This window comes from Synchiropus splendidus, chromosome 7, assembly GCF_027744825.2.
Source record: "Synchiropus splendidus isolate RoL2022-P1 chromosome 7, RoL_Sspl_1.0, whole genome shotgun sequence".
NCBI classification, from domain to species: domain Eukaryota; kingdom Metazoa; phylum Chordata; class Actinopteri; order Syngnathiformes; family Callionymidae; genus Synchiropus; species Synchiropus splendidus.
Window position 1 is genome coordinate 11,557,163 of NC_071340.1, and position 485,883 is coordinate 12,043,045.

General features: G+C 41.6%; 2 protein-coding genes and 1 long non-coding RNA gene across 10 annotated transcripts; 1 reads left to right on the forward strand and 2 right to left on the reverse strand.

Annotated features, from left to right (window-relative positions):
• Window positions 1-5,225: 5,225 nt before the first annotated feature.
• LOC128762728 (uncharacterized) lies at window positions 5,226-8,700 on the forward strand. 2 transcript variants are annotated; one of them, XR_008415580.1, is made up of 9 exons: window positions 5,226-5,670; window positions 5,817-5,946; window positions 6,048-6,186; window positions 6,854-6,949; window positions 7,019-7,243; window positions 7,324-7,545; window positions 7,630-7,791; window positions 8,112-8,291; window positions 8,371-8,699. It is a non-coding gene; the product is annotated as an uncharacterized LOC128762728 (long non-coding RNA). The 2 variants fall into 2 exon arrangements; XR_008415579.1 differs by having other exon boundaries at window positions 6,048-6,949; window positions 8,371-8,700.
• Window positions 8,701-35,325: 26,625 nt separating this feature from the next.
• atoh1a (atonal bHLH transcription factor 1a) lies at window positions 35,326-36,312 on the reverse strand. The gene is made up of 2 exons (XM_053870542.1): window positions 36,123-36,312; window positions 35,326-36,044 (listed from the first exon to the last, which is right to left on the reverse strand). Exons 1-2 carry the CDS (start codon window positions 36,310-36,312, stop codon window positions 35,326-35,328), a joined length of 909 nt encoding a protein of 302 aa, XP_053726517.1.
• A 3,573-nt stretch (window positions 36,313-39,885) lies between these two features.
• On the reverse strand, window positions 39,886-450,195 carry grid2 (glutamate receptor, ionotropic, delta 2). Of its 7 annotated transcripts, none has more exons than XM_053869669.1 (17): window positions 449,292-450,192; window positions 374,592-374,747; window positions 252,313-252,600; window positions 241,203-241,408; window positions 208,073-208,126; window positions 199,121-199,294; window positions 193,153-193,314; window positions 188,027-188,146; window positions 162,749-162,850; window positions 155,078-155,275; window positions 148,016-148,328; window positions 123,932-124,070; window positions 112,170-112,365; window positions 74,268-74,434; window positions 53,114-53,354; window positions 45,502-45,531; window positions 39,886-42,487 (listed from the first exon to the last, which is right to left on the reverse strand). In XM_053869669.1, exons 1-17 carry the CDS (start codon window positions 449,377-449,379, stop codon window positions 42,032-42,034), a joined length of 3,090 nt encoding a protein of 1,029 aa, XP_053725644.1. In that variant the 5' UTR covers window positions 449,380-450,192; the 3' UTR covers window positions 39,886-42,031. The 7 variants fall into 7 exon arrangements, 6 of the variants coding, with proteins under 6 accessions (XP_053725644.1, XP_053725645.1, XP_053725647.1 ...); XM_053869672.1 differs by lacking the exon at window positions 45,502-45,531 and adding an exon at window positions 44,465-44,727 and having other exon boundaries at window positions 42,237-42,487; window positions 449,292-450,195; XM_053869671.1 differs by lacking the exon at window positions 45,502-45,531 and adding an exon at window positions 44,465-44,730 and having other exon boundaries at window positions 42,237-42,487; window positions 449,292-450,193.
• Window positions 450,196-485,883: the final 35,688 nt, after the last annotated feature.

The window sequence follows — 485,883 nt, forward strand, 5'->3', positions numbered from 1 at the left end:
ATGGCTCTTGTTAGCTACTTAACCGGCCCTCTTGAGCCGTCTTCCTCTCCTGCTTAGCATGAATAGACAAACCCTAATGGTGCTTGTTTGCCACTCCACTGCTCTCCCTTATCCTGCGACGGTTTTATCTCTGCTGATCAGTGTACCTGCAGATAAGTCTCGGTGTGGGTGTGCGGTATCCTCTTCCTTCAGAACCGTATCTGCCCAGATCAGCGTGCCCCACCAGAGGAGGTCATGTTTTCATTCGCCCAAATCGGCTCGCTGCACGATAAGACAATTTGTCAGGTGGAAATCAGAGAGGACTTTTCTTGGTCTTCTGGAGGAGCTGATGGTGGAAGAAGATTGAGTGTATAAAGAAGAACCATTTGCATAGATGAAAACAGATATGGCCACATGGCATGGTTAGTTATTCATCGGCTACTGGTGAGATTGTTATACCTGCTTGATGATAGGTGGCCAACTGCATTGAGACAAACCAGGAAGTTATTCATTCTGTGTCAAAGGCGTGGACAAGAATACCACCAAAAGATGATGGTGACTTTGGTGAGATGCTGTTACCTCGGAAGTGGGACGTCATCGCTGGGAACTACATGACAGCCAAGTTCAGAAAGTTCCAGTTATGGAAGCAGGAAAACCTAATAGTGACGTCCAGGAAAGGTGTCGTCCCGATACGAGCAATTTCTTAATAAATACATGCTACGTTTGCAACAAGAAAACACGCAGGATGAAGAGGAAACATACATTTCCAGATCAGAACGTCTGCTCCCTGTTTATGGTTGGGGAAGCCATCTTGGATTGCCTACTTGGGGAGGAGTTGATTCTCCGTTTGGAAATGTTACATTGGGTGTCGTCTTTGATGTTTGTTGTCTATCTTTAATGTCCTTAATGTCCTTGTTGCCATTGGCTGCTGTCACATGCTGGATTTCCCGCCCTCTGGGACGAATGAAGGTCTAATCTAATCTAAGTTGTAGTTTTTCCGTATTACAAGCAAGACTGTATCATACCACTCTTGTCCACAGTTCTCTTACGAATGGTACGAAAACCAAAATGTTTGGTTTCTGAGGGCAAAGTCAAATAACACAATGTACGTGGTAGCACGTCACCCACCACAAAATATCACCAACACACAACCCAACAAACAGCTCCGGGACATGAAACCATAAAAAGGTGTCGAGAAATTTTATGCATTTTTTTTCGATTTCATTTACCGGCAAATGAGCCAATATCATTTGCACAAAATTAAACAAGAAACATGGAATAAATCTCATGTAAACACCATACAGAATTATGAGATGAGTGAAAGACCACAGCGCATAAAAGAAATCACATTGAATTTTTCAGTATTTTCCAAGGTTGGCTTTCCATGAATTGAGATGTATCTTTGCCATTCAATGTTCCATCACTCTATCCAAGCAAAGTAGGGTTTTTAAAAGTGTGTAAAGTCTCTCTAGGAAAATGCATCTTCATTGAGAACCGTTTCTTAACTTGAGAGACACAGTGGATGATTGATAGACATTTAACGGCCTGCTCATTTCAGAATTTGTTTATACCTGTTGTAGAATAAACAAGCATTTTAACTTTTCAACTGACTGAAAGGCTACACACTGAAAGGTTCAAAAGGATATGTAGGGAAAAAAAAGACAAAAACTGTTCCAGCTCAGTGGTTCTACCTCTGAGTCCTCTCATCAGCATTCACAGCTTCTCCACAAAGCTTCCCACTCCAGCAGCCACAAATCGAATCACCTCGGCAGCAGACCCAAAGCCGCCGCAACAGTCCGAGTGTGGCTCCGTAATTGACATGTTATTGCTTGAAATTTCGTTTATTGTGCAGAGGCAAATGCGCACAGATGCAATTGTGTCCGCGGCTAATCTAATACGTCTGTAGTCTCTCTTCTTTAACTCGGCATTTTTCATCTTTGAAAACAAGATGACAGTGTTTTAATTTTCATTCTGCTCTTTTTCTTTATCAATCTGGCTCACACTGTGGAGTGCAGTTTATGGGGCAGGACATATGTAGGGGCTGGTTATTGTAAGGGCTTTATGGGGGAAAGTAAAAAGGTTTTTGTTGTAGATGTGATTAAGACTGTAGCTTTCCAGGGAGGTGCTTCATCTATTGGATCATAGTCAGGGTATATGTGGACGGCTAGTGGTTTGGCGGCAAGTTAACTTGGTAATTGACAATGATGGGGGTGAGTTTTCCTGAGCTGAAGAAAAAACCTGTTTAACTAGCTGCAGCCAGTATGTTCAAAATCAACCTGATCTGCCAAACATCATCTTCACAGAAAGCTTTATTTTCCAGGCATCAAATGCATTTTGTTTTTATGTGATTTTAAAGGCTCAGCAACACGGGAGTGTGGAAGATGGATAAACCCAACAAAAGCTGTTGAAGGCATTTGAATAGTACATTTTTAAATGAGTGATGACTGAACTTCAGCTGTTGCAGTGCACTATGGTGTGAGTGAAGAAACTCCACCAGTGGGCCATTAATAATAGACCCTGGGGAGCCCAAAAAAATATATGCAAACCGCCTGCTCCCCCTTAACTTTCTTTAAAAAAGGAGCGAGTCAGGTGGTGAGTGGAACGTGGTTTGGAGGATCCGGGTAGACCAATTCACTCTCTCGAGGAAAGAATGCGTGTGAGTGAGTGGGTTTGAGTGTGTGTGTGACCCAACCCCAGGTCCTTGGGTCAGAGTTCCTGACACACACTCACACCCAGCAGGGCGACAAACTAATTAACTCTGACTGTGATTGACAGACAGTTCATTACACTGTCAAACACACCGCGTCTGCGTTCCTGTTCTGTGGAGGTAAATGACACAACTATCAATGAGTATCACTGATATAATAATTCATGGAACACAATGTGAAGGTAAAGCAGAGAATCCACCACAGACTTGATTCCTCCTCCATATATATATATATATATATATATATATATATATATATATATATATATATATATATATATATATATATATCATTTTTTAACATAACAAAATGTAAACAGCCCTGACAAACCTGAGCATTACTTGCAAATTTGTGGAAGTTTCATCAGAGTACATTTTCATCTGTTTACAGTTGCAATTACATTTTTCATGCAGTCATTTTCCATTCTTCGTTTGAGCAAGGGCAGTGAAAGGCCCCTGAACTTGACCATTTTGCTTTGTAGCATCTACTTTCTGTAAATTTCAAATGAGTCTGACTTTGTTGCTCAAAAACTTGTGGTACATTTATGCATTTTTGCACCTCTTATGGCTTCCCATATTGACATCAGTGCAATGACGCAAACTTATCACTGAATACCTTTTCATTTTTGTGGTTCCCACCACATTTTATATCAACTGAAACACAAGATTTTGATGTACAAGGGACAAACAGACAATAATGGCAATCCTTTATACCCAACCCAGTCTCACAGAAAAACGTACAATGACGACGTTTGTCCACTTAGAGAAAACGTAATGGTTTGACGAATTTGCCTCAAAAAACGTATCCCAGGTACATTTAATTTCTCAATGGCTTAGTGAAGGGCGTTCCTTTGGACACGTGACTGACAGCTTTCTCCCCTGTCTGAACATAAAACATGGCGGACATCCGTTGTATTTTTGCTCTAAATTGCGAAATTTTAAAACAATTAAATGCTTTTGTTGAGTTTTGATCACATTTCTAGTGACAAATGTACACTTTATTTTCATATTTTCTGCTCGATGTATGTTTATGGCGCTTCGTTTTATCGTTTTGACCCAGATTTTTTAGTGGTGCTCACTGAAATCGTAGTATTGTGACGTTTGCCCTGCTGGCCATAAATACGCTCCAAATTGTGGGTTTTTTTAAATGACTTTATTGGCTTTTGATCACATTTCTAGCGACAAATATATCCCACATTGTAATATTATGTGCTTGTTTTATGTAAATAACGCTTATTTTCTTTCGTTTGGACCGAGATAGTTTTGTGATTCCCTGTTAAATCGTAGTATTGTGACGTTTACCCTGCTGGCCATAAATCCACTCCAAATTGCGGATTTTTAAAATAATTTTATTGGCTTTTGATCACATTTCTAGCGACAAATATATCCTACATTATAATATTATGTGCTTGTTTTATGTAAATAAAGCTTATTTTCTTTCGTTTGGGCCGAGATTGATTTGTGATTCCTAATAAAACGTAGTATTGTGACGTTTGCCCTGCTGGCCATAAATCCGCTCCAAATTGTGGGTTTTTTAAATAACTTTATTGGCTTTTGATCACATTTCTAGCGACAAATATATCCCACGTTGTAATTTTATGTGCTTGTTTTATGCAAATAACGCTTATTTTCTTTCGTTTGGACCGAAACATGGTGGACATCCGTTCTATTTCGCTCTAAATTGTGAGATTTTAAAACAAGACCTTTTGTTGACTTTTGATCGCATTTCTAGCGACAAATATATTCTATTTTGGGTCGGTTATCTGCTCGCACTGAAAAACGTGCAATAACTACGTTTGTCCACTTGGCATACCGTAATCCTTTGAATACTTCGCCTCAAAAATCGTTTCTCTCGTACGAGTCATTTGTCAATGGATTTGTGAATGGCGTGCCTCTGGTCACGTGACTGATAGAGCCCAAAACATGGCGGACACCCGTTCTAGTTTTGATTTAAATTGTGAGATTTTAAAACAATTAAAAGCTATTGTTGCTTTTTGATCACATTTCTAGCGACAAATGTACGCCTTACTTTCATTTTTTTCGCTCGTTTCATGTATATGACGCTTCGTTTTTTTTCGTTTTGACCCAGATTCTCTCGTAGGTGTCAATTCAATGGTATTATTGTACAGCTGGCCAGTAATTCCGCAGCCAATTGTTGTAATCACATGTAACAATTTTTAAATATTATGTCATGAAAATGATATAACATTTATTATCCGACTGGGGAAGGAAGTGGATGGCAGGAACTGACGTCACGGACCGAATACGTTATTTATTTATCATTTGTATCGAATACATTTCTACGCCAAATAGTATTATCGGATATTTAAAATCGTATCAACTGCATATAAAGTCTTTTGGCAAGAAAGGAAGTTCCGTCATTTATTCGTTTTGCTGACTCACGTTTCGTTCTCCGTCACAGACGTCAGCTGAAACGCAAGCGGACCATTTCAAACCTCCCAAGCCGTAGTTTCTATTTTTCATTCTGTTTAAATATGTACACGTGTTGTGGACGCCGACGTTTCTTTGGAGACGTGAATTTATGCTTTGGATGAATAGTTAAATTATACAAACACGTCGGACTTTGACGTCATCAGTGGTCGACCAAAACAAAAACATGGCGGAAAGTCATTCGGCTGGACTTCGGTAGAAACCTCTCTTCTTTTTTGTTTATCATCCTTTCGTCTGTTTAGAGTCTGTCAGTGATTTTGTACAATTGCAATACTGCGTTCGCTGTTGGTACTGTAGAAGCTTATTTTGTTCTCCGGGAGTTGCCAGGGTTAGTTAGTTGGCAGGGGGGGTTATGTTGGACTGCGCGGGTTTTTGGGTCGTGTCTAACGGAGACTGAAGGCACGAATAATGTTGTTATCTTGCTGCACCAACGAACTTGGACCTTATTGACTGCTGTCCGGGCGGATTTACCAAATATAACCCTCTGCTACAATACTGCGGACACCAAAGACACAAAGCTGAATGATTTTGACGTGAGTTATGTATTTATTCTATTTCTTAATATTTAAATTTATTTTGTTTGTTTTTTGATAACCTTTCTCCATGTCGATGGTTGTTAATATGGGGGTAACTTATCCGGTTTCCATTTCTTTTCTTTTCTTCTTGCTGATTTGCATAGTCACGTCCACTGTTTAAAATCAAGTGGCCACTGATAAATTGGTATTCAGGCTGAACTCACTCAATTGAGGAGCATCATGGATGACGATGATGCCTTATTTCTTGCTGATTTGCTGTTGGAGGAATGCAAGGTAGGCATTTAATGCTCTCATGATCTGTCCTGAGACTTTATAACAATATGTAATATTGTGTATTTGGTGACGCTAACATTTTCCATGATCTTTATTTTAAGAATACTCAACCTAAAGAATCCTCAGAAGTGTCTGGACCGGACAAATTTACATTTGTTTGGGTTGAGGAGGACGAGGAAGGGAATCCTATCCCAAAGGGGAGGAGAACAGGGAAGAAGCGGGCAAAGAGTTCATCCTCAGGTGATTTTTGTTCACTATCTTTATGATCTCTATTGCCTGTCTTTGGCTGACTACATTGGTTATGTATTATTATAGAACTAATGTCAGTCAACTGCTTCAGTATTTGATTGATTTGTCACGGTTGTGGGGCTAACTATTTGACACGACACTGTCCTAGTGAGGACATTTCGCTGAATACAGGACATAATGTCACATCACAATGTTTACATGGTTGAGTAGTCAGTATAAGTGGTTTACTGTAATGTGGTTAAGTGGTTAAATTAATTTCAGAGTCCTGCTTAATGTTAGTAATTTGTTTTGGATGTTTGTTGTTGTTTAAGGTGAGAGACAATGGTCAATTGTCAATTGGGTCAATGAGTCCTCACAAAGTTCTCACAAAACATAATTATGTGTGTGAGTTACAAAACTCTACTGAAAACAATGATGTCAAAATATTGGCTAAAGGGAGACGTCTTGAAATAGTTAAAGAAGCCACTTTGACCAGAGGGGAAATCCTTCTTCCATGGTTTTACATAATAGATCATCCATGATAGAGGGATTCTACAGGCCACTGCCACCAACCACTCACATCAGGGAAGAGAAGGGAGGAAAATTCTCCTTCCATGGAAGAGGTCTGTACTGTATTTTAAAACCTCTTTTTAATTATGTTTGTCTCCTTTCTTCCCAGAGTGCATTTTGCTAGTAATGCATCCATGCTGTGACTGCTGCTCTGGGCATACAACCTTTTCTGCAGGAAAGCAAGTAATTCTGATTGGAATGAATGGTGAGTTCCTTGTGTATTAATTATATTTTCTATTTTCTGTTCTAAAATTTTGTTATGTACATATTTTAGGTCGCTACAATGTGTCCCTCCCAACTGTCAGCTGCTCCTGTGGGAAAGCTTTGGATGTCGGTATTAGTGAGCTGATTGAAAGTGGCTACTGGCCAGCTACAGTCCATTTTGAGACGCTGTACACAGTGGATTTGTTCGCTACATACGAAGATCTCAAGATTGCTGCACCAGGAATGTCAAGCTTTCGTTGGTATGCTTGAGCAGCGCACAAAACTCTTTGGTCGGGTTAGTACATCATTGGACTAATTGCCTGCAGAATTGAAAGAGTTTTAGATGTATTTATATGCTTGATTTTCCTTTTACAGTGTGGTAAAATATGTGGCGACACCATGCAAAAATCATTCCTGGAATGGTCGTACGCAAAATTTGAAGTTGAGAGGCTGTCTGAAGTCGCTCAGTTTCGGTGCCCAGCCTGCACACCCTCAATGTTAGCTGTCTCAGTGGATGGGAACCTGAACTTGAAAAAACCATTGAAGGACTGTATCTGAGCATTAAGCAGCGGAAATATCAGCTGTATCGTCAGGCTGGTAAGAACAGAACGAAAGAAAACAAGTTTTTGATAATAATGTGTGGCTGAGCACATATTCAGTATTTTCTGTTTAATATTCTAGATGGCAACAAGAGAAGACATCTGCTGAGAAAAAAGATTTCAGTGGAAAAGAGATCCTTAGAAGATGCCATCACAAAATACAATGCTGTTGTGCCGGAAACTGGCAAACTCCCTTCTCCCAACGAGCTCCTGGCTGAGGAAAACGATTCCTGGCCTTGGGAATGTAAGTACATCTAGGATGTGTTCAGTTGTCTTCATATCTATAGGCTATTTTTAATTACATTGTAAAGGCTTTAGATGAAACAATTACAGGTTTGACCGAGGTTGCTGTGATTGGATCAGACAAGCTCCAGAGACAACTTCCTTTTTACTTTTGAAAACTGAAAGAGACACTCTTCTATATAATTCTGTCCCATGGGAGAAATTGCCTGGTGTCATTAGGAGGAGATTATGCAGTGTAATAGAACCCACCTTTGAAAGTACACAGACACTGCGGGAAGTAGTTCACCACTATTTATAAAAAATGTATATGATGATTTGCAGGTCATGGTGATATGTTAAAGAAAAAAAAGGTCTTCGACAAGGTAATGCTGCTGAAACGACTGAAGGAAGAGGAGGTCATTGTTGTCCGTGAAGTCAAGCAGCACTGGGAGTACATGAGGAATATGGCTGGAAATATTGAAGAGATTTCCTCCCAGCTTTCAGAAGGGATCACTCAGCAAAGTAAGTACAGTTCTATTTGCTACATGTGCTGATATACTAGGTTAGTAGTCTAATTTATTGTAATATCACTGTGGCACAGAAGCATTGACTGGGATAGGACGTGAGGGGCTACTCTGTCTGCTGAAGAGAAGACTGTCAGCAATTCAAGCTCAGCAGGGTGCAGCTCGCTCAACGTACCAACATGTTTTTGGATCGCAAGCCTTGTCTCTCGATGATTCCTCCACTGATGATGAAGAACCCCATGATAGCAGCTCCTCCACCGAAGATGAAGAACACTAGCATTGTAGCTCCTCTTCTGAACTTTGACCTCCCTCATTAAAAAATGAGGAAAACTGTTGTAATTACCTGGCCTGCGGTATGAATGTGAAATGTTAAAATAAACTGTCCTGCAATTGACTCTTTTTCTGAGTTATGTACTATTACTATTTTGAAGTAGATGCTGATGCTTTTTATGTAAATTATGAATTATTAATTTGAGATTTGTTGGTAGGGCAGTGAAATACGGCTTTTCATGCAGCCTCAATAAAGTCAATTAACAGGCTATGTTCACTCACTTCACTGACTTTCTTTTGCCACTAAAATTGTCTGTACAATGCTCATGTATGTTATTCAATCATGTGCAAGTACATATAGGAACTTAGTAAAACCAAAGCAGTACGATGAATGAGACTGCTGTTTTGTTGCAGGAATAATGAGTCAAATGGTATGAGCAGGTGTTGCAATGCATTATCTTACTTATTTCTGAATGTTATTAGGGTTAGAACTAGGGGTTTCCATGGCCTCTGGCCACCTAAATGGGTAAGGTCATCAGTAAATGCTTCTCATCGAAGTTAGCTTAGAACAGGTAGAAATATCATAACCTGGATTACATCCTGAATACTGCTGACAAAGGCACTAAGAGTGCACAAGTCACAGATCCTACTTTTGAGTTAAAGGAAGAGTTCAGTAATTTTAACCCGAGAAGACATCTTATTATTTAACATCTGGATGTGCCACCGTATCTTTCTGACTACGTCTGGATAGGAAGGGAAGTCATCTCATTTATCTCTGAGTTCATGTCTGAATGAAAAGGGCCAACAGGCGTCATGTATTTGTTAGGCATCACTATGTTTGTTGAGCTTGTTGGCGCCCTTTTGATGGGAGGATCTGACAATTGCTGAGATGGGAATTTTCTTCTACTCTCCCCGACTTGGGAAGGCAACTGGGCATGGTGGAAAGGGGCAAAAAAAACAATTAAACCATTAAACAATGAAAGACAAACACAGAGTAGCAAGTTTGGTGACAAATTTGAAAGATTCAGCCATGTGTACTAACTGACATGAAACAATGGTCTATCAGTGTTGCCAATGTTGTATGGTCTGGAAACAGTGGCACTGAGGAAAAAACAGGAGGCAGAGCTGGAGGTAGCAGAGATGAAGATGCTGAGCTTCTCTCTGGGAGTGAGCAGGATGGATAGGATCAGGAAGCTGTAGATCTGAGGGACAGCACATGTGGTCAGGTGTTTAGGAGACAAGTCAGAGAGGCTAGATGGAGATGGTTTGGACATGTACAGAGGAGAGAGAGCCAGTACATTGGTAGGAAGATGTTGAGGTTGGAACTGCCAGGCAGAAGGTGGAGAGGAAGGTCAAAGAGGAGATTGATGGAGGTGGTGAAGGAGGACATGAGGTTTGTAGGTTTGAGAGAAGAGGAAGCAGAGGACAGGGCGAGATGGAGGAGGATGATCCACCACTGAAGGGAGAAACCCAAAGAGAGAGAAGAAGAAGACGTAATCGCATATTGTGTCTCTCAAATTTGGTTATATTTGTCAAGCTTTAAAACAAGAGAAAGCCACACCAAAGAAGATAGCTGGAATATCTCCTTTGCATAGCACATACACAATTGACACACAAATTCCTTTCTCACCTATCTTTGAAATATGGTCCACACTGGCACCTTCTCACTAAATGTAGTTTACTCAAGTCTGACAATTTATCTATTGATCTTCCAGTCTTGAGGTTTTCAACCAATATAGAAGACAACATTTGCATCTTTCATAGGATGTGCCAAGGCTCAGGGCATTGGCTGTATCAGTCCATCAGGTGACTCATTTGGAGATACTAGATGATTATTGTATGAATGAATAAGACATTCATGTTTCAAGCTCATAATATTTAATATATTTGAAAAGACATAATACTTCATTTGCTCATGAGCAAAAAACGCACGAGAACGAGCTATTGATGACAGAGAACCTATACAACGAGATTTAAAGCAAACATTTATTTGAGTGTGATTCCCTCGTTTAAGGTGTTGACACTATACGTTTTGAAAATGTAAAGTTATGTTACGTTTTAAGGTGATGTTTTATTTTTTATTTTTTTTATTTTACATTACGAACAGTAGAAATGAAGGAATTGTGGGTAAAAGCCCATCGTGTGCGCGCGTAGACTGCTGGGAGGAAGACGTTTCATGCGACGAACGTGCTCTAAATATTGAAAGGTAAGAAATTATCACGCAAGGGGTCATATATGGCGAAATATATGAAGTGTTTGCCGTCATTTCGGGCAACCATCGCTTCCATGTTTGTAACTGTCAAATTCGCGGTTTACAGTGGATGCTGTAACCGCAATACTCCGCGGTAACATGAAGAACAAACGTTGTCATTGCAGTACTCTACAAGTGATTGTTTACATTACATTATGGCTAAAAAACTTCATTTTCACCTGAAAGGGATTAGGTCTAATATATGTACGTGTGTGTGGCAAAAATGATATGTGGATCATACATGGTACAAACGTTTTGTTTTTTTCCAGTTCGAGATGCCACACGGATCCACTAATAAGCACTGCAATAACTGCATGTTATTGCAGTGGCTTGCAAGACCTGCAAAATTTGCCAAGCAGAGCAGCCCAGGCGACAGAGGCTGGCAAAACGACTGAAAACTTTTGAAAATAAAAAAGAGGAGTGGTTGAAAAACCAAAAAAAAAACCAACACCGCCTCACGTGTGATGGACGAGGCACAAATGCTGGTATGTTTGACATCAGTAATTGTATTTTTCAAATTTATGGCTTAACATATGCCGATTTCATTTTTTTTTTCAGCTGGAAAAACTGCACACTTTGGGCCACAGAGCTGTGGTGTTTCTAGCTCGGCCAGGCAAGAAACCTGGCACTTGGTCCAGTCAGGTGGTCCACTCCAAGTGGCATCTGACTGACCATGCCAGCAAGTGCCTGGACCGGATGAAGGACCTATATATGGCGGTTGTTAGAGGTAAGTTTGTTAATGTATTTGCATCTTCAGGCACATGTAATAATGGGCCGGATTCAGATCAGGCCATCATTCATTATTAGCCCTTTTTTGACTTCATTAGTCACCAGCAACCTCTTTCCCTCATATAACTGCATATAAATGTTTTTATATATAGTGGAACAATACACCACATTAGCATCTGCTCCAGAGTCTAACCACAGTTCTGTGGTGGAGGATTGTTGGTCCCTGCAAAGCTTTCTGATCATTTTACCTTGTTGTCTCACTGTTATTTCCCTGCTCTGACACATCTTTCCCACAGTGCCAGTAGCTGTAGAATGTTCCTCAGTGTAGACAAAAACAGCTGAAAGCAACAAGATCCAAAGTTGTGCTTTAGAATTATACACAATTTTAATTTATCTGAGAGCTTTTTTTATGTTGAATTCTGGAAAATAATTTTAAAGTTTATGTGGTGTAAATCAGTCTTTTAAGGCTGAGTATCTCTGGAAGATTAGAAATTTCTGTGTGTGTATATACAAAAATCTCACTCTGATCATATTGTCTATCTGTTCCACAAAGGTTGGACAGATATGCAGCCATCAACCTCCTCCACCATCCATCCGTCCACAACCTCTGCCAGCCAGCCGTCAACCTCCTCCAAAAGAGCCTCCACAGGCCCTCTGAGTATGTAGTAATTAGATCTTTGAGACATGTCTGCAATCCAATTGCCAGAATATCTGTTTTGGTTCATAAATTATTTGTAGACATTATAATATTTAGGTGAAAGACTTTTTATAGTTCAGGTTGCTATGACAAAGTCTGACATGTCAGAGATTAGCATGTTATGACATGGTTTATTTGCACGAGATGCGTCATTGGTTTTTGATCGTTAGTCTATTGGATGTTATATGTAATAAAATATTGTGGGAATTATTCTGTACAAACAGTTATATTTATCCTCAACAGGCTTACCTCCAAGAAAAAGCACCAGAAGGAAGACAGAAGATGGATCGAAAGGTTCTTACATATTATACATCATACATTGCCTTGCAAAGATGTAAAAAGTGATGTTATAAAACCATAAGACTTGAAATACAAATATGAAATTAGACACAAAACAAAGAAATTAGAATTATGACCACACAAACTAAAAATTATTTTAATATCCCTACATCAAAGTGTTGCCATTCTTAAATCCAATGCACACAGTCCACTGTTGCTGACATAAGTCTAGTGACTGCCCTGGCCTCTAAACATGATGTATCTCATAAAGGCAATACAATGCAATATTGTGCAGTGCCTTAAAACTATTACATACAGAAATATCACATGCAGCTGTAAATGATTTTATTTGTACTTTCTTAATATTTTAGTGAATGTTCATTGCAGTATATATTTTTGCCTGAAGACGTAGTGGGCACATCTGATGGTAATTTTTCACCACAAACACCACACCTTGCTCACTTGTGTGTTACAAACTGAAGACCACCAAGGATCATTGTTCTTTACCTTGCAGTGATTAAATCTTTTTTTTCTTTCTCTTGCAGTGGAAAGATATTCCAACTTGAGTGGGTACGGATGGAAGAAACCAAAAAATAACAATTTGTTAATAATAATAAATACATCTGCAAAAGTGTGATCTTGATGTTGTCATGCAATTCATACATGCGTACAAGGAGATGAATATAATGAATAAATAATTTGACCCTGAAGTAGAATGAAATTGTCATAACAGAACTGAAATCCTTTATTTCAATTTCCTCTGACCCATTAAAATATTAAAAAAGAGATGTACATGCCGGATGTGACGCCATCATCCCGCGGCAGGCAGGACATCCCGCTATGTTTTCGTTCTGGTCGACCACTGATGATGACGTCAAAGTCCGACGTGTTTGTACAATTTAATTATCCATCCAAAGCATAAATTCACGTCTCCGAAGAAACGTCGGCGTCCACAACACGTGTACATATTTAAACAGAATGAAAAATAGAAACTACGGCTTGGGAGGTTTGGAATGGTCCGCCTGCGTTTCAGCTGACGTCAGTGACGGAGAACGAAGCATGAGTCAGCAAAACGAATAAATCACGGAGCTTCCTTTCTTGCCAAAAGACTTTATATGCAGTTGACACGATTTTAAATATCCGATAATACTGTTATGCGTAGAAATGTATTCGATACAAATGATAAATAAATAACGTATTCGGTCCGTGACGCCACTTCCTTCCCCAGTCGGATAATAAATATTATATCATTTCATGACATAATATTTAAAAATTAAAGAGTACATTGCATGTGATTACAACTCTGCTTACAACAGCTTTTAATTATTTTAAAATCCCGCAATTGGCTGCGGAATTACTGGCCAGCTGTACAATAATACATTGAATTGACACCTACGAGAGAATTTGGGTCAAAACGAAAAAAACGAAGCGTCAAATGCATGAAACGAGCGAAAAAAATGAAAGTAAGGCGTACATTTGTCGCTAGAAATGTGATCAAAACGCAACAAAAGCTTTTAATTGTTTTAAAATCTCAGAATTTAAAGCAAAACTAGAACGGGTGTCCGCCATGCTTTGTGTTCTATCAGTCACGTGACCAGAGGCACGCCATTCACAAATCCATTGAGAAATGACACGTACGAGAGAAACGATTTTTGAGGCAAAGTCGTCAAATTGTAACGGTATGCCAAGTGGACAAACGTAGTTATTGCACGTTTTTCAGTGCGAGCAGATAACAACCCCAATATAGAATATATTTGTCGCTAGAAATGCGATCAAAAGTCAACAAAAGCTTTTGTTTTAAAATCTCACAATTTAGAGCGAAATAGAACGGATGTCCACCATGTTTTGTGTTCAGACAGGAGAGCAGGCTGTCAGTCACGTGACCGGAGGCACGCCCTTCATAAAGCCATTGACAAATGAAACGTAAGAGTGAAACGATTTTTGAGGCAAATTCGTAAAATCATTACGGTATGCCAAGTGGACAAACGTCGTTATTGCACGTTTTTCAGCGCGATCACCGTAATAATACATTTTAATGGGGAATCACGAAACAATCTCAGTCCAAACGAAAGAAACTAAGCATCATTTACATAAAACGAGCACATAATATTACAATGTAGGATATATTTGTTGCTAGAAATGCGATCAAAAGCCAATAAAGTTATTTAAAAACTCCGCAATTTGGAGCGTATTTATGGCCAGCAGGGTAAACGTTACAATACTACAATTTAACAGGGAATCACAAAACAATCTCGGTCCAAACGAAAGAAAATAAGCGTTATTTACATAAAAGAAGCACATAATATTATAATGTAGGATGTATTTGTCGCTAGAAATGCGATCAAATTCCAATAAAGTCATTTAAAACCCCGCATTTTAGAGCGTATTTATGGCCAGCAGGGCAAACGTCACACTACTACGTTTTAATAGGGAATCACAAAAGAATCTCGGTCCAAACGAAAGAAAATAAGCGTTATTTACATAAAACGACCACATATTATTATAATGTAGGGTATATTTGTTGCTAGAAGTGCGATCAAAAGCCAATAAAGTCATTTAAAACCCCGCATTTTGGAGCGTATTTATGGCCAGCAGGGCAAACGTCACAATACTACGATTTCAGTGAGCACCACTAAAGAACCTGGGTCAAAACGATAAAACGAAGCGCCATAAACATACACCGATCGGAAAATATGAAAATAAAGTGTACATTTGTCGCTAGAAATGTGATCAAAACTCAACAAAAGCATTTAATTGTTTTAAAATCTCGCAATTTAGAGCAAAAATAGAACGGATGTCCGCCATGTTTTATGTTCAGACAGGGGAAAAAGCTGTCAGTCACGTGACCAGAGGAACGCCCTTCACTAAGCCATTGAGAAATTAAATGTACCTGGGATACGTTTTTTAAGGGAAATTCGTCAAAGCACTACGTTTTCATGAAGTGGACAAACGTTGTTATTGCACGTTTTTTTGTGAGACTGGGTTGTTATACCAGATACTCGGTGAGCTCTTACGCTAGATCACAAAATGTCACCAAAAATTGAGACCTACCTGGAGCAACAAGAAAACACAGCCAACTACGAAGAAAATGTTTCTACTTTTCAGACCAAAATAAAGGGAAACATCAAAGCTAAATGTGAAAAGATCAGTTCTAATCACTCAGAATAGCAGCAATGTTCTGCACACAGAGGTTCCACAGCACTTCTGCTCCAGGTATTCACCTTTGAAGGCTGCACTTAAAAGTGTGGGTGTGTGTGGGACGGAGACAGTGAAAGGAGGACCAGGGAAGGTGGGTCGGTGGGTGACCGGATTGAAATGGAGCACCTCCCTCCGCCTGCTCCCCCATCACCTTGATTCTGAGAGGGCCGTTTTTCTCCACGGCCACAAAAGAAGAGGGGTCGGATTGCGCCGGCACATTCACCGGCCCACTTTGTTTTCAAATGGTTTTGTTTAGTTGTGACATTGTAGACACCCAACACCTTCCAAGAATCTCAACGAAGGCGGAGTGCAGAGGGCGGTGGGTGGTGTGTGGGCGTCAGGAGAAAAGAGAGGTAAGGGGTCTTGCCAGTACAGAATGTTATAGCTTACACTTCCAAGCTGGAACATCAAGTACTTGCTCTTCAGCTTGACTCTCGCCTCTTCTCGTCTATTCTTGGCTGTAGTATGCAAGTCTGCGACAGATCCTTGACTTAAGTCATCCCTCAACGTTTCCCTTCTTTGAACATGGTGCTTTGAGGCATTCACTCTTTTTAATCGGTTTCACCTCCAAGTGTTTAAGCAGCTTAGCACCGCAGGATCCTCACTGCTCAGCTGGCAGGAGGCTGGTGTCTGACAGCTAATACAGAGCTAATTCTAGGCTTAGCCTTCACTTTCACAAGGTGCCTTTTAAACTCCATTGATGTTTGTCGGAAGCACATGATTGCCAACAACAAAATCGCACAGATGATGAAAATGTTGTTTCATTCTTTTAACTCCTGTCATGAATTTCAGGTGAATATTTTCATCTCAACAATATCAGATGATGAAAGAAATGACAATCTGTATTAAATCGTCTGATGTCAATTATTTGTGGTGTTTATGTATTAAAAAGATTCTTGGCTGAATGGATAGAGTCAGCTATCTGACTGGTTTTGTACAGTATCTGCAAAAGTTAGCAACAATGAGAATTAAAGTGTCTTTGGTCAGTATTGAAAGACAAGAAAAGCAGTGCGTTGTTATCCACGCCACCATATCCTGGGTCTGAGGCCCCTTACTGCGGTGGTTCTATCTTCAGTCTCTTAGTGATGTCCCACTATCTCACCAGTCCCTATAGGAGAGTTTAGCCACGCTGCGGGGAAAACATGTTTCCGATGTTGGTTTCATTCAGCAATAGTTATTGTAATTCCGACTTCTGTGGCATGATATGTGAAATACTGGTGTGATGTCCCCATCTATATAGCTGGGATGATTTACACTGAACGATCGGAGCTTGAACCCAGTTCATATGCCAAACTCTTAACTGTACTCCTGTGGACAAAGAGCAGACTCGCAGGTTACGGCAGTCAGACGGCTGAAGCAACAGTTTGTCACTAAATACTTTCTTCATGTCGCCATGCACAGTGACAGCCTTTGTAAATGCTTCTTGACATGCTTGACGAGGCAGCAGTACCTGAGCTGACCGGGGCCACGGAGTCAATTGCTACATGCAGGCAGCTCTTTGAGGACCGGAGGAGACTGGGCCGCAAGCCTGTTGTCGCCCGATGGTGCTCTGCCAGGGCCCACCCAGCTCACCTGCAACGCCACTTACAAGCTGAAAAAAATGTCACGGCGTTTTTATTTGGTTGCGCAAAGACACCAACAATGGATAATGGCAGAGACAGAAAAGTGTGTCTGCGTGTGTGTCGAAGAGAATAGGCTGAATAAAAAGAAATGGTAAGGGAGCAAAGGAAAGACTATCTGCTGCATTAACCTTCCCCTCCACAGAGTCAGAGAACAGTCTTTTCTACACTCCTCTTTCAGCGGGGAGGACCCAGGGGACGGTAATGCTAAGCCCGACTCCATTATTCCACTAGAAACTTTGATTTCCTATTAGGTTCCTCCTGATGGGGACCGACGGGGTGTGGAGGAGAGGAAAGAAACGCAGAAATCTATCTGGATGGTCGGTCTGGAAGCAGGAAGCTGTTGACCTAAAACTACAGGAGGGTGATTTGCTGGTGCAAAGTTGGCACTAACGCTGAAAACGTGCTGAACGATTTACAGCGACAGAACACAGAGCTTCGTTTCAAAGGTTAAAAATAAGAAGTATGCTCTTGTGAGTAATTCCGCTGCTTTTTGGAGAGCGTATACACGTACTGGGGTTATGTTCGTCTTCCTCGTTTCAAAATATTTTTCAACCCAGGTCTTCATTGTCACGGTGCACCCAACATTTTCAATGTACATGCCACATACACCAAACCCCTTGGTTTGCTTCCAAGCCAGGTAGCAGAAGGCGAGTTCTACCGCCTTCCTATTCCTATGCAGGAAGGATTTCACAGTGGATTGTTTTTTGGACAAACCAAGAAATGCTATATATTTTGAAACAAACAGATAATAAATAATAACAGCAAAGATGCCATAGCAAGATGCCGTGCTTCAATGTTTTGTTGAAAGCTAAAAGCAGTATCCTTCAAATTGACTTGAACTATCATATATCACTCAGGATTCATTGTTTATCGTGACTCAAGTGCCTTAAAATAATCCAGTACCTGACACCAAGTCAAGACCAATGCATGACCAAGACTTTGGGTGGATGAGACCTAGCCAAAACCAAGACCGTCGAGGGGTGAAACCAAGTCCAACAACACGGCCAAACAGAATATAAAAGCATTAATCCTACTTGGCCAAGACATCTGGGACTAGACCTAAACCTTGAAAAAATGGTTTTGCGACACTGGAAATGTGATCTCTCGATAGGTGAGTGAAGCTATTAGTGAAGTCTTTCCCCCATTTCCAAGTTCAGAAGCGGTCTGGTGCCGCAACTGTGTGTTTTTTCAAAAGAAATAAATTGTTAACAATTTGTCGGTTTACACTGGGTGCAAAGAGACGCCCCTCCTCTTCAATTCCGCACCGCAGTGGAGGGACTTGTTCAGACAGGAAATCAGCCAGTGAAAAGCGGTGTGAATCGAGGAACTTTTCATAATAAAACACTACATGTAGACATTACTGTGAAGGAGCAGTGAAAACATTCCGTCATAACCGACGAACGTGACTCTGAAGCGCTTAACGGAGTGACAACATTCTTTTGTGACAACATGGATGACGAGACGTCAATTTTGGAGGTTTGCACGTTGCCCATTTTTTACGACACCCATCATAAGCTCTATGAAGACATTGCTTCTCTCAACCCGTGAGTTCTAATAAACTGATTTTTATGCACAAATTTCATGTCACCTAGAAGAAGAGATGCTTTAAAGTAAAGGTCATGGCTGTTCAGTGTTATGCTTTTGTCTTTTAAATGGCTTATTTGACAATGGGCTCATCTGTCAACACAGTCATCCATACAGTTGTCAAATGTTATTGTTATACGCACATGGACAATGGAAACATCAGTTCGTGATGACTCAGAAATAAATCACCCTTTGAATCAAGTGTCTGCACTCAACTTCACGTCAAAAAAGTCTAGGATTGCAGTGGTACATATTACTGTCCGAGAACTTGGGTTGCATATGTGACTCGCTTTTGTAGTGACAGTACTTGACCTCCCAAGAGGGCAATGCAGGAACAAAACCTCTTATACGTGGAGCAGAAGCTCAACACGTAGCCATTGTTGATGAATGTCTCTGACTGACTTTGCAGAGCTGAGCCCATTTTTTTGAGAAGACAGGAGCTGATGTGGGTAACACAATATCAATGCAGATAAGTCAATGACTTGTAGGAGAAACCTGGAGAGCTGTGTATTATTTTCAAGTATTTATGATAAGTAGTACCCATGTCATGTGTGGGAAAAGTAGGATGAGCCCGGTATCAAAGTTTTGTAGGCGAGACGGAGATATGGAGACAGAGACATACAGAGAGATACAAAAGAAAGAGGGAGAGAGGTAGTCAGAGGGAGGATGATTGATTGATGTGGTCAGTGAGGCGTTACTGATCTCCACGGGAGCACCCCCCTCCCCAAAAGAAAAGGATGTGGATTGGCTTTAATGGTGTGGAAACAGACCGAGTGCAGCACTAATCTAGGAGGAGGAGAGAGATAAGGTCCGCTAGATCAGTCGAAAACAAACAAAGTCGATGGACTGATGAATTTTCCCGCGTTGGTGAAGAAAACATATATTGTTATTTCATTTTCATCGAGAAAACACCCAATTTTCCGAAGTGGTCTGTGCTCCAATTCTTAGGGGACCCCTGCTGTTCACCTTAAATAAAGCAGCTTCACTTTTAGCAGAACATTTTGTCGGCATCGGCGTTCAGAAAACATCTTTTGAGCCTGTTGCCTGTTCATAAACACAAAATCAAATTCCATATGCATTTAAAATGCATTGAAAATTAGATAATCTCCCAAGTATGTTGGTATTGAGACCCATGAAGTTGATGTTAACCATTAATTTGGAAAGGAAATTCAATGAAAGACGAGAAAGTAGGTGCACGTTTCATAGCATAGGTTTCCTTCTATTGTCACTTAAACACACAACATGGAAAATAAATACATGTTTCATTTGCAGTTGAAGAATGTTGCTTTGAGGTAGAGATGGAGATGCTTAACACAGCCAGTGATAAATAAATGGCATTGACTTGACTTGAATCATATTTAAATTGTGGCCACTGTAGTAAGAGAGTGTGGAGTTGGGCACTTACTTTGAATTTAAAATGTAGATTTTGCTTTAGTTTGACATTTTCTCAGGCTTTTTCCTGATATTCCAGGATTCTCAGCAACAGCGATACTGAATTAAACTTGGTCAACATCCATTTTTCAGCCCAATGTATCCATAATCACAGGTGACGTAGAGAATGAGAAATGTAGAATATAAAAATGGTAGTGCCCAGGTGAAGGGGGAGGGGGCACTCACTGTCACTTTCATTTGAATGAGTCTTGTGTGAAATTACAACTGTTTCAGAAAAATTACAGTTTTAAAAATGATTATTTAAAAAACAATGATGAGTCGCATTGCAGTTTTAGTGGAAGTACAATAATGTGACACAGCAAAAAAGTTACAAAAATGAAATAAATATAATTAAAAAAGGCCAAGTAATGAGAGAAAATACAAACTTGAATAAGTGCTAGTTACTAGTAACTTCTGGACATCATCAATTTAGAATGGTAAAAGTGTTTGCACAATAAAATATACAGAATTAAATACAGTGCAAAATAAACACACATTACCAGTGATGTTATTTTAAATGTAAAAAATACACATTCCCTGCAAAAGCACTATGGAACTGAACACGAGACCCGCAGCCGCTCATTGTTTTGGTGTTTTTGTTACCCTGCAGAGGGATGCTAATCCGTTACAGTGGTAGGAAATGTCGGGATATATTAGCAGTGTTATCCTGCTGAGATCTTGTGTTTCACTGAGGGGGCTTCACTCTTAAAGATGCCTCGCAGGCGGATCTGGTTCGGAGAAAACAAATAGACAGTTTAGAAATGAAAACTTTTCCCATGAAGAGTCAGGTTTGTTTTCACAACTCAACGCAGGCAGTGAATAATAATGTTGATTTATTGTGGAAGTGAAGTGGCTCCAAGTTATTAAATATTCATCTGAATATCGGAGCGTGGGTTGACGGAGCCTCAGCCCACTGGCACGCTTCCTGTCTCCTTCCCCAGAACCATGTGAGTCCAATACCTTCACTGCTGGATGTGTTGCTTGGTTATTTTAATCCAGCAGGGGGGTTGCTCCTGCCCTGCAGCACAAGTCGTGAGTAAAGAGAGCACTCAAGAAAAAAACATGATGGCTGAGATATGTTAAGTGGACCCTTGAGGGTGGAAGCAGCTCAGCAGCATGAAGCTGATGGGAAGAAACCCAGACGTATTGAGTATTGATTGGACCATCTGAAACTGGTCGAGCTGAATATGTGTCACTTTTGAAACTTCAGATTCAACGCTGCAATGCCCGAGCCTGAAGTGGCAGAGCTGCTGGGCTTTTTCAGGGAAATGTTGTTCAAAAAAGGGCTTCCTTAACTGCTGACACAAAACTGGAGGTGTCTTCTCAAGACACTAGTTTTATTCTAGAATGACAAATGCGTTTTTTCTAAGGCCATACATGCAGCACAACATTAAAGAATCACAGAAAAGGCTCTGGAACTATGCATAAATATGTAGTATGAAATGATCTTATATCGTCTACCAAGTTGGTTCTGTAGAATTACAATGCTAAATAAGAGCAAAACTGAATTCTAGTTCAGTGCAGTGTTGCACAAAGCCGGAACTGGAAATGTGTCACAAGAGCCAGCCACAAGTCGACGCATCCAGTAGAAGCAGGTAAACCAGCTCTTTACTTTTAGTATGAGAGAAGAGATGCTGGACCATTGCGCTGCTGTTGGATGTTCTCAACGTGCCAGAGAGCATCTAAACCAGTTCTCCTTAAAAGACTGACAGCTTCCTAAGAAATGGTGATGCAACTTGAATGAGGGACAAATGGCCACCATTGACATTGTTGGTACTCAGCAGTGATCATTTTGTTGTTGGGCAGGAAACCTTTGGCCTGAAAGTTCGCCTCAAACAGGTTTCGATACTGACAACATTGCCCGCGGTTTTGAAGTGTAAAAACAGGCACACATCATCAAAGCAGTAGAGAGAAGCAGCGGTGAGAAAACAAGAAGAGTATGTTGCTTTGTTTACACACACACACGTATACGTTAGATTCCAGAACGACGTGGGTTGAATACAAATCATTTCTTACATGAACCTTCTTTTATTCCTAAAAAAAAACAATGACAAATGGCTGAAATCTTTGCTAATATTGCTCGTGACTTCACTACACTACGTTTCGGAGTTGGTACCCACAGTTGCATGACAAGGTGTTTGACCCAGTTATGATGACCGAGCATTGCGCATGCCGCATCTTGATTTATGTATTTATGTATTCAAGCCAACCATATTCTGAACATTCCTACTTTACTCCGGCAACATTACATTAAAGGCCCATTGATCCGGACTTGGAGGCAGCTTTCTGCCTGTGCTTTGAGATCATTTCGTATTTCTGCACGTTTCCACAAAGCTTATCGATACGGGCCAAACTATCAGATAAGTGCTGTAGCTCAAATGAGACACGAAGAAGACATCAGAATCAGAATTAGAAAACTTTATGAATCCCAAGGGAAATGATGTTCCTAACATGCTCTGTACACTACATATCACAATAAAATGAAAAAGAAATAGTATTATAAAGTGCAAAAAGCAATACAAAAGGGAAAGAATGTCCAAGAAAACGCATATTCAAGGAAAGAGTGAACAGAAAAACGAATCCTTCACTGTAATTTTTTCAGGGATGAATTTGTACATTTTTATTGCCACAGGAAGAAAGGACCTCCTCAACAGCCCCACTGACCACCGCCTCCTACAACATGCTCAATCTCAATCTCTTAGAAGTACATGATCGATACGAGTACCAATATAAAGAACGCATGTAAGTATGAGGTCATCGAAAGGACGGCTACTTTTTTGAACGTCAAATGAGCATTAATTTCACAGCACAGCATCTATAAAATAATAATCTATCTTTCACTACAAAAAGTCTGTTGGTGAAATTGACAAAATTTGGACTCGACAGGTAGTCTCTGTTCAGCAGTTGCAATGTCTTTGAAGAAATTGTTGCATGGTAGAAATCTCATGAAGGTGATCTCAGAGGTTCTCAGTACTCGCTACTTTGATTCACTCACCAATGTTTGCATATGTTCTTTTCACTTTGAGGTTTTTCCTAGTGCATTTTGGCTGCTCTCTATCTAAACTTCTCTGTCACTTTTTGTGACCGAATCTGAATTGCTCACTTCTCAGCGCAGAGATTTAGCTTTCCACACCTCCATTGTAAAGTGGATTTTCCTGACCGTGGAAGATGGGTGGACGCGATACAAGTTGTATTTCCTACAGAGGGTAATGTGTGTATGTGACGTCACAAAGTGGCTCTGCGCACCTGAACGACGGCGACAGGTAGGAAGACAGAGTCCCCTCTTGCTGTGCTCTGCTCTGTGTAAGCTGTGGGAGGGAGGCTGAAAGTGATACCCTTGTCTGGTCTCTACCTGCCCTACTCTGAGGCACTCCACCCAGGCCTGCCCGGGAGAGAGTAGGGGTCCCCTGGGAACTGGACAGGACAGGGAGGAAGGGGAGGGGGCAGCATGCAGGCCAGGCTTTCAGCTGCTATGAAAAGGAGTGGAATCAAATACAAGCAGGACCAACTTCAATATACAGTATCTCTAACCTGAGTAGGGCAGCCAGTTGAAAGGAGATCCACAGGGGGGATCGGTGAAATGGCTAAACGGAAGACAAGTGCAGAGGAAACAGAAGAGCAAGAGAAAAGAAAAGAGAATGCATTAAATCAAATCTTAGGGGTTTTATTTAGGGATTCGTGTAGTTGCCCCTGGGCACGAGGGTCCAAATCAGGCATGGGACCAAAATGTATAAACAACCCAAGTCATGGGATGCACACAATTCACTTCTATTGGTGCTACCTACAAATTCTCCTCAATCTGTGTCAATTTTTGCAGGTTTTCAGATCAATTTAAGATTCCTACTGTCATAAAACTGACTTCCAAATGGCAAAGTTCAGGCACTGCTAGCTTCCTCGGTCAATATGCGTTGGAGGTTAGACAAGTACTGGTGGATTTTAGCTTAGATTTTAGGATTAAGAATTAGTTTTCATTTAATTTTGAGCCAACTATACAGTTTAATCTCTGTGAAATGACTTTGTGGCTGGATATGGTTTCCAGGCTTTTAGTTTGACACGTACCTTAAGGATTTTGCCAAAAACATTCCTCAAAACCACCGGTCAAGTAAAGCAGGCGTATTCATCCACTTGCATGTTCTCTGTAGCATCGAAAGTAGGAAAAAAACTGAGGTTATTTTGGGGGCACGGGGACAAAATTTCACGCCCATCCCTCCCACGTCTTCCCAGTAAGTCATCTGCAGTCTGACCAATGTGTTCCCACGTACCAGAGTGAGAATGAATTACATGATTGTCCTCATACATATTAAAGTGTGTCGTCCACGTACAGCACTCCAGCATATCAAGAGATGGGTCTTCAATGAATTAGAATTTACCTTCGTATAAAAAATGTCAAGCTTTACACAGGTACAATTTTCACCTAATTTCCTGTCATTTCAGATCGATTCTCAAAACCTGTCCACGGTCAATGACAGATGGCCCCTGATTCTTGTACATACACATGTCTACACTGTCCGACTGACAGCTGAGGTTACATGCGGTGAGAATGACCGGTGTCAAGTGAAAGGGCGTGCGAGGGTGAGAGGTGTCCCTCACGATTGTTCAAGGACTTCCACGCACCGAACAACCGCTGACCTCTTGTACACTCCGACATACCTCTGATGTTTCAAGGTGTGAAAAAGATGGATTGGCGCTCCAGGCCAAATCACTTCCGAAGTTTTCTTTTCATGTTTGCAGAGTCAGTTACAGTGCGGCCTGGAGAAGAAACTGGAGGTGTCTTCTCAAGACACTAGTTTTATTCTAGAATGACAAATGCGTTTTTTCTAAGGCCATACATGCAGCACAACATTAAAGAATCACAGAAAAGGCTCTGGAACTATGCATAAATATGTAGTATGAAATGATCTTATATCGTCTACCAAGTTGGTTCTGTAGAATTACAATGCTAAATAAGAGCAAAACTGAATTCTAGTTCAGTGCAGTGTTGCACAAAGCCGGAACTGGAAATGTGTCACAAGAGCCAGCCACAAGTCGACGCATCCAGTAGAAGCAGGTAAACCAGCTCTTTACTTTTAGTATGAGAGAAGAGATGCTGGACCATTGCGCTGCTGTTGGATGTTCTCAACGTGCCAGAGAGCATCTAAACCAGTTCTCCTTAAAAGACTGACAGCTTCCTAAGAAATGGTGATGCAACTTGAATGAGGGACAAATGGCCACCATTGACATTGTTGGTACTCAGCAGTGATCATTTTGTTGTTGGGCAGGAAACCTTTGGCCTGAAAGTTCGCCTCAAACAGGTTTCGATACTGACAACATTGCCCGCGGTTTTGAAGTGTAAAAACAGGCACACATCATCAAAGCAGTAGAGAGAAGCAGCGGTGAGAAAACAAGAAGAGTATGTTGCTTTGTTTACACACACACACGTATACGTTAGATTCCAGAACGACGTGGGTTGAATACAAATCATTTCTTACATGAACCTTCTTTTATTCCTAAAAAAAAACAATGACAAATGGCTGAAATCTTTGCTAATATTGCTCGTGACTTCACTACACTACGTTTCGGAGTTGGTACCCACAGTTGCATGACAAGGTGTTTGACCCAGTTATGATGACCGAGCATTGCGCATGCCGCATCTTGATTTATGTATTTATGTATTCAAGCCAACCATATTCTGAACATTCCTACTTTACTCCGGCAACATTACATTAAAGGCCCATTGATCCGGACTTGGAGGCAGCTTTCTGCCTGTGCTTTGAGATCATTTCGTATTTCTGCACGTTTCCACAAAGCTTATCGATACGGGCCAAACTATCAGATAAGTGCTGTAGCTCAAATGAGACACGAAGAAGACATCAGAATCAGAATTAGAAAACTTTATGAATCCCAAGGGAAATGATGTTCCTAACATGCTCTGTACACTACATATCACAATAAAATGAAAAAGAAATAGTATTATAAAGTGCAAAAAGCAATACAAAAGGGAAAGAATGTCCAAGAAAACGCATATTCAAGGAAAGAGTGAACAGAAAAACGAATCCTTCACTGTAATTTTTTCAGGGATGAATTTGTACATTTTTATTGCCACAGGAAGAAAGGACCTCCTCAACAGCCCCACTGACCACCGCCTCCTACAACATGCTCAATCTCAATCTCTTAGAAGTACATGATCGATACGAGTACCAATATAAAGAACGCATGTAAGTATGAGGTCATCGAAAGGACGGCTACTTTTTTGAACGTCAAATGAGCATTAATTTCACAGCACAGCATCTATAAAATAATAATCTATCTTTCACTACAAAAAGTCTGTTGGTGAAATTGACAAAATTTGGACTCGACAGGTAGTCTCTGTTCAGCAGTTGCAATGTCTTTGAAGAAATTGTTGCATGGTAGAAATCTCATGAAGGTGATCTCAGAGGTTCTCAGTACTCGCTACTTTGATTCACTCACCAATGTTTGCATATGTTCTTTTCACTTTGAGGTTTTTCCTAGTGCATTTTGGCTGCTCTCTATCTAAACTTCTCTGTCACTTTTTGTGACCGAATCTGAATTGCTCACTTCTCAGCGCAGAGATTTAGCTTTCCACACCTCCATTGTAAAGTGGATTTTCCTGACCGTGGAAGATGGGTGGACGCGATACAAGTTGTATTTCCTACAGAGGGTAATGTGTGTATGTGACGTCACAAAGTGGCTCTGCGCACCTGAACGACGGCGACAGGTAGGAAGACAGAGTCCCCTCTTGCTGTGCTCTGCTCTGTGTAAGCTGTGGGAGGGAGGCTGAAAGTGATACCCTTGTCTGGTCTCTACCTGCCCTACTCTGAGGCACTCCACCCAGGCCTGCCCGGGAGAGAGTAGGGGTCCCCTGGGAACTGGACAGGACAGGGAGGAAGGGGAGGGGGCAGCATGCAGGCCAGGCTTTCAGCTGCTATGAAAAGGAGTGGAATCAAATACAAGCAGGACCAACTTCAATATACAGTATCTCTAACCTGAGTAGGGCAGCCAGTTGAAAGGAGATCCACAGGGGGGATCGGTGAAATGGCTAAACGGAAGACAAGTGCAGAGGAAACAGAAGAGCAAGAGAAAAGAAAAGAGAATGCATTAAATCAAATCTTAGGGGTTTTATTTAGGGATTCGTGTAGTTGCCCCTGGGCACGAGGGTCCAAATCAGGCATGGGACCAAAATGTATAAACAACCCAAGTCATGGGATGCACACAATTCACTTCTATTGGTGCTACCTACAAATTCTCCTCAATCTGTGTCAATTTTTGCAGGTTTTCAGATCAATTTAAGATTCCTACTGTCATAAAACTGACTTCCAAATGGCAAAGTTCAGGCACTGCTAGCTTCCTCGGTCAATATGCGTTGGAGGTTAGACAAGTACTGGTGGATTTTAGCTTAGATTTTAGGATTAAGAATTAGTTTTCATTTAATTTTGAGCCAACTATACAGTTTAATCTCTGTGAAATGACTTTGTGGCTGGATATGGTTTCCAGGCTTTTAGTTTGACACGTACCTTAAGGATTTTGCCAAAAACATTCCTCAAAACCACCGGTCAAGTAAAGCAGGCGTATTCATCCACTTGCATGTTCTCTGTAGCATCGAAAGTAGGAAAAAAACTGAGGTTATTTTGGGGGCACGGGGACAAAATTTCACGCCCATCCCTCCCACGTCTTCCCAGTAAGTCATCTGCAGTCTGACCAATGTGTTCCCACGTACCAGAGTGAGAATGAATTACATGATTGTCCTCATACATATTAAAGTGTGTCGTCCACGTACAGCACTCCAGCATATCAAGAGATGGGTCTTCAATGAATTAGAATTTACCTTCGTATAAAAAATGTCAAGCTTTACACAGGTACAATTTTCACCTAATTTCCTGTCATTTCAGATCGATTCTCAAAACCTGTCCACGGTCAATGACAGATGGCCCCTGATTCTTGTACATACACATGTCTACACTGTCCGACTGACAGCTGAGGTTACATGCGGTGAGAATGACCGGTGTCAAGTGAAAGGGCGTGCGAGGGTGAGAGGTGTCCCTCACGATTGTTCAAGGACTTCCACGCACCGAACAACCGCTGACCTCTTGTACACTCCGACATACCTCTGATGTTTCAAGGTGTGAAAAAGATGGATTGGCGCTCCAGGCCAAATCACTTCCGAAGTTTTCTTTTCATGTTTGCAGAGTCAGTTACAGTGCGGCCTGGTCCCCCGGCTAAGGGAGGAGGAACTTGCCGCACGCTCCCGGTAACTTGACCCTGCTGGAAGTCATACTGTGTCAAAGGGAGTAAATAGCCTTATAGTTGAAGAGTTTCCTATTGGGAGGTATATCAACACGACACACTCACCCACAGAGACCCACACACACCCATTGTAACCGATGATCCCGCATTGTAGTTTTAGCACAACATTTACAACTCACAATAATGGAAGAAAAGTGTATTTGAAATGCAAAGCGGTTAGAGTAAAGTGCACTTAGAAACTCACACAGTGTTGTGTGAAGCGATATTTTGTGAGGCAAAAAGAATATACTGGGACACTGTGAAGATATTTTTACTTGTGTCTTTCGTTCCACACTAAGTGCTTAAACCCCGCAGCCGCTTAACCAGTCACATCCACCTCACACACGCACACCCACAAGACACTCGCACATACACACACACAAAGCAGGTAACCGATTCCGCCGGAGCACTGAGCAATGAGGATAATTGGGAGCACCATTGTGCTTCTCTTCAATGGGCCGGTTACCCAAGAAGCCTCATGTTCGTGTTCATGTACATTTGCTTTGAAGGTGGCGGACACAAAGAGCTAAACCCTGCCCAGAACAAAGACCCAGGAGACCCAGCTTCACCCACAGACGTCTTTTATGAAGAGCACCGCAGAGATAAATGATCTTCTTCCTCGTGTGTTTACCCTGAGTATGCATGCATGTGTGTGTGTGTGCACGGATCGTACTACACACACACTTTATAGGATTGTGTTTTCAGAAAGCACAGGACATATCATGTCAAAATACTTTCATAAGACCCTACATTTAGCACACTTCCGAAATTAATCACGATCAACAATGGGCAAATGTAACTCTATCTTTCTTTTAAGTGGCACTTCACGGGCACAAGTCAAGGTTTGGTGTTATTTAACAGGTTCATGAATGTTTTCTTCGAGGTGGTTCGGAATGACAAAATCTTCTGGACTTAGCAATTGAATTTACATGTTTCAAGTCAACCTTTTAATACCTTTAATAGAAACCAATTTACCATCATTATCATGGTCATTATCCATTAAACAACGTTCTTGGAACACAGTCTGTCACACACAACGCAGTTCATTCTTATCACTGAGTTTTAACACTTTAAACTGCCACGCAGTCATTTGTCTCGGTCTTTCAAACTACAATAGTTTTATTATTTCAGGGAGACCATACATCTGCTACGCAACTCATTTTTACCCACATTGCGATTTTTTTGTGAAATATTGCTTTGCTACATTTATTTATTTGCATTAATTGAATGCAACTTTTAACAATTTAAATATCGATATCACGAATAGTCCTGCTACGTTCAAGGACAGTAGGAGAACCAAATGTGAAAGTGAAAGTTCAAGATTGCAACAAGTTTAGTGTTTTTAATTCACAAATCGAAAAGGACCATGCAAAGTAATCTACAATATCCAAGGGATAAAAAGCCCACTTAACAAAAACAAGAACAACCTGAGGAGGCGGAGGCCAACTGGAAGAATACAAAACATTGCCAATACCAGGTGAGTTTAGATCAAAAACCTCCATGGTGTGAAGCCACTAGATGATACAGAGGTGATGCCTCTGTGCGTATGACATAGGCGAGTCTCACTCCCACAAATTTGGGATATAATGTATTTCAAATTCTCTTCAACCTGTGTCAAGTTTCACCATAGTACTGTACTGAAATGCACTGAAGACTAACTATTAACCCAGGAAGCCAAGCACAAGGCTGACTCTGTTCACTGTCCCTTCCTCCCAATCCATCACGATCAATGGAGTTTAACCTGGCTGTGACACAGGCAATGATTATTGCTCAGCAGTCCTTTAATTAGAGCAGCTTCCCTTCAGAAGACGGAGGAGATGCGGCTGCAGTAGTTTTAAACAAGCACAACTGTATTATCGGAGAAAGGTGCCCCTGGCTGTGCTCCCAGCAAAATGCTCCTCTAAATCCAGTGTAAATAGATCAAGTCATTAACATGTGAAATGAAGAGTGAGGTCTTTGTTTTTGTCTTGTTTTTCATTGAAATGCTTTTTCCTCAGAGATAGAATCACAAATGTGTGAACAGTGTTGAATAAGTTCTGCCTTCATGCTGCAGCGAATGGACTAACTTCATAATTGAGACCAGATGATCCGCGTCGTCTGGGTGTGTCCAGCTGAAGCCAAAACAGCGAACACCAGCGTATCAATACAGAGGTTGTCTCAGGCATCAAAGGAGCTCATAAAGAATTAACGGCCTCATTGAATCGGATCATGCGATGCGACAGGTGCACATGGCATCACAGCTGCATACTGGGCCATCACTGGAGGTTACGCTACAGTACATGGCAACACTGGCTGTCTGGTGAGAGGTGGTGGCTGCAGGCAAGCCTGGAGGCGACTGTGGGCCGCTGACAAGTCCTGGTTTTGACTTCAGTTGTCTTGTTTTTAAAGCACATACCACCACTTGTGGAAGTGCTTCTATCGGTGTGCACTGATAAATAATAAAGCTTCATCGTCTGGAATTTTAGTCATATCTGTTTCCAGTCACTCCGAACTTTCTGTAGAATCGCCCTTTCAGTTTAGGTGGTTGCATCGCGTGCTAATTCACAGCTGAAGCCAAAGAAGTGAAAATATGCACTTTCCTTTACTGCACTGCAGATGGGTGTTGGAGGAATAAACCCTCGAGATAGGACTCCAGACATGGAGTTCCTGCTGCGGTCTTGAAACTTGAAAGGTTTCTCTCAATGCACTCCTATCGTGGAAACTTTGCTAAGCTAATAGTGGCTTTATTATTCTTTTTTCCAGTCAGATTTGGAGGCGACCATGAGAACCAGCAGTTGAAGAACGGCCAAGTTACTCTTCAACCACAAGGCCACTGACAAGACGTAGTCTAAAGCGCTCTAAATATAGCACATGGAGAACATTTTTTTTGTTGGAAGACCCATTAAAATTCAAGAAAGTATTGGTATTAGTTGGAAACACTATCTATGCATAAACACATATGTTAAAAGATGAGGATTGGGGCCGACATTTTAGTCCCTGCTTAGGGCAATAGGGAGCACTTAGGAGTATCCCAAATGGTTTTGTATGATCTCTTTGCCTTGTGCAACGTTGAGAAAATAATTTAATACAAGAATTAATTCGCAGTGGAGTTTCACCATGGCAATGACGCTTTTATTGGTCTTCAAAAGGACAATAACAGTACATCCAAACATCAGTTATTGGACTGACAATATGATAATAAATGTCAGATCATGAAGAAACCTTTCCGACTCAAAATAAACAATTACCAGTACTGTGAGTTCCACTTCATGCGACTGGCACTGTAACATATGCAAATTCAATGAAGGCCCATGTGATTATGTAACACCATCAACTGGTGTCTGAAATTGTGGCTCTTCATCACTCAACATAAGCATCTTCAGACAGCGAAAGCAGCGGGTATGTAACTATCGAGATGATACGAGGGACAATAAGTCACTGCTGCGCTCCTGTTGCTGCCTCCACTTGCAGCGGCTCTTTCTTCCTCTGTCTGTCTGCATGGCATCCTCACTCACCACCCTCTCCCTCTCTCTCTACGGGACAGCAGATGGAGACTATGGCCCAGTTCTGCCTTTTGTTTCGGGTCCCCCGAGAGAGAGACTGGTGGCTTTTTTTGGACAGCTCAGCTCCCCATATCTCATACAAAATGCAAGCTCCTTTCTTTTCATTAAATGTGGAGCTGTGGAATGCACAAGTTCTGAATATATGTATTGAAATGAGTGTTCGAGGCTTGGAACATGTTGCCAGCACCTCCTGGTTGAAGCGCCCACTCACTCTAGTGGCTCCTGCAGAATGGCCTTTTTTTGTGTGTGCTGCTCCCTGAAACCTTTTTTAATATGTGACTTACGTTATGACTAACAGGTGGGTATACAATACATGGAGAAACACAACATTATCTGTAAGCTGGTTAGTTTACCCGCCCAGGAAGCGAATAATAATAATAATAATAATAATAATAATAATAATAATAATAATAAAGCTGTGCCATTAAAAATTACACCAGCTGTGTGGTGTTTGTGTACTGAATTTTGTACACAAAAATTGAAATTCAAATTTCAAAAATGATATCCAGTGCATCTTAATATTGTGACCAACAATTTTGTGCTCAACTTTTACCCTTCGACAGGCTGTTTTTGAAAAAGATATCTAACATGTCCGCAATTTGTTAGAAACCTTGATGCAGACGAAAGAGGTTTTGACGAAAGATGAGATGGAAAAAAAAGCCTCTAGGAATTTAGATGAAAATTGACATAATTCTAATTCAACTATTTCTATAAGTGGAAATATTGTTAGAGTTGTAGAGGTTAGTTAGAGAGAGTTGTAGAGTAGAGTTTTTCGCTGCTTGTGATTGAGTTCTCATATTCTTTTTGATTCTGTGGGTTGCATAAATGCATATATATATATATATATATATATATATATATATATATATATATATATATATATATATATATATATATATATATATATATATATATATATATAGTCTTCCAATGCGGTGAGTTGTTTATTCAGAGGGGCGTGGCCTGATGTGTGTCAGCGATAGTTTATTGAATGACGATGTGGGTTCGCAGTGTCCGAAGTTCTGGGGTTGAGTTGCAAATGGAGCCAGTGAATCCGCGGAGTCACGCAGCAGGTGAACAGGGTGAAATGAGAGAGAATAAAAGTTTGGATCCACGTGCGTGTGGTGGTGTGTGTACTCCGGTCCTCGGGGACACGACGGGGGCCCGCGAGCGCTCACCAGCTGACAGCGCGTGCTCCACCAGGCCATCCAACACCTCTGTGCACGAGCCTGACAACAATGGTCTGAAATTAATGCGCACCGCGTAAATCTAGCGAAAACTCACCTAACGGACGCGAGGAAGCGCCACAAATGAGAGAAAAAGCCGAATAACAAATGCGCACCACTGCTCGGAGGCTTTTAAAAGTTCCACAAAACAACGCTTCACGTTATGTTGTCGAGACGTGCGCACGCGACATATGGGGAGCGGGCGCGTGGTGGCCACGTTTCACGCTGCCGTTTGTTGACCATGAATTATAAAGGAGGAGGATCGAGTGTTGGAACTTTTAATAATGGAATGGAATAACGTCCACGCCACGGGCGCGGGAGTTGTTTTTCTGGTACCAGGACGCACGCTATATTGATGTGTGATAAGGAAGAATAATAGTATTTCGAAAGAGAAGACACACACAGACACATAGAATTAAATTAATACACATTAAAGCCAAACATAAATCTTACAGTGCCGATGTATCGGATTAAACAAATAACAATAGTCAGTGGAAATTGATATTTTGGTATTTATTTCTTATTGGTTTCGAAGGACAAGAAGACTCCACTTTCAAACTATTTTAATTATAGTCAGTAATGGAAAGGCCCAGGCTGTTCACTAAAGAACTCATGAATCTGTTGGTGTTAATAGACTATAATGATTATAATAATTAAAAAATATAGTCAAAATAATATGTGAGATGTAAAGTATACTGATACTACTTTTTAACACTTAAAAGTAGTATCAGTATATTACTTTTAAACAAATATTTTACCCCTGCTAAATGTTTGTGAATACTGTTGTGAATACATTATACAAAAATGGAGATCGCTCCATGTCAAAAATAAATCAGGTTAGACTTTTGCTGACGTTCAATTTACCTTCTTCTTTTATTATTATTATTATTATTATTATTATTATTATTATTATTATTATTATTATTATTATTATTATTGTTGTTGTTATTATTATTGTTTTTGTTATTAGTTGTAGTAGTAGTAGAATAATAGCAGTAGTAGTAGTAGTAGTACAACTGTTGGTGGTAGTAGTGAAATATCATACAGATAGTATCTTAAATTTCGAGATCATAAGGTAATACTTGTTTCATATAATCATAAATGGGGGTGGAGGAAGGAAGCATCGATAAGATAAGATCCAAAACTATAAGTAACATATGGTTACTTCTATTATTATCAACGAGTTAATGGTCGGACACAGTTGTTTTACTTTCTGCTTTTTTCCTATACGTGACGTCTATATTAAATAATTAGAGAAAAATAATGGAACAAAAAACATATTAGTTTGATTTTTTTTATTATTTCCCAAAACAAACTAAAAACAGTGAATGGCAAAATTATAGCTTTGTTTTCGTGAAAATAGTTAAAAAAAGGAAACAGAATAAATCACATAGAAACAATAATAAATACATGTCAATTAATCTCATCCAGTGAAAGCAAAAGACACACGATCATTTTTAGATACAAAAGAAAATACAAAAGAAGGCAGTGATGATGGCTACATTAGGCTATCGGTGGACTTGGCGGTTCTAATCTATCAAACAAAAGATAAACTATCTCAAAGGAACATCTTCAAGCCTCTGGCTCGAGTCATTTAAAGTGCACATTATAAACTTTTTAAGTTGGAGAATATGTTTAAAAAGCCAGAAGACACGGCAAAAAAACAGAAGCTACGAAAAAAAAACAACATTTAATTTAAAGTTGCTGATTTTCATTGTGGAATGGTTTTGGTCGGAGTGACGTGGGAGATGACCGTGGCAGCGTGACATGGCAGAGGGATCCCCACGTCTCCATCGTAGCGGCAATTAAAAATCTATTGGCAGAACCGAATTAGGCCTATATCACATCATTTCCACTCGTCTTGGTAAAAAAAACAAACATGGTTGTTGAAGTCTTTTCCGGCGTTGACACGGTTAAAGTCCCTCAGAAAGACAGGAGATGATGCTGGTGCAGCTTTATCTCCGGGATGTCGTCGTCTTCACTCGAGTGCAGCTCCATCACTATCTCGTCCGAGTCACTGAAGTGCGAGTGCGGGGAGAACTCTCCGTCGCTGCGGGGGGACGCCTTTCTTCCTCCCTCCGTCTCCGTTGAGGAGGTGGGCGAGCACATGGCTTCCTCCACGATGGTGCTAAAAGACGCGTCATCGAAGGCAGCGCGGAACGGAACCCCTCCGACGTGGACAGGTAAACCAGAGGTGGAGTCTGTGGGCGAGTCTGTGGAGAGGTCACTTTTTGGCGAGGTTGACCCGCAGCTGCTGGAGGTGTTCGGCCCCTGCAGCAGGTCCGCCAATGCGTTGATGTAAATCTGCGCCATCTGCAGCGTCTCGTACTTGGACAGCTTCTTGTCGTTGTCAAACGCGGGGATGACGCTGCGCAGCTCGTCGAACGCGTGGTTAAGTCCGTGCATGCGTCTGCGCTCGCGAGCGTTGGCGGCGACGCGCCTCTGCTTCTGGACGCCGTTGGCGGGTTTGCTGGAGGGAGCTCGGTGCCGCAAGGTCGGGTCCTCCGCAGCCTGCTGGCCGGAGAAGGTGGCTTTCAAACGGCACAGCTCTCTGACTTTGAGCGACGAGGCCGAGACACTCTTGGAGGTTTTCCTGTAGCTTGGAGGGCTCGGGTGTCCGACGGAGCATGGAGACCCGCTCTCTGGAAAAATAACAAAAATAAATATACGTCAGAACGGGACAACAAACCGCGTGAGAGCGTGTGGATGGGGCCGCTTACCGGGATATGAGCCGATGCTCGGGCAGGGTGACAGCCGCAGGTATTCGGTGGAAGTGTCTGCGCAGGCGCCAGGAGCCAGCCAGGAGCGTGGATCGGTGCCACCGTCCAGCAGCGTCCCCCGGCTCTCCCCCGTCACCATGGAACTCCGGGATTCCAGCACCAGTCCAGTTTCTTTGCTCCAATCGTCCATGTTTCCAAAAAAAGCGACTTGTGGAAGAGCAACAAAAATGGAGGCGCACCTGTTGTTGAGTGTCGGTGTCGCGTGCGAGACTGCCGTCTGAAGTCGCAGCGTTCGTTTAAGAAGCGGCACGCGCCTCGGAGCCCCCCTTCGCGCGCTTGTCGCGTGTTATCGTCCAATGGGAAGCGGTGGTCAATGCCCAGGAGAGGAGGTGATGATGATGATGCTGATGGTGCCGCTGACCCCCCTCGCTGGAGAGCCGCACTGTTTATGAGAGCAGGGCGAGGTGGGGAGTGTTTAACGCAGGGGAGGTAAGTGGAACCTCCCACAGGACGCACGTGCACGGCGGCACTTTAGGTAGGAGCGTGAACGGCGCGTGACGCCAGAAGACATTGCCACCTGTGCGCGTGGCTGTTAGTGCGGGACAGACGCTGGAGAACAGAAGCGTGCTGGCGTCACTTTGTTGAAACCTTTTCTGTTTCTGTTCTGAGAACAAACGATCTAACAGTGAACACATGATAGGAACATTCAAGTGTGAGAACTCGTTTTATGAATCTTAGATTGTTCGCAAAACACGGGGATAAAAACGAGAATACACAGAACGAATAAATAAAAAAAATCATAATAATTTGTAAACTTATAAAAAACGTATTACCACTAATTACACTGTAAGACAGGTGGAATGAAGGGCAGTCAATTTACGCGTTCGCCCACACTGAAGTTATGTTTGAAACGGAAATATAATTTCGTCTTAGCCGAACTGTCAAAATAAAACAAATTAAAACACCTTCACTTAAAATTGCACACATAATTCACAATGTTGAAGAACTTCAAACAAAAAAGTTCGTGATATACAGTACATTGTGAATTAATATCTATTTCAATCTCCTCCAATACAATGTAAAGTCCTTACGTGACAAGTTATATGATCTTTGTATAACTATTATATTAAACATGGCGTCAATATTGTTACATAAGAGGACCAAGCAATGGTTAATTGAGAATGTATGTAATGTACATGTAATGTATGTATGTACATACACTCCACTCAATATTTCATCTTTGATCATAGAGAGGTTGAAACTTAATGCCACTTTTCCTGAGTGTAGATGTGCAACTGAATAATAATTATAACGTACTTATAGCGTACTTATAGGACAGAAGTTTTGTCGTGGGTTAAATAGCAAAGTTCGATTAGTTTAATAATAATAGTTTATTGGGACGGATTAATCAAATATATAACCTGATAACACTTTAATATCTTACAAGAAAACACATCATTCAGTTCAATTATTTAAACATTTAGAAATGGCTGATTACCATGCCAAAAACATGCCGAAACGTCATTATTCAAACATCAGTTTTAATGTTCATGAATCTAATTTAATACATGAAATTTTACCACGTTAATATACTTTATATGACAGTGTCTTGGGTCATAACTAATGGGGCATCTGCGCGGGCACATTAAAACATGGTCGGCTTTAAAATGTTTAATACAAAACAAAACAAAAAACAGTAAATGTATGTCCTTGGTGAAATGTTTTATGAAATGAAACTTCTACTGCCGTAATTACTTGTTATTGGTTTAATTTACATTCAGAAAAAAAGAAGTTTTGGAACAGAATTTGAAACGCCAAGAAGTCAAGTGGGGGGAAACGGCGCGGCTCCTGGGGGCTGGCGCGCTTATATTGTCAATTCATTCATGCTAAGATCATCTCCAGTTTCCATTTTCCTTTGTAACGGACCTTAAAACCCTTTTGATCCGACTTTTTGGAACGCCCTGTCAGTAAAAGGGGCTTCGCGGGGAACGGAAACATGAGCAGGGGTCGCTCCTTTCTGCGTGGACACGAGCAAGTGCAGACAGAGTCTCTCTCTCTCTCTCTCACTCAAACACACAGAAACCGACAGAAAGTCCAGTAGAAGTTGTGCGCTCAACCACCTGCGGCAGCTGATCAAAGACGCCCCTCAGTGGGACGCACTTTATTAAGCGTTACCTGCAGTGAACCGCGAACTCGTACCTGGTTCAAACAACGAAACAACTCATCGGTGCCGTCACTGTCCCAGTGCAGCGGAATTTACTGCTCGGCATCACACTGCATGTTTTATTCATCACACGCTCTGGCGCCGAGGCTTCGCCCCCACGTCCCACCTATGAGCCCCCGAGCAACGGACCGGGCCGAGCTCCTGAAGCTACCGACAGGTTGGATATTGTAGTTGGCGATTATTAAAGTGTCGCAGCCACAATGGAGACTCTATGTTCCATTGGTCACGCCTGGGGAGCTCCACTGAGGGCCAGAGGGGAGGCTCCCATTCCAGTGGTGGTGAGGAGTCTGCGTGCTGCCGCTTCCCATCCACGTCTCCCGGGAAACCACGGCTCGACGTCCACGAGGCTGGACAGAGGTGCGCCCCTCCCACGGACCCTGCCAGGCCCAGCCATGCAGGGCCTCAGGCTCCACGGGGGGCCAGTCGGAACCTCGACGGAAATACACTTGAATACACAAATAAATGACACTAACAAAACGTATGGAACGAGGAAAATACATTGCACATCCATTGCGTCCTCTGCACGTGGCAAATATCTTCATTTTCTCCTGGGTCTGTCCCGGGGCTCCCCCCTGTTAAGCATGTCGGCAAAACCTCGCCATGAGGTGTCGATCATTCCCAAGACCTCTTGGAAGCCATATAAGAGTTTGGCCATCCCAACCTGTTCATATGTGCAAAATAGCGTTTTCATGAAATTGTCTAAGGGCTGAGCAGTCCAAAACAAAGTGTTCTCAGTACTAAACACACAGAGGACCAGATCCACTGGGGACCTGGGACTGAGGATCATGCCTTTTAGAATAGAATAGCTGTAATAATAGAACGACACATGGAGCATCTTCACAAATGACCCTCTCCCCCTGCCACTTCTTTTTTTTTCCAGTCCTGCCCTCCTTATTTCTATCTATATTATTATATCTTACCTCATTGATATAGCAGAAAATATGCATCTACCACCTCATCATGACTGGTCATAATGACTGATAAGCGTAAGTGTCGTTTCAGGGCCCAGTAGGTGGTTCATAATTTATTCATGGCGTCAGTAAAACAGTCACTTTCTCTCTCATACGGCGTTAACATGCAAACAAGTCCCACTCCACACCACTGATATGAGGATTGGATTGAGAGTTCAGAGTGAAACAGCGTCACCTCCAGGTCAGAATCTAGTATTACAACGTTGAGCTCCACTGAACTTGAATCCCTATTGAGTCTATCCAGCTGTTAACAGCAGTCCCCTGGTCTTTGAAGTACAACCTCTAGAAGATTAAAGGAATGATAGAAATAATAGCGCGCAGGGAAATCACTGAACATTTGAATATAAAACTGATCTTCACTTTTTGACTTAAAAAACATTTAACGTTTTTAATCATGCATCAATTTTGGTTGAATACATTTTCAAGTCTCACACAATATGACAGCCATTGAATGAGCCTTTCTCACTTGCATGGAAACGGCAGGTCACTTTAAAATCCACTTCAAACTTTGTTTCTGAAAAAAGGCAGCAATAACCATCCCGCTGTAGAAAACCTGTTTATTAGACAAATTATACACAGAAAGCTTCGCCACTTGTAACAGAGGCCCCAGTTTGTTCAGTTTTGAATAATATGCAACACATACATCAAAATAGGCCTATATTAAATACTGTACATCGTAAATCTTCTGTAAATTATCAAGTAAATCCTGTCCTATGGATGGAAAAAAAAAAAAAAAAAACGCTAACAGATAGCGCAAGTTTCGGCATGCTTTCTTTTTAATCAACTTGCCGCTTGTTATTTCGCCAGCAAATCAAAAACTGGGGATGTCATGAGAAAAAACACAGAGCGCTTTGTTGGTTCGTGTTTCTGCCATGGGACGGCAGGGTTCAGGAAATAAACAGACAGTAAAACTCCACTCTAAAGCTCTCTCATGATAAACTTTCATTTTTGATAAACAAAAATAGTATGAACATGTAAAATATACATTTTTAATAATGTCTCTTATTTATATTAAATAAAACTTTTTTTTTAAATGTTTTAATGTTTCTTATTTGTCATTCAGTAGCCATTACTGTATCCTAAGGAACGAAAACCTAATGTGTCTGTGGTTCGCTTGAGTTCTCTATATGCACGACATGTTGCTGATCTTAAAGGTAACAAACAGAAATGCATCTAAACAACTGACATTATTAATAGAGTGTTAGTTAAAAAAAAGGGTTCTGTTTTACCACCCCGACCTTCCTCCACAAAATATTGTTAATTTTATTCCCTTCAAAAATGCACCTTAATGGTTTAATTTGAATTAATTGGCACTTTATAAAACAAGTAGAATAAACAGTACCCTTAACGTTAAATATATGAAATGGTCTCATCTCATAAAAGGCAGCCATTATTTTCACCCCTCGTGACGTCACCATTCGGAATGGTGCAAGTGCAGAGTTGCTCATTTAGGGGTGTGTTGTCTTGGGGATATTGTTGGTGTTTGCTCCGACATATAAGGCTTGTACTAAAGCTGCTGCTGCTGCTGCGATGGTTTCACCTCAGTTTGACAGATCAAGTCGTGATAACACATGGACTTAACTTAGTGAGGGGATGAAGCAAAACTAGGCAAATAAACAAACCGGGTGGTGTGAAAATGCAAAAACAAACAGCACTGCACTTATTCTTCTATTCAAATTTGCTGAGAGGAAACAAAAAAACAGACAGCTCAGAACAATGTTTTTGTACTTCCTGATCAAAACACATTCCACGCATCAAAATATACTTTTTTTTTTCTCCAAAAAAACAAAGACATATAATAAGCCTTGGACTTGTTCTGTTTTTTTTTCTTCTTCTTCTGTAAGTCGTTTCTTTTTGGATCGTCCCTTTTTGCCATCGGGTCAGAAGAACTCACCGTGGTTGAAAAAGCCAACAGCAGAAATCGAGGTACAATCACTTACAAGTCTGTGGGCACTGGTGCGATTCAGTGGCGACGACGATGTGCATCAAAGAGTGCGTGATTCAGTTTGCAAGTCTTGATGAAATGTATTGTCCTCCAGTGTCGAGTTGTTGCACTTCGTCGTGAGATGGATGGACGCACCTGCGGTTTGAAAGTTTCAGCTAGTCCCAGGATGACTGGAGTGGGGCTCTCTCATAGAGTTTTAGGCTCCTGACAGCAGGAAAATGACAGCAGTTTCTGTTTTCCCGCCTTTAAAAACAACAAATATCCACCGTCTCCAGGACCAAAGACAACATTGTTTGTCATCAATCCCTTTATAAACAGCTTTCCAAAACAACTTCCCCTTCGTGGGTGAATCATCCGCTCCTCTGTCCGCCATGGGACTCACAAGAACAAAGACACGTTCCTTGTTGACATGAGAAGAAACATCTAAACTCTAAAGTCAAGTTTAGATAAGATTCAGAGTCAATACATGTAGTCTTGTTTAACCAAACCAATAAAAATACCCCATGTCACACATTTTCTCCCCAAATGATCCCCCAAACAATCACAAGAACAACAGTAAAGCAAAGACTCAGGACCCTTTGACCACATAGATTTTAGGTAGACCTTAGCAGTTCCCCCGCTCGATCTCTGGATACAAGCGCCCAAGCAGAACTAAAAATGTAAAGATTCTTATGTACACAGATGCCTATTTTGGGACCCTTTAACTGACTGCACCTAGCGCTCCTCTCACTCCACAGCCTCCCGTTCCCTTTGCACCATCTGAGCCCTCTTATATAGAAGTTCCTCTGTCTGGATCATTGCCGTATCCAAAGTTGGGTCCTGGTCCTGTGGGCTGGTAGGGTATTGAGGACATTGTTTTGATAGGGCTGCGGAAAAAGCCACCATTGGGGGCCCTTTGTCTGAACGGACCAACCCCACCAGTCCGGTGGTCTTGAAGGCCGCTACCACCGCTTCCGAAACCAGCAGAAAATCCTGCGGCGGCTTTGGCTGAGAGACTGCGGCTGAGGGTTTGGATCTGCTCCGGGATGAAGGTGGTGGTGGTGATGTGGGTGTTGCGGAAATCGCTGATTTGCTCAAGCGCCTGCCGCGCAGCGGGCAGCGCGTCCATGCCCAGGGGGGTCAGATCGACGGAAGAGGTGGAGAATTGCTTATGGGGGCTTTCGTCCTCTGTGCACAAGCTGTTAACCCGGCGGTGTAGGTGCTCCAGGTCGATCTCCTTATCGTCCTGCAGGTGGGGAGGGGTTGCGTTTAGAGGTGAAGAAGAGGAAGCGTGGATGGTGAATGGCCAACAAAAAAACAAAAAAAAGGTCATGGTTAAGGATTGAGATGAAAACCAGAGAGAAAAAGGATTGAGAAAATTTCGAAAGGTCACCCATCAAAAAGTATTAATGGACGATAGCAAAAGATGGAACATGCAGGGAGTGAAATAATAAAAGGAAGCAGAAGAGAGAGGAGAGGACAAATGGAGGGAGGGATATAGAAACAGACTCTGAGCTGTGACAACTGAGAAAGAGGAGCAAATACACATACTACAAGGACTGTAAGAGGTGAAGACTGTTATGGTGTGAAAACCTTAAACTTGCTCTGTGATTCCAAGATCAAGTCTCATTAAAATAAGAGATGCACAACAGTAATCTGACACAACTCTGTTTAATAGTGATGGCTTGAAGAGTTTTCATGATGCACTGTTCTAACTTTCAGAGCTCAATAGCTGACACTTAAAATCATATGAGGTGTCGCGGATATAGTTGTTTGAAGCGGACAGTGCCATCTAGTGGCCGCTGAAAACACGGACATGGTTTCGTGAAACCTCATCAACTCATCACTACTGTTCAGAATTGCGACCTACACGGCCCACTTCCTGGTCGTGACGGGTCACATTGATGCTGTGCATCGGTTGAAATCTGAACTGAAGAGCTCACATTGAGATGAACGTCTCATTTTCAAGTGAGAGGCTTCAAAAACACAATAGTTCTGATGCATTCTTACATATCATGACCATCCAACGTTACAGTTCATATATACATCACCTTACTTAAACAAGTCTTTAAGGCAAAGCACATACAATAATCTTAAGTGAAATGAAACTTAAAAATCTTATCAATAACTTATTTGATCTAAAATAATGGTGACAGTGATTCATGCGCTAACTGTTGAACAGCAGCTCAGCGTGCGGTGCACGAGGGTGGTGGGTGGGGATTGGAAGGGACTGTGAGATATGTTTTTACTGTCCAACCACACGACTGACCACGGAACAGGGGAGGGTCTCTTTATCCAGGTCAGTGTCAAAAGTACGTTGACTGTGCAGGTTACCAAGACATCTGAAGCAGTTCAGACGGTGGAACTGGACTTTGCTTGATAGTGTGTTATTTTCTAGGTATGTATTGCACTTTTATTGCCTGAAAAACGGCTGTATAACTGATTCTCAAAACAAACAGTGATGGTTTGTCATGGTTGGAATCTCTCAGATTTAAACTCAAGCAAAAAATAATAATAATTCAAACTCGTCCAGTTGCCTCGTCTATACCTCTCGTATTGATGTCAGGAGGGTAACACAGGGCAAAGGTTGGTGGCGTTGTTGAAAAGTTTACTGACCGTGCTCTTTGTGTCTGAGGGTTCTGCTTGGCCCTACCATGTTTGGCTCAAAGGCTGCGGGCGCCGATACCGCTGCGCCCTGGTTGCTATCTAAGGAAGGGACAGCAGGAGGAAGGAGAAGACGAAGGGGCACTAAGGGTTGTCGCGGCAATATTGTACACGCATACAGATAGAGGGTACCGAGGGAGTGTGGCTCAGATAGGAGGGTGATGTGAAGATTAAATCAAACCAGTCGGAAAGGGTCAAACATGCATGGGAGGGATTTGTGGAACCACCAGGCGTCTCTTCAAGTCTCCGTATTGTCAAAAATAAATTATTTTTATTATCAAAACATACTCTAGAGACATGAAAGCAGCTTAACCACTGCCAATATAAAAATATTTTCTGTATATTAGTTTATCATTGGAAGCGTCCTTGTGTTGTGGAACACTGCTCTCTAGTGGCTAAAAGGCGCACTGCAAGAACAGGGCCACTGGCTCACGCCAGTCACTATCAAGTGCCTTCATATTAAAAGTGACCAACACTTGATGCTCCTAAAGTTGTTGGTTTAACATTCAAATATTATCACATGTACTAACCAAAGCTTTACTTCTATTGAATGTATAACCTTGGCGTCGGCGGTGAGGTGGTGAAGGTGGTCATTCTCATTTTGGGGGTGAGCTCAGAGGGGTTGCTGGGTTCAAAGGAGTGCTGCACGATCAAGGCGCAAGGGATGTCGCAGCATGCTGGGGGCTGGTAATGGGGATTCGTGACGGTGGCGTTTGAGGAATTGGGGGTTTGGTTCTGGGCCTGGCCCAGGGTAAGGGGGTGCTCATTTGGGGTGTGCGGACAGGGGTCGACAGTGGGCCTGACAGACGGACCATCCGCCTGCTTCTGGTGTGACAGTGCAAAAAGGTGTTTCAGAGATTAGAAAGTGGACAGTTTCATCCAAATGTTGGTTCACATGCAGGCAGATGCAAAAGACGGCAGCAGACAGACGAGAGGTGTGTGATCAAGCAGATGGAAAGATGGATAGGTGGAGGAGAGGGAGGATCAGTTGAAGAGACAGACAGGTGGGGGGTGAGCAAGAAGAAAGACATGGCAGTCAGTCAGCAAACACACAGTTAAGCAGCTTATTCTGTGCCGTGTCCTCAGAGAGACATTCGCACAGTTGTTATACCTGGAAAGGGGAGATGTTTAACCTGGCAATTTGTTTTGCTCTCTGCCCCTCTCTCACACTTTCTCCCCTCGCCCGCTACACCCCTCAACACAGAGTACTTATCTACAGAAACAAAACAAAAATATGAAAGCTTTGAGCCACAATGACACCAATAACTTTATAGAGTTAGAATGAGCAGACTGGGGAAAACTCCCATTCGAACTGTTGAGGATGCATACAGGCTTGAAAAGCCACATCTACTCATTCTTAATCTATGGATATATGGAGGATAAAAACAGAACCACAGATGCAGGAAGAGTTCTGACAATGATAAAACCCAATTGTGTTGATCTAATTTCCCTCTTTAGAGGTCGACCCAGTGACAGAACTCTTCCTTTAAACCACATTTAAAACACTATCATTGTCATTACAGCGAGACTCATGCACTTAATATAGGTAGAAAAATAAACTTAACATGTATAAGCTTCATCTATTTTTCAGTTTACCTTGAGATATCCAGAGCAGTAACTTGAGTTCTGTTGTAAAACCCAACCCAAAACCAACCAGTATTAAGTCCAAATGATGAAGAGCACTTCATTCAATTCAATTACCAGACTTAAAATGGCCGGGAGACTGATAATACACGGTGCAACCATGTGTGTTTGTGCGGACAACAACTTGAAGTTTCACGTGGAAAGTAGATTCAATAGTTGCTGAAATGAAATGTCAGCCAGACATCGAGATAAATTGGACACGAAGCACACACACAGACACTTAGCAGCCATTACGACAGTTGAAGCGTAAAGAAACGCAGACGCATGTACATGTAGGCGTGTTTAGAATGTACAAGAAGCACAGACAACAATGCAGCCCAGTGATACAGGTAGTAGAGCAGTTTTGGGGTGAGTTGGAAAGATGGGTGTGTGCATGAGTCAGGGCTTGTGTTTGGATTCACTTGCATTGGTTGAGATTCACACTTGTCCCACGAGGACGAGGACATAGCATGTGGATGACTGAGGTTTAGCAACACCATGACACAGTGTGTGAACATTCTCTGTGTTGACGTAAAGCCAGGCATGAGCGATGAGGTCAGACGGGGCCGTGCAATGGGAACATGCATGAGTGTGAACTGTGTGTGTCTGTAAGAGAAGGTCATTTAGGGAGAGACGATGATGTCATTGCTTCACAAGCGAATACCAAGTGTCAATGATCTGTATATTACATCATGCATTATCTTTCATATTTTCAGGACTGAAGACTAGATAATCTGCTGCAGACCGGCGGAGTGAGGGATGTTGAGGTCTTTGCCACGCAACATTGGTCATTTTGTATGGAGAGAATAAGCCTCGTCTAAAAATTGTCTTAATGTTTCTCTCATTTATTCCCCTTTTTTCCATATATACAAAGAAGTATATGAATGTCTTTAGTTTGATGGACAGTTTTTGGTCACACCAAGAACAAACGCCTCAATTTCACTCGATTAAATTGAACAAGCTTGAGTTCAAGAGGGAATCTGGTTGTAATGTTTTACTATATATTGTAAGATAGTGTTGTGAAGATTGTCCTGAAGTTTTTAATTGTTTTTGCTAATAAAACAATTGGACAACGTGTGAGTGGCCTGGGAGGCTGATAAAACTGGGCACCTAGAGGCCAGCCAGAGAACTGCATCCCAAGGGCAGCACAAAAGTCCAAGGCCCAAGAACTATGAGAAGTAGCAAGAGCTTTTCAAGCAGATCACAATGAATTCGAGATAAGAGACTTAAGTTCAGACTGATTTGTAACAAAACGCAAAATCTAACACTCAGCAATGGGCACCCCTGACATAGTGGGTAGACTAAAGCGGCACTATTATTTCATTTATTCATACCCTGTCATCTGACAACACTACATCATGACACGGCAGTACATGGAGGGTGTCTCCGCATGATTCAAAATTTCCACCCACAGAGAGTCAGGAGAGACACCTCCTGGTTACACACAAGTCCTACTCTATCTAGACGTCTTTTTTTCAGACCCTTCTCATTAATCTTGTGGTAAATAAAATGACGCTTTTAAAAACAATTACCCACAAACCCTGCATGATGACTTCAGTGCAGATTCACAGGCTCCTCTGCTCTATTTATCTAGCTTTAGATGCTGAACACACTCCAGCCAATTCATCATCCTTGACTCAAAGCAAATTGAAAGAAAAAAAAAAAGTGGAGGTTCTGCTGGTTAATAGGCGACACATGCAATTAATCTAGTTAGCAGCACTGATGTCAGGTCCAATCCACTGCTCCGCGCGGCAGAGACCCCCCCTCCCTTTTAGCCCTTCTTCTTCTTTAACTGTTTTCTCAGAGCGACCACCATCTTGTTGAATTTTGATGAATCCACTCGATAGCGCGAGTTCATCACGTACTCACTTATCAACTGACAGCAGTGGCTTCATGTCTCATTTAGAATTCACTTTAAGATTCTTTTATTGGTTTTCTAAGAGCTTAATGGCCTCCATTTAATTCCCTCCAATACTCTGGTTGTTCTACCATTAAAACTAAAACACAAGGCAAGGCTTCGATTTCTTTTCACAGTTCACTTTATAGTCAACTATAGTTAAGGATGAAGTGTTTGTTTGGAGGGAAGATGGAGCAGAAACAATAAGAATTGTTCTTCCATCTGCTTCTATCTGATCTCTATATAAAATACTACGCAAAATGCATATTGTGTATACTAACTGTGTACAACATATTGAACACATAGAATTTTTATCACTTTAAACTGCTTTATTTTGCGTATAGATCGAACACTTCGATGCTCTTCTCCACCTGAACCATGAGGTCAGACAGACTTTACTAGTTATTTCAGTATTGATATATTATTGCAGAGGTGGCCAAACAGTCAGAGGCTAAGAGCCACAATGTTTTACTGTGTTGCTGAAAAGAGCCACATCCTACACATATGTAAAGCTGCACCAAGGTGAGTTATGCAAATGACAAACCTTGGTTCACAACTAAACTCAGCCAGATTAGACGGGAGAAGGAGGCAGCTCGCAAGAGTGGGGACAGGAACTGCTACAAAGAGATGAAGTATCGGTTTCAGAGGGAGCTGAAGAAAGCTAAGGCCGCATACTCTGACAAACTCACGCAGCAGTTCTCAGCCAATGACTCGGCTGCGGTGTGGAGAGGGCTCAAGGTGGTCACTAACTACAAGCCACGTGCCCCCCACAGTCTGAACAACCTCACTCTTGCGCAGGACCTGAACAACTTTTATTGTCGCTTTGAGCAGCCATTTTGCCCCAGCACCTCTGTGGTCTCTCCAGCCCCATGTTCCACTTTACAACAAAGGACTGTGCTGTCTCTTAGTGACACAACTAAGACCAACGATGTCACTGAGACAGCAAAGATCACAGTCACTTTTGATGAGCCACCCCCTCACCTCCCCCCTCTTTCTCTTGACATCATGGAGCAAGACGTGCGCACTCAGTTCAGGAGGCTGAACCTTCGGAAGGCGGCAGGTCCGGACAGAGTTTCCCCTGCCATCCTGAATCATTGTGCTGCTGAGCTGGCTCCAGTGTTCACGGACATCTTCAATGCTTCCTTGGTGTCCTGTCATGTTCCTGCCTGCTTTAAGTCCTCCACTATCATCCCTGTTCCCAAGAAGGCCAGGATCACTGGACTGAATGACTACAGACCGGTGGCACTGACGTCTGTGGTCATGAAGTCCTTTGAGCGCCTGGTTCTCTCTCACCTGAAGTCCATCACTGCTTCTCACCTGGACTCATTGCAGTTTGCCTACAGAGCCAACAGATCTGTGGACGATGCAGTGAACCAGGCCCTTCATTTCGTTCTGGAGCATCTGGACTCCCCAGGAACCTATGCCAGGATCCTGTTTGTGGACTTCAGCTCTGCCTTTAATACAATTCTTCCAACTCTGCTTGAAGACAAGCTTCGCCAGCTGGACGTGCCTGACTCCCTCTGCAGATGGATTACAGACTTCCTGACCAGCCGAAGTCAGCGTGTGCGGCTGGGGACGACTGTCTCCGACACTCGGACCCTCAACATTGGGTCTCCTCAGGGCTGTGTTCTCTCTCCATGGCTCTTCTCCCTGTACACTAACTGCTGCACCTCCAGTCACCAGTCCGTGAAGCTGATCAAGTTTGCGGACGACACCACCATCATCGGGCTCATCTCAGATGGAGATGAGTCGGCTTACAGGAGGGAGGTGGAGCGGCTGGTGTCCTGGTGCAGCCACAACAACCTGGAGCTCAACGCTCAGAAGACAGTGGAGATGATCATGGACTTCAGGAGAGTAACAGCTCCTCCGTCCCCTCTCATGTTGGCTGGTTTATCCATTCCTATTGTGGACTCCTTCTGCTTCCTGGGAACCACCATCACTGAGGACCTCAAATGGGAGCCAACCATCAGGTCCCTCATCAGGAAGGCCCAGCAGAGAATGTTCTTTCTGAGGCAGCTACGAAAACTACGACTGCCGACGAAGTTGCTGGTGGAGTTCTACACAGCCATCATCCAGTCCATCCTCACCTCCTCTATCACCGTCTGGTACAACAGTGCCACCTCCAGGGACAAGAGCAGACTGCAGCGCATCGTACGTTCTGCTGAGAAGGTGATCGGTTGCAGCCTGCCACCTCTTCATGACCTGTATGCCTCTAGGACCCAGAGACGTGCAGGTCGGATCAGAGCCGACCCTTCTCACCCTGGACATAGACTGTTTGTTCCTCTTCCCTCTGGCAGGAGGCTACGGTCCATCCAGACCAGAACCTCCCGTCACAGGAACAGCTTCTTTCCCTCGGCCGTCAGATTGTTAAATTCATGAACAGCCTTGTTGTAATGTTATTCTATTTATTTTATTTGTTTTTTGTTGCACTTTATTCCAAGGCACTTTCCTAGTCAGTGGGCTCCCCACTGACCATGGCAATAAATTTGATTCTGATTCTGATTCTGATTCTGATTCTGATTCTGTAAGGTTCACCTGAACAGCTGGTCATGTGACTTGGCTGCAGTATAGTGGTTGCAGTACGTCCCTGTGTGTCACTAGGTTGCTGGTAAGCGTCCGGCGTACGTCTCTTGTGCGTGTATTTTTAAAATTCACACATTTTTACCGTCATCCTCCTCGAAATATCAAGTGGCGTCGATAGAAATGTGTGCGCCATTTATTTTACTGGTATATGTTTTTCACTTGGCTCATGCTACCAATAACGTCGCCCCGGTCTGTGTGTGAGCGACATTGCAGACTGGAGCATCTCGTCTTCACTCCACTGAATTAAACGGACTTCACGACGCTCAACAATGAATAACAGGTGAAACACATGCCATACCTTTAGTTTAGGGTATGACAAAGTGAAACCTGGAACTAAGTCATGTAAAGCGGTCCAAGCCAACTCACATTGGCTGACGTTTATTGTTTATGTTTCAAAGTTAAATGCAAGTCTAAATCTCTGAACAATATTTTTAACATTTCGCCAGCATAACTCTTACTTTTACTTCTTATTTCCTGTATAAACAATCATCTAGATCAACAACTAGACCAAAGTCGCTGCCAGTTCAGCGGCTCATTTGGTGAAGAGCTGCATGAAACTGGGGAATGAGCCGTGGGTTGTGCACGGGCTGCAAGACACCGCCTTTTGTTTGGTTCTCCTGATATACTTTGCACATTGTCATGCAGCTTTTAAATAAAGATCGATCGACTGATGACCCATTGAACACCAACAATTGTCAATGGCAATCCATAAGGCTTTGCTTTGGCACGACGGAGGTCAGGGGTGAACTATCAAAAACAGACACGGCCGACTGAGCCCCTCAGGTTGTCGCCATGGTAACAGAACTGCTTGTTTTAATAGTTATAAGCCAGAGTATTTCAAACGGCATTAGTCCTCATCCTGGAGTCACCATCCACCTGGGATTGCTCTAACCATCTCCACCATCTTATGATCATCTAGTCTGAGACCGTCACATCAGTGGGAAGCTCATTTCCCAAGCTGCTCCTCTAATGAAGATGGTGGGGGGCCGCGCATCTCAGTCTCCGCTGTGTTTAAGGTGACGCTAATCACCCGCGCCTCTTTGTGGCTGACCACTGGTGGACATGACCACTGGTCTGAAAGACAGATTAAAGGTGGTGACGGAGCAGGGGGGCCGTGTGTTCAACAGTGTGTGGAGAGGAAACGCTGCTTCTGGATCGGATTATTTAAGAAGAAAGGAAAAGGCAGATGAAAGACTACAAATTAGGCACTGCTGGAGACTCCTATTAAAGACTTCATGTTTTTATGATACCTTATGAATGTTTTTTGTTTTTTTAACAAATAAAATACAGGTAGTCCCTTCATCTTAAACGTCATATATTAATTTTAATTTAGTTTAATGTATTATTTTCTGAATTTAAATATTGATTTTAGTTACATAACGTATCGACTAGTAGTAGTGAAATAGCTTTTCTTGAGCGCGAGTATTTTAGTAAAAATGAATACCGTTTTGGGGTGGAGCATCTAATTCATATATTGGGCCTGTGTGTTCAATATTCTTCACATAATTGGTCCAGATCAATGGACACAGCTCAGTATCGATTGCCATTGACACGACTAGAGTAGGAGTCAGTTTCAAAGCTTGGAGTTGGAGCTAACAAAAAAAGCCCCGGAGCAACCTTCTGCTGCCTTCACTGACCGGCACGGCGCATCCTTCACTAGCAAAATGTCAAGTGGAAAACTAAATCAATATAAACGGATAAACTGCTCTCGAATAACAAACATGATCAAAATTGAAGTCTTCATTGTTGCTCCAAATTGAATGTGGACGACTAACTTGGATCCAGTCTAAAATTCACACAAATGTACTCACTTAAATGTTTCATTAGGAGTATGACAGAGTGTCATTTGGCGGCAGTGGTGCAGAAAATTGCCATTCAAAATTCCTCCACGTAGTATGAAGGTGATTAGTGTAGTAGGTAAGCTGATCTGACACAGATATGCCAACTCCTCATTACTTTTTCAGTGTGCGACCCATCTCGTACATGCTGTTTAATTTGGAATGTGAAATTGACTTTGACTGAGCACGGAGTTCTTGCTTCCAAACTGAGGTTTTCAGTCTGCTATTATTATGTCATGCGGTGACGCTGAGGCGACTAAAGTGCGGCATCTTTTCGAACACACCGTTGCATCTTGATTTAAATTGAACATGCGGCTGGAACAGTTTTAAGTTTCCGTTTACATGACCAGGAGGTTCCACAATTACAATCCATTATTGGATAATCGAGCCACCCAGTTCTTTGACGGCAGCAAAAGCATCCGGTGAAAAACAAGAGAGAGTGAGAGACGTGCCTATCAGGGGAAATCATTTCCACAGTCCGGTTTAATTTTGCCAAACGCCACTGAGTCACAACACACTGGCTGAATGGTGCTATCACAGGAAGCTAATTCAGTGTCTCCATAATCAAAGTGGACTTTGAAATAAAGACGAGTGATGTTTTTTGACGGGAGAGAGACAGAGAACTTTGGCACTTCAGAAGAAAACAGTGAAACAATTTCTACTATAACTAGTAGTTGAAAGTGAAGCAGAAAATGCGCCAATATAGTTTAAATCTCAAAATAATAGGTCGGTTTAAGTGGTGTTGAATAGCTGTAATTGGAAAAATAGTAGTACTGCCTTATTTCATCATGAAACACGTCTTTCATTTGGAAGCTCCTTTTAAATAATTCACTATCTGTCTGTCTGTCTGTCTGTCTGTCTGTCTGTCTATCTATCTATCTATCTATCTATCTGTGTCTGTCTGTCTATCTACCTGTCTGTCTGTCTGTCTCCTGTATCTATCTAACCATCTATTCTATGATAGATAACAGCTTGAAATGCAACACAATACGATCAGTTCCCTGAGACATCCCACCTTTTTTTTCAATATCTTGTGTGGCCTTGTCAGGTTTTGGTTTCACAGTAAAAGAATTTGAGGTGGACTTGTGAAGTTTTGTTATGGTAATTTAGTTCATGAGAAGTGACAATGTTAGCATCTGATTCCATCACAAGTGGGCCATGCAGTCAGGTGTTTCTCGTGTATGACGTTTGTTGACACAGTGTTTCGCTTCACGGAAATAGTAGCTATTAAGAGTGGCACTGTTTTTTCCCATTCCATTGTTCTTACCTCCTTGGATGGGACTCTAGATCCCTTCCTCCGAGACCACCAGCTTTCCACCATGGCAATGAGGCAGGACAGGACCACGCCAGCGGCGAGGACACAGAAGACCCCTGCAAAGCTTTGGATATCCAGGGCATTAGTGTGCTGTCGCGTCTGGAGTGAGCTGTACAAGTCACAGGGGCTGTCCTTTGGCCACCACTTGAGTTTCAGGATATCCATGTCGCCGTTCTGCTGAAGCTCCAAGATTCTGCAGGGAGGAAGGACACAGATGTACAAGCACAGTTACTTACAGACAGACATCTAGGGAGAAGTCTGGCAAAGAAAACCAAAAGCCCTGTAACCCATCACTCGAAAGTTCTGAGTTGACTTTCAACTCAAATTCTCAAAGCTTTACCGATCCACATTTCCTTTGCCCAAGCTACCTGCAAACAAACCAGAAGGATATTTTTCCATGTGGAAAATATGAAACAAGAACAGGTGTGTTTGAGAGTGCCACAAGGCAACAAGGAAGTGAAAATGCTAGACAAAATAGAAGAGCGTCCTGATGCTAAAAATAAATCAAATAAAATAAGCAGAAGACGAAGAGCTAGTTGCATCACCAGCATACGGTACGCTGACAAAACAAACTTAAATAAGAAACTGAAGAGCAAAGGCTCGCTCCACACACACCATAAGAACGTTTGACATTGATAAACGTATAATATAAAATACCTGAATTCTGTCTTTACATCATACAACATGAAAGCTTAGGGCTTCAAAAAGGGCAGCTGCTGTAGCTCCTTTCTTCCATTTGAGGGCAGTGTTTCACCACTGAGATTCCCCCATGATCACTGACAACCATATTGGGCTGTCAAACTTATTGTAGGCAACATTAATATGTTTTGCAGCACAGTGCTACTACACCGCCACAATGCCATTATGCAGGCCAGCTTTAGTCCCCCGACTGATGGCTGGAGAGCGGATACAGCTCAGGGGTTGACGGGGTCCCTCTGTTAGCCATCAGCTTATGATTTAACTGGGTCGTTCATTCTGGGTTGGAAGGGCGACGCCAGCGCACACGCGAGGAGAAAAGCGTTTTTGCTTTCTGCTGGTTATTTACCAGAGGTGGTCCGGAGCAGATGAGCGCAGGGAGGGGCAAGGAGGAAAATGTGAAACACAAGGGTGAGATGATTTTATTTTGAGCTGGTGAGGATCCACGGCAGCGTCATTAAACTCCATGTCTGAGTTAGCCATTAAGAGGTTTCATGCATGTGTGCCAAGACAGATGCTGGCACTTACCGACAGAACCCGGAGGGCCAGGCCCCTCTTGCAATTTCAATGACAGCGTGTTAACATCAATGACGGAGCCCAGCTCTCATCTTCATTTATCCTCAGACCGAGTATACAAAATCAATCAAGAAATGCAAATGTGCCCTGCAGACAGTTTACATAATTCATTTCATCCACAATAGCAGGAAAAAAAACCATCTCATTTCAATGTAAATCCGCAAAACAGGCTCAACACGTTTGCTTTTCAGCCACATCATTTAGGGACATTCTCCTATTATTTGCTTGGTTTCACCAAATCAAACGGAGAGAAAAGACGAGCCGAGTAGAAAGGCAGGAAGGACAATGTAAAAGGATGTACAGGGGACGTACGAATAATAGGGTTCATGATGATAATAACTGAAACAGTTTATAGACACAGATGTGCCCGATAGATGCCAGTATCAATTTCTGTATTTTTAACGGAAGATGAAAAGTTGAGATCACCAAAAATATAGTTAAAAAAAACCTCTTTATTATGATCATCTCGAGTAAGAATAAAGCATGGAAAGACAAATCTGTATGAACTGTTTGTCCTTTGTTGATTTGTTACCACACTTAAATATACTGACTCATTTAAAATGTATGTATTTTGAAACTGTGTCGGAGACATGCAGGCTCACACATGGCAATGGAACACACCATGAAACAGCAAGTGACAATGTATTTCATCATTCTAAAATCAGCCGTCATCTGAATATATCCCACTTGATGCCACTTGATATTCATCACCATCAAGAGGCGTGTTCAGAGTGTTTGTCTCTCATCTCAACAAGCTGTTCCGTTTTTGCAAATGTCACATGACAAAAGAGCTTGTTTGGTATTTCAGCGGTGACATTATAAGAGGTACACTTTAATCACTGTTATCATCGGTGAAAGCCACAGAAACATTTACAGTACCTGAATGCATTTCTTCTGAAGCACATGATTGTTATTATGTTGCGTAAAGTACTCACAACCTTAAATGTGCTACTCTTAAGAGTTTAATTGCAAACAAACTGAGAGACGATCCACACAAAACGTCCGTAGGAATCAGGCAAATGAAATGTATGAAATGTAGAATGTAAATGTTGAAGACAGTGCAGCTTGTGCTGTAGCGCGGTCACAGTGTCAGTGTAGAATCCTTCAAAATTTAGTCGTCCAGATGGTAATTCGGAACACCATTTCCACATTTAGTCATCAGCACCATGGGCCTTTATCAAAATTACCTGAAAATTCACTGACATCTGTGTCGCAATCTTTGAGTACTGTGAATTCTGGACTATAGAGCGCACTGTAATATTAGATGCACCCACTAAATTTAAGAAGGAAAATGAATCTTCTTCATACATAAGTCGCACCCGTCTATAAGTCGCTGGTGCAGTGGTGCTGTCTGCAGCATAGAAAGGTCAGTGGTGCTTAAAAATGCACGAGAATCGCTTGCATACTAGTTTTGAAAATGGGGTCCAGTATCAAGACCGACTCATGAAACAAAGTCTGCAATGTTCTCAGCTCAATTTTTTGGCAACATGATGCTCTTTAGTCCGTTATAAATCCATGTATTAGCAATAAGCTGCAGGGTTCAGACCGTGAGAAATAAGTACCAAATCATAGTCCGGAAATTATGGTATTTTGCACCAACAGATAAAAACAGTCAGCCTTGAGACCTCGTTGGTGGCAATAAAAACACTTCAACAAAAGAGTATGGTTCAGGACCACAAGGAGACACATAGAGAAATAGATAGGAGAAAGTGGCAAGAGAGGGATTTTGTTTTTCTGCTTTTTTGGTGAATATAAAAGATCTTTCTTTTGTTTCAACAGTTCAAACTCACTGCTACCTCTTGACCATGCCTCTGTGAAAATCAAACTCTGCTCAAAGGATGCTGGCAGCCTTTGATGTAGGTCTCCGAAAGCATTAATTCCTAGTAGCTCCACATAGGTAGACGAATTCCAAAGGGAATACACCTCGTGACATTATATATATATATATATATATATATATATATATATATATATATATATATATATATATATATATATATATATATATATATAGTGTGGGACACAGACACAGTCTGCATACTGCATTCATATTGCAATTGTTAGCTATGATTGAGCTGATAATAATAACAATAAAAATATCAATTTATATATAAAATTCACAACCACGGGCAAGTGCAGTGCTATTCATGAGTATGGCACCATGTAGTCCATCACCAGTGTTCAACAGTGTGAGAGTAATGGGCAGAGAGGTCAGAAACCAAGTGGTGCTTCCAGAAGCACGTCGAAGACCCATTATTAGTTAGGAAAAACACGATACATTGAGATCCCAAACTCGAGAATCAGTGATATGACTCTCATCACCATTATCATCTCCACAGCCACAGGAGCACATCATCTATCATTTGGCATTAATAGGGCTATCAGGGCTCATTGAAACATTATATTAGAAAGAGGCGGCATGACCATATGCGCAGACTTTGGCAGCGTAACTCATTTCCTTTTAAAGAATGTTGCTGAGAATGAAAGGAGCCAAAGAGGAAAGTGGACACAGACAGGTGAAGTGTGTGGGAATGACTGGCAAGGGAATAGACGTGATCATGAAGCTACCTGCACTCATTCAAGTTGATTCAAGCAAAGACGTCTCAGTCTGACCTGATAAACACTGAATCGTACCAAATATGGGCTTGTCTAATTATTTCTGCTCATGTCAAGCTGACTCACTGACATCAAGCTTTTTCAATTAGTGACTGTCATGCCTGCAAGGCATCTTTGTGTACTCGTGTCAGCAGTAGGTGTGAAACAGCTAATGTGCGTGGGAAACAGTGGCCTTGGTGATCGCCATTTCTGAACACACGCGAGCGCAGCCTCCGCCGCTCTCATTTATCTCCATCTTCGGTCTGACGTGATGAAAGGCCACTGTGTGCTGCCTGACAAAAACATGGATTGAGTCAAAGGTTCCCCGGGATAGAACATCTGCTTGATCTCCAATTTGGCTGTCGCCGTCGCTCAAAAAGAAATACGTGGAAAGGCAGAAAAAAGCCGCAATGAGGGCTGACGGATTCTGTCAAGGACACCATTACCTTATTCTGCAGTTTGATCGATCAGAGCAGCGATCACCGACCTCAGACATGAATTGTCTTGACCCCTACTGTGTTTGACACTGACCACTGCAATAACACTGGGAGCTAAATATTATCCATACACTCTTCTGATTTCTGACTTCACTCTTGGAGCTAACAAGTGAGGTGGTGGTCGGCGTGTGTGCCATTGTCATTGGTGGTGTGCTTGCTGTCTCTCTCCGCAGTGACCATTACCGCATGGACTATATGTTGCCATGGCAACTTAACAGCAGCAGCCTTGATGGTGGGGCGATCACACATTATTATTTCACTTGAATAAAAACAAAAAAACATCCAATAACAGAGACCAGCTTTTTTTGGCAGGGGGTGTAGCTCGGAGGTCAGGCGACATTTGAAGTATGTTACAGTGAGTCGAGATCACACAAAGGGAGAAAAGGAGAGACACAATGAGTCAGAGAGAAAAACAGCGTAGGTGTAGTTCCACCATGATACAAGGAACCCATTACACACAGAAGTCTGTGAAGCTCCGCAGAAGAAGAAAATCACAGGGTAAAAATGTTTCAGGCAGAGACATTAATGTTCGCTTTGCTACAGTGATTTACCTTTAATTTAACAATGCACCAATGACACCCAAAAAGAGCAGTAAAAGCTTATGAAAGCTTGACGGAGTTCTGGGAGAATTAAGTGCCTGTTTAACCAAACATGTTCCGTCTTGGTTCCTCTGGAAGTATCCAGCTAAATCAGGATTGATACAATAGTGTTTAGGAGTACCACCGAGACATTGTTCATTTAGGTTACTGGCCATATTCAACTGATCTAAGGGAAGGATTTGAGCTGCCTGCTCAAGAGTACCTCGCAAAAGCAGGTCGGTAGTGAGGAATGTGGCTTTCCAAATGCACAGATTTGACTCTCTGGCAGGTTTGGTTTACTACTACTACATTGTTTAATGTCTTTTGTCAGGAAAAAGTTTATATCAATGAGGGAATTTAAAACTGAAATCAAAAGAGTTTCAAAAACTAACAAAATGCCACATAACTGTCAGCGCTCCAGGCACGACCACAGTAGCGTTGCAACCGCACAAAACAGGGATTTTTAAGTGAACAAGATGTTCTCCATTACACAGCAACTACAGTACCGTAATGAGCACTTACTCCTCTTCTTTATTTACCCGGAAAATAAGCGGCAAAGATGGAGTGAGATGCTCAACAACCTGGGAAGTGAGCCATCACCCGGGGAGAACACAGGGGATTACAAATGAAAACAAATCTGAATGGCATCAGAGTGTGAAATAAAAACTCCCCGCTACAGGATCTTGGACTGGTGAGTCAAATTGACCCAGGTGAAAAGGGTTTAACACAAGTGAGGGCCACACTAATGTATATACTAGCGATGGGTCGATGAGGTTTCATGACACAGAATTAAAAGGCTGACAAGGTTTCATGAAACAGTGTCCAGGTTTTCAGAGGCACTGTCTGCTGTAAAATGTTTGGACTTGAACAACTAATTCAATAAAGCCATGATACCTCATCTAGCCATTAGTAGTGTATACTTGTCACACATTTAACCCCCAGTTGAAGATTTAACTGTACACTCTGTGAGTCACGATTTCAGCATGAATTGGATCTTGTTTTTGATGCGCAGTTAAATGACTTGCTGGCACGGATTTGGCCCCAGGGCCTTAAGTTTGACTCCAGCAAGTCACTCCGTCAACAACAAAATGTTTTCTCGGTCACTATACCGTTCATTTTTAACTGCTATTTATATGAAAACAAGGTGCCATGTTGGAAACTTTGATATTAAAAATAAAAGGTCGCAGATAACATTAATACGACAGATCAAATAACTCACTGTTTAAATGAAGGCACGATACCTCACATTTTTTTCAACATTGAAAGCTTGCAACATAATATATGGTTGAATAAAAAAAAAAAAAAAGAAAGCATTACAGTTTCCTTTCAAGTATAAACGTTAGTTTTTGTGGCCAAAACAAGTAACTACAAACAGATTGGCGACTCGGTGGTATTGATCAACTCTGCTATCAACCTCCAGATGTACCACCGCTTTAATGTTCGACCTATCTCCTATCTTGTTCTTCTGCAGAACAATAACATTCTTCTTTATTGCCTCTTTAGATACACAGCAGATACAATGTTTGTGTTGATTCTGCAGTCTTTCGCAGCACCATGCATGAGGCTGATATAAATTCTCTTGAATCTAACACTGCTCCTGTGCGTTGTTACTGTAGTAGAGAGTGGTTAAAGTACATTTTGTCAAAATCTCTGCTTTGTGAAGAGAGTGTGGATTCAACATCACATTCTAATAAAGCATATTAAGGCACCGTTTATGGACCAAATTAGTAAGAGAACATGATCCACAAAGCTAATGCTCGAAGCAACTGCAACATGACTCCATTTATTTTGATGTGAACAAGCTGTTCCCTACTCTCAGAATTACCTTGCTACACAAACTCTCTGAGAGCCATTTCCCCACTGGTGCCCCATCGCTTCATGTTTGTAGAGGCGGACTGTTTCTGCTTATTAAAAGGCTGAAAATGCAAACTCTCTAATCTGGGGTTTATTGGATATCAAACCAGCGTCAGGTCAATCAAACTCAAGTTTGTCGGGAGGAAGAGTATATTGACAAGGACTAAGTAGTTCAAGATTTTTCTTTGTGGCATGAGTTTGTTTCAGTCCGTGAACATTAATCCAACACAGATGAGACCTGCACAGACCTGTAGTATGACAACAAACCAACAAGTTTTCATTCACTTAGAATGAGCAGTTTTGAGTCAAGACCAACATTTTTGACAGAGGAGAGAGCATGATGTGCTGACTCTTGACCCAACAGTGGGTTGGATACTATCTAGTGAAGACAACAGTTAGCATATCTAACAAGTGAATGAAAACATGTTTGGGGATTCACACAATGAGATACAATTTGAACCCAAAGAGTTAACCACATTTGAGGGATCTTTTTGGGCTTCCGAAATTCCATACTAAAGTGATCAAGTTGTCATTCTCCTGTTGCACACAAATTCTATTTTTGCTTCAGTTAATTGTTTCCATCACAATATAACAGCACCCACTGCAGGGTTTATAGCTGTTAAAACCAACCCATCCTCGCTCCCATATTGACGTTGGGAAAGTGGACTTTCATGTCCTATACTGAATTGAAACACAAATGCGTCAACATGCAACGTTGAAGGCTACCATTGTCGTCAACATACGACTCAAAAGTCATCCATCAATGTTAAACATCATGGGAGGGAGGATGGGTTAGTACAAACTCCAACGGAATTATTAGCTGGATGTATGGGTTCTAGCCTGTGAAAATGAGGTCCAGCTGCAGCCTAAACATTTCCATCACGACACAAGACTGCCCATCAATGGATTTCTGAAGCACTTAATGCGGGTTGTTTTGCAAATGGGTACGCTGTCATATCTCCTTCTGGTATGTTTACTGGGGAAAACAAAGTAGTCATTCCAGGAGTGACTACACCGGTTTAATGGGCAACCATGCCTTTAGCCATAACCTCCCCCTGTACGTCAGCCAAATTTACAAACCCCAAATGTTGAAACTGAGGCGTAACTGTATTGCAGGGGGCGTTCCAGCCTATGAAAACTGGGTATATTTTGGGTATAATTGATCTACTCAAAGAAGAAAAATGAATGACTGTACCATGAATAACATTTTTGTTAATATTGTGATAATATGGAAAAAAAACATTACCCTTGACAATTGTGATCACTACACTGTCAAACATTTTACCAAAAGCAATGCAACAGGTGACACGACAAAGTTCTCATCATCTCAAACACATCGGGTGGACAGGTTGCAAACAATAAAATCCTTCAACCTGTCAAACTAATATGCTTTCCCCTCCCCGACAGTATTAAGTCACACACAGGAACATGACAGATGTGGCACTCCCTCTAACTTCTTAGCAACTATGCAGGGGCAAAACTGAGCGTGTCTGAGAAACACTCAACCCTTGGTCACAAATGCAGTCTTATGGATTATTCCCTGTTTCACCTGTTATCACTGAAGAGCAATCGCTTTAAAGTTGTGTAGAGAGAAAGAAGAGTGGGTGGGAGAGGTGGAGGATATAGAGAAGAGAGGAGCTGAGAAGGAGCAAAGGCCAAGAAAAAGGGAAATGAAACAAGAAGAAAACAATGTCAAATTAGACGAGTCCAGTGGAGAGATGAGAGGCAGAGGTGTTATGCTAAAATGAGTTTATTACAAGGAGATGACAGCTGGCTGTCACAAGCTAAAATGGGAATGAGACTTTGTTGACAACTCAGTAACCATCCTACTTAATAAAGGCTTGCAGCATGAGCTGTATTGCAGCATGGAGCTGTGGTTAAATCTCCCCAAAATGAGGAGTAATGTCCATGTAATATATGAGGAATTGGGTTTCATGGACTAAAGCAGCGGTCAGCTCCGACTGAGTAGTGTGTGTGCTTGAGGACCTGGTTGATCCACTCTTGTGGGAACCAATTTTTGACAAAATACCTCCTAGTGGGGACCTCAGGCCTTTGTGGGTACCATTTGGCTGGATCTCACAAATACAAGCGTCAGTTTAAGGTTGACGATGTCAAATTAACTGTATCATTATATTTAGGTTTGGTTTGTCCTGGATCAGTTTAGCCATTTGTTTTGGATGTTCAGGGTGAGAGGCTGGGGAAAGCGTTATGTCAATGAGAGTTCCCCACAAAGATGGTGCGACAAACCTGTGTGTGTGTGTGTGACTGATGATAAGCGCATCATTACTGTTGTTGTTGTTATTATTGTTATTATTATTACTATTACTATTACTATTATTATTATTATTATTAGCATGAAAGCAGACGGTGATTGTTCATAACTTATACTTACTTATATAAATACAGTGGTACCTCGGTTCTCGACCACAATCCGTTCCAGACGGTTGTTCAAGAAGCGACTTGTTCGACATCTGAATCGATTTTTCCCATTACAATGAATGGAAAAAGAAAGAATGCGTTCCAAGCCTTAAAATAGGCTTTTGTAGGAGTGAATGTAGAGTGTCTGCTGCAGGTGCGCTGTTCCTCTAGGTGTGTGGCCGCTGCATGTGGGAGGGGTTGCCGAGTGAGTGACGTCTCTCCAGAAGTGAAGAGGTGCCCGGTGCGTGTCCAGCTCTGAATGTGCGCTTCTGTGCAGTTTGGCTGTGACAAAGTCGTAAACCAAGCAACACTCTGTTCGAGACTCGCCTCATCGCCAGGTTTTACACCTCAGTATGAAGAAAAAACAGTCAGTAAATGTAGCTAACGGGACACGTCTGTATACAGAGGCTGCGTTGTACACAAGACCAAAGCGTGTCATGGGTCAGCTGATCGGTCCGCACACGTTTTTTTCGGGGGCCTTCGAGTTCTGGATTTTCGTTCGAAATCCGAAGCAAAAAAATCTCAAAATTTTTGTTCGAACGCCGATTTGTTCGAAGTCTGGGACGTTCGAAAACTCAGGTATTACTGTACTGTATATTGGCTGGCTCGTGTCTTACATTGTGCATGGAAAAAGTGGAGGAGTAAAAAAAGATGAATTGTCTAAAACATGTCATTCTCAATCACAGCAGCTAAGCTGGCAGAACTGACACCGCCCGTCAGGAACCAAGAATCCAAATGACAATGTCAATGAAGGACAATGTATCTTTTCTCATTGGTAAATAAAAAGCAACCTATTGACCCATAGCTATACTTCAATATCATTCTGTCTCGAAAACTACGTGCAGTCTGCGCTATATCAGACAAATGCATTCCTTTCTTGGTAGCTGTTTAGGTCTGCAAATACAGAAAGGTTGAATGACAGAGCTCTGTTTATTGACCTTGCCTGTGCTTGAGTGACCATTTCACAGCTGCTTTCTCGTGGCAGCGATAACATCCTGGCCTCTATCTCGCAACGTGGCTCAGATGGATATTGCGTTTTTAAGCGTGCTGAATATAAAGGTGTAACAGAAGAAGGCATGGATTCTTGGCATGGATTGTTCAGAACTCTGCGGTAAAACATATGAAGTCTCATTGACCGATGATAGAATGTCTGGAGCATGAGTTTTTCAAAACTAATTTTGGAGTCAATTATGCATTCTCTTTGATGAATTTGTGTCGAACTAATCTGCAGTCAGCTAAAACCCATCACTGAATAAAGATGAACCTATTATTAAAGTTTAAAAAAACTCAGTGATTTATGGTTATGAGAACAGTCATTCTTTGGAGGGAAGTGATGTGACAGGAATTGGAAGTTATGATCAAATTTGGTAGTCAAACCTGCTCAAAGATGAATGGTGCTCTAAGCTAGTGTCGTGGAAGACGCACGTTGCACGTTCAAGATGTTTAACAGAGGGTACAGCTCTGAAGAAAAACAATAATTTACAAAAAAAAAACTTTATGAACTGAAAAGAGACTATGTGCTCTAATGCCCCAGACTCGATCAAATGATGTTCTTACTCTGGCTTCCTTCTTGCGCGAGTGAAATCCTTGTCAGCATAAAGGGACTCGAGAGAGTTACAATATCAGTCTCCTTGACAGGTCAAAAGGTTTGGGGGGCTGAGTAATTGCTTCTTGGCTGCTCGTAGATGATGGGTTTTGTTGACATTTCCGGCTGCTTCCTTCAGCAGTAGCTGGGGAGACTTTCAGCTGAGTATGAAGCCATTTGCCCCGGAGGAGCCACCAGTTAGTGGTTTCATTGCACGTCCAACTGGTGGGCAGCAATGAAAGCTTTAAGAAACGCTCAAGTGACTGTTGAAGGCCTGACCTGGGAATGCATTGAAGATCCCCTGGGATATGCTGGGCTGCTTGAGTGGTTCAGGAGAGTCAAGTGTTTACTTACCCAGGTCACATGCATGGTGTGAAGTGGAGGATTCTGGACGAATAATAATTAGCTGTATTCCGGTTCAACAAGTACCAACGGACTTCGCCTGACAACATGCTAATATGGAAGATGACCATGAAGTCATGCACAGAAATCTGTGAATACATTTCGACGAAACCTCAGCGGGCCAAATTCCCGAAAAGTCAAACATCAACGTCAACATCTGTCTCATGAGACTGGTGCGAGGTCACATGAAAGTGAACCCCAACATCTCAAGTGCAACAACTAAGGAAGTACAATGTCCTCCTGGAGCTGCCGGCTCAGTCCATCCAGCCATCATGTGCTCTTTTCAGGACCTGCTTTTGGACAGAGTCAGAGGTCTGCAACGCAAATCCACCAGTGCCACTGGCACCACCCTCTGCTTGGTTTGACAGAGATCTTGAGGAATCTCAATCACACAAGCCTAACAAAAAGTATCTTTACAGAACTATCAATGCATCACTCTTTTGACAGGAAATATAACAAGTATTCGCTTAATTCTTGGAGGCTGTATTTAGGCAGTATTACCACAGTTTTTCTCCAGACCCCAAAGGCACCAACTGAAGCACACACGTCCACCTACATTACAACAAATTCCCAGTTTTTCACAATCCAGTTTTTATGTTTCTGGAAGTTGAAAAACATTGACTTTAATAAGGTCTGTTCCTAATCTGGGTTTACACAGTGCCACAGTGGCACGCAAGTTTATTTACATAGGCTGACGGCAAAAATAGATAAGTAAGTAAAATAGAAGTTATCTAAAGCTGAGCCCTCAAGTTGACACCGCGACGAAAATGGCTGCCTCGGGTTGTGAGACAGCCAGGATTAATATCCGCTTTGTCCCAGACCTCAGTTCTCAATCGGAAGAGGGAGGAAAACAACCCTAAAACAGTGAACTGAGCCCCACCCTAAAGGCCCATTTATGCTCCCATTTTGTACAAAATTGTACCCATCCGTTTCGAACAATGTTCTTGTTTGACCACATGCTTGCATGCGTTCCTTGCGTCGGTATTGGTGTTCACCTATATATCCCCCAGGATGTATGTGGTCCGGAAATACCTGTGCAAGAACCAGAAGTTAGTGATGTGCATGCGCAAGTTCTGCCAATTGACGTTTAACTGGTAGGCGCATGCGCTGTTGAACTTTGACCTGATGTGGACCTGAATATAAGAGTATTCACTTTGACGTTGTCTTGGGCGCTAGCCTTGTTGTCACAGTCGAATCTGTCGCTGCCTGATCTGGTCAGTCTTGCTCAGCGAAAGTTAAAAAGTGGCAGAAGACCTCAAAGTGTGTGAGACAAATATAAGAAGAAATGTTTCCCATACACTATGTAATGTATCGGATGCAATGCATTGCAAATGTATTGCAGGAGCTTCAAAAGATTATTGATTCAATAATGCTGGATTAAAAAAGTAGAATACCAGATAAAAACATACAATTACCAGCTTACAATGTTAAATGTAGACTATTTTAATAATAATAATAATAAAAAAAACAACACAAACTTGCATGACACAACCGTGTGCGCATGCGCTCACCTGTAAACGTTAGTAGGTAGAACTAACTTCTGGAATTTCCACCGGACCACATCATGCAGGTGGACCAGATCAGGTAGTGACAAAACACAAAAGACAAAATGGAGACAGCGTTGCAGGAGGTGGTGGTCTGTGAGGCCGTTTAATATATTGCAACAGGAGGACGCAGCATTTTTGCAATTGTTGTGTCTTCCTCATGTCTCATTAGAGCTATGTATCTGTTAGTAACAGCAACACTGCCCCCACGGTTTCCGGTGGTACTGCTCTCTATCGGTAAGCTTTGCGGAAATGTGCAGAAATACGTATCCGTATCCTGATCTGTATGTAACGTAGCGCAGAAATGGGCATTACGTGGAGGAGTTGCAATATCTAGGGGTTTTGGTTTTTGTTTTCGAAAGGAAAATTTGAGGTTGCTAGTCTATACTACAGAGAGGCCGGCATCAGTTTGTCCAGTTGATTTATCAGTTTAATAATTTTACATTCCAACTCTTAGCTTTGGTCATCACCTTTGTGTCATGACAGGAAACAAATTGATGAACAAGAAAAAAACACATTCACTGCAATACATGAGGGAAAATATAGCACACGCATATACAGTGCTACCTCGGTTTTCGAACGTCCCGGAATTAGAACAAATCAGAATTGGAACAAAAAATTTGAGATTTTTTTGCTTGGGATTTCAAACGAAAATCCAGAACTCGAACGCCCCTGAAAAAAAGCCAGAAAAAACATAACATGCGCGGACCGATCAGCTGACCCACGACGCGCTTTGTTATTGTGTATAACGCAGCCTCTGTATACAGACGTGTCCCGTTAGCTACATTTACTGACTGTTTGTTCTTCATATTGAGGTGTAAAACCTTTCCTGTCTCCGCACTGGACCGTGGTAGAGTGTCACAGTGGAGGTGCTCACTCTCCACACCTCCGAGGCTGGAGCGCTCACTCCAGGGTTTGATGTCCTGTTGGAGCTGGGACAGGGATGAGGCGAGTCTGGGACAGAGCGTTACTTGGTTTATGACTTTGTCACAGCCAAACTGCACAGAAGCGCACATTCAGAGCTGGACACGCACCGGGCACCTCTTCACTTCTGGAGAGACGTCACTCACTCGGGAACCCCTCCCACATGCAGCGGCCACACACATAGAGGAACAGCGCACCTGCAGCAGACACTCTACATTCACTCCTACAAAAGCCTATTTTAAGGCTTGGAACGCATTAGTTCTTTTTCCATTCATTGTAATGGGAAAAATCGATTCAGATTTCGAACAAATTGCTTTTTGAACGACCGTCTGGAACAGATTGTGGTCGAGAACTGAGGTGCCAATGTACTTAAATTTTAACAACAGCCTTACTTTCCACTCAATTCGACTAGTGATCCAGGAATTTCCATGAATTTTTCCTCCCAGATTAGAGCAGCGCTCAAAGGCCCACCAGTTTCTTTGGTCCGCCTACAAGCCCCTCGGCTCAAACTGCCAGCTACTTCGATGTCACAGAGAGATACAGCCATACAGGAGTTTCAGCATTTATTCCTGACAATTATGTAATTGCTTATGCAAAGAAACGCAGTAGGACTAAACTTGCTTTGGGGTGATGAGTTTCTCAGAGAGTGCGAAGACGCGTGTTGCAGCCACAGAAGGGGAATAAATGAAACACAAACAAGGCCAATATTTCCCCACAGCTCCCTCCTCGCGGAGTCTCTCTCGTAACAATAAAAAAGACACCATATTGCAGCGAGAACGTACCACTGCATGGAATCCCAGGGAACAAGTGTCACGTCCCGTGAGTAAACTTTGCAAAGCTTAATTATGACAATTAGCATTCTGAGGGTTCAATGTCACACGATTTGTCAGCAAAGTTTTAAATGAAGCATCATTAAGCCACAGTGTGTGGGTGAAGTGGAACAGATTATGCAGCTGAACTAGAATAAACAACACGCAGAAGCCAAACGGTCATTAACCCCTCATTAACACACAAGAGGGGGAGAGAAAGGGAACAAAAGGAAGAGAGAGAGCGCTCTGTTTTTTTCATTAATTCCAATTAATAAGAGGCTGAATGAGTGCGCCAAGTGTGTGGGTGGGGTGTGACGTTGATGAACGAGTGGTGCCTCAAATCGAGGGAGACAATCTGCTGTCGGTAAGAGACACATTATCACTTTGCACGGAAACACCATGGTCAAGGTTCGTCCTTGACAGAATAGGTTTGTGAGGTAAAATCTGATGGGTGGCAGGTACTGCACTTCCCAACCGTCTGTGGGTCCAAGGGTATCAACTATTGATACAAAAACAATACGAGTACCAGTTTGAAGTAACACTGAAACAGAATTCCAACTTGCCAGAATGAGCCAGGAGGTCTGACTGGCATTTAAAGGAAGAGAGAAGAGCCTTCCTGAAGTGGGGGATTTCAAGTATCCTGGGGTGTTGTTTATGAGTGAGGGGGGGTCCGATCTTGGCCTGAATGATCACATGCACTGGGTAGTGAATGGCCAAGAAACATCAGTTTTCACCACCACCATTATTTCATGTGATGCAGTGCTATGCTGCTGCACTGAGGGATGAGGAGAACCCGCCGCACTCCAGCCTTTGGAACGCCTCAGACATCACGCACAGACGAAACTGCCTGTGAGTCATTTGGGTCCTCCCACACAAAAGTGCTGGCAAACTGTCCGTCGGCATGAACGAGCGCATCTTCAAATTGTTCTTAAGGTTGATGCTCCTCTTGCTTGACCACAGGACTTCATCTTCACTGCAGAACGATGTGTTCCTTGTTCAAACCGCGACGCCAAAGACTCTTCGCATCGCAGAGCTAATGGAACAGCTAACATGACATTTCATTTCACATTTTATTTACAATCACAAATATCCAACAAATGCGAACCCAAAATGTAAATAACAAATACAAGTAACACCCGACTTACGACCTGCTCGACTTATGTCCACCCAGCAGATGCTTATTTTTTTTAATTCAATGTCTGGCACCGCAGCACGTAGCAGCCCGACATCACGTACGACAGTTCCGGCAGCACAGTATCCCAGCATCGCACTCTCACACAGCCATCTACCACTACAGTAGTAGCTATAGCCCTCGCGTCGGCTATTTTGAATGACATTCGACTATGTCCATTCTGACTTGCGGCTGGTCGGAGCCGATCCTGGTCAAAAGTTGGATGATGCTTGAATACTAATTTATGTCGCAAGATCAGATTATGAATGTTGATGATTTTACAAGAAACTAAAATAAAATGATGCAGCTGAAGATAAATGAAAGGAAAAATGCAAATAATTTTTTTAGATCACGTTTTGTGTTCAGTGATTCCAAAACTGTTTAATCTAAAAGTAATAGAAAATATAGGTCCACATCGTCCTATCACTTTGGCTGCTTTCAAAATGTTGCCCCTTATGTACCACACCACTCCACAACTGACCGTGGCTAAGCAGAAGACAATGGATGGCCATAGCTAAATATTTTCACATTTCACAAATGTTTGAATAAGACTGGACAGCAACAATACTGTGATCATCTTAAATACCTATCATCTGAAGAGAAACTGTGTCCAGAAATAAAAATATCCAGGAGGCTGCTTCTGTGTTTTTGCAGCCTTCTATTTCAGCTGCTAACCGTTTTCAGCTTCATCCAACTTTGTGGACACTTCAAGGCAGACCAGGGGGGCTAGATTGTATCGCCAAAATTTACTGGGAGTGTCACTAACCCTCCAGAGAACTTTGCTAATGTGTGAGGGGAAAAGGAAGCTTCCTCTGCCGCCCGGCAACAGATAAGTGAGTGAAGGCAGCCTCAGGTTAACGCTCACCGCAGCAATTTAACCTGAGCTCTCTGAGGTGAGGTGCTACTCCGATTGCCGCAATGATTTGTCATAGTTACACTTTGGCCCCTGAAGCGTAATGTACCGAGTGAACTGCTCAGGTCCCCGAAGAAATGGAGCGTGTGCTAGGACTTTATTTTAGCAGCACTCTTTTATCAGACCACTGTTGATCTCTTGCCGGTGGCCAACAAATCTTACAGCAGGACAAATCAATATATATTGTTGAAGTGTTGTCATTATGGCCAAATCCATACGGTACGCACGGCTCCATGTCGGTGTCTCGGTGGGCTGCAGAGGGACTTCAATAAAAACAAGTTACCATGAAATCAATATAACAAGTGTAAGGTATTGTCATATTGTCATGGCCATTGTGTCAAATATAATTGTGTTTACTTTACTGCGGAGGCCAAGGTTGGAATACACACCTGCTGTTATGCGCTCCCATTTAAAAGAGAGAACTCAAATGGTTAAAAAGAAGTAACAGCTTTCAATATGCCCCATAAAGTGTTTGGCCTGAGGCTTCTCATCTTAGACTTCGGCACCCTCGAGATGTCCATCTGGTATGGATTAAATCTGGTATTTTAAAATCTCATGAATAAACCCACAGACAAACAAAAACAGTGAAGTTTCTTTTTACTTGTTTTCCCCTTAGCACTTCAAAAGAACTTGTCAGTAGCTGTCAGTTTAAAGTAGCGGACCATGTCTGTAAGCTATAGTTCCTTTCTTCCTTCCGTCTTGGGTGGATCTGCGCTCTCCCTTCATCAATCAGAAAACAGCCTCAAACACACATGCGCTCCGAAAGTGCCACATTATTTATTCCAAGCGCGCTCCAATATACCGAGATCAACTTATTTTGCACAAACAAACACAAAGGAAAGGTGACAAGTGATGCTGCACTCGGGCGATTGCGCCTTCATATCAAAGTGGTCGAAAGAAATAAGCGTGTTCAAACACAAGCCAGCTTCGCTCGGCGCGGCGTCACAGCAAATCAATGCTACTCCTTATGTCACCTAAAGGGAGTCATCGCTGGTAAACACCTCCTCAATATAACTGTCACTGGATATGTATGTTAAAAATGACAGATATCGCGACACACCACAGGGTGCAATGAACATTTTTAGATGAATTGATAAAATCAGAACACCAGTATTTGTACACTTACAATACAAACTGATTGTTAAGAGCTAAAACGGAGCTGATGTAATGCTGCTCAACACCTGTTGGCACTCTGAACTGAAGATGACATATCATATTATGAGGCTCAGTTCCTGCCAAAGCCTCGCACAACACTGATGTACAGTGAGCTTTGCTGCAAAGAGGAGACGCAGCACGTTTGACTGATGCTGAGCAATACACACACTGTGCACTCTCACTGACAAATGCCTTGAAACCCACGGTGCAAAACAGAACACCACCACAGGTCATCCATCCCAAATGCCATCGGCCTCAACAACTCCAATATGTCGAAACACAGCGCTACATACACCCACACCTCCATCTGCACGACCTGCTTCATGAGGTGCTTTATCCTTGTGAGACACGAGATTTTGTCTGAATTGTAGTTTTTTATTTCTTTGTGCAATCTACAGTAGGAAGGATCTAAAGGGGTGTAATAACTATACCGTGTCTCTGTACAAGATGACACTAAAATAAAGCAAAAAAAAGGGCTTCATGGGATTTAGCAGTGTTAGATTTTGAAGAACTAATGTGGGAGGAGTCCAACCCTCTCAGTATGGACAGTTCCACCCACGGCGGATGAAGGCAACACATAGCCACTCCCAAGGCGTCAAATAGCGACGGTATGCAAGTGCACTTCCGCGTCCCAGAGTGACGCTGAAGTCAGCCTTCCATGTTATGTCTCTCAAGCATGACACCATGGGCACCGCATCTCATGAAGACAGAGGTTGGGGTTAGGGTTAAGCCATGGGGTGGCGCTCTTTTCTCTCAGATGAATCACCAGCGTATAGCACATTAGTTGCTATTGTCATGGAGGCAAGTCACAATTGTCAACCCCTCCTTGCAGAACGTTGGTTGGGAGGAGAAAAATTTAACTCCATTGAAACATCATGCATCAAAATGCAACACGGAAGGCTGACATAACACTCAACAAGTCCACCTGGAAGTAGTCACTATTTGGCACCTTGGTATTGAGAATGAGGTGATGAACCTGATCCAACATGTCTCGAAAGTATTGAATCATTTCATCAGTTTAGTATAGTAAGATAAAATTACTAGCTAAAATAATGGGAAGTGGCTACACTCTGTGTTTCATTACCAGTGTTATATGAGCTGAACCAGCTTGGTAGTTACTATATGTTCAGAAATAAATGCAACCCCAACCTCGAGCACACTGAGAATGAGAAGCTGAAAACAAATGAATGAATACCAATGAAACCGAAGCAGCTGTCGAGGACGAATATGTGACAAAAGTGATGCAGCTAAAAATACTGGTGGGGAATATCACACAAAGTTTCCATTAATGCACAAAAAGCAAGAAGCAGATCTCAATCCAGTCTGCTTCTCTGGAATAGGGACAAAAGAACAGAAGGCCAAAGTCAATTTGTAACTTTGTCATGCTGTTTCTTGGAAATTTGCAAACATGAAACATTTTAAGAAGAGAGTGACAAAACATACAAGTGTATGAGCTGCTCCGCTTTGCAGTCTTCAATGCCAGATACAGTTGAATAGAAGTATTTCAGCTCTCTAGAAGCATTTAACCGCCTTGGCAGATGTTGGCGGTTTATATAATTCCTCCCAGCGGCCCTATCCCGAACTCCGTGTTATTCCTTCAATATTCCCTTTCTTGCTGTGAGATTCATAAAGCAGTCAAATAACAAAAAATGATCTCTCTCATTTTTCTTTTTTCCTTTTCTGTTTCAGTACGTCAAACTGTTAATGCCTGTCGTGCACCCCCAGTTTGACACTTCTCTGAAAAATTGCTTCACAGGCCCAGACTCTGCTGACGAAAACACTGTCTGGTAACTTTCCATTCCACCTTATCTTCCACAATAATGGCTGTTTCAACCCTTGCAAGGCACCTCATAGACGTGAGAGGGTCAACATGAATGTTCAAGTGTCCCACTTTGAAAGCAAGATCCTAGTGACCACACTGTACATTTAAAGGTGAAAATAAATACTGACATTCGTTTCTGTTTAAATATATTTCCATTCATGTTTCCTTACACTTTTATTACTTTATTTTTCTTTATTTCCATCCACATTGTGTTTTTCCACTTAAGCTCCCACTTGTTTTTCCTCATCAGCGCCATCCACTTAGCAAGTAAAAGCAGAAAAGTGGGGTCAAACTCAATCAAAGCCGTTTGGCACATAATGTCAAAAAATAATAATGCTAATTATTAAATTTGCATTTTTAAACACAATACACTTCTGATTGATTCTCATCTTCCATTCTCTGCCACGTTATAAAAGCTGTTGCAGTGTCACTGACATTACAAAAATAAGTTTACATATAAACATGAAGATACTTTTAACAGCTTAAGCAAATAAACCACAATATTATTGCAGTTTTTATACAGCAGATCCACAGGATGCTCATTTTCACTGAGTCTATTTTCTTCTCCGGTTGTAAGAGTGCGCACCTGGGATTTAATATCCCTTCAACCTTTTCTCCGAGCTTCATGACTCTGCATGAGAGAAGGTCAAGATATGAGGGAAAAGCAACAGCAAGGGTAAAACCATTGTCTGCTCCTTTCTGGGGAAGATAACAATAATAATCCAGAGGATTTTTATTCAAACTTTCACTGCTTAAGACCATAACAGAGTCAAAAAGTGTTGGAACCTGTCCGAGCATAATGGGATAAGAGCCACCCAGTCCACCGCAGGTCACATTGTCACAGTGTTATTTGTATTCTGTCACACCCTGATGAGTTTCTGCAAAGCTGTGTCCTGTTAGTGAGTTATCTTGGTTCTTTTGAACACCACCTCGATCACTCTCACTCTCTCTTAAAGGGAAACAATTATGTTTAGAGTAATACAATGGGGAATTATGCAATGCGCTACGATACGATACGATATGATAAGGTGCAGTGCGGTATGGTACGGTACGATACGGTGCGGTGTGGTACGATGCGATGCAATGCGATGTGATGCGATGCGATGCAATACGACACAACACGACACGACACGACACAACACGACACGACAAGACACGACACGACACGACACGACACGACACGACACGACACGACACGAGACACGACACGACACGACACGACACGACACGACACGACACGATACGATACAATGAATGATATGATATTGACATATTGTGTTGGGGGTGGAAGACAGCTGTCCTCAAAAAAAATTAGCTGCACCAATTGTGAAAGTGCCTTCTGCCTCCTTCTTATACAACAAAATGGAATGCATGCTTTTATTTGCCTTTTTACTGGGTGTTTGACCTACAGAGTGGATGAAATGTGTTGCACAGCGACACCTTTTATTGCTCCAGCTTTTTGTAGCAGTATTAAAAACACTCGTGCACCAACAATGACAGGATGAGTATGCATGTGCTTAAAAGAAACGCTAATGCAGCAGTCGTGTTCCATGAATTGAAGTCCTACCTCTGGGAGAAAACGTCTCTGTAGGGGCTTCCGTGCTGCATTGCGATGCCGTAGCCACGATCGGGCGCGTTACTGGTGACAGTGTAGAAGGCACAATCCTCATCGTTGTTCGCCACATACTCCAAAACAGCTGCGTCCCACACAAAACCGAAGCGACCAAACTTGACCTAGAATAGAAAAATGTTGTTAATGTTGCATGTTTTTCTTAAAGGGCAGATCAAATTCCAAGTCTCTTTGTAGCGCTGGTGATTATTTCTACCTCAGTGTATGATATCAAAACCAAACTACACAAAAGACACACAATGCTGAGCTGCTCTCCATTGGGCCTTTTTCTGAATAATGGAATGCGAGCTGACACACCAACACTGGCTGACAAAAAAAACTCACATGCGCTACAGTCAGAGATGATATACCATACTCATACCATATTTATTTATAAAGCACCTAAAAACAACTAAAAATTGTCACTAAGTGCTGTACAAACAGTTAAATCAAGATAAAACAAATTGAAAATACATTGCTTTAGACATGAAAAGCAGAACGGTTTAGACTAAAAAACAAGCGAAATTACTAATAAGATCAGCTGTGTGCTTGTATAAAGGCCAAAGAGTAAAAGTGCATTTAAAGAAGTGTTTTAAAACACACAGTGACCATTGAGGGGGAAGGCATTTCACATCCACAAGCTAGCATTACTAGTCATGGCAATATAACTGGGGAAAAAGGAAAACAAAACCTGACAAAACAATGAATAAAAAAAATGAACATGCTTCTTCTTTTTTTTTTTTTTTTCTGTATATTTAACCAGGGAAGTCCCATTGCGATTAAAATCCTCTTTCTTAAGGGAGCCCTGGCTAAGAGGCAAAACAAAATTACAAATGAGTTCAAAACAGGTACAAATGACAGTCTGGATTTAAAATCACTTGAGTGCACGGAAGCTTCTCAGCCCAGTTCAGTGCGGGCAAAAGGAAGAGATAACGACAAATGATCATCACAGGCCACAAGGAACAACACTTCTCTGGGGTCACAAATATAAGAGATGAGTGTACCCCCTTTTCCATCCCTCAGATCAAGCCGACATGAAAGAGTAGTCTACTACTATACATATAGGATGCATAGACACCTCAGGATGTTCTGCTACCTCATACTTCCTTGCAATTAATACAGTTATATGTGATAAACCTCAGGAATCCAAATGACCTTTGACATGGTGAGAGCCGTGACCCCATGAAAATACATGAGCTTCGGTGATAAAGTAAGAACCGACTTCAGACAAATTACAGACACGTGCCAGAGAAACAAAATCAGGCGGCCTTCGTCTCATTCTTATTCTCATCACATGTTAAATGGATTTAGTATTTATCTGTTCCTTCTCACCTCTCCAGCGGTGTCAAAGTCAGCGCAGCAATTTTCAAGGACCGACCGAAGCCTCCAGTGTTTTTAGAAATACAATTTCTGCAGTGTTTGGGGTTTTAGCAGCATATTTTGGGGGGAGGGATGTTCAGAAGCTGAAATCCACTTTCTGCGACCAGAGCGAACATCACCTTCACTCTGTGGGAGAAGTAAAATTTGGATCTTGCAGAGATTGGAAATCTTAGAGCGCAGACTAGACTTGATATTGATACTATTAACACACCCCTGTTCCAACAGGGTCACTGATGCTCAGTGTAGTGATCGCGCTCCTCAATAACAAAATACTGATCTGCTTGAAGCCTCTTTCTTTCAGATACGACACTATGTATTGGTGAGACTGAGTGCTTTACACAGTGATGTCAAACTCCGACATTTAGGAACCAACGTTCGAACCAAACATATTACACCACAGATCAATTTACCACTAACACTGGTAGGAGGCATGTTTTGATACACAAACATACATTAAATGTACCATCTTTCATAAAAAAATTTTTCCTTCTGGGTCACTATTTTTCTTGGCCACAGTGTGATTACTTGTTGACATTTCTCAAATTATGAGGGTCGAACAAAGTCATGTCCTGAGTCATACGCATTGTGAGAGATCGAGTGTTGGGTAGGATTTCATTCAACTCAATACAACCATATGGTTTAAAGGCTTCAGTTGCAGGCCACACAAGATGATGTGGCGGCCTGAAGTAGGCCCCTGGGCCTTCAGTTTGACACATGCACAGGCACACTGTTGCTATTCAGCACACTCTTGTTAATCTTACTAGCCAACAACATAAATATATACAGCAGGTTGTGTGCCATTACTCCAGATAGAATAAATAAGGCTGTTCATTGCCTCGGCCTCGATCTTGGATATGGAAAACTGATCAGTATCAGCTTGTGTTATTGCTGGCAACGCAGATACTCATCATGGGGAGTTGCCCAGACACACTGAATATCTCTGCTAAATGAATGCTAAATTGGCCTGTTTCTTTCCAATTTCCTCCCTTTGTCTATGCCACACTGGTCCCACAAGAGGTCATTAAAATCAGCTCAGTACGTTTTTATAGAATCCAGTGAACACAAGACCGGACCGACGGCAGCGGGAACAACTCCCATGTCGGCAGTAATTGCAAAAACAATCTTGTATATTGTAATAAGCACTCATGCGATGATATTCTGTGTCTCAGTGCGCAGGTAGCGCAAGGAACACAACATTTACATGCATGAGTGTTTAGATTGTAGAATCATGTAAGACATTTCATTCCTTTAGACAAACTCGCAGAGGGACATGGTCTATTAAACACATATATTTCTCCTTTACGTGTCACCTAAACACTGAGTCCTCTGCAAAGTGGGACCCTCAGATTGAAAATAAAAAAAAAACAGTTCTGATTCATGATTTCCTTTCTTCATCACGGTGCACCACAAAACCTGTTAAGGTGCCTTGCAACTCAGGAGGGTTCGCTGCAGGAATTGCACCTTAAAATTAGAGCTAAAAATAAAGAAACATGTACGAGCAGAACTCAAAAACATCAAAGGCTGAAACCTTTGTTTAAGCTTCATCAAAGATATTTCCATACATAATTGAATGAGTTGAGAAAAAAAAGTGCACTTTGTGTGGGTGATTGATGCAGACAAACGCTACTGATATAAATAAGCAACTTAACAGCGTGAAAACTGCGTCAATATTTATGAATACTTGATTAAATACCCCTGCAGTTGCTTAAGACCTGTCAATCAATTAAGTAACAAGCGCCAGTGGTGTGGCATGAATTTTTAATATCAGGGCGACACTTCAGCTGTGACTTATGATATCAAATCTTAATGCACTGCACCTTTTCCCTGAAAGTTAATACCTTTAATCTTGCTTTACGTTTTCCTTTTCTTTTTTTAATACTTTGATTCACTCAATACTTCAAGTCATTAAATGTCACACATTTTCAAGTAAAAATGAACAAGTCTATATAAGTGATGATTTATAAAATATTTCTTTAATAGTAGACAACAGCAGAATGATTTGCACAGGAACGTAAAAATGGATTTAGTGTCATGTCCGCACTTTATCTGTCCATTCATTTTTGTATTTCCTCCATGTTCTGTCTGGTTCTTTTATTTTATTATCTGCGGTTGTCCTCGTTTCCTTTTCCCTCCTTCTCTCCAGATTCACAGGCAACACAGCTGGCATTCATTTCCCTCAACAAGCCTTCCAAGGATATGCACCCATCAACGCCAGCTCCTGTTGCCGGATGGTTGCTTCTCGCTCCGTTACGCCAACTCTCTCAAGACTTCCATGCTCTCGATTTCCTCCCTGACCTTTTTCTAGATTTCTCTGTGCGCTCTAATCCCTATTTAGCTGCCTCCTTTTGTTCCTCATTCCTCCTCGCTCTGCTTCTGTTTCTCTCCTTCGCTGTTCAGCCCGTGTGTGAGCAGTTTTATAGTCTCACTTTTCATTTCTCTCTCCGACATAGTTTATGTGTGTTTCTCCACCACTGAGTGTTTTCTGTTTATTGCCACCTTGTGAGCTTAACACCAAGTGCGTTTTGTGTTCTCCCAGTTATAGGCTTGAATTCTAATTCGCCTTTCTTGCGTTTTCAGATTCTTCCCCAGTGCCTGCGTGTTGTTCCCTGTCTGCGTTCTGGTTCCGGCGTCTTTTGTTATCGTTACTTGTCTATTTATTATTTATTCTTTGATTAAATCTCTGTTATTTAATCTCATTGCCCGTGCCTTCTGTCGACCAGCACTTCCTGCACTTGGGTCCATCCTCCCGAAATCATGACATTAAGAATACTTGAATCTCTTGAAAAAAAAAAAAATGCAGAAAATATTGTTTAATTGTGTAATATAAGAACAAAATGGAAGGAGCGGTTCAAGAAACTTCAGCTCTTCGGCGACAAAATATACTGCTACTATAGTTACTAATAGTTATTATTATCATTATTATTATTATTAATATGCATAACACCAGCATTTGCAATTAATATAATGTGAGACAGGGAAACATAATACAATGGGTAATTATGCAATGCGCTACGATACGATACAATATGATGAGGTGCGGTGCAGTACGGTACGATACGATGCCATGCCATGCCATGCCATGCCATGCCATACCATACCATGCAATGCCATGCCATGCCATGCCATGCCATGCCATGCCATGCCATGCCATGCCATGCCATGCCATGCCATGCCATACCATACCATACCATGCGATGCGATGCGATGCGATGCGATGCGATGCGATACGATACCATACGATGCGATGCGATGCCATACGATGCAATACGGTGCCATACGATGCAATACGGTGCAATGCGACACGACACGACACGACACAACATGACGCAATACGATACGATACGACACGATACAATGAATGATACAATATTGACATATTGTCTTGGGGGTGGAAGACAGTTGTCCTGACCTGCCCCTGAACACAGACCAAAGTACTGACTTGATAGTTTCGGACACATCAACAACACATTGTCCTGAAAAAGTAGTTGGAATAAATCATCTCAAGATGGACATATATTTAAGGAAACAAATCCCAGCTTCAACAAGGCCGTCATAAGCACCAATGGGGCATGAATGAATGAATGAGACGGGGAAACATCAAAATTTAAAATTGATCAAAAACAACATCTTATGACCCACATTTCATTCAAATAAGTCCAAGCTTTACAAGTGCACACATGTACGTTCTCGACTCCGCACACACCTTGAAGCGGATGGAATTCTCTGCGCTGCCTGCGCTTGATTTTGAAGGACCATAGGTGGTACTCCACATGCGACGCTTCACTCCGTCTCTTGTTCAAGCTTAATTAATTATCAGAGCCCAGATGACAATTATGTGATTACAGGCTGGCGCCGTACCTCCCAAACTGCAGAAGGGAGCACAGCTCAGGTCGGATTGTTGTCACCCGTGTGGTGTCATCAATTAGGCAGCCCACATGAACTTGTTAACAGCCACGCGCTGATAAGGCTGAGGAAGCACCCCATGCTGTTTTAGTTAATCTTCCGGAGACATGTCATCGACTGCCTTCCATCTTTAACTCTCTATTGCTTAAAGCCGTCTGTAGGGAGTTGGTGAGGAACTTTGGTGGCAGAAGCAGTAATGTCCTGTATGTGCAACACAAACATGGCAACTGGCGTATCTATCCCCCGAGAACAACAATGAATAAGAAATAGACAGAATGAACTTTGGATCTTTATATTGGTGTACACATTTGTCCTCAGCTAATATACACACAGCTAGTTTAGCAATGAAATATGCAGATAAACTGCCATTGTAGCTTGGCGTTGCTCATGGGATAAAGGCGAAGAGAGGGAGAGTTAGCTACTGTGACTACTACTGTCATGACAGCTCGCTGCTCAGTCCCAGAAAATGTGGATTATGTTAGGTGTTAATGTCTCAGTCTTTCTGTTGGAAAAATAACAATAACATTTCAAATGCTAAGGTGTGGGATTAGATCAAATAAATCCAGGACAATAGAAAACACAATAAAGGCGTAACTCCTTGGCAGAAGGTGCCCTCTCTGCGAACTGATTCAATTTCATTTTGAAGCGGCGCTCCATGTTGATTGACACAGGGGAGGTTACCATAGCAACAGGCTCCATCACTGCGTCCCACCGGGGACATCAGCTGCTACTCTCCACAGAGGCTCCATCACCCCATTCCTTCACTCCATTTTCAGCTGAATACGTAGACCGAAAACCACTTGACCTCAACGGTAGCACTGAAGACAAAACAAACAATCCTGTCCTAAGATGGATATGCAACTGGAAGCTTTTTAATACGATAAAGCAACATCCAGTAAAGGGACCAACAGTTTCAGCAAAGGTTTACTTTTCCAAAGCTGAAAAAGGAGGAGGCATTTAATGGGTGATACTTTCCAGCGGCTAAGACTTAGCAGCTGCTGACACTTTCTAAGCTGCGGTAACAATCGTGAAAGGTCACTGCTGTAGAAACGTCTCCCCGTGTTACTTGAATTAAACGGTGTGATCCATGATACGGCGTGATATATTTGCGCCTCATTGGAAAGTTCAAGTGGTGCAAAAGTATCTCCTAATGAATTTCCCAGTCGCTGCACGGAATCCACTGTTGGTGATGTCAGCTCAGCGTGTTTTTTGGAACCCACCCAGCTAGCTCTACGACATGCTACTAAATAATATGACACACTAAATACCTGATATCAGAGGTACCTCCAAACTGTGCTCTGGAAATGGGATGAACACTTTCTTGAGATTACTGTGCTCCAAATGCATTATTCAAAAGGCTGGATCACCGACCAAAGCTAATCTCATGTGGCTGAAACGCTACATTTGTCTGTGAAGAGCAAATTGGCGACAAATTTCACTTCAATTATGGTGATATTGAGGGTAAACTGTTTACAAGCACCTTTGATACTGTGCAATTTACATTCCCTGCTGACAGAACTAAAGCACTTAAAAGAATGGTCCACCTGTGGTTTCCCTTTATGCTGCTGAAACTGGGCCGGCGATGAAAGAGAACACTTGTGTGATAAAGAGCTGCACCATCTGACTGAGACGGAGGCTGTGCAAGACGTCAAAGAGGTAAATAAGCTACAAGAGTTAGCCAAATAGGAAAATATGAACTTCCCTTTCCGTTTTGAATCTCGAGTTTAGAGTGAACATTTGGTGGGCATACCAGGGTCATACATAGTTGGATGTTGCAATATACTAACTAAGTGAATAAGCAGTTGATATTTTTGCTAATAAATAATGTTCCTTAATCTTTCGTGAAAGCACAAAATGAAGTGCTTTCAATGTACTGAGGCGGCAGAGTTGCAAAACTGCGTCAGGCAGCAACAAGGCATTTAAAGAAGCTCTGCTGTAAACATGGAGCCAGACGTAGTTACTACTGTTCCTGGAACTTCAATTTAAGTTATGGGCGAATTTAGTCACCTTCTGGTGAGGATGTTTAGTGGTACTATGAGACAGAAACTAACGTTGCTTCTGACTGAATATCTGTTCGCGGTAACGGTCCACAAGGACCTGTTGGAGGCATTGTCAAAGCAAAACTGTGCTCATTGGGAATGTGGACAATATTTCAGAAAGAGCGGCAGATGTACATTGATTATGACCAGCCACCATTATTGTTGCTTGAGAGATGAGGAGGAGTCACTAGATAACCATTTGAGACAGTTATGTAATTCAATATGGCCACTGCCTGGTGACTTCACCCTTCACCATTGTAAAGCTACAGCCTTTTGAAACACCAATATCAAAGTTGAATATTTAAATGAAAAAAAAAAAAAACTATGGTGCCCACACAGTGAATCTTGCGAGAAAAGAAAATTCTCCTACATGTCTCTTTTTAAAGATGAACTCTCACGTGATCAAACTTATTAAGACAAAGTGGAAACATTAAAACAAGCGTATAACACATAACGCATTGTGTAGATGGACATAATAAGGGCTATGAAAATAAAAGAATCCAGAAGGAAACACCGTAACTAAATGACAGAAACGTGTCTGCTGCTTGTAGACCTAACGTCGCAAATCTGGCTGGTGAGGGCAGCTGCAGAGTAGAGAGCGAGTTACTGATACCATTTTTATTGTTGCCAATTCGATAAATATCACATCTCTTCGTCAATGTTTTACTGTTGCAGCCAGAAAAAAGAATGCAACTAATGGCTTATTTGGCGTAGGACGCATCGATATATATCATGGGAGTGAGGATGTGCTGCGATAACACATTTACACACAAACACCCACCAAGCAGGAGTCATGTTTTCGGAAGACATCTTGGTGAATCAAGATGGTGAGACTCTTAAATCATCCTAACCTCGGCTACATTGAATGGACTGTGGGTAAAGGTATTTAGTAAATTAAAGCCACTTTGTCCACCCAAGGAAATATAATAAATTGAGGACTGCTTCCAACATACACTGGCATTTCTGGTTTATCTGCTTTACTTCCAGGCAGTGGAGAATCTCAACAGGAATCTCTGAGTATTATCACCGGTCAGAATTGGCTCCTTCCACTCCAGCTGTCTCGCTCCTGGAAGCCTTCGATCACAAAAACACCCAGTGTGAGAGTCACACGGGGAGGAGCAGCTAAACTCGGAGCAGAAAGTGTATTTTGTACTTTTCATACGGCAACTCTCGAGAAGTGGAGAGATTGGTCCTCGGCTTCAGACTAACAGGTTTGGACGTTATTTCAAAAAAGGGGCATAGATTATGTGAGAGGTGAAGTGTGTCCACATTTTTGGTCCATGCTCTGTTTGGAAGCTGAGCACCAGTCAAATGAACCACACCTGACAGCCCTATTGTACATGCCAATATTTATAAAGCTGAAAAATTTAATGACCACGTCAGCAAGGTATTGAATTTCAAACATATCTTCAAAAACACTTTGAACCTGTACAAACATGTTCCCCCATGCTGCTGTGACTCTTTTGTGGAGGAGCTTATTCCGCACTTAATTGTTCGCAGAAACAGACTCTCACACAGCAAACACTAACACGTGAAAAAAGAGAGCCTGAAGGTCATTTGCATGCACTCTTTCTGAGCACACCCGTAAACACGCTCACACAACTGCTCCCTCTGAATGCTAATAACATTATTGAACCTGTCCTTCTGTCTGGCGACATGGAAAATCTAGCAAATATGTTATCATTAAATTAAATTCCCTCTATCCCGCCCCTCCCTCCTCTGTTCTTCTGCTTCAGTCCCTTATTTTCCTACAGTTGATGTTGACAACAACATGAAGAGAAAACACTATCACATGTACAGGGGTTGGACAAAATAATGGAAACACCTTAAAGCTAAAAAAGCTTTAAGGTGTTTCCATTATTTTGTCCATTTAAAGTTTGAGATGGTTATGGTCAGAACTTTGTTAGTTGAGCATGATTTTGTCATCAAACGTCAGCAAACAGCTGCTGATGTCAAAATGAATGGAGACAGCAACTATCATTTTCAGACACAGTCAACCATCTACAAAGGAAATTGGTGACACTCATGCTGATTTATGACGCTAGTCACCAGCGTTTATGCCAATGAATGAAGAAAATGATTTCTGCTAGTGACCTCGGGAGACGATGATGTTTACTCACCTTTGACCGTGACCGGTATGAATGATCATGTTAAAACCGAAGTGTGTTTAATATTTATACGGAATGCTGTTGTCATAGTCCCTGCTGAAGGACTATATTCACAAGACAAACTGCTTTGGATGAAGCTGTATTTAACAAATCAGAGAAGTTTAGAATGCAAAGTCCTCCAGGGTGAAATCATTCCCTGGTGTGTGATGCCTGTCTTCCCGCGTGAAGATTCAAATTAGGATAAGATTCGGTGCAGGCAGATCAATCATGTCACAGAGGAGGGAGCTGTGCCCTGTACGCGATGCACAATATGCATCCATGCATCTGAATGAGTTCGACACACACTCCTATTTTCACAAGAATATAAATGAATCAAAGGGTGACTGTCTGAGTCTCACATAGCTGACGAAGTACTTATGTCTGTAGAGGGGGGGGGTATGACAAATACTAAAGAGAGACAAACAGTTAGTGAATGCTACAGTATTTGCTTTTGTCTTAAAACTACATTTCTCAAATCCATGCAGAAACATACACATGTGAACTGATGGCTCTAAACAGTCTTCAGGTCTTAAAGGTTGTCTTTCTTTATGTACCTGGTGTTTCACTGGTAACCTGTCTGAATTGTCCCCTGTCTCTCACCTGGTACAAAAACAACACAACTTTATTTATATAGCTCCCAAAGTGCTCAGCTTCGGTTTCTTTAACACTTCAATCTTGGCAGCAACTGTGATTCTTGATCGAGTGTCTATGTCCCGAAAGATTCCTTGCCCCCCGTTTGGATTATTTTCGTTTTTTTATGCTTGTTTGGCTCCGTCACCCAGGTCGTTGAACATATAGAAAGTGACGCCTCAGTGTGTACGTTGGGGACATTTGACAGCATTAGAACATTGCTACTCATTCCAGCTCCGAGGGACACAACTTGGCAAGTCAAAATAAGACGCCAGATGGTATGGAGAAGAAGCAAACGGAACAAATGCCATCATCCCCAGGTGAAGAAAGTTCACTTTATATACGGCTTTGTTAAGTTTCATGAATAATCCAGAATGAATGGAACGTGCTACAGTGCTTGGAAAGACGACAATCATCCTACTTACCGCAGTTGATTCCCAAGTCAACTTGCTACTGTTACTGTGTCATGCATACCACAATGTAAAAACTCAAAAGCTTGCCAAGTTTGTTAAGCCTTATCTTTTGTCAAAATATCTCATCCCACTTGATTTTAGGTACATTCATTCGCGACATTTCGGCAAAAAAAAAACATTAAAAAAAAGACTGTAATTTCTCCGCTCCATTCCCGTGATGCAAGCACTTGATAGACTTGTACATATTCATTCACATACATTCCAGAGCTGGTCCATTTCAGACTGAGCTGTTCCACACAGGGACAGAGAAGAAAACAAGGCAAATGTCTAAAGAGTAGATGTCGCTAACTCTGATGACAACTAATACTAGCCAGGGAGAGGCAGAAGATGAGCCTTGCTCCACACGCTCACACCAAACCACAGTTCCATTTTCCATGAGTCAAACCAGACCAGCATCTCTTGGACAGTATGTCCAGCACTAAGAAGTGAATATATCCTGAATTCTGTCACGAACCCCCTCCGTCTGGTCATGTTGGTTTGGACTGCTTCCTGCTCCCGCCTTTCTCTCCTCCTCTCTTCCAGGATTGGGGGTCTTCTTCCCGCCATACAGGTGTCACGGAGGCTGTGTCTGTGCCCGTTCTCCGTGGTTCCTCTCCCTCTCCAACTCCGTTTCTTGGACTCTGGTTGAGTTGCGCTCATGGACGCTCTTTTGGATTTCTGTACTATTTGATTTTATTTTCCGAACTCTCTGTCCCTCTCGTGTTGAGATTTTTGTACCGTCTGGTTTCTCCTACCTCCTTCCAGGGTAGAAGTAGAATTCTGATCGTGTTTAGTATTTTTCAGTTCACCTCCTTCTCGCGCAGAAGAAGAGCGTTTGCATATAGCATTTTTTGTTCTTAGTTTTCCTGCCTCCTTCCAGAGCGGAAGTTGAGTGTATTCGGTTTGTTTTGTTATTAAATTGTTGGATTTGACCTTCGGTCTCAGTCTCCTCCCTGCTGCGCTTGGGTCTCCCATCTGAAATCGTGACAGATTCCCTCTCAAGAACACCAAACAGGCGATTCATTTTTCATTGTCATGCCGGATTGCACACGCATCTTCACACACAAATGCAGTCTGAGAGATGATGAATATCTGATGTTGTAATATGTGCTAATACCCAAACCTCAGTCGATGAAATTCACACGCAGGTGGCATCAATCCCTCTCGAGGCGATCTGTCCAACTGTTTGCTCCCGTGGCAACAGTTGCCTCGGTCCCTGGAGACGCAATATGACAACTTCTTCACTGCCTTTTGTTTCCTTGTTGTTTAATTACCCTCGGCTGTCTTCAGGAAGAAACCCGGGAAAAAAAAAACAATTAATAGCCTCTTGCCACGCTCCATGCTAATCTTCGCCCAGGCCCCGTTAAGCTGATGAGAGATGTGATAGTGGAAGTGATGAGTAATTGAAGACAGATGCTGTTGAGATGGATCATCCGTGACAGATCAGTGAGCCAAAACTAACATGCCACTCATCATAGAATCTAGCAGTGAATATATTACTGTATATGTTTTTCTTTCCAGCTCCCTTTTTGGTGGAATACTTTGTTTTGGGGACCATTTTTCCAATGGGAATTGTTTGATGTGAAGAAATTGTTAGGTTTATTGTCTATTGTCTGGGTGTCGGCCAGTGCATCATGTCCTTGTAGCAAAGCAGCGAGAGGCTGTTTATATAAAGTGAAAACAAAGAAACAAAAGAGGACACCTTTGAAACATGAATCTTGCTGAAAATGTGAATTTTAAGTCCAACAGAAATGCAGTGCAGCACTGAAGTCGGAACTGACAGGACTCAATTTTGGAGGTTGACCTGAACCCTTTTCATTTCTCAACCAACAAAGAAAGAGCCGTCAGTGGATTAAACTTTTGAAGCACAAGCCGTTATATTTCACCAATGCAGTACGACAGATTTGTAGAATTGTAGAATTACAGGTTTCTTTTATTGCCAATTTTTCCATCTCTATGCCATGACTTTACATCTCAAACCGCACACACAAAAAATTAAATAAAATAAGTGCTACAACATTTACTCCCATCTGCCGCCATCTTGATCGGAGGAGGGTGTCACGTGTTTCTTTTACTTCATTCCTTGAGCTGCAATTTCATTCAAATTTCCACCTTAAAACACCCAAGACCAGCGTCAACGAGAATATTTATCACTGTTTATAAGAAACAATTTAACACCGCCTGGTTCAGTTTGCACTTTCACCTTCTCCTCAAACAACGGCAATGTTTTGGAAAACAGTCATTGTTGTCTGAAAAGATAAAAATGCCACAATGACTGTTCAAAAATAAAAACAAGTGTAATATATGTGGGTCCTGTCACGCTCTGGTGAGGGATTGCTGTTTTAACAATGTGCTCTCCATTCCTTTTTGGGATCAGCAGTTATAATAATTACTATAATAATATCTTTTTTATTTGCTAATGATTTTGATATTTCACAACTTTATGTTTCGTGAAATGGATGGCACATTATCCACAGCGTTTGGCTCCCATTAGCGTGAGGTTAAAAGCATGTCCAGTCACCAGGGGACACCTCTGATGTTTACCGTGCAGCCATTATGTGGCGTTGACAAGACAACTGAAGCGAAAAAGCCAGACAGTTGTTCCTCAAGTGGAAACAGTCTGACCTGAATCAATCACAACATGACACAACATGATAGAATGAACATCACAGAACGCAAACGGAGCACTTTTATGTTTAAGTCATGGTGAATTTCAGCTGCTGGTCCAAAGAGCTCTTCATTTATTCGACTAAGACTTAGTGGTAGAATCGCAGACGAGAGCATACACAATGAAGACAAATGTTTTTGTTGTTGACATAAAACTTGCACATCTCCGACAGTTGGAAATACATCTACTGGGAACTGTTAAGGAAATGATATGGAGGAGGAATCATCCATGATAGAAACTCTGACAGATGGAAATGGAACTGGGATGCAAACATACAAACATTTCGGCTGTGCTCCGTCTCCTTCTCAGAAGCTTTCACTCGCTCCAGTGTGCAAACCCTGAGCGCATCTTACTTAGCAGGAATCTTCAACGCAACCCAAAAAAAGTGGTCTTTGGACAATCGAAATGATTTCCATAGCTGGCACTGAACATCTGGCTATAGGTGTAGATCTGGTCGGTCATCCTCTGCTCCATCACAAAGGCTGTCTACAGTATGTGCGCGTGCATTTTCCTTTATATCCTATACATGTCCATTTATGTTAACGTGACCTTTCCTTGTTCAAGTGTATTTTCAACCAGCATGAAAAGGGCTGGACATATAGGGCTGCATTGACCGACTATTTCCTCTTTTTTTCCCCTTGTTTTTTGGCATTTTTCTGTATTGGCTGAGCATATATTGCTAGTTGCAACTGTGAGAGCCAATGTGTTTTGTTGCTGTGTTTTGTTTGGTATTGTTTACACTATTAGTGGTTTGTTTGTGGTTTAGTGCTTTATATGTATAAGGGTTTTAATTTGAGCCATTATTGAGTTTTGAAGTGGACAGCGCATGCGCAAGGTTCTTTCGTTGGTGACTGTATGTTGGAATATCGAGGATCATACAGGTTTTTAACCGTAAACCTTTGGATTTTGAGCCCATTAGAGTTTGCGACTTTCAATAAAGAAAATGATTTCACATTTCACGGCACAAGCTTCAGTTTGGTTTTTTGTTTTTGATTCCTCGGGGAAAATGTTTGTACGGCTGTGCTGTTGACCACAAAGAACGAAGAAGCAAACACTCAAAAAAAAGAGAACAGACAAAAGAGGAACAAGTCAGAAACGAAACACCGTCCACAACAAGAACCAGGTAGCAAGCTATTGGAGTTAGTGAATACAGCAACGTCAATATGTGATCTGTAGTTATAGGAAAAATGAGTTGTACTGGATGAAAATGGAATGAAGCCATGGCTTATAATACATATGGATTTATGGATATATGAGAGAGAGAGAGGCAGGTGGAAGAATGATGTTGCATGGAGTACGGATCAGTCAAAGAACACGACTGTCAGATGTGATCGGTAACAGAAGAGTGGCAGCTAAAGTGAAGGAGTAGCCCGATCGGACTGTAGTGGGACCAGCCATGATGAATGGCACATGGCACAAAGACAAGAAGCACAGTTGGAAGAGTCTGTGAAGGAGATTTTCAGGTTTTCAATGGGAATGTCTAGAAAGGACAGGAAAAGACACACGTTTATCAGAGGGACAATTCATGAATACAAGTAAAGTGACTCTGGAGTCTGGGGGCCAGAGTTTCTGATAGACGTACAGCCACAAATTTAAACATGGCCACTCATGTTTTACTTCAAACTGGTGATGAGTAGATGAGCTGCCATGAAACAGTATTGCAGGGTTGATGAAACAGAGTCCTATTTTTCAGAGGCCACTAGATGGCGCTCTGTTTAGAAATTATGTGAGGCTTTAATGACTTAGCTGCTCAAATCCGAATGCTTTACATTATTATTATTATTATTATTATTATTATGACTTTGATTCCCAACACAACAGTCTTTATAAGTCCAATCACCATTCACTGGGGACATAACTGAGTGAACACTGATGCAAGTACAGCAGCAAAAAAGGTTTTTGTGAATATGTACTTATATATTATCTCAGTCATGAGAAATCTTAAGGTTGCATTATACAGACACAATTTATTGTTAGTAAACTCATGTATTGTTAACAAAACTCAATTCAGTTGCAACATCATCGGTATCAAAGTCAACAAATAACTGAGAAAGTGTTTAAACTGAACACAAAAAAAACACCTCTTCAAATTTAGTACTCCTGCCATTAGCACACAGTGTAATGCATGGGGTGACTCAACACTTTATCTACCACATTATGTAAAAAGACATGCATTTCTTTTGCAGCCTCTTGTGCTTGACACAACTGCCATACGATACGCAACTCAAGACACAACCTACATGGAATTTGAGAGACGTTTCTATGCCGATGATGGTGAAGAACATCTAACTAAGACAAATCCAGCAGGGATCAAAGCGGACTGGATCACAACCAGCAGCAGCAGAAAACCCCTCCAGAGATCATGAGCCTAAAAATATGAACACGCAGCACTGCGCTGCGGCACCACTTTGCTGGACACTTGCAGATCCAAGACAGGGCTATAAAAGGCTGATCAAATGGGGACTTGGGTATTAGACCCACTGCTGCAAAGTCGCTGGCTCTCATAAATTACCATTAATGCCGTTCCTATGGCGCTGGTGGTGGATTCTTGCCACCAAGTGGTCAGGGGAGAGCGACAATGATGTCTTAACTACAGAGAAATTAATGATACTGCATACCACAAGGACACAGTGTGTGTATTCAGACGCTGTATTCCAGCACTGAGAGCCGTTTGAAAAAGTTTCAGCACGCTTTCAAAAAAGCTTTTTTCACTTCACTTTCTTGTGTGAGGCAGCACCTAGATGACAGAGAATTTTCACAGACGTCTCATTTTACAAACTGAATTTTTCATGAAGCCCCAACTGATCATATCACTGTCATATGTAAAGTCCTAAAAAATGTAGTTGGAGCCATAAAGAGTGACACTGGGGAAAAAGTTGTGAAGAAAGTGCATGAAAAACCCACCAATTTCGATGCTCTCCCACGTTCAGACGTTTTACGTACGTTGTATAATTGTGCAGTTCCAACCATTCATCGCATGGCGCTGTCAGGTGAGCTCATAAAAATCTAGCTCAGTACGACCGGGCGTCCAGCTGAGATGATTTCTCTCAACAGGTCTGTTTGAAATGTATCCGTGCGGTAAATCATGTAAAGCGGTCTTCAGAGATACGCGGTCGGAAATCATTTTCTACCGTTTGTTTTCGCTGAAAACATCATTCAGAATTAAAATGAACAACTTGAAGTTAAGTCATTGCATCACCAAGTGAGCAGCATTTAGCATAAAGTCATTTATGATAGGGAATGCTAGCAATAATTACCAGCTATTCTAAAAGTAGATGTAGCAGTGCCCCTAAAATGCCACATGAAGAGCTACGTCACACGCTATGCTGTGCCCGTGTTTCCTGGGGTTATTTAAAATGATGTCTGTATTGTCCAAGGAAATTGTCCTCCCAATACACACAGTCCAAGGTAAGTCACAGATCGGTTCCGCTGAAAGCGTCGGTATCGTGTTCCAGAAGTGCTGCCGCTCCAGCGAGCATGATACCTGGCACCCTGCTACAGTACAAGTGTTTCACAGCGGATCATGGTGGGATTCTCAACCCACTCAATCACGCAAGTATTCCAACATCGCATGGTAGTTGGTGCACTGTAGGCAAAGAGACCAACACACCAGCAAAAGGATATTTGGATGGTTTGACTCACATTTCACGTGTGCTTTTTACATCATTGAAATAGATGAAATATGAGATTGAATTTTAATCATGACAGTTTCAATAAACACGCTTTTTGAAAAGTGCAAAACAAATGAGTGCAGCATCCAGGAATTGAAGGAATGACACTGAAACAGCCAATGAGATTATGGCTTGATGGTCATGTGACAATGACGATGCTTAGTACAACAAGAGTGACAGTGAGTATTGGCAACCAACTGGAGCGAAGCAGCACTAAGCGTAGGAGTTATTTTATTCGACGCATGCGGCATCTGTGTAGTGCTAAAACCTGGAATCGCATTTTTTTCTGTTGAATTTTTACTTATTTCCAATACATTATTTACATATTTTATTTTATTTATTTATTTTTTGTCTCTTCAGATAATGATATAGAAGCTCACGGTGAAAGATGCTGTGAGATTCGAAGCAGGACTAAGACTAGGTGAAGAAGTAAATATAACACTTTTGTAGTCCAATTTTAGGTGTGTGCATGTGGCCTGACTAAAAACATGTCGGGCTATTTTTGAAGTACGCTTACAGGATCACTCTCGAGTGTCCTTCACTTCTACGGTTGCAGTTACAATCTTCAAACAAGATGTGACAGGCTTTTACAGTTAAGCGTCCAGACTGCCAACAAAGCTGGAAAACACACTTCACGGCAAGATAAAAGTCTCAGTCCCAAGTGGAGGAGTCTGGAACGATAGAAATATGAATGAGATCATAGACCCCGTGTCATTGTCTGGTGAGGATGATTTAATGTGGAGTGCATGCTCCTGCCCTTTTCAACGGTCAGGAACCGTGGGTGATGACCTACAAACACGAGCAGATACATATAAAAAACAAAACAATGGCGTTCCCTCTGTGGGGCGCCAGGGCTCTCCATCAGAGACAGGGTAAGAAACTAGGTCATCTTTGAGGAGTAGACACACAGATTGTTCCCAATGGGAGTGTTTAAGGCCTCTGGTGCAGATATCGCCTCCCAGGAGAGATGTTTTGGGTAGGTTCAACAGGAAGGGCTTGGTTGGGCTAGGTGCCTTGGTAATCCCACAGGGGCCTGCAAAAGTACGACCTGGGAGTTGCAGCGATTCGGAACAAGCCAAACTGTAGCTTTAGGGTCAGAAGCCAAACTGATTTGCAAGGAGACAAGGACAACAAAACCACTTCATTAAAATGTGACATGACTCAAGCATAAGCGTGGGAGGAAAAGAAGAGGCATGTTTTGGTTGGCCTGGAAACCCCTGACAATCCCAACGGTCTGCTTGAGAAGGAATTGGAATTTATGTCCGCCAATTTGGAGTAACCTTCTCCAGTAAGAGCCTGACCTGCTAACTCCCTACAGCACAAGAACATTAAAGCGGTGCCCCTTCACATCAATGCAGTATTGACACGATTAAAAAAGCTCAGAGAATCACAAAGCAACCAACCAACAAACAAAGATCAAAGGCGAAGGTCAGACTCCAGATTACGGCAGTTTATTTAGCTAGCAAGGTTCAAAGAAATTGACCCTGGAGTTCAACAGAAACTAAAGCTGAATTCTTAAACCATGTCTGCAAACAGGCTGTCTGCCCGGCCAGGCCGCACAGGTGCACTCGAAGTCGCATGTGGCGAGGTTAGCAGGCGCCTGCACAGACAGCGCTAATGGGTTTGCCACAGAACGCTGTACTCTGCTACGTCTTGGGCGTGGGAATGATCTCTGTGAGCCTGCTGGTCACATGCATACAGTAGTCTGCAGCAGAGTAAATTCGGTTTAGGGCAGATGTCTTGACATTGGTGCCTTGGAGCCAAACTTTTGATTCAGAACAGTGAATGAATGAAATGAAAAATAGATGTGAAAGATAGTCTATTTTAAGAATCTATTTTGATTCCCGCAACAATGTGCCCCACAAGTTTCAGGGCAAAGATGTCAAACCACATTGAATCTCATGAACAAAGCTTTACTTGTGCGTTATTTGCGGAGACAAGAGTAAGAAACTTGTGCATTGAGCTGAGCAACTGAATCACACGTCTGACTGTAGCAGGGCACAGAGGATATAAATTATTCAGAGGATTCTTAACTATGCCTCTTTAAAGGACAGCTAAATCACTGTCAAGTGTGAAGTCTCGATACTGACAAACAATAATTTCTTTTTAAAAACACATTCATCTGTTTGTTGTCAGACTTCATCGATCAAACCATAAGGATGCAGCCAACTCCACCTCGTGAAGCCAAATGTTTTCAGAGTATTTGTTTTGTTATATAAAGTTGGCTATATCAAATAATTATTAAAATAAATATCAGAAAATACATTTTCTTGTCAGCAGTGACTGAACAGCGATTCATCTTCTTTGTCTTTTCCAGATTTTCTCACAGCGGTTGCTACAGCAAGTCAGACATCTCCACCTTGACCTATCTTGTGCTTCCTAACCTCCTTCCTCACATCCACGAATATCAAAGGTCATCTTACTCTTCTTTAGTCGGGTTTGTCGTTCCCAGTCCGTTTACTCAACATGTCCAACACATTTGGACCACTCTACCGTTGTCTCCAGATATTCAACACACGTGGTAATAAATAAAAATCCCCGAATTCCCCCTTGTAAAATTCAGAGAAAAAAAAATTGAAAAACAAAACCCAATAATAATAATATATATATATATATATATATATATATATATATATATATATATATATATATATATATATATATTTTTTTTTTTTAAGAAACAATTAGAAAAAAAATATATATACATATATATATTTACTTATTTATTTATTTTTTTGTTCTAATTGTTTCTTTTATTCAATTTTTTTTCTATTCTTGGGAAAAAAAAATTCTATAAAAAATTTAGAAAATTCATTTTTTTAATTTTTTTTTTTTCAAATTTTACTCTATACAAGTAGCATATTTTACAGTGAACAAAAATTGTGCCTAAAGCAGCAGCACGTACAAATTACTGGAAGTATTTGTGAGTGGAACCAGTATCCAACATTTTCCAACCCTTCATCAATTTCCCCTGATGTTTCACGAGACCTTTTAAGAAAAAAATTCTCAGTTCTGCCACTCCATGCCTCGTTCATCTTCCTCCATCCTTGCAGGAGCCCTCTGCATTCGGCTTCACTCCAAATAAGACCTCCCTACTTCTCAAGACTGTGATGCATGACTGTCTCTGTTTTCCAAAAGTCCATTAGTTGCTGGCAGTGGGCCGTTCCCTCTCCAACAGACAGAGATAAAGATGCAAAGCATGGCTGCCCAGGAAGCCACGTGGACCTGGACAGCAGAGAGTGAGAACGAACAGAGAATTGAGCAGGACGGATGCAATGCACCTTGATACTGGCCCAGCAAGGAAGGGAGAAGTTGCAGTGTTTGATGATGAAGACAAATGAAAGATCGAATGGGACAAAGGCAATGGACAAGGTTGAAGTAGAGTAGTTCAGCATGTAACATATGAGAATTTGCTTCAATTCATACATATTACTTTCAGTAACTCACTTTTTTTTGCAACATCCATTTTTACATTGAATATTACGACTAGCTTTGGGTCACTGGAGCGACTACACATGAACAAGACAAACGAAAACGGTTTCTTTCAAGTTTAAGCGAGGGCATTTTGGTCCCTGATTAATACTGTTGTCTAACTTTCCCAACTTTGTTCCAGCCGATGAATTGCTTTTTGTGCTTTCCTCCATATTTCCCTCCGCCAGACTGAGTGCATGAAATCTTCTGAAGGCGCATAAATGTGCTAATGATGGCTATCGTTGTGTCGTGGACTTTATTCATTTGGAGCTGTGGGGAAAATGGAATTGGGCTGGCATGAAAGATTTGAATTATGTTTTATATTATGCCATCAGAAGTGAAGTTTAAGTTTCAGCTAATAGATTTGTCTCGCACTTTAAAACGCTGATGTTGGTGCTAATTCAAGTGTTTGACATCGGATTTACTTAAGAAGAATATACTGGGCCAAATAATTCAACGTTCTACTTTTTCATTGTATTATGTAATGGCATCGAGATGGTTGGGTTGGTTTTTGTGCTGCGGAGTTTCTTTGATAGGCTTCTATGCCCAGAGAAAGATTCCCATGAATAAAGCGTTGTCTAATCTGAAATGATTTTACTTTGAAACCCAGTTTCCTCTGGCAGCAAGTGCTCGCACCATGGCATTGTCGGGTCAAATGGAAAGTTTCCAAGTCAGGCAGACGCTTGACATTCCACTTGAGTTAGATTCATGAATGCGCCTGTAATACCGCCCAACTACAACTCAACAGTTCAACAACTATTGTTTTATTTTCAATCAGAGTTTAAAGTAATACACTGTCATAAACAAGAGGGAGTTTTTACATGAAATCCTATATCAATAAGTGGCAGCGCAGAGAAGGTTTATCTTGAGAGCGAGAGTGCCAGATGAAGAAATAAAGTCTAGAATTGTTCTTATCCTCATGGCACCGGTGATGATAGCTGGAAGATTTCCCTTTCGCTTGTCTCGCTCCTTCTATTTGGAAGAAAAAGGGAAACAGATGCAGTGACTCCCGGTTGGAATATTCCATTTTACAATTTAATCTCAGTCAAGCAACACCGGCAAGTGATAAGACAATCCTCCAGTGGGTCTAACAAAATCAAAATGGAGACAAAGTTTGCGCTGCCTGATATCCCCCAAGATGGAAGGTTTCCTGATGGGACTCGCGGATGTTTATACCTCTCAAGTTGGCATGTTATTGGCTGGATCTCTGACTCGACAGGAGACTGCGCTAAAGGTGCGTTGAACAAGACATTAACTGCCTACTGTAGAATAGTTAGCAACCCAAAAGGGAAACAGAAGGCGTCAACCCTGGAACAGGGAAGTGAACGGATGAGTCAGGCAATATCGTAAACCTCTTTGTGCGCGGTGGAAATAGAGAGGGCGCCTTATAAATGTTGCCCATTAACTCGTCTTTCCACAGAGTGGGATGTTAACATGCTGAACCCCACCCCCCGCACACAAACACACATACAGTCCCTGCAATAAAAGAGTCAATTACTTGTGTTCCTCATTCATTGATTTTCACTGATTCGCTTGTTAGCAACAGTAATTATTGCAGGCAAAGCTAAATAGAGGTGAAGAGAAGCAAGAGATGAACAATAAACGCCTGGGTGGAAGCCAGTCGACTTGCTCCTGAATGGTCTATCGATCACAAGGCTAAAAAAAACGTCTCGTTTTCAAAAAAGAAAACTGATATGATTCACAAACATGGCAAAAATGACGCATTAAAATCAATTTATCCAAAATCACAAACACAAAAACCATGTCCTTTTATGCTCTGGTGAATCTTTACTACTTTTTTCTCTCCTTTATGATGAACCATTTATTATACAGTATTAGTTTCTTTTTTTAAAAGAAGATTATTCTATTGTTTGTAAGAGCAACACTTGTGTTCTGACATACGCTCAGACTGACATTATCGCTTAACCTGACGTGTATTTCCCAGCTCCCAAACAAGCATCCCTATGAGTGTTCATTTTTTCATTATTTTTTTGGAAGGAAATAGGTTGTCAAGCATCGACATTTTCTCATATGATTTTGAAACAGCATTTATTGCAGCGTTTCGACTCAATTATTCTATTGAATTATAATGAGATTTTTATGAAGCTGTCACTGAGTGGAGATTCAACTTCTTTGACATTTCACTTTATAGGCTAATCTTTGCCCAACACTGGCTCCTTTATGAACTTGTGTCAAGGCTTGTGCTTTACATTTGACCTGAAATACACCTGCAGCGATGTACTGAAAGGGATTGACAGTGCTCAGATTGTGACGTGACACAGTTCTGTATTCCGCATTTAGACTGGATTTGAAGTAAACAAACCTAGAAAATTACCTCTGCGACGGAGGTTAGATTTATTCAGGCAACTGTCTGTCAGCAAAGTGTCTATGAGTGGATGTCAAATTTTCAGGAGCTGTTGGTAATAGTTCAAGGAACTGGTGCTTTCATTTTGATCGTGTTCTGCACTTAAAACAATCAAATAAAATAAATGAATAGCCAAATTTACGGTAACATATGGGAAAATACTGGCAGCTGTGGTTATCAGGAATGTACCTTTTAAAAAAATAGGGAAATCATTTTTACAGTTTTCTGAAAATAATGGTAGAAAAAGAACAACTCATTATAATAATATATATTAATTTTTGACTTTGCAAAATTATCATCAATCAATCAGTGGCTGTAAATAAAACAGTTTATAATGTTGATCTTTTTCAGTGATTTTTGTAAATATAACAGTAAAATGTATACAATTTAAACCCTAGATGAAGATCTGGGTCCAGTATATTTTGCATCACCCACTGCTGTCTTTCCCATACTGCACTTCGAGAATGTCGGTCTTGCTCTTTAAATAATTCTGTAGTTGCAATAAAAAAAAAAAAAAAAAAAAAAAAAAGTAAATGAATAATATAAAAAATGTAACATGTAAAATAATAATAAAATTAAAAAATATATATAATAATAAAATGGCGCAAAAGTGCTGCTTGGCAGAAGTCTGGGATCTCAGAATGCTATTCCACTGAAACATGATATTGGACAACTTCAAGTATGTGTTATATGTGTGTATGTATTTGTCATTTCAATGAACAATCCCAGCTCAGCTGTTACGAATGCAGTCCCTTTGCACTAATATCACGCACTAAGATGAGTGTCCTTACAGACCAGAGAACAAAATGGAGGCTTGCTGGGGAGTAGTTTTGTTCAAGTTAAGCGTCAGTATTTTTCAACATGTACTGAGGGGCACAAAAGCTGAGACAAATGATTTTTTTTTTAAAAACCCATGCGAATCATCCTTTCACATCTATCACTCTCCTCGCTCTCTTCACTCCCAGATTATTTATTGCATCTCCCAAAGACACCGAAGATATTAATCAATCACCACCGCATACAAAGGTGATAACTATCTACATTTACTCCTCCATTTCCTGACGCACCATCCATCATTTTCCTATTTAAAATGTCTCTTTCAATGCTACCCACCGCATTTTCCCGACACACATTCTACCCTTTTTCATCCCAAAATCTGAGTCACAACACAGAAACACTGTCATCACACAGGCAAAGGACTATAACAGCGGGGAAATATGTTTGCTGTTTGGGCTTGTTGTGTTGAATCCTAATGAGGTATCAGACTCTGCAGGAAGAGAGCTTTCTCTTACCCTGACAGGCTGATTTGCACTGGGGGAAAAACAGAAAATAAAGAGCCCAGCAGCTATAAAGGCATTTTCTGGGCTTAGCGGCGTTATTAACGGAGACATAGCAGCAGTCGGAAGCGACAGGAGACATATATCACTAAAGCCTCGGCAAGCTTTATTAAAATCCACTAATTTTCATGAAACCCATCTGCTAGGAAATAAACAAAACCTTACGATTGTTATTCAGTGCGGTCGACATTAGTGGCGACATTGACAAGGACAGTATAGACAGTGGAGGGGAAATGAAATGGGTCGAAAGGCACAACAAGGATATTGTATGATCCAGGAATGAAGCCGTATTGTACATGCACTCTCAGACAACCTTGAGACGAGACCTGAAAGCATTGTTTGTGAAAACTCGGAGAACTGAGACAGCTCGAGAGTAACCTTAGCAACTCCCTAACCAATGGCAGGTTGGCAGGAGGTCCTTAAAGACGGGCGATGATGAAACACGCACGCAGAGAGACGCGAACGCCCACACACTGAGAGTCATGCCTCAGGATCTCATATTGACTTTGATTTGCAGAGGTAAACTGGTGTTTTCAGGAGGGGGCTGCAAGATGACACAACGCCTTGGGACACAATTGTGCACAGTCGAGGGGGGGGATCAAATTTTGACTCTATACCGCCGGTCTGGTACATCTGATGCAATATGTCAGTGCTAACATGTGCTCTTACTAGTTTCATCACTTCATGAGTGTAACACACATAAAAAGGAGGAACTGTGATAGTCTAATCCAAGAATGACGCTGGATTTCAGAACAGCCACAGTGTTCCCTGGCTAGCTGGGGACGGTTTTTACGTACACCTACATCCGATTCATTCATCTTTAGATGGAATCCCATTCATTTACCAATAATCCCAGTCAATTTATCCAACACATTTTCAGTCACAACAGTGACTATTTGGAAGTGGACTTGGGCGTCCCAGACCGACCCATCCTCACTCCCACGTCATGATATATTGATGTTGGAAAGTGGACTATTGCTGCCTATACCGACGACAAAGGCAGGCTTCAGCATAGGCTGCATAGGCGCGTCAGTGGATTAAATGTTTTCATGCGGGGGGGTGTGGATCACGTGGGTGAGCAGTGTGCTAGGACATTGGCCGTGGGTGGAGAAAAATAAAACTTTCTTGACCATCCCCCGGGCAGGGTGTAGCAAAATACATCTCTAGGCAAGTCACACAGGAAGGGAAACATTATACAAGTAACATCCGACTCACGACCTGCTCGACTTACGTCCACCCGTACTTACGACCACAGCCAGCAATAGTTTTTCTTTTTTTTAATTCAGTGTCTGGCACCGTAGCACTTAGCAGCCCGGCAATGCGTACGACAGTTACGGCAGCACAGTATCCCAGCATCTCACTCTCACACCATCTACCACTACAGTAGTAACTATAACCCTTGAGTCGGCTATTTTGAATGGCATTCGTCTTACTCCAATCTGGCCGGGATCGGTTTCTGTCGTCGGTCGTAAGTCGGATGTTACTTGTACTCCATTGAAACCCCTGTGCTTCAATATGCAATGGCATAAGCGGAATACCTACTATTTGACACCTGTTTTGGATTGCCTAGTTGTCAGTTTACAGGTATCCTCCCTGCAGCTTTCTGCACTATGACCACTGAACTTGTCTTGCCCAATGGAAACCTTTGTCTGCAGTTCTGCAGATACTGTGGTATCGTTTTTCAGACTCAGTGCTATGCCAATGCCCCTGAGAAGATGTTGGAGACATTGCTCGGTTTTGATCCCGAAAAGGTACAACACCTGTCTTCTGCTTCAAGAAGTCAGCATATTTCTCTATGAACCTTCTCCAGGGAACTGCTGGGCCCTGGGATGTAATGCTCCATCATGTCCTGGGAGTGTCCCAGAGCACCTGGCTTGAATCCTGCCACCAAATCATGCTCATAATATGCTGCAGTTTGGCTGTATTTTGCAACAGTTTTGGGGCAGCTGCATGACCGTTTGGGGAGTGGTTCGGTTCCTGCTCTAACATGGATGATCCCCTGTGGAAATTCGGCGGAAATGGAGGTTAAACCATGTATCATGAATCAAACCTCATTGTAAGTTCCTCTCGCCCACAGTGCACACGCGAGGAATCCAGAGGTAAGACTCACGGATATGCTCTGTTTAAAGATTGTTTCCTATCCACTGCCTCCCGTCACACTGCTTCACTTGGACACAGAGATAAAAATTTGGAGAGTTTGCACTTTGGTGTCAGAAATCTTGTTTTTACTGGCAGGTTTCTTTCCATTAGGGAATGAAACTACTGTGACAGCCGGAGGAAAAAGACGAGTGAGAGAGACGGGTATGTTGGAGGAAAAGACAGAAACATGGAAGTCTAAAATAACGCATCCTTGTAGGTAACAATGTTCTCACATATTCCAGTTACCAATTGAGCCAATAGCTTCCTTTTCCAACCCTTAATTCCATGTTGGCCTCATCCACGTGTTTTATGATTTTCATTCAGTCAACTCACCTCGCATTTGTTCACCGCTCACCTTGTCCTTAAAATAATACATTTATGGTGAGTGGGAACAGATAGTGGACTCCACTAGAATAACTGCAGTGGTGTTATTATTTGCAGACACAAATTCTGCTCCTTTCGCTGTCTGGCAGACTTAAACCTTTTCCAATGGTTGATGGATTTTTTTTTTTTCTTTGATGGTTTTAAACCCGCTGAGTAATGCACCCAAGAGTCCATTAAGGAGATGGACAAAAAATGAATTAATGCAATGGTAAAAAAAAAAAAAAAAAAAAAAAAAAAAAAAAAGGCTACCAATGTCCTCTGTCTGGTTCGTCTCCTCTGTCTGTTCTCTTCCTCCTTTTATATTTCCTCCACCGTACTTTCCAGCACTTCAAATCCCTGACCCCTCATTCTTCCTCGGCTTCTCGTCTTCCTTTCTTCTCTTTTGTCATTTAACCATCATCATCTCCACATCCTTCAGTCTGTTCCTCGCTCCCAATTTCCCCATTCCTGCTCCCCATGCACCCATTTGCCATCTATCTCTTTTCACCCCTATATTCCCGCTCATCATCCCCCACAGCATTGTTTCAATCGTTCTCATAAGTGTCACGAGAGCCTCATCGAGGGCAGGAATATCTAACAAGTGCTGGTTGACTCACCATCAGCTCCGTCCGACAGCGCAGTCGCCGCAGTCTTTATCATTGTCATGAAAGTCATTATGGCAAATTGGTGAAAGCTTTAAACTGCTTCTTACTTTCAGACTGGAAATATATGAAGCAGAGGTGAAGATGTGATGACAATTTTCATCACAATTTCTGAAGCCATTATGCCAAATGGGCAGATGGTGATGGGGGACAATGAGTAATTGGTAATGTGCCTATAAGAGTTTAGCACATCAAGGACAAGTGAGGCTATTTCCTGCTAATGCTGAGGAATAAAAAACATAAAACTAATATAGGTTTTTCCAAGCATTTTTTATGGGTTAGACTCTCATGAGCAACACTTCACATACAAATGTTTCATTGATTTGTAAGGTGATGAATAGTCATATTGATACTTAAATGCACTCTCTCTCTCTCTCTCTATATATATATATATACACTGCCTGGCCCCCCCAAAAAAAACATTGCTGTGGCATTGTTTCGATAAGCTTCTGCAATGTCACACATTTATTTCCATACAGTGTTGCATTACTTTTTCACCAAGATCTCGCATTGATGATGATAGAGTCTGACCGCTGCGCAAAGCCTTCTCCAGCATATCCCAAAGACTCTCAATGGGGTGAAGGTCTGGACTCTGTGGTGACCAATCCATGTGTGAAAATGATGTCTCATGCTCCCTGAACCAGTCTTTCACCATTTGAGCCCGATCCTGGCATTGTCATCTTGGAATATGCCCGTGCCATCAGGTAAGAAAAAATCCATTGATGAATAACCTGGTCATTCGGTACATTCAGGTAGTCAGCTGACCTCATTCTTTGAGCACATTATGTTGCTGAACCTAGACCTGACCAACTGCAGCAACCCCAGATCCAGGATCCAGGTGGCGACTTCTTTTTTGGCCAGGCAGTATATATATATATATATATATATATATATATATATATATATATATATATATATATATATATATATATATATATATATATATATATATATCCAATAATATGTTTAAGAGACAAAATGAATATTCATGGTTCATGTCTTCCATTGACATATTCTGACCATCAGTCGCTTCTCAGATGGACAAGTAGTGGATATTATGAAAGTTGATAAGCAGGTGCAGATGGCTTGGCTACTAATGGACCCCATACCTGAGACAGGAAGTGATGTGGGCAGTTTTTTTTTAAATGGCAGGATCCCAACAGTGTTTATAAGCATAACTGAAGTCTGCTCACTACTGTTGATTGCTTGACCTTGAGCGCCAACTCGGTCAGATCTTTTCCAGATAGGTAACACACCCAAACAAATTTGAAATTCATATCCAAGAAACAAGGTTTCCTTCTAGAAAGGGATTCCAATGTGCAAATGCAGCGGCAGAGGTAAAGGCTTGGCGTATAATGTGACTATGTGCATATGTATGAACCTTTTAACTTCACAATCTTTCAGTCCAAAGACCTCCTTCGTTTCCATCTCATGCCTCTGCCTCCCCCACAGTACAGAGTGAACACAAACAGGCAAGATTCAGAAGCTTCCCTCCGTCGTTGAGATCCCCGTTGTCATGGTTCAGAAGTTGGATCGCAGGAGGAAGACCTTCATTATTCCCTCTCGCTGATATTTTGGTTAACCTTGTAATGTTTTTCCTTTTTAAAAGTCCTTCATGGATGTGAGTTAGGGGAACGATGATGATGATGATGTCGGGCGATTCCTTAGAAAAAGATGCAATTTCTAAAGTGGAACCTTCAAATGGCGCCATCGAAAGTCAGACAGACAGAAAATCACTCAAACCGGCAATCCACTCGACTCTACAATCACTCAGCAGTCATCAGAGTCTCTCGAGGACGGACCGAGTCATCCACAGACACATCAACAGAGGTGTGTGTCTGCTTGCGTGTGTGAGAGTGGATGTTCTGGAATATTTATAAATGTTGCATATGGAGGAGGAAGATAAGTTGGCATGCAAATGGGTCCATCACAGTGGTTTGTTTTCTTAGTTGAACTGTGACAGCATCTTTTCTACGGCATTACGCGGCATCACTGCGAAGTGACAACATCTGTAACTGTTGCTGCACTTGAGTAGTTCAATATTTTAGGGTTTAATTCTCAGCACAACCTTGTTTACAACCTTTAAAGACAAACTTTTCAGTGTGTGTCCTGCCAGATTACATTTGGATATAGACATAGTTGTATAAAGTCTTCTTTTTTGTCTGCACATTCACATCATTTCTCAAAAATGTATTCTCAAAAATGTGACTTTGCTTTTTCAGCAGCGAGTGAAAGTATATTTACATGAGCTGAGCACCCACATTATAACTTGCTATACATTGCACCTGTATAATTTAAAGCTAACATTAGCATTGGCAGTGTTTGACAGAAACCATCCCTGCATCACAGTATAACATGACTTTTCAGTGGATCATCATGAATGTTCACCTGAAGGATAGGGTTTTGTTGCTTTCAATTCAGTCTTGTTCTCTTACTTCTCCGTTGTGTTGGTAAATAACTTACAATTTCAAAAATAATTCAAATGTAAGAAGAACTTTAAATCTCTAGTTTGTTTGGAAAGTTATCTTGTGGAGCCACAAATGCTGTTGGATAGCTGTTAGCGCTGAATGTCATTGACGCAATTCACCTGTCTAAAACAACTGAAAAATTAGCTAGAGCAGCACTCAACTTCCACTTGAGAGACTCACTATCGTGACTTTCATTGTCTTTCATGAGCAAAAAATGGCATCAAATAACCATTCAAACCGCTACCTCAGTGGTCCCTGAAATGGACCACAATGTATTTCCAAACCAAAGATATTATCTTAATAATTTCTAAAAAAAAAAAACCAAACAAACAAAACAAAACGATGCCCAACATCCAAAACAATTACAATTGCAATGTTAGAAACTGCCATTGACAAAACCATTTATTTTGTCAGCAGGAAACCCATTTCAGTGTCGAGGCATATTTTCAACTCAATAAAAAAAGGTAGTAATGTGAATAACATGAACTGTGAGGCATCAGGATGTGAGGGCATCCAAGCGGCTCAGACACAGGTTGCACTCACTCACATGCCGCTTCAACTGTCAAACAGTGAGCAGCAGACTTGTCACGCTGACACCACGTTAATGAGACATTAAGTGTGAAGTGTTGCGCCTCCTTGACTATTGAACACCTCGGTCACAGACTGAGGCGGTAGGGGCACACATTCACCTTGCAGTGTGTGAGACTGATCAGGTATGACTCAGATACTGACCTGTCCTGACGCGTGATATTATTCTGCTGCAGGGAATCGAAATGGAAAAGGCATAAATCCATATCGCACACAAGACAGTAGCGACAGCAAGCAGTGAGAGGTTTGTTGTGAAGGAGCGGATGGCTGAAAGGGCTGAGTAAAGAAGGGTGGAATGAGGGGAGTGTTGAGGGTTTATGGGGTGTAAAATAGATGCAACACAGGATTAAACCTGTTGCCAGAGAGGAACCTGTGCCAAGTCAAACAGACCTCCAAATAATAACTGGAATATAAATCCAGGTGTTTTGAATGAACAATTGAGGATGTAAAAGTGGGCATCTGCCATTGAGGCATATTCTACAAGAGAGCACCATTTCAAAGATGCAAATGAGTCAGCAATAGTCTTCGGTGAGTAAGATGTTTCCTCAAGTTTTAAAGTCAAGATAAAGAATCCAAAGGAGAGGGAAAAACGGTGCGATATGAAGGGTGTCTGTCATGAGGGATATTTCCAACTGCTTATGACCAAGTCTAATTCTGTCAGTGCTTCCCGCAAATAGTCCTCAAACTGTCATGTGACTCACTCTTCAAACATGTGTTAAAAACCCACAAGTGGTAACAGGAGATTAAAAAGGTCATTACATGATTTAGAACAAACTCGATTGTTCCCTAAATAATGTTGGTGAGAGCATGTTAGGAGTAAGTAAGTAACAGAGTCAAAACCGAATTTGATGGGCAAAACATGAAGACAAACAACTTATTTGAGGCCATCCATCCATCAAGATGATGACCAGGACACCTTTCAGAAACACACTTGACAGTCTGAAGTCGACTCATAAAAAATGGCCCAATTACCGGGAGAAACAGCCGAAGTAACACTAGACGCTACTCAAGTTGTCTGACCTTTCCACAGCTTCGCAATTTATTGGAGAATCGCAAGATAAGTGTGGCATTTTCTACTCCACTGCCACCATAAAAAAAAAAAAAAATCAGTATTGTGGATTTAAAATAACTAATCCTTCCGTGCTTTCTGTCGCTAAAATCCTCTTTCTCTCAAATCAATAATTCCATCCCTGCTACAGGTAATGCACTTATTATGTGGTCTATTACTGCAGATGCACCTGCAAAGAGAATGGGATGTGGAGAGGAGAAAGGTTGGAGGAGTGTTGGAGATGGAGGGCCAGAATAACAACCAATAAGGACATAAAGAAAAGAGGGAGTGCAGGCTAGGTCAAAGTCAAGGATGCTAACAGGGATGTGCCCAAATTCCAATGTGCATGCCTCCGCCCCTTTTCTTTGCATCGGTGAGACAGAATTGTCTCCACACTTTTATTAACAGAGACTAGAACCAAATGAAATTACGATGAAGTCAGCATAAATGGTCGTCAATATACCGTAACGTTCCATTATCTTGAACCATCAAGTATTTCGACAGAGGGATCTGTCAACCACAACGCGACGTTGCTTTAATTGTCTCATTAGGAGGCGAGAGGAGGGTTTTGAAAATGTAGCCAGCAGCAGACGGTGGGTGATGGAGTGCAGCTGAGTGCTCTGCCGGCTGTTGAACGTACAGCTCAGTGTCACGCAGGAGACCCAGTTCATCTGCTGGGAATGACTGCTGTGTTGATCCTGCTGTCACCTTTGAGCTGATCCCTGCTGACTGTGATGTAGCCCTGACAGTGCCGGGCAGAAATGATTTTTTTATCCTCACTCCTGGACCCGGGAGGAGGAAAACAACATCAGAAGTGACTTTGTTTTTTTTTTCCTTGGCCCTTGTGGCCATGCCACAGACGAAGGGACATGGTGCTTTGTTCACTAACGGAGTGGAAAATATCAGAGGAAAAACATGACAGACAAAACAGCCTTGTTAATAGGAATAGCAGTAAGTAAGTGTAAGTGTCAGCATCCTGATGATTCAGATATTCAGAAAGATCTATAGCCTACACCTTCACCTTCTTCTGCCGTTTATCCGGGGTCGGGTCGCGGAGGCAGCATTCAGAGCAGGGAAGCCCAAGCTTCCCGGTCCACACAAACCTCCTCCAGCTCTTCCCGGGGGATCCCGAGGCGTTCCCAGGCCAGACCGGAGACATAATCTCTCCAGCCAGTCCTGGGTCTTCCCCGGGGTCTCCTCCCGGTAGGACATGCCCGGAACACCTCCCCAGGGAGGCGTCCTGGGGGCATCCGGATCAGATGCCCGGAACACCTCCCCAGGGAGGTGTCCAGGGGGCATCCGGATCAGATGCCCGAGCCACCTCAGCCGGTTCCTCTCTATGTGGAGGAGCGGCGGCTCCACCCCGAGCTCCTCCCGGATGACCAAACTCCTCACCCTATCTCTAAGGGTGCACCCAGCCACCCTGTGGAGGAAACTCTCGAGGTCTAGACATGTGTCTTCCAGCAGGGCTTGTTCACCTTTTTGATCTCGGGGCCCACCTTTTCCAGAACAAATGATTCCGAGGCCCATTCAAGGAATAAATCTGATTCATTACTGATTTCAGAGTTACGGATTTCATTTGTGTTCACAGACCATACATGTAAAAAATGACATGAAACCTAATGATTTTTCATGGAAATGCCCAACCAGCAGCAGAATCATGCGCAAGTCATGTTCATCAAATTTACTAAAGAAAAAAAAAAAAACTAGAAAAAAAATACACTTGATGCAAACTGTTGAGAAAATTGGAGAAGTTGTACATCATGAATACAATTCTGTATAAAACAAATATCATAAAACAATGTAAAAATATCATAAAATGTTTTCTTTTTTCTTAAATAAACTAAAATTTAAATCAGTGAAAGTTCAATGAAAGCATCATCATAAAATGCTGAAGTGTGTTAAAACTGAGCGTCTCACGGCCCAGAGGTGTAAAACAAAAAACTTTGAATGGCCCGATGGTTAAGAATCACTGTTCTACAGCATACAATGAACGCACACTTTGTTCAGGCAATTTCATAACAACGTCAGCAATGAATCCTAAAACATCCAAGATGTAAGAATATCGATGGGACAAAAAATACATTTTAGCACATCAAGGAGAATAAGTGATGCCTCTGAGTTGGTGTTGAAGAGTGACGGATACTGGATGTGAATTTAGCCTTCAATGAGGTCCAACTGTCCAAGAAGTGAGTACTATTATTATTATTATTGTTATTATTATTATTATTATAAGTTTCTATTTCTATCCTGGTTGACATTGAGCTGTTTCTTATTGCCATAATGCTCACCCTAAACCTAACCATCCAAAACAAATGGCTGACCTCAACCAGGGCTCTGAGCCAAACTTAAACCCATTTATAATGACCTAGTTATTCTGAAGTTTTAACCCTCAAATACAAGCCTAAATGTGATGGTTAAACTAAGCCAAATGTCCTCACATGGAAGTGTTTTTCCAAGAATTGGACCTCACAAGAATACATAAATGAATCCCCCTCACACACACACACCAGAACAACACTCCATAGTCACCACACAAACATACAAACTGTCTTAATATTAGCTGAGCGATTAACCAAGTGTGGTATTTTATTACAGTCCACTTAAGTGGCCACAAGGCTGTTTATTAAAACCTGGCAAAGGTATTTCAGTGCAAACGCCACCAATACTTTCTGTAAACTCCGAGTCACATAACAATTTTAGTGTTTATTTTCCCCAAGTGTTTGTGTGTATATACGCGGAGGGGCGGCGGAGATATGAAGTCCGCAACTGCATCACTGTTCGAGTGCTGAGTGTTTTGAACAGGATGTTCAGACTTTGTTTTCACATTATTTTTCACATTATTTTTGTCACCAACAAAACAGGCCTCACCACGGTCATTTTGTGCTGCATCTGTTTTGACAATAACAAGCGCTGTAAAACCTTCAATACATCCCTAATTTGATTTGTTGAAAAGAAACACGGCGCGACAACAGAATCCAAAGAGGATGTTTGACGAAATGAAGAGTATATTTTTTGTTTGGACGTTTATGCATCCCAATAACAAATAAGAGCACAACAGCAGTTACCGCCATTCTGTTGTCGGGCCACTAGCGAAACAATAAACACTAACATTTTAATTATTAATGCTCAAACAAGCGCACACTCGGAAGAACATAAAACTATTCATGAGCGCAACACAAACAAACAAGCCAGATTAAAGAAGAAAGGACAGTCTCAACACCAATTGAGGAGGTTTCAGCAACAGAAAAAGAAACAATTTGAATCAAACAATCCATGTGTATAGATGAAAACTTTAGTAGGTTTATTAATCTGTAATTATTGTTTTAAGACGTTCACATCAAATGCAATGACGCTGACTCTTTAACATTCTCAAATCAGTTTAGGGCAGTGCTTCTCAATTATTATCCCCCACCCCCTCCAAGGAAGAAGTAAACGTGTCAAACATCTGAACTCCCCGTCGCCTCGGCAACTCGTATCATTTGTCTGTAAGACTACACCTCTGCATAACATTGTATCCTTGTTAACGTCAAAGAAAAGAAAACAGAAAGATATAGATCAACTTCCAATGAAGAATAACTGTATTAACATTGTTTTTGTCTGTAACAGACAGAGTGTATCAATTTGCTTGAAATAAAAAAAAAAAAATCATGAGTGGATGTGCAAACTGACACTTTATTCTAGTACGGCACAAAGGTATATTCCCTGAAGTCATATGTAAGTCTTTGTAGGCCATGATATTGACATGCTAGTTTTGGACACGCTTTTAATCCATTTTGAACTTGAGTTCCAAACTATGTATAGCACTGTTGGACCGATAAAATCACTGTACGGGCCAGATTCGGCCCCCGGGCCTTGAGTTTGAGATGAAAATGATTCAAAAATCACTAAAGGAAAGAATTACATACAATACAAAAAATTCAGGGATGAGGATCAGCTGCTCTGTCTCAAAAACCACGGTTCTCTGTCTTCAAAGAGCGGTCTGTCCCTCACCTGAGACCCTCCCCGGGAGGAGGAGGGTCGTCTTCAGCTACGTGACGTTGTATTGTTTCGTTGTGGTACAGAAAGAGCTGAGCCTAAAGATTGCTCTTCAGTTAGCCAACTCTGGAGGGTGTCTTAAACATGGTGTGAGGAATAGAAACACAATTGGAAATATTTTGACAATATATATATATACATGATAAAGAAAGAAGAAAAGTTGCCATGACTGATCGTGTCCAGCATACACCTGTACAATATTAAAGAAGATGTGCAACATTATTGTGTGAAGGAAAGTGGAGATGAGAGAGCAGAGATGTCGAGCGTGTTTCTTGTGTGGGCGTCTTCCATTAAAATGGAGCAGACAACAGAGCATTTTGTTTTGGCAAATGCAGAAAAACACAATGCTCGTTCCAAATATCTTCGGCATGACTGTGGACATGTTATCAAATGTGTCACAAATATGATTCACATTTACTGTATCTCACTTTTCTGCATCACCTTTTCTCCCTTATTTCCAGCCACCACAAACCACAGTTCAAGTCTGATGTGTTTCAGTGCGAGGACGGAGGGCGCGCAGATGGAATGGAAATGAGACGCAGCAGTCATGTATTTACGAAGCTGGTTAACCGCTGAGGGAATGAAGCATTTAACCGTGCGAACCATATCTGTGTATCATTAAGATCGTTTGCATAGATTCCTCCCCCGACAACAAACATAAGCTGGTAGAATGTCAATGAGGATGAGGGTGATGATGATGTATAGCTTCATCCTCGGAAGATGACAAACAATATCCGTGGGAAGTCAACAAATTTGAGCACCAGTTGCATCACTGACTGAATTTGTTCACATCTGTCAAAGGTTGGACCGGCTGTGTATAAATAAATGATCTTAAGATGCGTGTTTATCCGTGTGCTTTTATACATTTCTGTATTTATAAACCTGATGCAATATTACCAACATAAATATGACAAAAGGTCTTCATTCAATGTCAAGAGGCATCACCTGTTGGCAGTGAGAAGTGCTTGACAATCTTGAGATTTGTTTCTTCTCCCACACTAGTATCGGTGTTGACGTTTTTACAAGTAACTTACGACAGGGGGATCGGTTCCGACCAACCAGTCGTAAGTGAGATTGAACGAAAGTCGAATGCCATTAAAAATGCCCGACACAAGGGTTATTGATACTAATGTATTGGCTACACAATGTCAATCTGTTGCATTTTTAAGCAACTTTTTTCTGTTGAATACTATTATGTACCGAGCTGTTTACAGCCGTAACTGTCACACCTGTCGTGCGTGTTGCCGGGCTGCTACGTGCTGCGGCGCCAGACATTGAAAAAAAAAAAAAGTCCAGCAGGTCGTAAGTCGGATGTTACTTGGAATTTGTCTCTGTGTTGCTAGATAGTGAGCTACTTCATCCAGAACCAAACCGTAAAAGGTTTCTATGTTGTCAGCAAAGACTATTGCGGCCAGATGGACTTGCGCTGCTTCAGATCTGAGTTGGGGCACGTCCCATCTTATGCGTACGTTTTGTTAACCAACCCACATCTATATATATGGACGCCCCTGCATCCCATCCCATTTATTTATTCATTTATTTATTTTTGTCCACAGTATAGTCTTCAGTCAGCTCTGGCACAGGATCAATTGACACTGGATCATGTAGCTCCTTCTTCAAGGAGTCTTTGAGAAGATTTCTGCTATTTATAGGCCCTGTGTGGCTCAAACAAATATGTTTCCAGCCAACAGAGACGTGGCCAGTATAAATTGTTGGACTGTCTGCAACACAACACAACAACGTCGGATCTGCTGTACATTGGGCTTTATGTATACCAGCTAAAAGTGCAGCTCAGATGAAATTAGGGGATAATAGTTTTCCAACAATTGCTTGAGAACTTTGAACAACATACAACTATGGCCGTCTTTATGAAGCTGTGTCTGAAGATTATGTTTGCCATTATCTGAAAGCCAGTATCGTAACAGTCACAAGACATTTTTGGAAAACATAAAGTGCGTTTTCCGACAATGAGTTGAACATTACATGAGGACTATCTCATATATTGGTGTGACATGGCATTTCCAGCATCCCAAATTCTAACAACAGTTGTTGCATGTCTCTGTGGAGCTCACACACTGTGTGTTGTGTTGTTGTGAGATAGCTTCAGACTTATGTACTGATGTTTTGGTCCAAAGTGAAAGCAATACAAGTCATGTAAGACATGTGCATAAAAGGTGAAGCCTGGTCTCTGAACGCCACTCAACATCTATCTGGCCAACCCTCTCATTTATACTCAAGCAAACCTCGAGTGGAATCAGACTGTCAATGTCAATGCCAGCGACTTCTCTGGCTCCTCGGGTTGGATTCAAATGTGAAGCAAACAGCCGACTAAAATGGAGTCAGAGAATAGTCTGAACGTGAATGCTCAGCAAGGAGCTCCAAATAATTGCTCCCCCCCACTGCACCTGTTTTGTTGTTTCCCAGAGACACTCCTCATTGTCTGCAGCCATTTTACCCGTCAGCGGACCTTTGTTTGGATGCCACGTCTTACCTTTCTGATGCCTTCCTTTGACTCCTCCACGTTGTTATTAGCACCACCTGTGCGGTTAATCATCCGCCACATCTGCGAGTACATGGGATCTCTCTCGAAGGGATTCATGGCCTTGGAGCGCACCTGGTCATAGACGGCCGAGTCTAGCACGGTACCATACGGCAACTCCGTCTGCTTGGATAAGTCCTGGAGAGACCTACAGGGAGGAAAGGTGGAAAAAAAAGAGAAACATTTGCATTCACACTCCACTTCATCTGAGTCATGACAGTTTTAGGGCATGACTGAAATTCATCCAAATGCTGACAAGAAAGCTGCTTGCTTGTCTGTTGCCAGCAGGGAACGTCGGAGGCCAGAGGATTAAAAGTGAAAGTTAGTTATAGGATCCGTGTCTGACCACATCTGATGGAGGATGTATGATTTATGTGGAGTTGGGAAAAGCGCACTGCAAGGATTTCGTGTCCATGTGGATAGACAGGAGCAAAACAAGCTCTTCAATGACAAACATGTTAGATTTTGGTGGCAGAGACTGACAGGAGCGAACCTGTGTGTCTGGATTGTGAGGTGTCAATCTACCAAAAAGTCGCCGTTTATAAATGATGGACTACCAATGGGGGTCTGGGCATCTCTGCTGCCCCTACAGGCCGACCTCGGAGAGGTAGATGAACACTGGAAGTCATCGGTTCAACGAAACAACCGGACAGCGGCTCGTGTGAAGCCCTTTTTCCTGCCAAGATTTCATGCGGTACTGTGTCTAACATCAAATAATAATCCCTAAAATTGTGACTTTAAATGAAAAGCAGATTAGCACTGGTGTGTTCAGTTAAATTCTTATATTGTGCATAAAAAAAAAAAAGTCATTGAGCGCTAAGACTGGACGCCCCTGCATCCCAGTATATCCTTTTAGTTGATCATACATATAGAAGTAAAGCAAACTAATGCATCACTTTTCACCCTCCTTTATTTCTCCTCCTATACCTGAATACCATCTGCAGATGCAAATTAAATTAAAGTTGTTTTCCGATCGCTGGTACGTGACACATCGAGCAGCAATGCGTCAAAATTATTTACACTTTTCAGGCGATGATTTCGCAGCAGCTGAACTTCTCAAACACACCCACACATCATGACTCTGTTTTGATTAAAGTGTCACATCATATCTGTCAAGCGAAGGGGGCGGAACGCTACAAGAGCGAAGAAAGGAAGGACAGAGGCATTGTGTGCTGTGGAATATTGGATTTGATTGATAACCATAATATCATGTAACTCGGAATGAAGAGTCTGCAGACATTCAAAGGCAACAAATCTGAAAACAAACTTTTTTTTCCCGGAAAGTTTAAATATTAGTATTAAAGCTATGCATTTACAAGTAGTCATACACACTGTAAGCGCATCACGGAAAGCCTGTTTATTTTCCAATTAAATACAACAGCAGTGATGAAAAGCAAAAACAAATGCTACTGAACAAAGCTGGCGACAGTGGAATATGAAACTGGCTGACTGGCAGTGTCCCGGAGCAAAGCATGAATGGATGGATATGTGATTTTCCATTTCACATTTTATGAGCAAATACGCACACCTTTGGCTATTCCACTGCTCAGTATGCAAGCGTCTGTTCAATTCGTTGCTTAGGGAACGTTTTTTGGACGTGATCGCAGACATCCATCCGCAAATAAATGGCACCACTAACCTTTGTGTGTTTTCCAGTATTTTGATTCAAACACTCGGGTTAACAAGATTAGGACTACAAGAAACTATAATGCTTTTTTTTTTTTACTGCAAACAGAGCAAAAAAATGTGCCCACCCAAAATGAGAAAACTAGGGAGGATACGCACCATAGGCTACGCAGAGGAGAGGTGGATTTGCCATGGCAACCAGAGAAGGGAAATGCAGAGAGACAAATAAGTAGAGGACTTAAACACTATACGCTTAATCTGGGACTTTAAATTCCTTCTAGCTCACTCTGGGATCTGGCAAATTTGGGCGTGGTTCAAGCATGCAGACATGAAGAGGACTGGTCTGACTGGAGAGGAACATCAAGAATGGTTGGTGGAGGAGGCTCAACTGTTGATGCTCTGGTGCCTTCACCAAAGGCCCCTTCAGTCAGAATTGAAATGGCTAAAAGTATTCCAGATGAGAACAAGACAACATGAGTGGCGCGCTTAACTCCGGCGGATCAAGGTGGTTCGCAGAGCTGTGGACGGAACATTAGGGTCCACACTCACATCCTGAAGTAGATCAATTTGAGCAGCAGAAAAAAAAAAAACGCTGCTGAATTTGGCTCGAGCAAAACGATTCATGCTGGACTCTGAGTGCACTGGAGCGATCAGTGGGGACGGAACACTGAAGGATGATGTTCACCCACAGCAGGCCATGAGGTCAGCGTGGATCAGAGGAGCTCAAATCAGAGCGGAGGCCACATGCAGTCCACACAGGATTAATATTGAATGTTTTTTTTCAAACAGGTTTATTTAAACCTTTGCACTTTTGGGCGAAACTGCATCGGAAAAAAAAATATCAAGAAGAATGATGGTTTGCTTATAAAGGAGCTACAAATTTGGTCATCAAGGGAGAGAATAAAGTTACAAAATTGTTCTAATATTTTGATGGAAGCTTATGACATTCTCATTTACTTTGTTAATTTCTTTTTGAAAAGTAATTAATAGGTAAGAAAAAATGCGCTGAAACTACAAAATAAATTGCTCAGAAAAAATAATAATAATACTAACCACAAAACAAACAAACCAAACAAAAAAAAAGACTACAGAAATGATAACAAATATAAATCCATCCATCCTCAACCGCTTATACATTGCCAGGTCGCAGGGGCAGCAGCTTCAGAAGGCCATGCCAAACGCCCTTTTCCCATGCAACATCCACCAGCTGCAACTGGGGGATCCTGAGACACTCCCAGGCCTTTGTAGAGATATAATCCCTCCACCTGGTTCTGGGTCGACCCCTCGGTCTCCTCCAAGCTGGTTGTGCCTGAAACACCTCAGGCACGATGCTGAAACCATCTCAACTGACTCCTCTCAATGCGGAGAAGCAGCGGCTCTACTCCGAGTCTCTCCCGAGAGACAGAACTCCTCACACCTTGTCTACAATCACAATAAAAAATTTGGAATTCAGATATTGGCAGATATAGGAGGTGAACATAAGAATATAAACAACAAAACTGTCTAATCAAAATCCAAAAGTTGGCTCTGAGAAATTTTTATGGGCTTCAATGTTTGCAGCGCATTGTGGAACTGGAAGTGATAATCTTAGATAGTCCATTCAAAAAATCTCATCAATGGATGGAATGGGACTCTCTTTGACCCCAGTCTTTCTGAAGGGGTTAACACCAGGTGATGAAACGAGTCGTCTCCATTGGACCTCCATGGTTCTGTCAGTGAGAATAAGGTTGAAACATATCAAAGTGTGTGTGTCCTGTGAAACCGTGTAGCTATGAATAAACACAGAACCGTTTCAGGAACAAATCATTCTTTGTTTGCTTAAATGGCTGTGACACTGCACCTTTCATGTCAGAAGCCCTGAGAAATGTTCTGTGTGATGAAGAACAAGAATTTTCATTAATTTAATGGTAATACAATCCCAAAGCAGCGTCACGGACGCATTTCTTCATTATAAGGCGGTTGCTCATTCACAAAAACACACTCTACCGACGAGCCTCGACAAAAGGTCGCAGCTCTCGTGGTTCCTCCTTTGCTCTCTGGTGCCCTCCTCCTCTACCTCGCTGACCCAATTTAACAAATTGCTTTGCACGTTTTAATGAACTTGGCCATTAACATGACTCTTTTATTGTTGTCAATTAATCATTGGCCTTAATAATCTGCACTCCCCAGCGACTCCCGGGAGAATACGCGGGTCTGTCAGCATGGCGGCCGCACAGGATCCCACTGAATTGCTTGCACTGCAACTACGAGCTTGTTATTTTGAAGTCAAGCGTGTGCATATGAGCAGAGGAAGTGGAGGAAGTGGAGCACAGGCATCAAAGACGGGGGGACGACCCGGAGTCTGGATTCAAAAGGCAGGGTTCCTGGAGTGTCCCCATCAGGACTAGATAATGGAGCGATGCAATGCATTTCAAATTTCTCGGATTCAGCCGGGATTAAAACTGATTCACATTTAAATCTCAATTTAAATCCTTCTTCCATGGTAATTTTAGTTCTTTATTTTATTATATAAATGAGGAAACAATTGAGGCCGGATCCGTACTGTAACTTTGCTTGGATTTACAAACATCCAAAGTATTTCCCGACGAATTTGTATTAGTTCTGGTCACAGCACTGGTTAAAAAACAAAAGCACAGGACCAGAATTTCTGACTTCCTAAACCACAACAGATAATGGAGTCGCTGAAATAAATCAACTTGTGTGTGTCAATAGTGAGAGAAACAGGATTTACTGATGTTCTGAAGGGATTCTCACTCATCCATCGCTGCTGCTGCTGCTGATGACAGTGTGTGTGTGTGTGTGTCTTCATGGAGCTCCACAAAACTACTGCCACCTACTGTCCGACTCAGCACATTGGACTCTGAATATATTTAACATGAATTACGTGTATAAAATACACGTAGAGCAGCTATATTAAAATCACAGTTTGGTAGAATTGACTGGCATTCATTCATTCATATATATATATATATATATAATTTTTTGCTAGCCGCTTGATAAGAATTGATGTACGGGAGGGAATCTGTGGTAAAAACACCTCCCTCGACGTCAATGCCCATCAGCCTCAACATTATGAATGACCTTTCTAAGAATATTATACTTCTTCCAGTGGTACTGCCACTCCATCTCCTAGGAATACGGTGTACTCAAGTATCAGGAGGCAGCCATCATGAAGATGAAAAGAACATGATGAAAACAGATGAGTCTGATCACTGGCTTGGATATTTATTATTACCTCACTGGGCGAATATTATAAATTCATTCTGCATTTCAAGATCAGCGAAACAATTTCTGTTATCAAGCCAGCATGATTTTATTTCGAGTAATACCTTATTCATGTAGCTGTCATTTTCCCAAACCATTTAATTTATGTATTTCCTGCATCAGTAAATATCAGCGCTCTGCTGCCGAGAAGAGAGGAATAAAAATGGAAAACAATATTTAACCTGACAGTCATCTCTGTGGAGCTGCTTTTGTGCTTGTGCCAAGGGTTTGCGGTTGAGACGAGTACGCTGGCTAAAGTGCTCTGTTGATACTGTAGTCTTAAAATCTGAGTGAGCGATGAAGATTGTCTCCCTCCAAACTGCCTCTTTCCTTCATGTGTCACATTCACTGTCATTGGTCCAGAGCAGGTAAATGGAGTGAGCCGGAGATGAGTTCATCCTGGGAACAAATGAGAATTCAAGTACCTGAGAACATTCAAAGGAATAAAGCAGCCTTTGATCCTTTACAAGCTGGTCTCAGGTCTTACAGGGTCAACAGTTAAAGAATATCAGTCCCTGCAAAGTCCCTTGCACCGTGCTGCACCGTAACAGAAGAACCTAATAAAAAAAAGGCTATATATGTGTTTAGGATTGGAACTCACCCGTTCCCTTTGATATTTTGATGGTCAAATTATTATTATTATTATTATGACTACTATGATTATTATTATACATTACTTTATTTTCATTTTTTATGAGAGCTTTTTTTTGTGTAAACATCTATAAATAATTTGAAGCAAATATTAAATTGAAATGAAGCAAATCCAAACAAACAATCAATCGAAATAAATAAATACGTAAATAAAAATAATCATGTTCTGAGCCCTTTCAGCAGCAAAACGTTCACTCCGGCCCTGAGCACGTGTGTCAGCTTATGTGTATAATTTCTCCTAAACTTTGATCATTCTGGTAACAAACATGGAATGCAATTAATCACTATTGTCTCATTAGATTTAACTTTTAAATCAATTTTCTTTTCTGTTTTTGAGAGAGTACAATTCTTCGGTGGGAGAACATTTTCGGACACAACATGCATTCACCTGTGTGCGAAAACTAAATATCTCTTTGCAGCTGCAGCACATTGACTTCGATAACAAAAGTTTCTTGTAAACAATAAACAAAAAAAAATCTCTATAATTTGTATTTGTTTGTATCTTGAAAGATAAAAACATCAAAACATTATATTTGAGAATGTGGGTACTTTTTTCCGTCACTGTACATGCATCATATTCAATCCTGACTTTTTTTTATTTTTTTCTAAAGAACATTTCAAACAGAGACAAACAAGGAGATAACAGCAAACATATTAATAGCAGTTGTTTTGCCGCCTCGTCTCTCTTTGTTTGGCGCGTACCTGTTACCACGGCAACCAAGGTCACATCTCATTGTGAGAAGATGATTGTCCACACGCGGCTGGAAAGTGAACTCTGCATGAACTAGATTGCAACTGAACCTGTGCATGGCAGATCCTCCCACTCCAATCTGTATGTGGGACAAATGTTAAACACACCCACCGGGGACGCAGGGATCATGCATTCTTTATCTTCTCTGGTGACCTGCTGACTGACTCGCCTCCCTGCAATTAAAGCTCCCATCTGCCCAGCACTGTATTCTATTATTCAGGCTGAAAGAGAAGTCGTAATTGTGTAATTTTACCTCATCATTTTTCACAGGGCTATCCAAAAAGCTAATTGGTAATTAACTTCAGATCAGCCTTTCAAAGGACAGAGACTGAAATGACCAGCTAATGAACATGGAAGCGCTTTAGTTTGTTCCCCAGCTGCGGAAGACGGCGGCAGAAAGCATCTGCCCTCATCAATTTGGCAGGAGGAACACCATCAATGGCATCTTCAGGACTTCACGCCAGGAACGCATTGGCTATACATGGCAACAACTAAGACTCAGTATTAAGACCCATTTATGCTCAGCCTTATTTACAGATCCAGACTTCTGTTCATGCTCTGCGTTAACTTGGACTGTATTTCGAGCTGTTTCCACAAAGCTTACAGATACGGACCAAGCGGAGCAGTACCCTTGGTTGCACTGTTGCTCCCTGATACCTAGCTCTGATGACACAAAAAGAATCGCGGATATTCACTGTCCTCCAGTGGCGACATATTTAACAGCCTCACCGACCACCACTTCCCACAACGCTGCCTCTGTTTTCCTCTTTTGTGCAAGAGCAATATGATCAATACTTCTTTCAAAGTTGCCGTGTTTGTTTTGAGGTTTGTTGGGCTGCTCCTCCAGATGTGGATGTATTGTTGAACAGTTGGGGTGGGGACCATGTGCGCAGCTCACATTTCGATACTGTGGCAATATGAGGCCTATGACAACAATAATATCACAATATACGATATTGGATATTCCGAAGGACACTTCATCATCGATATATCACGATATATATGATGCAAACAGAAAAAAACACCATTGAAAAGGAAAATGTAATGATGCATTTATTCAATGTACAGTGGTACCTCAGTTTTCAAACGTCCCGGAATTCGAACAAATCAAAGTTCGAATAAAAATTTAGAGATTTTTTTGCTTCTGATTTCAATCGAAAATCCAGAACTCGAAAGCCCCCGGGAAAAAGCCGGAAGAAAGATAACGTGCGCAGACCGATCAGCTGACCCACGACGCACTTTGTTATTGTCTATAACGCAGCCTCTGTATGCAGACGTGTCCCGTTAGCTACGTTTACTGACTGTTTTTTCTTCATATTGAGGTGTAAAACCTTTCCTGTCTCCACACTGGACCGTGGTAGAGTGTCACAGGGGAGGTGCTCGCTCTCCACACCTCCGAGGCTGGAGCGCTCACTCCAGGGTTTGATGTCCTGTTGTGGGCTGGAGCTGGGACAGGGATGAGGCGAGTCTGGGACAGAGCTAAGTTACTTGGTTTATGACTTTGTCACAGCCAAACTGCACAGAAGCACACATTCAGAGCTGGACACGCACCGGGCACCTCTTCACTTCTGGAGAGACGTCACTCACTCGGCAACAATTGGAATGCTGTGGTTATGAGAGATGCTTTTACTTAGTGTACTTCATTTGACTTGGGTCATCTTCCTGAAAAACTCGCTAAATTTATGCTTTGGCCGAATCTTTTCGAGAGTATTTAGCAAGTGAAAGTACTAGTGAACATTTGCACAGTCGGATCCCCTTTCTTTTTTAACTCAAAACACGTTTTTCCAATCGCATCTTAGTGGCATCAAATATAAGTCCAAGAAGGCAAGTATTCTGATTTGCCCAAACTTGTTGGTGTGAAAAATACATATTGGTTCCCATTCTTCCACCCTTTTTGTTTTCAATATCATGCAACAAGCTCAGTGTGAAATTGTACCAGAAAGCTTTTCACGCCTGAAAACATGGTTGTATTCCTCCATTGAGCCATATCTGCAACCCGATACCATCCTTTTTCAAAATTGCTACAAACACACACCTGTCTACATGGAGTCCCACATCACACTGTTGGGCTCTGTTTGGCTCATCCCTCTCTCTTCTCCATATTACTGCTCATAATGGCGGGGTCTAGTTCCTATCTGCTTCTTCGACACATTCTTTCATTTAACACCTCCACTATCGTCATCAATCTTTCACACTTTTCTTAAGGGGTTAGCGTTGGAATTGAGGGAAAACATCGACGCATGAAATTGTCCAGAGAGGCCTCAGAATGCTCGCTTGTTATTTCATTTCCAGGATGAAACAAGAGCATTAATATTTAAAAGCCCTGGCTATCCTGGCGGTGCACTGGGAGCCACAGCGCCTCCATCCTTCCTCACACTCCTCTTTCCTGTCTTGGTGTTCGTCTCTATTTTTAGTCAATTTCATGCCTCCACCACTCAAAGACTCATTGACTCACCCTTGGACTGCTCCGTTAATCCTGTATTTATCATGTATTCATCTGAATCTATATCCATTTGTTTTGCTTGGCTTCCTTCAGCCTGCTGTGGAAGAGGTGAGCTGAGTGGAAAGCCACTTATTGCTGTCATAGTTGGTTGTTTTTAGGGCTGTCAGTACATTCAAATTTTTATCTCTATTAATCGCACAAATGCAGAGTTAAGTCGTGATTAATGGCACAATAGTATTAGTTTGCATCTTTTCTAAATGTCATTTTAAGGAATCTTTTGTCAACAAAAGAGCGGCCAGTAATGTATTCTTCATTCAGTTGTTTACCAAAACAAAACCCAACATAACAGATACTGTCAAGAACATTCTATAGAATAACTTTCAAAAATTCAAAAACAAAATAAAAGCTTAACATTGTAAGCATTAATGGCTGTTCTTGTGTTGATAAAATCTTCCTTTAAGTTACACTTCAAACAGATGCAAATTGTGTGACTTTAACCACAAGTTAACTCAGCTGAAGTACGATTAATTGAGATGAAAATTTTGACAGCCCTAGTTGTGTTTCATTGTTTTGGGCTTGTGTCACATTTTTTTCTTACATTGAGAATTTTTAGAAAATTCTATATGATTTATTGAAATCAATTTTAATGGATGCTTTAATATAACAATTTATATAGGGCACATTTCATACTTATTTTTGCCTTTTCACTGGAATTTACAAAAATAAAAAAGTGAGCACCTTCCTGATATTAGCGAGTGTAGTGGAGTCTCTGCTCAGGTAAACATGAAGCACTGAAGTGTTGCTCTTTTCAGCCACCTGACTAACCTTAAAGACTCAAGCTGAAAGCTCTGATCTCATAAAAAGACTCGTTTTTTTTCTCAAAAAGTCAAGTATGCACCACGGGCCCTTTGAAAGGAAAAGCAGATTGGCCGAAGGAAACCCAGAGTGCAAGCAGACGGAAACAAATTTAGAGAGATCGTGATGAGATCTCAAGAAATAAATGGTGTTTATTCCAAAGCCAAGCACAATTAACCGTGGCACTGCTGGGCATGGCGGATGCTTCCGCATGCTGATTAGTCCAGTGAGGGATGGGAGCTTCCTCGTGCCACCAGGAGAGAAGCAGGCAAACATTATCACAAGGGAAGATAAACTAAAGTCATGGAGCTGTGGGGAATGTATGCCTGTGTGTGTGCTTCTGTAATTCTTCACCAAAGCACAGTGAGAGTCATGCATGAACATTGTCACGTCTTATATATTCGCAGCTTATCGTTTGTCATTATTCAAGTTCTCACAATCACAATGAAAGATCCAAACTTAAATCTAACAGGAAATTACCATTCCCGCGAGGATGAAGGCGCTCCAGACTTGAGCGGAAAGGAAGGTGTGCGTGTGTGATGTGAGCGGCGTTACAACTGCCTGCTCGAATGGGTTGAGTGGCCGTCTGGTGGACGAGGGAAGACAATGTGTTTCTCTGTGTGAGGGACGACTCACACCATTTTCATTAAACAGTGTTTTGCCATATGTTCCAATGTGTGCATGGATCACTGTGCAAGACACTGTAGTTTGCACGAGAATTCGTCGACGGAGGGGAGAATGAGCGCATGACCGGACGTCTGTGGTGGATGGCCTGCTAGAGTGTGTCACATTACTGTGTATCATCCAACACATCCACACGCTCGAGGCCAGATGTTGGGAAATGGACTTTTGCCATGGCATATCCTGACGCACAGTCACAAAAAAGAAAGACAGAGGTTGGGATCAGGAACGCCAAGAGATGGCGCTCCTTTTGTTCTGCATGTAACAACATGTCAACGTACGCTTTAGTCACCGTCACTAAGGAGTGACCCACACCCGGCCCACACGTTAGCCACACCTCTTTGTCTGCAACCAGCTACACAGGCAGGAAAATGTTTCTTACGCCACTGAAAAGCCTGCTTGAAAAAGGCTGCTTTGGTTGTCAGTATAGAACACAAAAGTCCACTTTCCCAATGTCAAAATATTACGCCATGGGAGTAGGTTGTTTCAATGAATTGAAATCAAGTAAAAGTTTTCAGTGTTTGGGTAAACATTTGACAGAGGATGGTTTTCACTGTACGATAGAACTACTGTAGGTGCCAGATAGTCACTGCCATCAGCACTTCAGCGATGACAAACTACTGTAGTGATGACATCACATTAGAGGTGCTCTGCTGTGTATTTTTTCCCGTCAATCATTGAATCTCTCATACATTTTTGACTCAGTTTTATTTTGGTGTTAAGATGAAAAAGCGCCGTTCACACTGAAAGAGCACTATGAACAATAGAAATGACACGGCTTCTAGCTTCAAGTGACGAAAATCAACAAAGCATTTAAAGAAGCTCAAATGACCCAGTTTATAAAAAATAAAAAATACAAATAAAAAAAAAGAAATGCAGATTTGAGCTCCATGGTTCTCTTCCTCCCTCCATCTGTTATGCTTGTCCTCATTCTTGCTGAGGAGAACATCATGTGCAAAGCTTTATCCCTTCCAAAAGGTGTCCATTGATGTTAACTTCAGGGACTGCAACCAAACTGCTAGGACCCTGGGAGCAAGTGACGGAAGCTTATGAAGCTTCATGAAACAGTCTCTTTGTTTTCCCTTTGTTTTCTCTTGCTCTCTGCCCTAAAATCTTTGGATTTCAACAATCACCTCAATGAAACCTCAATTCATTTTTAAACAAACGGCGCCACCTACTGAGCTCTAAAATGAGGACACTGTTTCATGAAGCCTCATCAGCCAGTCACCACCAAGAAAGTCTGGTTCCTACACCAATTGTCCCTGGTGACTGCAGTGAATGGGACCCGTGTATGAGTAGGATGAAAATGACTTGGGCAAGTGAAGTGAAAGCCCTACTGAGTGGTGTTCTCCAAAGGCAGATTTGAGCTTGTAATACGCCAATATCGGCGCAATATCAGCGCAATATCAACACAGCAAGCGAGATGAGTCATTGAGTACTCACTGTATGGAATTCTCAATGCGTGTGATGGTCAGGAAGGCTGCGAGGTTCGCCGTATAGGAGGAGATGACAATCAAGGCAAACATCCACCAAAATCCCATCATCATTCTGGTGGCCAGGGTTGTGTACGGGACTTCGCCACCTGGAAAGAAAAGCCATACATTTAGGGCAGAAGTAAAATCAGTATTCTGACCATTTTTAATAAAAGAAATATGAAATATGATGTGGTAAAGTGCAGTGGGAGCGTATATGATGGAAATCTACACACATACATTCCCCGGACGGTGGAGGCTCTCTTCGTATTTCTCAGAGATGGCTTAATAAAAATGAATTAAAAACAGCACAAACGTTTTATTGTACAATAATATTTTACCGTGCTAAATTACACAACTGAACGGGAGCGTGATCACACGCTCTCGTGCTGAAAGGAATATAAAGGTGTAGATGAAGGAGCCATTATGAAATATGAAACACTTATTCACACACTCAGGGTGTATTCACAGCAGACATAACCGCACAAATACTAATGATTGATTTGCAGCCCGCGTGCTCTTCCCAGCCGCTTTTATTGAAGTCTATTAGAAATTAACCTCATTCATCCTTGTAGCGGGGATCACTGGCTCACACCCTCCGTCCCACTCCCCCCACCACCACCGGAGACTCAATAATACATATGACACCCACATAATCCAATATTCTCTTTATCTCGCCCTCCTCTTTATTCACCATATTCTGCCTCTTTTTCCATCTTCCTTTCAGGCCTTTTCTGCGTTTGCGTGTAACATTTGATTTCATTTCAATTTCTTATCGTCCTTCTTCACTCTCGGGCACTACATTGGGTGTTGACATCAGGCTTTACCAGAAGCCTGCAGGCACTCAAAAATCTAGTGCTGCAGTTGTGAGCTCATTTCAATGATGCATGTGTTGCAAGTGGTTTTGTTAAAAGATACAGCGTCTTGGAACTGGTAATAAGTATCACCTGAGTTTTACCAGCAGACAGCTGCGATCAAATTGATAGACATGCACACACACACACACACACACACACACACACACACACACACACACACACACACACACACACACACACACACACACACACACACACACAATAGTGTCATAGTTGAGACGATCAAGACTGAGTCAAGACCGAGACCAGAACTTTGAAAGCCTAACACTGACCAAGTCACGAAAGCCAGACCAGTAGTCATGTAGACACATACATTTATTTCTCACTGCAAAAGAGGCAGCATTGATTTTTCAAAATAAACCACGATCTGACATGCTTTCTTTGGACCATACTATTAGCTGGCTGTGTATCCAGTTTGCTCTCAGTCTTGCTCCTCATTGGTCTTGACTCATCCTTGGTTTGGTGGTCTTGACTACAACAGAGACAGATAGCTGCTTTTTAAATTTGGCTATAAAATTGGTAGGTTTTCATTGCAATAAAATCTTTCGCTTGTTTGTTTCTTCTCGCGTGTTTCTGTGATCTAAATGACGCAGTTTGCGCACTGCACTACCGTTTAATATAGTTTTGATCTCACTATGATTATGTTGTTATAGAAACTTCCTGATGATCATTACACCCATCTGGGAAAATAAAAGTTTGGAATCCATCTGAAGACTCCAGTTCGCTGCAGAGGTCAATATTCTATTCACCAGCAATCACAGGGTTAAAACCCAACAGTTTATATATAGAGTATATTGACGTTCTTGTGTTGATTCCTTTTCTAGCTTTAAGAATGCCACATTAGATTTCCAACATTTACAGTAAAATCCTTAGCCTCAGTGTTCCTTTCACCAATGAGACATTTTTTTTCCATTCTTCTTGTCTTTCTTAAAATGCGTTCTACTCATAGATTCAACACTCCCTGTTTATTCCTGAACCAAAATCCAACAATCAAATGTAAACTCGATATAAACCATTTTCTGAACCATTTGTCTTTTTGTTTTGTTTCTCTGTTTGCTCATTTTTGCCAGCTCATCTTGTTCCGTCTTTGAGGCGCTGGAAAAAAAAACCCTGATGGATGTCGGCACAGAGCAATATCCAAGAACTCAGCGAGACATTCGAGTTGACAGCTGCTGAACTTGTGCGTGAGACAAGTGCGCGAGATGTATAGGTAGCACAAATACACAGCAAAGGACTTTTCCTACAGTGTAAACGCATCATGAGTTTGAATGACAGCTTGGAAAAATGAATCGTCGAGGTCTTTGACTGGAGAGACATCGAAAGGCCACAGTTCTGCTTATACACAGAAAAGTCATAACGGCTCACTCGGCAACTCCTGTATTGATATCTGTATAAAAAAAAAGAACATGTAATGTGCTGAATGGATGAAACTGGAAAGTTGGAGGAGCTGCTTCTGAACTTTATATCAATGTGACATTGTAGCTGTCAGTGGGAAAGTAATTTAATCCAAAGATTAATGAAGATAGGCAGTGTCTATAGTCAGAGAAATACATGTAAAACTGTTGACATCAAGTTAACTAAAGATAGACGGATTGAGATTTTATTTTGTTAAAAGAGAAAGATTAAATGAAATCTGCGTCAAAGGTTTTGAAGCTTTATAATGTCATTCTTCTCTTCTACCTTGTCAATTCTGACTTTGCCACATTAGTCTAAATATAAGTGTATTTCCGCCAGACGTTCCTTCCCCTGCCGTTCTCACCGGCACAAACTTATGGATACTGACATGCTTCCAATCCAGAGGGAAGATGAAATCTGTCCATCTGTGCTGTCTCGTCCCCGTGGCCTTCTCTGAGCTTTACATGCCTAAAATAACCCCCAACAGAAGAGGAGCAGTGGCATTTCCTCAAAATGCGCAAATGACTTCATCCGGCTTGTTTTCAGAGGAATTTCCTCGCCTTCTTATGGGTCTCTGAAGGCTGAAGTCAAATTCAATATGGACACGGCCTCGTTGGCTGCAGCATCTCAAGTGTCCACTGACCCGAACATATGGATTTGAGAAGCACTTAGATCTACTGAACTGAGAGTCAAACTGAAGCCTGGCCAGTGGGCCAAATCAGGAGTCCTCAAGGAGTTTATAAAAAACACAACTCTTAACACAAATCTTAAAAGTCCAGAGAGTGCAGATCACCAGCAAGCTGCTTGTTTACGTCCATGTTGTTCATGTTTTACCCAATATTGTTGCCCTACACCTGAAACACCGTTGATAGCATGTACCTAATGGGACAGACAGCAGCAGTGTTCATGGAAAGCAATTCAGTCCGTTTGCCTGTAAAGTGGTGACCTCAGTTCTTACACCACCAAGACTCCTATCACGCGAATGAAAACACCTACTTTACTGTACCTCTTTTTAACTTTTGCACCCCTCTGACCTTCTATTAAAACTCACTGAACTCCCCCGACGCAACCTTTGGCTGATGAAAGCTGAGACTCACTCCTGAGCAGATGGACAAGGTGTCTGAGTAAAACCAATATTTGTCACGGCTTTTACTCTTATTCACATCCTTACTGCTCCAACACTTCATCGGCGGCTGAAAGTTTTGCTGGCAGACGGCCACGCTTCCCCTTTACAAGCACTTATTCAGGGATGTGCTCATGTTGTGTTGTGGCATGACTCTTCAACTTCAGCATGTCAACAATGTAATGAGACGGAGAGCAAGGACAGAACATCACCTATGAGAAGAGGTTTCTCTCCGGCGTCAGCAAAGCACTCTGCTTTTTGCAAAAGGAAACGGGAGGTGACAGTGAAGTAGACTGGCTCAACTCTGGAAATATTTGTGTTCAAGGTAACACGCCAACTCGATGTTACACAAGGAGGTGTTGAAGCTGTTCTTCTGTACCACTAACACAATGTCCCAGCATCAACAACATGCATGAATAATCAATCACTTCATGCCATATCCTTGGTGCCTGAGCTTCAGCAACAACAGTCTGTCCACAGCTCTGAAAATCCCCTCGCTTGAACGCTTCATTTCTCTCCACCATCATCCACCAGTACTGGGGTTTTTCTTAAAAGTAAAACACCCACTTGTTGGTGGATGAAAGAGGAATAGATCATTACAGAGATTTTTCTTCAAAATAAGACCGAGCACAGAAGAGTGAGGATGTGTTCCGCTGCTGTCAGCTCCCCATTGGTGTCGCTGCAATCATCCTCCAAAATGATGCAACTTTTGTGAACCACAATTTGAACAATTTCATCCAGTTACAGCCTCCAGCGTGTCAAAGAACAACAAAGCGTGAGAAGTGACGACACACCGCTTTTCAACAGTGCATTTCAAGTCTTCTTCGGCAATCGAACAGCCACCTTAGCGTCATGTGATCAGTAAGGGGGGCATAGTGTTGCTGCTAAGGTTGCCAAAAAGTATCAATAGTCAAACGCTTTATCCTGATACAATACGATAAATTGTCATGGTATTGATACTACTCTACTTTATATTCAATAAAACTCTATTACATTTATTTTACGCATTACAAGTGCTTGTTTTGTTTATGCATTTTGTCATGATCTTATTTATTCATTAAATGCAGTGATCTGTGCTTTTGTTTTTCATTCAAATACAAATGTATTTCTCATTTTCAATCCCAGTGGTATGGGAACTGAGTACATTCCTGAGTGTGCTGCTGTTGCTACAATGCCAATGAGTGGATTGAACTTGAATGAATGTTGAAGTGTTAAATGTTATGAATGTTCAAATACTAGTGTTTCTTACTGTTGCTAGCACAAAAAATAAAATAAAAAATTGCAGCGTTCGTAGCATTTGACATCGCAGTACCATAGTGGTCATAGCACATCCTCAACAACTATAGGGTTGCCAGTTCATGTCCAGAGTTAGTGTGTTAAATAAAATGCATTTTACCATGAGCCAGTTCTAAATATCACACTTAAAAAAAAAAAAAAAACATTTATATCCAAAATCTCTTAATAAAATGTGTCAAAACTCTGGATGAAGGGGACCCTAATGTCTTTCTTACCCTACGACAATACTCATTCTCATATTCACATTAACTCATACTCGTTTTACCTGATAGATATCAAAATACATTTGGGCTGAACTGACAAGAAAGAGAGATACTTTTTTATTTTTCCAAGAATATAAGAATGGTGGAAAAAAAGGGGGCTGCAAAGGGGTCATTTCTCTCTTCCTGGCCAGCACTTCACACTTGCACTGCTTTGTATCACCGAGAGTCTTGACGTGTGCTGCAAAGCTTCTTGACAAGTGAATTTTCTCGCTTAGGTATTTATAGAGACCTATCTGGTTGTATCTACCTCTGAGGTAGGACGAGGCGCCGTGTCATCGGTGGTGAGATCCAGCTCAGCGACTGTAGCTTGAGGTACAAGCGAGTGAGTAGGTGGATTCAGCATCGTAGATTTTGTTTGCTATGAGCATCTAAAAGTTATGCAAATGCAGAATTTAAATAAACATTCATGCTGTTTCCTTCTTCGGAGACACAACTTGGAACACAGAAAGATATTTTTGAAACGCTGTGGCCATGTAGAAACAAGCTCACAAATCTAGCCTGACTTTAAATTGCTTTTTTCTCTTAACACTCCATCCAGCATTTTGAGAGACCAAAGTAGGTTGGCGCGTCTTTATATTTATCGTGAAATAGTACTCTTTCATTTGTATTGTCTGATCCAGTCATCCTTCATAACCCTTCATTTGCTGAAGTTCTCATCAACAACTTTGTTGCCCATAACCTTTCAAAATTAGAAAGTGATCATGACAGAAATCTCTTCCATTTTCCTGTTACATCCAAACAAATCATGTTCTGCGAGTCATTCTCTTCATTTTAAGCAATAAAGCACTTGTCAGGCTGCAGCCAAATGAAGTGTTTCAGCACCTCACTGAGTACACGACACCGATAATGAGTTTTCACAGATAAAGATAGAACACATGCAAATATGAATATTCAAGCTTTTATATCAAATCCCTTTCACGTTCGCTTTACTGACCTATAATGAAGGGGGAGAGGGGAAAAAAAAAATCAATATTTGCAGGTGGAAACTTACCAATCTCACAACTTCTTCATCAATTATTTGCACATTCATCATCAATCGTGTGTTTGTAAACAACTCAAGACTCACAGCTCTGACTGACAGAGTGGCTTTCAGTTTTGCCGAGGTTGGTTTTATTTTGGTCTGCGGCTACAAGTGTCGAGCCGGTGACGTGGGTTTGGCAGAAGACACGTAAAGTACTGTTCAGATTTTTTTTTTTTTTGCCTCAGCATGTTCTCGCTTCGCTTTGAAGCGCTCAGAAAGATGATAAATATTAAATAAGCGTTTCTTGAAGGTGAAGATGATTTGATAAGATGGCTCAGATGAAGACGTTGTGAAGCGTGACGAAAAAGTTATTTGAGAGGGACTGGAAAAAATACGCTTGTCCACATGGTCTGAGTGGAAAAGAGGAATTAGTCGATGGATGGATGGATGGTTGGTTGGTTGCACGGATGGATGAAAAGTTGGTTGAATGATGAAGCAAGCTTATTTCTCAAAAAAAAAAAAGTCACAGGGGCCTGACAGTTGTAGCTAGTCAAAACTAAAGACAAATGAACTGTAGATAAACAATGGCATTTCTGAAAAAAGAAAGAAACAATTTGTTGGGTCTTTACTTCAGGGTCGATTTCTGAGCACATTCATCTGTGAATTTGAAGCATAGAGATGGAAGGTAGAGATTCAAAAGTCTCGCCAACCCCAACCATCCAACACAAGACGTTCAGATTATCACTGTCATTTGTGTGGTTTTTCGTAGAGAACTATATCCTTTGTTGTGTATCAAATGTCTTTGTGTCAGTGTCTTTGTTGTCATTGGCTGTCGTGACAAGTTGAATTTCCCCACTGTCTAAATCTAACATAATCAAATTTCTTCCACTTTTTGCCTCTTTTTGTCTCTTTCTTCTTCATATCCACATTTATTTGTTAATTTTTCCATTTATAGTTCCACAAAATTTTCACTTTTATTATTTTATTATCCTTATTTGTTCCATTTAATTTCATTAAAAAAGTTTCATTCAAAAGTTAAAGAAAAAAAAAAGAATATTTTTTAGGGGTGTGCCCAAAATCAATTTTTAAATGTAACCACATTCAACATCCTGACGTTACTGCGCAGCCTGTTATGGACACACACAGAGAAAATCAAAAACAAAAATGTCTCTATCATTTTGGCTATTGTTTTAAATGAAAAAAATATTTTGAATGGAACTGCGAGACTGTGAAAAATTCCCACCTGTTATATTTCTATTTATTCATTCATTTTTTAATCCTACACAGTAGAGAACAGATGAGAATGGCATGTCAGGTCCTCACAGTGTTACACAGCCGTGAGCTTTTGCAGCAGTAAGTGTGCAAATTTCCGATGGAACATTTAACTGTAGTTCTTCAGCATATTCATAGGATCTCTATGAACCACTCAATACCACTTCCCACAGTCTTATTGCCGTTGAATGGACAGTCCGATCCTTATAAATCGATAGCCCCACTCAACGTTAATTTCCCATTCACATTACGACACACTAGAAGCAACTTTGTGCCTTTGTGCAGACGACATGTCCAGAACACGGCCGCCGCTGTAAACCTGCAGTTACACGTGCTGATGGGAACATGAGTTCAGGATCAGCCCGGGGGAAGTGCTGAAATGGTGCTCCTCTGCTCTACATGGTGAGCTAATGGAAGGTGATTTCACAAAAAGGGAGAAAATTAAAAGATGGAAATGCAAATCATTCCTCCACTTTGCCGCGGATGATCAGTGCGCTGGCAGGAATACATATGCACCAGGCGCACGTATAGGCATATTCAGACTCACAATGGACACTTTCTGCTGATAACATAATTGAATCCAACAGAATGGCTGACGGTGAATTGAATTTTGAAGATACAAACTTTCATATTTTCTTGAAATCTCAATGCCATTGAGTCGCGCAGAAAATTGAATGTAAAGCGATATTATCTGGAAGCATTCACCGCCAAAGCTGTTTGCCAAGATCCTGTCAACACACAACTTTACATTGTTAGAGTGATCTGACTAGACGGCGGGTGACATAGGATCCAAAGTGTCCATTCAGGCCAAACTGTGTTTTTTTTTTATCCCACACGGTTATACAGAAACCTGTCGTTCATACAGAAAGAATTATTTTTTTTGAGTTTTAAACAACCTATCTATAGGATTCCCTCCTGATGGAGAAACTTGATTTGAAGATTTAAAACTTCTAAAACTGACATCTTTGACAAGACGTCTCTTAATCTACATTTCAAACTAAAAACTTTCTTTGCCAACCGAATGTATAGTGTAAAACGTTTAAGGGAATATTAAAAGCCCTCCATTCCAGTTTAAACTTTCCAGGTCATGCACTCTAATCTCTAAACCCACTCGCGCATTAAAAATATTTTCGTGATGTTCCTCAACACAAGTAAACTCTGACTTAAACCTGAACTCTGGACACATAGTGAGTGCTCCACACAGTCGACAAACATGATTTTGGCTCTCAGACGCTCAGAGCAACTTGCTGCATCATCGCTTATACGCATTCCTAAAAATTGGCCACTTCTCAGGCTTCACATAACTTTTTTTTCCTTATTTCCGGGAATAAATGAAGCTAAAGCAAGCGGTGAAATCCCAGCTCTCACCCTGCAACGTGTGGTGCCTGATGATAAACCGCTTTATGTTTGTGTGTACGTGCGCACACTGTTTGTGGTGTGTCATTGCCAAAATAGCTCAACTTCTTATTACAGAAGTACCAGTTTATTTCCCTCCCTCTCCAGCTTAATCAGCACTTTTGCCTCCTTTGCAACGTGGAAATGAAGAATAAATACGGAGAAGTCAGCAGAAACCGTGTATTTACAAGCTATTCAGCAACAATATTTAGATCAATACCAGCCTGACATATAAGAGCAATAACACAGACACGCTTCTTTTTATTAATGCGCAGTCAGCGCTTTTGTCTTGCAATGAGCTTGTTTCTAACCCTGGAGATCAGTTCACCTGTATGACGCTTGCAAACAGCAGCACCTAAAAACGACTTGGAAATTTGGAGGGCAAATGTTACTGAAGAACAGAGCATAAGTAGAAGTTAAACAGACATCAGCTCAGATGCTAACTGTCTTTAGTCACACATTTCTGCTTTGAAACTCAAGCAATGGAGGCCTGAAAGGTCAGAGAAGGGTTGAAAGACAGCAGCGGTGATGCAAAGACAAGAAGCAGCGTTAGGAGCAACAGAGCTGAAGCTGCTTAGGTATTCATTGGCAGTCATGAGGAAGGACAAGATTCCAAATGAGTACAGGAAAAGAAAGTTAGGTAGGTCAGACTCATGGTCATGTGGAGAGGAGAGATGCGTTGGAGGGAAAATGGAAGTGCTGGGCAAAAGAAGGAGAGGAAGACAACTATTGAGGCCCATGGATGAGGTATGAGGAGCATCTGAGGAGGATAGGTGAAACTAGAGAGGATGCACAGGATGAGGCTCACCTGCTGTGCCAACCCCAGAGGGGAAGTGCAGAAGGACCATGGAATTCAATGATGCTACACAGTCGAAATATAAGCAAAAATGACTATGACTTAAACGTGGTACATTCCTTTTTAAAATAATGTCTTTGTTAAAGCTGTGGGGGACAAATATTTGTGCTTGAATCTTCAAATACAAAAAACTATAACTATACTATAATCCAGGTGATAAATTATTCGTGAATATAATGCCAGACTAAAAAAAAAATTTCATTGCAGACCTTATTAAAATGACTAACAGATAAATATCTGGGTATTTTTCAAGACTCTTTATAAATCAATGTAAGTTTTTGTGCTGTGGGGTAAATAAAAATGATGAACACACTTAAATTGGTGGGTGGGAAAGCTCTTTAAACATGAGTAATGCATGAGTGAACAATAAATACTGTGATTATTTTATGCAAAAACTATAAAATAACCTGAAAGCAACAGTGTATTTGACATGGACACTTACCTATTTTTACACTGACCTCAATTGGACTATGGTTGCTAGTTACTTGGTGGACTAACCTTGGGTAATTTTTCAAATCACAAGAATGTATAATGTATTAATAACATTGAACTATGATAGTTATTTTCAAGATTTAATCCTGACTGACACTGCATGCAAGTGTAGTTCTTCTCCTCCATTCTTGCAGCTCACTTCTTTACAGCATCAAGTGAGGAAAGTGAAATGCAGCCAGCCGGACTCCCTGTTTCTGCAGGCTACCTCACTAACCATTTTGATTCAACAAACTTTCATTGTTGACTCCCTCGGTCTCTATTAATATGTCTAGACATGTTTTTGTGTCATAAATTCAGCCAACGAGTGACTAAAGGCTGATGTGAGCTATGAGTCTATAAAATACACAGAGAAACATTTCATGTGTTAAATTATCCTTGTGAGTGGAGGAAAAAAGGTGGAAAAATCTAGAATATACATCAATTGTCAGTTGTTTGCTGATGATACTATGATATGTAGCGGGTGGCAAAGTTCTCGCTTTTGTACACAGTTTAAGCCAAGAAAGTTGAGATATTTCAATACTTTTGTAATAAATCCATTGTCACCAAAACAGAAGAATGACAATGATGCTATTAGGATTTTTACATGATGAACAGAATGTTGGGTTCAAACACTACAAATGCCATATGTGGCCATATGTGAAAAGCTACTGTGAACTTTGCTGGAATCTAACACCAGGAGAATGTTACAAAAAAAATAAAAGTTAGACCATTTTATTCATTTTCTCTGTTGTATCTTCCCTCACATGTATTTCACAGCTGCTCCTGTCCCACCACTCTGCTCCCGTTTCGACGATTCTTATGGCAATTTTCCTTTTCTTGACTTGCTTTTGAACCCTCGCTATTATTACAAAGTTCTGCCTCAGCAGAGAGTATAATGACTGAGTGAGCACTAACAAGGTGTCTAACAAGGTGTGGAGCACTCAGCTCTCCCACTGTTTTATCTCGTTTGAGTTGCTTATCCTCCATTAATTCTCAGTCCCCTTTGCTCCCACTTTGCAGTGTTTTGGGATATTTTTTTCCGGGGGCAGCTGAGAGTGGGACGCCTTGTTAGCATAAATGATGACACACATTTAACAGTGATGTGAATTCCCTGACTCTTTTGAGCCCTATACAAGAGTTACACAGGGTATTCTCTTACTAGAGTACAAACATTTTACTGGTGGGATCATTGTACCTCGCATGAAGTTTCATTTCCACATAAGCAGGCTATGAATTGTGGGTCAAACACAAGGGCCACGGGCCATATCCGGTCCACTGTATAATTATAAGGTCCAAACATAATTTTATTTGGTTTTGATCTTGATGGCGCGCGGCATAACACCCCCAAAATGTCGTCAGGAAAGTTGTAAATTGCAGAACTTGCTTCCGACATGACGACGGCAGGAGAAGTCTGTAGCAACAAGCGTGTACAAACGTACTCACTACACAAAGATAAGATTCCCCATCTGGAATTGAACCCGCCGGCTCTGTGGTTGCACTAAATTCCCACTGAAACGACTGTTGTGAGGCAAATTCAAAAGCATGCAAACGCAATACAAATCCAAGCAAAACAGTTCTTTCCTCACATAACCTCCACCTTTTTTCTGACATTTTGACACCCAGCCAGGTTATTGTGTGAAGCGGTTGCAAGAAGATTGCATCTTTTCCAGACACAAAAGACCCTCTCTGGAGACGTTGTCAGTTGCTGCAGGGTACGAGACTTCATGTCTGACAACCTGGAATAAGAGCATTGCAGCCTCAGCAGGGAACAGACCCCCCAATGACACCACAGGGAGAAGCCTCAGGACATCGCTGGTAGATGTTTAGAAGTACATTTCGACTGTACGCTTTAAATGGCTGACATAATTGTTTCATGTAATGTCAACAATGGCTCACAGAGAGTCCCTCCTTTCTGTCCTGTCCACAACTCATTTAAATCACCTCCTCCACAGGTCAGGTTTTGTGGGTTAAGAAGAGTAGCTGAGTGGGTGACTTGATCAAAGATATGCTGGATTGAATGTGCAAAGTAGGGGCCTCAACCCAATCACACTAGGAATGAAAATTTTGTCACAGCCTCAGTCCATGGGACCTAAGATTGTAAAAAAAAAAAAAAAAAAAAAGGAAGTCTATGGGAACAACAAAGTTAGTTTCTGGTCCACTTTGCCTCATGCCCTGGATCAGACATTTGCTGTACCTCAATTTAAAAGTGATTTTTTTTGTGTGTAATTTATGGTTTATTTGAGAGTGAAAATACAAACAAGACTTTGCATGAATGACGTCACAGCAGAATCCAACTGCTCCGGCACTAAGGCACGGTAGATGATAGCAAACACTAGCTGGCATTGTTCAACACTTACCATGACCCCGTAGAGCTTGTCCCGCATGCTGGCTATGAGCATTGCAGTTCACTACTACGTATCCTCCAAAGCCTAAAGTAACTTTTGAAGCCAGTATTAGAATGTAAGTTTCTAATTCACCAACATCATATGTGAGATCTATGTCATATTTCAAATAACTTTTATCTCTCCATCGACTCCCATTCATAGTTTTTTGTGAACTTGGGTTCCATGCGTCAGGACTTAGGCTCCTCATAATGGTCAACGTCAGTTGGTCTGCCCTACACGGAACGACGTATTCCAAAATATCATAGAAAAGACACGGCTATAGGACTGTCAAAGACCACAATAGTTGGAGTCCGCCCAACAGGAAGCAGCGGCAATGGCTCAATGAGATGGACGCCATTCGCGGCCACCCAGCTACGAGTGAGGGACGAGACAGTGGCAAGGACTCGGCCACAATTTGACTGTTGTCCACTGCATGTGTTGACTCTGGCTTGTAAATGTTTTGCAAGGCTTGTGGGTGTGTGAAAACAGCTCGGTTTATAGTATAATAACTAATGTATTTTAATCTCTTGGGTGCCACATAAATGTCTTGGCGACCGTTTAACATGTGGTAGAGCAGTGAATAACTACGGTTGCAAAGATGACTGGATGGACTGGTTGTTGGATCGGTCTAGCTGTTTATGTTAATGGTGAAATGAATGAATGAAAAGAATGGTTGAATTGCATGGACATGGAAGGATAAAGAGATGAAATGTAAATATCACAAATAGGTTGGGTGGAAAGAAAAATGGTTGGATGAATGACTGGATGCAAAAATGATAAATGGGTTCATGTTTGGCTGTGAGGATGAATAAAATGAAATATGGATAGATAGAAATGGAGGTGAATGGGTTATGAGGATGAATGGGAAAAGTGCAGGTTGGCAGGAAAGATGCGTGGATGGATGGGCATGATGAGCAGCACCAGTATGAACAAATAGGAATTCAAGGCAGCGATCTGAACAACAACAGAAGGGCAAGCAGAGTGGAAAAAAAGGGAAAGAGGAGAGAAGGAAGCGGCTGCAGAAGACACAAGAGAGCGGAGTGACAAAGACCCTGTCACTGATTGCAGACACCACATGGACCAGAAGGGAAGAAGGAAGAGAGAAAGAGAGGAAAAAAAAAGACGAATTTAATGGAACCGCTGAGAGAGACGCTCTCCTCACAGTGGCACATCGCTGCAGTCAGTGTGAGACAGAAAGAGGGACAGCGCCGAGAAAAAGAGGGGGAGATAGAGGAGCAGAGTCCGGAGGCATGGGCATCTGAAAAGCTGGGTCCACTTCACAGCAGCACCACTGTGTCGTGAGAGTGGGATAATGGATTAGAGGAAGTCATAAAGGGAGGGATAGAAGAAGAGAGAGCAGGAAAATTATGATAAGGCGGGTTTCCCAGCAGCATGGGACAGCAGAAACAGATAACGATAGAGTGGAAGGAATGAAAAACAAGGGCGGGGGAGAGAGGAGCGACGGAAACACGAGCATCGAGAACTAAGCTTCGAGTGTTGCGGAGAAGTCACAGATGAAGGGATGACGTACAGCTGTCGAAAAAGAGATAACAGAGAACTAACACACAAACATACGCACCTCTTACAGACAGCTGCCCAGTAGGGAGGCAGTGAGAGAAGGAGGAGCAGACTGTGTGGGAGGAATAAAGACGAGAGGGAGAGTTGTCGAGAAGGGCAGATGGAAAGATGAAAGTGTTGATTATGGCCTATGGACATGACTCTGCGTGTGACTGCTTGTGTTTTGGGCTCAGAGAGTAAACAAATAATTCACCAAATGTGTACGCTGCTGTGGGTTGCTGCACTTTTTTCCCCTCCATAAAGTTGGCGCTAGTTGAGAGACTGCAGCATGAACAGCAACGATGCTGCAGGATTTACATGAACATATGCGCTCATCCCACACAACGGCGCCAGAACAGTCGCAGACTCCGCCCCCTCCGCGGACGGCAAGTCACTAATGAGAGGGAACAATGCTGAGAGAGTGAGCACATACGCAACAGGGTGGGTTTTGTTTCGTTTCCATGCAAGATGTTTTACCTTTGATCAAAAAGTTGCTTCTTCATTTCATGTCAATGACTCCTCTCTTCACCTTTGCTGGACAAAAGTTCTGTCGTATTCGACGTTAATGTTAGTTTGAGTCCCATTGACTTGTTTAGCCTGTTGAATGTGCACTGCTCGACTGACATCTGTCGGTTTTGGTTGTTATCCCACTAGATTTGGAATAGAACCCCAAGTGACCATGGCAAATTTGGCCCCCCAACTCATTTAGCCTGGTCTCAAATCTAGAAACTTCCCAAAAAAATTGAGGGAATTCAATGAATGAAGCGTTATGTGGTGGTAAAGGAGGGTGATGTATGTGTAGTGACACAAACAGAGAGATAAAAACACTTAAATTAACTCCACTAAATAGATTGTTATCTATTTAGACTGGGATTTGCTGTCAGAAATGTTCAAGGCAAAACTTTAAATAACAGCAAAGCTGAGGTCATGACTCGGACAGTGTTCAAAAACGTGCACTCTAGTGTGACAAAAAGACTCAGGCTGTCTCAGATGCTGGGACAGAACATGGCTGCCTCTTGTGTTCAAGGCTGCTTTGTTTATAACTCTCAAAATATTTGAGCCCAACCATGGGATTGTGTTTCTATTTAAGAGCTTTTATTCTTATTAATTTTTTTTTTTATTTAGAAAAAGGTAAATTCTACTTTTTTTCTCTTGGGAATCTGTGTATGTTCAATTACACTGTCTACTTTATATGAAGATATTTCTTCTTCTTTCCTCTTTGATATGCTTCTCAAAAGTGAATATTTCTGTTGCACAGAAGCATAGGACTTTTGCTTAGCTACTGTATTATACAAATAAAATACTTTTCTTTCCTTCTGTTGTGCATTTCTGTCAAATGAACCCTGTATATATTTGTTGTTGATATATTGGACATTTAGCAGTCCCTTTAAACAACATAAAACTTATTCTTCATATTTAAGGCAACACTAAATCTTACTTAAGCTGCTCAAGTAACTCAAAAGATGAGAGTTACTTAATCTTATTGGTCAGTGATCATGCAGCTACAAGTGTTTGAAACAACTCCCAGAATATGACTTATATACATCTCTCTGCTGTGTTTGTTTCTTTATATACTGCAGCATCTGCTGACTGTTTAATTTTTATTCAACAAGATCGAGAACAAGCTGCAGGTTTTTCCACGAAACGCAGACAACATGGAGGAGCTGAATAACAATTTAAAAGGGTGCGTGAGAGCTTGCTGGTGAGGACGTGGGTAGACAAGGGTCTTCAAGGGTTGGCATGTTGAGGATCCACTTTCGGAGTAAACTTGTGACTTTTCTCCTTAAACTCAGAGGAGGAATGTACAAGTCAAGCCGGGGTCATGTTCAACTGCAAAAACACTAAAATCGAGAACATGGATGAGTATATTGAAAAAAAAAAAAAAAAAAAAAAAAAAAAAACTTTTCATAATATTTAACAAGACCCAAAATGTGAAACAGCAGTGTTCTCCCACCCACACACGTCACCGTCTTCCTTAATCACCCGAGTCACTCGCAAGTTTAAACAGCAGCTGAGTCCCATCGCACCTCAGATAACCAGGTTGACAGGTTCTTACAGTTACAGTTCTTACTTTTTCTCCAATTAGAAACTGCTGCATGCAACGGTCCCTGGCAGTCAGATAAAACCACTGTCGATGAACTAGTTTTAATGGAGCAAAGACAGTAGCTACAGAATATAATGATATAATACACAAATTGACACAGACAATTAATTCTACATCTCAACTTGAGCGTTTATCAGAGTTCAGGTTACAAACTTTTTCTTTCTCTATCAGCCTTTTTGGAGTGACTCTACTCTTTCAGCAGTGAAAACTGGCCTTTCTTTCTCACTGAAATGGCTCTAATGTTGGTGCATCACGTATCCCATGAAGTGGCTGGTCGATCGACATTATAAAAAAGCAATGTGCCACGGCACTGAAAGGCAAAATGTAATGTCCACACATGTTGACCTAATATCCAGATAACTGTAGACCTCATCTTCAACAGCTACCACCATTTCTTTGCAGAGGTTTTCAACCAACATGACTTACAGATGGAGAAGAAGCCCACAAATTGCTCAGACTGAGTAGTCACCAGGGCAACATGGAACTCAGCGCTCAAAACACAGTGATGAAGATAGTGGACCTCTGGAGAGCCTCAGCCTCTCCCATCCTCACCCCCACCATGAGCAGCTCTACTAATGGACCTTTTCCATTGCACCAGTTGTACCAGGGTACAGTCTGTGTGCTAGCTTTTCCATTTCACTTCATCAAAGGACATGCACGGGTCAACACTCATGCCTAACCCAGCCCAGTCCCAGAACCCAGGCCAGAGCGGTTTGGGACGCCACTGTGAACTGACTGGCCAATGGAGAAGCTGTTTCTGTGAGCAGTGCTTCCTCAAACTCACATTGCAAATGAACAAATCTTTCTCGGGCTGAGAAAACGGTTCAGAAGATACATCCACTAAACCGGGAGTCCTGATGGATGCAGATCTTTCTATCCATTCTGGTGGCTCAAGATATTCAGAGTGAGATTGATGGGGTAAGCAGAAACAATCTTGTTCCAAAAAACGTGGATTGGATGTGGTTGGCCAAAGTTTTACTGGAGGAAATAGTTGAAGGCAAGTGAGGACTTGGAGAACTTTAGGAAAATCCCCAGGTGTCATATGGTGACTATTTGTTTGTTCTATGTTGTCACAATTTGACCCCTGAGAATGTGCTTCCAACATCACTGTGTGGTAGACAGACACATGAGTCATGCACAGAAGCTCCAGCTGATGCGTCCTTCTGCTGAAGTGATCAGCTCTCTTCTTTTGAGAACTTGCTATGAAATCGCTTGACGTGTTCCACTCTGCTCATGCTCAAAAGCAGCTGATCAGAGAAGGTTTTAAACCTATCACTCCACCAGCATTTGCCTTAAAATCAAAGGTTTCTCATTTGTTGACTTGTTCGGTCTGATAAGTGGGTCATGCAAGGTGACTGTCAGATTCCAATTTGATAAATTACATTGACAAAAGCAGATATTTTTTTAAGGATCATGCTGACGCTGAGTGAACTGAAGGAAACTTCTTCACATCTTCATTTTGCTTGAGGACCGAAAACTTTCTTCAGACCCAGCACCCCACAACTAGTGCGCTCAATCCGGCAGACACCTTCAAGTCAACGTCCTGCTGAGTGGCCTCAAATGTGAAAGTATGGGGTGCATGACTGCAAATGAGCGGAGGGTTCATTCCCTCCAGGTGACCAGGTCTGTGTTCGTCGATATGCTGCTCAGGTTTTCTGTGTGCTCCCTCTACAGTCAGACTCGGTAATCGCTCATCCCAGGCCTCTGCTCTCATCCTTCATGCTCTAAAATATTGGGATAACCTTGGCGGTAGCACATAATTAATCACTTCAAGAAACATTTTACCATCTTTTCCAAAACTTCAAAGACGTGACACATTAATATGTGTGCAGGTTTTACATGAATTCCACTTCTGATAAGTCGGTTTTTCCATTTTTCACATCTTAGATGAGAGAAATGTGTTCAGGAAAAGGAGTGCAGCTGATGTGCCAAAAATAAAATAAAATTATGACAAAATAAATGACATAAACAAAAAAAAAATGGCTCAAGCTTCACATGGATGGTGCAATCTCTGAATCCATCTGTTCATTTCAACCAGCTGGGAATAAGAGGAAAACATTTTTTTCTGAAACTAAATCGACAGCATTTAAGCTGGATATTTGCACTGTTTTTTACAGAGACTTTTTTATACCATTTTTCTATACCAAAGTTTGATAAAGTAGGGAGGGGTCATCACCAATGATGATGTTTGCTGATGATGTAGTGATTTGTAATGAGAGGAAGGAGTGAAAGTCAAGGGATGGATCATCCGGAGCAATGGACAGAGATCACCAGAGGTGACAGATCAGTGGCAGCTAAAGTGAAAGGGAAGCTTTATAGGAGAGTCGTGAGATGTGCCATGGTGTCTGGTTTAGAGGCAGTAGCTTGGGCACAAAAACAAGAAGTAAACTTAGAAGAGACGGAGATGGTGATGCTCAGACTTTAAATACATTAGGAATGAGTATACATATGAGAGGGACAGCTCAAGTGGAGTCACGGAGGCCAGAAGGTTCAGTCACGGGTGGAGGAGAGACGGTGTTGGGTGCAGTAACATACACACAGCTTGGAGGTGCCAATGCTTTCAGCCGAGTTTCAGCAGACAAATAGTGAAAAAAATCACCGCTGTAAAAGTCTACACATCGACATAACTGCCTGATAAAGCTTCCAATGATAACTCAACGCTTCCCTTCGATTTCCTGCGTGAAATTATGTTTGTATTACGGGTCAGTGTTGCATGTGCTGCGTGCCAAGATTTGGATGATGCCCACTCAATAGAGGAGTTATGTGTCCTATAAATATTTCCTCCCGATGTCTGATGTTCCTTCCTCCATCCTTTCTGCTCCGACACCCTCACTCTCCTTGAGACCAATTAGACATAGTTTATGGAGTAGACGGCCCCCTTTAGTGCTTCTGCTGACCTTAGTGAGCAGGCAAAGCTCTTACTCACTCTCTCCATCCTTTGTTTGCGCGCACACACACAGGCACAGGCACACACCCACGCGAAACGGAGAGATGAGGTTGTAAACAGATAGCCAATTGGTCGGCTACACTGAGGAGCTGATTAGGGAGAAGAGAGGTGTGGAGGAGAGAAAGAGAGAAGTGATAAACAAGAGGAAATAAGTGAAGGACATGATTAAGATTGAAGGTAAATTATAAGGAAATCATGGTGGAACGGAGTCTATGATCAAAGGGAAGGTGTTATTGATGTTTGAAAGACAGATAAGGAGAGCTGAATAAGTGCTCGGGCAATGAAAACAAGCTCCTTTCTAGGCCTGTTTATGCTCAACGTTACGTACAGATCCAGATCCGGACGGCGGCTTCTGTCCGCGCTCTGCATTCATTTCATCTGTATTTCTGCATGTTTCCAAAAAGCTCATGGATATGGGCCAAATGGAGCAGCGACACAGTGGGGGCAGTGTTGCTGGTACTACCCGATACATAGCTCTAATGAGACACGAAGAAGACATACCGTAACAATGTCGTAAATTCTCCAGCCTCCAGTCGCAATTTATTAAACGGCCTGACCAGCCTCCTACAACGCAGCCTCCGTTTTCCACTTTTGTGCAAAAGGTACATTGGCAATACACAGGCGCCATGTTTGTTTTGAGGTTTGCTGTTGTCATAAACGTTTGCCCCACTCTGTGGATATATTGTATTGGTGAACAGAATGCATGGAAGCATGAGATCAGTGATGGAAACATTGTTTGAAAAGGATAGGCACATTTTTGTGAGTAATGGGAAGTGATAAAGTTCCCTAAAGCTTTCCATGAGATGAAAGAGTTTGGTTGATGTGGGGCTGAAATAAACTTCTGATACTGCGCATTTAGTCTTATCCAAACTTGAATATATTTTGAGTGAACATGTCAATTTAAATCTTGATAGTGATGTGAACAATATGAAATGATGATGAATCACTTTTACGTATCTCGAAGTGTGAAAAAAAAGGAAGTTCAACCATTCCTGAGTAATTTACTATAAACAAAAACAAAACAAATAAAGGAGCTGAAACAAACCTTTTGTTTTAAAGAGAGCTCTACAGTTCTCATTACATAACCAGAATTGTCATCACAACAGCTCTTTCATGTATCCCACAAAGGAACACGGGATTCATGACTGACTTCTGTGAGGTGTCAGATGTGTGTTTTGATTCCTGAATGAAAAGATGCACAACAGGGCACCTTTATACAATGGTTTGGTCAAGTATTTAATCAAGTTTGTGTTATTATGTTATTGATCTCTTGGTGATCCAGTGGTGCCTTTTTTAAAAAAATACAAAATCGGTCACATCCACATAACCCCCTAGTGTTATGACAAAACACTGTTGTGTACTGTGTATTACCACCTGTGATGACATTTTTTGTTGTTTTGCCATGGTCCTTCCTCATAAACAAATAAATGTGAGATGAGAAGTTTGTCATTACAGTCTTTTACCAAAACAAATATACCTAAACGACACAATGTCGCTTCAAAATATGATTACTCATTTCTAGACTTTGTTTCAATGTGCCAATTTCAGGTGTGTGGTGTTGTTTCCAAAACATCCATGCTGAAGGAGACACTTCTCTGCAGTAATGCAGATGAAGTACACAAATTCTACTAAACTACTAAAATTATTCTGGTCTCAAATATTAAAATGCAGTTGATATGTGCAGCAGCACTGCAGCTTCAAGGACATGGAGGGAATTTGGCAAGAAGATTTTTCATTACATCACATTTGAGAGGCAAACAACTAGGAAAACTGCAACAATGCTGGAGAAAATGTGGACACATGAATTCTACTCATTCTTGTATATTTTGGACCTGTATTAAAACACAAACATTCTTTTAAATATTCTTGAGGAGATATTAGAATGTAACGTTCTTAAGGACTCACAGATATGTTTGCTGGGACTCTTGCACTCAGAAGTGCAACAAATGTATTTTGATGCTTGCTGCTAAAAAAGCTATTACAAGGAAGTGGTTGAAGGTTGATGGACCTGATGGACGAAGTTGGACATTAAGCATTAAGACTGAAAACTGGGTTGCACACAAATAGAACATTTTTTCAGCAAAGAAACACAATCTTGTAGAAATTATAAGTTAATGTAATATCTCCATTGCTTCTTTTCTATGTATGTATTTTTTGTATTTATTTTATCATATTGTTATCTATGCATTTTTTGCACGAGTTATAAACCATTGTAAGTGTCATTTTCAAAATTTAACACCTGTACTTTGTAAAATTTCAGTTGAATCGAGTCTCATTACGGCTTAAAATCACAAATGACCAAGGAAAGGGTATTTTAAACAGAAAAAAACGTGTATAGTATAATTATCAAACGCTGCATAGAAGCCATTATTCTCCAATATCTGAAACAAATGATGCCATTTTAGCACTAGCAGCCTTCACCGCTAATAGAAAGAGTGAAAATGTTTGACTTGCATTTTAATGCTCTTGAACCCCTCAAGTTTTGCACTCAACGTCAAGACTAGGTCAATTGCTTTGGTATTTCCTGAACGCTTCAGCTCGGCAAACGCGCTTAAGACAAGACGTGAGAAAAGTCATTTCTCCAACTAAAACATACAGAGGGAACAGCCCTTTCACTTGCTGCTACCGAACACTATTTTAACCCATCCATTCTTTGAACTTGAAACTTGCAGCCATGTGAGGAACATGTGAGATAAATCTATGGCAAAGCCGCACCTCCCCCTACCACACTTCTGATGTTTCATGCCATGTCGTCGCCCCTTCATCTGCATCACGATCAATCTGGAAGCGCAGTAGTTGTGGTGGAGTTGACCTTTTCAACACCTCGCGGTCTGGCGTTTTTTTTCTTGTCCCTCATTACGATTTGCTCACATGACCTCCAACATTACGGGTCACACTGATGTTTTTTCCCCAACAGATTGTCGCGTCGTCACTCCCAAGTCTGGCACCTGCTATAAAAGCGTGTTCCATCTGACTGGCAGCTCTCATTACAACCCACTTTTTTTCCCCGCCATTGATTTATTTGTAGCTAATTTGCTCAAAAATGAGAGACAATTGGCAAAATCAAACAGCAATTAGCATGAATCGCCATGATCATTAACACCATTATGGAGGACTCCTCATCAGTTTCTTATTCAGCCTCTCAAGTGCTCCACAGATGTGCGGTGAGGGAAAAACAACTCCAGTCGTCGACGTAATGAATGTTGCTCCCGCAGACGTGCAGTCAGGGGCAGAGGAAGCTCAATGTTTGCAGCAACTGTTTCCACCAGGTGGTCACATGGTGTCTGGATCGACGGAGACTAAACCGCTGACATTTCAGCAGCAACACAATAGACATTTGTGCAATTGGATTTTGCCGTGGCCTTAATCTCCTGGACATGCTCCGGCAGTGACAGACTTTATTGTAAATCTTTCTCTCTGGTGTCAATTTTCTGATATTCTTACGTAAGCCCGACTGGATTCACCATAGATAACCAGGATGAGGCCATTATGCACCTCTCAAATCTGACAGAGGAAAACGTCTCTTCCTTCTAGTCAGATTCAACCGCAGGGCTCAAGTGCAAAAAAAAGGTCAAAGCTGACATCCACCAGATTATCATAATATGACATTTTTGGCATTGGTTCTCTGGATTTCTTTCAACATTACACCATGTTTTTTTTTTTTTTCACTGAATCATTTATCCCATCAACATACGGCACTTAAAACATCAGCTATAACCAGCCTGTTGGATTCTCACTGCTGCGTTTGAATGGACCACTCCGAAAATGCTGCATTTAAACACGTCTTTCAAAAAAAAGAAAAGCCCTGTTTTGGCTCATTCCAAGTTCTTGTTTGAATCGAGAGGGATGGTTTATACCAATCGTTGATCGGTGTCGAGTCAGTGTGAAATCTGATCATCTCTCCATGTTGGGGGATAGTTTTGTGCCACATGTTTAGTCTATGTGACTTGAGAATGTGATCGTACTTTTAAACTTATTTTTAGTACAGGGAAGCTTTGACACTGGTCGACTCTGAGTCTCTGGATCCTTGTTTATTTTATTAGATGGAGTGGTCCTCATAGGTTCTGTGACGCGGTCGTCTGCATTGGTTCATAACAAGACATGCGGGTCTCCTGGCGCCTTGGAAAAACACTGTGGTGAAAATTGTTGGATATTGGACAGACCTCCGCTCTGGTGTTGGCGGCGGAGTCCTCCTCCGTGTCCCCATTAGGATTGACTGATCGCGGACACACTCTCACAGGCAGCGTTAATGCTACAACTCGGCATCAGTTAGGGACCATCAACAAATTCTAAAGCGGTCAAAATATTAATATTAACCATTTTAGGAGAGAGAATTGTGAAAAGGTTTTTTATAACACAAGACAAAGGACTGACTTCGATTTCGAGAATATTATATGACTAAATGATCATTTATTGACATTATTTCTAATATTTCATCAGTAGCATCTAGGAAATGTGTCCAGACTGGTCCATAGTTAAAGTCAACTGTTAAGAAACATTACAAACAGTAGACAGACAGCTCAATTTAACCTCTAAATAAAGCTAGCAGAGCAGTCTGTCAGACACGAGCAGGAGAGACACAAAACATTGAATTTCTCATCTCTACACATTGTTAACTATTATACTTAAAAATAAACAAATAATGATGTTGGCGATCAAACTCCACAAATAACAGTTTTAAGAGAGACTCTAGTGTGTCCAACACATGGAATATAATAAAACATTTGTCGTGATAACTTTTTTTGTCCATATTGTCCATCCCAAGAAGGAAGTATTAAACAAAATACTGAATAACTGAATATGAATGAATGAATAAGTGGAATATTGTAATATTCTTTGCCGGGACGCGTAGTGCGGCTATGGATGGTGTTATGTTTCCAAGTGGATTGAGCTGGTGGAAGGGTATCTTCCTTCAACTCCTCTGGCTATTCATGCTCTTTTTTACAGGACTGCGCCCGTCACAATGGCTCAGGTTAATGCAAACGCAAGAGCACGCATACCTGAGTCACACAGTATCTTTCAGCGTCATGTAAACAGGGAAGAATTCATCTCAGATTATAATACATTCATTCAGATTGTGTGAAAAAAGTATGTATAACTGAAAGTATAGTGAGGATGGCACAGGCGTGATACCCACAAATGACTATTCTTACCTTGTTGCACGAAGGAGCCATAAACAAACCACATGGAATTGTACAGAGTTGTGGAGGACACTGAGCCCATGGGCAGCCTGGGTGGGTTAAGCCAGTTGAGCAGGTAGACCAGGATGCCAACTAAGAGCACAGTGCCGGCGATGCACGCCCACAGCGACAGGTCGAAGGGTGCCAGGCAGGCAAACATGTCGACAGTGCGCTCGGCCTTTCGCAGCAGAACGCCCACAGAATAATCCATGTAGCGTGTGGTGAAGTCCACAACGCTCTCCCGCTCAGGTGTGATGGTCAGGGCAGCGAGTCCCACGTCAGCTCGCTGCAAGGAAGGAGGGAAAAAGATCAACATGGGAAAATGTGACGGTGAGGAAAAGAGTGGGATCGAATGACAGAAAAAAAATATATATATAAAGAGGCAAAGCATCTTAAGTACTGGTTGACTAATTTAATTTCTATTTTAAAGGTCAAGATACAAAAGAAAGTCTGCATCTTCTCCCACCTACACGCAGCCTCCAGCTAAGATCATTATCACATTTATATCACATACATATTCAGTTTTCACTACATTCTCAGGGCAAATAATGTCTGAATATTCATGTTCATGCTAATGAGATGACCACCTAAAAATGAGTCACTCTGCTGTACGTAACAAACAAAAGATTTTGGACAGTAAAAATGGAAGAAACTGACATGAGAATCAGTTTGAGATTTCAGCCGCTTCTTTGACTCACAAGTCAGACAGACACTGTTCATCTAGTGGTCATGTTCAACCACCTCACTGTCATGTCTGCAGCTGAAAGTCAGACGACTTGTTACTGCGGCTACTTGTCTTACACACCTAATACCTCACTGGATTTTCATAATGATCTCATAATAGAAAAAAAAGTGACGGCGGCAATAAAGGATAAATTTCTCGGTAACTGCAATACACCGATTATAAGCCTCATATCCGACAATTCCTAATGGCACACCGCGAAAGAGGCTGGGATACAAATGTAATTTCACTACCTAATGAGCGAGAAAAGTGTTCAAATGAGCAGCAATCCTCGTAAAACGCATATTATTAAGAAGAGAAAGCCTTCAGTCTGCCTGTAGGTCGAGGAAACAAAGATGCGTGCATCTCTTTGAATCTGTAATCACAGCAGAGTTGGCGGCGACGGTCAGCCGATGCTAAACTTGCAGCGACCGCTATAGGCAACAATTATCTTCTGTAATTGGATTTATAAAAGACAAACCTTGCTCGCTGACTGATGGAGGAAACTGAATTAGTCGTAGCTTTTTCATCCTTTGAGTCTACTTATTGGTGTGTTGCGGTGCCTGGCACTTTTTACAGCCTTGACATGGATGTGGAGTGCAGCCAGAGAACATGAGCTTTAATGCAGGCTGGAGATACAAATGCAAATGGCAGTGGAATCTAATGCTTTTCCGACTGTACATCCCACGGAGCGGAGACAGGTGGAAACCTTATGCCGCAATTTAGGATTGGGAATTGCTTTTGGATGTGTTAGTTGGAGCTGGCTGAGCTGAAGTGGAGGCCGCCCCTGGCGAAGCCCCTCACGACGTCTGTGTGTCACATATGATTTCTGCAGAGTGTGAATGTAAAGCCGTAATTCCTGAAGTGGAAGAGCAATCACATCTCAGACCCAACTGGAGGCGAAGCGCTCCAGTCCGTGATCTGATTAGTGCGGGGTTAAAGCTTTAGGTTGCGGAGCATTATGCAAAGCATTTCGTCTGTCAGATTAAATGACGATTTCTTGCCAATCAACCCGTCCTTCCTTCTTCAGTTATCACATCCCGCATACTCGTCGTGAGGCAGTGCATGAAATAATAATAAATAAATTCAAATATCATCAATAAATGAGGGGTGGGATTCGATAAAAAAAATCTAGTTAATAAGAGAATTTGTGATAAATTAATCTCAATTATTCGCAATTTTATGGTATAAGAATATTTGCCACAAGGAGCCACATTTTTCAATTTGAATGAATTTGGTATAATACTGAATCAAATGATGGAGCCATACATACATTTAAACAACAAAATATTGTTTATTTTGGATCAGTTTGACAATAAATCACGATGGTGGCTATATTCAAGTTTTTATATCACCTTATTTAAACTATAGCTCTTTTGATGCCTTGAAAATATTTGTATAAGAATTTCAATTTCAAGTACATTCAGAGTAGTGGAAACCCTGGCCATTGTGTAGCGAAAAAAACCTCCCTGAACAAAAGCAAACATGCTTTTGTTTGCTTTTGTTCAGGGATTCCTCCATGTTTGTTGTTGTTGTTATCATCCTAGCTGCCACGTGTCTTGTGCATCAGTGTGATCAGTGGACCAGGAACTACGGCACTTACAAAGGTTCCCTGTTGTCTGGAGAGCAAACTGTTACATTAAATAAAATAAAATAAAATAAAATAAAATTAAATTGTGTTTATTTAATTAATCGTAATTAACTAGCTAAAGTCCCACCACTAAAATAAATAAATTCATCTAATGTTTATTAAATATCTGCCTTTTTCAAAACATGCTCCTTTAAATAGTGTGAAGGACTTGAAAAATGGCAGATGCTCCTTGCCTGCGACTCCATTCCACTTTGTTTAAAACTGACTCAGCTGCCGTCTTGACAAGTTCCTAGCTGCCCCAAAACCCCAAAATGACCTCACGCAACAGAGACATTGATTTGTGGAGCGCTGTCACTCTTCATGTCCGGAAATTTTATATGTTAGTCCACCTTCTTGTTGTGGGCAAAATAGAGTTCACAGTTTTACTAATCCCAGAGGGGTTGGTTGGTGTTTTCATATTCAGCGTCATTTACACTTCACACTTGAGTCACATCAGCAGCAAGATGGATTCACACTATGTGCCTTGTGTCATCGATGACATGATCCTTTGAGTGGGTTCAAGGAATGTTCTCACTCCTTCTGATTCATGACAATCACAAGTTGAATGAATGTGTAAACGGATGAGTCGTGGGCTGGCTTATTCTTTTTTATTACTAAGATATGGACGCACATCACTCTTTCATGATACAGTATGTGTTAAGGTGAGGCGTCATCTTGCTAACATCTTGGATAACACAGGGAAAAGCACAATAGGGCCGCTTTAAATGGCAGCATCACATTTCCTAAAAGGAAGAAAACATGAAAGATAGCTTAGGGATGCTCTGCGACGGGAGTTGGGCTTTTTCTTTATTTATATCTAAATTCACTTTTCGTGTTGTTTGCCACCCTGCTGAATCAACAAAACAATGTGGTCAAATGTCACTCCAGCAGTTTCTCAGCAGTTCCTATTTCTCTTTTCCTATTTCTGTTTCTCTCTGCTTTTCCAGTTTTCTGTGTTATACTCTCTGTTTAGAATGTGAACAGTTCACATGAGCAACAGTCAGCAACAAAGATAGGTCACAGTCTGAGAGAGCTACTTAAACTATCTGACAAAAGCAGTTTGCAGCTTAAGAAACCCTTTGTTATTAACTCGCAAAAATATAACAATCATAAATGTTTGCAAAGATGGCTGTTTGATCATTTGTGTTCGATGTGCCAAAGTTAGGAAGAGATTTGAGTGACATTTTTTGGCAAAATGTTGCATGAAGGAACTGCTGGTTACATTTCGGTGGTGTTTCCACTTCACTGCAAAGGGACTGATGTAAGCACATTTGTGATCCACTGGTCTTTGATGTCGTAGATAAAAAAAAGCCATCAGCTGTAGCCTTGCTCATCTGCCGCTGTCTTAGAGTTTATACATCAACATTTTATTTAATATTTTGACAAGTATTTATCCTTTCCCGACTTAATTTTGTCCACTTGAGGCCACCGTTGACCTCTGCGATTGGGCGAGGAATGAACGAGGAATATGTTTTTTTCACAGTCTACACTGTTGCTTTTTCCCCTCAATTTCTTCACCTGAGTAGTGTGTAGTCCTGCACAATGATCCCCCCTCTCTCGTTTTTCTCTCTCTCCTGTCCAGAAGAGAGGTCTGTGAAAAACGGTTGGATCTGCCCAAATCCTATTTTTACTGTGATTATCACAGTTCTTCTCACTCCAACTCTAGCTTTGACTTTTGTTATTTTTTTCTGCTGATCAATAAATAAATGAATCACCCCTGCACTACAGCTAAATTTACATTTGTGGGAGTGGGAGACCCCATGCTGCAGAAATACAGCTTTACTTTGAAGGCCAACGTGAGCTGGACGCGGATCAATGTGTGCGAGACCTGACCATGTTTTCGTTGGATTACATGGACATGAAACGTGACTGCAGTATACAATCATGAGTTTCAGCGCAAATAATAGTTCCCACATGAACAATCACCAGCTGAGAAAAGCAAATCCTTGGCTGTCGGGCTCAAGTCAGATATGAGATATTCTTCCGTTTTCCGTCATTATTTTTGTTCGTTTTGCATTTGCTGTGATGATCATAGTCTTGTAATGGATGCTGAGTAGTAAGGCCTATGCAGCGGACACAAAAATGTTGGGGAGACTTTGTATTTCTTCAGGTGTCATCCGCTGCCATCAACGACAAGTGTAAAATAATGGATAGAAGGATTTATAAAAACTGTATTACTCATATATTTCTCACCTTTAGCATCACTCGTTCAAAGGCATTGAAAGTCAGATGCTATGATTCCAAAGACTCTTATCAACGTTCGAAACGTAAATGTATTGGTTCTGTTTTCAGGAAACCATTCTTCAAAATTAAACTTTACAAGGATTATAAGATGTTATTAAGTTTAACCATTAAATAATGATGAACCTTCATGTGTAAGAATGCTAACTCTGGCCATGCTTTCACTATGTTGTTCTTTTGAGGCAAAGTTTTTTTAAATATTTGACATCTAAAACCCAATTTTTCTACACATCATTTTGTTACTCTCTGATAAAAATCTGAATAAAAAGAGCTCTGTGGTGTTGGAGTCCAATATAACAATGCTGTGGTTAAAAGAATCAAAGGGCCGTCCAAGGGCAACAAGCACGACAAGTGAAACTTTGATGTGCTGGGAATTATTTGTATCAGTCTTTTATTGGCCACTGAAAAAGCCCGTCATTCTGCAGACTGCCGACAGCATTTGGGAAATAGACTGATTGCTCCAGAATTTGGGTTTAGGGCAGCAAACCTGGCAGCATGAAAGATGGATTCTGAAATTATATTTAGAGCGGCAGCAGCGGCAAAACTGGAGGTAATGGCGTGTAACGACTATTTACTGTTTGTGGGAAGGAGAGGAAGAACCTGTAGGCAACGGCATCTGTTACCACTCAACTCTAAATTATTCCCTCAATCCACCGTCACTCCACACTTTCTAAGACCCAGAATCCTATCATTTCGCAGCATTGAGACAATATTTGCACTTCTTGTCAGTGCGCTGATGTTTTCTGTTACGTTGTCATGTGATTTGCATTGCAGTCCGTCGATCTCATCTGTGCTCACGAGTTGTTTTCAAGGGGATGTCAGCATCCAGCCTCGCCGCAATGGGACCATTTCAACAAACTGTTTGAGTCGAACTGCTGATATGAGAGGACCGTGGAAACTCATCGCAAAACACTCATCATAAAATGAAGATTTGAGGAATAATAGGAAGAGCAGTGATTGTATGCTGACTTTGAATTTTATTCCGGATGTATTCGTCCCTGAAAAAAATACAATGAAGGGTTTTTTGGCACATTTTCTGTTCTTGAACTGCATTTGTTGCACATTGTTTTTCTAAGATCTTTTATATTATTTGTTTTTGTTTGCACTTTATAATGTTATTTCTTTTTAATTTATCGTGATATGTTGTGTACAAAGCATGTGACAAACACAATTTCCCTTGGGATTAGTAAAGTTCTTCTGATTCTGATTCAAATTATCAACTGAATGAATTCAAACTTCCTCAAAATTTAACAGAGTTAAAAAAAAAGCTCCTCATTAATTGGGCCAATAATATTGGATCATTTTTCATATGAAAAAAAAAACAACCTATTATTATTATTATTGTTGTTGTTGTTGTTGTTGTTGTTGTTGTTATTATTATTATTATTATTATTATTATTATTATTATTATTATTATTATTATTATTATTATTATTATTATTATTATTGTTATTATTATTGTTGTTGTTGTTGTTGTTGTTGTTGTTGTTAATGCAGACATCTGTTATCACTGTACCAATTGGGGCAATAAATGCATACTTCTACATGTGCAGTTCTTAAAATCACTATGACAGTCGAAAAACTAAAACCTATGAGAAACTATTTAAGAACACACCTTGCATCCGATTTTGTTATTGTGTTTGTTCTCCCTTTGTTTTGCTTGACAGGCAATGACACCCAGCTGGAAACAATATTCTTGTCAGTGCACCTGTGAGCCTTTATAAGCTTTCTGGTTCCTGGTTGTGTTGTCAGATCATCCGTGCTCCTATGCTGATAAAGTTGACTTCTCTCTTGATCTCTTTGTGTCTTTTTGTGGTGCGACAGCTTTTTGTTAGATTTGTACCGTGAGTGTGCTTTTCAACCTCCTCGTGCATTTTGTTCACTTTATTCTCTGATTTGGGCTGTAAGTGCGTATTTCCACAGCATGGGATTTTTGTTCTTGGTCTATTGTGCATGAGTTGCGGCCACATTATCCCCTTCACTTTTTGTCTGTTATTTCTGCCAGTGTGTTTTGTTTTATTCTGCTTTTTGCTATGTTTTTTTGCTAAAGTTTCAGTGCTCCTGTTTTTCTCCTCTGTTTTCTCTCCCTGTTCAGTGGTCCCTCTTGTATGTTCCGTGGTATTGTTAATGAATGATAATTATAATTTCACTTGTCAGTCTCCATTTCTCTCCACAACACAAGCATTAGGGTCCAGTACTTTCAGGTTCTGTGACACATCTATTCAAGAGGCCTGAACAGTAAAAAGCTTTTAAAAAAACTTAAATAAAAATAATAAACGGGAGTAAGGTTGCCACTATTTTGGCAACTGACAAGAAAAATGAAATTTCAATTAAGATTTAAAAAATATTTTGGTGTCTAAAAATATGGCCAGGGAAAACACATTTCAAATTTTTCATAAAGGTTTTGGCTGACATGTAATATTAGAGGCATTTCACAACTCACCTTGAAGACTAGTTCCCCCATGAGTCCATTCCACTGACCGTCAGGCTGCAAGCTGCCGTACTTGTGGTCAGGTGCAATGTAGATCTCATACTTGAAGCCCAGGTAGTTGGACAAAGCATCCAGGACATCGATCGAAAAGCCTTGATACTTCTTTGGTTTTCCCAGGACGTTTTCAGACACCATAACAAACGGCTCCTCCTACAAAGAAGCATGAAATCCCAATGATTCACGCAGCAATTTGCCGACACAGATTCTCATTGCAGCTTATCAGAAGCAGTGTCAGACATGTACAATCACTTGACCTGTAAATGTAATGAAACATTAAAAAAAAAGGGAAATTGACACTATCAATGTCATTGCTCAACATTGTTAGTATCCAAGTCAAAAAAGAAAATGTTTAAAAAAAGAAATCACATAAAAAATAAATAGTTATCCTGCCGTCAGCACACAGTAGAATGCGACAACCTTTTTTCCACCACTTTACATTCATAAAGACAGATGGATCTTTGGCTTGTGTTCTGTCAAACAACGTAGGTGGGAGAGTGCTTAGGGAAAAAAAAGAGTGACCTTCAGGGGCATTATCTCTTTCACAGCTACTTATCTATTGTGGGGGACAGTTTTATCAGTGAGTTCCATATTTCTCTTCCTCCTGCCACTTTAGCTCAACCAGCTCTTCCAAGAACAGAGACTTAATCTCTCCATCTGGTCCCTGGTCTGCCCGGTGGTCACCTCTTGCAGGCCCATGGAAAACCTCCAGAAGAAGAGAGGACGCCGGACAACCGCAGCTTGCTTTGACTCTATGCAGAGAATAATCAATGGAGACGCGGCCGCCTGCCTCAGGAAAGTTATTGTGACTTGTTACAGGGTAAGTGTGCGATACATTGAATAGATTTGGCAGTGAAAAAGGCGCATACAGGACACAGGCAATTTGTGTAAAGGCACCGTTATCTGTTGTGCCTCCCAAAGTCTTTACTTCCGAATATCTACGTGGCATTTAAAGGGCAGTCGTGTTCGAGTCAAACAACATTTTAGGCAATTAATATGCCAAAGAGAAGAGCTGGGGTAGGATGAGGACAGAAGAGATACAGTCGCGGTTACAGGCACACAAGGCATTGTTTTTCATTATTGTCACACTTTCCGCTTCAGTTTAATAAATCCCTATTGATGACTTAAACGTCTCAGGCCAATACATTCGCTGGATTTATGAGCGCTTGTATCTTATTGAGTGGATACTGGCTGCGCATTAAGCACACACGGATGTCTGCACAAACACACACACACAAAGGCTATCAATGCATTAACTTGGTGGTTTCTAATCCTTGCTAGCTTCAGACGTTCAATAAGCTATTAGGGGGAGAGTGGACATGCATGCTAAGACCCTCTATAGCTACAAGCTGCCATCAATCACTGGCCAGCTCGCGCTCGTGTGTGCACACTTATGTTTGCTAAAATAATTATGACAATAATCAGGGGGAAATGCTATAAATCCAATTACTTTCAAGTAGTTCAGAAATGAGATTACAGTCTGAACTTTGCAGGCCTTGAACCTATTACATGGATTTTTCAAATTGAAAAATAAAACAAATGTGGGGGTCCACACCACCATTTTTTGCTCATGACTTACTCATACCATTAAGAAACTGTTGAAACAAGAAATAACTAACTCCTACTAGGTGTTACTCCTTCTAGCTAAACGCCCAGAGGTCCTGTTGTATGTTTGCTAGCCCGCTCTCATACCAACCCGGGAAACACTGAGCATGTTTACATGATGTATCAGAAGATGTATGTGTTGGGAAGACATATCAGAAAGCCAAATTATTGCGTTAGTCTGGCTAAGTTAAAATGCATGTAAGCTTAGCCCGACTACTAGAGAGTAATTTCAATTTCTTAGTCATGGATTATATGACTTGGATAATGTGGTTAACAGCCCGACTAAGCTAGCATGTAGCATGAGTAGCTGGACTATGGGACTGGGTGATGTGCGGCTGCACGAGCTGATGCAGTACGTGCTCCTTGGTCTGATGTCGGGGGTGAACACATCACAAACCTGATATTAGCTGCGTTTTGTCACTCGCTACGACACTCATCGGCAAATGTGTAGATTTTTCTTCAGCCGCATTCACGCATGGACATGATTTGTTGGTTTTAGTAGACATTGCCACAATGCTAGCAACCGGTCGCATGATGGCAGTGTCTAAAAAAAAAAAAACTTTCCTAGTTTAATCCACACATTTGCCATAGGAACCGTGTCGAATCGGAAGGACTGAAAAAGCTCCTGGCGCCACCCCTTGTCATGGAGGTGCATTACTCAGTAATTCAACTTACTCTCCAATGCACGTTAACCGGGAGACCATGATGCAATCGGACTTGGCAGGCTACGTTCTACATGTAACCGTGGTCAATGTCATGCCGTTGTTTTGTTTGGTGAGGTCAGTAGCACATACTTGTCACCATGAAGAAGCATTGGAAGCCTGAGTATACACTGCTTTTACAGTGCAGAGCTTATGAAATACATTGTGTTGTTAAACCAATGAAAAAAAAAAAATACTGAAGACGTATACTGAAAACGTGAAAGGCCAAACGCTGAGAGATTCTTACTATAGCTTTGATGGTTAATCAACCCTATTTCTTTCCCCATCCACTTGAAGTCACGCTTGACTAAAGTCATCTGCATGAGAAACGCGAGCCACTGTCTTTAATTGGCTGATATTCCAGTTCTCATGACTTTCACATGCAGGTGAAACCATTGTTGTGTCAAGATACTCATCTGGTCCTTTCCCATCTCCACCTCTCTCTCCTGCAGTTTGTCCCTCCACCAGCTCTGATATACAGCATTTGGCATCCTTCCACACAGCAGCCCCCTCTCCCTCAACATACGCTGAGGATGCCTTATCTTCCTTCACCCATTCATCCATTACACCCACAGACTTCCCTGTCATTGTGCAATATCAGTGCACATCTGTCTACATCATGGACACCTCCTCTTTCATCTCCACTTTGTCTTTCCAATTTTGCTTTGACCTCTAATACCCATGTTCACTTGTAGTCATATTCCCCCCTCGGGCCCTGATTTGTGTGCCACGTGTCCATCAAGCTCGTACCCATCGCATGAATTGCTATGTGCTAAAAATAAACTGTATCAATATCTAAAATGGTTAGACTTATTAGATCCAAGTATTGATTTAGATTTTACAGATATATAGAAGATAGTCTCAGAGAACTAATGCTGTTAATAGTAGAAGAACAGTCATGGTTTTTTTCTGTCGTGGTTTTATTTTGTTATTTCTGTTGTTCCTGTGTGTCCTTTCCTTTTCCACTCTCTGTCTTCAGCTTCACAGCAGCTGTGTTCCAGTCTGCGCTGCCAGATGGTTGCTGCCCGTCCTCACGGTAAACTCTCTCTCGACCCTCCATTCTCTCATGTTCCTGTTATATATTTCTAAATTCCGTGCGTGCTTGATCTTCTTTCTGCCGCCTCCGTAGTTGGTTCTCTTCGCTCTGTTTTCTGCTTTCTCGCTTTCCTCGTGGGTGTGTGTTTTCCACCACTGAGTGATTTCATTTTATTTGGCCTTGTGAGTTAATTTCCGAGTGCTCTTGTGTTCTCCCTGGCTTGATTTATAACTCACCTCCTTTCCGTTCCAGGTTTGGCCCCTGCCCTTGAGTGTATTTCTCGGTCTGAGTTCTAGTTCCGGCATCCTTGGTTCTCCTTCCTGTTCTACTTTTAAGATCTCATGACATTGTTCATAAACCTTGTTAAATCTACCCTCTTTTTTCTTTTGTCAACCTGCAACAATTCAGCAATTGGGTCTGATCCCATAGACAGCCATAACAAGAACCCTCCAGCGTGGTGCATCACTAAAACTACTAATGTAAAGTAGAGAAAGAAAATTGGACATGTTATCAAGCGATATTGGGAAAATTCAGTTATCAATGTTACTTAACCCAACGCCAACATGAAAACAGCAAGTTCCTTGTGTTTTATTCCTTCCTTGTTTATTGTCAACTGCTGAATTATCAGTGTAAAACAGCTGAACTGAATTGACAATGAACTTTCCCAATGATTTAGCAGTCCTTAAAACAAGATCCATCTTTTTTCAACATTGTACGAGAAGAAACTAAAGACAACGGAGACGATTTTCAAAGAAAAAAAAAACATTTTGTCGCAAAATATTTTTTTGATGAACTGGCACAGTCCTGGTTTAAATGCCCTCCTGAAAGCCCTCTCTCTTATGTAGCTCTTTGTGAGCATAAACAAAAAATAAATCAATAAAGTGTGCTTGGAAAGCATATGTTCTGGCTGCTGTAATTATGATAGCATTATTCAATTCATTAATTTGAGGGCTGCTGGTCAGCATAATCATTCCTGTAATGGCAGAATTCAACCGACCTAATGGCCTTTGAGGTAATGAGGTTTAAGATATAAAGCCCCTTAAACAACAATAATGACCGTACAACGCTGTTCCGAACCATCTCTTCAATAATATTCACATTAGCGTCCTGTCCTCACCTCACCTTTACCTGGCAAGGTGATGGGAAAATGGCGCGAGTGGGAGCTAATGGAGCATTTTGTCATCTGATTTAACATGCACTTTTACTGGCAACTAGCAGTGCTGGGATTTATGACTGGGCAGAGCAGGTCAGCAGCCAGCTCAGCCTGGGAAGAAGTTTTCTCCACGCAGAGGGAAGGGCTGCACTTCAGTGTTTAATGAATGACCAATCTGTTAATTCTAGAGCATATCTGGCGGCTAGGTTGTGCAGCCAGACACTTTGCTGCCACTACACTTAGCGGATGTCTGAATGACGAATGAGCGTAAGGAACATCCTAAATCACACACTCATCTGTCGCCGTACTTTTCTAAGCGCGAGCGTACACGCGATTTCTCAAGGGTAATCGCGTGGCTTGTTTTATTATGATGTCAAACGGAGGTTATTTGAGGATCAAAAATGTCTCTTGCTTCCATCTGAACTACCATGAACTCAAGTTGAAACATTCATCTTTCGCCATGGGCTGTTTGTATAATCTCAAAACATTCATAGCAGTAAACAAAAGGCGGGGAAGATTCTAAACACAGACTAAAGTGCAAGGCTGTCGGGATGACTCCGGGAGGATTAACATGACTTTCTGAGTTGATGATGTTTGTGCATGGTTTTCATGGGTAAATTAGCTTGAACTTGCACATTTAGATTTACAACGCCACTTGTGACAACATAAAAGTATCACCAGAAGCGAAGCTGCGAAGCCACAGGTTGATGGTGACAGGACTCTTGTCTATTCAAAATGTGTGTGCTGCACAATTTCATGGATTTTTAGAGGCGATAATCCCAGCTGAGACATTTAATGCAGTTCAGTGCTTGTGTGACTCGCCTTGCAAGTCGATACGTGTCCAACTGAAAACCAATATTTCTGAGCAATGGATGCTGATTTTGGCAAAAATATATTTTACCACGGGAATCGCTGGTGAGATTACGCCAGGTGCTGTGGTTGAGACGAGGGTTTTGCAGTGGCGCTGGGTCCAATAAAATATGGAGAAAATATGGAGCAGATACATATTGTTTTGTTCGCATCATCACCACAACTATATTACAAATAGAACAGTAGAACTGCCGTTTATTAAATGTAATTAAAATGGCTACTGTGAAACTCCCATTACAGGGAAAGCATATCGAGTCATAGTAATGTATGTCGACAGTTTGCAGGAGCGTTAGCATCTGTACATTGCACATATATGCTCAGGCTCTAACATTCATTTTCTATAGTGTTAGTCTGCCAATAAAGGCATCCAGAAAGTGATAGCGAAATTGGAAACGTGACGCATTTATCAGAGACTAGCACAGAAGTGACACACTTTAAGTGACTTGAACATTGATCAATGGTAGCTTTCCAGTCATGGGAAGAGACCACTGGGAAAGGCTGATCAATTGCTGCTCCGTGGGTTACCTGGCTTGTTTGGACCTGGCTGTGGTGGAGCCAGGTCCAAACAGGGTGGACAGGTGGAGTCTGGTCGGAACAGTGGGAAGGACAATAATGAAAAAAAGAAAAAAATTATATATATATATATATATATATATATATATATATATATATATATATATATATATATATATATATATATATATATATATTTTTTTTTTTTTATATATTTTTTTTTTATTTTTATTTTTTTGAAGGCTGTAAAATAAAATCTCTGTATACTTTCAATACATTTTTGCTACTGTCACTTGCCCTGTATTACGATTTAGTCATCCAGCATCACCATCAACCGGACAATCTATGCAGCGCTCAAAAATCAATTACATCGATCCAGTCATCGGTCCTTACAGCGGTATGATCTTAAGTACTTATGGCGCTAATTTGCTAATCGATACCTATTCACCAGCGCAGCCTTTAACGGGTTAATGTCTTGGGAATTGCCTGGTGCTCACCAATTTCACGTCTGCGTGTTGCGACCATGATAATCTATCAGAACACCGCCTCTTCAAGAGCGTTTTATTAGAAGAAGCGCGGCTGAAGGCAAACCAAAACAATCTGCTCGGAAAACCCTTTGGAAAAAGCGCACATCACACAGAATAATATGCACGTGCCCTCCAACAATTCCAACATGAAAAGAAATCGGCTGCACCCTGGACATTTCACGCCATTTTCATCTATTTTATTTTTCTTCCCCAAAGAGCCTCAATCACATCATGGTTCAACCAACAAATCGGTAAAATGAGGGAGAAACATCCACAGGAACATTATTCTGCTGAATAGTAATGAAAATTCAGAACGTGAAAAAAAATGACGGGGAAAACTTTTTTCCACTTCAAAGGCATAATATTCAGAGAATCGATCTGTAAAAGCACTCGTGCATGCAGCATGGGGCGGACAGAGCTGGTTGTCCTCAGGTCACCACCCGTCTGCTCACCTGGCAGTCAAATGTCGCCGGGTTGTCGCGTTAACAATGCTAGCATGGCACATCAGCAAATGAACCATCAACCATGTCTTGACCTTTTACGTGATGGTTTCAATTCACCCATTATTCGAGACGGATGTGGATGTCTTCATGAACAGAAATGACTGGAAACAAATATTCACATCTGTGGCTGTCGCTCACGTCGTCCTCAACAATAACAGGAGCCGAATATTTGAAATGACATTTGAAATCATCTCGATGATGCCCCATCGCTGTGGCTTCCGCCGAGCCAGCGGAAGAGAGCACAAGCCTGCCAGCTGAAATCATGCGTCAGAACACCGTGATGTGCGAAGACTGATGCTAATCTCCTGCTGGCATTTTAAGTGGTTTGCCTCTTAGCGAAGCCACAAATGGTTTGGTTACGCAAAGACGGCTTTCTGAACTTTCATTTACAGGTGAGAAGAGTCATCTATCTTTTCCCTTTCTTCTTGAGGAGTAACCTCGAAAGCTTCAGTGTTGGACATGCTCAGAGCACTTCACCTGCGAGGGATCTTTTCCATCCCTGACCCACCAGTGGGGGTTCACTCCCCCTTGGCTGTGCTCTCGCTCTATCTCAGCTGGACAGTAAAGAAACTAAACCCTTATTGCTGCAGTTGCAGTTGCAGTTTTGAAGTTGAAATGGTTATTGCGCATTCCAAATGTGTCATATTAGGAGCAGTTGTAGTCATTCTTTTCTGTTTGCATGGTTTTTTTTTTAAACAAAGTGGACCAATCTACTCACCAAAACTGTGACCACACGTAGCACCACTCCTCTCATGTTGTTTTCCAATTTCCTGTCTGACAGAGTCCCGTTTAATCCATGAACTGGATCCCATGTGGCCAGCTGCAATGAAAGCAAACAACACGGTCAGATGAACTGAGACCAGGTAAACCTCACATGATGGGATGGCAGTACACCGATTTGTTCAGCAGTAATGTGACACCTTTTAGAGGTCAAGCAAAACACAAACCTCCGAGAAACAAAGAGTAGAGGAGAATGCGCGCACACACACACACACACACACACACACAATGCTATTAGATACTACTAGTACTACTACTGCTAATAATAATAATAATAATAATAATCGTTATTATTATTATTATTATTATTATTATTATTATTATTATTATTATTATTATTATTATTAGTAGTAGTAGTAGTAGTAGTAGTAGTAGTAGTATAATAACACAATGAAATAAAAATTACTCCAATAAATATTTGATCTTGCATTGACATACTTACTTTATAATAGTTTATCATTAATCATATCATACTTTTTCAACGTTGCTAAGTTTTGTTCTTGGTGTTTCCCATATGTCAAACTTTTGATACTGATCTTGTCTGTCACTTGGACTTAAATGAAAGCAGAAGGATTATCAAAGAATATATTTCATTTCATTCATTTCAGTCATGAGCTATTTTATTTCATTTTATTTTATTTTATTTTATTTTATTTTATTTTATTTTATTTTATTCTGTCTTCGCAAATTGTGGTTCTACATTTCATGGACTGTGGATGACAATGGAATGGAATGATAAGCATTCTCCTGAACCTTTCCTCCTCCTTAAAGCGCGTCTAATAAACGTGCTCACTTGCTCACTTATTAGCATCATGCATACTGGATCAGCGGGGCAACAGGATACTGTGAGCAGAAATGTCATCATCTGTTATTGTCACGACCATATTTTCATTATCATTTAACCAGTGAACAGTCTATCCTGATGCATTTCGAAATCCATACCCACAGCTATTAAAAGTCTGCATGAGTGTGAGACTCCTTTCAGCCTGATGGGGGAGATGTGGAGCTAGAGTGAGCCTGACTTCCCCTCGCACACATTTCCGTCTCATCCTAGAATTGTACAGCCAAAATCATGGGCAATGTCAAATTCTGTCTCTGAGTTGAAGAAACCGGAGTTGATTTTGAAACACAGATGAGCTGCTGCTACATCCTTATCGCCGTAATCCCAGAGTCAATACCACCCTAAATCACAGTGTGTGAGTCCACTCTATGCACCGAACACACACTACTGTCAACTGCTCCCTCTTATCAGAAGGCAAAAATATGTATGTGCTCCTGAGGATTAGAAGTATCAACTACAGCAAGTGTCAAAGGAAGAAATGCAGAAAAGTTTATGGACAGTAGTGCATGTATAAAATATGCAGTTCCACAGACAAGCAGGCTAAACTCTCTCCACAGTGTTGCCGATCGAACTAACAAAGTTTGTTTTAGTGTGTCTCGCAGTGCACTGTGTAACTGGTGAGATGGCTTTATGTTGTGACTTAGTCATGTTTGAAAAAGGCAGAAGGAGTCGAGGAAAACAATAGCGGCAACCTTCAGCTCAACACTCAAACTCTACTGAATTTCAACATTGAATTTATATTGTGGGCAATTTGGAGTTCATCCAATAATGTTTCCACCTGAAATTGGAGGAGAAGAATCCTTGCCAAGTACTCCCAGGAGTACTTCCTGCACAGCTGATGATGATGTACTAGAACTACATCATCCATGATCCTCCATCAGTCATGGGCAGATCAGAGACTGAGGAGGTCACTGGCTGTCATCTTCCACCGACCCAACGACGTCAGTGTTTCCAAGACACCAATGCTGTTCGGCTTGGACACCCAACGTTTGAACCTCTCCTGCCTGTATCTCTTTTCTTGTGCTGCGAAACATAGTAATAATCTGCTGTTCCAATTCAGAAACTGTTCCATTATACTTAATTCATTTTACTGTGGCCATCACTACAATTATTATCCTTGAATTGAGCTCAACATGAAAATGATTCTGACTGTAGCAAAGACACTTACAAACATGAAAGTATGCTATACAGGAAAAGAGAGGGGCTAATTCTCTGCTGTGAAAATAGGGTGGTAAGGTGGTGGCAGCACTACTAAAAAGCTTGGCCAGGATTTAGATTTCCTGACTAGATGAGGCATAGATTTAGACTTATAGTTGACTACATTTGAGATAGAGGAGTCAACTCAAAGTAGATGAAAGATTCTAAAAATGTGACTTATTGTGTGATTTAAATGAGCAAATCTTGTCAAAAAAAAAAAAAGAAAATGTCTGTACCAGCTCTATAACCTACATTGCAATGTCGACTGAAAGTGTGAGGTTTCATGTACTGAGCGCAACACTGACGGGACCCAGCGTCGATCCTTTGCGATGTCCCGACATCAAAATCATACTTTGTGTTTGAAAGGGAACTCGCACATCCAGCTGAGAAAACTCTTAAATTCAAACCACATGAAGCTGACAGGCTCCTGCTATCAGATTCGCGGGAGTCCAAGCGACGCACCGGCGGGTCTTGTTGACTTCATATTCCACAGATCCAATAGGGGGTCCAAGTTAAGTCCCGGAACTTTCTAAGTTATTCAGGGCAAGGATGAAAAACACCTGAGGACTTCCAAAGCCAACAGGTCTTTAATTCTGTAGTCCAGTGACATGGAGGATCGATCAGGACAATGCTTTGGCTCGCAGACATCGATCAATAAAACATTGCAAGGTAAAAATATACAAGATTAAAATGAATGCCAAGGGTAAAAAAAAACTCTCCATAATGAAGTAGATTTATTCAACATTAGGTATATCACGTAACCACTGGATGTCCAAGTGACAGACCGTTTCAGGCTTCAGCTGAATGTTTGATTTAAATAAGAGAGGAATTATCTAATGATATTTGTGCAGCATTTTCCATGTAAGCCACTCAAATGAGGCTGAATATCTCTGTCAACATCTCTGATCTGTCACTTAATCATGCAATAAGATTTGAGAAGAGCGGCAAAATAAACAGCTCGAACTTCGCTCCGTGACTCACAAGCAAAAGCACAGTGGCGCATCTCATTTAACTGCACCGGGGTCACATGCACTTTGTTTAGAATAGTGCGGCGGCAGTTTCTACAGCGCTCGTGGGCATATGTGATTTCAGTGGATCTAATTGTCTTTTTTTTTTTTTTACAAAAGACGTGCACAACAAATTAACGGATGGTGCTGCCCGTGATGTTTGTGGATCTTGCTAGGAGTTAAAGAGTGGAGATCAGGTTCAGATGAATATGCTTGTTTTTTTTGTGCTCCTTTGTTTAGAAGTCAAGGAAAATGTGAGGGATCTAAATTGAATGTGTTTGTAACGTGCCATTCAGTCAACAATTCATACTTGAATACTTGAATCTGATTCAAAAATCCCTGACTTCTGTCGGAGCTACATGCATGCAAGTGTGTGTTTAACAGACAGGCAGCCCTGAATCCAAAGAAAGATGCAGGAGTTATTTTCCTGGAGACTCGCTGTGTTTTTAGCTTTTTTGTCTCATGATTTGGGACTTAAAAACACACATTTCAACTGTGAATAACAGCACTTCACCTCATGCTAACTTTACTTAAGCAGCATAGTTTTACTTTTTCTTTATTCACTCAATCCATTGTCAAGAATAAGCAATGCCAACGTTTGAAGAAGAAACCCTCGGAAAACTGGAGTCCAGGAAGCAGTTACCTCACAAACATTCCGGATAGTGCAAGAAAAGGGGACCTGAAAGAGATGTCTGTGTGCATATGTTGCAACACTGGTGGAAAATGTACCAACTTGACGTGAACTCAGGACAATGACTTCTTTAACCATAAATACGATGTACCAAACCAGGGCGGCATTGGAATAGCACATACCTCAGCCAAAGTCTTCACCAAACATTTCGTTGTTGACACAGTTTCGTGGAACATGATTTACTTCATTTTTTTCACTTTTTCTCCCAGCTTGTCTTTGTCAACCAAAATCACATCACTAGTAAATTAACCCATTTCCAACCAACCCTGAACATGTCATTGAAACACACATAACCTCCACTGCTCCATGATCGGATAGTAAGTAATGGGCATAAGTACTCATGAACCGCATGGTTGTCTTTCCCGCTTTGGCTCCTAGGTACACGCATCGCCAACATTTTTCATCCAACAAAAATATCTTTCCACTCAACACCTCCAAATCTCATGGCCTTTAAACCTTTGTCTTGAAAGTGCTCATGAGCTGCACCTCTGATTCATTCATTCCGGACCTTGTCCTGTCTTGACACTCCCAATCTTCACACCAGAAACTTGCTGCTCACCACACTCATGTAGTGGTTCCCTTTCACGTTTCTCACTTCTTTGATGCCACATTCCTGTCCACCAGTTCCACCCTGCCTGCACTCTCTTCCTCACCTTTCTTTGTGCCTATTACTGCAGTATTCTGTTTTTCTCTGGATGACTATACACTGATACTGCTCTTCTCTCCAGCCTTTCCTCTTCCGAACTCTCACAATACACCACAATATGATCAGCAAACATTGTCACCTACATCCTCATTTTTTAATTCTGAATCTTATTGACTCATATTCTGGTGTGTTTCCAATGGTGACCACATTTTCATGCAGAAAATATCCTTCCTTCAACTGCGTTTAATATCATGGCACAGGCATGATTTAGATTGGTGTGTGTGTGTGCTTGTCATTGTATAGCTATATTTGTGGGGACAAATTCTTAGAAACACACCTACTTGTGGGCATCTAGTGAATTTGTGGGGGTATTTTGCTGGTCCCTATGAGCTTAAGCTTCATATTGAGGATTAAAACTTCAAAATAACTGGGTCATTCTAATTTAAGTTTGGTCTACATCCTGGTCGTGGGGACATTTTGGCCTGTCCTCACAAGGTTTAGAGGGTAAAAACAGTCAGTAAAAGTAGTTTATTATAAAATTGGGCACAAGTTTGATTCTCATTCTTGATTTTGGTTAGCCACTTGTTTTGGATGGTTAAGTTAGAGCATTGTCAATGAGCGGTTCTCACAAAAATAGTGAAGCAAATGTGTGAGTGTGTGTTACGGTTAGCAGAGTGTGTGAGTGACTGTAGTTGAAGCAGATCTAGTCATAGACACATGATCTTTTACTACATATAACTGTTGAGGAGTTGACACTTCCAAGGCACAGCAGAGGTGACATATTCCGACAAGTGTAATTTCTCTCTCCCATTGTTTTACTAAGATCTTTCCATGCATTTCTGAAGTCCGGTCTTGGCTCGACTAAGGCAGTGGCTCAGTTTTATGGACAGTCATGCATCATGTTCTATGTGTAATTTGTGCCCTACAAGAAAATGGGTCTTTCAACTTCTGGAACAAAATCTTCCAAACTTTCCGCAGGCCACATAAATGTCGCCAGACAATGTCAAGAAATTACTGAACAAAAACAAATATGACAAAGTGTTTTACTTGGGGATGTTGTTGTTGTTTGTAATGTCATTAGGATTCACGACCGGGAATTCGTGTTCCATCATTATCACGCTCTTTTTTTTGTCATTAGGACCATTGTGCCTAATGTGCTGACGATCGTAGGAGAAACAATTGAGGCAATGTTGAATTGTAGCTTTAATGTTAGATGTGGCTCTCCAGGGAAATCATGTTGCATCTGTAGAAAACAGATATGGTAGAAAGCAGGGCGACATGAATCTGCTGTGATTTATGCACCTCAGCCTCAGACGGAGCACTTCAGGAGAATGAGCCATTGGGTTTTTTTGACTCTCACATTATGACTTCATCATGTCCTGCTGTTAGCACGCAATGTTCTCAGTGTTTCCTTGTTTCCTTTGAAGGATTAATGTATATTTTAGGATGGTTTCAAACAGCCGGTGAAACACCTGCTTAATTTTAACTCACCATATGGAGATGTATAGCACAGTCAGGAGTGTGAGTTGGATGTACAGTTAAGACAACAGGAACAGGGAATGGGCCAGTAAAGATCAACAACACCAGTAAGTAGCCGCTCCCTTCTAATAACTCTCATCATCTTTTGGGGAGGAGAACATGCTTACATGCTCAACACCACGATTAGAACATCCAGCCGCCACGCAACTGTTATCTGCTCTCTAATACTGAAGCTAAAGAACTTGGCAAAAGCTTGTTCGTAAGACAAAACATTGTCTTGAGGTGTCAAATAGTTGAAGCAGAAGTCAGCCTTAAAAAAACTTTTCCCTCCCTGTGCTTTATTCCTGTTTGGATGTCACTTGCTTTACAGTATAGTTCACCTTATGTGGCTCTCCCCCTCTCAAGGTCACTGCGACTAAAACGCTACCAAGTGACACATCATCACATATAGTCCAAAGGGAGGGAGCTCTGTACCATGGCTGACCCGAACCCCAATCTCCTTTTACGTGAGGTACTACCCAAGTCAAATCTCTGTGTCAACATAGGACGAAAAGTCACTTGTGATTTAACGCTTTAGTGAGAATATGTTTCTTGTGATGTCATACTGACAGTCTCCAGCAATCCAAATGTCTGTATCACATCTCATGAGTTTCTCACCTCACCTCCCTCTGGCAACCAAGAGTTGAACCTCGGCGATGTGACTTTTGTTTTTATTGTTTCATATAAACACAACAATCCACGAAGCAGTCGATAACAGGTGACATTTCAAAATGACAGCGCCAGCCGCAGCTGCTGAGCAGGTTTGGACAAAAGTCAACATGCACAAAAGGTTGAAAAGTAAACTTGGGAAAGTACCACATAGTACTTGAGTGCCTGAAAACATGGCTGTAGAATTATGCAAATAGAATATAGATCTCTGAGAAAGCTGTCATGATTCCTTCATATTGTTGTCTTCAGCAGGGAAATAAAGCAAATGGTCTTCAGTCTAGAACTAAGGAACCCTATGAAACCCTCTGGCATCCATTTAATGTGCTGCCTTCTTAGACTGCCAAGAAAAAAATTGCAGTTGAAACATAGCAGATTGGTATTCTTTGGAGGTTTGTCTGCATTACCCTCTTGTAAAACACTTGTACGTAAAACATTTGGAGCTCTTTAACTCTTGCAATGGTTGCTTGGTTTCTCAACCTTGGTCCTTTTTACCACTGCCAAAGAACTGATGGGATCTTCAAACACAAATCTGACTGGAAGTAAAATAATTTGAATAAGTTCTGATGGATTCTGATGCATGATATATTGTCTCTCTCAGTAGCGAGAAGGAACGACAGAGTGCGCTTGACTTGTTTCATCGCTGGTTTCATCTCTCTGGAATGCCACTGCCTCATTGCCATCAAAATGGGAATTCACTTGGTGGAGGTCAGCACTCTCTGAGTGCTTTCTTGATTTTCCCAAACCCACATCGTCTTCTATAAAAACAGTGTGGCACGTATCTTGTCACATTTTCATCAAAATGACTGACTGATGGATTGTTATTTGTTTGCCATGTAATGCATCATAAAAAAGTCTTCCAACTTGTCTTTGAGGAATGAAACCCAGACCAGTATTGGTTCGTACTGGTTCGACCATATAAAAGCCTTGGCTCAGACAAGAGAAGCGGAGGGCTACAGCGTCACTGGACTTTGTGCGTGTTTGGTTCAAACAACGTCAGCGTTGCGTGTGTGGAAGAGACTTGGGTCCGTCGTCCCATTCAAAATCTATCTCCTCTCTCTGCGCTAAGCTTGTTTCATCTGCCAAACCCTGGTGTGTTACTTCCAGCCCCGTGACACTCCTTCTGTCATCTCTGCCAAACACTCCACTGTCTGCCATTGCAGCAGGGAGACAGTAGCCAGGCACGAACGCAGACAAGCTGCTAAGCAGTTACACTACTTCTGTCCATGTCCGTTTTCCTCCCCTGATGAGCAACATGTGTGTCAGTGCACTCTCTCAACAGCTTGCACACCAAGTCTTCCTTCTGTCTGCTCTAATCTCTTCCAGTCTTTCAATCCCGTTTTCCTATTCTTTTAGCCCACATACCCCGCTATCCTCCGTCTGCAGCTCTACCTCCTTCCCTCTCTCTATCTGCATCACCTCACACAGAAGGGACAGCTTGTTGCAGAAAGCAGTTTGGGCTTCATTTCTATTACTAGTCAGCATCCCCTGCTGCTTCATTTGAGCCTCGTGTTCCTGCCCACACCCAGCTAAACTAGCTTCCACTGTCATCACCATTGAGCGTATCTGTCGATCCATCATTGGTTTATTGAAACCCCACAGTTGTAGTTATATGAAAAGGACTACACAAAAAGTTCTTGAATATTTATTCATTTTGTTGTTTTTCATTAATAAATAAGTAACACATTTTTTTAGGTCCAACATTTCTCTAAGAGGATTGTCAAAATAATCTGGTGCCTGAGGGTTAATAACTTCACGCAGGAAAAAGCAGGAACGCAGTGTACAGGCCACACACACAACCGCTGAATTGTTTCATAAATTCTGTTTTTTTGTGACATTATTCTGAGGAAATCTCTACATCTATCTTATTAAATTAAGATATAAAAGTCATTTGAATTCACAAAATACATTTCTGTTCTGGTTTGACTTGAAGAAAAAAGAACGGCAGGGCCCAAATCTTCCGAACGGATTGATCCGTTTAAACTTCTGCATTTTTTTTCCTTCTTCTTTTCTTTTTTTAAGTAGAGATGTACTAAATTAAAGTTCTCTGGATCGACGGCACACTAATTAAAAAGACTGTTACCTTTTAATTGCATTTCGATTTGGTGCGGCGACGCCGACATGCTATCTGTGCTATGAAAAATATGACCGAGCCAAAGTCAAAGAAACAATTTACAAATCAATTAACCATGTTTGTTGGTCAGAAACGTTTTTTCTAAAAAAAACAAAACAAAAAAAACCTCTCACTCAAGCAGCTTAAAGTAAAGAAAAGCAGTTACCAATCGGGACAAAAATGGTATTTGGTTGCCATACTAACAATGTAAATATGCAATAGAAAAAGCACATGAGATAAACAATGACATTGAATCTGGGGACAAAACCAAAAGGCAAACTATCTGTATTGATATATTTGCACTACACAATCTGCTCATAAAAACAATCTCCGCAGCACCAGCAGGTGCGCTGCATATTTGTCCTTTCAAGTCACATGTGAAGATTGTAATATCATTCGTGTGATTCTTTTCCAGCTCCTGCAGGATTTACATTCGCCTCAGAATCGTGCCGAAGACACATGAATAAGCAGGTTGCGATGGAAGAGCAAAACCACAGGGACAGTTAATGCACAGCAGGGATAATCTTGAGACACGCTAAATATAAATGCCTTTAAAAATGCATGCACATACATGTGGAGTCAGCAATTATACATTTGAATATCTCATATGGTGAAATGTAACAGAGCAGAAGATGGTTTCCAACCATCAAAGGAATGACACATTTCACTTTTCATCAAGTTCTTTTAATTAATTTTCTGCAGCGGTTTGCAGAATTCAATTGTGCGTATTAATATCAGCAGGGTAGAATATTAGCTTCTGTGCTACAGCACTCTGATTTGCCTTAGAAATGCATATATATATATATATATATATATATATATATATTTTTTTTTTTTTATTAAATTTTTTTTTTACAAGCCACTTTTTGAGACAAAGTGACAGCCATGTAACTTTCCTTTTATCATTAAAGTAGATGCAGATTTTTATTGTAATGTCAAGGTGACATTTTTTTTACAAGGTGAATATAAAAAAAATATTGCACATATATTTATAATGCAAACCATGCCGTATAGTGGAACTGAAATTATAAGGGGAAATAGGAGGACATTTTGAACAGAAGTAGTCAAATATATTATGCAACTGGAGTATTTTCCACCACATTGATTGCATCATTGATATTCATGCAAATACATTTACATTCCAAGTTTTTAGTTATCGAACGTTGCAGTGGGGTTGGGATTGTTAGGAATCGTGAGACCTGTTTTCAGCCACTGCACCTTTTTATGCACTTCACTGAAGAGGCAAATCATGAATAAATGAGCTGAAAAGTAGGATTCTCATTTGGGCGGAACACGTGAAGAACATGTAATTATGGCGCTGCATAATCAGAGGAGTTTGAATATGTTATGGCAAATCCATCTCAGTCAAGTTTCTTGACTACGTTCGAGACTGCGTGGGAACCATTGATAAACAAACAAACCCGCTATTTTTTCATTATTTTGAAAGAAGAATCGTCAAATCTGACATGCTAAAGAACAATGTGCAGCCGTGACCATATTTCTCAGTTATTCGCAGCATCAGATTGAACTGAATAGACTCATGACTGAAATAAAAAGTAACCACATTGGAGAATTATTAGCATCATAAAATAATGAGTGAGTCAAGAGGGTGGTTTAAAATGATCACTGTCTAAGCAAGTGCACAGGACTAATACATGCACAACATCACAAATATTACTCTTGACTGGAAGTAATGCACTGTACCGATGAATATAAAGTAGAGAAAAAGACTTTGAATTTGCATTTGCAAGGGAGTGTGGAAGATTATTTTACCTTCAAAGGGGAGCCAAATCAAAGAGCAGGGAAAGCTGTTAACTACAGAAACACTGTTGATCATACGATGATATATATATATATCAGCATGCTGCTTAAAGTCACAGACCCGTAAAACCTGGTTATGTTGTTTGACACCATGTAAACAAGCAAAACGGTGCGAGGATAACAGTGCACTTCAAACGATGAAGCTCTGGTTGGTGTGCAGTTTCAATCACCTGATACATTCATTCAGGCGACTGTTTGATAGGTGCTACTGCTGTGTGAAGACCCTGGTGGAGAGATGGCCAGAGAGGGTGCTGACATGCAGTCGGAAGTCACACTGTCGTCTCGTGTGTGGACAGTTTAGACACTCGTCAGAAGCTGTGACCCGACTGTGCACTTCTGATGTTGATGGTGTCCACGAGCTTTCAGACTTTGTTGGGACACACTGTTTAACACATTTCTTGATGCCAGCAGAGAGACAACTCTCCCTTGTCCAAATCTAGCCTTTGAAAGGAAGCTACAGAGCCATTTAGAGGTCATGAACAAGGATGGTACCAGGTGTGGGATGGTGCACACACACGTTTCGGCAAAATAAAGCAAAATTACCCTGCAAAATCTCACATTGATAGATGAAAAACATCTATCATATAGTAAGTAATATAGTGTACTCGCCAAAAATCGTCAGTGAGTACACTATATTACTAAACTGAAAAGTTTACTGAACTGAAGTGGATGGTTACAATACCTGTTTTGACGGAGGCTCTCACAACACCAACACATTTAGAGCTTTTTTTTAAATTTTTGGACGCACATTCGCTCACACCTCCATAGAGATGGCGGTACAAACCACTTCCGCTGCCTGTATTTTTTAAGTGTAGTATTGTACATGATAATTACACACTCATGTGTCCCGTCAAAGCATATATTTGTCCACCGCATTTGTAAAGTTGAGTGGTGTGAGTTCACCAGTCCAACACAACATGGCACAATGGATGAAGTCAAGGACCTACCGTGTGTTCACCAGACCCAGTGCATTAAATACGCATTCAAGCTGCTGGTGTGAAACAATCCCTTTGGGCTGGTCATAGTACATCAGGTGCACACTTTTAAATTGTTAGAAATACACTGTTTTTGGATGAAAAACCTCAAGTACTTTCATGTCAAACTCGAGGCCTTCATCACGTCTACCTATGAGCCACTACTCACTCGTGCTGGACCACAAATATTGTTCAGTAGATTCCGTGAAATATTGTCAATTCAAGAAAACAGAGTGGATACCAACTAAAGTAAGAAACAACGCAAGTGTCCTGACAAGTGTCCTTCATGACTTCCAACAATGAAAAATCAGGGTGAACGTCAGGGTGAGTCTCCCTCTCAGATGGTGAGGATCTCGGAGCTGGAGTCAGACTGTGAGTCTATCCATGCAGGATGTGGCATACATTTCTACACGTTTAGCCTGTGGGCTGCCAACGCGGTTTATATCTCTTTTTCGCATGAGTGGCATGGCAGGATGTAAATAAACGTAATTGTATATTTCCGAAAAGAGAGGCACGCAGTGCAAGGATGACTGTAGCTTCTGTAATCCAAGGTTTACACGCTGTAATGCTGTTTAAAGCCTGCAGGCCCTGCTGGCAGGAGGAGAGATGGAGAGTTCCAGAGAGAGAGAGGGAGATGGTGGGACACAATAGTCAAGACGTGGAATGTAAAGACGTATTCAGGGCAGTCAGGGAGAAATATTAAATGAAGAAAAATGTGTACCTATGGATTTAATGTTCTCACGCATGAATGACTTCTGCACTAAATAAAATCCAATTTATCTTGCATGATTGTGCACATGAATATGTTATGTCAAGCCAAATAACCCAAAATGAACAGCTATATTTTGACCTTTTTAATCCTAAAAGAAATCCAGCATTATCTTCATTCTAGTTCAAGCATATTTTTTTTCATTTTCATCAGATGTTTACACTTCAGTAGGGAGCGTGGACATGCAGCGGCGCAGCTTAAATTTGACTTAAGAAGGAAAGTTCAGCGCAATATTTAAACTTCTCAAACGAAAAATGATTTCTCACACAGATGTACAAAGAGATCTCTCCTTGCTCCGAGATTAATTCTAAGGTAACACTCCGGGACACAAAGCCAAAGCATGGCTACGCATGCTAATACCATTCAGATATTGTCCTGACGAAGCCGATGGCGGGATAAACAAGGGAGTTGGCAAGCGAGGACAGCAGAGGAGAGGAAATGAAATAAGGAAAAGGGCTTACACAAGGTGGAGGAAGAGGGAGGTAAAGATGGATGGCGTATCAAACCAATGCAAATCTGTCCAGAACAATTCTGCAAAGAGCAGTCACACATACGCACACACACACAGACACACAGTATATATGCCAGTACACTATGTGCAGACAACAAATGCCTACTCCCTCTGCATACAAAGTTTGTGGTGAATCTCCGTCAGTGAATACTGATTTGAAGCAGCTGCGAGACTGAGTAGAGCTGCTGAAAATAAATCGATGAAAATACAAACCACTATCTTGAGCCTGAGTGCACGGTAACCATTGAGTATCTACAGTGACACTGAAGAGCACCACAGAGAGTTTCTGTTCATGTTTTTGTCCTTTCTTTTCAGAGTAAAATCTCATCAAGGTCAGAACTGAATATATGACACGTCTATTAAACTCTTATTAACTCTACCCAAAACCGAAGATGCCATTGTCACCTATCGATTTGAGAGCTCTACTGCAAGGTACGCCCAAGATAAAGTCAGAAGGGTTGAACTTATTCAGCAACTTTAGCAGGAGCTGTTGGTCCATGACGACATGGTAGTGATGGGTAGATGAGGTTTCATGAAACGGTGTCCCGATTTTCAGAGACCACCAGATGGCACCGTCGGCTGCATAATGTATGGACTTGAACAAGTAATTCAATAAAACCTCACATTATGTCTAAACCAGGAGCGCCATCTATTGGCCTAACCCAACAATACACTATTTTCTAACCATCACCCAAACTGGCACGAGCGATGGACCGTCAGGTCTCCTGAGGAAACCCTTACTGTTGCCCTGCCATTCAAACACCAATACAAACCATGACTTTTGACCAAGCAGTGGATTGTCATCCTACTGGAAAAGTACTCGGCAAATTTATATCACAACAGGAAGGGTGCAATTGACACATGTACACATGGATAATTTCATTTATTGCAAACAGAAAGTAGTTACACATTCAGGTCATCTGGCATATTATATTCTCTGTTATTTCTTAGATCCATGCTGAGTGAAATGTAAAGCCGTGTAGTATGGAGGGGGTACGGAGAAACAGATATTCAGAGACAGACTTGTATTATTTAAGAGAGTGTAAGTACATGAACGCATGTCACAGATAAAAGATTGATGTTAACCCCTCATGCGAGGCCTGTTAATGTTTCAAACCCTAAACCAATCTTGCTTCTTAATACCTGTTTAAGAGTAAATGGTCCGGTCGTAAAAGTGCCCCCACTCATGTCCCATGATGCAATGCAACTAATAGTTTTGTTAGAGTTCAAATTAAAATTGCATTCCCAGTTACACGCCTCTCATTCCCCTTTTTTACGATCAAGGAATACCATGTAGAGAGACTGATCAATACATCTGTCATTTTGACGGTTGCGTGACGAAGCTTGACACTGCAGATTCACAGTAAACTGCATGAAGTTATTAAGATTTGACATACATAATCTGACTTGTCTGAATAATTCATTTGGACTTGATCCGCTGCAGTCTTTTGCTATTGCTGACATTACAGCCATCTCCATGGGGTTTGTGTATCAGTCTATATACTTGTGATTTTACCACATTGACAGCTGTGAAATTCCTTGTGTACCCTAAAGATGAATCAGACTGACAGCAGGTATGTGTTTAAAGCTGATAATAAAACAACCAAATCACTACCGAGTGGACGGTTTGGATGAAGCTATAATATTGAGCATATGTTTGCTGATGGGTGATGATGTGCCACATCTTTTTCCACATTATAATCACTTTCTTTTAAGTGGTTCCTTTACAGGTTACCACCTGCTCGGGAGGGCTTTCCATTTTTATGTCCGCATGATAAAATAGATCTCAATGATAAGCTTGTTCTTATTGCATAGTTATAACCTTGCAATTACAGAGGCAAAAACATAGATTGATTCATTTATCTGTTAAGTAGCGGGTCTTTTATGACATCACTTATATATTATGCGGATGTGTCTCCTACAGTATGGGCTTCATCTGCCCATTCAAAATAGAACATTAAAGTATAACGGTTTGAATCAGCACCTTTTTTCAAGGCTTTAGTTATTGATATTCATTGATTCAGGAACATTTTTGCCAAATGTAGAAGTTTCTCACCCTTTTATGGTTCAATTGTTCAAGTATTCTCCTGATATGCTTGATGCAAAAGTTGGAATAGTATCAAGTATTCCAACGTTTTTTCGTGATTGTCTCTGTACAATATATTTTTTCACAGAAAACACAGATTTCAACCACAATTTCTGAAAAAAAAAAGTTGAAGGGGACCAGGAACAGACGACTACATGTCATCAGATGTGTGCTGGTGTCTGCTCTCAGAGTGATAGTCTATGATTTATTTTCAGAATCTTGAAGTAGATTTTCAACTGTCTTTTGCGATGGTTAAACGTCCCAAAACTTCATTGCAGTCTACTGGTGAACAATGACTACCAAACCAGCTGACATCACCATCATCAATAAGAACAAAAAGGGAACAATGTTCTGGTAGTGTTGAGGCTTTTAGTTTAAATATGGACGGCTTCAATCTAACAGGGGTGGAAACTTCATGTTGAGATTTAAAAGAAAACCAAAAGAAACATTAAGAAAATATGTGCTAGTATGTGACTGGTATGGACAGTCCAGAAATTCCCGCCCAGTTTTAGTTGTGTTCCAGGGGAGAAACGGAAGGCCAATGTTTTTTTGAGACCTACGGATGCCATTGATGAAGAACTTTTAAACTCATAGTGTTAGCCATGTTTGTTTGAAAGCTTAGTGGTACGCAGCATGCAAATGGTAAATGTTATTTTATGTCGGTATGTGGCATCATTTCGAAGTTTATTTCACAAAATTATGTCTTGTATTCTAACTGCTAAACACTAAGTTAATGCTATGCTGATGATGATTTTTACGTTTGACGCAACTTTAATTGTTTAAGTTTTTGCAAACGCTAAATTGTTGTGTAACTTGCTGAGTAAAGTTTGGATGTGAGTTCAGTTTTATTATTGCTTCAATTTTGAAGGTTTTCAACCTGATGGTTACATGAAAAAAGCATGAAAATGTCAATTTATTGATCAACTGACTCAAGATTGAGAAGATTCTGAAAACAACTGCAGTTTTGACTGAATATATATTTTGTTAACATCACCATGTTTAAGACGATGCTAGTTTTTACGTGGCATTGTTCACATGAATAACTGAGGACCTGATTGGAGGGACAGAGAGGGACGGGGACTGGACGTTTAAGTTCCTGTCTAAAGTAAATCGTGGCAATACAGAGTAACAAGACAATCCAATATGGTACAAGGAATAGCAAAGTTAGTTCATGGTAGAAATTATAGAATATATTAACAGGAAAAAAAGGCCAGAACTGCGACAGTGTGAGGTTGATCACAACACAACCAGTGAAACTTTGCAGTCGAACTTTGAAGACAGACTGCGGAGAGGTGTGTGTAAAGAGAAATAAGCACATTACAATTGAGTGCTACGAGTAACACATCAATCATGGTATTTCCCGCAGCTTCAGGACTCTGACATTATGACCAAGATAAAGAAATGGTGATGAAACCAGCCAACCATGATGCAGTGATGGCTCTCATCAATCCGCCAAACTTCTTTATTGGTTATCTCCCCGGTGTACGCTCGCTATCTGGTGCCAGTGGGAATATTTGTCACAAGAATATAGCCCTGAGAATAATTTCTAAGTTTAAAAGCTCATTGGAAATTGTAAGTTGAGGAGAGTTAATGTCAAGTTATCTCTCGGTTCCTCCGCAGGTTTTCTCACACAGTGCGTCATTCTGTTCCTTTCTAACCTTCAGGCTCTGTCAAATGACAACACTGCATCAAATTAGCATGTCATTGTCATTTTAAAGTAAGAATGTGTCACACGGACGGCAAGGCAAAGTTTAACTTCCAGTGACCTGGAAAATCATTTCGACACTTTGGCTTGATTTATTTCAATAGACACTGTGAATATTCTTATCTATGATATATTTATTTTATACAGGAGTTTTTCTCTTTTTAAGTTTTTTGAGAAAATCTTTGTCCCACTTCTGAGCGATGATATATTTACATAAAATGATGTTTATTGACTCAGATATTTTTGTCAGTGCCGTAACTTAGGTTAACCTGCACTGTTAACTTATACTGTTTGCTTGTGCTGAACAGTATTGGAAGCTGATGGAGGACAACAGTTTTTTCTTTTTGAACGTGACCTTGAAAGCCTAATTCCCTCAGCACAACTTCGTAAGCAGTGTTTCGTATAGGTGTCGATTGGCTACGGAGCTTAGGCACCCATGGCGAGTGCTGAGCGCTTATGTCGGCTGCTGCTGAAGTGTTTGTGTCTGTCCGTGGGCATGTGTCACACAAATAAGGCTGGTCTAACTCCACGATACAGTCTGCAAAACTGCAGTGTTAAGTGATAGTAGCTGGTCCGATGAAGTCGAACATCAAATACCCACTAGAGTAAACAGAAGTCGGCGCCCAGGTTTTTTCAAAGAGTAACTTTTAGAACAACATTGTGGCAAAACTTCAGACTCTTTGAGTGTCATCTTTGCAACAGACGTGGATAGCTAACTGGAGTTTGCCACAGCACTTGTCATCTTGAGATACTGTCCAAGTTAACCACCTGCTTGTGCCACCATATATTTGCAGCCAGAATACGACTGCTTGAATTCTTGAGCTTCACACCTCCTTCGCTGCCAGCTTCCAGTGGCATCTGTTCCAAGGTTCTGCAGAAGGTACTTGGCTACCGAAGCTATCAACCGGTTCAGCCAAGTGAGCATCCAGAATGCAGCTACACTGGACACCATAGACATCCCGTTCAAGTCACTGCGTTAGAAACATGACCGCCAGCACTGTCTTTGGATCACCAGAGCTGGTCACATGACCATGTTAGCACACTTCCGATCAGCTCTGAAAGTTTTCTTGACATGTGTTTGTCAACAAATAAGTAAAGCCCAGGTAAATCACCTTGGAAGGGAAAGGCTGTCTATGACAGGAGTGGGTAGTCGTCCAATGCATTTTAAATGTGAGGAAACAACCCGCCACCCAAATGCATTGTCGCTGCTCGGTTTCCTACCAGGTCACAGACCATTAGGCCCCCCTCTTATATGGTCTTCATATCCGTGCTCCTGTCACTCCAGTCCTTAATCTACCCACCCATTACCCGACCAAGAGAAGCCCTCAGACGAGTTCCAGTGTGCAACACTGATAAACTGTGGAAAAATATCGCACACGAACCACATTAAAATGCAAATCAGAAGTGAGAATGATCTCCCTGCCTTTACAGGAACCACAAGTTCTTACATCACTGCAAAGAATTTCTTTGAAGAAAAAAGCACCGACAGGATCGACGTCCTGGGAATAAAAGTTGTCGAGGCTTGCCGCAGCATTCACTGAAGCTTACTGAAAGTAGCTTGTGGGATTGTGTTTGGTGTCACCCAAACTGTTTACACACTGGTGTTGTTATTTTTTGTGGCATTACAAATAATTTCCCATGGGGATTGTGTGACAGCAGTTATTGTTCTTTCCTTCTTCACTTCTTTTCTGTCTTCAAATTCCCTTGATTTGTGTTGATGTTCCTTACTTGTTCAAACGTTAGAAAGAGGCTCTTTGTTGAGAGCTGTCCTTTGGTCCACTTTGGGACTGGTTTACAATTGTTATGATTATTATTTATTCGCGACAGAACCCTGATCCGGTGGAACATCTTAAAGGGGAGGAGGAATGGATGAAGGGAAATCATTCACAGGGAGTCTTTTGGAATTGTCACAATTCGCACCCTGGAGTGACCTCACAAGAGTGAGGTAAGAAGAGAAGCAGGTCTTCACTCCTCCCCCTCCGCTCATCACTTTTTAACTCATGTGTCTCCCTTGCCTTCTTAACCGCAACCTCCCGTTTGCAACCTCTTTCACTAATCTGCCACTTGCCAGTTGAGGGAAACACACAGAATAAAGAATAGATAGATGCAAATCTACCTAACGGGGTGGAAAATTGGAGTGAAATGGGGATCTCTTCCCTTGGAGAGATTTTTTTTTTTCTCTTTTTTTCGGCAACACTCTCTTCACCCTTCACACTTTCTCGTCTAAGATTTGCTTTCCATCTTTGATTTATTCATTTCACTCACCATGCTATCTGCTTTCCTTTTTTTTTTTTTTCGTGACTCTGAGAATGCCCATCTCTTCCCAACTTCTGGTGACTCATTCTTTAGCCCCATGCGATATTACCTCTTATCGCCGCTGCTATCGAACCCTGCAGGACATTAGTTTGCATAATTGTTATAATCAGTTCCACTCGTGTTGTCCTAGATCTCACCTCCCCAAAACAGGGACGGCTAATGTGCCCTCTGGAGGCGCATCTTCGCTATGTTTCTCCACGATCAGAACATGTGCCTCAAGCTGAGACTAGGTAATTACACGCTACGCTTGGAATTTTAAATTTAACACCTTATTATGTAATTACGGGCATTTTCTCAATTCCAGCTACAGCAATTGCTTTTATCTCATGTGAATATTTGCGGAAGAAAACACAATATATAAGTCAATCTTAAATAAAATTCCTATAGGAGGCTGATGTCCGGATGCATCATAGTGGTGGATGACTTTAAAGCAGTCATTAAAGGGAATGTTCTGCATGGGAGGATGGGTCCCCAACAATCCTGACTCTGAAGTCACTCACCGGAATTTGCCCTATATGTCAAAAGGAGACAGGCGATGATTAAAGGTGACCCCAATTAAAAGGGGTTCATTTTGCGCCACATCGATTTCTTTTCTGATGGAGAAAGTGACCGTGGTGTTCCCAAATGATGTCGAAAATGTGCTTGTGCGAGCACTTCTGAGCGCCGCGCTGCTGCTCCTCCTGCTCATCTTAATCCAGGTTCTTTTCCCAACTTCATCTCCCTCCACTTACTAATAAGAGTTATTTTACCTTCATAACTTTCCTCGGAATGAGGGAAAATGTCACTTTTCTCGCCAAAGTTCTTTAAGATGTCACACGCAGCTAACAAAGCAATTACACGTGGAGGGCTTGTCGGCGTAAAAGAATGCCGAGGAGCCTGGCTTGCTTGTAAATGTGCGATGGGAGAGATATAGGTGCCTGTGTATGGGCAACCAGGGTAATAGAGCAGAAAGCCAATTCCACCATAGTGTAGCTGTAATAATTATGACTGATCTCAGGTGTCTTCGATTTTCTGCACTACTACACAACTCTATGCACACAGTGTGTGTTAAGTATGATGGGCTACAAGATGGAGAGCAGAAAAATGAAGGATAGACGCTTTACTCGGGATAAAGGATGAAGTAAGTTTTCCATTTGCATGGACATTTATTCTCCAGTTGCGTAGTTCATGTGTGGGCCAAGACAAACTGTTGTTTACAGCCCTCGGTTTAGAGTCAGAGGCTGTTTTAAAATTGTAGCCTGTAGCAAATGTCAAACAGCCGCAACTGAGCAGCGTTTTCACAGCTGACCAGGTCACTTTTCATGCGTTGAAATAAATGATCCGAAAGATAATAAACAGTGGAATCGTGTTGGAAAATAACCTTTCGGAAACTGTGTTAAGTTTAAGAGTGGGAGTACGTGAATCTATCCATCCACCCATGTTGACTTTTTTGACTTCCAGCCTGCCACTAACCGATTTCTCGCGATGAGGAGTGGTTCTGCGTTGAGTCTCTCTCGGATGGCTGACCTCACCGCGACTGTAAGGGAGAGCCCATCCATCTCACCAAGAGAGGCCACTGTTCACTATATTTCAGTCATTACCCAAAGTTCAGGAGAGCAGGAACGCAGATAAATCGAGAGCATTTCCCTTGGAGACATCTCTCTCTTCATGACTCCCTGTTGATCTCATACGCCATCTTTCTTTTATATGAAATGACATCCACAGCACACACAGTATATATAGAAAAGCATGTGGAAATACTCAATGATTCATTATGATGAGATGAGATGAATCTACATTCTGTCATTGGTGAGACACAATACTTCGATTCCTATCAAAGCTAGGCGTTGAACAAAAGAGACAGCGGCTGGAAGACAAAAAGACATATGGATCCATCATTAATGCAGAAAGATAACAGATGTTAATGTTAATTTAGTTGGAGAGAGAAGCACATTTCTTCCAGGGAAAAGGTCACCGTCACTTGAGCCACCGGTGCCCATAACTAAGATGTTAAATTACAACCGTGAAAGGCAGAATAATAGAGCTAATGCTCTGAGGAGGCATTCAGACCGAACAAATATTCAAATGAGCGGGAACCTTTCATCGTGCGACTGTGAAGAATATTCATGTTGAATTACTGTCACGCAAGAAGGACGATTAGTTTTGTTTCCATGAACATAGGTTTTTAAATCACATATAGATACTCTGAACATATAAATCAATGAGCAGCTCCATCATGCCAGAAGCTGGTTCTGTCCTGTCAGGTCTCCTGTCACTCCCACGTCTGTCACTGAGGCTGCAGCTCGATACAAACAGCATCATCTTTGGATGGTTCCTCTTTCACCAACAGTCAGGCCTTGTCTTTCCATCTGTATCCAAAAGTCCAATTTACTGGAATGTAGGTTAAGTCTACGAGTGGCACATCGATCCACTCAAAGGTGGTATTCTTCTGATATTAATATGCAGTCGCTGCTGCAGGATGGTTGGGCCGACACATGCCTGACACGACTTTATGACATGTTAAACGGTTGCTGGAAACCATTTCAGGGCTGAACATCATTAAAAACGTGTGATGCCAGCAAAAAAAAAAAAGACGCCGTGTGAACGGAATATCAATCTGCTCAAAGCCATTTAGTGCCATGTATAAAAGCTCAGCATCAGTCCTGCAAATACGAGGATTATTAAAGGTGGCGGTAACAAGAAAACTACATAACAAGTAATTCAATTCCCACAGATGTAATTACGAGGGGCGCAACAAGGCGCTCATCTTACAAGACAAGATGAGAAAAGGGACGAGGTTCTCGAGACGAGAATTTAATTGCGTGTAATTACGTTTAAGGCAAAACACGACTGTACTAATACTTTTGTTTTATTATTTAACTGAGTCACAGAACAACCTCTTTTGAGAAAAAGAGTCAAATATTTATGTTTTCCCAGCTTTTCCACTGCTGAAGATTGTATAGCTCAGAGGCTGCTTGTGACAATGCACATGTATTGTTACCTTATGCATAGGCAAAAAAAAAAACAACCTAATAAACAGCATCAAATCGACAGTTAATGCAGCTCAAAAAAAAAAAAAAAAGTTCCACGACTGATCCGTGACTATGTAAGTGGCTTGTTAGCTCATTATTTCTCTAGTTTCACTGTGTTTTGGGGCAGTGAAACCCAGGGCCACCAGCCTCGTGGGAGAGAACGTTGCACTGTTTTTTCTGCTTTTCTATATTCATATGCTGGATTTAGCAACATGGCGATTCGTACATCTTTCTTCTACTCTTTAAGAGATTCTCACTCTCTGTCTCATCACTTGCCTCAGTGTCACAATTTTGAAATTGCTGAGGCAAACTTAAGGTTCACTGGGAAGAGAAAAACAACCCCCATATAACTGTCAATACATACATACTACTCCGATATCATTCTTGCTGTGTTGGGCCTCTGCTGCTTTACTTCTCCTTCATGCAATTTTTCGCAGAGGACGGGGAGCAAAACGCACAATCCTGCCACCCACAGGTCCGAAAAGATGTGTGGAAAACTCAAGGTCTCAATTATCACAGCCTGTTTTTACACACCCTGTGACAGCGTTGCACTGTATAATGTCATGTTTTAGTACTTATTTTATGCTTGGCAGTGTGATGTCATGTGTTTCAGAACATTAGTCATGACTGCAGCTGGTACATACTGGTGCAATTTGAAATGATTTCCAGCATATGCACGTTTATATTAATGAAATAAGCTGTGATATGTATACATACTAAAACAGTTTAACCAAAGTGCCACAGTGTCTGCAAAAACAGACTAATGTTTACTTCAGTAGATGCTGATATTACTGGTTCCAATGGTGATTTAAATGATGGTGTAACGCTCCATATGGAACAATATTGCGGATAGAATGGTCGGAGGGTGGCCTGGGGTAAAGACTTCAGTCATTCGGGGAGTAAAACCATTGCTCCTCCACATCGAGAGAAGCCATTTAAAGTCTATTAAAGATGCCTCCAGGACACCTCCCTGCTGAGATATTCCAGTTTTGTGGGAGGAGGTCCAGGGGAAGATCCAGGGCTAACAATGTCTCCTGGTTGGCACCAAATAAAGAGAGTTGGAGGTTTGTCGCGAGAGAGGAAGCTGGGCCTCTTTACACCAACAGCTGCCACCATGACCTTGGAGAAGTGAAGGGAAGTGGATGGCTGGATTGACTTTGCATGAAACTGAACTGACTGACTTATGAAGCACAGAAGTAACGGATGAATTAAAGTGGTTTCAGATTCATCACGTTACATTTTACACACATATATTTTGATGTACATATTTCGATAGGATAACAAGATAATAAGATCGTACAAGCCGATGGGTGACTCCCCTGGTTTACCAAATCAAAACAACAGTCTGACCTTATTTCCATGTCCTAGAAAATGTAATGTCATGACATCAATTGTCATGAAAGTGTGGTTTGAGCACAAACTAGACTCCTGGACTGGATCATCTTGATACAGCAAAGAGATAAGTGCAAGCGTTCTCAGGCCAGTGATCACACGCTTGCCTGCGCACCCAGTCGATAAGTACACTCACAGGACCTCAATCACACCAGCTAATAAAGGATTTGTTTAATAAGCCTGTCAAAAAGGCACATCACATTCAAATTTAATCAAGTGAAAATGAGCGCGTGTTGAAAGGTAATAGTTGTTGTAAGATTGGATGAAGTTAACAAACAACTCAACTGTTCTTTTAGAGCAGAGCTGTAAGGACACGGCAAAGACAAAAGGAGAATTAAGAAAATAACTGAATCAAGGAAGTGTGAGAACTGGAAACTGCAGGCAATAAAAACGTGACATAGTGGTCTAGAAATTCTCATTGCTGCATGCCGGAAACACAGCGGCAAGCGGTGCCAGAAAACACTCCAGAGTAGGCAAGCACACTCAGGGTGCGAATCACAGGGTACCTCAACATATGAAAGAATATATGATACATGGTACATGATCCTGATGTTATCAGGATAATATGATAATCAATAGGGCGATAAGCATTTGGCCTGATTCCATATTTTCCCGATACTTGGGTGCCGATTCAATTTATACGGCGGTTTTGGTTTATATTGTGAGTCTATGTCACATTCAATTTATATCACGATTTCAAGACTAATTTGAAATTAAATCATGAGAAAAACACATCACAGATGGTGGTTGTATTTGTGCATTTTGTATTGAGTATTATTCATGTATTTGATGGACTGCTCTGTTGAGCAGGGGGCGCTCTTGAGCTCGGCTTCCCAACTTTGACCTTAGTAGAAATATCGTAATATTGTAACAAAAAAATATTATGATAGAATACATTTTTTTAGCCCTAAAAAAAATCAATATACAGTGGTACCTCGGTTTCCGAATGTCTCTGACTGAGTTCGAACAAAAATTTTGAGATTTTTTTTGCTTCGGATTTCGAACGAAAATCCAGAACTCAAACAGCCTCGAACAAAACTGGAAAAAACATGACGTGCGCGGGCCGATCAGCTGACCCACAACGCGCTTTGTTATTGTGTATAACACAGCCTCTGGATGCAGACGTGTCCCGTTAGCTACATTTACTGACTGTTTCTTCTTCGTATTGAGGTGTAAAACCTTTCCTGTCTCCGCACTGGACCGTGGTCGAGTGTCACAGGGCAGGTGCTCGCTCTCCACACCTCCGAGGTTTGATGTCCTGTTGTCGGCTGAAGCTGGGACAGGGATGAGGCGAGTCTGGGACAGAGCGTGACTTGGTTTATGACTTTGTCACAGCCAAACTGCACAGAAGCGCACATTCAGAGCTGGACACGCACCGGGCACCTCTTCACTTCTGGAGAGACGTCACTCACTCTGCAACCCCTCCCACATGCAGCGGCCACACACATAGAGGAACAGCGCACCTGCAGCAGACACTCTACATTCACTCCTACAAAAGACTATTTTAAGGCTTGGAACGCATTAGAAAGAGAAAAATCGATTCAGATTTCTAACAAATCGCTTCTTGAACCGCCGTCTGGAATGGATTGTGGTCGAGATTCGAGGTACCACTGTACTGCTACAAACTCAGACAGTTCAAAAGGTTTGTGGAGCCCGAGGGTCATCTGGAACACCACCCCACTGTATTGATCTACTTCCCATCCCAATCAAAAATCCCCAAAAGTGACTTTGAAACCCGTCTTGTTGCAAACAGTTGTACACATTCCGTCATAAACATAACCACCGTGGCGGAGGTAATAACTGCGAGGTGAGAGCAATATTGAAACCAGGTGAAGTGGTATTCCGTGGTGAATGGGGGAATTATGCAAATCTACTCTGCCTGTTTGAGCAGAAATTATTAACCCTTCACCTGCAGCGTTTATCAACACACAGGTGCAGTTTTCACCACTTACCCTGCTGACTCCTCGTCCCCTATCTTCTCCATAATTCGTTCCCAGTATTTCAAAGAAGATGTTTGGGTTGGTGCCATTGTCAGTAAACTCCAGGAAACTTGTGAGGCCGCTGACACCGAACTGAAAGAGAGGAAAGGACACATGTTTGTTACAAACTGAGCTTTTCACCATTTCGCTTGGTCTGCATGTTGGATTTTATTTTTCCTGTTGATCCTGAGGGAATGAAAGCTATTATGCTGTGACACCATTAGCAGTGATATAGCTGGTAGTGCAGCTGGATTACAGTGTAAAGGTCCCCTGGTGATGGAAATAAACAGAATTTGAATGCAGGTGGAGCGTATACAATACTGTGGGAAGGAGTTTTGCGGCACTAAACTGAAACTGCACTTTAATTTCTTGAACTTCTCAGCAACATTCGGCCTTATCATGTGTTGAAAGACATATAATCGTTCAGAATAAATGAAACAAAACACAACTTTATTTTTGACTGAGGAAAGACACCATTTCCCTTAATATATTTCTGCAAGAAGAAGAAATACAGTGACTATAATTATGCACCCAAAGTAGTGAGAGTGATCTCGATTTCAATTTAGCAAATCCAATTTACCCTGATTCACTAACTGAATAAATTGGAATTTGGAACCATGCAGGATGACAAGTAAAAACAAGTGAAAGAATATGAGGGGAAATTATATATATATATATATATATATATATATATATATATATATATACTCTTAATGTTCGCAAACCGATGCCTGCATTTCTAGTGATGTGCAATTCAGTTTCATGACGCATTTGAGCTGCCATCGATACAGCGCCACCCAGTTCTGGTATTTTATTACCTTAACCACCTGCACCTTTTCCCCTCAATAAACTCCATGTTTATCTGCCTGCATGCCGGGCTGAAGCACTTCCAGCTCCTCTTCACTGGCTTTTGTAATTATTCAGGTAATTGATGTTGGCAGCTCAATATTGGCACGTTTACCTCATAACAATTATCTTTCATTCAATCGCACCTCATGTAAAAGATACGGCGCCGAGTCAAGAAGAGCAAGCGACTGGCAGAACAAACAGGGTGTGCGCTGCCTTGACTTCAGGAAGCACGTGAGGAGGGAATGTAAGTTACAAAATGAGTCTTTTGGCTTCATCTTCAGCGTGAATGTATCCAACAATGTCGCTGATCACACAGTATCTGCTGGGCATCAGGAAGTTTCGAGGTCATTCCTCTCTCCAAACCGTGTGGTTCTGATAAAAAGTAAATGAAAGTTTTTTACCATACCATACCATACCATACCAAGTTTATTCATAAAGCATGTAAAAAGCAATGCAAGATTGTCACTAAGTGCTGTACAGCAGACAATACATACATAAAATTAAAACAGTGCGGATAGACGAAAAAAAATTACTAAGAAGATGATCAGCTGTGTGGTTGTATAAAAGCCAAGGAGTAAAAGTGTGTTTTAAGAAGTGTTTTAAAAGTGGACAGTGATGCCTGTCTAACATGGGGAGGCAGGGCATTCCATAGCCGGGGGCCACAGACTGAAAAAGCCGGTCCCCCCTATCTTCCTCTTGGTTTTAGGTACCTCCAGGAGGAGCTGGTCAGCTGACCTCAAGGACCGCAGAGGAACGTAGGGGGTTAAAAGCTCCACTAGATACGGAGGTGCAAGACCATTTAAAGCTTTAAAAACGAACAGAAGAACTTTAAAATCGATTCTAAAAGTCAGAGGCAGCCAGTGGAGAGAAGCTAAAATTGGGGTGACCCCATTAAGAACCTGGCTGCAGCATTCTGGACCAGCGGCAGACGGGACAGCGGCGCCTGGCTAACTCCTACAAGGAGACCGTTGTAGTAGTCCAGTCGGCAAGTGATAAAAGCATGAATCACTGCCTCCAGATGCTGCCTGGATAAAATGGTCTTCACCTTAGAGAGCCGACGGAGAAAAAAGAAACACGACTTGACAACCACGCTCATCTGAGAATCAAATTTATAATCACTGTCCATTTTAAAACCAAGGTTTTTACCCGCAGGTTTTTACATAGTCGGACAGAGGACCCAGGTTAAAAGACAGAGGATCACAGACATTACCTACTGGGTCTAAAAATCTTCACTTCTGTCTTTTTTTTATAAAACTCAGGAGGTTTATGGCCATCCAAGCTTTAACGTCTGTCAGACAATCCAGAAGCGGGTTCAACGAGAGGCAGTCATCCTTTTTCAAAGATATAGATAAAGATAAGAGATACAGCTGACAGTCGTCCGCGTAGAAGTGGAAGGAAACTCCATGTTTCTTGACGGTGGCTCCAAGTGGCTGAAGGTAAAGTGAGAACAGTAGAGGGCCCAAGATGGAACCCTGAGGAACTCCACAGGAAACAGATGCAGTGGAGGATTCAGAGTCCAACAATTTTACGCTCGTGGTTCTGTTGGACAGGTACGACTTAAACCACTTTAGCGCAGACCCAGCGATGCCCACCGAGTGGACGAGGGGCGAAATTAAAATGCTGTGAGCGACCGTATCAAAAGCAGCGGTAAGGTCCAGCAAAACCAACACACAATGTTCTCCAGCATCACAAGTTAAGAATAAGTCATTATGCATATACACTCTTATTTTGAACTTATGTTGAAATCGTTCCACCTTCCAAATCTGCAATATACAGTCATTTAGAGTGACTCAAGTTGACTGGCAATATGCTCAAGAGGAGCAGATTATATTCTGTTGAGTTCAGCGCCGTTAGTGGCGGGGGATTCTCATAATCCGTCCAGAGGAGAGCGTCATCGCCGTTGTTTTAACGGTCGCTCCCAGATGATGAAAGCCTTGCCAAATGTCAGACCACTTTCAAGGTGAAACGCGGCGATAGATATGAACGCTGTTGTGCTTCATTTATTACTGTCAGACGCTAATCCCAAATTAGCATTTCACATGTCTCCGTCATTTTGAGGAACCGCCGTCCCTGGAGTCGCTGGTATCGATATCAAAACAGAGGGCATCCAGCCAATTGCATTCATAAGTGATGAAAGCGTTGCCAAACCTTCGTCTTCAGACGACAAGTGACTGTCGAAACCCAAGGTGAAGGACTCATAAGAATCAGGGGGTGAAGCAGCAGCCATGATTCAGTTAGGCTGCAAGAACTTGACTGATGCTTCGTTTTCAAACGCTATGCAAATGACAAGAACTCCCTTCATGAAGTCGCAAAAGCAATAACATGAACTCAGAAACTTTTTTTTTGTGGTTGTAATGAACAGAAATGGGATCTCTACAGCATGTAAATTGGAGGAATACAACACAGTGTATACTTATTTGGAACCTTCAGTGTCTCATCCTTTTCCCCCAGAGGGCCTTTTACTTAGAGCAGAATTGTATGAGTGACTAGACTGGTGAATACGTTTTTTTTTTATTTTTGCTGTTTCAACTCGGGTCTCTGTGCCACTGAACGAGCAGCAGACTCTGAAATTCCATGTAATGAGCACGATGTCTTGAAATGGAAATGCCTGCACCAGAATTGAAATGTATATTGCTTACCTTGAAGATTTTGAGAAACTGAAAGTATGGAGAAATGTGGTATTTCATTGCAACCAAAACTCTAGATTAACTTTTAGGATGCGGAACTCTTCATTATCTCCACCAAGAGGGTGATGTGATCATCCGTGCTCATCTGTCTGTCACGCAGTTTGCAAAATAACTGGAACGGTTCAGCACCCATTAATGTTTTGACAAAGAATAGATGATGAAATTCTGGTGCTGGTTTAGAGATTTCATCTACATTTGTATCTACATTCTCACTCCACCTTTGCAAACCAGGGTGACTCCATTGATTCCAATGGTTCCCCTCCCGCAGCGTTTCCTGACGCTCTAATGCAGTGATTCTTAACCATACCGTGGGCCCCGAGCGCCTCCTAGAGGGCCACTAAAAGTTTTTTTGTTTTACGCCTTTGGGCCGTGGCGTCCGCCAGACGCTCAAATGTAATAGATTAGCGTGTCACTGAACTGACTGTCCAGTCATTTTGGTGACAGACAGAGAGTCACGATGATCACATAACCTCCTTGGTTGAGAGAATCATGAATATTGTGTTCAAAGTTTGTTTCCCAGTGTCGCTCTGCTCCTTTGTAAGACACACAAATCCCACTTTTCACAACTTGCTGGATTCTTGGTTATATTCTAGTGCGTATTCAATTCAATTCAATTTGTTTTAAAAAAGTGAAGTCAGTGGTCAGACCATCAGATCAAAATGCCAAATAAAAAATAAAGACTTAAATACATAAAATGCATTAAAAAAAATAACTGGAATGGAATAAATTAACTCTTTATTGCGGCTTTCAGTACAAAACTATTCAAGAGTTTAAAGAGACAAAGTTTCAATATTTATCAGAAAGAATTTGACATCAACATGGGCACATTTAATCTGACAGAAACCAGCCTGCTGCTACTGAGATCCGCAGGGTGCAAGTGAAACAGATGGAAATGCACAGAGCTCGGTGATTTGAGGTCATAAAGACCACAACGTTTTTACATAAATCACCCGATAGAAGAATTCCACTGTTTGCTGCTGCGTTCAGGTTTTACAGAGAGCACCCTGACCGTGTTTGCATAATGTTTGTTTTTCTCCTAGCATCTGGTTTCATTAACAAAATTATAGTTTGGGCGCCACTCAGAACCACTCTTTCATGTCATATACGAGGAGGTTGAAGGAGTTTCTTGCTTTCCAAAGAGGTCTCTGTTCACGTAATAATGCAAAAAAGTTATTCAATTTCAGTTAAGGCAGACTGCCACTGTAATTTGCCCTACACTACAGCCAAGCTCCATTGACTTTTTATAAAAGTTTGGCCTATTTTTAAACGGTTACCTTTTGTTGACCGTATTATTCATCTTCTCTGCTAAAAACACCTTCATTCGTCTCCTTCAATGCTACTTTTATCATCATTTATATACACGTCAAGAGAGCGAGAACGACTGAATTCCATACACAATTATTTACCATGTTGGTAAAAGTTATTTTGAAGCCAGCACAAAGCAAGTTTATCTTTTGGACCAGCACTTCTGCACACAACTGTCAACGAAAAAAACCACATTCTCACTTGTATAAGCTTGTATTTGACGTTTAAAAGAAGAGGTGGAAAAAAAAGGTCTCTCACCTTTTTTACAGTTTCCAGCATGCTCTTTCCACCCTGCCAAGGTTTGGAGTTCTTCCTGATGCAGCTCAGACTCGCCATACTGTGCCACTTCCTGTCCTCTAACTTTCGGTGGAAGGTGTTGGCCAGCAGCAGAACCGTGTCGTAGATGTAGCGGTTTGTGATCTGTGAAGACAATTCAACACATTCATGCTTGTTTGTTATTCTTTTTGACCTTCGCTAACTGTTGCATAGTGGAAACCAGGCTGATAAAGTCGTGAGTCAGTCCTCATAGCGCAGTATTGTTGTGGTCTGTTTGGTCAACACCTCCTAGACTGCATGATGGAGCAGAAATACATGACAAAATCTGCACTGAATTTGGACCAAAACTGACAGAAGCTCCTTCAAATGTACCGCTAGAACAACAAAGTCCCTCCCATCTGCTTATAGCCATTGGAAAAGAAAGTTTAATTTGTTTATTTTTGTCTGTCTAGCTTAGTAATGGATCACTGTATAATGAAGTGATTCATTGCTCATATACTGGACTGGTTGGCTGACATTGTGTGAATGGGCTTTTCGTCATTATAAATCAGGGAGGCTTCATGGAAAGAATAAATCAAATGCATTAATGACACCACAGAGACGGTGAGGGGCGTTTACTCAGAATCTGTTTGATCACGATGTCATTTACTGAGCCTCAGGCCTCCACATAAATGGGAATATAATGACAACAGCGGGCTCATAATCTACGACGGCAGGCATGTTTTTGTGCAGATACGTACACAAGCACACACCATGTATGTGTCAACACGCTTGCCACATAGCTCAGCAGACTGGATGGACGGCGTTATTTGGCACACGGTTCATGTTGGTGGCATCGCCGGCAGCAGATGAACATCAAGGTCACGTTTGCGCTAGTGAGAGCGCGTGACAAAATGAGTCATATTCTTCCACACACACTTCGTGCATTCGATTCTATGTAACATTTATATGTTTAACAATTGTACTCAAAGCAACCTTTGTTATTTTGGTTTGCGAACTGAAGGCTGAGTTGACAAAATTTGCATGTTAGCCGAGAAGCACAAACACTCCAGAGGCCTCTTCATCTGTGCCCGAACACAGTGTTCACATTGGAGACTTTCAAATCTACATTTAAGCAGCCCAAGGCAGATGGTCGGTCTGGGATGATAAATAAGAAAAAGTCCACAAAATATATGAAGAATATTTTTTAGCTTTTGTAATAATTAAGAGTTCGCTAGTTTATATTGTATGTGTATTATTTTGTTATTATTTTATGGCAGCAGCTACAAAAGACAAATCCCTATCATCTATTTCTTTGCAGTTACTTGAATACATTTAATACTTTATTATTTTTAAGTCAATAAATGGCTTTTGAGAGCCTTAATTTCCCTCTGTTTTTAGTTCAACCAATGCCTCTAAAGACATTCTTTTATTAATCATAGCATTACAGTCACAGGAAATCAAAACAAATCAACCTCGGACTTCATTCAGCTGAAACCTGGAAGCCAAAGTTGTTCATCTGTCTGGTTTCCCAATAAAGAAGTAACTAATGATTATTAATAATGTTTTTTTTTTCTGATTATGCAGTTTTTTATATAAAAAAAAATATAAGAATTGTTATTTAAACTGAATCTAAAATCACTTTATATAAATAAATATTGCTTACTAAATGTATATAAGTTGGTCATAATAGTAATTACTTGATAATTAAAAGCTTATTCTATTTCATTATTTCATTACTCATTGACAATACAGCTTTTTTTTTCACTGATACTTTCCAAAACAAGCAGGATACAAAGCTATTCCAGTCGCTCTTCATGACACATCTGGAAGAGCGCCTTCTTGTGATTTGGCTGTTTGAATCTATAAAGTGAAAGTCTGCCAAACATCGCTCATATACTTGTGTACACTGAATACTTTGGTACCAAATTACCAGACTGTTGAAGAAAACTTTAGCTGCAGACTGAAGCTATGCAAAGGCAGAAATCAAGCGTACATTCAGATCATCTTAACCTATGACCTCAGCGTTCTGCCTCATGAGTTAATGGACTCCTTTTGACCTTAACAATCTCAGTTTTTTATCGTTGCAGCCTTACAGAACGCTTTTAAGAAAATGATTACGACTTCCTTCCTAAGACTAATAGAATAACTCACACATCTTCTCATTCCTCCAGAGGTGTGACTATTAAACTGCAAAATCGATTTAACATGAAATGTTTTTACTTTATATCAGGCGTTACTTCCCAGTGAAAGGACAGTTGTTCTTCATTCAAGCTCTTTGTAAGTCCCATGCTCATTCCCAGGAGGGAGCCCTTCCGTGAGCGGCTTCCTTCTTTGTTTCCTTAGCCAGAATGGAAAGTTGATATTGTTTTGTTTCATGCCCGTCTTTCACTTCAAAGCATTGGCCAGTTAAATAAGATCAATAACAACTTTTAGAAAACTGCGAAAGTTGTATTTTAATCTTGACAATTTTTCGAGGAGCAACAGTCAAAACATGGTTGTTTAGAGATGAAGCTTTAAGTTGATCTCTACCTGCAACATGTAATGTGTAGTGATTCTCACTCAGAAAAACAAACTAGAACAAACTTGAAAAAATGTAATAATGCTAATTTGCATGCACAAAAACAGACTAGTTGGTGCCATCAATGCTGCACCGTGCAGTCCTTGAACTTGTTAGTTTAAAATCTCGCCACAATGAACTCTACTGTTGTGTCGCCATGCTATGAAGGCTGTTCCCACCTAAACTAAGATTGGCTCCAGGGTGAGTGAAATTTCACAGAGCATATGTCAAGAACATGTCAGAACGCTGGACAGACAGAAGCATGCATGATGGCTTCTCAAATGTAATTAATGTGAAGCATACTTTCCCCAGCTATTGTTGTTCCTATATTACTCAGTTTCTCATTTCATTTGCTGCACGTGTTAATATGAATATCTTCTCTTGTGTGGAACGTGAATGGCCCAAGTGAGTGTGTGTGTGTGTGTGGTCAGCAAGAGTGGATGTGACTCACTGCGGTGTGAAATTGGACTCCAAGGCTGCTATGACCACTGATCAGATTTTCTTTGTCTGTGTCTCCAAGAGCAAGTTTCTCTCCCGTACATCTCGACCTCCACAATCTTTGCGTCAACACTCGTGCAAAACACACCATTAAACTCAACATGTGTGCAGCCGACTTCAAACGCCCATGCATAATAGATTTTAGCGCCTCTCCTCTTGTATGTAACATAAAAAACGCATTGTCCTTGACCGAAATGAGAAACCCCTATACACTGGAACAAGTGCACCTCCATTCTTTCAAGGTTCGGCGCACACATACGCTTGGGCTCTTTAATGAATACATCAGTACGGCGTCTTCTCTGTTGTAGCTCTTTACACTTGTTAAGCACTTCATTCGTCTTTGAACATGCGACTGGAGAGGGAGCTAAGGATGGATAGGCCCTTCATTAACATGGCACTACAGGTGTGTTTGGCGGCGAAATCCGTTATTACATAAATCCTTCTTTACCAGAGAGGTTATTTTTATTTATTTTTTTATTTTTGACTGAGAGTAATTTCATCAGCAGACTGATTCTAGCCATGTTTCTTTTCCAACTTTCATCAACAGAGTTCCCTCAGGCAACTGAGCATCCATAGGAAATAATAACACAATAATTCAACTCCATTATTTCTCTTCTCCATGTGATGGCAGCTGATGACTCACACCCAGGACGTTGTTGAAAATACCGTATATTGCTGCCAAAGGAGCGCTATCTTTAATGTTAGATATAAATATCGAACACACTTGGTTCCCAGCGCTCATTTATGCAAAACTGACTTCTTGGTATTTGGGTTATGCATTTGGTTCTTCTCCGGCCTCAGCTTGGACGTGAAACTCTGCACTAAGAAACCAAGCCACCTCTGCAAACATTGTACCTAAGTGTATTTCCAGGCTCCCTGATTCTAGAATTGTGCATCAATATGCAATTCTTGTCGTCTACTTTGTTCAATTCAAATGGTAGAACTATGCAAACTTGACTCAATCTTCTCAGCTCTCTCACGGTAGTGTCACAGTTTCCTCACCATGTAAACCCACATGCACTATATTTTTAAATATCACACACACACACACAAGTGTTATATATATATCAACAATCTGTGTTTTGGAGCTCTCCAATGTCTTTCTCAAATCCCTCACTGTCTCTCTCTCTGACATCCAGAACGATGTGGACCAAATAAATTGGGCTGCTGTCCCTTAGCATACATTAGCATAAACCTGCTCTTGCTGTATACAAAGAAGGGAAGCAATGTTTCTTCTTCCATCTGTTGCGGTATCAATTTTCAACCAGTGCACTGTGGCACACGTCGAGCGAGCACCAGGTGTGTCGCAGGAAATCATCCAGTTTCACCCGATTGGTATGGAAAGTAGTGTAGTCGTGAGTAGTTTCTGAAAGTAGTGTGCAATTATAATCCAAATCATAAAATATCACAAAATAAGTGATTTTCTACGATTTTGTCGAAGCAACAATGTGAATTAAATTTGTGTGGGTGACACAAACACTGTTTTAGAGGCTCACTGACATCAACATCAACCATTACATAAATACTGGGTTTTCGTTCTGCGTATACAAAAAAAAAACAAAAAAAATTATACACTATAAAATAAAATACATTGGGATTGTAATGACAATGTTCTCATCATCGAATCACACGCTGCTGCCATCTTGTGATGTCACAGCAGGACCCAAATACTGGGGCACTGAAGCGGTGGAAGTAGCAGCTAGTATGAGACGACAAGCAGGTTAGTATAAACAATTTTTATTTGTTGCTGCACAACATTGTGGAATCGACGGTTCCGGTAATTTGCAAGAGGATGCAGTGTCTGAATGTGAAGGATCAGAGAAAGACATGGCCACGCTGACTGCTAATGAAAATGTAATGTAAAACACCCTAAATAATAAAGGTCAGCAGTATCATGCATTTGGGTTAACAGTGGGACATACTCTTTCACAGGTGAGCATTGATGCCTCCTCCCTGCTGTTCTGACTGTGTTGGTATCATTGCTCGCCACTTGCATATTACCCCAATGGCGTAATATAGTGACCTTGGGAAAGTAGATTTGGCGTGAAGCGTTGCAAGTTGATGCACTAGACGTTCAACTGAGGGACATGTCCTGCCTTATACTGACGCCATGGGCAGTGCATCATGTAAAGAAAAAAAAGGTTAGGGTCAGCTAAGATATGGGATAGCGCTCCTTTCATTTTATGTGTCGGCTGCTATTTAAAGGCCAGCAAACTGCATTTCAGTCGCAGTGACTTCCTGTCACAAAGACTTGTCTCTCGCTCTGTGCAACAGCTCTGAATTTGATTTACTTAAAACTAGAATTACACTTATTCAGCATTGTAATTCAACAGAACCAACTTTGGAGTCGCTATATGATCATTTCATACTGCGTATTCGTGCTTTGTTCCAGAGGCGTGTGGGAGAAACTTTATGGTCCCAACTAGCTCATAATTACATTTTCATGTTTAGTCACTTGCTTTTAGTGTCTCACCATTTCAGCGTTGAACTAAAAAATGTGAAGACTTTGACCACTCACAACAAAGGGGTGAGGATGGAGTATTTCACTTTCAATGAACCTGACTGGGTTATAATATCAATTTGAAAAGCCTCTGAAATTAGCATAATGATACTTTTAACCGCCATACATTAGCTACATCATGTGCAAAGAAAACTGCCCAAATTAAAATGAATTCTCATTGTTCAAGTCTAGAAAAATATGCTGATATCAGGACAAGAGAATGAGTCGAACAGGTGAGAAAAAGAAAGTTTAGCTCTACTTTTTGTACATAGTAAGAGCTGAGGAGGTATATCATATATCTGTGCTTTGGCAATTCATAAACATAAATAAATTGTCAACTCTATCAGGTCTACATACTGCTTTAGCAGCATCACTATTCCTTGTCAAAATCAGTGCGAGTGTGACCAACTCACCTCCAGCTGCTGAGCCCGGGGGCTTTTAGAGTCACACAGTGAAGTGTTGATCCTGTGGTTGTGCTTCACGCAGCGCTGTGTGGTGTTCTGGGGCATGGGGAAGGTCTGCCGCACCAGCGTCAGCCTGCCAATCGACTTCATCACCAGCTCCTGCAAGTCGTAGTCCGAGATCTCCTGCACAATTTGAGATAGAAAGGAGGGGGAGGGATAGACGAAGAGCCATAATGAACAATGTGCATTCATAATTCACACTGGCAAGTGACGCTCTATTATGCCATAGACGTGTTCTGAAGTCTGAAGTATTCCTTTATATAGTTGGAAGAATAAGGCGCCATGTAAATGATATCCTAAATACTCAGACGCTTCTTTGATCTCCTTGATGTTTTTCATATGCTGTTTTATGCTATGTGATTCACTCAGTCTTCACTCTTGCTATTCCAATAAATCCAAGTTAAAAAAGGAAGAATTAAAAAATGAATCAGACACAACATGAGTGGCAAGTTCATTTATAAATATATATCTGCCAAGGAAAAAGAAGCAGAATTGCTCACTCCCTTCTTAGCAGTCACCGCGGCAAATGTTATGCTTTGGCTCACCTCTCGAAGGACAGCGAGGATTTAGGCTTGTGGAGGCTGCATGTCCTGACAAAGCTACGCAGAGAAAATTCTAACCGTATTAGACAAAAGAGGATAAACCTCTTTGCCGTCTTCATTATCAAATTAAAGACCTGCGGTCGTTTGAAACCACCAGATCAAGGACGGATCTGCATCACTGCGAGTCACATTTTTGTGAAATTGTCTCGGTTCATGCCGTTCCACCTTTGTTTGTCGATAGCCGCTGTTAAAAGTGCAGGCGAAAATACAATTTAAGCTTGCTCTGCATTTGTTTGTGCCTTATCAGACAATATTCTTCATGTCCTTGCAGAACCTTTGGGGAGGAATCACGGCTAAATTTAGCCCGCGGACATAATCTTATGCATCCTCTTTCCGTCATGGATCTCCATCCCTCTTTTGCGAGTGCAGAGGTTTCCACTGTGATGGGATGAGAGTTGACATTTATAGTCCCTGGTGGAGGTAACACTGCCACCGACCGAGACAACCGTTGCCGTTTCCTTGTGCGTGTGATCTCAGTGTTTGAATAAGCCTCGTGTGGTTTGGCCTGGTAATGTGTTAAATATGTCATCTGTATGTGCAATCTGCATTTATTTTTCATGAGACAGGTTTGAAACCTTTGAAATCTATTTACATATGCAGCTGGCAGCCAGCCAAACAAGATGGATGGGATGGCACCAAGCCCCGCACGTGAACAAACAAGCCGTCATTAACACTTCCTAATAGTGAGGATTAATATTGTAGGTGTAACCGTTTCTTTCCATCTTCGCATTGGATTTCTCCCAAATCCAATTATAATTTATTGAGACGGTGACAGAGGGAGGCAATATGGAAACATCACGAGCTCGTCTTCGCGGGAAAGTGATTTAAACAATCGGCGTATCGACCAGAGTAATAAGTTGAGTTGAATTATCATGTTATTAACTATCATTGATTTTATTGCTGGTGTTGTGTTTGTGGGCACGTACCAACACAAGCTTTAAAGGGGACCTATTGCGGTCCTCCATGTCCAATGAATACAAGACAAAATGTCACCTTTGCATACACTTAAGAATGAAAGAACAATGTTCATCTATTTCTGAGTAATTTACTTTCAAAATTGTTAATATATACTATATATATACAGAGCACAAAATGCTCTGTTTCACAGAACCCCTTTAGGCCACATATCTCTATATCTATAACAAACTTAAAACTCACATTAATGTCGAAAAGGATCATGGAATCAACACAGCACCCTGTGCAAATAGCCTCTTATGGTCTTTGTGGAGCAACATTTTAGCCAAGATGATGATGTGTGGTTATGGAAATGAGGAAGATGGATGGATGTACTTGCTCTTCCTCAAGACCGGCATCAAACTGTGGACGGACACTTATTTGATATTAAGTGTACTTCATATTGATTTGAGGATATACAAGAAAAAAACACAAAACACTCTGTGTCCAATTTCTCACCCAAACACTAGCACTGAACACTAGCACTTGGTTTTGAGTGCCTCCCACTATGAAGTGCCCTCCACTATGAAGTGAAGTGATTGATGTCCCTAAGAATTGGGACAACACTTCATGACGTCACGCGTAAAGACAAGTTGTCATTGGCTGGTTGGCTTGAGTTTTGTTCAGTGTTACAGACATTTTAAATGCCAGCTCCAATGTTATTGCAACCTCTTCGGCACCGATAATCTCACTTGCTGAACCAATGGAGAAGAAGCAGGTGGAGCTAAGGCCGGCTTCACTGCTATGTTGCAGTGACATATCTGTTAGAGGTATGACGAAATAAAAACATACTGTTGTACTTACTTGTTGTGTTGTTCATGTTGTCGGACACGGACACGACCATTTCGGTCGCAAATGTGTAATACAACAGAAATTAAACAAACGGAAGAGTCGTCGTAGTTTCCAAAATGTCCCTGTTGTCCTATCCAACATTGTTTTTAAGTAAAGTACTTTGGTTTCCTGTTCATATTCCCACTTGGTTTGAAGTCAGCACCGGAGCTCCCTCGGTTTGAAGGGATAATTTCATGTGGTGAACGTTGATCTTAGGAGTATTGGGACACACTACACTTTCATGTGAACATGCAACACCGAGTATTAGGGTGAAAAACGGGACACAGCCCAAGTATTGAAAATACGCTTCAGAAATAGCTTGAACAAGAAAAGTGACTTCATTTTCTTGCCACTTTGAGTCTGGATTAAACAGATGTGAACAAAGTAGAACAAACTAGATCCTATTTGGTCTACCACAAAAGTAGAACTCCAAAGGGACTGAATTATGAACGAACAGAGGCAAAGGAGGACAAGAAAAAAACAGAATTGGGGGGCAAAGGAGTATTAACATTCACTGAGGCCTGTCAAGGGCAAGTGGAGGAAAGGCATACAGGGAAAAAGGTGTCTACAGCATAAATAATCAAACTCAAACAAGAAAACATCAATGAACGCGCCAACTCTCCGACATGCATGCAGGCAGTCGCGGGCACGCACTGCCGATTATTTAGGAAATGTTCCTCTCAAGACGCATTTGTTTCCTCTCATCACTTTTGCCTCTCAATCATAGTCTCTCTGAGAATACTGAGCAGACTGCAGGCCGTCTGGAATGATGGTGCATTCTAAACGCTGAACAGGACCAGATACACACAGACCCATTTTGCAAATATTATCACACACACTGGTCTTTCTGACCACGACAGCCTTTAGGCTTCAGTCAGTTCAAAGAGGGGTGCTTTTGTTGTAAACTTTTAACTGGTAATTTCAAAGAACTAGTTTTACCCCAGATGTTTTCCATCTTTGATGTGTACAATGAAGCATTGAAGGAGGTTTTTGTAATGATCCTTTGTTAGTTTTTATGTTTATTTTAGTACATATTAACTTTTGTACACTATTTTATTCATCTTAACTGTCCTCCAGGGGGAAAATTAATTTGAAAATGGTCAGTAAAATAACCACAACACCTTTTATTTACAACATTTCTGTACTGATTCCTAGATCCCTATGTTTGTCTGATTTCACAGTGTAAATCTTGAATCTTGAAATAAAGATATATGTTCATTACGTTGCTGATATACAATGAAAGATTTGTGTCGGGAGGGTGGCAGTTGTGGTCTTAGATGGAATGATGGCGCCACCAATCCATTTGGAGCCTTGTCAGTGGATGAATCTTGACGTGTTCAGAGCTGCTGCAAGTGGAATTGAAGGGTAAAATTGTCCATAATTGCCATCAAGCCTGGAGTCACCCTGTGCCTAGAAGACAGGATAGTCTGGCTCTACACAGCATGAAGCCCTTGAGGTGTTACTCCCCAAATGCTGGTGCTTTGCTTCCAGTAACCACCCAGATATTTCTCGAACTACAGTCACCAGTGTGACATGGTGCTAGTTGCACCAATATATCATATCAATGAATCTATTAATGCAACCAAAAACAACTGGAAAGAGAAGAGTAGATATCTAATCCCCTCCTACAACGGTATGTGACTGTATTTGGTTGAGCTGCTGAGCTGAAGGGGCATTTTTTCCTCTGCACCACAAACAGGATAAAATGTAATATGTGTTTGTCAGGTGACACTGTGAACACTCAGAATAAGTAGTGATCGTGGATAAATAACTTCAAATAACAATTAAAATGCTCCTTAAATATAGAAGAAATTCACCACTTGACTTTGTGAGCTTTGTAGTGAAGCACATTTCAGCACTCTGTGTAGCTGCATTACCCAAACCCAAGCGTTAACACAGATGATATAGCCCTCTGGTAACCTGTGACCTGAGACAGTTTGCTGTCCACCAAAAGCCAAGAGTTGTTTTCCAGAATGGTCAGAGAGGTCTCCTGCTGACCTCAGCCGTTCACCCCTCTGTCTCCCTGTTCTCCCCAGCGAACACGGAAGCCTGAACATGTCTTGTCCACAGTTCACATCAGTATGTTCTCTAACCTGACTACTTTGCACTCTGATCCTCCACTCCACAGTGGGGAAACCATATATATTCTTTTCACACGGGAGACCTATTTATATCTTCCTGGCTGCACTCTTGCTTTGATTCTATGTTCTTTCCATTTGTTTTTGTTCTGCTACACTCAGCTAAAATCAATAATTAATTTGTTAGTTTTAGTTAGAACACACAATCTTTTAAAGGTTTCCCCACAAACATGCAATGTTTGGAAGCAACACTGTCGCAGCTGCGGCACTTGTGAGTCTTGCTCCAGTTCTTTATCAGTCTGAAAATGTTCATTTTCCTTGTTACCGTAGTGATAAGCTCAAAACACGGTGCATAGACATTGCACATTTGCAAGGCAACTGAAAAAACAAATGGCTTTCATGAGGCCATTTTAGAGTCTATCAAAGATGCTTTGGCAGCTACTAGTACTGTGAATTCTAGATTATAGAGTGCACCGGAATATTAGCTGCAGCCACTAAATTTAACAAGGAAAATAGCTGTTGTTCAGACATAGACCGCGAAGGTCCATGAGCTGCCTGTGTAGTGGTGCTGTCTACGCCGTAGAAAGGTCAGTGGTGCTTAAAAATGCATGAAGATCACTTCTAAACTAGTGCTAAAAACAGAGCCCAGCATCGAGACTGACTCATGAAACAATCTTGTCAATGTTCTGAATTTTTCTGATCTTTTTGTTTTGCTCCGTGTTTTCTCTCATGCTTTTATTTTGTTGTTGCCTGTTCGCTTCCATTTCCTTCTTTGTTTCCAGCTTCCTGAGCGACATGGCTGGGATTCATTTGCGAATCAACCTCACATAGATTTTATCACCTCGGTCCCAGATGGTTGCTTCGCGTCCTCACGGTAAAACTCCTTTGATCCTCGCTTCTCTCGCTTCCCTGTCGTTCTAAATTCAGTGTGTGCTTGACGTTTTTTCTCAGCCGCCTCCTTAGTTACTCTCATTCCTCCACCTTCATTTAAGTCTTGCTTCTGTTGTGCGCGTGCGTGTTTTGATTAGACTCACTTGTTTCCCCACGTTCCAGTTTTTCCTTGTGTGTGTCATTTAGATCCACCGCAGAGTGCTTTTTGTTACTTGGGCCACGTGAGCAACCTCCAAGTGCGTTTTCTGTTGTCCCCCTTAGTCAGGCTTCTTATTAATCGCTTGTTTCCTTGCTCCATGTTTGGTGATTGACGTCCTTGGTTTACCGTTCCTGTTCATCTTTGTGTCTATATTATTTATGTTGTGCTGTTCCGACATCATCATCAAATCCGACTCAGTTCTCCAGGACACCGGCTGTGTTGGCGGAGCTGTTAACGCGCTTAAAGGTAAATAAAACGCTTGTGATTTCATCGGTTTGATGTCACAAGGCTCAATATTTAGGCAGCATGACGCTCCTTAGACTGTAAGAATCCACATATTAGCCACATCACTGTATAAGCTGCAGGGTTCAGACTGCACAAAAAAGCAGCACCTTATAGACTGGAAATTACGGTATTTCAATTGGTCAACACATCTGAGTCACATGCAACTCCCATGTCTGACTCACTGAATTACATCACTGAAACTATTTGCCACGAACAATCCATATGAGACTGAATGAAACAGCTGAAGGACATACACTATTAAACCGATATCACACTGTGACCCTGCTTCACGTCTCCGCCAAAGCACGTTAGCATGCACAAGCAGGTCCAAAAAGACAAAATGTCTAACCCCCACCGCCCCCCTCTAATTTCATCACTCCCTTAACAGACCGACAATACATGATTGGCATGAAGAAAGATTAACAACGATTGCATGGCAGATAATGAAAAGGCATGAGGGGCTTTAACCAGTGATCTTTCACGACTTAAAAGAGCTAAAGACATGTCGTGAATCCAGCCTATTATTTTTCCTCATCAGCATCCACGTCCTCTCATCTTGAAGTGACGGGAGGCGATGAGGAGAGGAGGGATGATCAATTATGAACTGTGAACTCCCCCTCGGTGTGGCTGCCTGACTGCTGGCTGTAGATAAAGCGGAGTTATGACAGCCATAGAGTACCCCCTCATCCATAATAAAGCTCAGGGAGGGACGGCTCTCTCACACCAGGAATATTAAACCCCCCAAAGTATCCGCACTTGAGAACATTACAGATGACAAAATGCTGTTGCTCTTGTTAAAGCTTCACACAAGACAGGGTGGATATTGTGACTGCGAGAGGGAACGCTGTCAATTCCACCACTTGAAAGGCCAGCAGCAGTAGCGAGATGTGTTACATTGTAAACGCAAGCCACTTGTGAAATCAGTCTTGTAAATATTGTCCTTTCAGTTCTATCCTTGAAAAGAATATCTGTTTTGTTAGCACTACCTCTGGTGGGTTCATCATCAACAACATATGCCTAAATTCTGGTGCTAACAGAGTGTGGCTAACATTCAGCTGGATTCTGAGCTGAGCTCGTCTGAATTTGACTTTTGACAATATCAAAGATATTTCAAATGCTAGAAGGGGCTAATGATATAGACAAAAATACTTTAAAAATGAACCCAGAACATGGGTGGAAAGCGGCTGCCTAGCGGATATCTGCGGTGGCTAGTTGTTTTCTTGTCATTTCTATTTTCAAAATGCGGACTTGACCAACGAGTCACAAGCAGAACTAAGTTCTGGTGTATTGCTGTTGAATAAATATATGTTCAAGGCACTTGAAGTGAAGGCCACGGTTTAATTAGAAAGTACCTCCTTAATACCTCATTTTAATTCTGTTGACAGTGCAATTCAAAACTAGACACCACAGCATAAACTTCTAGTTTAAATGTTGGGGAAAAAAGAAAAAAAAAAAAAACAAACTTCTGCAGCATACTTTCTGTGCATAAATGAGCAATTAATTGGTCTGCTGAGCCTTGTAGCATTTAGCCACATCATTACAGTTACATGTTATGGCTGTGAGTGAAAATACACTCCAGGGCACAGGAGAAGATGAAAATGAGAATTTAGGTTTTCCACACCTCCTCCTCCTCTATGGTGTTTTCCTCTCCGCACTTTTAGATGTGTGCAGCGTGGACCTCATGTTGTGCCCTGACAGTTCATTATTATACCCAAGGCTAGCAAGTCACACTACATTAGCTGGTGGTGTGCATGCACAACAAAACAGACTAATGTCACCCGTCCTGCTGGTCTGAAGGGTATTTGCCATTTATCCCGTGCACATACTCTGAAAGAAGGAACACAAATGGAATCGTGATTGAAGAGAATTCAGGGGTATTGATAATGTCATTGGTGTGTTCAGGGTGTGCAAGCTTTAGGGAAAAGTGACAGGGAAGAAGCGTCTGCCTTCAATATCTGACATAAAAAGTTAAACAAAATCCTAAACACTCACTGCTGCAAAATTAAGTACGTCTAGAATGACAGTAAAATGGAACATGCTTTGAAATTATTTCCTGAAATCTGTATTTGTTCCACCAGACAAGGGAGTGTGGACATCATCTTGAGATGTTTGTGGCTGTGGATGACTCATGGGTGTTTCCCCATGTCATCTTAAAATGAGATTTACAATGCATCCGCCCAGAATGGACGCAGTGTCATAGCTCCTCACACTAGATTAGTTTCACAATGTGAATATTCTGTAGTTCATACAGACACAGAAGGCCATAACGCCAGCCAGAATCACTCACAAGCTATGGACCTCTGACCATGAAAAGATGGAGAGCCTGCTGTTGAGGCAGAAGAAAGGTTGCAGGCTTTGTGACGGAGGGTTTTATCTGCCGATATTATTATTATTATTATTATTATTACACTGATTTATTCACCGATGTGTATGATACATTTCATGAATGGTATTTCACTTCACTTCATTCTATTTGACGTTCAAAACTGAGTTACAAGCTAAGTCATGGAAAATTCAACAAGCAACAAAACCAGCGCAGTTTGGAAGAAGGAGAGAGACAGTCCTAGAATACACATGAAACAATCATGAACAAAAATACGGTGTGGAATGGCAGATTCCTCCAGGAGCCTGATCCCAAACTGCAGGAAACCTTTATTTACTTTTGTCCCTGGAGTGTAAATGCATGAGAGAGACCCTGAACTGCTTCGCTGGCTTGAAGGAGTAGCTGTCAGTTGGTTTGATCAGAATTTGGAGGAAAAAACAAAACAAAAACAAAACAAAAACATTGATGTACTTCACATTTATTTTGTAGGTTTACAGGCTATATTTGAATGATTCAAATAAAAACTATAAATACCCTTAAAAATATCATTTAAAAATCATCCTTAAATCGATATTTATTCAGTTTTTCATATTCAGATTTTCTTAGTGCAGTGTAAGCATTTTCTTTTTTTTTTAAATTAAGAGTACCGGTAATCTGACACGCATTGGACAGTGGAACGAGAACATGATGTAAAAGCCTAAACTCAACAAATGTGTCTCTGGAAACACTGACACCCACCTCATTGATCAGGATCCAGTGACAGTCAAAGGCCACCAAGTTGGTCTCCACCACCTGCAACACACAAAATGAAATTCACGTCAGTTTCCAGGGACAAAAACCCACTGACAAACGGACGTGACAGGAATCTGCACACCATACTGAGATGTTTAATATAAAGTCAGGAAACCACAAGATCGAAATCCGATTTCCTTTAAAGACTCTTCCGACTCGAATAAAAATAATGTGATTTGCGATAGGTTAAGTCTGGGAGAGACATTATGGAAATGACGAAGCCTTGGGCACAGTGGGAGAGTTGGATATGTGACTTGAAAAAAAAGAGGCTGCATCAAAAGTATCTGAAAATCTCACACGCATATTCAGGTCTGCGACTAAATTCAAAGCGCTTGAGAGCATCAATTTTGTCAGATTTTTGAAGGTCGTGAAAAAAAATGTGCGTCATCTGATCAAAGCGTCAAGACGTTTCAAGTCTATGCGGATTATTTGTCCACTCAATATTTATTTACGCTGGAAATGAAAGACGGTTTGAGACAAAGAAAATTGCCACGTTGAGCAGATGCTTCATGTGTGATCAGTGAGCTCCTATGATTTGCTCCTGCACTGCTTTCAGTGCTGCAGTGAAATTGCTTTTGCCATTTTATTTCATTGAATTGCAAATTCACACCGTTTAATTCCGTAACTTCAGGTTCCAAAAACATTTCTCTGACGCAGGCAACAACATAACAAGGAGCTCAACGTGAAATCCACTGGCGGAGTGTTGTGCGTTTAAGGTTTCATCTACTCCGTGTTCAAACGCCAAAACACTTGTGAGCAGTTGACATCTCTTTCGAAAAACAGGAGGCACTGACGCTCTCCCTCAAAATAGACTTTCCTTCACCTTGAGGGACAGAAGAAAAGAAAAAGCTCAACATGAAAAGTTAACACGGCAGCTCAAATATTAATATGTGTCGACTCCGAGCCAGTCAGAGAGTTGTTAAACAGCACAGCAAGGACACTTTCAAACTTTACTGCCAGAGCAACAAGGACAGCAACAGGGGTCTGGAAGCTGAGCACCAATGCTTTGGGTCATATAGGAATTCATGTTAAACACATTATGACCCTTTGGGCCTGACGCATCTTAAATACATTAAAAAAAATTTTTTACGCGTTTATACGTTGAATTGCTTCACTTCAATGTATAATTTTTGCTGTATGATATGGTGCAGTCCAGACCTGTGTTGGATCACTCTAACTGCTGGTGAACCATTGGTGAACCACTCTGCTGGTCAATTTTGTACCTTCCTATGTTTTTCAATGGCATTACATTATATTATTATTACATTATATTTTTGTGCCTTTGTTTTCACCACCACTTGTCTTTTGTTCTGAGGCCTCTCCCATCCCTATTTGGTTTATGGACTTGTTTGTGCTGTACTACTGTTTATTTTATTTTATTTTGGAAAAATGTGTCAGAATTTCTATTATTATCTTGTATTTAAGTTTCTAATTACATAAATTTAATTTAAAATTGAGATAATGTAATTATTGCATTTTAAAAACTAAGGAAATGAAGTTTTCCATTCATAAATGAAAATAACATTTTCATTAACATGAATGTTCCTTTTTCTCCCTCTGTCAAGGATGACTGTAAACTCCTTATCCTTCTCCATCATTATTGGTGGCTACTTTCCACTGAATGAGTTTTTTTTGCAGGTTTTCAGGTTAATTGTTGACGTTTATCATCTCAGCATCCTCGGCTGCACTGTGGAACACTGGTGTGCAGGGAAAGATCATCAGGTGTGAATTATTCACTACAATCTTTGTGCCATTGTGGTCAAGTGGACTAGAAACCTTTGTTCTTCAAATGAAAATGAAAGTGCTTGTCTGAAATTTTGACGTAGCAAAATTGCTTTTTGCTGGTGTTCTTGTCCTGTCAGAGTTCATTCTGCAACGGCTAAAAATATGTGGAAATAGTGACAGACATAGTAGAAGCCGCTAGAAAAAATTGAATGAGAATGGCAGGTCACAGTCCCTCGGTACATCAGCATCATTGTTGCTTGAGAGATGAGGAAGAGTATCACCAGTGGTTCACATAAACATCTGTAAAAGTTATGGAATTCATTATTGGCTGGCGCTTGGTGACGTCATAATATACAAATTAGATACGTGAATTTGCTCCCCAAACTTTGGGTCACACTGAAGATTCTTCTCTTTTGCACTATGCCTTCATCTCGCAACAGTTTTCAAGCTACAACCCTTGGAAATAATGACATCAAAGGCAAATATGTCATTGAAAAAAATATCTCGATGGTCGTACATTTTTGGGGTTTTTGGTTATTTGAGCCAGCTCCAGCTTTGTTCTCAATCACTGAAATAATTTCGCCCCTGAAGTTTACTGGTAGAAAGTGCTCTTGTGTCTTGTTATTGCACTTTGTGTATTTATAAAAAAGGAGCGAAAAATGTTGAAAAACTGAAATGGGCAAAGCTTAAACACCATAATCTTTGGTGCTTTGGTGCATGCTATCCAGATGCTTGCTATACTACATACCGTCCCACCACCACCACTGGACCTCAAGTAGCCGGCTACTACTGGAGAGCAGATGGAGGGCTGTCATCCAACCAACCTCAGACTTGACCTAGGGCATTGGCCCCTGTCGCTGCAAAGCAGCTCAACAGTTAGAAGGAAGCTGATGGGGCCAGTCAGTATAGAATATGTATGTAACAGTCTGTGTCACAAGAGTGTTTTCTGGTACATGGTATGCCATCAACCTCATCTCAGAGAGAAAGATGAAGCGTCCATATTGCTTTTGGTTCTAATTTCTCTGCCTCCCATTGTTCAACATGAAATATCACAGCACTCCTCTCAAACTAATAATTTTCCACTTCTCCTCCATCCCCATCGCTCATCCTTGCTTCTCCTTAATTGTTAGTTTTCAACTTGGTGACTGAAGTCGCTGTTTCATTTGTAAAAAACGCAACCCTCTTCATATATCATTTGCAATAATTGTCTAGGTGACTACATCACAATGTGCCGTAAAACACTTTGCAGCCATAAACAAAAGACAACAGCTGTGGAGGGTGACAGAGTGTGGCTAATAGTAGTTTAATCTCCCACAGAGTCGCCATAAAACTTCATCATCGTAACACTGACGCCGGCAATAAAACATTCTGTCCACACACAACATTGCTGGGCAGCTGATATGAAGAGGTATAAAAAATGGTGGGGGGTTTGAGAACATGCTTGATGATCTTCAACATCAAGCATGTTGTCAAACCAGAAGCTGGTGGGGCCGATTTGGTCAGCAACGAAAGTAAATACGGCCTACATATGTCTGTGAGTGACAACTTCACCAGTCATACATGATGGAGACCAGGAGTTCCTGGTCCACTGATCACACTGATGCACAAGATACGTGGCGGCTAGGATGATAACAACAACAACAAACATGGAGGAATCCCTGAACAAAAGCAAACAAAAGCATCTGTTTGCTTTTGTTCAGGGGTGTTTTTCGCTACACAATGGCCAGGGTTTCCACTCCTCTGAATGTACTTGAAATTCTTATACAAATATTTTCAAGGCATCAAAAGAGCTTTAGTTTAAATACGGCAATATAAAAACTTGAATATAGACACCATCGTGATTTATTGTCAAACTGATGCAAAATAAACAATATTTTGATGTTTAAATGTGTGTATGGCTCCATCATTTGATTCAGTAATATATCAAATTCATTCAAATTGAAAAATGTGGCTCCTTGTGGCAAATATTGTTGTACCATTAAACTGCAATTATTTTTTTAAATCGAACCCCAACCCTAGAAAATACACATTTCATACTTAGAAGACAAGATGAAGAATTGCTGAACTCATACACAAACATGAACACAAACTTTCTACATTGAAAATCTAACAGACATTGTTTATTATTCCCCACGCATGAACGTCTGATGGTATTCCAGGGTCCTTCTGCAGTTTGTTTCCGCTTATTTCCCCCTGGAGATGGACAGATGTATAAAACTAATTAAGGAAAGGGCAGCTGCAGCAGCTGACATCCAAACTGCCTCATTGTCTGAGTCTGTGCGCCAATCTCCACAAACAAGTCTTCACAGAAACATTTCATATCGCCGCGATGAAGAGCCATTATGAAGGTCATTTGGCCAGTTTCGGCCGAGAACAAAGCCATTTATTTAGTGTCAATAAAAGCGTTCAGTGAAATCATGTTCATCTGCGTCTACTTTGTTGACATAACAACAATGCAATTACACAGCGATACGTCAGATCATGCATGACCGTGAACGCAAGTCATGAGACGAAGCTAAGGATTTTGCCGCTGCTGCTGCAGCAGGTAGAAACCACATCACATCTTTTACCTCATATATGATGCATGCAGCATCTGGCGCACCGGCATGACCCTGGCAAGTCAGGGTAAAATCCAGGGCAGCCATGGTGATGCAGAAAAACGAATACACAGCAGCAGCTTTAGGTGACAGCGGGAAAAAGAGAGGGATTCAACAGGTGAGCAAAATTGAGCAGATTAATTTCCAAGGGATCATATCTGGTGGGCAACTTCTTTTCCTCTTGAAGCCCACGCCAGAAGGGCAGCAGAGACTGAGTGATTCTATTGCTCTTGAGGACATTTCCTTTGCCGTCATCAAAAGCTTCTTCTTTCAGCCTTTCCTACCCAGGACTGAGAGTCATCTTCCTTCAGTGTAACCTGATCCGATTATCCTCCCTATCCTCTTCATGACCTCTTCATGCTGTCTTCCTCTTCTCCTTTCACCTGGTACCTCCTTTTCTAACAGTCTTCGTCCAACACACCCTCTGTTTCTCCACCCCACCTGTGCCAAACCATCTGGCCCTCATCTCGTGAGCGATCCCTCGGATACATTTGTCCATTATCTTGCCCTTCCTCTCCCCTCCCAAAGAGAAGCTGTCTTTTAAGCGTAGCGACTCCCAAGTGTCAAACTCAAGGCCTGAGGGCCAAATCTGGCCAGAGACTGAAGACCAGCAGAATGTCTTATGAGTGTTATGCAGCAACCAAAGAAACCAATGAGAGGCTTTAAGCAACCGCACTCTGTTAAGTCGAACATTTCCAATTGATAGTAGGGCGAGGACCGACATTCTTTTGTCCAGATTTAAATTCCAACCCGCTACTTGGGCACAGATTCCTTTCATATTTTGATTAAATTAAAGAGTTTTTTTTGTCCCAACTCGATTTATTTATTATATATATATTATAATAAATAAAGAGTATTATTCACTCTTTATGCATTTACATAGCAGTTTATGTGCAATAACAAGGTGCCAGAACACCTTCAGACAGCAATACTTCGGGGACTGATCTAGAGCCAGCATTATCCCAAGCCTCTGAACAGATGCAGCAGGAGAGAGACGCTGTGGGAGCAGGTTTAAATAACCCATATCCAGCTAATTTCACCGCAGTCTTTGCAGCCCAGGATGACCATCCATCACATAGATGGTGTTTTTCCAGTAGCTACAGAACAACCCTCCTGGAGCTCTACTGAGCAGTGGTTGGCAGAGAATGCTAATGCGCTAGCACAGAACTGCCAGCTCTCTCGCCACACCTTTACGCTATTACTACTCGCATTTCTAGTGAGGGGATTGACTGTAGTACGTATATATATGTTCTAAATGCCGTCCCCGATGCACTTGGCGAAACCGCACTGTTGATTGACAGTTCGCAGCCCGGTGTAAGCATCAGCTACCTGAATCCAGCAACGAGTCCTTAGCAGGCATTTGACAATAGTTCATGCTTGAAAAGAATTTTGCCACAAGTGGAAAACTTGTGTTTTTTTGAGATTACTGTGCAGGGCGTATTCCTGCCTTTCGCCCAATGACCTCTGGGATAGGCTCCAGCACTCCCCGCAAACCTGCACAGGACTAAGCGGTGGTTAGCTGAAGATGTACGGATGTATGTATGGTAATCTTTTTGATAAGTATAGACCCTGATCTCTGATGTAAAGCTTCACATTCACTCTGGCTAAACCACTGTCTCCACCCTGCATGCACTCTCTTCTTCACCATTTTAATCTCAAGTACATATACTGGATGTTTGCTTTAGTACCATTGGTTGCAGTTAAAATGCACTAATATTCTTTTATTTAGATTATTGTATCAACTAATACTGTTGTAAAATTACATGTCATTCATTGTTTTGGGGTTAAAGATGTAATATCGGTTAATAAATCACCTCACTGTCATACATTACCATAATTCACAGTACAAAAACCACCCATTAACTTCAAGGACATCAGGATATTTTATTGGTAACTGCACTTGGTGTAAAGGAAAAACAATCGTAAAAAAATAAATAATAAAGAAAAATGTTAAACTACCTGTCATTCATTGTTTTGGGGTTAAAGATTAAGATAACATCGGTTAATAAATCACCTCACGACTATATATTACCATAATTCACAGTACAAAAACCAACTATTAACTTCATGGACATCAGGATATTTTATTAACTGCACTTGGTGTAAAGGAAAAACAGTCAAGTAAAAGTAAACAATAGTGCACTGTTCATGGTGCTCGAAGAGAACGAGAGTGGGTGGAAATAAAAAAAAATGAAATTTATTAATTTAATTAAATGTTATGCTCCATTTGTGCGGAAATCAAGCTAATAACCTACAGCCACCCAAGAAAAGGAGCATATTCAGGCTTGAATATGCAGACACAGGCTGTGATCCAACTGCCACCGTTTAGCATGGATTCAGGAACATGAACGATGCAGTTGCCAGAAAAATCTGCGATGATTCTCCATAACTTTGGTCCCAAACAATAATAAAGAAGAGATATGCACGGGCCCGCTTTCCCTTCTGCGCTCACAGCTCCGTGTGTTATCAGGCTGTGTCAGCCAACACTGTTTCATGATGACTATAATTTGTTTGTAGTCATGTTTCTGCATATGTGTGGCGAGATAAGGTGTCTGCTTCTTCAGGTGACGTTATCATCTCAAGCCCTCAAGTCCACCTGAATGCTATTAGATAACAGATGGATCTGGAGAGGCATCACAGAAAGAGCGGAAGAAGAAATGTCACAGAGATAAGCATGTATATTTAATTTTTGCGGCAATTACAATGTAATAACAAGTTCCGATCAAGAGGGAGAAAATGTTCTTTTTTTCACCTAGACTATCTGTATTCTACCAGAACTCTCTATTGACAAATACCTCTCCAGTTTGTCAGCACATGTCCAGTGGATTCATTTTTCAGTTGGAATCGCAGTGTGATTAAAGTGGCATTATTGATTCCAGTCAGCCAAAGACTTCATGGTCTTTTAAACACTCTCCATTTATCATGAAAGATTTTAGCACGTCCAGCCCTTTCCTCCACTTTCTATCAGCCGCCTCCTGAAATATTCATAACTATGAAAACTCTCCCCCGCACCCCGCGACAACTCAGACAATCGGAAAACACATTTAGCTACTTAAAGAGTCCAACATTACATATTTATAACACAATAAATATTCATAGAAATTTAATCAAAAATCTAATCTTTGGAAGATTAGCACTGTAACTAGACAGTGTGAAACTGAAAAAGCACTAAGACAATGCATACGCACCTCCACTACGGAGCTTATATCATAACTTCAAAAAAAAAAAAAAAAACAGAGCTTGAAATCATATCAATAAAACAATGTAGGCTCACAGTGAAATTGAAGAACTCTGACCATAAATCAAACCCAATACCAGAGACCTAGATGAGAGTAATAATTGTGGCATAACATCCCGAATGATGTCACACTATTGCCAAGCCGAAATGAAAATAAAAATATTTCCACTGACTAAGACTCTATGAGACTCTAAGACACATATTGATGACCAAGCTTCACAGTTTATTTAACTGTGTGTATGTCGACTGTCCAATTTCCTGCTCTACACTTCTCTCCTGGTGTCCAACTTGACAGTCACAGTTCGCAGCTTCCACTTCGGTGGGACCTATCTGGTATCTGGTCTTACTCATAGCTTGTTTACATTTTTTTATTTTTATTTTTTTATTACCCCACATATTTTCTTTGCAGGTTCGTTCTTATCCTCAGTATTTGGTTCCGTCTTTGAGCTTTGTTTATATCTTTCTTTTATTCTTCTCAGTTGTCAGAGTGAGGCCTGCCATGACCCCTTTTCTCAAATTTTCAGGTACGTCCCAAAAAAATTGATCGTGAAGAAGTACTTTTTGCCACCCCTTTTTTTTTTAAACCCCTCTGTTATATATATTCATGACACATAAAGTGGGAGATTTATATTTTTGCGGTTAAGGCTTACAGATAATGAAGCCTCAGCATTCAGTGTCTCCAAAAATTCTGAAGCAGATGCTGATTTCAATGGGCTTGGTTATGCATTCATTTCTGGTTTGCCATCATCTCCACCCATTCCGTCCATCCTTCACTCTCTTCTTCACCTCCCTTGCTGTTGATTTGAATTGTAGTCAGTGCCAGCAACATAGATCAGCTTCATTCAAAGCTTTATTCTATTTTCTATATGATATTTCTGATTTAATTTTCCATTTTGGACAATTGCTACGGATACATGTTCGTGCTATTTGTCTATTGATTGAGATAGATTGCATGTGCTTGACACCTCTGACTTAGATAATCTTTCCTTTATGCACGACATCCGTGTTGAGCAGAAGGTGCCCCATAACCATGACCAATTGCTGTTGAATTTACTGAGCAAGGCTGGCAAGCACTGAGATCAGGCTGATGACAGGTGAGCAGGCAAAGACCACACATGCAGAGGCATGAACAAGCTTACTGACATGCGCTCTGTTTGCACACCATTGCTGTTAAGCTTGTCACAAGCTGTGCAATCTTTTGTTTGTTTTCTCTTTGTTGTTCAATGAGAATATAAATTTGCAGATTTCAATCATGCTCAAAAAAGAGCTGCCAAAACAGAGTGAAAACAGCAAAACAACATCAGTGTTTGAATTGCACCCAAAACAAAATGAAGAGAGAAGCTGGAGTCCACAACATTGTCTTTTGAGGAAGGCCTCATCAATCAAAATGTGGCACGCAGCTGCAGTTTTCAAGTAGTACCAGGGATTACAAGGAACCAAATTTTGTGGGCTGACTCCCTTCATCCGAACAGGAGCTGTCCATCCAAAGAAAGGACAGTATGATGGAAGAGTGATTGTCATCTTAACGCTTTGTCACAAACAGGAGGTGGCATCACACCATCAATGTTATATCAAACTCTGAACTCAGTTTGAAACAGGATAATAAGCACACATTTTAAAGTTGATGTCGAGACACAGTTGTTGTGGAACTACGGTACTATCAATAGATATCAGTTGCAGCAGGTCCTCCATGAATAACTTCATTCTTTAGTCACTTTGTGAGACTATTTTCGTTGTATTTCAAATTAAACTATTCAGTTTTTATTATGGCTTTCCAACTTTTGCTGTTGTAGTAGTACTTGGGAAAACAAGTACATGAACCCGACCTATTCCTCCACTTGAGATTCGATTATTCAATATCTGGCACAGCAGCGCATAGCAGCCCGGCATCGCGTACGACAGTTACGGCAGCACAGTATCCCAACATCTCACTCTCACACAGCCATCTACCACTACAGTAGTAACTATAACCCTCACGTCGGCTATTTTGAATGGCATTCGACTATGTCCAATCTGACTTACGACCGGTTGGTTGGAACCAATCCTGGTCCGAAGTCGGGTGTTACTTGTGTAGGATTCTTGCCGTGCATGAATAATAAAAAAATGTTCATGGTCTTCATTTGTCAGTAACGAAGCGTGTCCTGTCCAGTTAAGAGCTTGGATGACCCGCCACATACACTCCTGGGGAATCCCAAAAACTACAATATTCTGTAGTGACCAAAAATATGGATTAAAGGAAATCACTTCTATATCAAAGAAAGGCAATTTCGGAAACATGATGGCAAATATCAGCAGCTGCAATATGTGAGTTGAGTGCTGTGCATCTACCAGGCGACGATAGGGTGACCCAGGTCAAGAAAGTAATTACATTCTGAGACTTTATAACAAAACAACAGGAGCAACAGATTTGAAGCTTGGTGCAAAAAGACGCCCAGATTAAAGCACAAAAACAAGACCACACTCTCACAGTCATACCTGTAGGCACTTTGCAGTTGACCTATATTCCTGTTTTTAAACTTTGGTAAGCAATCTGAGCTGACATTCTAAAAAGGAAGTCTATTGTTGTAGCGTAACTACTGTAGCATTCCACCGCCACAGGGCCAAGAATTAATTTCCATCTCCTTAATCACTATAGACGAAAAAAAAAAGGAATATACCAGAAATTGGCACGTAGTCAAAAAGAGGTGGCATTAATTGAGGAATTCAGAGACCATCAGTTCAATATCTTGTTACAGTCAAATAATTCTGAGAAGTTAATGGTGTGAACACACATTCTTAAGTCAGTGCTGAGAATTTTCAAGTACAAGTAAATCAAATGTGTCAGTAAATAGGAAGGCTTGTCACAGAGTTTTGCCTCTGCATTTAGAGCACCATGTTATGACACAAGTCTAAAGTCGTGCGTAGTTCTGCCGGCAACTAATGACTCGAAAATAACCGCCATGAGTGTCTGTTTAATTATTCTAAAACAACCACGGTTACACATTAGGGATCTGCAAAGCATGAGGAAATGCATAGAGCGAAACAAAAAGGGAATGAATATATTGAAGAAGCATTATTGTAATACACTGTGCAATTGTGAATCACTGAATGGGCTCCCTTGCTCAGTATATTCTGGAGCTTCTGCGTTGCCATTAGATTTCTGTAAGATCATTGACCGCCAATTCCATGTGTGAGATGCTCTCCTGTAATGTGTGGCACCATGTTAAGTGTGTGCCAGTGCGTGTCTGTGTGTGAGTGTGTAGTCCTAGGAGAGGGAAGGTTCTCTCAAAAGAGAGAGTAATGATTATGAGAAAACATCTTAAAACAACCATGGTGCCTCCGTGAAAGGTCCGTGACTGGTTCATGACCGCTCCTTTCACGGACCCCTGCTGCTCTGCAGCGGTAGTTTCATCTCCCGCGATGACTACTGATTCAATGGCACACCACCATTTACAAAATTTAAGAATGGAACTAGCATGAAGAAGTTGTCTCATGAACCCAAACTTGCCACAGATGGGCTCCTATTCCTGTGACAAGGGACTCTTTACTGGAGGAGTGGAGTGGAGGGATGATGTGTGGAGCCCTAATCACAGTTGTCTCAAAACACAACCGAAGTTGGTGTGAGACCAGCTTTCACTAGTCACTGCGCAATGAGTAGGTGGAGTTTACATTATTCAGAGACACTCCCTCGAGAAGAGGGGGGTCACTCCAGCGGCTGGAACTGTGCTGGAACTCTGCTGGGAGTCGGCAAACAATTGAACTGCTCCTACTGCAGTCACTGACCAGGACTCAATAAGACTCCCAGACTCGTGGTGATGACTAAGCTTCCCAGTTTATTTAAATGCAGAGAATATTTAAATACAAGATGTTTCAGCAGGGTCCCAAAACCAGCGATAATTGACCAAAGGAGGATGTAGCCAACATGAAAAAGTGAACGAAAGAAATATATTTAGCTGTAAAACATGGCTCCATATGCTGATGTGTACTGATAAAATAGAAGTGTAAGCAATTGCTTCAAAGGAAATTATTCTCCCTGCACTGTTTGACAAGGTCTTGTTCCATCACTAGCTCGATGGAAGCTGTCAACCCCAACAAAAGCCACCAAACCTCATCTTGACAAGGTCTCGTCCTGCTCACACACACCACCAGGGTTATTGATCTATTGCTCCCATTCTGATGAAACAAGGGAAAAGAGCAGTTCAGTCGCTTGGATTTGCTCTCCTCTCAGCAGACATCTCACGGGTTATTCCTGGTTTTCTCTCCCTCCATTGCCCCATTGTTCTTTTATGGAGGTGATTGGCTGACATATAATATAATGCTGGGGCAGCAAAGGTCTCAGATAATATGTGTTGCTGTGGCAAAAGGTAACAGGGCCAACACATGAACCATCTATCATGCTGAAACTATGTTCGCCAAGCTGTGCATGAGCGTGTCTCTATATGAGACTTCATGTGCGCATGCTGGCCTTTCTGTGTATTGATCTATCAGCGAGCTGGAGCACCACGCTTTCGGCTGCTCACATGCTCCGCCGTCGGCCCTGGATATGATGATATGCAACCTGACATTTAGATATGAACAGATCAATGACTCAAGCAAATATAATAAGCTGTCTCTGTGCTTCCAACATGAGACGGGGGCTGTGGCCCCGCTTTGTGTTGATCAATGTTGTTTTTCGGGACTTGTGTACCTATTTTTCTTTTTATAAAGACAGATGAGGTGTTTGGTGAGTTCATCCACAGACGACAATGTTCGGCCATTATCCTCCTCTTTCTGCCCACTGATAAAGTAACGTTTCAGTGTAAAACGTTTGGGAGAAAATGTCCCTTATGTTAAAGGCCTCATTCACTCTGCGCTGACAAAACACAGGGACCAGAACAGGAGGGATGAACGATAAACCATCTTATTTCACAATACATTCCAACTGAAATTGCCACTGACAAGGTTGGGGATGAGTGTGAACGCAGGTTTGTGAGAAACATGCAAAAAATGAAGATGGATAAACAGACGAGGGGGAAAGGTAGAGTGCACCTGTGCGCTTCGATGCACTGTATTGTTGTTGCGAGCCGATGCTGCGTCCTCAGGATGACTAATCTTTGCCTTGATATCAAATGATTCCTCAGCACCTCTTCATTACCCTGTTATGGGTCTATCTTTTACGACCTACGTTTCTTGTACAACATGAAAGTTAACAGCAGGTCGATTTTTCTCGACAGCTGTTATGACTTTATCTTGTGTCAATCATGCGCTCCACCACACACTGAGGCTTCCTGGCTGGTATAGCTAGCAGTAAAAACTATCATTCACAGTTACATGTCTTGTCTCATTGATTCCCTTTGTGCATCACACACGCAGGAACCAACACTGCGGTTCAGTCTGGACACAGAAACCGAATGGTTCTTACCAGAGTTGTTGGGAAGAGAACGACCAAACTGGCACACATTATAATTCTACGCAGCCAAAACACATTAATTTGTTATTTTTTTATCATTTCGAAGTTGGTGCCACCAGCATTCTGCATTACAATTCACATTGCAAATCTAAATATTCTTTGCACTGCACGTTGTGTTTGAGAAAATGAATGAGCAGCGTCGGGAAGAACCAGCTGCACATGTATAAAGAGGCAGATGTTACAATCCTCAATTACAAATCTGATGTGGCCTCTTGGGCTTGAAGCATATGGTTCTCCAGAACTGACCTCAAACAACACCATACAGGTTAATCTGGCTGACACACGACTCTGTTTTCAGTCAGACACTTCCTCCTCACACACAAAAAAGGCAAGTTTTTTTATCGTATTGTACTCCACACACAGCTTACAATTACATCATAGAAGCCAGTATACATTAAAATTAACAGTCACGATAACAGCATTGCCAGATGTTGGTCAAAGTTGGCTTACATAAGAGAAGACGTCGAAGGTGGAGAAATGCTTGTTAAATCATTCATATAAAATATTTATTGAGCTCAATCACAAGATGAAGTCTGGTATACACCATGTCCTTGTCATCATCCTAAGAAGAGATGACGTAAGGCAAAGTGGGGGCAGGGTTCCGACCCCAGACCCTTGTCTTTATACACAGTAAAGATCTACATGAATAAACATTCATTTCACAGTCACCAATAACTGCAGACGACATCACAGTGTCAGGGTCGTGCCCTTCGATCACACTTCACAAAGTTCTCTTTGTAATGCACTACTGCTGCTTTAGTAAGACATGAATATGCATTTTTGTTGCATTTGCAGTATTGTTATTTGCTTCTTTGTAACTAGAGCAAGTTGTAGTGGTCATGTTGAACTATCCAATTCAGGAAAGACTTGTCATTTTAGCATGGAAATATGATGGATTATGACTCAATGAGGTCACCACTCATAATAATTTCTAAACTTTGTTGTAATTACCATACATGACTATAAATCTTCAAAATCTCTTCCATCAAGCCTCAATGCGCTACAATGGCATAGAAATGTGCTACTTGTGTAGAGAGAGATCAGGTCACCCTGTTTTCTTATTAATATGGACATTAAGAAGACAATCTGTTTTGACTGACGCTGACTGGGTCCCTGTTTATGGAAAACCTAAAATTAGAATAGAATATCAGTAATATTTGCAGTGATGTGAACAGTTAATTCCCTGTTTGAAGCCAGTGTCCCAAGTGAACCAAGTGACCTTTTCACCACGTGCTGTGTGAATAATAAAATCCCGTGGCTACCATTTCTGCCAGAGGAAGGAACAAGTCTTGACCTGAGCTGTGACCTCACCGGTGGCCAGAAAAGAGCCTGACAATGCAGCGAAATTGCAAGCAACAAAGCCTTGAATTAAAGATTTAATTCTGGTGATCAAAAGAGCAAAGTAAGGGAAAAAATGCAGCTATACACGAGACTCACTCACCAACAAATTAATATTTACAATTTTCTTGGGCGTCTTGTGACTGTCACTGGCGGCATTCATTAAAAAAAAAAAATAAATGAGATCCTCATTTCAGTTATGGATTGTAACATGTATGATTTAGCTACCATGAAAATGCGCTACTTCTCCCACTCTACAGAACAGGGTAAAGTACTTTTCATGATCTAAAAATACAAGTTCAGCTAAGCATAAGCTATTGCCTAATATGTGTGTTTAATAGAAGCTAATAACTGTTGGTAAGCCTCTCGAAAATCGGGGCTAAATACAATACTTGCCACCAGATACATTCATCTGTATTGTTCTAACCTACAGTTACAGAAGTCGACTGTATTCAACTTCAATTGATTATCATTTGTTTACAGGTCTGTTGCCAATGAGAACAGTCAAAAAAAGAATTATGTGCACAGCATTTGGTTCCTATTAGTGAATGGTTGCTGAAGTTTCATGAAACAGTGTCGCGATTTTCAGAGGTCACCAGATGGCACTGTCTGCAGTAAAACGCTTGGGCTTGAACAACTAATGCCACAAAACCTTACATCATTTCTAAACCAAAAGCGCCATCTAGTGGGCTCCAAAAATTACGACGCTGCTTCATAAACCCTGCAATACTGTTTCATGATGCCTCAACTAAGTCACGTCGTGTTCCTATCCTTAAAATAATTTTCAACAACCTTTGACAACGCTATATTCTTGTGTTCACCCCCCGCCAGCGTGGTCAGAAATGACTCGATGCAAGTGGATCCAACATACACTTGTGATGAATCTTCTGCACAGCATTTCAGTGCATCGTTTACCAAGAAGGTCAGTGGTCTGTTACACATAACACCCACAGGTTGGTGTGTAGTGTACCGATAAAGGGAAAAACAGCACCTTTAGTGACTTTCACTGTTCTATACACCCTCACCTATTCACACCACGGTGGCAGTGGGCTGCAATGCGCTGCACCAGCTGCGCCTTGTGCAGTGACACAAACAAGTCTGATGCTCGGATGACACCAGAAACCTCTGAGTCACACGATGAGAAGTCTAACATCACAGCAACAGAAACTGCATCACATTCAGATGAATACAAAACAGGACACAACTTCTATCTCTTGAAAGCTCCAGTGTTCGAGGCTGTTCATCCAAGCACAGTGAAAGCTTTTTAGGATATAACAGCGCTTTGTTTACATTCCGCACTGCATGCTTTCATGTCATATAATCTCTGAAACTCCCATCAAAGATCATCTCCCTATTTGAGTCCCTCCGCCACACTCCATCTCCCTTCCCCCCCCAAATCTTCCCCCACATATAAACTGCTATTCCTCATTTCTGATTTGATTATGTGCCCTCCAAGTCTTTATTCCTCTGCATGCATCTTTCCAGCAAAAGGCAATTCCAGTTTTGAATCTAATATCGTGACCATCGCCCGGATTCCATTAAGAAATAACTACGAGGATTACAAAGGAATTCCACAGCCGGAACATTTTTTTTTTTGTTACTGAAAGAGTGAATGCAAGGAATTAATGCTAGATCACAGTTTTTAAAGGCGTAATGACTCCATGCGTGTGCATTTATTATTGTGTGTGTTCATTTGCTAAGAAATAGAGATGACTTGGATTGAAAGGACACTTGTGTGGGAAGAGTGGGCAGGAAATTTACATTGGTGTGTTTGTGCATAAGTCCACTACGTACTACTACAACTACAATAAGACTAAGAATAAGAATAAGAATAAGTGATTGGCCAATACGGTTTCATGAAACTGTATTAAAGGGTTTCACGAAACAGTGTCTGGATTTTCAGTCTACTGTAAAATGTTTGCACTTGAATGACAAATTCAATGACATTTCGTCATTTTTAAACCAAGCGCGCACTCTACTGGCCTCTGAAAACAAGAACACTGTTTCATGAACTCTCCAATACTGTTGCACAATACCCATCACTACTTCCATTTAGACCACTATTTTCGGCATAAACTCATTGCTGTGACCAACATACAATTATCTATAGTCTTGATTTATTCTGGAGCTAAAACATTTGAACAAAAAGTTAATATTTATTTATTTTTAAATATTATTATTTAGCATTATTATTATTTTAAATCAAATATTTCACAGATTTCCTCTTGACAAAAAAGCTCATATCTACATTCATATCTAAAACAATGGCAAATAACTACCCTGCTTATCAGGGAACAACAAATATGGAAAATGGAGTTTTCATGATTCAGTGGAACATCTTACTCAGAGTTGTGTTCATGAAGATGCCCTTTTATGCGTATGGGAACTACCAGCATGGCAGCAGAAAGTATATACGGAGGACAGGATGGGTGCCTGATATGGGCTGCATGCTGTAGGTGTGAGATGAAATGTGTGCAAGATTATGAAGCTACAGAAGGAATTTGCTTTCATTCGTTTGTCTGCATGACGTCAAAGAATTGTGTTATCTTTATTTTATACTTTTGTTCTTGGAAACGTCGTGATAGGAGGACCAGAGTGATATGTGCAACAGAAACACTGAAGTCCAGCCCAGCACAAAGCTCACGACAAGTCTCTGTCTCCCGTACCACAACAGTATAGATGAAAGAATTTTATTTCAATCATTTTTATGAAGCCGTTGCAATTAATATTGTTGATGCTGTGAAAAACACTACAGAAAACAACCGTTACTCACTGGTACCCTCATTAGAGGCTCTAATAGCACCCATCAATACTTATTTACATCCTGTGTGACCTTTAAAAAAACACTGATACATGCACAATCCATGGAGCCCAGTACCAGTAATGAGCCGTAACCATTGCACCTGTAAGCCGCACGCTTAGATAATATCGTCACGTCACAAGCACATCACACTCAGGGAAGAACACACCAGCACGTGCCCAGCTGTTTGGCAAGATAAGAGTACAACTTGACCTATTCATCATGTTTTAATCCAAGGACAAAAGCAGAAATCATCTTGATGTACATGTGATCCAAGAAAAAAAAAAGTCAGATACTCTTCTTTCTGTGCTTGGAAACCTTTTCTTCTCTTCAAGCATCTTGCTGAACAGTGCTGAACCATATTCATAAGAGCAACAAACAAAGTGCGCCTTGGTTTACTGCTATAATTCATGAGATATTATTGTTGCTACTGCTTTTTATATTCTAATCCTGATGACAGAAAATAGGACCTGACTTTTATTCAGAGCATTATACAAAACATAAAACTGTCAAACCGATGTATGTGTTTTCAGCAGGTTAGATGTCTTTGTCAGCGTCAGTTGGATGATGAAATATACGACAACCATACTTCGATAGAGCTTTGTAACTGGTTCAATGGAAGAGGTGGTGTGAAACTAGTGAGGCAAACTTCATGAGGCAAAAATAAAAAAAAACAACGACTAGAAAAGCACTAATTTCCACCAATATTGCTATTTACTTTAAAATTCGAAATAGCAGCAATGTGCGCAATGATTCAGGAAGGGGCAGAAGCGTTTCCGAAACACAACAGAAAAAAAAAGGAACAATAAAAGGATGGTGCAGGAAAAGGAGATCAATGTGCAGTTGAAGTGTCTTTCTTTCTGTTCGTCATTGTAGTTATTTCCGCGTTCTGTCGTGTGCTTTTATTTTGTTACACCCGGTTGTTCCTGTTTGAGTTTCCCGTCTCCTATCCAGCTTTACAGGCAAACGCAGCTGGCAATCATGTCCTGATCAGTCCTTACATTGATATATTCCCCGTGATGCCAGCTCTGTTTGCCAGATGGTTGCTTTTCGCTCCGTTTAAGGTAAATCTTTCAAGACTCCCATGTTCTCGCTTTCCTCCCTGACCTTTTCCAGATTCTCTCTGCGCGCTTGAATTCTATTTCAGCCGTATCCTTTGTTCCGCGTTCCTCCTCGGTCCACTTTCGTTTCTCTCCCAGTTTCCATTCAGTCCACGCGTGAGCTGTTATTTAAGGCTCACCTTTTAGTTATATATATCTCCGTCCAGTTTAACCCTTGTGTGAGTGAGTGTATTCCTCAACACCGAGCGCTTTCACTTTATCACCACCGCGTTGAGTTATTGGCTTCAATTCTAATTCGCCTCAATTGTGTTTCAGATTCTTTCCCAGTTCCAGCATGTTGTTCCCGGTCCGCGTTTTGGTTCCAGGCGTCCTTAGTTATTGTTGTTTGTCAGTGTATATCTTACTTATCTGATGATTAAATCCCTTAAATTTAATCCCGTCTCTGCCGACCAACACTTCCTGCACTTGGGTTCATCCATCCGGAACCATGACATCAAGACCATAGAGTGACGAATCCATTAATAGACCTGCGGTTCCAGAAGTGAATCAAAACCCCATCAAAGTTTAATGATCCTTGTCTCCTTAATAACAACACAATTTCAAAATCACTGCTTCCACTTCTGATCTATGTTGCTATAAGAGAGACAGACGAATGCAAAACTTGGAGGAGTTAAAAGTGTCCATTCATCACAGTGAATAAGGAACATTGAGTTGACTTGCCATGGGCTTGGATGGTCGGACACTGAATTTGACTCTTCATCTGCTCCAGGTAAAGATGTTGAGCGTCTGTGACTGAACTTGTACTTGTAATCATAATAAGCTTGCTTCCTCATACTTCGCAAGGTCAATGTAAATGCTTGTTTTTATTCATAAGTCTGTCGGACTGACAGTGACTGTCTTTAAAAAAGGAGAAAAGGAGACAGCCGTCTCTCGTCTCGTCAGAGGGTAGGTGGTTGTCACAGTGCTGCGACTGCATTTAGTGGATATAGAAATGTTCATTCCTGTGGGTTCAATGTGTGCATTATTGAGAGAGAGAGAGAGAAAAAAAAACATTGTGAAAAAAAAAATAAAAATGTTAATACAGTGGTGCCTCGGTTTTCGAACATTCCGGAATTCGAACAAATCAATTTGTACGAAAATTTCGAGATTTTTTTGCTTTTTCAACGAAAATCCCCGCGCTTTGTTATTGTGTATATCGCAGCCTCTGTATGCAGACGTGTCCCGTTAGCTACATTTACTGACTGTTTTTTCTTCATATTGAGGTGTAAAACCTTTCCTGTCTCCACACTGGACCGTGGTAGAGTGTCACAGGGGAGGTGCTCGCTCTCCACACCTCCGAGGCTGGAGCGCTCACTCCAGGGTTTGATGTCCTGTTGGAGCTGGGACAGGGATGAGGCGAGTCTGGGACAGAGCGTTACTTGGTTTATGACTTTGTCACAGCCAAACTGCACAGAAGCGCACATTCAGAGCTGGACACGCACCGGGCACCTCTTCACTTCTGGAGAGACGTCACTCACTCGGCAACCCCTCCCACATGCAGCGGCCACACACATAGAGGAACAGCGCACCTGCAGCAGACACTCTACATTCACTCCTACAAAAGACTATTTTAAGGCTTGGAACGCATCATTTCTTTTTCCATTCATTGTAATGGGAAAAATCGATTCAGATTTCGAACAAATCGCTTCTTCAACGGCCGTCTGGAACGGACTGTGGTCGAGAACCGAGGTACCACTGTATATTGTTAACGTTTATATATTGAGAAAGACAGATTTAATTATTTATTAAAGATATTAACATGCATTACCAGATAAACACACACAAAAGTACCAAAAAGTATCACTTTTGAGTACTGGTACCGATTCCCAGGCACCGTAACGTGAACATGAAAGATACCCATCCCTATATGAGACTGTTGCTAATTTAAATACTGCTACATTTACCAAAACACAAAAGTTTGACACATGCTAGCAGTAGTAGTAGTAGCTAGTTTCTTTCCAACAGACTCAAATCTAAAAGCACATGCTGTCAAAAGACTTCCCAAACCAACTCCTGACTTTCTTGTGTCTTAATGGCCTACTTGTTCATTATGAATCAGATTACACACAGATTTCACATCACCGTATTCTGGAAGCGGCACTTGAGCTCAAGAAGGCTGATGAACAAAGATAGGTGGCGTTCTCTTGTGCTTAATTTCCCTTCTTTTAGGCCTTTAGGGGGAACATACTGCTGAGTCTTTTGCATGAAATCAGAGAAAAAATAAATCTTTTATGATCGCCTCGCGACTTATACTGGTCGGTATAAAATTTTTATTACACTACGTGGGTTTGAGCGGGTGAGTGGGTGGCAGACGGCCAACATGGAAAGCTGTGCATCACGTCTCGAGTGCGAAAGCCATGTGTAGGAGATAAGAGTGTGAAGTGAAGAAAGAAAAAGCATGGGCATTTTCAGAGGGAAATGTGTACCTAAAGTAGGAAAAGCATTTTCTTACAAAACTCTTTATTAAAATGTCATAGTTCGACATATCACTGTCAAATCTCTGGTTAATGCTGCTGCTAAAGAGAAAGTGATGTTCATTTGCTCGGGAAACAGATTCAATAAAGCTAAAGGTCACTTTTCTATATTCTTCCTGAAAGCAGTTGCTGGATTTATTTAAAATTTTGCATCAATATGCAAGAGTGAAAAATGGTTTCATCACGTACATCCTTTCTATTTCATTTAACAGTTGCACTAGTTTTTCTTTGAGGTCACCATCGCTCTCCACAGTTTGATCTGAAACCGTGGCCATTGTTGAACGTTGACATGTCAGCGTTCTTTATCAGCTCAGCCTTTCTTCCCTGCCCTTCAACTTACTCTTTTTTTTTTTTCCACACTCCACTTCAGAACAAACACAAATTTCAAAGTCAAACCAGGCTGGGCCACGCATGTGAACATTAATTTAAGATAAACTCCAAAAGCCTGCAGCAGTACGTGTTGCAGCAGATAGAGAGCCCATTAGTTTCAGAGGTTTTGTAAAATAAATCACAGTCGCTGCATTTATCAATTTAAATCTCCACTAATCTTTATTAATTTCCCCTGTCCCCTTTCTTCCTTCCCATCCCATGGTGTTTTGTTTCATGCTTAAATATCCTCCACTCCTATTAAGGACAGTTTAATTTAATTTCCCTTGAATTATCTTTCATCATCATCAGTAAAACCTTGTTGTAACTAAGGTTTTAATGACTGCCAACTGAACGCAACTCATCCAGGTGACTTCTCCTGCCTTCCAATTATACAAGTAGACAAACAGAACCATTCAATTCAATTCTTCCTGACTGAAAATGTTTGATAAAGAAGAGGTGTTTTTGTTCAATGAGATGTGAGACACACACTTGCCAGGTGGTGTTACGGGTGCCTTATAAGTACATAATTATGGGTGGCACTCAACGGAAAAACAAAGAAAAAAAAAAGTAACACATTAAAGGTGTTAAATAAATTTATGAAGATTAATTGAACTTTAATATTTGGCAACACAATGATCAAATGTAAGTAGAATCTGAACAGTCAATCAATGTCTGTAATACAGGAATTCAAGTACATTGGTGCCTTGGTTTTCAAACGTCTCGGAATTCAAACAAATCGGAGTTCCAACAAAGCTCGGACAGGGATGAGGCGAGTCTGGGACAGAGCGTGACTTGGTTTATGACTTTGTCACAGCCAAACTGCACAGAAGCGCACATTCAGAGCTGGACACGCACCGGGCACCTCTTCACTTCTGGAGAGACGTCACTCACTCGGCAACCCCTCCCACATGCAGCGGCCACACACATAGAGGAACAGCGCACCTGCAGCAGACACTCTACATTCACTCCTACAAAAGACTATTGTAAGGCTTGGAACGCATTATTTCTTTTTCCATTCATTGTAATGGGAAAAATCGATTCAGATGTTGAACAATTCACTTCTCAAACGGCCGTCTGGAACGGATTGTGGTCGAGAACCGAGGTACCACTGTAATTGAATAAGTAACTCAAATTAATCGCAGCTGTAATTGGAATGTTTTCATAAAGCTTTATATAAATGATGCATTCATGAAAAGAACAATGTATTTTGCATGAACACATTATATACAGTGAGGTTTTTAGCCTCTCGACATACAGTTATAGTCGATATTCTAGAACTGGTTGCTGATGAAGACACAGAAGATGCAGAGGAAGAACACGGTCCTGAGTTCCCGGTGCTATACGTCACATTGAAATGTGGTCAGCACACACTTTAAATTAATCATACACACTACAGTCTTTCCTGTCAATCCCACATGACTTCATAAATTTGTTTTCTGGCATTGAAACTAAAATTTGCAGCAACAAAGAGAGATCCAATTCTGACTCACTGCAAATAAAAAATGCTAACAATACACTGTGTAACGTGTGAAATGGCACCCGATCGCACTAGGGTCAACCCACGTGAACACACTTTGTGGTGCTGTAAAAGCTTTGGCACATGCTGGGTTTTGTTTTATTGGTGCTCTCTTCACACGGACAGCACATTTGTATCCCACGTCAAGATGGCTTTGTATTTCATCAAAAACAAGCAACGTACATCGCTCATTTCGAACAGCAGACATCTCCGACTGCCAAGTTTCAACAACACTGCATAACAGTTTCCACTAATGAGCAGTGAAAACCAAACTCTTCTTGAAAAACGACATGTCGAGCCATCACATGGCTAAGGTTCCTGACTTACTGTACATTTTAACAGGGTTTTTAACAGGTTTGGCTCAGAACAAATTCTCATTCCCAAGACGTCAAATACTGTAGCAGCAACTTTCTGATGGATATTTTTGTTCCAGAGTGATGCCGTAGTAAAATCTAAAAAAGTAGGAGTCCACACCAAGCATTGATACATGAGGCCCCAGCTCTCCACCAGTTCTTCACCACTACTAATAATGGAATCTGCTTGTTTACAGTCAGTCCAAATTTGGGATATCTTTTGGATCACATAATTTCCATGATGGGCGACACCTTTCTTCTGTCCTTGAAGCACAAATTCATCGGCCAAAGACACGGACCTTCCGCCATTTTGTAACACTCTTTTCACTCAGTTCCATTTATGCCCCCTTTATAAACAAAATTGGACCCATATGTTTCAAACAATGTTACTGTAACTCATCTGATGCTTCCAAGTGTTCTTTACGTTGTTATTGCTGTTTACCAATAACTCCACCACAAGCAGCCCAGAATCAAAAGTTTATGACAACGACAAACCTCAAAACCAACATGACCACAGTGGAAGAAGTATTACGTACCTCTTGCAAACGAAGAATTTCCACCACTGTTATGTCTTCTTTGTGTCTCATTACAGCTATGAAGTAACAGAAACGCTGCCCCTATGGTTTCCGGTGATGCTGCTCCGCTTTGTGGAAACGTACAATACGGACGAAATGAACGCAGAGCACAAACAAAAGTCTGCATCCGTATTCATATCCACATGTAACATTGAGCAGAAATGGGCCTTTGCATCACATCACCAAACCAACATGCCTAACTTCACTTTGGCTCCCGAGTTGACCACACAGGAATGTTTGATCTTGTTCTTCAGAGTCAATCTAAACAAACAACATGGCAGTTCTCACCACTGTCCTATGGACCTACCATTTTTCAGCTTCCTCGACACGAGTTCAACCGTGCCTGCACTTTCCTCTTCACCTCACTTGAGCTCTGCCCACTACTTGGACTAATACCAAGTGTTTCACACACATGTGTAGCTTTGTCTGTATCTTTCTGACAGTCTATCATTGAGAATGTTTACAAAACCAAAAAGTATAATAAAAAATAGAAACTCAATTTTTGTTTTTTTTTTGTTTTGTTTTCTCGTAACAACTCTTTTAAGTCCCACGTTCCATTATTGTGTAATAATTACTGCACTATAGTTTGAAACACATATTTCATACTCAGGCAGCTTATTACAAATAATGTTTTTTCCATTACTTTTATCGCTCCACATTTTCCAAGTTGTCAGTTATTCCTCCACTTTAACCGAGGCTCTTATACATAAATGGTAAATGAGGTGAATTGCAGAGCGGGATATTTTATCAGCATGTAAATTTAAAGGCACATTGCCAAATAATGTATCTTGATCCACACTGTCTTTCAAATTGGATATTAAAGTGAGGAATCGCATAGAATAAACCTTTAAAGGATGAAAGCATATTGCCGATCAAATTGCTGTGCGGTAACCAAGTCCCTGTCTTTCCTTGTTGGACTGACTCCAATTCCCCTCCGTTCCGAGAGATGCCACCGTTTCATCAACCAGTCAGGGGACGCTGAGGTACTCAGCATAATGAACAATTTTCAGTGGCTCAACATAAATCTACAACATAATAACTTCCAGCTGAAACTATAGTAAAATACACACAGTTGACCTGCAGACGGCTCGATTCATAAACCTATACATAATTATTGGTCGATTTCCAACATTGCTGTTTCTGATTTATGGTTCAAATCATCCACCTCAGAAGGAGTTCAACTCTGTTCTTTTTTTTCTTTATTGACAGGGATAGAAAATAATTAAAATATATAAAATACATATTCATTAACAGCAAATGTGCGAGGTAGAATGGCTCCAACTGACTGAAAGCTTTATTAGATGAATACATTTGCTGATCCAAAAGGCAAATTATTCACGATAAGAGCTGTTTTTTTTTTACATGAGAAGGGCCCAGGCCCCACCACGGATTTAACTCCCGCCCGCCCGGAATGACGATTCACTGTCACACACAAACAGCAACTTCGGCAAGCATTATGAATTATACATTATAGAGGACGACATCATAAATCTATTGTATCAAAAACCATGAAGCTGCTACATCAAGCCAGCGTGTTTTGGTTTGTGTAAATTCTCCAAAATAGAGCAACAAAGCACAGTATTCAGTTGGCACACTCTCCTTTACTGGACCCCACCCTTCACACCTCTATGTATTTGCCTTCAAGGGTTGCCTCAGCAAGTCAGCCCCCAAGCTATATCTTGACCATCCATGTCTTCATTGTCCTTCTCCACGCCATTTTCCTGGTAGCTCCATCTCCACAATTCCTCTGTTTACTTTCTCTCCTCGTCGCATGTCCAAACCACCTGGCCACACTTCGGCTCCTGAGTTGACCATCTAATATAGTAATGTTTGATCTTGTTCTTCCGAGTCAATCTTAACCAAACAACATGGCAGTCCTCACCACTGTCCTGTGGATCTACCATTTTTCAGCTTTCACTTCCCTCTTCACCTCACTGGAGCTCTGCCCACTACCTGGACTTCACACATATGTATAGCTTTGTCGGTATCTTTCTGACAGTCTATCATCGAGCAAAACGTAAAAATAAATAGAATAAAAATAAAATATAAATAAATAGAACCTCACTTTGTTTTTTTTTGTTTTTTTTTCGTTTTCTCGTAACTGACACACCGCTACAAATCTCGTAATATGTTTAAGTCCCATGTTTCATTACTGTGTAATAACTGCTGCACTACACAGTAGTTTAATATCCAGGCAGCTTATTAAAACATGGAGTGAAAGTCATCTGAAATGGACCATTGGAGCATGTTTGTTAAATTAAAAACGGAAGAAAAAAAAAAAAGAAAGAAAGACACTATAAAGTCAAAGTTTCATTCATGGCTGCTGCGTCCAGTAATAATTCGTCAGATTGACTTCGATGATTCGGAAGTGTTGCTCATTGCTATTATAATTAGCACAAAATGGAAAAGTGTTATTAATTACAGCATATATTTGGATTATTAAGAACTCAAATTCATTTGTTTAGCATTGTGTTGTAATAACTTACAATGACAGCGCCGACTAATGGGAGGGGGGGAGACATAATGGGAATGTTGCTTCTTATTATGCGTTTGTGGAAATAATTAAAATGACAAAATTCAACGTGATGAAGATGAACCACCACGACACTGTCCACCCCCTTCAGTAAGCTTTTCTTTTTCTTCCAAGCAGCAGTTTATTGCACTCACTGGGAGAGCAAGTAACCCATCTTAGCGCCGTTTTGTCGACGTCAATGTGGAAAAAAGCTGTGGAAAAAAGGAAATAATTTATCGATTAAATTGAAACATGAATTAAAAACCTCTCTTCGATTGGTTTAACATTTTATAGCCCCATAAACTTGGAGTAAAACAGCCAGCAATTGTCTTGCTGTCACTGTAGGTTGGTGAACAGAAATGCCAGACAGACTCGCAGGTAGTCGGTGAAGTCGGATAAAAACTTTTTCAAGTGGCACCAGTCAGATTCATGGCGTAAATTATTCAACATGTTTTACACTGAATATTTCCCTTCATGGTTAATTTGCAACATCTGTCATCTCTGGAATCATTGCTTTCCCGTTTGATGGTCCTTCAGCTAAGATGTGTCAGTTAGGGAGAAAAAAAGTCCCAAAATGCCATCGTTCTAAAACTTCAACGCTTTGAGATCAAATGGCAAAATTTATCATTTCCACTTCTTTGCATAAGTAATCTGATGAGCAGAAGTGTGTGCATGTGTGTGCGCGCTACGTGCCTGCATTAAAGTCGGAGATAAAAGCTTGTTTTGGCTTGTTAAATTAAATTATAATAGACTCGTTTTTAAAGTTAAAAGCTGCCGGCTGTGACATCACGACGAGTCGCATCAAAAAACTGGCAAAAGTGCGCCTTTGAGCAGCTGTGTTTGACATTGCTCCAGTCTTGTACAAGTTCAAATGCATCACTGACACCATTTGCACGAACTGTTCATGAAGCTGAAGGCTACGTTTGGGTCCGCCTGTTAGTTCTATGATTCAAAACACTCGCACTCCTTCGCCGTACCTTCTAGACTATCGCCAAGTGGACTTCTGTTCAATGTCGATGCCCCCATTCAGTGAGGTTTATGGCTGGTGAGGCACTGACTTCATAACAATCAGATTTACAAACACATGAACCCTGCAGAGTAGCCTATTCACCATTTGGTTGGCAGCAGTTAACAGGTGATGTTTAAAATCTCATGTCGGCTTTTTGCCAAACAAACTGTAGGATACAAAAAGCACATTTAATTCAAACAACAACAACAACAATAAAAGCGTTATTATGGTCTTACCTTACTTCCTGCTTCAGTTGAAAGTCCAGTTTAGAAAACTGTTTGAGTTCAGACATGTAGCCCTCCATTTTGAAAGTATGGCCAAAGTAGAAGAAAAAATAATATATGCCATTTGTTGTCACTCATTCTGTTGTCATTCTGTTTTCACAAGAACAATCGCTGGGATCACAAGCGCCCCCTACCATGAGGCAGGAGAACTGCCTCACTTATTGACTTTTCGCAGCCATTTTATGATCGCTCAGCACAAGAAACTAGTAACACACATACCGTTGTTGACCCAAAAAATCATCATATCCATCAGCTATACAATAGAAATTTAGTTTGAATAGCAAAAGTGTTTGTACATTTTAATAGCGACATACAGAGAGACGGCAATACATTCACAATGCACAGCATGGCAGCACGGTTAGTCGAGCCATTGCAACATCTATGGTGAGGCTCAGCAGGCGGCTGCCTCACCGCGTTTCTCTTTTCAGTATTTGAACAGTAAATGTGAAAATTCAGCGATTTTGAATAAACTGATGAAAGAAAAAAAACATTCATTCATAGTGTAAATCAATGGATAAATATGACCATTAAATATATATTTTTTCATGTTACATTTTCTTTCTTTCCAAGATTGACAGCCTCCCCTGACTGCACGTCACTGGTGCAGAGTCAGGACATATGGGTTGAGTGTCCCGAGATTTCATCAGCACTTGGCAAATGATCACAAGGCGCTACATATACCCTGTGACGTGAAATAGAATTTCATAAAGGGAATCTCAGCCACTCAAGAGCAGAGGATTCCGCCAATTGTTGATTGGGTCAGTGTGCGTGTACTCACTCGATCCAACCATCGGAATAAATGCCTGGTCTGAATGAAAATACTGCATAGAAAATACCCTGATTTGGCTCATCGTTCGGATCGAGCGGCCGGATAATGCTGATCATTGATCAGGTCGGCATCCATGTACACAACCGGGTCCAATCGACTCTCCCTGCCTTAGCTGCTTTTTGTGTCAGCGCTCATGTTTACTCCATGACCAGTAAATTCATTCACAAACACTGGATTCCTCTTGCACGTCCATCGCTGCAACAGAAGCAGTATACGCAGCAGCAAAGTTGGCTGCCTCAGATGCAACAGCACTCGCAGGTGAAGGTTCAGAGGTGGGAGTAAGTCACACGTGCAAGTCTCCAGCAAGTCTCCAGTCATAAGACGAGCCATTTTATCGTGAGGGTCAAGCAAGTCTCAAGTCAAGTCATTAAATTACAATAAGCTGGACTGTCTTTAAGTGCGAACTTTAATTTTTCATTTCAATGCACAAGTGCAAAAAACACTGCATTGAAGAATTAACAACAACATCCCTCAGGGAGATCAGACACAGAAAAATGTAAATGAAATATCATTAGGCCTTGTTCTTGGAAATGTTTGTTAAGCAAGTCACAAGTCCCTGATCTGGCGACTTATGTCGGCCATCTCTGTGAACCCTTGTTTAAAAATAATGGAACACAAATGGACAGAACAAAATCCAGGTACAGATGACTGGAACAATGCTTTCTGTTTTTGCTAGGAGGTGTTTCTCCGTACAGACAAATACTGGATGTAGCACGGCAGAAGAGGCTCATCTTCTCCTGTTCTGCCGGTTTATGTTTTACAATACTGCACATGTCAGACTACTATCAGACTACACAGTAGTCTAAATTGGACAGTATCTTATTGGATACCGGACTTTTCACCCCCTGTGAGAATGTATTGGTGACGCCTTAGAAGTCAGAATGTGTCGGATGGTGACATATTTTGACCCAGTCTTTTCATTCATAACTTGTTTTGCTGAATCTGGCCAACCAACTGATGATCGGTCGCCAAGAAAAAAAAATGTCACAACTGTTGTCACCCAGAAGAATGGTGTTTCTCAATTTAAGTTCTTCCATGTTTCAATTACAGTGCAAACTTCAATCATAGACTGGAGTGCAGGCCGGTCCCTCAAAGATAAGCTTGTAATTGAAAATGAAAATATGCCTTTAGCCTGCAACATACAACTACATTGGTACATCACTCCACGTGAACATGTAATAAGCCGTCATTGCGCTGGCTGTGACACTGACCGTCCAAGATGAGCAGCAGCATGTCACGGGTCAAAGCTCAGGATAAGCCTGACGTGACATGCCGAGCATGATAAAGCTTCCGCAGTAAGATGCCGAGCATATGTGAGCTGGGCTTTGATGTGCTGCCGAGAGTAAACTGAGATCCAAACTTTTCCATGGAGAAGAAAGGCTAGGAAACATAAAAAAATTAATGCAATATGGAAGCTACATTGGCTAGACATCAAGCACACAGGTAATACTTCAAACCTCAGACCTGAGTTCTTCTCCACTCAACGTGTGAAGAAGCAGCAAACTGAGCAGATTGAGCCTTTATCATTCCAAATGGTATTCAGTCTCCATAAAGATAGTTCCAGGCTAAATAAGGTTCTTATTTGTCACATTTCTCTTTCTAAATGATTCAATATATGTTCTGGTGATGCTCCATTTATACACTTGAAATTACAACCGGTTCCTCTGACAATTTTTACACTCCAGAACAATGAATTTCAGGTGCAATGATGGACATCCCAGACAAACTGTCACAGATACTGGTTAAGAGCAATGAATTAAAAGATGTTTAGTTCCAGTCTGTGAAGTTGTTTAACAAAATAGCAAATTGCTTTTGATACATTTCCCATGAGGCCATATCATCTCACAGCATTTTGAAGACTGGAGCAAGCGAGCCATATTTTCCCAGCAGCAGAATCAGAAACCCAGATGAAGCAGCCACGGTGTTGTTTTGTCATTGTGCCAGCTTATCTGGTGCAGACAGCAAAAACACAGGTTACCGCGCTGCTGATCGAACAGCTCGTTGGGTGATCAGGACGACTCTCCTCTGTTATTTCACTTGCTCTCTGTCCCTTTCGCAGTGGGTTCACCATTAACCCAGGAAACTCACATCTGTTCACAAAGTTCAGTTCAGTGGTAAATGGAAACATGATCAAGTTTGTTTCATTCATTCAAGTTATTGCATTGAAATAATTACATTAATACACTATACTACACTCATGTCCATTCATCGCAGACAATAGTACTCAAAGTTAAACAATGTAGTTCTGAATTTTTCACAATTTCTTTCATTTTGTTGCATCCTTTCATTTTCTTTTCCTGGGCCCAGGTCGGGTCGGAGGGTGTGCAGTCTGAGAAAAGAGACAAATGCTCCCCTCTCCCCAGGTGCCGCCCCCCTGGTCTTCTCTGGGAATTCTGAGGCCCTCTTCTCGGGCTTCATCCCAGTTTGACATGCATGGCGCAATCCACCAGGGAGAACTCCAGTAGGTATTCCGACAAGATGCCAGAGATCAATCGCTTCTCCGGATGCAGAGGAGCAGTGATGCTTTCTGCCCCTCTGCAAGAGACTAAACTTCTCATCCCATCTCCGTGGGAGAGTCCAGTCACCCTGCAGAGAAAACTAATTTTGGTTCAGCATGGAAATCACAGGATCCTACGTGAAGGTAGGAATGTTGAGCAACAGAAAGCTCTTTCCTCTCCAGGGACACGACCAACGCAGTGTCCTCAACTGCCTAAAATACTCCTCCCTCTTGGAGTATCACTTCAAACTGAGTGATCCACTTTCTATTATCACATCATCTTTTAGGAGGACTATGGCAGCCCATCTTACCCACCAATCTTCACCATCTCCTGACACTTCATTCCAAATAAAACACTGCTGACTAAAACAGATTAAGATCAGCATTGTCAACCCTTACTAAGGGGAAATGGAGGAACTATGAATAATCAATTTCGCTTTTAACAAAGCTGTGATTTGGATTAAAAATCACGTCGCACTGTCCAACAACTATCACAGAAATGGGAGCGAATGGCAGAACAGTGAGTCATCAATATCCTGCAATTCATTGTTTATCTGAAGCAAGATGCCAGGAATCATAAGAATGTGAGGGCAGTTCCAATCTATATATAATGTAATGGATTTTCTAGATAAGATAAACATTATGAGGACAACAAAACAGAAAATATCAGTGTATTTCCAATCTTCTCCTTCAACATAATTCATGACTTCTAAAGTGCAGAGAAGACTGAAGATTAGGCCTCATTGCTCTCTGCGAGGTCACTTTTAATTAAGTGGTGCTGAGAACAAGTCGCATGGGACTGAGCCCCTTCCCACCACTTCAAATGACGGAGGGCCTTTTTTCATAAACTATCAGAACTATACAATCTTTTGGGGAAAAGCTTTCATTTTAATATAGTATAGGTATTGCACGTAGTTATGTTTGAGAATGATGTTTAAATAAACGCTGGTAGGGATGAACACAAGTGACTCGTGACTCCAACCTTGTGTTGAAAAAACAGAAGTGAGCGTAAAATAATTGTTAAGAGCTTAAAATGGTTGCTCCTTGAATCTCTAAAGTATTAAGATAAGGTACCACCGAGGTACCACTCCGTGGTTAACCCTCAACACATATAGAGTACAGGCTGGTATAAAGTGCGAGGAAATGCTGCTGTAGGAGAAATTAAATTTGCAAAGGCTGACTTGTGCGACACAATGGGAAACCAAAGTCCACTCGACGTCTGTCAATATGTGATGCCTTATGTGATTTCACACACCAGGTGAGTGTTTTTTCATGCAGTTATTTTGCACTTTATTTTTTTCAACCCCGCTGTTTTTCTAATGCAAGCAACGCTGAGCAAAATTGCGCTTTTTATTTTTTCGTTTAAGTCTTGCACACATCCGACCAATTAAAACGAATGTCCCCAACACGTCACGTACCAAAGTATTTAACATGGCAGACTGCTTCATTGTGTTCATATCCCAGCACCCGGTTCTTAAGAACAAAACACATAAAAACTACACAGGCTTCAAAGGCTTTCCAGATTAGCTTCCCTCCTCATATATGCGGATGTTCTGTTCGTAATCGTTGTTCATCGCCGTTGGTGTGCAAGGCCTTTAAAAGCAATCACCAAATGGACTTACAATACGCCGTAGAAGAGCAGAACCGTATGAAGCACCACCCCATGGTTAGCCCTTAACACATATGCAGTACAGTACGTGCTGCCTACGGCATGAGGATGTGCTGCGGGAGGGGAAATTCAATTGAAGATCTGACGCGTCATGCAACTCGAAGGCCAACTTCTGCGTCACCCTGGGAAACCAAAGTCCACTCAACGTCTGTCAATATACAATGCCTTAGGAGTGAGAAGGTGTCGGTTGTCTCTCTTAATTCAAGTGAGTCAGTGTTCTTGAGATGAAGGAGGGATAAATAAAGCTCAGGCGCCATAAATGTTTTGGTCTGAGGTGAGTAATCCAAAGATAAAAGCTACACCTGTGCGTCAGTGTCCTGCAGCACAATTACCTACAGTGTAATTCCGTCTGGACATATTCCTACGCAGTGCATCAGGTAAAATACACAGAATATGCATCAGATGTATCACAGGTTTTCAAAGTGTACATCTAGCACAAACTCAGCATGTTTTCACGAGCTATTATTTGCAGAGCCGGCTCTTTATAATTCAATGGTTTTCCACTGCGTGCAGAGAAGCTCAAAAACCCATAAGTGCTTCGTTCATATGCTTGTGTGACATTTTAAAATGGCCCCTAAGGACCGGTAGCCGGGACATTTTGTTAAGGCTCAGAACACTTACAGCACATGGTGCAGAAAAAGAGTTAATAGCTCTACCTTTAAATAAAACATGTGCTCCCGGTGTGTGTCTATGAGAGTGGCTAGTCCGTTGCGCCAATCCTTTTGTAAATATGAAAAAATACGAATTGATAGATCATCCTTACTTCTGAGATGAAAGCTTTCGCCGTCGCTGGGCTCATGAATAGCACCGCTCGCCGTAGCGTGTCTCTGTAACGATGCAGCTCTTCCACTCGCATAGTCCTGAATAGGCTCGTGATCATCATGTTGATATTAGATTCCACTTTCTGAAGAGACACGTCCATCCCCTGCTGCGAGGTCTGGTCCAAAAAATCCTCAATGCCACGAATATCTGGAGGCAAATAGAAGGAAGATGGGAAGGTTATTCAAAAGAATACAGCGCAGATAAAAGAATAATACGAGACACAATTGGGGGCCATTTATAAATCTCTTTTCTAAAATACCTCACAGAGATATTGAATGTTTCCTGTGATATCTTTGTGCCCGCTCTTATGCTGCTAGGTTATCGCCCAGATAATGGAGTCTTTTGATTCACTGCAGTCAGTCTGAAAATCAAGAAGGTGTGGTGCATTATATCATTTAAAAAAATGTATTTAAAAAAAAGAAATACTTGACATGACAACATTTTTTAAAATTTGTCTTTTATCAGTACAATTAAAATTGTCCTTTTTAGTGGTGGATCCACCACCTTACTCAGGTAAGCTCATTGTTTATTCAAGGTCACTTTGTGGACAGGGCTCCGGGTGGTTGTTCTGCTAATGGCGTGTCGGCGGATGCTGATGTGTGAACACACTTGTGTAAAGCAGCTAACTCACTACTTGATCAGGAAAATGGATGACATTGTCATCATTGCCAGTGTCTCATCTGAACAATTAACAGAATCGATTAGACTTGTACAGGACCTGAGGGCAGGGATTCCTGCGCGACTGCCTCAATTACAACGCTTTGCTGCTTAAACAGACGAGTAAAAAAAAAAAAAAAAAAAATCACGTATAATGAACAATAGCCAAAGCTGCACCAAAAGTCTAAGGGAAAAAAACAAAAAACACTTCCTCTTCCTCTCTGATCTTGTTCTCTCCTTCACAGTGTTATTTTTGCACACGTAACCACTACAAGCTCCCATTCACACCCACACGTTTGGTGAGAAAGAGGGGCAACAGTTGATACAAATAACTATTCACAGGGTGTATATATATATATATATATATATATATATATATGATGACAAATGTATGAGCAAGAAGTACTCTTACCTGTCTTGAATGTAATATTAGTGTAATATTCATTCAATTATTAACATGTCATGTTGCATTTATTGAGAGTGACTTTTTATTCCTTACAAGGTTTAGAAACTGACAAATAAAATGGTCAACCTTATGAACCATCCATATAAAATCCAATTAGGTTCATATGAATTAAAGTATACAGCAAATGTAAATTAAAATCAAACCTTTCTGGCTGCGGCCTTGTAACCTGATGGCATGTTACCTGACGTCAATGTTTTCCATTTTATCTAGACGATTTTCCGCATTTGTAGCAGCATTTTTGCAAATAAAATCAAGCCTGCTTGACTTTAGGTAACAACAAATTAATAAGTGTATTGATTTTAAAACAGGTCAGTCCAGAGTCCTGAGTGTCATGTGTCTGTTTTCTTGTGCTTTTATTTTGTCATTTGTTTCCATTTCCTGTTTTCATTTCAGCTTCACAGCAACACAGCTGGAACCTGTCCTGTAATCAAGCCACACTGATTTCTACACCTTGGTTCCAGACTGTGTTGCCAGATGGTTGCTTTGCATCCACCAATAAAGATCTTCCTCTCATGCATTTGTTCCAGTTTGTTTGAGAACTTTTAGATCATACGTTCGTGTCCTTGTTTCTTTGACTGACTTTTAGCTCTGTGCTTCTTGTGAGTGCTTCTGTAACTCACCTTTTGTTTTCTCTTGTTAGCTTTCATCCTCGTGTGTGTGTGTTTATTCCGCCACAGAGCGCTTTTCGTCATTTGGGCCTAGTGAGTTTATCCGAGTGCATTTTTGCTGTCCCTGCTATTTAGACTTGACTTTTATTCGCCTATTTTCTGTTACAGGTTTTTCCCCGTCCCTGTGTGTTTTCCTCACTACGCACTTTGGTTTCCTTGTTTCCTGTTCGTGCCCTGTTTTCTGTAGATTTATATATTTAAACTTATCCTCTTTGTGTCGAGTCCTCTGTACACCAGCAGCGATTTTTGCATTTGGGTCTGTTCCCCTGAGCCACCATGACACCGAGCCCAGACCCTCAACCAGCTTTTTGGATTCAGTATACACATTTGTTTTTGCAAATGATCACACAGTAGCTGATGTAGCTGTGAGAGTGAGAGTGGGTTTGTGGTTCAATATAGTATTTATCAATACATATTTTAATCAATAGAAGTTCAGCTGTGTTAAATCATTTGAGCAAGACTCGAAGAAAAGTGAATGTTTTTGCAGTAACACAGATTTTTTTATTCAACATATCCTCTAGGACATAGATGTGAAGTCAAAGTCAAGAGGTAATGAAGTGTTGCAGGGAACATACAGGGATTCCACCTCCACCACAGGTCTTACTTCTGAGTTGAGACACCTAATATGTTCCCAAATGAGGTCTCTGCCTGCAGCTTTCAAAGCATACAGTAGGAAGCAGGCTAGGCGGGATTGAGGAAGACGTTGAAGAGGAAGCTGATGATATTATCAAAGAGTGATGTATTATCATGGAGAGGAATAATGGAAAAATGTTCAGCTTTGTCATGTGGCAAGCCTTCTTTGGCATCACTGTGGCACGAGTCAAACTTAGGACATTTCTAGCACACAAATCGGTACTTTTTGAATCTCAAAGTCAGAGTAACATATGAGTTCATAACAGCAAGGCCTAAACACGCTTGGAGAAGTGAATCTATTTCAGTGAATGTGTTGATAATATTTTTGAATACTATACATGAATAGATCAGATCAAGTTTCTGACATGCACCTGTCCTGTGACTGGGTAAGCACTTGCCTGAAGGAGACTCATGAGCAAGAGAGACCTTGCTGTAGAGTACCAACAGGTATTTTTGTTCTTCTTTAACCCATGACAGCTTAAGTTGCTGATATACTTGCCATGCCATTCCAGATCTATCAGGAAAAACTGGGTATTAGAAGTGATGAAATGAATGTGGGACTGGATAAAAAGAGTAAATCTAACTCTCAACTTTAGGTTGAATCTGTACCGACAAGCCGACAGAAACAGTGTGATATCACCGCCATTGGTGTTCAGTGGTGTCTCATATGGAACAGCCTTTTAACTAACTTGTTTATGTGTACAGAATGTACTTTTGCTGGACTCGCTGAATCCGATTTTACCTACACTAAAATGGGATTTGCCAGCTTATCAATTTTAAATGGTCAAAACATGAAGTGTTGCCCATGTTACACTGATGCACTGTAAAATATAAATGTGACTCTCTTTAGATTTTCAATCATATTGAGAATCCAAACAGAATTTCGCTTTGCTATTGAGAATAGCAATGCACTTTCAAATGCTATCACAAGATTAGGCTGGATTGCATTAGAGAACAAGTTGCTTGGTGGAGGACTGTGTTCTCTGAATGGCTTTCCAGCGTTTTGTTTTTACTAAAGCAAAGGACATCAGTTGTCACAACACAGTCTTCTCTGTTTTCTTTCAAAGTTTGACATCCTCTGCGTGAAAAAAGAACAGCTTTTACTTTATCTCCAGTGGTAAAGCCAGAGACGCAAAATAGAAAGCAAAAAGTCAAGGGAAAAGCAGCTATCTCTGGGAACACCCAGTCTGCGGGGAGACAAGAGGAGAGAACACTGATGTGAACTTTACGCTTTCAAGAACTCAAATGGACCAAATGGGAGATTTCGCCACGTTCTGTATTGCGAAAGTTTACCCTCCGGAGTCAGGTTTGGAGAAAATATCAAAGATCTGCAAATGAGATTCCTAACTCCCTGGCTGTCTGTCAAATCCTTGTTCCCCCGTCTCACCTCTTCTGCTTAACTTGCAAATGATCCTCATCTTCCGAAAAACAAAATTAAACACCAAACATTAAGCCTCGTGCATGTGTCAGTGCCGGTTACATTTTCAGGGATTTTCCTTGTTTGCGCTCACTTCCCCCGCTTAGATTGGTGCGATTGAAGCCTGAGGTTAAATCTATTTTAAGGAAGCTGTTGAGTAGCATTAATGTTCAACCGCAGAGAATCGGTGAGACAAGTTCATTGCGTCTGTCTTGTTCACAAGCTGAACTGTGCTGCTGTTTCCTGTCTTTTTAAGAAGAGTCAAGCTGATAGGGAAATCTATAAGAGGATTGACTGAACTCAGCATTTGATTATTCCTCTATTACAGAAAGAAAGACAAGCGATCTGACATGGACTCCAAAGAAACAAATCCTGCTGCAGCACTCCAATTCAGAATATGCATTTGCTTCTTTCTTTCTATTTTGTTCTGGAAAATATAAAGAAAAGACAAAAATGAAAATCTGACGTAGGTTTTGTGTTTTGAAACAGAAAATATTTTTAAAAGTCTTAATGGAAGATGGGATTTTTTTTTTTTTGGCCCACTCTGAGATTGAGTTGGACTGTTTTCAACCCATTCAATATCAGTGACAAAGCAGTTTCAATTGGAGTTTCAAAGGAAACAACTCATCCTCAAACACAAGTGGTTGTCACTCATGATTGTGACTACAAAAACTATGACTGCCACCAAAGTTGCTGATGGAGTTCTACACAGCCATTATCCAGTCCATCCTCACCTCCTCTATCACCGTACAATAGCGCCACCTCCAGGGACAAGAAAAGACTGCAGCGCATTGTGCGTTCTGCTGAGAAGGTAATTGGTTGCAGCCTGCCACCTCTTCAGGACTTGTATGTCTCCCGGACCCAGAGACGTGCAGATCGGATCCCCTTCTCATCGGGGACATGGGCTGTTTGTTCCTCTTCGCTCTGGCAGGAGACTACGGAGGCTATGTAGAGTGTCTGCTGCAGGTGCGCTGTTTGTCTAGGTGTGTGGCCGCTGCATGTGGGAGGGGTTGCCGAGTGAGTGACGTCTCTCCAGAAGTGAAGAGGTGCCCGGTGCGTGTCCAGCTCTGAATGTGCGCTTCTGTGCAGTTTGGCTGTGACAAAGTCATAAACCAAGTAACGCTCTGTCCCAGACTCGCCTCATCCCTGTCCCAGCTCCAGTCGACAACAGGACATCAAACCCTGCAGTGCGCGCTCCAGTCTCAGAGGTATCGAGAGCGAGCACCTCCCCTGTGACAGTGCCGCGCACGTTATGTTTTTTTCCGGCTTTTTTCGGGGGCGTTCAAGTTCTGGATTTTCGTTCCAAATCCCAAGCAAAAAAATCTCAAAATTTTTGTTCGAATTCCGGGACATTCGAAAACCGAGGTACCACTGCATTTATTGGACTTAAATACTGTACTCTGAGTCTACTCTCATCGTGTCCCTCTTGGCTCTCTACGATGGGCCGGGAATCTCTCAGCACACTCAGTAATAGACGGCAGATGCGGCAGGGAAAAGAGAAGTACGGCACCTCCTGATGAAACTGCTCCTGATGACGGGAAAGCGAGTGATGAGACAGATGTCTACGAGTGTTGTCTTCCAGTTCTGGGATTATGACGTTAGAAACGTATTGGAGCTAATGCCAATCAGTGGGATTAGACGTGAATGGAACACTTCACCGCCTTTTCTCCTCGACTCAAATCAGACTTTGATTTCCCGCTCTATCTTCCTCACATGAGCATGATATTCTGGGATGTTTCGGGTGAAACCCATCCCACGATGTATGACAGATGACGATCGATAAATTGACATGGAACCTTTTCAAACGTTTCAATAAAGTCTTTAACTGTTTATCACGTGAGACAAAAGGACGCCAACGCTAATGGGATCATTGAATTATTAAAGCTGCAGAAGTTATTGATTTGTTTTAATGTATGGCTGTCTGTTCCCCTCGCTCTTGGCTTTGCTGTTGTACCGCTAATGGCCAGCAACTATTAAAATATGGATTGTGTCTGGAAATTGAAAAAAGATGTGATGGTCCAGTTCCCGCTAAAATGAGGCCAGGAGAATCAATTTTTCACTTGAAGTCACAGCTAAAAGTGCCCCGCCCTCCATCTGAGTCAAAACTTTGGAAGTGTGCTTCCATTTTGGGAGAAAAAAAAATCCCTTAACTGCACACACAATTGCCCTTTTCAATTTAAATCTCAACTCTTCTGTGGCCATACTTTCAGTTCTGGTGACTTTCCTTTCTCTTTTAATTCCAGGATCTTTAAACGCCACATTCCCAGGGTCCCCTACAGCGAGCTTAGCCAACACTTGTTTCAAATAAGACAGGAGAGAAAAAAAGAGAGCTCAATAAAAGGCTCAGGCATCTTTGAGGTCTACTTCACCTTCTCCATCTTCCCAAATCTTTTCTCCTTGAAATCTTCCCTCACGCAAGCTTTCAAGATACCTTCCCTCGCCATTTCTTTTCTTCCCGTACCAACTACCTTTGTGTATTTTAAACTCCTTTCAAGGACAAATATCCCCCCAAAACATTCTACATTGTTCGATGCTAAGCATGAACATGATATACAATACTTGAAATATGTTTGACTGAAAGGTCAGCCATATTGAAATTGCACTGATGGTTAAGCAGATGTTTATAGTACTTCAGACTAATAAGAAAATGGGTCAGCTCTTTTCTATTGTCATTCATTTCTCTGTCATAAAATGCTTCTGGATGTTCTGTATGTGCTGTCAAAAGGTGTGCCTAAATTCATAAATTACAAAATTGAATTTCTTTTTCTTGAGATTTTTCACGGAGATGGAATTTGAGAGGGAAAGTGCATGGGTTTATTTGTGTGCATCTACAAAATAAGAAAGCACACAGGGAGCTTTATTTGCAGTCAGTTGTCTTCACCAAAGTAACGTGTGAAGCAGCTTGGACGAGAGACAGCAATGAGCCGCCTCAGGCTGTAGTTCTCACCTCGACAAGGGTGTCATTCTCCTGAGTCGTGACACTTGGTCTACGGTGAGTTTGCACCGTCCTATGTCTGACTAGACAGAATGCAAATTTGTTTTTATCCAAAAGAAGTGACATACAGACGCCTCAATAGAAAGATGTCGCAACGCCGGCTGTGTGTCACGGGGAGCATGTATCTTGGCCTACAGATGGATCTGGCCTGAAAAATATCCATGATGCAATGGGTTTATTGTGGCAGAATAAAGCTTTTCAAAATTCCTGAACACCTCCTGAGTACAGTTTTCACAACTCATTTCAAAGAAATTTTGCAGGTTTGATGTCTTATGCTGTGATTCCAAACTGGGGGGAGGAGGGAGGCACAATAACTGAGGCAATATTAATTAATTAATTCAGATGAAATAGAATTTTATTTATAGAACATTTTATTAAAAATAATTAAATAAATAACAATTAAAAAAATCACCATTTTATATGGATCTGTCGTATTTTATGACTATGCTATTTGAAATTATGACATTTATATTCCTCATCTGCTCATTTATTTCTGCTCATTAGTTTTTTTTTAGACCAAAAACTCCATTATTTAGTCTTAGTTCATTTTATGAAAGAGCTGAGTGTATAGCTTCTCTCCAAAGGTAAAAGTATGATGAGTTAATTTCAGGCGCATTGTCTCAACTTGACATTTGCCAGTGAACACTTACGCCACTGGACTGAAGGTTAATATGAAAGGCTACGTCTCATAACATTTCCAGTAATTACCGTTCATTTTCCCGCCCTCATATTTCACTATGGAATGCTCTGTCCTTCTTCCATTTTCATCACAAGTGTATCATCCTCTGGAGTTACCCCTTCTAAACCTAGATGTACAGCATTGCTACGACACACTTTCTTTAAGAAACGTATTATTCTATATAGATATGATGGTTATTAGCAACTGATTCTTATGTCCTGTAAACATTCCAAGCTCTAAGTCACATGTTTAAAATATTGTTCACAGTGAAGGTGACATTGGTATCACATCTTTAAACCTACAGGTTTTACAGAGCTGACACTGAAAGAGATTGGAATGGAGTGAAAGCAATAACTGGCGTGGGAGTATTGTGTGTGTGGGGGAGATGAAGTACAGGAGAAGAGGGAGATAATAGAGAGAAAACATGTGTTCTCAGTGTTCAAGATGGACCACTGGAGCTGAAAATAGGGAGTGGGACAGTTGCACCATATTCATTTGGGAGGACACACCCTAGTGTATGTTCTGAGCCAAACTCTCCTTGAAAGATAGTGAATCCTCAAGGGAATATTTCTACTTCACTCAATATCTGTTCTTCTCTTTTCACACTCACTGTCTATACAATTTAAAACTGCCTGATGCTGAACAAAGGAATGTAATGTCGGGCTGTCAAACAAGATGGCAGAGACGAAGTGGCTCAAAAAATCATTTCAATACTTCAACTCTTATTTTCTCTGCTCTCTTCTTCAACAAGCAACAAGGGGTGAGCCCATTAGGGACTACGGGTGATATCTTCAAAGACCCTTCTGTGGCTGGGAGAACACCCAGAGGATTTGTGAGCTAAATCAGAGGGGTGCAGCAATTCCAGCCCGGGCAAGAAGCATTTCATGTGAACTGGCTCTGCTCATATCGCACGCCGGAGAATGAATTTAATGTGATGTTTCTGAGAGATCACCTTGTCAAACTTTTAACGTCGTATGATGATTTGTTACATCATCATATGAAATCTTGCAGAACTTTATGACAGAACTTTATTTTGGAATCCAGGCTGCGCTCTCCTCAAATGAACCGATGAAAATAAGGGATGAACATTTGCTCCAATTGTTCTAGGAACTGTTTGAAGGCACACGATCAAGAGCATAGTTCACAGTCTAGTGTTGTAGTCCAGACCACCTAATACAGAGACCAGGACCTTAAGGTCCCAAGACCGAGTCAAGACAAAGACCAATGAAGGGGGCCAGACCAAGACAGAGACCAAACGTCTATGAGAAATACAGACGCACACATTCATTTCTTACAACAAAAGATTTTTTTCTGTTTTGTATTCAGTTGGTCTCGTCCACCTCATTGGTCATGGTCTCCACTTGTTCTTGCTCCCTAAGTCTTTGTCTTGAACATGATCAAAATAATTTGTCCAAATATTTTACCCTGAGGAGTTCATCTGTTCTCCCTTGAGGAGAGCTTTAGAATTTCTGTGAGGCGGGAGAGAAAACCACCACCGAGTCCAATTTGTATGGATGTATTCCTGGTGTGGTAACCGTCTTGGAACGATTGCTGAGAAAAACCAGGACATTTTGAGGGGAGTACATCTCAAGTGGAGTATATCATTTTCCCAAATAGAACTAGAGCTTCAGCTCAGCCAACGCTACAGAGAAGATGTGAATGGCTGTATAGCCGACACTCTTCAGAACACTTGTTGCTGCTTCATTCCATAAACCTGTAGGTTGCAGAAACGTTCAGAGTGGACAAGAAAGGAGCAACAGAGCTCCATCTCCACATCTTGTGCAGCACCGCTCACACTTTCAATACTGAAGTTCTCTGAGCTCACCGTAACCACCTGTTTCCTGCTTGGTTTCATGATAGAATTGAAGGCAGTTCTCAAGTGTGAAACATTCACAGCACATTAGCAGATATTGAAAACCAATTCACAATAAGCCGCTCTTTGCAGCTAACTCAGATCATAATTCTCAGAAGAAAAAATCGATGGAGACCACATATTAATCATGTAAATTGATCACAAAGGAGCGGAGCTCAATTAACACCCGGTGTCGACATGGAATTCGAGAGGCAGCGAACGGCGCGTAGTCAATGTCTCTCTCAAACAAGGCAGGTGCGTTCCATCAGCGTTGGGCAGAGAGGATCGCGTCTGGCGCCATTAGGGAGCGTTGTGAAGTGCTGCACAGTTTTAAGCCCATTATCGGATGATTGTAATGACTGTGTCTCAGAGTTAGATTACTTTCAGTAAGTTTACTAATGAAGATAGTTAATGAGAGGAATGAAAGCAAACACACCATCAGGCTCCTGAAAGCAGAGACGAACAAGAGCCAGAGATGTCCACCTGCACACGCAGGGGAGTGTGAGATCAGCCTCAGAGACTTGGCCGTGGACTCACATGACCTGAGACGGTGGAACAAAAGTGCCACTTTGCAGAGGGACACTGGAGTGTCTTCTGGTCTTTTAGTGAAGTTAATGGGTTGGAAACAAAACAAACGAAGAGGCACAAGGAACAAGTGTGAAATCAAACAGCATGGATGAAGACAAACCAATGCCGTGAGGATTTATGCTGCGGGAGGCTGTATTTGAAGTTCCTCGTTTGCCAGGCTGTCAAGAGACATTTGTATGTGTCTGGCTGGTTTCACAGAGGGGGTCGGGTTCCACCATGCTCGGGCTTTGTCACTGGTGAGGGAGAGTTTGTGCAGCTCTGTGAACAACTGCGTTGTTAGCCAGTAAATAGACTCTCCCCCGAATCTGACACCATCGCCTCAATTTAAAGTTCAAAATGATGCTGACTGAATGGTTAATTTGGGGGAATAATTCTCGACAGGTGAGCAGAACGTGAAGTAAGTGTGTGACATGAAAGTTATAAATGATGCCGACTGAATGGTTAAATTTGGGGAATAATTCTCAACAGGTGAGCAGAACGTGAAGTAAGTGTGTGACATGATCTAGATCCTGTCTTATTTCGTGTCAAAATATAAGTTATAATATGCCAATGTTCTAATATATGTCAAATATATGTTTGGATGCAGACTACAGAATGTTTCAAAATAACTTAAACGTATTTATGTCATTGCCATTTCACATTTTCAACTCCTGTCTTGTCTCACAAGTGACATGATGTGAAAAAAAAAAGCTGACCAAGTGTTACCATGTTATAGGCAGATGACACTGTATTTAAGGGCAAATGAGGTTTCATGAAACAGTGCCCTGATTTTGGCAGTGTTTGCTGTCTGATTCAATGAAACCTCGGGTTCTTCTGAACAAAAAGCACCGTCTAGTGACACTGCTTCATCAACCCTGCAATACCATGCTATGATACCTTATCTACCCATCACTAGGTTAGTTGTAAAGTGGGTTAACCTGCGCTGGCCATGACAGACAAGAAGTTGTGACAATGTGAATTAAGTTATCTAAATACAGACGTGAGGACGAAAGACTATCTGGCTCCGAGCACGAGTTTTAAAACTCCTTGTATTATTAATGGAATATATTATAAAAGTAGCTCGCAGTGCTTAATGGTCACGTCTAATAAACCTTACCAAAGTCAGAATCATAGAAGAGGATGAACTTCTGCCAGCTGTACTCAGACACCACTTGCATGATGACCTCGTTGAGATACACAGGTGGGCGGACCATTAAGGTGTAGTCATCTGTTCCAGGGACACGACTGGTGGGAGGGCAGGAAGAGCGAGGGGTTCCCGCCGGAGAGCGCTGAATGAAGAGGTGGGGGATGTGCATGGCGTCGGCCAGGGTCTGAAGGCTGCCAGCCGACATGCAACCAATTGAACTGACCAGCGCCAGGATGCCACGGTTCATCAGCTCGCAGGCTGTATGGGAGAGAGGGGGGAGGGGTGCAGGGAAGAATGGAGAACAAAAATTAGCTTGATGTACTGCGAAAAATAGACGGCATAGTTCAAACACAACTCACGATTACTGTGAAATATTGCACTCCTTTTCACCAGCTATGAGTTCAATGACCATGTTGTCGCACCTCTGTTTACATCGTTGCCTAAAATGCTAACCAAGAACGGTTTTGCAACCTTCCAAATTACTATAAAAAAGGAGGTCACTAAGATCTGTCATCATATTTTAAAACCAAAATTCATTCCCAGCTCCAGACAACATACCTCTGCATCGCAAAAACATTCTTCAAAAAAATAGCATCATAGCTATCAGAACACCATGCTGGAGCTGCAATAGTCACTGTTGAAGACATATCTACCAGAAGCTTGTTGGACTTTTTCTAAACACCACATGTTGACAGTATCATTCACATTTATTTCCAGCGAATTAGAAAATCGCCACTCGAAAGGTCAACAGCGGCAGCTTTGTCGACTAAAGCTGTCGATGCTCTGTTTATGCAATAATGTCGAACGTAATTGGACCACAGAGCTGTTCAACACTTGCAGCTGTATTAAGATGTAGCGCGAGAGAGATGTGATTTAAAGTTCCAGGTTTCAGTCTTCTTCTTTTGGCATTTTCCAAAGGGGTTGCCACAGCAAGTCAGTCTCCTCCACCTTGACTGGTCTTCTTTGTAGTCCCACAGATCGCCGTCATGTCCTCATTCATGAACCTCTCTGGTTGTCTTCCTCTTCGCATTTTTCCATGTTCTTGGACCCAGTCTCTCCTCTCCATGTTTCCAAACCAACCGAGTTTCTCTCCCACACATTATCTCCAAACTGCACTCTGTCCCTCTGAGACACTCATTTCGTGCTGGTCACTCGCTATGAAAACCTGAGCACCTTCAACTCTAACTCTGTTATGTTTCTTGTCTTAGAGACAGAGCTGCTGCCTTTGAACAAGGCGTCATATCATCACATCCGAAACATAATCAGGCGTATAATCTTTCAAACATAAATGAAACATTTCTGTAAATGATCACCCCGCTGCTTAGGTTTGCTTTTTTAATGTTCCTGGGTTCATTTATTTACTTTGAACAAGAACGCTACCTCACCTGCCTCCACGCGCCACGAGAACTCTCTGTGCTGACTTTACCTCATTTACCTCCTGTCCACTTTTCAACCTTGCTTGACATGTAATGTTGTCAAAAACACCTCTACCTCCTACCCTCTCGACCCAACCTCCTCTTATCTCACTCCTTGTCCAAAACAGCCCCTCTAAGTGCTCGCCTTTCAGTCTCCATCATCTCAAAGCTGCAGTCTTGCAGTGATGTTTAGTTGCCTCTCAGCACCGCTGAATATTGCACACTGGCCTCGGTGAGGAGTCATCCTCCACACTTCTGCATCCATCTAACAACATTTCACCAGCACATACCAATTACTCCCACTGATATTCTTCTCTCTGCAGCTGTTGACACATGATTCTCATGTTGGCGCTGCGACCATCTTTTGAACTCCCAACAGCTACACTATGCAACACAGGGCTGTGCTTCAATGTTACCCGCTGTTCTGGTCTTGAATTCTCGAGACATCATAAAATAATTTTCTTCTACATCATATTCAGTTTTGTTTGTTGTTTAACTTTCCCTTTAATTTGTGGTTCTAGAATTTTAACACTTTTTGGTCTTAAAATGATGATGAACACACACCTTTTTTTTTCTTTTGTTTTTTCAAACTGTATCAGCAACTTCAGTGTAGTACAAGTACAACTTCCTGATAGTGACTTGGAGGTTCAATAGTCCAGAGAATTTATTTTTAAAAATCATGTTGAGTAAGAACTCAAACTAGAAACTGTGTGTCAGTAGCAGACAGCAAATTTGTTTGGAGAGACAAATACAAACAAATTGCTGCCCACATAAAGACGCCAAACTGTGAAAGAAAAGTTTGTTCTTTGCTGTGATATTTCGTTACAGCATCCATTTTCCATTTTAGTTAAGTATGTCCGCCAAGGAGGTTGCTGTAAATTGTGGACTATTGAACACACCTGAATATTACCTGTAGTCACTACATATATATATATATATATATATATATATATATATATACAGGTATATGGATGGTTCTTTTCAATGAATCATAGAGGACTATTACCCCATATGTGGCTCTCCTCCTTAGTCCTATCCTTTAAATAGCAATTGACACATTCCAAGATGTAGAATGAGAGGACTGCCATCCCATAGCTAACCCAACCCCAACCTTTTGTTTACATGTGGAGGTGGAACATGAGCTTCAATTGAATACCTAATGTGTCAACATGTGGGACTGAAGGCTGCCTTTGTCATCAGTATAGGATGCAAAGTACACTTTCCCAACATCAATATATCACGACATGGTATTGAGGTTGGGTTTGTTTAAGCTTTAGGGTTCAAAGCATGTGAAAAACTACAGCCATTTTCTGTCGGTTTGACACCAAAATAACTTGAAAATACAGTGGTACCTCGGTTTTCGAACGTCCCGGAATTCGAACAAATCGGAGTACGAACAAAAATTTCGAGATTTTTTTGCTTCAGATATCAAACGAAAATCAAGAACTCCGAGGCTGGAACGCGCACTCCAGGGTTTGATGTCCTGTTGTGGGCTGGAGCTGGGACAGGGATGAGGCGAGTCTGGGACAGAGCGCTACTTGGTTTATGACTTTGTCACAGCCAAACTGCACAGAAGCGCACATTCAGAGCTGGACACGCACCGGGCACCTCTTCACTTCTGGAGAGACGTCACTCACTCGGCAACCCCTCCCACATGCAGCGGCCACACACATAGAGGAACAGCGCACCTGCAGCAGACACTCTACATTCACTCCTACAAAAGCCTGTTTTAAGGCTTGGAATGCATTATTTCTTCTTCCATTCATTGTAATGGGAAAAATCGATTCAGATTTCGAACAAATCGCTTCTCGAACGGCCGTCTGGAACGCATTGTGGTCGAGAACCGAGGTACCACTCTAGCTGATCTAAATTATTAAAAGGACATTGTCCGGGGAGCTGAATATAATGGGACAACTTGATCTTTGAACTTCTGCTGCTCACAAACCCGGAAAACTACAACTGGGTTTGGACACTTGGCACCATGACGGGCGGTTGAGACACCCAAAGGAGGATTTAAATAAGCCAAGTAAACTAGCTACATTGCACTACTACGAGATAATTAATGGCTGAATGTCAGTTAATTCATTAATTTGTGTGACATGCTGCATAATGCAAATTCCATTATAGCACTCATGCTTAAGCCACGCGGTCCATTCAACGTACAAAGCATTAGCCTAGCATCTTCAAGGCTTTGTCTAATGGGCAATGTTGCTAATCCTTATTAGATACTTTAGAGAATTAGTGTCCTCATACACTTCACATGTCAGGACTGCAGGGGGTATCAGAACTCTGTGGTCCACATTCCCTCTTTAGTATGGACTTCAAAGCCCAGTGCTGGTTACACGGTGGTCACCTCTCCGGGAGGTGGACATGAAAAAGTGGTGGAGAAGTTTGAAATGAAGCATGACATTTGCAATGCAATTGAGGTAGAAAACCAGGCAGTTTGAAGTTGAAGTTTATCAATAAAGATTTTGAAACTTCGCTTTCTTCTGCAACATTAATGCGCTATGAATACACTTTGAAGCTGGGGTGGCTTTATAAGGCCCTATTGTTGTCCACACGAAAAAAAAAAAAAGTTTGGAGCAATTTAAAAATGTTTTTGAAAATCCCTAGTGTATTATTCATTCATCAGACTGAGCCATCACCTCCCACTGGACCGCAGTCACAGACCAGAACAATCATTGCCAACCCCCACACACGGCCCTCTGTTGCCAGCATGCTGGTTTTGTGATAAATCTAAGGGGGATCAATGTGACTCGCGATGCCAAAGCTCTCATCACGCAGTGCAACAGTTGGCGAGATGGGATTGGGTTGTGTAAAAAAGCATGTTCACTTAGCAACTCAGACTGGCAGACGCTTGAGAGCAGCGAACAGATTCTTCGGGTTTTCCCGTTCCCCCAACGGATCTCACACTGTGTTTGAGACTCCATTTTAAATTACAGGAGACATTATTGATTGCATTCAGACCACATGCAGGTGATAGAATTTAATCATGATCACACTTTGCTCATCATTTATTGGGGTGGGTGGGTGAGTGCACGTCTCCTCACTCCATTCATGCATATTGACTCTCACCTTTTAGCTGTAAAACCTTGCAATGATAAGTGCATTGGCACCATTTGTGTTGCCTCTGTGTGGAAAATGGGTCGAAATATTCCGAGTCTCTTGAATCAAATTTGGACTATTTTGTCGATCAGGTTGTCATTTATGCATACCACTTTCCTCAAGGGACAGTAACACACTTGCTATGATGACTGCCAAAAACTGCCAAAAAAAAAAAACGCTCCTGAGGAACTTCTGCTGTATGACTCTGAGAGAAGGAGGTTGGAGACAGGAGGACTGTGTTGTATATGACGGGTGTCTTGTCTTTTTTTTTGTATGCTTTCATGTTTGTTGTCTGTCTGTTTTTCTGTTCTTGAACTGTATTTTCTTGCACATTGTTTTCTAAGCTCTTTTGTATTGCTTTTTTTTTTGCACTTTATAATTTTATTTCTTTTTAATTTATTGTGATATGTTGTGTACAGAGCCAGTTACGAACACAATTTTCCTTGGGATTAATGAAGTTTTCTGATTCTGATACTGATAATGTTTTTGTGTGTCTTTGGTGTATTTGTTATCTTTGACTGTTGCTGCTGTGACACATTGAATTTCCGAACTGCGAGACAAATAAGCACAGGCACGATGCTATGACACCACTAAAGCTTGCAGCTAAAACCCACTGCACTTATGGTGAAAATGGCTGGAAAGACACTTTTGTATGTAAACTTCCGTGCTGGTCAGTGTTTTCATTGCAGCTGATACAAGCCGTTTTCAGGGGGAATAGTACATATATATATTTATTTGATTTTGAAACTGAGCCAACAGTTTCTTTTATATAAATGTGATGTTCTGACCATTTCATGAAATATATATATATATATATATATATATATATATATATATATATATATATATATATATATATATATATATATATATATATATATATATATATATATATATATATATATACGTTTTAGCTAGCTGAAATAGAATCCAGTTCCTGTTAACTATAATACACCATTTGATGTTTCAACCTTCAAATCCTCTCACGCTTGAGCTGTTTCCATTGGTCAGAGTAATGGACTGCAAGTGCTGCAACATGCAGGTGCGACAAGTTTCTCTGAAAGTCCTCCCACGCACACACATGCTGCACACACACACCCACACTCGCCATCTCTATTCACAAACCGACCACACGCACTCACAGACACACAATGGATGACTGAGAAAAAAATCAATATATGAAGAAAACCAATAGCAGAGTGAGAGGACGCCTGCAGCAGTAAAACACTTATTGGGTAAATTAGATGCAAGGCTTGTACTGTGCGAAATAGAACTTATATTTTACTGTATATCTACAGATGGATGCCTCCTGTTATCAAATGCTATTCTCCTCCAACATGAAAATCTTACAGTGCAATCGCATTGTTAACACTGTACTGACATTTAATAACAAAGAAGAATAACTTTACACAGGTGATGCTTTGAACAAACTGTCAGCGACCATTTTTACCCGATGAATTCCAACCCCAAACATCAGCTCCAGGCAAAAAACATCCACACATCTTTGTTTCCACGTCTGACCTACTTGTGTCGGTATCGTTTCATGACTTGTTCTAAATCGGTCCAAACGGTCGCTGCACAAGGCCACGCTGTGATTGGCAGAGAGTGGGACACAGATGCCGGTTACTCACGCTGCTGTCAGACTTAAAAACCGCAGTGCTCTAAAAACCCCTCCACGTGTCTGCTAGGTAGCGTGAGGACCGCTGGTTATCTGCTGTTTTACTCGCATCCTGTTGCCGAAATCTAAATCAAAGCAATAATTTGACTCGCACATCTGCTCAAACCAGTTTAGCTCCCCACCTACTAACAGGTTCTAACTGTTAATGGACCCCCTTCTGTGTGTTCATGACGTCCCAGCTGACATTTTATGTTACTAGCTAGGCTCAATGATGGCTGCTTTGGCAGCTTTCTCATCTGACTTCAGAATTCAATTCAGTATTGGATGTTAAAAACAAAGTGCCTGGTTTTCCTCTTGTATCAACACAATGTAGCGAACATGTACCATTTTTTGAAGACCATTTTTATCAGTGAACACTTACATTTTTGCTTCAGCTTTTGAAATTCTTTTCACCTACAAAACCTGCTTGCATTTCAACAATCAGGAATAAATACAATATCAACCAGCAACGGGAGTCTGCTTTTTTTTTATTTCATCTCACCACCACTGTAGATATCATCCGAAAACAAAAATATCGACAAAGATGCTGACTATTTAAAACTGGACTTTCCGCAAATATTCTGAATCGTAGGTGTATGTATCTGTTGTCTTACTCATGATCCAGTGTTTTTTTTGTTTTTTTTTCTTTGGTTTGGACATGTTCATGAGTGAGTGTTTATCAACAGTGTGTCTTTCTGAGCCTGCTTCACCTCACATTGAATGGGACCCAATGGAGCTCTCTCTTGCTCAGTACATGGATTGTAATGTCATTCTTTTTGAGGCAAACATGCGGCCTGACCACTGACCTTTTTTGGGGACCTTTTACCTTCGGACCTGTGGAAAAATGTTTGAAAAGTTCTTAAGGTTTTCCGATAAGTACTTTGTTTGAGCTGGTCCAGATCCTGAAAATAACTTAGTGGCACTCAGGTCTTAAGGTGTGTCATAGGAAATGCTTCCCACTTACAACCCTCACCCACCCCTTGAAGCAGGATGCAGGTACATCAACATTTAATGCAGAATCATTGTTGATGCTTCAAGGAGAAAAATCTCCTCAGTTTGTTTTTTTGGTCAAAATGTTACATTTTGCCCACATCCGACACATAAAACAGGTGAAATTCACCTGGACAAAAGAAGACACCAGCTAAGAATTAAAAGGATGTTTGATGTTGTTGTGAGTTTTAAACATTTGCCCCTTTTGTGGTCGTTTGCTAAAAGAAACAAATTCATTCATAAAAATGAAGCTGAAATAATGGATGAAAATGCAGTGTTTTATTAGCTTTCCGCTAACCTCCCTGGATGTATACGCTTCTGCTCCTGGAGCCATTTCCGCTTGAATTCCTCCTCAGCCGTATCAAAGAGGTCTGATGATGTGTGTCACTGTGTGTCTAACTACATCCGCTGTATAGTCAAGGAGATGAGTCCCTTGGGACGTTCCCAATTCTTGTGTTTACTGCCCTCAGGGTGATAGTGCTGTTCCCTCAGTCAGACTCATTTACACGCCAGCTCATCTTCTGCGTCTTTCCCTCGATTCAGATAAATGGACGTGCCAGTCAAACGTATATATTTAAGGTGTGTTGGTGTGGTGCACCAACTATGAAAGGTGACACAATTAAAGCGTCCCATGACCACTTGCATCCCGTCCTGTAGCTGCCTCATTACAATGGGAAAACACCTGCAGCCTTCCTCCAGATATCAAACTACATCAGTGTATCTGTTTCTCCTCTTTCTCCTCTCTGGGCGGAATGTCTGCCAGACCATAACCCTGGTAATTTGATGTGATCTCTTCTAAGCTCGAGTGCATGGCACACTTCGAAAGGAGAGGATTTAGAAGTGCCATCTCTTCTACCTTCACTTTTAAATAGTCTTTTTTTCACATAAAACACTATTTACAGAAAGAATGACGATATCAGGCACAGATTCAGAGACACATTCAGAGGCAAAGATTCAAGAGGAATAGGATGTGACACAGAATAAAGATAAAAAATGTCATATCGGACTCCATAAAATAGGCCCAATTGACTGCTTCGCTAGTATTATAATAACTAGGAAAGCCACTCACCAACTGTGATTTTATATATTTACTTATTTTTTGAGTCAATATTACTGCCCTACTTGCATTTTATATATTGGATTCGAGTAAAAACGAGTGAATGCAAGGAGCTCAAGCTCCAGCAGGCGGGAAGAGCATTGCAGTGCTACCAATAAAATTAAGTAAAATAAAATAAATAAATAAATAAATAAACACTGCCAACGTTGGCAAAGGATGAACGTGGAATCCTTCAAAATAGTGGCGAATCGACAAAAGTTGTTTGGCGACTTCCTTGTGTGCAGTGTTTTGAAAAAATGATAGTCAGCAAACACTTCCTTGATGCCAGTGCAGTGATGGTACAGTGAATGAATCACTTCCGGGACTGAGCCTAACACCGGACTCACAATGAAAACGGTGGCAGTTGCAGTACACAGACATCATTAAATCCACGGGCAACACAATATAAAGTTGGTTTGTTCAGCGATTCACATTGCCTTAACTAAACATGTGTAATGTATTTCATCGCTGATCCCTGTGAGGTCCGTTTAATTCAGTGGAGCTGAGAGTCAACATGAGAGCCTCCAGTGCGTAGCATCGCTTACACACGCCGCGGCAGACACTCTCCATTAGCGAAAAGCAAAATAAACATGTTATGGATCCATGGTAGATCAGAATGAATGTAAATTTAACCTATTCCCTGAAGAGATGAATCGATTGATGTCACACAACTTTGCTTTTATTTAACCAAAAATTTAAAAAAAGCACAACATTGGGACACTTCACTTGTTTAGATCTCTTTAAATGTGTCATCAATATCATTGCGTTGCAAATCCCGCGTTTCAGTGAACTGATGACTGATGCAGTTACATATGCGTCAAAAACTGGTGTTGAAATTGAAAAAGCAAATGAAGAGGAAACACAACCCCTCAGAGAGCATTGGCTTCTTTTGGTGTATTTCATTCTTTCTAAACTTCTACTTCCTGTTTACATTTGGGGGGGCGGCCATCTTGGAGTAAATGCTTGCGCTGGTGAGGATTGTCACTTGGAAATCAGGTGACACAACCACGAGACACGACATGGAATTTTCCAGTTCGAGAACAACTGAACGCAGCCCTGCTGGGAAAAAAAAATGCCATGTACAACTTGCTGTGTATACGTTCTTCAGGTATTCCTGTTTATGTAGTGCACTACATCAACGTCCTTGACATTCCTCCCTATTGTACAACACTGAATAATTCTCTTAATAAGACAGCACTTATTGCTTGTGTGTATTTAGTGCTGTATCATAACAGACAGCTATATTCAAAAAGCATGACGTTTTGTAGCCACTGTTGGATGCATCCAACATGGCGGCCAAATGCCATGGTACCGCTTTCACCTGGCTAAAGAAAGACACATCAATCTAATGTTGGTCAGGAATATGATGAGATTGAAGACGGTGAATACTACAGACACAATACTGAGAGAGCAGTGTGGGTGCTGTTCGGCAAAATGGCAAACGCCTGCAGCTAAACAAGCCACGAGGAGGAATAGCAGCAGGACATGAGTACACTCCTTTTAGATCAGTGAGAGAGAAAGAGTGGGTCGTGTGTGTGTGCCTCAAGGGTGTTCGCCGGAGCCAAAGAGAGGTAAAACAGGCAGCGAGGGAGGGATGCAGAACAGGGGGGAGGACGGCATTTTGCAAAAACGGAAAGGAAGAAACAGCATCCCAAGTGAAAGGAAGCAACAACAGTAAATGCTGTACACGTGGGAGAGCAAATGAGCAAGACTCAATCTGTGAGTATTTTTTTTTGTCCACATTCCCCTCTGGATATGTAATTTTGGCAGCATGAAAAGCCTCCTAAACAACATATGAGACAATTTTACTTAAAGTCTCTCCAGGGGAAGTTACATATGTTATTTTTGGACATTAAGACACAGAATTTAACGACATTTTTTTGTTCTTAATCACCCAGAGCATTTTAGTTTATTCCCGTTCTGCTCAGTGCATATGGGTTTAGGTGAAACAATGACACAACTAAAGGAAGCCTTTACTAACAACTCTCTTGGAGAAGTTGGAAAAGTATGCGTTGATGAGTCAAGCATAGAAAACAGTAGCCAATATTGATGCCACAAATAAGAGCATGAGTCTGAATCAAATGCAGCATCCGAGTGTTAAGTCACTGCATGAGTCCTTTTTCTGGTCGAATGTGGTGTATAGACGTTGTTTTGTATACTTTCTGTCTCTCCATATAGTTAGCGCCTCTTTTCATTTCCTCTCAGTCCTCTGGTGAAATAGTTCATTCAGCTATTAACCAGAACGTGTCCACTGTTCTTGTTTGGAGGGATCTTGTTCTATATGTGGAATTCAAACAGTGTATTTATAAATCCTCTGAATGTAGTTAGAAAAGTGCAACATGGATCTCTTCAGGGCGTGAAGTGCTACATTTACATATTTGCAGATGATACCAAATATACAAATGCCACAGTGTGTCACCTTCATCGTTCGACAAGTTGTTCTACAGCATGCACAGCTTAGAAATATCAAAAGTTTCTGCTAAAAACTAACAATTGAGGTGCAGGGGAGAGAATTTTGTGATGGATGATGCATGTGTTGAAAAAATAAATAAATAAAATGCAAAGATAGCAAGATAAAGAGCTGACAGTTATGGACTGTTAAGAATATTTCACGACTGCATTTTAAGTTTTGGCCCCTTGTGTGAGTGAGTTTGACGCCCCTTACTTTCATGGACTCACTGTACATCTCCGTGCCCTTTAACACTACTGCTGAGGTTGTTTTTTTTAGGTTTAATGCTGCCATTTATCATTTTATTTTTGCTTTTGTCTTATGGGGAAAATTGCTATTTTCTCTGACTCCAGGATGAAAGTAAATGACCATCCTTCAACAAAGGAAACTAGAGGAAAAGCGCTGAAATGGACCGCAAAATCCCATTAATTCATTGTTGGATGTAATTCAAAATATAATTGCTGCATTCCTTGAGCGGCGCCTTCTGAGAATGTATGATATTCTGCGTCTACTCTTTTTGTTCATTATTATTATTATTTTTTTTTGTCTCCATTCTGGCGTGTGAGTTTGAGACCATGTGTGTGCGAGAGATATATGAGCGTGCTCGGACTGCTAAAGAGGCTGCTGTCTTAGATAAGGTTTGTTAAAAGGTCTCATTGACCTATTACACACCGACGCGGAAAGGTCGCAGGACACACATGAACGATTGAGCGTTTTTTTTTTTCTTTACCAACACAAGGTCTCTAAGGCCTGTTTACTGGTAAACAGACAAAGCAAAGCACTTTATCTCATGAAAACCACAACAAGGTTACACTGGAGATTTCTGCCCGGGCCATAAGTGTGTTGCCTCGGCTTAGCATGGCTACAGACATTTGCAGATGCAGCTCACCAGTGACCTTGCACATCATGTTGTGTCTTCATTAAAACATATTACCTCCGAGGACCTCAAGTTGAATTCCATCAAGGTAAGACTCTTGTGTTGTGATGACTCCATAGGGACTGAACTGGAACATTCCCTGAGACACACTGCAGGTCTTTGTGAACAGCACTGAATTAACCAATGTTTGCTCAGATTATGGAAAGAATACAAAGGAATAGCAAGGCTCATTAGTATCAAAACGGTTTATATTACGTTCATACGCCAAGCTATTCAACACCATCAAATTCAATAGACCTTGGACAAACATCTTCCAGCCAGACCTCATAAAGCAGAGGGACATTTCAGTTACCTGCAAGTAGCCCATTTGCTGGGATCCAGATTTACTATGCACCTTTATAATAAAAATAGTGCACCAAACTTGTTTTTTGTACCTTGGTTCAATAAATGAACACATTGGCTGCAGCTCTTTCAGGCATACATAGATTTTATCCTGTTGAACATCATACCAAAGATCCATGTTTTATTGCGTGATATCCATTTACTTGCGTAAATTGAAAACGTGTCTATCACATTGGAAATAGAAGTAAAAATCCAATAAGAAAGAAAACACTTGAAAAGGGGGTGTTGGAAGTATCAGAGGGCACGCGACCCACAGCTTGTATCAAGATTCTATCTGTTCAACAGTTGCGAGATTGAGACCAGAGCAAGTCCAAGACCAAGACTCTGAGTGAAACGAGACTAAGACTAAGGCCGAGACCAAACTGGAACCAGAACACAGACACTACACAGTCTACTAGTCACATCGACTCATACATTTATTATTTTACTGCAGAAGAAACAGTAGTCGTTTTTTCAAAATGAATCAAGAACTGAAATTCTGTTGTTTTCTTCGGTTCAGTCTCTCAGCACTCGGTTTTGGTCGCCTCCCTCATTAATCTTGGTCTCAGTTTAGGTTGCACTATTGAACATAACCTTTCACTGCTTCTCTCTTTAACCCTGCTTTTTTTTTCAGTTGATATCCCATTTGTGAGGGCTGCAGTGATGTGCGTCACCATTCCTTGCTGCTTTCAGCAGATCCCACCAGAGCTTGGCATCAACATCCCGTTGTCTGTATGGGAGTTGCACAAAAATTTGCTTGTACGTTTCAGCATTACAGGAGCCATTACAGATGTGTAAGCCCCCCATGCTGGAGGCACAACTGAAATCCCATACCATCAGAGAGGCAGCCTTAAGAACTGTCAAAGTCCCCTCTATGATCTTCCCCTATCTGTTTCTATGTCGAGTGCGTCTCACCACTGAGGAGCATGCGGCCTGCCAAAATAAAAAGCCTGGGATTAACAGGAAGATCAAGGCCCTATTGAACATGAAGAAGAAAGTCTTCATGGCAGGGGACGGTTTGGATGCCCAAAAGGAGATCCAGGGGGAGCTGATGGGAGAACACAGGAAAGCCAAGGACAACTAAACTAAAGTGAAAACTCGAGCCACAAAAATGTGTGTTCGGAGGGAAACAACAAGCTGCGAAGAATTAAAAATCATCTTCTTTCGCTATCCTACAGTTGGTGGCACATCTGTGACACACCAAATGGAACAATGCATTCTAACCTTTCACCTTCCACTTGCCTCCTAGCCACACTCCTCTCCATCCCATCAACTCACTGCTTTACCCACAAATTTTCCCCAAGAGTCTGAAGAGAGATGTCAGCTGTACAACCAAGAAGTCCAGAGGAGTGGACAACATCAAAGTGAAAGTCCGAAAGGTGTCGACAGAACACCAGGCTGGAGGGTTTCTTTGAGCCTGAGAAAGGTTGGAAAAACTTCACATTGTGCTCTCAGAACGTGGGGAGAATAGTGCTCCAGTGTCTGAAGACCATTTTAAACTTTAACCTCATACACAGAAGGAATGGGGCAGGATGACTCTGTCAAAGACTAACACTGAACTAGGATTGAGATCTGACTGCTCCAGGTGGCTGAAAAACTGATTTAGACAGACTCAAAAAAAATAAATAAATAAAAATAAAATCATCATACTAAGACAGCAGATGTCTCATCTACTTAGCATTTTAGATATTTGACTTTGATTTCTGAGTACATAGCATCCCAAGGTACGCCAAGCGTCTTCAGCGCATTATTGATTTTTTCTACCCAAAAAAAATATTGCCTTTCTGTTGTTAATGTGAAAGAGGTACTTTGACAGCTTCAGACAGATTTAAAGGTTGTTTCTGAATAAAAGTAGGGCACCTGAGGTGATAGCACGACGGGGGGTTTATGCACAGTCGCTGCAGCGTTATAAAACCAAAATAAAATGCAAGGCAGTGATTACTGACCTAAAAGTGAAAGGAAGTTAGTCCACGGAGGAATAAAATAAGGAAGTGAGTTTCCCTGCATTTGGATGTCCTTGGGCTGGCACCAAATGAAAACATGAAAAGCACTCAGGCAAGGATGTAATCTCTCGTGACTTTATCATATCAATAAAGTATTATTCAGAAATTGTACTGGCTCATGGCAAGGAATGGAAGCCAAGGTGAGAACGAATGTTTGACCATTGTGCCACAAGTGACGCAAGCTTTACCACATTCATAAATTGTCAGCATTGGGCGACTCATTTTGTCACTACCATCACATGAAGGCTGATTTATTTTAGAGATTGCACGTTGTCTTTTACATCAACAAGCTTTCCGCTTTATCCGGCTACTTTTAAATGGACCGGTGCTGCAGTGGGTGGAAGCCTTGGGAGTGAATGACACGTTCTCAAAAACCTTCTTAAATCCACATGTATCTCAGAACACCACCAAAATGTAACAATCTCGGGCTTGTTCTCAAATCAATTTCCAGAAATTCAATTGAAATGCTTTCAGGGATTTGAGTAATTTTGCTAATAGGCAGAGAGACAGACAGAGTGTTAAACACCAACAAAAACATAACCTCCTTGGCAGAGGGAAAAGGAGCTTTTAGTAAAAGGTTAGTCCATTTAAGGTTGATAAATGCCTCCATAACAGTCTGAGAGAGATTGACCAAATCATCTTTGACTTTTTCTCTACAAAAAAAAAATACAGATTTTCATCCAGTTTCGTAGCTCCCTTCCTTGTGATCGACGAGAGCTTGCCTTTTAAAATGCTTCTGCTCCCAGCAATGACCATGTGTGTTACATGGCATTCCAACATTTTGTTCTAGTAAATTGGGGTTTCTAAAAATACATTTGTTTTTCTGAACCTCCTTGACTTTCAACTGCAGGCCTAGATGTAGTCAGATGAATAAGGACATGCATACTTGTTACCATGCTTACCCACAGCAAACATGTGCTGAACGGAGCTGTTGCACAGTCCTCGATTTGTCTGAGCTGATGCCAGCGCGCCCTAAATTTGATCACAGTCTTAGATGAGACTAGATGTTCAAGTATCAAAGAGATTGAAGAGCTGACAGCCAGCCAAATTAAAGCATTAAACCTGAGCATCTGTCTGGTTTCTTTATAAAGCCAGGCAGTAGAAAAGAGAGAGTAGGAGCTGGATGACACCAAGCAGTTTTTGGAAAGAAGGGAGGCCAGGTGGTGTGGTGGGGGACGCGATCAAAAAAAAAAACAAAAACAGACGGCAGCTTGCATAGGATGAAAATAGTCAGTAAATTGAGCTGTGAAAGAAGATAAAAGCAATAAGCATCACTTGGGAGTAAAAAAAATCAAAGGAAAGTCAAAGTCGGTCAATGACTTTCTGGCATCACTTTTAAACCTGTACAAAAATGTGATGGATCACATGTTCAGGCTCATACTTCAGAGATATGTTTTCAGATATAATGTAGGTTGTTGCTATTATTATGTTGGGTGGGGTCAGTTATATTTTCAATGATTTCATCGGCCATGTTCGCAATATTTTATGAAATATTCGACGTGCTCCTAGAGGTTCCAGATGAGCCGCCAGGACTGTTATTGAAGCTAGCAACACACATCAAGCGGAATAATGGGCGCTTGATGTGTATCGCCAAACTGTTACTGGGTCTGACACCATTGTTTCATCAACAGTGTTGGGGAGCAGGTTCTGGCGCTGCAGAGGAACTATTCAAATCTTCAAACCATTGGTCTTAATCTTTTAAAATCGCAGATAAATAGGCCCAGTAGTATTTAACAATCCTGAAATGAGCTGCAGTGAAGAGTTTTTTTATTTTATTTTTTTAAGCTATATTTCACCAACTTATGAAACACAATAGCATACACTATAAGGTAGGCAACGACCCACAAAAACAGAACATTTACACAGATTTATGCTATAAGGATGTTCCAGCGTTCAATTCAACAAGGCCTTTTCCAAAACTACAGTGATTTTGATGTTAATAATTATTCTCGAAGCGTAACAGGCATCACAAGGTTTGTGTATTATGAATAGTTCTATACCAAAACCAGTCTACAAAACACATTTTAATAACTTTTTTTTTTTCCCTGTTGGTGATTAAATATGAAAGAACTAAAAGACCTCCAAGTTTGTTTCTTTGAGCACAAGTCAGTAATTCACATTAGATTTCAATTTTAATTATTTTTCGACAGAACCACAATGAACTGACAGATTAAAAAAAGTTTGCCGACTCTGAAGAACTTTTCTGCCACACATAAAAATAATGACTGTCACAATATTTGCAAGCCTTTGTGTTTGGCTGATTGGTTTTGTTAATTGTTTTTCCATAATGAAGTAAGATAAAATGAGTAATTTCCATTTTGATCATTTTCTGCCCCAATTCTTCAAATCTTAGTGGATTCATGACATTCATTTCAGCTGTGCCAGAGGCTTGAAACATGTCAGCATTAGGAAATACGTCTTCACGTTCTGTCTTTATGTTTAATGTAAATGATAACATTCTAAGAAAAAATGTCTTTTGACTTCTGAATGAATTAAGCGTCACTTTTGAGTCTTCATGCAGTAAACCTTCCTTCTAATACGTTCTCTCTCTTGCATGCGGTCCATAATTCTATCTCACCGTATTCTGTATTCAAAGAAAATGTGCTTGTCATGGCGCCCCGTCAGATCAGAAAGTAGAACAGACATAGTCACAAACTTTTTGGGTTCTGGATATGAATGTGGTTGAAAGTCCCTTTGAAGTACATTTGATGTTCACTTTACTTATTAAAATGTTTCTGAAAGTTTGTTCCCAAGTGCCGGGAAGTGACGTCGATGGGTCAATTCACAGCAGCTAATGACAACAAAGACACTAGCACATATCAAAGACATTAAAGATACATAACAAAGCATCAGCATTTACTATTCTAACATCAGAATAAGAAAAAACTTTATTAATCCCAAGGGAAATTCTGTTCGTAACATGCTCTGTACACAACATATCACAATTAAATGAAAACAGAAATAATATTATTAAGTGCAAAAAGCTATACAAAAGAGCTTAGAAACAATGTGCAAAAAAATGCAGATTCAAGGACAGAGTGAACAAAAAAACATGCCAAAAAATCCTTCATTGTAATTTTTTCAGGGATGAATTATACAGGTAATTGTATTTTTTATTTTTTATTGTATTTTTACATTACATTTTGTAATTGATGCGATTGTGCCAAGTTAATATTTTCCAGTTTCACCTCGTCACAGATACTTCTTCAAACCCTAACAAGACATTCTATAGTGCAAATATCAGACACGGTTGAACCCTGAAGTCAAATATTTAAATGCAGGCTCTGGATTTCATCATGTCACCATCATAAAAAAAAAGCTTCCTTTGTTGAATGTGTGATGAATTTCTCATCCTCTCCAAGAGGAAAGTGGATAGTGAGACAGTATAAATGTTGAACTGATTCCTGGCCATGAAAGGTTACCATTTCAGCCGCCGCATGAAGCTATCTTTCTATGCGGTGTTGACCGACAGGTTGACAGATAATGGCTGACACAGATCTATGCTCACATACGGTATGTACACAGATCCCTCTCTAAGGGGTTCGTAGCAGATATGGTGAGTGTGAAATAAGTGTGATATAAGCGCTAGGATGGGAGGAAAGCGGAAAAGGATTGAGATCAGAGTAAATCATTATCATCAGACTTCTTGGCAAATGCGTCCAGATTGACGCCGAATCATAGACTTGAAGGAAACGCTGAATGTTTTGTGAGCACGCATGCAAACTGTGTCCCATTGAATTGAGGAGACATGCGATACTAAAGGCTGTGACACACGATGTGTTGCGGCGCTTCAGCGCGCCAGCTATCGTCGCAGGCATCTCCTTGGAATTGCATTAGGATCATTAAAGCTGAAGTTGACAGTTACTCTGATGAAAATGGATTCATCAAACACAACGGCAGTCGAGGACCCCCTACAAACATCACACAAAGAATGTCTGTTTATAACTGTTGTCGTGCTGTTTGATTGGCCATAAACATTTGCTCATTTAATTATGGATCTACAGAGTGACAGCAAAGGAGCCTTAGAACAGTCGGCACATCACTCTCTTCCCTTTGGATCTCCCATAGGGCGCAGCCATCTGTCACGGACTGCCAACGCTTCATATATACAGTATCCAAAAAGAAGATCACGATTGATAACACAGCGGGGAAGAAAATTCAAAAACATCCTGCTCAGATTCACTCTTCAAAGTCACAACAATCACCAACAGAATAAGAAAAAACAATATATATTCTCCAGGTGTTTTTCAGTGCAGAGTTAGGGGCAGATCTACAAAGCGCTCAGGTGTGTTCTCGATGTCTTTCTCATTGCATGACAAACAGCATGGCAAGTTTGAAGAGACACAAAGGCAAAATGAATTTGCAGCTCATACAATTAGAGGTTGAAATCCCATTTATACATTCATAAACTCACAGTGCAACTCGGCATATAAACCTTCCATCCATAACTGGGAAGTTGAGAGAAAGAAAGGAATCTATCACTGCAGAATAACAGCTGGAACTAAAAATGGCTCCTTCAGTGTGGAGCCGCTTCATGTCAAATAAAGTCACGGCCTGATGTGATCTGACGTAATCCCAAAATGACCAACATGCTGCCGCACCACTTCTGCAGGCTCGTAATGAAGGGTTTATGCGACTTGCTCTGTGACACTTTGACCCACAAACGGTCCCAACTATCTTGCTCCACTCCGCAGTATTTCAGTTGTATGAGAAATATTACTCATTATTCTCTTCAGCCGCTGTTGTTTCATTTCTGTCTTCTTCTTATTTTGCTCTCCATGCCATTTCTCTCGTAACCATCTATCCTACTGTCTCGGCTTTCATCTGCCCCTGCCGCGTCTCTGAGTATCTTAGTGTGCCTGACTCGCCCATATTTATATTTTTCTTTTCTTTCGTTTACCATCTCCTTCCTCCTTCTGTCTCTTGCACATTTTTCCACCAGTTTTGGTTGTGAATTATATGTGAATGCGGATCCAGGAATAAAAAAAGAAAACTAATTTTGGTTTGTAGCTGTTCTGGGGCTGCAGTAAAATGACTAAACTAGTACTTACTAATACTGTAAAAAAAAAAAATAATAATAATAATAATTAAGAAAAAAAAAAACCTCCCTTGACCTGACATAATAATGCTGGACTATAGGCATGAATAAGAAAAAATAATTACACATAAGCGCAGATATTCTTGGTAGGTTCAGAATTGTCAACTCATCATTTGGCTGCTTACGCAAAATAAAAACATGTTTACACAAGCAAAACTCAAAGGGGACATGAACGACACGCTCTTTTCACGTCAATAATAAACAGCAAGGACTTTTCTGTCCTGTGTTGATGCACAGGTGTTCCACTACAGTAAAAACATTTTCCTTTGATGTAAAGTTCCTTCTAACTTTACATCAAAAATGACACATACCTCGATTATTGTTGTCAACCCGACGACTAATACAGATTTGTTAAGGTATTCAACTCGATCTCAGAGGGTTAAAAAGAGAGGGAAAGTGGGGAACAAAGTGTTATTGAAGGACAGCACTAGACAACTCTTTAACTACAAAAATATATCATGCCAAAAAAAAAGTTTGATCATGATCCAGCTGTGCAGAGTGGCAGGAAAATATTGTCACATCACACCCGAAACCTTATGCTAAAGTCGCAATGCCTTGCAAGTGTCCTTGTTTATCTTGCAACCTGTCAATCCTTTAAGAAGCATTACCATGAACCAAGCATATTTCCTCGCTAAACTTCCCATGCAGCAGTGTTCAGTCTTGCTACAAGCATTTCAAAGACACCCGTTTGAAACACTCCAGAGCATTGTCAAGGGGCGGCTGTCTTCCCTCTTTAGACACGCGAGCACTCGTGCACAGAAGACTTGGTTCACATGCACCATCTTCCTTTCACATTCAGCACATCCCTTGTCCTCACACAATGAGTCATCGTCTCCTTTGCAATCACTGACGTAGCGTCCTATTTTTAAAGAGAAAGCTGTGCCCTCGGTCATCGCCGAAATGTGGGCCAACAAACCTTGGAGCCAAGCCACTTCCAGCAAACCTTCAATTTGAAGAGCTCTTGACAATTCCGTCAATGTGCGCAATTACCCTCTTCATTAATTTCACTTTAACTTACAGAAAGAGTTCATTAAACACATTTCTACACAGATAGTACAATTTTTATACTCAATATTCCGTCATAGTCTTCCCCGCTGACATTGCATTGACAAAGGTAATGACTGAGATTCTGAAATACTTCTGCTGCTTTCAGATTTCCTGGTTATGGTTCCTCAACCCTCTGGGAAAACAAACTAAGCAGTGCAAAGTTTGACACTTCATTGGAAAGTTAGTGTACTGTTTCCACATACTTGTCTTTGTAGGAATCGCTTTGATTCATTTTTTTTTTTTTGTACAGAACTTTTTTCCAAAAGTTGCTTTGCTTACACAGGCTTAATGTTCAGGATCAACGCACCAACTTTTTACAACACCACCTTTAATTGAATGATATGTCTTTGCTGGCAACAGGAACAGTAAAAATAACCTTTGTTTTAATATTTCCTCACACACGTGTTTCCTGGACTTTCTTACATGCCTACGAGCCTCAGTCCACCACCACTGGAATCATCACCGTTGTTTTGGAGTGTCTCCTATCTCTCCCTTGTCAGAGGCAAATCTGCTGCTTTAAGCTGAGTCGGTGCCTTTGATCATGACATTTCCACATTGATCGCTACACCTTGTCTCCTGTTGGTTCCTGCATTTATTTGTGTCTCCATTTGAATGACTATTTTGTAATTTTCTTCCCTTGGTCTTGTCCTTATTTTTTTTCCCTCCTGTCCTGCATGCCTGTCCTCACGTTTCGTGGGTATGGCATATCCTGATCCAGCATATGCTACATGTATCTATCTATCCATCTATCTATCTATCTATCTGTCTATATATATATATCTATATCTCTATATATATCTATATATACATATATATACATATATATATATATATATATATATATATATATATATATATATATATATATATATAGAGAGAGAGAGAGAGAGAGAGAGAGAGATAGATAGATAGATAGATAGATAGGTATTAGTAGTGGGACTTTAACAAGTTAACTACAACATTATTACAACATTATTACGATTAATTTATTACAAACAAAGTCATTTGACAGTTTCTTCTTACAGACCTTTGTAAGTGTAGGAGTTGATGGTCCACTGATCACACTGATGCACAAGACACATCGCATGTATTTGAAAGTCTTATCAAATTCAAATTCTTATACAAATATAGACATTAAAAGAGCTTTAGTTTAAATGAGGCGATATAAAAACTTGAATATAGCCACCATCCTGATTTATTGTGCTATTGTCAAACTGATGCAAAGTAAAGCAATATTTTGTTGTTTAAATGTATGTATGGGTCCATCATTTGATTCAGTAATATACCAAATTCATTCGAATTGAAATTGAACCCCACCACTAATATATATGTATGCAATACCATGCCATTCCATAATGTCATCCACTTCCAAGATTTGGTCGTAATGGCAACATACTGGCCAAAACTGTAATCTCCAACAGCAACCCCCTTCAAATCTTATGAAGGAATGGAGTTACATAACTGAGTTATTTCATGTTTTTTTCCGGGGGCACCCTCCACGGTACCCACAGTTGTTGAGGGGTCCAGAAGGCATCCACATCCCAAGCCGTCTTAGGGTGGATTGATACCCCAATGATCGGCTTGTCATTGGCAAGTCGAACCCAATAGGGTCTCTCTCGAACCCCAAAACTGCAGGAGCAGGCAACTCCCAGTTATACATCAGGGTCAGAGATGTATTTTCATCTCTGACCCTGATGTATTTTCTTAGATGAGAAAATACATCAGGGTCAGAGAGGAAGTGAATAGGGCAGCAGCAGAGGGCCACACCATCAGTGTGTCCAAGTGTACATGTCCCTAATCTTTCATCCATTTGAGGCCAAATGCAACCATGCAATACTACAAGATACTGATGTGATCTTCCATAAATAGCAGTGAGGTATTCGTTCCAGCTGGATTCCCCCTCTTTGTTTTCCAATTGACAATAACACAGGACGCACACAAGTTAATTGGAGGCAACAATGACAAAGCTGCTCGGAGTATTTCAGCTCCACTGACAACTTGCAAACTCTTCAGCCAACCAGATTCACAGTCGACAGAATTCCTCTCCCTCTCAAGGAGGAATCCAACCGGACTGTCTTTATCGACTCATCCTTGAGGGGCTGTGTTTCCCAAAGCCTGTTCTCTGGAGTCTATTCTTACAGATTATTGCTATGGATCCATCTTTCCGTCTCCATCCATCCTTTCCTCAGCAGCCGTCCGCTGGGATCTTGAAGTGGAAATAATCTTGCACACAAGCAGGGAAGACAGTTGAACAAAGCTCATTTAAAAAAAAAAAAAAAAAAAAAAAAAGTACTTTCAAGGAGCGGACAAAGAGAGCTATCAGACGAGGGGAGCGATGATCGGGAATGGATCATGGGCGTGACCAAATTCATTTTCTCCTTCAGGTTGAGCGGCTGCACGCAGGCAGCTGCGCACTGAACATAAATGATGAATTATCAATTAATGGAAAGGGAAGCACATGAGGTGCAACAGTGCTGTTAATTCTGGTGTGTTTGTTTATGGCTATTTAAACAAGTCAATTTCATGCTAAGCTGACCGTTGCTTACGACGCAAGACAATTATAGGCAACCTTTAATACGACCAGTGGAGTTAGAACGTACCACCAGACAGAAAGAAAAGATGATTCATGGCTTTATTGATGTTCCGGCCTCTATTGAGCTGTTTTCACTGGAATGCTGAGACATACATGAAATGTGCAAGTCACACCTTTATCCTTCAATGAGAATAACAATGGTTTTTATGAGGGGGAAGTACATGTCATGAGAATTGCTTTAATTCACCATTTGTTGTTTATTTAATCCCTGTAACTAAACACCTTTTTTAGCATTTAAAATGTCAGTGATAGCCATGACCTGAATGGGACAGCAGCGGCAAAAGTGTCCCAGATTTCACTAACACAAGACGGTGAGCAAGCAAGAACTGACGTACTTCAAGCTTACGTCACTAAATTTGATTTAAAACAAGCTTCCTTGCAATGTTTCCTCAGTAAAACTGTGGAGTTTGGTAGATAAAGAAAATGTTTGAGTCAAGAGAGGAAAAAAAAAAGAAGAAAATGCCCTCAAAGCATTTCAGCGTTTGATCTAAAAATGTCTCCCACTATTCACCGTCTTCACCATCAACACTGAAATCAGTGCACCTATTAAAAATTCAAGCGGAAATGCTGCCTAATAACACGTATTCTACGTCTCGATTGTTTACTGTTTCTGCGTCGACGTCCATTAATATACTTTTACATTTAACCAAGGTGAAATCAAACCATTCAGTTTCATTGATCAGCAACAATTCTTCTAAATTCGCTCCAGAAACAGATTGGTTTACACAAGTGATTCCATTTACATGTCTCATCTTACAAAGTGAGAGTGCCGACAGCGCCACAGTTACCACCTACGCACTGTTCCCTCTTTTGTCTGGAATTATTGTTAAACATTCACATTTTTGAATTTTTCTGAGAAAATGGCCTGTCAAGTGGAGTTATGTAAACGGTCCAACAAATAATCCAGCAGTGTTGACTACCCTTCAAAATGCACATAACAAATGCTTTTGTCAGTCTGGACTGGTTTCATTTCTAAATGTGAATTATAGATATGACTTACCATTGATAATACATTTTAACGTCTACAATTGTTGCTGAAAGGTTGGTTTGCAAAACTACTGCTCCACAACTATGTGTTGCTGTTGTGCTTGCTTCAAAGCTCCTTTTGGTTCTCATCCTCCAAGCAAAACTTTCAACTAAAAATAGATGCATCATGATGGAGCCCGGGACAAAACAAGAGAGTGTAAGTTAGAAATAGTGGTGTGTCTGAAAAGCATGACTTTCCCTTGCTATCTTACAGTTAATAAACATATTGCTGGTGCCACTGCAACACACAAGTGGGCTGTGACTGACAGGATACACGGGATGGATGGGACAGAAGGTTTTTTTTTTTAATATATATTTATTTCAAGACTACATAATACATTACATAATACAATACTATGAACAACTGGTGGATTTACTGGTAAATAAAAGTATGACAAAGGTCATACTTCAGAATAAATGACATGAATTATTATTATTAGTTATCAATGATATTATTGTTATAACAATAACAATAACAGCAATAATTTTCAAAAAGTTCAGAACCAGAAGGATAATTGTTGAATTTCCCATTGTGTCACTTCTTTTTTTAATGAAATCTAAGGTCATCGTTGCATTATCCAAAATGGAACCTCTGCACAAGCATCTAACGTGTCAGCTATCAGTGACATTCAAACAGGTCCGGTAATTTCGACCTTCTTTGGTTCTTGCTCCAGAACACACAATGAATCCTGGTGAACCTCCCACTGCACTTCTCACTGTTGCATCTCCAATCCAGCTATATGTATGTCTGCTATGCCGCCGCATCCAGGCGGTCCATCTCTGTAGAGCCCTCCAGAGTGGATCCTAGCAACTGGATCTCAGTCGAGAAGAGGCACCTGCTGGACTGGAGTAGCTGAAGGACCTGTTTTCCATCTCTAGGCGGACAGCCTTTTGCTATCTGGTCGTATCAAGGCCACAGTTAAGAGCAGCAAAACTACTTCTCAACTGGTGGTGGTGCTATATATATATATATATATATATATATATATATATATATATATATATATATATATATATATATATATATATATATATATATATATATATATATATATAGAGCAAGCCACATTTACCTTTCGCTGTGGTGGGTTTGAGATTGACAGGCATTGACCAATTTTAGCTTCGTCTGATAAGCTGCCGATGACTGTAGCATTATAAGCAGGGGGTTGCTGCTGCAAAAGCAGGCACTAAAAAAAAAAAAAAACCCTCAGAAATGAGCTCTCCCAGCAGGAACTCCGTCAATGTTTGTATCTTTATTTTAGTCAAATTAACCAAATAGCCTTGGACGCAGCCATGCCCACACACAAGCGCGTAGATCTTTCCGCTACTTGAATGCTCGTAGGTTTGGTGTCCAAAGCTGTTTTTCGCAGACACCCCATGCATTGGACGAGACACGAAGCATTTTGTTTACCGACTGAAAATGATTGATCGAGGTGCCAAAAAAGGCTTCCGTTGCAGTGAAAGCATGAATCATTTCAGCCATTCTAATTTTAGCTTCTCCGCGCAGTTCAGCTGGATTCTTTTTGCGATTAAATAGATGATGAAAAAAGAGCTTTAGCTTGGGTTCTGTAATAGTGGCGGTATGTAATGACCACTGAGTCCCATTCACCCATTTATCTTTACACTTCCAATCCGCTGCATCTCTGTCCATTCACCGCACCAATCTAGCAATTCATCCACCTCTGGACCACAATTTAATTTGCTTCTTCCCTAGAATAAGCTGGAGGATGAACTGCAGGACTCAAGGATTAATGTCTACCCATGTTTTATAATTTTCCTCTAATATCACAGCCGCCTTCTCCACGCGCTTCGCCTTCCTTCAGCGGTGATACAGCATCTTTCCACAGCCTTCATTTTCATATTCATCAGTGTGCATGCAAGCGCAGTTTTGTGTGTAGGAATAACAGCAGAGGACAGAGTTGTCATAGAGATGAGAGGGGCTGGAGGTGGCGTTGAGAGAGAAAGGAAGGTGATGCAAATGTTTTGCTGGTGCTTAGAAGCGTTCTCTCCAACGTCGTATATTAGAACTACTGTGTGCATAAGTGTTAAACATTACATTTCCTTCCTTCCTGGCTGTGTGGAATTTGAAAGTTAAAGTGGCCACATCCTGGTCCGCCATAATATGATGTCATGAGGTGACCTTCCAGACAGCTGACCCATGTGCTTCAGTATCATTGAAAAGAAGCCTTCAAGCTTCCTTATATGGAAAGGAGACCAACATCTGTAAGCCTTCACCGCCGTGCACCTCATCCTCACAAGTGCTAGTCATAATAGCTTCTTTAACAAAATAAGTAGGGCTTCCAATTCTTCATTAAAAGCAACGCGGTCATCTTCATACCACGATCGTGCTTCGCCCCCCAAAAAACTCAAATCGACCTTGCTGGTTTATTTCTTTGTCTCACCACATTATGCCACACGATGGCGCCGCTTTTTGGGACGAAAACAGCACCACATGGACACAAAATTGTGTTTATATTCCTTGTTGACATGATGTCTTGCTTGAATTTGTCATGCACGATTTAATCTGTATGCTGTAAACTGAAGTTCCACTAGAGAAGACTAGACCTTAGTAAATTTCATTGTGCTACAATTTGGTTAGTTTAGACTGCCTTAGTTTGCCAGTGACACTCTGTAGTGATGGGTAGATGAGGTGCCATGACACAGTTGTGAAGGCTTGATGAGGTTTCATGAAACAGTTTCCTCATTTTCAGAGGCCACCAGATGTCACTGTCTGATGTGATCTGATCTAATTCAAGGAAACCTCATGTTGTTTCTCAACAAAGAGCGCCATCTAGTGGCCCCTGATGATTCGGACACTGTTTCATGATACCTCATCTACACATCACTTACACTCAGCATTCACGTGGTGCCCAGACATCCCAGTTATCCCTGGCTAGAACACAGGATAGCGCCACAGCTCTTTACGCCACAGCAGTGATGAATCCTTCACAGTCTCACTACAATCCAGAACACCACCAAAGATCAATCATCAGTTACTTGCCCCATTATCAACATCGCCTGTTTGCAGATTCCGACAGGGGAAAGGCACATATATATATCGTCTCAGGAGGTTGTTGCCCAGAGAAACAGAACCATGCCTCAGGCTACATGATTTGCCACACACACCACAACTAATGTAAACAAGGGTCTCTTGGGGTCTGTAGTGAATACATTTCAACTGGTGGTGGAGCTGTACTGTCCAATTGTTTTACATACTATTCACAGCGTAATGAACACCAGACTCATGTTGCATAGTAGATGTAAACATGCAATTCTTCTGCGTCTTCGGGTCGGGTCGTGGGAGGCACAGACACCCCAACCAAGAACCAAGAAACCAAGCCGTCCTGCTCTGGTGACTCCCCCCTAGCTGCCTAGAGCACCTGGAACAGTGGTCCTACTAGCACTCTCTCCTGGATGACAGATCTCCTCACCCTCTCTTCAAGGAGGAGTTCAGACACCTTGTAGAGAAAACTCATTTCAGCCACTTATCTGTAATCTAACCCTTTCGGTCACTAGCCCAAGCTGGCGAGCAGGTGTGTGATTGACCAGGTAATGGAGCTTTTGGAGCAGCTCCTACTTCTAATTTCACCTTCTTATCTCGTCCAGGCAAGAGTGTTTGTTTTTGCTCGGCCATTCTACTTATCGATGGGTTTAGCTCGACAGGTAGTTGAAAATATATTGTAAAAAGTGCTGCAGCAGACTGAAAAAAGAAGAACTGATCAGTAATTGAGACTAAATAAATAAAGTTTGACTGAAACAGTGCCATAAAAAAACATGCTGTAATTCATCAAACAAAGCTTGACTTTGTTGAGTTCTTAAGAGACACATTTTGTGCCATTTAAGAGCCTTTAGCAGTCTCACACTAGAAGCACAAATAGCTTGGCAATATAGGAGCAAATCCTTCCCAGAGACGATGACATACTTATCTCTCTCTGGAGAAAAGATTCATGCTGAACAGCTTTACAAGAAACAACAAAATCTGATCTTCAAACAAACGTGAGTAACAGGTAATGCATACATTAAATGAAGACAAACGCGAACACAAGGAACGTTCTGTCTCGGTTGCCTTCCTCTGTTTTCAGAATAATGCACATCGGAAGAAGCAGCCGGATCAAAGGCATGGCTGCTCACATGAGGAGCGCTAAAACATGCCATGTTTCATTATCGTGTGGTGAAGAGGTGACTTAGTTATGCTAAAGCAATCAAGTCATCACTGCGAAACATGGAACAGAGGTCGTACACATCATTTACATTGACCTAACAACATGAACATCCCTATGCATAAAAGAGCTTGGTAGTGCTTTGAAATGTCTTGGGAGATCTCGGTGGTGACCACACTTCTTCATGATCAAACATCACTGATGCATGAAAACAAAGACCATATATATGTGGGCTTTCCTGTTATTGTTTGTGTCACCAAAGTATTTAGTTTTTAGTTGGCTATGCATTGACGTCGACACTCCGAGCAGATTTATTTTCCTAAAGAGAAAGTGGGGAATAACAGTGTCGCAACAGCACACAATACAAACACTGCAAATAATGGTCAAATAAGTTAGCAAAAAGAATGTGTGAAGCATGGACAAATAAGCTGGACAATAAACAATGGAGTCCCCAGTAGCAGTGAGTATGTAGGAAGCGCTTCCATTGAAAACAGAAAGTGAACAACCTATACACATGAAAAGAGTAATTGATAGCAATATGTCCACACACAAATTGGTATAGATTTACTGAATCCATCTGAGGCTATGAAACCATAAATGACGAACAAAGCGTGTCAATTAAATATAAATAAATAAATGAACGAGTCAGAGAAACACCATCAATAAGACAGCATTACACTGAGATATGTTCATATGAGTCGGCGACTGAGAACATTTGGATCATATGGTTCAAAAGCAACATCTCATTTTCAACACTTGAAACAGCTGACATACGAGAAAACAAACAGTTTACAAGCTTAGCGGGTATTTGTCTTTGAACTTCAGTGCTTCTTTGGTGACAGCTGACTACTACAGTATGGACATGTATAATCCGGACCTTCAAGATAAGAGCTGTATATTTGAGGGAAAGAAGAAAAAGAAATGGTGAGGCCAGTACGCTTAATCCTTTACAACTAAATGTCTTCGTCCAGCTCTTTATCCCTGGAGTTTAGTGGATGGAAGGATGTGGAGCTCATGAGTATTTTCTCTGTGGTACGATGACATTTTCACCAAGTAATAAAGAAGTCGGGATCATTAAAGCCATAGGAAGGCGGCAGCATTTTCTAAAGGTATTTGTTGTCTTGATCCCTGCGTCTGTCTGGCTTCGTCCTCGCGCTCTCTCTCCTTCCTCACGATCAGGAAAATGAAGGTGACCTCCGACTGAAAACTCCCCTGAGATCACTTGTAATATCAGTGCTAATTAGTGCTTCAATAGATTTCAAATAGTTGGCGTGGATCAGTGACTCAAACTAAACTGGACATGCTTGATAGAACGTTGTCTTTTTAATGTTTTTTTTTCTTCTGATCATTTTCATGTACCATTCAGCCCTTCAGATGACAATCTAAACAGCATAAATTGTTTAAGTTCTTCAAGGTGCATTTATCAAGTTTGCGGTCACTCACCTTCTTCTGCTATTATTATTTATGCATATATTCATGAACCATATCTCTAATAAATCACGCTCTGATCAAACCATGATTTTAAAATGAAAAAGTTATTACGTTATAAGATTCTATACGCATTCGTGTTAGCCTGCATTGTGATTTATTATTATTATTGTTATTATTAATTGGAATTAATATATATATTTTTTTTCTCTTTTATGAAAGAGAGTTTGGACATTATTATTGTGAATATCTTCCTCATTATTGTGTGAAAAATATATTTATTCAGTCTCCAGAGTTTGTGAAAGAGAAATTTATTGCAACTGTGAATTTTTGCTGATGATATTCTTATTTTTAGATTATTGGTCAATATTTGCACTATTAAATGTTGCTCTTGAAGGCCCATTTACGCTCAACGTTACGGATCCGGATACGGACTGAGCCTTCTGTCTGTGCTCTGCGTTCAATCGTCCGTGTTTCTCTACGTTACCACAAAGCTTACAGATACAGACCAAACGGGCCAGTACCACACAGTACCATGGGGGCCTGATACTACCAGATATGTAGCTCCAGTGAGACATGAAAAATACATAACAAAGGCGGAAATTATCCATTTTTACAACATATTTAATGGCCTCACCAACCACCACCTCCTACAATGCTGCCTCCTTTATGCGAGACGTGTATGATCAATACTTCTTCCACAGTCGGATCGTTTGTTTTGGAATTTATCATTATAAACGTTTGACTCTTGGCTGCGCCTCTTGGTGGATATAGTGGTGTACAGCAATACTAAGGTAAAGAACATGCATGGAAGCATATGACCGGTGACGGTAACAATATTTGAAAAGGACGTATACATTTTCACACGTAAAGTGTGCAGAAATGGGCCTTTAGGGAACAGTATGAGATCTATTTAATACGATATGTACAGACACACACCTGCAAGAAAAAACCCCATCAGAATTCAGAGAAAGAAATGCAATAATGATGACAGGCCTGGTTGTTTTTTAATGAGAAGTGTCCGTCTTCACGCATGTGGATTTCGTGCTGCGTACATGTGTTATCCAGATGGCCACGTTCTCTGTGCGTTTGCAAAGAGCAGCCCAGCAGTTTTAGCCACGCTAATCCAAGCATAACCAAAACCCCCTCTATAGCAGCAGCGAGAGCAAAACAGCTGGAAATTGGAGGAGTTTGTAATCCCTAAATTTGCAGAACCTTTTTTTTTTGTTCAACAGCCTTTCTTTGACCCTTTAACTAGTTCTTTTGTATTCTTACCATAGCATTTGCATGACCAGAATCAATGAGGCGCAGTCATGGGAAAGATGAGGTTCACGTGAAAGTTTGAAACAACTGTGATACGGGGTCAGGCAGGCAGCCCTGACAAGATAAAGTGAGAAACCTTTCCTGGAGGCAAGCTGTGGGAGGAAAAGCCTCTGGATTTAGGACTTTGCAGCTTGTGTACATACTTTGCATAACCATGAAAAATGTATTTTCACGTACTTTTATTTCAATGAAGAAAAACATGCTCAGACAGTCTACAAAACCACTAAAGTGATGAGGTCATGGTGATCAATTTGGCTCTCGTCTGCGGGATACAGTCGGGGAACGAGGGCCACCTCAAAAACACTAACAAGACTTAACAGCTTCCTGGTGACCGTGACAGGTTCATCCACTGGGAGACATATCAGGGGTGGATCCCTCCTGCAGTCCAAGCAGCACTGCTCAGACTGAAATAGAAACATCCGTGGTTCCATTGTGGCCCTGAAATGTGCTGCTTAAATTCCTTCCATTAGCAATTTATGGGCAAAAACAGGTCAAAACTTTTGATTCAATATGTTTTTGTTCTTTTCAACCTCCATCTTCAATCCATTAAAATCAATTAAAAATAATAACAACAATAAATATATTCAAAGGCAGTGATTTATCTGATGTGAGGGTTACTACAACTACTACTATGACTACTACTACTCTACTACTACTGCTACTACTACTACTACTAATAATAATAATAATAATAATAACTTAATTTCCAGAGGTGGATAGTAATGAAGTACAAATACCTTGTTACAACTCTTAAGATTCAGGTGTCCAACTTGACTTGCCAATGATCTGCACTTTTCATTGGTTACACTTCCAACAGCAGATGTAGAGACGGTCCCACAAATTGTCAAATTCAAGTCATTTCTATCAACATGATTTTTCTTGTTTTACACGAGACACATTTTCCTACACGCCACCGTTTAACATATACATTTTATGTACAACAAGACTCCTGCTCTTAAATTTTTCAGATCACATTGCATTTGCAGCATGACAGGTTGCATTGTGTTCTGTTTCTCGCTTTAGGAACAACCAGCTTCTGAATCAGGATGTGGAACACCGCCCCAAGTGACCCATGGCAGCGCACAACAGAGGCGAAAGCACTCCAGCACACACTTCCAGTCTGACCTCACCTCATCTCACACCCTTCGCTGCCACATTTACAATTTTGAAAATGCCTCGCGGTAGCTCGTGTACGTCGCTGCACATAAAATAACAGTAGCATCTCCGAGGGCAGAAGCTCCCTTGCTGAGAAAGCTCTTTCATGATGTCGAGTACGAGCGCACTAACATTGTCTGCTCAGATGAATCACGGGGTAGGGGAAGGTGCTGGGGTCATAAATAGTGATGGGAGCTCCTTTGAGGGGTGAACACAAGGATGTTCCACAGGTAAACATATTTAACTGCAGGAGATTATTGGAAAACCGTTTGGATCATCACCAGAGCCAAGAGACGTAAATATTCCTGTAAATAACACCTTCACTTGTGTACCTACAATTGTAGTACAAATCACATCCGTACATCTCTAGTCAGGAGGTGGAACGCCATGAAAACTTGTGTCAGCAAAATGATATGTAGTGTATGACGCCGACAAGTGCTAAATGAGCCAAGAATTTGTGTAGCAGGTTCAGTTTCTTTTGTAACTTAAACATGACACACATCATCATTCGGCAAGATCATTGGTAAAACTCTCTTGGTAAAACTGTGTATTGTGTAGACTACGTCACTTGACATGCCTTGTATTTCTGCGATTCCACTTTGTTCTCTGACCCAACACAGTCAATAAAGTGTAAGCTGCCTGTCATGTTCACTTAGAAAGACGCTGCCAACAGCTGCAACATCCCACCAGTTCCCTCAGATTTTGAAAACCTTGTAGACTATCCCCAGCATAACTAAGAGCCAGTCAATGCTAACTGGATTTTGGTGCTCTGGATTACACTAAAAAATGTTGTATGGCAGAACATTGTCATTAAAATGGTTGACTGTGCTTTCACAATCACATGGAAAGTCTATTAGTAATGGCTTTGCCAAGAAAAAAAGTTTGTCATTTGTGGCTGATTCTCCTTCGTTGTTTTACTTTTGTAAATAGTACTGAATTTTTTTTTTTGTTTTTTAAAAAAATATTTTTTGTGCCTTAACCTCATCAAATTCCTTTCTATAATTTCAAATCTGGTGAATTTCCAATTTAAAAAGTTCCTCTAAACCCCACTTACAAAAACAAAAAAAAATCCATCATTTAAACAAAGAACAGACGGAGCAACTCAGACTTCACAGGTGCGACTCTCCGTAACATAATCTGCAGCTAACTTGCTCTTAGCTGCTGTACATCCAGCCAGCAGAAGCAAAGCTCCATCTAAAGAAGCCCTGCTGCTCATCCATCCATCAAAACAAGAGTGGGTGTGTTTGTGTATATATGTGTGTGCGTGTATAGGCGGGCGGACTGAGGATGATTTGACCAAAGTTTCTGCTGCCCCTTCATCCGTCAAACTAAGCAGCATTAGAGGAAGCTGTGTGTCCCATCAATTATTCCCTTCAACTTGTCCATTATTGATGAATGCAACTTAAAATAAGACACAGAAGGTCTGACAAGGCACCGAGCTAAGTGAAGCGTTTTTTTTTTTTTTTTTCCAGCATTCACCGCCGTTTGACTGGATCAAGAGCGTCTGAGAGTGTGCACTTGAACACCCAGGCTATGGATTGCTCGTGTTGACTGACAGTCGGTGCGGTTAACTTTGACAGTTTGGCTGTGAAATGGAGGGAAATACTCTCCTTGACTTGATAATTTGGGGTTTAAAGCTAAAGACTTTCGGGGAGAGACAAAAACAACAAGCTCCAATTTACCTGCAACTATTTCAAGAGCCTCTTCTAATCTCATGCCAGATGAAAATGCTTTGTCGCCACTCATCTCTGCGCAGGAATTTCCTTGCAGTTTGTCTAGAATTGCTCGAAATCTTTAGTGATTTTTCCTCTTTCCAAGGCATCAATAATCATCAGTCAGACAGACCTTTATTCATCGCAAACCGTTCATATTTGTTTTTCAAACTGACATCAAGGATGAAAGAACGTTTCTTAACTACCACAGGAAAATGCTACTTTAGTGCCATTCAAGCTAATGCCTGGGCTCCTGCAGGGATTTGTGCTGGTACTCTTCTCTCCGTACACATGCTGTTCTCCACTCACACCGATACGAAGATGACACACTACTCATGCTCCCCTCTCTGAGTCGGGAACAAACGTGGCAGAACGAATTCTGTCTGACTGACATCTCTCAGAGGACCATCTGAACCATCTGAAACACAACCTTGACTGATACTACAGAATCACCCTTGACAACCTGTCGGTTTCTCCGACACCGAACCAAGCTGGGATCCTGGTCAAATGACCGCCAACACTGCTCGGTCAAAGAGATTCAAGCTGCACGATATCAGGGGATGCACCTTTGCCACCCAGAGGGCAACACAGGTTCTGCTCCAGGTTTGTGTCACTTGTAGAGCACTGCACATCCTGCCTGCCTGCATGAGCTATCAGTCCTCTGGAGCTGACACAGAACACAGCAGCTTGACTCGTCCTCAAACTGCCCCACATGACACCACTCCTCCTTCTCAATGAAATTGGCTTCCAGTTCCAGTTTCAAACCCAGGTGCTTTCCTAAACTGCTAACAAGAGATGTGGCCTGGTGAACATCAGAGTTTGTTACACCTCATGAGGCCACTGCAGCCCTCCCACTCACGCAGCATCAGCCATGCAGCCCACTATCCAGTCATCATTACGCTCAACAAACTCACGACTGTTTGCTCCCAAACGGTGGAATGAGCTCCCCACTGATGTCTGAACCACACATTTAGTCTGACTCAGAAGTTATATTGGTTCATCTTCTTCTTCTTGTAAAAAAAAAAAAAAAAAAAAAAAAAAAAAAAATATATATATATATATATATATATATATATATATATATATATATATATAGAAGAAAAGTATTTTTTTATTCCTGTGATATTCATGTTTTGCAGGTTTTGATCCCAGAACAAAACAATTACTTCTGACCTGAAAGTTGTGTGATCTCCGTGTTTGTTAGTCTGTCTACATTTCGGTGGTGTTCTGTACTTCTGTGCTTCTCCACTTAATCAAGTGATTGAATTTTGAGTTGAAGATTAGATGTGGAGGCCACATGAATATTCATGATGGAGAGAGATTGTGATGAAACTCTCTTCACCTCAAGGTCTAAACAGGGAAAGCATTACTAGCTACGACAAGTAACATCCGACTTACGACCGGGATCGGTTGCGACCAACTGGTCGTAGGTCGGATTTAGCCGTAAGTCGAATGCCATTCAAAATAGTCGACACATGGGTTACAGGTACTACTGTAGTTGTAGATGGCTGTGTGAGAGTGAGATACTGTGCTGCGTAACTGGTGTACATGATGCAAGGCTGCTACGTGCTGCGGTGCCAGACATTGAATTAAAAAAAAAAAAAAAAGCATCTGCTGGCTGTGGTCGTAAGTACGGGCGGACGTAAGTAGAGCAGGTTATAAGTCGGATGTTACTTTTACTTACAACAGGAGCGAGGTGGCTAATCCTTCTGACACTAAAATCTGTTTCTCTGACCTCTGACGATTACGTTTCAGAACCACTCTTCACCATGTAAAATTAATTCAATATATACTTTGGTTTGCTGCCAAATCAACTTTCAGTCGCAGAGCCGTTCTAGACACAACTCCACCAGGAAGAGTTCTGATGAGCACACATTCATTTTCTCCTTCCTCACTGACCGTGTTTCCTGTCTGCTCTTGTCTCGTCTCCCAGCTCGCCAGTGGCCATGTCTCTCACTGTGAGCTGAACCGTGTCACAGGTGATCCATCACCACAGGTGAGGGCTTATTATTCCAAAAACCCTGTGGGTCAGTCGACCTGACAAATCAGTCGTAAATGCCAGCCTTCAGCCAAGCGCTCTCATTGGTGCCGACAGTCACAGTGGGCCCGATGCCAGTCTCATGCCCCTTGGACCCCCCGAAAAGCCAGGTGAAGGTGGGTACATCGCGTGTCTTTTGTGTGCTACATTATTCAGGGCCTGCTGTTTGAGGGTTGACATCTGCTTCACCTCCTTGTTTACTTGGCTGAACAGAATGGTGGCCAGCTAAGTGTGTTTTAGCATGTGTCGCCGAGCATCAGCTATTCATAGCTTTTTGCACCTACAGCAAAAAAAAAAAAAAAAAAAAAAAAAAAAAAGTTGCCTAACTTCAAATGGGACTTGACTTTTGTCCAAGAAACTTTTCTGCACACCACAAGGTTTTGTTTTCTGGTCACTCTGGGGTTGCCAAAACCCACAGCTGCTTATCATGTGGAGAGGTTGGTGTTGGGAGCTCCAGAACAACATTCCCCATGCCTTTTCCAAAAGTATAACTGACTCCTCTTTGACAGTCTCCGAGTGAGTGATCACATGAAACATAATTGGACTGCTAATGTGAATTATTTTTTAGGAGCCGCTGCACATCAACACTCATTTAAATTGCATGGCGCTGTGCAATATGAATGACTGGAGCCCGAGTTGATGGATCTCAGAGTAAACAGGATCATCAGGACTGTTTACTTTTAATCATGAAAAGCATACATTTTAAATGGGGCACGTCGAAATTAGTCCGCGTCGTCCGTAGAGTTTTGATGTTTGGGATGCTCGAGTGGGCCAGTGCTAAACAGAAGACTTCCCTTTTTATCCAAACTCTCCTGCTTTGAATAAAAATGTGGAGTTTAATTACTTTTGATCACTTTTTCATCAACCTTGTTGAGTTCAAGCCGGAGTGTCTGATCATCTGAGGGCCGGGACATTGAAGCAAACTTAGTCACACCTGTCCTCCTTTCCAGCATCCGTTAACATCATGGACGTCCTCACCGCGCCTCCAAACTTCTCCACCTGACCTGTGCCTCTGATGGACTCACACTCATTCACTCTGGCGGCTACTTTAAAAGTCTTCAACAACTGATCCACCAGGCCTGCACTCTCTTCTCTACCCTGGATGACCATTGACTGAACTCAAACACTCAAACTTGTTTGTTTTCTACCTGCTAGACACTGAATAAAAAAAAAAAAAAAGCATCTGCTGTCCGTGGTGATAAGTACGGGTGGACGTAAGTTGAGCAGGTCATACGTCGGATGGCTGACACTAAAATCTGTTTCAGTCTGACCTCTGACGATTACACTTCAGAACCACTCTTCACCAAGTAAAATGAATTCTATATATACTTTGGTTTAATGCCAAATCTTGACTCTTTACCCTGCTTCCGTCTCATTTAATCCAGCCTTACTGACAGCTCAGTCTTTTCGATTCGATTAAAATATTGAATCTAGTTAATGAGAGAATTTGTGATTAATTAATCTCAATGAATCGCAGTTTAATCGTATGGGAATATTTGCCACAAGAAGCCAATTTTTTTAAATTTGAGTGAATGTGGTATATTACTGAATCAAATGATGGACCCATACATACATTTAATAACAAAATATTGTTTATTTTGCATCAGTTTGACAATAAATCAGGATGGTGGCTATATTCAAGTTTTTATATCACCTTATTTATACTAAAGCTCTTTTGATGCCTTGAAAATATTTGTATAAGAATTTCAATTGTATAAGAATTTCAGATACATTCAGAGTAGTGGAAACCCTGCCCATTGTGTAGTGAAAAACATCCCTGAACAAAGCAAACAAATGCTTTTGTTCATGTTTGTTGTTGTTGTTCTCATCCTAGCTGCCATGTGTCTTGTGCATCAGTGTGATCAGTGGACCAGGAACTCCTGCACTTACAAAGCTTCCCTGTTGTCTGGAGAGCAAACTGTTAAATTATTATTTTTTTTGTTGTAATTAATTAATCTTAATAATGTTGTCATTAAACATTTATTAAACATGTAATTAACTTCCCACCAAAGTCCCACCACTAGTTATTATGTATGCTGATGTTTTGTGGATGTTTGTTGTGTATCTTTAATATCTCTGTTGTCATTGGCTGCTGTGACACACTGAATTTCCCCACTGTGGGACTAATAAAAGACATCTGAATCTAAATATTTAATTTTGACAGTCTGCTACTTTATATCATCCAAATGTAGTATTATCATGTTGCAGGCCAAGTTGCCTCTTTTGACCCGCTAAGCTCCACACCGATTTTTTTCTGTCTTCTTCCTTGTTGTAGCCAGTGTTTTGTGTGCGTTTGTGTCTTTGGGAAGCTTTGTTAATCCCTTCAGAGAATGCATCCACATATCTCACAATAGGAAACAAAACATCAACACTGCAAGTGGAGCACAGGTTTTCCAAGCACGCAAACTCACACACACTATCGCCTGTGTCATAACCTTAAGCCAGTTCCTGGGAAGGTAGTCCGAGGAAAAAAAACTTGGACAGACACCAAGTTACATAACATGGGGCACGAAGGCATTCGTTTATGATAAAATGAGGTTGATTCGAAGCGGTTAATAATTGAAGGCATATTTACAAAAAAAAAAAGGTTCTTACCTTTGGAAGCACGGAAACCACATGGGGAATGGAGAAGGAAATTGTTAGATTTTCGTAAATAATATACAAAATCATTGAATGAGTAGACTTTAAAGCCAATATTTCAAGAACGTACATGAAAGCAAATGACAGGTAAATACACTCCTGCACATACACACATTCATCATTATTGTTCTCTTGAAATTCCAACTGCAGATCTCTTTAAAAAAGCTGAAGTACACACGTGTCAAGGACAAGAAGCCCCAAGGTCCAAATCCAGGTCCCCATAGAATTCAGTGAGGCTCAAGAGTGCTGGAAGTGGGTGGCACATGAGATATGAAACTCTAGACCTTCAGTATGGAATGAATAGACAAAGTGGCCTTCCTGCCAGGAGAGTCTTGGAATGACAGGTACATTTCAATGCTAAATTGAGGATCTGATAAACATCTATGTAACTGTGAAGTAAATGTCAAAGTGTTATTGAATTACAAATGATCTCCCTCACAAAACTTCTATTTGAAAGTTTAGAAAGTCTTAAATATTGTCTTGTTTGGACCCTGACGTCACCTAAGTCTCCCATTCTTTATATAATAATTTCTTTAATTCTTTAAATGATAATGTGCGTTTTGCTGCTGTGAGGTACAAAGCATGACTTTATAAGCACAGACTACAATGTTTTTAACTGATTTTCTTCTGTAGCTGAGAGGTTGGCGGTTTACTTTATCTTGTGAACTATTATTTATGAGCATTATCGAATAACTAGGACAGCTTGAAGTTTGGTTTGTATTTATAGCAGTCATGCAAGAATCAGTAATCCCCAGTTTGGCACTTCAGCAGCACCCAAATAAAAACAACAATCAAACCAGCAGAGTTCGACTGAAATATTATTTCTCCCAGCCTTTGTTCATCATTTCTTGTGATGAATACTTGAAACCACTTTTATCTGTGGGAAGTCCTAACAAGGGGCACTCTGACTGCATTAATGTTTGTTTTACTGCGGAGAAGTCCCAGTCTGAGGCGCTCTGGTGAAGTGCCAGTAGATGTGTTTGATCTAGAGCACGCTAACTAACAAGTTTAACGTGTGTTGTTCACACTTTAAACACACATCTATTTATAGACAGGCCTCTAGTCCTGGAGAAAAAAAAACAGTCTATGGCTGTTCCCTGATGGATTTTATACTTACATAACCTTTCTGTTTATTCGAAGGAAAATCGCAGGGACATGAACACACTTTAACATCATATTGTTTTAGTAGAAGCAACTTTTAAATATCGGCATGTCATTTCAACAGAGTGAATTTATAGCCCTTAAAAACCAGATACACTACAGTACTACCTTCACCTTCTTCTGCCGCTTATCCGGGGTCGGGTCGCGGAGGCCGCATTCGGAGCAAGGAAGCCCAAACTTCCCAATCCGCACAAACCTCCTCCAGCTCTTCCCGGGGGATCCCGAGGTGTTCCCAGGCCAGACCGGAGACATAACCTCTCCAGCGAGTCCTGGGTCTTCCCCGGGGTCTCCTCCCGGTAGGACATGCCCGGAACACCTCCCCAGGGAGGCGTCCAGGGGACATCCGGATCAGATGCCCGAGCCACCTCAGCTGGTTCCTCTCGATGTGGAGGAGCAGCGGCTCCACCCCAAGTTCCTCCCAGATGACCGAACTCCTCACCCTATCACTAAGGGTGCGCCCAGCCACCCTGCGGAGGAAACTCATCTCAGCCGCTTGTATCCGCGATCTCATCCTTTCAGTCATTACCCAAAGCTCGTGACCATAGGTGAGGGTGGGAACGTAGATCGATCGGTCATCTTGTGACTCAGCTCCCTCTTCACCACGACGGTCCAATACAGCGACCGCATCACTGCTGCCGCTGCACCAACCCGTCTATTAATCTCACGCTCCCCTTTTCCCTCACAGTACTAGCATTAGTTAAATGCTTCTCAGTCCACAGCATTTCTGAGACGATACATTTTTGAGCTATTGTTTACACACTATCATAGATATTGAGACAATCAATTACAGCAATAAAGATGAATAAATAAATTAATATCTTGTCTATGAAGCTTCAAAATTTTTCAAAATGAGATATGCAACAAATAAAAATTAACACTATTTCACTATCACTATTTAATTTTCAGTAAAAAATAAAAAAATAATAAAAATAAATAAAAGATAAGAATAACATTTAATAAACTTAATATGTATGAGTTGAAACCACTGGGTCGCGTGCCTTCATTCTAACAGCAAAACAACAACAATTATTGCTGTCAATAGATTAAATCGCACGAAGGAAAAGTAGATTTTTTTTATCTTTTCTAAACGAACATTAAAGCAAGTTGTTCTCAACACCAGTGTGAACAACAATGTTTTCCAACAGCCCAACATTGTTTAGAATCACCTCAGCGACACTGAAGAGGCTCAACATGATACAAGTGGACAAGCATTGTCAGCATTAATGGCAGCGCTAGCGTTGAGAAATCCTTCCTTTAAGTTACATTTAGAAAAGACACAACATGCGTGATAAACTCAGATTAAACAATCTATTGATAGTCCTAATCTACTTGCCACACATACTTGTACATTCTTTAATCCCTCCCTTTGATCTTCTTTTTTTAGCTTGATAGCATGTCGTCTTTGACTTAAAATCAAATTCACCCCTCCCACCCTTTTCTGCACCCAACAATTCCTCCAACTCCATGTCACTGAAAATCCTTCCACTCCACGAATAATCACCTTTCAACTTCCATTCCCCACCGCAGACCACATCCCAATCTTTCATGACTGGGGCTCTAACTCGACAAAAGTGTTGCCAATACTTACAAGTGCAGGCAGAAAAGAAAACCCATCAGTTGACACGGATGTCAATTACAATATATTCTCAAGTTCTCCATAATCTCTTGCTCCCCAGACCTTGAAATATTGTCCCACCACTCTCTCCGCACTCACAATTTTATTCTTTGTGATTCGGTAGACAATTTTTTGTTTCGACATTCACTGTATTCATTCTCCTCCCACATGCAACTCCAACATTATTTCATCCGACTCACATGGTCTCAATCGTGTTCTTCCTCTCTTGAGTTTCTGCAAGAACACTGCCGCCGTATTTCTCATCCACTATCACCTGTGCTCCCATAAAGCTCAGTGTATATGTATGAGCAATATCTCTAATCCTGCCTATTCCTGCACGCCATACTACTCCCTTGTGCATTACACCAGCTCCATTTTCATTCTGCAGCTCAAGAGAATCAGTTGTTGTTTGGTACTTCCTTGTTTCATATTTATATTTAATATTTTCCAGGGCTTTCTAGAAAAACCCAGATATCACGTCTAACATACTTTTAGTCACCACACCCTTCACTGTGTCCTTTAAAACAGCTTCCACATATGATCTTCCAGATCATTTTAATCGGCATTGTGAGCTTTTTAATTTCAAAACATACTACTTTTTGTCCAAATTTTCCCCAAACCACCTTTCCTATACTTGCCATCTCGCTTACCATCAAGTAAGAGTGTACTTTTTTGTGTGTCTACCAAATTTTGTCTTCATTTCCTAAAATAATATCTTTATTAATAGTCCTTTTCATTCACTTCTACACCTTTTTCACCTTGTTTCCCTCTCCCCCTGCAGTATACTGACTGACACCTAAATTTACATTCACCAAAATACTCAATTTTAATCCATAATTGCAGCATAAATGCACCACTTGCATCATCTGCTTATTGACTTGTTTGATTTGTTCCCCCCTAATTTTTTGGTGCATGGCTAGTCTTAAACGATTGACGTCAACCGAGACATACCCCGAGATGTCAGAACTACACTCTACATTTTCAGAAAAAAAAAAAAAAGTGAAACTAAGGATGGGTGAACACTTTCAACACATTTTGTCACTACTGTCGGATGAAAGGTGATTCATTTTGGGCCGCAGCGATTAGAAGCCATAAAACTGAGAGATGGTTGCTTTAAAACCGTCTTAAATCCAGATGGAACTTACATTCTGCAAAAGACTTTAATCTGCTCCTTGTCCCATTATTATTTTGAATTTGAATGCATTCACAACTTTTGAAGTTATTTTGTAAAAGCCAGAGACAGATAAACACAGACAAAAATATCATCTCAGGGGAGCAAGAAATGAAGAAATATATTGGGGCTGTACAGTATATCAAGGATGGATGTTTCCAGGGTTATTCAGATCATTCCCATGCAAATGATCGAGAAAAGCGAAAATAGTAAATAGTTAGAAATATTTGCTTGCATGCTGAAATGAACACAGAACAACAGTACATGTAGTTTACACATGTCTTTGATGTTTGCTTAATAAAGTTCTCTTCTCCCAGTTCTTCCAAAAACAAACTCTGTCACCGTCTCAAGCTCTCAGAAGCCAAGCGACAAAAGTTGGTAAGCTGTAAAACTTTCATCAAGCCACCACCAACAATAAAGGGAGAGCAAACAGAAAAAGAAAAGTTGCCTTCAGCCAAGTGATAAGAGATGTAAGATGCTTTCACTGTTCTGTCCTATATATCCTTGTCTCTTCTGTATATAAGCGGAAGCTCATGTGAGCAGATCACAGTCTTTCCACAAAAAATAAAGCAGTGACATCATAAGCTGTTTGCAGATCAAATGCCTTCAAGTGAGCTGACATCATGAGGAGGCTTGGTGTTATTCGGCAGCATTCACTAGGTTACGGTGACTAGCTGTGGGAACCCCTGAAACACAGACAGGGAGAAATAAGGGGCACCTTACTGTATGTTTAGCACCCTTTTGAGCTTGTGTGTGCATAGTCAACCAGGAGAACACCTCTGCAGCTGCTCAATTTGAGTCTCAGAAAAGTGCCATGTCGCTCCTTAGGCTAAAAGCTATGTTATTGTATCGAGTAAGGAACATTCAATATGTCAGTAACTCAATCTCAGTTATCCCGGCTAGTCCTGCGTGGCAGTGGCAAACGTCAGTTTTATACTCCTTTCAATGTAAAGCAAACAGTTCCTGCTTGCCGTTGATCATCATCTAAACTCTGCCAGTGGTGAACATCCAACTTTCTACATCCTTTTTTATCACACTGGCTATATTTTTCTCAAAAAAAAAGAAAGTTTTTACTGAAACCATTGTCATACAATATCATATCTCTTTCGAGACATGGGGCATGAGTATTGAGAAATGACAGTTTGTCCATATCGATCCGCCCTATTCTCTGCAGCAGTGTTTTTTTTCAGCCTTTTAACATATTTAGCTTGATACCGACGCACTACAGTGTTTAGTTTGCCAGTCCATACAGTCCATAAATGTGGAGCTGGTTGACGTTAGAATAATATATATGTTAATGGACCAACCCATCCTCACTCCCATGAGGCAATATATTGACGCTGGGAAAAGTGGACTTTTGTGTCCTATACTGACTCCAAAGGCAACTCTCAGAGTTGCACCTTGACGTTTCAGGCTTTTAACTGAAACAAATGCCCTGCCTTCCGCTGTATATCGTGATGACGTGGGCATTGCATCACATGAAAAAAGTAGGCTGGAGTGAGGTAAACCATTGGATTTTGATTCTTCTATTCTATGTGTCAATTGCTATTTGAAGCCCCTCAAACAGCCATGTGTTTGAGTCATGGTGCTTTGGCACCATCAGGACGGAGGGTTATATACAGTGAAGAGAGCTTCTCAGTGTCTGCCCATCCCTTGTTGTGGAGCAAAACAAGTCATTTTGTTATTTCAGCTACTTTCCCTTCTTGTAAATTAGGACGATTGTTGAAGTGGCGCAACTTAAATCCTTCACAGTTTTCTTTATTTGTGCAGTACCTTAAGATGGCTGGAGCAGCTGACTAGAAAATGATGTGTGGCCGTTTTATATTGTCAATTTTGCTCATGAAAAGTTTTTCTTTTTTTCTTCTGAATCTTAAAATCAGCCCGTCACTCAAATCGTGCTTCTCCAGTGCTGGTTCAGCGCTGCAGTCCATGAGACACACTCTCACCTCGTGCAGTCATAGCGATGACTGAAAAAGAACCTCAGGTGTACAGTGAGCCGGCAGATGGCAGGTCTGAGGGAACCCATATGGGCAGCAGTCATTGTTTAGTGATTGGTACGGAGAAAAGGAATATCAGGTGACTGGATTCAACATTCATCAGTACAACAAGCTCACGGAACCATATGGTGCAGGAATGAAGTGGATTGCTGTCCTTTGCTCTCATATTGATCTTGATCACTTTTCTTTTGTTGAACTGGGACCAGGTTTTCAGATGAATACTGATGTCGAGCCTGACAACTGTATGGATTTCCAAATGACACAGTAGATTAGGATCTTGTTGAAATATTTTGAGGCGAAAAAGAATGAATTAGACTCGCTGCTAAATTAAGTCTTGTGTTGTCATGCATCTTTGAATTTCATTTTTCATGTCGCAATTGGCAACTGAAGTCATTTGTGATCCTGCGAGCTAATCTCTTGAAGAGGAGGTTACCGGAGCAGACGTTGGAATAATGCACTCTTCCCGGATTCAATGGTTGCTTGGCAGCGAACTCGGCATCTCCTGTCCAAATAACCGATTCACAAGCCAAATCGTGCTACGACAACGCGCTCTGTAACGCTGTCCATTCTCGGTGTGCCAAACATTTTAGGCACGAGGGCAGAGAGCCGAACCGAAGATGCTGCAACTCTCGACATTTCGCAAAGATGAGCTTTGAAAATGTCTTAAAATGAAATGAAACAAAACCGTGCTTGATCTGTTTTCTATGCTGGGATGACAGAACTGGGACAGGAGAAGTAGAAAAAGCCCATAAGGCACAAAGTCTACCGACCAATATTTACTGCTTGAGGCGAGTACAGACTGTGCTCTTAGTCAAGATGTGTCTCTCTTAAGGTCTCGCAGCCTGGTAATTTTCCTCCTAGCTTGTTATACAGAATTTATGTTTTTTGTTTGTTTTTGTCATGAGGCTACTGCTCCATAGAACCAACAATCCTAACACAATGTCAGCTTTGACTTTTCATTGTGATATTGTGAAGTCATATTTAAGACCAGTATGTAGTCCGCTGATACTGGACTATAAATCTTATCAATATCGGGATATTAACAGTCAAGATATTCATATCCCCAAATAAATCAACGACATCCATTTCCACCGCTTGTCCTGCATGTTAAGCTCCATCAGTGGCAAACGCTAGTCCTTCAATGGGCAGCTAACACCAGCCAACCACAAACCTTGTGCCGTGCCTGCTCTTGGTCTACAGCTTAACCCAGTCAAAGGCAAACACTATGACTATAACAGGCCTTGATTTTACATCCAGAAACATGCTAAACTCAAACAAGAACCAGAGTGAAATGTACATCAAGGACACAGATGCGAACACATTGTCATTGCACCTGAACTGCTATTTGATGACCACTCCTTAGACTGGGGAAAATAAAAGCTGTTATAAAGGCATGTTTTTGTCCTGAAATCTGGATGGTGCAGACGCTTGCTGGTGTGAGGGAGGGAGACACTGACATGCCAGATGCAGTATGAAAGTTTGTGTCAATACTGGGCTTTACCCCAGGTGGAATTGGACACCACATTGTATTTTGTTTGCATTTTTCCCTTTCTTGTGAGTCAGAACGTGATCACTTTATGTTTCGGTACATTCTGATGTCTGATGTGGGAGCTTTTGAGAATTGCTCTTTTTGTTTACAATTTTGTTCTGTAGAAGAGTAACCCAAAACAAAGTTTTCACACAACCCATTATCATATGGTGTCTTGATCTTGAGAAATCTTCAGAAAGATTTTTTTGTTGAGCCTTGGACGACTTTGTACCGTTCAATTATCATTTATCTTGCTGCATGGTAATGTCTGTTGTTAAGAGTCTATTCCTCCTCCCTTGGTTCAAGGGAAATGAGTTCTCTAAACCCAGGCACAACAGATTGTTTTGTTCTTTTTTTTTTCTTTGAGATGACTTGGTGACCACCCAAATTCTCTTCACTCCATCATGAGCAGCACATGCATCAGGCTGGTGTGAGGTCACCTGGCCCTGCCCTTCTTTTGCAGTTGGGTGACTCACCATCTGAATGAAAAATTGAGACTGATCAACCCTATATGGTGACTCACTGCGCTACTCTCAATGAATAATGACGGAAAAATGAAGAATGTTTGAATCCTGCATTGCCTTTCCTTTTTTACTATCCAAATAGGAAAGGAATTTTATTATACATGCGTCATGGTTTCATGGAATAACAGCTGTGTCAGACCACAGACGTTTTTCTCTCTGTTTGGCGCATTCTGTTTATTAAGCTTCAGAAAATCACAGCACTGAAGGCAGTACTTGTGAAAAGATTTAAAAAAACAAAACAAACTAAATAGAAATTCCGCTGCTATGAGTTGAGATTTGCAGCCTGAAAGACAACGATGTCAATGAGGGGACATTTCAACTCGCTTCAATGATTTCATTAACAACAACACCAGTTAATGCTCATTAAAAATCAATCTGTTCACGTGGAAAACCCACTGACATCCTCATCTTAACATCTTCACACTTCCACTGACGCAACCTTTGCAGACAAGCCAGTCAATTTGCATCCATCTTCCACTGCTCATCTATATTCATGAGGTCTTGCCCGGGCTGATGCCCTCATTGGCACTGTCACGTCTCAATACCCGCCTCTGTGATCAGAGCTAACAGCTATTGGATGGACCTTCATTAGCCATGACATCTCCGGCGACCTGGACGACAATTGCAGACTTTTTTTTTTTATTGGATGCTCGGTGTGATTTAGTGACACTGGCTGAAAGTGAAAGCACTTTGGGAGTTTTTATCCTTCAGTAAATCTCGTTGAATTAGATGCTGTTCCTGACACTCCTTCACACCTATTGTTAATCACAGAAAACCCGATGCGAAATATATGGTTCTCACAAAGTCGTGCCCATGCACCTGTATTTCCAGGACGTTATTTGTAATGTTGACTTCAGGGTAGGGGAACACTTTCATTCATTCACAAGCAAATCCCATGTTGCATTGTCCGGGATTATAGTTGAGATATTAGGTGCAGCACCGTAGCAGGCAGTGTCTATGTGTGGAAACGTTCTCTTCCGACCTATTCATGTTTGGTTTATCCATGCCACCCCATCTCACATGAGGGGGTGGGGTGGGATCTGTCCAATCCATCCTCTCTCCCATGGCATAACATATTGACGTGGACTTTAGCCTTAAAATAAAAGAAAAAAAAGATGAAGAAGCTGGGGTAAGGTATGGGATGCCGCTCCTTACAATGTACATGTTAATCGCTTTTTCGAGCCCCTCAAACAGCTGTGCATATCAGTTACAGTGGCTTTCTGACGTATTTCTGACTTATGATCCATAAGGGGTTTTCTGTAGTAACTGAAATCCGATGAAATTCAGTGAAGAGCGCTTCCAAATTCATGACGCCAGTTCATATTACAGTAACTGATGAGAACAGGCAAGCAAAATGTAACTGCACATTTTGTCACTGTGTGTTGTTCTGAATTAAGATGACATTTTGTCTCGCTAACACTGTATCTTACTCTAAAAACATGGCTCTTTTAGCCCATAATTGAAAGACATTTTAAAGTGATTTGGAATGTTTACGTATGGCAGATGATAGATAGCTGAGAAACCAGAGCTTATGACTGAGATTGTTTCAAAAAAATGTGTCAACAGCAGCGAGCTGATGGCATCAGTTGGAGCTACAAAGTGTGGAAACTAGATAAATGTCAATTGCCATTATTGCATTTCATGGCCAACTTTAGAGAGCATTCATTTCAGTCACTCACAGCAATGTTTATCTGCAGTACAAACAAAGAGGGAAAGTCTTCTCCTCCTCCACAGCCCCAATGGCAGCCCCTCCAGCATCCTCTCAGCGAACGCTTACCACTTTTGAGTCCACTCTGCACTCTCTCCAGGAAAAGCGCCAGGGGACATATATGCATGCGCTGATATTCCAGGGAGACTGCACGCAATGAATGCCGTTCAATGTGCAATAGACTGACATGAGAGAAATAAAGGCTCGAATGGTAAAGGTGTGCCCCCATTCTTGGTTTGAGAAAAAGGCTCAATTTCACGAGAGGACTCTTCAAGGCTGACTGGAGACCGAGACCTGCAGGGAGCCAGAAAGTGATGGTGCGATCGAAGATTCAAGAAACTGCTGGCTTTTAAAGACGGCCTGAAGTTCGAAAGTGTCACAGGTTAAATGGATTTACAAATACTTCCCGACAATAAAAGCAACCTTCTCCCTTATCTCCTCAACTCCATCGTTTCGCTCATAATTCTGTCTCCATGTTACGCACTTTTAGACTGCCATCCACAAATCCTTATCTAGTTCCGCCGTTATTGTACTTTTCAATTCTTGGCCCTATCTACCTTTGTTCATTTCTGTAATTCTCCTGCCCTCAATATGTATTTCTGCTTCTTGTAATGTCCTGATCCTTCAGAGACGAGCGTGGCTCGGCTGAATGGGAAAAACTGCGATGGAATGATACAGCGAGAGCAGCAGATACTGAATCATGACAGTTAAAAACCAATTATGAGGTACATGTTATACCTTCGCTGCAAAGACAGATCTTGAAAAGAATATATAGGCTACGATGATGTATTCGATTAGAAAAGAGGTTTTGCAGTACCTCAATCGCAATTGAAAAATAAATAATGGAAAAGTGCTTTAACAGGAGCACATTCGTGCGTGTGTGTGTGTGCAAATTTATTTGTGATTTAACAAGAGCGTCCCTCTGACTGTCAATCTATCGACAATATTGTGCACAAACCCAATGAGGAGAGACAAAAGAATCAGCCACCTGCAACCTCTCCATCGTGGTGGCTCACCCAAAAGTCCTTCGTCTCATTTAAATATACATGAACCTCCACACAAAGCCACTCACGGATGCAAAGAGAGACATAAATAAAAGCTGGATCGGCGGTAATCGCATTGTGATTATGGGCCGTGCGAAACAATGGAGACAATGACCTGGGTGTTTGTGTGGTTTCGCCTCCATTATCGGAGCTAATTCAGAACTGTAAAATAAAACCGAGCCATTAAATTCATCAGTTGGACTATAGGCGCGTGTGCGTGTGTGCGATCTTGCCAACGCCAGAATGATTAATACTCACGGTGGGATAGAAAACATTACAGCCGATAGGAACGCGCAGCCAAAAGTAATGATTTTTCAAGGCGATGTGTGCTGTGAAGGTGCGTGCGCCACTGTGTGTCTGTAATACCAGTGAGGGCCGATGCGAATAATAGCTCTGAACATGCACTTCATGCAATTAACTGTGAGCCACAGTGGATAGACTTCACAGTCAATACCTCTTGTACCACTGACAGGGCACGCAAATAAAAAAGAGAAACAGTCTCTACACGCGCCTGTCCATGTGTGCAGGTGATACTCCCTTAGAGGAATCAGTTAAAGCTCCTCAGGCTGAGGAAGAGGTGTGGGATATTAATGGCTGCACGTATGGACAAGTGTTCGGAGGAGGAGGCTGAATATATGCAGACTAGTGGGTGTGAAACAGATCAAAGGACGGTAGAGCAGAAGTGATGTTTAGAATTAAATAAACTCGATGCGGCAACGCAGTTCTGACGGCAACACGTGAGCCAAAGTTCCGTCTGCACGGATAGAAAAGCAATTAGACGGAGAAGGAGGGGGGCGACACGGACACGCTATCTCAGCCGCACATCGACACACATTGTTTCACTTTGATCCCTCCATTGATTGTTTAAAGCAGCCGGTTCTAGATCGATTTGGCTTAATCAGTTCTAACTGAGCAATTATGGCGGAACGACCAGACATGAGCCGGAGCTCTCAACTTCTCTTCTAAGATGGCAGTGTGTTCTCGGTGTGGTGGATGAGTAAAGTATGTTTAGCTCTTCCATGTGCGAGTCTCGCCGTAAAACAAGTCAAAAAGCTCAGCTTGAGCTTGATGATGGTGGTGTTTGGGCGTTCTATCCAGATCCAAGAATCAGGATTGGTATGGGCTGTCGATCCTTCTATTTTTGGAAAGTCGGATGGAACCGGATTTAGTCACAAGATGGAGCCGATACAGCTGTCATCGGTCCAACCCGCTGGTTTCTCACCACATTGTGACGCTTCACTCAGCCTGGATCATTTACCACTTATAACTTGCTGTCTGGTAAAACCCACACGCAGGAACAGAGGAAATGAAGGGTTTAAAGTATAACTGGACTTAATTTGGCATCAAAGTTTGCAGCCGCGGTTAGTGATAGGCTTATGGGGCTTCATAACACCGTGTCCTCATTTTCAGAAGCCACTAGACGGCGCTCTCTGCTCTAAAATCTTTCAACCAATGTGTGTACTGAGCTGCAAAAATAAGAACACTCTCTCATGAAGCCTCATCACTTGCCACGGTTTCCTTCATCCGCTGTGTAGCATGGACCACAGATTACCCACAATGCTCCCTTTCTTAAAGGTGAAATGATGCTCCAGCTTTCGTTTGATCTTAAGAATTTTATTTTGAGCAGACATAGAACGAGTATCGTTTCGGTACTGGATTGGTATCAGCGGAACTATTGACAAAAAATAAAAATCCGATCATATCAGAAGCAGAAAAAGTTGGATGAGGCAACCCTTGCCATTTTAAGTAAATTCTCGGAACATCTTTAGACAGGGCGTGGCGCAAGAGACCCAGGTGACCTCCTGCGACACAATTCTGTACCAAAGACAGGATACTCAGCAGACAGACTGAGGCTGAGGCTGAGAGAGCAAGCTAAATAAAAGAGACTGCTGAATGAGCAGATTAAATATTTCTACACTGTCCGGGAAAGATGTTGAACATATCTGCGAACAAAGTTTAGAGTCCAAAAATATTTTCTGTCATGTCACAGATGAAAGACGTAACCTCGTTCTTTACCGCAACAAAGCTCAGAGCACTAGAGGACAAGGCTGAAGAATGTTAGACGGAAAACAGGAGAAAGCTTTTGTGAGCACAAGAGGTCTGACTTTTGACAAGGTTGATCCATTTAAATAAATTAGGAGGGAATAACATATACTAAGGAGTCGGAGAAGAAGGAGAAGGAAAGGAGAAATACGATAGTTAGAAATGATTGGGAAGCTGGGAAGTATGACATGGAGACAAAGGAGCCATGTAAAAGTGTAAGATAGAAAATTGCAGATTAGTCAATATGAAGGATGGTTATGCAAAAACAACAGATGGCTGTGACTTAAAAACATATACGCATCGCCGGGAAGACGTTTTCGAACTGCGGCACAGTGAGAAATTGCCATGATGATTTAAGTAGTAATTATGCTGCTTAACTAGCCTTTTCTGATCAACTGGTTATCTTGGAAGTGAGGAGGCAAAAAAACACTTCATACTATCAGACTCCTGTCACCAGTGGTGGACCGTCAGGGCCAGCAAGGTCTTCTCTGCTGGTCTAACACCAGTAGAAATCATGAGCATATTTATGACAAAGGTGAATTTCATTTTTATAAAGTCTATTATATATATAGTATATATAATAATCATACTCGTGTCGTAGTATATCCCAGTGTTGTTTTTCCAGGTTAGAGATTTTGTCCAATCAGAATTCAGCTAACTTGTCATGTCATGTCCAAGTCCTTCAGCAGCAGCAGCAGTGCAGGCGCAGGTGCGGACACATACAGTTGATGGATGGTTGCGATAGCCAATCAAATCATGAGTTGGGGACAGCGAGGCCTTCTAGCTGGCCTCACGTTGAACGTGAGTGGTTCGTGCTTTGTGACTGGATACTCACAATGTCATTTCAGGACGAACCACTACTCTTTTCTCGCTCTCTGAACCCTGTGGCTAAAACATATACCGATTTTTTTATGGGTAAACTAGCTTCAGAACAATGAAACCACAGATGTTTGGACACGTTCCAGCGCGTATCACGCCTATCTCCGCCCCTGTATTTCCCGGCATCTACAGCCACACCGGCGAGGTAACCAGGCGGAGAAAGTTCAAGGGGCTGCTGTAGGCTTAGCGCTTGGTGAGTGAAAGCGTCTGAGATATTTATTTTGTTTTGTTTAACATGTTAATGATGGGACGCACTGGCGCAGCTGTGTGATTCTACTCTGCCGCTGTCGGCAAACAGTGGCCGTCTAGTTGGAGTCTTTCTGATATGAAACTGAAACTTTGCAAAGGAGTGTACAACAGGGCTTTCGCCACGTATAAACTAGCCTAGCGGTGCAGCATGGCTTACACGAGAGCCACCACGCCATCAGAAAACTGATCTCTTTTTAATGATGAAATCTCACGTGAAGGTATAAAAACAAAGGGGAAACATCAAAGTCGTGGTCTTGAACATGTTGGTTTTCGCGTGTTATTTGCAGAAAAATCACGAAAGAAAAATCATATAATGGCTGAAGCCTGTTGCTGGTAGAACTCAAGCAGAGGACTTGACTGAAGGCCTAGGCGTAAAATGCCACTGCCTTTCACCACTCCACCTGGTAAATTCGGCTGTAGTAAATAAGTGGCTCCAGAGATACACAAAAACCTGTATGAATTTAACTGCACAAACACAAATCATAAAATATGTAACATTTGAAAAGATGACTTCATGAACATGTTCTTTCTCAACCAGGGTTTTTCCAAGATTTCTCAGTGCCCTCATTTAACGCCTTGTTGGCCTCCAAATTCGCAAATATAAATAGAAGACAGTCGGGTAAAAACCAATGTCGCTATTTAATTATTTTATCGAGCCGGGAGCCTAGAGACAGAGAAATTATATGGGCAATACGATCCTCAGATGGACTGCGGATCATCAAACCGTGACGCTTTCAGGGCACACGCTGAGAGCACCAAACCAATCAAATTCAAGCTGGCCAAAGGGAGATGATAGCGGCTGGTACAAACATGGCTATTGTTCAGCAATGAAGGCTGGGGAATGATCGCAAATTCCTGTCTATGGTGTTCATGCTAACACCACAGTATGTGCTCTTTTCTCTTACTCACTACTCCTTTCTCAGTACTTTGGTACATCCACACTTCTCTTACATTATCCTGTCACTCCAAATTCTATGGAAGCCCAGTGCCACCCGGGAAAAGAAAAGTGGTGGGGAAGGTTCCTTTTACAAGCCACTGAGAGCCACTGTAAAACTGAGCTTAAAATAACAACAAAACCTCCCTTCAACATTTTTCCATTAAAGATTGTTTTGGGCAGGAGACACCACTGCAGGACAGGATCAAAACCAATGTTTTGGTTATCAATCCAAAAAGATGTTTTGCTACGTATTGAAGCAAAGGTTGATTCATAATTCAAAGGTCACCCTGAGGGAATTCCTGTCTTCAGACATGAAAATTTACTGACAATGTTCAACACATTTTCTGCCAATCAAAATGTTTTCATTTACTTTTATTTCTTTTTTTTTTTCTTTTGTTTTGCACCCATTCGACTTGCAGTTCTCCAATGACAATGGATACATCTATAAATAAACACATCATAACACACTTGAAATCCCCCTCAACTCTTATAACAGTCATAAAAATCTGGATTAAAACAAACAAATGTTTACACCGAACACGACGAATCAACATAATAATAATAATTTTTTTGCTTTGGCCTCAGTTCATGCGATTGAAGGATGAAGTTTCAGTGAGTCAGGTCATGTTAAGCAAGTTTTCAAAAATCAGGATAATAACACCAGACATTACTGTTTTTCCCATCAAAAACAAGTCTTCTTTCTTCCTATACATATAGTTTTTTTGTCTAGTCCAATTTTTCTTAACACTTTTATTGCCAGGATGCACTGAACCCCCGGCCGGCCCCTCTTGAACTAGTACTTCTGAGTCAGACATAAAACAGGGGCTCCTAACCGCGCAGCTTGCTAAAAAAGCTTGCATTCGCAGTTGTATTTGATCCACTACAGATGTCGCTGGACAGAGTACTGCCGGACTTGCCAGGTCAACAGGTGTGCACATTTTGGCACCGAAACTTTGCAGCACCTGTTTGGCATTAAAAATGATAGATTTTCCCACCGCTCTACCGTGCGGCCGTATTCTGTCGCTTGCATCAGGGAGAGACAAACGTGTGGGTCTGCCAGCTGATCGTTGTCCAGACAATGACAGGCAGATATTTGCCGTCCATCTGTAGTCAGCTGACTGACAGACAGAGGAGGGAGCCAAGTGGTGATCTGCCAACTGTATGTTTAAGACTGTCGCTTTGGCAGGAGCAGTTGGATTCGAGATCAGATGCTGTGCAAAACAAATATAAAAGTGAATCATGACATGTGTAGGAAAGATCGGCAACATGTTCTTGGATTAAAATATTATGTCTGTTATTTTTCGAAGAAGAGTGCGACATCCATATTCATTCAACAGTGATCCACTCTTCTGTCCAGCATAATAAAGTAAATGCACAACCCTTACGCACCTACATAACAAATATGTTTACATCGTATCACAGGATCACAGGCTGATCATCCAAATACAAAGATGCATCTTGTCCTGGGTTTAGATGATAGGAGTCAATTCAAGGGGAGGTGGGGCCGCCCTTGTCAAAAATCAAGATTGCAGTATTGCATTTGCATTTTTGCAAATCATCTCCAGCCAAAATGAATCTGGCTCCATGGTTCTCACCAGGAAGCTTGGGAAAAGTTTGTCCCAAAAGCTGAAACTAGTAATTGACTCTTACTAATAATTGACTAGTAAACTGAAAAGGGGAATCAATTTTTTTGACCCTGGAAGATCATTTTTTTTTTTGTCCAAAAAAAATACTTGAGCCACACATATCTAACATGCTGTAATCAGTATTGGAGATACTTAAACTATATGCAGTTTAACTCCATGCAACTTGTTGGTAGTGTCAAACTACATTACTTCACTACATTAGTGCTTTTACTACTTTATTACATTACCACAACTTTTTGGGTAACTTTTTGTGCTTAAACTAGTAAATCTACAAACAAAAAGCCAGAACACAACATACGTAGATGTTTTCTTATATACACAAACAATATTAAACAAAAGAACATCAGGGCGATCCACACTATGAAATATGCTCTGCATTTCTTAAATCACTGATATCAATACACATCAATACACGCAATATGGTGGCCTGAGGAGGACGATTTGGGCCAAAGATGGCATAAGTTGCACCGCAGAGATCAGAGAATGCATGTCATACTATAGACGTAGCTGGCGTTCATCTGTCATTAAGCCTCCCAAGGATATGAACCCGTCAACGGCAGCTCCTGTTGCCAGATGGTTGCTTCGCACTCCATGACGGTAAACTCTTTTAAGACTTCCAAGCTCGTGTTGATTCCCTGACTTTTCTAAATTCTCTGCGCGCCCGAATCCCTATTCAGCCGCTTCCTTAGTTCCTCGTTTTTCCTCGCTCCGTTTCTGTTTTTCCCCTCAGCGATTCATCCCGCGTGTGAGCAGATTTCCAGTCTCACTTTTCTTTTCTCTCCGATGTAGTTATTTCCTCCTGTGTGTGTGTCTTTCCACCACCGATGGCTTTCTGTTTATTGATCCTCATGAGCTTAAGTCTGAGTGCGTTTTTGTGTTCCCCCATTTTTCAGGCCTTTCTTGTGCTCCAGATTCTTCCCCATTCCCTGCGTGTAGTTCCTGGTCCGCGTTCTGGTTCTGGCGTCTTTTGTTCACGTTATTTGTCTGATTTATTGTTTCATTCAATTCTGCAAATTACTCTCATCTCTGTCGACCAGCACTTCCTGCACTTGGGACTTGGGTCCCTCCTTCCAAAACCATGACATATACCACACAAAGAATAATTTAACTTTTAAGATAAAGAACTATACTGAGTAAAAGCAACTATTTTTTCTGACCATAGATTGTTTGCACTACTGTCAAGTGCACGTAGATTTCACACATCACATATCAATATCACAAAGCGAGCAGATGCTTTGAGTTAGACGCCTCACCACTAACAGTCATCTTTCATTTCAATATTTGACTTTCTTGCAATGTATGGTTAACTGCGTCCCCCAAGAACAAATCTTCTCTTCTACATTTACATCAAGTCTCAGAGCAAAGAAATTAATTATGCATCTGAGACACTCCTATGCACGTACACACACACAGAACACACACCGAGATAAAAAGCATCCATGCTGAATTTATCAGCAGTCCGTTATCAATATGTTAATTACTGTATATTAGGAGAGACGCCTGCGCTCTCGCCGGTGTGGCACACATTTGCATGCAGGGCCCTCGAACACCTCTCGATCAGAGGGGCAAATGTCAGCGAAAGCAGGAAGAGAGAACATTCACCAGTGTGTTCTTGCACAAGTGCATGTGCTGCCAAAACGCAAACAGACAGTCAGTGGAGCTTTGCTTTGCTCACAGTGAAAATATTGGTAAAAAGCAGCAGCTTGTGGGACGGAAATTTCTGTTTGCTTCCATCTTCTTATTATATTGATCCCGCACCAATTACACAGATTAAACAATGTATTCCACCAGGCAAACTTCTGTTTCACTTCTGTTACTACAATTCGTACCAACAGAAAATCACATTTGTTTACACAGAACACACTGGCTGGACATTTGTGTATTTCTCTGGCTGCTGCACATAATCAACTGTGTTAAAAAAAAAAAACTGAAGCCATGATGTTTTGCTGTGAACAACTTCCACCTACCTGTTACAACTATTTATAACTAGTCACTGTGCCACGCGAAGCCAACTGGAAAACCAACAACAAATGTCCCTGCTATTAAGTGTGGCACCACAAAGCGTTTTTCAGTCCGAGTTGGTACAATCTTGTTTTGACTCCATTTCAAAATCAGATTCGTCTTCATAGAATCAAGAGCAGTTGGCAGTTGACACATGACAACCACCCCGCACTCACTCACTTTCTGTTTTGTATTGCAAACTGCAGCTTTACGCCAAGGCTTTTAATTCTGCCTTGGCAAACAGAATCCAGGGACAAACATTTTACACCAGCGTGGAAGTCGGGAACCAAAGACGTCATGAATCATTAAGGGAAAAGGATTTATATTTATAGCTTAGAGTTCCAAGTCAGTTTGAAAAATTAGCTGTTGCAGCTTTTGTTGTTTTCTCCGAGCCAACACAAAGAAGCCCTTATTTTTCTGATGTCGGTCAACTTGTTCCACTCTGCAAATAATGAGGGCATTCCAAAGCAATTTCAATTAAAGAAACATGGCCTCCGACTTGGTGGTGATGATTCACAGCATAGATAAAGAACAACCGCAAAACAACAGAGAAATCATATCTCGAGATGCCTGCGATAGCTATTTCATTTTACTCCAGTTATGTCTACTGAAATTGCTTCATTTATTTATATTTATCAGTCCAATAAATCTCATAATGTAGTTTGGAAGATCGTAAAGCACTGCACCCCATCGCAGATGTTTTTTTAATGTTCCTATTCTTGGGTATCTATATTTGCCAGCAATTCTACACCATTGTAGAAGTGCATGACTGTTGTGTCACCCGTTATGTTAGGTTTTGTTTGCTAGTTATGTTAAGTTGGTATTTTGATAGTGTTTGGATCGTCTCCCTGAGTGTATCCATCTTGTCTCGTCTACTTGTCTGCACCTGTGTTCTTGCCTTGTGAATGTGTACCAACTTGTTGTCAAGTCTAGTAAAGTATTAAGTCCATATATTATAGCGCTTGTTGTTGAAGTGTTTGTGGCACTAGATTTTTGCATCACCCTCTTTTCTGGTGCTCCTTTTGGATTAAAGTCTTTGAGCTCTCGCCTGGTCTCCTGCTTTTGGGTCTGTCTCCATGAGTGAGCGTAACACTAGGTAGCTATGGAGGTATACAGTATTTTCCAGGAGGAAATTTGGCCATTATATCTGTGAATGCCATGAAAAAAGAACAATGACCCGACCCGTGCAAAAATGGACCATCTTTTATCGCAGTTCCCAAAATCACACTCAGCTGTCTGATCCTGCAAAAAGTTTCGGGATCTGAGCTTTGATGTCTTCACTAGCGCGAGACACCTTTCACTGAAACGCATAAGCCAAGCCATTGAAGGGTGCCACCTCTCAATGCTGTATGTCAGATTGTGGTTTCCGTCCTCGCCACTGAGCTCACCATTTTCCTGTGAGAACGGAACATTTAAATGTGTCCTTCAAGACAAGAGAGTAGAACGTTTTATCTATGTGAAGTGGCTGTTTCTTTGGCAGAGACAAATACTTGCTTGTACCACAAGTTAAAGATGATGCTTTATTTACCGAACTGTAAAGTACCTCACTGACCGATAATTTGTGGATGTTTCGACCAAAATATTCTGCTCCATCCATCCAACTCTCTTTGTTATGATGGATTCAGCCCAGCTTCAAGACTCCAGTCTGCTACCCATGAACAATAGAAGACAAAAAAAGCTGCAGGCTACTGCAGCCACAATGACTCCGTGGTTCACAATATCACTTATGGGCCTGTGAATTAAACTACAGGGCATACAATACGTATTTAATCTGGTCAATATTCAATGTTATTAAACATTCAGGTGATTGTCTCCCATAATCCAGCATCACGTACACAAATGTAACCATTTCATTCATGGCGTTTTAAAACCAACTGCAACGGCAGGCTTAGTTTGTCACGTTTTTTTTTCCTACTTGTACCAGCCACTCACCTGCCTCCAAGACATCAACTAAATCTTGCTTTTAGAAAATACACAATGGCCAATTTAACGCTGTTGTGGACTTTCTAAGAGTAGCCACCTGCAATACACATGGACGTGCACCATATATTCCTGAAGTACAACTTGGAAGAGAAGGGCTGAGCTTTGACAAATGACGCGGTAACTTTTTTTTTTTGCTTATTTGATTTTGCAGTTGTTTATTTCAGAACTTAAAAAGAAAAAACAGGTAGGACCAGCATTTCTTAGAACCACATTGATACTTTAATCTAATATTATTGTCCCTCATTTATTTTATCCATAAAACCTTTGAAAAAGTCAATGTCGTTCCAGAATTTGTTCTCACACACCCTGAGGAGGGGTTGTTTATCCTGCTTTGTGGAGACCAATTCTTGACAGAACACTGTCCCTGTGAGGACCATTTGACATTGTGAGGACCTTTGGCTGGACCCCACGAGGTTAAGCCCCAGTATGAGGATGACGACTTCAAAATAACAGCGTCACTATGACTCAGTATAAGTTTGGATCCCGGTTAAGTTTAGCCATTTGTTTTGGATGGTTAGGTTTAGGGGGAAAGGTATGGCAATGAGAAACCTTACAATGTTCCCACAAGGATAAAAATACAAGTGTGTGTGCCTATCTCTGTGTGTGTACTTAGCTATAGCTATCCTTGTGGGGACTATTTTTTGGAGACACACCGACTTGTGGGGACATTTTTGCCGGTCCCTTCAAGTCCACTTTGAGAATGAGAATGTCAAGAGCGAGAGGCTGGGGAAAGCATTACGCCAATGAGAGGTCCCCACAAGCAAGAGATACAAAGGTGTGTCTGTGTGCGCATGCACATACACTTGTTTACATTGGTGTTGTGAGACGTGTAATATATTATTTCACTCAAGACTTGCCAGGGTCAGTGCTGCCGTGCAGGCATGCAGATTCTCACCTCAAGTTTTCATACCAATACCAAACCATGCATACTAGGTGGTGTACAGTACACACCGGCCCCTGCTCAGTTTGGTCCAGAAAGTCATGACTCGGTGCACTTCTCTTCATGTTTGTAAACTTTTATTGAACCAAAGAAACTTTTCATCAAGCAACCCGCGGGAGGTCTGTCAGATGGCAGTCTTACTGTCGGACACATAAGACATCATGAAAGGACACATCTAAGTGAGTGACAACAAAGAGAGCCGCGCAGAACAAACAGGGCCATCTGTTCTGTTCTGCCTTCTGCGCCGTCCCATTGAAGATCACATCACCATCGGAAAGTTTTGTGATAGCTAATTGACAAGAAAGGAATTTTCAAGATGCGGTTGATGACACAGCCGCGCAGGAGTCATTTAGTGCATTTTCAAAGACAATTATCGTTCAGCCATTAGCAAGGCAAAACGCTAAATTCCTTCTTGACTATATAGAGCCATCCATTTTGGCATAAAATATAATTTGGAAACTTGATGGGGGAAGTGTTTGATGAGTGGATGCAAAAAGCAATTACCTTGAAATCCGCAATAATGGAGATTGAGACTTCAATTTTATGTATTTTGTCGAATGCATTCTGCTCATGCTGAGCTCTTCTTTTTACATTTTGGAGTGATAAATTAAATCATACTGTCGACGCGCAGCCTCCATCTTCATGACAAATTCTGCAAGTGTGTATCTTTAATTTGAGTTTCTTCATCATGAACTATTATTCTTTTGCAACAATCCAACCTCTCCTGAGAACCACTGTTCTGTTTCCCTGCAATATATTATTTATTTAGCATAAATTCATTGTTAGGAACATCATGCGCTCTGGCATGTCGTCTGAGGGGACCGGAATTACCAGCGCGCCAATGTTAAAGTTTTATGAGCTGAAAAGAAAAGAAAAGAAAAAAAAAATCAGAAAAACACATTTGACAAAGAAAGTTTATCTGGCAATAACAAGAATTTAATTTTACAATGACTTACTGTTCATGGCATAGTTGAACCAGCCTGCAAATGAATACAGTCAATGCCAGAGAGATAACAGAGGGAACACTTGCTGGGCTCTTGAAACCATGGACATTATAATCCATATTTTGAGATACGAGTCTTTACTGCTATTGACAGCCATTATATAAAAAACAAAATTTTTGGAATCACACAGCAGCCCCAGCGCACAAATCGACTAGCTGTCCGGTCTTGACAGTAAAACAAACTGGTCAACATTTAGTCAGTAGCTCTGGAAACACTGCAGCTCTATATGTGCTGGTCTATTGTTGTTTAGATTGTTTGTGCAGTTTGTCAGCAACAAGCTTTTTTTTTTTTTTTTGACCGTGCTGCGTCAGCCTGGAATCGATTACTTTGAATGGAGCCTACTGGGGAACAGCTCAGCATTGTGTCTCCGCATGATTGCGATGCCTTGCTTTGAGGTTAAAAATGCGATTATATCTTTGACCTGTTGTGGCGACCCCTAACCTTTTAAACTGTAACAGCGGTGTATTACAGGCTCAGGAGGTTTTAGTACAAACATACTGTTCTTACTTTTGGTGCATGTCCACTGCCTGTAAATGAGCGTGTGCGTGAGTGCACGTTAGCAGCAACGTAACTCAAGGTTTCCCAGCCATCACGCAACGTAGCAAGGCAGCCAGCAGGTAAATGGTGGATTTTTTAAGTCTAAACTATTGTAACGTTCTGGGTTTATGTTTATGCTGTTCCTTTAAGGGTTCAGGGTGAGTGGGGGTGGAGCGAGGGGCTGCGCTGAAGGGGAGAGGGAGTTTTGTTTGGAGTTGTAAGAGAGAGCTGCTGTTGTTGATGAGACCAAACCACAGAGTTTGACGGAATTAAAGAAGATTGTCAACTACAGAACGGCTGTTTTTTGTGACTCCCAGCAGACACTACACTATGATCTTTCATCACTGACACAGCTTTATGGTGTTTACATATTGACCTAAAATATTTGAGCCTGCAGCATTAAGTTGGCCTACTTGAATATAACTAAGAAGAAATTCCACAAGTAAGAGGAACTATCAAACAGTTACGTCACACCTGCAGTGGGGCTTTCAACTTGAGTTTTTCTTTTCTTCAGTTTGAGAGGAAGTTGTCATTTGTCACAGGTCCAAAATTAATATTACATTAGGAAGTAAATAATTCAGTTCTCTATGTCCCAGTTGACCATTCACTAGACTTAAAAAAGAAAAAACGGTTTATGTATTTCATTATTGATGCAAGCATCCGTCTTTAGTCTCGTCTTTTGCTGAGACACTAACTTCACTACAAATACTCAAATATCACCTCCTCCCCAAATATTCCTTTGAAACCATCAATCTAAGCAATGAGTTCATCAACCCCACTCCAGAGAAAATATAAACGTATATGAAAACTTGTTATGACTATTTTTATCTTCTTCCTTTCTCTGATAATAGAAATGTAGCGGTGTTTAACACATTCTGAAACACTGAGCGTGAAATTGATATTTCCAAGTACAGTGGTACCTCGGTTCTCGACCACAATCCGTTCCAGACTGAATCGATTTTTTCCATTACAATGAATGGAAAAAGAACTAATGCGTTCCAAGCCTTAAAATAGTCTTTTGTAGGAGTGAATGTAGAGTGTCTGCTGCAGGTGCGCTGTTCCTCTATGTGTGTGGCCGCTGCATGTGGGAGGGGTTGCAGAGTGAGTGACGTCTCTCCAGAAGTGAAGAGGTGCCCGGTGCGTGTCCAGCTCTGAATGTGCGCTTCTGTGCAGTTTGGCTGTGACAAAGTCATAAACCAAGTAACTTAGCTCTGTCCCAGACTCGCCTCATCCCTGTCTGAGCTCCAGCCCACAACAGGACATCAAACCCTGGAGTGAGCGCTCCAGCCTCGGAGGTGTGGAGAGCGAGCACCTCCCCTGTGACACTCTACCACGGTACAGTGCGGAGACAGGAAAGGTTTTACACCCCAATATGAAGAACAAACACTCAGTCTGCATACGTCTGCATACAAAGGCTGCGTTATACACAATAATAAAGCGCGTCGTGGGTCAGCGTTTGAGTTCTGGATTTTCGTTCGAAATCCGAAGCAAAAAAATCTAGAAATTTTTGTTCGAACTCCGATTTGTTCAAATTCCGGGACGTTCGAAAACCGAGGCACCACAATACTTTTGCGTGCAGTGATGCAGAAGTCAGTCGTGCACATGATCACACATTATTATTCAATTGCGGTAAAAGCCTCACAGTCCACAGTATATCTGGGCAGCTTGTCAGGTAAGTTAACCACGGGTTGGCGCTTCTTTTGGTCAGAATTAAGAATTGCGTCACTAGGTATGTGTGTGTATTTATATATATATATCCTAACACCATCCCTTCCTTTCACAACTTTGCCCAGAAGGGGACACGTCAAATGGAAACGAGGACTTGCAAACATCACATTTTCACATGAAGACGGTGCTGGTGTGTCCTAAACGCTGCTCCTGCAAATCCCGCACACCAAACTGTTCCTATTATACTGTATGACTTTCATTGGCATAATCCATATAAAGTCCAACTTTCAGAAGAGGACAACAGCAACCCTGCTCATTCCCGAGATCTTCACGCGTCATTAAATTCACTTTATTTACTTTAGATTAGCTCATTTATCTTTCCGTTTCAGCCGATCTAAGGTGGAGGTGTCCGGATCCGTTTGTCTGGGTGAAAGCAACGAATGGCTGAGCTTTGTTGATGTTGCATAGAGATGGGAGCAACTCTTTATGTGCAGCAATCGCAGATAAAATGAGAGTACTAATGGCATCCAGGAGTGTGATGTGTAATGAGCAGGAGACGTTGCAGCTCCGCGCTGTGTCGTATCTGCTGACTAATGTAGCGTCCCTTACTATGACAGCACAAGCCACTGGCTCAGTATGGCACTAAAGAGGAAGGTCGCCTGCGATATAAGCCGCGCACTCATGAAGTCTTTGGGGCCAACACACAACACCGTGGCACTCGTCTGCTAGCGACGTTCACTCACAGGGATGTAGTCAGCATGAAAGCAACATAATCGTGCCATTACCCACGGCATGGGATCGCAGTTTTCAGTCAAGAACTGCTCAAATCGGTTTGTGTTTTGTCGTGGAAAACACAATTTAAAAGCAAAAACTTTGATCTTGAACAGTCCCAACTTTCATTGGAAAGGAAATGGGTAACACACTCAAAAACATGTTCTTAGATAGCCACTTATTTAGAATATCATTGTTTTATTTCAATGAAAGTCACTTTTAACTTGTACCATTTACTCCAGTGCTATTGACTAGTACATTTGCAAGTGCTGTAATTGCTTTCTGAAGAAATCCAGCCACAGTTGGCTCTGAGAAACAGTTGAGCCTTTCAATGTACTCAGGAAACAACACGGAAATACACAAGCGTTATCCCCGTAACAAAAACAGTAAATCTCTTTAGCAAAATGCAAATCCCCCTCGCACATTATGGCATCATCACACAGGCTGTCGGCGCTTCAGCAGAGGACGATAACAGGGTGTAAAAGACGAGACAGCAGGCAGCCACCCCCTGCTACCACCAAAAACCTGCAACATCTCATAGAAAACATGCCTGCACATAATGGCAGTGCGCACATGCACCACCAGCCAAAACTCATCTTCAGCCAGACACTTCCAAATCACAGCCAGTGAGGGAGATATCACGTTGCACGCTGATACAATGACTTGGGATTTGCACAAACTGTTAATCTTCTTCCCTGTATTTTGTCATTTCCCGTCGGGGGTTGCCACAGCTACCTTAACTTATTTTGATCGTCCTCCAGACTCACACTTCTCCTCCTCATGTCATCTTACTGCATCCACGGACCTTATTGGTCGTCTTTCTCAGCTCCTGTTGCTCACTGTCTTGTTGTCTTCTGAGTGGAGAAGACGTCCTCAGTCTCACAAATAGGTTTAGTTTCAAATATTACCAGAATTTTTTTTTTTTTTTCTGATTCTGATTCTGTTTTAGCAAAGTCGGGAAAACAAGTTTGCCAGTTGTAAAGCCTCTAGCAATCCTCTTTAGTGAACCTGAAATAATGTGGAAGGAACTGAAACATTTTTTTTTTCACAACAGCCACATGGACGCTGTGTAATTGAATGATGTGTTTTATAAAGTTGCTTTTCATGGTCATCGCGGGGTTATTGCTCAGCTGCATGCTGGCTCCAGGACAACTCCTTCATGGAGTTCTGACAGAAAGACTTTATTTTAAACTTGAAGTCATTGTCAAAATTAGAGCTGCATAGCTAGCACTACGGTTCATTTTCTTCACTTGTTAAGCGGTAAGCTACGGCCAACAGCTCATTTGGATTTTGCAGTTTATGATACTGCATAATTCATTTGGAATGACGCAGTATCTAACCATAAAGATGGATTAAATGTCGTACAACATAAGACGGAAATAAGCTTCTTGGTCGAAATCTGAGGTCTCTGGATGCTGTTCTAGTTGTTGCCGCATCTGCATGCATGATTGTCTGCGAAGCAAAAAGTAGTGTTTTATTTTTATGTATATTTTGTATCTACATTCTTCATATCCCGCTATACCGATAAATGGACCAAACAACAGCATGGCTGTGAAAGTGGGGACTGATATCACTCCAGCGGATGAAGACCACTGCACAGAAAAGGTGTGATATATATTATTAGAATTGTTTTTTTATTTTTACTTTTTTCTTGTTAATTTTTTTCTTCTGTTTACGTCGCCCATGATTGGTCAAAATGTGCACCAACATTGATCAGAAGGGAGTATGAGTTACACAGACAGCACGATTACACAGAAGAGACGTCAACGCTATGAGAATGTTGCGCTACAGATTGAGAGACGACACACTAGAACTTTCCTCAGTCTGTGATGCTACAATATGTCCAGACTTGACACCTGTTATACCACCCAGCCGAACCAGAAATGTCCAAGCCGATCTGCATTAATCTAAAGCACATATATATATATATATATATATATATATATATATATATATATTTTTTTTTTTGGTGTGTGATTATTAAGAGGGTTTGTTTCAAGCCGATACATATTTTATTTACAGACCATTAATTTTCTGCTGCTCAGTCCTTATAACTGGGGTGTAGAGAGATCGAGAGAGTCTTTACATTAATTCAGCCTTAAAAAAAAAAAAAAAAAAAAAACATTGTTAAGGTTATTGTGATTGCCAGCCACATGTCACTGCGCACTCATTAAACAGTCCAATTTAATTTGAAAGTTCATTTAAGGAAAACAAAAAAATCATGCTTAGTTCAGCATTTAACTTTCGGCTGCCTGCAGCTTTGCAGTTAAAGCTGGTTAACTTAAATTTCCTTCTTCTTCTTCAGGGATTAGCGGTGGCTGGCATCCATTAAATTGCAACGCTGCCTGGTAATGATTCTCACTGGCCCTCTTTCCTGAACAAGACTTGTACAACTCGACACAGTTCCGGGATTTGTGTCGCAACAGAAAGTCAATGTTTGGAGTGGATTGAGGAAACCAAAATCCGCTTCTCACAGCTAAAAGTGCAGGCAACGTATGCTCCTTGAGTACAGTACATAAAGAAGCAGTTTGAGTTGTTCCACGTCTGGCGTGCCTCTATCATATATGATGCGAAGATGTATGCACACAAGTCATCTCAACGCATGCATGAGAGAACATCATGTGACCATAGCACACATTGTGAGGTTTAAAAAGTAATGAAGGGAGACAGCAGCATACAAATCCATTAAAATCTCAGCCACACACGATTCCAACGAGACTTGGTTGGTGTGAAGTAATGGCTGCTGACTGCAGAGATGAAGTCACTGGAGTTCCTTCTTGCTAATGTGATGGATGATTTATTTATGGGAGCCTGTTTACATCATGAGAGCAAATTAACTTCATTCACTGCAATTCTCAAGGCAAGCATATATATATATATATATATATATATATATATATATATATATATATATATATATATATATATATATATATATATAGTGATGCGGTCGCTGTACCGGACCATCGTGGTGAAGAGGGAGCTGAGTCACAAGACGAAGCTCTGGATTTACCGATCGTTCTACCTTCCCACCCTATGGTCATGAGCTTTGGGTAATGACTGAAAGGATGAAATCGCGGATACAAGCGGCTGAGATGAGTTTCCTCCGCAGGGTGGCTGGGCGCACCCTTAGAGATAGGGTGAGGAGTTCGGAGGAGGAGCTCGGGGTGGAGCCGCTGCTCCTCCACATCGAGAGGAACCAGTTGAGGTGGGTCAGGCCCCCTGGACGCCTCCCTGGGGAGGTGTTCCGGGCATGTCCTACCGGGAGGAGACCCCGGGGAAGACCCAGGACTCGCTGGAGAGATTATGTCTGCGGTCTGGCCTGGGAACGCCTCGGGATCCCTGGGAAGAGCTGGAGGAGGTTTGTGCATACACAACATACACATATATATGTAACATATTATCTCCTCCTCCTCCACTATATATATATATATATATATATATATATAGTGGAGGAGGAGGATATGATATGTTACTTGGGGTCAAACTTTGCTATCCGAGCTGAATTTTAAGGACCAAATTACTGCACCTCACAGATGTGATTTTCTGCATTGTGTTTTTCAATAGCATACGCTCATTAACCATCACAGGTCTGTGAGACTCTAAAGTGACAATAGCTTCTGTTAATTAATGCTGAATGGTCTAAAATTAACTTCAGTAGTGTTTAGCCTCCAACAGTTACAACAGATGCATGATTAAACAGTTGTTGCCCCCAAAGAGTCTGTTAAACTCTTCTCGCCAAACAATCCTGGAGAAGCAAATGAAGTGTACTAGGATTTTTACTGAAATCCTTCAGAAAATATAGTCGCACCAAGATTGGTACACAACTGTGTGACACGCAAATATGCTAAGACGTTGTATTGTACTGAATGATTTCAACAGCTCTGTCAATAAAATGTATAAGCCTGTTCAACTGAGAGTTACCAATGTACTATATCCATCCATCCCTTGGCTCCTGCCTATCCAAAGTTGAGTTGTGGGACAAGCGGCTGAAGCAAGAAGCCCAGAATTCCTCCCCAGAAGCCTCTTCCAGCCGTGTTCCTCTGTTTGGCATAGACTTGGACTCTCACACATGCTGTTTTTTCTGTCACCACCCAGACGCTTTGCTGTGACTGCAGTGGCTGAAAGTGTTGAAATACTAAATCATGAGTTAAAAACAGTCTTATTGCAGCTACGCAAAAATAAAAATAAAGAAATACGAGGAGTTCTCAGCCCAAGGGCACAGAGACCCAAAAAACGCTGATGGTCTTCATGTTCTCCATTAAAGCACAGCGTCCATCTCCTCTAATTATAACCCTGTGTGTGACAAACTGCTTGGCATTGAAAGTCCTCTGCAGCTGGAGAAAAGGTGTCCTTAGTACTTCCAAAAATCAAAGCATCGCCCTCCTTCTACCATTCTACTTTGCTGTTCTTCCCACGAGAAATGTGAAGCGCATAAATATGTTGAGACCATTTTTCTTGATCTCCTCAATTGTGCTGCTCGTAAAGGTCCTCAGAGAGGTATAAATTGGTGTATATCCTCAAAATTGGATTCCAAGATGCCGGAACTGCCTGTTTCACTCTGTGTGTGTTTCTGTCTCATTTTCTGCTGCCCTGGCAAATGATGCGCGTGAAAATAGCCGTCCATCGCACAGGGACAATGAAAAAGACACACCACTGTGTGGGCGACCAGATCTGGAATACAGTGTGTTCGCTGTGATAAACACATTCACTTCATGTAGAAATGACAGTTGACATACGCACAACTAAAACAGCCTCTCCATACAAAGAAGCAGAAGTTTGCTTGACATGGGAGCTTTCCCAGCCAGTTGACAGCAGCTCCACACAGGCACTGCAACACGCATTTGTTTTTTTGGACACTGTGCCCTTCAAGATAAGAAGTACTGCAACACAACACAACACAACACAACACAAAAGTTGAATAAAAAGTACAGTGCAGAGGAAACTTCTTGTTTTTTCAGCACCTGCCACCAGGGGTTGCCACAGCAAGTCAGCCTCTCCCACCGTAAAATATCTTCCTCACGAGTCACACATATTATCTTCATGTCTTCCTTTACCATGTGTGAGCCTCAGTGCATGTCTTACTGTTCTCCACATATCTGGAATGTCCACTGTCCAACCTCTCCACGAAGCCAAACCATCCTTTTCTAGTATTCCTAACTTGCCTCCAAAGTTGTCAACATAATCATTTCTGATCATCTTTGCCTCGACACTCCGGATGAGAACTGTTCCACAAAGCATCTGTGTCTGTAATCTGTGCCACTTCACTTGTACTCCTGCCTCTCATTTACACACATATTCATCTCACTCCTCCAGTTTTCTTCTCTTCAGGACATTGCTCCACCTCTTCCTTACTCTCACCACAAATCAGACAGTTTTATAGGCTCTCCTCTTCGAGAAACATGGTCTCCACACCATAAAGATGACACATAAAAAGGAGGTATTTTGTTTACTATGGGAGTTTCCCCTGACAGACCCAGATCCACATGGTAAATCTATGTTGTTGTGCATTCAAAATCACCAATCAGGAAGTCATGTATTCATGCCAATAGTTTGACGGCTGCTGTACTTGCTGCTTGTTTTTCTCCTATGGAAGACACACAATGTTCCTGAGCAGACGGGAAACCAGCGCAGTTGCTGCACACGACTCTTTCCACAACTGTTCCTGACATATTCTTGTCGATCGTTTGTACATCTGTCTTCTCAAAGTGATGTGTGCAACATTGATTTCAGCTTGACTTGTCCAAAAAAAATGGCTGCCTCCTCACGGCGTCAAATAACACACTTCTTGGGAGATCGACTTTCACCAACCTCTTTGGTATTGATTTTTTTTAAGGTTTTTAGGTGAGCATGGGTGCCTTTGGTTCGTTCATCCGTGGCCGGATATTCAGCCGGATACTCTCCACTACATTCCCAAAACTCTTGGGTCGCTGGGTGACTTTAACTTTAGGTTTGTGCAGTGGTGTCAGACGACACATTATCAGCATTGAAATGTTAAGGTGTTATATCTGAGTAGTCTGTACAATTAAGTCAGCCTCAAAAAAAAAAAAAAAAAAAAGAAAAATAACTCAGATAAGATCAACTTATATCAACCCAACTGCTCATTACAACATAGGTTATCTACTGTATATCTTTGATGTATTTCGACTGCTGAAAACTGCTGCTTTTTCACAACTTTGTGATGGTATACAAAAAGGAAAATGTGGCCTCAAAATGTTTCAGGGTTAGGGCTAACACACAGTGTTGAAGAGTTGATGGGGCGTCATGAAACGGTGTCCTGATTTTCAGAGGCCACCAGATGGCACTGTCTGCTGTAAAAAAAAAAAAATGAAGCCTCACATCATTTCTAAACCACAAGCGCCATCTTGTGGCTGAAAATGAGGACACGGTTTCATCAATGCTGCAATATTGTTTCATGATCCCGCATCTCACCATCACAATAGCATAGAAGTAGAAACTTCTTAATTCAGTAACATTACTTGCAAATGAATTAAAATGCATTTGTCATTTACTTATTTATTCTGTTTAGTGTTTTCTGAAAAAAAATTGCCTCTATATTGAAAGCGTAAGACAGTGTTCTACAACAGATCTGCAGAGCCAAACAGAAAGTACAGCTGTGACCCAAAATCTTCCCTCTTCTCTTCAAGAAATATGGGAGTCTGCCAATCCACATTTGCATAATCCGCTAAACAAACAAATGTCGATGAAAACATCACCTCCCAAAACACTTGCAAGAAAATATCTGAAGTTCCTTCAGAACACAAGATAAAAAAAGAGCGCGATTAAAGAAGCAAGAAGGTCCTGAGGAGGAAGACATTGCTGACGAATTAGTGTGTTTCCGCTATATCATACTCAAAGAGTGTAAGTGGGATTTGGGATCAATAAGGGATCAGCTCACCCTGTGACTCTGTCAATACTCAGTAGCAGCAGAAAGAGAGAAGGCTTCAGTGCTTCTGTAAGTGTGTGCGTCTGGGAAGTATACTGTACAGCTGTGAGCTGGTGACACAGCAAGAGAGCATCCAGGGTGTGAAAGCCCCTAGATAAGTACTTTGGCTGAAATCGATGCACACAAACATGTTCAGAAATACAGGAGGAATGATATGATGCACATGCGATACCAAAACCAGGCGTTTCAGCACAACAGAGATTGTACTCCATGAAGCCTCTCAGATAAGAACTTATTGGATTTGTGCGCAGGTGTGTATGTGTGTGCGTCTTTGTGTATCACTGGCATTTTGCTGTGGCGATAACCCCACGAGAGATGAATTTGGGGAGGCAGATGTGAGACTGTGGATAGCAATTTTACTAGGTGAGGGCTGTTTCACAGTCAGCGCTCACGTTGTATTGTTGCAGGAGAAGTAGGCCGACAGGGTTTGATCTTCTTCAAGTCATAAATTGTATCACATTTCTTTTCAAACAGAGAAACACCAGCCAACACAGGCTATCCATCCGGGATATAATAGTGACTTCAAATGACCCACTTACATCTGTGTTGCAATGTAAAGGTCTGGGGGCCAAATCTGTCATGCCAAGTGGTTTTATCTGGCCCACAGGAACTTTTATTCCATGAGCTGGAAAATAATAATGTAATAATAATAATAATGACCCACAATACCATGCTGTCCAACAGCCTGTTTTTAGATAGCAGGGGGTAATAAATGTCTGGAAATCTAAAAGGCAGATGAATCGGAATTTGTGCTCAGCAGTGGGGGGAAGCCTTAGCCAATATTGGATTACGATAGGCCCGAATTATGCTGTTGTTCTGAGCTCTGAAGTAGAGTTTACCGGCGTAGGAACATGACTCTCTCAATGAACGGTTGTATAGACCCAGAAATGGTGCCATATATGAAGCCTCAACAGTTACAAGTTGAGCTGTTGACATGCCATGGGACGATAACTCAACCAGTCCATCCGTCACTTCAGGTTCAATATGGTCAGACCTCTCTAAAGTTTCCTGCACCATCACCATAAAGTACTTCCTGTCCTCAAACAACTCCACTGGCTCACGGCTCGGCTGCGCGTAAATTTTTAAAATCAAACTGCTTACCTTCAAAGATTTCTGCTTTAAACCTTCACTACCTGCTGAACACTCACGTCCGCCCTCTGCTTTACTCTTCTCCATCTCGCCTGCCCCAACAGTATGGGACTTAGATCTTTGAGTCGCAACGCCCGCCTGCTTCGTTCGGCCTCTCTCAGAGGATGTCCACTCAATAACACCATTACCCAACTTTAAATTGAGAACTGCTTGATCATGATAAATTATTCATATTTCTTTTGCTTCTATCTTCTTATCGCTGTTAAGATGAGCATATGCGCATTATTATTATTATTGTTAGGACAAAAAGAGTGACAGGCATATCCTTGTTCTTCACAATTCCAGCTATGCATAGGCAAATTTACATTTTATCAGCATTTTAATGCCAGAAAACAAATTGCAGTTGCAAGGCCGTGATAATGCACATTCCAGCTTCAAAAAAGTCGAGAGCTTAGCTTTGAAACATTCCTTAGTGGCTCACATATCGAAATCTAAGCAGAAATCCAGTTCATGGAGTGAAATATTTTGTTACTTTGAAAAAGAAAAACGCCTGCAGTATATCAGGGGAAGCTTCGCAGGCAGTACTGTCTGACGCAAATGTAACTGAGATGAGCTTGACTTTTCCTGTCAACGTCAACACAAACGCTCCCACAAAACTTTAAAAAACATTTTCCATCATGATGAGTCGTGGGCATTTTGACAGATGTGTCTCTCTGGCTCAATCATACTTCGCGATGATTCAGACGAAATGCAGCCTCTCACTTTATCGCTCCAGACTTCGTGTGAACACGCTCAAGCTCGCTCTTCGAGTTGAGTCTAAACTATAAACAGCGTGCATAAAAGAGTTCTTCCCTGGGCTTTCTATAATTGGTTCTGGACTAAATATTCCCGCTCATGAATAATTTTAGTCTCAGTATCAAACTGCCAATGTAAACAAGTAACCGGGAAAATGAAGACCATTATACCATCTGTCCCTGAGCTCGAAATACGTTGACTGCATTCAACCTCGTAATAGCACAACTTCCTCTGCTCAGAAAAAAAGCATAAATGTGCAAAATCTCACCACTTAATATGCAAAAAAAAAATCTATGTCATTATCATTGTTCTCAAGAGAGGAGACTCAGTTTTCAGAAGCAGGAACAAACCATAGAGACTGGACAAAGGGTTTCATGTCACAGATGGCTTCAGAGGGGTATTTCAAAAGTATGCAAGTAAACATGAAACAGAAAGTCGGGGAAATAAAAATATGATTTCGATATCGGACATACCTTGCACCTGGTGAGTGGCTCTGCGAGTCACCAATCGAGGCGCGAACTGCTACTCTAATTTGTTGTAATGCTAACCCAACTACAAGTGGAACCAGTGGCGGGCCATCAGAGCCTGCAAGGCCTTCTCTGCTTGTACACGTCCTGTGATTGGATAGTCATACCGTCATTTCAGGACTAACCGCTACTCGTTTCTCGCACTCTGAAGCCTGTGGCTTAAAAATATGAGGATATTTATGGGCAAACAGGCTTCAGCGCAATGAAACCACAGATGTTTGGTGACATTACCGTGCTGATCTCCGCCTCTGCATTTCCCCGGCATCTACACCAGCGAGATAACCAGGCGGAGAAAATGTGCCACTGCATGCTTGGTGAGTGCAAATGGATTAGGTATTTATTTTGTTCAGGTTTAACATGTTACAACACACACAACGTGGGGCACTGGCACAGCAGTGTGATTCTACTCTGACATATTTCTTGTGCCGCTCTTTCTGATATGAAACTGAGACTGTGCAAACGATAGTACAACAGGGCTTCCGCCACGTAAATACAGTGGTACCTAGATTTTCGAACGTCCGAGTTCAAACAAAAATTTTGAGATTCACGCTTTGTTATTGTGTACAACGCAGCCTCTGTATGCAGACGTGTCCCGTTAGCTACATTTACTGACTGTTTTTTCTTCATATTGAGGTGTAAAACCTGGCGATGAGGCGAGTCTGGGACAGAGCGTTACTTGGTTTACGACTTTGTCACAGCCAAACTGCACAGAAGCGCACATTCAGAGCTGGACACGCACCGGGCACCTCTTCACTTCTGGAGAGACGTCACTCACTCGGCAACCCCTCCCACATGCAGCGGCCACACACATAGAGGAACAGCGCACCTGCAGCAGACACTCTACATTCACTCCTACAAAAGCCTCTTTTAAGGCTTGGAACGCATTAGTTCTTTTTCCATTCATTGTAATGGGAAAAATCGATTCAGATTTCGAACAAATCGCTTCTTGAACGGCCGTCTGGAACGGATTGTGGTCGAGAACCGAGGTTCCACTGTATATTGGAACTAGAATTGAATTCTGTATTTCCCTTTCTGTTTCTCCTGCAGTGAAGGCTGATGGAGACTGAAAATAAGCATTAAAAGCATTAAAGAGAAAAAAATGACCTGAGATGACGTTGAAAACCTTGAGGCGAACAAAGCTCTATTTATTCAAGCGAATGCAATTTTAGAACTGACAACGTACAGTGTACTTGGTCTCAATTAGAAGTGCTCTAATCTTTGTCGTTTGAAATACGCTTTCTACATAAAGACCACTAATTGATGTTGCGCCCTGTAAAACACTCATTATAGAAAACACAGACCAAGGCACAACGTTCACAGACAAAACTTGTTGGAAAAAAGGGAGAATTTTGACGCATTATTGTGCTCACTTCCTTCAGTATACATTCGTAACATTGCCTGTCGAACTGTCATCTTTTTATTGAGGCGATGCATAACCGGCAACTGCAGGGGTAGATTAAAAGCAGAAATATTTTGGGAAAAAAAACTATGTAATGCTGCTTTCAATTCACCAGGAGGCACAAAAGCTAAATCCCTCACTAATGTGTGTCAAATGTTAAAGAGTCCGCTGAACTGTTTCTCTTTTAATGACCGGTGGCAGATTTTCTAGCCACATGAAAGTGAAAGTACGGGTGGATTTTGAGGAAAGGCTCTGCAGCCATATTTAACGTCTCAGCAACAGAATATGTGCAGATGCTTGATAGTAACGCAAATAAATCACCTGACTGCTTCCAAGCGAGCCGCCGCCAGACGTGCTAGCGTTGTGCTTTAAATGATTCCCTGTGTGTGTGTGTGGGAGTGGCTGTGGTGTCTGCAGTTACAGACAAGTTTGGACAGTGATGGATCTGTGCAAACACAGCTGATGGATTGGGAGACGATTGCCGGCGGCACTGACATTCTGCTGCTCAGCTCAAGCCGGCGGTTGTTTGTGTGAGCCTTCTAATTCAAACAATAATACCAAGACAATATAGTCGCTGACCTCCAGACATCTTCCTCTCACTGGCACCATATCGCCATCATTTGTCGCCCTGACCTCTTCTCTTTCCTCCTCTCCCATTTCTGCGTCCGGTCCTCCATCTCTTTGACTGCTCACAGGAGAACACACCTCTTCAATGTGTCCCAATCAGCCAGGGGAAGCCATTTTTGCAGCACATTGCACACTGGAGACAATTTATGGACGTCATTTTCGGAATCACCAGCATTTGCTCAGCCTGTGATAGATTGAGTGGCTGCTTGTTGATTTGAATAATGGTGCAAATATCACTAAAACTCGACGTAAGTGTCGCAGACTGCAGGTGTTATTGTCTGGCAGCTTGCCTAACTCACTAACTGGCTGAATAACTAGCTGTCAAAGGCAAATGGAATCCAAGACGTATGTCTGAGCATAAAAAGGTGAATGAGAGAGAACGATGGAGAGAACATTGCTCTGCAGACAGTATCCATCTTCCCTCACTCACTTCCCCAGCGAGGATGTGTATATATAATCACCGGGCTCAGATTGAGATTAGAAGCAATGAGGTGTGCATGAGATTTTTCATGTGTGAATTGTTCATATTCTGCCCACTTTGTGCTGGTATCCAGGCCTCTGAGTGGGCGGTGTGAAACAGAGATGTCAAAGTGTGGATTTAAAAGCTCCCACAGCTATGTTCCCAGCCATTCAATAACTTTGTCTCACTCGAGCTGAGAGAGAAAGTCTTTTTCTCCGAGCAGGTCTACCTGCTGGCATTTTTCTCATGGTGCATTGTAAATGCTCTGTAACCCATGCTGTTATAATAATTTGCTTAATTGAACAAGGAAAGATCTAAGTTGCCATGGTTACAGGAACTGTTCTAATCCGTATACGGTACTTGGTATCCACATACAGTACTCAATTTGCGTCGAGATTAAGTTCCGACATCAGATTATACTACTCAACGTTTTTTGGAGACAAAAGGATGTGATTTTTTGACAAGCATTTAAAGTATACACAAATGGGAAGTCTGGGTAAAATGAAGACAAGCTGGAATGCTGTATAATAGTGGTATTTGTAGTCCTGTTGTTGTTGTTTGGTCGGTTATCTTGAAGATGGAACTCGGCACAACAATTCCGAAGGCCTGATGACACGATGGCCGTAGAGTGGAGATGTCACACGTCAGATACGTCGTACAGTACGTCGAAAACGGACTGAAATACAGCTCGAGGCAACTTGGCTTTATTACTTTGAAAAATGAACATACGAAGATGTATGCAGTCAGACATGCAATGGAGAATGGCATTACTTTAGCACCCAAAATGATGTTTTAAAAACAAAAAAAAAATCAAAATATGGAAACATTATTTCGTACTTGAAATCTCTGCAGTTTGATTTAAAAACAATATAGCTTTTGGTCTGAAGAATTCCGCCATCACATTCCTTTTACTGCCTCTCCTTTTCTTCCCATCATTTGCACCATCTAACACAGAATATTTGCTGTTGCATATACAGCGACAATACACACCAATAATATGGTCTGAATCCAATCCATGTAGTTCTGTGCCACCACTTCCTGTTCTAGAGTGTCTCTGGGTCTCGGATCAAACACTGGAAGATCATTTTTCCATGGCTCCATTGTCATATTCAGGACCTGGTTTTCGTTTCTCCTGCTTTTTCTCTGGTGCCATTGTGCCTATTTCTCACACATTCTTGGTCACTTTTCTATCCCATTTTTTCCCGATCTGACAGGGTCCAGAGGTCCTTTTTCTGACCAGCCACTCCTTCCCTTTGAATGCCTTCATCTGATTAACACAACACAGAACTCTGTGTTGAGCAGCCATGTATTAGTTCTGAAATCATAATTGTGCTCCATATTTCACTCCAACTCTTGTGTCTCCATCGTGTCATGTCAGAATTATGGGACACTTTTCGTAACAACTTTATCAAACACTACGAGAGGTCAGAAATGAGATGGTCAGCTTTGTGAGATATGCTGCTGTCTCACCACTAAGATCAACATTTTATTGGATTTTAGAGTCTGGGTGACTCTGTCTTTTTACTATGGCACAGCAGTTCAACCACAGTGACATCAAAGGCTACAATTAGCATGTAGCTGAATGCATAATAATATGTCTTGAAGATTACAAGAAGTAGAACCGAGGTTATACATTTTTCTAAATGTAGTCAACAACGATTGACTACATTTTGCTTATTACATTTTGACATTTGTGAAAACAAGAGGAAATCCATGACAAAACTGACACACAAACAAATACAAGCACACTTGTTTTGCTTACCTTTATGTTGAAGTGGTTGCCATGACAATGCAAGAAAAAAAAAGAAAAAAAGATTAATTGCAAAGCAAGGCCACAAACATCATTGCAACAACAATTGAACAACTATGACAAGAGGTAACAACAGTTGGCACTGAAAATGAGTCAATATAAACAGTGATGTTTCAACATTTGAGCATAAAAATTAACAGAGATTCAGACTATTCTCTCAGTTCACAAGTTAAATCTGAGTAATACTTTAAACAGTGGCTGATTTGACAGTGAAAGCGTGTTAACTGTCAGTTCAAATAATACATTATTGCAAATAATTGCTCATTTCCTTCAGCGTTCCATTATTCTGTGATAGACAGGAAATGCAGTAGGAAGACAAGACCACAGTCAGACAACAGACAAACCAGAGGTGTAATTGTTAATTTCCGGTTGCAGAGATGACAGAAGGTCGACACAATGGTTTCTCACAAATGAACTTTTTCCTCCCTCTTCTCAGCTCAGAATGCAAACTAACTGAGATAACCCAGTAACTGGAATGGTATCGCTGATGTCGTGCAGCAACAGTGACCTATCTTTTGCTAAAACAACGTTTGCCTTTCTTTCCTGACAAATCCTTGGACTCATTTCCATCTATGTCAGCGAGATGTTTTCAATTTAATTTTTTGTTCCTAATCTTTTTGTTACAATTGGTATACAGATGAAAATAATTTGGATACATGCCATGAAAACTAGTTATTATCTGAACTTGACTGGGCAGCATTTGTAGTGTTTAACCTCCTGGACGCCAGATTTTCTACATTGAAATATTCCACTTTCCACTTTTTCACCATTTCACCATTTCAAAAGGCTGTAGCTTGAAAACCATTGGATATAAAGGCAAATTGTGAATGAGAGAAATCTTCAGTGTGACCCAAAGTTTGGGATGGGAGTAAATTCACACATCAAATTTGAATTTGAGCTGTCAATAGATATAATGTTTAATCTTGTTTAATCACACAACAGAATTCACTTGCTATTATTCGCAAATTAATATATATATATATATATATATATATATATATATATATATATATATATATATATATATATATATATATATATATATTAATCTGATCTAAATGTAATTTGCAGATTTTTGACAATGCAAGAGTGAATTTACAATTAATTGTGAGTTAAATGTGGTTTAGTGCAGTTCAACAACATTAAACATTTGAATCTACAGACAACTCATCTTTGTAAATTATGATGTAACCGGCCCTTAGTGAATTATATAACTTTAACTGGAGATGCTCTTCCTCATTTCCCAAGCAACAATGATGATGGCTCGGCATCATGGATGTCATTTACAGCGGATAGAAACACGCCACCGCCATCAGGTTGTGCAAGGCAGTAACTATGCGAGGCTCCATATTTGCTACTGGGCTTATCTATATGCCAAGATGCCGCTCGTCGCTCGGGTGAAGTTAGAAGTACAATTACTCTCTGCTTACTCCTACCAGGAGATCCAGCCTTGTCCACACGCAAACATGTCTCTTCCACTTCGATCTATTTGTGCGCCGTTTTTAAAAAAGTGCTACACACAGTAAACAGATTCAGGAGTCCACATGAAACCACTTCAAAACAATAACAAAAAAACAAAACACATACGACACCTGCATGGGGTGGAGTAAACGAAAGCAGCAGAGAAAATTAAGGAAAACACAGCACTCAAAAGGGATGATGTTAGAGTGGACCACACTTTTGTAAAATTCTTGTTTGTTACAGGAATTCTGGAGAAAACAAAAGTTCATTCCAAATATTGGACTTGTGAATCTCTGTTGAGTATTTTCTCCGCAGTAGACCCAACAGCATTTTTATTTTCTTATTTTCAATGCTCTGTGTAGTCGCCCCAGGTTGTGAAGCGATGACTTTTGGGTTTTTCAGCATTTTTAAACCTCTGGGACAAAGTTTCAATAAGTACCCGTTCGATCCAGAACTTACAATACAAATACAAATGTGGACTGGTTATCATGAGGGATGCCAGCTTTTTCCAGAACGAGTAGTGTACTCGAGTACTTGCATTTGAGTACTCACTCATACTTACTTACGCCAGTACACATAAAGTTACTTTGATTTTTTTATTTCCTTTATATCGTTATTTGAACAACATTACACAGTGTACTTTTTCTTGTAGCTGGGCGACAGTCACATATTTCACAGAAGTACAAACACATTATTTTTACAAGATTATCACAGGCTGACATTCTAAAACTGCACGCCACGATAAAGTGGTATCGGTTTCGTGGTATCAGTGGCCATTCTATGAGCTGACATTGGGTATTTGAATTAAATCAAATAAGAAATACAGGTTGCACCTTAGATTGGGATACGTATATTAACATAAATAACCTACTTACGTGTGTAACAAGCATACTAGCTTGATGAAGAATGATGTTTTACCCTGGAAAGGTCACTGAAAGTTCACTGAACAACAATAAGCAAGTTATACATGTTAATATATGTTTTTAGTTTTATGCAATATTAATATATGTTTCAAACCCTGAAGTGTCTATGTATTTCACACTTTATTTGAATGTTTATTTTGGATTTCCTTCCAAAAAAAAAACACTATTTCTACAAGACAAAATAGTGGCAGGAACTAGCAATGAAGGCGTTCCTCTCTTTTATTTGTATGAGAGTCGGGCTCTCAGTGTAATTGTTCCCACTCATCTCTTTCAGACAAAAAAGTTGAAACTCAAATCAGGAGCGTATCCAAGGTCTGGCAAATTGGTGAAGCTGGATGTAAGTGGATGAACTTCCTGTGCGATGTTTTAAAGTGGTCATTAACTGCCTGACTTCTGCACTGATCTACTTGAAGTGACTTGTGAGAGTCCAAACTTGCTGTTGATGGATGGAGGACCACGCAGTCGGGCTAATGTTTATGGTTTAAGGAGGTGGAAAATGGGCGTTCATCATGACTGTCATTTTTTAATCACAGAGAGGCTTTGATGGCACAGCTTTCAAGTGAAGAACAATAAAAAAAAAAGCGCTGAAAGGGAAAATACTGTATATTCATCATGCAGTTGAGTGATCATTTGTATCCCGTCACCCCTCTGGGGAAATCGACAGTCGGGGACAGAGTGCGAGAGCTTGGCTAATAAAGCTGAGCGTGCAGCTTATACAATTCAGAACCTGAGTGGGGCTGGAGGAAAAGAGGCTTCTTAGGTGGTGGAGGAACATAGAGGAGCATATGATGATCTCCACTGCTGAGCGATGTCTTTCTCTTGGTGTTGCACAAGAAGAATAGGGGAATAAGCGGATTCAAATGAGCTTCTAATCTGTACATTTTTCATCCAAATCTTATAGGATTCAGTGTTAATTCTGTGTTCCAAATAGACTACACTTAAGATCATATATAAATACCAATATATAATATGTCAATATAGACAATTATATTTGTGATAATCCATACTGAAAAAACAATGACTTGTGATGGTGAACCACACACAATAAGGTTAAATGTAGGTTTATATTCCGAGTATATTATAGTCATTAGATTATCATCATGTGTTCTGTTTTCTGACATTTTGGGTTGTTTGGTTCTTTTATATTTTTATAATAGTCAACATAGTCAACAGTGCTCCAGCAGGCCGAGTGGTCAAGGAATCAATGACCGTATAGCTTTATTGGACTATTCCACACTTATTCACACCATATACATGCATCCAAAAGTTCTCTGTTGACACCGATATTGCGGGGTGTGTGTCACAGGAGTACATGAAAACCACCGCTTTGTTAGCTGGTGTAAGATGACCCACCTCCATGTCAACGCTAGCGAGGCGAAGGAAGTGGTGGTCAACTTTCAGCAGGGAACCCACAAACACCAGTCAGATGAACATCCAGGGTCTGGACACATACAACTACCTGGTTGTCCAGCAAAACAATAAGCTGGACTGGATGGATAACACTGACTTGCCCACCAAAAAAGTCTGCAAAAAAGTTCTGTGTCGACTTTATTTACTGCGGAGACACAAGACTGCGCAGCTTCTTCAGTCAGAGGCTATCGCACCCTCAGTGCAGGATGGAGCGCCTTCATAGGTCATTCATATCAACGGTGTTTACATAGCATAGCAAGGTCTTTGTGCCTCTGTTGGTTGGGCTCTCTAGCTTCACTGTTAGGATTTTTATTTTTCTCTCTGCACTTTATTTTGTATTGTATGTATGTATTGAATGTATGTATTTTTTATGTTGTTTTTACATTGTTTGTAAGTGTATTGCACTGCTGGACACTAGACTCTTTCCATTGTGGCATAAATAAAAGCAATCGTAATCGCAAAGTAATAATACAAAATTCCAAGGAGAGTTTGTTTTAACACTCACAGAACATCGGGTCACTCATGGTAGGAATGGCAGGCAATTGCCTTGGGCCCCCAGCTGAAGAGGGGCCGCAGATCTAGTGGCACTGCTTTCAACACATCTACAAAAACAACTCGGAAATGTTTGGCATGGGCCCCCTTTACAGCTGTTGCTGGTAGCTACAGGGTCCGAGAGACTAAATCATCAACCATGATTCTAGCTCTCAAAAATCAAAATAAGCGCTGAATAATTTTTTTTTTCAAAATCTGTCCAAATCTTTTTGAGTCAGGTTGGCAATAAACAAACAAAAAAACAAACCTAACCTTTTGGCAGAGGAAATAATTTCAACAATTCAATCGTCTTTGAAAAATATTTTCCAAAGTGGAACCAAAATGGAAGAAATCCAGACACTTAGTTTAGTAGTTTGTTTATTTGTGTGTGGGGATCAAACTCTGCATGTTTTCTTGCAGCTGCCTCAAGCACTTTGAAAGTGTCATGAAGGACAGAATGTAGAACCAGACGGGAAAAGCTGACCAAGGTCAAGGCATGGGAATTGAGACGAAGGCCTCAGGAACAAGCACTGTCTCTACCACTTAGTCTGTCGTGGTCTACACAAGACTGAGGTCCTCAGGCACTTCCATCAAAGGTATTGTGGAATCGTGACTGAAAGTCTTTCCTGACTTTGAGTTCAAAAACAATCCAGTGTTCTTCTACCATGGTGTGAATGTTCTCCCCGGGCATCCAAGAGTCCCTCCAGACAGTTTAGATTCAATCTCAATGGTATGCAGGTGTGAAGTTCCATATAAATGTGTCCTGCCATGTGTCCCTGCACAGCCCCCTCCAGCCCCCTGTGACCTCACAAGTGCATGTGGTCACAAATGTGAAGATATGTTACAAGTCCACAGAGATTTCTTCATTGTTTTGCATGCATAACCTTTTAAAAGTGTACTTTATTCTATATCAGCAGCACTTCAACCTCGCTTAACAGGAATATATTCCTTACTTTAACTTTGCTTTCATATTTTTCAACAGTACTGTAAAGCCATCAGAACAAGGTTGCAAACTGCTGATGTCTCTGGTTGCGCCTCCACTATAAATCTTCATATGAATGTTGCCATGACAGCCGCAATAAACCCCATGTGGCCAAGTTCTCGGGGACTAAAAAGACTCAGCAAGGACAACTCACTCGCTCAGGTGTTATATGTACCGCACGCTATCCATGTAATACCATAGTGAGCACACAGAGGTTTTCTGGTTACTATGCTTCTAATGTGCAGCACACTGTCTGCACATTACTGGAATCGCCTTGGGATGATGAAACCGTTTGAAATGACTGTTTTTAGCCCTAATCTTTTCCACAGATGGGTCCTTCCTGTGCAGATGAGGACACCAGACATGATTGATGCAGACTTGAAAAACTATTTTACAAAAGAGAATGTCACTTCTCATTCCCCTGATTTTTTTATTTCTTTTATGTATGTATTTATTTATTTATTTATTTTTGTTTTGCACACTCACACAGATGAATATATTTTCAGTGTGCGTTTACATATTTATATATTATATTTATATATTTAAACCAAGCCTGTCATTAGATTAAAATCTTTAATCTCGATTAATCACACTAGAGCAGAGTTGTGGTTACCAGCCAGTTACGCACACATTTTGTATCTGTTCTTTATGCAAAAGAGGGAGATTGAATCAACACAAGAGTGGCCAATTCACTTCCCAGTCAAGCTCACTCAGCTTCGGTACGCTGAGTTTTCATCTATTGACAGGCCTAATTCAAACCAACAGCAAGGCTGCTTGGCTTCTAGGAATTTTGCCAACATTTTGGATCAGATCATCCAACTACAGTCAATCACTGTGATCGCTTCATATGTGCAGGATCTATGCATCTTGTCAAAGTTCCAGCAAAACATGGTAATGACCATACATGACATAATACACATCCATTTTCCTTACAAGTTTTTAGGAATTACCACCGGCATTTTCCACCTTCATCTAAAAACAATTTGGCGAGGCTTGATAAACTTGACCAATTTTATACAGGTTATTCCTCACATTTATTTTAAGGTTCCTATCGACTGCTATTCCATTACTTTGCTGACCTCGGGAGCACAATTCCCGGATGACATGAGAAGCCACAAGACTTATTGCCTTATTAAAAATCACTGATCAGCTCAAGACTGGTATTCCCAGTGGCTGTGATCATTTACATACTTCACTTTGAGTTATGACGCTGTGTAGCAACATAGCAGTGGAGACGCTCGGCAGCTGCTTATATTACGAAAGAAACACACACAACTTCAGGCTTTAAGCCTCCTATACTCCTGTAAGTGATAGACTTAAAATCCTGGTGCCCATTGCAGGTCAGTGTTCAGTACAGATCAATATGTACTGTACGCGCTGAGAAGGAAGACAACATAAATGAACAAATTTACATTTGAATACTTGAAAGTCATTCAGAACTAGATGGTGCAGGGTAAAATAGCCCCAACTTCAAGTGCTAATCTGAATGTTATGTCATGATCTTAAGGAAAATAAATGTAAACTGTAGCTTATGAGCATAAGATGTCAGCCACCACTAACAACAGGGGGTAGTTGCAACAAGAAAGCATGATCAAGATGGTTAAGGTGGAGGAGAAGTGGCTAACGGGAAATGTCGAGAGAAAAAAAACACCATACGCTTTTTTGTTTGTTTGGTTTCAATGGTACACGACGTCTTCAACCGAAGCAACGGAGCAGCAGGACTCAAACCAAACGGCACACAAGTCTCATTTTCCAGTCCAGAGCCCATTTACTCTGTTTCCAACATCACATTCAGGTCCATTAGAAAGAGAAATCTGGTCTCATATCTCATTGCTCTCGATTTTCCCAAACTACTTGGACGGGTTATAAACGTCAATAGCTGCGCTGAAACCTCATCAGCAGGTGGCTTCCTCTAATGGTCCTCCAGTCCATTTTTCCATCTTGCACTCACACATGCAGTGTGTATGATTCTTGACACATACATAATGGCGAATGGAGGGATGAACCCTCGAAGCAGAGGAGAGGTGATGCCCAGAGGGAGTGCTGAGGAAAACACTGTGAAATGAATGTGAAGGAGCAATGACCTCTCCAACTCTCTTGTTTCCCGCTCTCTCTCGCTCTCCCTCAGATAAACATATTTCAAGCTAAACTGGCCAATCTCTTCGTGTCTGCGGAGCTCAATGCCTGTCCATCAAATACCACGACAGGATGGTTGCAACAGACTGCAGACTGTCTTCTTTCGCTGAACAGCATTCCTAGTTTTGCCTACAGTGGAAGCAGAAGGCTAACATTTCACCCTTCATTTTCTTTAATGACAGTGTTAACTTGGAGGTAATTGAGGAATTACACTGTTGATGTCACAACTGAGAAGCAACATGTTTAAACACTCAACAGGGGTCGTCCTTCCGAAATGACAAGCTGCTTTTGTTTATTTATTTTATTTTTTTGTGCAGTCAGGAAGGAACTCTAAAGGGAAAAAAAGGTTTCAGGGTGCTCACTGAGGGACTGCACTGTTCAACAGCACTGCTCTGCACTCGCAATTTACTAGCCTAAAAAAAAAAATGCAGTGTTATTAGCTCCACCAGTTTCAATGTTCTGACAGTTTCGCCTGATGCATGGATGACTGATGGCAGAGGAGCCGCAACACAAGGCTGTTTGACTTTGAAAGCAAAAGTTAAAGTCATAAGTCAGTGACTGTCTGAGGAGGTATTCTGCTACGCAGTGTGTGAGACTGCAGCACAATACAAGTCCATACTTCTTTTCGTGGCCTTCAGCGAGACTAGATATTGATAATTCATATATAATTATAGCGATGATCACCTTGTGAACCTTCCTCATAACCACTGACTCACACATAAATAACTGTGTTGGTGAAAATCAATTGCTTCTTATTCCTCCACTTAAATGTTGCCATTTCCACTAGTGGATCATATCAGTCGGGATATGCAGTTGGGATATGAAAGAACAAAAGCATTTCTGCACCACCAACTAAAAGCTTCATGATCTACTTCAACTAGATTCAATAGGTAATTCATATGACTTTCAAGACGTTCTGGGTATTTTCTGTAAACGTATAGCCCTGAAATGCATTCATACCTGGCATACTCAGGAAGTGTGCGTGAAATTATTTTTGGACATGCTTGAACGGGACGGATAGTGGGGAGTCCGTCCCTGCTCTTCACCAAGGGGGAAGGCAGAGAACTGAACTGCACAGTTGCATGTGGCTTTTCTGAACCTCAGATATCTACATTTGTAAGTGTGTATATATATATATATATATATGTATATATATATATATAATGAAGCCTAAGGAGCTCCTTCTGAAAGCAAGAATCACTCTCACACATCTACACATCTTCTCTTCAAATACGCTTCATGTTGAAGGTGACCTGCCGCTTTGAAATGGACGCCTTTTGATCGCACCCACGATGACTATTAATATACATTCCTTTAAATTACACTCACTCTCAACTTTCAAAGGTCACACTATTACTATAGTATCAGCGATGAACTTGTTGAGAGTTGTTGAAGTATTATCATCACACATAGAATAATAGCTGCTGACAAACCACATATTCCATCTCCTGTAACTGATGTTCCAAAAAGTGTGAAAATAAATAAATAAAAACGGAAAGGGTCACTTCTGGCACGACAAAACTCTCAATTTGCTTCACACGGTCGATGTTCAAATGATCTTTGTTATTTCCCCAGCAGGGATTGTCTCTCCTCACCTCAGCGTCCTGAATCTTAACCTCCATCTCCATCATCCTCCCTGGCCACAAGTACACTTTTCATGTCTTCCTCCATCACTCACTTGCCTTCCTCTTCTGCTTTTACAGCGCCCTCAACATATCTAAACGTATGTAAACGTGGTCCCAGTGTAGATGTACCGATGTACCTCTTTTTTTTCGCTATCATGCTCCAAATACCATTCATTCATTACCGTCCTATAAAGCTTTCCTGTCTTGCGCAACTCTTCCAATCTCATTGTGCTACTTCTTCAACTCTGCTGCTCAATAAGACCCATTTATGCTCTCTTTATAAACAAAAATTTACCTGTGCTTTTCACGCAATGTTACCATCGCTGACCACATGCCGTGATGCTTCTTTATGTTGGTAATGCTGCACACCCATATATCCACCAGGGGGAGCAGCACAGAGTCAATAATGTATGACAAAAACAAACCACAAAACAAAAATGTGGAAGAAGTTCTTCTTGCTCAAAAGATGCGGCAGTGATGTGGGAGGCGGTGGTTGGTGAGGCTGTAAAAGATATGTGGTGGTGTGGTTAAGTAAATCAGCATAAGTGACCCCAGATTTTGAAAGATGATATTTCTGTTTCATGGCAAGAATTGCACAGCCAAAATATGTCTTCAGTTAAAGGTTACAAAGGAGGGGGAAACCAGTAGCGGTGTGCCACTGATGCATATGTGAAAATAAAGAGCAAGACAGAGCATCTCCAACACAAGTTGGAGAAATGCTGTGATGGATACTCACTTGGTGTATGTCACCTTTTACCTTGCACATCTTCGCCCGCATTGTTATGAGAAAGGTAGGCTTGAAAAATTACCCAGCCCAGAAATGTGCTGAACCTTGCTAAAAAAAAAAAAAAGGAAACACACTGTGGTGGATCGAGGTTGGAGAAAGTGCTTCCGAAGAAATTGCTTGCATTTTCTCATATAAACAAATACAAGATGAAAGTTGGATAACATGCTTTATAAATATGCCTCTAGTCAAATAATGCAGAAGCATTCTCACTTGAAGCCCATCGACTGAAATGCAAATCCTCAGCTACAACCAAAGATTTCATTTGGAAACAGCAATTGGGTTGCGTTTGTGTTGATAGTCAAATCCCCCCCTTTTCCCTGTTATCTGCAACAAAGCATTAGACTAATCCTTATAAATACTCCAATGTAAATCATACTCCATGTAATCTGCTGTATCACAGCCAGCACCAGTCTTGTATTTACTTTCAGCTGTTGTAGTGTGCAGAGCAAATCTGTTCTTAACCAAGATTTGGCGGCGTCTTACAACATTATTTAACATTGCAGTGATACAGAATAATCACAAGATGTCAAATCTAGCGTTGAAAAATTTCGCGCATTAGCATATATGGCCGCGTCTGATGTGTAGCAATATTTATTATGTTTTCGAGATGTTTATCCCACAAATGTCCCTCATCCACACAACGATGGATGAGCTGCAGCGGGTTGTTGCCCAGAGGCAGACATTTGCAGCTGTTCTTTCCAGTTCCGTCGCACTTCACACCAATCGACTGCAGCAAAGAGAACAAGTCAATATTGAGCTGTTTTGTTTCAGTTTTAAACATTTTAAATGACCTACAACAATCTTGTTTGTATTTAAGCCTCGGTCTTTGTGTTTTAGCTTCAGTAGAGGCGCATTGAGAGCGTAACGTAAGTCACAGTAAATTAGGTTTACGACAGCAAATTGCAACACTCATCGGCATATCTCAGCCGATAAAAGCTTCCCTACCCCGTGATGAATCTTATCGGTAACCTGCTATCAGATCGAAAAGGTCCCACCTTGCCTCAGGTACCACAGCAAATTCTGGGAAATTGGATATTTACAAACTTTCGCAGCTAAACATGCTGGATTATTGCTTGCCATCAGGCACAGACGTCTGTCTGACAGTAAGCAGCCTCTTAAGCTTGGGAAAGATGTTTCTTATCCCTGGGACATTGGCTGGGATCCCTTCAAGGCTGTGTTCAGCACTTTCCCAGGTCTGACAGCAAGACCGAGGTGGACCGTTTGGAGGTCTGGAGCAGTCAGGAAGAACCCATGATGAGTCTACCCCATCGTTTAGAGGGGGCCCTCATCTGCAGTTCCAGGATTTTTCCAGGAGTTATGAGCTCGAAATGTCACCTCAACACATCTTACAATGTGAAATGACAGCCACACTACAGTTACAGTCATGTCACTAGTTACTGTCAAAGGATCATTGATTCAACCTGCATAAACTGCTCCTTTACAACACTGACCGACTTCATTGAAGTCGTTTTCAACTTTTTTTCTATTTTTTTGTGCGACAGTAGGACCTTCTCTTTCCTACAGATCCTGCAATGAATGCTCAGTGGCTCAAGATAGTTCTTCAAAGACTGATAGTAGCAGCTTCCCCTCGAAGGAAACAATAGTTCCACACACAAATCATAGGACGGATATTCCAGCAATTGTCCAGTTTTTGAACTTTGTTTTTTTTTTTGCATAGAACATGGAATCTTGCTGCTTATGTTTCTGAGCTGTTGAAACAGGAGTTTACAAAGGATTGCAAGATTTGAATACTGGAGAGTACAGTGTGTCTACTGGTATAAAGTCTCTTAAGGCACTGATGGTAACATTCTGGATATTTGGAATAATTAATTTTAACAAATGGCTCATCAGAGGGTCCCAAATAGAGGGGGCATCCCAGAAACCTGAGGTTACATGCGGTGACCCCAGTTCTACGAATGCGTGCAACCCATATAAACTTATTTTGACTTTCTTTATATATACAGTGGTGCTTCGGTTTTCGAACGTCTCGGAATTCGAACCAAAATTTCAAGATTGTTTTGCTTTGGATTTCGAATGAAAATTCAGAAGTCGAAAGCCCCCGAAATAAGCCGGAAAAAACATAACGTGCGCGGACCGATCAGCCCACCCAGGACGCGCTTTGTCATTGTGTATAACGCAGCCTCTGTATGCAGACGTGTCCCGTTAACTACATTTACTGACTGTTTTTTCTTCATATTGAAGTGTAAAACCTTTCCTGTCTCAGCACTGGACCGTGGTAGCGTGTCACAGGGCAGGTGCTCGCTCTCGACACCTCCGAGGTTTGATGTCCTGTTGTGGGCTGGAGCTGGGACAGGGATGAGGCGAGTCTCCGACAGAGCGTTACTTGGTTTATGACTTTGCCACAGCCAAACTGCACAGAAACGCACATTCAGAGCTGGACACGCACCGGGCACCTCTTCACTTCTGGAGAGACGTCACTCACTCGGCAACCCCTCCCACATGCAGCGGCCACACACATAGAGGAACAGTGCACCTGCAGCAGACACTCTACATTCACTCCCACAAAAGCCTATTTTAAGGCTCGGAACACATTGTTTCTTAGTAGTAATAGTAATATTAATAGTAATAATAGTTTCGTATTTCGAACAATTCGCTTCTCGAACGGCCGTCTGGAATGAATTGTGGTCGAGAACCGAGGTTCCACTGTATTTTTTCAAGACAGTGATTTCAACTATATGCCATGGCCACTGTCTGCCGTACCTCCTGAATCTAAAAAAGCTGACAAATGTCCCTTTGCTTTGCACAGTCAAATTTCACTGGCTGGACAAGCCAGGCTTAAAATTGCTTCATTTCCTCACTCAGGATAGGTACTAAAAAAGAAGATGTCTCTAGTTACAATTCAAAAGAAGTCTGATACGTTTCACCCCATGGCTCGGATACGGACTTAAACGCCTCATCGGTTTTAACCACTTGTAGAAATTACAGAGCTATTTCTTTAATCAAATGTACTAAAGGTCTTTTACATCAATGGTAGAGCAGGCTGAAGAGGGGGCATGGTCTCTGCGCGTCGCCTTGATGAGACTGACAAAACCAGAGAGAACAATCCACAGATCAGGTCATGCGGCTCATTCATGGGCAGCAGAGATTCTTACGAGAAAATATAGCATTCACAAAGTACTTCCGAGCGGAAAAGACATGACCACCAAGATAATATTGACAAAGAAGAAATCACTTTAAAGCTCTTGTTTATGCATTTTCAAGTGTACTTCTACATACTAATATTCCCACAATCGTGGACATATTCAGTTCACACAAATGCTAAAGTTGTGTGATTATGAATGCCATCATCTGAAGCAGGAGAAGACTTAAGTATTTAATAATGCTCTTGTGCTCCCCAGAGATGTATAGACAGTCTATGACCGTGTAGGTGTATTGATTCCACCTGCTCGAGTCTAACTGGATAATTGCCTTTTAACCGTGAGTCACGATTGAAGGACAGTGCAGGGACCAGTCATAAATTGAGTGAGGAGCTTAAAAAAAAAAAAAAAAAAGAGAGAAATGGGATGCCGAGAAAACTGCTTCCCTTTCAACCTCACTGGCCGGAGGTACGTGACACAGTCTACTACGTTACAGGCTATGTATGTCCCCAGCAGCGCTGGGTGTTTGCAGTCGCTATAACGTTCATGCAAGGTAGAGATGTTTTGCCTGCAGTTCATCGTCAATAACCCCAGTAATTAATGTTGTTAGGAATCAATGTTGAATTCCACATGCGGCACAACCAGTGCATTCTAATGAGAGGATGCCAACTAACACAGAGACTCAATAGCAAACCTGAACTAACCTTTCCAGGTTAATCACATTTAGAAAATAGATATTATTTATTGTATATTTCTTCATATTATATCCACTGAGAAAGAATACATCATGGCTGAAAATAAACCATTAAAAATGGTAGGTCTGATAAATGTGTGCTGTCCGAACAATCCTCGGCCAATTTGCACGGTCTCATTAAAATAAAAAATATTAACCACAGAAGCATGTACAGCATCAACAAAATCATTTGGAAATAAAACCAAAACAGATTCCCAGATCACCTCAGTAGATCCTTCCATTATCTTCTTTGTTCTCCCTACCTCTCTGCATGTTGGTCCACCTTAAGTCGACAGCTATAAGTCGACATTGGGACTTTTGTGTCCTGTATTGAGGACAAAGTCAATGCAATGGAGTAAAAAAACGTTTTCATCCCCGCATAGCGTTGCTATTTATAACCGCTTACGTGGCTCTGCCCCTTACTGACAGTGACACTGTCACAGTGACTGAAATGGCCATTTCATGTCCTTTAAATATGCATAACCAAAGGTTGCCCTGCCTTTTCTAACCAAACCTCTGAAAGCCTTGCGCGTCAACATGCGACGCTGAAGGCTGCCTTCGGCATCAGTATATGACGCAAAAGTCTACTTTCCCAACATCAATATATCACACCACAGGAGTGACGATATGTTAACCTTCTTGCTATAGACAACATTAACTTTGTGCTTTTTTCCATGTGTACATATGTTGTATTTGACAGTGAGGTCGTAATAATCCACATTAAAGAAAACAATGTTGCAGTTAAAGCTCTCCTTTTCCCCTCAACTAAGAGAAGACAAGTATAAATGCAGTCATTTCTGAGACCAAGGACACGTGGTCTTCATGGCAGGTCACAACTGAGAATCTCATGAACCTCTCTTATCAGTTTTTGGGCAGCAACATAATGTATAAGATTAAATATTAAATCCCCCGTTCTCAATTACCCATTCAATGAGTAGTTTAAATGTGCACACAACACACAAAATTCAAAGAAATCATGATATAACATGTCTGTTTATTTGGCAAACTGCAGGCATTTGAAAGGTTATTGTTGAGAGGTTAGGATAGATACAAGGCAGCCCCACATCCTCAGCCATTATTCCCTACAAGCCAGTTAGCACTGCAGACCATAGTCTGAGGCAGAGCCAGTAAACCATGCAGCATATTATACTGCAGCACATAGGCACGCTTATTGAAAGTATTACTTTACTGCAATGTCTGAAATGTAGTAAAAATCCCTATGGACAGGGGACGTAATTATTTTTATTCCATTACATAGACAGCACTGAGAATACAGTGTCAGCAAGCACCATCATTGGACAAGCGCCACACCATGACTAATACACTTATGGTGCAGCGAGCGACATGTATGTGAACCATGAAAAGATCACATCAGCTCTGTAATGCCTGTGCAAAAGCACACACAGGCAGATACACAAAACAGATCATGGTGCAGACAACAGTTGACTGTTCTAACCTCTAAAAAAAGGACTTAAAGAGGAGTCACACAAAGGGACTCCGATCTTGTGCATTTAATATTCATGAATCACGCGCAATAATGAAAGATTAATTGAAACTATGATTACTATTCTGTATTTAATCAGGTGAAGGACAAAGGTGGGTGGTGAAATGAACTGGCCACAATAGGAAATCTGAGAGCAATCCAGTAAAAATAAAATAAATAAAAAAATATCAGTAAAATATGCATTTACCTATCAGGCCTCTTTGTAATTCTTAAGAGAAAGGATTTTTAATTGACTTTGGTGCACAAGTAGCCTTCTCCTCTTCTGGATATCAGATAGCGCGCAAATCATTAAACAGGCGACTTGGCCCTTTGTGACTGTCTGAGAGATAAGTGCCACAGCTCGGGAGGAGAGGCGACGGGGAGCCGGTGTGTGGACGGCTGACTCTGTGGTAACAATCTGAGCAGCGTCTGAACTCTTCCGGAGGCTAGGCCAAGTCATTCCACATTCAGCTTGGCTGGGTCTCTGACCGCTGTAAAGATTTTGTTTGGCATCGCAACGTTGTGCGGTAAGAGGTTAGTGGCATCAGCAAACAGGTCATAACATCCGAGACTGACAGGTTTAAAATAGTAAAAAGGAGAAGATGACAATTTGCTTTGACTGTAACTTAAAGCAAGGTAGTCAGAGAATGAACTGGAGAGCAATTTTGCATCCTCCGAAGACAAGACATTGCACTTGAGGAAGCTCGCAAGCGAGGGAATGAATCAATCAGGAGTCAGACGTGCTCTCGACTACAACCGCAGAGTGTCTGAACGTGTACTGCTGCCTGTGCTTGACAGTGAGGTCAGAGTACCAGAAGAAGTGAAGAGTAGCGCCTCAGGAAATGAAGGACAGAAAGTCTTGGCAATGAAAATGTGATTGAATTGAGTTCTACTGACTTAACATTGTGGCAAACTGTCATATTCTCTTCATGCAGAGAATCCTGGGCGTTTTAACACAGGACTTTTGACACAGCTTGATCATCATGCAGCATTTGGATGCTGCATGATGCTACACCCCCACAGCCGAGACACTTCATCACCTGCATCACCGCGCTGAAGACGACACCAGCGCACCTGAGCCAATGTAAGACTGAGGAGGCTACACACAGGCATCTTGGCCGTTGAGGCTCCCCATATACGTTACATTCAATGATGGTAATATTGCACTTAAGAAGCAAAAAACAGACGTCGATGCCCATTGGACAGCTTCACTTGGCATCAGAGAAATTGGTGGGTGACCACATTCACATCCACTTTACTCCCAGGATATTTGAGCAGTATGAAATGTGTTTTAAAAACGTAAAATAGAAGCTCTAGCCAACTTTTACAGAGTTTAAAGATGGTCTAGTTGCATACATACATGCAGTACACAGCCATCTAGAATGCCCAAGAGTTACTACACTCATGTCTTGTTTTCGTCGCTTCAGACGACTTTAACTCAGTCAGTGATCATCCAACAAGCGTCACTTTGGTCAGCCCAGAATCAGGTCTTTAAAGGCATCAATTTGTAGCATCCCAGCACTGCAAGTTGGCTGCAAACATGAATCTGGATGCATAAAAATTAAGGTTTATTACGATTACTACCATGATGGAAGCAGCGATGTCCGAATGAGACTGAAACATTTTCATTGCCATTGATATATGTCAGCTTTGATGTGAAAACTGCTGTTTGCTACAGCGAATCAGATATGTTTCCTTTTTTTAACACTGTGTTTGCATCAATTTTTTTGTTTTTTACTTACTTTTTACCGTTAGTTCAAAGTACCGGCTGGAGTCGCATCACATCCAGCACAAGCTGTTAGGCAGTTCAGCCAGGAGTCAGAGGCAAGTCATTTTTAAATTGTCACTTCAGAGAATTTGATCCAAACCCATTACTGAGCTGCATTCATGGAGTAAAATCTGTGTCCAGTTGGCAAAACATGAAATTAGATTGTTTGTATGCATGCGGGCCAGTTGAGCGTGTTTAGAGGAACTACAATGGCTTTTTCAACATAGGAGGGTCAGAACCCACTGAGAGCAATCATCTCCGCACTTCACAGTGTCGCCACCTCATCTCAACAGCTCTGTGGCTCGATATTTCTTCTTAAGTTTTCAAACACGCTAAAAACGGAGCTCGCAATTTCAGAAAATGTGCTGAGATGCAAATAATTCCTTTCCATTTCAAACTAACAGAAGCGGTTTTCAATCCTGAGATTGGTTTTTCTGAACCCAGGGGTGTTGAAACGGCCCTCAAAGGGCCACACTTGGTGCAGTTTTTTTTTTTTTTTTTTTGTTCCACCAATCTCGAGGACGCCTTCTCACCAGTCAGGTGTGTGAAGGCTGTATATGGGCTGACATTACATATTGTGTGTGTCATTGTGGTGCTGCTTATTTTAGCTGCCACCTGATTGGCTGACCTATAGAATATGTGCTTGCAGGGTTTGTAACCCTGTTGTAACCCAGTATTATTGCAACACAGTTACTTTATTTATCTCCATAATTAAACAATGACAAACACACTACTTACTTGACTGAGGTAAATAATGTAGTGTGTTAAACGTAAGGTGTGAATGGACGAATGACACAGATTTCTAAAGCCCATTTTAGTGCCCCTGAATTACAGCCACTAGACATTAAACCTTACACAAATGTTTTGCTTTCAAAAGTCTGAGGTTGGCCACGTTCAAGCATCCCAAATTCACCGTGGCAAAAATGAACCAAAAAGCAATTCTATAGAAGACAAGTCAGCTTTCTCATCATTTTCCATGTTAATTTTAAGCTTCATCTAGCTTTTTTTTTTTTTTTTTTTTTCCAAATCCCATTCAAGAGACGAAAAACATTCATGAACTCATTTGAGTCGCGTGGTATCCTCTTAACTGGATTACAAAACGCTCCACTGGCAGTCGATGATTGTCGTACTATGAAGTTGTGATTTCCTTGAACAGATTGATGATTTTATGAAATAGACAGAAGAGGGTGTTTTTTTTGTGTTTGTGTGTGACAGCTTATTTCTGCTTTCTAAAGCAATATCATGTGGCTGGGATCCCATACCCAAGGCTGCAGAGCCCGTTGCCATAGTGTTAGCTTCTGAGAGCTGTTGTTTCACACAGAGGGAGGGAAACAAATACTGCCAGTGACTCATCCTCTTCATGATAAAACCACCCATCAGGACAGTCCTGGTGCCTGCCTGCTTGTTCGTGCGTGCGTGTGTGTGTGAGATGGGGACTTAAAGTACTGTTCATTACCATCATGCATATTCTGCCATGCAATTCATAACATGGCTCAGAGGCTTTGTAAACACGAAAACACATATTTTACAACTTGCTTTACCCCCCGCTTTTTAGAATATTGCTCCATAAAGATGCAAAATTACTGAAAATAATGCCGTGCAGTAGACATGCCCGCTCAGTACATGGTGTTGTGACGCTTGCGTGCACACGGTTCATAGAAGAGTAACGTACAGTAATACCATAATCATAGCCCAGGGAAAAATAAGTTGAGGCTGACGCATGTTAGTAACAGGTTTGTTATTGTATGTTTTTAATGCTGTTCATTTAGATTTTCACCGTTGTCTTGTTGAGGCTTTACCTCTGCTTGTGTATCTCTGGAGCTCCAGAGCTGTGACCAGTATTATAGCTGTGGAGGAACAGGACGCTCAGATCATCGCCAAGTGTGTTTGTCGTCATTGATCAAATCTGACTGTTTTCAAGAGAGAAGCAAACTTGTTTGGGTTTGCATTTCAAGTTCAATTGCAGGAACTTAAACCATCTTCTGACTTCATACAGGTTGGTTTTATTATTGCAGTAAACAGTTTTTAGAAGTAGCTCTGTGAAAAAAAAAGCTGAAAAATTAGTCTTGATTTCATCATGTATTTAACAGCAAAACAGCAGACAAAAGAAGGATGAGGCAAAGGGAACATAGAAGGAAGACAAACATGAAGGTAAACACTCTGTCATCTCTGACTTGGAAGCCTCAGTAAACACTCGCTCGAAGAAAACTGTGCAGAAAAACTGAATCACAACTGTCAGAAGTAGTTGTGGTTCAGTTCCACCCGAATATGAAAGCTGCGGGGCAGAAGCTGATGCTGCTGATGCACTCGCACATGAAAAGCAAACCAGGTGAGGCACTGTCAATACTGTGCCAGAAAATGAGTATTCCAGAGGCCATTGGAGCAAAGATTTGGGGAGCATTTCACAAACATGTCTTGCGGACAGTACAGCAGGTTATTTTTACATCGCGTGCATTCATTAAAAGTGGACATGCAGTACGGAGTACAAAGACCTTCGATTGTGATGTTTCCAGGCTCCATAAACGCTGCTTAATAACTGACGGCAGGGAACATTGGCTTTAGAGGAAAGTCACGCTGAGGTTGAGTGAGAGAGTAAACATCAGCTCAGAGATGAGCTGGTTTGGCGCGCCAAAGTGGAAGTTCATCACAAAACCTCCGCCAAGAAAAGGCCAGTAAGTGCCAGCCGGCGATGTAGGCCAATGGAACTGGGAGCGAGAGAGAGGCTGTGAATGTATCCCTACATTTAGCAAACAGATTAACAGTTGTGACTCCCTACTGTGCCAAACTGGGGTAGGACACCAAGGCACACATTTAAAGAAAGAACATTTTTAAGGACATGTTCAGGTCAAATACACTTCAGGCCAAAATGTCTGAACTCAAGACAACATAATGATCTAGATCAGTCTGTTGTCTGGCTACTTTCCTCTGTGCCTGACATTTGTTTTCACAGGCATAGAATACAGTGGTACCTCAGTTCTCAACCACAATCCGTTCCAGACGGCCATTCGGGAAGCGATTTATTCGACATCTGAATCGATTTTTCCCATTAGAATTAATGGAAAAAGAAAGAATGCGTTCCAAGCCTTAAAATAGTCTTTTGTAGGAGTGAATGTAGAGTGTCTGCTGCAGGTGCACTGTTCCTCTATGTGTGTGGCCGCTGCATGTGGGAGGGGTTGCCGAGTGAGTGACGTCTCTCCAGAAGGGAAGAGGTGCCCGGTGCGTGTCCAGCTCTGAATGTGCGCTTCTGTGCAGTTTGGCTGTGACAAAGTCATAAACCAAGTAACTTAGCTCTGTCCCAGACTCGCCTCATCCCTGTCCCAGCTCCAACAGGACATCAAACCCTGGAGTGAGCGCTCCAGCCTCAGAGGTGTGGAGAGCGAGCACCTCCCCTGTGACACTCTACCACGGTCCAGTGCGGAGACAGGAAAGGTTTTACACCTCAATATGAAGAACAAACAGTCAGTAAATGTAGCTAACGGGACACGTCTGCATACAGAGGCTGCGTTATACACAATAACAAAGTGCGTCGTGGGTCAGCTGATCGGTCCACGCACGTTATGTTTTTTCTGGCTTTTTTTCAGGGGCGTTCGAGTTCTGGATTTTCATTCGAAATCCGAAGCACCACTGTATACTCTAGTTCAGTGACTGTTTTACACCTCAAGGCCGTGAGGGCTGCAAGACGCTCAGCTTGAATACATTTGCCACATATGGTGGCGGTACTGTTTCATTATATTTACTTGACAGCTGCAAATTTGAAAAACTTACCAAGTATGGAGAAGTTTCGAAAAGAAAAAAACGATAAAGAAAGTGATGCTGCCACCACAAAAGTAAAAACTGTTCATGAAAGCAACTGTCGAAGCAGTTTTTAAAATGAATTAGAAAAGTTTATGGCGATACTTTCATTTACACTTCACTTATATCTTCTGTAGAGTTTATTTTAAGAATAACATAACATTTTATCATATTTTGACATCATTCTATTATGTTCATTTTATTCAGAATGTCATTCATGACGTACAATTTTAGCAATTTTCTCAACAGTTTGCAAGTAAAGTGAGTATGAATCGAAGCTGGTTCTGCTGCTGGTTGGACTTTTCAGTGGCAAATACATTTTTGTTCAATTTGATCAGATGGTTTCATGTCATTTTCCAAGGTTTTGGTTTGTTTACTTGTACATAGATTAAAGCTTGCATGCAGAATCCACCCTTCCCAGCGGAAGTGTGACGACAATGTTCTTAAGTCTTCCTCACACACGCATGCACACAGCTCTGATCCTACGAATGAGACACATACGGACCTCTGATCATCACTGGTGCCTCAACCAGGCATCCTCCCTGATAACAGCTTTCACTTGCGCCGTACAAAACCCGTCATGCATCACAGGGCACAAACTAGAAATAAAGCATCATGTGAAAAGCAACAACAGAAATGTCACTGAGTATTGCACCATAGAAGCCGGGCAGACATGAGGCCAGGTCGAAATTACAACTCTACAAACCTTGTTCATGCTGCTCTGCTGCTGCCGCTGCTTTTATTTTAGATTCAGTTATGGAAATTGAGCGGTAACAATCCCCCCTTCCCAGCCCTCCACCCCCCCTTAAAAGTCACGTGTCACGACACACCAAGTGTTTTGTCAGTGGACTCCACATCGCTTCACCAAGCACCTCTCTGGTTTTCCTGCCGTTCTTGAGTTTCTCACGCGCAGATAATGATCCACTCGTGTTTCCTCCTCTTCTCCTGCCTGAGGGGGATTTCCTGAGATAATCAGCAAAATAATTTACACCGCTGCCTGATAATAAGCTGCAGAATGAGCCGGAAACACCGTCTCACAAACCAATCATGACTCGCGTTAATAGTGTGTAATTTATGTGCGTTATCTGCCAGAACCGGCTCAATTAGATTCAGAAGGAAGAATTCGCTAAACTCAAACGCCAACAAAAAAAAACAGTGTTTTGTGGCTGTATTTTGAAGCGATTCATTTTCGTTTAGCGCAGTGTCACTCCACACACCCCATGCACTGATGTAAATATTGACTGCTGTACATTTACCCAAACATTCAAAGACAAGTTAACAGCACTGATGTAGCGTTTTCACCCAGCACTTCTTGTAAAACACTTTTGACTCGCCTCTGGAATGAAAGTAAATAAATAATTCTCCCTTCTCTGATACATTTAAGTGGTATCTTGGCAACTGGAACACAGGCACAATAATACAGTGACTCCAGGCAATTGTTTGTAGATCGACTGGCATTCTTCATTAAGTGCCAGAGCTTTTTTTTTTTTTTTTTTTTCCTGGGGCAACCAGAATTGATTCAAGGCGAGAACGAAAACAGACGCACACACACACACACGCGCGCGATAATAGCATTCACACGTTTCTAATTACAATTGAAACATCCTGTGAAGTCAAACATTGAACGCACGCTCACAGGAGTCTTGTCCATCCTCATGTTACCAATCTAGAGGTCTTAATGATGGTTAACCTAGTGTGAACAAAAGTGTGATGTGTTTTTCTTTGCTAAACCTCAAATGTACCCCCTACTTTCTCCTGATAAATGTTCCACAAACTGAACACATGGACATACGCGAGTAGCTAAATAAATACATTAGATTTTGCAACCAACGTGACACAACACTTTTTCCATTGTAGTTTCTTTCTTACAATTGCTTTGGCAGTCATGATCAATTAGCAATATATTATCTTAGCGCTGATGTTGATATATTATATATATATATATTTGCCATTTACTTGAAGCAAAAGTAAACGACAAACACTTTTGTCGACATGTTCCTGGATTATGTTTCGTGCAGGGTACCAATGTGCTCTTCTGCCGTCTCTCGAAAGTTGAAAATGAATTGCTCTGTCATCGCTGTGGAGCGCAGAGACACCACTGTTACTATATATATATATATATATATATATATATATATATATATATATAAAATCAAGTGCAGCTACTGCCACCAGGTGGCCAACTGGAGACGTGACTCACTGAGGCTTTGTACACCCCAGGGACAGTCCTGATTGTAGTTTTTATGTAGTTCTTTACATTTACAAACTTTACAAAACTATTGCAAACATGGCCAGGTAAACAGTTTTTAAGCTAAGACTTAAAGGTAAAAATCAAAACACCGGACCCCAATGGATTCAGGTTTGTGCTTAAGGTACCTAGCATCAAAAACACAACCTGAAAATTTACAGAAAATGTATGTTAAGGCAGGGGCTGCACAATGTAACTTAAAAAGTAACTCATTTTAAATTGAAATAATCAGTAAAGCAGCTGAGTACCATATTAAGGGAGTAATCGTGAGTAGTCAGATCACTTTTTCACTGCATCTTAGTATACAGACCCATAAAACAACAGTTTGAAATGTCATGGACAAGCAGCAAAATAAAAACAGAAACCTCAGGAATAACCCAGTGTTGACGTTCATAGAGGCATTTGTATTTTGGTATCCTCAATTTCAAAATAAGAGTCACTCACCTCCACAGTTTGTCCCATTGAGGCACATACAATCCCTTTCCCACTCCATAATGCTAAAGGCGCTTTAGAGATGCATCATTCTTCATCACTCGGTAGGTATTTAATTCCTAAAGTTCCTATTGTCACCATAACACGGATTTACTTGTCAGGTTTGGACACAGAGACAAGAATTTAATAAATAACTTATTTAAATCATGAAGTAACCTTATAGCAAGTGCATCATTCTACTCCTTTTCTATATCTCCAAATATGAATTTGCTCTCAAGTCTGTCTCGTGTTATAAACAGGGACACGCTTAGCACAACAAACAGAGAGTTCAGGGTTAACTGAGACACCAATGACTGTTTAATCTATTGTTTTGGTTTTTTTTTGCATTATTTACTCATCACTTCATCTGAATGGTTGCCACCAGTCTGATTCACATTAATCACACATCACATTTCCCTCGCTTCCAAAGTGAAAAACAAATTTCAACTGTGATCGCATGAGAAGAAAATGAGAAAAGGGCTCATTATCTGTGTTTTAAAAGCAATAGGTTCACACAGTGAACCCGCCATTATCTCCCTGTTGCCAGAACACCACACAGAAAATTGCCAACCACCTTAACACCATTATTGCTTTGAAGACGGAGGGGAGAACGAAATGAAGAACAGAATTATCAGAGGCGCACCGGGGCGAGTGACTAATCAAAGGATCAACTTGAATAAATGGAAGTAAAAGCAATGAGTGCGGAGAGTTCCACACTGAAGAGGGTGGACACCAAACAGTCTGATGAGAACGAAAAGAATCACGCGTTACTGGGCTCCGCTCCCACTCGGTTTCCAACCCACTGATGCGAAATGGAAAGTTACATTTAAAAGAAGGCAGTCACCAACACAGAAAATGGAACTAATGGCAAAAAAGGGGTTGAACGAATCTTACGCCTTTTAGCGGAACCATATTGAGAATATGTGTGTCAGATTAATAGCACAAAAGCACCAAATTTTGAACAGAGTGAGGCGCAAGTTGACAGAAAAGCTGATTATAATGCAACTAAATGTCACAGCTCCTTCCGAGACAAGAGTCTTCAACCATTTGTCCATTTAGAACAAACTGTTGTGAAAGTGTTTCATGGCTTCCAGACTGTCTCCAGCAATTTAAACTGACCAACTGAAAGATTTATCGGCTGAGAAAGTGGACTGACTCGACCGTGTGATAACCCGTGTTGAATATAGAATTTTGACAAGAAAATGTGTGAAAGTTTTATCCATGTCATTGCCCCCTCACTCACAAACAAGACTTCCTTTACTTAGTAACTAAAGCTTATCTGAATAAGTGCCCACCACATATTGACAGCTTTGTATGACACAGGTGTCATACAAAGCTCAATGTGTGAGTATTGTAGTTTTGTGTGTATTTCTTTTCTATTCTGAACTACAGAGACTTGAAAACAATCTCATTTAAACTGACATCCCTGAGTAAGCAACTCCTGGACTTACAACTTTGTAGCTTAAAAGTAAGCCTGGCTACACGTTCATGAAAACGACTGTTTGGTTTTGGTAATGCATTTTTCCTAACACTGACATGAGGATAAATGAGCTGTCGAAGACAAACAAAGCACTTTCTCCCATCGCGAGAAAACTGGCGAGCAGCTGGGCTTTGTAGTTGTAAAAATATGCCAACTTCAAACGCTGAACAGATTAGATGCGAAGAAGAGTCAGAAATGAAGCTTTCAAACTTTCAAATACATGTTGTACATAAATGTCCGATCTGAGGAAGCAACTCATGAATTATTAACAATGTTGTTTTGACATATGTAATATGATTATGAGATGTCGTGTGAGAGTCACAAGTAGGTTCACCTAGTATTTAAATAGCGTATGACACACATGCTCTTTCATTTGTTCTTGCCATGATTCAGTGGCATAATTCATACAAGTGTTTGTTTTTTTTTATAACACAATGCGACATTCTATGCTAATTGTAACACTTTTTAACAGTACATTTTGTTGCAGTACATCTTGCATATTTACCACAGGCGGAACTCGACCAATCAGATGACTGGATAAAGCAACCACACATAATCCCTACAATAAAACCAGTGTGCACCGTGGACATCGGGTGAACTTAATATAGCAACATTTCCAGGCTGTCAACACTATGATAAACAATGTTGAGTGACAAGCAGCAACACACTGTGTGGCCACAGTCACATGACGATTGGTTTCTTTTGGCCATTCATGAGCCTGCTGTTTTTTTTCCAGTCAAGTTTTCCGGCATTCAGGTAAGTTCTGAGAGGAGGCTCAGTTAGAGGCAGCAGTTATTGAAGTGGAAATCTCGGCACAGTAAATGGTTATCCAGAACACCACAAAAAGATATAGTTCTGTGTGAAATTGTCAACAATTTGTGAAAGATTTGCTTAAATATGCTCAGCTTATTCAGTTCGCCAACTGACAAAAACATCAAAGACCAATTGACAGAGACTCAGGGGAGTGGAAACCACAACAAATGTGCTGGTTCATTCATTCAATCATTCATTTTGTGGGTGACAGAAGCTAAAGCTTGTCCTCACATTTTACAGCAGAGTGACACAACGAAATGCGAATATTTGACTTTCAAAATGTATACAACTTTGCGTTGTTATGTAACCACGGACAGCTCTGATTTGTGGGCCTTTATATTTGAAACCCTGCCTTTTAGAGGTTTTGCCCCAGAGAGGAACCTTTTTTTATTTTTTTTTCTCCCCCTGTCCACAAAGATGAAGATAAATCGATAGAACCCGGTGTGACTTTGTAGTCAAATTATACAAGTACAGGTTCTGCATGAAAGCTTTGTGCAACACACCTGTGTAAAACAGAGTGGAAAGTCATGTTCTCATTCCAACCAATGCACTAAAGATTTTATGTTGCACTTCAATGGCGGGGTTAGGACCCTTTTTGTCTGCTCTACTAATGGTACACTGGCAAAGCTGCAGGGAGTGAATCATCAAAATCTCTGCTTTGACCTGTATATAATTTAAGATCACACAGAGGCAGCAAAATAATCTCATCTGACGGACAACTGATTTGGAGCTCAGGTAATGACATTTATATTGTTCATTAAGGTGAAGGTAGTTTATAAGTGTCTCAGTTTTATACGTTAGTATTGACACTATATTCGGTCTACAGTGTAACTTCAATTAAATTCATCAGCATCATCGTTGACAATAGAAGGCCGAAGATTATTTATTTTTTATTTATTTTTTTTAACACTAACACTCAGGAAATGAGACTGAGGAAATGAGAAATGATGTATTATCAATTTAAATATTAAAGATTGATGATCTCAGTTTATCATTTCACATATCTGGCTGGTGTATCAGTTGCACTTCCACTTTTGTAGCCAATTCTCTTCTATGTGAATGAACTTTTTAATTTTCGTAGGTCGTGATGCTGATGTGCGAGAGACGTGACAACATTTTTGGCGCAATATATAATCGTGAATTTGGCAGTGAATGAATCACATGTACTTAAAGATCTTGAAGGCCACTTAAAATGGCTTGGCGGGCCACTTTTGGCCCTCAGGCCTCGAGTTGCGTACAAGTTCCTTCACCTCCAACTCACCTGCCTGCATCAAACCCTGGAAAAATGCGACTCTATAGCTTTACAGACACAAACACATAGCCGTGCCACCTATCGCTAATGGCTAATGTTCGGTGTTACAAGATGACAGGAAGAAGTGTGTGTGTGTGTGTGTGTGTGTGGAGGGGTTCAGTTTGGCGTCGGGACGGGATTTGCTTTAATTATTCACATTCTTGTTGGATCCTTTGAAGACAATAAGAGTTCTGTCAGGAATAAACCTCCAAACAAGTTTCACACTCGCCATATTTTCAGCCTGTGTTTGTGCTTATCCCCCCCCTCAATGCTGATGTGAATTTCACTTTATATTCTGCTTTGTAGCGCCGGGCATCACAGCTGGATTGAGCTACAACCTCACTGTGCATTTTTGTTTTTGCTCTGCGAGATTTTGGGTCGTGAGTTGCAGCATGCATTGTGCGGAAATTGAAAGCCATCCTTCCTAATCCTTTGGCATTTGAATATAGAGCGGAGAAGATGAAGGCTCACATATAGTACAATGGGGAATGAAGCAAAACGTGCAACAACAACAACAAACCAAGGTTCACACCCTGACACCAAAAAAACAAGAGGGCAGAACCGAACTAGTGATGTATGTAGTTTTCATTTGCAATGTAGCCTTTCGATATGGATCATCGGAAGAGATAACCTTGGGACAGTGGGTGGGATTAAGAGACACATAGAGGGAATGGTGTTAAGAAAAATAAAATGTGAGGCGAGAAGGTTGACAACCCATGTGGATGTGATGAATGAGGACATGAAGAGGGTAGGTGAGAGTGGAGGAGGCTGACCTGCTTTAGCAACCCTGAAGGCAGACCTGGGCAAAGGGCCGGCATGGTACAGATTTCTGTTCCAGCCAGTCAAGCGCACAGTTTAACCAATGGTCTTTCAGTAGAAGCAAGCGACCGATCGCAGTCTTAAAACACCTGGTGAAAAGGTGTCCACCTGATTGTCAGTTACGGGAGACAGTATCCTGCTTGGCCTGAAACTACACACTTCCCTGCCATTACATTTAATGCCTGTTACAAATAAAAGAAAACCAACTCAAGAAAAACACAATCAGTCAGTAATCGCAAAGCATTTTTTACCTCAAACGATCAAACAATTACTGTTCAACAATGGCCTGCTACACAACACTTCAGCGAGTGTGGAGACAGAATCCTCTTGTGCACACACACATCAGTTCCAGTCATCTTGCATTGATCCCAACAAGCCGGATCATTTTATAGAGTGCGGCTGCAGGAAAGGTGAAACACCTTTGAGGAACTCCAGGTTATTCCATGGAGACTTCCCAGTCGGACAACACTTAAACATCATTTATCAAACACATTTCTCCTGATAGGAAATCAAAACACCAACAAGACCCAAATCAAACGATTACACAGCGAAAGCCCGGTCGCTGACGCCTTGTTTTTTTCAGCCATTTAATCTTGGGAGAGATTTTCAGGTGACTTCCGAAAGAATATTTATTTTCTTCAGTAACATTTGGCAGGAAACAAGTTGAAACGTAGCAGAGTCCTTGCAGGATCGGCTAACTTGATCAACGTCAGGTTGAATTTAGAAAGCAATACATTGCCGTGCAAGAAATGCAACTTTGAAAATAACTTAAAATATTGAAGGCTTTCTTGTTTTTCTTCACTGATTGTTGACCAGATGTGATGCGAAAGAGAGGTGGACACCAGCTCACTCACAGCTCTGACTGCTACAGTTAGTAAGGGTTTAAACAGGACCAACTCCTGGAGGCCAGAGCGCCGTGTTTGTCCGCATCCTCCTCACTCATGCTCCTGTCAGCATACGCTGATCGATGTGGCTGTTCAATTCATACAATAAACCTAACACCGACATGTGACAGCTTGACACCTGAGCAGACAGAGAAGATTGATGTGAAGGCAGCAATATTCCTCAGCAGAACATTTATAGACACTTTTTTTTTTCCGCAATGCATGACATGCATTTAAGAGTTTACCTTGATGTGTAATGTTTATAGCATGTTCATGAAGCAAAGCGTCCAACTATCCCCGGAATTTTGACTGATGAAACAAAATATCTCTCATAAGCATTTTTGATGACCGTAATTTCCAGACTATAAGCCACTACTTTTTTTTCTTACGGTCTGAACCCTGCAGCTCATACAATGACACAGATTTTTACAGGCTAGAGAGCGCCATACCGCCAAAACATTGAACCTTGTCACATCAAAATCGCTGAAATCAAAGGCACAGTTTTATTTACCTTAAAGTGATAAAAATTAACTGTTTTCACCAGCGTGTCCGCAGCTCCACCAACAGAGCCGATCTCCTGGAGGACCGGAGACAAGAAGCAGCGGCTGCGACCGGCACTTTAATGCATATAAAAGATGTGAGGAACATGGGCAAGTTTGTTTCATGAGCTGGACCCCATTTTAAAAACTACTTTAGAAGCGGTCCTCGTGCATTTTTAAGCACCACAGACCTTTCTACGGCGCAGACAGCACCACTGCACCCGCGTCTTATCGACTAGTGCGGCTTATGTATGAAGAAGATCGATGTTCCTTCTTAAATTTAGTGGGTGCGGCTAATATTCCGGTGTGCTCGATAGTCTGGAATCTTCTTTCCCACTCGAGTTGCCACAGCAAGTCAGCCTCCTTCACCTCAATCTATCCCGACTAGCCGTTGAAAGTGGACTTTAGCGTCTTATTTTTGACGATAAATGGGGGGAGCATCATGTATAAGCATCTGGATATGCCACGGAAGGCGGAGCATGTGCTTCAATTGAAAGCCAACAGGCAACGCTGAGGGCTGCCTTCACAAAAGTCCATTGTCTCAACATCAATATATTACGCCATGGGAGTGAGAACGTGTCACGTGTCTCCCTAGTCACACTGATCATCTTCATATGGTCAACTACCACATCCATATCCAGTTGTCTCCCTCTTTTCCTTTTACTATCCACCTCCCTCGCCAATCTTCTTCATCCTCTCCACCTGTCCAAACTTCACCAAACTTCCCCACGAGAGCTGTCCCTCTGATATACTCATTTCTACTCTCATCCTTTCTCGTCACTCGCACTGACAACCTCACTATCTCCATCTTTCACACAGTGACATATGAGCTATATTGCGACCGCGGGGTTGGTTCATAGAGCAGTTTGGTTTGTGTGCACCACAACATCTAAAAGCAGTCTGTTGGCTGCGGGGTCAGATATCCAAGTGTAATACAACCACTTGCACACGACCACCATCTTCGCCTTATCAAAAATGCATGAGTGAAAAATGTCCATTGGGAGGGCAATTATTAATGAAAGCAATGTGGGAAAAGTCTGTTTAGCGATCATAGAGAAATCACAGGAACAGGAAGGACTCTTCAAGGATATTACTTCATGGTCGACCAATGACATGGGAAATATACTCTGTTTCTTGCACATTTCCTTGTTCTGTTTCATTTTACCACTGAGTGACTGTGAATCTAGTGGATTCGTGTCGAGTGGATAGTTGATGGGTGGCAAAAATAAAACATTCAAAATTCAGTCTGGAGTAATTCTGTGACTTTCAACAAACCACCAAAAACTAATTAAAATGTGACAATGAGTTGGGTTTCCGGCGAGAGCCTCACTTCTGATTAATTTATCACTTCACTTTAAGAATCATGTTTGCCAGGAGAGATTACTTTGCTGGGAAGCCAGCATGGATTCCACTGCCCAGTCAGTTCACTTTTAATTTAACACCAACGTCAATCTGCGGCTCTGGGAAAGAATTAAAATCCCAGGCTCGGGTTTTGTCAGATTTTGAGAAACGAATATGTGTACGCTGAGTTACAAGACGTAGCTCTGGATTTACCGATCGATCTACGTTCCCACCCTCACCTATGGTCACGAGCTTTGGGTAGTGACCGAAAGGATGAGATCGCGGATACAAGCGGCTGAGATGAGTTTCCTCTGCAGGGTGGCTGGGCGCACCCTTAGTGATAGGGTGAGGAGTTCAGTCATCCGGGAGGAGCTCGGGGTGGAGCCGCTGCTCCTCCACATCGAGAGGAACCAGTTGAGGTGGCTCGGGCATCTGATCCGGATGCCCCCTGGACGCCTCCCTGGGGAGGTGTTCCGGGCATGTCCTACCGGGAGGAGACCCCGGGGAAGACCCAGGACTCGCTGGAGAGATTATGTCTCCGGTCTGGCCAGGGAACGCCTCGGGATCCCCCGGGAAGAGCTGGAGGAGGTTTGTGCGGACCGGGAAGTTTGGGCTTCCTTGCTCCGAATGCTGCCTCCACGACCCGACCCCGGATAAGCGGCAGAAGAAGCAAGCAAGCAAATATGTGTATGGTTAATGCAGAGTAAACAGGATTCATGCCGAACTGTGTGGATGAGAGAGAGAGAGAGAGGGAGAAAACATGACGTATAATCATCGGTGCATGTATTTTGTTTTGCTAAGTAATCACAATGAAACCACAGGAGTCAAGTGTACATTCAGTATTTCCCCCCTGAACTGTTAAATTCTGGCCGGCACTACTTCAGATGAGATATGACATGCAGCAAGTTCCTGGAGAAAAATCAATCATAGCTTTGGTGCCCAGGCTGCAAGCTGCAGTAATTAATGTTACATTGCTCAGCCTGAACTTGACATCATTCTCGACTTTGCCCTGGAGAATGGCAAAATAGCTGTCACTGCCTCTGCGAGTTGGCTAAGTCTGTCGTTTTTAAGTGTGAAACAAATGGAAACACCAAGCTCTGTAACTAATGCTGACTCATCTAGCAGTGATGACAACAGGCTCTGGCACACATTTTGGAGAGTTTTACAGCTTCACTACTGAGGCGGCGGTTCGTCTTCATTTGTTGGCATCTTACACTACATCTGGGCCCCACTGTATGAGGAGATCTTTCGTTTTCATGCTTCAAATAATACATCAATAACGTAAGTGTGAAAACGTTTACGTAGCCCTGACATTTCAACAATGTGCACAAAATAACAAAAAAAAAGTTAAATAAAATAGTCAGACATTAACCCATGCATGAATGACGGACAGGCTTCTAAGTGACTGACCAATAGGGATTTAAGAAAATGTTGATTTGCCCAAATATTGCGATACTTGATAGCACGGTACTATTATATTATAGTTGCGTCCCTGTTTCTCCATGCTTTTATTTTTGTGATTCTCGGTTGTTCTTTCGTTTCCGTTTCCTGTTCTCTCTGCAGCTTTCAGAGCGACACAGCTGGCATGCATTTGATCATCAGACTTTCCACAACTCGACACCAGCTTGTGTCGCCAGATGGTTTCTTTTCGTTCCAATGGTAAACTCTCCCAAGACTTCTCTCCCTCATTTAAGCTCCCCTCGAATATTCTAAAGTTTTGTGCTTGCTTGATTTCCTTCTCAGCCACTTCCTCAGTTCTCATTCTCCTTGCTTCATTTCTACTTTCATTTTCCTTCTCCGGAAGATTTCCACGTGCGAGTATTTTGTAGATCTCACTTTTTGTTTTCTCATTGATATAGTTATTTCCTCGTGAGTGTGTTTGTTTTCCACCATCAAGCTTTTACATTATTTGGGCCTCGCGAGTATCTTCCGAGTGCGCTTGTGTTCTCCCCGTTTTATTTGGCATGATTATAAAAAACTTCATCTTAAATCATTTATTTAATCTGGTCTCCATGCCGGCTGTCGTCCAGCACTCATTTGCACCTGGGTCCGACCTCAGACAGCCATGACAATTATCTTGATATTTTATATCGGATATATGAATATTTATTACATAAATTCCTGCATGCGGCTGGCAGCGGCTGCATTTACAACGTGTTTAATGCTCGCTTTTTCTTTCTGTACACTGGCTTTATTTTGTTAGCTAGTCATTCCTCAGATGGATTGCGGAATTGAACTGAAAGTCTGACAAACTCTATTGTACTGCAATATCTGATTTTCCCCCTCAGAATGATGCCTCTTATTACGATATATTTCTGAACTTCGCAGTATAGCTCAATGTATTGTATCGCCACTTCCGTATCAGGATGTGTATCGTATTGCAAGCTACCTGCCAATAGATGGCCCTACTGGCCAAAAACCATTAAAACTGGAAAATAAAAAATGTCTAATAAAAACATTGTATTTAAGTCAAGTACATTTTTATACTTATTTATTCATTATTAGTTTTTTTCTGTGCTGTAGGTCAGAAACAACAGTTTGGTTGCCGGGCACAAGTGTGAACTGCAGGCATGTCAGACAACAAAGGAGAGTTGATAAAGGTGCAGAGACAAGAGTCATTTTCTTCACTCTCAGGTTCTCTGCTTCCTAGTGTGATGCTTTGTTCCTACATCCAAATAATGATCTTTATAAGAAGGATCAAGTACGGTTTCAATGACGTTCAGAGGATCTCGATAGATCTCTGTCTAACCAGTGTTGACAGAGTCTAAACAGATCATTGTTTTCACTCCATGATCCGCTGCAATTAAAGGAATAGCGTCGGCTGCAGCGGCATTAGAGGAGCAGGTCTCAGCAGTTCAAAGGAGGGCAGGAGAGGGATTATAACCCACTGTCGCGGCGTGGTGAGCTTGCAAACAGCGCTGTAAGCAACCAGAGCTGTGCAGCATCTAGTCAGTGTAACATAGAGAAACACATTGGCAGATGCAATCCTGTAATTTCAGCATGACTTTTGAAATGTGCTGCAGAAGTGTGAGCTACATCAAGACAATTTGTGCTGTCCACAGTTTTGCCTGCGTCATCACAACATCCGGTTTCCGTCATAGAGTTTCAGTGCTTAAAGTCTTTAAGGCAGAACATTTTCAGTGCATCCCTACTAAAAATGCAAGTATTTGTGTGTTTTTGAAAGTGAAACTTATTTTTTCCAATTTACCCAAAAGCTTTTGAAAGACAGAGAATGCAGATAGTTCCTTCAACACCATGAACACACAACTGCAAGGAAGATTGATTTGTGGCTGCACTGTTTTCTCACAAAATATATGATAAAATGCTTTTATAGACTGTTGACACAAATCCCACTGGGAGGAAAGTGATAAAATCATAGTTTGATAGATGGCCCAGAACAGAAATGCGCCAACACAAGAAACTTGAAAGCCATTAGTGTTTAACAGACAACACGTCAAAACCAAAGGCGTCTCTGGATAATACCTGTCTCGCGCGTTTTTTCCTCCCTCTCTCTTATCTGCACTTCTTACAAATCCCACTGGTTTTCTTTTTCAAACTCTCCACTTTTGCTATCCTCTCATCTTCCAATTCGCTTGTTTGTCCAGCCGGTGATCTCCTCAAGTGTTTCATTTATTTATTTATTTTTTTGTGTGTATATGTATTGTGTATCTATATTAATATTTGAATGTAAATTTAACTGTTCTTCCTAATATTTGTTCCACTAATGAAGATATTCTTACTTGCGTAATCTATGTTGTACATTATGCCAAACTCTCACCCAGCACCACCAGAATCCAGACAGACCTGTCCAAGTGAGAAGGCTTCTGAGCCAAAACAGGCTTGTACCTTGCTCAAGGACAACCATCCAGTAATCTGATTTATGGTGAACGTGAGACTTGCGGGTACAACTTCTTACTCCCAGGGAAATTCCTTATATGCTTAATGATTGCTGTTGATACCTGTTTTCTTTTGTACACTTTTCAAAGTGAAATCCCATGAATAGTAAAACCTCTATTTCGGGGCATGGTTTTATGTTCAGGACAGTGGTTGTAAACTCTTTCCACAGTCCAGCACTTAAAAAAATGCCATGCAGAGGATCAATATATGATAAATTTAATATTTATTTTTAACTAACTATTCAGGCTGGAGCCTCAAGATCTTGCCGTGGGGAGAATACAGATAAGACAATAGAACTGAACATTGAAGCTTCCTATCACGGTTTGTGTGGACCAGTTCCATGTGCGGCAGGTTATCACATCGCGAACATCAGGTTAGCCATCTCCCGCCAAATATTAAAATGTGGTTAATTTAAAATCAATTTTAAACCATTAAAACATGGCCTGGGATTAATTCATGGATATATTTGTTTTTAATTTTATAATCTGTGTATTAAAAGCTATTAATTCCACACAATAGTTCAGTCAATGGGATGTTTTGACAATACATATTTTAAATATTTAACTTTCACTATGCTTCTGGTCGTTGTTCCCGCTCAGTTTTTTCATTATTCCAGACCACACAGACAAAATCCTTTTACAAAAAACAGACATGTGTGTCCTCAGCTCTGCTTTTGCCAGGTACTACCACCAGCCAATTTCCCCCGTCGTCTGTTCCTCACTCTATTCTTCTTTTTTAATCATAGCAACGTGGAACTTCCTTCCTTCCGCCTGCTTTTCTCTTCCATTCACCTTCAGTGACCCCTCAACTCTGTTATCCTCCCTTGTCTCATCCTTCTCTCTGGCTGTCTGACACTCAGACAATGTTCTGACTAAAAGGTGTGAAGGAGGAACTAAGTGCTTTATCCTGTCTATAAACAAGTCCTTTATGCCTGCATGGCTTCCAGCCTGTTTGGCTTGAGGGATACGTCTGCAGAGATTTATCCATGGCTCAATCTTTAGGGTCTCGAGTAGGCATTCTTTTGCAACTTGCTTTGGCACAGAGAGTGAAAGGCAGCAGTCACTGCCTGATCCAGATATGATAATCAGATATTCTTCAAACAGTGTGAGGGTCAAATTCAGTGCAAGCATACAAAAGGTGGCAGATCATTTGTCCGGTTTACAGTACATTTCAGCAGCCAACCAACCGGTCCAAACCACTTGGAACCATGAACTAAATTCGATGATTTGCATTTGCTTCGAAGCCAACAGCCTCTATTAAAACACTACAGAGACATGCCAATATGTTAGATAAGTGGTGATGATCACTAAATAAGCTACAACTTATTCGCTTGTTACATAACGTACAGGCCTGCAGTTCAATCAATGATATTTCAAGTGCTATAAAAGGTATCGCATTACACCGATATAATGAATGTGGGGCAATGACAGTGAGTAAAATAATAAAAACATAATACTATTGGATCAGTTCATGAATGAATACTTTGCTATACACTAGAAACAACTGCAGTTTAAATATCAAATGTAAATGTAAAGCTTGAAATCAAACAAACCAAATATTAGTGAATGGATCAACAGCTGGAATTCTGACATATTTTTGCAAGAATAACAACCTGGTCCAAATCACTGCAGATAAGTGGAACATCAATGTGTTATTTTTTCGTAGTACTGAGGCAATGTTATCGTAGCAAATGAACGGCAATAAAGTAAAAAAAAAAAAACAGCACTCTATGTGGCAGTGAAAGATTTTAAACAAAAAGAGGGTCACAAACTTGCGTCGGAACTATAGCATCAAGGCTGAATGGTCCATTAAAACAAGAGTGGTTCAACGCAAATATGTTAGCTTGCTCAAGAGTTTAATAAAACCGAAAGCAAATATGAGATGGAAACAGAAGTGAGGCTTGATGTCCCCTACAGGGGACATTTCACTGGCGACCACTTGAACCCAACCTTGTGTAACAGATATACCTTTTTAAGAGTGAAAAGGACAAAAACATCAATGTTTCATCCCCTGAAATAAGGTCTCTGGCGGTCAGCTGCAGGGATCTTAAACACTTCATAGCGGAAGTACTGTATAGAATGGGAGCTGCTGAGGTGCATCACATGGAAACAAAACAAGATAGACTGCGTATATGTGTGCAGCAACAAAGCCTGAGGACCTGCACGTGTCCTTTGAGTTTGTACGTCTTCTTTCCACGACATCGGTTCTTCGGGCATCTCACCTGAGACTTTACACGGATCAACAATTTGTCAAGTAACTGGGTAGCCTGAGCCATCGCCATGGCAACTCTGCCGGCCTGATTGAGGGTCTGTCTAACGGGCTTCAACCATCAGCCAGAATGATGCCTATAATCATTTCCCAACTGATAGATGTGACACGACAGGGCAAAACTCAGCTGAGGAATCGAGGAAGACATTGCACTGCTCGGACTTGAAGTTACAGTTTATTTATCACTCCTGTTACAAAACAGTAACTCAAAGCCACAGAGCGCAAGATAGATGTATTTAATGAAGAAGAGACTTTCTTTTTATGGACACTTCAGTCATCAGTGACCAGTGATGGGCAGACTTTTATGGAGTGGAGCTACATAGATGAAGCACAACTTGCCGAAACTTGCTGGTGATTTAGCTCGGTTCACTTCATCGCTATTTGTGTGAATATGCCCTGGCTTCAAAGTAAAATTTCACTGGTAACAGAAAATATATTTTTCTCCCAGAAATGACACACATTTATTTAAGTTTCCGATGATGTTTCACACTCTCCACAACTGTGTAACCGACTGTACTCCTCAAGGTGGCTACAGTAGTGGCCTCCAACTACGGTAGCCTCGGGAGGACATGTGAAAAATGTCACTTTTAGTTATGAAATTTATCCAGGGGCAGAATTATCGTTCAGCCAAAACTGTATGTAGTTTTATAAGCTACAGGTCTTCTCCTTGAATCATAAGCATCAATCCACAAAAAACGAAACAAAACAAATAGCAAGTCCATTTTAGGAAATGTTTATTCATTATTTTGTATTCATTAAACTTTTAACTTTCTAATGTGCTGATGTAATGGCTATCCTTGTGCTGCATGTTATTCCTCTGGCTGCCATGTTAAATGGTTATGAGTTGATGCGTGAAAGAACCAAGTGTCCTGTGTCTTAAATATGCCATATAAATAAGGTATAATTATAGTCATAATTATATTCGCACCAAGATCCAGAATCACAAAGCTTCATTAGGCTTTTTTAGGTTGGTCACATGATATATTTATTATTATTTTCTATGCACTGCTCTGTTATTACTATCATTAAATGAGTCACGTATCTGGGTGGTGCAGTATAATATACCACATGTTGAGGGGTAGTAATTTTTCAAAACAATCATACTCATTATGTTGAAGAAAACTACCGGTGAGCCCCTGAAAAACAACCTGTATTCATTTGTCACAATGGATGCTGAAGGATTTGTTTCATTTATCTCATTTCAATTCAATAGAATTGACACTATATACACTATATAGTTAGTTTTTCATTAGTAAAATCCTCTCGATAATACAGAGCAGGAAGTTAGTCAAGTGGAACAAACTATTTCACCTCAACTTCAGAAGTGATTGACCTGGCCTCTTGTCTCTGCTTCTGACATCTTTTCAGGTGTCCATCCAGCACCCTAAACATACATTGAGCTTCCATGTGATAGTCACAGTGGACTCTCACAAGTGTTTCAGAGGGGGAAAGGTTTTGGGCTGTAAACAAAAATAATTTGAGCCATCGAATAAAAACTCTGAAAGTTTGATTTGCATTAGTGTATTGCTAAATACATGCATTTTACTTAAATCCTGTCGACACAGATGGGTGAAAATTGAATCAATAATTCAGATGAATTTCTGTAGACAGTTAACTGAGTTGAAGGACAGATTTCCCTGCAGCTCCTCAACCAGGCAGAATATCTCCCTGGGATATTTCCATCCACTGTGAAGGACCGTCTTTGTGTATCTGGAGTGCAAATGTTGGCAGTGAACAAGGTCAGTGCGCAGTAGGAGCAGGAAGGAAACCTTTCAATGAAGATGCACTTTTCACATCAATTCAAATCACACTTCCTGTCAGCCATCCAATCGACAGGCCATCCACAACCTGAGCGTGCGCTCACACACACGCTCAGACCACGAGAAGTCAGATCGAGTCTGGACTCCGTCACCCACAAACCAGCATCATATGAGGCTGCTTTCTTCTTCAATGTCAGTGTTACCATGGATACCCTTGCACATACACACACACACACCGCGGCTTCAGTTTGCGAGGAGTGAATTGATGTAATTCATCACGGAATGGAGACAAGACAATAATGAGAAGGAAACAAAAACTGTAATGGAGTGAAAAGTTTTGTATTTTCACGACTGCGGACAGGAAAATGAACCTCGATGGAGAAGAGGGGTGTCGGAGTATTAGGGAGGCCAGCTGGCCTTAATACATTAGTGCGCCGGTGTGTGTGTGCTGCTCTCTTGTTGGGCTTTTTGAATAATGAGTGAATTAAGGAATATTGGCATTCGGTGGGCGGCTGCCAGAGTGATGGAACGTCCTCAAAGTTTGAGGGGTCTTTTGTCTCTGAGTTATTTATGCTTACGAAGCTGAGAATGCAAAGCAGAAAGATGCAGCGACCAAAGAGCAGAGGGAAAGCATCACAACATTGGAGACATTTTGGTGGAGCCGATTGATTTCTACTACTTTGGATCCAACACCTCAATGTGGTCAAAAGGGAGGGGTCCATTTGAAACTGACCATTTGAAAATTTGAGTCAGAATCTGAATTGTGAATTCCTTCTCTGGAACCATAAGTTTATGTTGTGTTTATTAAACTTCAACTTTCAATATAAATACAATTCATTATATATATATATATATATATATCAAAGAAAGCTGTTTTAACTTTAACTTTCCATTCATTTACCAGTCATTTCACTTCTAAATATGACACGTACTTGCGATTTGTCACGTATGTTTCTCGCGACACTATCCACTCCAGTCAGCCCCAAGTGGAGTGGAGGACATCATCACGCTCCCCTGGACAAGCTGGTGAGAATCTTTTTTTTTCTGATTTCTCCAGTGCTTTCAACACCACCCGTCCGACTCCACTGGGTGAGAAGCTGACAGCGATGAAGGTGGATTCCTCCCTCGTGACCTGGATTGTGGACTGTTTGACTGGCAGACCGCAGTATGTAAGATTGAAACACTCTGTCTGCCAGAGGTGTCACACAGGGGACTGTCCTGACTTCACTCCTTTTCACCTCCTACACCACTGACTAAAGAATCTTCGCCACATCCAAAAGTATGACGACCCTGGAGTGGCTGGGTAAAGTAGTGTGGGTGAAGGATTTTACGACACTTGGACCCATAGCTGCAGGGTGGGGACTATCATGAAAAGCATTTTCCCTCTGGGGCGTCAGTGCAAACCCCCTGGTGTGAACTGGAACATATATAAGCTATGTACAGCCAGAAACACTAAATTCTTGGTCATAATTGCCTTGCCAGAAAAAATATAAATGCCATCACAATACTTAAATACTCAAGAAAGAAAGACGTGTCACAATTAGTTATAAGGTAAAAAATGATGTCCACACTAAGTGACAATTTCCAAGAAATGTTGGATCTGGTGAAATATGGTTCTCATGGTGAAATAATGAAAATATCAATGCTTATTATTATTTATCAAGTAATAACGCTATTACTAAGCAGCATTACCAATAAGGAAATGACATTTTCCGATCCATTAGCTTCACTCTCAACAGAGTACAGTGCAGAAAACTGTGTCAGTTCCACCAAAGCGTTTCCAATTTATTTTGTAACACGCCCATACAATCTATGAAAATTCATGAGTCAGACTGTGATCCTCCAGTAACAAACCTGTGAATGTGATATTGTTTCGTGTAATTGCATAAATACCTCCTCATGGACATCAGAACCAGCTGACAAAAAAGCAGAAAAAAAGACCTCTTTTGCTCTCAGCAGGACTGTACATCCTTATGCAGCTCCCCAGATGCTGCCTCTAGTGTTGTCACAGCTGGTCAACAGTCCCCATCTCTTGTTCTTCATCTCATCTTTGACACCAACCTCCTGGATATCTCCGCTCATTAAATGTTTTCTTCACTCGCCTGACACTCTCTTGACCTGCCTTTTCTCATCTGCACTGTTTCTTGACTCACATTTGTCAGCCATCTTTCTCCTCTTTCCTCCGGCTATAGCCAAACGTCCATCAAAACCTCGAGTCATAACCTCCCTGGATTGACGGAGTTAAAAATGCACTTTTATTGGAAACAGTTTTGGAGATATCTACTTCGATGCAGCTATAAATATTTTAGCGCTTTGAGTGAAAACCTCTTCAGATAGGATCAATTTTCTCCAGACTTTACCTTGGAACCGTGGGACTATTAATGGTTGCTTCTTGATATCGCTGCCAAACAAAAACATGAGGAGGCAACACAGCAGTCATGGTGCCATGGTTCACTCCCGAAGGAGTTACTACTACATTAACCGCTGAACTATTCGCCCTCGATTGGGAACTAAAATCACAAGGTAACTGAGTGCAATTTATTATTTTTTCTTATATTACTGCGCAGTTATTTAGATCCTTCCAAAATTCCCACGTAGGCTGAAAAATCCACCCAGTTTTATCTTTGCCAGGAATGTGTTTCCGAACTTTTGGGACAGCACATTCAACAGCGTCAGCAAGCAACTTGACACAGCATTAACTAATGACTCACGAGGAGTCAAGCCTCTTGGTGGAGAATGTGAGAGCAAAACTTTTGTCTCAAATCTCTGACATCTTGTGTCTGTCTCTCACAAAAAATAGGAGTTTGTGTGGAAGCACCAAGCAGATACTTCAGCTAATTCAAAAAATGTTGTGTTGTTTTTCTTTCTCCTTTTTTCCTCAACTCTTTCAGAGCTGGAATGGAAAGTGTTAATGGGGTCCAAATTAAAGAAAAGGAACAAGATTATGTGGCTTCATTTCACACAAAACACTAGAGGAATTAAGTAAATTAGCTGAAATTGACATTTTACATGTTGCTCGTAACAGGTTTGTAAGCAAAAAGAAACTCCATAATCACAGCGAGGAAGCAGGTCAGCGAGATGGTGAGCTAAGTGAATCATTCTTTCACAACTTATTTGCAAAAACTTCAGTTGTTAAGTAAATTAAAGCAACTTGTCTAAAAGATAAGAAGAAAAACAATTGAAATAAAAAACACATTGTTATCATGTCTTTGTTTTTTGTGGGTACATTTCACTGAAATCTAAAGATCCAAAACAAATGGCGAACCTTAAGCAGGACCTAACACTTAACTTGAACATCAATTCAATTTTAGTGACTCAGATTGAGTCCTTTATTTAATTTTATTTAATTTTACTATTTAATTTGATTTGGGTCTCAATCTCATTTTACGCCGGAGATATTGTCCATCTGCTATGACCATCACTGAGGCAGATGAAAGACACTTCCCACAAGGACGTATTCCAAATCTCCAGTAGAAAAACTTACAATCTGCATCCAAGAGACGAGGAGCCTTTTTGTTTCAGGAGGCGTAACGTCTCATTTTTGCCAAGAAGCAACACGAAGATGAAGACTGAAAATGAAAACACCGCAAATATGCAGCGTTTGTACAGTATGGAGAATTGTTGTCTGGACAAATGTTTACCTTGGAATTTTCAAATCTGAGGAAAGTCCAATGACACTATGCATGTACTTTTGTTGTTTTTCTTTTTTTGTTTTTTGTGTTTTTTTTTTAACTCTGATATAAATAGGAGATTAGTGTCCTGGGGAAATAGCTAACCATTATTTAATAAGTGAAATTATTATTGATGCCACCAGTTTGTTTCAAACCTCCCAGAAGGAACTCAGGAAGTGAACCTCTTCCACCTTAACTTGGCACTCGCTGTTTGCGAGTCTGGCACTTGAATGCAGCCGTGCACAGATGAAGATGGACACAGTTGATGTTCTGGCCAGGTGAGCACTTCAGCAGACGAGAACAATGAGAGACAGACAGTCACTTCGCTTGCCAGTAAACGGCACAAAAGGACAGCGAGGGAAAAGAGAAACCAGTGGCCCAACTGGCACAGAAATGATGGGGACATTCTTCACATGAATACAAACGTGGCAAAATGGAGACGTATTCACTGTGCCACCCACAAGTTTGGATGAACCAACAACGCTCTCAGTCGCCTGTGGGAATTCATACGGTGACTGAAAGGATCATGAAAAGCCATAAAACAGCGAGTGTAAGTTTCAAGGAAACAATTGTAAACAGTAACCTATTTTTCTTTCTGGTATACTTTTCCAATGAGCAGTTAAGCTTCTCTCTGAATCTCAAAGTAGTTCATCCACAAGCATGCCACCTTTTAATCTCCAAAGAGAAATGTAGGAACTTCAAACGGCCAGAAAAAGAAACAGCTGGGTTCAGGAACATGCTGCTATCCAGGGCTGGTTGTTTAAAGGAAAAAAAATCCCACTGCTTCCTGCCCTGCGTGCATCTGCTGCATGTTGCACTTCATTTTATTTTCTACGGAGACACTGGAAACGCTGGATACCAACTGTCATTGAACCAACAGGCCTTGTCTGACAATAGAAGCACTCCGGCTCCACTTCAAGGGATGACTGTTGCTCTGCCAAGCAGTATCGTGGCAGACCTCAAATCAAAGCAAAAGTCCTATCAAGGTTGTTAGACGTAGACTTGGACGTGAACAAAACAGTCACCTCCACGCCCTCAATCTGGACAACAACAGACCCGGATACTGATTCGCAGTCTTTGACGAAACCTTGGTGACGTCTGAAATGAAATTCATTTTTCTGTGCATCCTCTATCATTCGTATCATCTACCGCAGTCCTTCTGAATTGTTTTTTGTTGCAAATAGTATCATTAGTCTATATTTTTTTTATATTATTGATACTTATTATTCATATAAGTGCACCTCTGCATAACACTGGATCCCTGTTAATATTAAAGAAATGAAAAAAATAATAATATATGGCAACTTACAAAAAAGAATAACTTTACAAACATTGTTTTTGTCTGAAACAGAAAAGACTTAAAGCGCATCACTTTGCCTGAAAAAAAATAAAAAAAGTGCAATTACACTTTATTCTAGTATGGCAAAAAAGTACGTTCCTCAAGGTCACATGCGCTCCCCCAGCATCGCTCCCCACTGTTTGAGTTATATAAAGATTCCTGGACCAGTTTGAGTCGTACCCATTTTGTCTAGCGTCATACGTTTGAATATTCTCCGCCCACAAATCTCTGCTGGACTGAGGGAGGATTTGGCCAACAACTATCACTCACACTAGGTTATTAAAAGACATATTCCAGCTCTGCATTGTTGTCAAAAACGGTACAATATACAATATAAAATAATGTAATACTTTTCTTCAAAACCAGTAGTTTTGTTTTGGCTACTGGGTTGAACAAATAATGGTGGATATAATCCCACATTGCTGGGTAATGATCACTTCATCATCCCATTTGACACTAAAGAAGTGAAGCCTTCAGCTCACGGCTTCATGTTTCTCTGCTGAGAGTTATAGGTAAATCAAACATTAAATTATGCCATGCCGTCGAACAACAAGGGATGCTTCCATTTTTACGCTCAAATTATTTACTTGATTTTGGTTGTAGTTTTTCAAAAATCCTTCATTTTCCTTCATCTACATCTTGAGATGTTACCGCTATTTCCAGACTATAATAAGCCTCTACTTTATTCCACATGTTCCGAACTCAAACAACGATGCAGCTAATATATGGATTTTTACCGCAAACAGGTCATGTGACCAACATATTAAGCCTCATCGTATCAGACCAGTGAAACTGCAGGCATTTTTTGATATATATTTAAGCATTCTATGCACTAGTGCTGGGTCGGTGAGGTTTCATGAAACAGTGTCCTGATTTTCAGAGGCCACCAGATGGCACTGTTTTCTGTATAAGGTTTACATTTGGACAACTACTTCAATGAAACCTCACACCATTTCTAAACCCAAACTGTTTCATGATACCTCATCTGCCCATCACTATATGTGTATTCCCAGCAACTTCTCCAGTGTTCCCATAGCTCCGCCTCCACTGCTTGTCTCAGGAATTACTGGGTGAAAGACATGAGCAAACTGAAACTAAAACAGGAACAGCATGTTTGTTGTGTGGGTGTGGCTTATATCCAGGTGCGCTCAATACCCCAGAAACTTTGCAAGATGGATTTTCAACAACTAGTGGACACCATTGTTCACAAACAACTCAACAAACATGACTCAAAAACCACCAATCACTAAAATTGAATCAATAGCCTCACAGGAAATTTAAAACTAATTCAACCATGGTCTAAAAAAAGAAGAGACTGAGATCGAATCACATGGTTTTCTATTAAAGAAAGAAAAAAGTCAAATCTAAGCCAATCGAAAAAGTAGATGCCTCATCTGTTTCTCAAGTGCGTGTAAGTGGGTCAATGGACATTTGACATGGTACAGTACCTTCCTGCACTGCCTGGAAGGGGTTGTTCCCATCGACAAACTCGACAGAGATGGTGATCTTCTCCGTCTCCAAGATCTCGTTGTTGAGGTTGAGATCTGCCACAGCAAGGCGAAAGACCTCGTCATCCTTTCGTGCTGACTCATCAAAGATCGCCCCTGTTGAAGAAGGAAGAAAGGCACAGTGTTAAATAACTTATTCATCACGAGGCCGAACATCTTTCACATGATGAGGAGTGACATTATAAGCCTCTATGGAGAGAACATGCAACCTCATGCAGAAGAGGGTCAGGTTAGCCACCTTGGAACGTTTTACTGACACATAGAATGCAATAAAACTAAGAAAAATATCAAATCACATTGTAGGTGAGGGTTGAATTTTAAACAGCATTATGTTTTCATGGACGTTGTTATAACTGGCATAGTCTGACTCACGTTCCAGAATCTCTCTTCAGTTTTTAGCAAAAGGCAAAACTGCCATCCAAAATAAAGAAAAACGTGTATTGATTCTACATGGCACGAAACCCCCCCGATGACTGTCACGAGGAAAAACTGAATTTTACAAATGCAAGGTTGGCAATATTTTGCCACCGCGTATTTGCAGTCTTGTCTCCTCAGCTACTATCCACGGCTTGTGACCTAAGGTAAGAGAAAACTGGTACGTTGAGCACTCTGTTTTTATCAGGCCTCCTTAACGTCATCTTGACGAAGACTACTCCAGTCCACGTGTCACTCTTGAGCAAGATCACAAGCTACTTGAAGTCCGTCACCTGGGGCAGAGTCTTGGAAGGGAATTCCTTTTGCTTCTCATCGACTTTTTCCGTATTGCTTCAACCATTTCAGTGACAGTCAGAGACTCAAACTAGGCCACTTCATCAACTCAGGAAACTACCCTCTCGCCCTGGCTGCAACCCCAAATTACACCTGTGAAGTGTGAAAACTTCACTTCATCAGAGCATCTTCAAGAAGCACCTTGTTCAAGAAGGCAGGAGTGACTTGAGGATTTATGGAAGCTCCTCAATTCAAAACAAACAAATAATTATCAGGCCTTATCTTGGCAAAATAATCCAATGAAGATTTCCGGAGAACAGTTGAAACGTCCTGCTTTATTTGCTTTTTATTGTCCTTCAACTGGACGCCTGTTGTCAGCCCACTGTAGAAATGACAGCGTCTCACACCACGCCAGTCCACGTCCATACTCAGACTGTTGAATTACTTGAGTTCAGAATTCCCAACGCGAAGCACCATACTCAATAGTTAGCTGGTTTTGGATAGAGGTGAAGAAAGTATGCGTGGAGATGTGTTTTGACAGTTCATCTTAATATGATGTAATTGTGCACGCAGATGAATGCAGTGACTCGTGTGTGTTCTGAATATTTATGTCCCATTAGGGAAGGCACAACACCTTCATTTTGAATAGTTCCCTCCTGATAAAACAAAAAACTCATGCTGCTTATCGCCCTCTTTACATGGACATGGCTGATGCTTATCTTAACACACCTGACACTGAGGCCGGCGTGTTCAAACCAAGAAATGCAGTTATACACAACTTAGTTGTGTTGTTGCCATAGTGTGTGGGTAAATGTGTGTCAAGCACTTAACATGCACCTTATTCTTCATGTGTTTGGGTAGCATTTAGAGATATTTAATAAGGTTGTATAACTGTTGGGTACATTCTATGACAATATGAATTCAGAAAATTTAAAAGGAAGTTACAAGCACTATCTAAACTAACTAAATGATGAATGTTATTCAAGATGAATGATACTCTCTCTTTGTCAGATGTCTCTGCTTAATGGAGTTTTGCGCTGCAGTGTAGTACTTTAATGTACCATGAGGTACTGCTGCACAGTAGTTAAAAGTCATGAATTATTGAATGACAAAATATGCCTTAGATCAATTCACTACTTTGCATCATTTTTTGAGATAGCATCCATCATAAATATTCTACTAGAAAGTGCTACAGAACTATTTTAACATACTGTAAAAAAGTTGATAAACTATCGCCATACGGTTGAATGAAAAGCAAATCACGTCTGAACTTGGAAACTTGGGACAGCGCTTCAACAGTTGTGTGAATGTAATTGTAAGTGCACGCAAGTGAGGAAATTGAAATAAACTCTCATTCAACGGGCCTGATTTCTCAAAACTGGAGCAAGAACATCTTGTAACCCACTTTCTTTCCTTTGCTATCTCTGCAAGGAGCTGTGTGCGTGAGTGGCAACTAGAAACTATGCCTTCAAACCTTTCCTAAACACACCTCGTCCCATTATTGACATATTATAAAACATTCGTTGGCAAGTGTTTTGAAGTTTTAGCGATGATGCGCTTTTGAAAAATGGTTTGGAAGTTTGAGTATTTACATCTTCACTTCACAGGCAGCCGCCGTGCTGACGGTTCTAAAACACGAGCTTCTACTTCATCAAGATGCCTCATGAAATATGGATCTTGTCGATAATTCCATCCTGAACCAATTGGCAACTGTAAATATTCCCCCACTGAATGAGTCTTTGTTGTCCTTATACCATTGCAATATTAATGAGAAGCGCCAAATTGTCCTGTGTGGACAAAGCGATGCGGTGTGAAACCCAAAGACTCATTAACTTTTCTATTACACATTAAAATGATCGGGGAGAGCAGGTCCTGTGTTTGTGGCCTCCAGCCATTAAAATGGGGATGAAATCTGAATGTAAATGTGTCGGAGGAGTCATAATAAGTGCTGGCTATGTTCTGATAACTTATGCAACACAGTGAAAAGTGCTTTTTCGATTGCTGCCATGGAAACGTGTTTGACTGCAGCCACTACAGAATTATGTCATGGTTGGTCACAGATGACTAGGAGTGTGAGTTTTTCTTTCTCTTATTTTTCAATTTCAACTGTGCTATAGTTCATGTGTCTACTGGATCTCACGTCACCGTGTCTCAAGGCCTTAAAAAAGGCAATACAAATCAATAAAATCTTAAGAGAATTAAATGATTTTCAATGATACATGAAGCTCAACATGGCTATTATCCACTCTGCTATTGTGATAGGAGGCGTAATGACAAAAGGTGCCCATCGACGAAACAAAAAAAAAGGGCACAAACACATACACAGAATGACATACTGCTGCACTAAATCAGTGCACGGTTTCGAAAGCGTCTGTTCCATGACAATAGCACTGTTAACAACTGCGCTCAATTGCAATCAATGCCGCGTCCCAAAGTGGAGAAGTAGTTTGTCCACCAGTTATTGAGTAAATGTCCACTGATGGTCAAGTGTTTGGTATTAATTTCCTTGTTTGTATTGATAGAGTGTGAGTTGTGTGCCAAAGAAGCACTCGGAATAAGCAGGGAATGTGGCAGGGACAGATAAAAGAGGCACAAAAAAACAGCTAAAAATATACGCAGTTTTTGCAGCAGTTGCTTTGGCGTATTTCAGCCTCATTTTTGAAAAGGTGACAGGTACTGAATGTATTTTTTTTTTTAAACACAGCTATTGTTCCTTTTCCATTTAAATTAATGGTGCAGTTTTGGATGTGCCCTATGCATGGGAAAACTCCACTATGTAAGAATAAAACAGCTGTCCACTACAACGAGTGTGACATAGCACAGCAATATATTATTGTTTCCTTTTGCATTCCGCATCTGTGGAAGTCCTAGAGATTCAGCCCCTCCTCACTCCCATGCTGTAACATATTGATGTTTCGAAAGTGGACTTTACTGACTGTACTGAAGGCAGAGGCAGCCTTCAGCGTTGCATGTTGACGCATTGGCATTTCAACAGAGTACAAAATGTTTCCCTTTCTATGTAGCATTCCAGGCAGGGGGAGCACAAGGAGCATCACATGCAGTGGAGGAAGCACGATCCACGGGGGGGGGCACACTCGGAAGCTCTCTTCACTGACTTGCACTGTTTGGCAGTTGCTATTTACGACTCTTTATAAGACTCTCTTGACTGAAACTCACGGCCATTTGCTTTAAATAGCAATAGAACGGGAACCTAACTCCAAGCCCCAGCGTAACACGCTGCCCATGAACTCAAGATATGCCACAGAACATGAAAGCCTAAAGCGTCAATATACAGCGCTGAAGGCTGCCTTCGGCTTCAGCATAAGACGCAAAGGTTTTAAGTTAACAACGTTTGGATTACCAACAAATTGTGTCACTATCCCATTGGCCTACAAGCAGCTAAGCTTTCATGAGGGTCCATGATTGGACCTTCACCGCAAAGACCTTCACTGCCTGTGTTCTGAGTCCTTGGTGAAGGCGGACAATTTAATGTTTTGAAGTTAATGCCAATAAAAGAATACCATTTACAGATCATTCAACAACAAAAAAACTATGTTTTGGTCCCAACTTGGTCTGTCTGAAATCTGTTTAATATTAAGGATTTGTTTTTAAATGACACCCTCAAAATGAATTCCAACCATCAACATGGAGGCAAGGAAGTGATAAAGCGCTCCATGTCAAACGTCAGTATCTAGCAGTATCTAATGTCTCATCTGTCCATGTTTAATACAGGACAGTTAAAAAGAGTTCATTTGGCGGAACTGAGTGTTCAAAGAGCACAGCAGCCTGGGAGTCATGGGGTCGATGGGTTTAAAGAAGATGAATCAGAATGATTTCCTTGTCATTCAGTGTAAACGGACACCACGCTCAGTTGCAATCTGTTTGCTTGACAGCTCATTGCTATTTCATTTACTAAGTGTAACAGCATCAAGCTCTGCCAAATCCATCTGACACTTTCTCTGTCTCCGTGCCCTTCAGTCTCATATCATTTATTCTGTCGTCTGTTTAAAATTCCCCAACACACTGGTGATTTAGAGGGGCAAATGAAGACAAAGCAAAAGTGGTGTAAAACATATGGTGCGATTCCTCGGGTCTTGCAGGAGCACCTGCTGTTGGTTCTGCTGACTGTCGTGCCACAACAGCAATGATGAACTGACAAGTGAAATGACTTCAGACCAACACTCACAGGGTTGTTTGATGTATATCTGATTTTTGACAGGGCGCGACCAATGCCGCCTCATTGTGAAGATGAAAGCAAAGGCAAGCTGGCCTGAGTGATGTTATCGATGAACGATGGAGGTCATCGGCTTCACAGGGTCAAACGCTGGCGAGCGAGCTGGCTGTTATTGACAGCACTGAAGCGAGACATCACGGGAAAGAATAGATTATGTGCTGACGTGGAAATTAATGATTTTTTTTTTTTAATAAATCTGTGCCAGCGTCAGAAATATAATACACAGATAGTAGGCAAAACACTAAAGAAGCTCTTGCATAGCAGTTTGTATTCAGTAGAAACGGAGCGAGCTCATGTCAACAACAGGGCAGTGAGCCATGCAGTATCTACTGAAACAGAACACCACAACCAACTTTGTTTGTCTTCTGGTGCTTCCTGTCAGGAGTTGACACAGCACCTCGCCTACTCACACCAAACCTTACCCTCCTACATGACCATCAATGGTAGTCTTCCTCTTCTATTTCTAACATTTCATCCTTCACCTCCCTTTCCATCTCCAAACATGAGCCCACCTAGTAGCTACTCTTGTCCTTCCAAGTCACTCCCAATGGAAACCTGAGACATTTGCTGCCCCACTGGAGTGATAAGGGCTGCTGATCTCTTTCTGAGCTGAGCAGTGCTGTGGTAGACATAGAAAGAGGCATGCGTGTTGCAATGTTGTCATCATTCTTCTCCGACACCTCTCAATACCACTTGGACCAAATTCTCCCTTCCTCTGTACTTGGAATGGCACATCAACTACTTCTGGGGCAAAACAACTGTGATCTCTGAAAGACATAACCGTGACCCAACACCAAAGCCCAGGAGCCATCCAGGTCAGACCCACTTCCACTGTCTCCTCCTGATGTGGCAGAGCAGCGGTTCTATTTTGAATGTCTGTAACATGGGTGAGCGTCTTACCTAATGGCTTATGAAGCTCATGCTTAGTCTAGCTAGTACCTCATGACCTCCACCAAGGGCGTTGCAGCATATGTTCATCTGACTGTCAGCAGAATAACTCAAAAACTTCTGTTGCTCCAAACTATCATCTGGATCCATGAGTCATTAGAAGATGGGTCACTCTTTCTGATGCTGCTCAAGATCTTTGAATATTCTTGTTTACATCAACAGTGAGTAGGGAAAGTGAGTTAAAGACTACTGCCACCAGCTGTCAGGATTATTGTGATCAATAACAATTCAAGCTTAGTACGACGGTATCGGATGATGTAGAGCAAATCGAAGCATGGCTGGGGCTGGGTGATGAAACCATTTATAACAAAAGACATAACAGCGTCGATAGAGACTTACGTCCATGTTTTCACAGACTACCGCCTCAGGCCATGTCGAAAGGCTTCCATTCCGCAACCAAATCTTGATATTGCACAAGAAAAGTACCAAACAGTTTTCTGGGTTTTGACATCAGAACAGTGTTGTGCTGCGATGTGTGAGCAACTCCTGTCAGACACTGATGTGTGACCCTGCAGACACCAAGGCTATAGACATGCAGAGAGGTCGCAAACAAACGGACCGAACCCACCAGAACCTCTGTTGCTTTTTCTTCTCACAAACTCACAAGATAACACATCACAAGATATAAACATCACATTGGAATGGTCAAGAATATTTTACAAGGTGCTACACAATGACATCGACTAATACAAAAAAACACACATTTTATTTTCTTTATATTTTCCCTGGGCAATAATATTGGATTCAAACTTTTGTTTGAAAAAATGTACAATAGAGTTGGAGGTCTGTTTCTTTTCTAGTTAACCATGCCAACATTGGTGACTATTGGTAGCAACACAGAACAAACCATTACTGTGGCTTTCAGCTGGACAGTTTTCTTCAATCTTCTCATCTGTGACTAGAACCAACTGACTCACTGAGAACCATGATCTGTGAATTAAAAGAGCAAATCCTCTACTCTGTGGCTTCACACTTGGCTGCAAACCATTACAGCGACAAATGGAGGTCAGGACATAACAAGAACACAATATGTGAATGAAAATCACCCAAAAATCGACGTTCGGGCAAAAGAAGCTGTGCGTCTTAATGGGAAGCCACTTTCAAGAATTTGAATTTCAACAATTTGTCCTTGAAAAGGAGAACGTTGCTCAACAACCTTCCCACATCAAACAATAAATATGTGAAACTTTAAAAGATTGTAATGTCAGAACGGTCAAGTATTTCCTTCCTCCCTTCCTTCCCAGCAGTTAAAGTAAATGCTTCATTTCTTTCTCCAGTTAAGGCCCTGCAGTGGAGAAGCCTCCACAATTGTGACCCGAGCTGTGACTAATATATCAGAACAGTTGCAGCGCTAAATTTTGCGCTACATCTGATTAGCCAATTATTTCTGGCTAAACCAATTCAAAGGGTAATAGTTGAGTTGACAGCTACATTAGGTTTGAACTCATCTATCAGTGGTGGGAAAGTCACGTTCAGTTCTAATTGAACCATCTTGCACTTCAACCCCCCTCGGCTGGGTTTAGTGCTTTGACTTATCCGGGGTGAGGCTGTTACTTTTGATGCTAAGGTTAGCGTAATAGGCATCCATACATTGTGTTAATGCATGTCACCCAGGAGTCCGGAGAGTATGGCGGTGTCTGCGAACACGCGAGATATTAGCGAGTCAGAATGCCGTGTAAACGCGCGTGCTTGTGTGGCCAACATGCGAATAAGAATTTCTATGCATCGCGCTGTGTTTAAATGAAGAAATCTCCACGGTAACATGATTTGTGCGGGAAAAATCGCTCACCTACTTTTATCACCAGCACCACCACTTTCCCTCATATGGAAGCTCTCCTTTATCATAATTGGGCGTAGACTCATTTGCTCTGCCACTAGGGAGGTGAGAGAATTTTCGAGTCATAGTTCACAGGCACGCGAGCTCTTTGTCATGCTATCAGAGAAAGCACCGCCAAGGTCAATGCCGTGCCTGAAAATGTTTCCAGTCATAAACCTAGCATCCGTCATTCCCCCGGCATGGTAACTGTTTGCTTCCTCAAGTATTTCTCCATAACCTCCAAGTTGGTGGGAGAATTCTCGGTCTTTAGTCATAAGCCAACAAGCTGAACACAGCCGTGGAGCAATCAATTCATCCTCCATGTGATGAGATTCAATCCATGGCTGCAAATCCATCAAAGGGCAAGGAATTGACAGCAACGTTTTCCTTTTTTTTTGTTTCTCTTCCAGTCAGCTATTGGTGTGTTTTGGCCAGGTCCATCTTATTTCCAAGATACAGCTGACTCAGCGCCAATCCAGGCCGGCTGGCTAATCTGAAGCGGTCTAAGAACAGCAGTGGTGTTAGGCGATGGGCCAAGTTCTCGCATGTACGCGGCCCAGCCGAGGTGCACGTAAATGCTGATAACAATGGTTTAGTTTAAATGGGACTTTCACTTGATGTGGACAACCTTGACTGCAAAAGGCACTGCTGCACCGGAGGCCGCTGCCAAGTTCAGAATGAAATATGATGTGAAGTCAAACTCTCAAGCAGTATCAAACAATAACAATCAATATTTCAAGCCAACCCATCATTTTGCATCTTACAATGATGAAGTGGCAGCCATCTGCATTGCATGTTGACGCATAGGTTTCTCAATGGAGTAAATTCTATTTGTAACCCCTTACGTGACTCTCCTCCTGTGACTGAAACGCAGTGCCGTTTGTGGGGCTTTAAATAGCAAATGGCACATTGTTGAAAGCAGCGCCATCCCATGCCTATCTTGACCCCAACCTCAGTATTCTCCTTGCATATTGCACTGCCCATGGTGTCAGGATATGCTGCGTAAGGTGGACTATATGCTACAATTGAAAACCCAAAGCCGAATGCCTTTGATTCCAACGTCAATATATTACGCAATGGCCGTCAGGATGGGTTGTTCAAGTCAAGTCAAGTGGGTTGCATTTATTGATCATACTCCGTCTGCACATTTCGCATCCATTGTGTAGTGTTGGAGAGCTGAATTTTTTTTTATATTACTTTATATTTATTTATTTTATTTACTTTAAAATGTATTCTAGAATATTTATGCAATATTTAAAAATGGTACAAATCTCAACAACCTCAAGTTATTATTGGGTACTCAGCCAGCAAACAGTTTTAATTTTATTCAGCTATCGGCATAAGTTTTCATTTTGTTGCATTCCGACAAAAGAAAAAAAAATGTTGCTTCCAGGGTTGAGTGTGTGCATACTTCGATTGCAAAAACCGGAACCCCACATCTCATTTGCCTCTTTTCCAACCATCATTTACTCTTTTGTTCTGCCCAACACAGCAATGTAATGGAGCCCAATTCTCTCAGAATGTTCATTGATAAGCCTCTTCAGGCACGTTCGAACTCTCACGCCGCCAGAACACAGGGTTGTGACTTCATAGCCTGCCCTTCTGCTCGAATGTGAGCTTCAACCATGAAATCCACACAGCCACGCTTATTTTCAACTGAAATCCCTTTCAAGCAGCCACTATTATCTTATACTGTACGTGCTGCCTCTGCACTCTGGAACAAGGATGGTTACTATTTGTGCCGCCACCTCTGATGGTTCAGGGCAGGAGATTTCTGAAAGGACCACCATTTTTCTTCAGTCACAACTGCTAATGCTTACATCGTAAAAAAAGTATGATGCTGAGAGAGTTGACATTCTAGCAAAAATACTCTGCACAAAGAAACTGTTCTGGTGGCTGCTATAGAGAAAGTAGGTGGTCATTTATCCATTTGGCAAACATAAAAGTAGTGAAGCACCGAGTTATTGGTGGATGGATATATCCGGCCAAATAGTGCAAAAAATACAATAAAACAGCTTAGAAACAGCATGCAGAGAAGCCTGAACGATGATTTTGACAACGCAATGTAACAGAATGTGTTTTTCAAAAACGCGCTTTGGCGGTGAAACAAGCTCTGCAAGACCCCTGACGACATTCTGCCAACCCACTCACTCACCACTTCAGCGGTGACAGCACCGACTCCCCGGCTCACTACCAAGGCGACTGGAGACGAACAGCAGCGATTCAAAATGAGTCCAAATGATTTTGACTTTTCGGCCCATGTATCACATTTCATCCTTGTTTGATCATTTACTTGTTCCCCACAGCGTTAAGTATCAAGTGCAGTCGGCTCCAACCATCGCCATAGTGACACTTCAGCGCATACACTGCTGAACTTGGTTGGCGAGCAAAAATAATAAGTAATAGTTCAACTATCTAGAGCCTTCTGTTTACGTTAATAGATTGTTCGCTGTGTCTCAGCAGACTGTATATTCACTTATTTTATTTACTTTAATTGTCAAGCATGTATCAACATGTATTCTAGAATAGTTAAGCAATATTTTTAAAAAATGGTACAAATCTCGACAGCCTCATGTTATTATTGGGTACTCAGTCAAGCAGTTTTAATTTTATTCAGCTTCCGGCATAAATTTTCATTTCGTTGCATTCCTACAAAAGAAAAAAAAGTGGAACAATGACAAAGGAAAGCAACAAATGTTGCTTCCAGGGTTGAGTGTGTGCATGCTTCGATTGCAAAAAACGGAACTCCACATCTCACTCACATTACTCTTCTTCTCCACTTGCCTCTGGTAGACACCTTTCCCAATCTTCCTTTACTCTTTTCTTCTGCCCAACACAGCAATGTGACAAAGCCCAATTCTCTCTACTCCCACTTTACTTCTTCCACAGCTTTGTCCCCATAACATCTCTGCTGCACCTCATACCACTTCAAGCCATTTTGCTCTGCTTATGTCACCGAACCGTTTAACTCCTACAGCCCCTGCATCCTCCCATTCTCATTCCTTTTTCATTCAGATTCCACTTCATTCTTGACTATGATTCCACCTGCACTTGCACCACACTGGCTTCATCCTCCATCTACTTCTGCTCTGATGAAATGCCTCTCAATAGAAGTTTAATGGGAACTTGACTTCATTGAAGGCACAATGTAGAGTTGGTTCAGTTTTGACATGAATGCACAACACATACATTCCCGGCATGTATGTTTCAAGAGCCTCACACGCTTTGATCACACAGGAGTGTCTTCCTGCGAGGTACGTTGTTCATCAGTAAAACTCACCTTTTTTCAAAGCCACAGAAATGACAGTGTGTTTAGCTGCAAGTGCTAAAGAGAAACCTTCTTTCAGCAACTATAGATGAATAAAGGTGAACAGGAGACAGAGATGACTGTGCACTGTTTAAATGTTGAAATGCCAGGTAAGAGACTTAGCACAGAGAAGAATACAATAAACAACAAGTTCAACAAGCACTCATACAGCATCGATAAGCCCATTTTCACCATCGTTTTCACCCTATATCTAATGTGAAAAAGGTACATTTATTGTGTGTGTCACCTGTATTGTGTGTAATAATTTGAAGTAGGGTTGCAGAATTCACTTGCACAAGAAAAACTCCAAATGCAATGAGAGCGCAGAGTAAACCTCTGCCAAGCAGCTTCAGTTCAGCCCAACACATCTCCCAACTACCAAACTATCATACAAAAAAAGAAAAAAAACTTCCGGAACCAGACATTGATCCAATTGAAATGGAATCATTTGCTCTTTGACCCATTTGACATATTTCCTAAAAAAAAATAATCCAACTCCCTTCATAACTTCTCAAGTTATTCTGAACACAAACACACAAACCAACGCTATGGAAAACCTTACCTCCATGGCGAAGGTATTCCAGATCAGCAATTCAGCAAAAATGTACTGTTCCCCATTCCATATCAAAATCCATAGGAAATGTAACTGAAATGAGTTCTCATCTTTCTAACAGACACAAACAATCATGTCCTTCCAAAACAAACAGATGATCATGCAATACATTGCCATCCATGCGAATGAGAGTTTTACATACTAAAATTAGGTTACACTAGTTCATGTAAAAACGTCGCACCTTTCTATATTTTATACCATTTTGGATACTTCACTGTTCATGGATTCCCTTCATTTATACCATTTCTATCTATTTTAGTTCACCAGTTTATGTTCTGAACTCTAGCTCTCACAGGTACCAAGAGTGAGACTACTGATACTACTAGTGGTACTATTTCACCTGCAACCAAAGTTCATTAATGCGCCTCTTCTTCCCTACTGTATGTCAAAGTTGTTTCCTGTCCTAACACTGTAGTTATTCACTCTTCCCAGACACTCATATCACCCTCTATAACACTGCAGTGCAACTTCCTCACCTGTTTCAATCCCTTATTGTTCTCTAGCTACACTCACTCACTGACTTCAAGCTCATGCTCCTCTGTTCTTCTGCGACACAGGTGGCATCACCAACATCACCATATGGGACCAAGATATTGATCAACATTTAACCTGATTGAAATCCTCTGGCTTTGAAAGAAATTCTGTGTTGCATGTTATATTTGTCGAACAGATTACGAGATGCGACAGCTTCCACGCACCTCTGCAGCCTATTATTATAGCAGCGAATAAACAAAGAGTTCTCGCTATGGATCCGGGGAAAAAAAACATCAAAGCCAATAACAATATTCAGCAGAAGCCTGTGAGAGAAAGGCTAAAAGACAGCTGGCTTGCCAACCCTAATCGTGACACAAGCAGATATGAAGCTACGCAGTCCATGCTAATGCCGCTGCTGTCATGATGAACCTTTTTGTCTCAATACAAACCGTTCCCTTGCAGATTACTGCCACAGAATCTGATGAATTCACACCACAACACTGCGGCTGCAGACTGGGCTGAAAATGGACGGTTAGGATTGCCAAAGATGCTTGAATAGAAATTAGCACAGCGCTCCTCCAACACGTAGATATTGGGGAAACTACTTTGCCTTGACGGAGTCGTTGTGCTTCAAAAAAGTTGAATCAGGTTGAATCAGGATTATTGATGACTTACGCTTCAGCACAGTAGGAAGTATTTCAGTTCACACAGGAAACACTGCTGTTTCCAGAACATTTTCAGTTCAAGTATGGCGCTGGGTGAGAAGAGACGTTACTTCGGGAACCAATCTCGTCTCAGAAACTATTCCCTTCCCACAACCGCAAAACACAAATGCTAACACAGCAACAAAGAGTCACTGAATAAACAAGACGGGAGTTCAATAGCACGGTATAAAGTGTTTGCAAAAGACACTTTGAATATTGGTATTACTTTACATTACAGAAGAAAAGAGTATAGGAGAGAACAGAGTATATATATATATATATATATATATATATATATATATATATATATATATATATATATATATAAAACACTACAAAAATGGCTGATTGACTGTGTGTTTCATAATGTTGAGAATTATTGATCATTAATTCACAATAATTCTAAAATTTCATCAATAGCATTCAGGAAATCTTTGAAATACATTGGGGAAGCAGACAGAGAGAACAATTCAACCCCAAAATAAAGCTGACAGATTGGTGACAAACATGACAGGGTTCTACATGAGACGTGAAAAACATTTGCTCATCTATACACTTATTTAACTATTCTATTTAAACATAGATGTGACGTTGGAGACACACTGCAGTTATGCACAGAACAGCATTACTTGCCCTATTGTCCCCCCCAAGTCACTTGTGAAACCTGCTGTATGATGGTTCACTGCAGAACTGAATGATCTCTATGTCTCTACTGGTATTTAACTAAAAACACAACATTATAGGTTTCCAGCAATGCAGCAGACAAACTCCATCACCGCTTTGCTCAATACCATAGTTATATTTATCTCCGCACTAACAATGTGACGGTGCTGTTGTTGAGCCTCTATAACTTCAGAACAACCAAGGTGAAGAACCATTTTGATCCATATGCATGTGGCTGCTAATCTGCGGAACGACTTCTCGACTTATGTCTTGTCTATTAACCCTGTCTCGCTCATTTGCTCTATTTCCTTTTCATCGTGCAACCGCCCACACAGCACAGCAGAGTCAGAACAACTTGTGTTGTCCTCATTTTCCTCCAACACATCCTCCATCTTTTTGCTTCTCTCATTTGGTCCTGTCTCGTGGACTCCAGAGGCCTCTTCTTGGTCCTAAACCACCATCCCAAGGGAACACCTTCTCTTCTACTCATTACTAGTCTGAGAATACACATAACAGCACGTTCATTAGCAGGCATGAGCAGCGGCTCGGTTAAAAAGTCATAAAGGCCATAAGAAAGCTTCTCTGTCTGGTAACCTATTAGCAGCGAGAAATCCTCGGGGTCCAGGAAGCAAGCACAAGCGCGCAACGCGTGCATATGCATAAAGATGTTCAACAAAAACGCAATCGGCATGGACCACTTTCATTCGGGGTTTATCAGCAAAAATGTTCTCCTCATGTGCTCTACTGACTCATTAATTCATATCCCCGACAGTCTAGAAAAAAAGTACATCTAAATATTCACGTAAAAGTTTTCTTTGTGACCGCGGAAGGATGGAGTTGTTAAAAAATACAATTAAAAAGCAAACACCTGAAAGAAAGAAAAAGACTAAAACATATTCAGATCAAAACAAGTGTAGCCCTTGCAGGGTGCTCTCTTGGAAGAGATTCAATTTTCGGACTGTTTTGTACGGACCCAAGCGAGTAAACAATAGTATGTGTCCCCGCACAACAACGGCATGCATAGCATGGTAGCCACAACAACAGAACAGACAACCACGAGTGATATTTCCTCTGTCTCAATACTTTGATTCACAATCCTTAGTCATCACTGTTTTGCCACTTTTCGGGCAGGTAATTTTATGATGCGTGCACTAAGGCGTGCTCCGGTGACCATGCTGTAGACATTTCATGCCTTGCAACTGGCCGTACCATGTGACCAATTCAGGAACTGGCTTGTGCAGCTAATAGAATCGGCAAAAAAACAGGAATCTATAAATAATAGATATAAAATAATAATGATAAAACTCTTATTTATTGCACCTTTAGGAATAGTTTACATCACCGCTGCATAACAGCAGCACTGAGACACACAGCAAACTAATAATTGCCAGCGAGGACACAGCAGGGTTTTCATTTTCCACATCTATCAATGAACTGCATGCTGCGTGTAATCTTAAAAAGAAACACGTATTGGTGGTCACTGAAAAATTATACATCAGGAATAGCACAACGGTAAGTTTTACCTTGTCACCAGAGACTTGGGAAGCAGTTTCCATCATGATGAAAAAGGCAGAATTATTAACTAGAGTTGGCCGAAAAAATAATAATTTTGTCCATAATTTGCATTCTTTCTTGCTCACTTCCTGCTTCACAAGATCATAAAATACTCATGGAATAAACGTTACAGGTTATAAGTAAAAAGTCTAGTATTTTAAAATATTGCCAATATCCTTAAAATTCTTGCAACCTGTGACATAATGAACAAATGTATTTCAATACATCACAACAAAACAGAATTTTGTCTATGATTCCTTACGAATCCAACACATATAACAGAGACAAAATAGCTTCAAGCCCAAGAGCAGATTAAGGACAAATGATCATACATGGCGTGCAGTCTAGAATGTACTTGAATTGTGTGTAGATCTTGCAAAGTATTACCAGCGAGTCTTTGAAATGGTGTTGCAAAAGTTGCAAAAAGGTGTACACAAAAAGGTGTACTGCGCTGATCCATTATAATGTGATATATTAACATCAAATATTCAATCTTATATTTGAGTAGATACCTTAAAAACCATCCTATACCTTTTCTTCATTTCAAGAGGTACTGGCAAAGACGAATAATATCGGCTCTCAGCAGAAAACATTCATTGCTGCTGCCGCTTCCCTCCTGGTAATTATGCATGCATGTAGACGCGGCTCTAAGCAGCGACACTAACGTCAGCCGGGGCCAGAAGAAGCCGCCATGCTGCCAACCTGGGGAGTTCATTTAAAAGCGGGCATCAGCAAAACCTCTTCACAGACACACACACACACACACACATACAGTCTCTTGAGTGGCTCGTGTTTTATTCATGACTGCAGTGAGGTGGGTGGACCACGGAATCTAACACCTACAGAATGACATGCGTGAGCTATAGGTGGCAGCTTCCATATCTCAGTGCCTGACTTACCTAAGTCTGCTGTTTCCCACTTTTAGGAATTCCTTTCAGAATTTCACTCCCTTTTTTTTGGCATGCCAGTCTTCACTTTCTTTAAGAGTACTGTTGACGGCTCCATTTTGTATCAGACGAACCACTTTCGCCACCAGTGTTACTCTGACAGAATCAGTGGAATGTTGCATTCAAACTCACATAGGAAATTCCACTCTGCTTTAGCAATCTGTTTTGGTCCAAACCCTCCATTACACACATATTTTGTATTTGGGCCGATTCATGAAAGCCCTGTGACATATCGCTTACAAGGCTAGAGAAATGCGGTGTAAATGATGCCCACGAATGTGGCCTTCTGGAGGCTTCTGCTCTTGGCAAACATGGTCTGGAAAGAGGGATGTGCTAATTGGCAGATGTGCAATCTGTTTACAGAGTGTCCATCTGAACCAGCCACAACTGCGAAAATGCTTCCACCCTTGACTTTCTTCAGGACAAGTTTGTCCTCATGTTTAAGGAGTGTGAGGAGCCACGCTTACCGTTTCACTGGGAACCCATTTAAAACAATGACGTGAAGAGGAGAAGAGCAAGATCCTCAACTGTGGCTCATGAAGAGCGCATGGGTGAAGGGGTACCTCGGCGACTATCCTTCCGGTAAAACAATCGTAATGAGGTTTTTATGTCAAAACTCTCTCCATTTAGCCAAATTGAATCCCCAGCTTATCTAGGTTGCGCACCACTGACCCCCAACTCAAGTGCCAGACACATAAAGTGTGTGTTCTTATATTAGTAAGGAGCCTGTGGAATAGAGGTTTGATTCCTCCTTTAAGGCAGACATGAGAACCAATCTGTTGAAGCATTAACGTTTGGAGCATTGACTGGCTTTACATGGCGTCTTTAAGGCTCTTTCAGAGGACTTCAAATCATCGGACAATGTCTTCTGAAGACCACTGTCTCTCGCACAGAACGCCCTATCACTTTCTCAAAATTCTTCAAATATTATCTTCCATTTTTCACAATCCAGGAAGGAAACATTGCTGTGCAAAATAGCAGATCATTTCGACCTTAAATTATAAATAAATCAAAAGACACACCTGACCATATGTCACCAGGCATTAAAAATAAAGGGCGTTATTACCCTCACTTGTGCATGTCCGTTGTACACAGAATGCTGAAGTCATGGACCAAACAAAATTCAAAAACAATGAACTGCCGGTAAATAGCATTCTTTTGATGAACTTGTATATGTTCCGATGCTTGAAGACTTTAGATGTTTTGTATGTGATCTAGTTTTCACTCCACATTGAATAACTTGTGAATTTGAAGGCAACTGTGTACTACGTGTGTTGGCACATAAAAGGCATTGCCAGCGAGGACGTTGCCTTTTCACTTTTAACATTAAATCTAAATATTTTTTTTTCTCTCTACCTAAAACTTTTTTTTTCTACAAATGACACTTGTGTTTTTTCCCCCCTGTAGCTGAAACATTCCACTCCACTTCAGGAAGCAGCCCGAAAATGACCCAGCCTTCCATGAAAAACAAAAGTAACTATTTGAGGTTTTCAGGCTGTTGATTTGAGAAATTGAGACTCTTGCCTTAAATGAACCTTTTGACCCAATAAGAGGCTCTAAACAGTGATGCACCGAACATTCGGTGGCCAAATATATCCTGCTGAATAGCGCAAAAAAACGCAACATTCTGTATCAAAGAGTCACCAAAGCCGAATAGTGGCGTATGAACACTTATATTTGCTTCAACGTGATGTGAGATTTTTGAAATACAAAAATGCACAGCGAAATGAAATGAGCTCCGCCAGACCTTTGACAAACCCACTCCACCATTGTCTGTGGCGCCGTTGTAGGAATCTGGCAAAACATTTACATTATTAGCCTATAACAACTTTTTTTTTAAAGCCAAGTATGAAATATTGCACTGAAAAATGTATAAAAATGCATTATTTAAATGATGTTTATTCACTACAAAAATAGTGAAGAACTTGGATCACCACATTGGATATTCAGTTTCAGTATTATTCAGTACTTGGCATTTTGCATTTTGAAGTTCAGCTTCAGCCACACATTTTCATTTTGGTGCTTCTTTAGTGCATTTGGCAGACAAGGACTATAGTTATTTGTCAAGCTATGTGAGAAGCTACCAACAAAAACTCAGTGAGGGCTCAAAAAAGAATGCCAGAACAAAAACTACATCAGGGAGTGGACAACATGATTAAAATAAGGTTTCGTGGTGAGCAAACCAGCACCTTTTGAGGTGTAAAAAAACAAAAAAAGTTTTGTTTTTTTCCTGTAAAGCAACGTATGTACATTAGAAAGCACACTGGGGTTCAAGACCATTTCAAAACCCCTTGAGAGGAGCCCCGGCCCCTTTAGAACAAACGATTTACTTTGTCTTTTAAGAACATAGTGTCGAACCAGTTGCATAATGCATGATGGTGAAGAAAGTATTATTTGTTGGTGGAGGAATACGTGTAAAAAGGGAGAGGTGTGTGAAGATAAACACGGTGGCGCAAATTGCGAATGAGAAAATGTGAGGAATGAAAACAGGCTCGAGAGAAAGATTTCCTCAGAGAGATGTATTAGCCTGTTGTTCTCTAGAAGGACAACAAACAGTAACTTATGATTCAGGAAACGCATGACACAAGCAAGAAACTCATACTGCATAATTTATTTCCTCTGTCGGCGTTGTCATTTCTTTGTGTTTCGTTCTCTTTATTTCATCTCTGCAGTTATCATCCATCCTGATTTACAAACAGAGCCCTGCGATAAGGACAGACGGTGTTAGGAGTAACACAGATAAGAAGTATCTCGGTGGGGGGGGTCAAAAGTACCTAGTCAGAACATGATGAATAGCAACTGGTGAGCAGAAAGGAACACAGGAAATCATCTCCCAAGCAAAGAAGCCAAATGAGAAAAGGCCATCCATTAACTTATCAACCACTCGGTGTGGTTATATGAAAGCAAAATGTTTCATTGCTCATTTGAAGTGAATAAAAAAATATATGGCAGGATGGTAACAGAGAGAATCACACCAGAAATAACCTAAATGCACAACACTTGTTAGTGGCGTAAGCCACTGGTGCTTATGTTGTAGTGTTGATACAAAAAAAAGTCTGTCAATATTGCACTTGCACTAAGCCTGAGACATCTGTTTGTACAGCTGGCAACATGGCAGACGGGCTAAGCTGATAGTTTTCATTGGAAAAAAACAAAGAATCCCACTTCAAGACATCATAGAAGTGTTGCAGCATCCGCATTAAAAGACTATAAAAGGGTGATGAGCTTCCTGTGGCCTCACAATAATGGTAACTTTTCAAGACGTATGACTCTCTCTTTCATGCCACCTTTAGCCATCCATCTTAATGATTTATTTCTGGCCTCTGCAGTCTCAACTTCCTGATCCGAGTCGTCCCGTCCGGAATCTCCCCTCACCTCTCTCTTTCATCTCTTTATTTCCTTTGCCCTTGTGACAGGTCTGCTTCCATCCCTCGCTGACACTCTCCCTCCACGTCTTGTTTTTAACCCGAGGATGACACAGCACTGTGATACGATGTGGGTCGCCGTGAAGGCTGTATTGAGACCAGAAGTCCTCTCTCAATTTTTCACGAGTAACAAAGCCGAGGTGAGAGAGATCAGAGTGACTGTGACACCAACAGATGGATTCATGTCAGTTATTTACTCGTCTTTCCCTTGTTTTCTCTTCTTCTGTCCCCAACCACTGCTCACTTCACTGCTCACCCAGTGTCATCTTCTTTTGTCACTCCTTCTCCATCAAAAGAAATGACTCAATTGTATTTCATTTAAAAGAAAAAAAGTTTTTGTTTGGATATGAAGGATGATCAGGACAGGTTAAGGTGGAGGCATGGTGTGATAACCCCTGACCGGAAATGACGAAGGTGTCATGGCTCCGCTTCCAGGCTCCTAGTCCTGGTTTTGCTTCTCTCCCTCTGTTTCCTTTGGCACACGGCTGGAGCCGATTACCCCCTGATTACGGTCTTCAAGAACACCTGGGCTCCAGCAACGTGTGCCAGATCGTTGTCATTGTTTCCTGCCAGTTCTCCAAGGCCCTGTGTGTTTTCCACGTCCCCTGTGATGTTTCCTCTGGTTCCTGTGCTGCTGGACTCCTCTCGTTCCCCCGTGGTAACTCCTGATTCTCGTGTCTCTCCCTGTGTTCGGCTTCTTTCGTTCCATTTGCTGGCTCTCCTGGTTCTCGTGTCTCTTCCTGTGTTCGGCTTTTAGTTCTGTTTGCTAACAAGTTAATTTAACTCGTGGCTCTCTTTGTTTTCGTTCTCTTGTTTCTGTGCGCTTGCTAGTTCTTTTGTTACACTGTTTAACCCTGCTGCCTTGAGTTAGTGTTTTTGGTTTCTTGCTGTTTGCCGTGTTTCTTTGGTTTCTTTTGTAGTTTATTCTCGGTTTCATTTGTGATTTAAGTTCATTTAACTCCCGGTTCGGTGACGCTTTCTGTTTTGACTTTTTACTTATGTTTGTGCACTTCCGTTAGTATTGGTTACTCTGTTTTTACATTCTGTGTTCGCGCTGTTTCTCCCGGTTCGGTGACGCTTTCTGTTCTGTTTTAGTTTGTTTAATTATTAAATATTATTTATAATTCCCTCCTGCCTCCTGTGCCTATAACCACTTGCACTTGGGTCCTACACCACGTCCTCCTACGTGGCTTTAGCTCCCTCATCCCTTCGTCCCGTGACAGAAACGATCTGGCCAATTAACATGGACCCAGCAGTGGTGAAAGGCTGGCAGGAGGAACTAGACGCTCAGGCCACCAGTATAGGTAATATGGAGAGGATGACTCTGTCCATTTTTGAGGTGTTGGACTCAATAGCTCAATCAGTCACGCGGCTTTCCTCCCGCTCTGCTCTTCCGTCGGAGCCAATTCTGTCTGTTCCCGTACGTGATTTTTTCTTTCGTGACTCTTGTGTTTCCCCGTCTTCGCCTCCCGTGGACACCGGCGCGGCTCTCAAGCCGCCGCCTCCCGTGGTCTCCGGCGCAGCTCTCAAGCCGGCGTCTCCCGTGGTCTCCGGCGCTGCTCTCAAGCCGGTGGCTCCCGTGGTCTCCGGCGCTGCTCTCAAGCCGGTGGCTCCTGTGGTCTCCGGCGCTGCTCTCCAGACGGCGCCTCCCGTGTTTTCCGGCGCGGCTCTCCAGCCGGCGCCTCCCGTGTTTTCCGGCGCGGCTCTCCAGCCGGCGCCTCCCGGGTTTTCCGGCGCGGCTCTCCAGCCGGCGCCTCCCGGGTTTTCCGGCGCGGCTCTCCAGCCGGCGCCTCCCGGGTTTTCCGGCGCGGCTCTCCAGCCGACGCCTTCCCTGGTCTCAGGCGCGGCTCTCCAGCCGACGCCTTCCCTGGTCTCAGGCGCGGCTCTCCAGCCGACGCCTTCCCTGGTCTCAGGCGCGGCTCTCCAGCCGACGCCTTCCCTGGTCTCAGGCGCGGCTCTCCAGCCGACGCCTTCCGGGTTTTCCGGCGCGGCTCTCCAGCCGGCGCCTCCCGGGTTTTCCGGCGCGGCTCTCCAGCCGACGCCTTCCCTGGTCTCAGGCGCGGCTCTCCAGCCGACGCCTTCCCTGGTCTCAGGCGCAGCTCTCCAGCCGACGCCTTCCCTGGTCTCAGGCGCGGCTCTCCAGCCGGCGCCTTCCCTGGTCTCAGGCGCGGCTCTCCAGCCGGCGCCTCCCCTGTTCTCCGGCGCGGCTCTCCAGCCGGCGCCTCCCCTGGTCAGGCCGCTGCCTCCCAAAAACTCCTACGGGGCTCCCAGGCCGTCTCCTCCCGAGGGCCCCTACGCGGCTCCCAAGCCGTCTCCTCCCGAGGGCCCCTACGCGGCTCCCAGGCCGTCTCCTCCCGAGGGCCCCTACGCGGCTCCCAAGCCGTCTCCTCCCGAGGGCCCCTACGCGGCTCCCAAGCCGCCGCGGCCTCCCGACGTCTCCAGCGTGGCTCCCAAGTCGCCGCCGCCGCCGCGGCCTCCCGACGTCTCCAGCGTGGCTCCCAAGTCGCCGCCGCCGCCGCGGCCTCCCGACGTCTCCAGCGTGGCTCCCAAGTCGCCGCCGCCGCCGCGGCCTCCCGACGTCTCCAGCATGGCTCCCAAGCCGCCGCCGCCGCCGCGGCCTCCCGACGTCTCCAGCGTGGCTCCCAAGCCGCGTCCTCCCGACGTCTCCAGCGGGGCTCCCAAGTCGCCGCCGCCGCGGCCTCCCGACGTCTCCAGCGTGGGTCCCAAGTCGCCGCCGCCGCCGCGGCCTCCCGACGTCTCCAGCGTGGCTCCCAAGTCGCCGCCGCCGCCGCGGCCTCCCGACGTCTCCAGCGTGGCTCCCAAGTCGCCGCCGCCGCCGCGGCCTCCCGACGTCTCCAGCGTGGCTCCCAAGTCGCCGCCGCCGCCGCGGCCTCCCGACGTCTCCAGCGTGGCTCCCAAGTCGCCGCCGCCGCCGCGGCCTCCCGACGTCTCCAGCGTGGCTCCCAAGTCGCCGCCGCCGCCGCGGCCTCCCGACGTCTCCAGCGTGGCTCCCAAGTCGCCGCCGCCGCCGCGGCCTCCCGACGTCTCCAGCGTGGCTCCCAAGTCGCCGCCGCCGCGGCCTCCCGACGTCTCCAGCGTGGCTCCCAAGCCGCCGCCGCCTCCCGACGTCTTCAGCGTGGCTTCCAAGCCGCCGCCGCGGCCTCCCCACGTCTCCTGCGTGGCTCCCAAGCCGCCGCCGCGTCCTCCCGAAGACCCCAGCCGCAACTTCCCACCCGCCACCTCCCCAGTACCCCAGCTTGTCTTCCGGGTCGCTGCAGCCCGGCTCTTCCAGTCGCTCCAATGGGCCTCCTCCTCCCCTCGTCTACGACGACCGTCCATCCAGGACTGGTGGAACACCAAGAGGTGTTCTTTAAGGGGGGGGTACTGTCATGGCTCCGCTTCCAGGCTCCTAGTCCTGGTTTTGCTTCTCTCCCTCTGTTTCCTTTGGCACACGGCTGGAGCCGATTACCCCCTGATTACGGTCTTCAAGAACACCTGGGCTCCAGCAACGTGTGCCAGATCGTTGTCATTGTTTCCTGCCAGTTCTCCAAGGCCCTGTGTGTTTTCCACGTCCCCTGTGATGTTTCCTCTGGTTCCTGTGCTGCTGGACTCCTCTCGTTCCCCCGTGGTAACTCCTGATTCTCGTGTCTCTCCCTGTGTTCGGCTTCTTTCGTTCCATTTGCTGGCTCTCCTGGTTCTCGTGTCTCTTCCTGTGTTCGGCTTTTAGTTCTGTTTGCTAACAAGTTAATTTAACTCGTGGCTCTCTTTGTTTTCGTTCTCTTGTTTCTGTGCGCTTGCTAGTTCTTTTGTTACACTGTTTAACCCTGCTGCCTTGAGTTAGTGTTTTTGGTTTCTTGCTGTTTGCCGTGTTTCTTTGGTTTCTTTTGTAGTTTATTCTCGGTTTCATTTGTGATTTAAGTTCATTTAACTCCCGGTTCGGTGACGCTTTCTGTTTTGACTTTTTACTTATGTTTGTGCACTTCCGTTAGTATTGGTTACTCTGTTTTTACATTCTGTGTTCGCGCTGTTTCTCCCGGTTCGGTGACGCTTTCTGTTCTGTTTTAGTTTGTTTAATTATTAAATATTATTTATAATTCCCTCCTGCCTCCTGTGCCTATAACCACTTGCACTTGGGTCCTACACCACGTCCTCCTACGTGGCTTTAGCTCCCTCATCCCTTCGTCCCGTGACAGAAGGAAGAAGAGGTCATTGACTTTCTATCAACTGATGCTGATCCAGGTCAGAAAATGTGACATGATGAATATATATATTCAAACAAAGAACCTTGACAAGTGAAGGAGAGCAACTGTTTTATGTAGCGCTCTTGGAAGGCGAAAGGAAGTACAATTGTTCGAACGCATGTGCGTATAGTATGTAGATTGGATCAATGCGTTGTGTAATATGTATGTGCTTTTCTGTTTATCATTCTGTAGTTTTCACGGTGCAAACAGACAATAAAGGCACCAGTATTGAAACTGTCGAAATTATTCCAAGAGGCCGCTGCAGGGGGTAAGTTTCATTTTAAGACAAATATTTTCAAGACATTAAAAGAGCAATATAAATTTAAATAAGGTGAAAACTTGAATATAGCCACCATCGTGAATTATTGTGCTACTGTCAAACTGATGCAAAATAAACAATATTGTTGTTTAAATGTATGTATGGCTCCATCATTTGATTCAGTAATATATCAAATTCATTCAAATCGAAAAATGTGGCTTCTTGTGGCAAATATTCTGATGTCATTTAACTTTTTCATTGGGTCCTGTTGATGTTCAAGTTTCCCAGCTGGAAAAAGAAAACCACAGCTCGTGTGATTTTAAGTAACACACACTTTTGTTGAATCTGTACTTCAAGCAATCCATCATATATGTATGTGTGTGTAGAAGGGGGACCAGACTGACACAGGAACTTGCTTTACTCCAAAAGAAAGTGAGTGGCTCACAAGCCCAAACTCTGCAACTCCTTCAGGGATTACACGACAGTAGTAACTTCAGTCTGCTACTGTTGGTGAAAAAGACTAGAGCAAGGTGAAGCTGGGTGCCATAATTAGTCAGTGTGCTTAACTGCTCTGGAAAGCAAAGAAGGGGGTGTGGGGGGGATGTGTGGGGGGAGTCAGGGAGAGGGCAATACGAGCTCATTTAGCGACAGAGTGAGATAAAACAGAGGTCTAATTAGCTGGTGTAATGCACAAGGACAAGACGAGGACAAGGCGAAAGGAATCTCTCTTTCTAGAATCACATGTCAAAATATCAAGACCAAAGAGGCGAGAACCTCGGGAGAACAGGAGGACTCATTCTCCTGCACCAGTGGGGGAAATTTAATAATGACATAATATATTTGTTCGCTATTCATGATCTCAAATGATACAGAAAAAATGCACGTGGCAGCATAAAAAAATGAAAAAAAAATACACACACACACACACACACACACATATATATATATATATATATATATATAAATATATATATATATATATATATATATAAGGAAAGGGACTCAGTCACATGCATCGCTAACACTTTTTCCAGCACAGAAATGGATGACACTTTGATATTTCTTCTGCTTTGGCATTTTGTTGGGAGACATGGCCTTTAACTTTGAGACAAATGTTTAATTAAAGGAGGCATTCCACCATTTTCCCTTTGTGGGAGCACATCAATTGAAAAATCAGCGAAAAACTGGATTCCATTATACTTGTATGATGTCTGCGTGCGCGCGCACGTGTGTGTGTGTGTGTGTGTGCGTGCTGGTTGGGCCTTGGGCAAAACATCCCAGATGATGTTTCAGAAGCCCTGAAAAAATAAAAACATTTAAAGAAGTCAGTTCATTTTCTCCAACACTGCGACATGGTGAGTGAAAGCAGAAAAAAAAAAAGTGTGAGACAGAGAATGACCCAGTTAGAGAAAATTTAAATAGGGATTCCATTTAGAGGGCCACATTAATTGGAGCAGATGCCTTCTCAATTATTAAGAGGCCTCCAAGGGTGTTAGCACCAGCTAAATTTATCCCACATGGCTTTGACTGGGCTTGTCCAATCTCATGCTGCATCTGCAGACGGAGGGGAGAAACATGTGTGGCGTTTCATCCACCAGTTCACATGTGTCAAAGCTGTTGAGGATCACCAGCGATGGAGCACCGACTTGTAGTGATGAAGCTCTTTTTTCTTTTCGGCCCATCTACTCACACAATATCGAACAACTCGACTGTGTCTGTTTACACAAGCGCAAGCTCCGAGTGCTTCAAACGTATTCTAGAGAGAAAACAAATAAAATAATCTTCCACTGAATCAATGGGCCGTCGCACTGGCTTCATATAGTTCTAGTCATTTGAGCCATAATGGCGCGCTTGTTTCCAGCAACACCCGCCGCAATGATCCAGCTGCCAGAAAAATAGTCTCAGGAGGGGCACGACTAAACTCCTGAACTAGACAAAGCAGAATTTGAGGGAGAGAGAGGGGTGTGAACCAGTGAGATATTTCTGCACCACTTCATGCATTTTTTAATAACTCTCGATCCTGCGTCATTAGTGGGCCAGCAAAAAGAGGGTTATTAAAAAAAAAAAGAAAAAGGCCATAATGTATTCTGTGATGTAAAGTACATTTTGAATGACTTCTTTATAGTATAAAAAAGACCATGGCAGATCTGCTTAGTCACAGCATTGCCACTAGTGAAGGGCGGGAACTGAATGTATGAACACAGATGAATTGTGACTATAGGATGGTCATCTTTTATCACCATCTATTCATGAAACAAACAAAAACAATTCTGTTTATTCCTGCTCTGGTTCCACGGAGGGGAACGATGGGGACACACACACACACAGAGACCACAAACACACAACATTCCTCACGTGAGGCTTCAGTGCATTAAAATGACTCTTTCAATATCTGCACTTTACAGCGATATTAAAAAGGATTTAGTCTGGCAGGAAACTGGCCTCTGCTTTTGTTTGTTTTTTTTGTTTTTTTTATTAGTCGTAAGACAAAAATAAGTGGTGAGTTTTTTAAATTTCATGCAGATATTGAGCTCAACAACCATGTGAAATTGGTCATCAAGATGAGGTTTATGGCTCAATAACCTTCAAGAATTGTGTAAAACTTTAATTTCAAGCAAAATTAATACGCAAATAAATGTGTAATAATCTCCAGAACAAAGTGAGAAACTTGCTCAAGCACCTGGTTATTTTTTACATTTGTTTTAAGTTGCTTCTCACGGAGTCCAGACTCAGTTGGGCAATAAAACATTTGTGGCGAGTCCCCACAAGGCACCCGACCAAGACTGAACTTTAAATGATACTAGGCTGTTATGCATCATTAAACACTGCATGTGAATAGTTAAACAGAAAAGCCCATTCACGCAAACATGAAAGGGCAACGTGGCATTGAATAAACCCTACCTCACAGCCGCCTCGTATCAATATGGAGTAAATATAGAATCCAGGCGTGTCGAGGGAGTTGAGACCATTTGTTAATAATTACATGAGAAAAACTGGAATCGGGGCGCAGAATATAATTGGTGGTAAAACAAGCGCTGCCATCCACTTCAAAGATTCCCTCTTGAAATTTCAGTTGTTACTTCTCTTTGCTGATATTATATTCATAACAAGAACTGAACCGAGATCTGAGACTCATTTTATGAGTCAACCAGGTGAATACAAAGACTGCGACTAAAAAAAGAAGCAAAGAATTACCAGCCTTTCAACTCAAAAACACAGACGTCGGTAATGAGGTCGGTGGGATGCTGCGGCAGCGAGAGACTTTTTCCAATCCCAGAAAGATGTAAATAAAAGGCCGCTTTATCTCACAATCTAATTTATTGATCACTGTCTTGTAAATATTCAAACAAGCGTATATTCATTTTAATCAATTGGAGTTCTTCTGTTTTTTATCATAGGCGCTAAAATAGCTACAAATAAACAGATTTGAGGTGTCTTCTTTTATAACAAACATCCTAAAATCAACACAATAATGGAAGAATTAGAATTGCACTTATTATTTGAACTTTTCAAGTGAAGCGAAAAGGCTGTGAAAATGTTTTCCTGCCTTGAGTTTGACATTTTTCTCGCTCATCCTTCCTCTCCCACGGACCTTGACCCATTCCCCTGCAGCTCACTCTGTTCCCCTTTTCCTTCAGTTTACCTCTCCTGCTTCCACTTTCGGATGATTGATGGCCGTGATGCTTTGCTCTCGGACAGTTTATTAACTTCATGAAGCAGAACAAGATCGGCTTCACTTGTGTTTTTTTCCTCCCACTTTAACTCACTTCAATGAAAGCCTCCCACAAGCTCTTTCTCCATGTCCATCAAGCCCTCTTTCCTTCTCAGCTTTCTCCTCGAGCATCTATCCCACTAAGACGTAAGCCAAAGAAACAGGGGAGGACGATCAATGTTTAGGATGGTGACATATATCTCTTTGCATCAGAGGCTGTGTGCACGCTTTCTGCTGCCTGCGTGGCAGTAAATTTGCTTCACGTCGGCATTACTTAGGCGAGAGCAGCGACGGGACTCTGAGGGGAGGATGGCCGCGGAAGTTTAGGACACGTGAGTTATGACTGGCTATAAGACTGCATTTGTTGGCATGTAAATACATGTAGCCATGAATATATGTGCAGACTCTGACATTTACACTGTTACACAGCATCAGTAAGATCAGCCAAGCAGCACTGTGGTAAGGTACACGACTGCTACTGTCTCTGTCAGTGTGTGTCCTTGGAACTCCTCGGGACCTATTTTTTATGTTGTGTGTAACTTACCTATTGACTGACCTCAACTATAAATGCTTGTGTTAATACGATAGCGTCCAGAGTCACATTGTTTTGTCAGACTAACGTGTCACAAATGCAAAGTGGCACACATAAAAGGTCTCAGTACAAATCTGTGTTGCAACATCTACAGTCGAGTTGAGTGTATAAAACAGACAGTTATGGGTGTGTACATCAGTTTTGGGGGCCAAAAGGGGGCTACACACCACGATAAAAGTTGATTTTACTTAAGGAATGTAAGAATACTTTGTAACATTGTAGCAATATGTTTGCTGAAATATTGCAATACTTGTGATATTTTGTGTTGCCTACATCAATATTTGATACATTCTGCTGCATTTTTGATGTGTTTAATACTAATACTTGAATGTATCATATCACTACTCCTGTATCAGGATACGTATTGTAAGATACCTGCAAATACACCGCGCTACGGTCCTCATGTAAATCCACCCAAGTGGTGAATTAAGAATTATGTTGACTAAATACTTTCACCCTGCTTGTTTTTGGTCTGTGGGAGGAAGCCAGAGTGCCCACAGAACATGCAGACTCCACATGACAAGGATACAGGTACACTCAAACCCGTGAGCTGCCACAAGTCAACCTACTTGCTGAGTGAGAAACACAGTCCTCTACATCAGTGATTCTTAACCATAGGGCCGAGGCCCATGGTTGGGCAACTAGAAGTTTTTTTGTTTTACACCTACGCAAATTTGTGGTAGTTACCAAGTATGGAGAACTTTTGAAAAGAAAAAAAATGATAAAGAAAGTGATGCCACCTCCGCAAGAGTAAAAACTGTTTATGAAAGCAACTGTCGAAGCATTTTTTTAAATAAATTTAGAAAATTTTACGGCAATACTTTCAGTTACACTTTACTTATATCTATTTTGAAAATATATTTTATTTTAGTATATTTTGACATTGTTTTATTATATTAATTTGATTTAGAATGTTATACATGATGTACAATTTTATCAATTTTCTCAACAGTTTGCATCAAGTGTATTTCTTTTTCTCTAGTAAATTTGATGAATATGACTTTCACCTCGTTCTGCTGATGTTGGACTTTTCGATGACAAGTCATTGCGAAGATCACATGGTTTCATGTCATTTCACAAGGTTTTAATTGAATTACATGTATTACTTCAATGGGCCCATTTGTTCTGGAAAAGGTGGGCCCTGAGATTAAAAAAAGGTTAAGAACCCCTGCTCTACATCATGCTTGTATAACAATCATGCACATGCAGAAGCAGTGCATCGACCCTCTATCGTCACAGAATGAAAACCGATTTTGAAGACAGAAATACTTGCAGGACTTGTCTGTTTCCTGCTCACGTGATGGTTTGGCGTTGCGGCAGAGGGTGACAGGCAGCACGACTCTCATGACTATGCATGATGACTCCCTCCGCACTTGTCCCAGTTGTGTGTTGTGTGCAACATAACATGCAGTAAGGTTTTACACACTTCTCACGGGAGGTCCTATCTGCTACACTCGTGTCGCATAGTGAAAGAACAGATGTTTGGGGATTTAAGGGGATGAATGAAACAGGAAAAACCTCTGGTACAATGATGAGCTCAACTGTGCCATGCCACTTGGCCTCCACTTTTCATTATCATCAACACAGAAACATTATGTGCTTACACAAGACGATGCATTTAGATGATTTCATTTCAAATCAAAGTGGTGTATCACTAGTAAGAGAGAGTCCTCGCAGTCAGTCAGAGGTTCCAAGAGAGAGCAGAGAAAGACACAAAGCATAAACTGAATGGAATATTGCTTTATATGCTAATGCATTTTGATGAAATCTCAATTCTAACTGACCTACTTTCGGCACCATGTGATTGCTTGAACATCTCTCGCCTTTGACTTCATCTCACTCTTCGCTGATAGTCAATCATTACACGTGTACTTCATTTGCCTTTATAATAAATGACAAACAGCAGCAGATTCGTTTAATACCAACTCATTTCAAGTAGCATCTACTTGCGCAGTGTTTATTGTAATTCGCTCCCAGTCCCTTGTGGGAAGGATTCACGCAGGTCAACATGGGCCGACTGGGATTTGATGAGCAGATCTGGTGAGATCAGGTGAAGCACAGTCAAACGTGGATCAGCACGCCGCCGTGCTGCAGTCCACTGAGCCACTGCACCAGTGCGGCGGAGGTTAAGTGCTTTACATCCCCCAAGGGTATGATGACAGCATGATTCATTCATAGATGCACATCTTCCTGATATGGTAACCTTTAAAATAGGAGACCGCTTGATGTCACAGGGCAGAGGTGGATCAGCGTTGCCATGTCTGTTGCAGACATTTATTATCGGTGCTGGAGCTTTTATTTATTTGAGGTATTAATGCAAAAGTGGGGGGAATAACAGATGGATCAGGGTTACCATCATGCTCCGAAACATTCACAACTATTTTCCCATCAATGTCCAACCTGTCCACGACCTCTCCTCGTCACATGACTAAACAATGTTGTTGTGATGGCTCAGACGATAAGGGGAACCCAAAAGCAGGAAGTATTGGGAGGCAGACATGAAAAAAAATCACCCAAACAAGGTTGACTACAAAAATGGCAGCTCCAACTCAAAAGGGACACGGCCCACGTCCAAAGTGAATGACAAAGGACGGCTCCAACGGAGGAAGCACAACCTAAGTCCAGGGAATTAAAAAGGTCCAGTGACACACAAACAACAGGTCGGGCAAGAGTGATGAGAGTGAAGAGATCAAACATTGGAAAAAACAGGGCAAACCAGGAAGTAAAAATACAACGAAGCAAAATATCCAAAATGTTCAGAATGGGATGCATGCCACAATGAAGAAACATTCACTATGTGGCGCTGCATCAACCTGCAGCTTCTCCTTAAGAGGTGGAGGATCTATCAGTGTGATCGGTTGCAGCTGCCGGTCAAACCCGTCAAGGAAGACAAAACACAAAGAGGAGCAGGAAGTAACTGACAAAATTAAAAGCATTGGCAGGAGATGCTGTGACACTTTTGTCTCTAACCTTGTCTCCAAACTTATATTCACGTACTTTCTTAGTTGTTTCTGATACAGCCTGTTTCACCTTGACACAATCCCAAATTGGGATTAGAATGAGCCATCCTTCGCAAAGCAGGTGCCTTTTGTGTACAGGAGTGTATATTATCATTATTGTCATTGTTATTATTACATACTACTTACTACTTATTATTACATACTTTTATTTTATTCTTCAAATATGCCTGTCCCAGGCAGAGGAACCAAAATGCACTGCAGATATGTGATGCACAAAGTTAATCACCAACCCACGTTTCCTTTCTTTCATCTCTCAGCAAGAGTTCTAACTCAGCTGCTCTTCATTCTGACCGCAACCTGCGGGACTCCTGCTGCTCAAGACACCATAGCAGCGCGGGGGAGGCGGAGTGACATTGACACATGCTGCGATGCACTTTCAAAATAATACTGTATCTAAAGTCCTTTTGGGGGGAGACGAACGACAATACTAAAATCGCCCCCTTTTCCTTCGGCCTTGCAGTCTAGTGAATCAAGGAATGAAGCTTGACAGAAACATAACACAACAGCCAAAGAGGGAACTTTCAATCCAAGCAGGAGCATTCAATTGTGATTTCCAACCACCATTTGGAAGTGAAGTCTGCTTTATGGTTTGGGTTTATTTTAAGGGGTGAATCCTAGAATAATGAAAACCCAATGAACCAAAATGTTTTATTTATTACTAATGTTTTATAGCATTAACTAGTTATGTAACATGGGATATTTTAATACAGAATTTGAATCCATTTTTTTTTTCTTTAATCTTGGTCACGATGCCAAATGTTTTATTCAAATTTCGGCAAGTGCAGTGAAACTAGATAAAATTACAGCATTACAGTTCCTAATCAGAATGAACGCTCAGCAACGGTCTGGTCTCTGCAAAGATCTTCCACCCACTGATCCGCAGGAAGCCCACTGGGGTTCCTTCATGAAACTTTAAAAAGCCGTAATTTCTTTTGAAGTGAAAACTTGTTCTGTCAATGGAAAATTCACTTTTACCTTGAGCATTGAAAAAAAAAAAAAGAAAAAATAACTATTTTTGCAAATAGTGCGTTCCCCTAAGCGCAGTAAGCTTAACCTCATCTCGGATATTAAAAGAAAACAAAAGGATTTGCGTGCACAAACACACGTATACCAAAACAAAAGCACAACTAATTAAATATTAATTTCATTTCAAGCGTTTACCTCCTTTTACTCTGTCCATTCTCACCATTGTATTGTTTTTCCCACATGGTAGCTCTTGGTCAACCGGGTCTCATAAAAGATTCACGGGCAGTTTACATGCACCAAATCACACGACATGCATAATGCAGCTCAGCGAGTGTTGTACAGTGTAGTTCTCCAATTCTCTTTGCTTTCTGTCCTCATGCATTTCTTTTTTTTAACTCAGTCCTTAAGCTTTCTGCCCATTGACTTACAGCCAATCTTGGAGCACCGACCACTGTCCGCCGACCACTGAGTTCCGTCACACTTTCCTCTCTTGCAGCAGCTACAGCAGGTGAGAAAGTCTCATTCTGAATCCTGCTGCATCATGAGAAAGCAGTCCGACCACCCACTGAGCTCAATTTGCAATTCTCTTTAACCGTCAATCTCCACCACCGATCCTAAACCTCACACGGCGTTTTTGTTCTTCACTCCCACTGAATAAGTCAGTGTGTCATCTCCCAAGCTGAAACTGATTGGATGCTACAACAGAATATTTTTCAGATATCCAACATTCTTCCCATTATTTTTGTATGTTTTGGTCTCACAATTCATCTGCAGGTGACAGCTTGACATCAATCCTCTCAAATACAGTAAACTCTGGCTGTACTCTAAGTCATCTGGCAGGAGACTGAACTACAGCCCATTCACTTCACAAATAGAAGGCTGTTCAATACGTGTAAGATTACTTTGGCAGGTCTATCAACCGAAGTTCAGTTCAGTTTTGTAACAAAATGAAACAATGAAAAGTTTTTAAAAAGCACTTAGAGAGTGTCAACCTCCACCCCAACGCAATCTCCCATTGACAAAATCCTTTGAAGATTTCTGGATTCAAAAGGTGGTCAGAATCATGATTAATAGTGTTATTATTCACTTGTCCCTTTCTGTTTCCCCCAGCTTATTGTGCTAGCATAACCGTTTAGCCTTTGAATTGGTGAGCAAAATGTGGCTAAAACCTGTAGCAAGAACAGGGCTGGTTAGTTTAGGATTGATATTTACTTCGTTCCACCGAGCCACCAACATGTCAGTCCATAACTCAACAGTCATACAGATCGGGTTTGATATTAACCCATATTGTCACCAAATGTGGTCGCAAGAATGCAAATATTTTCAATGCAAAAGACTGATGATTTTATATTTTATCACGTCACTTGAAAAAATGCTTTGAAAGGCATGTCACGAATGGTTACTGGAATACACCTAGACAACCTTATTGGGAGCAGACGTTCATTTACTGAGAAAGACAAAAACAATAACTGAGATTGATAATGGTGAGCAGTAGTAGCACTAGCATGAGCCCAATCTTTGACTAAGGTTTCCAGCTATGATTGATGCGGAGGACGTTGTTTACGTCCCTCACCATCTTTGAAACCTCTCCTTCACAATCAGTGACAAAAGAGTTTAATGAACATGCACAGTGGCTTTGAATCACAAGTGATGTATTATACACTCCCAACGCTGTGATGCCGGACATTTGATCAATGTGCACAAATATTTTCCGTTCCACAATGAAGCATGCACCTTTCAGAGCGTTCAGAAAAAAGATTGATTCCACACTTTTCCACTCTTCAGTGTCAGTCTCAAGAACACCAGCGCTGGCATTAATCACAAATGTATTTGGCGCCAGAGAGGAAAAAGCCGTGAGCGATATGCAAGAGACCTTTTTTAGTTATAGCGCGTCCAGACAGATCAATGACAAGACTTGGTTTCATCAATACTGGACCACTTACTCGCTTAATTTTCATCTTTCTCTGAGTAATTAATGCTTGATGTTTTGACTTCATGTTCACTGGCATTAAAGCAACACTATGTAGGATTTTTTTTTTTTTTTTCTGGGAAGATTGGTTTCATATTGAACGGTCATAAATGTGGCTTTTTAGCTATTACTATAAAGAAGCTCTGCCTTTCTGTGGGTGACCTGCCTGGACCTGGGAGTGAGATCACTGCTCTCCAAGTGCTGTAAGAGAACTCCTTCACAACAGTGGGGACTCGTCACCATGGAATAGTGTGGAGATGCGGCTCTCATTCATCACATCAGCAAACTGAAGAGCCCAGGAAATGGGAAACCGAAGGTCAGGTGTACGTGTACCTTTTTGAAATCAAGTTACAAGAATAGAGTACAACCTACTGTAAGGACATAGTTGCTTTTTTTCTTATATGTTCTCATCTGTTTCTTCTATGTTCTCACATGAACAGCGTTGTGAAGCGTGCAGTAAGAATAAAGTTCTGTCCTCAGCTTCTTCAGCCTCCCACTCATCCCAGGCTTTGCCTGCCAGCGCGTGATTCCTGCTGTCGAATGACAGAAAAAATTCTGTAGAATTGCAAATTGCCTCCTGTGATGACGCCGAGACCCAGTTGCAATTACATTCTTTTACCAGTGGCAGCGCCAAAAAAACAAATTCTAAAACTATGTAGTGCTGCTTTAAGTCTAAAAAAATACACAAAACATTCTTCACTGCCATGTGCAGCAGTTTTTTTTTCAAGGACATCAGTCGCCTTGAAACAATTTCCGACAGATTTTACAGAGCCATTTCTTTGTCAAGGCCATTGAGTTGTACCAATATATTTATCTTGTATCATGTCTATAAACATGGTTACCGCTGTGCATCGTACTTTGTGACCTCGGGAAATGCATGCACTGTAATCTCCATTTTTTTCTGGTACTATATGGCACATCAAATGCTAACTGGGGGAAAGGCTACCAATCTTGACTGACAGCCACTCCAAGGTGATGCCAGCACCCATCTTGCTGTGAGACAGATGAACTACTGACTAAGTCACAGTGCTGCTCCTTATACTTGTAGAAGCACATGCTTTGTCCTTGCAGAATTACAAGTGAAAAAGTTTTCAACGGAACGACAGAGTAAGCTCAAAACTATCCCACTTACTTGGCAGCTCCAGTCCTAGATATGGTACTGGGTCATAGGAGCCCCAGATATGCGCAAACTTCTAATCAGGCCAACTTAAATAGAGCTCATCTTCTTTAGGTTGAAATGAGGTTGAGAGTGAGGTTATCTTTGGAAGTCCACTGAGCAATCAGGAAAGACACGTATTGGCTAGCAGAAGCAGCGAGGATTTCATTTTCCATAGCTCCACTGATGTTGTTATTGTTGTGTTGATCAATACCAGGAAATTGTTATTGAGTACACTTTCAAAAGCATCGGCATCCTTGAACGCTGAAGTGCACGCGATGTTTTCAGCAAAGCATGCAGCTGATTTTTATGCACCAGATCAGCTCTACTCATCCGCTTCCCACACATCCGTTCTCCTCTGGCCGCAACACATCTCGAAGGGTGAACCAAGAATGAGGAAACACGTTAGCGTTTCTTTGTCTATATAAGTCTCATCACCTGAAAATTCATCGCCGGAGTAGGAATAAAGAAGAAAAAACATTTCGACAACGATAGGCTCTTTGAGAAAATTCCAACATCATGCCTGAAATAGAGCCTCAATAATTCACTGTTCTAAAATAGTCGGACTAAAATAATGCACACGTCTGGAGGGGTGAAACCCAGACAGGTGTATCCAATACAATAATGAGGCATTACCAGGTCAACACATTATGGATTAGAAGCTGGGCATATTGCCCAATTATACTTCCAATTCACCCACCTCCAGAGCTGCCTTTCTCACAGGCATAAATCTCCGGAATCCTGGAGAACGTCAGAGTGACTATGTAACATACGTGACTACTTCGACATGTGCAAATCACGCCTTCATCCAGCCTCAGGTCTCCACATCCACTTATCTTGTTCCAGATAAGATTGGCTTCCTGTGATGTACCGTCGGCAGTAGATCTTCTTTATGTACTTTCTATAAGGGGACATGTCTGGGAATGATATATGTAAATGAAGTGTAAGCGGTTGCTGGTGAGGAATAGAGGAGCAGGGCAAAGCAACAAGCAAGAGGAGGGCCATAAAGACTGTGTGCTGGTGAGAAAGAGTCTTTACACATTTGGCCTTGGCACAGCCACCAACCATGAGCGTTAATGGATCCTGTTTTGCCATAACTTCTACATTCTTTATGTATCTCAGCTTGCATTGCACACAAGATTAAAGCTTATTGATTTCGACAATAGAGAAGCATCAAGCGGCAGAAAGAACTGAAGCCTGGCAGAAGGAACTACTAATCTCAGCGAAAGATGCACCGACAGCATCTTGTAAGAGCCTCAGGGGAGTGAAGTCGTCAAGAACCGTAAAAAGTGCACTTCCCTACATCTCACTGAGACCTAGTAGTACACACAAGCACGAACGTAAAGACGAATGTACCTTGTTTTTGTCACTCAGCCTTCAGCTCAAACATGAACCGGTGCTACTGGGAAAAAGACCTTTGACCTTCATGAGACAGACAATAATAATACAGCGTAATGCGTTTGCCAATCTCCATGGTCTTCCGCCAATATAAAATACATATATTTTTGGTGTTGTTCGTGTGCTAAGCTTATGTAATTCATGCCCTCAGCTTTTTGGATTTTCTGGCAAAAAAAAGTTGCCCAACTATTCAGGGTTGCTGGTCAGGCTTAGATTCAGCAACATTATGCGCCTAAAGAATACGAGAGTTTCCGTTACATGTGAACGACCTTGGCCCACCGCCAAGGCAAAATAAAGCTGCCATGCCGTCAGGGAGTGTGACAGTGAGTTGCAAATAATTCAATTTGAAAACGGCTTGCTGGAGTCTCAACTTCCCTTCCTGTAGTACTGCGTTTCTCGTGAGAGTGAAAGGCTCCAATAATTCTGCCATTGATCATGGTGCGCCCCGATAACACCGACGCACCGCACCACACACAGTGGGAGGATCATACCACCTAATCCTTGACATTTTGTGCAACACATTTATTTTTAACGAGTGCCTCTGATGAATGTGAATAAATTGAAACATGCGAGGCAAGATTTTTACCTCCAATTTATTTAAGGTTTTAAAGCCAGCGAGTGAAATGTGATACATTTACAGCACTGTTTTTATACCAAGTACCGTAAAGCACTGGCGTCAGCCGTAATCGAAGGAAGGGCAACTGCAACAATGTCAACCGGTTTATCTACTTAGGTGCGCCTCAAATATATCGTCTCTTTACTGAGTGATAAACATTTCAAAAGACTGAATAATCAATTCCTTTAATGCTCCCTCTTCCAACAATGGGCCTCCCCGGCGACGGCCAAGGGAGATTCATCCCTTCCTGCTGTGAGGATGGAGCCTGCTGTGTTCCTAGAACAGTGTGACCTTGACATCTTGTTAAAGGTGGCATTAAACTTTATGAGCAGTGCCGGTGGTGTTTAACTATGTCTGAAATATATATGGAGTCCACGCATATGGATATGGATAAAAGGGGAAAGGAAGAGGGGTGAATCAAAGGATCACACACTGGGCTTCTTCCTCCTTCAGGAACAGGTGGTTAAACTATATACAGAGATGAAACGTCATCTTAACTTAAGACTGACTAACCAGAAACATCCCTTGCTGAAAATGGAACGCTGATCACTGGAGTGGAAAAATGTGAAATTAATTGAGACCTAAAATAATAAATAAAAAATAATAAAAGGACATCATTATTTGCATGTGAATTGACATCAAACTTCTTCAGCTTATTAATATACTTCCGTTTGTCTGCCGTAGTATTTCCAACAGTCAAACCAGTTAAGGAAGCACAGATTTTAAGTGTCACGTAGCAAAGCACAAGCTCCTCCCTCCCACTGTCTCCCTGATTCATAACTGTTGTATCTTTTTAAAAAGGATAGAACATGAACCAAAGTGATGGTTCCATTCAGACAAGTGTTTTCTTTGAGATGACTGCTCTTGTGGAACCATCTCGTACTTTACTGAAAGGGAAGCTGGCACGGCCCCTTTGTATTGGAATGAAAGTGGCATTCATCTGGTGGAACCCTGATCAAAAGTGACCGAGTTGCATTTTGACAAGAGAACAGACAGAGAGAGTCAAGAATTGCCTCTGTTTCTGACATATACTGTGCTCTGACATTTCTGTGCCATGATCTTTGCTTGTGTTACAAAAATAAAATTCAGTTGAAGAGTGGAAATGATATGAAGGTATTTTTTTTAATTGAATATACATTTCTATTTCTGAGGATGCTGAAATTTCTTCTTTTTTTTAATCCTTTGATAGTGTGTGTCCCTGACTATCTTCCATAAACCATGCCTCATGGTTGAGAGGGAGCCCCTGAAGGATGATAAGAAAAACTGCATACATTGCAGTATCTAAAACGGGATAAATATACAAAGTATTAGCATTACAAAAGGGAAAATTGTCGCATTGTGTTCAGTTGAGAGAGCAAGTCAAAGAGGAGTGAATTGTGAAAGACCGAGTGTCATTGTATGTGCATGTTATGTGGACTTGAGCCCCCTTTTCAGCTCGGCCTCCCCAAGTAATCTCTTTTGAAAAATGAAATCTTGTATTACCGAAGCAGCTTTCATTCTGACAATGCATGGCTAACAGAACAAACACAGTCACGCAAACATGCATCCGTGCACCCGCCTCGCATAGTTCACTCCGACTCTTGAATTAATGAAATACCACCAAGGATAATGGCGTTCTGGCACAAGTTCAAGCACATGTGTCATCCGGACGAATTCGACTCAAAACAAATTTAAAGGCGGCTTTGAAAAACAGAATTCACAGCTCCCCGACTGTGTAATCCCAGAATGGCATGGAGAGACGGGAGAATCTCCACTGATGAAGCATTTATCACATCACTTTGATGCGAATATTTGCTTCATAATTACTTTAAATAGCCTATTTATGCTGAAAAGAACTTGATGGCTTAATGGCAATGACTAAATGTACTGCTGATAAACTGCTTGACAAGAAGCGTAAATATTATCATTATTGCCCACCATCAACTGTCCTCGGCAGTTGTCCTGTTTTGGTACAGTCATGTCTTTATTTCCAATAAAAATGGAAGCAACCTCAAGCCCTGACAATGATCAAAACCAAATGATCAAAGCTAGTGCTGTTCATTTCATGGCTGCATCAGCTAAACTATCCAACCCTTTTACTGCTATATTGACTACAATATAAAATATAAACTGAACGCAAAGAGTTATTTTGAAACACATTTTAATGTAATTGTCAGTTCAACAACGCTGTGACTTGTAATAAGAAATGAAAGAGCATGATGAATGTGAACTATTCTACTGTTTACAATAACAAACGTTCGCTCCTGGCCTTTTGTAATTCTGTATGTCTGCCAATTGTTATGTGCGTCCCCGTGATATTTAGCTGGCATACAAGCACTGCGCAGCCTCTGTGGTCTTCTCACTCTCACTGACAATCGCAGCATGGATTTGAGTGAGACTCTTTGTTAAAAAAAAATAAAGGGAAACAACAGGCCAGCTAGCCTTCCAACAAATAAATACATCAATAAATCACTTTCTGACCCACTTTCGAACTTTCATAACAGTCTCCAACTCGTGCTGCTTCTTGTCCCGTCTCAGAGGCTTCACACTGGCGCCGCTCTGGTTGTACCACTGGTGCCGCTCAGGATTCAATGGACTTTGGGGAGTTTCAAACTAACCCGCGTTCTTATAAGTTTAAGCAGAGCTATAAAGTGTTGCTCAGGTGGAATGACGTTTGTCTTCATCCAAGCATCAGGTATGTGAGGTACAGGATTCTGAAGTGACTGTCAAATATGACACGCCCCCCATTGAGTCACAGTTCGCAGGGTTTTTCTGGGAAGGTTAAGACTTTGAGGACGGTAGTTTGAAATGAAAGTCAAATCCTGTCAGCATCAAAAGATCATCAAAAAAAAGGTTAAAGAGAGACTGGAAATCTACTGTTAGCAAGCTGTGCAGCTCAGGTAAACTGCTTGTCTCAACGATAAAGCAATCCAAGTCCAAGTAGCCACGACCAGTAGAAAGATATTTCTCCTTCTGAAATAATGGGAAGTTTGAATTCCGGCTGTACGCTACCTTGGCTACTACTGATCAAATTCCTAAAATAGTTTTTGGTGACTTCAAACTATCCTTGAAGTGAACTTACTTAAATGTGTAGTTGTACGTGTTTTCTTATTTTCACAAACAGAAATAAAACAAGTTTAGAGTTCTCTCATGTGATGTGAAATGGTCCTGGCCTTCCTCATAGAATGACTGTGTTTTCCTCCCATATGAGCCGACATAAACACAGCCATCCAATCCGTCTTGTTTTTATTTAGCTACCCCAGCAGTGCAGAAAGTAATGTCTGTCGTCTGGCCATTAATTCTTTAACCACCGCTCCCTATACCACAACTCCTCAAGTTATATTTTCCAGCAAAAATGCTGCTTCTCCCTGGGGGTGTGTATGACTCAGATGCTGGTTTTATTGCCGCAGTTACTCCGCCGACATTGGTGGACAGAGGAATTTCCTTCGGATCATTTAACAGTGAAGAAGATCAGTAAAAAGTCTGAGCCACACTCTTGGCTGCCTGGAAACTTGCGGCTCTGCTTGATGTGTGCTTCGACTCAGAGGTAGAGTGGCCGGTGAGTGTCCTTGAGACGGACTTCGAAATGCAAACTGCTCCCAAATAACTAGGTGACATAGCAGCATCCAATCTCAGCTGGTGTGAGGAGCTTGTTAGAGCGCTGCTTCAGGAACCATTGCAATTGTTTTGTCACACTGATATAAAGGGTATGCAGTGTAGCATCATTTCCCAGGTTACAGAACTCTACTTTTCTTGAGCAATTTAAAGGCTGCATATCACTTGTTTACGATCAGCCAACTAAATAACAACACATACTCAAAATCTCATGGAAATGCTGCTGAAGTTCTGGTCCAGATTGTCTTTTTTACGACTACTACACGTTACATAAAAGAAAGACGGAGGTTGGGGTTAGAGATGAGATAGCACTCCACTCCTCCTGGTAAATAAAGTGCATCAAACAACCGCGTGTTTCAGTCACAGTCAAAGTCAACTGCACCGTTTGTAAAGGGGTGAACCACATACAGTGCTACATATTGTATATACAGTACACCAAGTGACATCTGAAGTGATAGGCGATAGGCGAGGTGATAGTGAAGACAACTTCCGATTGTCATTCCCAGCGGCCGTCCCTAGCGTCGAATGTTACACAGGAAAGAAAAGTTTTTACTCCATTGAGTCACTGGAGTGTGGACTTTGGCGTCAACATAGGGTGCAAATGTCTCCTGAAGATGGTCACTATTTGATGCCTTGGGAGTTAGAATGAGTTGTTTCTCATCATAGCAATGTCCACGTGACTGACAACACTGTATCACATTCCCTTCTTTTTCCTTCCCTCAGTCATGAACAAGATTGCAAGAGTAATTTGGGTTTCTAAATAAATCCAGGAGCAGAATATGATATGCAGACAGTAGATGGATATACACCATTTTCTCTTCTGTACAGGGTTTCTGCTGCTGCAGAGAAATGGACATCAATGCTGCACAATGATACGCAAGTGTGATGTGTTCTGAAACATGAGATCAGTGTTCCTTAAACTGAACGGTGACTTTTGACATATATTTCACAGAACAGTAGAAAATAAATCTGAAAATGTTCACCACCCAAATTCAATCTCGTTTTTGGAATGTGTGTGTTCATCTAAAACACAACCTTCCACATCATATTAACTCCAGTGCATCTTGCTTAAAAAAAAACATATTTCCAAGTCTGCCAGTGTTGTGATGGAATATAAATAAACCAAAGATCTGTGCTGGAAAACAAGCTTTTATTCCTGACCTCAACTGCCTCATGGTGAGTTCTGCTATGAGTGTAAACTGTTAAGCAAGACCTACAGGTCACAGCAGTGTGTTGCGCTACTCGCTGCCGGAAGAGTGATGCTGAATTTTAAAGGAGAATTTTGCCTATTATGGGCTTTTCATGCCTCATTTTTTCAGTCTGGCACCTTGCACAGATCCTGAGACCACTCCCCAAATTTTCACAAAATCTCTTCTGTCAGTTTATAAATCTCACTCTTTAATCTTTCAGCTGTGATAGAACCGTCTTTCTTATTGTGTTGAATTCTTCATTCAGTTTGTAAGCTTTGTTTACTTCTTACTTTAATGTGGTAATCTTTTCATGTTTCCATGTCATTTCTCCCTATAGAGCAACTAATGTCCAAATCTGACACATACATAAGTCCTCCTCCCCATGAGTCCCTCACCATGATGAAGTTATTGCTGAATTAAGTTCTGCCCTGAAATCACACACAAACGTCACAAAACCTGACTGCACCTCCAGCACAGCTCTGAACCCGCCCACCTCACCATTAGACCCAGCTGTGGCTCAGACATTTTCTTTGCATCAGATGTAACTCGTGATTCAAGTTGTTCTGGGTTTGGCATTGTTATGCTGTTAATAAACACGTGTTCAGTGTGGACGTGAACAAGACACTCCATAGAACTCTCTGTTAGTCCAATGTTTATCATTGCAGGTCGCCACGGAGGTGTGACACAGCACTGATAATGACAGACCTTGGTTCTGTATCCTCCCTCATTCCTGGTTTCAAGTTTATTGTGAGTCACACGACGTTTCGGCGACGTCACAGTCCTCCAGTTCAACAAAGCAGGAAAGCCACGTATCAGACAGGACCATGCAGGCCACTCTGACTTATGAGGAAGTGAGGCTTTGGCTGCGAGATATTTTAACTTGTGAATTTAAGTGGAGTTTATATGGCATTTAAGGTTTAGGTTAAGATTTCTTCCAGACTGTTCACAGCAAAGTGGGTGTGGCTGGGAGAGCAAGATTTCAGCTCCCAGGAAATGAACATTTTCTTGGTTTATGCACAATTTGTAGTGTAAATATCATCTGGAGTTTTGTGCAAAGAGACTAATGTGGTCAATGGCAGTACAATACCATTTTAAGAGGCAGTTTAATTCATCTTGAATTACCACACATATCTGGCATAGAGCATGATTATTTATCTATTTTCATCCCATATATCACTCACGCAAGATCTCCATAAGCTGCTTCAGAGCTGACTCCCCCCACTGCCCATCCAGTGGTATGGTCCTGCCTGTATGTCCTGATCTGGTTCTGTCAGTTAAACTGTCTTAATTCCATTATTGTTGTTTCTGCAGTTCTCCCCACCATCATTTATAATGAAAAAAATAAAAAAATCCTCAACGTTCGCATGGCGTTTTTCATGGCCCTTTCGCCCGGTGCCTAATGGCTTGCAGATATATCATTATATATGAGGAGACAGACTATTATATCTGGTATACAGTGCTCTCACACATTATTCAAGACCCCTCTGAAAGCAGGGGAATGTTCAGGGTTTCATTTAAAGACTCAACACAAAGAGCAGTTCTGTGGACATTTTGAAACATTAAACTGTTAGCCAACTCTAATTGCATGGTAGCACCATTTTTGAGTGGCAGGACTACAATTCCTGGAACAACCACTGAACATAATGTGCCAGGTGCCTTTGTGTCTGCGTCTGCGATGAGATTGTATGATCATTTTCCTGCACTGACCAGAACGTGTGTCTTAAATGACCAGCCGACTCTCAGCACTTCTCTTTGATAATTCCAAAAGTGAGCAAAGTATCAAGCTTGAGGAAGTTTGCAGCTCTGATCTTGCATTGAATCTCTTTATGTTTTGACACTTTCAGTAAACAGCCCAGCGGGAACATTCAGGCCTGCGCAAGGAAGACATGAGGGAGGTGGGGTACGCCAAAAGGGAACTTAATATTACTTGAAATGACTTAATACGGCTTTTCACACAAAGCAAATACACATGAAAGTGATGTCAACTATATTTTTCAAACCGTGTCAAATAGAAATTATCAAGGGGCGAACTTTGAGTTGCTCGCTCGGCTTCTATTCTTTGAAAGAGAGTTATGCCCTGCTTGGCATGTTGGCTTTTATATTCATTAAAGGCTGCAAAAAAACTCCCGTCCATCTTTAAAAAGTAGATGTGACAGCCAGGAATTCCATCATGGTCTGTGTCGAGAACGCATGAAAGGCGAAACGAATGTGCTATTGATTTTTTCAAACTAGTGGTTTCAACTTGAAAAATTCTCACATGGTAGATGCTATATAAGGTGAAGGGCGGCATACATACAGTTTATGGTTCAAATCAACTCACAAGTTGGGGACAGCGAGGCCTTCTCGCTGGCATCACGTTGAACATGACTGGTTCACGTCCTGTGAGTGGATACTCATCCCGTCATCTCCAGACTAACCGCTACTATTTTCTCGCTCTCGGAACCCAGTGGCTTAAACATATATGGATTTTTATGGGCATACTAGCTTCAGCGCAATGAAGTGATGTGGTGACATTCCAGTGCGTATCGCACTGTTCTCCGCCCCTGCATTTCACAGTCATCTACTGCCACACCAGTGAGATAGGCGGAGAAAGTTCCAAAATTTTATGGTTGAAACTTTCATTTCCACTTTACATCTATTTTCTTTACTTTTTCTATTCTAAAGATATATATATATATGTATATATATATATATATATATATTTTTTTTTTTTTTTTTTAGATTTATTTTATTCAGAATTTGATTCATGACGTACAGTTTTATCAATTTTCTCAACACTTTGCATCAAATGTATTTTTTTTTTTCAGTAAATTTGATGAAAATGACTTTAACCTGGTTCTGCTGGTTGGACTTTGATGGCAAGTAAACACGAGAAGATCATGATGAAGTCATTTCACAAGGTTTTGATTTGTTTACGTGTAAGTAGACACAGATGAAATCAAGAGTAAGGAATCAGTTCTAGTACCTGCATGGCTTTAGAAGGTTGAAGTTGTAGAAGTCCCAGACTTAAATATTTACTTGTGCAAAGTGTGTTCTTTACCATTTATGCAGTATTTTAAAAATAGTAAACAAAAAAGCTCGTTGGATATTTGGTGTTCAGTATTATTTGGCATTCGTCCAAGCATTTTAAATTGTATTCTATTTTTATACCCTCAAAAAAATCATGTTCATGTTCTCAAACTCCCTGTGATAACACCTGCATAATGGACACCATATGTTCATAAATATACATTTTCATCAAATACAAACCTACACTCCTCACACTCAGCCTTTCTCTTGCTCTCACTTCCATGAACGAGTCGGGAAAATTCCTGAGAAGTTGGTTCTCCTGTCATTGTGGGGATACTTGCAAGATGGCAGTTTATTGATGCTTCTTTGCAGAGACAGTCATCGAGCAGACAGTCATAGTGAGCAGTGTGCTGTGAATGTTGGTCACATCCAGCCAGGCTGTTTTTTTGAAAAACAGTGAAAAATATCTGCAATGGAGGCAATGTGTGTTATATTTCCAATTGCTCACATACACAACATTGCGATCATCAACGTACAAGCGTCACTGAACCCTCTCCATGTTACATGACAGTTCAATGTAAAATCAAAAACCTCATGGGCTGCAAGGATTCCAATCTGAAAAGCAAAAGAAACTTTTACTGGGACAAAACTCACATTCCCCCCGCGAAAGCACCTGAAACAGCAGTCACAAACCATATTCACTTCTAACAACTGTGACCTGGATATGTCACTACCTATTCCAACTTTGCTACAACGCCGGCCACTGAATGATGAGCCACATTCCGAGCCCGAATTGTTCTGTGGGCGATGCCACATCTGCTGTTCTAAGCACTTCTGCGCTGTGCAATGTTCTTTTTATTACAAGTCCACATCTTTTTGAAGTTTGGGAAGATTACAGCAGTCAGCAGCCCACCAAAGCCTTTCCGAGGACCCATCAGTGACTATGACTAACTTGCTTATCTTTGAAGTCACTCACCAATTTAAAATTGTGACGTTTGCTAGACAAGTTAATCACTTCGCTGCCAGAGGAATCATTTGTCGTTTTGATGAGAGTTTGGTGTGACCCCGTCACGCTGGACACGCTCATGTGCTTACAGGCAGTTACTGTATGTCGCCACAAAGAGCATCCGCATGCATTTGAGCGAGCTCGAGCGACATAGCAGGGGGAAATGAACAGGTCATGCTGAACAGAGGTTTCCCGTTTTATTCATTTATTTACTTTATTATTGCATGATTTGGAATTTTAATTAAAATAAGTATGGAGCCTTAAGGAAATATTGGGCTTTTGATGTCGCTTTTTAAAACAGCTGTGGCTTAAAATGCTTAGCATTAAAGGTGTAGTGTAAATAAGAAAAATCTTCAGTATGACTCAAAGGGAATTAAGTGAATTCACACATCCACTTTGAATAATATGACATGACTGGGTGGTGGACATAGGGAATTTCATTACACTGATGATACGCCCCACATCTCTCATGCAACCTTGATGATGGTCACACATCATCAATGTTCACATTGGAGCCCTGAATTCCACTGCTCCTCCACGACTATTCACATGGGCATCACATCCCACACCTGCCGTTTTTTTTTAAATTCTCAAGAAGCGGTTTTTGCCTCCATGCCTCCACCAAATCCTCAGACTTGGTGAAGCAAACCACCATCTCCAGTAGGCGCTGTTTGTGAGTCATCACGGCAAACTGACTCGCTGTCACTAAGCAGTGGCACTTTCTGTCTCAATGGACGAATAAGCATCTTCACCTGTCCTGCTCAGAGTGCATAACTACAGCCTGCCTCGTCTCCGGGACCGGGGGTCAATTTTCAAGCTATATTTACTGAAAAATTTAACTAGAAACACACCCACAATTGTAGCTCAGGCTGAAGTTACAGGTGTCCGCCATCTGCTTGTGTACAGTAGAAAGAGCGCTGCGATGTTGCTTTGGCACCTAAAAGGCCGACATATACCTCCTGAAGAGACATCATGTCTTATTGTCACTTAGATTTCGATTGATTATTTATCAATATTTTAGAAGCACAAATGGAGCAGTACCCCATGATATTACCCGTAAATGCCATAGTATTCTTCACTGCAGCAACATTTTGTCACGATGCAATGAAAGAAAACTAGGATATTTTTAATTATTTATCTATTTTTAGATAAATACTCAACATCACATGCGATATATATATATATATATATATATATTATTTGGAATTACTTAAATTCATATATATATTTATATATATATGAATTTAAGTAATTCCAAAATGTTTAATGAATATATTTTGAAATAAATCCACATGAAGTGAGAAAAAGTGTTTCTTATTCAAATACAAAGATCAAGTTCAGTATATGTCAATGTGGTGACTGATTACAGACTAGTGACAGTGTGTGAATACTAATGATATATGATTTTGTTTTCATGCTGAGGGGGGTGATTTGACATCTATATCTAGATGCTCAAAGCTGTGACGGTCGCAGATTCCTCAGCGCTTCTTTTTAAATGGACTCTTCAAACAGAATTATCTGCTGTCAGTATAATTTTCTCTGGACAGCCGCGATTTAGCGTATGCAACACAAAGGGAAAAGTCAGATGGCTGTGCGCATGCTTCAATTCTAAAAAGCCGCTGAACTCATCTGCACTCCAGGCTTCATAGTTGGACACACAGTGCTGCCATATCGCACTGAGAATGCGTACTAAGAAATCGTGACATCAAAAGGAAGACAAAAACAAAAATACTTCAGGGGTATTGGTCGACATAATCCAGCTGCCATATCCTACTTGCACGATTGAAAGAGCTGCCCATCAACACTGGTGTTTTATTGTTGGTCAGTTTCTATGTTTTAAACAAGTAATTCATTTTAAATACAGTACACTCCTCCAGCCACTTTGTTTGCCATTGCATTCACTTGGTTCACACTTGGTTTCCTTGGACCTCTGACACCTCACAAATACATTTCTGTACAGAAAGAAGCAGATGAAAAAGCCTGACAGATGGGAGATGAGAAAACAGTGGAGACCCCGCAAGCTGAGGATAGAGATAAGACAGAAGTAAAGCAGGGAGAGGAAAGGCAGGAGGCTTATATGTCGCTTATTGTTGTGTTTTGTCATTCATCAAAGGTGTTCTGCAGTTATCATAAGTAAACCATGCATGTTAGAATGCGAAAAGAAAAGCATCATTGATACCCCGTCCTATTACAGCACGTCCAGAGCTCGCCTGCTTGCACTTGGTAAAAAGTGTGGTGAATAAACAGCAAGGCTCAGCGAGCGATGTGACAGATGTGCAGGATTTGGCTTCAGGAAGAAGTACACGTGAGACCAGGACTCCATCACCTCCATGCTCTGATAATGAACGTATGCTTGAACAAACAAGGACAAAGAGAGGTCTTTAAAGTTCACTCATGTTTATCAATACACGGTTATTGAGGCAACACATCCTGACTCCAATGTGTCAACATGCAATGCTGAAGGCTGCCGTTGAGGTCAGTATAGAACACAAAAGTCCATTTTCCCAACGACAATATACCTGTTTTACAACACGGGAGCGAGGATGGGTGGGTTAAGAAAAGATCTTAGGATGTGGTTCCTCATTGTGTCACATTTAAACAACTTCAAAAGAGGGCCTTGAGTTGAATAACAACTGAGAAGACGAAAATTATAACCCTCTTCTCAGTCTAGTTTAAAACACTGAAATTGCCTGAAGTGACAGGTGCGAGATTCAGGTATAGAGTCACTGAAGACTGATAAACAATGTTAGAGGAATATAGAATTACAACACAAAATGAATTCCATGTTATTAAAAGCTTAAAGTCAGAAGGAATAAATACGTCGGCAAGTGTCATTGAAATGAGTCATGTGGCGACGTCTTATTGTCACAGATGTCTCCATACATCGACACATTGCATAAAGAGGCAATTTGCTTTCACCTTGAGGTTTGACAACATCCATATAATGGAAAGGGAGTTTTGAGTTGTTCGACAGTACATTTGTCTCATAAGATGAGAAAATGCAACTACACAAAGTGCCATCTTTGGAGCCCAATGAGAGATGCTTATGTTTTCTTCATGTCCATTTTCCGAAATCTTGTGAAACAAACTCCAGGGATTTCTGTCTCTGCTTGCAGACCATCAAGTCTGTGTGCCAAAAAATATATATATGACTACTACAACTAATACAACAAGTGAATACAACTACGATCAAGCATTGTAAGATATCAAGTATTGTTGAAATGAGTCCCAGACAAATGAACTCATCAGCTATTCACTCATGTTTTTACAGCTGGAAAAGAAACTAGGCAGGTCCACCAGCAACCAACAGGAAGAGAAAAATCTCTATGGCTACTGCTACCACACAGCAGCTGGAAACATGAGAAAGTTTTACCGCAACGGCATCGAAGACTGTTTGCAAAGCAGACACCGCTTTACAAGGCATTACTTCTATGAGGCATGTCAGGTGATGATCACTGAGAGATGGGTGAAAAACACAAAGCAGCTCCATGACCTTCCAGGTGCCCACAACATGCTAACTACGAGTTGTGCAAATACTATAAGGCATGGGTAATATTTGTGTTCTTTTAAAACATATTTGACTGATTTAATACTGCAAAACTCAAAGTTCTATTGTGATGTCTGTCAGGACTGTAAACAATCCGGAGAGCTTGCTGCTTCTTCTTTCTCACCAGACGACAGCAGCCCTCGACGGCACTCTCTATATTTTGGGTTCTAACTGACTCACCATACAATTACACTTTAGCTTTTTATTAGCTGATGAATATTTGTCCGACCGCCTCTCTCCGAACAAATCTCAAAGAGAGTTGATGCATTAGTCAACCATCAAAAGTTGATGGTGGCGGCCTTAGCATACAGTGATAAAACGATCCTCGGAACAGTCCGACTTTGACTGAAACAGATATAGTAATAGCTTGTATTACTTTATTCTCTGGGAGCTTTTCTCCGAGTGACACGTCTCAGGCGAGTCTCGAGTGCAGCCAGACGATTTTGACATGCCGTTGTCTCCATTTTTGAAGTTTTTCACTTTGACATCCGCCGCATCCTTCTCTCTCTGGTAAAGTCACTAATAAGTATTGAAGACATCACATTGATCCGTCTCCTCATCTTTCCTTTTTTCGCATTTTCTTCTCCAACTGCTTCCACTCAATGAGCGATGCCAGTGGAGCATGTTTAAACTCTCTTACACTGTTTTTGCTCAATTATTCATCAGGCCGGACTTGTGCAATTGAATATGACAGCTCATCTCATCTGCAGGAAATGTTCAACATCAGCAAAGTTTGGAACTCTCTTCTTTTACTGCATTCTCTTTCACGTCTTCTTGGTGGGTTTTTCCACTGTAGCTGAGGGCTGCGTTTCTCCGCATTGTTTATTTATGCCACCAAGATAAATCATCTGTGCAAGAAGCCATGGGGGTAACACAGAGTGCACGAGAAAGTGTTTTTTTATAAGCTGTTTCAAATATTCCACGTTTAAAAAGTTAACAGAAAGTTTAACTCCCAGTGGTCACATTTATTCACAGAGTTAACTCAAGCAAATTGGACCGTTTGACATCATGTTGAATCCCGAACGCAACTCCGGCGAGTTTTCTTTTTTAAACATTAATATTTAGCAGTAATTTGTGTAAATCATGTGGCGTGCCACCTAACACTGTAGAGCCACCCACCGGCGGTAAAGTGGCCAGAGGTGGATTACTGTTGTACTGACTGGAAGAAGTTGCGTGAATCATTGACCGCTCCGACAACTAAAGCCTGACAAGAGAGGAAGTTTAGTGCCTGGTTTCATCCAAAATCGGCATGGCACAAATACTGTATCAGCCAAATGTTGCAGGGGCAAGACTGAACCATAGTGTGACTGCAAATGTCACAGAATCAATTTAACAGCTGCTTTAATGAATAAACAACATCAGACAGCCCTCAAAACTCTAAAATCTATTGATTTTACCAGTTGGATGCTTGTTTGTGTGATGTATGTTGCTCAGTGTTATTGATACATCTCATTTTAAGATGAAGGAAAAAAAAGCTGGATTTTTTTAAAGCATCGACTTTGCAGTGTGCTGTGATGTTGCTTTAAAATAATGACTTCTTTTCCGAAGGAACACTGCTGTAACCACTTCTCCTGGAAAACGTCCATTATGCATGGTCTTTATTTGAAGTCGTTGCCACTTGAAACTGCAGTTTTCTTTTTATGACAAAGACAGTTTGTCATGAACGGTGATTAACAGAGTGAGAAGACGACAGATGTGAATGAGAGATGCCCGAATGAGATCGGGAGGAAACTGGCGGACAGGTAATTACATTCCCAGCCGCGCTCCTCCGTGACCCCCGGTGGTCCATCAAAGATGCCACCAGACATGAAAACATGGCCTCTTTGTATTCTCATTTTAACCTTTGCCTTAATACAGCTTGCATTGTAGCCGCTCTTTTGTAATGGAAAAGAAGGAAGTGAATCATTTGGAGACTTCAACAAAAGCATGATGATGTAGATGAGTGAACTGCGGCTCCAGAGCCAGAAAATGGCTCGAAAAGCAGTTTGCGTTGGTTGCGTTGTTTACATTGTTTAAAGAGGAAAAAGTGTCATGATTCCGCTTTTATTTTGGTCCCTTGAGTCCTGTTTTGCTTTCTCCCTCCTTTCTTCCTGTTCCTGTGGCACACCTGTGTATAAGAACACCTGGACTCCAGCAACGGGTGCCAGATCGACTCCTTTGTTCCCATGGTAAATCGGCTCTCCTCGTCCGTTCACTTTCTGTGCGCTAGCTAGCTTATTGTGATTACTTTTCTGAAACCCTGGTGCCTGAGTTAGTGCTTTGTTTGCTCCTGTTTCCGCGCGTTTCCTGCTTTCTTTTGTGACTGACTATCTCTGTTCATTGTGCTTTTGTCTCTCTGTTTCCAGATTTAAGTTGGTTTGATTCTCCCAGTCCGGTGACGCTTTCTTTTGTGGTTTTATTGTTGTTAAAGATTAAAATATTGTATTTGACTCGCTCCTGCCTCCTGTGACTTTCATCACTGCACTTGGGTCCCACTCCACGTCTTGACTCGTGACACAAAGAGAATTATTTTTACTTTTTTTTTTTTTTTTTTTTTTTGTGCTAGCCATTTAGAGGCGACTGAACAGTCCCACACGCAGACCAGTAGCATACTTCTTCAGTATTTGATATTTCACAACAGACCACATTACTCAGGGTTAGTCACTTTTTAAAGATGCAACGTCACAAGATCATACTTATTAAACGAAGTGGAAACATCAAAACAAGCGGAAAACATTTAGCACATCGAGATGGAAACGGATATGGTGGGTTTTCAGCATGTTAGTAACGAAAAAATCCCGCAAGAAACTTCATAATGACTGAAGACAGTTGTTCACAGAACTGACCTTGTGCATTCGAAGTAGACAATGTCACACACAGACCACGTGATGATGGCTGCAGATTGGAGTTTGACTTATTTCTCATGATTAAAAAGTAGTCTTTTTATTGTCACCAATTCAGGAAATGTCCCCCCTGCTTTCCACTCCTATTTCAAAATAAACCCTGGTGAAAACACTGTAATTATTCCATAGTTTAAAGCCGACATGCAGCATCTATGGTATCCACCTGCGGGTGTTGCTTCATTATGAACAGACAATGAAAATGAGAAAAAGCTTTAAATTAAGTTCAAGTTCATTCAATTCATCATAAGCTTAAGTATAAGGCACAACCTTCAACCTTCACTTTAGCTGGCATTTGTCGCCTCACTCCAACTAGATCCTAAACCTTTGTAATATAAGGCAGAAACCTGTCCAATCCTCTCAGTGACCTTTCCCGTTTCCTGTCCTCAGAGCTGCAGCGCTTCATCTTTGCCCCTTTACACCCCTGTTTAAACTGACTGAGTGCTGAAGGTAGCAGAAGCGATGATGTCCAAGGTCGTGAAACCAGAGTCCTTTCCCCCTGACCTGTCTGGTTCAGAAATATGAGGAGAAATGGTGAGTCCCGACAGCCACAGAGACCAGCCCCTGCTGTGAGTAATAACCAGAGCCCGGTGCGTGTGAAGATTACAGTGCCCTCAAGCAGCAAAACAAAGCAGTCATTAGTGATGCTGTCTTGATGACTGAAAAAGGACATATAATACCAAAAATATATGCGATGCGTTAAGGTAAGGACTGTCGAGCATGGTGGAGAACAAATGCATTCAGCTCTAGAAGGATTACACCACATTACGTGGGTTCAAATATTCACTGTATTTTAGTTAACACTGTGAAAGCAGAAGAAGAAGAAGACGGATTTCTTGCTTTCCTCTGAAAACAAATGGAAACCAGAATTGGCTCCAGGTACACACACTTCACTCCTGTTAAGGTATCTTAATTAAAAGTGGGCAGGTGATCCTTTTTGTGGCGGGAAACCTCATGGAACTGCGATGGCAGAGAGCAGAAGCTATAAGCTTTTTCCCCACTAGATAACCGTGTGTTTGTGCTCCATCATCCTGTCTCTCACTGCCAGAGGCATTTCCTCAGACTCCTCTCACGGTTTGTTGCATAACATACAAAAAAAAAAAAAAAAAGAAAAAAAATGTGCACAATAACACGACCGGCGTTTCTTGGAATTGCACCATGAAAATAAAAGCGTCGGTCCAGCGGTGGTTGTCTCACTGTGCAGGTCGGCTGCATTGCCAGATTTTTTAAAAAATGGCTGACTCATTGTCAGGCCATTAGTTTGATGAAGAACGTGCTGAGTAAGAGCGGACGTGTCTGTGTCATCGAATGTGAAACATGTTTTGAAGTCCGTTTCTTATAACAGGCCAGAATCATTGTTTGTGAGCCGGCGCATTACATGGGAATTATGGAGACTTGCTTTTAACTGCGGGGGGGGAGGACGAGGGCGAGGGAGGCGGGGGGGAGGATTACATGAACGTGGTTATGCACTCTGCGTGATTAATGCGGCGTGCAATTATACATGCTATTAGTCACGTTGTACTTAGCAGTCGGAATTTTGCGCCCACCAGGAGCAGGTTGCTAAATTTAAAGAAGTGAATTCACATTACATCGTGCTTTGCCCCTGCAGAGACATTTTCATGAAGTATCTGAGCCCCTACAGGACGGAGCGGACACAGTATCCAGACAAAGTAACAGTGGAAGGCAAAGATTGTGAAGATTGAGAATTATGAGTCAACCGCAAATATAGATGGATGAGATTATCAGGGCTCTTCTTGAACACCTGGTCAGACCAAAGTCACCAGAGCTTCACGCTGTGCAGCTCATAATTAAGTTGAATACGTTTAAATGAATGAGGGAATGTTTCTGCTCCGTTGAGAGCGGCTGGAAATGTGACATGCTATTGCCAATACGTCTGTAATGAAGCCTCTCACCTCTGGAGCAAAGGCATGATCAGCACCTCCTGTTTATTTCCTCTACTATGGTTAAAAAGTACCCAGTTGTGTTTTCGAAAAGCCTCATTGCCCTTTCACATTAGCTGCGCAACAGCACACAATGAACTTTGTACAGAAGAGCAGCCCACCCAGGGCAGTTGAACACACCCACGAAGAGTACACCAAATGGACTGAGGCGACCCCTCTGGCACACACAGAACAAGCAGGCAATTACGGCTGATACGGTTTGACTGCATGGGAGTTCGATGGCTCACCTAGTGAGTGCAGGAGCAGGAAAAGTGTTCCGCTTCGTGTCAGGTTGCAAGGTCAGAGAGGGGGAGATTGTGCCCGTGAACCTAGAGTAAACTGTTGACCAATTGAGAGTATAAACATAAGCACACATGTAGACAAAAAAGTCCAAAGATTCAGCACACTGACACCTTTAAAAAAAACAGACCAATGCAGCGGTTGCCTCGTCTTCATCTACTTCTGCTCTACTCAACACAATTCAAAACGTCCAAGTCTCTTAACCGTGCATCACAGCACCTCTCACAACTGCCCAGCAAAGCTTCTCTTTCATTCTTGCTGGTGCTCCAATCAATCCCACCTACACTCTCTTCTTCACCTACTGTGAGTTCTGTTAATCTGGACGATTGATCCCAGACTAAAAAAAAAACAAACTTCACTCTCCTGCCTCTCATTCTTACGCTCTGTCGCTCCGACTGAGCTTCATTCCTCTGCTCTCCCGTACGTACCGCCGTCTGTCCAGCTTCCCCTCCACCTCTACTTTACTCTCATTACAGAGCACTATATCATCAGTAAAGATATATATATAGTCACAGTCCACGGAGACTCACCACGTCTGAGTGTCCTCAAACGATACCAAGTATACCCTAAAGGAACTTGTCATAAACTTGGGCCTGATCTACAAAGACACAGTGCAGCTCCGTCTGACCTTCTCCAGCAGCGTGCTCAAGGCAAACAATGTAGGAACAAAAGTATGAATCCATACTCCTGGCCTGGCATGAACAACACTTTCCCACATCCCCATGGTCTGAATCCTTCACTTGAGCTCTGTGTAGCTACAGCAAGAGCCACTGCTATTAAACACAAACCAAGTTCCATGATGTAAGAGTATTTGTTTCCACCTATGACGCTCCAAACATCATGGGCTGCATGTGACACAGCACAGTCTCTCAGTTGAGCGACACTCAAATGGACAATATTCAGGTGGCTCTTAAGTACAACTAGCCAGCTGACATCAGATTGTACAGAGAAATATTCATATTTTAAGTTGGAAGCATCCTGTTGTAGCGTCGTAAACAAATAAATTGACTCTGAATTTACAAACTAAATCTGGACCTAAGGTGAAGACGTTGAATCTCTTCTTGGAGTTTCAGGTCATTTTGCTGTCAAAAGCCTCATTATCTTGTCGACATTGCAGGGAAAGAAAATTACAACTCTGAAAAGATTAAAAACAACTTTCATCACCATGAAACACTCACCTGACCTCAAGTCTCGTGAGCTCGCTGATTCCAGACACATTCTTCACTTTTATTAAAAGCTTGGCTTGTTGATGACCACGTCAGATTAAAGTCGCAAGCTTTTCACAGAAAATAAATCCGGTATATTCTACTGAAAGTATATACGTCCCCCGCAGCCCAGACAACTGTTGCTGGTTTCAGAAGGATATTTCACAATAATAAATTGTGTATCCTGTGCCTGGCTATCACAGAACTAATGTTAGCAGGTCCAAACTGGAAGCTGTGAAACAACTCATTCAGTAAACAGTATTTTTTTTTACTCATTTTTACAATGCCACATTTTATACATGATCTGTGACATCAATGTGACACTAATCTTCATGGAATGAATTGAGAGACAGACACTCTGGGGCTGGTGAGTGCAGCACGTGAGCATTTTGGGATTAAAAAAAAAAAAAAAATCTGGAGGTAAAAGCTTTATCCACAATCTGAGGCCCCATTTCCCTACTCAGAATTCAAGATATTGCTGACATACTCTGGTTATGTAATCCAAAAATGGCCTGATGTGTACAGTAAAACATTATGTGCCTTGCCTGTGTCAGTCTATATGCTTGTCCCAGTACACATCAGTTCTAACAGCTTCATCCTGAAACCCAATGAGGGAAAGTAATTGATTTAAATATTTATTTTCTTTTGTTCTGTTGTGCTTGTGTGCCTCATAGGAGCTGGAGACGAGTTCACGTCACAGTCCTAATCCAGTTTTGTTGTCCCTCTCGCTACTAAACCGTTCCTGAATTATAGCTTTTGCCCTGTTTTGCATATCCGGTTTTAAGCCGTGCTAACTCCCTTTATATTCTTAATGTGTTTCCAGGTCATAACAGATAATGGTGCAAAATCCCAGTGACCTTCTGTGACTTCCTTAATACAATATTTTATGTGGACGAAAGAAAAAAAAAACCCAGCTATTAATATTCAGGTCCACAGTTCACTGGAGAAGAGTGGAAAACAACAATATCTTTACGATTAATGAGGGAAACCTTCCAGCTAAAGAGGATTTGAAGCTTAACTTTTCAAGATTCCGCTTCAAGAATTACGCTCCTGACCACGTTGTAATGGAATCAGACATTTGCATTGGAATCACTGGTGCCAGCAAGTTCTAATTATTTTTATTATAATACCACACAGGGATGAATTTGCTCAGGAGGGGATGAGGGAAAAGGAACAAATACTTTCACTTCCTCCGCCTGCAGTGTGACACAAATCAGGATGACGCTAGCAAAATGTATCCCAAACTGGAGAGTTAAGAGCGTCTGAGTGGGATATAAACTTGACCTTGATTTAATTTGATAAAAACATGATTAAACTGATGTCACAACTGTCACGTTTAGTATGAAGTGCATTGATGCTGCAGGCAACTAGCTTTTCAGAGTTCACCACCATTACAGTGCTCATTACAGTGGAAGAGCAGCTGAAGATTCTGAGTTAATATTTACAATAAGCGGAACAGCTGTTGCCAAAATGAGCAGCACTCCGCTGTTATTGTTGGGACAGTCATGCCATTTTAATAAGTTGGCGATCAGCTGTCCGCTATCGGACACGATGACTGAAAACGCAGTGCAAAATAGAACCTGCGCAGTGACGACTATGTCTCCAAGTGGACAAACATCTCTGGAGTTGGTGTCACCAGGCAGAAGGTGCTGCTGCAGCCGGGGACGCAGCCACTGTTGGGTGGCTGCACATAGGCCACGCAGCTGTGCACCACCAATGGCAGTCAGGGAAATCGCGCAGGCAAGAGATCAGAATGGAAACATCTTTGGCCCTCGAGTCCAAGTCAAGCCGCAAGTCACTGATACTGTAGGGGCAACCCAGGTGCAAGTCCAAGTCTCATGTTCGAGTCCCCATCTCTGCATTTTGCTAAAACTAGTGGGGCTAAAACAGTTAGCTTTCAGTGTTTTATTTAGAGCAGTGGTTCTTAACCTGGGTTCGATCGAACCCTAGGTTCGATGAGTCGGTCTCAGGGGTTCGGTGGAGCTTCCGCCACAGAGGTCCACCCCTCAGTCTAGTCTGCAGTTAGCGTATCATATTTTATTTTTTACTAAAGAAGGGTTCGGTGAATCAGCATATGAAACTGGTGGGGTTCAGTGCCTCCAACAAGGTTAAGAACCACTGATTTAGAGTCACACACATGCAAGAAAGGAGGCGAGTTCTAAACAGTTTTTTTTCACGTCGTGTGTTTAGAACATGGCTTATAATTTCCACTCACATGGAGGTTTGAAATCATTTTCCATTTTCAGAACACTAAGAGGTTGTCAGCTTAATTTTACTATTCTTTTTGAGCTACCTGTCCAGCTGCATTAAACAAGATAAATGTCCTTCAACTTGTGTCTTCGCTCCTGCCAGGAGTCTGAAGAGGCGTCCTGAGTGAATTGGAGGAACTGTTGTTCACTTACTGATGCATTACAGAGAAGTATTTATGTTTCCAAGCACCATTGTTTGTGCGTCCTGATCCGTCATTTTATCTCTGTCACTGAGGAGCCAGTCTTTGTCTACATGTTTAATGTTGCATCCACGGACCAAGCGATTGAAAAGTAAACAATGGATGTGATTAATGGGAAATTGCAGACAGCTTCCTGGAATAGTGTTGGGAAGGAGTGTGTTATTTATTGCCTCATCATGCCCAGTGGCTTCAACCCACGGCTTTTTATTTCAAGAAAAACCATCAATCATTCGTCTAACTCGACTTGTCCTTGTAAATTGTATATTAAAAGTGCTGGTCCAAATTGTTATCTATTTCGTTCATAATTCATCCATGTATATATAGAAAGCGTTTCTCAGAAAGCACCGTCCGTGAGTCGCTCCCTCTTCCGTCGGCCCTCTTTGGGGTCAATTGGTTGGCATATAATTTTGGCACACGCTTCAAACAAGATGCCCTTTATGCCAAAACAGACAGCCTGACAGAGTTTAGGGGCATATGTGTCAGCTCCGATCAGACATCTTGTCTCATGATATGTATCTCAAGGCTGCGGCTTTAAGAGCCAGCTGTAGCGCAATGTCAAGTCTCCTCATGCACATATGTACTAAGACCACTGGGTTTCAAAAAAGCACAAGGAAACAGTCAAGTGCCTCAGCATGGGTAGTTCATGGGTAATGATTTATTGACTTTGATATGCATGGATCATACTCCTGGAGCACATTATACTATATGCAAGTACAAAACATAATGACTTAATCCTGATGTTTGAACTGTTTTTCAGCTACGGACTCCCTCTTTCACCCACCACTCAAAACGCTAACTGGCACCAACAATGCTAGACGTTGGTTCCGACTCCATTAGTGTGCTAGGTGAAGGTCATTCTAACATCATTATATTTATTTGATTTTATTTGCTTGGCTGTTAAGAGTGCAGTTGTATTTTACTGCATTTGTTTGGTGTAGATTGTTCCCTTGTTATGTATTGTGACTATAGATTTTAAATTTCATTTGCTTTGTTTAAAGTCAAGCTGCAAAGTAATGTGGTTCTCATTAGACGCTTTAGAAATTTTGATATCTTTTTTTATCAAGCATAATTTAAATTGAACGATTCAAAACAAATATTCATTTATTTATTTGCCATATCACTCTATTTAGCAGCTTCAGAGGAAAAACGAAAAGGGATTGCCTCCAGGTTCCACAGCTTTCCTGACACCAGCAGAGAGGGTAAACAAATAACACAAAACACTTGCAACCTGACTTGGATGTGAGTGCATGGAGCACAAAAACAAATATGTCAGAGTCAAAGTGTGCAAATGACTTAACACGTCTGACCTTAAACAAACTGACTGTTCAAACAATCCAACCGTCGCCGACATATTGCAACTCTGCTGAACAATCCATAGCAATTCACATACTCCCTGCAGCTACTCCTTTTGTGATGCAGAAACATGAGCATTTTCTTTCTAAGTTCTTTACTACTTTCACTTTATATTGTGTTTTGATTTGTCCGTGTGTGTCTTTAATCTGGCGCTAACCATTTTTTGTTTGGGTCACTGTAAAGCTACTTCACTGCCAGCTTCCTGATAAATAGTAAACGGTCAAATATTTTGTTCAGGTCCCCAAAGTTTATAGGAATTATTTTGTACAAGACTAAAAATATTTTTACCTAGTGTCGATGAAAGCCAAAGTAATCAAAAACTAGTGGAACTACTAATGTAGTAACCGAGTAAAGTAGACGATTACTACAAACTAGGCTTACATTTTTATAGAATTATATATATATAGATAGATATTATAGAAGTATTCAACTACTCCAGCGAGTATTTAAATAGATGTACATCTGAGCACTTTTCTGTAGACGCTGCTAACTCTGGGCAGCGTGGTCTGCGCTTGTGGTTCAGGGTGTCAGTGTATGCGGCATATGTGGTTCAGGTTGTTGCCCGGGTTCGCTTTATGCCCAGAGGCACTTGCTTCATGTCAGGTTAGCCGTTTGTCTGTGTTGTAGGTTAAACGTGTGGGGCACAGAAGGCACTGGCTCAAGTCTCCACAATCTTGCTTCGAACAGCAGCCATCTACGATTATTCTTGTTTAAGACTGGATTTGTGGGTAATTTCCTTTCGATAAAGATGTTAGAGCTATGATTCCCCCGGGGGGTCTTTAAAACTGCGAGCAGATCGGGGGGAGGCTTCCTCAAATAGCAGTCCAATGCTGGCTTATCCTCCTGAAAGTGCTCTTAACATCTATACATTGCATATCACATAACATTGCATCCATCGCGGCAGACCAAGTGCTACAGTTACATTTGCTCCTTTAAGTCCATGAGGATCTTCACCACTTCACATCCAGTTACAAAGAAGAAGTGTTACACCCAGTATATGCAAGATATTGTACGGTCTGAATCCCAGACAGCAGTTACTCTTGTGTTTTCTACACCGCCGCAATTGGGTCACATCCGAGCATCAGTGGCTCTTGCATTAGCTTGTTTGTGAGAAGAACCAAGTGGCACCTATAGACATGAATATACATTATGAGGCGCTAATTGCCGACTTGTGAATCACACTTGCAGTCTGTAAAGCTGAGGGATAAACATTGGTCAGCGCTTCATATGTTTACCAATGTGTTTGGAACACTGTTTTGGTGTTCACTCCCATTCAGCCCTGCCGCACTACATGTTTTTATCACCCAATATTGTTTTCACCGCTTGATGTCTGCATGATTCAATTTGTTGTGACGCAATTCAGCCGGGGGGCGTAAATGGCGGCAGCCATAACAGTATCTTGATCTGCATGGATGCACAGGAAGGCAGTTTGGCTGTGGTAAATACGGAGAGCAGTACAGTCTGCAACATCGACCGTTTACGTGACTTCTTTTTTATGACCAGAGGGATGAAAGGGTCGTAAAAATAGAAAAAAGATACACATTCGTTCTTTTGGATCCTCTGCACCACACTCATCCAAGGTCTGAGTCATTCATTTGATGAGGCCTCGCCGCTACCTGTGCGTACGTCGACAGAAAGCGAGATAGAACTAGCGCAGACTGCAACAGGGAGATAGCAGCCCTTCCCGTCAGTTGGCTGACACGGAAGGCCTCTGCGGAACAGATTTTTACCTGCTCGCCCTCTTACCCCTGGGATGAATACAAGGTTTCCTAATCATATCGGGTCTGTACAGGGTGTTATCAAAGGGAAGCAGATCTTGCTGTCAATGAATCAACCGACGTCAACTTCAACATATGCTCCGGCTGCGCTTTCCCACTCAATTTGTTCATCTCCATTTTTGCGATCCTCAAGGAAAACAATTTACACGATTGAACACTGCTTTCCAGATGGGCACATGTTCGCAGCCTCGTGTCGTGTTGCCAAGTGTGTCAGACACGCAAACACATCACGAGCCCCCACAGCAGTGATGAATAAAGTGTGAGACACCTTTTGTCTCACTCGCCTATTTCCATAACGGCAAGTGGAAACACGGACATCAACACCAAAACCAACGTATAAGGAGGTAATGACTGTCATGTGAACTCAACTGCAAACAGCTCCACTATCAGCAAGTGAATAAAGGCTCTGATTAATGACAAGAATTGTTTGCTCTGTTGCGGTCTAAATGTGATCTATAAACAGCACTATCTCGTGAAAGGTAACGACAAAGAGCACCTGCCTGGCGCTCTTAAATTCACATTCTGTTTCCATTTAATCATCAAATGGCTTCTGGTTCAATAAGCTATGGATAGCTGTGAATAATGACTTTGCGATAGTGGCACTTTCGCGTTCTTCCATTTGATCTGAATGCTTGTTTCACTCATCTTCAGACTAAAGGATCCAAAACTTAAAAGTAGAGAATTTCATTGCATTCTGACTATTCATTTCCATAGTTTGAATATCTATAAACCTAGAAAAACCCAGAGTGAGCAGACGTCTGACCACTGTCGATAACAGATACATTTTTTCATCATTATTACTGTAAATTCCAGACTATAGAGCATGTCGGAATATTAGCCGCACCCACTAAATTTTAGAAGGAAAATGGATCTTGTTCATACACAAGCCACACTGGTCTATAAGCTGTGGATGCAGTGGTGCTGTCTGCGCCACAGAAAGGTCAGTGGTGCCTAAAAATGCACCAGGATCACTTCTAAACTAGTTTGGAAGACAGGGTCCACCATGGAGACTGGCCCATGAAACAAACTCGACAATGTTCTCAGCTTGAATCAAGCGCCCAAAATGCGCCGTTTTTGTCCGTGTGTCTGAAGTTCTGACACCACAGCCGGTCTCAGCTGCATCTCCAGGTGATCAGCTGAAAAGGGTGCATTTTTAGCACTTTTAGGTCAATAAAATGTCTGTGATTACATCGGTTTGATGCGACGAGGTTCAATATTTTCGCAGCATGACGCTCTTTAGCCTCATAGCTCAGATATATACTGTACATATAGCCGCTTTAGCCTCATATATTAGCTGCGTCGTATAAGCCGCACAGTTCAGACCGTGAGAAGTAGCGGCTTGTAGTCCGGAATTTATGGTAGTTAAATTCAAATGGAACAGCAGGTGGCAGTAAGGTAAAGGCACTTGCTCACACAGCCTAGTAGAAACCAAGCAAGAAAGTCAACCAAATCTGGACAAAACTGTCGTGTGGGGTCTACAGGGTGCAGATGGTGAAGCGAAACACGGGTTAATCTGAGCGATGGTGCTGTCTGCAGACGCCTTTTGATGCACACAGTATGACACACCAAGAAAAGGAGTGTCGGGCACTTTCACGTGAAAACAACATGGAGACATATAGCCACACACGCGTGTTTGACGGCAACAGTTTGAGAAGCCTTCAGAACATGCATTCTAAACACTGCTTAATGCATGAATACCAATGCATGGACGAGATGTTCACACACATTGTGAACACAACCAGGGCATCTGTTTGCCAGCGTCTCACCACCGAGCAGTTTTCTGAATGACGAGAGCGTTTCTGCTGGCAGGGACTCAGCGAGAAAGGAAACAAGGGGAGACGGGGATTTGAATATTTATTCCAGCAAAAGAATAAGAGATGGATGAATTGCAAGGACATTTACAGTCCACGTTCTTACACTTCAATGCAAATCAACTCATGCACATGTACACACAAGGATACATTGGGCTGACGCCAGGAACGGAAAGTGCTCTTTGAAGTTCCTCTCATCATTAGCATGATTACATAGACCTTTTGCACACCAAGCATTCTTTGGTTGGAAGCTCAATGAATGCAAATACCATCAATGTGCTCAGTCCGAACCCCTGCTCAATATACTCATGTCCTTTTACCTTCTGTAATAATTCGGTGTGTGATCGCTTTTTCATTGTTGAACCGCTGAGGATCACTGGCGGCTCTCCAGAAAATCATAACACACATGCAGGTTGGGAATGCAACAACACAGACATGGATGTTGCTGCAAAATGTGTTTGGCAACTTACCAGCAACATACACGTCGAATTTATCCACAGATTCATAATGCATTAGGACAATATACTGTCAGCGTTTCTTGTTGTTCAGGAAACTAGATGTGTTGTAGTTGTGTACAGCCAAAGCACATTATCACACCGCTGCAGGGCGAGCTTGTGTTGTTGTTTTTTTAACCATCGCAGTGGCCTGAGGCAGCACGAAGCCTGGCATGCACAAATGGTGCTTCAGCAAAAAAGGGAAAAAAAAAGTCATGTTATGTGATTTGAGGACAGCACTTTGACTAAATTCTTACCAATAACACTTTTGTTAGTGTGAAACTCCCAGAAGGACAATCGTGTCAGAACAAACACAAATCAAAAGGAGAAAAAAAAAACTGGAAAAATGAAGCAGCAATGGATAAATATAACACCTGAAGTGTGTGTGTGCAGCATGTGAAAATGCACTGCTTTGTATTTTAACATTTCCCATCAAGGGTGGCCAGAGCAAGTCAGCTTGAGTTCTCTTTAAAGTCTTGATCTTAGTCATACCCAACTACCTACATTTCAGTCCTGACTCACCACATACAGTACATGACCCTCCACTGTGGCCTTCTGCTCCGCCATTTTCACATGCACTTCTCTCCCAATCTGAATGACTGCATACCGTTTAAACTTCCCAGTATAGATGACACGAACCGATACTGTCTGATTCAGATCAGCGAACACTCTCCAAACGCCTACAACTGTTTTCACCTCTCCCACAAATTGAAAAATGCCCTAGTAATAATCAAACAGGAGTATATAGCTTGGTTATCAGTTTATTTCCAACAGTTGCGACTGGTCAGAAAGTCAGACACAATCACTAAAGCTATAACTCTACTGAAACAAACACGAATAAAAACAAGCGATTTGGCGTCCAATCCTATTTAGCATTTGTGGGATGAGCCGTACATAAAAAAAAAAAAAAAACTTGATACATGTGGACAGCTGACTCCAAGAAATAAATTTGATAGTGCAGCAGAGCCAGCGACCATGTCCCACCGGGCCATTTTAGGTAATCGGGTCAAATAACATTTAATAATCTTCTCAGTTTTAGGAGGGTGGGAAGATAATGGTCTTAATTCTAGTATCGTGGAGGCTGCAGTGGAAGACAACCAAGAGGGTGATCTGGACCTCTCAAATGAGGAGGAACTTCACCAACTGAACTTCCAATAGGCAACAGTTTTGCCTAGAACGTCATAGAATTGCTATTAATTTTCATTGTTTAAATATGTATGAACTTAGAAAAGCCCAGAGAAAGCACAAACTTCTGACCACTGTCGATAACAGATACATTTTTTTTCTGTAATTTACCTGTAATTATTAAGCATCATAATAGAAACATAATTACAGTGGCACCTCGGTTCTCGACCACAATCCGTTCGAAATTGTTCGAAATCTGAATCGATTTTTCCCATTACAATGAATGGAAAAAGAAAGAATGCGTTCCAAGCCTTAAAATAGGCTTTTGTAGGAGTGAATGTAGAGTGTCTGCTGCAGGTGCGCTGTTCCTCTATGTGTGTGGCCGCTGCATGTGGGAGGGGTTGCCGAGTGAGTGACGTTTCTCCAGAAGTGAAGAGGTGCCCGGTGCGTGTCCAGCTCTGAATGTGCGCTTCTGTGCAGTTTGGCTGTGACAAAGTCATAAACCAAGTAACGCTCTGTCTGAGACTCGCCTCATCCCTGTCCCAGCTCCAGCCCACAACAGGACATCAAACCCTGGAGTGAGCGCTCCAGCCTCGGAGGTGTGGAGAGCGAGCACCTCCCCTGTGACACTCTACCACGGTCCAGTGCGGAGACAGGAAAGGTTTTACACCTCAATATGAAGAAAAAACAGGCAGTAAACGGGACACGTCTACATACAGAGGCTGCGTTATACACAATAACAAAGCACGTCGTGGGTCAGCTGATCGGTCCACGCACGTTATGTTTTTTTCTGGCTTTTTTCCGGGGTGTTCGAGCTCTAGATTTTCATTCGAAATCCCCACAAGTAAATTCAGAAGGAAAAGAAGCAGGCGTGGAATAAGGAAGCCGTCAACTCGAAAGCAACAACAAGTCTCTGACTTCTTTTTCCTCTCAGGTGTCACAGGTGATTTGATTGGTCAAATGGGCAAAAACATGGAAAGGCTGGAAGCTAGTTCCCACTGCACCTGAGTTACCACACAAATGAGGGTGAAGTTAAAGGTGGAAAACCAAGTCATTATGAAATAACTGCAACATCGAGATGAAAACCAGCAGCGGCATCAATTATTCATCGATGAGTGCAGGTCTGCGCGCTTGTGTGAGTAACACATCATGCAAATGTGCTCACAGAAGCATTAAAAGTCCCCAAAATAAGGCTTTTGTTGAAGTTTAACCGCAATATTCCTTGTACTTGGATGATAATAAGTGTGTGTTTCGAGAGAATGAGCGCAACAGACAGAAGTCTCAGTTGTGCAAGTCCTTCCTTCCCTGGCCATCTGCCTTCTCCGAACTGCTTCACCGATCGTCACAATGCGATGAAGCACCTGCAGCGAAACCACACTAGCCCCTCTCGCTGGTCTTCCTCATGCAAGCGATCATGCTCCTCACAATGACCCGTCAGCCCGTCTCATCCTCAAAACTACAGCGAGGTATCCTCTCCCTCTCACGCTCCTTCTCTCTCTCTCCACCGTGGCCCGGGTCTGGGTTCTGCCTCAGTGACCAGGTGCAGACGTCAGACCTGCTGTCCATCTCCTTTTCGTCACTGGAGGATGCACAGCTGAAATACCGCAGACACGGACAAAACAAGACGCACACTTTTCACCTCACTGAATCACAACCACGTACACATACAAAAATATGAGGTGCTAAATCTTTTCAGTCAAAGTCGGCATGGGCCAGCACATCTGTCAGCTCTCATCGACGCAAAACTCAAAAGATATGGAGCATTTAATACTCACCGCAGATTCCCCTCCTCCCCTCTATTTAGCGCTTATGATTTCAAATACGTACATGTCTGTTCGTGTTCCGCCTAACACGGCTCGACAGACTAGGCAGAACAGACAACTGAAGCCGCACGGTGTATCATACCACCAGTCACAAAGACAAAAGGTCGACCCTCAACGAAATTTGTGAAGAGTTCTTTAACATCGCATTAACAGAGATCATAATTCACTCAATAAATGTAGATGAAATCCATCACACACTCAAGCCAGAGCACAATAAGGATGATATATTGTTGAGGTTGTACAGGCTTTTCTTCCTACTTTTTGAAAGCGTCAGCATAGTGAACTGTTATTTTAGCATTTTCCGGGGAAAGATGCTTCAGCTGTCACACGTATTTCATGACCACCCACACCAATCATGAAGCTAGTCTACAGCACACGTCAATCATACGCGCAATTCCCAGCTGGCAAGAATGTCCAATAATATGTGAAAGATAGGAGTACAACTGTGGAGTAATGAAGGTTTCAGAGAATATTGGGGAAGAAATGTTTGGCAAATCACCAGCAGCAGCGAGAACGACGGCACAACACACGATTATTTGCTTTAGGGATCGAAAGTAGGGCTGCGCTTTTTATTGCATTTTGATCACGATTTGATCTACGACACTGATCGTCTGCGAAGTTTGTCTTCACAGGGCTTGAATGCTGACTGAATACACGCATTTAGCCGCCAAATCAAAGGAGTGAATTTCAAATCTACTCTCGCATGTTCAATCTGCATGTCAGTGCAGTTCGCTGAGGTTACACATTAAAAATAGCAAAACACTGTGGTGTCTGAGACCTGTCAATCCCTGATGTATCAGCTTCAATGAGTGGAGGCTGCGAGTGGAAAAATCCTGGTTTACAGGAGAACCACCTCCACTGCTCCTGCTACAGATTATTAGTCACATGTATGAATTTACAGGCGAAGTGGTGACGCTAGTGTGATATACTGGGGGGGGATTTTTCAGGATGTTTTCCCAAGCATCATGAAAAATCGTAATGAAGAATCATTACTACAATATAGAATAACAGTGAATAGCATTTTAGCCATGATTGTGCACCCACTCGAGACCAACTGTCCCCACAAGGTGCCGAGAAAATATTTCCAATCATTTGAGGGCAAGTTTTTCTGACCCAATCGAGAAACTTCAATGAAAAAAAAAGTCAGATTAAAGGCACTAAACATAATCTGGAGCCACCATTCTCCACAACCACATTCACAGTGCAGAGAGGTATGATATTTATATAGTAATGATTTTTGACTGTCATGATCTGCTTTTATTTTGTCTGTTCATTTCCTGTGTTCTTCTCTTCACGTCCACCTGAGCTTGATCTACACCTGGGGCAGTGCAATAAACTCAGCTGCTCCCTCACTGCGCTGTTCCAGTGCTGTGTGTCAGATCGTACCGTCAGGGGCCGTGTGCACAGAACCCAAGTGCGAGTGGTGACCACCAGCACTGAGCCTCGACAACAAGAATATGGTTTAACAAGTTATTAATCCTCGCAATGACACAAATGAACAGACAGAAGCAAGAACCGAGGGCATCACCGAACCGGGAGCAAACATGAACAGAACCGAGGAATAAACCTGGGAACAGAGAGCAAACAAAAATCAGTACACGTACACGCACACACACACACACACACAAGACAACACAGTCATCCAAGTAGTTTTTTTTTCCTTTCTCTATTGTTTATAATTTTATAGACAAATGACACTATTTACGGAGGCAGTCGGGGAGGTGCGAAACGTTTACTTCTTCCTGAGGGGGGTGCAACAGAAAACAATTGAGAAGCTTCGGCTTAAACTGTTGGCCACTGTTGGACTTCGATTTATAACTTGTGAACATTCAATTCATTGGCTGAGCTGTTTCCCAAATATAGAACCTCATGTGCTGTTACTTTGCGAGCCATTTTAAAGTACTTTTAGAAGCAGGAATTGGTTAAACATGACTGCCAGGAAACTGCGATTCTGTTCTGTTTGAGAGCAGACGGCGTCGAGAAGCCTGTCGTCAGTGATCCAGCGGCAGGCGGTTTAAGCGCTCTGACACAGTTCACGGCTAAAGTGCAGCATCACTCTGTAGTCAGGATTTAATCTGGCTGCTTTCATCAGTGATTTTTGAGTGTAACCAATTAAGAAGACACACAATCACACACACTGCCACTCTGAGTCAGCTAGTCCTGACAAAACGCTCGGGAAAAAAGGAAGTGACATTGCCATTCAGGACACGCAGCCTGGAGGACCAACAGGCGCGCGGTCCACACAGCCCTCCCCTGGAGAATGCCGATCATTAGACGGAGAATACAGCGACAGGTAGGGAGGGCAGGCGCCGGCGACTCGCCACGACTGGACAGAGACTAGCCAACGCTCTTGATGTCGCAGAAATCATTGAAATTCCTTGATGCCGTGGCATAGATTTGCGGCATCGCAGCTAAAAATGGCATCAATTTAAACAGAACCGGCTTGTATCCCCGTTTTCCCTCTTGCCTCCCCTTTTTTTTTGTCTCCCAACCCTTTTGATATACATCCCTCACTGCCTGTCTTTCTCTCGCCCTCCATTTCCCTCGGTCCATCTTTAGCAGCAACAAAGAGATTAAAGAGGGATTACTTCTGACATGTCAATGTGATGTGCCTGCTGGGTATAGTACTTTTTTCCCGTTCTCATGCTGTCCTAAGTCAATATGATGCACAGAGGAGCCTCACGCAGACAGGTCTGTCAGGGGAGGGTGGTATGGAGGTACTAAATCTATTGGCCAAAACCAGTACTAAACACTGGTTTACCTAACTGATAATACCATTTCTACTCTCACTCTTTGTGGAGCAAGTATAGCTGAAATTGAGCTGCTGAACTCCATAAAAAGTGTATCATTTATTTGCTTTTTATTGCATATTATTGCGTCATCTGTCACCCCCATGCAAAAAAAAAAGCACAGCTAACCAGATCGGCGAAACCAAATAGGAGACAAGCAGTATTGTTTTGGACGTGAGAATCATTTGTTGCGATTCAAAGTACTCGCAGCAGGCAGGAAATTAACTATTGATTAGAGCAGAGGTGTTGGTGGTGAGACAAGGGAAAAGAGACAATGGAAGTCACACGGCAACAAACTGTCCACATCTATCCCTACTACTATGTAATGTTTATGCAGAACAACATCAGCATCAGGATAAATGGAGTCCCAACTAAGCTGGAATACATTTGACCAGTCAATAAATGACACAGAACCTTTAGTGATAATTGGAAACCACACACTTGTCTGACTTACATGGCCAGGAATAAAAAAAAAAAAATGAAGGAATGTTTTGTTCGGAACATACACTTGTACAGTGGGTGGTATGTACGTATGTTGTGCCCATTAAAAATGCAAAAACTTCCCAAACAATTACTTCCTCTGACGCTATTTGCTGCCTGTGAAATGAATGAATGAGACCAGAGTCTGCCTGCAGCAGTTCCATCTTCAGATCTTCAAAGTGAGGGGAAAGACGTCGAGAACACCGCGACGCTTTTAGCAGGGACGCTGTGCTAGTCGATGGTGCTGGCTAGCACCTCAAAGACTGAAAGAACAAGGCTTGTTTCATACATAAGTGAGGAAGAGGGAGGGGAAAAAGTATGAATAATTAAGTGATAATAAAAGGAGGTCTCACCATACGTTTGCTTCACATGTATTAACACGACGACCCCCCTATAAGGGGCATGAGAGGCAAAAGTGAAATGGTTTGGTTCAGGCTTTTTTTTAAAGATTGTATTTTGAACATGGAAATTTACTATATATCCAGAACACAGCATGATGTCTGTTTTGGTAATAGCAATGAGCATCATTAGCCATTCTGCAGCATCTTTCTCTTTTCCTCATCTCTTGTTGCTAAAGAGATGAAAGTGGCCTTTGTGTCTTAGTTCTTGGTTTCAAAAGTTGCCAAACTGAATTACGGGTTGATGAATGAACGTTAAAACCTTTTAGCTTAGAAAAGCAAAGCGACATCAACTTGGATCCCATAGTTTGTTCCGCACATCTCCTCAATCACAAACCGCGCACACTTCGATTTACTCAGCAAATTCCGAGTGGAGGCGCTGCTTGTTTGCACGGAGACAGCCATAAACACGAGGTGTGACTTGTTACCCGTCAAATGGCGCCACTGGGTGTTTGAGCCGTGAGATGTGGGAGAACAACAGCAGCCTCTTCAAACATTAATTAACTTGAAAATCACAAAGAGACAAACACATTTGTGTTTTATAACAACTCGTAGTTGCTGCTTTGCATATTGTAAATAAGACTTTTAAAAAGTCAATACCAATTTCTCCATTCAGCTAGTGAGCCAAAATGGAGGTCTCCTGTGGTCCTAACTGGAGACATTCTTGTGTCATTTTCACCATCTATGCACATCATTTACTGTTTTTATCTTCACTGATCTATCACTTTTTATTTGGTATTGTATCAGCAGTGTAAAAAAAAAACAAAGTTTCCATCATTCATATTTTATTTCGCCCTTAACCAACATTTTTATTTGTGAGAATAGCTATAGTCCAAAATGCATACACGTTTTGGAGCTTTTGCGCTTTTGCACTGTGCCATAAATTTCACCTTTTTCAAAAGAAAAAAAACCTTGTTCTTAGAGGGAATCACTTGTGCACTTTGACAGCTTAATGAAAGCATGTCTGCTCCACAATTATAGTCGTAGTTATTAGTAGCTATGAAAGATCCATATTCTCTTGAGGCGCGGTCTGAAATCAGTAATGCAGCGAGACTTCAGCCACTTGCCCTCTGTATGTAGGACATTCTCTGTGTTAAGCTTAAAATTGTGTAGAGCGAAGTCACCGCTGCGGCTCTCCGCCTGTGAGCAGGTCATATTTTAGCGTCTCACTGTGAGACACTTGCGGAACATGTGGCTTCTGCTGGGATCAATCCATCCAGTCGCAGGGCAATCTGTCAAAGCAGGAGATCACTGTCTCTCCCTTTGTGCCTGAACTTCACCGTGTGAGGCCTGGACATGGCTGCGATTTATTTTCCTGACCATAATAAGCGCGGCAGAATCGTAATTGTGCCGTCATTGGAAGTTAGACGATAACAGGTCGATCAATCAAATGAATGTGCAATCTCTGGCTGCCAGTTTACAGCCTGGTTAATGAGGTAGATATTGGCCCAACGTCTTAACAACCCTAAAGTTACTTTAACTAATGACAGGAGAAGAAGGAGCCGGAGCGATTCATGAGCTGCACGTCCACTGCACCGTGGCAATTCACTGTTATTAAATTCCTCTTTGGGGGCTTAGTACTCACCAGGCAGTTTGAGTATTACCACAAGATTATCCAGAATCTGGTGGTCTGAGGGGTTAACAATTGAGTCGTTGTGCTAAGGGCTACATTCAAAACAATGGAGGTAAGTTGAGTAAAATGTTGCCATAAAGTTCATTCACAGAAATATCAAAATGGGATCCAAACCTAAACCCCAGCTATCAACTGCCTATGTACATTTACTGAAAGTAAAATGCTGGAGATGGTCGTGACAGGGTGAGCAACCATTCTTTCATTGGTTATTCCTAATTAATAATGTAATCGCCCAAGTGTCCAGGGGGTGACAAGCCATCTGAACATTTTAATATTTCATCAAGGACTGTGGCAACTGCCCAATGATTCAAGCTGCGAGGAGAGTTTATCACCGATAAAGTCAAAGAAATGGAACCAGAAAACGCATTTATGAAGGTTCTTGTTGATGGCAATGTGTTGACAATGAACTCAACGGCTGGGTTTGACAAGACTGTCCACTTGGAAGCCATAGCAAGAGCCAAGAATATGATGATATATTCAGTGCCAGGTAACATGGAATCTCAGGCTCTTCACGGAAAAGCAGGTAAACAAATCTAGGCTAGAACTATCACCGTCACTGACCAGACCAGATTTACTTTCGACCACCATTGGCCACAACAGGTCAATAAAAGCTGAAAGAAGCAAGTGGCAATGACAAAGAAGCTCCAGGAAATGAAGGCAGAGGGACGCATTTTCCTCCTACCAAAGGTGAGAGGTGAGTTCCAAGATGGTACATGGCCAATCCACCAAACTCCAGAGGAGGCAAATCATGCCCACTGCCACATAATGGAAAGGAAGATGAGCAACAGTGAGGAGCAATGACAGAGACCTACATGATCAGAAACCTTCTGAAGTTGTCAAGTAATGGCTACAAACGTTAATGGTTCACTCATATTCTTAAACTCATCTGTGCTCTTGCTGTGTGCAACAATCCCCAGTCCAGTTTACTTACAGGACTCCAGAAATCAAAATGGACGTCAATAATAAACACCTCAAGCTGCCTGGGACAAGAATATATATTAAAAAGGGGACAAACTTATAAGAGCTATTCTTTTCTTTGCTTGAGATGGAAGAGCCAATGTACGTTTGAAGTGGGATTGAGTGTTTTTTTTTTTTTTTTTTTTGTAATTTAAATAAGCACTAAAATCTGTTTGCTTGCACAGTTTCAACTTGCAGCGGAAAGCCAATATTCAGGCAGAATCCAGGTGGAGCACATGCAAGGTTCGGACCCCACGATCACATTATAATTCTCACCAATTCCATCAACTTCCAAGCTTTAGTTGTCGAGCTACTGCCAGCAGCAGATAGGAGGTAAATCATTCTGCAACAACACTGTAAAATTGTGAATAAGAACCAATCCAACCTTCCTCCAGAGGGTGTATGGTCGCCATGCTCGGAAAAATCCTGCATCCTAGAAGGACTTTATCATTAGAAATATTCCGAAAGCAGCATGAACCCAATGTTTTCTCCTGCTCAGAGATGATATCTGAGATGATGACAGTAATATGTGATAAATTGTGATCCACAACCTCAAATGGTCTAAAACTGTCCATCCATGATGTTTCAAAACTGAAGACTAGTAATAGAAATTTAAAAAAAACAACCAAGAACTACCAAGTACATGGAACTGAGTGCTACTTGTTTGCACTGGGAGAGCCATAAAGGTGAGGTGCGACTTGTTACCCACCAGACGGAGCCTATAGGACCAGCCTCTTCAAACATTTTAAAGTCGCAAAAGACAAACATGTTGTTGAAATGTATTGACTATTTCAAAAGAGAAGGTGGACAGAATGCTGTCTTGAAAGAGTTTTGTTTCCATTTTATGTACAACCAGTGATCCATGACGTCTTGAACCGAGTAACAAGAATAATTTAGAGGTTTGGACCAGTGAGATTGCTCCGGATTATGTGCACCCACTACCACCTTGCGTTCTCATCTCATCTTGCAAGACACGTCTCTCCTGCGCCACCTCCCCCACAGCGCCTATATGGCACAGACGGACACACACGCAGCTCATAACTAAACAACAGTGCCACACTTTGCCGGTGGTTGTAGAATACATAATCCTCATGACACTATTGATTCGCATTGTCTTAAAGTGACAAAGCCATAAAGCCGGAGGCAGAATCTCGGAGGAAAATGCGTCTGTCAAGCACCGCAACATCATCCTGAACCACCTGTTTTGCGCAAGCTCACGGAGAATTTGGGGGAGACGAGCGGCGAAATAAGAAGCCCAGATCGAATAGTTAACGCTTTCATTATAGAAGGACAAATGGCTTTTCAGATCCGTGAGGAAGACGCATTAAGAGAAGTCGGTGTTCATGGCAAAGTTCCAGGAGCACAATGGCGCATTCATGGCTGAAGGCAACCGAAATCTAGCAACTTCTAATTCAATGTAAATGGTTTAGTATCGGGTGAGGACATGGACTAGATCCAGCTGTGTCCTCTGAGCAGGGACAGGATTGTCCAGAGCTCTCATCTGTTTCCAGAGAGACCGTGGTGATGGAGAAGGGGAGGAAAAAACGCAGCAACTCACCAATGTGGATGATCGAATCCGCGAGCACCGACTTCCATTCCTGGCTCCAAAAAACGCCAACCAGCAACAAGGCAGTGATAACTTTCATGTTGTCAGCGCGGATTTCCCCGTTGTTGTTTTTTTAAAGAAAAAAAGTAATACCACAACACGGCTGGTTGAAATCCGGAGGGTGGAGGGCTTCTTTTTTAGTCCATCTGAGGGAAGCAGAAGGAAATTCCGGGTGAACGTTCCCGACTGTGATGCTGCTCTGCGTGGGAATCGAAGCGCAGAATCCCGGGGAGTCACGGAGCCAACATCGAACCGTAGTCTGGGCGGAGGATCCGATGGGAAGGATGCGAGCGCATCTGTGAAATAGCTTCTAAAAAAGCAGGTCCGCTTGGACTGACCGGTGATTCCCGACCTAGGCGACGCAGCCTCCCCCTGCACCAATCACCAGCGCATCCTCAGAGGAGCGAGCCAGCCAGCAAAACTTCCATTTTCCCATCAGCACCTTTGGTTTTCAAGTCTTTCTCTGCCTCCCTCCAGTCGACCACTTGCTGAACCAGTTCAACTTGAAGCAAGCGCTGGCAGAGCCGTGTCACATGGCGTGTGGCTGATGGATGTAATCCACAACTGTCCCTCGTTTCCAACACAGGAGGGCGAGAAACGCGTCTGGAATCTTCTGCTCTGCGTCAGCGACCGGGAGAACAATTAAGCAATGATGCGCGCAACGACGCTCCGCGGCTCCGCGCTCTGTATGCGGCTACACGCGTCAGCCCGCACCGAGTCTGATGAAGAGGAGGAAGCGAGAGAGAGAGAGAGAGAGAGAGGAGGAGGAGGAGGAGGAGGAGGGAGCAGCTATGGGGATCAGCCGAGGCGTGCACCGACTGTCTGGCATCACCTTTTGAGTCAGAGATGTGAAGCTGCAGTCACAGAGAAGAAGAAGGACATGATCCGCGACTGGAGCTCGGGAGCAGTTGCGCTTTTTCGGATCTGGGTCATCAATTCATTTGGAATTTCTCTCCTTTGGCCGATGAATCGAAAGCCACAGCTTCCCTTTCATCTGCCGCGTAAAACGATATGACAGGAGTCAAAGAGAAAAATGACAAACTTGAAACGACTGAGAGGGGAAAAACAGATCCTCAGAGTGAGTGAAATATGGAATGATGGTGGAGAAACCCTTTTTGTCCTGGTGGTTCAATACTTGTCAAGTTATTGGGTACTTGAGATGGTATTTCAAAACATGTCCCTGAATTGTGACGAAGCAAACAAAGGGTTTTTATTCAGTTGCTGGAAACCTACAAAGTCGACCTGCTGGTGATTTCAGATTTTGGAAGGGCCAACTCTCCACCGAGGAGAGCAGGGGTTGGCACTTACATTTACCTCAGGGGCCACATTACATGCTGTGACAGTGGTGAGGGGCCGTCATGTCAACTGACAGAATAAAAACACACTTAAATATAACCTAAATGTTGTTACTAACACCTAATAAAATAAGGAAAAGTCGCGTAACGCCAAATCATATGGCAAAACAACCTGTACTGCAATGGTCTATACACTTTCGTTCTCATTGTAAATCATAAATATATTGCAGTATATGTGTCGCAGAATTGTGGGGGAAAACATGACACTGAGGTGCTTTATTGTAAGGTATTTTGTCAATATATTTTATTCATCTATTTTGAGGTACATACTGTTTAGCTTAGCTGATCGTTTTAATTTCAAAAGAAAAAAAGGACGGAGGAAAGAAAACAAAGACCTAAAAAAGCGGAGTTGTGTTAAGAATTCAAGTGGTCATAAATGATTAAAAAAATAATAATTTGAAGCGTGTATAAATCCTTTGCCCACCTCTTAACTAGAATATTGCTTTCCTTCATCCAAAGCAGTGATAAATGAAGAATCACTAAATGTCACCAGCAAATGAATGGGCAGCGTATTCCATTCTGACATCTGGCATGTTCAATATTCTGTTAAGGGCTGATCGCAAGCAAATCATTCCAAGCCGAAATCTTGCTATCATTCATGCCAGGATTTATGTTCTTAGGAGAACACTGGAAATAAAATGAAAATAAAAAGTAAAATAAAAGCAGATCATGACAGACTCATCATTTCCAGTCTCCTCTGGTACTGCATCGTACCGTACAGTGGTGCCTCCGTTTTCGAACGTCTCGGACTTCGAACAAATCGGAATTCGAACAAAAATTTCTAGATTTTTTTTGCTTCGGATTTCGAATGAAAATTCAGAACTCGAACGCCCCCGCAATAAGCCTGACTGTTTTTTCTTCTTACTGAGGTGTAAAACCTTTCACAGGGGAGGTGCTCGCTCTCCACACCTCCGAGGCTGGAGCGCTCACTCCAGGGTTTGATGTCCTGTTGTGGGCTGGAGCTGGGACAGGGATGAGGCGAGTCTGGGACAGAGCGTTACTTGGTTTATGACTTTGTCACAGCCAAACTGCACAGAAGCGCACATTCAGAGCTGGACACGCACCGGGCACCTCTTCACTTCTGGAGAGACGTCACTCACTCGGCAACCCCTCCCACATGCAGCGGCCACACACATAGAGGAACAGTGCACCTGCAGCAGACACTCTACATTCACTCCTACAAAAGCCCGTTTTAAGGCTTGGAACGCATTAGTTCTTTTTCCATTAATTCTCCTTTGTTCTTCGATGCTCCTCCACATCAAGAGTTGAGTTGAGGTGGCTCGGGCATCTGATCCGGATGCCCCCTCGACGCCTCCCTGGCGAAGTGTTCCGGGCATGTCTTACCGGGAGGAGACCCCGGGGAAGACCCAGGACTCGCTGGAGAGATTATGTCTCCGGTCTGGCCTGGGAACGCCTCGGGATCCCCTGGGAAGAGCTGGAGGAGGTTTGTGCGGACCGGGGAGTTTGGGCTTCCCTGCTCCAAATGCTGCCTCCGCGATGCAACCCCGGATAAGCGGTAGAAGAAGGTGAAGGTGAAGATTCAGATGTCGAACAATTCGCTTCTCGAACAGCCGTCTGGAATGGATTGTGGTGGAGAACCGAGGTACCACGGTATATCATCACATCATGACCTTTTCCATCAGGGATTGCCACAAGTCCTCCTAATCCACCTTAGCCTCTCTTCATCATCCTCCCTCGTCACAACTCTTCATTTCTTCCTTTAACTCCTCCTCTTCACCTTTCCTGTAACCTAATATCCCCTCCACCTTCAACACCTGATCCACCATCCTCATTGGACATGTTGGTTTGAGTACACCATCTATTTCTTACAGCGAAAGAAAGGGTAGTTTCCCCCCAAAATGAATAAAGATCCTAAACCTTCTCCTCATTGGAACAAACTGCCCTGAAAGTCTTCCTGCTCACACCCTGCCTCCTCTGCTCCTCTCATGCTTTCTGAAATATTTTCTTCATTTAAATGTTCTTCATTTCAAAGTTCAAAAACCGGAACAGTGGCTCTCCGCTTATTAACATCTGGTTCAGGTAGGGTTAGTGGAGAACTGTCGACTCTGGTTTGGGAACATTTTGTTCTTTCTGTCAGAGCACTGAAATGTGATGTTATCAAGTGTGACCCAAGAGCAGATTGGCAAGGTCGAGTGTAGTGTAGTTGCTTTCACTGCTCATCCATTAGGTTCCTAATCTAAAAAAAAATGCTCATTTTATCTGCAGTGAAGCTCTGATGCATGGATGTGTTCATTAGCCGGAGTAGAGTGTCTGTTAAGCTTTATATAACATGCTTTTTTTTTGGTTCATAGATCAAAAAATGGTCACGTAATTTACCGTCTACTTTCCCTCCATGCTTGCCCTCGACAGGATTTTTTTTTTTTTTACATTTGTGCGCATTTCTGCTGTTAACCCTCTTGGCTTCCTTTTGGAGTCGACTCCCTGGGGCCCCCTAATCTGGCCCAGGCTGTGGATTAGAGATTAAGAGGTTGGAAACCTCAGATTATGATTGGACTGTTTTGTACGCATTCAAGGAAGGAGGGATTAATCCGGCGGTGATACTAATGCCGTGAAAGATGCTCTCACTTCTTCCTTTTTTTTGAAGCTATTGATTCCACCTAAGTTCCACCGGCGTGGAAGAAGAATGTTGCGTGTTAAGCCCTTGATCATGAGCGACAAAAGCGCCAGGACGGGAGCGAGATCAATGAATTAAAGATGACGTGAAAGATAAAAACGCTAGGAAAGGCATCTCCTGCATGAAGATGGAGCCTGATGATTGACTTGTGAACGCTGTGGAACGTACGCCAATATTGGTGAGTCTCGCTGGCGTGGAGCTCAAAGCGATGATCAGAGCGCACTGTAGCACCGCCGCCAATGTCGTAATTGAACGCAACTTGACCGGCTCCACCCCTTTATCTTTCATCCTGATTGCTGCAATACCCAGGCAATGAATATATCAAGCAACCGCCATCACACTCTTGACCTTTGCGCGAGGTTCATTCCTCAGGCCGCGCGGCGATAGCTCCGTCCCGGGGAAACCTGCACAATCTCAGCTGACTTAGTTACCTGGCTCACTGAGTAATCCTGCTGGATGCTAGTTTCTAGAAGCAGGTGTCAGAATGTAGGCCACAGCGCATAAATCCTAAGCTGATATTCATTGCCATTTCCTCCTCGAATAAAGACTGAGGCAGTAATAATTTAAATTGTTGCAAGTTTAATCTTTTTTTTTTTTCCTTTTGTTCCAGAATCAAGTTCAACTCAGTTCACCTGAGACATTTTACGGAGATTAAAATGTATTCTGTTACGTCCCTTTATGAGCCGCAGTACTATAGTGAACTTGTTTTCTATGACCACTAAAGGTGCACTTCTTTTTATTGACCCCACGTTGTCATCCAACGTGCATTCATCTCGGAAAAAAACAAACAGCAGCCTCATGACTGACTTGGGGTTTGTAATTAGAAAGAGATGTAAATACTCAATAATTATCACTAGCTCAGTGTTAAAACAGCTGCACACTCACATATTGTTTCTATGAAGACTATAAAGCAAAATTTAAACTTGATGCCAACAAACATATCTAAAACCTTCTTTTTCACACCCACCACTGTTTCCCTGACAACCATATTCTGAGATGAAAGGTCAATTTGGACCTCTTAAATGACCAGAAAACCACCCACGAAACAATAATAAAAACAGGGTCAGTGCAAGAGGCAAAAGATTGGGTGGTTAAATACAGATTTTATCAGTTTATGAAATAGATGACACCATTTCAACAATGAACCTTGAAAGGCAATTATCGATCGGTAATGGCAAAGGTCTGTGAAATGTCCTTTGATTGGAGCAGTAGACAGCCATGTCATAACACTGTAATTACTCCATGTAATGCACATCAGTGGTCCAATGACAAGGCCACGTGGCACCCAACTTTGCAGGCTGGCACAATCAAGGCGAAGAATTTATAAAGTGAAGAAGTCCAACATCTGAAAAACAGCATACGTAGGAATGCGAACTTGGAGTGGAACTGTAACCTGATTTAGCCACAGAGCGATGACTCCTCCATCATGTCCAAATGCAGCTGTGAGAGATGCAAACATTGAAAATGAAACTGCGGATATCAATGACATTTTCTCAAATATTCATAATGGTGGTGTTCCTGTTCCAGCAAAGCCATCTGGAGCTACAAATCTTATCATGTATTGGTCATTATTCTCTTGAGAGAAGTGAGAAGAAAGTCCGAGACTCGCTGTGGTTGCAGGGCATTCACCGCCTGCAACTGCAGCTGATCACTGCCACGGATGAGTTCAAGCATCAATGGATCGTAAAGTCTTCGATAGTGTGCCTTTGTTTTGTTTGCCAAGTTGATTTTAGGATAAGCGACGCTAGCTAACAGCTAGCATGTCTGTTAGCACAGTGCCTGGCTGTGGTTGTTGTTCCAGCAGGAGATTTGTTACTAAAAATGTCTAATGTCGTCTATCAAATGAGACCTTTTGAGCAGATAGAGATAGATAGATAGATAGAGACACCTGCAGTATATGTGCATTGATGTTTGTACACAAGGACCAATTAAAACTTGTTTGTTAAAAACTGGAGCTCTGTTCCAAGGTTCAGGCTTCACAGGGTAAATGCTGTTCGGACCTGGAGGTTTACTTCTGAAACCACTCTGAGCTTTTTGAACCCTAGCTGCACCCTACTGTTGCTTTCCTTGTCGTACAAGTACCGTTCAAGAAGGTTAGAAATATCTTTTCTTTAGAATGGTGTTCAACCTGATGTGACTGTTGACAGTCCCTGCCAAATAGTTTTCAGTGAATAGAATAGTAAAATGGAATTGGAAATTATACCCAAATCTATTGACAGTAAAAGTTTTTTCTCTACCTTTTTTTGTCATTGGGTGGAGAAGAGCTGCTTGGCGCAGGTCTGCACTGTGAGAACTCTCCTAGGGTTTATCATCTGTAGCATTGGGTTTCATGATAAAACGTGTTGCATGAGTCAAGGTTGATCGTTCATTTCCGCTGATTTGAATTGGAGTATTTGGTGTGATGCAATCTAAACTGAGAATCACGGAGATCCCACTGCTGTCTCAGCTGTCTGATCACTGCTGACTAATTGATGACTTCCAACAGAGAAGTTTGACTCTCTTTTATGGGTCAGCATTTTCTATCATCACTCTCTGTTTCCTTTTGAAATATTTGACTTTCACTTGACTTAAATGTATGTCAGTCCGCTCTGGGCTTTCACTTCCAGTGTCACGGACATCTTCGGTTGGATCTAAAACCCTGCACACAGAACTGCGTTTATGTTGCTGTTGTGGCTGAGAGTTGATCCATCACTGTAATCCCCTCTGTAGAGAGGCTCGAACAAAGTGAGGACACCAGCAAGCAGGTCCACTCTGAGCCACAGCTTCTGACAGATGAGACGCTCTGGTCGTGCCAGGTCACAGTATTGGCCAGGATTTCTAAATAGGTGCACCACATTGTTTCCTTGCTTCCTGGATCCTCCTGATAAATGTCCGTCACTGGCTTTACCTCTGCTGGGCGGAAATTATTTTTCCATAATGCTATTTTAAGTCAGCAGCTATTCAAATGAGGCCTTATTTATATTTATTGGGTGTGAAATGATTTGGGGAAGGAACGCTGGTGTAATATTCCATACAGATCCACAAACAAATGACTCAAAACAGGTTAATCTGTCACCAACAAAACTAGATTTTTAACTCCTCAAAACAATGTAAACAGAAGATGATGCTAAACTTGGTGACCTAGCAGAGTCATTGCAGAGCTACCGACAGATATTCCTGTATTTATGAAATTGTTTTGGAAATTCTAATAGCACTGTCATGTAATGAAGAATTCCCTTCTCAACTTAATTCTTGTTTGGATAATTCACTTTGCAAGCTTTGTAATAAATGCAGCTTGGTGTTGGAAGACTCACGACCTCCCCAGAGAGGTTTTCCCAAACATGTCCAGAATCAGCACAAACCCTCAGGTTTTGCGGCCAAGCTCAGCTTGTTAGCTTGGATATTCAAACTACACTATTAAATTGAGATCTCTCACCATCAGTTCTCAACCTTGGAAAGACACTGCACCTTCTGCTGAGCAGGCTTTCTCACCTAATATGATTTGCAATGTCATTTGTGTCTCAGTCCTGACACCAACTTGGGCTCCTTATTGCGGTCCCAGTGTTCCATGGACAGAGAGTATTTATCTTTCACATCTGAGGATTTATAATATACTATACCACAAGGGTCGTAGGTGCTGGTGTATTTAATAGTTTTTCACTTGGAAATCTAAGGAACTAAGGCATGATCTGAATGAGCTTATTTCCAAACTGGCACTGACTGTTAAACTACGGATCATTTTGTGCCAAGATGTTACACCGCATAAGGAATATCTTAGAAAAAGGAATTGATTCAGACCGAATCTTTTGAAGCAAAGAAATCCTCTCAATGACAGTGAAAGTGTTTCAATGCACTCTCAAGAAATCACAATCCCAAATTGCTTTTGTGAATTTCCTCAGTTTTGGTTTCGTGCAAGAGGAAGCCATTCAACACCTGCAATTGCGGAAGATGTCAACCAAATATTTATACACTTTTACTGAAGTGCGTCTTCCGGTGATTTCCGTATCATCCACTGGGCCCCAAAAATTGGTCTCCTGCTCTGCAATGAGTTTCAACACGTTTTTTTTTTATTTTAAAATGATCCACAAGTGCACTGTAAACACTTGTTTTTCAGCAGGAGTCGTCAGTCAATAATTTATTCCAGTTTTAATGGCTGCCGTGAGTCTTGGCGAGAAAATGCTTTGTTATCTAACCAAGTAACATCCGTGATGCTTGAAGAAATATGAAACAAATAAAGGCTGAAACTACATTTCTAACATGATGTTAAGTATGTCAGAGCAAAGTGATTGATCTTGATATGTAGCCACAATGTTGCCCAGAAATCATAAATGGAAAAGAGGAAAATGACTCAAACCACGATAATTCTAACATATGAACGAGCTGTGCCTTTCATCTTTCTATAGCCATTAGATGGCTAAAGTCAATTTCACTGCAATGAAAGTGTTGTAAAGAACATTCTGCACTCAGCGCTTGTGTGCTGTTGCTTGGACAGTTATATCAAGCAGGATTAGTCATGAATGAGTTCCAGAACCAATTCAAAATGCCCACTGAAAGGACTCCTCATATTATTGCAAATAACATTTTTGTTTTGTTTTGTTTTGTTTTGTTTTGTTTTGTTTTGTTTTGTTTTGTTTTGTTTTGTTTTGTTTTGTTTTGTTTTGTTTTGTCCGTGTTTCTCTATGTCTGTATTGTTATTGTGATGTCCGTGTTTTTCCATGCTTTTATTTTTGTGATTCCCGGTTGTTCCTTCCTTTCCGTTTCCTGTTCTCTCTCCAGCTTTCCAAGCGACACAAGTGGCATGCATTTTATCATCAGACTTTTCACGGATATCAACTCCTCGACACAAGCATGTGTCGCCAGATGGTTTCTTCGCGTTCCAATGGTAAACTTTCCTCAGACTTCTCTCTCTCGACTAAGTTCCTTCGAATATTTTAAAGTTTGTGCGAGCTTTATTTCCTTTTCAGCCGCTTCCGTAGTTCTTGTTTCTTCTCGCTTTGTCTCTGCTTTCATTTTCCATCACCAGTAGATTTCAGCGTGTGAGTATTTTGTAGATATCACTTTTTGTTTTCTTAATGATATAGTTATTTCCTCGTGTGTCTGTGTGTTTTCCACCACTGTGCGTTTTATGTTAATTGTGCATTGCGAGTTTCTTCCGAGTGCGTTTGTGTACTCCCCATTTTCTTAGGCTTGACTATCTTTTCTTTCTTTTGTTTCAGGTTTTTCCCCAGCCCCTGCGTGTACTTCCCGGTTCGTGTTCTGGTTCCGGCGAATGTCTATCGTTCCTGTTCGTCTGTGTATAACCTTGTCTTTTGTCTATTCAATTATTAATTTAATCTCGTCTCCTTGCCTTCTATCGTCCGGCACTCTTTGCGCCTGGGTCTGACCTCAGACAGCCATGTTTTGTTTTGTTTTGTTTTGTTTTGTTTTGTTTTGTTTTGATTTGTTTAGTTTAGTTTAGTTTAGTTTAGTTTAGTTTAGTTTAGTTTAGTTTAGTTTAGTTTAGTTTAGTTTTGTTTTGTTTTGTTTTGTTTTGTTTTGTTTTGTTTTGTATGAAGTAATAGACAAAATACTTTACCTACCTTTTTAAATAAAAAAAAAAAATCAAATCAAAACAAGCAAATAAATAGTGGACTGAAGACGTACTGAGAGCAAGTGGATAACAGGCCGTGATCTGACTGTTGCTGGAAGGTACTGCTTATAACCAGGGGTCCATTTCAGATACATGCTGCCTTGCGACAAAATAATAATAATAATAATAATAATAATAATAACTTATTCTTCACATTTTTAATCATTGCTTCAATTCCTCCGTGAAGGAAAAGCGCACAGTGCATGAATGGCACAGTACAAACAAACTGGCTCGCGTGCCGCTGTAATGAATCGTCGCCTAGCGCTGGCAAGATTCTGCGTCTCACCATTTGCCTTCTTCTTAATTAGTAATTTATTCACCTCTATCAAACGTCTGGACTCAAATAAGGTCCTTCTGAAGTGAGCCATGAAATTAAATCCCTTTATATCCTTTATTCTTCTTAAGCTGGAGATAAAGAGAAACGGGGTAGTGGGGGGTTTGGGCGCTGAAAGAGATCGGAGGAGTCCTGACGGGAATAGACAAGAAAGATTGACAAAACATGAAGGTCTATAAAGGAGGGAGTCGATCTTTGCCCGGGGCCTTATTCAAGTGTCCAAAGGTGCTGAAGAATGTTATCAAGGGTCTTTATGTGGGAATAAACCCCACCAGGCCTCACTGCATGTGCTTTACTCCTCATATGCAACCCATTGTTTTACAGCCCTCTTGTCTGCCATTACAAACTCACTACAGACAAATGAATGCACATGTCACAAGGACGGCGATCACAAAAACATCTCTATCTATCTATCTATCTATCATCTATCTATCTATCTATCTATCTATCTATCTATCTATCTATCTATCTATCTATCTGTCTGTCTCTCTGTCTGTCTGTCTGTCTAAATTCAGTTTGCTTCTTACTGTTAATTCATGTTTTAAAGCATCTGAGGCAGATTTTTTTTAACATGAAGGGTCGTGCTTGCATTCTTTGAAAGGTTTTTACGTATTTGCTGAGTTCATGCGCGGTGGTGCTGGAGGAGCTGTCCCGACGGGTGGTGCTGAAATCTCGATCGGCTTCCAATCGGTGCTGATTTCTGCTGCACCACTTGCATACGACTTTTTTTTTTCTGACCAAGTTTATGGTGAATATTTCCAATGGAGCATGGAGGCAATTTCCCAGGAGTCGCGACTGTCTTGACCGTTTTGTGGCCTCAGTTTGACCTGATACCCCTGAAAAAATTACAGGCCCTCCAGCCACAGTGGCCTCAATTCACTGCATGAACTGCTCAATAGGATTTCATCATTTTTCTCTTCTGCTACTTTCCCGTCAATATTTCAACGCGTGATACACTAAAATAGAAAACTCGGGTCTGTTCATGGAGTTAATAAACTTCTCCTTGATCCATCATGCGCTGGCACTTGGACAAGGGAACAGATTTGTGAGTGAGTGCTGTCATAGAGATGTCATGTAAACACTAACAGCACAGGATGAAAGGGCTTTTTTAAATAAAAATAAATCCATAAACACAGGAGCAGTGAATGATACAGTCCATGTGTAACGTCTATATGTAAATAGATAGATGTCTATCCATAAAATGATTTTTTTTTTTCTGATTTCTAGTGAAGTTTCTACTTTTCTTTTAACTAAAATACTGGTAAAAACTGCATTAACTCTGCCCACCTTGGTGTCATCATCCGTCCATGAGTCCCTACTGTTAATATGAAGTATTGTCTTTCATTATAATGACTTACAGTCATGGACACAGACGTGCTGCAGACAGGTGAGAAGCACATGCACTGCACAGAAGCCAGTGGCGAACACAAGTTTAATATTTCAGACGTTTATTCTTGCAAGCTAGTGTCAAACAACTCGTGAATTAGAAATTCATGCAGCTCACTCTGACTGGTGTCAACAGAGCATGAAGCAGGGGACTAGAGAGCAGCTGTAAATGTGTAAAAACTTCCCCCAAAAATACATCCCCGGTCCTGTAGCAGTGCATTCCAGCGTTGACTTATAACAAGAGTGCCTCCTTCTACATTTAATTTTTTTTCTTTTGTGATGATGCACATGTACAAACCTCACTGGTGTGTGAGCAGCCTCGACTTTGTTGTTAGAGCACTGCGGTGTTGACTACAGGCCTGGCATATGTAACACATTTTTCTCATCAAGTTTCTGTTTTTTTGAGGTCGAACTTTAGTGGAACTTGAGTGGACACCTGAAAAGTTTTTACACACGATTTTTTAACCTGACACAGAAAATCAATTGGAAAAAATGTGGATGTAGCTTAAACTGTTCTCACATTCACTCCGCTGTCAGGTGTTGCATCCCAGCCGATGAAACAGTGTCCTTATTCTCAGAGCACACTAGGTGGAGCCCTCTTTACAAATGAAGTGAAGTCGCTAGAACTCTTGTTCAAAGTCAAATATTACAGAGCATTGTGTGCCATCTACTGGACACTGGAACATGAAGCTTCATCATCCCATCAAAAGTGTCCTGAAGCCAACGCACTTTCTATCTAAATCTAGTGGCCAACTTGCCCAACATTCCGGCACAATGCAGGGAACTTTAAAACAAGCCACTCACTGCTTTGAGTAATGCTGTGCAGTGACCCTTCGAATTTGAGGTCAGTGCCAGCTGGCCATTTGAGGGCACTGCCTCACATGGATGTCCTGCCTCTAAAAGTTGCTGATAAAATTTTGAAAAAAAAAAAAAATAGTGCTCTGAAAAGTAAAATATTATAGATATCATTTTATATTTATTTTCACTGACTTGTGACTCGAGTCCAATTGATACAGACTCTCTCTTGCCCTCCCCTCTGTCTGGCATGGTTTCAGCCTTTGGCGGATTATTGGTCTCCAGCAGTGAGCAGTATGGGTCACATCCAGCACTCGGGTTGAAACGGAGATGTGGAAAGAAGAACTGTTTTACAACTTTACAGATCCCACGGCATCTGAAACATTCAACTGACAAAGCTTCGGAGTCGACCGTGCTGCGTTTCGCCCATGTGAAGTGACTTCATTTCCAAAAGCAGATTCTCATGCATTCTCCAGCCGGGAGCGCAGCAGGACTGAGAACACACTGGGCATCAGCAGCCCTGCATGCCTGTGGGGTTCCCTGCACATGGCTGCTGAAATGCTTCAGGATCCATCATGGCCCATTCATCTGACACAAATAAGGAACAATGGGAAGTTCTTATCCTCTGTTTGATGATGCTCCACAATTTGACTGGCTGAAAATAAACTGTTGAACATGCTGAAATGATCTGACTAGCATTTCACCTTTACAGAGTTTGGCAGTAAACCACATAAAGCTCTGCGTGAGGTCATCAAAGATGTGTTAAAAGTCTCCATTATGTTTACAGTTCCACAACAGGAGTCCTGAAATAATTGGCTTATAGTATATGCTGAAGTCAAGGGACCTGAAAACTGGTCCATTCGCCATATATTAAGAAGAAAATCCACTCTTGAGCTGAAGCTATTTGTTTTTAGCATGAATAAAAATAATATTCATCATAATAATAATGTTATTGAAGTGGCTCTTCACTTGGAGAGAATGTGAAGCGCATTGTAAAAGTCTGTAAAAGGTCTCTCTGGCACCATCTTGTTGTCCCAGATCCAAGCGTTAGGATGGACTCGAAGAGTGAGTGTAGTCGAGCAGAAACTGTGCATACACAGATTATACCGTTCAACAGAAAACTGAAACAAATTATGAAGCAAGAGAAATGTGTTTGGTTTCATTTTGGGTGGCTGAAGGAGATTGTTGGCTGATGTCACCCGTGTACGTTCTTCTTCCAGCTCCAACTATCTGAATAATAATTTTGTATTTGGATTAAATTATGCAGCTTGTACCTCAGCATTGGTCCAAAAATCCTCCATCTCACTTGGCGTACATGTGGCTACCAAAGACTTGGGCGCCCCAGCCATACAGAATCTTCGTTCAAATAAGTAGGTCAGTCTGCTGGAGGCAGGACTTCAGTTAGTGGCAACTGTGGAAGGACGGTCCAAGCAAAAGAGATTTGGACGCTGCTGTCTCTGGATCCTTGGTGAGCCATGAAGGCCAGCAACAAGCAGCAGCTCCTCTTCCACTTCACTTTTTGTCTTTTTGAATTTGCCCACTTTGCAGCTGAAATGGCGTTTGCCGTGAATATACTTTGAATAGTGCTTTAACTTTGACAGTCATTTTACTCAGTTACCTAATGACCCTCTCCTCATGAAATATGGAATCAGAGGGTCAGAGAAAAAGGCCTCATGCCTTGAATGATGAAGCAACTGTCTGTTTCAAGAATGCAGTTGTCATAGAGACATGTGTCTAAATCACTGCAGTCCTGTCAGTGAAAACCAACTGGTCAGGCATCGGTAGTGAACACAAAATCTGGTTGTTTTTTTCATTTTTATTCAGCATGAATCGGTTTTCAGGACTCCTTGCTTTGCTCCATGCCGTCTTGGTTTCTGACTGTGAACAAAGACGTAAGCTCTGTCGACATTGATGGTAAAGACTGCTGGTGTCGCCCTGAGCATTTATGAAAATGATCACAAAACTCTTGAAGTGGTGAAGAGGGTGAGATGGTCTGCCACTATCATCTGCCTTGTGTTACCAATTCAGGTCGCACAACCAATAACCGATCCCCCCTTCTTTTCATTTCATCAGCTTCCTTTTAGCAGCGAAGCAAAGCCCGAATAATAGACAGCCATGACATGTTTCATACTGTGTGCTGGTGGTACATTCATTGTTGGAGCATCATGAACTATTCCTGAGCCTAAAATAAAGTTGAAAAAACATATATTTTTGCATCACTATATATCATGAGCAGAAGGTCAGATCCATAGAAGTCTTTAGCATCAGTTTTAAATAATATTTCAAATGCTAAAATTCTATAGAAAAAATAAATGCCTGGCAATAGTTTGAAAGTCGCAGCATGGGTGGGAATGTGCTGCTCGGTGAAGGTCACTGCCCTCCGAGTGCCAGTTCGGGTCAAGATGTTATGACAGCATTACAACTGTGAGACTATCACAATGACATTTCAGGTCAGTCTGCTCATTCCTCTATAATTAATAGGATAATAATGTTTTCCATTCCCTTTCATCTCAGCGGTTCACGTTTGCTGCTTGCTCCCCTGATGAGTCATTGCAGATGAAGGAGCATGTGAGCAAAAGTTTGCATTTCTTTATGGCCTCACACCATTGTCTGGATTCACATATGTTCAGTCTTATTTGCTTTACATTCGTTTCTTCAAACAAATCTCTGTGGTAGTTGATCAATTTCCATCCTCAGGTCCTGGTTGTAAGTGAACTTTCTACATGAAAAAGGTGCCCTAAAACCCACGTCCAACATGTCAGCTGTGCTCTTGCTTAAAAGCAGCTTGTCATGTCGTGTCGGTCATGAATGGCCCAGACGCAGCATGAGCAGCTGGTTTTAGAAAGCTCCTTGTACATTACCTTTCTAAAGAAAAAAGCTCAAATACAATCTAAGTTATTTGAACTTTCACGTCCTTGTCTGAATTAAAAATGAACCTCAATCTGCACGGCACAACAGAGAACTCGCATCAACTTTCTTCCAAGTTACCTGACACGTATCAGAAATTAAATGTCAACAGCGGCTCAAGATAAAATGCGTGTGGTGAGATTGGACTCCTGCTGAGGGACTCTACAAAGATTGTATCCAGGTTCGACTGATCAGATGCTGAACGTCACTGAAAACTTTGAGAAAAAAGTTCACAAAATAAAATGGTAAACAGGTTTGATGTCCTCAAAATTACAAGTCTGGACGATATTCATGGTCCCAGTTTGTGGGCGTATTCATTGGGTTTGCTCTTCCATTCTATTTCCAAATATGAAGCGGTGAGATGGCTGTATCGGGCCGTACTTCGCACCAGGAAACAAGTGAAGAGCCCTGTGCAAGTAGGTGGCTGAACACGACCTGGAGGTGAGAACTGTGATGTCTGGGGACCATTTTTGCGGATGTGAATTAACAGAGAAGTTGAATCATACAATGAATTTTTCATGGAAACAGACATGACTGGAGCGCTGGGTCATGACCAGCAGAACAAGATGATGAGTACAGGGCGGAAAAAAAGGTTTCCAGAGGCCAGGAAATTTACAAACCAACAACAGACGGTGGCAGCACATCCAACATGCGGAAATGACAGTTCACCTTGATCTCAAGTGAGTACTCTGTTCCATAGGGCACTTTAAAGTGTTGCGAGATATGGGTTTCTGAAATAAACAAACCAGGATTTCATATCTGAAATTAGCGTAACCATTCAGAAATGATGGACTGGCCACGGCCTTACGGTAAAAGCAAATGATATTATGGGCTAGTTGTCCAGTTACCCCTCATTGATCCACTGTCTTTTGACCCATGTTTAATAACGTAATCTTACGAGAAACAAAGCAAATTAGATTGTTGTTTAAAACAGTGTTTCTCAACCTTTTTCAAGCCACAGCACACTTTCTTCATTGAAAAAATCCAGAGGCTCATAACCACCAAAGGAGCAACGTGCAATTGTGCTTTGTGTTTTCCCCTTTAATTTGTGAATAATTGTCACAACAGACAAACAATGTATTTGTTTAAAGATGTCTCCAGAAAGTGAATCTTGTTGGCATGATTTTATTCTAGTTTGGGGAATTTCTATACAAATCTTAAATGTTCTTTGCCTCAGTTTCATCACAACAATGAATTTTTATGTCCTCGCGTTTTGGAGCGCATTTATTGATGTCTGGTTATTGGCCAACCTTTAAACCACAAAGCAAATGTTGATGTTCTGCAAGTGTCAATAGACTTTTGAAGTGAGACGTCATGTTAGCCATGAGCTGAGTTAGCTCTGCAGTGCAGACAGTCTTTGGCGTCTGACAAGGAGCACTCCATCATCCTGTCGTGAAGGTGTGTGGTCAAGTCAGAGGCACAGTAGCTGTGAGTTTGTGTGAGGAGAGAAGCACCAAGGCCAGTGCAGCTGAGAGGACGACTCAACACATCAGCATAGATCTGTAGTGTATAGAAAGAACGTGACCAAATCCATGTGATCTCTTCACGCTGTTAGATTGTCAACACTGCTTCATGGTTGGTTCATGAATGAATGTGGTCATATCGTCCATCTCTATCTCCAGACAAATGGGGTGAAACTGGATCATTCCCACTGCACACAAAACATGCTGTGATCAGAAGAAATACATAGCATATATATATAGAGAGAAAGTACAAATGAGAAACAGACACAAGGCAGTCAACACTAACTGAAGTACAAATATGAGGCTCAAGAACGAACAGGACGATCTGCTGCAGACCGAAACCTAGAAGCTGAGCCCCACCTGTCAAGGTGAGCAGGTGTGAACGTGAGCCATTAGACTCCGAGGAGAGGGAACAGACAGTCAACATACAAAACAATACAATGAATCATAAAAGGTTTTACTCCTAGTTCTCTTGGCACCCAAGCTGCTCTTCATATGTGACTGCTGATATTGTGACAGAAGTGAGGGTTTTACTGAAATCATGAGACAACACAGAGGCTACAAGCTGCTCTTCATATGTGAGTGCTGACATTGTGACAGAAGTGAGGTTTTATTGATATCATGAGACAACACAGAGGCTACATAGCACGGTGCTGTTGTGGTAGAAGTGAGGAAAGCGTTGATATTCCAGCATTCTGCCTTGCCTGCAGTCAAACAAAACAGCGACACAAATAAATGAGCTTTTCAGTTATGTGATTGATCTGCCACAGGGGGTGTCTAGTGCCCCCAGCCTCTCATCAAATGTTATTCGCTACAGGTATAAATATGAGCGTATGCATGAAGACGTTGGAACAAAGTTCAGTCGACTGAGACGGCATACTGATTACTTATTGACTCATTTATTTCACTATTGTGCTTATGCTCACACTCTGTCCCTCTCAAATGCCATCACTTTCTTGGTTGACTAAAAACACAGCTGGAGAGTGCGCTGGGAAGCAGACCGAAATAAATTCATCCAGTTGCCCAGGAAGACATTTCACTTGGATAAAAGCTACTGAGGACGGTTTGGCCAATCTGCTCTCTTTCATTTTCAACTGTGCCGAAATGCTTTGCCCCAAATATGAGACGTATAGCACCAAAATAACTCAGAAATTGAAACAGTTTAACTTCATATTAATAGTCTTTTAAACCAGATTTTTTGTCTAAATATCTCATCCGACTTCACAATACGTTCACTTATATGCAACATTTCAGCAATTTGTATATAATACAATCTTAAATATGTAATACTGGCAGATTTTTATTTTAAGTTGAAGGTACAGTGAAAAAAAAAATCTGCATCGTCTTAAAAGAAGTACCTTCGCCTTAAATGAAGTGGGATGAGATATTTTGACTAAAAACAAGGCTTAACAAAGTTGAGATTTTTAGAGTTTTTGTAGTACATTCAGCGACTTTCTATCTTTTGATCCTAAAATGATCCAACTGCAGATACCTGTGTACGCGTGGAACCACTTAGCTCCAGAAGTGATTTTTTTGTCAGAAGTAGATAGGAAACAAATTGTTCCAGTAAGAGCTAAATGAAGCCGCATTAGTTCACCATTTACCTGTCTAATTCTTTGTATTTTCCTCACACTCCTTGACGTTTTGTTATGACTTTAACCCATTATATGCAAGTGGCGAAAACCGTTCCAAGCGTCTTTACTGTGCAGCACCTTGTCAATCACACTTCCTCACCTGCTCACCTCTCCTCTTCAATAAATCAACAAAAGGCATAGAACTTGTGGAAGCCAGCGGTAGCTGTTCTCAAAGATGAAGTACACTACACAATGCCAAATTATTGTGAGAGGACTCAGGGGATTGCTCTTTCAAGTACTGTATTTCATACTGAGCAAAATTATTATGTAATTCAAGGCGACTAAATTCTGACTCACAACAAAGGAAAAATACAAACAGTATCACTATCTGACTGTTCAGACATTGTTGTAGAAACCAACATTTGATCAGCTGTGTGTGTGGAAGGTCGCGGACGATCGCACAGGTGTAAGATCTGGGTGTGACAGTCTTGAGCCCTGGTGGAAACCCTGGTCCCTCAGATATACTTACATGTAATAACCGCACATTACGATCACAAAGAAGTAAAAAAAAAAAACCTTCCAAAATGACTCAGTCTGATCAGAAGTATCTTGATAAATGATCATCTTACTAGGAAAAAAGCGAAGCAATAAATGAGCAATATATTTCTATATACAGTACATGTTATATTTCTGTTATCGAGATTTTTAAGGATCGAAAAATACTTAAAAATAACCACATTTTGCTGAACCAAAACTAGTTATTCTGCTCTTGTGTTTCTGTTTATGCAGGCCAAAAAATTGCTGTATCATAAAACCTTTAAACAATGACAATAGGTTTAGCTTCAACACCACATAAGGACCAAGATTCCAACCCGTATTGTGGGTTCACAGCAAACCAGTCCATGAGCCTGCCAGCTTGAGTATTGGCACTCAGCCTCACTTTCATGTCATGCATCCATGTCACACGAAGATGTGAGGTACAGGACTTTTAATCTCTTTGTTTGAACAAAGGACTTGGAATCTCGACACACTGGTTTTGTGAATGAACTGAACCGTTCAAGACGACAAGCTATTGATGATGTCTATTACAAGAGGATTTGTGCTGGAGTCTCCGGGGTGGCAGTGGATTGCAAGGATTATTTTTGGCAAAAGGGTTGTTGAAATGTAAACTCTCTGTGCAGTCAATCATTGAGGAGCCCAAGAGGAGTCAGCAGCTAACGTGTTTTTGGGAGGCGTGCGACATCGGCCGCACCACAGCAAGTGCTTTTGAAATCTGCGCCGTCACAGATTTGATAAAAAAACTATGTGTTTTATTTGTAGTGTGAATGTGTCACAGGTTCACTTCCAGCAGGATCAAGCCACAGCTGACATTGTGCAAAGTGTAACCAGAGTTTTGGCAAGGACCAGGCACATGGACAGAGGCTCTCATTCCACTGGATGTGTGACACTGTTGCATGCTGTTAATAGCAGGCCGCCCCAGCTTTGGCCCAGCTGCGGCCCACTTCCACTTTCATGTTGCTCAGCCACACTGTTGTGCACCCCCTGCTTTTCCTCCTACACCTCTCTTCCCATCCTTCATTTCTGCGTCATCCTTCTTCGTAACCAGTCTGCTCCCTCTTTCCCTTCCACAGAGGACAGAGGGTAATCAGAGGAGCTCATCATGGCTATCAGACAAGTTGTCAGAGTAACATAAAGGATGAGGAAAAAAAGTGTGCGGTGGACAGCTAATCCAGTGGAGAGACAGAACAGACAAGATTTCTAGCAACACATCTTTTATACATGATGCCCAGCTCCTGTGCTTTGAACTGACACGGGTAAATCGGTGTCACAAAATCAAGCGGCAACCGCACTGCAGGTTGCAAAAGCATCGCCTGAATGAAGACTAGTGCCTAGTCGCACATGTTGTTGGGAACGGCACGGCAGCTTATTTACATTGGAGTCTCCAGGGTGGAGGTGCGGTGTAAGTTGTTTGCCAAGCAAATACCCCCCAAAAAAGAGTGAAACTACAACAATTGAATGGGTTTTTTTTTTCAGAATTTTTTGACAAATAAAGTGCCATTGATAGATGATAGTCAGAGAAATCAGAGTGACTGACATTTGACATCCAAATAGAATTCATGTAGTGGCGAATGCATCAGAGAACCGATCATGGAACACAGTGCCCCGTCTTCATTGCTGTCATGTTTGCGTTCCTCATGCTTTCATTTTTGTGATTCCCGGTTGTGTCACATTTCCTTGTTTTTCCCCAGCTTTCCGAGCGACACGGCTGGCATTCATCGTCAAATCAAGTCTTCATGGATAGCAACACCTCGGTGCCAGCTTGTGTCGCCAGATGGTTACTTCGCGTTCCTATGGTAAACTCTCACAAGACTGCATGCTCCCGTTTGCTTCTCTGAATATTCTAAATTCTGTGTTTCAAAGCTTTTTGGAATAATGTGCAGTCAAAACACAGTAAAATAAAATAAAATAAATAACCCACAAGCAACAAGGAGTTATCACAGAAGAATCTGTTCCTGTGACGGGAGGTTCTGGTCTGGATTGACATGGGTTGCATATGGTTGTGGAAATGTATTGAAGACCTTGGCTGTCCTGTGAATTCCCACCAGCTAAAATGAAATGACAAATTGGATTCCGACCTCCAGTGAAAAGAATTTGTCACAGCATGTGGTGACTGTTGTCAAGCACATGCAGCCATAAAAGTCTAGGTCCTGGAGCTCCACTACACTAGACAGTGAGGACGGGTCAACCAGCACTGAGGGACCTTTGAATCTGCTTCTGAGAAGTGGTGGTGGGCTTGCTAATGATTAGCTGTGTATGTGAAAACATTGGTTGAATTGATCTTGTGAATTCCATGCGGAACTGAAGTGCAGTTGCAGGGCATCTGCCTGGAGAAGGAAGCCCAGATTTCTCTCCTCAGTCTCGCCATTCAGAGACACGTCGCCTGGATAAATGATCTAAGGGTCCATCAATGGAACATGGTCAGAAGCTCACCAAAGCATCTGGACACCAAATTTGGTTTCAGAGGACTTTGAGCTTCAGTCGAACTACTCACCCAATCTTGAGCGGGTAATCTAGAACCCTCAAGGGGCAGGGTGGTGCAGGTTTTTGTTCCGACCCATCAGACACACACAGCTTGACCAATGAGGCGTCCACTGAAACAAGCATCAGACCCTGCCCCTTGAGGGTGGGTTTGCCCACCACTCATCTAGACGATGATGTGGAGGAAGCTGATATTCTCTCCTGTATCTTGATCTTCCATTCTTTACCCTAAGCTATTGACAAAGGAAGGATCAGACCAATATCATTTGGAGTCCTAACAAGGCTCCATCTGTCTCTTATGATCCATCTTCCCCTCACTCGTGAACAAGACCCTGACAGTCTCGATGGATTCCTCTGAGGGAGCTGGGATTGTACTCCCAACCTGCGGGGCCATTCCTCAGGCTGAAAGCCAGGCCTGAGGGAGACTGAGAACAGGGTGATGAACACTGTGCTCTCAGAACTTGCCAGTCTGATGTCGATAAATCGGAACAAAGGAGGGGTTGAACGAGATCACGCCATTAACAGAGGTGAAAGCAGAGAAAACCTCAGAAACCGTTTTCAACAATCTCATCAGCACGAAACTGATTAAAATAGCAGCTTGAAGCGTCTCCTTTGACGACTTCTCTGTTAACCGGCAGCAAGTCTCCGTCATGACGTCCCATTTTATGTGCAGTTTTTATTGTACTTTGTAATTCATTGAATTCACCTTGAAACACAACCATTTTAATGGGGTCTAATTTGCATGACCAGCCCGAGAACGGGGGAGAAACGCCTGTCGCTGCAGAGTGGCCAGTCGCCAGCAGAGGTCTCTCTTCCTGCTGGGTCTGCAACGCCAGTGATCATTTTTGTTTGTCCAAGACACCGTGTTGAGCCGGGGACGATTGTCATTTTGAAGTGTTCTGAGAGATTTCAAGTCAATAAACTGCCGAGACTATGCTTCACGCCAGAGCTCTTCAAGTGACGATATGAGGGGTGAGGAATGTCTCCTGCTAAAAGGAAAATCATCAAGACAATTTACTGCGACGTGAAGCCTTAAGAATCAGTGTGGTGAGGGAAAACTGCGCGCGGGAGCCTGTGAAAAACAGGGAGGGTGAAGTCTCACAAAAGGTGGAGGGGCACACATCTTTGAAGTGGATGATATATCTGGACTAAATGTTCAATAACCAGAGCTGCAAGAGGAAAACAGAACTGCACCTCGAAATGGGTGGAATATTAACATTGCTAGAGACTTTGCTAAGATTAATAAGAGGGTAATATTCCGCTAATACACATATGAATATGTGTGTTGTTGTTTTCTGCCTGCTTGACTGTTGTTTTGTTGCTATTCTATTCTATTCTATTCTGTGTTCATAATGATATATGCTCCTTAAATCTAAGGTGTAATCATGAAATCTACATGAACTGACATCAAACTTTGAATAAAATCAACCACAAATAATGTCAGCCAAGCTACAACATCCTGCCTCTGAAGTAAACCATTTCTGATGTTGTGTATAGCAGGGCCCAGGAAGAAGAAGAAGAAGGTTTCAAATGTTCTAAAACTTGAGAAAATCTCCAATATCTGGGGAAGAAGACAAGCAAAAATGATTTCACTTGCGTCTCACCACCAAACACTTATATAAGCTTCAGGATTTTGCCCTTTTTTTTTCTTTTTTAAACAGAACTAAAATACCATTCAACCAAACTCCTGCTATTAAAGTTTCTGACACACAAACCTCATAGTAATAGTTGTGTTGCTCACGAGTTCCAAACGATGTGGAACACTATATGAGAAACCTTGGCCCTTTAATCTTGTCAAAAAAGAGGGAGTTTTCAGAACTCAGATCGAGGGCCACAGATGAGCCCTGAGCCCGACGTTGGACCACCCTAGTCTCTAGCCACTGTGGCAGGGATAGCACTTTAACTTATAAACCGGCCGTGTTCTGATCGCATTTTTATGATGAAAGAATCCCGTGAAGCTTTAACCATCCAGCGTGATAGATGGAATGGAGCGACTTCCTCTGCAGGCGAGAAACAAGCCTGAGGTCTGGCGTTACTTAATTAGTGATGACTCACCGGCTCCTCTCTTGTCGGAGCACTTCTTTCTGGAGAGGCTGAAGGTGCTCAGGCTCCGCGGAGCAGCCGCTACGTTTGAGTAAAACTGATGTTGAAAACCCGCTGAGCCTCTGAAGACGGCGTAATATAAGTTCCACAAATACGAAAACTCGACTTAAAGCCCATCAGACAAAGAAGTAGAAACTATTTATATCTTTTGTCGAGTCGAGACTGGGAAACAGAACTTTTCAAGTCTGACTCCCGCGACTCTGGAAACAATGGCAAAAAGAGCTGACTGCCGACAGATTTGAAAGACTCCCTCTCTCAGATCATACGGTGTGGGGTGAGGTATTCTAATGAGTTCTCCTTGGTCTAACAAGCATTCAGGCAAACAAACTCCATCTTAGTCACACATCCAATTGTGTGGAAAAGCCAGGGGAAGGAACCTACTTCCCGTTCAATTGTGCTCTTTGCTCGTGTCTTGTGGTCGGCCCGCTGTGATGAATGAGGCTTCTGTGCCTTCAGAATTACTCAGGTTAACTCCACATGTGTAATGTGACAGTTCCAGGTAATGTTCTCGCCGCTCATCACCGCCCTGCACAATATCACGGAGGCTTTTTTTTTTTTTTTTTTTTTTTCTTCCGAGACTGAAAAGAGTGAAATATTTAGTGGCGTTTGAGTCATCGCCTGAGTGTCTCCTCACATTCATCAGTTGAGTCTGAATTAAGACGTGTCCTGGTAGTGGGGGGTTTGTTGCCCATATTATTTGAACCCATCAATCCTCATCAGAAAAGCCAGACCAGGTTGTAAAAGTATTGTGGAAAAATGGATAAATTCATATTTCCTGAAAGGTTTTCTTTCATTAAACATAACTCGCGGGGCTTGTGTGGACCTGGAGCAGGTGTGGAGCGGATCGTGTTCTATTTACGGAGCAGAACATTCAATTAAATCAGGAAAAAAACAGGAAAAAACATATATAACAAATAGTCGTGAATAGGTGAGGAATAGTGTCTGTGGTTGCAGGCTGCTTCACACATTTTAAATGATACAATTTTGGCTCCATGTTACTATCTGATAGTTAGATGAACGTGGTCAAAGTCACATAAATGATATGGAACCATCCCCGGTTTTAGAAGCAACACTTGCGCTTCTAAATAAATCCTCATTTCAGACGAAGAGAGCTTCTTGGAGGTTGAGCCAAATGACAGCATATAAAGTTTTATATTCTCTGGCGGAGTCTTCTTTAAACACGTTTTCAGATTCATATTAAATCTAAATACGGATCATTAATCCTGACGTGCGCGAGCGTGGATCATTTATCTGTTGCTCTCCACCCATTAACTCCCTCTGGGATGAGCTTACGTCAGGATCACAGCAGAGATTTCTGTTCATATGCTTGTAATGACAACGTAACTAATCACCTCCTACCAAAGTTTATTTAAACCAAATCTTGAGATTTGGTTTCTGGGCATCAGTGACTAGTGTTTCCTCACCATGTTGAATTTGACTGAAGTCTTTGACTCCCACAATGTTACAGTAAGCTTTGGAAGAGCTTCACTTGTTGCAGTGCAGTATGAGATTTCTGGTCCGTTCAGAACAGACACTTCAAAATGGTATTCCGTTCATTGATCTGAGATCAATGGGCCAGCAGTTTGACATCGCTGACTTCTGGGACCCCAAGAGGTAGATGGTGATCAGGTTGGAAAATAGCCAATACACATTTGAATGGAGCCAGTCGAGCTCAAAACAGTCAATGTTGCTGTATTGCTATATAGTAATACTACTGACTTATATGATGAATAGTTCCCAGTCACCGACCCTGTGATTAAAAGCAGTGCCTCCAAAAGGTTCACAAGCAAATCAAGAGTTTTGCTATTTTAGAATCTCGCGGGAAATTAACCTTTCAAGGTTTCAAACTCGTGTTTCAATTGCATAAGGGGTTCATGAAAGGAATTTGCCTTGTGTGTGTTTGCACGTGCTTGTTTGTCCTACTCTGTTGGGACCAAATATTGACAAAACAGTATCCTTGTGAGGACCGTATGACTTTGTGGGGACCCCACAATGTCAGGTCTCAATTTGAGGATGAAGACTTCAAAATAACTGGGTCATTATGATTAGGTTTAAGTTTGGTTCAGACTCGTGGCGAAGGCTAGACGTTTATTTCAGGATGGTTAGGTTTAGGGTGAGAGGCTGGGGAAAGGGTTATGGCGATGAGAAACCTCACAATGTCCCACAAGGATCGAAATACAAACATGTGCGTGTGTGAGTGCGTGTCTGTGGTCAGGTTTTGCCATACTTTTGAGTACCAAGTCTTGACAAGCCACCTTCTTGTGAGGACATTTTGCTTTGAGGGGACATTTTGGCCTGTCCTCACAAGGTTTAGAGGGTTAAAACCTCAGCCATTTGTTTTGGATGGTTAAACTTGGGGTAGAGCCAGGGAAAAGCATTATGTCAAGGAGAGGTCCTCACAAAAATAGCGAACCAAACGTGCATATGTGTGTGTGTGTTTAAGCAGATCTATCCTAGTGAGGTCCAATTTTGGGTAAAACGTCACCTTGTGGGACACTTTCGCTGGACCCCACGACGTTAAGCCTCCATTTGAGGGTGAGGGCTTCAGTGAAGGTTAGGATTAAAGTTAGCCATTTGTTGTGGATGGTTAGTCTGAGGAATGCATGATGTCAATGAGAGGACCGCTCAAAAATGGTGTGACAAACTCGTGTGTGTGTGTGTGTGTGTGAGTGAGTGAGTGACACTATTATGTACAGTAAAATACCTTCTCTCATGTCAGGCACCATGAACCTGCTCCTGTAAAGCTAAAAGACAGTAAACGTTTCCACTTCACGCGCATAGCTCTCACCTGAGTTTGTTCACATGGTGTTTCCATGCTATTTATGCACACCTTTAAAAGAATGCTTTGTTTTGTTTTATTTTTTTCTGGTCCCATGAAGGTCATTGCAACTTCGATCTTGACAACATGGCTTTCAGAGCCGTCAGACAGGCTTCCTCTGAGTGGATATTGCAGAGGAAATTAGATGAAGTGAGGAGACTGAGTCACTTCAACAGACGACCTCTGTGTATGCACTAAAAAGGCACTTGTTCAAATTCTTTATGTAGAGGAAGAACTGTAAATCTGTCTCTCTCTTCTCAATGATCGTCGCAGGAAACGGGAGCGGGACCTTTATGAAGCTGGTACGTCTTTAAAACGGATCACCCAGCTTGTCTCTGGAACAAGTCATTCAAGGAAACAAATGATCCTCGATAAGAAGAGTATGAGCCGCCGTGAACCTGAGAAGTGACGGTGATGTTGATGAAAGTTACACTTCAGGGGGAATAGACAATTCTCTGCTGGATGAAACTGAAATGGGTTTGTAACCAGTGAAAGTTGGAGACAAAATGCCGTGATAATTTACCTGAGCCCACTTCGCCTCATCTATCTGAGGGTCGTAGCCCCCTTAGCTTCTAACTTCTCCCGGAGGAAAAGCACCAGGAAAAACCTGGGGATGTGGACAGCTATATTTAAGGCGTTCGAGGGGGTTCAGCTCGCAAATCCTGACTCATCGCGCAGGAATGTTTGACTTCTTTTGGCAGCTGCTTTGAGGAGGTGTGACTCCATTTCCAGATCAGATTTGCCGCTGTTCTGAAAATAAAACGTCAAAGGCGACATTAAATCAAGTGCTCCGACTGCCGCAATATCACTATTTCCATCCTTCATAGTTGAACAGTTAATCATTTTCACTGAACCAGTATTTCCATGGCGTTTAGAGCCACCGCAGCAAGGCCAGAATTAAGACCGAATAAATGGACTCAAGGACAAATAAAAGAATAAAGAAAGAAAAAAAAAAGAAAAGCACGTTAATGGATGCTGCAGAAGAGCGCTGCTTTTTCTTCACAAGAAAACGCTGTCTCTCTCTGCTCACATTGAAAAATCATTTCATCCATCCAGTAATTCTTGGCATTTGAACAAGATACACAGTAACCCACATTTACTTCTCTCACAAGAAGTCGGCTATTCATTCCCCTTTGGGTTCATATGACAACTTGAAAGTCCTATTGCGGGATGCGCAACACTCGTCGCTTAATTTAATCTACAAAGTTTAGACATGATCTACTTAAACAACAGTCAGAGTATACTCTGAGGAAAAGATATTTTCAGGCATATTTCTTGCGCTAGTTCTGTAAAGGGGCTGGAGCTGATTTCACTGACTTGAGGCTGAATGGTGAGGGACATGCTAAACAGGTCGCCAGCGTGTCCCTGGGGTCCAACCATTCACGCACACGCTGATAACTATGGACAATCCAGGGACATCCACTGTACACTTTTGCAGCAGAGGAAAGCCACCGCACTGCTGTGCCGCCCAGGGCAGACATAAACAAGATAACAGGTTGAAACATGGTGAATAACATTGGCAGTCAGTTGCCAACTGTAACCCCCATGTTGTCATACTTCGGTTTTTAGGTGCTTTTATTTTGTTACTTCTTGTGTTCCGTGCCTTTTTCATCCCACTCCTTCTAGCGTGATGGCAGTGCAGCTGGATCTCATTCCACTGATGACTCCGGCATGGATGTCTCCTCCTGAGTTCCAGTCTACTCTGCCAGATGGTCACTTCGTGTCTGATGGTAAAACTCTCCCTCACAACCCTCCGATCTCCTGTTATTCCAATTTTGATTCTCTGTGATTTTAGTTGTTGTTCTTCGCTGCATTCTTAGAATTCCAATGATTGCGCGTGAGTGTTATTTTGTACTCACCTTTTCTGTTCTCCGCGTTATTGTCTTCCTCGTGTGTGTGTGCAGAACCACCACCTGAGTTTCAGTGTTTAGTGTCCGAGTGTGTTTCAGTTGTCCCGGTTTATCAGGTTAGAGCTTTGTTCACCCACTTTCTGTTTTCAGTTTTTCTCCCTTCCCTACATGTGGGTCCTCCTCGCTCCGCTTCTGTTGTCGACTTCTTCTTTTGATCCTTATTGTTCGCGTTTTATTGGTGTTATTTGTATTAAACTATTGTTAACTTTACTCACGTTGTTTGAGCCTTCTGTAAACCGCCATCGATTTGTAATAGGGTGAGGCTCCTGTTCGCGATCATGACACTTGTGGCTCTCTCCTTAGTGATGGCGCCGCCATGTTGAACAAGAAGAATGAAGGTGGTACATGTGCTTCAACTGAAAGCCTTCTGCGTCAGTATCGGACGCAAAAGCCCACTTTCCCAACATCAATATACGGCAGTGAGGATGGGTTGCAAACAGCCGGAACCCCATAAAAAGTAGGCCCCACCCACACTGCCTGTGTATCCAAGTGAGGAAAGCAGAGACATGAGTGCATGAGTGAATGAAGGAAAAAAGCCATTGGGCAACAGAGCAATGGCCGGCAGGCTATAAACAATGGGCAGTCGCTTCAGATTTTGAAGACCAGTCTCCAGTCAAACCCTGGTCTGGAACCAAAACCCGACCTAGCTCCTCACCTTCAGAGCACAGGGAGAAAACAAAAGAGTAGCAGAACTGTGTGAGGTCCATTTTTACCAGCTGCCTGACCTTGCAAATTAACACACACAAACACAGGGCCTCGCACAAATGTCAGCGAGACTCAGAAGAACCAATTCCCTGAATTACAATCACACACATCAGATTAGTGGAGCCACAGGCTTGAAAGCCGCACACAACAGGAATTTAATTGAAGCAGCGCGACACCAAAGCCTTTCCTGAGTGGCTGAAATGTCACGGTGCATGAGATGTCCGCTAATGGATCATCTTTAACAAAGCTTTGCTGCTTCGCTCCGCGGAGGCAAACACACACTCTCTCTCATGTCACCTCTACATTTCAATCAGGTTTGAGGAGTCCTGACTGATCGGGGCTGAGAACAGAGAAAGCTATTCCCAACCATAATAAAATACTCACTGTTCAGTATTTCTGATCACACACACACACTAAATACTAGAAAAGCAAGTGCCTGTCGAGCCTCTCACTTGCACCATATCATGACATCTTTCTTCATTTAATCTATATAACTTGTATAACTTTTTAGCATTTGAAACATCATTGGTAGCATAGAACTTTATTCTCGACTCGCTTGCATAACACACATGGTAGGGGCGAGGAGTAAGGGTGAATTCCAGTCCTTCCTTAATCCACAACCTCAGTCCTCTACCTCAAGTGCATGGACTGTTCTCAGGATGTTAAAATTGAGGAAAGTATCTTACACAATCTTGAGAAATAACCAGACTACCCTGAATGCTCTGGCTTCCAAAGCAGTGAAGACAGCAAGGTATAAAAGTACATATAACATGATGAAGACCGTTGTATTATGGTATTGGTATGGCATTTATCCATTGTTTACCTCGGTCTTGATGACATTTATTTTTATTTTATCATGTTTTTGTCAAGCCTTTTCTTCTACTTCTGAATTGACAGACCGAATGCTGCCTTTGCGTAATGCTGCCCCCCGCAGTCTGAGGATGTATCTGCATTTAAGAGGTGCCCCATTTCTAAAAGTCTTGTGTCATTTTGTCAACAGTGAGGCAGAACAACACTGAAAACACAGTCTCTCAGGTGGCGGTAAAAAGGCCTTTCCTCTATCCAAAAAAGAAGTGAGTTTTGAATTGAAGGGTTTCAAATAACTAATGTGAGATCCGCTGCAGAACAGAAGGTGTGAGTGGAGCGCTGGTATCAAACTGCTGCCAGTTGCTGCTCTGCCAGAAATACATCATCCTTATTGATAGATGTGAGTAGTTGAACAATTGTTTGACTCTTAAATTCAGCGTCACTGAGACAGAATCATTTTCAAAGACACCCACTATGCTCCTCTTGTGGTGATCGCTCATACTCAGTGAACTGTTAGCTAACTGGATGTCGGTATTTGCCACCAGCTGGGAGTAACCCTCAGGTCTCTCATAATGCCACAGTTATGTCCCATCTTTCCGCCTCTAACCCTGACTCAACTATGGAAAAAAAGTTTATAGGCCACAGAAACCAAACACATTCTCACTACAGGAAGTCATGCGTTGACGTTAAACAACAAGAAACCACGTCCTGATGGACATTAAATCTCAAATGCAAACTCAAACCTGAGTCTAGACCATAGCATATTGAGTAGGACCTGTGAATTTTATACGATTTTATGAGTCATTCTGATTCAGAATTTTGGGCCATGATTCGATTTATAATCGATTCAATTTTGCTGTGTTGCCAAGGCGCTTAGTTTTGCGATGCTTACACAATGTTGCCGTCATGTCCAGCTCGGTGTTTCCAGGAACTCTGTGGCCCCAAATGACGCCAAACGCTGGACTTCAGTGAAGACTGAGTTACGGGGTGTTTTGGGTGTGCGTGCGTGTGTTCCAGAACGGACTCCACAGTGACGGGCTTAGTTGCTAAATAGCCAGTGGGTTTTTTTTTTTTTTTTTTTTATCAATTTTGGGACCTTTAAAATTAAAATTAAAATTCTGAATAGTTACAAATGAGAATTTTTATATGATTCATTTTTTTGGCACACCTCTAATATTGAGAACATATCCAGAACCATATCTTTGAGCGCCCGAGACCAAACTGTTGTTTAGTTGTTGGTATGTTTCTTTTCTATTTTATTATTTTTGTGTGTATATTTTTCAAAATAAATCAAGAACTGAAATCATTGAAAATATATTTGGTACCATGCATGTAGCTGCATTATAGTACAGCGTTCTCGGATGAATCCCTCGCAGCAGGGAGCAAAACATGATGGGTGTGACGCTGATGTCAAGAGGCCCTTCCAAACCACTCACTAGCTATTTCTGACAGGTAGCAACGTGTGCACACTGTGGTGGAGGACGGCACTTCTACAGCTACACAGCAGCCACTCTCCTGGTGAACACGACTTCCTGGATCACATCCTGCCATTCACAGACCCACAGATGCTTCAGAACCTGACTTCAACACTTGCAGCGCCAGAATAAGGCATCAAGGACACTTGGTTTGATAAGCACGTCTGCAAACACGCAGGCTTGTAACACCCAAGCTTTAATAAATGCACCTGGTGCAGTCAAAAGTAATTAGAAGACGCACATTAAAAAGGGAATCTGTTGTGTCTGCGACCTTGTGAGTTTCGCAGTGACGCTTTGTCTTCCACCTTGATTCACTGAGATGAAAGTGATTTCTTTAGATACATGTTCTATTATTTAAAAATATAAAAACTTTTTTTTTGTCTGGAGTTATTGGGGTTCTCACATATTTGGTAACTGGGTCAAGGAGTTAAGAACGAATCATAAGAGCGTCATTGTTAGTGTGAGGAGGAAGTAAATAGCATTCCGTTGGCATTTGATCGATGAATAGTATAGAAAAGTTTGTCCTGTCTGTAACTTTTAAATGAATCCTTGAGAAGTTCAGTCCCCAGCTCAGCTACATCACCAGCGTCTTGTCAATTTAAACACAATAAACAAGCTGCTTCATGGAAACATCGAAGAATGGAATGGATATTTTCTTCATTCCATAACTGAGTCGAACTGAGTCTGGTATCAGGTCAGAGTTCCAGAAGTATGTTTTTTATTGGTCAGTGGAGTCACACGTCATGTGAGAGATTTGTCCCGAAATTCTTTTGGTCAAATGAAGATTTTGTTCCAACGCAGGCTGAGATGAAATTGAAGAGAACTGAGAACCAGGCCAAGTCAAAATGTGGTCTAAACCAGTTCCATGACTCAAACAACCGAGTCATGAGTTTCAATCTTACCCAACACTTCCAGAAACGGCTCAGAACTGACTCATTTCCTGTCTTTTTTGATACTCCTACAATGTTTCCTCCAGGATGACAAGGAACCTGTGGAGATGGGGATTCCTTTTGTTTGGCAGCCTGTTGGCTTTCCACCTCTCAAGATACAGAGTGGGAGAAAATGGGCTGGAAAAGTCCTAGTGATGTGTATAATCTGTCTTTTCATGACACGTTGCACACAATGCTATTGATTTTATGACCAGCAGTGTCATCCTCCTGCAAATAGGGAAGTGGTTTTGTTCTCACATTTAAAGAAAGAAACAGTGTGTCTCCTGTGTTGTGAGGCTGTGCTAGGTATAAGATGACAGTGAACATGGAGAGCCACCACAGAACCATTAGAAGCTTCAGATGGTGGAGACGAAACGGAAGGATGGTCCAGACGTTACACTGAATACATCAACAGAACCATCTCAGGATCTCTGCACTTTCAGGACTTCTCACTGTACCACTGTGTTCAATGAGAAATGTTCCAGTACTACTGTACAGTCCTTGTAGTCAAGACCATATGAACACCAAAACATTAGCGAGACAGGAGAGTATCGAGACCAAGCCAAGGCCAAGATGTTTGGGGGTCGAGACAGAAACAAGACCAAGAAGTCTCGAACTGATCCACAGATGAGCTGCAGTGGGTGCAGACACACAGTGGTTGACCGGTCAGGAGCCAGCTTAAACAAGCAGCACTTAAGTCTTTGGATACCTTATTGGTGTTTGGGTATACTCCCGTTTGTTGCAATACTAGGTGGATCCAGGTCGATTTTTCAGATGACACTTGGGTAACATGAGAAGGTTGAGTGGAGCCTCAACTTAATCTGCTGAAGAACAAGACGGACACATTCTGTGCAGGATCTTCTTCTCAGGTGAAGTTGGTGGCCTTGAATGAGGGGAGGAGAGCAACTGACAGTCATGTCATTGCATACAAGATGGTCAATGCAGGGTTGGACGGTTGTGTCTTTCGTGGCCACAGAAAAATCCAGAGGTGAGGCAGAGAGCCTGAGGAGCCCTGTAGCCAGGGACTCCTGGATGTAGGTCTCAGGAGACATTATACATCATCGGAATCATAAGCACATTGAAGAGACAGAGCACGATCCATTGATTTCAATTGTAATTTCACAACTCCAACTGTCGTTCTAAATATAACTTCACAAGAATGTCACGAGGCAGTTCATCTGACAGATGCAGCAAGAGTTTGAGTTATAAGACGACTCTTTAGTCCGTCATAACCACCTCAAGGGAACTATTCAGTGTCAACCGGAGTTTTCACAATAAATTTGAATTGACTCTCGAAAAGATTTTAGTGTTTTGTCTCCCATCTTAACTGCGAGTCCCATCACTGCCGACTGAGGAAGAGAAAACAGTGACGAATCACTGTTAATGCATCCTGGATGAACATCTATCAGAGTTCTTCACCCAAGCAGCAGCAGGTTTGAACAACAGGACCAGATGATATACAGTGGCCGTGACAGCTAATACTGTCTGTGCTGCCTTTGCCGGCTTCTTTCCATCACTCCTTTAATACAGCTCTCAGCCCCCGTCCAATTGTTGTTCACCTGACTAAATAATGAACCTCTCTGCACATTTGGTCATGCTTGTCAGGTGCAGCAAGATGTGAAGTCGGCGCAACAAATGAACAAACAAGCTTCCCAGTGCGGAGCAAAGTGAGTTGTCAGAAGTACAACCGCAGAGTTACATTTGAGATCTATAAACTGCTTCACCAAGTTGAGGTCATTCCTGTCTAAAAAGGAACCAGTTCCTGGAGTTGACCCCAGCAGCAGACGCCAGATTGAGCCACCCTGAAGTCTGAACATGACATTTAATGGCGAAGTTATTGATGAACAATTCACAAAATGGAGATCATCTCACTCTTCTTCTGTCGGATTTTCATGTGTGTGTTGATTCTTTAGCATAAAAAAACAGTCACTTTTTCCCATTACTTTGGGACTCAAGCCTTTTTTTTATTATTATTATTTTCAGATGAAATTGACACTGAATGAAAAGGGTGGAGTTTTTGTCAGCGACACAACAAACGTGACTCGCGTCAAACGTTTGACAACCTCTCATCTGTTGTTTTTTCATCCTCAAAAGCCCATCACTGTTGAAGGGACCCGGCATCGCGCATCAGCATTTTTTCTTTTTTTTCACAGCACCATTAAAAAAGAACTTGTCTACAGCTGCGGGGGAAAACAAATTAAAGACGCCTGCAGTTGCTGTGTTCTTTTGTGAAAGTTAATAGACATCAGTACCTGTAAGATTTTCTATCATGAAGCGTCTGCTCTTCTCCCTGCAGTCAACTCGGTAAATCTTCATCATCTCTTGTTATTTTTTGTTGTCTTCTCCTGTCACTTTTCTCTAGCTTGATGAATGATTTTGAGCGTTACATGCCGCAGCACTTGCTGACATCAAACTCGCATAAAGACAGCAGCTTAAATCCCGTTCAAAGGTTTAGATTATCAGACAAGGCTTTCAAGTGTTGGAAGATGGATCACAAATTTGAAACTTACTACCATGGCATCCATACACATGAAGCGCTGTGACAAAAAGTTAGACTTGGGCGTTGTGCAGCCCGGTGACCTGCAGCTGCCTATACACTATATACAACGTTGGCGACTGCTTCAACCCAAGTGGTCGAAAGCGACACCTCCCCCAGCTCTTAACAGGTCCATCTACTTCGGGCAGGTCGAAAGTTAGTGGCGGATCAGACTCAATTGCAACCCTTTATCAACAGTGGAAGTAAACATCTGGTATTTTCTGCAGCCATTTTGTAGCACAACACGTGACCACGGCTCTACAGACACTTTTACTTTTACATGGATTGCATTTGGTAAACCGACCTTCAGACAACCACCGGTGCTGCAACCCTCAGTTTTACTTTGATGTTTAAAGAGCAAAGAGCTGCCTTCAATTCCAGATAGATAGATAGACAGACAGACAGGTAGATAGAGAGATAGATAGATAGATAGATAGATACTTTTAGTAACTGTCAGAGTTACTGTAAAATGCTATTGACACACAAGCTCAGCGAAAGGTGGGGGCTCACCGTACAAGCACTGTACCATCATATATATATATATATATATATATATATATATATAAACACAACGGAGAACCTTCGCACATGGGAGACATGAGGGATCTCTCGGGGTCAGGCGAGGTCGGATATGACCTGAATGTTTCTCATGAGGATCTTTAAGTGGTTATCACAGTGGACAGACAGCAGGGGCACAGAGGAAAAATGCAACCACTATAATGCACTTCTCAGATTGTCTGCCAAAAAAAGAAAAATTGTCTCTCCGGCCTTTCATTCTGGCACACATGAAACAACAGTGGGGTTCAACTTATTCAAGATGGTGTTATCAGAAAGCATGATGGACTTTATTCATAGATACAGGTAAGGATAACAAAGTGCTTTCACCGACATCTCCTCATATTCCTGGGCCACAAACCACTGCGCTCAGCACAGGTTCTCGGTGACTGAGATTTGGTTGTCCTGAGTTTTGACAGACTCGGCTGTGACATCGCTCAGCGGGGAAGGACAAAGACTGTTTAACAATTCTCTTTCTTAAGTTTCTTTTGATATAATTTGCACCATCAGAGGGTTTTCCGTAACGTTTGATAATTCATTTCCCTCTAACATCATTATTTAATTTTCCATGACTCCCATGAAATTTTCTTTCAAATCCTTTAACAACAATTTCCATGATCATTTTACGACATTCATTTTCCGCCCTTTATTTGCTGTGATTTTTATTTACCTTTTCCTTGTAGAACAGCACAGTCATGCACCCACACAATCCCTTTAGCATCGGCTAGAATCAGCATCAGGAAGGCAGTTGCTGTAGACCAGTGGTGACAATCTCAATGGCACAAGGGGCCAAAACATATCAACGCTCACAGCCAGTGTCGCAGACTGAAGAAAATGTATTTTTATTGGCAAAGAGTAGGAAATACATCTGAAAGAAACTCTGATATCAGTCACCTGGCTCTAGAAGAAGACATTCCACTTCCACATTTTTCATTCAATTCTCTAAAATAACCATTCATTGCTTTACTACAAATGTGTTTTTAATTTAATTATGAGCCAAATATAGCTGTTCAGAGCTTGGCGGGCCAAATTGGGCCCCAGGGCTTTACTTTGACACATGGCAGAGACAAATCCAAACTCAGATAAGCGAGGCTCTGTTGGCAGTCTCTTGCTATCATAGATTAGTTTAGATGAAATTAGATGGCTGTCACATCCATTTTCAATTGATCTTGAAAAGATATGTCGCACTCCAAACAACTCTGCCAAAACTTTGGTGAGCGTTCCCAACATCCAACTGACGTAATTTTCAGCTTGTGCCGGTCACTGGCCACTGCTCATGAGTGATCAGCTCTCTGAGCAAAACAGAGCTGAAGACAATTCACAAACTCTGCTCCATCTCCAAAACGCACTTGTGCTTAAAGTCCGATAGAAAAATGATGGTTACTCACGTAACCCAGGTTCTATGAATATGTGTGTAGCCCTCTAACGGCGAAGGCGGAGGGTGGAGCACATATGAAATAGAATCAGGAATCAGGAATCAGGAATCAGGATCAGCTTTGTTTGCCAAATATGTATAACATACAGGGAATATATTTCCGGCTGATGGTGACTCTAGATTTTCAATAGGAAATAGAAGAGAAGAATATATATTTGCAGTGAAAAAAAGAAGA

Coding starts and splice junctions, on each gene's coding strand:
- atoh1a (XM_053870542.1), bottom strand. CDS start 36,312: ATGGACGATTGGAGCAAAGAAACTGGACTGGTGCTGGAATCCCGGAGT. Junction 36,045..36,122: donor GAGCATCGGCTCATATCCCG/GTAAGCGGCCCC, acceptor TTATTTTTCCAG/AGAGCGGGTCTCCATGCTCC.
- grid2 (XM_053869669.1), bottom strand. CDS start 449,379: ATGAAAGTTATCACTGCCTTGTTGCTGGTTGGCGTTTTTTGGAGCCAG. Junction 199,295..208,072: donor ACTGGATCCTGATCAATGAG/GTGGGTGTCAGT, acceptor CAAATTGTGCAG/GAGATCTCGGACTACGACTT. Junction 112,366..123,931: donor CGCATTGAGAATTCCATACA/GTGAGTACTCAA, acceptor TCCTCCCTGTAG/GTCTCTCCAGGACTTATCCA.